The sequence below is a fragment of the Lepidochelys kempii genome, chromosome 19 (assembly GCF_965140265.1).
Source record: "Lepidochelys kempii isolate rLepKem1 chromosome 19, rLepKem1.hap2, whole genome shotgun sequence".
Classification (NCBI taxonomy): Eukaryota; Metazoa; Chordata; order Testudines; family Cheloniidae; genus Lepidochelys; species Lepidochelys kempii.
In genome coordinates this window covers 12,925,805-13,502,520 of record NC_133274.1, presented here as the reverse complement: position 1 = coordinate 13,502,520, position 576,716 = coordinate 12,925,805, and the positions used below count along the sequence as shown (strand labels likewise).

Genomic DNA, 576,716 nt, shown 5'->3' with positions numbered 1-576,716 from the left:
CCCCTGCTCAAAGCAGGACCAATCCCCAATTAAATCATCCCAGCCGAGGCTTTGTCAAGCCTGACCTTAAAAACTTCTAAGGAAGGAGATTCTACCACCTCCCTAGGTAACGCATTCCAGTGTTTCACCACCCTCCTAGTGAAAAAGTTTTTCCTAATATCCAACCTAAACCTCCCCCACTGCAACTTGAGACCATTACTCCTTGTCCTGTCATCTTCTACCACTGAGAATAGTCTAGAACCATCCTCTTTGGAACCACCTCTCAGGTAGCTGAAAGCAGCTATCAAATCCCCCCTCATTCTTCTCTTCTGCAGACTAAACAATCCCCCAGTTCCCTCAGCCTCTCCTCATAACTCATGTGTTCCAGACCCCTAATCACTTTTGTTGCCCTTTGCTGGACTCTCTCCAATTTCTCCACAACCTTCTTGTAGTGTGGGGCCCAAAACTGGACACAGTACTCCAGATGAGGCCTCACCAACGTCGAATAGAGGGAAACGATCACTTCCCTCGATCTGCTGGCTATGCCCCTACTTATACATCCCAAAATGCCATTGACCTTCTTGGCAACAAGGGCACACTGTTGACTCACATCCAGCTTCTCGTCCACTGTAACCCCTAGGTCCTTTTCCGCAGAACTGCTGCCTAGCCATTCGGTCCCAAGTCTGTAGCGGTGCATTGGATTCTTCCGTCCTAAGTGCAGGATTCTGCACTTGTTGAACCTCATCAGATTTCTTTTGGCCCAATCCTCTAATTTGTCTAGGTCCCTCTGTATCCTATCCCTACCTGCCACCATATCTACCATTCCTCCCAGTTTAGTATCATCCGCAAATTTGCTGAGAGTGCAATCCACACCATCCTCCAGATCATTTATGAAGATATTGAACAAAACCGGCCCCAGGACTGACCCTTGGGACACTCCACTTGATACCGGCTGCCAACTAGACATGGAGCCATTGATCACTACCTGTTGAGCCTGACAATCTAGCCAACTTTCTACCCACCTTATAGTGCATTCATCCAGCCCATACTTCCTTAACTTGCTGACAAGAATACTGTGGGAGACCGTGTCAAAAGCTTTGCTAAAGTCAAGAAACAATACATCCACTGATTTCCCTTCATCCACAGAACCAGTAATCTCATCATAAAAGGCAATTAGATTAGTCAGGCATGACCTTCCCTTGGTGAATCCATGCTAACTGTTCCCGAACACTTTCCTCTCATGTAAGTGCTTCAGGAATGATTCCTTGAGGACCTGCTCCATGATTTTTCTGGGGACTGAGGTGACGCTGACTGGCCTGTAGTTCCCAGGATCATCCTCCTTCCCTTTTTTAAAGATTGGCACTACATTTGCCTTTTTCCAGTCGTCCGGGACTTCCCCCGATCGCCACGAGTTTTCAAAGATAATGGCCAATGGCTCTGCAATCACATCCGCCAATTCCTTTAGCACTCTTGGATGCAACGCATCCGGCCCCATGGACTTGTGCACGTCCAGCTTTTCTAAATTATTCCCTAACCACTACTTTCTCCACAGAAGGCTGGCCACCTACTCCCTATGCTGTGTTGGCCAGTGCAGCAGTCTGGGAGCTGACCTTGTTCGTGAAGACAGAGGCAAAAAAAGCATTGAGTACACTAGCTTTTTCCACATCCTCTGTCACTAGGTTGCCTCCCTCATTCAGTAAGGGGCCCACACTTTCCTTGGCTTTCTTCTTGTTGCCAACATACCTGAAGAAACCCTTCTTGTTACTCTTGACATCTCTTGCTAGCTGCAGCTCCAGGTGCAATTTGGCCCTCCTGATTTCATTCCTACATGCCTGAGCAATATTTTTATACTCTTCCCTGGTCATTTTTCCAATCTTCCACTTCTTGTAAGCTTCTTTTTTATGTTTAAGATCCGCAAGGATTTCACCGTTAAGCCAAGCTCGTCACCTGCCATACTTACTATTCTTTCGACACATCGGGATGGTTTGTCCCTGTAACCTCAATAGGGATTCCTTGAAATACAGCCAGCTCTCCTGGACTCCTTTCCCCCTCATGTTGTTCCCCCAGGGGATCCTACCCATCAGTTCCCTGAGGGAGTCGAAGTCTGCTTTTCTGAAGTCCAGGGTCCATATTCTGCTGCTTACCTTTCTTCCCTGTGTCAGGATCCTGAACTTGACCATCTCATGGTCACTGCCTCCCAGATTCCCATCCACTTTTGCTTCCCCTACTAATTCTTCCTGGTTTGTGAGCAGCAGGTCAAGAAAAGCTCTCCTCCTAGTTGGCTCCTCCAGCACTTGCACCAGGAAATTGTCCCCTACATTTTCCAAAAACTTCCTGGATTGTCTATGCACCGCCGTAGTGATCTCCCAGCAGATATCAGGATGATTAAAGTCGCCCATGAGAACCAGGGCGTGCGATCTAGTAGCTTCTGAGAGTTGCCGGAAGAAAGCCTCATCCCCCCTGGTCCGGTGGTCTATAGCAGACTCCCATCACTACATCACTCTTGTTGCTCACACTTCTAAACTTAATCCAGAGACACTCAGGTTTTTCTGCAGTTTCATACCGGAGCTCTGAGCAGTCATACTGCTCCCTTACATACAGTGCACTTGCTTAAAGTTCAGCACATGCCTAGATGCCATGCTGGATCGGAGCTTGCAATTGCTCCATGCCTCCTTTTCTCCAAACCTCTCGTGGCCACACACTAGGAATATGTTCCTAGCTCATTGGGTTGCCATGCAGTTTAATAAGGTCTGTTAAGTGCTCACAGATTCTCAGCTGGCAGGTGCTTTAGAAGTGCAAATTAATTATTATTATTATCTTATTACAGAAAATGTGGAATGGTGGTGGCTGGCTAAGGCAGGATGGTAGCAACCCCACAGTTTGAGAACCCATGATTTGGATCATATCTCTTCCTTCCCCGAGCCAAAGCTTTTGAAACGTGCAAAGGGTCCCAGAGCTCATTACTTTATTAGAATCATAGAATATCAGGGTTGGAAGGGACCCCAGAAGGTCATCTAGTCCAACCCCCTGCTCGAAGCAGGACCAATTCCCAGTTAAATCATCCCAGCCAGGGCTTTGTCAAGCCTGACCTTGAAAACCTCTAAGGAAGGAGATTCTACCACCTCCCTAGGTAACGCATTCCAGTGTTTCACCACCCTCTTAGTGAAAAAGTTTTTCCTAATATCCAATCTAAACCTCCCCCACTGCAACTTGAGACCATTACTCTTCGTTCTGTCATCTGCTACCATTGAGAACAGTCTAGAGCCATCCTCTTTGGAACCCCCTTTCAGGTAGTTGAAAGCAGCTATCAAATCCCCCCTCATTCTTCTCTTCTGCAGGCTAAACAATCCCAGCTCCCTCAGCCTCTCCTCATAAGTCATGTGTTCCAGTCCCCTAATCACTTTTGTTGCCCTTCGCTGGACTCTCTCCAATTTATCCACATCCTTCTTGTAGTGTGGGGCCCAAAACTGGACACAGTACTCCAGATGAGGCCTCACCAATGTCGAATAGAGGGGAACGATCACGTCCCTCGATCTGCTCGCTATGCCCCTACTTATACATCCCATATTATTGCTGTTGGTTTTTTATTATTGTATTGTATTATGATTAACTTATCAAGCTCCAGCCATGTTCTTGGTGCTTTATAGACTATGGAGGAGACATGGTCCCTGCTCTGGGATCATTCAACCTAAGAAAGACCTGTTATCCTGTTTTCGCTGATCAGATGGGAGGGAAAACCTGGCAAGTTGGGTGCATTAGATCCCAGCTCACCCTCTCAGAGCCCACGCCACTACTGGTGTAACCCACACACCTTCTGGGTGTGGTGCTCTGTCCCCTCTAGTGGCACCGAGACCACTTAGAGAGAATTAAATGAGTCTGCTTTACAGCCTTAGCTAAGATGCAGTTGGATTTTAGTTCATGTGGTAGAGGCTCATGCACTAAGCTCCAGAGGTCCCCGGTTCAATGCCACCCACCGACAATTGGGGTCTGTCGTCATTACACTGGCATAGGTTGGAGCAGGTCAAATGCCTTCCAAGGAGCTGCCCCTACTTATGCTCGTGGTGAATCTGGCATCGGTTCTGAACCAAGTCACTTAACAGAGCCCTTCCCCTTACTCAGCACAAGCTGTATTGACATATGACAATGTCATATGGGTACAGTGCTTCCCCCCCAGTTCCCATGTGCCCACAGTGAGTGCTTAGACATCACCACCTCCTGGAATGGTGCAGCTGGCTGGCTCAGTGGTCTCGGTTTGGGGCGAGGGGCCTCAATGCACACATGCCTTTTGTGGCAATCCATTTTCTCAGGGATGCACAGAGCGACCAGTCACTGCATCCCCATGAGGCCAGGGAATGGAATAGTCCCTTCCCCTTCGGTAGGGTTTGTGTGATGAGGCTATTTGTGGAGAAGGCAGTTTGGCTTAGTGGGTAGGATGCTTGGTTCTGAAGTATTGGGTTCTGTTCCCACTGGCCTGGGCATGTCACTGCACTGCTCCGCACCCCAGCGAAATGAGGTGAATGATACTTCTCCTTTGCAAAACACGATGAGCTCTATGGATATGAAGTGCTACGTAAGAGCTAGATATTGCCATCCCCGACTTGAGGATTAAGCTAAGTAATTTTGGATAAAAGCATCTGCATGTGGAGTTAATCTGGGATAGCTAATCCACTCTAAATTCACACCCTACGTTATTCCAGATTAATTTTCATGTGTATGTTAGGCCTGTCTGCAAAGGCCTGTACTTTAAGAATTTAGGTGTATTCTTATCACTTGGCTAGTTCTAGAGGTATAAAAGAATCAAAATCACTGTCGTCTGGTGTAAGGGCCTTCTGTTACTGTGACAGTCTGAGGCCCTGTTCTTAGGCTAAGGCCTTTGGCTAAGCAGCAGAGGCAGCCATAAACTAGGAAGCGAACAGTCACATCCTCGCATTCCAAACTAGTCACACTGAAATAAGGTGCTATTGGGCTGTTAGGCACTATCAGGACAGGATTGTATTCCTATCACCTCCAGAGAAAGGGAAGTGCCTAGAAAATGTAAAAGGAAACTTAGTTTGATAGCATCCTGTCTGGCAAGAACTCACTTATCAATAGCTGGGATGTCATAGAATCATAGAATATCAGGGTTGGAAGGGACCTCAGGAGGTCATCTAGTCCAACCCCCTGCTCAAAGCAGGACCAATCCCCATTTGCCCCATATCCCTAAATGGCCTCCTCAAGGGTTGAACTTACAACCCTAGGTTTAGCGGGCCAAAGCTCAAACCACTGAGCTATCCCTCCCCCTGTGAAATCCTCACTTCTGTATTGTCTTGTCATTATAGTTCCCGCTTTGCTATTGTTTGTCTGTATAATCTCTGTCTGGTTCTGTGATTGTTCCTGTCTGCTGTATAATTAATTTTGCTGGGTGTAAACTAATTAAGGTGGTGGGATATAATTGGTTACATAATCATGTTACAATATGTTAGGATTGGTTAGTTAAATTTCAGGAAAATGATTGGTTAAGGTATAGCTAAGCAGAACTCAAGTTTTACTATATAATCTGTAGTCAATGAGGAAGTGAAGAGGGGTGGGTGGGGGAGAATTGGAATCATGTTTTGCTAAAGGGGGAAATGGGAACAGGGAATGGGAGTAAGGAAGTTGGAATCATGTTTGGCTAAGGGCAGGAATGGGAATAGGGACACTGGTGTAAGGCTCTGTGGTGTCAGAGCTAGGAAGGAGGATACTAAGGAAGGAAACTGGAATCATGCTTGCTGGAAGTTCACCCCAATAAACATCGAATTGTTTGCACCTTTGGACTTCGGGTATTGTTGCTCTCTGGTCATGTGAGAAGGACCAGGGAAGTAAGTGGGTGAAGGAATAAGCCCCCTAACAGTGTAGACAAGCTCTTAAATGTTCTGACAAGATAACACAGCAGCCTGGAAAGGATGCAGGACTCCCTTGCTATTATATGACTGCATGGGGTACACCAGGAAGGGAAAACTGGATTCTAGGGAAAGGGAAGTGAATGGTGTATACTCTTTCCCCTGGAAGACCGCGGGAAAGCCTTTGGGGACTGCAGCTAGCTCCAGCCATTCAATGTCTTTATGTGTGTTGTCTGAGTTTTGTATCTGAACAATAAATTAGGCCCCAAAACAAGGGTGTTAAAGAGATTTGGGCATGGGTTTGGCAGCCCTTCTTGGGCTGGGAAAACAGCCCCTAGACTAGAGCCAGTCAGGAAATGGGAAAATTTCAACCAAAGAGAACTTTTTTTTTTTAACCTTCCACAGATGATTTTGTGTCTTCAGCAAAATATTTCTGCCAAAAAATTTTCAACCAAACCCAAATATTTTGGCTTTCATTTTGTTGACAAAATATCAACATTTTCTGTGAGAAGCACCCACTTCTCGGGTGGGGGGGAGGGGGAATCACGTAATCAAAATCCTAATTTTCCATTGAAAAATCAGTTTCAACAGTGAATTTTCAACCAGCCCTATGTCAAGCACATCCTGAAAATTACCCAGGAAAACCTAACCCTTCCCATTTTCCCCATCCTGAAATGCCCATGTCTGCCATTTCCAGTCTTCCAGACCTGTCTATACATCAACAGACACCAAAACCTGCCTGAGAGGAGCTAGGCGGACAGCCGAAGTGTGTGTGTGTGTGTGGTGGTGGAGGGGGGGGGTGAATGAGTCCACAGTAGCTTTACAATAGACCAAATGGATAAGTGTCACAAGCAGACAGCGGAGAGTTTATGGGCAAACCTTTTAAGAGGTTTTCACTGGGCAATAAGTCTTCGGGCTGGCTTTTCATGTCTTTTCAGTTCTAATAAAAAAGAAGCCCATTCATTAAGAATATTCTTTCTAATTCCATTGAAACAAAATTTATGTTAAACTCTCAGGAAAATATATTTTGCACTCCTTTACTTCAGCGGCTTGCTTTTTACTTGTTCTCTCTCCCTGTCCTGCTAATGGAATTATTGAGATCCTTTTGAACAGAATAGGCCCTTATCTTAACCTTTGCTCTCCTTTTTGGAAGTGATTTAGTGCCGTTCTCTTATCTGAACAGAATTAAAGACGGGTGTTGCTTTTTCTACTCCCTCCCCCGCCCCCCTAAAAACTAGACTCTAAATCATTAGAAAAACCCTTTGATTTTTGAAAGCAAAGGTTATTCCCAAGAAAAGCTGATTGGTAAAATATTGTCCTTTTGTGAAAGGGGAATTGTACAGTTAACAAGCCTTCTGCAGTCTGCTGACAAAGAAACAAAGCTCTGGGGACAACTAGCAGGGCTGTTCTGATGGAAAATGTTTTTAGAAAAATGTTCCAAATTACAGATTAACTTTTTGTTTGCTCTGTATTTATTATTGCCTCACCTGTCTGGAAATGGGGCTGATGAGCCCTTTGATAAATGGATTGAATTATTTCCCTCGTTTTGCTGTCGCTTCTTCAACTGCTGCCGCTTAAAATTCTGCTTTTTGCAACTTCTCTTTGCAAAAGAGCTTATACTCCTCAGCTGCATCACCATAGATCTCGGTATGTCTTCAATGGGGAGGAAATGTGGGCTCGTGGATAAGGCATTGTATTCACTATATGTGGGTTGTGGTCCCAGCTCTAACACTGCCCTGCTGTGTGGCTATAAGCAAGTTCTTTTACCACTCTGTGCATCGCCTTCCCCTTTGTCTGCCCTATCCACCCACTGGGACTGCTACAGTGTTTGCAAAGGGGCTGCAGAAAATTGGTTTCTGTAATCTACTTCACGTACGGTGGTGGATAGTAGTACTCAGTGGCCATTAAAAGCCACCTGAGGCAGTTTGAGCTGGAGGATAGAGTGCTGGGTTCAGGAGACCTGGGTTCTGTTCCTAGCTTTGCCCTGACCTTGGGCAAATCCATTCACCTCTCTGTGCTCCTTTGACTGTCTAGTCGATAGAACATGGCCCAGTTGGTGAGACGAGGCTATCTCATGTGACCAGGGCATAGTATGTAGACCAGGGCTACTGTATAATAAATAATAATAATTCAGCAGTAACAATATGCTGGGGGTAGGGTGACCAGACAGCAAGTGCAAAAAATCGGGACGGGGGTGGGGACAGGGTTATAGGCGCCTATATAAGACAAAGACCCAAATATCGAGACTTTCCCTATAAAATTAGGATGTTTGGTCACCCTAGCTGGGGTATATGTGCCAATCCCACAAACACGTGTAACCCTTCTGCCTGTCAGAGTTGGCAGCTACAAGGGCCGGGTTCAGTATCTAGGGGTTCCATTCCAATAACACAATGCAAAACCAGCTTGAGCCCCCACCCAGTGACCTGGGACAAATATATACCACCCCTGCTGGACTCCTCTAAGAGGCAATACTTCCCCTCTCACAAGTACAGAGTCTGAGTGTAGCAAAAGCCTTTTAATAACAGAGAGAAACAATGTGGCATTATGTTGGGGAAACACCACCAACAGGATTCATAACACAACCCATGAGCAAAAACCCACTCCAAGCAAATTGGGCCGTGTCCTTTACCTTTGGTTCTTGAGTCCAGCAACCCAAAAGTCACTCAAAGTCCCCAAAGTCCAACAACACAAAAGTCTCTGTCCCTGGTCAGTGCAGCCCCAAAGTTCGAAAGTTTATCTGCAGATAAATGTTAACAGAACCACTTCCCAACCTGGGTGGAGATGGGGGTTTAAGGGGTACCTTATGTGGTCCGAAGCCAATTGCCCCACCTCTCCATGGGTCTCCACTCTGCTCTACCAGCTGTCCCACAAATCACTTTGGTCTGCCAGCTGCCCGGCAAGCTGCTCCACTCCACTAGCCGCTCTGCTCTGCCAGCTGTCCCAAGAGCTGCTCAAGTTCTACAAACTGCTCCGCAATATATCTTCAGGCCCCCACACTAAACACAACACTCTGTGATTTCAGCTCTTAGTCATTTTAGCTCTTTTATGATTTCAGCTTGTAGTAATGGAGCCTCAGTGCTGGTGCACCATTGGCCCAAAGTGAATTCAGCTCAGCAGCCTGTAACTAGACTCCTAATAGAATCAAAATTTAGCTCTGATATTCCACAGTGGAGAGAAGTGGAGGTGCAATTGGCATGTAGGGCCCTTACTAGGGGCTCATCCCACCAGATATTAATACCTGTCCCCAGCCTTTCTAAATTCACTGAGTTTTGGAACCCATGTCCCTTGCCTAGCGAGTGCTACTTAGTTGATGGCGAGACCCTCCATCATAACAAAAGGCCAAGGACAGTTCCACTGTCCGTGATTCACATAATCAGGATAATAACAATTTATTCTTCCTGCCCCAATGACAGAGGAACTGGGGATCCCACAGCAGCAAAGTGACCATTTGGGCAGCTATGGGCTCACACTAGGTGGGGTGGGTGTGCTTATGCAAATGAGATCAGCCCCTGAAGTTCTTTTCCACAACTGCCCACCATATCTCAGGGTGGGGCTCATCCTGACTCTTCTTACACACGTATGAACTTGTATAACTTTACTCACACAAGTAGCCCCATTGAATGCTATGGGGTTATTCTCATGAGTAAAGTTAAGCAGGACTGGGGCCTGTGTTTCCTTTACTGCTTCTGTCAGAAAACCATCTTGGGTTAACAGTAGAGCTGGCCAGAGAAACGTCAACAGAACCACATCCCTTTGTAAAACTGCAGTTCCATCAAAATTGAGAGAGTTTGAAATAGGTCTATATCTCTGGGATTTTGTTTCAGAAAAGAAAACTGGGGGGTGGGGGAAAGTATCACCAATGTTGAAGTGGACCAGTATGATGCTTTCAGAACTAAACATGGTGGGTTTTTTTTTTTAATTTTGAAAGGACTTTTTGGTTTGAATATTTTATATTCTATTAATATAATGCAACAAATTTTAAAATGTAAAAGTCAAAAGAAACTGTTCTGATAGACCTGAAATTAATTACTACTTTTTTGTAATTTTCCTTCATAGAGAATTTCTAAATTTTTGGGTTTCATTCCAATTCAGAACAAAGTCAAATTTCAAAATCCTCTGTGAAACAGCAGTTCACTCCTCCAGAGAGCTCTAGTTGTTATCAAGTACTTAACCTGTCACCATTAGTGCACAAAGCTGGAGCTAATGGAGTAACCTGGTGTCAAATATGTGTGTTAATGTTTCCAGTATCAGGCTTTAGTGCCAACGTTATAAGTGACTTGCTCATGCCTGATTCATTTAACAGGAAAGGCCCAGTTGATCCAAATTTTTTCATACAAAAATATATATATATAATTCAAACTGCCTTAATGACTAAAGATGGGATGAAATCACTGCCTATCATGCTGGTCAATATTGTTTCCTCATGGTCCCCCATCTGTCTATATCCACCTATTGTATCTTTTCTTCTATGTTTGTACAGCACCTAGCACACTGGGGTCCTGTTCCATGACTGGGGCTGGTAGGCACTGCCACAATGCAAATAATAAATAATTGTAGAAGTGAGTGAAGTTGCTGATTGAACTCATTTGGGTTCTCACCAATCCCAGCCCATTTTGTTCAGATCAGTGGTATTATCTTACATGCAATCTGCATCTGAAAACAATTTAGAGAATTAAGTACTGCAAGTCAGTACATGCTCGATGGTGTTCATTAGAGAAGGCAGTGGTGTAGAAACAGTGCATGGTGAACAAATTAAAGTGCTTGGTCCTAAGGCTAAAGAGAGAGAGAGAGAGACACAAGCACAAAAGGAATGATATAAAATTTGGAAAGAAATGAAGAGTCAATGAGGTGAAGACAAGCAGACAGGCCGTTGCAGATGTCAGGAACGGCAGAGAAGAAAGCACTTATACCATGAGTGTTGAAGTGGAGGGAATGCGAGCAGAGATGTGGGGGCTGGAATGGAGAGACCAGGCCCATGTCATAGCCTGCAGTACATTCATGGAGAGATTGGGGACAGGATAGGCAGTTGGAACTGGATTGTGAAATGAAGTCCTGGCTGGGTAAGGCTCGCAAAGGAGGTGGTGGAAGAGGCAGTGGCTGACTTGGGCAATATTGCAGAGGTGAAGAGAAGTAGATTTGCAGACAGGTGGGAGGCAAAGGGGGAACCAAATTCAGTCCGAGGGTAAACGGGAGCAATTCCACCCAGAAAGCATCTGCTTAGACAAGGTCTGAATCTGACCCAGAGAGGGCAGGGATTATGCCAAGGTTAGATTGGAGGCATGAGTGTAAGAGCAGGATGGAGGAGGAGGACTTGTGTCAAGGTTCCTTCCCCCCTCTGAACTCTAGGGTACAGGTGTGGGGACCCGCATGAAAGACCTCCTAAGCTTATTTCTACCAGTTTAGGTTAAAACTTCCCCCAAGGCACAAAATCTCTGCCCTTGGATTAGGTAAAATGCTGCCACCACCAAGTGTTTTAGACAAAACCAGGAAAGGACCACTTGGAATCCTATTCCCCCAAGCCCTACACCCCCTTTCCTGGAGAAGGCTTGATTATAATATCCTCACCAATTGGTACAGGTGAACACAGACCCAAACCCTTGGATCTTAAGAACAATGAAAAATCAATCGGGTTCTTAGAAGAATTTTATTTAAAGAAAAGGTAAAAGAATCACCCCTGTAAAATCAGGATGGTAAATACTTTACAGGGTAATCAGATTCAAAACATAGAGAATCCCTCTAGACAAAACCTTAAGTTACAAAAAAAACACACAAACAGGAATACGCGTTCCCTCCAGCAGAGCGAATTTACAAGCCAAAACAAAGAAAAACCTAACGCATTTTCTAGCTAGATTACTGACTAACTTTACAGGAGGTGGAGGGCTTGCATCCTTGATCTGTTCCCGGCAAAGGTATCACACAGACTGCCCAAACCCTTTGTTTCCTCCCCTCCAGATTTGAAAGAATCTTGTCTCCTCATTGGCCATTTTGGGTCAGGTGCCAGCGGGATTACCTTGGCTTCTTAACCCCTTTACAGGTGAAAGGATTTTGCCTCTGGCCAGGAGCAATTTTGTAGCACTGTATACAGAAAGGTGGTTATCCTTTCCTTTATATTTATGACAACTTGTGTTGGAGGATGTTCCGCTCATGTAAAAGAAACATTTGGCTTCGAGACTTTAGTTTCCTGGAGCCAGATAGCACAATAAAGGTGCTAGCTACTTGCTTTACTACAGAGGTGTTATGGCCCAATGCCGCTTGCCTTACTCGCAGGGGGGTGACATTCATCGCTGTGGATAAGAGCAGTACAAGGCCATGCACCATTTAATTTGGAAATAACCACTTTGAGGGCTTCCATGCGACTTTAATTGTGCATAGGGACATCATGCTAGCCCTCTGCAGTGAGATGAGCTTAACCATAAGTAGCCCTATTGCTATCAGTGGGTCCAATGACTGAAGCAAAGTAGGCAAAATTTGGCCATTAATGTAATAAATCCAGATTCTCAGAAACCTGGGCCATAATAGCTGGAGCCTGTTGAAAAATCTGGCATTGAAACTGTTCAATAGAAAATCATGTTTTCTGCTGCAAATGCTTTTTGTGGACATTTTCAGGTTTTCATTAGAAAAAACAAATGCCCCAAATACAAAATGTTTCAATTTGGAAATGATGCCACTTGGCCTCAGGTCATCCCCTTTCTCCTGTGTGGGTGGGACTCTCCAGCTGGACTACATCTCCCATGAGGCACTATGGCCAGGGACTCCCTTAATGCACTGCCTTGCCTGTCCAAGGGAGTGTGTGGGGAGTATCGTTGGAGATATAGTCAACTGAAGAGCTCTACCTATAGAGAGAATAGGAACAGGAGAAATTAGAACTACAGCTTCCATGAGGCACCACAGTGGCATTTCCAAATCAAAATATTTCAGTTTTTGACCCAAATCCTCCAATTTTATCTACAATTTCTACCAAAAAAAAAAATCTAAATTTTTTTTTCTGCAGAAAAAGGCCCCATTTTTCAACCAGTTCTAAGAATAGCCAAGATTCTCCAAAGTGATTTTGGGCACCCAACCTGAGCCCTCTTAAAGGGGCCTGAATTACAGAGGGTGGGTGCTCAGCACTTACTGAAACTCAAGCTCCTTTAAGGCACCTCAAGCTGGGAACCCAAAATACAAGGAATTTTGGAAAATCTTGCCCAAACCATAGATTGGGGGGTGGGGAGCAATTGTGTGTCATCTCTTAATTAGTGAGTTTTAGAACTATCCAACAAAAAAACATGCATCATCTCCACCTGTTCTAGCAAAATCAAAACACCATGTTCTACCATTTGTGTCAGGTTCCAGCCAAAAGCCTGGTCCTCGCTGTCATCTAAGGCACACAGATACTGTTCAAAGCCTTTCCTGCATTTCTTAAAAAGAAGGGAAACATCTCAGCAATGCCCTGAGCTTCAGTCGTCTTCAGTGACCCGGATGCTGGTTATGTCTTCGGAGGGCATCAAGAAGGCTTTGGAATGGGGCAGATTCTCTGTTCAGTGTTTGTAGAGTGGGGAAAAACATTGGTGTGGATTTGGCTCTTTTTTTTTTTTTTTTAAAGAAAGCCTATTAACAGCACAACCAATTTGTGGGCATCTGTTTGGGGAGAAATCTCACCACAATGATAAAGAAATCTGGAGGGGAGAAGAGTGATCAGATAGAAGTCTGTTGCAGCAGGCATTGAATGCCAACTTCTTCAATACAAGGAGATGCAAGACGACACTGGAAAATATATACTTCCTAATATACAGTGAACTTTCATAGTGCCAGTGCTGTTGATGACATGTTAACAGGGCAGATTAATTTGTATTTAAACTTTTCCTCTCCTGCCAGGTGGTGGTTTCTTTACCCTGCTTTGAGTTAGGAGATGCAGAACTACAAATATAAAATATAAACTAGGTTCACCGGGGGAAGGAGACCAAAGCCCTGAGGTAAGTGGGGAAGTGGGACACCGGGAGGAAGCATGAGCAGGAGCACTTGAGAGGGGAGGGCTCCTGCCTCATACTGAGAAAGAGGGGCAATCGCGGGTTATCTCAAGTGCCTATACACAAAAGCACGAAGCCTGGGAAACAAGCAGGGAGAACTGGAAGTCCTGGCAAAGTCAAGGAATTATGATGTGATTGGAATAACAGAGACTTGGTGGGATAACTCACATGACTGGAGTACTGTCATGGATGGATATAAGCTGTTCAGGAAGGACAGGCAGGGCAGAAAAGGTGGGGGAGTTGCATTGTATGTAAGAGCAGTATGACTGCTCAGAGCTCAAGTATGAAACTGCAGAAAAACCTGAGTCTCTGGATTAAGTTTAGAACTGTGAGCAACAAGAGTGATGTTGTGGTGGGAATCTGCTATAGACCACCAGACCAGGGGGATGAGGTGGACGAGGCTTTCTTCTGGCAACTAATGGAAGTCACTAGATCGCAGGCCCTGATTCCCATGGGAGACTTCAATCACCCTGATATCTGCTGGGAGAGCAAGACAGCGGTGCACAGACAATCCAGGAAGTTTTTTGAAAATGTAGGGGACAATTTCCTGGTGCAAGTGCTGGAGAAACCAACTAGGGGCAAGGCTCTTCTTGACCTGCTGCTCACAAACCGGGAAGAATTAGTAGGGGAAGTAAAAGTGGATGGGAACCTGGGAGGCAGTGACCATGAGATGGTCAAGTTCAGAATCCTGACACAAGGAAGAAAGGAAAGCAGCAAAATATGGACCCTGGACTTCAGAAAAGCAGTCTTCGACTCCCTCAGGGAACTGATGGGTAAGATCCCCTGGGAAAATAAAATGAGGGGGAAAGGAGTTCAGGAGACCTGGCTGTAATTTAAAGAATCCTTATTGAGGTTACAGGGACAAACCATCCCGATGTGTAGAAAGAATAGTAAATATGGCAGGCGACCAGCTTGGCTTCACAGTGAAATCCTTGCTGATCTTAAAAACAAAAAAGAAGCTCACAAGAAGTGGAAGATTGGACATATGACCAGGGAAGAGTATAAAAATATTGCTCAGGCATGCAGGAGTGAAATCAGGAAGGTCAAATCACACCTGGAGTTGCAGCTAGCAAGAGATGTTAAGAGTAACAAGAAGGGTTTCTTCAGGTATGTTAGCAACAAGAAGAAAGTCAAGGAAAGTGTGGGCCCCTTACTGAATGAGGGAGGCAACCTAGTGACAGAGGATGTGGAAAAAGCTAGTGTACTCAATGCTTTTTTTGCCTCTGTCTTCATGAACAAGGTCAGCTCCCAGACTACTACACTGGGCAGCACAGCATGGGGAGGAGGTGACCAGCCCTATGTGAAGAAAGAAGTGGTTCGGGTCTATTTAGAAAAGCTGGACGTGCACAAGTCCATGGGGCCGGATGCATTGCATCCGAGAGTGCTAAAGGAATTGGCAGATGTGATTGCAGAGCCATTGGCCATTATCTTTGAAAACTCATGGTGATCGGGGGAAGTCCCGGACGACTGGGGAAAGGCTAATGTAGTGCCCATCTTTAAAAAAGGGAAGGAGGAGGATCCTGGGAACTACAGGCCAGTCAGCCTTACCTCAGTCCCTGGAAAAATCATGGAGCAGGTCCTCAAAGAATCAATCCTGAAGCACTTGCATGAGAGGAAAGTGATCAGGAACAGTCAGCATGGATTCACCAAGGGAAGGTCATACCTGACTAATCTAATCGCCTTCTATGATGAGATTACTGGTTCTGTGGATGAAGGGAAAGCAGTGGATGTATTGTTTCTTGACTTTAGCAAAGCTTTTGACACGGTCTCCCACAGTATTCTTGCTAGCAAGTTAAAGAAGTATGGGCTGGATGAATGGACTATAAGGTGGATAGAAAGCCGGCTAGATTGTCAGGCTCAATGGGTAGTGATCAATGGCTCCATGTCTAGTTGGCAGCCGGTATCAAGTGGAGTGCCCCAAGGGTCGGTCCTTAGGCCGGTTTTGTTCAATATCTTCATAAATGATCTGGAGGATGGTGTGGATTGCACCCTCAACAAGTTTGCAGATGACACTAAACTGGGAGGAGAGGTAGATACACTGGAGGGTAGGGATAGGATACAGAGGGACCTAGACAAATTGGAGGATTGGGCCAAAAGAAATCTGATGAGGTTCAAGAAGGACAAGTGCAGAGTCCTGCACTTAGGACGGAAGAATCCCATGCACCGCTACAGACTAGGGACAGAATGGCTCGGCAGCAGTTCTGCAGAAAAGGACCTTGGGGTTACAGTGGACGAGAAGCTGGATGGGGATCAGTGTGCCCTTGTTGCCAAGAAGGCCAATGGCATTTTGGGATGTATAAGTAGGGGCATAGCCAGCAGATCAAGGGACGTGATCGTTCCCCTCCATTCGACACTGGTGAGGCCTCATCTGGAGTACTGTGTCCAGTTTTGGGCCCCACACTACAAGAAGGAGGTGGAAAAATTGGAAAGAGTCCAGCGGAGGGCAACAAAAATGATTAGGGGACTGGAACACATGAGTTATGAGGAGAGGCTGAGGGAGCTGGGATTGTTTAGTCTGCAGAAGAGAAGAATGAGGGGGGATTTGATAGCTGCTTTCAACTACCTGAAAGGGGGTTCCAAAGAGGATGGCTCTAGACTGTTTTCTCAGTGGTAGCAGATGACAGAACGAGGAGTAATGGTCTCAAGTTGCAGTGGGGGAGATTTAGGTTGGATATTAGGAAAAACTTTTTCACTCGGAGGGTGGTGAAACACTGGAATGCATTACCTAGGGAGGTGGTGGAATCTCCTTCCTTAGATATTTTTAAGGTCAGGCTTGACGACAGCCCTGGCTGGGATAATTTAATTGGGGATTGGCCCTGCTTTGAGCAGGGGGTTGGACTAGATGACCTCCTGAGGTCCCTTCGCACCCTGAGATTCTATGATAAAATGTCTGGGGTTTTTTTTATTTCATATTTAACTGCTGTTTACATTTTCCATGAAAAATGTCCAGATATTACTGTTTGGATTGAATTATGACTGCTGAGCCTGAAAGCTATATATTGTCAGCACTCCATTATTCATTCATTGTAGCTTTCTCTGTCAGGATCAACATGTACTTCTCAGCTTGTGCGTGTAATGCATAATGGCTCAGATAGCAAGGGAATGCAAAGAAGATGCCTCTTAATTGTTCAGGGATTTCAGGTGAAGCTTTTAAGATGTCAGTGCCTATTTCTGAAGAATGGCCCTATGAGCTAACTGCCAACATATGTTCACAGCCCCCAGCTCAACCTTATACTTATGAACTATAGAGGAGGTAAAAAGATCAATGTCTATGCAGTGAGACCTAGGTGCAGATAAAGCCATTGGGAGCATCAAAACACCGTGGGGTGGGGCGTAATCCACCCACCCTTTGGGACACATTGCATCAGGGTTTAAGAAATGAAGGCCTTGCAAAGGGGTTTCTCGCGCTGCTCTCGTATAGTGACGTTCTAAAGGGCCCCAATAAAGGCAAAGGAAAATCCCCAGCTGCTTCGCTGTGCTGCATTTCAGCGGGGAGGGCACCAGCCTGGGTTCAGATCTTGGCTCTATCACATGCCCCCTGTGTAGCTCTCGGCAAGTTGCTTAAGGCCAGATTTCTAAAGGGATTTAAGTGATAAATGGATGCAGGTAGGTGCCCAGGGTGATCTTCAACAGCAGCTAGGTTCCTAACTCCCATAATTGTCAACAGACCCTTAGGCTCTGTATGCCTCAGTGCCCACATCTGTCTAGTGCGGATAATAGCACTGCCCTGTGTCCCAGGGGTGCGTGAGGATAAATACTTCAAAATATGCGAGTTGCTCAGATACTAGCATGTCTTTGCACCTTACATAGATGCTTTTGGCTTGGTCTCTTGTATCTTCCCATCAGTATAACTACATCCCCTTAATCACCCATTCTGGACCCTTCTCTCCCAGCAAACCCCTTTCTAGTCTTTCCCTACTTTGGACAAGCTCATGGATATACATCAATGAGTATGCACAGTGTACGGGCCCGATTCAACTCCCAGGGATGCAGGGAGATGCAGCTTTATGCCACTGTGCCCATGGGAAGCAGATGTGCTTGAGATGCTCTTCACCCCAAGGTGCTACTACAGTCACTCCTCTGGTTCCACCAGGGTAGCAGCTTTATGTACCATGCAAACTGAGTCTCGCTAAGGGATAGATGGAATCAAGTCATCTTCTGGCCTCCCTGTCTCCTACCTGGTTGAGTCATGCTCACTTAGTGGGCTGAGTCACCTGGCTCTCAGCCAATACCAATGAGACAAGAGTTGTGGGCAGCTCATGACTTACCACAAACAGGGGCTTGCATCCCAGCTTGCACTACTGCAAGTATGGCCTGAGTCACATCCAGGGTTAGGTGTTCACAAGTGCCCAGCACCCAAGGTGCTAGGCACTTGTGAAAATCTGGCCACAATAGAGCTCGGAAAATCCCTGTCTGTCTTTATCTGGAAAGTGCCTAATCAATCAGAAAGGGGCTCCCCAAAGAACTCCTGCAGCCAGGTCCACACACATGTCTCTGATTGCCTGACTGGGGCCATTGGTTGGGGCCCACAACCTTCACCCCTCCTTGCCAGTTCTCTAGGCACAAGTTAACAATCCCCATGTGCATTTCAAGGCCTGTCCCGGGGTTCCCTCCCATCAGGTTCTCATGCCCAAGGCGCTCTGTGTGTGAGTGACTTCTTAGCACCACCTGGTTGCCACATTTCTCTGTGGCCTCTGTACCACCTGGATTTCCTGTAGCTTGTTACCCTGCAAAGTGTCTCCAGGAGACATACTCCATGAAGCCCAGCTGTGGTGGGATGCATGTGTGGACTACATGTGACATATTCCCACAGCAAACTGCAACCAGCAGCATGATTTACTTGCTGCTTTTATTTTATATTTTTAAAAATATACCAGTTTGATTAAAGCCATAGATGTGGATGGGAGGGCAGCAGACCAGGGGAGGGAGCTGGTGATCTCCCCTGCCTGCTGGTGGATTTGAACAAGGTCTTGCTGTCAAACCCATACACACAGGGCTGCTGGGAGGAAGGAATGTTGCTGCCTGGTTTGCAGGACCTATTAAACCCACAGCCCTGCCTGTCCCCCCATGTTAGGGGACAGTCCCAAATTTAATGAGCAGTGCTGCTAAGTGCATTGATGAGGGCTCACGCAGCTGCAAGTGCTTGCAAGCCAGATAGTAGAGCAAACATCAGTGCACACAGTACTGCTCTGGGATACAAGATGAGCAGCAGGACTTCCCCTAGCCTGCCTGTCAGCATGTGAAGGGGGAATCAGAAAGCCTGCACTGCCTCTGCAGCCTGTGGAACAAGGGGAGAGAGTATTAAGAGGATGAGGAAAAGGGGGGAAATCCGGGAGGAGACTCTGAGGGGATTAATGGAGGTGGAGAGATTAAGGGGATTAATTGGGAAGGAGAGAAGATGCAAAAGTTATTTGCTGATGGCCCTAAATCCTAATGCCCGCCCTGTGTGGGACATTGCCCATGCATCTGTAAGAGAGTAAATGTGGGGGGGGGGGTGAGTACACCGTGCATGCATGTGTATGAATGTGCAAGTGTACTGTGATACAGGAGGGCCAGGGAGCAGTGGGAGAGTGCTAGAGGGGAAATATATAAGCTCAAGGCTAATTAAGGCATGGTTCCCTATAAACTAGGGAAGGTGGCTGCAGGTTAATTGGAGCACCTGCAGTCAATTAAGGCCCTGTTCAGAATCTAATAAAACCCTCTGTGTCAGGCAGACAGAGGAGGAAGGAGAGATTTGGAAGACCTGAGAATTGGAGTGAGGGACATCCTGCCCAGAAGGATGGGGAGGCTCCCTTCCTCCCAGCATCTAAGGACTGAGGGTAACCCCACCTAAGGGGGATGAGGGTAAGAAACCCACAGGGGTTGAGAGGGGCTGGGACTCGGAGCAAGGAGCAAACCCAGACCCCTCCTCTACCACCTTCCTGGGCTAGTAACGGGGCCCTCAGCACCCACTAGCAGGGGCAAAGGGTCGCATCTTATCTCCCAGCCAAGAAAAGCACAGGACCCACCAGACTAAAATTGGCCATCTTGCCACCATACATACACGTGTGCATGGGTCTGAGTATGCATGGTGAAATGTGCATAGGTGAGTGTGTCTGTGCATATAAGCAAGAATGTGTGTATGCTTGGGTTACCAGCTTTCTAATGACAGCTAACTGGAATCATAGAATCCTAAAAAATCAGGGTTGGAAGGGACCTCAGGAGATCTAGTCCAACCCCCTGCTCAAAGCAGGACCAATCCCCAATTAGCTCATCCAACCAATTTTTGCCCCATATCCCTAAATGACCCCCTCAAGGGTTGAATTCACAACCCTGGGTTTAGCAGGCCACTGCTCAAACCACTGACCTAACCCTCCTCCGAGGCCCCACCCCCTACCTCTTCCCTTGAGGTGCTGCCCCTGCTCCACCTCCCTCCCCTTCCCCCCAGATTAAAAACCAATCAGATATCATGGCTTGTCAAAGGGCACCCGGATCCACAAGACAAAACCCAGACTGTCCTAAAGATGGGAGCGGGCATGCCTGTGCAATACTGTTCACCGCTACGTTCTCCTTCCCCGGGGCCTGGTGCAGAAGCAGAAAGTGGCTCTTTCCCATTCTGACCTCTGTCCTGGGGCTTTGTTCCTTTGCCTAGCTTGGAGGTAGCGGTGAAATGGGGCTCAGGATCACGGATTTGGCATGGGCCCAGGATGTGGTTGTGATTCCTTAATCACTGACAGGTTTCAGAGTAGCAACCGTGTTAGTCTGTATTCGCAGAAAGAAGAGGACGACTTGTGGCACCTTAGAGACTAACCCATTTATTTGAGCATAAGCTTTTGTGAGCTACAGCTCACTCACGAAAGCTTATGCTCAAATAAATGGGTTAGTCTCTAAGGTGCCACAAGTCCTCCTTTCCTTAGTCACTGAGAAGATATTCATTATAGGGCAGTCTGAGATATAACATGCAGTGGCAGCTATGAGTTTCCCCTCACTTGTCCTTCAATTTAATGGGGAATAGGCATAAATCATAGCTCTGATACCTTACATGGGCTCAGGCTGTATTTTTTTTTACAAAGAACATTTGCTGTGATTTATAGAAGCAGTGGGGTTTTGAATTAGTCTAGCTTGAAAACTGAATCAAATCTTTCCATCAAGCCTGTTTTTTTGTATTATAAATGGCTTAGCTGTGTAGTAATGGAATGCCAATCAGACATTGCTTTCCTCCATCGGCAATTCTGAGGAGATCATTTCAGAACATAGACTCTGTGATTAACTGAAATGAACCGTAAAATTGTATTTTGTTTAAAGTCTTGTATTTGTGGTGGAGATTCCTGGACTGACCATAGAATCATTGAAGATTAGGGTTTGAAGAGACCGCAGGAGGTCATCTAGTCCAACTCCCTGCTCAAAGCAGGACCAACAGCAACTAAATTATCCCAGCCAGGGCTTTGTCAAGCTGGGCCTTAAAAACCTCTAAAGATGGAGATTCCACCACCTCCCTAGGTAACCCATTCCAGTGCTTCACCACCCTCATAGCGAAATAGTGTTTCCTAATATCCAACCTAAATCTCCCCCACTGCAACTTGAGACCATTGCTCCTTGTTCTGTCATCTGCCACCACTGAGAACAGCCACGCTCCATCCTCCTTGGAACCCCCCTTCAGGTAGTTGAAGGCTGCTATCAAATCCCGACTCACTCTTCTCTGCTGCAGATGAAACCAGCCCAGTTCCTTCAGCCTCTTCTCGTAAGTCATGTGCCCCAGCCCCCTGATCATTTTCATTGCCCTCTGCTGGACTCTCTCCAATTTTTCCACATCCTTTCTGCAGTGTGGGGCCCAAAACTGGACGCAATATTCCAGATGTGGTCTCACCAGTGCTGAATAGAGGGGAATAATCACTTCCCTCGGTCTGCTGGCAATGCCCCTACTAATGCAGCCCAACATGCCTTTAGCCTTTTTGGCAACAAAGGCACACTGCTGACTCATCCAGCTTCCCATCCACTGTAATCCCCAGGTCCTTTTCTGCAGAACTGCTGCTTAGCCAGTTGGTCCCCAGCCTGTAGCAGTGCATGGGATTCTTCTGTCCTGAGTGCAGAACTCTGCACTTGTCCTTGTTGAATCTCATCAGATTTCTTTTGGCCCAATCCCCAGTTTGTCTATGCGACCCTGAACCCTATCCCTACCCTCCAGTGTATCTACCTCTCCCCCCAAGCTCAGTGTCATCAGCAAACTTGCTGAGGGTGCAATCTATCCCATCATCCCGATCATTAATAAAGATAATGAGGAGTCCTTGTGGCACTTTAGAGACCAACAAATTTATTTGGGCATAAGCTTTCATGGGCTAAAACCCACTTCACTTCATCACCGGTTTTAGCCCACGAAAGCTTATGCCCAAATAAATTTGTTAGTCTCTAAAGTGCCACAAGGACTCCTTGTTGTTTTCGCCGATACAGACTAACATGGCTACCACTCTGAAGCCTGTCACCATGTAAGGCAATTAATAAAGATGTTGAACAAAACTGGCCCCAGGACCAACCCCTGGGGCACTCCACTTGATACCGGCTGCCAACTAGACATCAAGCCGTTGATCACTACCCGTTCAGCCCGACAATCTAGCCAGCTTTCTATCCACCTTATGGTCCATTCATCCTGCCTATACTTTTTTAACTTGCTGGCAAGAATACTGGGGGAGACCGTATCAAAAGCTTTGCTAAAGTCAAGATATATCGTGTCCACCGCTTTCCCCATACCCACAAAGACAGTTATCTCCTCATAGAAGGCAATCAGGTTGGTCAGGCATGATGCACGGCCTGGCTGCGTAGCCACCTCGCAGGCCATGCTTGGGGGATGCCACACAGGGATTGGATGCATGGGCATCTCTAACTCACTCACTCATGACTCCATCCTTCCAAGATTCTAAGTGTCTTGGACAGTGTCAAGAAGGGATGCAGCAGTGCAGTGCATTGCCCTGACCAAGCGACAAGACATTACCACTGTAGCTAATGGGAACTGTACACTGCCTCGTGGGTGCTTTGGCAGCAAATTAGCAAGGACTGTAATGCAGGTTAATAGGGTCGAATGGGGCAGGTCAACTGCCAAAGGCGTGGCGTGGTGGACTCCAGGGAAGTGCATGAGAAATCAAGGACACTAGTTTGAGGCAAGTGCTATGTACGCGTCACCATGTGCCAATGCACCTCACTCTCGGTCTGCTGCTCCCTCTGCTGTTCCAGTCCTGGCCCACATGCACTTCGTTCGGACCTGCAACAATTCCATTGCAACCATTCCTTATCGTTCCAGTCTACAGATGGATTATCTCACAGAAACCAAGATGGTTGGCAATGTTATTCCAATGGGAAAGTTCGTCAGCATGTTCACCTTGGGGAAAAGATCCCTGAAACTGTGCCCACCTGCTCCAAAGCATTGGTTCTCAACCAGGGGTCTGGGATCCCATGGGGACCCGCGAGCAGGTTACAGGGGGTCCTCCAAGTGTGACCAGAGTTAAACTTGCTGGGGTCCAGGACAGAAAGCCAAAGCCCCACTGCATGGATCTGAAGCCTGGGGCCCTGAGCCCCACTACCCAGGGCTGAAGCCAAAGCCTGAGCAATTTAGCTTCACGGGGCCCTGTGGTATGGGGCCCCAGACAATGTCCCTGGTTGCTACCTCCAGCACCAGCCTGGCTTTTATAGGCAGAAAACTAGTTGTTGTGGCACAGGTGGGCCGTGGAGTTTGTATAGCATGTTGTGGGGGGGCCTCAGAAAGAAAAAGGCTGAGAACCCCCGCTCTACCGCACAGCTGGGTCCGGTGCTGCTCACTGGGCTGCAAGAAAAGAGCTTTAACCTGAATCCATTGTGGACTGTGTATGCTTTGTGAGGGCCACAGAACCGGCCCTTAAAGTCACAGGACAGAGTGTATGGACTTGCGCCCACAATCTCCTGGTGGGTCTGATTCTCCATGACCATTCTGATTTCACCTCCACCATGAGCTAGCACTTACCAGTGCTACTGGAGGGCTGGGTTCAGGCCCCAAGAAGGGGCAGGGCCTCTGGCGGAAGGGGCAGGGCAGTGAGTCAGCCTCCCCCAGCCAGCCTATCCTCACTACCTGGCCTGCATCGCCCAGGGCACCGGCCGCTGCCGCGGTAGTGGTGGCCAGGAGCCCAAGGCCCTTTTAAAATCCCAGCCCCGGGGCAGCTGCCCCTTTTGCCCCCCCGATGACGGCTCCTAGGCACTACGGTAAAACAAATAATAAATCAGCAAGTTAAAGAAGTGTGGGCTGGATGAATGGACTATAAGGTGGATAGAAAGTTGGCTAGATTGTCAGGCTTAACGGGTAGTGATCATGTCTAGCTGGCAGCTGGTATCAAGTGGAGTGCCCCAAGGGTCGGTCCTTGGGCCGGTTTTGTTCAATATCTTCATTAATGATCTGGAGGATGGTGTGGATTGCACCCTCAGCAAGTTTGCAGATGACACTAAACTGGGAGGAGAGGTAGATACACTGGAGGGTAGGGATAGGATACAGAGGGACCTAGACAAATTAGAGGATTGGGCCAAAAGAAATCTGTTGAGGTTCAACAAGGACAAGTGCAGAGTCCTGCGCTTAAGACAGAAGAATCCCGTGCACCGCTACAGACTAGGGACCGAAGGGCTTGGCAGCAGTTCTGCAGAAAAGGACCTAGGGGTTACAGTGGATGAGAAGCCGGATATGAGTCAGCAGTGTGCCCTTGTTGCCAAGAAGGCCAATGGCATTTTGGGATGTATATGTAGGGGCATTGCCAGCAGATCGAGGGACGTGATCGTTCCCCTCTATTCGACATTGGTGAGGCCTCATCTGGAGTATAGTGTCCAGTTTTGGGCCCTACACTACGAGAAGGATGTGGAAAAATTGGAAAACATCCAGCAGAGGGCAACAAAAATGATTAGGAGACTGGAACGCATGGTTTATGAGCAGAGGCTGAGGGAACTGGGATTATTTAGTCTGCAGAAGAGAAGAATGGAGGGGGGGGATTTGATAGCTGCTTTCAACTACCTGAAAGGGGGTTCCAAAGAGGATGGCTCTAGACTGTTTTCAGTGGTAGCTGATGACAGAACAAGGAGTAATGGTCTCAAGTTGCAGTGGGGGAGGTTTAGGTTGGATATTAGGAAAAACTTTTTCACTCAGAGGGTGGTGAAACACTGGAATGCATTACCTAGGGAGGTGGTGGAATCTCCTTCCTTAGATATTTTTAAGGTCAGGCTTGACAAAGCCCAGGCTGGGATGATTCAGTTGGGGATTGTTCCTGCTTTGAGCAGGGGGTTGGACTAGATGACCTCCTGAGGTCCCTTCCAACCCTGATATTCTATGATCATCATAATTTGGACTACAAATAAGCTGTTTTCAATCAAACAAGCTCAGGTTCCCCAAATCATTCACATTTAACTGGAGAGATTTCGTTCAGTGAATTATTTTGCTGTATTTAATGAGTTCCCGTTTGATTTGACTAAATATAACTTTTTACAAATATGTCCTGTTTGCCCTATCCATCTCCATAGGAACTTAGACATATTCTTTTAAAGTCCTTTTTAGTGGCTTTGGGTTAGGTCTCATTATTACAGTAATGATTTTACTAAAGAGCTCACAGAGTATACCCACAAGATAGCGTATACATTAATGAGATCAGTCTAAACAGACAGAAATAAATAACGTTTCAGAGCTTTCGAGCTGCAGCCCGAGAAAGTGTAAGCAGACACAATTCAAAGGCAAAATGAAAGCAGCACCTACAGAGAATGTCAGTGTTACTTCACACGGAACAGTCTCAAAGCAGTCCTGCAGAATAAGAGAGGCAGTGTTGTCTAATGGTTTGGCCAACAGGCTGGTAATCCCACAAGCTGGGCTGTATTCCCAGCTCTGCCACTGAGCTTCTGTATGTCCTTGGGCAACTCTTCCTTTGTGCCCCAGCTTTCTCCCCTACTCTGTATGGGGTGGTGTTGTAGCCCTGTTGGTCCCAGGATATTAGAGAGACAAGGTGGGTAAGGCAATATCTTTTATTGGACCGCTCTGTTGGTGAGAATGACAAGCTTTTGAGCTACACAGAGCTCTTTTTCTGGTCTGGGAAACTTGCTCAGAGCATCACAGCTAAATACAAGGTGGAACAGACTGTTAACTGCTTATGCTAAACAAACACAAGTAGTTAACACCATTCACCTGGAATTGTCCCTTGAAATATGTGTTAACTAGTTTCAGAGTAACAGCCGTGTTAGTCTGTATTCACAAAAAGAAAAGGAGGACTTGTGGCACCTTAGAGACTAACCAATTTATTTGAGCATGAGCTTTCATGAGTTACAGCTCACGATGAAGTGAGCTGTAGCTCATGAAAGCTCATGCTCAAATAAATTGGTTAGTCTCTAAGGTGCCACAAGTACTCCTTTTCTTTATGTGTTAACTACTTTTGCTAAACAATCTAGGTAAACATCCCAGCACAGAGCCTCAGTGACTTGCCAGCTTCCCTGTCTCTGTCAGATTTGCTGCGGTACAGAAAAGCCCAGCTAAGTGAGAAGGAATGAAGCTGAAATGACTCTAGGAGGAATATGATGTAGACCCAATGGCGTTAAGTGTGTATAGCTGTAGTTTGAGTTCAGATGCCAGTCTAATCCAGAGAGTGCAACAAGAGAGGCGTATTTCATGTCACCAGAAACCGCCCTGGAGATAGAAACAGCCTATTCATGAGGACATACAGTCCTCTGGCTGGAGGCATGTAATGCTGATGAGAGTTAAAGCACGCTGTGGGCTGGAGGCTGTAGCTCTTTGGGCATGCCATGTTTGTTAGAGCATATGGAGGATGGCTGGGGGTTTAGTGCCAGGGTAGCAGCTGTCTGTGCAGTGAGCCTGCCGGGCTCCTTCTTTCATTTGGCTTTTTTATATTCTGCAAATAAAAGTTTTAGGAAATGTTTGGTTCCCACGAAAGTAAGATGTGAGCATTAGGCTTAGTGCAGGCAAGTGCTGCAGTGTCCCATTCTCCCTTCCTCCCTTTGCTGTTCTACGACTGCAGTTCTATCGTGATCCACTCCTCTCCCACGCCAGTGCCCACAGTGGCCTCTGTTGGTCCAGTCTTAAGCCTCCTACACAGCTCTGCCAATCTCCCTTGGTCCTGACCTGCAGCACCCCCTGTCAGTCCAGTCCTGGGCCTTCTGCTGGAGCCGGGTGAAGGACAGACGTGCCGTTTCATGAAGGATTTTGAGACTTTGAAATTTGGCTTCATTCTGAATGGGAACAAAAACTGAAAATTCCAAAGTGCTCCAAGAAGGAAAATTCTGACTAATAATAATAATTTGGGGTTGATCAAAATGTGTAGTTTTGACCAAATTAAAATGTTTCATTTCAGTTGTGACTTATTTTAGTTTGTATTCTGTGATATACGCAACATTTAAAAAAAAATGACTTGAGAAACACATATCAATGACATATCAAACACACACAACTGAAATGTTTTATTCTGAAATGTCAAAATGGGACATTTTGAACATCACTGGGACTTTTTTCCCCATTGGTTTTCTTCTAAAATGAATTTTTGGCAAACTCAACCCAATGGAATATAGTTCTGTTGGAGTTCTCTGACCAGCTCCACCTCCCATGCAGCCCAGCAAATGTATCTTGATCCCAACTCACACCATCCCCAACATTGCAGGCTTGCATCCCCATGCAGCAATGCCTGCAAATGTGTCCCCACGCAGTTCTCTTCTCATTCGTAACCTGCAGCATCCCTGGCTTTTATGTCCTTCCATCAGCTCTCCCAATGCTCCTCCTTCCCGATCTCCAGTGCTGTCTGCTGCTCCAGCCCTGGGTTCCTACACCACTCTGATGGAGGAGGAGAGATTAAAAAGCCTGGGGCTGTTCAGCTTAGAAGAGAGACAACTAAGGGGGGAGGATATGAATGATAGAGGTTGGTGAAATCATGACTGGGGTGGAGAGAGTGAATAGGGAAGCGTTATTTACCCCTTCACATAACACAAGAACTAAAGGTTGAAAATGAAGAGGCAGCACATTTAAAACAAAGATAAGGAAATACTTCACACAGCACACATGAAACTTGTTGCCAGGGGATGTTGTGAAGGCCAAAAGTATAACTGGGTTCAAAAAAAAATTAGAGAAGCTCATGGAGGATAGGTCTATCAATGGCTATTAGCCAAGATGGTCAGGGATGCAACCCCATGCTCTGGGTGTCTCTTAGCTTCCGACTGCCAGAAATGGGGACTGGACAACAGGATGGATCCCTTGATAAATGGCCCTGTTATGTTCACTCCTTCTGAAGCACCTAGCATTGGCCACTGTCAGAGACAAGATGCTAGGCAAGATGGACCACTGGTCTGACCCAGTATGGCCGTTCTTATGTTCTGGCAGTGCCTCTCAGTCCTGATCTGGACCTTCCCTCATCAGATTTACAGCCAAGCCACAATTAAAGTTACGTTTATACCAATCTCTCCCCAGGTGTTTCAGAGGCACCTGAACAAGCAAGTCAAACAGGAGTGGCCCATTTAAAGTCCACAGGGGAAGGGGAGAAGCACCCTGCTATACACATACTGGTCCCATACAGCTGGGCTACTGTAACTCTCTTGTATCCATTCAGCTGTGTATTGCCCAGGGCATCCATGTAGTACAAACCTTTTAATCCATGGGTGCCTTACTCTGCCAGGGAACAATGTGTGTTTGATTCCACTGGGTGCCATAGATTGTATCATGTAAGCGTGTTCCTAAAAGGGGAAGAGCCAGGATCTGTCTCAGTGGGAACCACCCTGAGCTCCCATGTCTCTCTTCATGCTGGAAATGTTTACAGCATGTGTTTAGCAGCCGGCATCTGCAACGCAGCTTCTTAAGTTTTTATCACAGCAGGGTGATATCGACAGCCAACGACCTATCCCTTTGCCTAGCAGTTAGTGAGGGATCGGTATTAAAATCCCCCACCCACGTGGCTCCCTGTCGAGTTTCATCCATGCTAAGCAGCCAGCTTATGCCTTGCCGCGAGAGAGGCTCTCTGCAAGCGGCAGTGTTGGAGCTGCCTGGAGGAGGGCAGCACTGGAGAGATTGACATCCCAGTGCCAGCCTGTCTCCGACTGCTGTCGCTGTGACATTGTTCCAGGAGGCATTGCTTCCCCAGTGACCAAATACTGTGGGGGCCTATGTACCCACTCTGCCCACTGACTTCAATGGGAGTTGCATGTGCCAAGCCAGTGCTCTGCACCTCTCCGGATTGGCCACATGGGGCATTACAGTGGCACACACGTACCCACCTCAATGCACTGTGCAGGTTTAAATAGAAAGGGTCAGATCCCCGCCTGGTGCAAATCAGGAGTAGTTCCATTAGAATGAATGAGGCCAGATCCCAGTATAAATAGAGTGATTCTGATGTACATTAGCAGAGGATCTATCCCATGGAGTCTAGTGGCTAGGTAGGGGGCGGGTCAGTGGGAAATCCTGGTGTTTGTTTATTTTAAAATAGACACGCTGACCCTCCTTTCAGCCCAGGGAGCTCCCAGTGCTCCCCCATCACCGCCGCCGGGGGGGGCCTGACTTGGTTGCTGTGGGGTGGGCAGGGTGGTAGGAGGGCACATTGGTTTACCAACGGTGGAGCAAGTTGGCTGAGGCATCTGAACAGAAGGATGGAGGTGAGGGGGGCCTAAAAAAGAATCTAGCTAACAAGCTATGCCACTGTGACATTTTCCTTCTGTGCAGTCTGCCTGTTACTATCTGTCTGTCTTGTTTCTTAGGGCCTGATCTAAAGGCCATTAAGTCAATGGGAAGATGACCTTTTATATCAACACACTTTGCCTTGGGCCCATATATCATGGGGCAGGGACCACATCTTTGTATGTGCATGTACAGCACCTAGCACAACTTTATTATTATTATTAATGGAGGAGTTGGTCACAGCTCGGTAGCTAAGACTGAGCCAAGTTTTGCACTTAAAGCAGAGATTCAAATTGCTTATGAATCATTCTACTAATGCCCTGTGCACTGAGCGACCGTGAGCGATAAGTTCTAGGGACGACACGCTGAGTGTACCGGAGGGAGATGCGTAACATAGAGGCACAGCAGCGTGGTTAATTTTTAATGCTTTAAGGATGGCACAGTTTAGACTGTGAGCCCCCTGGGGTAGGTACTATCTGTTTGTACAATGCCTAGTGCAATGGAGTCCTGGTCCTAGCTGCTCGGTAATAATAACGTGGCTGGCAGATAAACACAGAGAGGCGCCTTTGCACTGGTTTGAATAGGGACTTGAAAGGGGAGAGGACCGGGGCTGACCACGGGAGAAGATCTGGAGCTGAGAGCGGGAGAGGGATGTTAAGGGAGAGGAAGCGCACAAATCGAAAGTGATGGTGGTCTCCAGCGTGCAAAGAAATTGCTACATTTATTTTGTCCCTTGCTAAAACTGGAGACTTGGGGAAATGACCACTTACAAATATGTGGGAGCCCCACCTTAGAGTGAGAAGCAGCCTGTGTTGGGTAAGCACAGATAGGCCAAGTAAGTGAATGTGGGAGGTTCCTCTGGGCCAGCTCTACGAGTTGCGTGGACAAAATCAGTGGCCACTTTTGAAAATTTGGCCTTTGGTAACAGCATAATAGGAGCTTGGCGCTGAACTGTGGAGGGTGCTAAGTGAAGCTGGAGTTAGAGGGGAAAAGCTGTGTGCTGACCTGATTAAATAGATCCGGGTAGCTGAGATCAGAGGGAAAGCCGATGACCCAGAAGCAGTTTGAGCGGGGCTGGCGCAGGGTTTGATCGCTCCAGCCTGCAGGGGCTCCAGTTTTGCAAGTTGAGTGTTAATAATTGAAAACTCTTGCCTGCTGTTCTGTCTATGGGACTAGAAAGAAGTAGTCTCCAAGCTTGACCTTTCCGCGGCTCCAACTTATAAAATTAAGCAGATTTACCATCGGGAGGTAATGTTCTGCTTCCTACTAGAGGCTGGCTTCCACTCAGACAATTTTAGAAATGGAGATTTTTCACCAACCCTTTCTTTCCCCAAACAAAATCTAAATATACTCCTGAAATATACTTCTCTGCTGCTGGTGCTGCCCTCTACCCATTGCTCAACTGGGTTAGCGATCACAGGTGAAGTTGCCAAATTACAGTGCCTGGAGCATTCTCCTTGAAATACCCCTAGCTCTGCTCTCTGATTTCCGCTCTGGGTGTGTGTTTTGACTCCTCATTAAAACTCCCCGAGCCTGAGTCTCAGCTCTGTAAACTCTTGTAGCTCCATCTGCTGACAATCTGGCTTGTAGGGTCAGTACTAGAATGGTTGGGGAAGAGGCAGGCAGTCTGCCCAGTATCCCACCTCACAACTGCTATCCTTTAAGGGGGTCAAAAACCCATTCATGAGCTCTGTGCTGTCAGTGTGTGCAGAAAGCTGGTGGCTCAGGAGACTGGGAGCAGGCCACTGGCCCCAAGATGGAAGGGCCCACTCTTACAGCTGGTGTTCTTGTTCCCATTCTCAACAGCGAGGCCGGGGACTGTGTGAGCTATTAAAGGTCCCAAGAAAGTGGAGACTGGCTTTTTAAACACATGGGGCCTGATTCTCAATGGCACTCAGGGCACTTGGCACTGTTCTAGCCTTTGACACCTTGGTGACGATGAGAATCGGGCCCCCCACCTGGACCCTCTAACCAATGAGCTCCCCTCACTCCCGCCATCCCTTTCCGGACAGGGCAGTGGGGTGGGAAGTGTGCTGTACTCTGGCTATTTTGGTGGCATATGGGATGCAAGCGTCCCCAGGCCAGCTCGCGGTATCATTACAATGAACACAGGGCTGTAGTCAGGCCTCTTGTTGGGAATCTCTGCAGAGAGGCCAAGACCTGAGCTGGCCATGGAGTCAGAATTATACACTGATCCCCCCTGGGCTATTCCTCCAACTCAGGGGGTGATTGCAGGGGTGCGGGCCCAGCTAATAACAATTATAGATCCCATGGGCCACTGGCAACCACCTTTGGTGGAGCCAGAAGGGACCTGGCAGCAGTAGTCAGCGATGTGGCTACAGTATGTGCAGACGTACCCTGGGCTAGCTTTGATCTAGCTAGCGCCATGCAATAGGCATGAAGCTGCAGCAGCCCCCCACAGGATGTACCCCGGGTCTCAGGCAGGCTTGTACAGCCCATGCTGCCATGGCTTTGCGGCTACTGTTGTTAAAGCTAACTAGATCATAGCTAGCTTGGGTACCTCTTCATGTGCTGCAGTCACATCTCTGATTGCAGAGAAGATTGCAGAATCTTTGCCTATCTGACCTGGGGGAAAATTCCTTCCTGACCCCAAATATGGTGGTCAGTTAGACCCTGAGCATGGGGGCAAGACCGACAAGGTAGATACCTGGGAAATAATTCTCTGTAGTAACTCTGAGCGCTCCCCATCTACTGTCCTGTCTCCAACCATTGGAGATTTTTGCTACTGGCAGTCGCCAATGGGCCACATGCCATCGTAGGCAGCCCCATCACACCATCCCTTCCATAAATGTATCAAGCTCAGTCTTGTAGCCAGTTAGGTTTTTTTCCCCCTGCTGCTTCTTTTGCCCATGGAGCCGGCCAGCACTCCCATCGATTATCATTGCAGCACTTCCTCTGCATTGGGTGATTGCCTTCCCACGAGCCAAAAGATTTTAATTTTTAATGGTGCCCAGCTCTGCTCCTGCGAAGGGAGCAGAGAGCAGCTGCAACTCCCCAGCCAGGCACACCCCAAGTGGGAGGTGCCAGCATCGGGGGGGTCTGATGAGGGTGTAGCCAGAGTGCACACAGTTCTGGTGATCTCTGGGTAATGCAGAGCTGATGTGAGTTAGAGTATCCCTTAGGCTGCTCTAATTACACTGGGGCTGGAATGGTTCTGTGGCCTGCAATGTGCAGGAGGTCCGAGTAGATGATGACAATGATCTCTTCTGACCTTATGCGTCTATGACAGTGTTCTTCATTGCAAGGCCTGCGAGCCAGTGGCAGCTCCCGTCAACCCTAAGTGCTGCTTCCTGTCGATTGTGATCTCTGGCTATCTCTGATGGTCCAGTGGGTCTGCCGGTAAGGCAGGCCCCCTGCCTGCCCCAGCCGCATGCCGCTCCCAGAAGCGGCCAGCATGGCCCCAGGGGGGCAGAGGAGCAGAGGTCTCCACGTGCTGCTCCTGCCTGCAAGCACCGCCCCCGCAGCTCCCATTAGCCAGGAACAGGGAACTGTGGCCAACGGGAGTTATGGGGGTGCCTGCAGAGAGGGGCAGCGCGCAGAACCAGGTGCCCTCCCAGGGGCTGCAGGGGCACGTTGGGCAGGGGCACGTTCTGAATAGCTCTGCAGCATTAAGACCAGGAGTAGCATGAGTACAGAGGCCCTGCTATGCTGGAAGCATTTCTCTTCCACCACCCAACCTGCAGCCTCCCGGGGCCAGCCCTCCCTACCCCTCTCCTGCACCCCAAGCTCCTGGCCCAGCCCTGAGCCCCCTCCCAGAGCCAGCCAAAAAAAAGAGAAAGTTATGTGCTCTGGAAGATGAAAACTAAAAGTTCCAAGAAAAGAGGACTGATGAGTGTTTCTTTGTGCTTAATGAAACATGTGTGAAGCCTGTTTGTTTAATTGGTCAGCAGACATGTTCTGCTTTTAAGCACAGCAATTTAGAACGCCATTACGCAACAGCACATGCAAATTTCAGAGAAAATTACCCACCTGGAAGTAACCTAAGAAAACGTAACATTAAACAACTTGCTGCTTCACTAAAAGGCCAGCAAAAAATAAGACAGAGATCGAGGTCTGTTGCAGACTGTTTGACAGAGGCATCTTTCGAAATCACATGGATTTTAGCAAGACATAAAAAGGCATTTACAGATGCAGAGATCATTACAGAGTGTTTTCTGTCTTCTGTGGAAATCCTGCATGCTGATTTCAAGAACAAAAATACAATCCTAAAGCAAATAAAAGGGCCGCAACTGCCTGACACACCCATAATGAGAAGGGTGGAGGAAATTGGAAAAGAAATCTGACAATGTAACTGCAGATATTTTGGCAGCACTGTGTTTTACCATAGCGATGGATGAAAGTACAGATATATGTGACGTCTCACATTTGTGTATCTGGGTTCGTTTCCCCAAAGAAGAATTATTCCGGGAAGAACTGCTGTGTTTAATACCTTTGAAAGGTCAAACAAAAGGGGAAAACATTTTGACTACCCTACTCAATTTTTTTGCTGAGAATAACTTGGACTGGACAAAGCTAACTTCCGTGTGTACAGATGGTGCACCAAATATGCGAGGGAAGGAGAATGGATTGATTGGCCTGATGAGGAAACAAAAGGAAATACCCAAATTTGCCGTGTTTCATTGCATGATACACCAAAAAGCACTTGTGGGTAGACTAAAACATAGTGAAATGCAAAGTGTCATGTAGTTGGTTGTAAAGGTGGTCAGTTTTATTGTTTTAAGAGCACTGAATCACCAGCAGTTTCGAGCATTACTGGAAGAATATGAGACAGAGTATGCAGACCTAGTGATGCACAATGAAATGAGATGGTTTTCTCATGGAGGGTCCTTGAAAGAGTTTTGGGTCTTCTTCCTCAGATTCGTTAATTTCTTTAAAGCAAGAAGAAGAAGGAGAAAGACTTAAAAAATCCAGAGTGGATAATTAAGCTGGCATTTTTGACTGACATCACTTGCCATTTGAATGCACTAAATCTCCAGTTACAAGGGAAACAGAAACTTCCTAGTAACATGTTGTGTGTTGTAACTGCTTTTCAAAAAAAGATTACAACATTATTCATTCCCGACAGTTTGTTCGCTTTCCAAAACTCAGAGCAATCACCTCAGAAAATCCCGAGCTTTTGAAACACTTCAATTACAATTCATTTGTACAAGTGTTGGGAGAATTGAGGGTAGAATTCGAGTCTTGATTAAAAGATGTAATGGAGTACAAGGAGTTTTTTAATTTAATTGAGAACCCCTTCCACATATCAGGGACATCTCTGTCACCAGTTATCACAGACATTTGTTCTGACCATGCTAAACTGGAGAATGAAATTGTGACAAATGACATCATGAAGTCTGAATTTAAGACCGGTGTTTATCATCTCTGGAATATAGTCCCTGATACACAATAACCATCTCTGAAACATCATGTGCAAAAAATGCTGTCATTTTTGGTCAGTACGTGTACCTGCAAATCCACATTTTCAACAATGATTATTGTGAAAAGAAAACAGAGGAGCAAATTGACCAACAAATATTTGGACTGCCTTACTAGGATCACGATGACAGATTACAAATAACTGCATGAACAAAGTCAAGGAGGAACAGGCAAACTTTCGCTCATCCATTTTTTAAAGCATTATTCTGCTTTTAAAAAGTTTACTCACATAGGTGCCTTTTTAATTCCATATATTTTCCTGGTTATTATTTTATAAAAGGAGTATCATTTTATTGTCCAAGTGGACTTTGTTTTAGTTACACGAGTAGCTCTGTAACATTACATCATTAAGGAATAGTAAGCAATGTATTAATGTAGTAGTTGATGACGTGGCTCGCACATTGAAGGTTTTTTGCCAAAGAGGCCCCCGCTTCAAAAATAGTGAAGAGCACCGGTCTACGAGCTATGATGCATTCAACGGAAATAGCCAGTGCAAGCCCAGTACGGCACATACTGCACCCGACAGTGCTGTGGTCTCCATGACCTCGTCTCCTAACCTTGTCTGGATGCCATAGCTACCTCTCCCAGCTGCAGTCCAGAGGCAGAGATGTATGGCAAACAAGGGTCACTGGAAGCATAGGCATGTGGTGGGACACAGAGTAAGTGAAGCTCAGATTGTGTGCTGCAGAAAAGCAAGATGGAAGGGATATCAAGTTTTAATTCTCCCCCTCTCCCCACCCCAATCCTAGCCATACAAAGGCAGGTCAGCGAGCCCTTTTTCTATTAGAGAGTAATGAGATGTTCCAGATATACCTAGAATCCCCAGGCCCAGCTAGTCTCCGACTCAGGGGGCGCACAGCTGCCTTGGTCAGATGTCATCTCAGACGTGCCACCACTGGATGGCAGGAAAGTGGAACAGAGGGCGGAATGGGACGTTATATCTGGGGACTTGTGAGAAGTCAGTTGCCAGTGGGAACAGACTCTAGCTATCTTGCATGCTTTGCTTTATGCTTTCAGTGACTCTTTAGACATAATATTTTCTACAAAAGAAAACCAGCTCAGAGACTTCCCATATTACTTTCCATCGAGTGATCTTGCACTGGGGCCCAAGGAAAAGCGAGGTTAGCAGCATCCAGGGGAGAGGGAGGAAATGAGGCACTTTTACATTTCTCTGTCAATTTTAGTACTTAAGAAAGCGAGAGACTGAGAGGGCTGGAAAGTGCCAGGAAGTTAATGGCAGCACTGGGTGTGCAGGGGCTGGAGGTAACAGCCCTCTGGGTGTGTGGGGCATAGTAGAACAGATGGAGGATTTGTGTGTGATAATGCTGAGGCGGAGGGGCAGTTGTCTTTGCTGGGACCCCTCACTGGGCTCCCAACTTCCTTTTCATTCTCCAAATTCAGATTTTTTGGCATAATTTGGGGAATCAATTTTTTCCATCCATCCATCATCCTCCTAGATCCTAATCTGTCTTTCTGTCTAGATCCTAGTCTCTGTCTATCCATCTGGATCCTAATCTAATCTATCTACCCATCATCTAAGGATTTTCTGTAGCTCCCTCATCACAATGCGTTTCACCCTTTTTATTACCCACATCTCCCATAAAATTGCCCAGCTGCAAAGCTCGTTTGTGTCTTTTCTGACAGAAAAGGAGACTGAAACTGAACAAACATTGAGCAGCTCTAGCCAATGACGAGCAAGGCTGTAGTCCTCACTGGCTCCTTCGTGACGTCAATGATATGCCTTGAACAGAAGGAGGCAAGGGTGCATAATGGACATCAAGGTTATTCCGCAGCAGCCAGGCCGGGGGCTGAAGGGAGTCCTCGGTATTGAAGTATGTTTGTGAAATGGCTTTGCTTTCTGTAAAATATATAAAATTCTTAAAGGGGCAGAGGGAAAGAATCAAAATCTCAGGCTCCATCTTGCAAGCTCTGTCTGCACAGAACTCAGTGTCTCTACAGAGTGGGGCAATGTTGCTTAGTGGTTGAGCAAGGAACTGGGAGTCAAGGCTCCTCTATTCTACCCCTGTCTCAGCTACAGGCTTCCCAGGTAATCTTGAGCAAGTTACTTAAATTCCAATCCAGTGGTGGCTGAAGTCAGTGGAAAGACTCCTACACAACTCTTTAGGCCCTAATCCTGCTCTCACTGAAATTAATGGGAATATTGCCTCTTGCTTCAATGGGGACAAGTTTATAGCTTCATAGAGTTTAAGGCCAGAACCCTCCTGCATAACACAGGCTCTTCAATTTCCCCCAGTTATTGCTGCATTGAGGCCAGTAACTTGTGTTTGGCTAAAGTGTAACATCCTGAAAAGCAAAGGAGTACTTGTGGCACCTTAGAGACTAACCAATTTATTTGAGTAATTACCAGCAGGACAGTGGGGTGGGAGGAGGTATTTTTTCATATTCTCTGTGTATAAATAAAGTCTGCTGCAGTTTCCACGGCATGCATCCGATGAAGTGAGCTGTAGCTCACGAAAGCTCATGCTCAAATAAATTGGTTAGTCTCTAAGGTGCCACAAGTACTCCTTTTCTTTTTGCGAATACAGACTAACACGGTTGTTACTCTGAATCCTGAAAAGCCTCCATCTTGATCTGAAGACGTCAGGAGATGGAGAATCTACCACTTCCCTTGGGGGTTTGTTCCAGCAGTTAGTCACCCTCGCTGATTAAACCATTGGGCCTTATTTCTAATTGCAATTTGTCAGGCTTTAGCTATCAGCCGGTTCAGTCACTGGACTTCTCTGTGCCTCGGTTGGCCTGTTTGTAAATGGAGGATAACACTTACCTCCCATGCGGGGGCACTGTGAGAATGAATGACTCTTTATAGGGACAATGGGGGAGCGTGGCACACCCAGTGCTCAGAGTGTGCCGCGTCTCAATGGGTCACAGACCCAGGAAATGACACTTTTTAAAAGTGAGTTGGGTCACTGAGGGGCACACATTTTTAGTGAAACCTGGCCAAAAAAACCCCATCTGATTGGCTGCTTTCCCTGCTGCCCCACCTCCTGGGGGACAGCCACCAATCAGAGCTGCTGCAAGAAGCAGAAAGAGCTCTCTCCCTCTTCCCCTCACCATCCTCATAGGAGAGGAGCGGGGAGCCGAAGAAGCCCAGCATCTCCTCCTGTGAGTAATAGGATGGCTCACTCCTTCTCCCATCTCACTCCTTGCAACACCAGAACTGGAAGGGAGGAGGGGCCCTGCTACAGCCTGCCTCCCTTTCCCCCCAACCTTGGAAAAGAGGATGAAGGACCCCAAAAACTACAGGCAAAGTAGGGTCGAGGCTGGGCAGGGGCAGAATTGATGTGGGGCCAAATTAATTGCTGGTCCAATAGTTGGGCAGATATAAGGATGATGGATACATCGACCATCCACCCACATGGGCACTTTTTTCAGACCACTTTAAGCACCGGGTGCAGACATAGGTCCTAAAACAGGATACTTGGAACTTATAAGTACTGAGGTTAGCCCCTGTCCCCCAAAAGAGCTCAAAGCACAGCACAAACATTCATGACAGAACGAGGAGTAATGGTCTCAAGTTGCAGTGGGGGAGGTTTAGATTGGATATTAGGAAAAACTTTTTCACTAAGAGGGTGGTGAAACACTGGAATGCGTTACCTAGGGAGGTGGTAGAATCTCCTTCCTTAGAGGTTTTTAAGGTCAGGCTTGACAAAGCCCTGGCTGGGATGATTTAACTGGGAATTGGTCCTGCTTTGAGCAGGGGGTTGGACTAGATGACCTTCTGGGGTCCCTTCCAACCCTGATATTCTATGATTCTATGAACCACCCAACACTCCTGTCAGCTGAGTATCATTATCCTCATTTCTCCACTGCAGGGAGCTGAGACTCAGAGAGGGAAAGTGACTAGCCCAAGGACACTCATCAAGTCCGTGCCAGAGCTGGGAAGAGAACCCAGGAGTCCTGCTCGATTCTGTGTCCCACTAGATGACTTGCACATGTTATTTTCTAGGGATGGTGGACCAGATCTCCAGCCAGCATAAATGGGCATAGCTCGATTAAAATCAATAGGCCAGAACTCACAGCTGGTGTACATCCATGTAGCCCCACTGCCTGAAGTCATTGGACCAGATCCTCAGCTGGTATCAATAGGCCAGATCCCCAGATGGTGTAACTGTGTTTGAAGTCAATGGTGCAATGCTGATTTTTCCAGATGAGGATTTGATCCAGTGACTTTACATAGGCCTGTAAATTACTGTAGTAGAAGTGGCCCTTTGAATGCATGATTTTCCCATTATGGGATGAAGATTTTGTTCTGCAACCTCTTAATATTGGTGTGATTAAACACATAGCTTCCACCTCTCTCTTTCTCTCTGTGCCAGATAGTTTATGATGGAGAGCAACGTATTATTGTAAATACTCCCTGTTGCTCTGATAACCTAGTTTCCTCCCAGGGATGCTATTCACTTACTGAAGAGAAATGACCTCATCCAGCAGCTCTCTGCACTACCTTGTAAAAAATTCCAATGAGAAAATTATCATGCTTTAAAGAATGAGGAACTGAAAGGAAGGGGGAAGCACTAACCTGGAAGTGAAATTATGCCCCAGAGAGAGGAGGAAGTGGAGAATGAAACTTTGGAGATCATGTGGTCTTGGTGCTGCCTCAAGGGTGGGTTATGATTCATTACTCTGTAATCAGTAAGGTTTCTACTGCTGAAATATAATAAGACACTAACTTCTCATCTAAAAGTACATTATTAGCTCTGCTTTATAGATGGGGAAACTGAGGCCCAGATAGGGGATGTGACTCAAACTCCCACCGTGAGGCAGTGTCAGAGCTTGGATCAGAACCCAAGATCTCGATGATAATGATTGTTATCATCATTACTTATTAATTCTTAGTGCACACAGAGGCCTCAGTAGAGAGTCAGCGGAGGTTTGCAAATCTGAACTCACTTCTAAGCCAGCCTGAGCTGAGTTTTGAGGGATCCTGGGGGACTTTTTATGATTTCAAAAGGAGGTTCAACCAGAAGCTATGCAAAATGCAGCATTGCTCCTTTGTCCTGAGCGGTGAGCCCATACTCAGGGCCTTGCAGGATTGTTTTCATCAGGAGGAGGAATCGATGATAGGACTCAGATCTATCCTTGGTGAGATCTTGTTTGTTTATAAAAAGTGTGCACAAAGTCCTGTTTCCCTGAACACAGCAGAAACCAGGCAGATTTCTTGCTCAGAAATTCCTGTGTCTGCCCCTCCAGCAAGCTCTGTGCCCAAGAAGCTCTGTTTCTTCTTGGGGTCATGCTAACAACTCCTTGGGGTTTTCTTTCCCCCAAACACATATAGGGGGTAACTGGTCTCCTAGCCCATCTACCTGCAACCAGGAAATCATGTTGGTCCATGTGGCTTAGCTCTGACTTGCCACGTAGTCCATTACTTTGGGCAGTAGCTCCTATTGTGCAGTTGCCTTTACCACAACCAAGGGCTTGATTGTTCCTTCCATTGAGCCCAATTGACTTTTATGAGGCCTGTGAGTGTCTCTTTGATGGGCATCTTTTAGAAGTTTTCACTGAGCTGTATTGGCAGAACCGAGGGTATGGAAGTGTAGGGAGTGCAGGACCATCAGAATAATAATCAATAATAATAATGCAGGAGTGAGGTGCATTAAGAGAGCTGGGTATAGCCAGGAGAACTTGAATAGTAGCAGGGGGCTGCAGGTCCAGGCTGAGGTGCAGTGGTTGGGATGGGTGTGGGGAGCCCAAGACAAGAACAACAGGGCATGCTGCAGGTCAAGGCTGATGTGTATCATCAAAGCTGTGTGGAAGCAGCTCACTTGCAGCCTGCCGGTCTGTGACTAGTTCTGTCTGAGGCTCTTTGCCCATTAGTTCCTGAGCAACAAATTCACTCAAACACATGTTCTGAATTGACGGCCAAGCGTATTCTGTGCAACTTATATTTTATGAAGCCTTTTGAGGAGCATTTTGGAAGAAAAGTAAATAAATAATTTCTCCCCCAATAAATAACTAACCAAAGAAGTTACTCGGTTTGCATCTCAAGCCATGCAGTTTGTAGGGGTCTGGGTGGCCTCCCAAGCATTTGCCTTGTGCTAATACATTTTTAAGGATTAAAGGTTTCCTCTTGTTCCCACTGAAGTCAGTGAGAGCTTTGCCATGGACACACTGTACGATCTCAGCCTTCCTCCCAGTCCCAAAGAGCTGGTGGGGTGGGGAGACTTGGACTGGCTGGGCAAGAAGACTGTGACTGGGGGCTAGTTAGTATGGTGGGGGAATGGGGAATCACTTGGGGGAATCCAGATTGGATGAGGCTCCGGGGGCATGGGGAGATTGGGACAAAGAGCCATGGAGGGGACTGGGAGCAGGGGTGGGGGGGCAGGACTCAGATGGGGAACCCAAATTGGAGACTAAGATTGTCTGGGCAAGACACTGGGACTAAGATGTGGACCCCCATAGGGTGGAGATTGGGACTGGCTAGGCGAAGAAGCTGGCTGAGACAAGCTGCCTGAGAGGGTGAAGGTGGCAAAAGCCAGGAAGGGAAAAGGGGTCAGGTTTTGGGAACAGGGGCAGAAAGGTCTGTGTCCACTAGACCCACTCTCTTTGAGAGCCAGAAAGGGAATCCAAGATTCCTGAGTCTCACCATCCCTCTGCTGTCAGCAAATATCTGTGAAACCCGATGACCGAGGCAGGGGAGGGGTAGCTCAGTGATTTGAGCATTGGCCTGCTAATGAGTTCAATCCTTGAGGGGACCATTTAGGGATATGGGGCAAATATCTGTTGGATGTTTTAGTTGGGGATTGGTCCTGCTTTGAGCAGGGGGTTAGACTAGATGATCTCCTGAGGTCCCTTCCAACCCTGAGATTCTATGACAACCTACTATTGCTATCAGTTAATCCAGTAGCCCAAGTGGCAGAAATCTGTGCGATGGATCTAAAGGTCCCAGCTGGGCATGATGCCACATGATGGAGAGTCTGGGTTTTTTTTTTTTTCAGTTTGCTTTATTAAAAAAAAACAAACTAGGAAACTACATTCACTAAACTATGCTAGAAGAACATTAAGGTTGTGAGCTCAAGGACTCAGAAATTATGTAACTCCAGAGTTAAGGTTACCTGGGTACACTTATTTCATCCCCCTGGTGTGTATGCATGATATTGTCTTTAGTTACATGATCATGCAGGCCCTACTTAATTTGCTATATTGTGGAAATTGTAGATCCTGCAATATTAGGCTTCCACTGCAATTTTGATGCTGAATTCAGGTGTATGTATGTTGAAATGTAACAGTCAGCCCTGCAGACCATCCTGGCTACCCAGGGCTCCAGCTCTCAGCCCCACGCATGGCGGTGGTCTGGCTATCAGCCCCAGGAGGCAGCGGGTTTTTCCAAATTCCCACAATTAATAAAGGTCCATTATTACTTTTCGGTGATTTTTCCATTTCTTGTCTGCAACTCAGTCCCAATTATATGAGAGTTGTCACGCAATTCAAATAGAGCCTTAGTGATTACAGACTACTTTTTCCATGAGACCTCTGCCAGAGTCAATGCACAGGATGGGCTGTGATCTGGGGAATGAATCAGAGTTGTATAGCAACTGTGGCTATTATGTGCAGGACTCCTGTTTCATTTGTCGCAGAGGTTGCAGGGTGGGTAGTGAATGAGATGGGCTTGCAGGAAGAGAAAAGATGATCTAAAGGTAAAGCAGCTGAATGGTACCCCAGGGAGCTGGATTCTCTCTCTGCCAGAGTTCCTGTGTGATGCGGGGCAGGTCACAAGATTTGTCACAGATGTGTTCCTCATTTTCTAACTTGAGATCCTGGGGTCTGATTTGCAGGTGTGCTGAGCACTCTCAGCTACAACTGAACTCCGTGGGAGCCGTGTTTTGACCATACCAGTGCTATGTAATACTAAGTAAGCTGAAAAGTCAGCTCTGCCGTGTCTGAGATTGGGCATTCAAAATGATTGGACACCTTTTACTTTAATCTCGCATTTCCCCGTGTGTAAAAGGAGGATCATAACAGTGCAACCTCTCCTCATAGAGGTGTTGTGAAATGTATGTGAAGTACACAGATACTAGAGTGATGTGTGCCACAGGAAAGCCCATGAGGAAATTAATAATTGAGTCTTCAGAACAGGGTTTGAACAGTGTGCCTTAAATTAAGCCTGGAGTCACACGTTGACCGATAAGAAGAAAACGAAGTATTTAATAGCTGCTCATTAAGTGAGCAACAGCCACCCAGTGCACTGAATGAGGCAGGGGTATGGTGGGAAAAAATAATAAGTGATCATGTAGTCAGAGACACATCATGATGCATACACACAGGGGGGCCAAATTAAGGTTACCCAAGCACTGTCACCAGGAAAAGGCAGGTCTATGTGATCAGGGACTCTTTATTGAGAAGAATAGACAGGCCTGTAACCAGAGCTGATCCAGAGAATAGAAGGGTGATGCAGACCTGAGGTTGAAAAGGATCCTAAAGGGAGCAGGAAGGAACCCCCTAATTATCCTTCATATGGGAACAAATGATAATGGCTAGATTCTCGCTGGAAAGTATTAATGGAGACTATGCTAGGCTGGGGAAGACGCTTAAGGAAATTGAGACTCAGGTGATCTTTAGTGGGATTCTGCCTGTTCCTAGAGAAGGGCAACAAAGGTGTGACAAGATTATGACTATCAACAGATGGCTTAGGCAGTGGTGCTATAAGGAGGGCTTTGGGATGTATGGCCACTGGGAGGCATTCATGGACAGAGGACAGTTCTCTCGGTATGGATTTCATCTGAGTAGGGAAGGAAATAGACTTCTAGGATGGAGGCTGGCACAACTGATTAAGAGAGCTTTGAACTAGGAATTTGGGGGAGATGGTTGGGAGATGTCCAGGTAATCTCCATGCCGGATTTTAGCATTGTGAGGGAAGAAAATGAAGTAAGAAAGGATAGAGCTGTGGGTAGGAGAATGTATATAAGGAGGAAGGGCAGTGTGGATACCAGTCTAATAGGTTATACCGGCTGTAGAATGACCGTGCCTAATAGGGTACAGAATGTGAGCGAGGCCAAACAGCAAAAATTAAGATGTTTATACACCAATGCGAGGAGCCTAGGTAACAAAATGGAGGAACTAGAGTTACTGGTGCAGGAAGTGAAAGCAGATATTCTAGGGGTAACAGAAACATGGTGGAATAGTAGTCATGACTGGACTACCGGTATTGAAGGGTATGTGCTGTTTAGGAAAGACAGAAATAAAGGTAAAGGTGGTGGAGTAGCATTGTAGATTAATGATGAGGTAGAATGTAAAGAAATAAGAAGCGATGGAATGGATAAGACAGCGTCCGTCTGGGCAAAAATTATATTGGGGAATAAAACTACTAGAGCCTCCCCTGGGATAGTGCTTGGGGTGTGCTATAGACCACCGGGGTCTAATTTGGATATGGATAGAGCCCTTTTTAATGTTTTTAATGAAGTAAATACTAATGGAAACTGCGTGATCATGGGAGACTTTAACTTCCCAGATATAGACTGGAGGACGAGTGCTAGTAATAGTAATAGGGCTCAGATGTTCCTAGATGCGATAGCTGACGGATTCCTTCATCAAGTAGTTGCTGAACCGACTAGAGGGGATGTCATTTTAGATTTGGTTTTGGTGAGTAGTGAGGACTTCATAGAAGAAATGGTTGTAGGGGACAATCTTGGTTCAAGTGATCATGAGCTAATTCAGTTCAAACTGAATGGAAGGATAAACAAAAATAAATCTGTAACTAGGGTTTTTGATTCAAAAGGGCTGACTTTCAAAAATTAAGGAAATTGGTTAGGGAAGTGGATTGGACTGAAGAACTTATGGATCTAAAGGCAGAGGAGGCCTGGGATTACTTTAAATCAAAGCTGCAGAAGCTGTTAGAAGCCTGCATCCCAAGAAAGGGGAAAAAAATTCATAGGCAGGAGTTGTAGACCAAGCTGAATGAGCAAGCATCTCAGACAGGTGATTAAGAAAAAGCAGAAAGCCTACAGGGAGTGGAAGATGGGAGGGAACAGCAAGGAAAGCTACCTTATTGAGGTCAGAACATGCAGGGATAAAGTGAGACAGGCTAAAAGTCCAGAAGAGTTGGACTTTGCAAAGCGAATTAAAACCAATAGTAAAAGGTTCTATAGCCATATAAATAAGAAGAAAACAAAGAAAGAAGTGGGACCGCTAAACACTGAGGATGGAGTGGAGGTCAAGGGTAATCTAGGCATGGCCCAATATCTAAACAAATACTTTGCCTCAGCCTTTAATAAGGCTAAAGAGGATCTTAGGGATAATGGTAGCATGACAAATGGGAATGAGGATATGGAGGTAGATATTACCATATCTGAGGTGGAAGCGAAACTTGAACAGCTTAATGGGACTAAATCGGGGGGCCCAGATAATCTTCATCCAAGAATATTAAAGGAATTGGCACATGAAATTGCAAGCCCATTAGCAAGAATTTTTAATGAATCTGTAAACTCAGGGGTTGTACCGTATGATTGGAGAATTGCTAACACAGTTCCTATTTTTAAGAAAGGGAAAAAAAGTGATCCGGGTAACTACAGGCCTGTTAGTTTGACATCCGTAGTATGCAAGGTCTTGGAAAAAAATTTGAAGGAGAAAGTAGTTAAGGACATTGAGGTCAATGGTAATTGGGACAAAATACAACATGGTTTTACAAAAGGTAGATCGTGCAAAACCAACCTGATCTCCTTCTTTGAGAAAGTAATAGATTTTTTAGACAAAGGAAATGCAGTGGATCTAATTTACCTAGATTTCAGTAAGGCATTTGATACTGTGCCACATAGGGAATTATTAGTTAAATTGGAAAAGATGGGGATCAATATGAAAACTGAAAGGTGGATAAGGAATTGGTTAACAGGGAGACTACAGTGGGTCCTACTGAAAAGTGAACTGTCAGGCTGGAGGGAGGTTACCAGTGGAGTTCCTCAGGGATTAGTTTTGGGACCAGTCTTATTTAATCTTTTTATTACTGACCTCTTCACAAAAAGTGGGTGTGCGCTAATAAAGTTTGCGGATGATACAAAGCTGGGAGGTATTGCCAATTTAGAGAAGGACCGGGAAATCATACAGGAAGATTTGGATGACCTTGTAAACTGGAGTAATAGTAATAGGATGAAATTTAATAGTGAGAAGTGTAAGGTTATGCATTGAGGGATTAATAACAAGAATTTTACTTATAAGCTGGGGACGCATCAATTAGAAGTAACGGAGGAGGAGAAGGACCTTGGAGTATTGGATGACCACAGGATGACTATGAGCCACCAATGTGATATGGCAGAGGAAAAAGCTAATGTGGTCTTGGGATGCATCAGGCGAGGTATTTCCAGTAGAGATAAGGAGGTGTTAGTACCGTTATACAAGGCACTGGTGAGACCTCATCTGGAATACTGGGTGCAGTTCTGGTCTCCCATGTTTAAGAAGGATGAATTCAAACTTGAACAGGTACAGAGAAGGCTATTAGGATGATCCGAGGAATGGAAAACCTGTCTTATGAAAGGAGACTCAAGGAGCTTGGCTTGTTTAGCCTAACCAAAGAAGGTTGAGGGGAGATATGATTGCTCTCTATAAATATATCAGAGGGATAAATACCGGAGAGGGAGAGGAATTATTTAAGCTCAGTACCAATGTGGACACAAGAACAAATGGATCTAAACTGGCCATCGGGAAGTTTAGATTTGAAATTAGACAAAGGTTTCTAACCATCAGAGGAGTGAAGTTTTGGAATAGCCTTCCAAGGGAAGGAGTGGGGACAAAAGACCTATCTGGCTTTAAGATTGAACTCGATAAGTTTATGGAGGACATGGTATGATGGGATAACATGATTTGTAGTGTTAATGATTTGTAAAGCTAATGTACTCAATGCTTTTTTTGCCTCTGTCTTCACGAACAAGGTCAGCTCCCAGACTACTGCACTGGGCAGCACAGCATGGGGAGGAGGTGGCCAGCCCTCTGTGAAGAAAGAAGTGGTTCGGGACTATTTAGAAAAGCTGGACGTGCACAAGTCCATGGGGCTGGATGTGTTGCATCCGAGAGTGCTAAAGGAATTGGTGGATGTGATTGTAGAGCCATTTGCCATTATCTTTGAAAACTCATGGCGATCAGGGGAAGTCCCGGAAGACTGGAAAAAGGCTAATGTAGTGCCAATCTTTAAAAAAAAGGGAAGAAGGAGGATATGGGGAACTACAGGCCAGTCAGCCTCACCTCAGTCCCTGGAAAAATCATGGAGCATGTCCTCAAGGAATCAATTCTGAAGCACTTAGAGGAGAGGAAAGTGATCAGGAACAGTCAGCATGGATTCACCAAGGGAAAGTCATGCCTGACTAATCTAATTGCCTTCTATGATGAGATAACTGGTTCTGTGGATGAAGGGAAAGCAGTGGACGTGTTATTCCTTGACTTTAGCAAAGCTTTTGACACGCTTTCCCACAGTATTCTTGTCAGCAAGTTAAAGAAGTATGGGCTGGATGGATGCACTACAAGGTGGGTAGAAAGTTGGCTAGATTGTCGGCCTCAATGGGTAGTGATCAATGGCTCCATGTCTACTTGGCAGCCGGTATCTAGCGGAGTGCCCCAAGGGTCAGTCCTGGGGCCTGTTTTGTTCAATATCTTCATAAATGATCTGGAGGATGGTGTGGATTGCACCCTCAGCAAGTTTGCGGATGACACTAAACTGGGAGGAGTGGTAGATACACTGGAGGGTAGGGATAGGATACAGAGGGACCTAGACAAATTGGAGGATTGGGCCAAAAGAAATCTGATGAGGTTCAAGAAGGACAAGTGCAGAGTCCTGCACTTAGGACGGAAGAACCCAATGCACCCAATACAGACTAGGGACCGAATGGCTAGGCAGCAGTTCTGCAGAGAAGGACCTAGGGGTGACAGTGGACGAGAAGGTGGATATGAGTCAACAGTGTGCCTTTGTTGCCAAGAAGGCCAATGGCATTTTGGGGTGTATAAGTAGGGGCATAGCGAGCAGATCGAGGGACGTGATCGTTCCCCTCTATTCGACATTGGTGAGGCCTCATCTGGAGTACTGTGTCCAGTTTTGGGCCCCACACTACAAGAAGAATGTGGCGAAAATGATTAGGGGTCTGGAACACATGAGTTATGAGGAGAGGCTGAGGGAACTGGGATTGTTTAGTCTACGGAAGAGAAGAATGAGGGGGGATTTGATAGCTGCTTTCAACTTCCTGATAGGTGGATCCAAAGAGGATGGATCTAGACTATTCTCAGTGATAGCAGATGACAGGACAAGGAGTAATGGTCTCAAGTTGCAGTGGGGGAGATTTAGGTTGGATATTAGGAAAAACTTTTTCACTAGGAGGGTGGTGAAACACTGGAATGCGTTACCTAGGGAGGTGGTGGAATCTCCTTCCTTAGAAGTTTTTAAGGTCAGGCTTGACAAAGCCCTGGCTGGGATGATTTAGTTGGGGATTGGTCCTGCTCTGGGCAGGGGGTTGGACTAGATGACCTCCAGAGGTCCCTTCCAACTTTGATATTCTATGATTCTATGATTCTGGTAATTAATTGATCTCCAAATATTCATGGTAAATAGGCCCAATGGCCTGTGATAGGATGTTAGATGGGATGGGATCTGAGTTACTACAGAGAATTCTTTCCTGGGTATCTGGCTGGTGAATCTTGCCCATATGCTCAGGGTTTAGTTGATCACCATATTTGGGGTCGGGAAGGAATTTTCCTCCAGGGCAGATTGGCAGAGGCCCTGGGGGTTTTTCGCCTTCCTCTGTAGCATGGGGCACGGGTCACTTGCTGGAGGATTCTCCGCACCTTGAAGTCGTTAAACCACGATTTGAGGACTTCAATTGCTCAGACATAAGTGAGAGGTTTATTGCAGAAGTGGGTGGGTGAGATTCTGTGGCCTGCGTTGTGCAGGAGGTCGGACTAGATGATCATAATGGTCCCTTCTGACCTTAGTATCTATGAAAAAAAAAATTGGCTTTAGGTGCTTTAATTGGCTGGGGGTGCTTTAATTAATCTATAGCAAACTTTCTTCCCTCTACAGGGAATAAGGCTCCCTTCTAACACTCTCCTGCTGCCCTCTGGCCATGCGGTATCACACTATACATATATACACATATCGCCTGCCCAGTTTGGGTTTGTTAAAATGTCATGGCTTTAAATTTTAAAAAATGACTGTTGAGTTTTGGACATCCAACTTGATGCAACTTAATTTTCTGAGTGCCAGCGCTCAGCACTTTCCAAAAGTCAGGCCCCTTTGCCGTGTCTCAAGTTACACTGTTGAAAATGTGACCATCTACGTACTGATAAACTGTCTCTCCCCCTGTTACCTGTATCTATTCCCAATCTGATCCAAAGTCCAAGGCACTAAAATTTCTCTCCATCCACGCTTATATATATCATCTCCAAACCATTTGTTCTCGGAAATATATAGTCTCTGCTGTAACTGCTGAAAGATAAAGCATCACAAGTGTTACAACATGTGGCTAATCCCTTTAATAGATCTTTTGCTATTAATTTAAGTGCTTGCTTTGGCTTTGCTGGACCCCTGTCATTATTCCTGTGGATTATGGCTTCAGGGCGGCCTATCTGCTTTATCCAAATATTTTTCATATTTCAAAGTCCACAGCTTACTTAGCATTCAATGGGAACCAGCCCTGCACCTTGCAAAGCCACCGGACTAGCAGGCATATATCTACCACCAGTCCTCCAGCAAAATAAATAGCTACAAGTTAAAAGGAAGAGTGCTAGATACTGTATCATTTAGCAGCCATGATCTTAAAATGCAGCCCCAGTTAGGCACGATTTGCTTGTTCAGTGAATAGTGGGTAGATATATTTTCTCAACAGCCTTGTAGGCCAATAGGAATGGAATAATGCTGACTTGAGAATTCCTATAATGTAGCTTGTCACATTTGCTCCCCTTAATTGACCTGTGTGGAACACTGAAGGTCAGCTGTAAAGCTTTTTTATTCTAATCACAGATGGATTTTTAAGGCACAACAGAGAGTAATTGTGGAGCCTCTACATCCTCACTAGGAGTTAACGGGGTCTGATGCTTCCAAATTTGATGCTGGGGGACACCGTAGGTGAATCTTGCCCATATGCAAGCTGGGCTTTCCTCTCATTCCTATGCAAAGTCCAAAATGATCTTGTTCCTGGTTATAGGGACTGATCCAAAGCCCACTGAAGTCAATGGAAAGATTCTGATAAAGCTTGTATGGGCAGGTGCCACTGAGGTCTTCAAAACCCCCACTCAGTTGCCTCCTAACACTGTCAAGTGCCTCAATGACTGTCAGTGCCTTTGTGCAAAATCAACTGAGTCCTGACACCACTGGAGGGAGTGAGAACTGAGGCAGGACTTCAGAGTTTGCCTTAATAACAATAAATTATGGTGCATTTTCAAAAGATTGCATGTGATTCTAGCCACCGCTGTTCCAGTGCTCAGGCTTCTGCTATTCATCAGCATGGCAAGAAGGCTGCTTGCATGTTTGTTCATGGGCAGCTGTTCATATTTGCGTTGGCAGATGAACCAAGCTCTGGTCCCTCCATCCCTTTCCCAAGCCCAGTATGCCCACTGCTCAGTAGCAGTTATCTTTGTTAAGAAGTTAGATGTTGTAGAACCCGATCAAGAGAAGCCTGAACCATCTTGGCATATGTTCATTTCTGTAAAGCAATGACTATTAGTATTCAAGCCAAAGACCTTGAAGCATTATACAGTTCAATATTTTCTGCCCCTCTAACAAAGGCAATCCATTTTGCATGCAGAACACAAAAGTGTGACCTTTTGTTACTAGAGTTTCTTAAATTTTTATCACAAAAATCAATGAAGGAATTGGAATTCCACATCTAATTGTATGGTCAGAAGGGAGAGAGAAGGGGAAAAAAACAGACTATACAGATATGCTCGTAAATTATTTAACAGTTTAATTATTGAGCATTTTGTGATTGGGTTTTAAAGCTTTTGAATGAGGATCCCCCCCCCCCACCCCGAGTTTATAGAGTTGCTCATCTTTTACAGTTGATCTTCCTGGAGAAAGAAATTATTCTCCATCCAATTAATCTAATTAGAATGTAATCAAGTTGTAGAGATCTGTGCAGCAGTGTGAGTGATTAGGAAAAATTACCTTTCTGCAAAGAGTGTAAATTTAATTTTAGTTCCATATTCTAAAGACCAAATAAAGGGAAGTGTAATTTGTGCAGCAACATTTTGTGCAGAGCAGTATATTTCCTAGGAAAGAGACATTAAAGTCAGGGAATCTTTCAACTTGTAATCACAATAAATGAACATAAGTAAATAACCACACACATAGGAACCTATTCCACTTTAGATTTACATGCACATATATATATATAATAGCACCTGTGTCTTAAGTAACACATTTAATTGCTAAAACTCAAAGTACTTTTTACAAATGAGGTAACCATCATTATACCCATTTCACAGATGGGAAAACTGAGAAAAAGAGAGGCGAAGTGATTTGCCCAAGTTCATCCAATGGTCTATAGGGAGAGCTAAGAGTCTAACCCCAGTTTCCTAAATTCTAGTCTCATGCTCATGCCACTATGCCCCATCGCATAGGAGCTGCTATTTTGGATCAGACTAATGGTTCATCTAGTCCAGTATCTTTTCCCAACCATGGTCAGCACCCAAAATCTTCAGAGGAAGGTGCACAAAACCCTGCAGTAAACAGTTATGGGAGGATCTGCTGCCAGAGAGAGTTTCTTCCTAACCTTGCGTAGTTAGTGTTAGACTTTAAGCATAAGGGTTTAAATAAGAGCTAGTTGAAATTTAGATTTTCCATCCCACAGGAAATTGAGATTTCAAATTTTGGTTTCATCGCAAATCAGAATGAAAAGTCAACATTTTGGAATTTTTCATGAAATGAAATATTTTGAAAATATTTTGTTTCAAAAGGGTTTGTTTTAAATAAAATCAAAAAGTTTCATTTTGACTTTTAGATTATATGATCTATATAATGTATATAAGGTATAATGTATAATTGTACTCATATAATATATACACTGAAACAATAAAGTTGAAACAAAACATTTTGACCTTACTGAAATTAAATATTTCAATAATTTTCCATGAAAATTTTGCCTAAGTTGATACAGTCCAATGTTAAAATGTCATTGAATCAGCATTTTCTGAGGGAAAATATATGATCAGCTCTGGTGTAAATCTCTTGCAGAAACCTTGGTCCTTATTAATCCTCACTATTGTAACTCTGGACGTTCTTGTTACCCATATACATTTCTAATTCCTTTTTTAATCCTGCCAAACTATTGGCATCTTGTGGCCATGAGTTCCACCGGTTAATTGTGTGGGGAAAGCCACATGAAAACTCTTGTATGATTTTTTTTAACCCAATGTAGGGCCAAATCCTGGTCCCACTGAAATCAAAGGGATTTTTGCAATTGACTCTTTTAAAACCAGGATTTGACCCATAGCAAAATCAGGATGACATTTCCCCCATGCAGGGGACTATGCACATCACTTAAGTTCTCAAGATAAGACTGAGTTGGCCTTGCACTTGGTCCCTCTAAAGAGAAGCTTCTTGAAGAATGTAGTGAAGCAGAATAGAAACCCCAGAGTGTGATCCAGATCTAGAGCCTCCTCTCACTGTGATGTTCACTGTGGGCTATATCCTGAAGTTCTTATTCAGTTCTAGGTCAGGCAGAACTCCCACTGAGTTCAATGGGTTGTATTCTAGTCCTTGTCACAGATTCATAGATTCCAAGGCCACTGTGATCATCTCATCTGACCTCCTGCAGAAAAGGCCAGAGAACCTCCCCAAAATAATTCCTAGAGCAGAGCTTTTAGAGAAACAAGCTGTCTATGATGGAGAACCCACCATGATCTTTGATAAATAGTTCAAATGGTTAATTACTCTCACCGTTACAAGCTTACACTTTATTTCCAGTCTGAATTTGTCTAGCTTCAATTTCCAGAGATTGGGTTGTGTTAGACCTTTGTCTGCTATATTGAAATATGTGTTCCCCATGCAGGTACTTGTAGACTATGAGCAAGTCACCCCTTAACTTTCTCTTTGTTAAATTAAAGAGATTGAGTTCCTTGAGTCTATCACTCTAAGCCCTGATCTACACTAGGGGGCAGGGGTGTTGACCTAAGATGTGCAGCTATTCGTGTAGCTGAAGTCGGTGTATCTTAGGTCGACTTACCTGGCCATGAGGACGGCGGCGAGTCGACCGCTGCCGCTCCCCTGTTGACTCTGCTTCCACCTCTCGAGAGCTGGAGTTCCAGAATTGACAGGGAGTGCATTCAGGGATGATTTATCGCGTCTAGATGATTTATCGCGTCCCCGATAGATCGATCACTACCCACCGATCCGGGTAGTGAAGACCTGCCCTCAGGTGTGTTTTCTAATCCTTTAATTATTCTCATGGATCTTCTCTGAAAACCTCTACTTGCTCAAATGCTCAGTGATCACGGTGATGGTGAAAGGATAGGTAGACAGACAGACAGACATAAATGGGTCTGTGTGTGGGGATAGATAGATAGATGATAGTCTTAAGAGTTTTGCCAGAGTAATGACCTCTTCATTGGACCTAAAAGACATTTCCACTGTACATGAGCCATATCCTGAGAGATGCAGTTCCTGCGTTCAGTAGGTGGGATGAATGGAGGGAATTCCTAGAATTTTATCAATTGCACAAGGGCTCAGCTCAGTCTGAGCTCCCTCTGTGCTGTGCAAATACCCTTTGCACCTCCCCCAGTGGGGAGTTATTACAAAAAGATCTGATCAAAAATGAAAAAAAAATGATAGAAAATTTAAAAAATGTTATGTTTGTGTTTTTCAGGATTCTAAATGGAACAAGGTTTTAAGAAATATTGTTGGCAAACAAAACTATTTCAGTTTTCAAGCTTACAAATGTCAGAACATTTTCAGCGTTCAAAATTTCGCATTTTTGTTCCGTCCCCCCCTTTTTTGGTTTTTTTTTTGACATGGCATACAATACAATAAGTGCTCATCACAGTTTTCACTACACTTTTTCATTTTTCGTTTTGCCACCCTGGAACATTTCAAAAATTTTGGTTTTTATGAAAAACTGAAAAAATTATACATGAAAGCCATTTTGAATAAAAAAAATGTTTCAAATGAAAATTGCAAGCACCTTGAATTACAAAGCCAGCAGCAGGCTGGGGAGTACCCTAGTGTTCTGTGGGGAGCAGGGGACCTCGGAGCTAGAGCAGAGGTGCAGGGCTTCTGTGTGGAAACTCCCTGAGATGCACTTGGCTCTTGGGGGAGCCATGGTCCTAAGGGATGAATCCGCCTGCCTTTTTATGTGGGGCAAATCCCAACCACTCAACAGAATGTTCTAGGGCAGTGATTCTCAACCTTTCCCATAACAGGACTTTTTTGGCATCCCTCCCCCATTTAGCAATATGGGAACGATAGCAGGTGGTGACTCCCAAATCATGAACCCTTGATCTAGGGCATACCTGTGAGGTTTTTCTCTCCTGCCCCTCCACCATTGAATTTATTGATTGATTTGTGTGTCGGGGTGGGGGGGCGAGTGGGGAATGAAGTGGTCTGCTAAAGGAAACATTTCCAGGGTGTAAAATCGTATTTGTGCCAAATCTAAATTGGGGTGGGGGTGCCTTTGACTTGGCAGTGTCCTCTCTCCACACCCCTTAAAAGGAAATAGGGTACGTGAGAAGAAAAGAAAAGAGAGGGAGAGAATGAATTGCTTCAAGTTTCTATTACTCTTCATTACCTTCTGCTTCATGTAAGTTCCAAGGTTCATTTACCAGCTGTAAGTGGCCCAGTGCCTTTGTGTGTAGGAGTTTTCATGCCTCTTGCTCCCATTAATGTACTGCATGCAACTGAAAGTGGCTCTGCCAGTTCTCTGTAGCAGAGCCAATGTAACTAATGTACCTCTGTGCTGCAAATTCATAATTGTATGTTGTTAGCCTAGATAGATCAGCTTTGATGAGTTTTAATGAAGGGAAAAAGAGAGAAATTATTGTCTATCAGTTGCATGAGCTTTTCAAGGGTGCCTTGAGTGACAAGCAAGGTCTCCTTGTATGAAATATAGCATCTCCTTGCACCTGATTGGTGAGACTTGAGTGAAACATGGCATTTCTCCTGGCAACTGATTGGGGAGCACTGGATGAAATACAGGGTCTGACTCTTTCCTCGCATCTGACTGGTGAAAATGGAATTAAGTGGTGTTTCCTTAATTAGATCCAGTTTTACAGAGCTAAGACAAGAATTTATTTGACTAATTGTGCCTTTCTTTTCTTTGGCAGAAGCCTAGGATTTTGCTGTTCAAAGTGATTTGCCAGATCATTTCTGCCCATAATTCCTGGTCTGCATGATTTTGGTTTGCGGTTCGCTGAGCATGTTGAATAGCCAAAATTAAAAAAAAAATCAAGTTGGGTTGGTTAGTTTTGGATACATGGGTCATATAATATTGTTTCTCCTCCCTGATTGACTAAGCAGAACTCTGAGATTCAGGTTTTCTAAAGTCAAAATGTGCTTTCCACAGAGAGTCCCTGGTGTTACCTTCAAATTCGCTGTCTCCATAAACATTCATGCCAGTAAACTCATTGGCTAGATGAGCAGAAAGCCAAGACAAAAGGAAGTTCACGGGGGGTAGCTTCCTCTTTTACTTGACGGAATATTCAAGGAAAATGTTTTGCCCAGCTCCACAGTTTTAGGTCTTCATCCTGCACTGAGATCAGCCCCCATGTGGGAAAACTTACAGAACTGGAGCATCCTCAATCCATATATTTTCTAAAAGACACACTCTGGCTCAGCCACAAGTTGTTGGATTGTAGGAACCGTAGGGTGAAGTTCAATGGCCTGGAGTATGCAGGAGGTCAGAGTGGCCCTTTCTGGTTTCAAAATCTATGAATCAAGGGCCTGATCCTGCAAGGTTCTATGTGCCTTCTTAGAGTCTCTGGGCTCAGGGGTGTCAATTTCATCTCCCTGCAGGACATACGCAGGCTTCATGCAGGCAGAGTGGCTTTTTGAACAAAAATCACCCTCTTCCTGGTGTAAAGTTCTGGAGTTGTAATAATTTGTGCTAATATTTTTGGGTAGTCTTTCACACACAACATATACAGAGGGTGGGGGATGCATGTGCATTTTGGGCACTTTTTGGAAATCGGAACAATAAACTGTGTGGTTTAACATATGGAATAGGTCCCAAGAGTATAGGATGGGCATTTGTAGATAGATTTTTATACATCTGAAGAAATAAAATAAATACAATGCAAATAATATTTTCAAATCTATTGACCAAGGTGATGATTTTATACTACAGTAGAACCTCAGAGTTACGAACATCTCGGGAATGGAGGTTGTTCGTAACTCTGAAACTCTGAACAAAGCGTTATAGTTCTTTCAAAAGTTTACAACTGAACATTGACTTAATACAGCTTTGAAACTTTACTATGCAGAAGAAAAATGCTGCTTTCTCTTTATATTTTTGGTAGGTTACATTTAACACAGCGCTGTACTGTATTTGTTTTTTTTGTTTTTTGTTTTTTTGGTCGCTGCTGCTGCTGTCTGATTGGAAGGAAGTACGGGCTGGATGAATGCACTATAAGGTGGGTAGAAAGCTGGCTAGATTGTGGGGCTCAACGGGTAGTGATCAATGGCTCCATGTCTAGTTGGCAGCCGGTATCAAGTGGAGTGCCCCAAGGGTCGGTCCTGGGGCCGGTTTTGTTCAATATCTTCATAAATGATCTGGAGGATGGTGTGGATTGCACTCTCGGCAAATTTGCGGATGATACTAAACTGGGAGGAGTGGTAGATACGCTGGAGGGGAGGGATAGGATACAGAAGGACCTAGACAAATTAGAGGATTGGGCCAAAAGAAATCTGATGAGGTTCAATAAGGATAAGTGCAGGGTCCTGCACTTAGGACGGAAGAACCCAATGTACAGCTACAGACTAGGGACCGAATGGCTAGGCAGCAGTTCTGCGGAAAAGGACCTAGGGGTGACAGTGGACGAGAAGCTGGATATGAGTCAGCAGTGTGCCCTTGTTGCCAAGAAGGCCAATGGCATTTTGGGATGTATAAGTAGGGGCATAGCGAGCAGATCGAGGGACGTGATCGTTCCCCTCTATTCGACATTGGTGAGGCCTCATCTGGAGTACTGTGTTCAGTTTTGAGCCCCACACTACAAGAAGGATGTGGATAAATTGGAGAGAGTCCAGCGAAGGGCAACAAAAATGATTAGGGGTCTGGAACACATGAGTTATGAGGAGAGGCTGAGGGAGCTGGGATTGTTTAGCCTGCAGAAGAGAAGAATGAGGGGGGGATTTGATAGCTGCTTTCAACTACCTGAAAGGGGGTTCCAAAGAGGATGGCTCTAGACTGTTCTCAATGGTAGCAGATGACAGAACGAGGAGTAATGGTCTCAAGTTGCAGTGGGGGAGGTTTAGATTGGATATTAGGAAAAACTTTTTCACTAAGAGGGTGGTGAAACACTGGAATGCGTTACCTAGGGAGGTGGTAGAATCTCCTTCCTTAGAGGTTTTTAAGGTCAGGCTTGACAAAGCCCTGGCTGGGATGATTTAACTGGGAATTGGTCCTGCTTCGAGCAGGGGGTTGGACTAGATGACCTTCTGGGGTCCCTTTCAACCCTGATATTCTATGATTCTATGATTGCGCACTTCCAGTTCCAAAGGAGGCGTATGATTGACCGGTCAGCTCGTACCTCTGGTGTTCGTAACTCTGAGGTTCTAGTGTAGCACCTACTATAAAATCCAAACTACTAGAAGGTCCCATGTGAGTTCAAGGCCTCATTACTCTAGGTGCCTTACAAACACATAGAAAGAGAGAGTCCCTGCCCCAAAGATCTTATAGTCTAAATAGATAAACTGGTGAAATGTGATAGCGGAAACTGGCAGAGTGGGGAGGTGACTTGCCCAAAATCACACAACTGGTCAGTGGCAAACCTGGGATTTCCCTTCCTTCCCCCCTTCCTCCAAGTTGTAGTTAAAAGTAATACAATAATCTTCCTTTCAATTGATATACATGGAACTGCTCCAGAAACACTCACGTTCCTTTAAGTTACTTGAACAAAATCACTTTATTAGATTGAACACCAAAGGAAGCAATGATGATTTGATTTTTATTGCCAAGTGCGTCCTGGACTAGTAATGTGGGAAACTTATTTAGATGTGCTGCAAATACAGGCTCCTCAGATGTCCACAGTTCAGTCAGAGACAGCTGCAGCTGCTGTTTGAAACTGGAGAGGAATTGCATATTTGGGTGTGTGTGTGTGTATTTAAAGCAGAGACAAATCTCCAGGAAAATTCATTGATGTGGTTTAAGTGATGGGATTTATCATTCCATTCAAATTCTCAAACTCACAGCTCTCCTCGCTATCTCACCAGTGTGGCAGTTATAATTGGTTTCTTTCACATTTCCCCATGAAGTTCATCTGCAGTGATGGGAAGAAAATAAAGGTGAAAGCCAAGAGGAGGCTGAGGTTAAAAGCTGAACAGTGGGCTAATGTACTGCCTATATTAGAAACAATCTGACATTGAGAACTGGGAGACGCTCAGGGTGTGGCTGCACTGCAGGTAAACTCCCACAGCTGGCCTGTAAGCTGGCTCCGGCTCGCGGGGCTCGGGCTGTGGGGCTATAAAATTGCAGTGTAGATGTTTGGGCTTGGAGTGGATCCCTGGCCCACTCCCCTCTCGCGGGGTCCCAGAGCCTGGCCTCCAGTCTAAGTTCAGACTCTACAGTGCAGTTTTACAAACCTGAAAGCCTGTGTCAGCTGACACAGGCCAGCCGCGGGTGTTTAACTGCAGTGTAGATGTACCCTCAAAGGTCATTTTGTAAGGACCTAGCATGAAGAAGCCCAGCACAAGGCCAGTGCATTACTTACACATAAGAGAGACTTAAGTGATGCATCTCTCATGTGCTGTGGCTGAGGCCGTGTCTACACTGCAATCAGACATGTAGCTGCAGCACGTAGAGACAGACCTGAGCTAGCTTTGATCTAGCAGCTCCAGTAACAATAGCAGTGAAGCTGCACAAGCCCACCTGGGACTTGGGTATGTAGCTGAGCATTACCCCAAGCTGCCACTGCATCACTGCTGTTGTCATGGGAGGTGGCTGGATCAAAGTGAGCTCAGGTCTGTCTATACGTGCTGCAGTCACATCTCTGAGTACAGTGTAGACATACACTAAGACAGCCCTAATGTGAATTAGAGCAGCCCATGGGATACTCTAAGTTACACCAGCTGGCTATGGCCTGTAAGGGGCTGTATAGTGTTTGTAACTAGGATCTCGGATGCGACTGTACTCGGGTGGCCAGCCCAAGCTGCTGTGGCCACATTGATATTTTTAGCACGCTAGCTCAATCAGAGCTAGCACGCTTATGTCTGCCTGAGCTGGGAATTACACCTCTCAGCTGCCGTGAGACGGACCCAGAGAAGCTAAAAGGAAGCTATGAGGCTACTGGCTCAGGCATTCATAATAACTGATCCCTGCTGGTGCAGTGATTTCCTTTGAGATCCTGCCAGTGTTTTGTGTGTGATTGCCTGTCCCTGCAAACGCTAGCCCACAAGGAGGTACATCTCCCAGTCTAGCAATGAATTGCAGGCAATCAGCTACATATTTAAAGCCTCTGCTGGGGTCAGGTTGTGACCCACTAGGTGGCACTGTTCCCCTGAGACAGGACTGAAGCAACAGCTCAGTTTTGCACCAAGGGAGGCGCTGTGCTGCAGAACACGCTGATGACCTGGCACTGACAACATGTGGTCTAAGTGGAACGCAGTGTGGTGAAGGTGCCATTGTGAAAATACCATGGGATCTTGAATGGCCGCAAGAGACCAGAATGCCAAGGGCTTGATCAATCTGATGATTTAGTTGGTGTTGGTCCTGCTCTGAGCAGGGGGTTGGACTAGATGACCTCCTGAGATCTCTTCTAACCCTAATATTCTATGATTCTAAATGCCTCTCATTGACTTCAATGGACTTTAGATCAGGCCCCAGGTTTCCACTTCACCTGCAAGTCAATGCCTCCACACCCCAGTGACCCCTAGCACCACCCTTGGGTGTGGGATTCAACATAGACTCAGAGGGAACAGCTCCATAGTCTGAAACACCAGCACCTCTCCCTCTTTCACCCTGGGTTTTCTTTGGAGATTTCCCAGCCAAACTCTGAGTAGAGTCCAAGGTAGCTTATAAAATCCCAAAAGACCACAGGCCTTTTCAGAACCTACAAACTGGCAGGAGACAAAAGAGGAGAGTGAGGGCTGCGGATAAAGCATGTGTTTGGGGGCAGCAAAATTGCAGCTGCGGTGCGGACACAGATCAAGTATTCCAGACCTCCGATGACAATCTGCCATAGCTGGGGAGCACCCTCTCCTATTACGGTCCACTGTATTCACTGTCCAGCAATTCACCACTATGGCTGCCTCACGCCTCCTCATGTCAGCCTAACAAAAATAAACATTATTTTAACCCAAACCATGGGGCAGATCCGCAACATGTAAGAATCAGTATAGCTCCATGGACATCAATGGAGCTTGGCCTGTTTACCTCAGGGGAAGATGTGGCTCTTAGTCATTAGAATTTGCAGTATTATAATCATAAGTGGATGATGCTTCCTATTAACCCAGTATAAATGTAGCTTGGGCTAATAAATATTGTGACTTTATACCTATAAAGTTTATCTCACCCAGGATACTGTTATTACCTCATAAAAAGAAGCAGTTTCAATTTATCAGCTAATTAATTTCTTTATATTTTGTTTCATTCCCAAAAAGCTATAAAAAGGTAGTTTTGTGAAGAGGAAAACCAAAATTTTATCATATCCTGCCTGATACTGTGAGATTCTTTCTTTCTTTCTTTTTCTTTAGCTTAGTTCTGAAATGTTTACTAAAATATTTTGAACTTGTAAAAGATAACTATTTGAGAACAACTGACATTTATGATACTGGTATCCAGCCCATTGGCCTAAAAATTTAGAAAGATAGATATAGATCACTTTAAACAGTGACAAAATGTGATGTTAAATCACAATGGAATTCCTATGTAATTGCATATTCTCTTTCCAGTAAAACCAAATTAATTCATTATGATTTGTGGTGTTATGGAAAATGCCAAAAGAAATTAACAATGATTAATCAGGCACTCATTGCAAAGAATAACCTAGATTTCCCATCCCTCCGGTGAGACACAACCAAAAAACAGTACGTGGGTATTTCACAGCTGGTCACGAGTAGATAAAAAGGAGGTAAAAATGAAAATAAAATCAGTTGGCTGGATAAAAAGACTCTTGGGTGGATAATACAGATGAGTTAGACCTGAGACTGTTAGTGTGAACTAATACAACCAAAGCTACCGCTTGTCCTCTGGAGAAACAGCCTTGGGAACCATATTTTTCCCTTTACAGAGGAAGGTACGTGCATAATGACTCTCCCTAGCAATGGCATCCCAAGGCCTTTGGAACGAAGGCTGTGAGGCATTACAGTTTGGGCTAGATCCACAAATGGGACAAAGGAACAGCATTGCAATGCCTAACTTGTAGGCACCTTGCTGCCCAGTAGTAGCCACAGCCCCAAGGAAGGCACTCAAGCACCCTCTACAATGCACGGAGCGACTTAGGTGCCTAAGGCTAGGATTTACAAAAAACAGCACACTGAACATGGAGCTACCTAAGCTAGCCAACAGGAAATGCCGAGGAGGGGGGTGGGGCTTAGGCCTTTAAATCCAGGCACCTCTCTCTGATTGGGTTGTGAACCCTCTCCTGGAGTTTGACACCTAAGCACCTCCCCACAAAAAAACAAGGCGGAGGAGGTGGTGGTACCCCTCCCCCACTCAGCCGGGTTGGGGGAGTCCCTGGGCCAATGCACATTGCATTGGTTATACAAAGTGGGACAGCCTCAACAGGAGAGACTGAGGGAGCCCTTCCCAGAATATCCCAGATGCCGAGGGTTAGGGCATGGCCCAAGCCGAGCTATGGTCAGATCTCTTCTCACTTCAGGCAGAGGGGGGAACCGAACCAAGGGCCTCTTCCATCCCCCGGTGACTGCCATAACATAGGCCAAAACATAATGGAGTGCAACCACTACGGCCTGCTCCCGTGTTGTTTGGTGTGGCACCTGATCCATCAGGCAGCACCTATTGGATTGGGCCCCACAGGCAAGACAGGCCTGGTCTGTGGATGCCAAGTGGGGCTCAGATGTGAGCCAGGATGCCCGGGTGCTCAGCCTGAGGCAGCTGTGCATGTGCTCCTTTAGATTTTTAGGCACCGATGGGACTTTACCAGAAGAAATTGCAGCACCCACGGACGTTGCAGGGTTTGGCAGCAGTTGAGCAGGGGTTTTGAGGATCTAAATTTGGGATTTAGGCACCTACAGTGGCATTTAGGTGCTTAAATCCCATTGTGGATCTAATCCTTTGTGTCTAGCACAATAGGCCTCTCCTCACAGCTGGCCCATAGGCATGGCTCTGCTAACTACTAGTCATAGAATGGCTCAGGACTGCAGCCGCTTCCTCCCATTAGCAGAACCCACCCCCAGAGCCAGAAGGGGAGGAACAGCCTCCGTAGGGCCCCATTACCATCCTATCTGAGCACCTGACGATCCCTGATGTATTTGTCCTCCTGGCCCCCCTGTGAGGTAGGGCGGTGCCATTAGCTCCAGATGGGGAACTGCACCACAGAGGGACCAAGGTGTGTAGGCACCTAAAGATGAGGATGGAAATCTAATTGGTTTTTCAGAAGCACCTGAATGAATGGGAGTTAGGTACATTGGTGCTGCTGCTGCTACTGCCTCTCCCTGCCTTTCCAGCAGGCACTCTTTTGTCGGTAATCCTACTCTCCTTCTTGTTTTGAAGGCACAGTAGCCCTGAACTTTATCACACACTAAATCTTCCCCACAGGTAACCTCTAGGAACAGGTCAAAATGAGCACCACTAGGTGCCGTTTTCGATTATTTTTGTAGTGCGATGGGTGTGCATGGTGCTTAACTGACAAGGAAAGAAATGGAAGCAAGTTCTGCTCACATTTGCACCAGTGTAAATCAGGAGTAATTCCAGAAGTCACGATTTACACCAGTGTAACTGAGCAGAATTTAGCAGGTGTTTTGCTGCTCACACAAGTTTAGGGGGAAGGATGGTCTTATGTTTAAAGTGCGAAGCTGGAACTCAACAGATTTTGGTTCTATTCCCCCCGTGCCACAGATTTCCTTTCTGATGCTGTGGCAGACACCAAATCTTTCTGTGCCTCTATTTCCGCATTTGTTAAATGGGGATAACAATAATTGGGGAGGAGGGATAGCTTAGTGGTTTGACCATTGGCCTGCTAAACCCAGGGTTGTGAGTTCAATCCTTGAGAGGGCCATTTAGGGATCTCGGGCAAAAATTGGGGATTGGTCCTGCTTTCAGCAGGGGGTTGGACTAGATGACCTCTTGAGGTCCCTTCCAACCTTGATATTCTATGATTGATTTGTAACACTGCCTTTCCCACCACCTATGCGCTATTCAAGGGCACCGACTGCCTCTTTCTATATGTTAGCCCAGTGCCTAGCACAATGGGGTCCTGCTCTCGGCTGGAGCCTGTAGAAACTACCCTAGTGCAAATAATAAATAATTCACAATGCCATATACACGGGAGAGCAGTGAGTGACATTTAATTTGCAAAATGTCCCTGGGGGACTCTTTTTTTTTTTTTCTTATTTAAAAACCTCCCTTTATTTATTTTTCTTCGTTTGATGGAACAAAGTGCTTGAAATAGGCCTGATTCTTCCCAGCAATTAACAGCTTCACAAAAACTTTGGTGACACTGGATATAACGTGCCCTGTGATAATGAATGCATTTGGCATGCGGCGTGGCAGCATGGCCGTCGAGCGGATTCATTGGTTATTATGGAAAGTGGCACATCGACAGGACTTTTATTGGAATTCCTGTAATTAATGTGCCTTAAATCTGAGACCCAGCCAGAGCATCACCAGTGCTCAGGCTTCCCCTCTTACATAGTTAGTAGTGTTTGACTGGGGCTGTGAAACAGTGAGAAGATTCTGGGGACTGGAGTTGTCTGAAAGTGCTAAAGAATTTCCCACAGTGCTCCAGGGAACTCACAACAGTCTGAAATATATTGCCGTTGCCAGACTGGATAAGACTGACGGTCCATCTACCTCAATAGCATGTCTGTGAAGGCACCAACTGCTTCAACAGATGGTGTAAGAAACCCTGAAATGGATAAGTCTAGAATAACCTGCCTATAGAAGGATGCATGTGCTAGTGGTTATGATGCTACTCTGAGATGTGGGTTCATGCCCCAGCTCTGCTAAAGATTTCATGTGTGAGCGTGGGCAAGTCTCTCAGTTCCCCATCTGCACAGTGGGGACAACAGCGCTCCCTTACCTCACAGGGGTATTGTGAGGAAAATGCATTGCAGATTGACAGGAGGGCTGGGTGGGAACAGTGTTCCCAGGCCATGAGAATTTTTGAGATTTCAGAACAGTTTATAATCCCAAATTAGGACAACATGTCAAAATCTCAAATTTTCACAAACTGGCTTGCTGAAAAAAAAAATAGTGGTACGGAACAATCAAAATATTTTGAAAGGTTTTGTTTCCATTTCCACCTTTATTTCTTTTTTAAAAACTCTTTTAAGTATAAATTATATACTAAAGACATTAAAGACATTTCAAACCCCAAACCAAAATTTTTCCTTTAGGAAATATCAAAACGGGACTCTTCAACAATTTCAAAACCATTTTTTAACTTTTTTCCCAAGTCAGGAAATTAGTCAAAACTAACTTTCTCCCACAACCACTTTGTCTCAACAAATCAGCTGGGAAATTTACACACTACCCCTGGGTGTCTCTGAGAGGCAATACGTCCCCACTCGCAAGCACAGAGCCTGAGTGTAGAAAAGAAACTTTTAATAAAAGTAGGGAAGTAACTCGGAGTTCATTTGGAAAAACACCACAAACAGGGCTCATAAACATAAACCATGAGTAAAGGACCCACCCCCAAGCAGGTTGGGCAGTGTCCTTTTCCCCTCAGGTTCTAAAGTCCAGCAACCCAAAAGTCCCTTTCACGTGCCCAACCCTTCTCTGCGCCCCACTCACAGTGACAGTCCTTGGTCAGTGCAGACCCATAGTTCAGAGGTGCATCTGCAGAGTTTACCTCCCCCCATGGGTGGAGTAAAGAGGTACCTTACTCGCTCTTCTGCTTGGGCACTAGCTCACTGCCCCCTCTGACAGGGTGACTGTTCTCTATTACACTTGGATGCCTCGTTTGGATTCCCAGGGCAGTTAGGGGTTTGACTCTGCTGAAGATCACTGCAAAGCTAATAAAAGTCACTAAAACAAAACCGTCAACTAGCAAGTACCATTTGTTAGTTTGTTTCCAGATGCCAAGCAGCGCAGTGACTTCATTAGCTCTTAGGGATTCCTCGACGATGCAAGATGTGCAGCGGCACCTTTCACTTTATTTAACAGGGAGGCTGTTTTAATGAATAAGCTATTTGGAGGTGGCATGCACCACAGAGTTCAATAATATTTTACTGCATGGCCTGCTGCACCATCAGACCTAAGATTGGAGTCGCTGGTCCCAGGGGGTTGCAGGGTGACCATCGTAGGAGGGTTGCTGGAATGGCAGTGCTGCAAGGTGATGTACACATTGCTGGAGCAGTGTGCTGTCAAAGTCCTGGCTCCATGGGGTGATTGGGAGCCCTGGAGGCACTCATCAAGCCCCTGTCCCTGCCCTTCTTCCATTCACTAGGAGAGACAGCTGTTTGTGTCAAACCCTACGGTAGTTTTATGGTAAGAATCCATCAGGGGCTGGTTTGCAGCTATGACCCTGCTGTTGTCAAGATGATAATGCATCAACCTGCTTTGCTGCTGGCTTGTTCTTTGCATCACTGGCCAAAAGTACCTAAGGCCACTCGTTGCATGTCATCACACTTGCTCCCCACGGCCAAACACCTGGGGACTCTTGTGCTCTCTGTAACAGACAGAGTCATTGAAAACCACACTGCAAAGTGTCTCCATCATTCCCACTCTTCACGTTAAAGGGGCAGTTCCCCTTTTCCAGGCAGCGATCTTCTGCTTTGGAGGATAAGTGAAACTTAAGACCAGACCAGTGTTCTACATGGAGGTGAGCCTAGCAATGAAGATCTGATCTGGGTCTGGCCTTTCCCATAGCTCAGAAGTGTTCAGATCCATGGTTTTGGTTGGGTCCACAGGAACCAGCAATAAAATTCAGATCTGAGTCCAAACCTCCCCTAAGCTCCAGTTCAGGCCTATCTCTAGCTCTAAGTAGGTAGAGGGAACCTTACTGATAAAATAATCCCCCTATGAACTTTAACCCGTTGTTAGCTTCAGACTCAAACTGGGTCTTTCTTGAAGCTCTGATATGGTCAGAATAGGTGAAATCACCCCTAAGCAGAAAATCAAGGAATGAGCTATCCATCGCTTAAGTTCGACTTAGTAGGGTTTAAGAAGGACTTAAGATATTGCCTGTTATATTAATTTAGGTGGATTGTATGGGCCCAAAGAGTCAGAGGTATTAACACTAAACAATTTAAAACAAGGTTCCAGGGTATGGATAAAGAGACCTCAGGCTGCTGAGTGCCATGGCAAACACCCCATTAAATATCCTTTTAACCTTTTATTAAAGAAACAGGAAAGAAGGAAAAACAGTTGAAGCATTTGAAATGGAAAGTATTAGGTAAGACTTCCATTTTAACAACATCCCTTTTTCCTTTTCCTTTTAATTGAGAGAGTTTTTAGCAGGAAAAAGTCTCTGAGGCCAGGTCTGCACTACAAACTTACATCAGCATCATTACATAGCTCAGGGGTGTGAAAAATCCACCAGTCCAGCTGCGCTTCTGCAGTAGACCTTCCCTTATTTGACAGTCTCTTAGATAGTATCCAAAATGGCAACAATTGTCCTTTTTGGGAAAAGAGAAGAGGTTTGTTGAGATGGCTGGAGCTGCTGTGGTTGCGGTTGTTAAAGTCCAACAGGGATGACACTAGGAGGGGTCTTGTGGGGGCTATAGTTATCCCAAATTTTGCCTTAGCCCCCCTTGTAGCTACCTTTCCCTGTGCAAAGGTCAAACATTATGCAGGTACTTTTCCACTGCTGCTGCCTTCAGAGCTGGGCGCCCGGCCAGCAGCCACCGCTCTCTGGCTGCCCAGCTCTGAAGGCAGTGCTGCCACCAGCAGCAGCGCAGAAGCCGGGGCAGAGGATCGGGGGGCCCAAGAGCAGTCCCCGGCCCATGTCCCTGCCTGCTGGGGCATGCTGCCCAAGCAGGTGGAGGGTCTGGGGCTCCCCATTGTCTTTATTGATTTCCACCCCCAGCCTCTGTTTCTGTGTTTCTCTGTGTTCAAGAGAGACCCAGCAAGGAAGGGCCAGCCATCTCATGATAGCGTCTGTTTTTGTAAGATACAGCCCACCTTTGTAAACCCAAGAGAACCAGATAGTTCATCTAAGCATCCACAGCTGGGACCACCTGTCTGAACTGAACCATCAAACCTTTCAAGGTTCATCTCCTGCTTACACCTTCCAACACATGGCTATAGAACTGTTGATCTACTGATCTTAAGGATCTTTACATAGGCGGGAGAGCTCTGTTATCCCTACTTTAAAAATGAAGAAACTGAGGCACAGAGTGGTTACGTTTTTCAAAACTAGGTTCCCAGAGTTAGACACTTACATTCATAATTAGGCACTTAAATTAGTGGTTTGATCATTATGGGTGCTGAGGATCCTCAGTGCCCACCGACTTCAGTTAGCGATAAGGCGCCTCTGAAAATCAGGCCACTTATTTAGGCACCCAGCTTTTAGGCATGCACATTGGAAAATGCTGGCCTCATGATTTGCTCAAGCTTCTAAAGTGTGTTAGCGTCAGAGTGAAAAGTAGTTTCCAGACTCTCCTGAGTCCCATGCTCAGTCCACTAGCCCACAGTTGCGGATGCATTTGTTTCTTGTCAATTACCATTTCAAAACACCTTTTCTTTCCCAACTGTGCCCCTTTCCAAGGGAGACTTCTCCATTTGAAGCCTGTGCATACTTTCCTATTGCTCCAAACTCCATCACTATTTAGCCAGAAGCAGAAAATTAGACTTGCCTATTGGTATATCAGTTTAACAGCTCCCTTACTGCTGTCCAGTTCCTGACAAAAGTCCCTCCGGTGTTTTTTTAAGCAGGAGAGGGAGGGGTTGGAAAAAGTTGTTAACAAAAGTGATCAGTGACTGCAGCTTCATTCTCTTGATGCTCAGCTTTGCTGACACAGGCCCTGCATTGCACAAATCCACACCATCATTTAAATTAGCAATTCCACAGACACAGTAGGAGCTTGTATAAGAATTGTCAACAGAAGGGGGTGGGGAGTCACTATATCAGCTTAGCATGAAAACTCTGGTTTCTGCTTTTTAATTAAGCTTTCAGGCCTGTGTGTCCCCTGAGGATCTGCAGGAGGCGTTGTTGGATACAATATATAGCCAGGGTATACAGAGCTGAAATGAGATTGGAACTTGGCTATTTATTGTATTTCGGGTGCATATTCTTTAAAGGGGACAAGACAAGAACTGGCTCAACTGTGCACAGAAAGAAGAGGTCTTGAAAAGAGTTCCCTGAGACAACAGCTGACCTCAGGTACACCTGTGCTAACTGTCTGAGATCTTATCATATACCCTTACAGGCCTGCGGCAAACCAGGGAATTGAAACCAGTTTTCCCAAGTCATAGGTTCATCTCTACTTCCCTACTTAGTTCTTTTAGGCAGGGATCTCTCTCCAGATTGGTACATGCATCACCTAGCACAATGGGCCCTGATTGTTGTTGGGGCCACTAGGAGCACCATAATACAGATCTTGGCATTAGCCCTTCAAGATGGTCACCGTCATTGCCTACTAACTTCATCGCGTTGTTGTCATGAGGAAAACGTCATCACCTCACACTGGAGGAGGTTTTAATCCCCTATGGGGAAATAACCCGTGCAGAAAGGAGGCAGCGTGGAAAGAAAAAAGAGGAAATGATTTCTCAGCTATGTTCTGTTTTCTCCTACACGTTCTGCACAAGACGCAGTCGAAGATGAGCAGTGGCGGTTGTAGCCCTTGACAATGCAGTCGCTATTCCATCTAAATCAATAAAACAGGACACACCATTCAAGAGTGACCAGTTCAATATCCCAGCAAGCTCTACCATTAGCATCCACTGTAGTCAATATCTGGGAAGAGCCTCAGAATATTTTCATCAGCGCCAGTCAATACCTAGGGAACCACCACCATATTATCATCAGTGCAGGTCAATAATAGGCAGGGCCTTATCGTTCTATCCTCAATGCTAGTTAATATGTTGGGAATATAATGGGTTCAGTTCCCATGAGCAAGGCAATGAGCAAACACCTCCACCCCTCTGAAGCTGTGATCCTGCCAGTCACTGGGTAGTACCCACAGTTGTAGGATTCTAGCACAAATGGAGGTACACGTGGCTAGGAATGGTCAAGCCCTAGGAGAGTCCCCAGCACTGAGAAGTAAGCAGCCTTTATCTCGCCTTGTTCTAAGTGTCCCGAGAGCTGAGGCTCACACCACGCTCCAGATGACATTAAGATGAGGGGCATAGACAATACTGGGGTGAGGAGACCAAGGACTAGTGGAGCAGGGGTTGCTGCAAGTCATGATTCAAGTGCACTGGCAGAGCTGTGTAGGAAGGCCAGGCCTGGGAATAGCAGGAAGTGCCAGAGTTCAGGGGACATGCCTTGACAGAGCTGTGCATGGAGCCCAAGGCTGCAATAGCAGGGAGTGTGACACATTCGGGGGGTGCAGTCCAGACCAGTGAGGTGTTATGTCACCCGTTCCTTGTAAACCCTGAGTGTCTTAAAATGCTCTGCTGCTGTAGCTCCCTTGTCTGGACACTTCCTGTCCACATGCAACGAGCGTCTGTGCGTTCAGCAGCTCAGCTCATCAACTCTGATTCCAGCAGCCTGTCCACAAAACACCAGGCCCACTCTAGTCTCTGTCACCCAGTTATCTTATGCGGGTGTGATCCCATTCCTGAATTTTCTCCAAACTGTGTGCTCCACAGTGTCCAGCCCTTTTCTGGGCTATTCAGAGGATTAATGTTTGCTCCTCTAAAGAGACAAAAGGCACAGCCTATCCCTTTAACTGGGGTTAACAATCCCTTTAAATCAAACACAGCACTGGGTTGGTTTCAATTAAAAGTAAAACAAGTTTATTAACAAAAGAAGATTTTGGGTTCAAATATAAAGGCGGCTAGAGTTAGAACTGGTTACAGGCAAAGAAAAGTGAAAAACGCTTTCTTTAAGACTCAACACAACAAGCTACCGCATTTGTTCAAGGTAGTGCTACCTTCCAGCAAGATGGCTGCCCACCTCAGGATCTTCCACAAAGTCCAACATGCTTGCTTCCTTTCTCTTCTTAGGTGAAAGACCCCTTGGGGTTTTTGCTCTTCTCTTTATAGTTCAGTGAACCTTGAAATGGAGTCTTCTGAAGGTCACCCCCCAAAGTAAAGTTCTTTCAAGCAGTGAGGAAGGAAACATGGAGTCTCCTGATGAAGAAAGTTCCATGCTGTCACCCCCCGCCCCACCCCTCTTCTGGTGCTTGCTAAAAGACAAACTGATCAGTTTCCTGCAATCTACTCCCCATGCCATGATGCCGAGTGGTTAGTGCCTCCCCTTGTTGGCTTGATAGTTCTGTTTACCTTTATATAAATTACATAGTCTCTTAATGTACCTTGGAAATACCTTCAAGGTGACAGAACTGCATTCCATTGTCTATGGCGGGGTAACTTTAGCCCTACCTGGCACACACATTTTAAAAACATAATTCCCAATATCTCTGTAGTTTTGAATGTGTCCTCCATAGCTACACCACACAATGACACTAATGATCAATATGATGTTAGCTCTCAATTGACAGCTCACATGACACCTTTTACACACAGGTTTCAGAGTAACAGCCAGCAATGCCCCTCTGCCATGTACATTGGTCAAACTGGATAGTCTCTACGTAAAAGAATAAATAGACACAAATCAGATGTCAAGAATTATAACATTCATAAACTAGTCGGAGAACACTTCAATCTCTCTGGTCACGCGATTACAGATACGAAAGTTGTGATATTACAACAAAAAAACTTCAAATCCAGACTCCAGGGAGAAACTGTTGAATTGGAATTCATTTGCAAATTTGATACAATTAACTTAGGCTTGAATAGAGACTGGGCATGGCTAAGTCATTATGCAAGGTAACCTATTTCCCCTTGTTTTTTCCTACCCCCCGCCCCCTCAGACGTTCTTGTTAAACCCTGGATTTGTGCTGGAAATGGCCCACCTTGATTATCATACACATTGTAAGGAGAGTGGTCACTTTAGATAAGCTATTACCAGCAGGAGAGTGGGTTTGTGTGGGGGGGGGGGTGAGAAAACCTGGATTTGTGCTGGAAATGGCCCAACTTGATTATCATACACATTGTAAGGAGAGTGATCACTTTAGATGAGCTATTACCAGCAGGAGAGTGGGGTGGGAGGAGGTATTGTTTCATGGTCTCTGTGTATATAATGTCTTCTACACTTTCCACAGTATGCATCCGATGAAGTGATCTGTAGCTCACGAAAGCTCATGCTCAAATAAATTGGATAGTCTCTAAGGTGCCACAAGTCCTCCTTTTCTGTTTGCTTTTACACACAGGTTATGACATTAGTGAGTTGGGGCACACTGAACTGGTCAGGGCAGGTGAAACCTGGTACCAGATGCCAGTGAGCCCCTTGCCCTCTTGCATCGCGATGCTGTTAGGATCACAGAGTGCAAGAGGTCAGGAGAAATGCATCAGCTTGTGTGTGGAGCCCAGGATTTGGAATACCAGGGGAGTGCTAGAGATCATGAGAAGTCCATTGGCAGAGCCGTGTGTGTAGCTCTGGATTGGAATAGCAGGGAGTGGTGCATTTCCTGAGTCTCTCCTGAAGAGTTCTACTGAACTGTGCTGTGATGCATAGGGGAGTCTGTACATCCAGTAAGGGAGAATAAAGGGAGGCCACTCAGCTCATTTTCACTTGTGACCCCTTTCTCCACACAGAGTATTCCCCAGAGTGGCAAAGCCATGCACGATCACTCGTGCCATTGCAAAGTGTAACTGTGTCCCCAAGTGAAACACAGGCACTGATGAAGTCTGAGCCACAGTGTCTGATTCTATAAATTCACTCAGGAAGTGTAGGTTGGGAGAGAAGAGACTAGTATGACCTGAATTTCTGCTCTCCATTGGTTAAGGAGTCTTGCTCTGCTAATGACACATGAAGCCAGGCACCAACACAGCACCTAAATAGACTCTCATGGAGTGCATAGAAGATGAGACATACAGCACAAGAGCCATTAACATTGGTATGAGAGTTAATGATTCTTAAAGAAAACATGCGTTTCACTGGCCCTTTGTCAGAGGCCAGCAGTGGCCAGCCCCTTACTTACAGGGATGTATTTAACTGCAGTCTAGTGCTCCACTTTTTTTAAACTCACTATAAATATTTTATGACCATCTCTAGGGCAAGGAATTAGCTTCATTCTCCAGGCTGGACCTTAATATCTGACTGGCCATTTTTATCGCTCATTAAAATGCTTTATAGGGAGGGTTGTGAAACCTTTAGAGGAGCTTTTGCTGTATGCCTCTTGGCCTGTGTGTACCTGCCTGTTTGGGTCCCTTTATAATGCTACAGATAACAATGTACTATGTTACTCATCAGTGTTACTTAACTTACAGTAGAATCTACAGACCCCCCTTGAGAGCTGGGTCCCATTGCATGTAATTAGATATTGGGGGTTCTCAAACTTCATTACACTGTGTCCCCCTTCTGACAACAAAAATTATTACATGACCCAAGGAGGGGAGACCAAAGCCTGAGTCTGCCCAAGCCCTTCTGTCCTAGGGTGGGGGACCAAAGGCCCGTCACCCAGGGCAGAAGACCTTGGACTTCAGCCCTGGGCAGTGGGGGTTGGATTTCAGCTTCAGCCCTGTGTGGTGGCACTCGGGCTTCAGCCCTGGGTGGAGTAGCTTGGGCTTGGGCTTCAGCCCTGGGCCCCAGCAAGTCTAATGCCAGCCCTGGTGATCCCATTAAAATGGGGCCACAACCCACTTGCAAGTTCTGACCCACAGTTTGAGAACCCCTAAGACAGAGTCCCTGCCCCAGACAGCTCACAGTCTAAATGGATAAGGCAGATAAAGAGGAAAGAAGGTGAAGTGACTTACCAAAGATTAGGCAGTACTAGTGGGAACCCTAAAACTCAGGTCTCCTGAGACCCAAACCATGGCCTTAACCGCTAGCCCATACACACACATAGGGCTCAGAGTAGCAGCCGTGTTCATCTGTATCTGCAAAAAGAAAAGGAGTACTTGTGGCACCTTAGAGACGAACAAATTTATTTGAGCATAATCTCCCCACTGTATTTTCCACTGCATGCATCCAATGAAGTGAGCTGTAGCTCATGAAATCTTATGCTCAAATAAATTTGTTCGTCTTTAAGGTGCCACAAGTACTCCTTTTCTTTTTACACATAGGGCTGTAGCCCGAGTCCCACAAAGCTAGAGCTAAATAATGTCATCACTTCCAGGTAATATCACAAAGGAAACGTCTCCCTGCAGAAGGTTCGTATTTACCGGGAGTGACAGATGCATACAGCTGTGCTCCCAGACAGAGCTGAACCTGCTTTAGTCATAGATTCATAGATTCCAAGGCCAGAAGGGACCATTGTGATTATCTAATCTGACCCTTGTGTGACTCAGGCCAGAGTCCTGCCCCAAAATAATTCCTAGAGGACATCTTTTAGATAAACATGCAATTTTGGTTTTAAAAATGGTCAGTGATGGAGAATCCACCACGACACTTGGTAAATTGTTCCAGGAGTTAATTATTCTCACCATTAAAAAGCTATACCTTATTTCCATGGGAGTGGAGGTACCTGAATCTGCCTAGTGGTCACTGTGATGGGCTGTTTTCTACTCGGCTAACTGATGACATGCAAATAGATAATGATTAACCTGGATTCTCTTGCTACCCCACCCTGTCAGCATGGGCTGGAACACAGGAGGTCAGATGAGATGATCACTTCTAGCCTTGGAATCTGTGACCTGTGCTGGGAGCTACAGGTTAATTTGCCGCTTGCTGATTGGGGCAGCTGCAGCTTATTGGCCTCTACCCAGCATATAAGGCTAGTGGGAGGAGGCCAGTGGCTGAGGTTTGGATAGGTGTAGCTTGGGAGAAGGGAGCCCTGGGCTTGACCCAGCCTTATTGAAGGGGTTCATGTAGTGTTGATCTAGCATTATATTTTTGATAATAAAGCCAGATCCCAGATGGGGTGACTTTTTGACTCAGCGTGGTGGAGCCTTGGTTTGGAGCTGAGTGGGGACTTCACCAGCTTATGTTCCCTGTGTGGGTAAGTGTCTGATGTCCCAGTACTGGGATATGGTGAGGTCTAGTTATAGTATGGTTAACAGTGACTGGAGGTGGGTTATGATAATGATCTGAGAGTATAGGCCCTAAGGAGGAAGAAGAACTATCCTGACTGGGGCCAAGAAGTATAGCTAGAGGTAATGGATGGAAGTCAAGAGGAACAATTCAGACTGAATATCAGGAAACCTGCCTGTCTGTGAGGTCTGGCAGGACTGAGGGACAAGCTGGGGTGGGGTTGGGTTGAGTGGGGAGACCAAGGAGAACCACAGTAGAGGTTGCTGCGAATCATGACCTCAGTGCATTGACAATGCTGTATGGGGAGCAGTGGGTTGAAACTGGGGTGTATTGGCAGGGCTATGATGTGAGGGAGTTTGCAGAGTATCTGTTCTCATTATGACAGGTTTCAGAGTAACAGCCGTGTTAGTCTGTGTTTGCAAAAAGAAAAGGAGTACTTGTGGCCCCTTAGAGACTAACCAATTTATTTGAGCATAAAGCTTATGCTCAAATAAATTGGTTAGTCTCTAAGGGGCCACAAGTACTCCTTTTCTTTTTGTTCTCATGCCTCATTTCCCTGAATAGCAATTAAAACAGAGAATGAATAAATATGCTAAAAACTAAGCAAAGCCCAGGTTGCTACATGTGAAAATAGCTCTAGTGGGAGTAGCGAGGAGCTTCTAGAGGGTGCCGTTTAGGAGGGTATTTGCTGTTTGCCGGGCAGCAATGTGTACTGCACTCAACACCATGTCAGGCTGTCGAATATCAAGGTGGGCTACAGTGTCAACAGCAGGCTCCTCCTTTTCATTAGAACAGAAATCGTGAAAGCTTTTATTTTGGTTCCTATTTTTTGGCTCAGTTCAACATTGTTCTGTGTCAGCTGGAGATTTTGCACTGCCTCGTGGAAGCTGTAGTTTGGGTGCATGCCCCCATCCTCCCCTGAGGCACTGGAGCCTCCTGACTGCAGGGGAGACCACAGTGCATTATGGGAGATAGAGCCCAGCCCAGAGAGGAGCATGTGCGCATGAGACCGCGGAACTACAATTTCCATGAGGCATCATGACCACTTAACTGATGCAGATTAATATCCACCCAATGCAAATTGAAATATTTTGTTCCTGTTTTCCTAATGGAAAATCAAAAAAGAGCATTTTCTTATGGAAAATGTTGATTTTGCAGAATCACATTTTCTGTCAAAGATTAGGATGGAAAAGACCCAGCCAGCTTGGCCGAAGACTGACCTATGGCTTCTCACCCAGCATTTGTATCAAAGGGTCCGGACAGGATCCTCTGTCAGTTAGCTGTTGGGTCAACATTTTCAAACTTAGGCACCAACATTTATAAATGAGGCAACTACCCACAGTTATTTAGGGGCAGAAATAGGAGCATTAGGGGCTTAACTTTAGGGACCTAAATTAGGTCCTTGAGGCAGAGCCTCGGATGATGTAAAGTGACATAGCTCCACTGACTTTGAAGGAATAATGCCAGTGTACCCCAGCTGAGAATCTGGCCCTGAGTTCTCCTTTATATTCCACACAGAGGTGGACACTGGCACTTAAAAAATCACGCACCTTCCATCTCCTCCTTTCTCTCTGAGATCCGGGATATTTGTTTTGTCTGGAGCTATTTCTGTGATGGATGGAATTGAGAGACATGAGAGTTGGATGTCAGTCTCTGTAGTGGTGACAGCTGTGCTTTTAAATGACCATACCTTGGCTCTATCTCTGCATCACGCTTTAGTTCTGCTGGGAGAAGACTGAGGGCTGATTAAGAACTTTCAATCTACCTTTGCTTAAGAACCATCTTTGAACTCATACCTCCAGCTTAATAAATGTCCCTTCCTCCCAGAATTATTTGGACTGCAAGATCTGTGGAGTCCAGCCTTTCAACTCCAGGAATTCAGCCCTGATCAGAAAGATCCAAATAGCTGGGCCTGAGCTGCTATGCAATGATTCCTTACGGAATGGGTTTCATGCTCCCTGATCAGCATCAGCTGAGGAGGCACTAGAGAGACCTGTCTTTAAAGGGGTACTCAGAAGTCCTTGCTTTCCGCTGCTTTCACTTACTTCTTTTAACCCCTGGCTGAAGCTTGAAAATAAACTTTCTTTTCCTGCTGTTTCAATTTTCTCCTTTTCCATTTGCAAAACATCAATTCCCTCCTCTTTCCTTTCGGTTTAGGTCTATTATTAAAGTATAGGGCTAGATTCCCTCCTTGGGTGCTAGATACTCTACCTTGCTCGGGCTAGATACACAAAGGGATGTAGGTGCCTACCTGCCCCTAAATCCAAAGTGTCAATCCTCAAAACCCCTGCTCAGCTGCTGCCTAGCCCTGTAGGTGCCTCTGTCCCATGGCACCTAAACTCCTGCTGGTGTGCGTGCACCAAGCACCTGAGGTGTAACAAGATCCTCAAAAGGCGTTCCTCCACCTGTCTCACTTGAGGTGTTTTCAAAGGCTGCTTAAGAAATTGGGCCCTGCCTGAAACACAGCTGGAAAAGCCTCCCACCCAATGCACAAGTGGTTCACACACTCAACTTCTTTGCGGGAGACCAGGTTCTCGCCTCTCAGTGCATTGGCACTGTAATGCATTTGCCACTATAGTCCAGACCCACAAAGGTACTTAGCTACTAAATCTTAGGTTTAGTGACCATGGGCACCATTACAATTCACAACCCCCCTGCCAAGTGGCCAACCAATCCCCAGGTGTCTAAACTGTAGAAGTTCCCTTGACACGTAACATTTTTGCCACTGAGCCTGTGCACTGCTGCCTATCTGGGCACCCATTTCCTGCCCAAACCCCAGCGTGATCCACAAACCAAGGGAAGGTAGATGCCCCATCACCTGCCTTGCCTGCAGGCCCAATCAGTAGGCATGCTCAGAGGTCAGCCACTGGATCAGACCCCCTTCAAAATTCTGGGGGAGAAGGCGCTGCGTCTCTTGCAACTTTTAGCCTGGTGATTAGAGACTCACCCAGGATATGGGAGACGAGAGTCCAATTCTTACCTCTGCCCCAATGGGGGTGAAAGGATTTGAACAGGACTGTCCCTCCTCTGTGAGTGCCCTTGCCACTGGGCTATGGGATATCTTCGGTGATGAGCTGCCAAAATCTTAACAACTGGTTCCCTCCTCACCCCACGAGGGGGTCGTTGCCCACCCCTGCCCCCCCCCGGACTCCTGCCCCATCCACCCCTGTCCCCTGACTGCCCCCAGAACTGGGCAGGAGGGTATCGTGGGCCACCGTGATGGGTGCCCACCCCACCCCTAAGAGCCAGAGGGTCCAGCCGGGGGGGCGAGGTGGGGAGTCCCAGCGGTGCTTACCTGAGGCAGCTCCCAGGAAGCATCCGGCAGGTCCCTCTGGCTCCTAGGGGTGGGGGAGCATAGCTGGGGGGGAGCAGGGGGAGCGGCTGCTCCCCCCACTGATCACATCAAAAGTGGCGCCTTAAGCACCAACTCCGTGGAGGGAGCGGATCCCCTGCACCCCCCGCCCCGGGTTACTTGCTGCGGCGCGGGCGGCCTCCTCACCTGCCCCCCTCTCCCGTGCCCCAGCTCACCTCCACCTCCCTGGGCCTGAGTGCGAAGCTGCTGCCTGCTTCTCAGCCCGCCCCGGCTTCCCGCGCGAACAGCTGATTCGCGGGAAGCCGGGGGAGGGGGCGGAGAAGCAGAGCGGGGCGGCACGTTCAGGGGAGGAGGCGGAGCGGAGGTGAGCTGGGGCTGGGCGCGGGGCGGGGAGCTGCCGGTGGGTGCTCTGCACCCACCAAATTTTTCCCTTGGGTGCTCCAGGGCTGGAGCACCCATGGAGTCGGAGCCTAAGGCACCACTTTGGGCTGGTTAAATTTAGAAGCCCTTTTAGAACCTGTTGTCCCTCGCAGGACAACCAGTTCTAAAAGGGCTTCTAAATTTAACAACCGCTTCTAGCGAACCAGTGCAAACCGGCTCCAGCTCACCACTGGATATCCTGGTCTGGGGCTTCTTCAGTCTCACCAGTTGAAGCTGTTCCACTTTGTATGACATACTTCATGAAGCAGGGACTGGGACCTGGCTTTCCCGTATGAGTCCCCAAACCACTGGGCCATCAAGTCATTCACCCTCCCTCACACTGCCCCAGTGAGTAGTCAATTATTTAATACACAGTAGAACGGCTTCCATGGGAGAGATGGACGGAGCCTCGCTTCAGAAAACCACTCACCTGGGGAGAGGCACTCACCTGGAATATAGAGGATCAAATCCCTGCTCCAAGTCAGGCAGAGTGGGGCCTTGAAAACAGGCAGTCCACCTCCCCAATAAGCACGCCAACCCCTTGGGTAGTCTGGGACAAACATGCCCCAGCCGAAAAAAATACCTCGTCCAGTCACGCCGGCTGCCTTTTGTGTGAGGTCCAATCTGGTAGGCCTGGGCACGCTGGCTCAGGCTCTGCAGACAAGATAGGTGGGGGAAGGTCTAGTCTGTGAATGACCCCAAGCCTTAGGCATGAGCTGGGCAACAAGCAGCTCAGTGGTATTGTGACTTACGTGTTTCTGTGCATGGCCATGGGTGAAAACAGGGGGACGTTCCGAGCAGAAACGTAGGTGCTTAGGGAGTTCAGGCACCTACAGGCTTAGGTGGCAGCTGAACGGGGGTTTGAAGATCTCAGTGGCACCTAAGTGCCTAAAGTGGCAGTTAGATACCGAAGTCCCTCTGTGGATCTGGTCCTGAGTTCTGTGGCAGTCCTATTATTAGCTCTAATTATACAGAGTGGAAGAGGGAATTAACTGTGATTCCTAGTAGCTTCCAGACGGATGATGAAACAACACCTAATGATCCCCATTAACCTGCTTCATACCCTTCAAAGGAAAGTTTGCTGCAAAAAAAAAAAAAAAAATCTATTTCAAATCCAGCCCTCGCCACATGCCTCTTGAACTTATTTCATAGGCTCCGACACATCACAAGTGGGGCAGGGGGTAATGACTCACTGTCAGTATTTAAAACTAACCTTAGGATCCCTAAATGATTTACTGATGCTGCAGGAAACTCGTCTGAACACAATCAATGCGCCATCACAAAGCATGGGGGCAGCCCAGAAGTTAGCAGGTGTTCATATATATTCCACGGCTCTTTCAGCAGTTATTTTACTGGGCAAGAGCCTCCCTCCCTCTTAATACATTTGCTGGGAAATATTTTACAGGGATGTTAAAAACCAAAGCTGGGATTTACGGAGGAGTCGATGGGAACTGGGAACTCAGACCTAGATTTTTAAAGGCATTTAGGTGCAGGTGCAGATAGGGGGATTTGCAAAAATACCTAGGTGCCTAATTCCCAATGACAGCCTATTGAAAGACAATGGGATTTAGGTGCCTACCTTCTTTAGGTTCCTGTGACATGTCCAGCCCTATTTTTTCCAAGTCGGTGTAGCGTGAGGCTGCTGAGGCTTTTTTGTAGGCAAGGACGGTGGATGGATGATGAGGTATTCACAGAGGTTGAGCATATGCAGGGAGCAAATCCACTGTGCAAGCTCAAGTTTTCAGGTATTGCTGTCAAGGGGATTTGAAAAGCATCAAGGGGACCATCTGTTGAACTGGATACTAAGCTGGAATCTGAGGGCCTGATTGAAGAACAGGGACCAGATCAGAAACCCACGTTGCAGGGGAATATGAAGCCTTTTATCTTGCAGTGGACTGAATTCAGGTCAAGTCCGTAATGACAGAAAGCTGCTGCACTGCAAGGTGGTTTAATAGCCTGTGTGAAATCAAGAAACCCACTGTGCTAGCGGACTGTTGCGTAGAGGCATATTGAAAGACAGTCTTTCCCCAGGTTTCAGAGTAACAGCCGTGTTAGTCTGTATTCGCAAAAAGAAAAGGACTGGGAGTGGCTAAGTCATTATGCAAGGTAGCCTATTTCCCCTTGTTTTTTCCTACCCCCCGCCTCCAGATGTTCTGGTTTAACTTGGATTTAAACTTTGAGAGTGGTCAGTTTGGATGAGCTATTACCAGCAGGAGAGTGAGTTTGTGTGTGTATGGGGGGGGGGGGGTGAGAAAACCTGGATTTGTGCTGGAAATGGCCCACCTTGATTATCATGCACATTGTAGGGAGAGTGGTCACTTTGGATGAACTGTTACCAGCAGGAGAGTGAGTTTGTGTGTGTGGTTTTTGGGAGGGGGGTGAGGGGGTGAGAAAACCTGGATTTGTGCAGGAAATGGCCCAACTTGATTATCATGCACATTGTGTAGAGAGTTGTCACTTTGGATGGGCTATCACCAGCAGGAGAGTGAATTTGTGTGGGGGGGTGAGGGTGAGAAAACCTGGATTTGTGCTGGAAATGGCCCAACTTGATGATCACTTTAGATAAGCTATTACCAGCAGGACAGTGGGGTGGGAGGAGGTATTGTTTCATATTCTCTGTGTGTATATAAAGTCTGCTGCAGTTTCCACGGTATGCATCCGATGAAGTGAGCTGTAGCTCACGAAAGCTCATGCTCAAATAAATTGGTTAGTCTCTAAGGTGCCACAAGTCCTCCTTTTCTCTCCCCAGGAGCGCTCACAATCAGAACAGATGAGAGAGAATAGTTATCCCCATTTTACAGATGGAGAATGAAGACTAGACTCCTCAAAGGTGTTTTGGTGCCTAACTCTCAGTAAAATCAGGTGCTATATATACACAAAGCAAAAGACAGCCCCTGCATCTAAATACCTGGATCTGGGCCTGATTTGCTCAAGGATATGTAGAAAGCCTGTAGGGAACTAGGGCTTACATCCAAGTCTCGCTAGCCCTATGCACCGATTTGGTCATAAGCAGCATAGGCTCTGTATTGATGGGGCTGATGCTTGGGCCAGCGCAGACAGAGAGCCTCTGGTGTTTCTTTTCCTTGAACAGCTTTGCTCCTGGCTGAAGATAAAGCTGGCTGTGTGTCCGGAACTGAAGAAAGAAACTCAGGAAGAATTTCTGAACCAAGAAGGTCTGTTCATCCTCCTTTGCGTCTGTTCTTAAAGGAGCTGTGGCTCCAGGGCACCAGTTCACTCTGCAGTGAGAACTTTATAACAAACGCTGGGCTGGAAGAGGGGAAACTCATGGCACTAATGAATTGGAACCAGCTTTCACAGCCCCAGAACCCAACAATAGCTGTCATTCCTTCATTACTTTGAAGCACATTCTGGTACCAGAGCTCCCCTTTCCAATGAGTGCTGAACACTAGCTATCACATTAAATGAAATAAAATAGCCTCTTTTTTTCCCCCTCTTCCCTCGCCAGGGACAGATGAGCTGGTGTGGATCAAATCACACTTCTCTGATGTGGTGGATGTAGCTATATCATTGCTAGGGTTTTGTTTTCTGTGTACTGAACTTTATATTTTTAAGGAGTCAGCAGGGGACAACTATCATTTGGTTAAACCACCATGATGCAGCAAGTGACAGAGGAGAAACACACTGTGCTCTCCCTGTTATGGAAACTTTACCTTTGTTCTTGCTTGAGGTGCTGTACAAACATATTATTATCATCCTCATCTAGTTATTTCTTCAGCCCCATATTCTGTCTTACGTGTCACGCAGCCTCTTTCATTCCAAAAGTTCCCAACACATTTGATGAGCTAATATTCATACAACAGCTCTGAAATGCAGCCACCTCTGGGGTGGAGAATAGGACCCAACATACACACCACAGCAGCAGGGAGAGGAAACTTTCCTCAAAATGTAGGGCAATGGTGCCTATTGCTATTGATCATGCAGAGGGGTGTGGGGAGGGAAGGAGAAACCCCACAATGAAATAAAACAGGCAAGTCAAAGCGAAACTACTGCCACATTCATTATTTCAGTTTCTACTGCTTTTAAAAGTACCACTAACCTGGTTTTGTCTTTGACATGAATCCTCCTCTTCCAGGGCCCCACATACCTTAGGTAGCACTGAGCTAATGAGGTTCTAGCATGGCTAATGCAGCATCCTACTGGATGCTATATTGCATATTCTGTATTTCATATCTGGAAACTGTCCTCTACGGTACTGATGCAGAGACCTCCTTCCCCTGCACACATTCCCCCAGCAGGCCCTCACCACCACTCCAATGCTGTACCACCAACCCTTCTAGATAGGAGGAGGAGAAATATTGCTATAGCAGTGGGAGCTTATTCCTTCTCCAGTGTGAGGCATAACAAGGCGCTGCAATCAGTCACGCTCGGCATCACTGGCTCATGTCTGAGAGTGTGTTGTTTATGATATCCTGCAAACTCTGCAGGGAATCCCAACTGGCTGTAATGGATTTGTACTGAATCTGCTGCAAGTGTGTGTGCTGGTATGATTGTGGGAACAAGGTAAAACCATGCAGAGATCAGAACTGGCCCAGAATCTCTCTTTTCTCTCACTCTCACATCCCAGAAGCTGAAAACAAGAGCAAGAAAATAGAAGCAGTGCCATTGCAGGGAATGAATCCATTGTCCTGCCACAAGGCAAGTGGAGTGCTGGTGTCACATGAAATGATTCAGTTTGATCAAGCATCTAAAATTCCAGGGGCAACGTCCTGACCCCACTGAAGTCAGTGACTCCATAGGGCCAGGATTACATCCAAGAGGTTTGTCAAGAGTTCTCCAAATCTACGAAGTCTGGGAAAGCTGGCTTTCAGGGGAATGGTCTCTCAAGAGATTGAGCAGAAACAGAGACATTAATCTCCAAATGCCTCAAGAAGAGCCTTTCCTTGCTGTGTTTCAGCACTGGAACCCAGCAGCGCAGAGTTGCCTGCAAATGAGAACTGATCCAAATGCTCACTGAACATTTTGGACTCCTCCAGTGGGCGCTGTTCTAGAAATGGACAGTGTTTCTGGAAGGGGCTGGTTTTGCATGCTGGATTGACATAGTGTGTTGTACAGCAGGGGTTCTCAACATTTTTCTTTCTGAGCATTAGCACGTTGCCAACCTCACCAGTCCAGCCTGTGGGTCAGCCCCAGCATGCTGAAAACTCCCTGGCTCGCCCATGCCACAGCCGCCATTTTTCTGCACTGCCAGTGGGTTAGTTCTACAGGGAAACGCACACACACCTAGAATACAAACAAGAAAATGGGAATATCGGTGCACAAAACCCCCTGAATACTATTTTTGTTTGACTTAGTGTGAAACGTGTTGCTGGGGCTGACCCACAGTCTGGGTCTGGGGTGCTGGACCCATTTCTATTGTGGAGGTGCGGATGATGGAAACCATGTCTTTGGTGTTTGTTATTACTGCTTTAAGCCAGGCGGTGTGGCAGCACCCCTAGCAGCCCTACTTCCAGCACTGCTGGGCTGGGTGGCCCGCTAAGGTGAGTCAGCGGGTGGAGGGGTGCTCCCTCCCTGAGCTTTGCCATGCGGGGCTGAAGTCCAAGCCCTGGTTTATTTTGGCAGCACCCCTGAAACCTGCTGGGGGGCCACAGACCTCTGGCTGAGAACTGCTGTTGTATGGGACAAGGCATCAGGAAACCTTTGGTTTTTTCCTAGCTCTGCCATTAACTTCTTGTGAGTCCCTGGGCTAGTCATTTTGCCGTTATGTGCTTTTGCTTCCTTCTCTGTAAAACAGGCATTGTGCTGCTTACCCACAATCCTGAAGCACTCTGAGATCTAGGGCCAAACCTTTCAAAAGTCACTAGTCATTTGGGGTCTCTCCAATTCAGTTGCCCAACTTGAGAGCTAGTTTTCAGAAAGCCGTGAGTGCCCACCCTCTGCAAATCAGGCCACCTTAAGGTGTCTCAAGTTGGGCACCCCAGTCATTAGTAGATGGAAAATTGCTATATTAGGTATTGTTGTTGCCTCGCAGAGAGACATGGTCTTTTTTATTAGACCTCAGTTGTGCTCAGTAGCATTCACCCTGCAGTCCCTGAAGCAGAAGTAAAAGTTCCAAGGTTGTCCATGGTAACTTTCTGAGATTGTCCCTGGAGTGGATTCATCCAGTATAGTAGCTATTGGAGCTGCTTGGAAAGCCCATATTTTTGGCGTGGAAAATGTCATAGGCAAAATCCCCTTTTGACATTTTTTGAATGCGAAAACTTGGCACTTTCATGTCAAAGGAAATATTCATTGTATTTTGATTGGAAGCCCCATTTTGAGATGAAAAGCTTCATTGCAAGACAAAATTTCTCCTTTTGAATTTTCTGGTGGAAAAATGAAACCATGTCATCAAAAATCAATCTCGATTTTGACAGACACATTTTCCAATGGAAATCTTTTTTCATGTGAAAAACATTCCAGCTAGCTCTAGTCTCGTGCCCTTCACTATGGCCATTTTCAAGTGATGGAACACTGGGCCTTGCCTGCATTTTGTGAAGAATTTGCAAGGGCTGCTCTTTCACATTTAAAGGCTCCCTGACAAATATCAAGTGAAATGCTGACATTCATAAAGAAAGGAAAAAAAAGAGTTTCAAATGAATTCTCCTTCTGCTGCTGCTTGCACCTCAATTGCAACCTCTTCAAAGTTTCTCCTCATGAAAATGAATCATTAGCGTTCAGATAAGCAATGCTTCAGCCTTTGATGAATATTACTGGGGAGCGCTGATGTCTGATTAAAGTGAGATAAGACAATAAAGGGAAGGGGACTTTGCACCATTATTATGGAGAATAAGTGTCACTCCCAACCCGAGAGCTGCATCAACTTGTCTAATGTAATAAATGCTTCCCCGGTTGGAAATGTGCTGAATTTGACTTCAAGATGTCAGGCTTCGGTGTTCAAAAGATTCAGAGCTTTACAGGGTGCATTGTGACTGTGAGCCTAATATAGCGAAATGTGGGAAGGTGACACTTCTCCACAGAGCAGGGCATGGCAGGATTGACTGTGTGTTTGTTAGTGGCTGATGTGCTGAGGACTAGTGCCAGCCAAGTCAGAAGGGCAGCAGTACGGAGCTAAATGAAGCTAGAGCTAGGACATGAAGGCTCATGGTTAAACAGACTCTAACAAGAAACTGCTGAGCTTGAATTAATATGCAAACTAGATACCATTAACTTGGGTTTGAATAGAGACTGGGAGTGGCTGGGTCATTTCACATTATTGAATCTATTTCCTTAAGTTAAGTATCCTCACACCTTCTTGTCAACTGTCTAAATGGACATCTTGATTATCACTACAAAAGTTTTTTTCTCCTGATAATAGCTCACCTTAACTAATTAGCCTCTCACAGTTTGTATGGTAATTTCCAACTTATCTGTATGTATATATTGTGACAAAGCTCTGTCCTTGCCTCTGTGGTTCCCACGTTTCCTGGCGGATTTCGCTAGCCTCAGAGGCTCACTGTGACCCTCTAGAGACAAGGGTCACAGTCTACTGAGCCATTTTCATCATAAACCAGCGAGGGAGGTGAGGAGAAGTTATGCTTCCTTGCACAGTCTCTAGTGTCTCCCAGTCTCAGTGATTAATCAGGGGGCAAAGGTTGGGGGGAGCCCAGGCGCACCCTCTACTCCAGGCTCCAGCCCAGGGACCCTAATAGTATCAGCTATGGTATCTGACCTTTTAGAAACATGACATGTACAATTCCCCCACAGCAGCCCTCACTTCCTCAAGCTCCACTTCACCCTTACCTCAGGGCCTCCTTCCTTGTGCCTGATATGGTGTGTACTACTCAGCCTCTCCAACAGCACAACTTCCTCCCACAGCTCCTGACATGCACACCCACCTGACTAACTGGGAGGCTTTTAACTAGTTTTAGCCAGCCCCTGATTGGCTTCAGGTGTCCCAATCAACCTAGCCTTCTCCCTGCCTTCTGGAAAGTTCTCAATTGGCCCCAGGTGTCTTAACTGACCTGGAGCAGCTGCCATTTCACTTATCCTGGTACCAGGGATTTGTTTAGCCTGGAGCTAATATATCTAGCTCCCACTACTTTTCTATTGACAGCTGGCCTTGCCCCGTCACAAGATATATATCTATATCTTACTATATGTTCCATTCCATGCATCCGATGAAGTGAGCTGTAGCTCATGAAAGCTTATGCTCAAATAAATTTGATAGTCTCTAAGGTGCCACAAGTACTCCTTTTCTTTTTGTGGATACAGACTAACACGGCTGCTACTCTGAAACCCATGGTTAATAGATTACCAATGTTACTCAAATGCGGCCGCCGTGGCCACCAGGGGCTTTTCTTGAAGCCATGACAGCCTCCTGGCCGGTGATGGGGGGGCAAAACATCGGCCCCTCGCCTCTCTCTTATTGCTCCTGGATGCGCCGCCCTGCACTGCCTCTGGAGAGAGGTGGGGCACAACGATGCAGAAGCCAGGTGAGTTCTTGACCCACCTTGGGGGGAGGGAGGTTCAGAGGCAGTCTCCAGCAGCGGGACTTCAGGAACCTGGCCATGCAGCCCCAGGCTCCGACCGTGGGGCAGTGGGTACTGACCCCCCCCCACCCCTCCCCACCCCCCCGGCTCTGGCCACACGGCCCTGGCCTCCAGCTGTGGGGCTTCAACCTCCGGCCCCTGGTTCCAGCTGCACGGCAGCAGGCTCTGACCCACAGCTCTGGCCGCGTGGCCCCTGCCCCTGGCGCTGATCTTCTGCCCCAGCTGCACGGCAGCAGGCGTTGACCCACAGCTCTGTTTCTGGGGTCCAGCCACGTGGTGGTGGGCACTGACTCCTAGCTCCAGCCACGCACTGCTGGCACCCAGTTCTGGGCTCTGGCTCTGCGGGGGCCGGCACTAGCCCGGGGTGCTGACCCACAGCTCTGCCTGCATGGCAGCGGGCTCCGATCCCTGGCTCCAGCCACGCAGGCCCTGTCCCCAGCTCGGGGTTCTGGCCATGGGCACTGAGCCCCAGCCCTGGCCGCATGGTAGCAGACACCAGGCCCTGGCTCTGGCTACGCAACAGTGGGGCTCATCACCCACCCCCATTGCCCCGGCCCCCACTGCCTCCCACAGCCCTGTATCCATTCCTCCCCACCAGGACCTGCTGCCTTCATGGCCTCACATCCATCCCCCCATTGCCCCAGGGCTCTGCTGCCTCCCCTGGCCCTGCATCCATCCCCCACATTGCCCTGGGGCCCCGCTGCCTCCCCCTTCAGACCCCCCCATCCGGGACTTAATGGATCCTGGGGCTTGCTGAGAAAAGTGATATTAACAAACATGCAAGTATCACTTTTCACATCAGACTTACTAGCTATCTGTGAAAAGTGATACTTGCATGTTTGTTAATATCACTTATCACTTTTCAGACCCTCCCAGGTAGCTACTAAGTGTGCTGTGATATTAACAAACATACAAATCTTCACAGCAAGTCCCAGGACCCCCTAAGCTCTGGGCTGGGGCCTGGAAGCAGAGGCAGCATTATTGTTGTTATTGAGTCTGCCAAAAATATCCTACAAATATAAATTGCAATGATTTTGATGTGACTCTTTGCATATTTAATTGTTTTTCCCTAAAGTTAATTAAGTATTTTAGGGAAAAAATGTCAGTGCGGCCACCGGCAAGAGTTGGTGGCCACAGTCTGAGGTCATCAAAAAAATTTGTAGCAAGAACCCCTGCGCTAGACTGTGCTATGGATGTGTGGGTTGCGTCCTCAGCTCTGATACGGAGTCACAATGTGCTGTGGGGCACATTAGCTAGCTCAGTGACGTTACCAGAATTGGGCAAACTTTTCAGATAAAGCTTCTGTTGGTGAACAATGCAGATTCTGCACCACCAAAATATTTCACTAACTCAGGGCTAATTTGCCAAAAAGTTTCATTTAAGAAAAAAAATCTGAAAATGCCAGAATGTTTCAGTGTGACATTTTCCAAAACAAAATGTGTCAATTTTTCAATTTGAAATTATCTTAAAAAAGATAACCTGGGACATTAAGCAACATTTTTTTTTACTTTTTTGGTTCACTGAAAAGTTTTTAAAAATTGATTTCCAATCGACCCAAAACTCTTTTATTTTTCTTATATTTCAGTTTAGCCCAGCCCAAAAAATCAGTTGCTCATCTAGGTCTGTGAAGCGCATGTGTAGTGCTGCTGAAGTTAATGAGGCTATGGATGGGCTTAAAGTGAACTAAGTGTTCCATGAGTTGGGGCTTTAAAATCTGTGGGCTTGTCTGCTTTGGGAAACTGACAGGAATAAGCTATTGCAGAACAAACTACTCTGGAATAGCTTCCTGGGTGGAGACTATTCTGGAATGAAAGTCGTTTTACTCTGGACTAATTGGTGCACTTCCAAAACACAGTAATTATTCTGGAATAAAATCACTTTTATTTCAGAACAGAGTATCCACATGTGAAGCTATTCTGGTCAATTTCCCTATGTAGACAAACTCTCTGTTTCAGCTCCCCCACGGATAGAAAGGATAATGTGCTTTCTGCCTCAAAGAGATGATGTGAGACTATATTCTTTAATGTATAGGAGTTCAGGTACTGTAGTGCCAGGTAGCCCTATAAAAAACCTAGCAAGGTAGTAGATAAAGAGCACATAGAAACAGCCTATTTGTGTTCTAAAATATGCTCGTTTTGTTGTGCAAATGATACTTCAAAGGAGTAGCAGCAACTGGCAACATTTTCGAAATTAAGCTGTTAAATGTGCAGTGTGTGATTTTAAGGATATTATACATTATATTTAACAACCAGACCATGCTAAACAATCAGAAAGTCAGGTTTCCTTATGAGCTTGAAACTCAGTTCAGAAGTGTTGAGGTGTATCCAGTTCTGTCAGAGTTTCAGGAGAAGTTGGATCAATTTTTTGACAAATTCCTTCAGGGCATGCGGTTAACAGGGAATGATGTGTGGTTACAGCTGTGTGAAGATAAAGTTACTCTCAATAGTTTTGCACATGGGCTGTATGCAGAGGGCTCTGCTGTTCTGCTTGTGTTTCAAGAACTTGTGCATGTTGGCGCTTGAATTGTGCATTTTTCCCAGTCTGATTTCAGTGTATCTGGGAATCATTTATGGGGCAAGAATGATACAAGATCCAATCTTCTCCCGGTATTTCAGTTCCCGAAGGGTGGGAACATCATGTAGGGAAAAAAAAAACATTGAGTTATTTTAGTTCCACAAATTGCTCTCTGATGCCAGTAAAGCCTGTACAAAAATATCCAAATATTGACATTTGGGTTGAACCAAATACCAAGATATTTTGATTTATTCAAGTTTCAGCAGATCCCGCCTCTTTGGTTTGGATTTTAGGCTTTTTTTGGATGATTTGAGCTCCCATCATGTCAATGGTTTCAGATGAATTTTGCTTGTGAATTTTCCTGTTTAATCCAAACTAGAAGTTCAAAGTGAGACCCATGGCGCTTGGACTCATGGGAACAAAAACAGAAGGAAAAGTTCCCCAGTGTCCTGTGAACTAACTGGTTAAAATGCTGAGCTTCATACAGCCTTGAGAAATGATAAATGCTTAGATGATCTATGAAGGATCTAAAATAAAATCACTATAATTTCAAAAGGTGATTTTGTTGGCTGGTGTTTTCAAAAGAGCCTAAGGGGGGTGAGGCGCTAAATCCCACCGTAGCTGAGCTCTTAACTCCCTTAGACTTAAGGCCAGAAAGGACTATTATGATCATCTAGTCTGACTTTCTGCATTTCACCCATTAGGCTCCATTGATAATCCCAGTCCTAAACTTTTAAAATCAAATTCTGACCTGGTCCACATTCCATGTAACCCTACTGGTATCAGCATGGCTGCATTGTGTTATGTTCATACCATACACACAAGTTATGTAAAAACATAAAATACACTTTCTGAAAGGCTGCAACATAAGACTCCTTTATTCCCTAGAATCCAGAATCCTAATTCACAAGAACTAAAAAGAGAGTGAGACAAAGCAGGCTGCTCTCTAAGGCAGAGGCACAACTCAACCCACCTTGTTCTAGGCCAGCTCTTTGCAGACTGACTGTTGAAAACTCAGATGCATGCTTCCCTACAGTGTCCCCTACCCTGCAAGCAGGACTACGAAACCCCTTGCACTTAAAGGGCCAGATTGTCATTTTAACACTGTTTTCAGCACACTACACAAAGGATGCTCAGTAGAACAGAATTTGAGCGAGACAGTCAGGAAACACAATCCCTATCTACCCCACACAATCATCTTCACACTGCCCTGCCCAGCCTCCTGCTCAACTACCACATATCTGGGCCTGGCTAGCAGCCGACTTGGTGGCCATCAGGGAGGTTTGGCTAGTTTCAGAGCTAATCACGTTGATCCTTTACTTGCTGCGGCCTGCAAGCTTTGAGACTCAGCATGTTGCTCTCTAGCTGCAGTTTAAATATTTTCTAATGACCACAGCCCAGAGATTTACACCGAGCCAGCTCGCTTTGAAACACTTCCATAAAAACACCTCCTGAAAACAGATTGTTTCATTATTATTGGGCCCGAAAGTGCCTGAAGTAACAAACAACTTCAAACTCTTTAAATTTATCGCCGCACTCGGCTTGCACTTCATTTCAATCCTGCGTACCTGTGCTGGGGGAAGCCTGATGCAATGTCTCAGCGATTATGGGCACAATGAACATTGGATGGAGGATCCATGATAACATCTATTGCAGCTTTATGAAATATGGATAGTGTCTGAATACATATTGCCTGCTGAGCAGCTCGTTCCGGAGATGTTTAATGAAAGACATCGGTTGCTTTATCCTTGAATCTACATGTGGGCAAAATGTGCTCTCCCCACACTGTAATCTAAGAAAGGGTTTCCAAAGCCCCCTCTAGATAGATAGATAGATGGCTGTGTACGGGGATGGATGGATAGGACTGTGGAAACCCCCAGCGATATCAGAAATACCAAGAAACCTCTAAGAAAACCCACATAGCTAATGGAAGATTCATTTCCCCCTCTGCCTGTGTGCTACCTTAAGTCAAGAGCCCAGTGGATGTCAGAGCTGGGCAGGAAGCAGTCTATGGAAGGCAGCCAGTTTTCTTTCTACCCACTCCGTTATTCTGGGGAGGTCCATTGACAAGTTATGTGCCAGATGTGCTCTCCCCACTCAGATGCTGATGCAGCTGTAGGACCACATAGCCGGGCTTTTGTGTTTATTGAGGCTCTAGGCTGCCCAGCTGATAAAGAAACCAGACATTCAGTTTGGTCTTGTTGCTTTGACTGGAGAATGCCGTTTCGATCAGCCTGTCTCCTTTTATGTCCTTCTGTCGCTTTTCTCAGTGTGGCTCCCCTTTCACCCTCCCTCTGGGGAAAATGAAGTGGGTGTCCCCAAGGGCTTGCTCTGAATCTTGTTGTTGGATGTAAATCCATCCTGGGACTAGCTGCGAGGGCAGGTTTTGTGATGTGTACAGACTGAATTCTCCTCCGAATGACACTGGAGCCATCCCATTGGCTTCTGGGGTGTTGCACCAAGATAGCCTAGAGGAGAATTTGGCCTTGTTACAACTGTGTGGACATTTATTGCCAGACATTTGGAACCACTTCGTTTAGTTCTCTGGAAGGCTCAAGGGCATGTGGACCAGATACAGTTGCACTAGGTGCTGTAAAAAACTGGACTAAAAGACCATCCCTGCCTTGAAGAGCTTTCAACCTAAATTGCTGAGACAGACAGAGGACTGGTTATTATGCCCGTTTTACAGATGGGGGCTGAGGTTCAGAGAGGTGAAGTGACCTGGTCGAGGTCGCACATAGAGGCTATGGCAGAGCCAGGAACTGAAGCCAAGTGTCTTAAGTCCTAGTCTGAACCCAAGGGCCATCCTTCTTCCCCTGTGGAAGTCACCCCAAGTTATTACCATGTTGTTTGCTGCTCCATGTGTGACACTCAGTCTATAGTGGATGGATGTCCACCTCTCTGCCCCGCTCTCACTAGTCACTGTCCTCAAGGCAAGCTTCTGCGGGTGCCAAGGGCTGAATGGAGACTGAACTTCCCTCTCCCCAGCAGAGGTGGAACAGCCTGGTCAGCAGCAGAGGGAGAGCATGAAGACAGCTTGCCTGGCACCCACTCATGCTGCACCTGGTCTGTGGTGCATAGAGGATTCCTGTCTCCACAGCTGCCAGCCTCCTCAAGTTCAAACAGGTCCTGAGCACTGTGGTCCCTTCTTTCTGAGAATGGGTGGCCTTCTGTTGCTAGGTGGGCACCAATCACGGTGTTCACATAGACTGGCATCCTTCACCAGCGCTGAATTCACATGAACAACAAAAGGCAAGATGTGGATGGGGCTGACCCAAACATCTGAGTCATCTAAACATCTCCTGGGGCCTGTTTCTCCTTCCACTTTCACTGGGGAAGGGGGGCATTTGATTACTACCATTATATAAATGCGTACAATGGTGATGCTGATAACAGTATGGCCAAGTGGCTAGAACACTATACTGGGGTCTTGGCATCCTCGGTTCTATTCTTAAATCCATCACTTGTCAGCTGCGTGACCTTAGACAAGTCCCTTCCCCATCTGTGAAATGGGAATAACAATTGTGTCCTGCTTTGTAAAGTGCCTGGAGATGTGCAGATGAAAAGTACTATGTAAGGGTTGGGTGTTTTTATTTTTTACTACTGGTGTAAATCTGGAGTAATTCCACTGAAACCAAGGGATTTACTTCAGATTTAGTATGAAGTTCCAGAGAGCCCAAACTGACCCTTTTACAATGTAAGCTGGGAGGATTATTACAGAGGGATGTATCGGTTTGGCTCAGGCCACCCACAGCTGGGTCAGGAGTGTTACCCTCACATTCTAAGGCACCCACCTTTACCCTGTTCCTAGGGCTCGAGGTGTAACCCCACACTGTAGGGTACCCACCTTTACCCTTCCGTAGGCTCAGTGTATAACCCTATTAATTTAGGCACCCACCCGTACCCCGTTCCTAGGGCTCAGGGCGTAACCTTTCTTACTGTGGGTTTGTAGGACCTTTTACCAGTGAAAGAGCCTTACACAATAATATCCTTGTCCTCTGTTTATTAACAATCACCGATACAGAACACATATGCTAAGCCTACAATGCTCACTCTCAATATGGCAGATGATCTTTTCCTGGTGGCCAGTTAGAATCAGGTCACCCAGGGACTCCAGCTTCTGCATGATATAGTTGGCAGGCTGTTGAGATCTGGCAGCTCTGATGTTGGGCTGTGTCCTGGAGTTAGGTTCCAAAGAACTTCTTTTTGGACTCCAGTTTATATAGTGAAACTTGAGTCCTGCTTAGCTGTACCGTAACCAATCATTTTACTAAAGTATTACAAAATAATTCTTTGACCAATCCTAACATGTTGCAAAACAATTCTTTACCCAATCATATCTCACAACCTTAGTTGATTTAAACCTTGCAAAATTAGTTATGTATCAGACCGAAACAATCAAAGAACCAAAAACAAACCATACAGACAGTGATGAGCTGCCAAAATCTTAACAACTGGTTCCCTCCTCATCCCACTAGGGAGTCGTTGCCCACCCCCGCCCCCTGGGACTCCTGCCCCATCCAACCCCCCGCATTCCTTGACGCCCCCCCAGGACCCCTGCCCCATCCACCCCTCTCCCCTGACTGCCCCCAGAACCGGGCAGGAGAGTCTCATGGGCTACCGTGATGGGTGCCCACCCCACCCCTAAGAGCCAGAGGGACCAGCTGGGGGGCAAGGTGGGGAGTCCCAGCGGTGCTTACCTGAGGCAGCTCCCAGGAAGCATCCGGCAGGTCCCTCTGGCTCCTAGGGGCAGGGGAGCGTAGCTAGGGGGGGAGCAGAGGGAGCAGCTGCTCCCCCCACTGATCACATCAAAAATGGCGCCTTAGGCACTGACTCCGTGGGTGCTCCGGGGCTGGCGCACCCACAGGGAAAATTTGGTGGGTGCAGAGCACCCACCGGCAGCTCCCCGCCCCGTGCCCGGCCCCAGCTCACCTCCGCTCCACCTCCTCTCCTGAACGCGCTGCCCCGCTCTGCTTCTCCGCCTCCCTCCCCCCTAAGGCACCACTTTGGGCCGGTTAAATTTAGAAGCCCTTTTAGAACCTGTTATCCCTCTGGAACAACTGGTTTGAAAAGGGCTTCTAAATTTAACAACCGGTTCCAGCTCACCACTGCATACAGATAAACGAGAGAGAAGTAGGGACCCTAAAGGCAACACAATAAAGAAGTAGAGATTTGACACCCACAACTGTTGATAAGTGATTCCTTGCCAGACAGAATGCTATCAAACAAAGTTTTCTTTAAACATCTTAAATCTGTTTCTTTATCTGGTGGTGACTGGTACTATTGGTCCAGGATCTCCTTCTTAACAGCATTTCATTGTTTTAATGTAATTTAGATGGAATGTGAGGATGTGACTTTCTGCGTCTTGGCTCATGGCTGCTGCTATCTTAGTGTGGCTGCGGAAAAAGACTTCAGACCTCACAAGGATCATCACTACAGAATTGTGCTGGGAGCAGGTGTCAGGCATGCATCTGGCGATTTGAACTGAGCCTATAATTGTTGTCTGGTTTATATTATTTAAAATTTGAACTGGAACAAGGTTTGTTTGTTCAGAAGGGCAAAACATTTGAACGGGGATGTCCTTTCCTCACAAATAAAGAGAAAGCCTGCTGTGAAAAGGATTCCGAATGCATCACTATGCCCTTTATTGGGGCTGTATTAGTGATGGATGCTTTGATTTACAGTGCCTAGCTGCAGCAGGAGATGTCCATATTAAAGCCTGCCACTATCCACAGTGAGGAAAAGCACCTCAGCCCAAGGATATCAAAGCACTTTGCAAACTTCATTGGACCTCAGAATACCAGTGCACAAGCCAGTATTATCCCCATTTAACAGAGGAAGAAACTGAGGCACAGCAATTTTAAGGCCCAGATTTTCAAAAGTGTCCACCACATTTTGGATGCCTCAATTTTTGGTGTCCACTCCAGCTGGGCATGGCAAATGGGGGTACACAAAATGAGTAACTACTTCTGAAACTCTTGGCCGAAGTCATTTGCCCGTGGCCACCTGGTGAATCATGAGCAGAGCTGAGAGCAGGGGTTATATAAAAAAAGAAGTACTGTCTTCTGAAATTTCCTTCTGTTTATGGCAGATGCTCTGGATGCAGCACTAGTCTGGGATACAGGACACTTGGTTCCAATTCCCAGCTCTGCTACAGTCTTCCTGTTTGACCTTGGGCAAAGCCACTCGATTTCTCTGTGCTTCTGTTTAGTACTTCCTGTGTCTGTCTTGTTCATTTAGATCAGTGGTTCTCAAACTTTTGTACTGGTGACCCCTTTCACATAGCAACCCTTTGAGGGGGACCCCTCCAATAAATTAAAAACACTAATATATTTAACACCATTGTAAATGCTGGCTGCAAAGCAGGGTTTGGGGTGGAGGCAGACAGCTCACAACGCCCAAGTATAACCTCATGACCTCCTGAGGGATCCTGACCCCGAGTTTGAGAACCCCTGATTTAGATTAAGGGAGGTATTTTCTAAAGCATGTAAGGGATTTAGCAGCACAGCAACATTTAATATCCTACATCCCTTAGACACTTTTGGTAATCTTCCCCATAAGTTCTTTGGGGCAGGAAATGTCTCTTGCTATGTGATCCGAGTTGGGCCTGTAGGTGCTAATGTAATACAAATAATAATAATTCATGCTGCCCTTTTTCTTACCCCTAAAATGTGGTGGTGTTAGCAAAACCTTTTTCAACTAAAAAATGAGCTTAACATCACTACAAATTGGTTCCATCTTAGCACAAAAATTTCATGAAAGTGAGATCTTGTCTACACAAGAAAGTTGCACCAGTTTAACTTAAATTGATTTTAAACTGATTTAGTTAAACATTTGCAAATGTCTGAATGGATGCATGCAATGTTGTTGTAGCCATGTTGGTCTCAGGATATTAGAGAAGAGGGTTAGAGACGGTGATGTTTTGTTTCTTGCATTTGCTCAGGAAGTAGATGTCACTGTTAAGTTTTGCTTCCTTTTTCTTCATTTTGTGAAGTTTCCATTTCAGATGGTAAAATTTGATATCTTTGATAGTTGTAGGCAGTGTTGTTGCAGCTGTGTTGGTCCCACTTATTTCAGTTTATTTTGGTTTAGCTACAATGGGTTTAAAATCTCATCATTAATTAAACCAGTGTGACCTTCTCACACAGACAAGTAGTAACATTTTCAAAAACATCTAAGTGACTTAGGGTTAGAGCCATGAAACAATGGATTTTTTCGGTTTGCTGGCAATTCTGAAAAATTGAGGAAAAAATCCTTTTGGTCACACCAAAAATGAGATTTTTCAAAATTGCCCAAATAAAAAAGTTTTAAAAAATTGTTTTGGGTCAGATGAAACATTTCATTTTAGTAAAATCTAAATATTTCACTTGGATTTTGACCATTTTTTTAAAAATAAAATTAAAGGAAATTTTGAAACAAAAAGTCATTTCTAACCAAAACAGTGAAATGTTTCATTTTAAAAATGTCAGAACAAAACATTGATTTTTCAGACTTATTTTCTACATTTTTCACCCAAAGAAAATCAGTTCAGCTGAAAATCTTTGCCCAGTTCTCCTTAAGAGCTTTTTAAAATATCCTCCATGGCCTAATTTTTGAAAATCTAAAAATATTCCCATTTCATATTTCTCACTCACCACTAAACAGAACTTGGTTGCTTCTGACTCTTAGAGCCATGCACAATCACCAGATGCAACTGTCACTTTGAAGAAATCCCTCTCCCACTTTAGAATAGTCCATAGGCCTCATTCTCTACTGTCGTGTCCCTGTGCAGTTTGCAGCTGTGTCAGAGTGTCTCTATACGGAGCATTAGTCTGCACTGATGGGGTGTAAATTCTGGTGTGCAGTAACTGGCCCGTGTAGACCCTGCAGGCATGCAATACGAGTTCCCTAGTGCACGTTGATAATGTTGTACTGTTTGAAATGGGACTAATGCACCCTGTAGACAAGCTCCAAATTACTTTGCACAGATATAAATTGCTGCACAGTGTACAAGACAGTGGAAAACAAGCCCTCCTCCCCATCCCATCCCACCCTACCCACCACCCTCCATCTTTTGCTTCATATACATCTACATCCCCACAAGCAACCTCTTTAGCACCCTGGCATTTCTATGCCCTCTGCCAAATGGATGCTCTAATGATCCTGGCTGACACGCAGTCCCACCCTCACTGGTACAGCAGGTTCAGGTTATATTCAGTTAATTGCCATTTTGCTTGTTTATAGCTTCCTTGGCATCATTCCTGGATCTAATGTTGTGGTTTTACTTTCCCCTGCTGCTCTGGGGCTGCCCTCACCTCAGCTGTGGGAATCATGTGTCATGTATGAGTGGTGGGATTCAACCTGTAGGAACTGATGGGAGGGCATTACCAGCAACAACTGCATCAAAAATACATTACGGTAATGCTGGCAACCCTATTTCCCGGATTTGTTTTTTGCAAAGCCAGGTGAATTATTCACAGAGAGTCATTTATATGAAAAGTTTCTCTGCTTTGTCTGCTTGGGAACCGGCCGCTAACAAGTTTATGATTTCCTCCAGTTTTCATTGTTCCGAGTTACTCCCAAAATGATTTTTCTGGGGAGCAAATTCTCTGCTGGGGCCAGAGCCAGCAGAGTTACGCTAGGAGGGCAGATGGCTCTGGAGCCTAGCCTGCTGCCAATCTTTCAGTGTTGGGTAGCTGACACTGAGCAGCGTTGGAAAGTGTTGGTCATGGGGTATTGGTTTTGTACCCTGATCGGTGAAGTGTAATCCCTCGGGTCAGGTCCCCACAATGCTTACAAATGAACCCTGCCTTTCCCAGGGACTCCAGCCCCGCTCCATGCGATTGCCCTGCTCCCGCGGCCCTCATGTTCACTTCAGTGCGCCTTAGTTCTTTGTCTGCCTGCAGTTTCCACTGAGCTAAGGCTGACCTGAAATACTGAAACCCCTTTACTCCTGCTACCTGGATTAAATTGCCTGGGGTCTACTTTCTGTATTTATTTATTGTAAACGAGGCATCTGACACAGTGAGAACAGAAGCAATTTCCATCCCTCTCCAAATCACCAGCAGGATTCCAATTCCAAAGCCTCACAATGTAATCAATTGCGCAGGCAAACTTTCTATGCTGATTATCAGTAATTTGCAGCACACAACTTCTTGGAGGGGGAGAATTACTTGGAGTTCTTCTGCTCTTCATCATCTTGGGAAAGTCGAGGTCAGGCTAAATGATCATAAATGGTCCCTTCAAACCGCTGAATCCCTATGGCAATGGTTCTGCTTTCCTCTCCTTGATGTGGCTTTGGGGAGATGGAGCAAGATTTAAATGTAGCATTTATATTGCAAGTGCAGTCACAGTCATAACATTGCCTCTTTTGATCCCTTCTTCCTCCTCCTATCTGCCTTTTCTGCACCTTGTCTAAAGGTAGATCTACACTGGGACTGGAGTTGTATTTTCCAGCTCAGGTAGACATACCCACGCCAGCTCTGATTGAGCTAGCGTGCTAAAAATAGTAGTGTAGTCACAGTGTCACAAGGAGCAGAACATGCTAGCCGGCCCAAGTACAATCCCATCCAAGATCCTAGGTATGTTCTCAGAATCACGAACCTCTCCTGCACTTGCACTGCCACAGCTACAGGTCTATTTTTAGTGTGCTGGCTCCACCAGAGCTAGCATGGGTATATCTACCCAAACTGGAAATTACATCTCCAGCGTTGACCTAAATCCCATTTGTCTAATTCCCATGATAATCCCAGGCATATAACTTTTAAAGAGTACATTTAATTATTCACTAAGGGTGTTACTGGTTGTGAATTTAGCCCTTCTGTTCATGAACCATTCATGAACACAGTCCGGATTTCTGCAAATTTATGCGTTATTCCTAAACATAAGCCCTGGGGGCATATGTGGAATTTAAGCAATGGCCCACTGCATAAGGGTACGTTTTGCCCCAGGCAAATATAATTATGTGCCAGCAAGGTTTGATCTCAGTTGTGCTGCGGAGGATAATTGCCCTAGCAAGTTGAGTCTGAAATTCACTGGAAAGAGCCATCCACAGATCTGAAATCTTCTGACACATGTCCTCCTTTAAATGCCTCCTTCAGCATGTAGCATTCAACAACTCCAGCTCCCTGCAGTATGACTGTATGTCTGCTGCTAACAATTTGTAACCTGGTCCCTCTAAATGCAGGCTTTCCACGTATGTTTTGTTACTAAGAGCAAATGTCCCACTAGGCAAGCTGTGCTTTCAACTTGAAGTTTATCATCTGGAAAAGAGCTGAATGTTAGAGTTACAGAATCACAGATCATGTGGTTTTACTTTGGAGTGCATAGGTGCTCTGCAGATATGTATTCCCCCTAGCTGATACACGTATATTTCCATCAGTTCCACTCTGAACCTCAGCAAAGAATCAACTCTTCTCCTACTGCTAAATCAGGACACCTCCCAGCTCCTATTCTTCCAATGACAACCTCCTTAAGAGATTCTCCAAATTCGGCAGCACCCCGAACCACGCATCCTGGTGGTTTTATGCTTTCTCTATGCAAACAAAGCAGGATTCTCAAAGAGCACAGAAAATGCTCTCTGTCTCCATTACACTGAAGTTATACAGACCTTTTAAGAAAAGAGAGAGAGAGGAGTAAAACTCAAACCACTTCATTTGGTCTGGCATACAATAGCCATGTTATTATGTCACAGAAATAAACCGTTAGCAAAGGAGACAATCAGCCAAAGCACAGCTGCTCCGGGGCATCATCTTGGGCCCAAGATATTGTAGGACAGTAAGTGGGAAGGGTGGGGTGGAGATTTCTCATGTTGGGCCCTGATTGTCCCTGTTTCCTCATACAATGCAAGTAGCGCTCCTGACCACAGGCAAGTCACTTGCCCTCCCTGTGCCTCAGTTTCTCCATCTGTATAACAGGGTGATGATATGAACATCCTTTGTAAAGCACTTTGAGATCTAGAGAGGAAAAGTGCTATGTAAGGTCTAGGTATTCTTATTACTACTAAACCTAATTCCAGTCACTAATCTCTGGCAATTAAGAATTACCTTGTTTAAAATGCGTTTTATCCCTAGCTCTCACAGAGCTTTGCAAAGGCAGGCCAGAAGCACAAATCCCCATTTTACAGGTGGGGGAAACCAAGCTACAAGGAAATGAAGGGGCTAACTCAGAGCCAGGACTTGAAACTCAGTGGCCTGATGCCTAATCTGCTGCCCTCGCCACTAGACTCCCCCCTTTACTCTCACAACTACTTCCTCAAGTTTCCTCATTAGAGCTGAGCTTCCGGCATGCAGAAGGGCATTGTCCTTCTGCTGAGCAATCCTTAGGAAGGGAATAACAGCATAGCCCTGTCCCCTCCTGCGGGTGCAAGGCAGATAAGAGGCATTCACATTCAGGGCAGCAGGCGCTGATGCAACCTGCTGCCTCTTTTTGTGTGTTTGCGGGTTCTCACAGTACCACAGGGTTCTGCATGATGCAGGCTACATGCCACTCAGTGCTCAGTCAGGAGAGGGAAAGGGACTCAATATGCAAGGCACAACGGCAGCCAAGCTGAGTGGAGAGCAAGAGATGCTCTCTGCCGTGACAATGTGAAGAAAGACTCACTCGCAGAAAGGGAAAGCGATTGCTTTAGTCACCGGGCCTGCACTCAGCTGCAGGCACAAGCCAAGCTCTGCACTTACAAACTGCCTCATCGGTTCCCTGCCCACCCCACTCTACTTTGTGTCCAACCCCATAGTCTGCAGATTCCGATTCTGGGCCCTGGAGCTGCACCAGGTTCACACACAGCAAGGCAGGCAAGGTACATTTAATTAGCCTGCTCGTAGGAATGAGTTTGGCAGGCGCTCAGTCTCCTCCTGCAGAGCCCGGGATAGAGCGGCACACACTTTTTGGATCATTTTCAGTAAATGAAAAAGAGATTTGGCACCGAGGCCATCAGCGACGTGTGTCAGAGACAGGCTCAATAATGGAGATATTGGCAGCATTTGACTACAGCAACAGGTGCTAGTTAGCGAATGGCAATAACCGTCTAATAAACCAATTATTTGTAATCATCATAACTATCGGTGTCTATAATCACCCCATTAGTATGAGACCAGCCCGTCACTCATGGCTGGGATCAGAGTCCCCCCACGCTCTGTATCTCCCGATCTATCCCAGGGTACCAGTACTGAATGCTCATGTTGCAATACAACTATATCTAGCTATCACCATATATACTCATGTATCTGTCAATGTACATATTCATCTATCTAGCTATCCCCATATATAGCGAGCTAGCTATCTTTATTTAATGTACCAGCTTTGTTTTTCATAGATATTAAGGGCAGAAGGGACCACTATGATCACCCAGTCCGACCTCCTGCACAACGCAGGCCACAGAATCTCACCCACCCACTCCTGCAAAAAACCTCTCACCTACGTCTGAGCTATTGAAGTCCTCAAATCGTGGTTTAAAGACTACAAGGAGCAGAGAATCCTCCAGCAAGTGACCCGTGCCCCATGCTACAGAGGAAGGCGAAAAACCCCCAGGGCCTCTGCCAATCTGCCCTGGAGGAAAATTCCTTCCCGACCCCAAATATGGCGATCAGCTAAACCCTGAAGCATGTGGGCAAGATTCACCAGCCAGACACCCAGGAAAGAATTCTCTGTAGTAACTTACATCCCATCCCATCTAACATCCCATCACAGGCCATTGGGCCTATTTACCATGAATAGTTAAAGATCAATTAATTGCCAAAATCATGTTATCCTATCATACTATCTCCTCCATAAACTTATTGAGTCTAATCTTTTGCCCCCACTGCTTCCCTTGGAAGGCTATTCCAAAACTGCACTCCTCTGATGGTTAGAAACCTTCGTCTAATTTCAAGTCTAAACTTCCCGATGGCCAGTTTATATCCATTTGTTCTTGTGTCCACATTGGTACTGAGCTTAAATAATTCCTCTCCCTCTCCGGTATTTATCCCTCTGATATATTTATAGAGAGCAATCATATCTCCCCTCAACCTTCTTTTAGTTAGGCTAAACAAGCCAAGCTCCTTGAGTCTTCTTTCTTATCCATTCTGCAGGAATCTATGTATCCAATCTTCCTGTATGTATTAATGTAACCTTATATGTTCACGCCATGAATTGATAGACAATTGGCCTGTGATAGCAGTGCTGAGCCGACATACTGGCCATCTATGTCTGAGGAGTCGCTTTACTATCTCTTGCTGAGCTATAGAGCATGGCATGCTGGTCATTCTAATTGGCCTGATCTAAAGTTTGCTCAAGTCCATGGGAGTCTTTCCAATGATTTCGAGGGGCATTGGAGCAGGTCCATATGGAAGAGGCAGGTTCTTTTGCTGCTTGGGGTGAGTTATAGGTTTATCAGTTGCTCATTATCTTCACTTTAATCCTTTTCTATTTTCTTCCCTAGAATTAAAGCTCAATGGAGCTGGGGGTTGGGAAGGAGAGGGAAAAGAAACTGCACCAAAAAATGAGTTAGTAACCCATAAAATACATGAGACTTAAGAACACATCATTCTTACTATTATATACCTCACACTAGGCTAAAGCCCGTGTCCTCAATATGGGTGCAACTGAGCTCTGGTCAGAGGGCCACCCCTAGACCTAGAAACTTTCTATTACATCCTCTTTTTAGAGTAGGTTGTAAGTGATGCATCTGGCCCTCTCCAATGGGTTAGCCTCTGTCCTGCAGCACCCTAGTGATACTTGGATCTACATGTGGGGCAGAATTGCTAACAAGGATGGTGTGCTAGGGCAGGGCTCTCAACCTTTCCAGACTACTGCACCCCTTTCAGGAGTCTGAATTGTCTTGCATACCCCCAAGTTTCACCTCACTTAAAAACAACTTGCTTACAAAATCAGGCATAAAAATGCAAAAGGGTCACAGGACACTATTAATGAAAAACTGCTTGTTTTCTTATTTTTACCATATAATTATAAAATAAATCAACTGGAATATAAATATTGTACTTACATTTCAGTGAAGAGTATATAGAGCAATACAAACAAGTCATTGTATGAAATTTTAGTATGCACTGATTTAACTAGTGCTTTTTATGCAGCCTGTTGTAAAATTAGGCAAATATCTAGTGAATTTATGTACCCCCCTGGAAGACCTCTGTGTACCTCTGGTTGAGAAGCACTGTGATAGGGTGTCCATCCCACACAAGGCAAAGCAGGTTAGATTAAGTTAATTAACCTGATAGGCTGCACCTGAGGGAGACCCAGGGATTGAAAGGCTGATTGAAGATGGAGCCCAGCTGAGAAGGAACAGGTGGGGCTGGTATAAAGCCAGGAAGTTGGCAGCAGAAAGGGGCTGTAGGGGAAAGTAATCTGCAGTCAATCCTAGGGAGAGGGAGGTGTGTTTGGGGGTATGGGGTTAAGTAGTCTACAGTTATTCCCTGGGAGGAGGGAATTTGAGCTGGTAAATTCAGAGAGGGGGGAAACAAGCTGTAGGAAGGAGTTCAGTGAAAAAGCAACAGGCTCTGGGAGAAAGGGATCAGCAGATCAAGGGACGTGGTCGTTCCCCTCTATTTGACATTGGTGAGGCCTCATCTGGAGTACTGTATCCAGTTTTGGGCCCTATGCTACAAGAAGAATGTGGAAAAATTGGAAAGCCTCCAGTGGATGGCAACAAAAATGATTAGGGGCCTGGAACACATGACTTATGAGGAGAGGCTGAGGGAACTGGGATTGTTTAGTCTGCAGAAGAGAAGAATGAGGATGGATTTGACAGCTGCTTTCAACTACCTGAAAGGGGGGGGGTTCCAAAGAGGATAGATCTAGACTGTTCTCAGTGGTAGTGGATGACAGAATGAGGAGTAATGGTCTCAAGTTGCAGTGGGGGAGGTTTAGGTTGGATATTAGGAAAAACTTTTTCACTAGGATGGTGGTGCAGCACTGGAATGCGTTACCAAGGGAGATGGTGGAATCTCCATCCTTAGAGATTTTTAAGGTCAGGCTTGACAAAGCCCAGGCTGGGATGATTTAGTTGGGGATTGATCCTGCTTTGAGCAGGGGATTGGATTAGATGACCTCCTGAGGTCCCTTCCAACCCTGATATTCTATGATTCTTTGAAAGCAGACCACTGGTGCTAGACAGAGGGTCCCTGGACTGGAACCCAGAGTAGGAAGCATGCCCAGGTTCCCCTACCTGCCACTGGAGGAAGTGGCATGGATTGGGCTGTGGAGCGGAAGATTGCCTAGGACAGTCATCTGATAGAACTTTGATACCCCAGAAGGAGAGGACTATAGTGACCTGGCCGGAGGGCTGAGCCCCTAAGAGAAAGCACTCTGGGTCACAGAGAGAGAGAGGTGAGGCACATGTGAATGAGCAGCAGAAGGGGGCGTTGAACCTGGAAGGAGCTAATCCCCAGAGCAGCCAGGAGGAGGCACCCTAGCGGTGAGAGCACCCTGTGATTGATGGGCAAAGGATCTGCTCAGCATTGCTCTTCTCGGCTTATGTCAACCATGCTGGCTGGTGCAATGACGTCAGTGCTACTGTCCAGGAATCCTGGAGATCACAAACACAGCCTAATTCCAAACAGGATCAGTAACATATGTTGCAGCTCCTTTGGATTACAATGCACAGAACATTCTTCTGACAATCAATGGTGACTGATCCTGAAGCTTTTGCCAGCCTGGAGCCAAATGCTGCCCAGAACCAAAAACCCCCAGCCTTTGGGAAACTTGGATCAGGATCCATACTTTGCCTTGATGCGCATCTCTAATTTTTTAGGCCTCTTATCCTGGGCTGTATGCCTATCACACATAATCACTGGGCAGGCAGGAGTGTCTGACTAGGAAACGTGTGTGTGGAAGTGCTGAGATTCACTCTGCAGCTTTCTCCCTTTAAGCTTGCCTGAGTGTTGCTCCAAGAATCACAAGAGCCCTTCTAGACACACATGGAAATGAACAGCATCGGCAAGGACTCAAAGGCTCTGTAGCTCTGTTACCTATCTCTGTTTGCCCTCCAGCCCTCATTACTGTCATTGCACCATTGTTACTCCAGCATCCTTATTTGGCCAGGTGTGGTGTTCAGCGCAGCTCTCAGAACATTGGGAAATGGAGCTGCCCAGTGGCCTTGTGATGCAGCAGGGAGGGGGAAGTGTTGACCTGGGAATGTGGCAGGGGAGTTTCATTGGGGATGGGATACCTGAGAGCCTGTAACCTGAGCCAGGAGGGGGATGGGGCCAGGTAACACCTTCTGCCCGGGAAACTGGACAAAGGCTGGAGGAGGAGCTGAGGGGAGGCTGGTTGGGACGCTGAAGGAGTTTTCAGTTGGGAGTGGGCTGGGGAAGAAGGGAGAGCCCCAGAGTGGAGGTCTAAGCTCTCTACCACCAAGAAGGACCTGACTGAGGGGTCCTGTTCATGCCTACAAGCTCTGGGCTGGATGGTGTTCCTGACATCTCTAATAAACCTTCTGTTCTACTGGCTGGCTGAGAGTCATGGTGAAGGTGAATTGCAGGAAACGCGGGGTACAGGACCCTCACTCCCCCATGCTTCGTAACAGGGGTGGAGGAAGAGAAGCATTCAAATTGCCTGCCCTGTCCCTGTACATCACATTTCCAGGCTTTTCTCAGGGATGCTTGCTAAAGTCAAACAAAACAACAGGAAAAGAATCATCTTGATCTGTATTAAGTTGTGCAGGGAAATTAAGTAGTTTCAGCGCAAAATGATGAATTATCCTAACATATTCCATTCAAACAATGCATAGTTAGCCTGCGGTACTCCTTGCCACAAGTTAGCAATGAGGCCAAGAGGATTTCAAAAAGGAAAAGACGTGTATGGATAATGAGAATATCCATTGCTACATCAGGTATTATCAAAAATGTAAGAGCTTTAAATCCTCAAGCTTCTGGGCAAAAGTCAGCTTCTAACTAATGGGGTCAGGAAGAATCTTCCCCTGTATTACACAATTCTCACTGTGGGTGTTGCAGTACAACCATATGTATATGTGTGTGTGTGTGTGTATATATATATAGGCTCAATACAGGGGTAACTGGATGAAATTCTTTGGTCTGTGTTATTAGAGAGGTCATAGTATGTGATCTAATGGTCCCTTATGGCCTTAAATATCTATCACTTGATCGGTCTGTCTTTTGCACCATCACAGGCTGGGTGGACCTTTAAGAGGAGTCAGGCTGAGCCTTGCTGGTGACAGTTAGCTGTGGATCAAGTGGCCTTGGGTAACGATTAGACCCTGCTGAGAAACTAAGAGGATTTGCACAAAAAGCTACAAGAGTTCAGCTAGTGTGGCATCTTCAGGAGGGAGTTTACTCCCATGGACGGGCACCCATAGGAGAGGGCAGCAGGGGTGAAGGAAACTCCTGAAATGGGCCTGCGAGAAGGCCAGCCCACAAGCAGATGGCCACAGGGGTAAACAGAAGCTCAGGATCCAGACTAGGGGAAGGGACTCCAGGCAAGAAGCCCGGGTGGTCAGAGGCTTGGTAGAAGCTGGGGCTCCAGGAAGAAGGCTGGGGGGGTGGGGGCAGCGGGCAGGAAAGGACTCTGCAGAGCAGACAGAGAGTCTGTTGAGGAGTGAGCACTGGAAGGGGCTGTGGGAAAGGCCTAGAAAGAGACCAAGGGAGGGAGTGGTCCAGAGACGCAGCAAGGAGTCTGAGTAGATGGACCTTGTCTGCTTCCTACAGGTCCCTGGGCTGGAACCCAGAGGAGAGGAGGGGCTGCGTTTCCCTACTGGCCTCTGGAAAAAGTGGTGTGAAGACCCCAGAGACTGGGGTGGAAGGACTAATGAATCAGGACTTGGGCCACAGACTCAGCTTGAGGCTTCAAACCCATTGTTCATTGGACTCTCTTATCCCCAAAGGGGTGGGACCAAAGGGCTGAGTCACGAGAAGAGTCCGATCACCACAGGGCCGGAGCAGCCAACAGGAAGATGGAGTAGATGAGGAGAGCCTGCCTTGCCATGCCCACCCATAAGGGAGCCTACCAGTGCTGAGTCCACTCTTCCATCCGCATCTTCTATTTTACATATATATAATTTTTATTTATTTTACTTCTCTGTTTTGCAAACATCTGGAACCATTAGCCACTGTCAGAAATGGGGCACTGGACTAGATCGGCGTCGGGGGCTGATCCAGTCTGGCAGTTCCTAGGTTGAAGTGTAAAAATGACTGAAACCTGATAAGAGAGAAGTTAGGGGCCGAGCCCTGCAATTGGTACTCACTCCTTACTCTGGCAAAGCTCCCCTGCAGTCAGTAGGAAGGGACAGCAGAAATGTCCTCTAAGTTCACAGTGACTTCTTTAGCAGTGCAAGGGGCATTTTTAGCAATCCCCACTGGTTTCACACTCTAAGGGGCTGGATCCACCTGCCCATAAGCAGAAGGATCAGTTGTGACCCCCCCCCCCATTTTTCTTTTTTCTTTCTTTCTCTTTTTTTTTGCTAGCATTGCATGAATCACTGTTCACATCAAATTTCCTCGCTGCTAGGGTCTGGAGATAGATTTAATGAGCCTTTGGGGGAGGTTAGAAAAAGCTTTCTTGGGGTAAAAAAAAGCCTCAAAGGTGTTTGGCTCTGAAGAGCTCTGAGCAGACGACAGGTCCCCACTGCTTATGCCACCTTCCCTGCGGGTGTTGGGATCATTTCCTCACCTTTCCCAGCTGTGCACTGAGGAAAAGACCCGGCAGGATGGCTGATAATGAGGGCAGCCTGTCAGAGATCTCAGGGTGAACATGCCAAAGGCTGGTCTGTGGTCTGGATGTCCTTGCTGGTTCTTATCACATTCTGTCTGTCCTGACACGAGGATAAGCCTCCAAGTGCACTGCACTCGGGCACACTTTAGGGTCACAGGGGAAGTAATTAAACACCTTTAAACAGAGCTGGCGAGGTCTGCCTGTCTGGCTGCCTGGCTTAGGAGACCCAGTAGCAAACAGCTTGAACAGGTGGGGCCCAGAGTGCTGCAGAAGTGACATGTTTGATTCGGGGAGGGGGGGGAAATGAACCACATGTGGTTTGACAGCAATCCGTACTGGTTAATCAGGAACAGTGTTGATTGAACCCCAAAAGGGGAGCATGTTCTCACTGTCCCTGATGCAGAATAGAAAAGGGATTTCTCCTGGTGCTGGAGATGCCCCACTGTTTAGAGATGGAAAGGCTGACAAGGTCATGCACTCTGTTGTGTTCAGGGATTGCATGGTGTTTAAGCTGCCAGAGCTATCCTTTACACAGTGTAACAATGACAGGATTTGCACAGCACCTCACCCAGAAGCTGGGAAGCTCAGCCCTTAAAGGCACTGACCCTGAGTATCACACACTCCACGCCCTCCTGCCCGGCACAGTGTGCCTGACCAGATGGGCATGATCCAGGTATTAATGGAAAACTACTGGATATTTTCCCAGCTGCTGTGAAAGGCTTTAGTAACTAAATCCAAGTGCAGCTGGGCTGCAGTATGCCCTTTCTGGATGCTCACAGCACAGTGGACCCAGGACAATCACACCTTGCTATGGCAGTGGTGTCATCCTGTGACATGCTGTCCAAGGTGATGCTGCAGATACCACTGAATAATACTGAGAAAATATACTGTAACAGTGACACTGCCTTTCTGCAGGGCAGCTGCTATTTCACGGCTCCAGGCTTGTAGTTCGGGTACATTTCGGCTGCCATGCAAGCTATGAGCTGACCTGCCAAAGAGTTTGTGGGTCACCTGTTGCTCATTTAAGTGCACCAGTATGACAAGGAGTTTTTAAAGGGGATGATGATGGGAAAGGATAGAGTTGAGAGCGGAGCAGAGAGGAAAAACCAGATGGCGAGACAGAAAGGGAGGGAGAAAGAGAGGAAAATAGAAGGGGGAAATAAATCATGAAAGGACGAGGACTTCAGTAACCCAGCCAGAGGTTGGGGGGGCTATTGCAGTAGTGGGTGGGTGAGGATCTGTAGGCTGCAATATGCAAGAGGTCAGACTAGATGATCATGTTGGTCCCTTTTTGCCTTAACGTCTATGAGTCTCTGAGAGAGAGACTTTAATGCTAATTTCAGTGCTCCCAATATAGCTATCCAACTTACTTAGGAGAATTAGGCCCATGGGGGTTGAAGACAGTCTAGACTGTGGGTTTCATAGCTATGTCAGTCAGGGGATGGTTTTCATACTCTGACTGACATAGCGACGTGATATCACATTTCAGTGCAGACCAGGCCTTCCATCCACTTTGAACAGGGGTAAATCACAGGGGCAAAGCAGGGGAGGATCAGGCCCATGGGCAGAAGAAAGGAAAACCAGGAAAACTTTTCTCTCTTCCATGAAGGTCATTAATAAGTGGGACCATCACCTCATTTCCCAGTGTTGGGAAAAGAGAAGCATAAATGGCCAGTGGGAAAAGAGCAGCATAAATGGCCAGTGAACAGAGGGCATCTTTTATTGATTAAAGGAGTCTTGCCAAAAACCAAAGGAATTGTGTAAATTATCAGCAAATGCCACTCCAGCTAACTGATGTTCTGGACAGTCACTAACTCACCTGCCATGCTCCCCAGTGAGGCTAGGAAAGAATTATTCTGACATTAAGACAGCAGAATTAAAGCGATTTATCGATTGACTGATTTGGAGGGTGAGTGTCATCACGGGAACAAGAAGGGCTGCGTGTCACATTCACTAATGCCCCTTATGCATTTCCCCAGAGTGCCACAGAACCCAGTGCCCCTATCCAGTGCACTGCTGGGGTGTGTTAGAGAGCTTATTCCTTCACTCTCCCACTTCCCTGGTCCTTCTCGCATGAACAGAGAGCAACAATACCCGAAGTCCGAAGGTGCAAACAATGCGATGTTTATTGGGGTGAACTTCCAGCAAGCTTAAATCCAAGTTCCTTTTTCCTTATTTTCGAATCCCAACTTACTTCCTGTTTGCCCCTAATTTATATAGTAATATCCTTAGCTATACCTTAACCAATCATTCTACTGAAATTTAACTAACCAATCCTAACATATTGTAACATGATTAGCTAACCAATTATATCCCACCACCTTAATTAGTTTACACCTAGCAAAATTAATTATACAGCAGACAGAAACAATCACAGAACCAGACAGTGACCATGCAAATAAACAATAGCAAAGTGGGAACTATAATGACAAAACAATACAGAAGTGAGGATTTCACAACTACATCTATAAAGACATAAGGGTTTCCCAGCTGTGTCTATTGATAAGTGAGTTCTTACCAGACAGAAAACTATCAACCTAAATTTCCTTTTACATCTTCTAGGCTCTTCCCTTTCTCTGGAGGTGATCGATCGGATCACCTTCTTAACAGCCCCATATTGACTAGTTTGGAATGTGAGGATGTGACCGTTCGCTTCCCAGCTTATGGCTGCCTCTGCTGCTTAGCCAAAGGCCTTAGCCTAAGAACAGGGCCTCAGACTGTCACAGTGAGAGAAGGCCCTTACACAGATTCTTTCTTGTATACCTCTATTCTTTCTTGTATACTAGCTAAATGATAAACATATACCTACATTCTTATTGTATAGGCCTTTACAGACAGGCCTGAATATCTATATCCTAATAGGGTGAAATTTTGATCCCCAATGGAATCATTGTCAAAACTCATTCACTCCGGTGGGGCCAGGATTTCACCTTCAGTTTCTGAGGGGCAGATCCTGCACCTAATGGCACAATTCCCATTCATCCCAATGACATAGGACTCATATCACTGTTTTTGCATGGGACCTGGCAGGTGCTTTATAAAAACCGAGCTTGTCCTCTCTCCCTCTGATGCTCCAAACTGTTGACGTTTCTCAGTCCCAAATATTCAGCAGGCTCCATTTAATTTCAGAATCATTATCTGAGCTGCTCACTCACTCTCGCTCTGTGCCTCCTAACGGTGTGTCAGAAGGTAATTAGCTTTATGATGGGATGTTAAGATTCCATGGGACCCTGTGGCAAGGTAGCAGCATGGGCTGGTGATTGTCACTCCCCGTAGTAAACGCTACAAGGCCCTGAAAGACTCATTTAAAAACCCCCGAAAGCAACAGGTTCAGTAGGTTTCAGCTTAACTGATTGAGTCGCTGAGATTTTTACCTCTGCTCTCTCCCCCGTGAAGAGCAAGAGAATTAACTGCTTAGCACCAAACACCATAGCAAATATGGCCTGGAATAGGGCACCCGCATGGATCCTACAGATATTTACTCACCTTTCCCATCCCTCTAGGAGCATAAGGGGAGATTTCAAAAGCCCAGTACATTTCCAAGTCCCAATGAAAGCCAATGGGAGTTGGGTGCCAAACTCAGCCTTTGTCCTCCACAGGCTGCCGTCACCGTTGTATCTGAGCAACTTACAAACACCTGTGCATTTAATCTTCTCAACACCCTGTGAGGCTGGGGAGCCATATTATCTCCATTTTACAGCTGGTGGACAGAAGTGAAGAGATTAAGAGCCAGATTTTCATAAAGGCCCAGCCCCCGCAATTCAGGGCAGATTTTCAAGAGAACTCAGATGGGTTCTGAACCCTTTTGCAAATCGGACCCTACCCATCCCAATGAGAGCTGCCGGGAAATGAGGATGAATCTGGCTCTTTATTTCGGTGTCTAAACGGGAGCTGAGCTCTTCGGAAATTTTGCCACCGATTGTGGGCGCCAAGAGCTGAGGTCTTTTAAAGATCGCTCTCAACGTGACTTGCCATGGGGCATGAAGGACATCTGTGGAGGAGCTCAAAACTGAGCCCAAGTCTAAGTCCCAGTCAAGGGCCTCGACGGTTCAGAACCTGGATAAGTACCCAAACTTTTGCTGCTTCTCCAAACCTTATTCACAACTATCCAAGCCTTGTGGGGTTGCAAAATTGGGCTGGGAATCTCATGAAACCTAGTGCTTCTCTAATTGGCTGGGCCAGAACCTTCGCAAGAGCACAGGCCCTCCAATGTGTAGCAAGTGCATGCCCGCAGATACGTTTATATAGGTGTGTGCTTTGTACATATTCACACATACGACCTGCTCCAAAGCCCATTACATCACAGGAGTCTTTTCATTGACTTCCGTAGGGTTCGGATCAGACCCATATGGCACGTGTAGAAACAGGGACATAGATCTGAAAACAAATACATGTAAACAGGCTATACACTTCCAAATATGCATGCACACAATCTTCACATGCACCCCACACACATAGAAGTACATTTTCCATGCATGCCTGTGTGCAAACATACAGGGTATACATGAACAGAAGAGAGCGGCAATTACTCACAGACCCCAGGGCATGACACTGTTAATAGGTCTCTTGCTCTGAGTTAGTTGATGATACAAAACACAAAACTATCCAGTGCAATAAAGAGGTATTGTCTGCAAATGGCAAATCAAGGAGATAATGTCCCGTATTGATTGCTTCAAGGGCCAAACCAATTTCACTTGTCCTTCTAAAGATTATTATGACATTATCAATATCCCTGCTTAGTAAAATTAATTCCCCTCTCCCCATCCTGTCCCTCTACATGAGAGTCTCTTTCTGTTCCTGCTAAAACACAAAGCATGCAGACCTCTGAAAGGACTGGACTTAATTTCCCTCTAAAGCATTGCCAGCCAGTTTGATTTATTTATTTTTTCCCGACTGCCACCGGCATTAATGGAAAGAAAACAATAAACGTATCTGGTCACCCAACCAATCAGCCTTCCCGTTCTTGCCATGCTGACATTTCTCTCTCCAGCCTCGGACAGTAATACATTCCATTTTAATTTTAACAAATGCCTTCTTTATGGTCGGAGACATTTTTCATTTGTGCTTGTTTGTGTCTCCCTTAAAATTCAATATTTCACCCTGGAATGCAGGGTTATTGCCTATTCCTCACAATAAAATAAAGTCGCACAAGACTATTTCACATTATTTCCCACCCCCACTGGGAGCACAGATTGCCTTTCTCACCTCCTCCAGAGTGAAATTCACCCCTGTGAAGGGAGCCAACGTACGGGCTATAGACCGCTTAAGTCCCACTTCATGGGCTTTGCACTGGCCATCTGCACAGGGAGGGGAATGTCACACTGGAAGAGGAGAGAGCTGCAATGAAGGGATATGGGGGAATGATCAGCTAATTCTGCCCTAGCCTTCCAACTGTCCCGGTTTTCCCAGGATCATCTCTGAGGTCGCTGTCCCAGGAAATCTCTAAGTCCCGGATTTTGTCAGTTGTGTAATAATACGCCACTCAACACAAATTTGACCAAAGCTCGGATGGGGAGAGGAGGGGTAAGGAGCTCAGCCCAGAAGGGGAAGGGTCACATTGTGTCCAGCCCTGCCAGCCCGTGCCTCTGGCAGCCAAACAACACAGCTGACTCCCTTCACCCTGGTGCCTTGGCCCAGCCCCATCACCCTGCTCCTCCGTGTCCTGGCAGCAACAACCTGGCTGCCCTTGCTTTGCCCTGTTCCATAGCATGACCATAGCACTTCCAACTCGAGAATGGGGCTTGGCCAGGCCAATAGGGGATGACTTACTGAGAGAGCGAAGACAACACAGGAAAGACCCCGACTCCATGTTCAGCAGCTAGGCCTCAATGCACTGTGCCGCCGGCTCTGGGTCTGCTCTGAACAGTTCCATTGTTTGTAGCTGAGAGGTGCCAACCATGCTTCCAAACTCGAGCCCAGCCCTGCACGGGGCTGAGTGCCCGGGAGTCCCACTGGAATCAGTGGGAACTGAGGATGTGACAGAGTGAGATACCTAGGGGGAGGGATAGCTCAGTGGTTTGAGCATTGGCCTGCTAAACCCAGGGTTGTGAGTTCAATCCTTGAGGGGGCCATTTAGGGATCTGGGGCAAAAATTGGGGATTGGTCAAAGCAGGGGGTTGGACTAGATGACCTCCTGAGGTCCCTTCCAACCTTGATATTCTATGATTCTATGATTATTACCTCTGTATCCAGTTATGGCCTCTATGCTGTATTATGCATGGAAATGTGAGCACTGTGACTGCACATGTCAGTGCTTGCCCAAGGCAAGCCTAGTATGGTGAATTCCTGGCAGCAGCCCTACCTGGAAAAGGTGTTTGATACCCTATTGAAGAGCTAATGAGAAGACCCATCACAGAGCAATCCAGTGGCATTGCCTTTGGTTGCCGCTCTTAACTTCCTTGGTCCACCTACAGAGAACAATGGTATCTTTACACAGGGGTGGGACTTCTCAGGGCTTGTCTGCACTGAGCACTTATATTGGTGCAGCTGTGTCTCCCAGGGTGTGAAAAACCCAACACTATGCCGACCTAACCTCTGGTGGAGACAGCACGAGGTCTTCTGTCAACCTACCTACAGCCTCTTGCGGATGTGGATTAACTACAGGATGGGAGAACCCCTCCCATCACTGTACTCTAAGTCTCTGACTGCTGGACGCTGGGTCTGGATGACAGGGGATGGATCACTCGGTAATTGCCATGTTCTGTTTATTCCCTTTGAAGCATCTGGCACCAGCCACTGTCAGAAGACAGCATACTGGGCTAGATGGGCCATTGGTCTGACCCAGAATGGCTGGTCTTAAGTTCTTATGAGAGTGTACTCTGATGTGCCACAATGGCTGTGCAACTGCAGCGTTTTAAGTGCAGCCATCTCCTCAGTCAGAGCACACTGCTTAGAGATGGTATTTATGAGCAAGGCTCTGCTCTAGGCAGGAGCTGACCATAGCCACATGGGTGCAGTGCTTGCAGGAAAGAGAGGACAGGAGGGACTCTGCCTACCCTGCAATGCTGATGAACTGTGGGCTCCGAGAAGCGATGAGAGCAGACCTGGGAAGAAGGAATCTCTGGACATTGATTGTTTTCAAAGATCCAAGTACTTTAAGAAATTCCTTTACTGAGCATGTGTTCCCTGCTTTCCTGCCCCAAAGGAGTTAGAGTAGAAGCCCAAAGTGCCTACAGCCTCATGGGAATGTGAATAAGTGACCGGGCTCTGGGGTCCAGGGCAGCTGGGTGGCAACATCCCACATCCCAAAAGAGGGGATCAGACAAGAGATCTGAGTCCTAGGAATGTGCCCTAGGGACTCTGTGCTATAAATAGATCCTAGACTCTACCTAGGCCCAGTGGGCTTGGAAGCACATAGGACCCAGCAACTGGGCCCACTCACAACAGACGCTGACCATACAGAGAGTTACCAGGCCAAGCTGTAACATCAGACACCCAGCACCTTGCAGGAGGCGCTCAGAACTTTCTGGTCCCTGGTAAACAGGGCTACTCTTAGGGACAGGTGAACTCTCAGAAGAGGAACCATCCTCAACCTTCTTTCAAATCTATGTGGCTCTGGGAAGGAGGATAAAGGAGTATGAGGCGCAAGTGGTGTTCTCATCCATCCTCCCCGTGGAAGGCAAAGGCCGGGGTAGGGATTGTGGAATCATGGAAGTCAATGAATGGCTATGCAGGTGGTGTCGGAGAGAAGGCTTTGGATTCTTCAACCATGGGATGGTGTTCCAAGAAGGAGTGCTAGGCAGAGACGGGCTCCACTTAACGAAGAGAGGGAAGAGCATCTTTGCGAGAAGGCTGGCTAACCTAGTGAGGAGGGCTTTAAACTAGGTTCACTGGGGGAAGGAGACCAAAGCCCTGAGGTAAGTGGGGAAGTGGGACACCAGGAGGAAGCACGAGCAGGAGCGTCTGAGAGGGGAGGGCTCCTGCCTCATACTGAGAACAAGGGGTGATCAGTGGGTTATCTCAAGTGCCAATATACAAATGCACAAAGCCTGGGAAACAAGCAGGGAGAACTGGAGGTCCTGGCAAAGTCAGGGAATTATGATGTGATTGGAATAACAGAGACTTGGTGGGATAACTCGCATGACTGGAGTACTGTCATGGATGGGTATAAACTGTTCAGGAAGGACAGGGAGGCCAGAAAAGGTGGGGGAGTTGCACTGTATGTAAGGGAGCAGTATGACTGCTCAGAGCTCAAGTATGAAACTGCAGAAAAACCTGAGTGTCTCTGGATTAAGTTTAGAAGTGTGAGCAACAAGGGTGATGTCGTGGTGGGAGTCTGCTATAGACCACCGGACCAGGGGGATGAGGTGGACGAGGCTTTCTTCTGGCATGCTGGGATAGCTACCACAATGCACTGCTCTCTGTGGCCATTGCAAAGAGCTGCTAATGTGGCCACACCAGTGTGCTTGTAGCTGTCAGTGTGGACAGACTGCAGCACTTTCCCTACTGCGCTCTACGAAGGCTGATTTAACTCAAAGCCCTCTACATCTGCAAGTGTAGCCATGTCCTCAGATAATTCTCTGCTAGTTGCATTTCTGTGCAAAGTGTGTCTGTGGCATCTTGTAGTTCCCTTTAGCATTGCCGGGAATCCAGGAACTGATACACCATTTGCTACTACTGTTCTGAGTTCTGGTCAGACATGACTTGAGCTGTCACTGTACCTTCTGTCTCACGGCTGTCTTCTGTCTCACGGGCCAGAGACTCAGCTGGTGTAAACAGGTGTAGCTCCATTGAGCTATACTGCTTTATGCTAGCTGAGAATCTCTAACAGAGGTTACAGCTGTGACTGGCATTGGCCCTAACTTGGGGTCCCATTTGCAATGATGATGAAGATCAAGAGGAAGATGATGATGTTGTTGTTGGTATTAGAGTATCTCCTATTGTCCCAAACAGGGTCAGAAGATTTCACCTGCTTCGACCCACATTAGAAAAGAGCCGCCAAATTCTGCCTGTGCCCAGCTCTGCCCCCTGTTACAAGCCCCCTGAACTAGCCAACCCACCCCCATGTATATATCTTTTTAACAATGATGAAGTACATGTGGACATGACCAAACCCTTTCTAACCCTGCATATTTGTAGACGTGAATTAAGTATTGACTAAAGGTATTTCAGCAACATAAAAAGGAAGGGCCATAAAGAGCAGGAGTTGGTGTTAGGGCTCGTCTGTTAGCTTAATGAGGATCTCTGGTGACAATCTCACAGCGTGAAATGTTCCATTTCCCAGGAAGAAAGTGAGGGGGAGTGCCAGTTCCTGGGCATCTGTTTTTGCAGATCAAGCATTGGGACGCCATCACTCGGCTCCATTTTGCAATTAATTATTATTTCATGCAAGGGCGTTGATTTCTATGGAGCAAGGAGGCAGTTGCCCCCCCATGCAAGACCTTGGTTTGTCTCCCCGCAGACTTTTCATAGGTCTATATGCTCCACTCTCCCTACCCCCACAAGACTTTTCAGGATATGATAGCATCACACAGAATGCTCTCTATACAGACACACATGTTTTCAGAAAGGACACCCCGGGTTCTGGGTTCTCCAGAGACAGTGAGTGGATCAGAGGGCAAGCTGAGTGTCTCCTCCTTCTAACAATGGCTCATAACCCTGGATGCATGCAGCGTAACATCTAGGCTTGTCGACTGGGGGGTGGATGAGAGCGTTAGAAGTGTCTTCCCACCCGGATAATTCTGGATAAGATGGAGCTACCCTTGCTCACCATGGATAGTATCTTACTTTGGAAGGGATCTTATTGAAATCAATGGAGCTACTCAAGGAGTCAGTTACTACTGAACAGAAGGAGTAGCAGAACCTGGCCCTACCTGGTTCCCATGGCTAAATCGATCTGCAGATTTTGGTATATCCATCATCTAGCAGCATCTCTTCTTCTCACTGGGACCAGCTCTTACCCACTCCTCCATTAGAGCCAAATTCTGCTCTGGCATAAGTGGCTGAAATGAGTGGACCAGATTCCCAGCTGATGTAAATCAGCCCCGCTCCATTAAGGTTAGTAGGCCAGAACTTCAGCTGGCTTAAATCTGTGTCGCTCCATTGAAGTCATTGGCTTTTACAGCCTTTGCACTGGTTTCTGGGAGCCTCCCATAGGGATGTCATGATCTCATTTATGTTTCTAGGGCACTCCACAGGCTGTCTCCCTGCATATTTTTCAGCTTTGCTGCCCTCTTATTCTCCATCATGCCCTCTGCTCACTTCCAAACAAGCCTTCCTCTCTCTCCTCCACTGATGTCCTGCATGGCAGGGCTTAGAATCCATTGGTTCCCAAGAGCAGGGATATTTTTTATCACCTGCCATCTTCAGGATCAGAGGGAAGATGCAGTGCGTTTGCCTAATGTTCAGACACCTTTTAACACTGATAGTTCACGTTTATGTATTGCACAGTTCTGGGAAGTACCATGTTGTGAGCAGCACTTGAGTGTCTAGGCTTTTACCATAGGGCATCGTATTGCATGCCAGTCTCCCTGGAGCCCCCTGTTTGAAGGGCAATTTTAGCCCTGCAATGATAATCCATAAGAGTAACCTCCATTAAGAAACCCCTTACAATCGTCTTTTCATCTCTAATTAATTTAAAGCTCCCAACTAGCCCTCCCGTCCATCCTTTTTGTTTCTGTTATAAGCTTTTTAATGGAGTTGAAAGGAAAATAGACTCTCTCTGGGTGGAGGTAAATGACATGTTAAATTTCAGTCCCAAGGAAAGCCAGAGACTCAGCATTAAGTTGGCAAGAGGAGAGAGGGATTGGAGAAAGAGGAGGTAATGATGAGAGACAGAATGGTTTCTCTAGGGATGGAGAAAACTTTCCACAGCCGCACTGCAGGATAAACCTGATCTTCTAATGTTTTGTTAGTAACACAGAGGGTGTCTTGTGATGAAGTTAAAAGTTCAGGTGACTCCTGGTCAACCCAATTCTGTCCTCAGTGCTACATACGAAAATTCATTGACACCAATACACAGAACCTCACAGACACCAGTGGGGTCACCTGGGTGCAACTGGCAGCAGAATTTGACACATGGTCTTGCAACAGCACAGGGAACAGATAGATGAACAGTTCACCCCAGGGGGGTTTTGCTTTTCTTGCATCTGCTTTCTACATTTTGCCCTTACCTGTATCATCAACTGACCTCCGAGGTTCTTCTCAGAAGTGTTGTCACAGAGGAAGAGGAGGGACTAACCGTCTCAACATGAACTTCTAGAGAAACATAAATTTAGGGAGAGATGCTGCTCTTGATTATACCAGTGCGATGTATATACCAGGAGCAATGGCGTTACCTCACATTCACACTGTGTAACTGAGAATTGGCCTGAAGACTAAGGTACCCTTGCAAAGCCCTTTAGGAAGCCCAGGACTAGAATAGCAGAGTGTGCTCTGGGCCAAGAATGTAGAGCATTGATCAAGCCATGACGGACTGTGATAGGAGCAGGAGCTGCAGTTCAATCTGAAGTTATGGGCTTGATGCAGGAATTACTGGACAAGGTTCTTTGGCCGGTGGCAGCAGGAGGCCAGACTAGATGATCATAATGGTCCCTTCTAACCATATGAATCTTGGCAGGATGGGAGGCCAGCTGCAAGTGTACCAGGTGATGCAAGTCAGTGTTAAAGAGCATTAGCAAAAACTTGTGTTGGTCCAGGGCTAGAGTAACTGGAATTGATGCAGATCAGGAAGGATGTGCTCCTGCTGAATGCATGTAGAAAGTTCCTGTAGCACCCATCTGTACTGTCTCTAGCTTGATAATCAGCCCCAGTACAAAATGTGCTCTGAAAATTCCCACACACTTTCCCCCTGAAATAGCTTAACATTTAGCAACTCACAACATTTATCAAGTCCTAAAGTTTGCCGAGCTCTGTCACATTTCCTCCCACCTGTAAATGAGAATCTCTCTCCCCCCATTCAAAAGGCTCCTGAGTTGGCTTCCTGGTTTATGTGGCTTTGAGTATTGCCTCTGTAAAGAGAAAAGGAGTATTTGTGGCACCTTAGAGACTAACAAATTTATTTGAGCATAAGCTTTCGTGAGCTACAGCTCACTTCATCGGATGCATGCAGTGGAAAATACAGTGGGGAGATTTATATGCACAGAGAACATGAAACAATGGGTGTTACCATACACACTGTAACAAGAGTGATCAGGTAAGGTGAGCTATTACCAGCAGGAGAGCGGGGGCAGAAAAACCTTTTGTAGTGATAATCACGGTGGGCCATTTCCAGCAGTTGACAAAAACATCTGAGGAACCGGGGGGGGGGGGGGGAGGGGAAATAAACATGGGGAAATAGTTTTACTTTGTGTAATGACCCATCCACTCCCAGTCTTTATTCAAGCCTAAGTTAATTGTATCCAGTTTGCAAATTAATTTTAATTCAGCAGTCTCTTGTTGGAGTCTGTTTTTGAAGTTTTTTTGTTGAAGAATTGCCACTTTTAGGTCTGTAATCGAGTGACCAAAGAGATCGAAGTGTTCTCCTACTGGTTTTTGAATCTGAAACCTCTGTAAAGAACGCACATACCTGGTTTATTAATCCCCAGGACGGCTGCCCTCACCTTCTCCAGGAGGCTTTTTTAACTGGATCTGCTGAAGTTTCCATTGATTTTCAGGTTCTATTAACACGAATCATCCTTTCTGTAAGTGGATTTCTCACAGCTCTTGCTGAATATGACTATAGCAGATTCTCTGCCATCCATCCTGGCCTAGTGGCTGCCAGTAGGGGGCATCCTCTTTGTGTGGAGATTATGCATGGGAGCAGGATTGATAAGTGCCCAGTTAAGAACTGGATAAACCTTGGCATTTTCAGAGGGTTGAGCCTGATTCCAACCTTACTCATGCTGATATAAACCAGGAGTAACTCCCTCAGAGCCAGTGGAGTGTGAACGTGGTGTAAAGGGGGGCGGAAATCAGGTCTGTAGTTCTGATAAGTATCCAACGCTTGTGCTGCTCTGAACTGTTTGGTTCAGGACACTGGGTAGAAATCTTGCATGAACTGACTTTTCATGGAGCTCATTGTTTGTCTGAAGTGAAACCTTTCAGCCTGACAGGCCTTGAACAGACCAAGGTGCTGTAATTCTCCTCTGGGCGGTAAAACCAGGGCACAGTGCCAGGGGTACCTTGGGAGAGGTACACCTCTGAAGGGGACAGGGAGGGTGCTAAGGAGGTGTAGGAATGGAGGGAGTGTCTCATATGAGGGAGCCATTGCCCTGTTAGCATGAGGGAAGGTCCCATTGGGTGTGATGACTGCAGACCTCTGCGGGGGAAAGGAGGGCCCCATGAACTTTTGGGAGGGAAGGAAAAGGATGTAGGAGCATAGGCCTGTGCAGGTGGAAGTTTCTCAAGGGTCAGACCTCTGCATGCAGCTCAGGGAGGCTGTTGGGGTAGAAAATAGACCCTGAGGAACCAGTAGCTAGGGTCATAAGCAGGAGGATTCTGAGTAGGTGAGTCGCAGAAGGACGAGACAATAGCCCTGCTGAAACTTATTGATGCTTATCTGAGTCAACCTTGAACTCTTGTGAGCATCCCATAACTGGATTCACAGCATTTTTCAAGCACCGGGTCTGCTTTGCTCCAGTTGGAGTCACTGGGAACGGTGGATGCTCAGCATCTCTGAAAATCAGAGCCTTTATCGTGTCTCAGGCTGGGCTCCCAAAAGCCGGGGCACCTGAAACCACTTTGGAAAGTGCTGGTCTGCGTGACTTGCTCAAGGCCTCCCAGTAAGTCAGTGTCAGAGACAGCATTAGAACACAGCAGGTCCTGGCCCTCAGGCCTCTGCCCAGCTCACTAGGCCTGGTTGCTCAGGTACCTGGAGGGGAAAATCTCCCTTGTGTTCGAAAATCCCTGACTCCAAACAGCAGTGACAAGTCCCAGGGCATCTCCGTTCTGATCAGCAGATTGCTGAGACTACAGCATTTACAGTGGTGTTTAAATTTTAAAAAGTAAATAGTAATTACATCCCGAATAAACACTCTAATGTGAAACATTAAATCTGGCAAACTACTGTGGTTATTAGAGATTTAAATGCAGCAAGCTCAGTCAGTCTGCTTGGGAACCTTGTTTGGTTAGCGTCAGCGACAACCCAAGGCATCCCAGCCAGTGTAGAGTAGGATTTAAGGGCCCAGAGCTGCCATGTGCAACCCCCACAAGGTCTATGAAAAAGTCCGTCCAGGCACAATACAAGGGCACTCAATCTAAAAGAGGATGCTGTCTCTTATCTGGCACAAATAGTAGTCCCTCCCGGGACATCTGATCCAGTCCATGATTGAGGGAAACTCTGTGTAGTGTCCTTGCTAGCCTAATCCGCATTAGTTGGTCTGGAAGCTGGAGATCCCAGAGAGAACCACAGGGTCTGTCTGTGTCCAGCAGCCTCAATAAAGGATTCCCTTTATATTCATTGCAGCTGAGTGCTGTCTGGTTTCTTTTGTGACCAAGCCAAGGTTCCACACACGCAGTAGAATTCCACAGACCGCAGCCCTCAGATGCTCTAAACTCTGGACTCTCCTTCTGTGTCACAAACAAATGTGTCATGTCCAGCTACAGAGGTCAAATGAGAGCAGAGGCCCCTCTAGCTATTGTGCCCCACGAGGCGGGTGCTGCCCTTGTGAAAGAGCCATGAGCATTTCCCTCCCTTTCTGCATCATTCCTGTCTGCAGGACATAGAATCATAGAATATCAGGGTTGGAAGGGACCCCAGAAGATCATCTAGTCCAACCCCCTGCTCAAAGCAGGACCAATTCCCAGTTAAATCATCCCAGCCAGGGCTTTGTCAAGCCTGACCTTAAAAACCTCTAAGGAAGGAGATTCTACCACCTCCCTAGGTAACGCATTCCAGTGTTTCACCACCCTCTTAGTGAAAAAGTTTTTCCTAATATCCAATCTAAACCTCCCCCACTGCAACTTGAGACCATTACTCCTCATTCTGTCATCTGCTACCATTGAGAACAGTCTAGAGCCATCCTCTTTGGAACCCCCTTTCAGGTAGTTGAAAGCAGCTATCAAATCCCCCCTCATTCTTCTCTTCTGCAGGCTAAACAATCCCAGCTCCCTCAGCCTCTCCTCATAACTCATGTGTTCCAGTCCCCTAATCATTTTTGTTGCCCTTCGCTGGACTCTCTCCAATTTATCCACATCCTTCTTGAAGTGTGGGGCCCAAAACTGGACACAGTACTCCAGATGAGGCCTCACCAATGTCGAATAGAGGGGAACGATCACGTCCCTCGATCTGCTCGCTATGCCCCTACTTATACATCCCAAAATGCCATTGGCCTTCTTGGCAACAAGGGCACACTGCTGACTCATATCCAGCTTCTCGTCCACTGTCACCCCTAGGTCCTTTTCCGCAGAACTGCTGCCTAGCCATTCGGTCCCTAGTCTGTAGCTGTGCATTGGGTTCTTCCGTCCCAAGTGCAGGACCCTGCACTTATCCTTATTGAACCTCATCAGATTTCTTTTGGCCCAATCCTCCAATTTGTCTGGGTCTTTCTGTATCCTATCCCTCCCCTCCAGCGTATCTACCACTCCTCCCAGTTTAGTATCATCCGCAAATTTGCTGAGAGTGCAATCCACACCATCCTCCAGATCATTTATGAAGATATTGAAGAAAACCGGCCCCAGGACCGACCCCTGGGGCACTCCACTTGACACCGGCTGCCAACTAGACATGGAGCCATTGATCACTACCCGTTGAGCCCGACAATCTAGCCAGCTTTCTACCCACCTTATGGTGCATTCATCCAGCCCATACTTCCTTAACTTGCTGACAAGAATACTGTGGGAATACTAGCTTTAATCCAGCTAGCACAGGTAACAACTGCAGTGTAAACATGGCAACTGTTAAGTGGGCTTTCCCGTCACCCCCTCCCCTAGTTCTTTTCATGCAGACAGAAAGCAGAAGACCAGAAGTCTGAAGTGCAGACAATGCGATGTTTATTGGGATTTGTTCCAGACAAGCATATCCATAGCTCTACACACCAGCGAAGTCTGTTTCCAGGTGTTCCATTCCCAGCTCTGACACCACAGAGCCTTGCTGTGTCCCTGTTCCCCATTCCCACCTCCTCCTCCTTAGCAGGCCCAGACATACCTGCAGTGCACACCCCCTTGTCACACCCCTTACAATTTATGATCATATTCCATTTTGGAGGGTCGTGAGTCTGGGGTCTTCGTCTCACCTCTTTTGTATCTCATGGGAGTGGTGAGGTGTGCTCTGGCCAAGGCCAGGCTTTTCTTTGGCTTTTAGTGTTTCTTGTGCCTCCCCTCACCCTTTGCCCCTCCTAACTGGCTGCTTGACTTTGGCTTGAAAGAGGAGCCAGGCAGCCTCTCAGTGTATGCTCATATATTTACATTCCCACCATACCCAGTAACACTTTAGCTGTGCTCTGTTTTTTCTGTCTTTCTTATTGTACTGACATACCCATCTGGCTGGGCACAAGCAACACACAGTGTTTTTATCCTTTGTTCACATGCATTAGTATAAGATATAAAAGTATCGAGATATAAGAATATCAAAAATCAAACAGACAGACAAGACCCAAAATTCTATCTCAGGCCAAGATACAGGCCTGAATCCTACACTGTGACTAACACTCCTAATAGCAACGCAGGCTAGTTGCCCAAGTATTAGTCCACTAGGGACGTACTCAGGTTGCTACTATCTCTTCACTGCTGTGGTTACTCATGCAGGATTAAAGCTAGCATGGACAAGCCCCCCAGCTAAACTACACAGAGCAGCATTGCAGTCATACATAGCCAATATCATGCATAACTCAGCTTTACAGTTACATTTGCCCTCCTGCACCACACCCCACCCCCTTAGACACAATACCAGCTAGGGCAGCACACAAAACTAGACTGAGTAAAAACTGAACAATCAACATAGAATTTGGCCCTTCCAGGTTAAATTACTTATCCTGACTATCCCCAAGTGATTTGCTTTACTAGTATGTGTGTAAGTGACAGGAGAGGTGTCTCTGTCTGCTGGGATCTGCCTGTGCATGAGTACGTACTAAGCAGAGGCACTCTGAAAGGTCCCTCACCAAAGGCTCTTAAGCAAAGCAATCAGTCATGGGACAAGAGGGAAGGTTCTCTCATGGATCAGTAACTCGCTAAAAGATAGGAAACAAAGGATAGGAAGAAATGAGAGGTTTTCACAATGGAAAGAGGTAAATAGTGGTGTCCCCCGGGGTCTGTACTAGTCATAAATGATCTGAAAAAAGGGGTCAACAGTGAGGTGGCAAAGTTTCCAGATGATACGCAATTACTCAAGATAGTTAAGTCCAAAGCAGACTGCGAAGAGCTACAAAAGGATTTCACAAAACTGGGTGACTGGGCAACAAAATGGCAAATTTCAGAGTAGCAGCTGTGTTAGTCTGTATTCAAAAAAAGAAAAGGAGGACTTGTGGCACCTCAGAGACTAACCAATTTATTTGAGCATAAGCTTTCGTGAGCTACAGCTCACTTCATCGGATGATGAATGATGGCAGATGAAATTCAATTTTAATAAATGCAAAGTAAAGCACATTGAAAATATAGTTCCAGCAATACACACAAAATGATGGGGTCTAAATTAGCTGTTACCACTCAAGAAAGAGATTTTGGAGTCATCATGGATAGTTCTCTGAAAACATCCATTCAATGTGCAGCAGCCATCAAAAAAGCAAACAGAATGTTGGAAACCATTCTGGAAAGAGAGAGAAAATAAGACAGAACATATCCTGTATAAATCCATGGTATGCCCACATCTTGAATACGGTGTGCAGTTCTGGTCACCACATCTCAAAAAAGACATATTAGAATATATTAGATAGATGTATTAGATCTGGAAAAAGTACAGAGAAGGGCAACAAAAATTCTTAGGAATATGGAACAGCTTCTGTATGAGGAAAGATTAGAAAGATTGGGATAGTTCATCTTAGAAAAGAGATGACTAAGCAGGGATATGCTAGAGGTCTATAAAATTATGACTGGTGTGGAGAAAGTGAATAGGGAAGTGTTATTTGGCCCTTCACATAACATAAGAACAGGGGTCACCCAATGAAATTAATAGGCAGCAGGTTTAAAACAAACATAAGGAAGTACTTCTTCACACAACACACAGTCAACCTGTGGAACTCATTGCCAGGGGATTTTGTCAAGGCCAAAAGTATAATTGGGTTCAAAAAAGAATTAGAGAAGCTCATGGAGGATAGGTTGGGGGGAGGGATAGCTCAGTGGTTTGAACATTGGCCTGGTAAACCCAGGGTTGTGAGTTCAATCCTTGAGGGGGCCATTTAGGGATCTGGAGTGAAAATTGGGGATTGGTCCTGCTTTGAGCAGGGGGTTGGACTAGATGACCTCATGAGGTCCCTTCCAACCCTGATATTCTATGATTCTATGATAGGTCCATCAACAGCTATTATCCAAGATGGTCAGGGATGCAACCCCACACTCTGGCTGACCCCAAACCTCTGTCTGCCAGAAGGTGGGACTGAATGACAGGGGATGGATCACTAAATAAATTGCCCTGATCGCTTCCTTCCCTATGAAGTGTCTTGGCACTGGATACTGTCAGAAAACAGGATACTGGGCTAGATGGATCATTGTTTCTGACCCAGTCTAGCCATTCTTATGTTCTTTAAAGGTTCCTTCTGCCTGAAGCTGCTCTGGGCTCTCCCACCACAGAGGCAGTCTGAGCAAGGCACTGTGGAATGTGAGTGATAGACATTGATCCATCACCAGGGGTCTTAAAATGGAAGTCAAGCTGTTGTGAGAAGAGACCAAGTACTGCAAGACTCTAGCTCATTGGAAAGCATCCAGCTGCCTGCAATGTTTTATTTTTTGGAGCCAAACTACAGACGAAGAAGATGCCAAAAGAATGACAAGGCAGTAGGTCTCCTTTCCCTTGGGAGAAGCTTGGCTTCAGGATGAACACACTGTTGAGAGAGTGGCAGAGACGAAAGTCAAAAATCATCCTATCATCAGCCTGGGTACCTCTACACCCCTTCTCCATCGCGACTCTATACAGTATGGGGCCCAATACACTAGATTAAATCAACAGTCCAGCCAACAGTCCAACAGGTGCCTGTGTCAGATGCTTCCTAAAGCTGACACTGTCATTTGTTCAGTGCTAAACCCGGGGGGAGAAAATATTTGCCTCACCCCAAGTGCCAGTATGAGTTTCTGCTCATAGCTCATAGCTCATCATGAGCAGTATGAGTTTCTGCTCATAGCTCTTGTAACTGCACCAGGGAGTGTAATTGCAGAGACTGGGACCAACACTGATCTACTTTAAATAGAGGCAACTGCCATGGAAAAGAATGGGAGAAGAGCTTCTGTAACAGAGAATAAGATCTCACCCCATGTTCCTATTTATAGAAAGGCCAAAGTCTCTGCTTTGTTACTCCAGTGAAGGCAATAGACTTGCACTGCTGGAACAGAGAAGAGAGTTTAACCCATAAGTGTCTTAAATCTTATGACTGTATGTGCCTCAATAATATCATGTGGTGGTGAGTCCCACAGGTGAATTGTATGCTACATCGTAAAAAGGATGACAGCTCTCCTCAGTTTTGTTATACTGTGGTATCTGAGCACCTAAGAATCATTAACCCCCTTTTACAGAGGAGGAAGCCAAGGCACATATTGGGAATTTGCTTTCTCAAGGTCACATGGGGAGTCAGTGGCGGTGCTGGGCGTAGAACCCACATCTGCTGACTCCCAATCCCCTGCTCTATCCCCAAGATCATGCTGTTCCTTCTCCCAAAGGAAGGAAAGCTAGGAGGGTCCAAATATAATGGTAAATGTGGAGAGACTGTCTGGAAGGCCTAGAACAGTAAATTTAAATGCTAAACAAATGTTGGGGAAACATGTGTGTGGGGGTGGTTCAGGAATATGGGACTGGAAAAGAGAGTGGACAAATAAAAGGTAAGAAAAGGAAAATTCCAGAACTAAGACATTGAGCTGAAAGGCTCTGCAGCTCCAGGGGCAGCTGGTGATAAACACACTAGGAGAGAGAAAAGTTTGGGACATCACAGAATGACATGAAAGGTAGAAATAGGCCCAGACCCCAAATCATACTGCATACATCAGAGAATCATGGAAGGGGCCAGTTGGTTCCTTTCCCAGCCAGGCTTGGATTGTTCCCTCCCGTTATTATTATCAGTATTTTATAAACGATTTGTATTCTGCAGATGTTTTATTAGCAGTATATCCATAACGATTTGTATTCCAGTAGCAGCTAGAGACCCATATGAAATCAGGGCCCCTCTGTGCTGGGAGCTAGCCAGCTACAGAGCGAGAGACAGCACCTGCTCTGAAGAGCGGACAAAGGACGGGTTTTCAGCCCCGTTTTCTACCTGGGGAGCTGAGACACAGAGAGATAGAGGGGAAAATGTTCAAATCACTTAGGAGCCCTCGTCCCATTTGTAAACAGGATTTAAGCACCGAACAGCATCAACCCTGTTGACTTTGAAAAAGACTTTGGCTTGTCAGGACTAGATTCCCAAAGGGGCGTCATCCTGGCTGAACAGAACGGAGAACAGGCATTTGAGAATTACAGCCCATTGGCAAGGGGGTGGCAGAGGTATCCAATAGATAGGCTGAGGGACGGGGACTCTGGAGAACGGAGGTTTGGTCCTGGCTTTACTGCTCGCCTCCTAGGTTAGCTTTGGCAAGTCACTTCCTCTTTCCGTGCTTTAGTTTCCCTGGCAGTAAAATGAGCTCCTTGTGAAGTGCTCTGAGCTCTGCTGACTGAATGGGCTAGATGAAAGCCGAGTGTTTTTATTATAACATACCTGGGGTTTATTTTAGCATGGATGGTGCCACCCTATAAGGTCGATGTTATTGATGGGATCGTGGGATCTGTCACAAAGACCACCTGTGCTCCAAGCTAGCATGAGCCAGGACAGCTCTACAAACTTCACCTTTGGCACCATGTCCTGGCGGTTAACAAAAGTGATCTTTTAATGCTGGTGACACTGAAAGCACATAGCAACTCAGCTTTTGAACTCTATTTCGTAGTGAGGTATGTAAGTGTGAGGTCCATTGATCGGGTCTGCCAAGGTCCTGTTCCGTATGCATTGGGCTCTGCATTTAATCTAGGATAGATATTCCAAGTCAGAGTCTCAGGACCTACTCCAGCCCTTTTGCACACAAAGGGGATGGGATCTGGCCCTCGCTCTCCTGCTGCAGGTACGTCCGGATGGGGGAATCACCAGCGATGTACAGGTGGCATAGATGGCTCCTACACCACCTCCCTGTAGTCTCTGTAACATGAGGAGTGTAGAGTAGGGAGAGGTTGAGTAACTGGAGCACAGTGTGCACCAGCTAGTTGAGGGTCCCTTCATGCAAGTTAAAGCTGCTCTAACTGCTCCAGACCAGAGCTTCAGAGAGCTCTCTGCTCTGCCACACACTATCTGGGTGACTCTGGGCAAGTCGCTTCATCCTAGAGTCACAAAGAAGCTGAGGTGTGGGGATGCTGAGCATCTCCACGCCTAACTTAGGTGCCTACAAAATCACTGGGATTCACAGAGGCTGATATTGGGTCCCAGGCTCCCTGTACAAGGAATGGGGAGAGATGGTGCCTCCGAACAGGATTCACAAAAGCCAGCATGCTAGATGGCTCCTCTCTTAACATGGCCCATGGGAGGTGCCATGCTGAGGGGGGTGCGCTAAGCCATGCCCCCGTGGGGATTTCAGCATTTAGGTCAAGGCTGCTGCAGCTCCTCGGTGCTTGGGATCCTGTCTTGGGATTAGGCACAAGAAGCTGGGGAGAAGGGGGCAGAAAGGCCTTCTCTCGTTACTTTTAGCCCAGTGGGGAAGGTATTCAGCTGGAGGTAGGAGACTCCCAGTTCAAGACCCCCTTCTGCCTAAAGTGGGGTGGGGAGAAAGAAGGGATTTGAAGAGGGAATCTATTCCTTTTTTCAGGTAAGTGCCCTAGCCATGGGCTATGGCAGTAGTTCTCAACCAGAGGTACGTGTACCCCTGGGGATACTCAGAGGTCTTCCAGCATCAACTCATTCAGATATTTGCCTAGTTTTACCATAGGCTACGTAAAAAGCACCAGCGAAGTCAGTGCAAACTAAAATTCCATACAGAGAATGACTGGATTATACTGCTCTGTATACTATACCTGAAATAGAAGTCTAATATTCCAATTGATTTATTTTCATAATTACATGGTAAAAATGAGAAAGTCAGCAACTATGTGCTGTGACACTTTTGTATTTTTATGTCTGATTTTTGTAAGCAAGTCTTGTTAAGTGAGGTGAAACTTTGGGGTACACCAGACAAATCAGACTCCTGAAAGGCATACAGTAGTCTGGAAAGGCTGAGAACCAATGGGCAATAGGATACTCTGTGGTATCCCTCACTCTCTCCTATTGAAGCTGTTCCACTATGGATAACGAATCCAGAGCAAGAAAGACTGTGAGTGTGTGCACACATGAGAAGGACTCTGTATCCTTGTGGTTAGAGCACTTACGTGGGCATTTGGAGACAGAACAGCTTAACAAGCTTAGACGCCTAGAGGTTTGGGAGGCAGCTGAGCAGGGAGGGTTGTGAATCCCAGTGGGGCTGATTCTGGGATTTAGGTGTCTAAAGTGTCAGGTAGGTGCCTATGTCCTTTTGTGAATCTAGCCCTTAGTCTCTCTGTGACTCAGTTTCCCATGTTTAAAATGGAAAGGATATCACTTCCCTACCTCACACGGGTACTCGGAGGATAATTAGATTGTGAGCAGCTCACATACTAGGGTAATGGGGTCCATATAAGCACCTAGGATAGCTAACTAGCTCCGTTAAACTGGCCTTCTGTGAGGGGACATTGCCTTCTTTGGTTGTTCCAAAAGCCGGGTGGAGTCTGGCAGGGAGTTTCGCAGGACATTCCAATGTTAGGTGAGTTCCTCCTGCGCATGCCGGAGCCTCTCCCTCACTTCCCAGCTCAGCCCAGGCTCCTTGTTTCCTTTAGTGTCTTTCCTGGAGATCTCAGGCAGTCCAGAGATTCCATTCAGGGGAGCCAAATGCTCAGGTTTTGCCATATTCAAACATCCTTGCTGAGAAAGATCTAGGTTCTCATCCTAGGCTATATCCTAAGGTCCTAATTCGGATTTTATTTTCAGCAAAACTCCCGTTTGTTTTGATGGCATGAGGCCAGAACAAAAACCCAACTAAAGGCCTCAGGATGTGACCTAGGATTCTCAGTTCTTTTTGCCTCTGTTCAGCCTGGAACAGCCTTCCTAGTGTTATTTTAGCCCTTCCGTGGCTACTCCGGCATGTGGTAGAGGGAAAAGATCTGCTGCTGATAATACAATCCCTGCCTGCCATGTCCCTTTGCCCTTGCCCATCCGAGCTGGGGCTGGTTTAAGAGATGCTGATTACAGGCAATGTTCGAGTGCTCTGCACTAACTGACCTCAGCGACCTCCTCCGTCACCAAGCCTCCAGCCTACGGAGACTAAAAGAAAGGTCCTGGCCAAGTGGCTTTGGACTACAGTGAAAGCCAAGCAGCCCCTTCAGAGTGGGACCGGCAGCAATCCCGACCAATCCAATATGTCACTGGCGCTTGATTGAGACAGGACTGCTGGGCTATTGATCTCCACTCAGGCTCAGACCACGGCAACAGCTAATAGACTGTTTAGCAGAAGTCTAAGGTCTTGCTTCATCCCCGTCAGGAGGGAGAGAAGAGAATTCTCAGCCTCTTTGAAGAATCTTTTTATTTCTGCTCAAGCTGTGCACCAGCAGTAAGGCAGAGCTTTGGGGAGATTTGCAAGGGGGAATATTTTCGGGGGGCTCCCTCCCCGTCCATCCCGCACTGTACCCATCCCAGGATCAGAGCCGGCCTGTGGTAGCAGGAGACTGCTAGGTTTCCCTTGGACACCGCAGAAGGATGCCAGGGGCATGCACCATGCTGCACTGACAGCAGGAAGCTGTATTGGCCACCGCAAACCTGCTGCCGAAAGCGTGAGGGAAATACAACCTATCAGTGCCCCTCCCACTCCCTCAGAGGCTGAAGAGGGGGGAGCACATTCCTGAAGTGCCCTAAAGGAGGGGGCTCCTCACCCTGCTTCCCTAAAGGAATCTTATTGTGCGTGGTACAGACCCCATGCTGTCCCAGCCACTACAGGGTTAACATGGAGCCGAGCTGCCTCCCAGCTGGGGCTGATTGGTGGCCATGCAGCAGCTGGGGAGATCAAAAGGCTACTGGTCATAAGGGAGGGGTGGCTGCCAGGGAGGCTGATGACCCCTAAGAGCAGGGGGCCTTTAGCAATAGACTGGTGGGAAGCTGCCCAGGTAACTGGTCTTCCAGAGGAAGAGGATCATGGAGCAGAGTCTGGGGAACAGCCTACAGAAAAGGTGTGGTAGGAAACCAATTCTGACTGCTTCATGCAGGGTCCCCGAGCTGGAGCCCAGAGCAGTGGGTGGGCCTGGGTTCCCCTAACACCCCTAGTAGTGGGGCTGATAAAGCCTGTGGAGCAAAAGGGTCTGATCCCCAGGAAGCTGGAAACTGTTGACCCTTCACTAGGGTTACTGACTTCCAAACTCTTTGATGCCCTGAGAGGGGGCAGATACTACAACCAACCTGGAGGGCCAAGTCCTAGCAACCAGATGTGGGGCTAAATGGCAATTGCCTGAACAAAAGGGAAACTGAGGCAGGTGACATAAGACCTGTTCCTCTATGGGGGTTGGCAGTAGCTGAAAGCAGTCCTGGACAAATCTGAAGAGAGGCAGGTGCTTTCTTGGCTTGTGAAGAGAGAATGGGTTGCTGGGAAGAGATTGGACAGGCCAGGCTGCTTGGATGCAGGTGGCTGGCTGGTGTTAGTCAGGTCTGGGTGGGAAGAGATTCTCTCAGCCCACTTGCCCATCTTCAATCACTGTTATGGATTGTACCTGGGGTGCTGTTGTAAACTACTAATCAGAGCTGTGTGAATAACTGACTTTTCAGTTTAGCAGATGAAACAAAACAATTGGAGGGAGGGGATAGTTTTGTTCTGGGCTGACCTGAAACAATCTTGATTTTTTTTGGTTTGCTGGAAAAGTTTTTGTCTTGGGTTTAAGAAAACATTTAGTTCAACCTAAAATGAAATGCTTCATTCTGAGAGTTTTGACTTAAAAAAAACCTAATAACATGGAAGCAAAATCTGAAACAAGAAATCATTTTGATTCAAAAACTTGAATGTCAAAACAAAATACGGGAGGGGATTTGATTGGCTGGGGGGGGGGGGGGGAGGGTTGCCAAAAACAACTTGGTTAATTTGTTGCAATTTCACAAAATGTTTGACCTGAATATTTTTTTTTTGGTGGCAAAAGATTTCCCCAAGCTGTCCTAATAAGCCCTACTGTAAGTTGTCAACAGCGTCTGAACTCATGACTTCTTAGCACTGCAGTACAGACTCAGGGCGTACCTTCCTTAGGTGGCAATGGTAGTAGATTGTTATCTTTTATCTGTAGCAGCCACTTGATGGGAATAGGGCATGCATTTGTCAAATGTGTTACATTGTCAGAAACCCATCTCCAGGGAACAGGGCTAATCCTCCTGGTTCTTTCTTTTGCTGCTATACCCTGCCAGAAGAGCTGCGGGTGTGCCCCAAGAAAATCCAAGCTGCTCCTTCCCCACTGGATAATTCAAGGCATCTAACTGGTCTGAGCATGACAAAGGGCCCCCATTAACCTCTTTCACAGAGACCTGCTCCATAGCCACAGATGCTCTCTTAATGAAGTCTGACTTTGCTTGCTTCTGCTCCTCACTTGCACAGCATTAAACCAGCCCCTTGTCCCAAGCCAAGCACTCTCTGTACTGAAGGCTAATCTCCATCCTGTGTATTCGTGTATGTGCTGGTGCTCAGGAGGCTGTGGCTATAGGATGAACCCAATTGGGTAGGGGCAGGTGTAGATCATTCACTGTGAAGGGATAACCTCTCTCCCCCTCTCATGCTGCTATTGGAAGAGGACTTTCATCCCCAGAGCAACATCACAACCATTGTGGGTTTAGCTAGCAGTCTTCACCAGAAAATGGAAAGGATCCCACAGAGCTATATATATAAATAATTAAACTGATACATACACCTGGGTCACCTCTTCTGCCAGTGGGATTCAACCACCTCTGGGCTGAGCTGCAAAAGTGTTTAACAGCCACAATGCACAATAGAAAACCCACTCCTCAGAGCAGCAGCTTTTAAGGTCACTTTGTGACTGTGTGAAAGGGGTCAGATCAACAACCCTGTACCCTACAGCTCTCCAGCCTTCTGCAGAATAGGTATGGATCTGGAGGCTCCCAGCTCTCACCTAGGAAATGAAGGAGCAATGCTGTAAGAATGCACTGAAGGGGAAGCAACACCAAGACCATGCTTTGATTCTCCTCTTTTGGCTACTGCTTCTGCACATGGGGATGGTAGAATGGCCAGGATGGATCAGACCAGTGCACCAGGAGTCCAGCCTTCTGTTCCCAATAGCTGCCAGTGCCACTGCTTCAGAGGAATTCTAAAGCCCCCACAATGGACACCCATAATCTGCCCACTGGGCATATTTTTTCCTAACCCCCATCTGGCTTTGTTGGCTTATGCCTTGAGATATAACCGTTATAGTGCCTATGCCTTAATCGGACCCTGAATATAGGACTGAACTTACAGACCCAACTCCTGGAATCAAAGTTGAGATCAAACTCCACTTCTATTTAAAAAAAAAAAAAATTTCTAGCCCTCCTGAAAACCTGCCCCAAACATAGCTGAAATCTGCCTGAGTTTGCAGAGAGCCTGAAACAACCATTCTGGCAGTTGTGAACTGCTCCATTTATCTTAACCCTGCCATACTAAGGAGAGGTGGGGCTATGGTGCAGGGGAGGGGCCAGAGTGGGTGGGCTGGGGAGTGCTCAGGACCTGGATTACTTGAAGTCAGTGCTGTCAATATCTCTTATCAGTGTGTACTCTACCTAATGTAGTCTTTCGTTTCTACTCACTGTCTGGTCCCTAGAGGTTTTCCCTTCCAGCCAAGCTGTGGATCCAGTCCATTTCCTCAGCACTAAATTATAAAATGGAAATCACAAATGTACAGCTCTCACTGCCCAGCTAATGTTCAAAGGAGCCCAAGCCACTGCCACATGGAAGATTCTTAATTGCACAAAAAGCACAATGGGTGGAGAGAATCAAAGTAAAAAACAATGAAGAGTAAAATGAAAAAAGTGTAATTTGCATAATAGATTTCTGAATATTTCATGCAAATTGGAGTGTAAAAATAGTACAGTTACTGAGAGCAGAGTAGCCTTGGGACTTTGTGTTCCCCAGCCCAGCTCTGCAGAGAGCACCCAGGCCGTGAAATGGCAGCTAGCCACACAGCAGGCAATGTGGGCAGTGAGTCTATCCCTTTGGCAACTTGCACTGACTGCTCTGTTAGGGCATCCACTGGACAACAGTGCTGGGCAGTGGCCAGTAGACTTGATGGGATAATTTGGTTTGGAGGCTCTTCTGGACTCTAGTCCAGAGATGAATCCAAAATGTGAAGCCTGGATCCAAATTCCAACATTTGGACTCTAGACTGGGCTGGATGCAAGCAGCCCTGAAAATGAAGGTGTTTGCAGTCCTGAACCCAGCTCTAGTTATTCTTTCTTAGAGTAGTGTCCGCAATGTGCCACTCGCTGTCCAAACACGCAGGAAGGACGCTCCCTGCTCTAAGGAGCTGTCTATCTCAGGACAGACAAGTTGATGTTATCTAAACTTCTTGAGTCTGCAACACTGGGCTGGAGATATCACAAGAATTTTTTTTCTGGGTGATCCCCCAGCATTTCCTGCTTCTGGCTGAGGCTGAGCAGACTCAGACCCACATGTAGCAACCATCCCCCTTTTCCCCCACCCATGATAGCCTCAAATACTGGGTGTCAAGGCTGATTTCCCCACTCTGGCACTTGGAGTACAGAAGGTGGGGGCCCACAAGGATTCTAAAAATTAATACTGGCCACTCCAGGTTTATATTAAACTCCCACCATTACAGCTTTTTTCTGACTTCGATAGATGCTGCCGCCACCCAAGTGCAGAACCCCTTTGAGAACCGAGGAAGGCACACTTGGGAATTCCTTCCTGCTGGGTACCCTCAAGCCCTTTCGCCCCCCTCCAGGGAAGAGCTGAGAAAAGAAACCAGGTTCCACATTCTTTATGATTAAAGATCATATGCACAAACCTTTTAGGACACAACTCCAATCCTGTTTAAAAAAAAGAAAATACATCTGGAACTTAGGCTTTTTGCTAAGTTTTTAAAAAAACAAGGATTAAACATCAAGATAGCTTCTTGAGGTCCATTTTAAAGGTTACAAGCAAAACAAAGGCAGCTGGGATTAGCACAGAGGTGTTCACAAGCCATAAAGAAATAAAAGATATACCTAATTGCATCTTCCTAGACATTTCCTGATCTACTTGCATATCTGGGGTTTCAAATGAGTAGTTTCTAAGTATGATCTGGTGGTTTTTTTTCATACCTGGCCCAAAGCTTTTTACAGCATAGTTCCAGCCCTGTCTCTGCTCTCCAGGAGAACAACACAGACAAAGGGGAAGTTTTTTTCCCCAATTTTAAAAAGTTCTAGCCTTCCCATTAGCCCTTTTGGTCAGGTGCCCACTCCCTTCCTTTTACCTATGCAGGGAGACTTTTTTTACCCTTTACAGGTAAAGCAAGTGGAGAACAACTACCGAGAGAGATTTATGGCTGGCTGGCTGGGTGTCCATAAAAGGGAGCGACCTCCCCGCTCCTTTCATTTATCATATTGGGCACCTTAGTTGGGAAGAAACTGGGAGTCAAAGGCCCATGTGTTTTGAAACATGGATTCTCACCATTTAAAAGGACAAATTCTGCCTCTCTTCACAGCACTATACCTGTTATCTGCATACCCCTATATACCCACACGAGCACATACCACCTAAGGGGTGGCAGGTGCCCGGGGCCACAGATGCATGGAGCAGAAGGCAGCATGTGTGAAAATGCATGGATCACACCCCTTCACTCTCCTCTCTCCTCCAGACACCCTTCATGGGCCGCAGAATATACCTGCAGGTTGGGAGGAACCACGCCTGGGAAGCAAAAACTCATCCCTGTGATTCCCCAGCAGGAGGCACTCTTGTGAGCTGACCCTGAGGTCAGGATCTGGGCCATAAAACAGAAAATTGTGGTGGTGGTGGGACAGGGATAGAGGGGGCCCTGGGTCACAATGGACAGGCTTTGAGGTCCTCACAGATGGGCTCTTCTACAATAGACCAAATCCCTCCTGAACTCGGGCAGGGCAAGGGAGATTTTTCAAAGGCTCAGATGGGAGTTTAGCGCCCAAATCCCACTGCCTTCCAAGGAGAGTTTGTTTGGTTCCTCCCGGGGAAACTTCCCCATTCACTTCATTGGAACGAATCACATGCTTAAAATTAAACGGATGTTCAAGTGCTTTGCGGCATTTTGAGGCACAACCACGAAGCCCATGGGACTGCTTCACAGCACTGCACCTGGTAGTAAGACTGTCCAGGGCAGTGTCTGTGGTTCTCCACAGTGCAATCAGCAGGCTCCCCCGATATCTCCTGCAATTTTTAGGGCCTTAAGGGAACTTTAGAGGATAGCTTTAAAATCAGTGGCAATACCATGAGCTTCGCGCTGCCTCTCTGGCACTCACTGCGCAGTCTTTCGCCCCGATTGGTGAGCTGTTAAAGCAGGATGCCGACTGCCCCTGTCAGAAGCAACATTTCCCTCTCCACCAAGATGGCGGCTGACGACAGCAGGAAGGAGAGGGCATGCTGTTTTTAAGGGAAAAGCGTTCACCTCAGATCCGTTCAGCTCATGGCATGAAGTGCCCCTCTTTGTGGCATTGCTGCGGCCTGTTAAGATAATTAAGTTCCACTCGACGGTGTTCCTGCGACAGGAGAAAAAAAGAAATAAGGACAGGGACTGAACAGAGGCAGTCTTAAAAACAAAACAAATTGGCTTTTACCAGTTGAGGCTTACAGGGCATATCTCTTCCCCTTCTTGGAACCACAGCTAGGGGTGGAGCTGGGCCCAAACCAAATGCTGTGGCTTGAGATGATTGTATTATGTATATTACAATAGCACTCGGGGCCTCAACGGAGATCAAGGTCCCACTGTGCTTAGAACAGTACAGATGCTGTGTCCCTGGCCTGCCCACTCTAAAGTGAGTAACAAAAGCAACATGACAGGTTTCAGAGTAACAGCCGTGTTAGTCTGTATTCGCAAAAAGAAAAGGAGGACTTGTGGCACCTTAGAGACTAATTAGGTGTAATTACTCATTGTAAGGAGAGTGATCGCTTTAGATAAGGTATCTCCAGCAGGAGAGTGGGGTGGGAGGAGGTATTGTTTCATGCTTTGTGTGTATATAATAAGATCTTCTAAACTTTCCACAGTATGCATCCGATGAAGTGAGCTGTAGCTCACGAAAGCTCATGCTCAAATAAATTGGTTAGTCTCTAAGGTGCCACAAGTACTCCTTTTCTAAAAGCAACATGACTTACCTGTGGTCACACAGCAGGTCAATGGCAGAATACCTATGTAAGGTTCATATCTGGCCCTGTCGTATCTGAGCACCTCCCAGTCTTTAGTCTAGTTATCCCCACAACACCCCTGGGCAATAGGACAATTGCACAGATGGGGAACGGAGAGACAGCAAGACTAACTGATTTGTGGCAGAGTAGAAATGGAACCCAGGGCTCCTGGATCCCAGGTGAGGGCACTAAGCCAGAGGGGCTAAAGACTAAAGCCCACCTCTTCTAACTCCCAGTCCAGTGCCTAGGGTGACCAGACAGCAAGGGTTAAAAAATCAGGACAGGGGTGGGGGGGTAATCGGTGCCTATGTAAGAGTCTCCAAAATCAGGACTGTCCCTATAAAATCGGGATATCTGGTCACCCTACCAGTACCCCATCCATTAGGCCCCTCTGCCTCTTAAATCGACCACTGAGGTTTTGCCTCTGGTACTTGCCATGTGAAAAGCTGCAGCTTGTCACATCGCTTGGCCTACTCCCACCTTGCAATCACATTGCAGCCAACATTTTCCTGGAAATTCTATCAAGTTTGATTAAACCAATATTGGAATCACTCTATTTAAAGCTAGAGGGGGGAGAATGCCCCTCAAACTGGAAGCTTGAATTTGGATCCAAGTTCTGAACACGCCAAAGTCTGAGGATGTTTGGACCTGATGGCTTTGCTTAAGCCCATTGTATTGTAGAAGAATGCTACATAGCTCCTACATGGGACTTTTCGTGCACCGATCTCAAATGTCCTTACAAAGGACATTACAAAACCATTGCCCCCATTTTGCAAAGGGGGAAACTGAGTTACAAGGAGGTGAATTCACTTTCACAACACCAGATTAGCAGCAGAGTGGGGATAAGGACACCTATGACTCCCAACAACCTGGCTAGCACCCTGGGCACTGTTTCATGCTGCTCAACTGAAACATCTGCCCCCAATCGGGGAGTGTTTGTAGCTGGGGATTCTGTGTCAGGCCCATCTTTGAGGTTCTGCTCCCACTTCCGTTGAACCAAACCCAGCTCCGTTTGGGCCAGTGAGAGGGTTAAATTCCTGACTTAGATGGTAACTAGATCCTCACTTTTCCTGTAGCTTAACAAGGCCATTTGAGGCCCTATGGAGCAAACATTTTCCCTTTTAATGACACTGTAAAAACTTAAGAGGAGACCTGTCTCCAGCAAACATTAAACAAAAGAGAGAGATTACACTGGTGATAAGAGCAATTTGATCTCTCATGCACAGTTTGTGTGAGGCAGTGCAGGGAAGGCCGCTATAATGTTTGCATTGACGGGACAGGTGTAAGTCAAGGAAGTCCATTCCTCTCCCGTCGCCTTATCACCGCCAAACAGCCATTCTGCATGTGAAGTAGCCCAGGAAAGAAAACAAATGACCTTTTATTTGTTGCAAGGTCTGGATGGTGGTGAGACGGAGAGCAAAATCTTTATCATGCTTCCAAAAAGCAGCCAGCCAGCAATGGAGAAGGGAGTCCAGTGTGTGCTGATCAGACGATAAGGACAGCAGCAGCATTGTTTATGCCTCTTGGGCCCAGATGTTTAAAGGCATTTAGGGGTTGGTTTGTTCAGGATTGCAAGGCCTGATAGTGGGGAGTTAGGGGTCAAGGCAAGCCTGAAAATTTCACAAAGTCCCATTGTTTGAAAGGGACTCAAGCCCAGATCCTCAAAGGTATTCAGATGCCTAAATCCCATTGGTTTCCAATAACATTGAAAGTGCCCACGTCACTTTTGAAACTGGGATGTAGCCCTCTGTGGCTATGTCTACACCAAAGCAAAAGACCCCCATGCAGCGAGTCTCGGAGCCTGGGCCAATTGCCTCAGACTTGCAGTGCGGGGCTAAAAACAGCAGTGAAGACATTCGGGCTCAGGCTGGATCCAAGGCTCTGAAACCTGGCAATCTGGGAGGCTCTCAGAGCTCACGTCTGAATGTCTCCACTGCTATTTTCAGCCCCGCAGCACAAGCTCTGTGGGCCCAAGTCAGTTGACTGGCTCTGAGACTCCCTGCGACGGGGGTTTGCTGTGTAGACGTACCCGAAGTCACTTAGGGCCAGATTTTCAAAGACAGTTAGGTGCCTCATGAGACTTTTCAAGAGTGCCGAGGGGCCCAGGTGCATCTTCAGGTGCCCTTTGAAAATCTGGGCCTTTGGCTTTGCAAAACTGATCAGAGCCACAGCTCAACGTCTTTACAAATCAGCAGAGCAAGCGTGGGGACTGAGGAGAGGCTGCCCTTCCACCCCAGCCTTCAAACTGGGACCAGAACCAAGCAGCTTTAACAGGTGCCAGTCTCCTCTGGAGTAAGCAGCAGGAGTTGTTGGAAAGGGAAAAGCTCTAGCATACACAGGGAGAAAGCTAGCTCCACAAGGATGAAAGCCATGTTAGAAACTCCAGGGTAACCAGGCAGCTAGATAGGCATATTAGGCATTCATGGGTGGATAGATAGAAAGATAAGAGGTGTGTATGGGGATAGAGAATAAGTGTTTATATGAAAACATCACATTTCAGGCTGAGAAGTTGTGGCCATGACCACAAACACTGGATTGGGTCATCATTGATTCACAGACATCAGATGAATAATGAATACACGATATGCCCTTCCCCATATACACACAGATTCCCCCAGTAAAGCAGCAGTGATGGGGAAGAAGACTCAGGCAGGAGCTGAGAGCCTGTCCCACCTGGCTCTTCCAATGTTTCAGTGCATGGCAGGGCTCCTTTGAAAGGAAAGAGGCGATGCCTTGAACGCATTTTTCAGAATAAATAAATACCTTTCCTTGGTCCCTAATTAAATACACAGGGGCGAGTGTGAGCACTGGTTGACTGCCTGGAAGCTTTTCTGCTTTGTAGCAGGCTGGCCTGCTGTTTTACAGCTAATTAGACAGCCTGGGATTGTCCTTTTGCCAAAAGGCAGCTCAGGTGTTCAGATCTAGGGGCTTATGAAAGTGCTGAGCTTCAAAGCACTGCACTCAGCAAAAGCTGCAGACAGGTTTGCCTGTCCAAATCTGGCATTTCCTTGTCTACAATCCAGACAGCAGTGTGTAAAACAAAAGGTTTCACTGGGCAGGGAGGCCAGCCATCAACAGGTGGGAACCGGCCCCCACCCCTCACCTTTGAAATGGTACCCACATAAGGGAGGAAGAATGACCACACATGCTAACCTGTGTGACACAGACCTCAGGATGGGGCCAGTACAACTACCTATCCCTCCTCCCATTCCCTCCCCAGAGAGGGTGGCTGCTCCCCTGGGAATGTGAGAGACCTGGGTTCAAGTCCCTGATCCAAATCAGCTGCAGTGTGGGTGTCCTAGTCTACCAATAACCCTGTGGTTAAGGCACAAACCCTAGTTGTGGTAAACCCTAGTTTGAATCCCTGATTGGGAATAAATGCTGGAGCTAATGTCTCCCAATTTATGGGCTACAGGGGTGCTCTCTTTTTTTCTTTTCCTGTGAGTAAAGGCTGAGCTGTCTTAAGCTCCTAACTCCAGGAGAGGATTCACAGCTGAGAACCTTATTATTATTACAGTGGCACCCAGAGACCCTAAACAAAATCAGGGGCCCATTGCGCATACATCTCGTGACAGTCCCTGTCCTGAAGAGTTTACTCTCTACATGGACAACACTGACAAATGGTGTGAGGGGAAAACAAAGCCCAAGGTCACCAGCATTGCCAGGAACAGAACCCAGCTCACCTGAACCCCCCTGCAGCTTCTAGATCTCCATGCCGCCTGTCTGCCAGTGTCTGCTCTCAAGGGTTTCAATTGTCTCAAAGGACAATCAATTTCCACTCTCTGGGCCGTTTGCAACTTTTTCCTTTGACTTGACTCGGTTCACGCTTTGTGGCTGGTCACCTGTATCCCAGAGTATTGCTTCTGCTCCCTGATTGGATGGCTGAACAAGTAACTGTGGAATGGTGGTCAATGGCACGTCATTCGGGCCAGTTCCTGGGCATTCACATGGCATGACCTGGCAAAGTGCATGAGGGTGGAATCATGAAGAAGCCTGGCCTCTGCAGGATGGGACACTGCCTGCCACATGACACAGACACTGCTAAGGTCTCCATCCCTGCTGCATGCCCTGGGGGGTGCTGCTCATACTCAAGCTTAGCTGGAATGTGTGTCTGGGAGGCTGGAAGGAAAGCCAAGGTACCTGGTGAAATGCAACAGCAGGATCAGTTATGTGGACATCGGAGCATCTACCTGCCTCGGGGTACATAATGTTTGTGAGAGCAAGGAGTGAAGTGGCAAACTCTGGACAGAGGAATTTGCAGGCTTGGGGGGCCGGTTACACACTCAGATACCGAATCTCCGGCACCTGCCACTTCAACCACTGTCTGCACCAGTCCTGTTACCCACAAGATGCTCTCAGTACTTATTTTGCAAACCACAGGGGCATGTGGTGCCATGGATTTGGGGCCAGGCCTGAGAGGAGGGGTTCACTGTTTGCATTTCAGATGTGTATGGTGTATTTGCTGGGAGCGGATGCGGCTTTCATGAGCCACCAGGTACATTTCTATGTGTTCTGATGCAGCTAAGGAGCCACGCTACCTACATGTGACTGCATGAGCATGCTCATGTGCAAGAAGAAATAGGTGGTAGTGGGCGTCGGTGATGATGGGTGTCGGTAATGCAGACTGTCACCGGGAGCTGCCTCACTTGAGTTGGAAGTTTAGACCCCCTTCGTTTGCCTAGCACTGATAGCATGGCAGCTCTCCATCTCACACAGAGAGAGACAGGCTGCTACAACAATGTTATGGAACAACAAGCACAGCTGCCATCTGCATGTCTGGCAGCACCCGCTCTGGATCAAATCGAATGTCAACAAAGCACACACTGCAGCCCACTGCCAGGGAGCAGGAACTTGGCTTTCTGTTCTGCAGCTCTGGGGTGGGTCGGTGCAAAGCATCTCCTCATAGCTGAGCGCCCTCCCCTCCTCCGACAAGGACTGCGTGTGAATTCTGATTAGGTTGCTATTTACTTATTGTGCACAAAAAGAAAAGGAGGACTTGTGGCACCTTAGAGACGAACAAATTTATTTGAGCATAAGCTTTCATGAGCTACAGCTCACTTCATCAGATGCATTCAGTGGAAAATACAATGGGGAGATTTATATACACGGAGAACATGAAACAATGGGTGTTCCATACACACTGTAAGGAGAGTGATCACTTAAGATGAGCTAATACCAGCAGGGGAGGGGGAGGGAGAAAACCTTTTGAGGTGATAATCAAGGTGGGCCATTTCCAGCAGTTGACAAGAACGTCTGAGGAACAGTTGGCGGGGAAATAAACATGGGGAAATAGTTTTACTTTGTGTAATGACCCATCCACTCCCAGTCTCTATTCAAGCCTAAGTTAATTGTATCCAGTTTGCAAATTAATTCCAATTCAGCAGTCTCTCGTTGGAGTCTGTTTCTGAAGTTTTTTGTTGAAGAATTGTCACTTTTAGGTCTCTAATCGAGTGACCAGAGAGATTGAAGTGTTCTCAGACTGATTTTTGAATGTTATAATTCTTGACATCTGATTTGTGTCCACTTATTCTTTTATGTAGAGACTGTCCAGTTTGACCAATGTACATGGCAGAGGGGCATTGCTGGCACATGATGGCATATATCACATTGGTAGATGTTGTTCTGATAATGTGGCTGATGTGATCAGGCCCTATGATAGTGTCTCCTGAATAGATACGTGGACACAGTTGGCAATGGGCTTTGTTGCAAGGATAGGTTCCTGGGTTAGTGGTTCTGGTGTGTGGTTGCTGGTGAGTATTTGCTTCAGGTTGGGGGGCTGTCTGTAGGCAAGGACTGGCCTGTCTCTCAAGAGCTGTGAGAGTGATGGGTCGTCCTTCAGGATAGGTTGTAGATCCCTGATGATGCATTGGAGAGGTTTTAGTTGGGGGCTGAAGGTGATGGCTGGTGGCGTTCTGTTATTTTCTTTGTTGGGCCTGTCCTGTAGTAGGTGACTTCTGGGTACTCCTCTGGCTCTGTCAATCTGTTTCTTCACTTCAGCAGGTGGGTATTGTAGTTGTAAGAATGCTTGATAGAGATCTTGTAGATGTTTGCCTCTGTCTGAGGGGTTGGAGCAAATGCGGTTGTATCGTAGAGCTTGGCTGTAGACAATGGATCGTGTGGTGTGGTCAGGGTGAAAGCTGGAGGCATGTAGGTAGGAATAGCGGTCAGTAGGTTTCTGGTATAGGGTGGTGTTTGAGACCATCGCTTATTGGCACCATAGTGTCCAGGAAGTGGATCTCTTGTGCGGACTGGTCCAGGCTGAGGTTGATGGTGGGATGGAAATTGTTGAAATCATAGTGGAATTCCTCAAGGGCTTCTTTTCCATGGGTCCAGATGATGATGTCATCAATATAGCGCAAGTAGAGTGGGGCATTAGGGGACGAGAGCTGAGGAAGCGTTGTTCTAAGTTAGCCATAAAAATGTTGGCATACTGTGGGGCCATGTGGGTACCCATAGCAGTGCTGCTGATTTGAAGGTATACATTGTCCCCAAATGTGAAATAGTTATGGGGGAGGACAAAGTCACAAAGTTCAGCCACCAGGTTTGCCGTGACATTATCGGGAATACTGTTCCTGACGGCTTGTAGTCCATCTTTGTGTGGAATGTTGGTGTAGAGGGCTTCTACATCCACAGTGACCAGGATGGTGTTTTCAGGAAGATCACCAATGGATTGTAGTTTCCTCAGGAAGTCAGTGGTGTCTCGAAGATAGCTGGGAGTGCTGGTAGCGTAGGGCCTGAGGAGGGAGTCAGGGTGCCAATGCCTGAGATGATGGGGTGTCCAGGATTTCCAGGTTTATGGATCTTGGATAGCAGATAGAATACCCCAGGTCGGTGTTCCAGGGGTTTTCTGTGCGGATTTGTTCTTGTGCTTTTTCAGGGAGTTTCTTGAGCAAATGCTGTAGTTTCTTCTGGTAACTCTCAGTGGGATCAGAGGGTAATGGCTTGTAGAAAGTGGTGTTGGAGAGCTGCCGAGCAGCCTCTTATTCATATTCCGACCTATTCATCATGACAACAGCACCTCCTTTGTCAGCCTTTTTGATTATGATGTCAGAGTTGTTTCTGAGGCTGTGGATGGCATTGTGTTCTGCACGGCTGAGGTTATGGGGCAAGTGATGCTGCTTTTCCACAATTTCAGCCCGTGCACGTCGGCGGGAGCACTTTATGTAGAAGTCCAGTCTGTTGCTTCGACCTTCAGGAGGAGTCCACCCAGAATCCTTCTTCTTGTAGTGTTGGTCAGAAGGTCTCTGTGGATTAGTATGTTGTTCAGAAGTGTGTTGGAAATATTCCTTGAGCCAGAGATGACGAAAATAGGATTCTAGGTCACCACAGAACTGTATCATGTTTGTGGGGATGGAGGGGCAAAAGGAGAGACGCCGAGATAGGACAGATTCTTCTGCTGGGCTAAGAGTATAGTTGGATAGATTAACAATATTGCTGGGTGGGTTAAGGGAACCACTGTTGTGGCCCTTTGTAGCATGTAGTAGTTTAGATAGTTTAGTGTCCTTTTTCTTTTGTAGAGAAGCAAAGTGTGTGTTGTAAATGGCTTGTCTACTTTTTGTAAAGTCCAGCCACGAGGAAGTTTGTGTGGAAGGTTGGTTTTTTATGAGAGTATCCATTTTTGAGAGCTCATTCTTAATCTTTCCCTGTTTGAAACCTGTTATTGTGCACAGTAAGAGCCAGGCCCTGCCACAAAACAGCCTACAAGCATAATGGAGATGCAGCTTATGCAGCCGTTAGTGACGTAGAGGGGAATAGACCCCTACTCCTTAGGGCTGATGGACGCTAGCCCAGCCACTGGATCGTCATGCTCGCTAACAGCTGGTATTAATCCAAGCAGGAAGTGCCTGGCAGGACATCACTGGCATTCAAAACTGCCCCAGACTTGTTCCCTTTCTTGGGATACGTCTGCGGTGCGGCTGGGGGTGGACGTATCTGCCGTAGCTCTGACCGAGCTAGCACACTAAAAATAGCAGTGTAGCCTCTCCAAGTACAACCCCATCAGATACCCTAGGTAAGTACTCAGGGTACCTAGCCCTGCCTTCTGCCCATGCCGGCACAGCTACGCTGCTTGGCTAGTGAATGAGCACAGGTATGTCTACACCAGCATAGACGCATCCTTGGCATCCTTTCACAGGGTGACTTGTCCCTTTAAGGGAAATGGGGCCAGCCCCACCTGTGCCATAATGAATTGCTCCCCATCCTGAGGGAGCAGGAGTAAAGGGATCAGGTGTTAGCCCAGAGAACACGTGAGCACCAGAATAAAAAGGTTTAAGAAAACCCAGACGGGCTGGCTGTGGAGGAGAGCAGTTGAGGTGTCATTTCTGTAGCTCAGTGCTAAGTCTGGTGAGGGGCCCCTGGAATGAGGGGCCATGCTCCACAGAGGCAGTCCTCCCTCCAAGGGATCATCATTGAGCGGGTGTGTTTCTGGAGGGGTCCCACAGGGATCGGTTCTTGGCCTTATGCTATTTAACATCTTTATCAATGACCTAGAAAAAAACATAAATTCATCACTGGTAAAGTTTGTAGGTGACACACAAAGCAGGGGAGTGGTAAATAATGAAGATTCACTGACCCAGAGTGATCTGGATGGCTCGGCAAACTGGGTGCAAGCCAACAATATGCATTTTAATACAACAAAATGTAACTGTATCCATCTAGGCACACAGAATGTAGTCTGTACTTATGGGATGTGGACTCTATCCTGGGAAGCAGGGACTCTGAAAAAAGATTTGGGGGTCCTGGCGGATGATCAGCTTAACACAATCCCCCGCTTGGATGTGTGGGCCAAAGAGCTAATGTGATCTTTGGATGCATAAACCGGGGAATCTGGAGTAGGAATAGAGAAATTATTTTCTCTCTCTATTTGGCACTGCTGTGACCGCTGTTGGAATGTCATGTCCAGTTTTGGTGCCCACAATTCAAGAAGATGTTGATAAATTGGAGAGGGTTCAGAGAAGAGCCATAAAAATTATTAAAGGATTAGAAAACCTGCCTTATGGTGATAGACTCAAGGAAGTCAATCTATTTAGCTTACCAAACAGAAGGCTCGGGATGCCTTGATCACCTACTTGAGGAACAAAATATTTAATAATGGGCTTTTCTATCTAGCAGAGAAAGATCTAGCACTATCCAGTGGCTAAAAGTTGAAGCTAGGCAAATTCAGACTGGAAATAAGGCATAAATGTTTAATGGTGAGAGTAACTGACCACTGGAACAATTCACCAACAGTCATGGTGGATTCTCCATCACTGACAATTTTTAAATCAAGATGGGATGTTTTTCTAAAAGCTCTCCTCTAGGAATTATTTTGATGAAGTTCTGTGGCCTCTGTTATACTGGAGATCAGGCTAGACGATCACAATGGTCCTTTCTGGCCTCGGAATCTATGACTGTTTCTACGTGTGTGTGTGTTTCTATTAAGTGAGAAGGTATATGTGCTGGTCTGTGAGGCAGGGGGGTTGTTTGTGTGTATGTGGGGTCCCCTGGCTTTTGTGGTGCCTTGCCCAGGCAGTTCCAATAGAAAGATGGCACATGCTGCACTAGTAAATAATTGTGGCATTGGGAGAGAACAAAAATCACCCAGAAGTAAAGGCACTGGTTAATCAGCAAAGCAGTGAGCTAACTGGGAAAACAGCAGAGTTGTCCCTCACACTCTCGTTTTATCATTTCCACTCCACTGGCAGGCGAAAGTAGAGCAGACAATAGACTCTGTGGCATTTCTTGGAGCCGAGCCAGCAGAAGCAGCTTGCAGAGCTGGGAGAATGAGAAGGGAAGCTGCCAGGAGGTAAATGTACTGCAGGTGCCCTGTGGGATCATCCTTAATCTGCAACTCCTTCCACCAGGTTCTTAAAGGGAAGTTTCCCTGCTCATATGTTTCACTTCTTGGCATCTAAATCAACAGGCTCAGAACCGACATTTTAATTTGCCAGTGGAGTGCTCTGAAGCTCTGGAAATAAAGGCAGGATGTGTGCATATCTGTGTCATGCTGATAGACGCTGTTGCAGGAGTCTCTTCTAACCATTCTCCCACCAATTGTCTGCAGAACATTTTTCTCTGGCTTTAAAGGACAGAAACTTGGGTATTGACTTTAGCAAAGCTTTTGACACAGTGTCCCACAGTATTCTTGTCAGCAAGTTAAGGAAGTATGGGCTGGATGAATGCACTATAAGGTGGGTAGAAAGCTGGCTAGATTGTCGGGCTCAACAGGTAGTGATCAATGGCTCCATGTCTAGTTGGCAGCCGGTATCAAGTGGAGTGCCCCAAGGGTCGGTCCTGGGGCCGGTTTTGTTCAATATCTTCATAAATGATCTGGAGGATGGTGTGGATTGCACTCTCAGCAAATTTGCGGATGATACTAAACTGGGAGGAGTGGTAAATACGCTGGAGGGGAGGGATAGGATACAGAAGGACCTAGACAAATTGGAGGATTGGGCCAAAAGAAATCTGATGAGGTTCAATAAGGATAAGTGCAGGGTCCTGCACTTAGGACGGAAGAATCCAATGCACCGCTACAGACTAGGGACCGAATGGCTAGGCAGCAGTTCTGCAGAAAAGGACCTAGGGGTGACAGTGGACGAGAAGCTGGATATGAGTCAGCAGTGTGCCCTTGTTGCCAAGAAGGCCAATGGCATTTTGGGATGTATAAGTAGGGGCATAGTGAGCAGATCGAGGGACGTGATCGTTCCCCTCTATTCGACATTGGTGAGGCCTCATCTGGAGTACTGTGTCCAGTTTTGGGCCCCACACTTCAAGAAGGATGTGGATAAATTGGAGAGAGTCCAGCGCAGGGCAACAAAAATGATTAGGGGTCTAGAACACATGAGTTATGAGGAGAGGCTGAGGGAGCTGGGATTGTTTAGCCTGCAGAAGAGAAGAATGAGGGGGGATTTGATAGCTGCTTTCAACTACCTGAAAGGGGGTTCCAAAGAGGATGGCTCTAGACTGTTCTCAATGGTAGCAGATGACAGAACAAGGAGTAATGGTCTCAAGTTGCAGTGGGGGAGGTTTAGATTGGATATTCGGAAAAACTTTTTCACTAAGAGGGTGGTGAAACACTGGAATGCGTTACCTAGGGAGGTGGTAGAATCTCCTTCCTTAGAGGTTTTTAAGGTCAGGCTTGACAAAGCCCTGGCTGGGATGATTTAACTGGGAATTGGTCCTGCTTCGAGCAGGGGGTTGGACTAGATGACCTTCGGGGTCCCTTCCAACCCTGATATTCTATGATTGTGGGGGCTTTTGCTAATGCCCTGGAAGGGGTGTGGAGCTGCTGATGAATGACAAGAGGCAGGGCACAGAAATTAGATGGAAAAAGCAATATAAGATCCATAGCTGGTGTAAATCTATGTTTCTCCAGTGGAATGACACTGATTTAAACCAGCTGAGGATCTGGCCTTTGTCTTATCTGTGCAAACACCTTGTTTCTCTTTGTGATCTCCCAAGGCTAGAAATGAGAGAAGAAGGTTTCACTGCAAGAACATGTGTGATGGGTTTGGTCACAGAGACCCCCTTGGGACTGTCACCTGATGTGCTGAAATTACTTCTGAGCCCATTTTTCCTGCCAGCTTGGGACTTCCAGAACCCTGCCTTGTTGAGCCAGACACACTAGCCTGCTGCAACACAGACCCAAAAGTCTGGTCCATGCCCCCAAAGCTGCAGACTTAACTGAAAACAGCTCAGCAGGTTACTTGTCTCCAGCACCCAGACACCCAGCTCCCAATGGAATCCAAACCCCATACATACCTTATACAGGGTAAATTCATAAATTGTTCACCCTCTATATCACTGATAGAGAGAGATAAACTCAGAGTAACTGGGTGTATATCAATAAACAAAAGTGATTTTATTAAGTATAAAAAGTAGGATTTAAGTGGTTTCAAGTAATAACTAGAACAAAGTAAGTCACAAAGCAAAATGAAACAACACGCAAGTTGAAACCTGATTACAGATAAATCTAATCCTCAGAGATGTTCCAATAAGCTTCTTTCACAGACTAGACTGTTTCCTAGTCTGGGCCCAATCCTTTCCCCTGGTACAGTCTTTGTTAGATCCAGCAGACATCTCGGGTGGTAAGCAGGGGTTTTCTCATGACTGGCAGCCTCCTTTGTCTTGCTCCACCTCCTTTTATAGCTTTGGCACAAGGTGGGAATCTTTTGCTTCTCTGGATCCACACCCCTCCTTCTAAATGGAAAAGTACCAGATTTAAGATGGATTTCATTATCAGGTGACATGATCACATGTCACTGTAAGACCTCTAGTCTCCATTCCCCATGAGCTGGCCCACACATAGACAGGAAGGTTTGCAGGTAAATAAACCATTTACAACCAATTGTCCTAGTCAATGGGAGCCATCAAGATTGTAAACCACCATTAATGGCCCACACTTTGCATAATTACAATAGGACCTCAGAGTTTATACTTCATATTTCTAGCTTCTGATACCAGAATGATACATGCATACAAAGAAAAGGAATATATTCAGTAGTTTATAACCTTTGTTATGATACCTTACAAGAGACCTTTTGATTAAAGAATATTCCAGGTACATCATATCCTCACTAAGCATATTTCCATAAAACATATGGAGTGCAATGTCACAATGAGGGCACCAGGCTAGGGTCTAGTCAAGAAGTTGCTCCATGGGACTTGGGAGTGCTGTGTTCTATTCTTGGCTGTCCTAATGACATTAGGCAATCTCTGTAATTTCTCATCCTGCCATGAGCTGTGCAAACGCAGCTCCCTGCATATGCACAGAGCTGCACGGAAGTCAGGGGGTTCTGCCTGGGTGCAGGGGTCTGCTCGTAGGTCACTCTCTGAAGAGTTGGTGCCAGGGCAGGTGATCAGGGCCTAGGGTTGCCAATTTTCTAACAGCACAAAACTGAACACCCCGCCCCACCCCATGCCCTGCCCCTTCCCCGAGACCTCACCCCATACTCTACCCCTTCTCCAAGTCCCCCGCCCACCACTTGCTCCATCCCTCCATCGCTCACTCTCCCCCACCCTCACTCACTTTCAGAAGGCTGGGGGTTGGAGTGCAGGAGGGGTGTGAGGGCTCCGGCTGGGGGTGCAGGCTCTGGGGTGGGACTGGGGATGAGGGGATTGGGGTGTAGGAGGGGGCTCAGGGCTGGGGCAGGGTGTTGGGGTGCGGGGGGTGTGAGAGCTCTGGCTTGGGGTGTGGGCTCTGGGGTGGGGCTGGGGATGAAAGGTTTGGGGTGCAAGAGGGTGGGCGGGGCTGGGATCGAGGGGATCAGAGGTCAGGAGGGAGATTGGGGATGGGGCAGGGGGTTGGGATATGGGAGGGGATCAGGGATGCAGGCTCCGGGTGGCACTTACCTCAAGCAGCTCCCGGAAGCAGTGGCATGTCCCTCCTCCAGCTCCTATGCAGAGATGTGGCCACGTGGCTCTGCCCATCTGCAGGCGCCACCCCCGAAGCTTCCATTGGCCATGGTTCCTAGCCAATGGGAGCTGCAGGGGCAGCACTTGGGGCGGGGCAGGGTGAGGAAACCCCTGGCTGCCCTTACGCATAGGAGCAGGATAGGGGGGACATGCCAGTTGCTTCCGGGAGCTATGCGATACACAGCTTGCCAGCCCCACTGCATGGCACTGCCAACCGGACAGTCAATGGCCCGGTCAGCAGTGCTGATCAGAGCCACCCAGATCCCTTTTCAACTGGGTGTTCCAGTCAAAAACCAGACACCTGGTCACCCTATCAGGGCCGTTGCCTTGGCTAACATCTTCTGGGGGCAACAAATCAATATCTGGGGGGGCACAAATCGAGATGGAAATCGATCTCATGGGCCTGCAACTGAATTTCAGCTTATCAGTTAAGGACAGCTAGAAAGGGCTACACGCTGCCCAAATGCCAAGCAACTGGCTGATGTTGTGGGACAGAGGTTGTGCATGGGAGGAATGGAGGGGAGGTCCCCAATATGCTTGTGTTTGTACAGCATGTAGCACAATGGGCCTCCCAGGTGCTACTGCAATAGACATAGTAATATTAATTAATAGCTAAGATGTCCATTAGGGTGTAAGCCATCCTGTAATCTCTGGTGAGCGGCCCCCTTGCTTGGTTAAAGGCTTTTCCACTTGATTATCACAACCAGAGCTCAGGGCTTGTCTATGCTGTGCTTTCTCCACCCCCGCAAAATACCCTTCCAGGAAAAGATTTTGCTCAGCTCTAGTCAAACATGGAATGAAGCTGCTCGTAACCATAAAGAGGGAACAGACAGGAGGTACTTTACAAGGAAGCAGCTGTTCTACGGGTTTGAAATGCAGATGGAAATGAGCCAAAAGGGAGCCCTTAGGCCCAGCCCTGCTCGGCACCAAGCACCACTGAGATACTCTGGGTGTTCTCCGCTCCCATCATCTTCACTCAGTGGGAGACAAGGTCTGGCAGAGCCTCATTTCTCTCTGCCATGGACTTGATTTAAAACCCATGGGCCTGATTCTCTTCCTGCATACAGAAAAGGAGTACTTGTGGCACCTTAGAGACTAACTTATTTGAGCATGAGCTTATAATTTCTTCTGCAGTTTCCACAGTATGCATCCGATGAAGTGAGTTGTAGCTCATGAAAGCTCATGCTCAAATAAATTGGTTAGTCTCTAAGGTGCCACAAGTCCTCCTTTTCTTTTTGCGAATACAGACTAACACGGCTGTTACTCTGATTCCTGCGTACAGTGCTGCAGATCAGGAGTGATGCCACTGGAGTTGATGGAATTGCACAGGGGGAAGAGAATCGGACCCAGTGAGGTATCTGTGACAGGGATACACCCCTCCCGCCAAGGACCCAGAACGCTCTCCTAGTGCATCTGCTTATCCCCACCTCTCCATCTTGAATTCAGACCACGTATTTGCATGGGGGATCTCCCAGAAGCCCTGGGGATTGGGTTCACATTTTTGTGGTACAACGAGCCAGGATACGCCGTCATGTGTGAATATCAGCGAGGTTATCACAGAGGCGAAGGGCTCTCAGGGCTCCATCTATTACACTCTTATCAACCCCACCTTGGTGCATTACCTAAATGAATCTTCCATGTACATCTGGGTGGAAAGAGCCTGAGATGATACCAGCTGATAGGGGCTGACCTACGGGATTGCTGAGGTGATCAAACTTCCAGATAACAAATCTCTTGTTGGCTGGGGATGAAATCAGAAGCAGTGTTAGCTGCTGCGGCTTCTTTTAAATTGCATTTCTCTTCCCCCCCATGAAGTGTGCCTGCTGCCTCCAGGTGTAAATTACTGTGTACATTTATGATAAGTTTAGACACCAAGTCTCTTAACCTTGCAAACACCTCCTGTTTCTCTTTGTGGTCTCCAGAGGCTCTCAGGAGTGATAGGAAGAGAGCGAAAGGAGACTTTATGACAAGAATGTTTTCCGGCCACCAGATTACAGGAGGCATCATGGTCTAGTTAATTGGTCACTCTGGGGGATGAAGAAGTCCTGTGTTCTGTTTGTGGCTGTTCCATTGACTTGCTCTGACCTGTTAGGGGGCTTTCCCTTCACCCCCGACCCTGGTTCTTGTCACGTAGACAGAAAGCAGAAGACTGGAAGTCCGAAGTGCAGGCAATGCGATGTTTATTGGGGTTAGTTTCATGCAAGCATGTCCTTAACTCTGACACCACAGAGCCTTGTTTCCCAGTGTCCTGTTCTCCCCCTTCCTGAGCAGGCATAATTATACCTGTAGTGCACACCCTTGGTCCCACCTCTTACAATGTATGGTCATGTTCCGTTTCGGGGGGGAGGGGGAATGAGTCTGGGATCTTCGTCCCACCTCTTTTGTATCCCATGGGAGGGGTAAGGAGTGAGGTTGTCCTACGGTCAGGGACAGGCATATTTTTGGCCTCTTAGTGCTTCGTATACCATCCTCCTTATCCCCCTAGACTGGTTGTGTCACCTTGCCTTGAGACAGGAGTGGAGGCAGTCTTAAAGTGTGTGTTCGTATATTATACTCCCATCATGCCCAGTAACACTTTAACTGCTCTTATCTGTTCCCATTATACAAACAAACCCATCTGGCCAGGCAGAAGCAACACACACAGTGTCTTTATTCTTTGTTCACACATATTAATAAGAATATAAAAGTATCAAAAATCAAGCTGGCAAACAAGACCCAACATTCTATCTCAGGCAAATGTACAGGCCTGAATCCTACATTATCATCACTAGCACTCCTGGTATGACCTTGAGTGAGTCGTCTCCCCTCCTGTCTGTATTGTATCTTTAGCTTGTACACTGTTTAGGGCAGAGACTGTGTTCTGTGTTTCTAAATCACCCAGCATAATGGAGCCCCTCTGTTGGCTGGCACCTCTAGGTGCTGCTGCTGTACAAATAAGTAATAACACTTCTTTCTCCAGAGGACAGAGAAGTTGGTGGAAGTTGCACATAGCCTCCCGTGGGAGAATAGGGAACCTGGATGCCTGACGTGAAGTCATATCTCTGGCATTTTAGTAGAGGGAGTTGTATGACTTAGTTATATGGCCCTTCCTGTCCAAGGAGCTGTAATTACAACCAACCCCTTGATCAGCCTAGGAGATGGAGTAATAACACTTTACTTTCCCCAATGACCTCAATGTGCTTTACCTTTATTCATTAATATCCACAATCCCCTGGCAAAGTGGGTATAATTATCCCTGTTTTGCAGATGGAGCCACTGAAGTACAGAGAGGTTAAGATCAACATCATCAAATGATGGATACCTAAAGTTAGGGCCCTCAATCCATTTGTGCACCTAAGCGTACCCAAAAGGGTTGACATGCTGAATACCTATTGCTCCTAGGAGTCTGTAGACAGTGATATAACCCACACTCACGCTATGTGGTGCTCGGCGTAACATTCCCCTGGGTACAGTCTGGACTGTTGAACAGTTGTGTTCCCCCAGTTCTCCAGCCTGGGCTGCTTCGTGCACTGCTTTGCTATAAGGACATCTACTCCCTGCCTGTTCACATGCAGCCTCTAGCATGTAAAACCACTCCCAGCTACACAGTATTGAGTGCTACTAGTTAGCCACTCATTAATTAAACTGCAGAGCAACACGAGCAAACACCCAGTCCCAGACTTTCCCCCAGAAATATGCGTCTTGTACTGGCCAGCACACTACTGAACAGTGCAAGTCAAAGAAAGTCCACCATTTCATCAAAGGAAAATGATATGCACCAACCTTGTTATCCCACACTCTTTGATCCAAACACACTGGTTAGTAAACATATCTTATTGTTTTATCTTAACTACAGAAAGATGGATTTTAAGTGATTATAGTTAATAACGCATAAAAGTCAGGATTGGTTACAAAAGAAATAAAAGAGTGAAATGCAAGCTAATCCCTAATTTAACAAGCTAAGTGAAGTTAAGAGCAAAAAGGTATTGTCTCACCATATGGTTACAGCAGTCTGTACTGGCTGAAAAGCCTTCCAGCTAGGACCACCCCTCCCCTAGTTCAGTGATTCATTCTTTGTCTTTGATTTAGTTGGGGATTGGTCCTGCTTTGAGCAGGGGGTTGAACTAGATGACCTCCTGAGGTCCCTTCCAACCCTGATATTCTGTGATTCTATGATTCTTTCAAGCATTGTAGCTGCCATGAGTAGTGCTGATGGGGGGAGAGAGAGGTGATTTGTGGGTGTCCTCTGTTCTTATACCCTTCCTCCCTTGTTGAGGATTATCTCCAGCTGGGGTTTGGGTGACAGCCAGTCTGTTTACATGGAAATGTCAATGGTTTTCATTGCCAATATCTAAAGTTCTCACTCATACCCTTCTTCCTGCCCAAGAATGGTCACTTAGCTAAGTGATAGCCCACTTGACTTTGTTGATACCTGGCTGAGGTGCCAGTGTGTCTTTGTCTTTGAAAAACTGGTTTGGGCCTGCTTTTCTCACTCTGGAGCATGTTACAGCAATGCTGTACATTAGAATCTCATAACTTCACAAACAATTACCAGGACAATAACATTCAGCAGATTATGACATTTCAAATGATACTTCACAAGGCATGCTTATAGTCTTATAAAATTGGTGAACATAATAGTATAGATGGTCACATTCAGTTCCACTCTAATGGTGGCTAGGCCAAACAGAGAGGTTGATAAGTCTGCTTCAGCCTCGGCTAGCAGCTTAGGCAGTAGAGGCTCATGTGCTGAGATTCTAGATTCAATCCCTACTGCCGATGACTCACCCAGGAGTTCATGTGGTGGCCCACAGGAGGAATTGAACAGTGAGATATTTGGGTTTTGATACCTAACTGTAGACACTTGACCAAGTTAGGCTAGCATTTTCAAAGTGACCTATCCAAGGCCTCGGTGAGTCAGCCAGGAAGAGAATCCAGGAGTGCTGTCTTCCAGTTTCCAACCTGCTCAGACCACTAGACAGCACCTCAGTTGTATCTCCAGATCCAGGAGAAATGTCCCTTTCTCGTGGTCCCTATTCCAGGCAAGGAAGCTCAGTGCTGGGTGGTTTCCCAGCCAAGTTGTCCAGGTCGCTGAGTGAGAGTTGGAACAGAATAGTTTGATTGCTGATGCACTCTAGTACAAAGATGCCAGCTCCAGTGCTTGTTTGAGCAAATAAGCCCCTCTTTGGACCTACCACGGCTCTGTCATGTTGGTTTCACACTGATGTAGCTCATTGGAGTGACTGTGGATTTAAACAGCTGTAAGTGAGACCAGAATCAGGCTCTCTAGGCCAAACTTGTCCCCAATGTGACTGCACTGCAGCCAGCAGACTTACACCAGGGGAGGAATGTGGTATATTATCTCTTAAACACCTCCTTACAGGCCTGGGCAAAGCAATCACACATGAAGGTAGCACATTCTAGTTTGCTGCTGGTTCCTATGACTCACAGACTCAACTCTGTTCCCTTCATAATTTTCACCTAAGCAAACTTTTGTTTGCATACGCAGCTGCAATTTCAGAACTTCCTTGAGTTCTGTTTTCACTGTTGTGGGCTCTGCTCAGGATCTGAACTGCTGATTGCAGTTCCTCGACACCCATTCCTTTCTATTTTTGGCCAAGCCCAGCATAAGCATCAGTGAGAACAACTCCACTGGCTGCATGGAAGGTGAGTATTTCCTCATCTGAGCTGAAGTTACTACCTAAATCACCTGGTTGGACTGGTGAAAATCCCCTATGGCCCCTTGTTTCAGGGCTACACATTTGCTGTAAATTCCATCTCATTATCAATGTGTCTGCATCCATTTTATACAAACAATAGTTCGTCATAAAGAAGGGTAGGTCGATATAGGAAGGAAGGAATCGGACCATGGACTACAATGCACGTTTGTCTAAGTAAATACTTGCATCAGAGCTTCCAGACTTGGCCCAACAGTAATAATTCTCAATGGCAGGGCTTGACTGCATATGGCCACCTTCATTGTCCTAATTAACTCCAAGCACCAATTCTTGCACTGGGATCTTTCATGCAAGATGCTCAAGTCACCCCAACATGTACACACTGTACATGTACACATGTACAGAGAGAGATCAGTGGTAGAAGAGGACAGGACGAGGAGTAATGGTCTCAAGTTGCAGTGGGGGAGGTTTAGGTTGGATATTAGGAAAAACTTTTTCACTAGGAGGATGGTGAAACACTGGAATGCGTTACCTAGGGAGGTGGCAGAATCTCCTTCCTTAGAAGTTTTTAAGGTCAGTCATGACAAAGGCCTGGCTGGGATGATTTAACTGGGAATTGGTCCTGCTTTGAGCAGGGGGTTGGACTAGATGACCTTCTGGGGTCCCTTCCAACCCTGATATTCTATGATTAAATGACTTGTTTAAGGTCATATAGGGACTCTGTAGCAGAGCCAAGCATTCAATGTAGCTTTCTTGTGTCCCTGCCCAGTGTCTTAACCACAAGGCCATCCTTCCTGCTTGCAAGTGAGCGTGTGACTTTTCTAAGAGCCTGTGACGTTATCTGATTAAAATATGACCATGTAGATCAGAGGTGGGCAAACTTTTTGGCCCGAGGGCCACATCTGGGAATAGAAATTGTATGGCGGGACATGAATGCTCACAAAATTGGGGTTGGGGTACAGGAGGGGGTGAGGGCTCTGGTTGGGGGTGTGGACTCCAGAGTGGGGCCAGAAATGAGTTCAGGGTGCAGGAAGGGGCTATGGGCTGGGGCAGGGGAGTGGGGTGCGGGGGGAGGGAGGAGGGCTCCATCTGGGGGTGTGGCCTCTGGAGTGGGGCTGGGGATGTGGAGTTTCAGGTGCAGGAGGGTGCTCTGGGCTGGGATTGAGGGGTTCGGAGGGCAGGAAGGGGATCAAAGCTGGGGCAGGGTGTTGGGGCTCAGGGGGGTGGCTCTGGGGTGCAGGCTTCAGGCAGCGCTTACCTCAAGTGGCTCCCAAAAGCAGTGGCATGTCCCTTCTCCAGCTCCTATGCAGAGGCACAGCCAGGTGGCTGTGTGTGCTGCCCCATCTGCAGGCACTGCCCCTGCAGCTCCCATTGGCTGCAGTACCCGGCCAATGAGAGCTGGGGGGCAGTGCTTGGGGTGGCAGCAGCGTACAGAGCAGAGCCCCCGAGCTGCCCCTACTCATAGGAGCCGGAGCAGGTCATACTGGTGCTTCAGGGAGCCACGTGGAGCGGCCCCTGATCCTGCTCCCCGGCTGGAGCACCAGAATGGGGCAAGCCTCAGACCCCACTCCCCAGCGGGAGCTCAAGGGCCAAATTAAAACAGCTGGTGGGCTGGATCTGACCTGCAGGCCGTAGTTTGCCCACCCTGATGTAGATCATTGTTGCTACCACTGTTATATAAGCGCAACAAATCTTATACAAAGTGTGTCAAGTAAGGTGTCAAATGAAAAGTTCAGGAGTACTTGTGGCACCTTAGAGACTAACAAATTTATTTGAGCATAACCTTTCATGGGTTACAGCCCACGTCATCGGATGCATGCAGTGGAAAATACAGTAGGATGATTTTATATACACAGAGAACATGAAATAATGGGTGTTACCATACACACTGTAACAAGAGTGATCAGTTAAGGTGAGCTATTACCAGCAGGAGAGAAAAAAACCCTTTTGTAGTGATAATCAAGGTGGGCCATTTCCAGCAGTTGACAAGAACGTATTTAGCCAGCTTGTCCTGAAGGGACCATTCAGGTTGAATGACCCATCAAGGAACACTTAACTCACAATGGAACATGGAAGATGCCCATCCATGCCTGATGGACTTTCATGTGAATGTTCTAACTAGAGTATGGATAATAGCCTCTACTATCACTATGCGAAGCAGGCATGGACATGTGACTTGCCCATGTGACTCCAGACACCATCTTGTTACCTGTAATTTTCCACAAAGAAGAGCAATGAGTTTCCCTTCACTTGGCAGAAGCTGTAAAAGGCCTTGGAAACATCTCCATTTTGCCTTTTTCCTGCTCAAATCTCTGGACTATGAACTACTAATGGGAGCATTCTAACCAAGGGACTGGGGACCTTCCAATGATTTGGAAGCAATCAGAGACTTAACAAGCTAGCAGTTTATTCCATCGCTGTTACAAGCCTGATCCAAGAACTTTGCAATTGTTGTATGTATTCAGTTCCTTTAGCCAATGTTAACTCTCACCTTTCTTTCTTTCCTTTTCCTTTCTTTTCTTTTCTTAAATTAACCTTTAGATATTAGATACTAAAGGATTGGCAACAGCGTGATTATTGGGTAGGATCTGAGTTGTATATTGACCTGGGTATGTGGCTAGTCCTTTGGGATAAGAAGAACCCTTTTGTTTGATGAAATTGGTTTTAAATAACTACTCATCATTAAGTCCAGTGTCTGGGTGTTGAATCAAGGACTGGAATACCTAAGGAGGCTGCATTTCTGACTTCTTGTTAGCCAGTGTGGTAAGACAGAAGTTCATTTTTGTTGCTGGTTTGGGATATCTCATTGAAAAGTAACCACCAGTTTTGGGGCGTGTCTGCCCTTTTTCCCAGCAGCTTGTCCTGAATTTGATATTCTCAGTTGTGAGCCACAGAGACACAGTGAGAGAGCCTGAGCCACAAGCTTCATCCCTTTGGGACTGAGAATCCAGCCATGCTGGTTGTGCCTCTCACGACAGTGCAGATCCTATAGAGCACCATTGCTTGCTATTGACAGTAGTCAGGAGACATGACTATAAAAATCAGCACACAGACAGTACAACCAAAAGGCGATTGAAATCAATAGAAGTCTGTCCATTGATTTCAATGGGCTTTGGACCTGGATCAGTAAGTATACCATCTCTATTCTGACCACCCATACACCATAAACAAACCACAGATAAAGTCAGCGTTATCACTTGTACTGTGAATCCTTCCCCTCTTCTTGGGCCCCTCTTCTGAAGACGTTAATAATATAATTAAATCATTCGTTGGTTTTATACAAATTTTGTTCTCAGGGAAACCAAATTTTCAGGCTGGATGCAAATTCTTTTGACAGCTAAAACCCATGCAATTGTTTGGGCATTAATATTATCACAATAGGTTGGGGGCGGTATGCAAAACTAGATTGCTATCTAGATTAGGGTGGATTTTGGTAGGATCCCTATCTGGAATTCCCCCAAACTATCTGAGCTGGGCTTTTTTTTTTAATCACAACCCTTTTGTATCTGCACTGAAATACTGCTTTATAAATAGCAGAAGCTTTATCTTGACTCTAACCAGCATAGCAACCTCAACTTAAAGCTAAATGCATAATTTACTGCAAATTAAATTTAATGGGACTAGAATAATTATGTTGACTTTTGGAAGTACTTAAGAATAAATACATGATTAGATATTTTGCACACTGTGTGGAAATATTTATTTCAAAATACAAACTCTTCCCATCAAGCCTTTTGATGGAACATTTGGATGAGACATTATCAGTTTAAAGATCAGAGTACCATTACTGATGCTTTAAATAAATTGCTACCCTGCCTTTCCTGCCGTAGCGAGGCTGGGCATCACTACTAAAGTGTACTGTTTGGGCTGTGCACTCTGCAGCAGATGCACCATCATCAAAGCGGCTGTGGAGGTTTCATTCTCCTGCCCTGTATGCTCTCCTCTTCGCCTGTGCATGGCAAGGGCTGTGGTAGTCCATTGCTGCTGCTGCTGACTTATTGTAATTCTCATCTATGGCTATGCATGTGACTCCGAAGTCCGAACCCTGATGCACAGAGTGGGTCGCACCGAGGGCATGGGAAGTCTGTATCTATGATGATTGATGATGCAGCTCTGTGGCGCCTTTCATGTGCCGCCTGGAGATGAGTTTGTCGATCCCTCTCATGCTAATGTTATCAGAGACCACCAGTGAGTCCCGTTCTGAGCCATTTGCTCAAGTTCTTTGAGATTGACGCCAACCCACTGGAGGCCTCTTTCAGGTTATCTTTGAAGCGCTGATACAGACGACCCTTCTTTCTGTGATCCTGACTCAGCTCTCCACACCAGATCTGTTCTGGGAGACGGCGGCCTTCCATTCTGATGACATGTCCGGTCCACCTAAATTGTGCTCTCAGTAACAGTTCCTCAATACTGGTTGTGTTTGCTCTTTCAAGGACCTTAATATTGGTCACTCTGTCCTGCCAGTGAATGCTCATTATTGAGCAGAGGGAGCGCGTATGAGCGTATGAAATTGCTCAAGCTGTTTAATGTGACGTCTATAAAGCGTCCATGTCTCAGGAAAGACGTTAGAACCCTACACTATAGATCTTCAGTTGGGTAGAGAGATGAATGTTGTATTGGTTAAGGACTTTTATTCAGAGTTGTCCAAGAGCCTGGCTGGCTTTACTAATTCTAGAGGAAATTTCCTTATAAAGGGAACCATCACTTGAGATGGTGCTGCCCAAATACTTGAACTGATCCACATTTTTCAGCTGTGTGCCTTGGATGAAGATGGCTGGCACTGGGGCATTGGAATGAGGTGCTGGTTGGAACAAGACCTCTGTCTTCCCCAGACTGATGGTGAGGCCAAAGAGCTGGGATGCTTCAGAAAATCTATCAACTATGACCTGAAGGTCATCATATCTATAGGCCATCAAGGCGCAGTCTTCTGCAAAAAGTGCCTCGACGAGAAATCTCTCAAGCGTCTTGGTCTTAGCATTGAGTCTTCAAAGATCAAAGAGGGAGCCATCGAGTCGGTAGCGGTTGTCTATCCCCTGATCCAAATCCCTTGTGGCATGGCCGAGGACACAGGCAAAGAACAAGTTGAACAGCATTGGAACAAGTATGCAGCCTTGCTTCACTCCATTCAAGATTTCGAATGTGTCAGAAAAGTCATCACTGGCGAGCACTTGCACTGTCATGTGGTCATAGAATAGACGGATGATTTGAATGAACCTTCTTGGGCAGCCCAGTTCATGCAGTACAGCCCATAGACCCTCTCCATTGACCACATCAAAAGCTTTGGTCAAATCGATGAAAACTGCAGACGGGTCCATGTTCTGCTCTAAACACTTTTCCTTGACCTGCCTTGCGACAAAGATCATGTCCGTAGTACTGTGACCTGATCTGAAACCACACGTCTAGCAGATTCTCCTCAGATATGTTTGCAATGTGTCTGTTCAACAGAATGTGATCTAGTATTTTCCCTGCTGTATAGAGGACAGCAACACCTCTGTAGTTTCCACAGTCGGCTTTGCTGCCTTTGTTTTTGAACAGTGGTACAAGAATAGCATCTTTGAAGTCTTGTGACATTTCTTCTTCCTCCCAAATGTTACTCAAGATGTCATGAAACACCTCAATAGCCTTGGGGCCTGCTACTTTATACAATTCTGCTGGAATACTATCCTTTCCAGAGACTTTGCCAGAGTTCAGTTGTTTGATGGCTTTCATAACTTCCTCAATTGATGGAGGGAGGTCGAGATTCTATTTGAGGGGTTTCTCGGGTAAATGATCAAGGACATGCTGATCGACTGTGGGTGGTCTATTGAGTAGACTATTGAAGTGTTCAGCCCATCTCTGTACGATTCCCTCCTTGTCTTTGATGAGGGTTGTGGCATCTGCTGACTTCAAGAGGGCTGTGCCAGATTTAGATGGTCCGTAGACTGTTTGAGAGAGTCAAAGGACATCTTTGCATTGTTTGTATCTGTATAATGCTGAATTTCTGCAGCTTTCCTCTCCCACCACTCATCCTGCATTCTCCTCTGTTCAGACTGGGCCTTTCTCCATAGGTACTTAGCCCTTGCTATCTCAAAGAAAGATAGATTTAAGTGGGAGTTAAATGACAAGTTCAGAGCAGTGTACAGCAGTGGACAAGATCATGTCCTCCAACCAGCAGAGTGGGATTTAAAAGATGTACCATGAACTCTGCCATATGCTCTCTACTGACACAGATGGGATGACACACGGTTTGTTTTGTAAGTACAAGCTAACTGATAGAGCTGATCATTATTTTCTCACAGAAACTTTGACATTTCAACTAAATTGAATTTTTTTGAGGAAAATTTTCCTTCTGGTCTACATTTTTTTAAATATGGGGAAAAAACTAATTTGGGGTACATTTTTTCAGTTTCTAGTAAAAATGTTCAGTTTGGGATTAAAATGTTCCAATTTTGGGGGAAAAAAAACTTTTTTTAGGGCTTGTATATTGAAAAAATAAAAATAAAAGAGAAATTTCAAAGCAATGGAACACTTTTTCTAGGTGGGGGAGGTATTTTTTGCCCAGCTTTACAAATGGTCTTCAATGAAATAAAATGGACCCAAACTTCAAACAGATATTACTGAAGTTGACACCAGTCCCTGTCACTGCTTTTGGTTTTGGGGGATTTTCCCCTCCACTCTGCTCATTTGTTGTCATGCTGCCTTTGCAATTCCTGGTCTAGGAGAGGGATATTTGGCCAAGCTGGAAATGTGGGGGAAACCTTGTGAAAAATCCTGTGCTCATTAGATTGTGGACACAAGAGATTTAGATTTCCTTTGCGTAAAACCAGCCACAGTGTAGAGTAAGTAAGTATGGCCCAGTGCTTGTGGTGAGGGTAAATACCTTGCCAGATAGTGCAGAGCTCAGATACTATAATAAAGGAGGCCGTATAAGTACCAAAGATAGGCAGATTGTTGAGATGGTTGAAAAGTTTTCAGCGATTGGTTTTTCTGTTGGAAAATGCAGTTTCATTGATATTGAATCATTTTGAGAATGTGTCAGTTTCAATGAAATTTTTGATTGGAAAAAAAGTCAAAACAAATCATTTTGTCATACAGTCATAGATTTGAAGGCAGGAAGAGCTATGTCAATCATCTAGTCTGATCTCTTACATCACACAGACCATGGAACTTTCCCAAAACAATTCGTAGAGCAGATCTTTTAGAAAACATCCAATCTAGATTTTAAAATTGCCCATGATGGTGAATTTGCCACAACCCTTGGTGAGTTGTTCTAATAGATAATACCCTTCTCTTTCTCATTTCAGTTCTATCTTGTTGAAATACTTTGTTTCAATAATGTTGAAATGTTTCATTTCAGTTTCACTTTGTTTTGACTTTTATATTACATAAAAATATTGTATTGACTGTTTTATATTCTGGTACAATAATTTGACCTTGAAATGAATGTTTTTACCTTACTGAAACAAAACAGTTCAACAGCATCAAAATGATTTGACAGGAAACATTTTGATGGTTCTGAATTTAAATTTTTAAAGAATTTGTATTCATTTTATTTTGATTGAGACTGAAAACCAATTTCGAAATGTTGGAATTATCTGCATAATGGAAATCCATGTTTTCTGTCCACTTCTAATAGATTGATAGTTTGGGTGCTAGACTGGGGCCATGAATACACTAGGAGCTTTGCTGATATAAAAGTGCTGGTGCACTATACCAGCAAAGCACTCCTACTGTGGATAAGCTATACCACCAAAGCTACACTCTGTACCAGTATAGTAAAAGCACCAAACGAAACAAGTTATACAGTAAAAACACAGGTTTGGCAGCATAACTATGTCTACTCTAAGGGTTTCTGCAGGTGCAGCTCTGCCAGTCAGGGATCACACCTCTTCCCACCCTTGACCTACATAATACTCCTGGCAGAATTCTGTATATAGACCTGGCTAGGGACCCTGCAGATCTGGGTTCAATTCCCTGTTCAGAAATGCCAGTGATGGGGGCAATATAAGCAACAAGCTCTGTGGAGGTGGGAACTGCCTTTTTGTTCTGTTTGCACAGCACCTTGCACAATGGGTTGCAGTTCATGAGTGAGGCTGGTAGGCCCTATGATGAGGATAAACAGAGAGACACTCATACTGTTTCATGAGGAAAGAAAAGAACAATAATGAATATTTCCCATCCACTCTTTTTTTTTTTTTTTTAGAGGATTATGTTCTCACCAATGTCGAAACATTCAAAAATTTGAGCAGCACCATCAGCCAGGATGGTGGAACAAGCCAGTACATCCGGAACAAAATCAATAAAGCCAGGAACACCTTCAGGAGCTTAAATACAGTCTGGAAATCATCAAAATACAACACCAAAACCAAACTCAAGATTTATCAGAGCTGCATGCTTTCCACACTACGTTATAGTGCAGAAGGCTAGGGACTGAGAAAGTCAGACATGTCCAAACCATCGTCATTTCCTACAGCCTGCCTCAGAAAAATCCTCCGTATCTTTGGGCCCAGAACAATCTCAAACCAAGGTCTGTTGACACAGCGCAATCAAGAGGATCTGAGCCCCGTCGTTGCCAGGAGGCGCTGGCGATGGATCGGCCGTGTGCTTCGGATGGAAACTGATTCCATCACCAGAGTAGCAATAAGATGGACACCTGAAGGCAAGCGAAAACAAGGCCACCCAAAAACAACCTGGTGAAGAGCTGTGGAAGCTGAGCTGAAAAACCTGGGGCACAGCTGAGGAACCATTGAAAGACTTGCCAGAAACAGTCAGGAGTGGAGGAGCTTCATCACTGCCCTAAACACCAGAGGTGTAATAGGAACATCATGATGATGATTACTCCTTTTTTATTGTTGTTCTTTCTTGAGGCTGCTTGTGAATCCTCTGAGGGCCTTTCTGCACAGTGGCTCATGGCACATCCGTGGGAGCGGGATTCCATGACCCCAGCCCTGGAAGGGTGGATAACGACACAGCTGTTCACTTTGCCCTACTTCGACTTCAGCCCAGCTTTCCTAGAAGCATAGAATATCAGGGTTGGAAGGGACCTCAGGAGGTCATCTAGTCCAACCCCCTGCTCAAAGCAGGACCAATCCCCAACTAAATCATCCCAGCCAGGGCTTTGTCAAGCCTGACCTTAAAAATATCTAAGGAAGGAGATTCCACCACCTCCCTAGGTAACCCATTCCAGTGTTTCACCACCCTTCTAATGAAAAAGTTTTTCCTAATATCCAATCTAAACCTCCCCCACTGCAACTTGAGACCATTACTCCTCGTTCTGTCATATGCTACCACTGAGAACAGTCTAGATCCATCCTCTTTGGAACCCCCTTTCAGGTAGTTGAAAGCAGCTATCAAATCCCCCCTCATTCTTCTCTTCCGCAGACTAAACAATCCCAGTTCCCTCAGCCTCTCCTCATAACTCATGTGTTCCAGTCCCCTAATCATTTTTGTTGCCCTCCGCTGGACTCTTTCCAATTTTTCCACATCCTTCTTGTAGTGTGGGGCCCAAAACTGGATGCCTCACCAATGTCAAAGAGACGGGAACAATCACGTCCCTCAATCTGCTGGCAATGCCCCTACTTACACAGCCCAAAATGCCATTGGCCTTCTTGGAAACAAGGGCACTCTGTTGACTCATATCCAGCTTCTCATCCACTGTAATCCCCAGGTCCTTTTCTGCAGAACTGCTGCCTAGCCCTTCGGTCACTAGTCTGTAGCAGTGCATGGGATTCTTCTGTCCTAAGTGCAAGACTCTGCACTTGTCCTTGCTGAACCTCATCAGATTTCTTTTGGCCCAATCCTCCAATTTGTCTAGGGCCCTCTGTATCCTATCCCTACCCTCCAGCGTATCTACCTCTCCTCCCAGTTTAGTATCATCTGCAAACTTGCTGAGGGTGCAATCCATGCCATCCTCCAGATCATTAATGAAGATATTGAACAAAACCAGCCCGAGGACCGACCCTTGGGGCACTCCACTGCCAACTAGACATGGAGCCATTGATCACTACCCGTTGAGCCCGACGATCTAGCCAGCTTTCTATCCACCTTATAGTCCATTTATCCAGCCCATACTTCTTTAACTTGTTGGCAAGAAAACTGAGGGAGACAGTGTCAAAAGCTTTGCTAAAGTCAAGGAACAACATGTCCACTGCTTTCCCTTCATCCACAGAGCCAGTTATCTCATCATAGAAGGCAATTAGATCAGTCAGGCATGACTTGCCCTTGGTGAATCCATGCTGACTGTTCCTGACTACTTTCCTCTCCTCTAAGTGCTTCAGAATTGATTCCTTGAGGACCTGCTCCATGATTTTTCCAGGAATTGAGTTGAGGCTGACTGGCCTGTAGTTCCCAGGATCCTCCTTCTTCCCTCTTTTAAAGATGGGCACTACATTAGCCTTTTTCCAGTCGTCCGGGACTTCCCCCAATCGCCACGAGTTTTCAAAGATAATGGCCAATGGCTCTGCAATCACATCTGTTAGGGGGCTTATTCCTTCACCCACTTACTTCCCTGGTCCTTCTCGCATGAACAGAGAGCAACAATACCCGAAGTCCAAAGGTGCAAACAATTCGATGTTTATTGGGGTGAACTTCCAGCAAGCATGATTCCAGTTTCCTTCCTTAGTATCCTCCTTCCCAGCTCTGACACCACAGAGCCTTACACCTGTGTCCCTGTTCCCATTCCTACCCTTAGCCAAACATGCTTCCAACTTCCTTACTCCCATTCCCTGTTCCCATTTCCCCCTTTAGCAAAACATGATTCCAATTTTCTTACCCCCATTCCCTGTTCCCATCTCACACCCCCACCCACACCCAGTAACTTCCTCATTGACTACAGATTATATAGTAAAACTTGAGTTCTGCTTAGCTATACCTTAACCAATCATTTTCCTGAAATTTAACTAACCAATCCTAACATATTGTAACATGATTATGTAACCAATTATATCCCACCACCTCAATTAGTTTACACCCAGCAAAATTAATTATACAGCAGACAGGAACAATCACAGAACCAGACAGAGATTATACAGACAAACAATAGGGAAATGGGGACTACAATGATAGAACAACACAGAAATGAGGATTTCACATCCCAGCCATTGATAAGTGAGTTCTTGCCAGACAGGATGCTATCAAACTAAGCTTCCTTTTACATTTTCTAGGCACTTCCCTTTCTCTGGAGGTGATAGGAATACAATCCTGTCCTGATAGTGCCTAACAGCCCAATAGCACCTTATTTCAGTGTGACTAGGTTGGAATGTGAGGATGTGACCGGTCGCTTCCCAGTTTATGGCTGCCTCTGCTGCTTAGCCAAAGGCCTGAGCCTAAGCACAGGGCCACAAACTGTCACAGTAAGAGAAGGCCCTTACACCGGCAGACAGTGGTTTTGATTCTTTCTTTTATACCTCTATCACTAGCCAAGTGATAAGAATACACCTAAATTCTTAGAGCAAAGGCCTTTACAGACAGGCCTGAATATCTATATCCTAACACTCCACCCCTTTTTTTTTCTTTTTCTTTTGGGCTCCTCCTGCCCAGGTATCCCTGGAAAAGCATAGGACATATGGCGACACATTTCCTGATAGGGCCAGGCATCAAGGTGGAAGGTGTCGATATTCCATTTGTCCCACTGCCCCTTGTGTAGTATTGTGCCCTGCACCTTCTCTCATACGGGCATACCACACCTATTCCAATTAGTGTTCCAGACTTCCCATTAGAGTGGGCCTGAGAAGGTTGGGTCCAGGTTGTCTAGTACACTGCAGGGTTTGGAGGGCTTATTACATTCCTAATAGGTTATCTCCCTATGCAACGTAACACAAGTACAGTTAACAATACAAAATCCACAGCAACACCGAGTCCGACCACTGCAGTATGGTCCAACATCCAAGACACCCCCAGAACACTTCCTCCCCTCCTTCGATGGGGTCACGATCTTGTGTCCAGTTGCTGGCAGTTGCAACAAGCTGCTTCTTCAAGTTTTGTATGCTTTTGTCCATATCACAAGTCCATTGAATGTTCACAGAGAAATGGGATATTGTCCAAACCAGCTTGACCACTTGGTATGGAATCAGGCAGTAAGCCCTGGCTTATTCACAGCAATAAGATTCACAGATCCATTTGTGCACAAAGTCCATATAGCAGCATGTAGATGGGTGTAGTTTGGTTATGGGCTGGTGTAATTGAGCCCCCAGTAATATGTACATTCCCAGCAGAACACCTTATACACAGTACACCCAATTGTCCACCCCTTGCATAGGCCATTGATCCCGCTCCTCTATAGTCATAGGAGAGGGGCACATCCAAACATCTTCTATTAATTTACATTATTTTACAGGTTTCAGAGTAGCAGCCGTGTTAGTCTGTATTCGCAAAAAGAAAAGGAGTACTTGTGGCACCTTAGAGTGCCACAAGTACTCCTTTTCATTATTTTACACACACCCCCATTGATTTCCAGTGAGCTCCTCCCCTTCTCATTATTTCCATAGGGCTTGTGGGGGCCACCTTAGTTGCCATTCCATTTCCAGGTACCACGGTAGCTATTACACAGGTGCTGGCCTCCTAGTTGAGAATTTGCATTCCCATACACATCTTCCCCCGCCAAGGCCAGCCTTTTGAAGCCATCCCTCACCCACATTGTGAGGTTTTCTGTTCATTAAAACACAACAATGCTAGCAACAAGACAAACACCACAGACAAACAACACAAAACATAGATCCATGGTATTCTGAGTTATTCTTCCGCTGGCGCCAGCTTGCTTGTTGCGTGTCTGAAAAACAAAAGAAACAATTTCCACCCCCCTGGTGGGGACAGATTATTGCTTAATAATAATACCACTTTCTTTTACAAATGTCCTTGCTACTTGCAGGAAAAACAGAAGAATTACCTCCAGACTGTCCTTATTTTGTTCTATAGTCAGGCTAGTGAATTACCCCACTCACTGGTCATTTATGAAATTCATGAGATGGTGTACCTCAGTTTCCCCTCTTGTACAACAGACCAAGTTTGCAATAGTTTCTCTGCTGTACCAAGCTTTAAGTTTATTCTCAGGTAATAGCTGAGACACAGCTTCAGATTTTAGCACTGTACACACACACACACACACACACACACACCCCTTAAGGTTAACCTGTCCCCCTTATTTTCAGGCTTGACTTGTTTTTTTTCACCTCCCTTTCCTGAAGGGCCATAATCTGAGTCTTCTAGTAGCTTGTTTGCTGACCAGATGTATTTGTTATTTGCAGCTCCTTTGTGCCCATCAGCTAGGTAATTTGCATTTACACACAGAGGCTTACTAGCTTGCTTTTGGATCCAAAGCTGTTAGCAGCTCAGACACTGTCTTAAAAGGGAAGCATTTTACTTCCACCAGAGTTCTGATTACTTTCCACTTTCATCTCCTGCTCCAAAACACAGCGATCTGAAAAAGAAAGCACAACCTATTGTGGCTCCTTTTGGAGCCCTATTAGGATTTTAATGAAGTACCATGTTTTATTTGCATTTCTTTTTACTCCTTTTCCAATATACACTGCACATGTCCTGGGAAAATGCAAATTCCTTCCATATAGTTTAACCTCCATAACATCATATTAGCCAAATTAATTTTACACAAGGTATAACTGCCTCCCCCATGCCTACAGAGTTTTCATGCACACCCACCAAAGCAACAATCTGATCCCCCAGAGCCATCCCAAGGCTCAGTGTTCCCATCATTCCTCCCCTTTTCCTTTTCTTTTACCTGTGCACACATACACACAAAATTCTGTTTTGCCTAACATCCCTTGCACTGTGATTACTCTTTTTACATAACTGTACCCCGATTACACTTCCATCTTGTACAACTAGACACAACTAGGGGCAGCCAAGTTAAGGTTCCAAAAGAAACCTCTTCCATCCTTTAGTGATTTTGATTACATTACCCAATAGTCAAATAATTTTGCTCAGATTCTCTCTCTACCTGCTGCCTGCAGCAGTCCCTTATAGACCATTTCTGTGGGAAAAGGGCCCATTTTCCCTCAGAATAGCTATAAAGGCTTCTGAGGACAGAAGCGTAGTGGTGATAGTAGCCACTCTACCTGACCCCCTTGGAAAATTTAATGACCAAGCTTCCATCCAATGTGACTGCACAGAGTTGCACATACAGTTACATTTATATAACTGGGTTTTATCATTAAACAAAAACTTCCTTCTTGACATCTCACATAAGTATCCAAAGTACCCTCCATTAAAACTTCAGAAAAACAAAAGAGTGTGGAAAGGAAGGTTGCACTTTGAAACTTTTTTTTTTTTCCTCTACTCCCCCAGGACCAAGTCTCAGATCCAGTCTCTAAAGGTGGTCTGTTAACTCTGCTTTTGACCTTAAACCCTTTTGTGCCAAATCATCTTTCACTACCCCTAACTAATTTACAACCCTTCAGCAGCCCTTGCTGAAGCAGCACCAAACTTGAAAGATTACTGGCAGCTTCCCATAATGCTGTCCTTACTTCAAACCTCTCAAGCAGACTGAAGTGCCTCTTTTCCCTGGGAGGTTTCAGAGTAACAGCCGTATTAGTCTGTATTCGCAAAAAGAAAAGGAGTACTTGTGGCACCTTAGAGATTAACCAATTTATTGGAGCATGAGCTTTCGTGAGCTACAGCTCACTTCATCGGATGCATGCCGTGGAAACTGCAGCAGACTTTATATATACACAGAGAATATGAAAAAATACCTCCTCCCACCCCACTGTCCAGCTGGTAATAGCTTATCTAAAGTGATCATCATTACCAGCTGGACAGTGGGGTGGGAGGAGGTATTTTTTCATATTCTCTGTGTATATATAAAGTCTGCTGCAGTTTCCACGGCATGCATCCGCTGAAGTGAGCTGTAGCTCACGAAAGCTCATGCTCCAATAAATTGGTTAGTCTCTAAGGTGCCACAAGTACTCCTTTTCTTTTTTCCCTGGGAGGCATTCAGTCCCCATGGGCAGGGACCTTCTTCCCCTACCCATATACCAAGGAGGGTGGGCTCCTCAGCCACCCCCCATCCCTCTGGGTCCCCTAACACTTCCTCCATTTCCTTTTTAATCTTATCCCAGGTTGACCCCTGTACCTGGTATGGGCCCTGGTCCTCCCTTATCCATTTATCCAAAAAATCCTTTACCCTGGCTTGCCGGAACCCGCAACTACCATCACGAGAGTTTGCGATACCCCCTCCAAGCAGCTGCGCGGACTGTTGGGGAGGGGGACTTACAGGCTGCCACTCACCTATCCAATGCGATGCATCCGAGTCACCGGCACCAAGACGTTAGGGGGCTTATTCCAACTGCTTTAGCACTCTCAGATGCAGCGCATCCGGCCCCATGGACTTGTGCTCGTCCAGCTTTTCTAAATAGTCCCAAACCACTTCTTTCTCCACAGAGGGCTGGTCACCTCCTCCCCATGCTGTGCTGCCCAGTGCAGTAGTCTGGGAGCTGATCGTGAGAACATTCCAGGGCATGGTGGCTTCTCATAGGGGCAGAGGTTAATATCAGGGTTCAAAGGGAAACCACATTGCTTGGTTGAGTTTTTTTTAATGGTATTGCAGTTCTTGGCTGGTTAAAAATTATTCCCAGGAGCCTGCTGAATCTCACTGTGTTAATGCTGCAGCAAAAATAAAAGCCCATGAAAATCAAATTATGTAAGAATGGCCATACTGGGTCAGACCAATGGTCCATCTAGCCCAGTATCCTGTCTTCCAACAGTGACAAGCACCAGATGCTTCAGAGGGAATGAAGAGAACAGGGCTATTTATCAGCTGATCCCTCCCTTGTCGTCCATTCCAAGCTTCTGGCAGTCAGAGGCTTAGGGATACCCGGGGCATGGGGTTGCATCCTTGACCACACTGGCTGAATTCCTTTTGGTTTCAGTATCCCGACCCTGTCAGGTGCTCAGTGCCCTTTGCACACCACAAATGAGCAAAGGCACATTGGACACAGCCTGAAGAAAAAGCTATAAGCACGTCTTGTAGGGAAACCCACTGTGTCCCACCCTGCCTCCGCTATCTCTCCAACACATGTGCATTCACACTTGGGCATCCAGGGCACCCCAGAAACAAAGCCCCACTGATTCCTCCCACCTGCCGCATGTGGAGCCCTGAGTTTTCCTCCAATGCCCTCTCTTCCCCCTGAGACCTCTGGCTTCGCTTCAGTGTGGTCACGGGAGACTGCTCACTACAAATCTGATCTGATTAGCTCATTTGCAAGGAAAGGAGGGACAGCTGTCCCAGACACACAAAACCATGTCAGGGGATTACTGTGGGTAACACTTGTCTCTTCTCCGGGAATGGCAGACATGCTTGTGGAGGGAGACAGCTCTCAACAGGAAACTGGTAGTAGGCAGAGTTGCGGCAAGAGAGCGAGAAAGAGAATAGAGAGATAATCAGGCTGATATGTCATCTGTTCTTCAGCCAGCAGTTGTACTAGCAGATGAATCAAGGGCATTAAACAAGCACTGTAACTAACAGAATTTCCTTTTCACTCTACTGAATTCATCTACCCTGTTTTATCTTTCACTGCCCCTCCCCCCCCCTTCTTTCTTTTGTGATTTTGAGCCATGGCACTCTGAGAAACAAACCCACCAAATTAAATCTCTGGATTTCTAGATCTGCCTCTCTGGAAGGAGACCGGGCTGGCTGTTAGGATATAGATATTTAGGCCTGTCTGTAAAGGCCTATACTCTAATTTAGGTGTATTCTTATCACTTAGCTAGTTATAGAGGTATAAAAGAAAGAAAGAGAATCAAAATCACTGTCTGCCAGTGCAAGAGCCTTCTCTTACTGTGACAGTCTGAGGCCCTGTGCTTAGGCTAAGGCCTTTGGCTAAGCAGCAGAGGCAGCCATAAGCTGGGAAGCGACCGGTCACATCCTCACATTCCAAACTAGTCCCATTGAAATAAGGTGCTATTGGGCTGTTAGGAATACAATCCTGTCCTGATAATGCCCATTGCCTCCAGAGAAAGGGAAGTGCCTAGAAAATGTAAAAGGAAACTTAGTTTGATAGCATCCTGTCTGGCAAGAACTCATTTATTATAGCTGGGATGTGAAATCCTCATTTCTGTGTTGTTCTATCATTGTAGTCCCCATTTCCCTATTGTTTGTCTGTATAATCTCTGTCTGGTTCTGTGATTGTTTCTGTCTGCCATATAATTAATTTTACTGGGTGTAAACTAATTAAGGTGATGGGATATAATTGGTTAAATAATCATGTTACAATATGTTAGGATTGGTTAGTTAAATTTCAGTAAAATGATTGGTTAAGGTATAGCTAAGCAGAACTCAAGTTTTACTATATAGTCTGCAGTCAATCAGGAAGTGGGGGTGTCAAGGTTCCTTCCCCACTCTGAACTCTAGGGTACAGATGTGGGGACCTGCATGAAAACCTCCTAAGCTTACTTTTACCAGCTTAGGTTAAAACTTCCCCAAGGTACAAACTATTTTACCCTTCGCCCTTGGACTTCCACTGCCACCACCAAACATTTATCTGAGTTTATTTTTATTAGGAAAGCGTTTGTTTGGAAACATCTTTCCCCCCAAAATCCTCCCAACCCTTGCACCACACTTCCTGGGGAAGGTTTGGTAAAAATCCTCACCAATTGACCACAGACCCAAACCCTTGGATCTTAAGAACAATGAAAAAAGCATTCAGGTCTTACAAGAAGAATTTTAATAGAAGTAAAAAGAATCACCTCTGTAAAATCAGGATGGTAAATACCTTACAGGGTAATCAGATTCAAAACATAGAGAATCCCTCTAGGCAAAACCTTAAGTTACAAAAAGACACACAGAAACAGGAATATCCGTTCCTTTCAGCACAACTTAATTTCTCAGCCATTTAAAGAAATCATAATCTAACGCATATCTAGCTAGATTACTTACTAAGTTCTAAGACTCCATTCCTGTTCTGTCCCCAGCAAAAGTCTGACCTGCTGCACATTGCAGCCCACAGAACCTCACTCACCCATCCCTGTAACCTAAATCTCCCTTGCTGCAATTTAAGCCCAGTACTTCTTGTCCTGTCCCCACTGGTTAATAAGAATAATTTATCGTCCTCCTCTTTATAACAACCTTTTATGTACTTGAAGATTGTTATCATGTCCCCCCCCCAGTCTTCTCTTTTCCAGATTGAACAAACCCCATTTTTTCAACCTTTCCTCATTTTAATCATTTTTGTTGCTCTCCCCTAGACTTTCGCCAGTTTGTCCACATCTTTTCTGAAGTGTGGTGCCCAGAATTGGACACACTAGTCTGGTAGTTGAGGCCTTATTACTGCTGAGTAGAGCAGAAGAATTACTTCTTGGGTCTTGTGTACAACACACCTGCTAATCCATCCCAGAATTATATTTGCTTGTTTTGCAACAATGTTGACTCATTTGTAGTTTGTGGTCCACTGTAACCCCCCCAGCTCCTTTTCTCCAGTAGTCCTACCTATGCAGTCATTTCCCATTTTGTATTTGTGCAAATGATCTTTTTCCTTCCTAAGTGGAGTACTTTGCATTTGTCCTTACTGAATTTCATCCTATTTATTTCAGACTATTTTTCCAGTTTCTCAAGTCATTTTGAATTCTAATCCTGACCTGCAAAGCACTTGAAACCCTCCCAGCTGGATATTATCCACAAACTTTATACATGTACTCTCTAGTCCATTACCAAATCATTGATGAAGATATTGAACAGACCCGGACCCAGGTCAGATCCCTATCGGACCCCCACTTGATATGCCCTTCTAGCTTGATTGTGAACCATTAATAACTACTCTCTGACTGCAGTTTTCCAACCAGTTGTGCATCCACCTTATAGTAGGTTCATCTAGGCTATATTTCCCTAGTTTGTTACAATACAATACAATAATGCAGCATGACCTCGTGGGTCAGGACTCCTGGGCTCTGTCTCTCTCTCATTAGCTCTTACACCAGTTGCTGCTGTGTGACCTTGGGTGGGGCTTTTAACTTTTCTCTGTGTTTCAGTTTGCCTGGTTGTAAATGGGGATATTAAATATTCTTACCGCCCAGGGCTGGTCTCATCAATTCTGGCCTGACAATTCCCTGGGTTTGTTAAGCGCTTCCTGGGTGTTTGGTGCCACACTGAGGTTTAATTAACGCTCTTAAAGTGTGGTGAGATTTGAGTGAGTCAGGGCATCCTTCCCTCGCCGCCATGCCCTGCTCCAGAAGGGGGCGCCAGATCCTTCCCAACGAAAGTCAAAAGGTACGTTTAGTTCCCACAGCTGCCCCAGGATCCTTTGGCACAGGTGCACGTTGAGCTAGTTCTCTGTGTGTGAACATGTTATTTGTGTGTGTGTGGGGGGGGGTTATAGGCATGTTGAGGTGTATGTATGGGGGGGCAGTTTGTGTGCTTGTGTATAATCATGTGGGGATTTAGCTGTGTGTATGTGTGTGTATGGGTGTGTGTCTTTGCTTGTGCATGGGGGGGGGGGAAGCAGAGGGCTGCAGGCAGCATTCTGCTGCCCCCAACCCCACCCCAGTTCCTTTACAAATCCTCCCCCGTGTGGGGTGCAAAGACAACAGGGGATTCCCTACCTCCCCTTTGCTCCAGCCCATCTCTGGCCCGCTGATCGTGCCGGAGAGCCAGGCCGTGCCTCCTCCAGCACAGCCAAGGCTTTCTGTCAGGCGGGATTAGGAGCCGAATCCATGACTGGAACTCGTCTCTCCAGGTCACCTCGAACAAAGCCGTAAGAGTGGCGTCGCAAAATCATTACCAGCCGTTAGGGGCATGTTTGCTGCAGCTAACAGTGCGGGGAAGGAGTTTATTTTGTGCCTCGTTCCCCAGGGGCTCAAAGTCAGAGTGAAACTGGCACACTGGGATTAGTTATTGAAATGCAAAGGTCTCTCTTTAAGCAGCACTAATCCAGCTGCGTCTTCTGTGGAGAGGCAGCGCAGCCCATCAAGCAAGTGCTGCTGTGCCACCGAAGGGATTCTCAGCTGCAAAGGTTCTTCCCTGCCCATGGAGGAGAGACGCATCTCCCCACCCCTGCCTGCTTCACCTGAGCTGGCCTCCTCACTGCTCCTTGCTGGGGATCGGGCAGCTGAGAGCAGCTTGGGAGAGCAGCGTTGTCTAATAATTAGGGCAAGGGACTGGGAATCAGGGCTTCTGGGTTGTATTCCCAGCTTTGGGGGTGAGAGCAAGGAACTGCAAGTCAGGACTCCTGGATTCTATGCCTGCCTCTGCCACTGACTTGGTCTGCTAGCGAGAGCCCTTGAGTCATCTGTGCCTCAGTTTCCCAACCTACCTCACAGGGGTGGATTGTGATCTAAGTCTGCCCAGTACTTTGGGCCCCTTCTTTTCAAAGGCTGTTGACTTTGATGGGACACGCCCCACCTTTGAAAATCAGATCCCTGACGGATATAGGAGCCATACTCAAGGTTCCTGGCTTTGCAACTTTTGGCCAAGACCATATTGTATTTGGGTGGAAATGTTACCTATGAATCCCAGCCTAGAGTTTGGATTCCCCCCATCTTAATGGACTCTCCCAACATCCCTGTTGACCAGATACGAACAAAGAGCTTTGGCAGTAAGCCACCTGCCTGTTTTCTGATCCCCATGGTTGGCCTTGCCAAAGGACGTTCTCTCTGGGGGGCAGAGAAACCTTTGAAGGGGCCCAGGGATGTAAATCACTCCTGGACATTAATGGACTAACAATGGGAGCTGGATTTGTGCAAATTCCAACAAAACCCAAGTCAATCATTTATTATTTTAATGGGGCATAATAGAGAAAAGGCTGTTTATGTTTGTGGCAGAGGAAAGTCCCCGATAAGCAGCAGCCATTTATCTCCTCATTACTGGGAAGCAAATGAAATTATTGCTTTCATAAAAACAAGGGGAAGCATTTTTTCATCATTAGAGGCTGGTGGCTTAACAAGCTGCAGCTGCAATATTGCCTGGCAGAAGAACAACACGCGCCTCCTCCCACAGCAGCTGGGATCACCGCATGCCTTCAGCTGAATCCACTCCTTGCGAGCCAATGGCTGCCCACTTGAGGCACTTGGAGTGGGAAGATTTGAACCCACAACCCAGCCAAACAAAGTGAAGGATACTGTGGCGCGAAACCCACTGGTTGGGTGACCAATGGAGAGGGCTGTCAGCTCACTGGGAAAAGATACTACCTTCAGCACACGAGTTGGGCGTCTGTTCTTGGCCGTGCTGAGATCGCTGCAGGGATCCAGCTCTCAGGCACTGCCTTTATGGGAGTGATGTTGCCTGCTAGTGGCTGCACCCCATGGGGAGGATAAGGGCAAGGGGAGTGCGCCTTTAGCTCATGCAGCAGGTTCCTATGGTTTTGGCACTGGAGGGCCAAGGTGTTTATTGCCCTGCCCTCTGCCCCCCTCCCCCAGACTCCCAGTTGCCTTGGGAAATAAAGACCAGATGCAGCAGTCCTCTTTGTCAGAATTTGCCGGGGCAGGTTAGCACTGGATGTATGGTAAATCACAGAATACCACGGATGGAAGGGAGGTCATCTAGTCCAACCCCCTGCTCAAAGCAGGATGAATCCCCAATTTTTGCCCCAGATCCCAAATGGCCCCCTCAAGGATTGAACTCACACCCCTGGGTTTAGCAAGCCAATGCACCAACCACTGAGCTATTCCTCCCCAAATGGCCTGTGATGGGATGTGTGATGGGATGGGATCTGAGTTACTACAGAGAATTCTTTCCTGGGTGTCTGGCTGGTGAATCTTGCCCACATGCTCAGGGTTTAGCTGATCGCCATATTTGGGGTCGGGAAGGAATTTTCCTCCAGGGCAGATTGGCAGAGGCCCTGGAGGCTTTTTTGCCTTCCTCTGTAGCATGGGGTACAGGTCACTTGCTGGAGGCTTCTCTGCTCCTTGAAGTCTTTAAACCACGATTTGAGGACTTCAATAGCTCAGACATAGGTGAGAGGTTTATTGCGGGAGTGGGTGGGTGAGATCCTGTGGCCTGCATTGTCCAGGAGGTCGGACTGGGTGATCATAGTGGTCCCTTCTGACCTTAGTATCTATGAGTCTATGAGCACTGCTGGTCTGGTCCTGCGAGGGGACACATGCCTCCCATGTGTCACGGAAAGAGTGGAGAACATGCAGCCCATGTCAGGATTGGGCCCATAGAAAAAAACAGCATCATGAGCCACGCCGGCTCTGCTAAGATCTGTCGCACCAGCCAGCATGAGTGCAGTTGATGGCGCTGCACCAGGCAGGGTGCAGTGAAGGTCCCAGCTCTGACTCGTGAATCCATGAATCTCTGTTGCGGCTCCCGAGGTGAAATCCCAGCCCCATAGAAGTCAGTGGCAAAACTCACTTGGGCGTCAATGGGGCCTGGATTTCACGCCTAATACTGTCATGCAGGTGATGCAGGAAATGACCTTTGGAAAAAACAGGGAGAGAAAATTAGCCCTGAACAGAGTAAAATGAGCAGGTTGGGGGGAGGGGGGGGTGTTAAATAGGCAAAATTTGATCTCTTACCCACAGGGACTCCCTGCATCCCTAAAGAATGAGCCCAGCCTGGCTTTCTTCCCTGACAGTGTCACTCCCAGCTCCCCAGGAGGGCGGGGGGAGGCTAGGTGAGCACAGCACACTAAGGGCTCATCTCTCCCTAGCTCGCGCTATGGGTATATACACACAAAGGCTGAATGCCTGTAATTTTATGGAAATCAAGCCCATGGCAGGCAGATGATTTGGGATTAAAAGGGGCGAGCAGGATCTCATTAGAGTGGCTGCCCCAGGAAGCTGCTTTTCTTCCTTTTATTTTTTGAGATGTAAATTTCTCAGGCACTTTCTGGAAAAAAAAAAAGAAAGAAAGAAAGAAAGAAAGAAAAAGAACCGGGTCCCCACCTTAGAATAACAAATGAGCAGGGGAAAGAAAACCCAGAGTGACTGGGAGACATGGGCTAATGCTGGAAATCCAGACCCAGAACCCAGCTCTCTGGAATGGGGAGCCTGGGTCTGGGTTTCATGTTTGGTACATATTAGAGTGTGAGACCCTGAGGTCTGATCAGCAACTAGCGATGTGGGACACTGGCTGTCTCTTTAACCCCGTCTGTGCCGTGGTGCATGAGAATCCAGGCTGCATTGTGTTTTAACCTAATTTACCATTTCCTGCCTTTCTGATGGTTCCTCGGGTAAAACATTCGTTGTTCTTTTAAGGGCTTATGTTTTTCCTCATTGTGGGCCCGGCTCAGGATGAGTGTGAGTGTGTGTGTGTGTGGGGGGGGGGGGTTACACCACTGTAGCTCAGTGTGCAGAAGTAGAGTTGGGGGTGCAAGCAGGAGTGGACCAGCAAGGGGTTTGCAGGCCAGGAGTGAGGTGCATTGCTAGGGCACGGGGTAGGGGCAGGACAGGAGGAATGGCACGCTGCAGGGATTAAGGGAGGTGCATTTTCAGAGCTGGCGGCCAAGAGGAGGACTGGGATTGTAGGGGACAGCTGCAGGATTAGGAACGAGGAGCGTTTGAACAGCTTTCAGGGGGCTAGAATGGGAACAGTGGGATGGAGGTCACACTGGCATCATATTGTCAAGGCAGGGCAGGCGGCCCAGATCCTCAGATGTATTTAGGCACCTAGCTCCCATTTAAATCTGCATCTGGCCCTTGCCCACCCTGTCACGTTCTCAGCTTCATGAGCAGCCAATGCAGAAAGGCAGCTATTCACAAAATTACCTACATGGAGAGCCTTGAAAATACAAAACCACAACGCACTACAAAATGGCCCCTTTCTGACAGCGCAAGCCCCCAGGGACCAGTTCATGGAGTCAATAGGTGAATGAAGAGCTCGGAACTGGGATTGTTCTGCTAATTAGGACATTGCGCATGCACCAGAGGCTGCTCCAAAAAATGTGAAAAGGGCTAATATTCTGGGGTGTATTAATGGGCGTGTCGGCTGTGAGACACAGGAGGTAATTGGCCCACTGTGCTCAACGCTGCTGAGGCGTCAGCTGGAGCACTGAGTCCTGTTTCTAGTGCCACACATCTGGAAAGATGTGGACAAATTGGAGCGAGTCCAGGGGAGAGTAACAAAAATAAGAGTTTTTTTGAAAATCTGGCCTATGAGGCACGGTTAAAAACCTGGGGGGCTTGTCCAACCTTCAGAAAAGAAGTCTGGGTTGGGGTGAGGGGGACCTGACAAGAGACTGCAAAGATGTTCAGGGCTGTTCTAAAGTGGACATGGAGAGCAAGGGGTCACTGGCCTCTTTAGAACAGCCCTGACCATATTTGAAGACTGGGTGTGACCCAGATGCAATGTAGCCATTACCTGAGGTACCTTCTGCCCCGCGCCCCGCTCCCCGTGGGCACCGCCCAGGCACACTGACACAGGGCAGGGCACTGGAAGCCAGCATGGCCAGTCTGGGCAGGGGACGTTAATCTGCAAGGGGGTGTCCACCCAGCCCCAGTCAGAGCCCCCATCCCCACCCCTGGGTTCCCAGCATTGGAAGAGTCCATGGCCAAATCCTCCTTGCTGCAGGGACTGCAGTGTAGGGGCCTCACTGCCCCGCTCTCCCAGGGGACGGTCATTACAGAAGATGCACATTACCACCCATCTCAGAGTGGAGCCAGTGAGTGAGACGTGCTGTGGCGGGGGAGGGGACAGCGATCCAGTTGATGCACTTCCTGCTGCCTTAGCAAGAATATGTGATCGGGCCTTGAGCTCCTGGTGCCAGTCGAGTGACACCTCCGTTACATGGGAGCCAGGCAGCAAGGAATCGGGCACAGTGACCTCGGGTTATCTGAAAATGGCTCCATGAATGAGCACATGGGTCCGTTGTGCTACTTAGGCAGACAAATTTACCCTATGAGGTCACCAGTGAAAAACAGTGAACATTCCTAAAGGATCCCAATAACATATAGTAACAAATGGGGATGGGAAAAGTTGTGTAACTGAGACAGAAAGACAGAATTAGTCAGCCAAAAAGGTCTCCTGAGATAATTCAAGGCCTGTGGGAAGATCATGCCTGGGCTGAACACGAGGGGTCTGAGACCAGAATGAACCAGCATTGGTACGTTGGAAATTAGGTCTAATTGGTGGAGAAAATAATGAGGGGATGGGCTGTCCCACTCAACACCCGCTTTTGGGGTCATTAAAGAAAGATAATTAGGGGAGAAAAATTGGCTACTGGTGTGAGCTTCCCCAGTATGGCTGCCACCTCCACCATCTTTGGGGGGAGGGATAGCTCAGTGGTTTGAGCATTGGCCTGCTAAACCCAGGGTTGTGAGTTCAATCCTTGAGGGGGCCATTTAGGGATCGGGGCAAAAATTGGGGCTTGGTCCTGCTTTGAGCAGGGGGTTGGACTAGATGACCTCCTGAGGTCCCTTCCAACCCTGATATTCTATGATTCTATGATCTCCTGGGCAGCCTTCATCCCAGTCCTGAGAAATCTCCTGACCAGACTGGGCCAGAGAGCGGGACCCAGATGACTCCACCGCCTCCAGCTCAATCCCAAATACCACCTGAGAAGTGAAGCTTTGTCTCCCCCAACTCCCCCCCCAAAATGTGTTCTCCTCTTTCCCTACTTTATTTCTTCTCTTTCCTATCCCTCTCCTTTTTCCTTCTGGCTAATCAGAGCCTGGCTGAGCCAGCCACAGCTGTGACTGTGCAACACTGCTGTGAGCCTGTGACCCAGAAAGGCAGCTTGCGTTGCCCGAAACAGCCCAACACTGGTACAAGTGTGCCAGGTCTCAGAGCATGGTTGATAAGACCATGTCCTGGGCCTGTGTTTTTCCAGTAGTGAGGTTACAAGTGAATAAATCATCATCAGAGCCCAAAAGCTGCATTTTTAAAAATCTTTGCTGGTGTGTGTTTGGCTTGTTTTGTCTGGTTAGGAAACAGGATCAGATTTTAACAACCACTCCCATCCAGCCCTACTAACTTCTCTTTTCCCCCAAAACAGATAGTTATTGCTGGCTTTGATACCATCTAAAGATTGTCAAGCAGAGGGCTTTGTCTTCTAAAATTGTCTCCAGCTCAAGGGAAAGGGAACAAGGGATGTTGTTAAAAGGGAAGCCTTATTTTAATACTTTACTTTGCAAATGCTTTAATGGTTTACAGTCTTTGCTGTATCTTTATGGACAGGTTCAAGAGATCTTTTATGGTGTTTGCCAGGATACTAAGCAGCCTGAGGTCTCCCCACCATGTTTAAACTGTTTAATGTTGGCCATGACTGGGTTATCACCTTTGACTCATTGGGACCCTTTAATTCATGTAAATGAATACTGCAGGTCCATGTTCACCCGGGCACAATTCTGACAGCTGTCAGGGGGGCAAATGCCAACAAGACATGGCCACTGGTACAACTGCCATGAATTCAGCCCTCTCTGAAACATGTTCACTCCCCTGGTAACAGAAAGCTCTCATCCCACTGATTCTGAGCTGGCTAAATTCTTAGGCGCCCCCCCACCCCCCAATATCCCATTTATGTGTTTAACAGCCCATGCCCTTCAGCTGCGATTGAACCCACAACCTGCAGCATTAGCCACTCAGGCCTATACCATCTGTATTAAGATTCAGAGATTTTAATGCCAGAAGGAATCACTATGATCATCTAGGCTGACTTCCTGCCTAACACAGGCCAGACAACCTCACCCGCTGCATCAAGTCCCTAACTTCTGTGTGAGCAATAGCAGAGCTTTCAGAAGGATATCCACCACATCCCTACAGGAGTAGATCCACCAGCTTGTAGCAGTAGCAGGCTCTTATCCACTTTGAGACCCAACCAGTAGGGACCATACGCTATGCAACGTTATCCCCCACTCTTCACACTGGTCTGATCTTGGCAAGATGCTGAGCACATTCAATTCCCATTGATGTCAGTGGTAGTGGAGGATGCTCATCTGAGTTGTCTCCCATAGTCAGGAAACAGGGAGGCAGGTCGGGCTTTAGTTTGCATGGTCATTCTGTGTGGCTGGAGAGTGGGCGGATATCAGAAACTGCAATGACGAGCCTGGGATAAGAGCCTTTACACAACAGAACTGAATGAAACAGAAGCGTTGCTGTTGAACCAACAATAGTGGGTGTTTCTGTTGTCCCAGCACCTGGGGAAATAACACTTCTTACAGAACGTGGCTCTGTGCCAGTGAGAAACAGTCTAGTGGCAACAGGCAGTTACAACCCCCTATAAATACAGTTCTCGGTTTAATTTGCATCATTCTCCTTTTTATTATTTAGTGGCCAAATGTAATTCCGGCATCCTTCACAAACATTAATTAAAGATGAAAAACAATCCCGACAACTCAATTATAATTTTTTTTCCCTTGTGCTCCATTAAATGAAGCCTCAGCATTCACTGGAAATGTTTAATATCGCAACCCATTAAGCTGAAGGCGGCTTTGTAATAAATAAATCACATCAGACAAAGTAGGCACATTCTTCCAGGGACGCTCATGCTCACAATGGGCTTTTATGGTCCAGGTGGGAAATGCATTAAAGGAATTTGTGTGGCATTGTCAGTGATGGACAGTTCTCGCCCACTTTGTGTAACAGGGCTCGGGACGGGCGAGGTCCAAGTTTCTATCTATTGTAGGTACTTCCATGACCCGCCCCAAGCCCCACAGTATCTGGGCTCCTCACAGGTTCTGATTTATTTATCCTCATACAACCCCTGCTTCCCCATTCCCCGCTAGGGAGGATAGCGTGGTTAGCCCCATTGTATACACAGAAGGGCTCAATTTCAATGGGTGTTAGGTTGCTAAATACCTTTGAAAAAAGAAAAGGAGTACTTGTGGCACTTAGAGACTAACAAATTTATTTGAGCGTAAGCTTTCATGAGCTACAGCTCACTTCATCAGATGCATTCAGTGGAAAGTTGCCCCATCCAACCGCGCCCGTTCCCTGATGGCCCCCCCAGGACCCCTGCCCCATCCACCTATGCCCCCCGCTCCCTGTCCCCTGACCACCCCCAGAACCCCTGCCCTTGACTGCCCCCCACCGTCCCATTCAACTCCCCCATTCCCCGCCCTCTGACCGCCCCGACCCCATCCACACCCCCACCCCCTGACCACCACCCTGAACTCCCCTGCCCTCTAGCCAACTCCCCCTGCTCCCTGCCCCCTTACCGTGCAGCACAGAGCACAGGTGGCTGTCGGCGCTACCGCCCAGAGCATTGCACCGGTGTAGTGTAGTGAATCGATCCCCGTAACTGCTACCAGTAGCACGTTCCTACGCGGAGCAGTTTAATTCACAACACCAGCAGCATGGTGCACTGAGGCGGAGGAGGAACAGCGGGGGAGGGGTCAGGGCCGGGAGCTAGCCTCCCAGGCCAGGAGCTCAGGGGCCAGGTAGGAGGGTCTCGCGGGCTGGATGTGGCCTGTGGGCCGTAGTTTGCCCACCTCTGCTCTAAGCATAGAGCCGCAGACATTTAGGAGCCCATTGGTTTTGATGGACGTTAAGAGTCTAAATACCTTTGAGACTCTAAACCTTACCCCTTAGTTTCCAGCTTTTCTTCCCTTCGTCTCTAAAAAGCTGCATTAATCTTTGCAACACAAATGACACTGACAGAAATGCCCTGGGCCGGACCCCCCCCAGCCCCGCTCTCCTTCGGTGGTGTCAATCAGCATTGGTACTGAAGTCAATGAGCCAGCTCCCCAGCTGGTGTAAATTGACATCGTTCCACTGAATTTACCGCCCTTTGCAGTTCTGGCCCTCTGACTCTTATCAGAAACCATCCCGCTGCCTTGCCCACAACAAACACAAGCAGTGAGGCTAGCCTGGTGAAGTGACTGAGTGAACCAAAGCTATAAGTGCACCCGCAAGCTATAAGCTGGACCCGTAAGCTATAAGCGCACCCGTAAGCTATAAACTTCAGCCATAAATTATTATTAAGACCAAGCATGAGAAACTTCAGCCTGAGACACAAACGTTTCGTGAGTTTATGAGCCTTGTTAGAATCATAGAATCATAGAATATCAGGGTTGGAAGGGACCTCAGGAGGTCATAGCTGCTTTCAACTACCTGAAAGGGGGTTCCAAAGAGGATGGCTCTAGACTGTTCTCAATGGTAGCAGATGACAGAACGAGGAGTAATGGTCTCAAGTTGCAGTGGGGGAGGTTTAGATTGGATATTAGGAAAAACTTTTTCACTAAGAGGGTGGTGAAACACTGGAATGCGTTACCTAGGGAGGTGGTAGAATCTCCTTCCTTAGAGGTTTTTAAGGTCAGGCTTGACAAAGCCCTGGCTGGGATGATTTAACTGGGAATTGGTCCTGCTTTGAGCAGGGGGTTGGACTAGATGACCTTCTGGGGTCCCTTCCAACCCTGATATTCTATGATTCTATGATTCATCTAGTCCAACCCCTGCTCAAAGCAGGACTGATCCCCAATTAAATCATCCCAGCCAGGGTTTTGTCAAGCCTGACCTTAAAAACGTCTAAGGAAGGTTCTCATGGGTGACTTTAATTTTCCTGATATCTGCTGGGAGAGCAACACAGCGGTGCATAGACAATCCAGGAAGTTTTTGAAAAGCGTAGGGGACAATTTCCTGGCGCAAGTGCTAGAGGAGCCAACTGGGGGGGGGGGGGGGGAGAGCTTTTCTTGACCTGCTGCTCACAAACCGGGAAGAATTAGTAGGGGAAGCAAAAGTAGATGGGAATCTGGGAGGCAGTGACCATGAGTTGGTTGAGTTCAGGATCCTGACACAGGGAAGAAAGGTAAGCAGCAGGATACGGACCCTGGACTTCAGGAAAGCAGACTTCGATTCCCTCAGGGAACGGATGGGTAGGATCCCCTGGGGGATCCTACATGAAGGGGAAAGGAGTCCAGGAGAGCTGGCTGTATTTCAAGGAATCCCTGTTGAGGTTACAGGGACAAACCATCCCGATGTGTCGAAAGAATAGTAAATATGGCAGGCGACCAGCTTGGCTTAACGGTGAAACCGTTCCAACCCCTCAGACAGAGACAAACACCTACAAGATCTCTGTCAAGCTTTCTTACAACTACAATACCCACCTGCAGAAGTAAAGAAACAGATTGATAGAGCCAGAAGAGTTCCCAGAAGTTACCTACTACAGGACAGGCCTAACAAAGAAAATAACAGAACGCCACTAGCCGTCACCTTCAGCCCCCAACTAAAACCCCTCCAACGCATTATTAAGGATCTACAACCTATCCTAAAGGATGACCCAACACTCTCACAAGTCTTGGGAGACAGGCCAGTCCTTGCCTACAGACAGCCCCGCAACCTGAAGCAAATACTCACCAACAACCACATACCACACAACAGAACCACTAACCCAGGAACTTATCCTTGCAACAAAGCCCGTTGCCAATTGTGCCCACATATCTATTCAGGGGACACCATCACAGGGCCTAATAACATCAGCCACACTATCAGAGGCTCGTTCACCTGCACATCCACCAATGTGATCTATGCCATCATGTGCCAGCAATGCCCCTCTGCCATGTACATTGGTCAAACTGGACAGTCTCTACGTAAAAGAATAAATGGACACAAATCAGATGTCAAGAATTATAACATTCATAAACCAGTCGGAGAACACTTCAATCTCTCTGGTCACGCAATCACAGACATGAAGGTCGCTATCTTAAAACAAAAAAACTTCAAATCCAGACTCCAGCGAGAAACTGCTGAATTGGAATTCATTTGCAAATTGGATACTATTAATTTAGGCTTAAATAGAGACTGGGAGTGGCTAAGTCATTATGCAAGGTAGCCTGTTTCCTCTTGTTTTTTCCTACCCCCCCCCCCAGATGTTCTGGTTTAACTTGGATTTAAACCTGGAGAATGGTCAGTTTAGATGAGCTATTACCAGCAGGAGAGTGAGTTTGTGTGTGTATGGGGGTGGGGGGGATGTGAGAAAACCTTGATCTATGCAGGAAATAGCCCGACTTGATTATGTAAAGAGTTGTCACTTTGGATGGGCTAGCACCAGCAGGAGAGTGAATTTGTGTGGGGGGGTGGAGGGTGAGAAAACCTGGATTTGTGCTGGAAATGGCCCACCTGTTGATCACTTTAGATAAGCTATTACCAGCAGGACAGTGGGGTGGGAGGAGGTATTGTTTCATGATTTCTGTGTGTATATAAAGTCTGCTGCAGTTTCCACGGTAAACATCTGATGAAGTGAGCTGTAGCTCACGAAAGCTCATGCTCAAATAAATTGGTTAGTCTCTAAGGTGCCACAAGTACTCCTTTTCTTTTTGGTGAAATCCTAGCGGATCTTAAACATAAAAAAGAAGCTTACAAGAAGTGGAAGGTTGGACATATGACCAGGGAAGAGTATAAAAATATTGCTCGGGCATGTAGGAATGAAATCAGGAGGGCCAAATCACACCTGGAGTTGCAGCTAGCGAGAGATGTCAAGAGTAACAAGAAGGGTTTCTTCAGGTATGTTGGCAACAAGAAGAAAGCCAAGGAAAGTGTGGGCCCCTTACTGAATGAGGGAGGCAACCTAGTGACAGAGGATATGGAAAAAGCTAATGTACTCAATGCTTTCTTTGCCTCTGTCTTCACGAACAAGGACAGCTCCCAGACTGCTGCGCTGGGCATCACAACATGGGGAGTAGATGGCCAGCCCTCTGTGGAGAAAGAGGAGGTTACGGACTATTTAGAAAAGCTGGACATGCACAAGTCCATGGGGCCGGACGACTTGCATCTGAGAGTGCTAAAGGAATTGGCGGCTGTGATTGCAGAGCCATTGTCCATTATCTTTGAAAACTCGTGGCGAACGGGGGAAGTCCCGGATGAGTGGAAAAAGGCTAATGTGGTGCCAATCTTTAAAAAAGGGAAGAAGGAGAAGATTCAATCCTGAAGCACTTACATGAGAGGAAAGTGATCGGGAACAGTCAGCATGGATTCACCAAGGGAAGGTCATGCCTGACTAATCTAATCACCTTCTATGATGAGATTACTGGTTCTGTGGATGAAGGGAAAGCAGTGGATGTATTGTATCTTGACTTTAGCAAAGCTTTTGACACAGTCTCCCACAGTATTCTTGTCAGCAAGTTAAAGAAGGGTGGGCTGGATGAATGCAGTATAAGGTGGGTAGAAAGTTGGCTAGATTGTCGGGTTCAACGGGTAGTGATCAATGGCTCCATGTCTAGTTGGCAGCCGGTGTCAAGTGGAGTGCCCCAGGGGTCGTTCCTGGGGCCGGTTTTGTTCAATATCTTCATAAATGATCTGGAGGATGGTGTGGATTGCACTCTCAGCAAATTTGCGGATGATACTAAACTGGGAGGAGTGGTAGATATGCTGGAGGGCAGGGATAGGGTACAGAGGGACCTAGACAAATTGGAGGATTGGGCCAAAAGAAATCTGATGAGGTTCAATAAGGATAAGTGCAGGGTCCTGCACTTAGGACGGAAGAACCCAATGCACAGCTACAGACTAGGGACTGAATGGCTAGGCAGCAGTTCTGTGGAAAAGGACCTAGGGGTGACAGTGGACGAGAAGCTGGATAGGAGTCAGCAGTGTGCCCTTGTTGCCAAGAAGGCCAATGGCATTTTGAGATGTATAAGTAGGGGCATAGCGAGCAGATCGAGGGACGTGATCATCCCCCTCTATTCGACATTGGTGAGGCCTCATCTGGAGTACTGTGTCCAGTTTTGGGCCCCACACTACAAGAAGGAAGTGGATAAATTGGAGAGAGTCCAGCGAAGGGCAACAAAAATGATTAGGGGTTTGGAACACATGACTTATGAGGGGAGGCTGAGGGAACTGGGATTGTTTAGTCTGCGGAAGAGAAGAATGAGGGAGGATTTGATAGCTGCTTTCAACTACCTGAGAGGTGATTCCAAAGAGGATGGTTCTAGACTATTCTCAGTGGTAGAAGAGGACAGAACAAGGAGTTATGGTCTCAAGTTGCAGTGGGGGAGGTTTAGGTTGGATATTAGGAAAAACTTTTTCACTAGGAGGGTGGTGAAACACTGGAATGCGTTACCTAGGGAGGTGGTAGAATCTCCTTCCTTAGAAGTTTTTAAGGTCAGGCGTGACAAAGGCCTGGCTGGGATGATTTAATTGGGGATTGGTCCTGCTTTGAGCAGGGGGTTGGACTAGATGACCTTCAGGGGTCCCTTCAAACCCTGATATTCTATGATTCTATGATTCTAAGGAGATTCCACCACCTCCCTAGGTAACGCATTCCAGTGTTGCTGGGTGAAAGCTCCTCCGATGCCACCGCAGCAGCCTTACCCTGCTCTCTGGCTGCCCGCTCCGCCACCAAGGACCCTCTTCTGAGAATGCCCTGCCTGCCCCAAGCCCACATTTTTATTACTATCATCTTATGCATTTCAGGAGCATGGCAGAGCTCCAGTCATGAATCAGACCCCCCCCATCCCCTATTGTGATAGTGCTGTACAACTGAATCTGGAGCTGCCCATCAAGAAGAGGACAAGAAAGCCTTGGAAACAACCACATGAAAGCATCATAAACAGGAGCTAGTGAAAGAAACTCAGAGGCCGTCACAAGTTTGGAACATTTATTTATGCAACTCATTTTTCAAAGCCAAAGAAAAACAGAAAGATCAGAACAGCCAGGTGTGCGTGGTACAAGCCACATTAGCAGTGCCACTCTCTTGGCATCCCTTTCACCCATCCCCACCAATGCACCAGTCCCTTCCTCGCTGTCTGCTAAGCAGAGATCTGCAATCACCCCTATGTCGATTAAACATGCCCATCAGCATCAGTCTCTTTTGCAGTTTCCATCATTCTTAAGCAGCCATCCTGAGATTACCATGGACAAAAACAATTCAATTTTGGTATTTCTTGCTTTTAATTTTTTATTTCATTGGGTTTTTAAAAAAAATTTATTAAAAAGAAAAAAAGCACCACTGTATTTGTAATACCGATAAACATTATCCATATTAAGAACAGTGTGTATATATATATATATATTTATAGATCTATACGGCTATGTACAGGATGTCCTTGCCTCATGTTGTACTAACGTCTCTTTAGGAGTTGAAGATTGGTTAGTTGTTACAGCAATTCGATTTTTTAAAGCTTGCCCTTCTCAAGAGCGGCACTAAAAATTCAGAGACGGCCATCAAAGAGAATATCAAAAAACTTGCTTGTAAAACGTATACACAACTCAGTTGGCCTCTGTTTCACCTCCAGATGGAATGCGGGGAGGGGACTTGGATTTTTTTTTTGCATGCCTTTCTGGCAGCATTTCACTTGTGAGCATCAGAACAAATGTGTGTGTGTGGGGGGGGAATCACGCTGCAAAATATTTTCCGCCCTCTGGTCAGAATAAATTGGAGGCGATGCACAAACAACCCACAATGGAAGCACCAAGCGGGAGCTTTGGGGAGAAGCAACTCACTCAAAAACCAGAAAAAGTTTCCTAGTTCTGCAAGATGAAACACGACATATTTTGTTCATGGCAAATCCTGATATTTCCTTTTTCCAGAAAAGAAAGCCAACCCATTTTTAATCCCAGCTTCCCCTTGGTCCTAGAGATCTTCTGCCATGGTTCCACTGGTGGTGGGAATCACAAGGACCAAGCCTTAGCTGCCAGTCAAAGTGCCCATCATCTCATTTACATCGTACCCATCATGTATTGCACTATTTCTCTTGGCGTTGGCCAGGAAGGAAGAACTCGTGCAATAACACTACACTGCTATGACCCACCCACCCCCATCCTTCTCCAGGGAGCACCTCCAGCAGGCTTTCCAAAGAGACAACATGAAACTTGTGAACAGGACTGAGGGCAATCAGGACAAGGTTTTATTTCAATTCAGGCTTTTAATGCAAGTACTAGGGTTATCCGAAATGGGGAGGCATCACTGGAGCGTCTGCTGTTCTGGCAGGGGTAAAGTGAATGCTCAGCCATTAGCAAATATCAGTTTGCATCAGGGTGGGAAGGCAGTGCAGAGAGATGGTTATGAAAGATTGTTTGTTGGAGTGATAAGGGACTGTGTTGTGCATCCGATGAAGTGAGCTGTAGCTCACGAAAGCTTATGCTCAAATAAATTGGTTAATCTCTAACATGCCACAAGTACTCCTTTTCTTTTTGCGAATACAGACTAACACGGCTGTTACTCTGAAACCTGTGTTGTGAGTGTGGGTGTTAGGAGATGTGCCCTGGATGTGGCCGGGGAGGGGCAGGTTGGGAAAACTGCATGGCTGTGTGCAGCAGTTCACCACAGTAGCTCTCCAGTTTGTTTTATTAAAGTTTTATTCCTTTCTCATTCCTTAGTTTGTTAGTTAAGGAACACCCAAGATTGTTACAGGTGGGCAGGGAAGAAAGACGTGATTGTGGTAGCCCTTGGAGCAAGAGATCATTAGGACTATGTGAAATAGTCCCAAAAAGCCAGGTATTTGGGGTGACAGCCTGGCCTCAACAGCAAATCTCCCATGCCTGACGTTTCTGCATTTTATTTTGCGTTTCCTAACTCAAGGCCACGGGGCAGATTATGAGCTGGGTTATCCCAGTGCCGAATCCAGGACTAGCGCCATAAACCTCCAGATTTACAACCTGCAGTGCTGAGAACTGACTCCTAGTGTAGCTCGGCCTGCCCAGAGACCTCAGCAGGGGCCCTCAAGAAGGAACGAACTTTGTCACCATTGTGGTGCGAACACCAAGGTGGTGACAGGGGGAGCACAGACACATAAGCAGGCTGCTCGAGTCATTGGGTTCTGCCAGGAATCGAAGCAGATTCAGTATCAAGAACACAGCCGTGCAGGTGGACTGAGTGGGTTGCGCACTGGGATGCTGCTTCCACCTAAGTATCAAACTGTTTAAGAACACGATGGCTGCAGCGAAGCAAGAAGAATCAAAATGAGAGCCATGGAAAAGATGTGGTGTGTCACTGAACCCCACCCTATGGATGCAGTCAAGACTGGCCCAGACACTGGGTTAAACTCATCACCGGTATAGCTTCTTTGGCCTCAGTGGGCATACACTACACTACATTCTCCAAAGCGTTTTCCCAGCTACACAACTCAGCAGATAGTGTCTCCAACACCTTCCCATTCAACAGTTTTGCAACCCAATGGACATCAACGTTCCAAAATTTTCCCTGGGATTCAGTCTAAATTCCCTTTGCCTTATGTCATCCCATCGCTCCTAGTTCTACCCCTTGGCCCCGTGCAAGCCGCTCTCCTCCCTCCCATCTATCTGCTCCCTGTCCATATTTGTAGACTGTTCTCCTATGGTCCCATGGCCGCCCTTTGCCTGAGCTAGGCAGATCTGCTCCTTCACATCTTTGCTCACAGGCCAGTCGCCTCCAGCTACTAAATCATTCATGTTGCTCTTTGCACATCTTTCGCTATGCCAATGCCCTTCCAGCAATGACAAGATCCGTGTCCAATCCGGCACTGCAAGGCATGAAGCCACCCAAAGTTTGTAGCAAGCAGGCCCCTGGCAAGAGGGTTTGGTGCCATCCCACTGCTTCCGGAATACAAGTACAATTCAGCCGTTGAATGAAGAAGCTCTTAAGCATGGCGCACCAGTCAGTGTCTGCGCGCCCTGCCTTCGCCACACTGAGCCTGGCGAGAACGCTGCCTGACTGCAATGGGCTTTGGATTCTGTGTGCCACCCAGCCTTTCCTCAGAGGGGAGGGGACAGGAATATGCGGCACATACTCTAAGGAAGCAAGAGCCCGCTCTCACCCCACCAATCCCATTGCTGAGGGGAATTTCATCTCTTCGGGGCTGCAGGTCAGGATAAATGGGGCTAGTACAAGGAGGGGCTGGCAGGGTTTTATGCTACGTCACCTTCTCCATCCTGCTGCTAGGGATTGGGGATGGAGCATTGGAGCTGGCTGCGAAATGATTTCTTTCCACTCACAAAAAATTTTGAGGAAAAAGAAAATGTTTCCATCTTGGGTAAAATATTTCTTTGGATTTTCATCAAATAAACATATGGGTTTTTTTAATGAAAATGGATATTTTCTGCAACATTTTCCGTTTTTGTTGGAAAATAAATTCTCCATTTATAAAAAGCTTTGGCAGAAAATGTTCATTCAGTCTGAGCGAATGACCTCCAGCGAGGCTTTACCGCCAGCCATCAGAGGGTGCACTCTGTGGAGCGGTCCCTCCCCAGGTCTTGGTCAGTCAGAAAAGCCAATGTCCTGAGGATGTTTCCAAAACAAGGCCCTGAGCACTGGGATATGGATTAGGCTGCCAGAAGAGTTCAACTGGAACAAACACCTCTCAGGGATGGTCTAGCTCAGGGGTGGGCAAACTGCGGCCCGGGGGCCTCATCCTACCCTTTAGACATTTTAATCTGGCCCTTGAGCTTCCAACAGGGAGTGGGGTTTGGGGCTTGCCTGGCTCCATGCGGCTCCCGGAAACAGCAGCCTGTCCCAGCCCTAGCTCCTAGGTGGAGGCACAGCCAGGCGGCTCCGCATGCTGCCCCTGCCCCAGGTGCCACCCCCACAGCTCCCATTGGCTGGGAACCATGGCCAATGGGAGCTGCAGGGGCACTGCCTGCAGTCGGGGAGCATGCCGAGCCGCCTGGCTGCACCTCCACATAAGAGCCAGAGGGGGAACATGCTGCTGCTTCTGGGAGCTGCTTGAGTAAGTGCCGCCTGGAGCATGCACCCGACACCCTACTGCACACCAACCCCCTGCCCCAGCCCTGATCCCCCTCACGCCCTCCAAACCCCTCAGGCCCAGCCCGGAGCACCCTTCTGCACCCCCAACCCCTCATCCCCAGCCCCACCCCAGAGCTTGCACCGCCAGCCAGAGCCTGCACCCCAAACCCCTGCCCCAGCCTGGAGCCCACTCCCACACCCTGAACTCCTCATTTCTGGCCCCATCACAGAGCTCACACACCCAGCCAGAGCCCTCACCCCCTCCTGCACTCCAACCCCCCATTTCGTGAGCATTCATGGCCCGCCATACAATTTCCATACCCAGATGTGGCCCTCGGGCCAAAAAGTTTGCCCACCCGTGGTTTAGCTAATACTTAGTCTTGCCTTGGGTGCAGGGGATCCTTCCAGTCCTACACTTCTATGATTCTATGAAGAGTTGCCGGATTTTCAGGGCCAGATATTTAGGTGGTGTAAATCAGCATCGCTCCACTGACTGCAATGCAGCCACACCAATTTATTCAAGCTGAGGAGCTGGCCTTCAGTTCTGATTCCTCTCTGAAGAGATGAACTACAGAGAGGCTCCTGCAATGGTTGAATTTAGCATGGCATTTCCCATCCTAAGTCTAGGAGGCCCCACAAATACCATGCACAGTCCAATATGGTGGAGTAAGTGGTCCCGTTTGTGGTGGTTACTAGGGCTCAGGGAAGCTACAAAGACACAGAGTTAGCTTAGCTCAAGGCAAGTCATTTGACAGCCCGGGCAGAGCTATGGAATGGAGTGGATAGTAGAAGGGTTGACTGCACACTGGACCATAAAGCAGAGAAGGATTTTGGCATCTGATCTCTTCCCCCCAAGACAGTAATTCTGTCTTGGAGTGGAAGAGCCCAGCCTGGTCCTTGAGTCAAACTGGCAACCCCCCAGCTCTCTGAGCTTATGGTGGCAGATAGCACACTTGGATCCATTTGGCTGCTGCTTGTCATAGCCGTTCGTGGCAGAAGGCTGGAGCGGAGCTGCTCAGTGGAGCACTGAACCCACACAGATCTGGGAATGGCAAAGTGGCTTTTTAACAGCTCACCTATGAGCACTGAAAACAAGCGACAGTTAAACCATCAGGTTCAGAGTAATTCCATTCCAAGCCCAAGTCAAACTGGCTGTCAGGGGCCCACAACCTGCTCCAAGTTAATACCTGCTGAGGGTAACAGAGAAACACAAAGGATTTGGGGGTCTAGAGGTGGCAGCAATGGCTGAGCTATGGAGGAGACACCTTGCTGTACGTCAGCCCCAGAGTTGGAGGCTGCCTGGGCTGTGTCCTGCTAGAATGAAACGTTCTTCCAGTCCTGAGAGCAGGATGAAGTGGCCGCTGATGCCAACCCCCATCAATAGGTGGGATCAACCTAAGCAGAAACTGTAAAGTTTTGGCCACATCAGTAATGTTCCATGGCAGAAGGTCAAGGGCATACAGTGCTCTGACCTTGCCACAACTTTTATGACAAAGCTTCCTCTAAGGAGTTTGAGGTGCAAGTGGTGTTCTCGTCCATCCTCCCCATGGAAGGAAAAGGTCTGGGTAGAGACCGTCGAATCGTGGAAGTCAACGAATGGCTACGCAGGTGGTGTCGGAGAGAAGGCTTTGGATTCTTTCACCATTGGATGGTGTTCCAAGAAGGAGGAGTGCTAGGCAGAGACGGGCTCCACCTAACGAAGAGAGGGAAGAGCATCTTCGCAAGCAGGCTGGCTAACTTAGTGAGGAGGGCTTTAAACTAGGTTCACCAGGGGAAGGAGACCAAAGCCCTGAGGTAAGTGGTGAAGTGGGATACTGGGATGAAGCATGAGCAGGAGCGTGTGAGAGGGGAGGGCTCCTGCCTCATACTGAGAAAGAGGGACGATCAGCGAGTTATCTCAAGTGCCTATACACAAATGCACGAAGCCTGGGAAACAAGCAGGGAGAACCGGAAGTCCTGGCACAGTCAAGGAATTATGATGTGTTTGGAATAACAGAGACTTGGTGGGATAACTCACATGACTGGAGTACTGTCATGGATGGATATAATCTGTTCAGGAAGGACAGGCAGGGCAGAAAAGGTGGGAGAGTTGCATTGTATATAAGAGAGCAGTATAACTGCTCAGAGCTCTGATATGAAACTGCAGAAAAATCTGAGAGTCTCTGGATTAAGTTCAGAAGTGTGAGCAACAAGGGTGATGTCATGGTGGGAGTCTGCTATAGACCACCGGACCAGGGGGATGAGGTGGACGAGGCTTTCTTCCGGCAACTAACGGAAGTTACTAGATCGCAGGCCCTGGTTCTCATGGGAGACTTCAATCACCCTGATATCTGCTGGGAGAGCAATACAGCGGTGCACAGACAATCCAGGAAGTTTTTGGAACGTGTAGGGGACAATTTCCTGGTCCAAGTGCTGGAGGAACCAACTAGGGGCAGAGCTCTTCTCGACCTGCTGCTCACAAACCTGGAAGAATTAGTAGGGGAAGCAAAAGTGGCTGAGAACCTGGGAGGCAGCGACCATGAGATGATTGAGTTCAGGATCCTGACACAGGAAAGAAAGGAGAGCAGCAGAATATGGACCCTGGACTTCAGAAAAGCAGACTTTGACTCCCTCAGGGAACTGATGGGCAGATCCCCTGGGAGAATAACATGAAGGGGAAAGGAGTCCAGGAGAGCTGGCTGTATTTTAAAGAATCCTTATTAAGGTTACAGGGACCCGATGTGTAGAAAGAATAGTAAATATGGCAGGCGACCAGCTCAGCTTAACAGTGAAATCCTTGCTGATCTTAAACACAAAAAAGAAGCTTATAAGAAGTGGAAGACTGGATAAATGACCAGGGAAGAGTATAAAAATATTGCTCAGGCATGCAGGAGTGAAATCAGGAAGGCCAAATCACAACTGGAGTTGCAGCTCGTAAGAGATGTTAAGAGTAACAAGAAGGGTTTCTTCAGGTATGTTAGCAACAAGAAGAAAGCCAAGGAAAGCGTGGGCCCCTTACTGAATGAGGGAGGCAACCTAGTGACAGAGGATGTGGAAAAAGCTAATGTACTCAATGCTTTTTTTGCCTCTGTCTTCACGAACAAGGTCAGCTCCCAGGCTGCTGCACTGGGCAGCACAGCATTGGGAGGATGTGACAAGCCCTCTGTGGAGAAAGAAGTGGTTCAGGACTATTTAGAAAAGCTGGACGAGCACAAATCCATGGGGCCGGACAAGTTGCATCCGAGAGTGCTAAAGGAGTTGGCGGATGTGATTGCAGAGCCATTGGCCATTATCTTTGAAAACTCATGGTGATCGGGGGAAGTCCCGGAAGACTGGAAAAAGGCTAATGTAGTGCCCATCTTTTAAAAAGGGAAGGAGGAGGATCCAGGGAACTACAGGCCAGTCAGTCTCACCTCAGTCTCTGGAAAAATCATGGAGCAGGTCCTCAAGAAATCAATTCTGAAGCACTTAGAGGAGAGGAAAGTGATCAGGAACAGTCAGCATGGATTCACCAAGGGCAAGTCATGCCTGACTAATCTAATTGCCTTCTATGACGAGATAACTGGCTCTGTGGATGAGGGGAAAGCAGTGGATGTGTTGTTCCTTGACTTTACCACAGCTTTTGACACAGTCTCCCACAGTATTCTTGCCAGCAAGTTAAAGAAGGATGGGCTGGATGAATGGACTATAAGGTGGATAGAAAGCTGGCTAGATTGTCAGGCTCAACGGGTAGTGATCAATGGCTCCATGTCTAGTTGGCAGTGGAGTGTCCCAAGGGTCGGTCCTTGGGCCGGTTTTGTTCAATATCTTCATTAATGATCTGGAGGATGGTATGGATTGCACCCTCAGCAAGTTTGCAGATGACACTAAACTGGGAGGAGAGGCAGATACCCTAGAGGGTAGGGATAGGATACAGAGGGCCGTAGACAAATTTGAGGATTGGGCCAAAAGAAATCTGATGAGGTTCAACAAGGACAAGTGCAGAGTCTTGCACTTAGGACGGAAGAATCCCATGCACCGCTACAGACTAGGGACCGAATGGCTCGGCAGCAGTTCTGCAGAAAAGGACCTAGGGGTTACAGTGGACGAGAAGCTGGATATGAGTCAACAGTGTGCCACTGTTGCCAAGAAGACCAATGGCATTTTGGGCTGTATAAGTAGGGCATTGCCAGCAGATTGAGGGACGTGATCGTTCCCCTCTATTCGACACTGGTGAGGCCTCATCTGGAGCACTGTGTCCAGTTTTGGGCCCCACACTACAAGGAGGATGTGGAAAAATTGGAAAGAGTCCAGCGGAGGGCAACAAAAATGATTAGGGGACTGGAATACATGAGTTATGAGGAGAGGCTGAGGGAACTGGGATTGTTTAGTCTGCGAAAGAGAAGAATGAGGGGGGATTTGATAGTTGCTTTCAACTACCTGAAAGGGGGTTCCAAAGAGGATGGCTCTAGACTGTTCTCAGTGGTAGCAGATGACAGAACAAGGAGTAATGGTCTCAAGTTGCAGTGGGGGAGGTTTAGGTTGGATATTAGGAAAAACTTTTTCACTAGGAGGGTGGTGAAGCACTGGAATGCGTGACTTAGGGAGGTGGTGGAATCTTCTTTCTTGGAAGTTTTTAAGGTCAGTCATGACAAAGCCCTGGCTGGGATGATTTAGTTGGGGATTGGTTCTGCTTTGAGCAGGGGGTTGGACTAGATGACCTCCTGAGGTCCCTTCCAACCCTGATATTCTATTATTCTATTCTATGATTCTATGATTCCCTTCCCACCGCAACTCACCTCATCTCTGCCCTTCCCCACCAGCTCCCTGCTGTCTGGGACAGCTGCAGTTGCCATCCATGTGCTAGCTACTCCTCCAGATCCCACCCGTGCCTACCCAGCTGCCCTATGAATTAGACCCCAAGTCTATTCTTACCGGTCTGGATAGATCAGGGGTGGGCAAACTTTTTGGCCTGAGGGATGCATCTGGGTATGGAAATTGTATGGTTGGCCATGAATGCCCAGTGGGGGAGGTGGACTCTATGGGGTGTAGCATGGGAGGGCTCTATAAGGGATGTTACCAATGTGGGAGGATGACAAGGGGTATGGCGCCGGTGTGATTGTGTGTGGGACTATACAGGGGCGGTAACAGGGACTCCTCAGGGCCCTGCCGGCAGTGACACCAAGGCAGCCGTACCAGGGACCGTCAGAGGCAGAAGCACCCTAGCTTCTGGGCAGTTCTGAGGCTCTCGAGGGTGGGGCCGTAGGAGACCAGGAGGGAATTGGGCACGCTGCTGCGTGGGTGGCAGGGGGGTTCTGATCCTGGAAACAGCACGGTGAAGTCGCGCCTGCGCAATGTGGCTCTGCGTGCCGGAAGATGGTGCTCATCAAGGGAATTGTGAGGCTGGGGAGTGCCGGGCAGGCAGAGCAGGGCAAGCCCCCAACCCTGCTTCCCAGCAGGAGCTTGAGAGCATAAGAACATCTGATGGGCCAAAAGCGGCCCAAGGGCCATAGTTTGCCCACCCCGGGATAGATTCTGCTCCCATTTCAGAGCCGAGAAACCTGCCCTGGTAACGGGACTTGCTAGAAGTATCACTTGGGTTGATCTAGATTTACCGGGGTGTAACTGCCTGCAGCCTCAGGGCTGCGATTGCAATGGAATTTCTCTGCATTTACCATAGTAGATTTTGGCCCACTGGCTTCATAAGGAATTACTCTGATTTACACCAGCTGTAACTGAGTGCAGGATCTGGCCACTCCGTGGGGTTCCCCTGGATTTACCTGGCTCTAACCTGATGGTTGTATTTGACTGTCCCGACTGAAATATTTTGGCCTTACTTCTGAGGCACCCACTGCTTCCAGCTGTGGCTCCCCACCCCAGACCTATTCCCACGTGCCTCCTGGTGCTGGCAACACTGACTCAGCCCATTTCGAAGGGCCCTTCCTGCTTAGTCGCCAGTGAATGAGGCAGCAGCCAGTGGCAAGGCGGCTGGTTCCAGGAGACCGTGAAACAACACACACAGAAGGCCAAGATGACCAGGTGATTATAGTCATCTCAACTTTTGGGCAGCCAGTTTGCGACACCTTGAAAGGACCGGATTTCCGGGAAGGGCTGAGAACTAGCCCTCTGAAAATCAGATGCCTTTAACGTACCTTGTTGTGGGCACCCAAAAAGACTGAGGCACTCAAAATCACTTGGCCACTTCAGAAAACCTTGGCAGGATAGCTTAGGCTGGGTGTGAACACTGGACAGGAGCAGCCGTTATGCCCCTGCAAAATGTTACCCAACCTGGATTCCCCTATTCCCACATCTGCTCTGGGAACACACACAAATAAAATAGGACACTCAGGAAGTTGGCATCCATTAGCAAACATCAAACTCATGATTACAACGGAGACAGGAAATGACACAACTCGCTTTAGTGTCTTCACTCCAACGTGGCTTGTGTCTCCACAGAGGCTAAAGCCTGCAGATGACCTTCTGGGTGCCTCTGAAAAGCTGCTTAGACTTAAAATAAAATTAAAAAAACCCAACTACGGTTGTTTCCATAAATCCTTTGTAACCATCACTGAGAAACAGGCTGGAATTACTCTTTTTTCCCTTCCCACTTTGCCTCTTCTTTCGCCTTGATCTGCTCTGTGCGTTGAATGTGTCCACAGGTGTCCACGGGTGAAGTCCCCTTGCTCGCCCTTGTATGTTTCACAGTCCTGGCTGTCATGGAGGCATCACTGTGGTAATGGAGCAAGTGCTGGCAACCAACCTGTATAAGCTCTGTCTCCTGATGTGAGTGGAAAGAGGGCCTGGGAGATGGAGAGCAGGAGGATGAAGATCTAACATGGCCAACATTGCCCCACGTTCTGCCTTTTGTTTTTCATTATTGTATTTTTTTGATTCTGACCATTATTATTTTTCCCCCTCTCGCCAGTTGCACTAGCTCAAAGTCTGAGTGCAAAATGCATGTTTGGCGTGAACCCTAAACAGACATTTGCTTTCCATCTTCCGGGCACGATGCTATCTTGTCTCCAGTGATTCCAGGTATTCCAGTGCTATGTCGTAGCAGAAATGATACTGCTCCTTTAAGAAGAAGAAAAAAAGAAATGCGTGAAGAGCTGAAGTAAAGAGCTGCCCAGCATAAGCCACTTGTACTGCGCAAGAGGTTTTATTGGTCTTAGAAGCCTATGAATAGAGCAGAGCAGGAACCAGACTTTGCAGTTTCACAATTTTGAAATTTCTGTGGCTCCAAAATAGAAGGAAAACAAGAAATTTCTAAATTTCCTGCAAAATGAAATTTTGGGGAAAAAAATGCTTCAGGTCTATCGAAATCTTCTGTTCCAATTTTGACTTTTCCCCATTAATTAATTCTATTATATTACTTAAAAAATTAAATGAAAGGTCAATTCAAAATGGAGAATCAAAATGTTCTGTTTTCAATAGGTTCAAACGTGATACTTCAACCTTATAGAAATGCTTTTTTCCATTTTTCTTCCCCAAAGAATGTTCATCATTGGTGACACATTTCCACAAAACATTTCATGTTTGACAAAACTGGTATTTTCCAATGGGAAAACATTCCTTCCGAGCCTTTCCAACCAGCTCTGCGTATGCTGTGCGCTCTCAGCTATGAACTACCTACCTACATAGATCTAGATAGTGCTTTTGGGGAACACTCTCGTAACATTACTATAGGTGCTGGACCTAGGGGTGCTGGGGGTGCTTCTGCACCCTCTGGCTTGAAGGGGTTTCCATCATATACAGGGGTTACAGTTTGGTTCAAGCTTCTCAGCACCCCACTATGCAAATTGTTCCAGCCCCCCTGAACATTACCTGTTCATGAAAAAATAAATGCATTTGAAACTGGTAAAAGGTGCCTGGGGACAGACCTGGGGACTAAGGTCCTGGATTATCCAGCCTGGGCAATGGAAGCACAAGCATCCTACAAATAATCTGATCAATGCAGCTTAACCCTGACTCAGAAGACCTATATCTAGGGAAGAAAGGCGAATTCAGTCTCCTCAGTCCATTCATTTCTCAGCCTCCCCACCAAGACTGCCAACAAGGGAGCCAATTAATGCCAATTGTGGGGGGGCCATGTTGCCACATGGAATTGGTTTCTCATTAGTGTCAATGGCAGCCCCCACCTGAGACAGGACGAGACACTAGGTCAGCCAGGCGCGGGGGTCTCTGCTGCATCTGCTACACATCTGAGCCCACCCTTCCATGTACAAAGCAGGTGACTGCATGTGCCAACGGATGGGTGCATATATAAGCCCCACTAAGGCAGCTTAAGGGCCCGATCCTGGAAAACTGGCGTTGGGGAGTCTTACCGTTCACATTCAAGGAAGTGAGCCTGAAACAAACTGCTCCCTACAGCAAAGACTTACAACCTTCCTCTCAGTGCAATGGCTTGGATGCCTGCACCGTGAGCACAGCTGAGTCATTACAGCTCCCTTGGTACAGGTACAGTTAATTGTTGCCTGCACCAGTCTGGGTTTAGTGGGAGCAATTAAAGTACCCTTGTCTGCATATATTTTGTGGCCACGACTTAGGTCCTGTGTGAAAATTTCCCCTGGCTAGAATTGCTACCCTGTGCATTGATTTTTCTATATTTAGAAGATATACAGGATCTTATTTTCCCATTAGAGGAAGGGCTAAAAATAATGAGTTCCTCTGAATGGGAGGATTTGTATATATTTATTTAGCTAGGCCCTAAAGTTTACAAGTATCATTCTGCCCTGGACATCTTGCACTCTAAGAGCACGGTCGTGCATGAATGCGCCAAGTAAGGCATCAACCCATGGCGATAGAGCAGCCCTGGTGCCTTTAACAGAACGAGCCCTTTTTCCGCTAGCAGAGCATGTGTCCATCGACTTCTCTGGTTCCCAACCCCATTAGGGACTCATCACTCAATCAGAGGGCGTCAGAGCTTGAATCATAGAATCATAGAGTATCAGGGTTGGAAGGGACCTCAGGAGGTCATCTAGTTCAACCCCCTGCTCAAAACAGGACCAACCCCAACTAAATCATCCCAGCCAGGGCTTTGTCAAGCTGGGCCTTAAAAACCTCTAAGGACGGAGATTCCACCACCTCCCTAGGTAACCCATTCCAGTGCTTCACCACCCTCCTAGTGAAATAGTTTTTCCTAATATCCAACCTAAACCTCCCCCACTGCAACTTGAGACCATTACTCTTGTTCTGTCATCTGCCACCACTGAGAACAGCCGAGCTCCATCCTCTTTGGAGCCCCCCTTCAGGTATTTGAAGGCTGCTATCAAATCCCCTCTCACTCTTCTCTTCTGCAGACTAAATAACCCCAGTTCCCTCAGTCTCTCCTCGTAAGTCATATATCCCGGCCCCCTAATACTTTTTGTTGCCCTCCGCTGGACTCTCTCCAATTTGTCCACATCCCTTCTGTAGTGGGGGGACCAAAACTGGACGCAATACATCACAAGCAGATGATAGCTGTGACTTCGGGAGGGGGATGAGCCTCGGGATGCTCTCAGAGCAACGAGGATCCTGTTTGCATGCAATTTCCTTTGCAAACACAAAGACAGGAGGGGACACAAAATCCCATGCACAGGAAATCTATCTATCTATCTTTGGATGAGCTATTACCAGTAGGAGAGTGAGTTTGTGTGTGTGTTTTTTGGAGGGGGGTGAGAGAACCTGGATTTGTGCAGGAAATGGCCCACCTTGATTATCATGCACATTGTGTAGAGAGTTGTCACTTTGGATGGGCTATTACCAGCAGGAGAGTGAGTTTGTGTGTGGGGGGGTGGAGGGTGAGAAAACCTGGATTTGTGCTGGAAATGGCCCAACTTGATGATCACTTTAGATAAGCTATTACCGGCAGGACAGTGGGGTGGGAGGAGGTATTGTTTTATGATCTCTGTATGTATATAAAGTCTGCTGCAGTTTCCACGGTATGCATCAGATGAAGTGAGCTGTAGCTCACGAAAGCTCATGCTCAAATAAATTGGTTAGTCTCTAAGGTGCCACAAGTCCTCCTTTTCTTTATGTGAGAGTGCTAAGTGCTTCTAAAGCAGAATCCACCAGTGAGCTCTATGGGAAGCATCAGTGGGCCTACAAAAAGAATTAAATTAGCCGTGTGGAGGGGTGGGTACCACTAAGCTGGCCCAGGTATGGGGGGGTCTTAGAATCATAGACTTTCAGGGTTGGAAGGAACCTCAGGAGGTCATCTAGTCCAACCCCCTGCTCAAAGCAGGACCAACCCCCAATTTTTGGCCCAAATCCCTAAATGGCCCCCTCAAGGATTGAACTCACAACCCTGGGTTTAGCAGGCCAATGCTCAAACCACTGAGCTATTCCTCCCTCCTTGAGAGGGAGGGGGGTCTAGGGGAAGGAAATCAAAGAGAGGAGGCAGCCACAGAGATTAAAACCACAGAATGCTTTTGGATTAAGGAAAGGGATTGTTTCCTTTTATAATAATGTAAAAATAAACCCCCACAGGCAGCCAGCGGGGGGGGCGGGGGGGAAGGCCCACCAGGATCCGCAGCTGGTCTGAAGTGGAGCAGACCCCCTGACTTCAGAGAGGCTACCCCCATTTACCCCAGTGGGAGATCTGGCCCACAGTGGCTCCATGAGATTCAGTTTCCTGGAGTAGACATTTCAGGTTCATTTAAGGCTGGGAAAAGATTGTGTTCTGATCCGAAATGCTGCTTTTTGGTAATACCTTTGCAATTTAGCCCAATGGGCTTGACGACTTCATGCCTGTCAACTGCACCTTTTTATTACTTATTCTCCCCCCGCCCAATCATGGTTTAATTCCTAATGCAAAGCACATCCCTCCCAAAGCCATTTCAGTTTTAAAGCAAGGGATTTTATAATCCAGGCAATGCAAACACGCTAGCCACCTTGCTTTGAAAAACACAACGAACCACTTGGATTCCTCTCACAAAGTGATAAAACCCCCAGCTTGACCCCTATGTAGCTCTCACCCCAACCAGCTGTAGGTAGGTTGGCAACTGTCTAATGGCACAAAACCGAACACCCCTTCCCTGAGGCCCTGCCCCTGCTCGCTCAATTTCCCCCATCCTCACTCACTTTCACCAGGCTGGGGCAGGGGATTGGGGTGCAGGAGGGGGGTAAGGCCGGGGATGAGGGGTTTGGGGTGTGGGAGAGGGCTCTGGCTGGGGTAGGGGGTTGGGGTGAGGCGGGGGGTGAGGACTCCAGCTGGGGGTGCAGGCTCTGGGTGGGGCTGGGGATGAGGGGTTTAGGATGCAGGAGGGGGCTCCGGGCTGGGGCCGAGGGTTTGGAGGGGGTGCGGTTCTGGCTGGGGCTGTGGGCTCTGGGCTGGGGCCAGGGATGAGGGATCTGGGGTGCAGGAGGGGGCTCTGGGCTGGGGCAGGGGGTTGGGGTGTGTGGGGGGGTGCAGGCTCTGGGAGGGAGTTTGGGTGTGGGAGGGGCTCCAGGCTGGGGGTGCGGGCTCTGGGGTGGGGCCCGGGATGAGGGATCTGGGGTGCAGGAGGGGGCTCTGGGCTGGGGCAGGAGGTTGGGGTGTGGGAGGGGGTGCGGGGTCCTGGTGGCACTTACCGCAGCTCCCAAGTCCCTGCAGACCCTAGGCGCATGGGTGGCCAGGGAGGCTCCGCGTGCTGCCCTCGCGCCCGCAGGTTCCCGGCCAATGAGAGCTGCGGAGCTGGCCCTCAGGGCGGGGGCAGGGCATGGAGCCTCCCTGGCCACCCATGCATCTAGGGGCCACAGGGACCTGGCGGCCGCTTCCGAGAACCACACGGAGCTAGGGCAGGTAAGGAGCCTGCCTTAGTCCTGGGCCCCCGCTGACCGGACTTTTAATGGCCCGGTCAGTACCCTTTTCGACCCTTGCAGCAAGGTCACGCTGGTGGGGCATGCAATGCACTCTTCAAAATGGCATCCTCCATGTCTAACACTGAACAAACACACATCTGGTTTTATAACAGTACCAGACAAGGGCAAACCATTTAAAAACAGGACTCTCTTGCTTAAAACTGGACCAATGGCCTGCAATTCAACAGGGCCAAAGAAAACCTCCAAGAATGCAGTTGTTGTGGAGGACAAGACTTACCTTGGCTGCTCTTTACTCTGTAGTGAACCGGGTACGGTGAAGGTGAGAAACTGAGGGGACTGGCTAGAGACAAGCAAATCATGGCCGAGTGCTAGCTCAAGGGTGTCTACTCTGCTGTGGCCAGAGGTGTGGCCACAGCCCGTGTAGACACACCCAAGCCGTCTTGGAGCTGGCTAGTGCCAATAACAGCAGTGAGGCTGCAGCAGCACGGGACCTGGACAAGTCTGCCTGGGACCCTGGATACGTACTGGAGTGGCTAACCCCCACGGCCGCAGCTTCACTGCTGTTGTGACTGGAGCTAGCTCGGGTATGTCTACATGGGCCAAAGCCACATCTCTGGTTGCTAAGGTTGCCAACTGTCTAATCACACAAACCCAAACTCCCTTGCCCCGCCCCTGCACCAAGGACCCATCCCTGCACCTTCTCCGAGGCCCCACCCCGGTCACTCCATTTCCCCTCCTTCCATCACTCACTCTCCCCCACCCTCACTTGCTTTCACCGGGCTGGGGCAGGGGGTTAGGGTGCGGGCTTTGGAGTATGGGTGGGGGCTGAGCCTGGGGAAGGGGGTTGGGGTGCACGAGGGGGCTCTGGGCTGGGGGTTGGGGTGTAGGAGGGGGTGCGGGCTCTGGGAGGGAGTTTGGGTGCAGGAGGGGACTCAGGGCTGGGGCAGGGGATTGGGGTGCAGGAGGGGGTTTGGGGTGCTGGCTGTGGGATGGGGCTCAGGACTGGGGCAGAGGGTTGGGGTGTGGAAAGGAGTGAGGGCTCTGGCCAGGAGGTGCTTACCTCGGGTGGCTCCTGGTTGACGGTGCAGTGGGGCTAAGGCAGACTCCCTGCCTGCCCTGGCCCCGCGCTGCTCCCAAAAATGGCCGGCACATACCTATGGCCCCTGGGGAGGACAGGGGGTTCCGCGCACTGCCTCTCCTTGCAGGCACCACCCCCAAAGCTCCCATTGGCCATAGTTCCCGGCCAATGGGAACTGCGGAGTTGGTGCTGAGGGCAGGGGCAATGCGCAGAGATGCTTTGCCACCTCGCCCGCCCACTAGGGCCCACAGGGATGTGCTCTGTGAAGTGTTCCCCTCCTAACCTACAGCCAGTCACACCGAAACCACCAGTGCCCTCCTTAGAGCAGCTTTAAACCCACCAAGCTGATCCCCGTCACAGAATTCGGAGCTAAGGATTCCAGCAGGGGAAAGGCCCCAGGTGTGTATGTGGTACATACCTGCACCACCTCCCAGGGTAATACATCCTGCATGGCTTTGTATGAGAGCCCAGACAGTGGGATATGGATGTCAAGGGCACAAAACCCCATGGCCACGTGCTGCTCGTCTTACTCCACCCCACCTTCACCCAGCCTGCTCAGGTCACACGGCACTCTCAGCAATGTCTGCTGAGGACTGGACGGCAGAAGGGAGGCCTCTGCCTGCCGCCCAGCCACACCACAGACTGGCAGAAAAAAAGGATCCACAAAGGGCACAGGAGAGATCTGGAAAGAGACCAATGGTCAGGCTGGAGAGGGGAAGAGCTATGGTGAAGCCTGGTTGTTGTGTGAGTTGTAGCCCAATGCCAACAACAAAGTTCTTAGGGTTGAAGGCCAGAAGGGACCATAAGAACATCTAGTCTGACCTCCTGTATTGAAAAGGCCACTCCATTTCACCCATCTACCCCTGCGTTGAGCCCAATCACTTGGGTTTGGCTAAAGCATCTTCCAGAAAGGCATCGGGTCTTGATTTGCAGACATCAAACGATGGAGAATCCACCACTTCCTTTGGGAGTCTGTGCCAGTGGTTGATCACCCTCACTGTTAAAAAAATTGTACCTTACTTCTAAATGGAATTTGTCTGGCTTCAGTTTCCACCCATTGGTTCTTGTTCTGCCCTTCTCGGCTAGATTAACGAGCCCTGTAATATTGGTATTTGCTCCCTGAGAAGGTCCTGATATGCGGTAAAGTCCCCTCTCAATCTTCTCTTTGATAAACTAAACAGGTTGAGCTCTCACTGTCAGGCATTTTTCCAGACCTCAAATCATTTTGGTGGCTCTTTTTTGCACTCCCCCCTTCAAATTTTCCACACCCTTTTAAAACTGTGGACACTAGAAATGTATGCAGTTTCCAGCATCGGAGTTGCCAATGCCATGTGCAGATATAAAATCACTGCCCTACTCCTACACGTCCAAGGATCGCATCAGCCTTTTTTGCCACAGCATTGCACTGAGAGCTCACGGTGAGTTACTTATGACCCCCTCAACCCTTTGCAGTCACTGCTTTTCGGATACAGCCACCCATTCTGTAGGTGCAGCTGGTGTTCCTTGTTCCAGATGGCCAACTTTACATCTGGCTGAATTAAAACACATTTTGTTTGAACAGGCCCAGTTTACCAAGCAATTCAGATCGCTCTGTAGGACTGCCTGTCCTCAACTTTGCTTATTGCGCTGCTTATCTTTGCATCATCCGCAAATTTTATCAGCAGTGATTTCGCTTGATCACTCCCCACTGACAGCTACATCTTGAGATCTGTCAATTAGCCAGTTCTTACTCCATTTAACATATGCTTTATTGACATTGGATAGTGCTAATTTTTCAATCAGAACATCAATGTGGGGGGAGGGCTACCTCAGTGGTTTGAGCATTGGCCTGTTAAACCCAGGGTTGTGAGTTCAATCCTTGAGGGGGCCATTTAGGGATCTGGGGCAAAAATTGGAGATTGGTCCTACTTTGAGCAGGCGGTTAGACTAGATGACCTCCTGAGGTCCCTTCCAACCCTGATATTCTATGATTCTAGAGTAAGTCAAAGGCCATATAAGAGTCTAAGTACATTACATCTATGCAGTTACCTTCATCAATCAAACTCATAATCACCTCAAAGAATGAAACCAAGACCTATTTTCCATAAAACCATATTGGCTGGTATTAATTATATTCCTCTCCTTTAATTCTTTATTAACTGAATCCCGTATCAATTTTTCCATTATTTTGCCTGGGACTGATGTCAAGCTAGTCAGTCTACAGCTATCCGGGTCATTCCATTTGCTCGTTTTGAATATTGGCACATTAGCACTCTTCCAGGTTTCTGGAGCTTCCCCGGTATTCCCAGACTTATTTAAAATTAACATCAGATATCTCCTGATCCAACTCTTTTAGGACTCTTGGGTGAAAGTTATCCAAGCCTGCTTCTTTAAAAATGTTTATCCCTAGCAGATGTCTTTCAACATCCTTCTTGGTTACCAATGGACTGGAAATCATTCTCCTCCCCGAGACATCATTTTCATGTGCCAAAAACACATCAACATGCTTCTTTCTGAATACAGAACAGAAATATTTACTGAACACATCTGCCTTTTCTGCATCATGATTAACAGTTTTACCATCTCCATCTAGTAATGGGCCTAAATCATTGTTAGGATTTCTTTTGTTCCTACACAGGAGTAGTTAGGTTGTCTTTAGCATGTGGTGTGTACGCAATGGGTTCTGGTGCTCGGAGATAGAAAAGGCAAGGCCACCACAGGCAAACGCAACCCACTGCAGGCCCTGTTGTCCCTGGCAGGATGTGAGTGACTCTTCCCACTGAAGTGTAGAGGAGTCCCTCGTATCCCGCCCAGGAGATGGGTGGGCAGAGAACTGAGCCCCAGTGTCCTATGTGGATCTGTCACAGCAAGGCCTTCATGGGTGTGGCTCTCATTGGAGCACTGCAGGTGGGATCATGTGGGACGACGTCCTTGTTAATCACCATCATCCTGCGCACAATGGCGTGGGAGCAGGGTGGAGGGGTGCAGTCACCACTGGCCCCACTGTGAGGATCAGGTCGCCACACTGGGTGGGTGACAGGTCTGCTCTGGTATGGCAACTCCAACGCAGAGCAGTGCCAGACGCAGCAGGCTCAGCCCTAGGGGCCTCCCAGCTCATTCTCCAGTCTCCGTTCACGTAGATCTGCACTCCCTGAGTTTAGGGTATAAACTAACCCATGGGGAAACTCTGCTGAAACCACCAGTTGCACATGGTGTCCATCTGACAGTGTGCGCAACAGGCAAATGCCATCAGAACAAGGAGACCAGCGGACCACGGGGCTTGGCAGGGAGCCTGAGACCAGAAAATGCTCCACAGGGCTGCCCCACTTTGCTCCTCAGCCAGGACCCCTACTGCTCCTAACCCGCAGGAACAGCTGGAATCATACCTAGTGAATTAACTACAAACCACCACCCCTTTGTTATTCAGGGGACGAGCCCAGCAATGATACTACGAGGTCATTGCCTCAGACTCTGGGACGCACCCAAGTCACGTTCAGCAAGTGGCTGGGGCAGGGGAAAGAGGTGCCAGGCTGAGACAAATACATCCACGCTGGCTTGGTGTTTGTGCCTCCTGGCTCCCCGGTCCAGGCTGGATTAACTGGGTCCCAGTGTGCCTTGACACACAGCAGGACTTTCTGATACACAGCAGCAGGTCAAGCGGGAGGCAGGCAGAAGGGACAGGAGATGTGGGGGGCGTCGTTCAGCACTTACCAAGGTCTCGACCATATTTGGCTTGTAGTTGCGGAGGGTCTTTGCAGCATAGAAAACATCCACCAAGTTGTGACACTTGATCATCTCCAGGATCATGGTAGAGGCACAGAATGTGCCGCTCCGACCACCCCCATTCCTAGAGGGAGACATACACGGAGTCAGTCAGTGGAGAGCCAGCGCACAAGGAGACCCACAGAGTAGTTGCCCCAAGAACAGCCTCACTAAACAGCAAACCAGCTGCAATGGCTGGCCCCTTTCTCTGGTGCCTTTCTCCTGAGGATCTGCTTTAGTGAATTAAGCTCCGTGATACTGGGAGGTAGGAAGTGGGGCATGGAGAGGCAAATGCCAGTGCTTTCAACTTGGGGGCCTTGAGAAGTGGCTTGATATTCAGATCGCAGCGAGAGCTGCCAGCATGCAATCCCTCTGAAAATCAGGCCAGGTCCATTCAGGGTGACTAGTTGCAGGCACCCAGGTGTGCACCAGCACTTGCTGCAGCAGATAATACCTTCCCCTTTTCAGTAATAAAAGACGAGCTACTGTCCGAGTGAAGAGTTGGAGAAGCAAGTCAGGGAGCAAACGGATTCATTAGAGCCACACGTCGCCAGGACCGGCCGGACACCCCGGAACTCCAAAGGATGAAATTGCTGAGCTACGGACCAAACGATGCAATAGGCTCCTGTACCAGAGGGCTGGTGGGTAGCCAGGGTTGTAGCTAGTTTAATAAAAGGTATGAAGAGTAGTCCTGGCAACTTCAGAGGCATGAACCTTCCTTCAGGCCTGCTGACCTTGTTTCCAAATTACCACAGTGTCTGAGCCCCTCATAATCTTTAATGTCTGAATCCTCAGGATGCCTCCTATGAGGTAGGATGGTGCTGTTATCCCCAGGGGATGGGAAACGGAGGCACAGAGACTAAGTGACTTTACCAAGTCTGGGGTATAGCAGGGAGTTGAACCCAGGCCAGCACTATAACCATGGACCATCCTGCCTCATCATCCTCCTGTTCTCCCTGCCATGGGCCTGTTAAGGAAGTTAAGTAGCTCTGGTGAGCGAGGCCAAGTATCGTCATGATCAGAACCTGACTCAGATGGAAGACAAGGGCTAGGAATTTTCATTCTGGCAGGGGGTTAGCAGTGGGAGACCCCTGGGATCTGTGGTAGGAGCCTCTCATTGAGACGAGGGACCTCACTTTGCTGTCTCTGGCATATCGGAATGAATTTGAGGGTGGTTTCTTCCAGGAGCTGTTCACACTGCGCGTTTCCTGGCTGGGCCTGCTCCCTAGAACTCATGGATGGTGGTCTTGGTTTTCCCTCTGCCAGGTCGGGCCTGACTGAACCTCTCACAAAGCAAAGCTGTGACCTGACACCGCCCCACTGTGATAATGACATTCTTCTAACTCCGAACTGAGCAAACTGGTTCAAATGTGGGGGGACAACCAGGCCCGCTGTGGCCCCGTTCCAACCATTCCAAGGCTGTGGCCCCGTTCCAACCATTCCAAGGCTGTGGCCCCACACACCAAGACTCGTCAGAGGCACTACAACGAGAACGGCTGGGGTCTTGCAGCTCATCGGGCTGGACTCAGAGCACTGGGTTCAATTTCTGGCTCTGCCACAACTTCCTATGTAACTGGGGCATGTTCCTTTCTCTCTCCATGTCTCCGGTCCCCCTGTGTAAAATGGGGTGGATGATCCTGTTCTTCCCCCGCTTTATCTGTGATGTCTATTTGGGGTAGCGGCTGCCCTCAGAACCAAGTGTATCGCTCACGTCCCATCGTTCTGCTTAGCGCCAAAAGCTACTGGGTACACCCTTCCTCCCCCTGCAAACGCATCAGCCTTGCCAGAGACACCGGCCTCTGATTTATGAGCCTCCACACCCTCCTCCTTGCCTTGCTCCCTCTCTTACCTCCCGGTCTTCATCTCCTCAGGGCTCTGAGGGGGCGGAGAGCCGTATTTTACAAAGGACGCTCTCAAATTATACTTAGGTTAATGAAGACGGATGAGGTTGTAATTAATTTTTGATTAAAAGCTTGCCTGCTGTCCCTGTCGATTTGAAAACTCATTATGCCCAGTGTCTGTGTGCGTGCAAATGGATGGAGGACGGTTGAGAGCACTCATAGAGTGCGAGCTCAGTAACCAGCCCTGCTGGAGAGCACATCACTGCAATCACTCAGCTGCTGCCTGCATCCCCTTCTCCTGAAAAGCCCGGCAGGCTCCCGGGACCCTGCGCAGCAGCTGGGATTGCTGCTCAACCCCACAGTGACGGGAGCAGCTTCCACTCTGGGTGCAGCGGGCCTGGACCTCAGCTGGTGTCCACTGAGCTCAACGGATTGACACCGATTTCCACCAGCTGAGCTCCTAGCCCAGTGAGGTCAGAGCTTTGGGCAAGTGTTTTTAAATGCCTCAAAACTCACCACAGGGATCAGAGGAAATCCAAGATGGCAGCTGCCAGGTCCCTGCTTGGCGCTGCACGTGCACAGAACTGCATCAACGGTGGCTTGCTTAAATACAGACTTCACGCCCAGGAGGGCCCTTGGGCAGCACTAAGCGCTGGTGGGCTGATGGGGGTCGCTCCCCTCTAGCCCTTTGGGCACGTGGGCTGGCGGGAGCCGCTGGCCACCAGCCCAGGTGAGCAGGCTGTTGTTCTCTGGGGGCTACTCACAAGCAGTGCACGATTGTCCTCCCATTGCCGCTCTCCTCCTGCCACTTCTCCACTTGGGCCAGCAGGTGCAGGAACGACTTCTTGGAGTCTGGCGTGTCCCTGTACGCTGACCACCTCAGGTACTGGAAATGCCGGACCATCAGGTGCCCTTCCTGCAACTAGAAGAGGCCCATTAGTGTGTGAGTATGGCCCCCTCCTAGATGTCCTGCTGGAGGGTCTGGTGGGGGCAAGGGGCGACTCAGGACTTGTTAATGCTTGTGGAAGGGAGGCTTCACATGGGCAGCGCATAGGCAAGTGTCCATCTACCCACCCTTCCCGAATCTCTTGCTATTCAGTCATCTCCCCAGCACCTCTCCTAGTGTATCTCAACCCTGATTTGCACTGCCCTGGCCATTCCAGTCACAACCCACCAAACACAAATGCAGCTCTGACAATGCACCTCAACCTAATCTGTACCACCCCTTGCTATCCCTGTCCTGGGCTCCCTGCAATGCCAATGCACCTCAACCTAACCTGTAGCCCCGCCGCTAGCCCCATCCTGGACTCCCCACATAATGCACCTCAGTCCTGCCGTGTACTTGGCTGGGAGCACCTACACTTATTCATGCTTTGTTCACTGCAAACCTCTTGAAACAAGGCCATCCAGCCAGGGGGCGGAGAATGGTAAGAATGCTCTTTAATACCCTAGTAATCTAGTTAGCTTTGCAACCTAATGCAGTTAGAAGGCTCTGGGAGAAGATGGATTTATATGCACAAAGCTAAGTAAGCCTGGGCTTTAGCCAGATGGATGTGGGGCTCAGTTCTGACTCGGAAGATGAAAATATTCTGGGAATGAAGCCTGGCTTGTGCAATGAAACACCAGGCCCAGCGCTCCATTTGGGATTGCTGTTTTCAGCCACAACTGTGTGGGGAGTTGAGGCGGGCGGGTGAAAGGGAAGGGAGAGAGAAATCTAAGGCAGGTTGTTGGATTCCCAGCAAACAGCACTGGATCTCTCGGGCTAGGATCCTAGATACCCAGGTGGGATGGAAGCAGGCACCTGCTCTTAATTCTAAAATCAGTGGGGCCAGAGAATTCCGACTCCCAGCGCCCTGCAATACGGCAGTACAGGCTGATCTCACGTTTACCTCCCAAAGGACGGCACAGTGCTTGGCAAAATCAGATCAACGCACGGTGCGCAGGGCTCGCTTTGCTCCTGCTGATGTACACACAGGGCCCAATTCTGCTCCCTCTTACACAGATGTGAAGCTGAAACAACACCACTGACTTCGGGATTTACACCAACGGCCAGGAGAGGATAATTTAGCCCACTAAGAACTGACTCTCATTCTCCTATCACACTGTGAGCAGCTTCACGTTCACACACATATACCCCCCCTCACAAGCATACCCACGCACATGGGTCCCAGTATCACACACACCACACGGAGCAGCATCACAATCATACACAGCCAATACCATACCTAGCTCAGCTTCACAGTTACATGTGCCCCTCTCACACACACTTTAGACATAACATTATCTGGAGCAGCACACACAGCTACACCCTCACACAGTGCATTGCCACACGCACTCTCTCCCACTCGACACAGCAGCACCCGGCAACCACCCTCAGACACACACAGCAGCAGCCACACAGACCGATTTGATTCTCTAGTGTAAACGCTTTCCCATTAAAGCAGCCCAGGCAGGACTGCAGAGTTCCGGGGTTTGAAACAGCTTCGTCTAATTCATGATACAACTTTCCAAATCCCAGATAATCTGGGGAAGAGGGGACAATTCAGGAGGTCCTTTCTGCTGTCTGGATTGAAGATCCTAGCTCCTCATTCACCTGGGTTGCTTGTAAGTTCCAGAGAGGATCTGATGTTGACTTCCACGCTGTGACACCCTGACACCCCAATATTCACCATTGTCGTGTAATTAGGATATGTTTTGTACAAAGTATGTCTTGTGAGGTATCATCCTAAAAGTCTGGATCTGCTAGACATTAATATCTCGTTGGAGTGTATGTGCTATCGTCGTATGTGAAGTTATGAAGTTTGGCTCTGTGTGTGTTACTGAAACACATTGTGAGGGTGAAAACACCCACAAGCAGCCTTCAGGTACAACAGTCAAAAAGCCAAACAATGTTGGTGGCTTGCTGAGGAAATGCACACAAGCACAAGGATTCATAGAATCACAGAAGATTAGGGTTGGAAGAGACCTCAGAAGGTCATCTAGTCCAACCCCCTGCTCAAGGCAGGACCAACCCCAACTAAATCATCCCAGCCAGGGTTTTGTCAAGCCAGGCCTTAAAAACCTCTAAGGATGGAGATTCCACCACCGCCCTAGGTAACCCATTCCAGTGCTTCACCACGCTCCTAGTGAAATAGTGTTTCCTAATATCCAACCTAGACCTCCCCCACTGCAACTTGAGACCATTGCTCCTTGTTCTGTCATCTGCCACCCCAGGAACTATGCACAACAGAAACCTCTCAGAGATAGCACTACACAATGGGAACTGTTTGACACAGCAAAAGAGCTTTCCAGAAAGTGGGAAGAAGATATAAAAGGGGGGAAATGACATCATGAGAGTACCTCACTCTCCCTACAACAACACACCTGGAAACATCTGAGGAACAAAGACTGAACTGGGGGAAGTGATGGTCCCAAGCTAAGAGATTTCTTGCCTGTGTATGAAAACCTGGGAAATCCGAGCTGCAAAGCAAAGGCAGCTTGTGCCTCAAGAATCTGCCAGACTGTTTATCACTCAGGGTGAGAATCTGCTAATTCATATCCTACCTATCTAGTGTGTTAAGATCAGTTTGTGGTTTTGTTTATTTACTAGGTAATCTGCTTTGATCTGTTTTGCTATCCCTTATAATCACTTAAAATCTATCCTTTTTTAGTTAATAAACTTATTTTATGTTTTAATCCAAACCAGTGTGCATTTGACTAAGGAGCCTGGGGAAAATCTCAGCTTGGTTACCACAAGTGTGCATGGTCCTCTTCACATCAAGGGAGAGGCGGACCCGGTGTTACACCCATATACTGGCCAGATTGGACCAGGGAAGGACACTACTGCTCTGGGGTCCGAGGCTGGCAGGCTGGCAGTTAGAGAGTCCACATGTGACTGCAGCTCGGTGTGTCCTCACCCATGTGAATGCTAGGGAAAGTGCAAGCTTGGAGGGCTTTGCAACTTGTCACAGCAGCACAGTGTGAGAGGAAGCCCAGGCTGGTAGGTCAGAGGGCTCAGTGGTACCCCAGTTCCAGGTGGCAACCTGGGGGGAACCCATCACACATGCCATTTACCTTCCCTCGCTGGTCAGTTTTCACTGCTAATGACCTGCCTGCAGTTATTCTGGAAGTCACCTGCCAGACAGGTGCTGGTGGGGAGTGGACATTTTGCTGGCATATGGTACCCATTAAAAATAGCCCCTGGGGCTACAGCAAAGGAAGGAGTCTGAGGGTCAGGGGCTGTCTCTGTGCTGATTCAGTTATGCAGGACAGCAAGCGGAGAAATCAAAATGCAACTGAAGCACCCAAGCCCGTCAGGCAGGCTCGGCTCTGACATTAAAGTTAGAGGCTAAATGAGGTCTGGGCTTGCTCCAAACCATTGTTAAGTGCTAGCGACGGGCAGACCTCTAAATGATTCCATTCAGACATGCTCCGGAAAGCATGGATGCTTCCCTGAAACTTATCCAGACTTCTTGGGTCTGAGATTTAGGACAGAAATCTGGCCAGAACAGGCCTCCTTACAGGATCTCAACCTTTCCACTTCCAGGTGGATTCCCGAAATGTAAGGGGGGAAAGGGAAAAATATTGAGGAGAGGGGGAAAAAGGGGAGCAAATGTCTTCAGGTGGCAAAAATTAAAAGGGTTAGGATCCATTCTGAAGTGTGGTCAAAGGTCCTGCTCAGTTCTCCTATGAACTGCCAGACCAGATTGATCCTACGGCCATTTAACGCACTAGCCTGTCTCCAGCCATGGCCAGTACTAGACGCTTTGGAGGAAAGTGCAAGAAACCACATAATGCGCAATTATGGAATAATCTCCACACAGGGGAAGGTTCATCCTAAATCCTGGTAGTTCCCCCATCACGAATTTTAATGTAGCCATAGGTAAATCTTGCTCTATGTAGGTCTATGATAAGTATATCTGGCTCTCACCTAGCGCTTTACATCAGAAGATCTCAAAGCACTTTACAAAGGAGGTCAGCATTATTATCCCCATTTTGCAGAAGGGGAAACTGAGGCACAGGGCTGTGACGTGACTTACCTAAAGTCCCCCAGCAGGCCAGTGGAGAGCCAGGAGCAGAACTCGGACCTCGTGAGTCCCACCTTATCCACTAAGCAACAATGCTTCCCTTAGTAGCAGCCACAGGGTCTTCTGCCTGTCCATCCACTGACCTCTTCTGTCTGACTCTGGTGCGCCAATCAGCATAGTGCCTGGGCATGTGATGCCAGCTCTGCCATGTCTACTCTAGATTAGTTCTGAACCTTTGTTGAGGTAAAATCCCTTCCTTGGAGAACCCCTCCCCCCCCACACACACACAGTGTGTACCCAATCCAAGGAGCAACGCACGTGGAGTGAAAAACTCCCTCCTGACCGCCAGAAAGGGAAACTCCGTGCTGGCCAACAGCTCTTTCACGTATCAGACTCCAGACAGCCAGGTAGGGATGGCAAAGATTTCTCCTGCTTCACCTCAACACTTCTCCCGGGATCACGCCCCGCCTGCCAGCTGCTCTGTCCAGTGACCTCACACAGAGCACAAGGGCTAGTGTTATGGGAATCTCTGGCTAGTTTAAAGATTCCACTCCTGCCCCCTCTTTGTGGCCTGCTCTCCCAGTTAAATACACCCATTCATCTCAATCTCCTCTCAGGAAGGTCCTGTCCCTCCCCCACTTCCATTCCTTGCCCTTCATGTCACTGTATTTTCCTTCACGTAAGGGTGACCAGAACTGGCCAAGGTGCACTGTGAAAGCGACATGAAGCATGTTAAAGGCCCTGCAGTCTTTTTCTCAGCCTAGCAGGAAAGCCACTCTGTTCTGCCGGTTCCAGTGATTCTGGGGGCTCTCAGTCTCTATAGCACGGCATAAACTGACCACCAGCTGGGGCCAGAATGCCCTTCCCCAATGCACAGACATGGGTCTGAGTTCAGATGCAAACTCTCCACTTGTAAATCACTTTTACCCCCTTTAAGGTCCTTTACAGAGCAATGTCAAGTGGCTAAGGGCTCATCTACACAAACAGATCATGGCAAGCAGGGTGTGCATCTACCCCACACTAGCCTGCCGCGCTCTGACTGTGTGCACCCCGCTGATGTGTGTGCATACACACACAAACACGCACACTGCTCTCTTTGAAATAGGACTAGCTCGAAGCGCATTAACGAGCGGTTGATGCGCGTCAGCCGGGCGCACATGACAGTTGGGAGAGTATGGGGTCGATTCACATTCCAGCTTGCAGTGAACTATATGTTCATGTCGATCAACCCTTAGTGTAAATGAGAATCAGACCCTTTGGGTCTGGGATTCTGGCCTGAGTCCAGCTCTGGTACTGCAAAAATAGCCTGTTGTGGTCACTGTGAATCCCCCAGCGCTGGCCACATGCAGAGAGAAGCTCCGAATCCAGTGCAGCATGGGAATGAAAGTTCCTCCCTTCCTGGTTAAGGGTCTGATGCCGCTCCCACTGAAACAAATGGGCGTTTGGCCAGGAGTGGGACTGGCTTCTAAGTTTGATTCCAGTCTGCAGCCCACCTCTGTTTGAGCAGAACAGCTACAAGGAGATAGACACTCCAGAAAGCGTTGGCTGGTCTTCATGAGGGACGCTTTGTCGGCAGGAGTGGGCTGGAGGGTCAGGGGGTACTTATGTAACTATCAGGGTAACTTGGGAGAAGTCTCGTGGCAGGATGCCACGCCACCAGCTAAGGGATCATTTAACCCAGTATTCAAGTGAAATTAACCAACTACATAAGGCTGCTCTCTGGGGGGTTAGGGGTGGGGTAATCCTAAGGGCAGCATTTCTGGGGTTGGATATCCACATGGCATCTGGAGTTGCCTTCTCCTCCTCTTTTTTGTGCTCTTGAAAACACAGTGAATGTCCTCACACAGCTGGTAAAGCTGGGTTGACTCCAGCATTCAGCTGGTGCAGTCTCTGCAGTCACTCAGGAGCCACTTGAGTTTCCTCCCCTGCTGCAGGGCACAGCCTGGAGCTCCTGGCGGAGCGACCATCTTGGAAAGGTGAATATCTTTAGATCAGCTAACACCCACCTCCCATCCCCACCCCGACACAATACAGCACCCTGGCATGACAACCAGATGCGCCCCCCTCCTCACCCGTGTGATGTTCTGCACCCGGAAGAGGCGAGCAACGAAATCCTCGTCGGCTGATCGGGAAACATACTCCACTTCTATCGGCCCATACTGCTGGAGCCCTGGCTCAGGCCAGTACTGTAAACAGGGCTACAGAGAGAGGAGAGAGAAACAACTGTATGAAATGCAGGCATGCGCAGCAGAAGGCATCACACAGGGGCATGGGGCACCATGTGGGGGTGTGGGACAGAGGGCGCTGCATAGGGACATGGGGCTCTGGCATGTGACCTGGGGACACAGTGCAAGTTCCCCAGGCAGGAAGGAATGACACCAGGCACTGGATGGGGGACACAGCACAAGGGTGCTTAGCACAGGGCACATGAGAAAGGCCACAGCATGCAAACACTGCCCATGCTATCCACAGCACATTGCTGGATGGAGCTGACCTTTCTATACTGACAGGTCAAAGGTCAGAACCTGCTCTCAGTTACACCCACGTGGTCCTCTCCAGACGTCAGCTGAGCAGAAGCCTGTGAGGGGTGGGGTCACCCAGCGCTGACCGGTGCCAGATGGAGCAAGGTTAGTCCCATATCTGGTCCCACCTCGGGGTGGTGGGGCTGATCTGGCACTTCACTGGCTTCAGTGGAAGTATGGGCAGGAGGACAGGAGGGACAGGCCCTGAGCGATGACCGTGTGTCATTTTGGATTTTATCTCCCTGAAACCAAAGGGAGCTTTGCCGTGGACTGTATTGGGGCTGACTCCAGGTATCTGCCGCTCGTGTAGACACACCTGAGCTGGCTTTGACCTAGCGAGCATGAGTACTGGAGCAGCGAAGCTGAATCATCACAGGCTGCCTGAAAGACTAGGTACGAGCTTGGGCGGCTAGCCTGGGCTGCCTCAGCTTCCCTATTGTTCCTCGAGCTCGCGAGCTCTAAGCTAGCGCCGGTATCTCTCCATGTGCTGCAGCCACAGCTCTGACTGCAACGTAGACATCAGATAAAACCCTTCCCAGATCCTTGGCCACCCTCTTCAGTGCTGCACCTCCTCCCATGATGGGAAAAAGCAGATCTCGGCTCAGAAACCACCACAATGGCCAGGCAGGGCAGATGTTCTGTGGGGGACTGACTGCTGGCAAGGACGCCTGGCATTGTTCTCTCTCACGCTCAGGAGCGCACTTGATGTATTGCTCAATCCGAGGGTCGTGGATGCTATTGTTTTCACACCATGCCAGCCGGGAAGCCGGAATCAATACAAAATATACAATGTTTGTCACTGCACTTTAAAAGAACATTTAGTATTTCAGGCTGGCCGACGGCCTGGGCCTAACTGCATGGCAAATGTATTTGAGAAATAATTGGTTATTAATAGGGGCTATCAATCTCCGTGATCTCTAAGCCTTCTAGACATAGAGCTATAATTTGGATATTAAAACTTCCTTCGGCAAGACATAGTTCAAGAGAAGGATCTACCCTCTAAGTCACCTCTCAAAGCTGCCGGCTGTAAAGGCTGATTTATTAGCTGTTGGTCTTAAACTGGTAAACATATAAAAGCTGGCTACATATTATCACATGGACACTGCTGAAGGACAACCGTCCCGAGAGATGGCAGAGGGGTGTAAGGAAGGAATATGGCAGGTAGAATGCACCAGGGGAAGGTACACGCTGCAACCTGGCCCTGCACACCCTGGAGTCTGGGCTGGACCTTGCTCAAAGGAGAGGGGACAATATGGGAGAGCTGTTGGCAATGCAGGGCTGAAATGGGGAGCAAAGCGGGAGGGGGGGCGGGAGGGAAGAAGGGGAAGTGAGGGAGTCGGCAATGCAGCAGGTGCAATGGGCAACCCCAGTGATGCTGCGGGGCAGGGCTCAGCCAGGGAGTGGGGCACAAGCAAGCAGGGAAGCCCCGTGACGCAGCAAAGGCCTGAAATGAGGAACAAAGCACAGGGGGAGACGTATGGGCGTCTGCAGGGCTGAGCTAGGGACTTGTGCCCAAGGGAGCCATGAGATGCTGGGAATGAAGCAAAGGGAGGAGATGGGGAAACAGAAATTCTGTCCCCACTCCTGACCCAGTCCTCCCTAACGCCATGCCTGGAATTGCTCTGGCTTTGGAACAGAGTGGCATTACGGACTACGACTGCAGAAGCCAGGCCTTGATGGGATGATGGAGGAAGGATTAACTCCGTAATATGTCAGTGTCTTTAGAGGGCCAGATTTGGAAACATGCACTCACATTTCCCCCATAATGCGTGTGCGCACGTGTAAATGCAATTGCACGTGCAAAATACACCGTTGTGCACACCAGTCCCTGTCCTCGGCCACAGGCAGACATTTTTGCAGGCACTAATGTCTACAAATCTTCCCTGCTGTATGCTGACCCCTGTAGGTGAGAAAAGAAGACTGAGTGGGGACAGGGATCAATTGTTCTTCAGGTCCAGTGAAGGCAGGACAAGAATTAATGGGCTCAAAGTGCAGCCAGGGAGATTTAGGTTAGATAACAGGAAAAACTTTCTAACTAGAAGGGGAGTTAAGCTCTGGACCAGGCTTCTCAGGAGGTTGTGGAGTCCTAGTCATTGGAGGTTTTTAAGAACAGGTTGGACAAACCACATGTCAGGGATGGTCTAGGTCCAGGGGTCTCCAAACTTTTTGAATTGCGCGCCCCCATGGCCAGCTCTAGGGAAGCAAAAAAAACCTCAGAAGAGCGAGGGGAGCCGAGCTGCGGCCAGCGTGCCGCCGAAGACGGAGCGAGGGGAGCCGAGCTGCGGCCGGCGTGCTGCCGAAGACGGAGCAAGGGGAGCCGAGCTGCGGCCGGCGTGCCGCCGAAGACGGAGCGAGGGGAGCCGAGCTGCGGCCGGCGTGCCGCCGAAGACGGAGCGAGGGGAGCCGAGCTGCGGCCGGCGTGCCGCCGAAGTCGGAGCGAGGGGAGCCGAGCTGCGGCCGGCGTGCCGCCGAAGTCGGAGCGAGGGGAGCCGAGCTGCGGCCGGCGTGCCGCCGAAGTCGGAGCGGGGAGAGCCGAGCTGCGGCCGGCGTGCCGCCGAAGTCGGAGCGGGGAGAGCCGAGCTGCGGCCGGCGTGCCGCCGAAGTCGGAGCGGGGAGAGCCGAGCTGCGGCCGGCGTGCCGCCGAAGTCGGAGCAAGGGGAGAGCCGAGCTGGGGCCGGCGTGCCGCCGAAGACGGAGCGGGGAGAGCCGAGCTGCGGCCGGCGTGCCGCTGAAGACGGAGCGGGGAGAGCCGAGCTGCGGCCGGCGTGCCGCCGAAGACGGAGCGGGGAGAGCCGAGCTGCGGCCGGCGTGCTGCCGAAGACAGAGCGGGGAGAGGCGAGCTGCCGCCGGCGTGCCGCCGAAGAATCAAAGGTCCAGGAGTGGTGCTGCCGCCGTGCCGGTGGCACTCCTTCGGTGGCGCTCCTCCTGCCGTGCCCCCCCACAGATGGTCGTGCGCGCGCCCCACTATGGAGACCACTAGTCTAGGAGGTTAAATTGGTCCTGACTCAGAGCAGGGGGCTGGACTTGACAACTGCTCGAGGTCCTTTCCAGCCCAGCATTTCTATGATTCTAAGTACATTTTGCTACTGCTCTGAGATCTTAGATAGATAGAACCCTAAGACCAGTATGTAAATCCATGGTGTGCCCACACGTGGAATACTTGGTGCAAAAGACACATTAGAATTGGGAAAAGTACAGAGCAAGAAGAATATTTAAGGGTCTGGAACAGCTTCCGTTGAGGAGAGATTAAAAAGGCTGGGACTGTTCAGCTTGGCAAAGAGACGACTAAGGGGGGATGTGACCGAGGTCTATAAAACCATGACTGGGGTGGAGAGAGTGAATAAAGGAAATGTTGTTATTTACCCCTTCTCATAACACAAGGACCAGGGGTTACCCAATGAAATTAATAGGCAGCAGGTTTAAAACAAACATATGGAAATACTTCTTCACACAACACACAGTCAACCTGCGGAACTCATTGCCAGGGGATGTTGTGGAGGCCAAAAGCATAACTGGGTTCAAAAAAGAATTAGAGATGCTCTTGGAGGATAGGTCCGTCAACGGCTATTAGCCAAGATGGCCAGGGACACAACCCCATGCTCTGGGTGTCCCTAAGCATGTGACTGCCAGAAACTTGGAGTAGATAACAGGAGATGGATCACTTGACAATTGCCCTCTGAAGCATCTGGCACTGGCCACTGTCGGAAGACAGATACTGGAACAGATGGACCATTGGTCTGACCCACTATGGCCGTTGCAAGGGCTCAATCCTACAATGTGCCAAATGTCTGCAGCTCATGGGTGGTAGCAAGGGGCAGAGCACTGGATCAGGAGACCTGGGTTCTATCCCAGGCTCTGCCACTGACCTGTTGGGTGACCTTGGGAAAGTCACTTCCCCCCTTTCTGTGCCTCAGTTTCCCCATCTGTAAAATAGAGATATGATACTCACCCACCTTTGTAAAGCATTTCAAGGTCCAGAGATGAAAAGTGCTCTATCAGAGCCAAGTATTAGCATTAGTAGTGCTGAGATTAGCCTCTCTGTCACCCCGCCTCCTCTCCAACAGGGAGATTCAGAGCAGGCTGAAGAATGGGGTTAGCCAGAACATTTGATTTCCTAGATGTGAGAACTCCCTCACCCGTCCCCTTCTGGTACAGGATCGCTCCCTGCAGTCTGTTCTGCAGTGCACTGTTCCTCCAGTACTCAAAGGTCCTAAGAGTGATGGAATCCCCAACCCTTAGGAAACTAGATTGCAAATTCTTTGGGGAAGGGACCAGCTTTTTGTTCACACAGCACCTAACAGCTGGGCCATCACTGGGGCTCCGAGGTGCTACTGCACTACAAACAATTAATAATATTTCACCACTATTCCCCTTCCTTAGAAAACTAACCCAGCTTCAGAGATTCTCCTGCCAGGATCAACCTTGGTGTTCATAGAATCATAGAATATCAGGGTTGGAAGGGACCTCAGGAGGTCATCTAGTCCAATCCCCTGCTCAAAGCAGGACCAATCCCCAACTAAATCATCCCTGCCAGGGCTTTGTGTTCTACTTCTGCTTAATTTCAGGTCATATTAACGTCACCCCACAAGGACCCTGTGGATGCAGTGCCCCTCTTCAGAGAAAATATAGGAACATTGTATACTACAGAATACATAATATATAGCTATATATAATAGAGAGAGAGATGATTAGCTATAGAGATAGAGGTAGATTATCGACCTATTGACCTATAAATATTTTACCTGCCTATTTAGCTCAGCGCAAGTGTCATACAAAGGAAAGTAGAACTTCATTTGGGGCCATTTACTCCATTCATCTGCCTATTTCCTGTGAACATTACAACTGCAGTTTTGGGTCATTTACATTAAGTGTCTGATTTCAACTCATAAAACAATCTGGTTAATGAAGTCTTCTCCAGACATTCATTAAGAGTCTATAATGCTAATTTTATGTAAAAATCCCGTTAGTTTCCTCATCAAATTAACATTACAGACCTGTAATCGGCTCTTAAATCTGCTCTGGCCTCGGCAGGAATGTTCTAGGAATCCCTGTAGGGGTTGGTACACCGGGAGAGGCCTGGAATGGTTCAAATGCTGCCTTCTATCCCAAGGGTACTGGTTGGTCCCCTCTCTAAGGTGCATATGTAATGGATAGCAAGCCCCACCTGGCATGGCAAATTCATAGTGTTAAACCCATGGGAAGGTCGCTATTAGAGAGTATCGATTTAAAAAGAAACATTTCCGGCCCTCAAAAGTTCTGGCGCGCGTCAGTGCCACTCACCCAGGCGGAGTTGGACTGGTTGAGCTGGTTGAGCATGACGATGGAGGTGCAGCCGTAGTCGTACACCAGTCTCCAGAAATCTGTGGTGGTGTTCTGCAGAGGGTGCAGGGTGACGACGAAGGCCGCGCTCTTGGTGTAGCTCTGAAGGGGAGCAAGCACAGAGTGGAGAGGACCAGTGAGCTCCTTAAAGCAACACAGCCGTCCAGAGCACAGTAGGGGTGGGAGTGGAAGTAACAGGCCCTCTCCCCCAAAGAGCTAAAGGGGAAGGATGGTTTGGTGGCTAAGGCTCTGGACTGAGACACCAGAGATCAGTCCCCAGCTCTACTGCAAGCTCCTTGCACCTCCCAGACTAAACCTCGTGCCGAGATCTGTCACAGGAAAGTCCTGGCAAAGAATAATGCCGTCTCAAAGGCCCGATCCTCTGATTCAGTTCACTGATGGGACCCTACTGACCGCAGTGGGCATCGGACAAGGCCTTAACGCCCCCGTGCAGTAAACAGTGCAAAGTGCTGCATAGGGAAGCCGAACAGCTCACTCTGTGCAGCAGGCAGCGTGATGCAGAGCACATCGGTTTTTGGACAGGGCTGCAAAATCTGGGCCCTGTGAGGCAGGCTGCGGAAGGAGAATGGAGGAACTGTTCCAACTGTGCCTTTTGCCCTGCAGTATCAGTAGGAAAAGAAAAACAAGCCCATTGGATCCTTGTGACAACCTGAGAACTCCCTAGCCCGGATTCCCCCCTTTGCCTACACTGGTGTAAATCAGGAGTAGCTCCATGGAAGCCAAGGGAGTGAAACTGGTGCAAGGAAGAAGAGAATGAGACCCACTGGACTCCAGTTGGACTTGTCTGAAACAACTGCTCAGGGGACCAAGAAAACTCAGCAACGTAACGGAGCAGGGTGTTCTAATAAAGTGGAGCAGAGCTGTACTCAAAGGCCTGACTCTGATCTCACCTACATCTGGTCTGCATGCTTTAACGTCACTGACTTCAATGGAGCCACTCCTGATTTACACCGGAGCGTGGGAGAGCAGAATCAGGACCGAAAGGTTTGCACATATTGGATGGTGGTCTCTGACGACATAAGGTTGCCCAATCAGGATGGCTTCTTGTACAGGTAAATCAGAAAATGGGGCCAGACCCTCAGTTGATATCAATCAGGACGCTCTATGGACTTCAGTGGAGCTGTGCTGATTTACACCACCAGCTGGGGATCTGGCCCAAGGACCTGTTTTCTCTGCTTTGTCAAGCTTCTGCTCAGCACTTTAGGGGCACCTGGGAACCTGACTCTCAGGGCAGATCTGAGCCCTGGCAAGGGTTGCTCACATCTGCTGGCGATACTCCCAAGGGACTGCTGGCAGCTGGACATAGCGAAGTGCGGAACATGATGGATGCCACTCTCTCTTGCGCCTGCCTGCCCAGACACGCACACACATCTTACAAGGACCATGTGAAAGTGTTGGGGGTGGTGCAGGAGCTGGGCAGGGTGGCTCTGTGCCAGCCGGGAGCTCTGCCAGCCCAGGGGCATTCTCAGTGACCAGCTACACTTTCGGGCCTCTTCACACCACTCAGGGGGCAACACAGGGGCATGAACGCACTGAAGAACCAGGAGTGAGGAGCTTGATTCAGATCTCCTTCATGCTGGTGTAAATCAGGAGTAACACCCATTACGTTAACAGTGGGACACAAGTGCAAGCGACATGAGGAGGAGGCCCAAGATACCCATAGCTCTTGTCCTATTTCGGGTTCGGCCCCGGAAAGCCGAATGGTTTAAAAATGTGTCTTTACATTATCTCAGCACTTTGACATCCCTTGGGGGAAGACGACACACTTTTCACTCTCAGACCTCTCAAACATAGAGCTTCATCCACCTTGCTGCAGTGGGGTGGAGATCACCTCTAATCCAAGCACAAGACCAAGAAATGTCAGCTCGGTGGATTTTTTTTCCCCAGAAAGTTACATGCTCCACGTAAGAGGGGTGCAGAACAAAAGTGCCTCTCAGTTTTGCTCTCCCCAGGCGGTAATCTCTCTGGGGGTGGAGGGAAGCTTAGAGGCAAGACACCTCTGTGGCTTTGCTACTTGCAAACATTTTCTTAGGGTGAAAAAAAGACGGCATGAAAGACCCCTCTCCAAAGGAAACTGCGCTGCTTCTTAACACTTTAAAAGCAGCAAGTGCTTTTAGGGGCACTTGAAGAGAGAGAGGACAGACAGTGGAGTGTTTGCTGGTTCTCCACCCCCACTAAAGGACTCTTGAAACAACACTCCGCGCACAAGTGACAAATTCTCTGCGCTCAAAGAACATCTTTGTGCCTTCGGATTTCTCCTTGAGCCTTGTTTTTCCAGGCAATCTCCCTGCCCCCCCCCCCCCGGAGATTTGGGCTTGATTAACATCAGCTGCCTTAAGCCCTGGATGAGTTTTCAAAAACGGAGGGAGGAGATAATAATTTCAGAAATGGACCTTTGGTCTGAAACAGCATTCTTAAAATGAGTCCTTTTAAACCACTGTTTCTCAAACCCGACCCAAAAGGGGGTTGCGAGACTCTTGTTGGCGGGTGTTGGGAGTGGCGGTGGCTGCTGGCCAGATGTCCAACTCCGCAGGCAGCCCTGCTGCCAGCAGCATCATAGAAATAACGGTGGCATGGTATGGGGGGGGGGGGGGGGTTGTCACTTTTTGGGAGGTTGTTACAGCCTGAAGTATTTTCAAAGGGAGTTCCAGCAAAAAAAGTTTGAGAAGCCCTGCTCTAAAAAATAGAAAAACAAACCAAATGCCCACAACCAGACACAGAGAGAAAGAGAGCATGGAGCCTGTAGGGAAAGGAAATCATTGTGCAAATTCCCGCCTACTGTCCTCTGACTGCAAGTCGCTAGCCTGATTACACCTATAGCAAAAGCTGGGGGATCCCAGAAACCAGGAGCTGTGTAGGGCGGAAGGGAAGAGGTTTCAGCTAATGACTGTGTCGTACATTTCCACAGTGCCCAAGGATTCCATACTGCGTAAACAAGTCGGAGTCTTTCACCTGCTGCTGGCATGGAGCTATTTAACTGGGCACAGAAACACTAAAAACGAGACTTTCTGCTTCTAGGCCTTTTCTGTGCCTACCCAAGTGTGTGGCTAATTCCACTAAAGTCAATGGGATGACTCATGCTTAAAGTTAAGTACATGCTTAATCACCTTGTTGGATCAGGGCTATCTAGCTCCATCCAGGGTACTGCTTAGCTTCAAGGATGATGCAATATGGAGCTTTTTCATTCTAGTTCACACCAGTCTAAATCCAACCTAGGCTGGTAGCGGCTGAGAGCTGGGACTGTTTGAAGACTGTGGCTCAGCAGAGTGGAGGAAATAGTATCCAAATGAATGAAAACTCAGGAGTGCCTTGTGGTTAATGCTGAATTTCACCACTAATAATGAGTGTAAATATGAGATTAGCTGTTACGGGGCTGAGACAGGATAAACCTCATGACAGTAGTTACCGGGCATCTGGTAGAGCTGCGTGGAGAAAGTCATTCTGTTTTGAGGAGGATTTTGATATTTCGAGAGCTGGTTACCATTGTGATACAGAGTGAAAACCAAACATTTTTAAATTCTCCATGAAGGGGAATGAAGCTGTGGATCTTGGGAGCCCTGGGGTTCCTGATGTCAAGACAGTCCGCCTGGCTGGCTGCCCCAGAGCTGCAGACCCTGGAAGGTTTCTCTGGCTGGTTGCCATGGGAACTCAGTTGAAATTGAAATGTGTCAAGTTCAATTAATCATGAAATTCTGATGAAAAATGTGTCCCACTGGGATTTTTCTGGCTACCTCTAATATTTAAGGAATCTTGTTAAATGCTAATATAGCCCCAGATCCTCAGCTGGGATAAAAATCACCACAGCTCCATGGAAGACAATAGATTTGGGGGTCATGGTGGACAATCAGCTGAACATGAGTTCCCAGGGTGACACTGTGGCCAAAAGAGCTAGGGAAATCCTGAGATGGATAAACAGTGAAATCTCAAATAAGAGCATAGAGCTTATTTTGCCTCTGTGTTTGGCACTGGTGCGACCATTGCAAGAATCCTGTGTCTGGTTCTGTTGCCCACAATTCAAGAAGGACGTTGATAAATTGGAGAACATTCAGAGAAGAGCCATGAGAATGATTAAAGGGTTGGAAAACCTGCCTTATGGTGATAGACTCAAGAAACTCAATCTATTTAGCGTAACAAAGAGAAGGCTAAGGGATGACTTGATTATAGTCTTTAAGTACCTACATGGAGAAGAAATATTTAATAATGGGCTCTTCAACCTAGCAGAGAAAGGTCTAACACGATCCAACAGCTGGAAGTTGAAGCAAGACAAATTCAGCCTGGAAATAAGGCATACGTTTTTAACAGTGAGGGTAATTAACCATTGCAACAATTCACCAAGGGTTGTGATGGATTCTTGACAATTTTTAAATCAAGGTTGGATGTTTTTCTAAAACAGTGGCCCCCAAACTTTTTATTTGTCCCCCCCCTTACCAGTAATGGAATCTATCTGTGCCCCCCAGGAGCCACCGTTGGGAGCCAGGGACCTGGGGCCAGGAGCCAAGCCATGCCCAGGGCTGCAGCTGGGGGCTGAGCCATGCCGGGACCAGGGGCTGGGAGTGGAGCTGTGGTCAGGGCTGGGAGCCAGGGACCCAGGCTGGGGCCAGAGTGGAGCTAGGGGCAGAGGGGGCTCAGTGGCGCTCCCTCCCCACTCCCCGTGGGGGCTGGCCCAGTCCCCACCATGCCCCCTGACCGCGCCCCCCCTGAACGTTCTTCCATGCCCTCCCAGGGGGGTGCGCCCCGCAGTTTGAGGACCACTGTTGTAAAATCTCTGCTCTGGGGACTTTGGGGGGGAAGTTCTTTGGCCTGGATGATCACAACAGTCCCTTCTGGCCTTGGAATCCATGAATCTCTGCCTGAGGGTCAGAACACGTGCAATCACGGCTCTCCTCTCCCACAACTGCCAACAGCTTTCTCATTTCTTGTCGGCGTCGTGATCTAAATAACAGCAACATGCCCCGAATGCGTCTCTCTCAAGACGCAAGCTCCTCTTTCTGCCTCCTTGAAGGAGCCTTAACTTGCCAAGCGACATGCCAGACGCCAAGTACCTTGTGAGATGGCGGCTGTTCATCATCCACTTTCCCACTTCATTACCACCTCCCGGGGACTCGACGCACCCCCGGGAAGGAACACCTCGGCAGCGTTCACTTTCAATATTGCCTGCTCCTTCCTTTGGCTGCTCTTTTGTTAGACACATTTGCAACACTTCAGCTTGTGCCGTGGCAAGTAACTTCTGTGCATAATGGATTTCCTTTCCCCGCCTGAGAAAAGGGAGGAAAAAACCCTTCCAAGTTTCTTTTCTCGCACGTATGTCACCTACTCATCTTGTGTGCTAACAGAGTGACACTCTTCCATGCTATGGGTGCAAACCAAAGTGGGCAGCACTTGTTGCAAATGTGTCGGCTTTCCCCTTTTGTTCCAGTTGCTCATGGAGCTGGATCGCTACTTGTAGGAATTCATAGAATAGTTTGGGCCACTTGTGAAATCTGTCGGTGAGAGGCAGCAGCCGTTTCATCCCCATAGAATGAATGAGACTGGTTATGACATTGGACTGAGGCTCAGGAGATCTGGATTCAACTCCCAGTTCTGCCACAAACTCCATACAAGACCTCAGGAAGTCACTGAATGTCTCAGCGCAGCAAAACTCATCTGTCACATGGGGATAATGATACTTGCTTTCACCCAGCCTCTGTCTGTCTTGTCTGTTTAACTTGTAATGCTCTTTGTAGGCCTCACGTGTGTCTGTCCAGAGCCTGCTGCAATGGGGCCTTGATCTAGTTTGGGGTCTTTTGATGTTATTGGAATCCCACTAAATACGGTAAATAAAATAATCTGTTAAACAGAATCTAAATTCCTAGTTCTCATTGAACCCACTCAGACAGCTCAAGCCTTCTCATAAGTATAAATCAAACAGAAACCTCTTAAACAAGAGGTCTTGACCTCAAATTGGCCCTGTCAACACTGGTTCTCCACTTGTGAGGTAACTCACTTCTCTTCATGTGTCAGTATATTTATGCCTGCATCTGTAATTTTCACTCCATGCACCTGAAGAACTGGGTTTTTTACCCACGAAAGCTTATGCCCAAATAAATCTGTTAGTCTTTAAGGTGACACTGGACTCCTTGTTGCTCTTAAAAGAGAAAATGTTATTCCCCTGGAGCCCAGTCCGCTGGGTCCAGTGAGTCCTCTAGCAGCTGTATGATAATGCCTCCACTTAACAAATGCTCCCTTTTATCTAGTCATCTCTCTCTTGCATAGCTCCTTGTGGTGCAGTGCCAGGTTGTTCCTTTATCTCCGTGAAATGAATTGATCTTAATCCACATCCCAATGTACAGGTATCAGGCTCACAAATTCCAGCATCCCATTCCATATTACCTGCCCCCCTCAGCAGCAAGGCTAAGGAGGAAGGCTGGCCCAGAGGTTAGGGTACTAGCTGGAGACTTGGGTTCAAGTTCTTGCTCTGCCACAGACTTCCTGCATGATCTTGGGCAAATCACTAAAGAGCTCTGTGCCTCAGTTTCCCATCTGTCTCACGGGGATGATAGCACTGCCCTGCCTCCCAGGGGTGAACTGTTCAGGTACTACAGCAAGGGAGGCCATATAAGAACCAGAGACAGCAAATGTTGAATTGAGCCCCAAGTCTGCCAGACTCATTTCAACACCGGAAATGCCACAGCGCTCAGCGCTTAAAGTGTCACAGGGATCAGTGTTATGTCCAAACTTACTAGGACAGACTGGGCTGACTGACCTTCACCAGCCCTTAAAGAACATGACATTTCTTAACAACAAAAATAGATGATGACAAGGGGTTTAATCCTTCACCACGAATAAGAACATAAGAACGGCCATACTGGGTCAGACCAAAGGTCCATCTAACCCAGTATCCTGTCTTCCGACAGCAGCCAATGCCAGGTGCCCCAGAGAGAATGAACAGAACAGGTAATCAAGTGATTCATCCCATTGCCCATTCCCAGTTTCTGGCAAACAGAGGCAAGGGACACCATCCCTGCCCATCCAGGCTAATAGCAATTGATGGACCTATCCTCCAAATCGGTCCAAAGAGCTTTGCACTCAGCAAAGTGTAAACGAAATTCTGTTCTCTGACCCAGGCTGTTCCTGAAGCAGAGATCCAGTGAGAGAGGCCTGGTGATACAAGAAAACCAAAACAACATAAAACAAAGCTCGCTGTGTGTGTTAGCCAAAGGTGAAGCTTCCCCAGAACAGATGGCTGTTGCTACAGAGCCATTCATAGCGACTGCCTCTGGTTTATTAAGTGATTCTGCTGTAAGTGAAAGCAGATAACAGGGAGACAAGATCTGTATGAAGACATAACATGATAAACTGCCCACGGGATGAAAATCGCAGAGCTCAGCTGGAATGCGCTGGGCCCCGATGTAATCAGGAGTGCTACAGGAATCCAGGGGCAGGGAGGGAGGGGATGCTGGTCTTAGGGAATGCACCATGCGATGGGAGTTGATTCACTGCTGCACGGACATGAAAGTGCCCTGCTTGGTCTGAAGAAAGAAAAGCGGTTTCAGTGATAAACGACCCATCCCTTCACGCTATAGGCAGCGTGCTCAGAGCTTCCAGGCTTCTGCGTCCTTTCTGCTTCATTTGCAACAGCATTCCTCTCAACATCATCCTGCCTCAGGGGAGTGGGGGGACCAAGGAGCCACTGCAGCATCTGTAACCATTGCCGAGATTTGGGAGTTAAGCTTATACATGGGAGACAGCATGGCCCAGGGGGCAGGGGTCTAGCCAAGGAGTTGGGAGGATCTGGCTCTGACATCCACCTGCTGTGAATCATGTCACACCTACATGCCTCAGTTTCTCCACCCATTAAATGATGGTAATGATTATGACCTTTCTTTGTAAAGAGCTTTTGAGAGCTACAGAGGAAAAGTGCTATATCAGAGTTAGGTGCCATTATACAAAGAAACAACCCAGCTTGCCTGTTGTCTATTCTTTCCTTCCTTCCCCCTCTCTTTCTCTGCTGTTTACAGGACATCCCCCGCTGCAGAGCCTCAGCACTGACCTATAAGGTCTCCTCCTTATAGCTAAATACACACATCCAACATGCACCTACATCTTAGACTTTGGGGGGCTGTACGAAATGGGGCCAGAATTTTAACCAACCCCAGATTTTGTGTGGAAAAGAAAACACATGCACCGTGGTGGGATTTCACAACGCAAAGGCCGGCAGCCCTGACTGTGCCCGGTTCAGAGCAAAACTGACGAGCAAGCCCAAGTCACTTCTCCGATGTGCTCCTAACGACACACAGGCTCCTCCCACCCCACTCCCTGCATCACACCCAGAAGGCACACAGCAAGCCAGGCTCTTGGTTCCACTAGATAATGTTATCACCATATGCAGGGGCTCAGAACCAAGGGGGCTGAGTCTCCATGGACCTATAGCCCAGGAAGCCATTGCGGGGGGAGCTTGAAATGTTACTATTCTGATCTGGTGATGCTGCGGCCAGCTCCTCAAAAGTGTGTAGGTGCCTAATTCCCATTGATTTCTAAGGGAGTCTGGTACCTGCATACCTTTGAGGATCTGGGCCTACTTGCCCATTTCGCAACCCTGTCAGTGTGGGCGCCGGGTGCGTGGCCGTGAGGAATCAGAACCCCAAGGGTCCAGTAGCAGAGAAAGTGAGAACTAAGATCGGGCTATGTCTCTGGCCTTCCCATCACCCCGGGATGAGCAGGCGCCAGCTCCCTGGGGGTGCACTCACGTCGGTTAAGGCCGCGTTGATGTAGTTGTTACTGTCGCCATCCATGGAGATGAGGAAGGGAAGGCATCGGTCTGGAGGCAGGACGTCCATGCTTCGGTTCTTCTCCCGGTTCCGCGGCAAGAGGGCGATGCTGCACTCCTCCACATCCAGGTGGGGTGTGACCGAGTTCAGGGTCTGCGAGGCACACAGCGCCGGGGTTACTAAACCCATCCCTCCCCCGCAGGCTCCCCTTTCCATCTGAACTAGACCCAGCCTGCGACTTGCACTAACAGGGCTGCTCTGCTCAGCAGCAGAGCTCCCTGGGGCGTGGGCCCTCAGCAGAGCTCCCTTCCACGTGCAAGGCCAGCATTGACTGCAGCCTCAAGGGAGAAGTGAGGGAAGGCGGCTCTCTGGTTGCCTGGTGACACCCCACCTGGACGGGGGCTTCTGGCCTCCCACAGGCAGATGCTGTCGGTAGTAACTGGCTGAGTCTAAGCTGGGGAGCGGGATGGGGGCAGGGCACAGGGCAACAGGACACTTGTTGGCTTTGAATGTAGTTCCTAGGAACGTCTTGTCCCCAGGAAGGACTGGCAGCGTCTCTGTAGCCTCCCAAGGGTGAATGGAGCCCCCGGCCCAGGGAAGTCTCCCGGGTGCTCACCTGGAATTCCTCCCGCAGCTGCGAGGAGTTGCTCTGCGGTTCTATCCTGACCATCTCCTTGTACGTTGGCTTGAATTCGCTGACCGGGATGGCAGTTTCCCCACACAGGCAGGCTTCCAGGATGGCGTCGTGGATGAAGACGTACTGCTCCTTCAGGGGGAGGGAAGACACCAGCATTAGCAATGGGCTCCAGGAGGGGAGCAGAGAAGGGGGCCCATTGAAGAGGCCCCGGACACAGCAGGACTCGCTACTCCGTCAGGGGCACATATACAGTACAAACGCTGACTCTGCTGCCCTGAGCTGCCACTATGCCTAGGTGAAGTGGCCCAGCATTGCCCACCTGGGGAGCCCTCTGGGAAGGATTAAGCCAAATGCCCATGGCTCTCCAGACCCTGCAGACCTTGCCATGTTTGCTGAGGCCATTCCTGGAAGGACATTGCCAGACATGGTGGCAGGGGCGGGTTTTTTGCTTTCCATGGGAACATCAGAGGATGTTATGGAGACAGAGCAGCAATACCTGATGCAGGAAGGGCTAATTAATTAAGATTAAGCATCACTAACTATTTTAATTGACTGCTCACGCAGGGCCAGGACTTAGGGAATCCCTGTATAGGGAACACAGGCTGGTAGCTAGGGAGTCAGAGAGAACCACAGGATCTGCCTGTGTCCAGCAGCCTCAGTAACAAGTCTCCTTTAGATGCATCCCAGCCCAGTCCTGTCTCTCCTCCTGGCACCAGACTATGGTGGATACAGAGAAGGGAGGGGAACAGACTCTGCACCTGATACCAGATCTGGGAAGCCTGTTGTTAAAAGGCAGAAGTGGGGGGGTGTCTTCCCCCCTTTACCCTCCCTACACACCTCGGTCTGGATCATGTTGATTCTCCGTGAACACAGCGTTTTCACACAGTTGTAAATGTCCACAACGCCCTCGCACTCGGCCATGTCCAGCATCACATCCAGGACGATGTAACAGCCTGTCCTCCCGGTGCCAGCACTGGGGCAATGGGGAGTGGGAGGGGAACAAACAAATAGAGGATCAGTAATTACATGGGAGTAAAGCCTGCAAAACCTGCCGGTGACGTCAAATGACAGCACATGTACACACGACACAGACACAACACACCCTCACACGGCATGACACAGAAACACACACAGGCACCAGTTCAAACCCTCGCCAGTGAGTCTGTCCCTCCTACAGACAGACCAGGTGGAAGAAGCTTAAGTTATCCCTACACTGCAATCACAGGGTGCCGACCCAAACGACCTTTAATCTGTCTAGGTGAGGTATTGGACCAGCCCAGCTGCAGCAGTGCATGTTTCAGCCTGGACTAGCCGCCTGAGTAATCACCCGGGGCCCTGGGTGGGTTTGTGCAGCCTGTGTTGAAGCCCGTGCTGCCACAGCTTCACTACTAGGGTACCTGAGCCACCTGGATTAAGACTAGTTTAAGTCTGGCCACCTGAGCTGTACCCCGGGTCTGCAGTGTGGACATACCCTTAGAAACATCCCAGCACTGCCCATCACACTCACCCCATCAGACAATCCACTTGTCTGAGCCATACCAACCCCCAGCACGCCAGGAATGGATTTACTCCCCCCGCCCTCTTTTCCCAGAGGCTTTTATAGTGAAATACTAATTTCTGGGGCTGATGAATCACTCCCCATGATTATCAGTGATTACAGACTACGGGGACTAATCACACTCCTTGTCTCCAGTGAATGAATACTGATGAGGCAATTGACAAGGAGAAATCAAATAAAAAATCCCTCTCATTCATCAGCTCCTCCTTGTTTGCCCAGCAGAGGAAGAGCCGTGAACACCGTCGCAAAGGAAGTCTGGGACGCTCTGATGGATGGTCAGAGAGGACAGGCACTTTCTGTTCTGTTTCAGGTTCAAACCAGAGGCCTGGCCACTCATTCCTGGCCCTAATCTTCTCCTTGAGCCTGACCAGTCCTTGCATGTAAGATCTCCAAGAAATGATGTAACGGGGTCAGGAGCAAACTCAAATCCCTACCAACGTAGGTTAACTGAGACCAAGTGGGAAGGCCAGTTCTGAGCAGAGACTGAGGAGTTTATTTGAAGGTGAACAACCCCAGCAGCTGGGAGCATATAAATGGAGAGGAAGGAAGCACTGGGGGGAGAGCTGAGAGCCTGAAGGAAGGTAGAGGTAGGCAGAACTAGCTGGTGCTAGCTCACAGGGGACCACCCAGTGACAGTGATTCAATATTCTCTTCCACATCCTGTCCTGAACTGCTGAGTTGTGTTGCCATGTGCTGCTAAATAGCTGCCCTGCTCCACCCTAGAAGTGGCTGCATTTCTGTGAAAGGCAGGGGATTCCTGGAAGAGATCACCAGCTGGTGGCTGAGGGGGGAACCCCTAAAAGAGGAGTTTGTGGTCTTAAATTGAGTATTTACAAGTGGCCAGCTGTCCACATTCCCATGAAAAATCCATCACAGATGGGACTCACTGGCCTCCATAGCAAAGCTTGCTCTAGGAATTATTTGGTGGGAGTTCTCTGGCCTGTGCTATGGACAGGGACAGACTAGATGGTCACAATGGTCCCTTCTGGCTTTCGAATCCATGAATCTCAGTGGAGCGGTCCTGAGTCTAACTGGCCAGGGGGACTGAACAACACACACTCAAGTGACAGTGGACGCTCTGAAGCAGGGTTAGATGCTGGCTTGAGGGGACAGCATGGGAGATGTTTGTACTGAGACTGAACAGATGCTTTCAGGCTCTGGGTCAACCTGGATTCATTTCACCAGGCTGTAAATTCACGTCAGGAGAACACACAGGCCCCTGTGCAGCGCTCCAAATCGCAAGTGCTTGAAATACACACCCTTCCCTAGATGCCTCCTATTTCAGAGGCACCTGCTACCCATCAGCCTGGGTAAGAACATTTTACAGCTCAGTACGTTCATGCAGAGACACCCAACCCCGAGCCATAAACCAGAGGCTCCTTACCTGCCGCAGCCAAGTCACACATTTCATAGCTCCCTGTTAAATATTTTACTATCGAACCAAGTGTCCTACACTCCAAGCCAAAGCGCCCTGGGACACGATTCTATGGGGCAGGCCCCATCCCCTTGCTCAAGCCCTCCCACTTCTAGGGAGCTTTCGGTGCTCACACCCAGCCTCTCCAAATACAGGAGTCACATGACGCCTATGAGTGCTGCGTCCCCTTCCACTGCCCGGCAGTGAAATCTCTGGGGTTCTCCAAGCAGCTGCAGCTGGTTCTTACCTGCAGTGGATGACTATAGGCCCTGCGTCGGGGGGTGTGGAAACCTTCACTCTTCGGATGAAGGCCAAGAGCCCGGTGGCGTGGTAAGGCACCCCGTGTTCGGGCCACGACGTGAAGTGGAACTGCTTTACCTCATGCCTCGCTGAGTAGCCCCTCTGTAAAGGAAGCACAAGGCAGGGTGAGGACAGAGGAATCCCGGAGGCAGGAGCCAAGGACCTGGAGAACAAAGGGGAATGGAGACCCAGACTCACTACAGCTGTCTCTGGATTCCAGGCAGCAGCAGATGGATCACTGTCGGTTATGCACCACCAGACCAAGATCGCTGAGGGTGGCTTTGCTGGCGCACATGCTAGTGATCTGGAGCATCTGACAGGTTGCCCCTCCGAGCAGGCTCCTCCCTGGCCCTGCGCCTCTGTTCCCCACTGGCCATGTCATCGCATTCCCTGGGGTGAGCGTGCCCAGGTGCTGCCGAGTGTGCGGTCACTCATGAACAGACGGGGTGGGTGTGATTCTCCATGACCCTACACCTTGGGCAGTCATTTACACCAGTCAGGACTAGGTTAGGGTTAGCGGGTTAGAGTTAGCTTAGGGGGTTAGGGTTGGCTTAGGGGTCTAGGGTGATAATTTACACACACTGTGCCCTGGTGTAAACAGAGGGAAGAATCTTGCCCCATATCTCTAGCGCCCCCTAACAAGATACAGTGTTCACAGTTCTATGTGGGCCCTGTGGATTAACCCCCGCAGGGATGAACTAAATAGCAATTGCTAAGTCTTGCGAGCTGGCAGTGCCATGGACAGATGTTCCTGGTACCCTACAGCCACATAGTCTCAGCTCTTTTTCTGTCAGCGACAATGGGGTTAAAAACAGAAAACCCGTGATAAGTAGCCCTTCTGCACAGGCCTCCGGGGCACCAAGGAATGGCCTGGTAATGAATACACTCGTTTCCAGGAAGCTGTTTGGTACCTAGCTCGTAACAAGACAGTAATTTCGTGTTCCTGCAGATTAGGGGGTACATTACACTTATTATATCCCAAGGTACCGTACTGTACAGTAATTGCCATGCAATCTGCACTCCACACTAGAGGATAGAAACAATCGTTCACTCCCTCTGCAATTACATGGTGCTTACCCTAAAATTAGATGATCAACAGTGACCATGTAAATAACGAGCAGTTCTACCCAGCCTGCCCGGAGCACGGCTCCTACTGCCTGATGGCCATGAGCACCAGTGACACAGCGCATGGCTTGGAGTGGGGTACAGAGAGTCTCACTACGAGTTTTGGGGTGCAACTGAGCCATGGGAAACTCACACTAAACAGCAACAGAAAAATAGGCTCCCTAGGAGAAGAGGGGGAAAAATAGGCTTCCCTAGGAGAAGAGGGGGAAGCCCCACTGTTTGGGGCATTTAAATGGGCCAGGACACAGCCCAGGACAATCACAGAATCATTGACCATCAGGGTTGGAAGGGACCTCAGGAGGTCATCTAGCCCATCTAGCTCAAAGCAGAACCTAATCCCCATCTAAATCATCCCAGCCAGGGCTTTAAGCCTGACCTTAAAAACCTCTAAGGAAGGAGATTCCACCACCTCCCTAGGTAACGCATTCCAGTGTTTCACCACCCTCCGAGTGAAATAGTTTTTCCTAATATCCAACCTAAACCTCCCCCACTGCAACTTGAGATGATTACTCCTTGTTCTGTCACCTGCCATCACTGAGAACAGTCTAGATCCATCCTCTTTGGAACCCCCTTTCAGGTAGTTGAAAGCAGCTATCAAATCCCCCCTCATTCTTCTCTTCTGCAGACTAAATAATTCCAGTTCCCTCAGCCTCTCCTCATAAGTCATGTATTCAAGTCCCCTAATCATTTTTTTGCTCTCTGCTGGACTCTTTCCAATTTTTCTACAGAATGTACTGTAAGGAGCGATGCTGCCCTGGCCAGAGAGGGAGTGGAGGTCCTTCGGTCTTGTATCGGGTACTCCAACCAGAGCTGACCCCAAGCCCATTGAAGTCAATGGGAGTCTGTCCACTGACTGAATTAGGCTTTGGTTCAGGCCCTTGGTGAACAACTAACCCACTTCAGCATATCAAGACCAACCCCAGCATCCTGGGCCAAATTCTGCTCTCATATACCCCAGTGTAATCCAGAATGACTCCAGTGAAGTCAATGCAGTTACTCCAGGTTTACACTGCTGTTTATGAGAGCATGGTTTGTTTGCGGGGCTCTAGATGCACATGCATGGTGGCAGCTCTCTGCCTGTCAGTCCCTGGATTAGCCTGGCCCCCGGCATCTGCAAAGTGCTTGCAGACTTTGCTTGCTGGCAGCATCCCCTTCCCTGGGAAGCACAGGGGATTATCTGATACAAGCCAGGGAGCAACCTAACCTGGGATAGAACAGGCCTCCTGCATCCACAGGGATGAGGGATGAGGCAGCACAACGCAGGCACTTACCCTCTCCAGGGCGAACGTCCGGACGGCATATTCCGCCAGCATCTCCGATTTGACCAGGGTGATTTTGATGTCTCCGTACATCTCGGAGTCGTCCGGCCAGTACTTGGAACACTTCACCTGCCACAAGCAAACAGACCACGCTGTAGCACCGTGGGAGGACGGGCCCTAGCAGAGCCAAAGCTGTCAGGGACAGGAATGGGACTGGTCCCTTACCCTTCCCACCTCCACCAGCTTGGTGACCATCACGATGCTGGAACAGTGCTCCTGCCACACCATGCGCCAGAAATCGTACACCATTTCCTGCTTGGGGCCTGGGGGACAAAGAGGAAAAGAACTGAGACCCCATAGAGGAAACCACTATCCTCAGATCCCACTATGCCTCCCCGAGATCAGGGCCCCAGTGGGTTAGGATCTGTATAGACACATACCAACAAACAGACCTGGCCCTGACGAGCTTCCAGTCTCAATATCATGCTACTTCCCTTTCCCCCTGTTCACTTTTTTTGGTAAATAAAACCCCTTGGGAGTCTGAAGCTAAAATGTCTCTCCTCACTGAAATGGTATCTTCCCCAGCTGACATCATTTTCTCTTGTTATTGTAGGGTTGCATGTGAGTGGTGGGCTGCTCACACTGGCTTGTTATTACAGTGCCACTTGTGGGCACTGAGGTGTGCAGACCAGTTTGTTATTGTAGGGTTGCATGTGAGTGGTGGGCTGCTCACACTGGCTTGTTATTACAGTGCCACTTGTGGGCACTGAGGTGTGCAGACCAGTTTGTTATTGTAGGGTTGCATGTGAGTGGTGGGCTGCTCACACTGGCTTGTTATTACAGTGCCACTTGTGGGCACTGAGGTGTGCACACCGGTTTGTTATTGTAGGGTTGCCTGCCCGCAGTGGGGCTGCAGGCAGCAATTTTTTTTCTTGCAAGGCTGCATGTGGGTTTTGGAATTGCGTGCACTGCCTTGCCATTGTAGAGCTGCACATGAGAGGCGGGCTGTGCACACCGGTTTGTTATGGTAGGGTTGCTGACAAGGCTGCCCATGGGCGCTAGCTTTGCTTCTCTTGTTATGGTAGGGTTGCTCCTGAGCACTGACCTGTGTAAACTCATTTATAATTGCAGGGCTGGTTGTGATAGCTGGAACCCTTGGATCTGAGCACAGTCCTGGTGAGCCACTGATGTGTTGTGTTGGGATGAAAGGATTAAGGAAGCCCACCTCTTGTCCCCTGACATAGCCCCTAGCCAATGAGAATGGAATGTCCCTTCACAGAGAATCCAGTTCATTGGTTGCCATTTCAATCAGACCTGGTAGTTGTTTCCACTTTGGGATTGAGCCAAAGGCCACTGAAGTCAACTGGAGTCTTTCCATTAACTTCAACATGCTTCGGATCAGGCCTAAATAACTCTGTAGTGTTTCTGTGCCCCATTTGGCCTGCAAAGGTCCCGGGCATCCTGCAGGGAGAATAGGGCTGTGCGCGAGGATTGCAAGTGATTGTTATTCAGTAGGGAATTTCCAGCCGGCATTTGGTTTGGTGCTAATGTGTTGGGATCAGAAAGCCCAGTCTCCAGCCCACCTTGCACTGAACCACGGATTTAATCTCCACATTACAAACCACATCCCCTGGGGGGAAAGCTGCAGGTCACTGGACCCCCGAGCACCGTCTGCCCAATGGCCCTGGGAGAGGCAGAGAATGAAAGACAAAGCCAGGAGCTCGAAGGCACTTTACCTTGAGTGGCTATGAAGTGGTTGGATCTGTGGTAACCCTGTAATGGAACAAGATTCTGTTAAACCTCTAGGGAAGGAAATCTGGTTGAGACACAGCTGATGAGCCACCCTCAGTGGGGGTTGCCATGAGACCCTGTTCCTATTGACCAAGTTGATGGCCAGCTCACCAGAGAACTGGACCATGGGGAGAGGGTAAAGCCCATGGCACAGAGTGACTACCTGGCATCCCTATGCATTTCCCCGGGCAGGGGGAAGGCTCAGGCCAGTGAGATTTCCCCTGCAGTGATCTCCGAACAAACACCATCCTCTGAACACGGGTATTTGTACTGGGCATAAAGCCTCTTGCTCAGAACTCTCCTGGGTCCCAGACAATGCCAGGCTGAGAGAGACTGACTGCACTCTGAGACCAGGAGGAGACTAGTCAGTAGGATGCCTGGCTTCGATCCGAGACTCCCTGATGCTCCATGCCCCAGATAAGCTAAGAGTTTCCAGCTGGCCAGACCTGGAGCTTGTTGCGTTCTCTAAAGGCCACTCTCAGCTGTAAGCCCCCAGACACAACCTTCCTTAAACACAGGTTCCCAGCCAGGATCAACAAGCACCGCCCCCAGTTCACACCAATAAGGATGTTAGGCAAACTCCAGAGACACCCTCGAGGGGGGTGGGGGCTTTCTGACATCATCCCCTAGGTTCTGTCTACATCAGGAGCTCACGGCGTGATGCCCAGCTTGTGTAGACAGCCATGTCAGTGAAGGAACTGGCTGGCCCGAGTACAAACCCGCCCAGACCCCACGGATATATCCTTGGGGCGGCTAGCCCCTGTCACTGCTGCCTGTGCAACCACGGCTACACGACTATTTCTAGCGCACTATCTAGGTGAGAGTTCACACAAGTACGTGTGAGCTGGGGATCACACCCGGAGCACCAAGTGGGGACGTAGCCATAGAAATGTAGGGCTGGACAGGACCTCAAGAGACCATCTAGACCATCCCCTTAAGTCTTCCTACACCACCCCTGAGAGGTGTTTGGCACATGGGCATGACCCTGGGGGAATTCCTCTCTCAGTAGCTACGGGGTAGGCAGTAGTGCGAGAGCAGCCCCCTTTCCGCAGGGACGGGGAGAGAAGGGAGAGGGCTGGGAACTATAAAGAATGAGGAGGAATGGACAGGGGGTGAATGGGGAAGGGAGTAAAGAGGACTTGGAAAAGAGGAGAGACGAGCAATCCGAGGGGTGGGGGAAAGGAATTTGAAAATGGGTCAAGTGGGGAAGAGGAGTGCAAGGGGGGAAACAAGACCTCAAAAGAGGGGGGTGGAGGACAGAGAGATTTCACTGTAGAATCCCCCAAGATCACCCCACCAACATGCTGGAGCAGACTCTGTGACCCCCTCTGCCCCGTTCTCTACTCCAATTTGCTGTCGGAAGCCACTCACCTGGCCCCTTCTACTTACAGCCGGGCTGTGTCCACAGCACAGAAGCCAGAGAGACAATCAAAGCCCTGGCCTGACATTCAGAGGCCAGGTGCCTTGGTCAGAGGCTTCCTGCTTACACAACCGGCGCCGACAAACATTTGAAGGCTGTGGGTAATGTCACCGTGAGAGCCCTATTAATAATATCCCAGTCCGAAGCAGGCATGTGGACCCGGGTAATGGCCCACACTCCTCATTCATCTGAGCCAGTTACTGCAAACATTACTAATTCTGAGTAGGGAAGTGTCAGCCCAAACAGCAGAGCAAATCTTAACAAGGCCAATAACAGAACCAGGAGGGCTCCAGCTGCAGACCCATCATGTGCAATTTCAGCAGGGTTTGTTTCCAGGGGTCAGTTTGCTGGTATGGGGGAAGCTGCCTTGACCATGCTTTAATGATGCAATTGCTGGAGATCGATAAGGAAATAAAAACACAAAACCTTCCGACAGCCAGACTGATGGGCAGACATACAAATAAAACCCCCCGGCTCCGTCAGGCTGCAGAAGGGAAGACACTGAGCCAGCCTAATTCTCACTGGTGCACAGGCCTCTCTAGCTGCTCCAGGGCTGTGAAGAGCCTTGTCTGCATGGGACAGTGTGATACAGGTGGAGTTATCCAGGCAGATATAATGGGGTGCCTGTGATAGGAGGGGGCTGGACTCCAGGATCCAAGAGGTCCCTGCTAGTCCTGTGTGGACATGCTTATTCCAGTACTGACTCATAGGTTCCAAGGCTAGAAGACACCACTGGGATCACCTAACTTGACCCCCTGTGGAACACAAGCCAGAGACCTGCCCCAAGACACTCCCTTGCGCAGAGCTTTAGAAAAACATCCCAGCTCGATTTAAAAACCGAGCATCTTCTTTTGGATCATTTGTTTAGTTTAACCTTCTTTCCAAGCTCCGTAAGCTAAACCAAAAGCAGCCCTCGCGTGTCTGCCGGAGAGACAGACCTGTAGCACTGCACCGGTTTGAAGTCACACCAAAAAACCTTTCCCACGTAACCAAGGTCTCAGTGCCGATGACAATCCAGTCCTCTCTGCCTGCACCTATGGCCACCGCTCCGCTGTACCCATGTGCTATTGCTGGGCCTGATTCCCAGGTCACACAAGCAGTCTCTGTAAGAGGCAGGACTTGAACCGCAGCCTCCTGAGGGGCAGTTGAGTGTCATCTAACAGGCACCTGTACACATCTACTCTACTTGCATCAGGGCCAGAGCACATGCTGGAAGGAAGTCCCCAGGTTGGTGTCGTGGGAGGAGTAAAGGAAAGTGGGGGAAAAAGTGAGGAGAGGGATATAGGCTACTTACTTCTCGGTTTATCCGAATCTTAATGATCCCAGTCGGACACAAGTTGAAAAGAAAAAGAGACCAGAGACAGGAAGATTAGTAAGGTACAGTCCAAGAGATGGATTAGAACACGGCAGCCATGGGAGCGGGTCACAGATGACAGACAGCAGAGAAAAGAAGCAGCAGTTGCCCATGGGGGACTCAGCATTGCTCCTGCTATCCCACTGGATCAGCCAGGCAGAATGAACTAACTGGGACAGCCCATCCCCCTAGACCCTATGGGGGCATTGCTCAGCTGGGGGGAGACCCAGCTGCGATGGGGGTGGGGGGAACGAGGGGCCTTGGCTCCGGTTCAGGAAAGAACTTGCCAAAGAAGTTCTGTGTGAGCCCCCAGGTTTGCCAGGCTCTCGCTGCAAACTGAGCAGTGCTGGCAAGCCCAGGAGAACTACTGCAGCGCTTCATATAATAACTATAGACTGAGGTTGGACTAATTCCCATGCAAACGACTCGAGGGATAGATACATCTGGCATGATCCAGGATAGATTCCCCCATCACCCTGCCCATGCACCCTTCCCAGATTACTCCAGCTCTCGGCTCCCGACCCAGCCCTGCCTGTGTCCCTCGGCCTGACCCACTGGCAGCTGCGTAGCCAGGTGGAGGGCACAGGGGGAGCGATCCAAAGAAGAGGTGCCACTCGCTGCGGCACTTTTACTGCCCCGGCGGCGGGCTGGGGGCCGGCCTCACTCGCGCCGGGTGTCTGCAGCCGCACTGAAGGTCCTGCCGCCGGGTGTCTGCAGCCGCACTGAAGGTCCCGCCGCCGGGGGAGTAGAAGTGCCGCAGCGGGTGGCGCCTTTTTTGGGGCTCGCGCCCCCTGTTCCCTCAACAGGGGAAAATTTAAGAGGGGCCAAGACATTCACAAGGCGCCACTTGTGCTCAGTGGGGGAGCGGCCGCTGCCCCGCTCCCCCCCCCAAGCTACGCCACTGCCCACTGGATACCCATCACCCCAGCCCTGGGCTCCCCACCCAGCCCTGCCTGTGCCCTCAGCCTGACCCACTGGATACCCCATCACCCCAGCCCTGGGCTCCCCACCCAGCCCTGCCTCTGCCCTCAGCCTGACCCACTGGATACCCCATCACCTCAGCCCTGGGCTCCCCACCCAGCCCTGCCTCTGCCCTCAGCCTGACCCACTGGATACCCCATCACCTCAGACCTGGGCTCCCCACCCAGCCCGGCCTGTGCCCTCAGCCCGACCCACTGGATACCCCATCACCCCAGCCCTGGGCTCCCCACCCAGCCCGGCCTCTGCCCTCAGCCTGACCCACTGGATACCCCATCACCCCAGCCCTGGGCTCCCCACCCAGCCCTGCCTGTGCCCTCAGCCTGATCCACTGGATACTCCTCATCTGGAGTACTGTGTCCAGTTTTGGGCCCCACACTACAAGAAGCATGTGGAAAAATTGGAAATAGTCCAGCGGAGGGCAATAAAAATGATTAGGGGACTGGAACACATGACTTATGAGGAGAGGCTGAGGGAACTGGGGATGTTTAGTCTGCAGAAGAGAAGAATGAGGGGGGATTTGATAGCTGCTTTCAACTACCTGAAACCTAGGGGTTTCAAAGTAGAAAACCTAGGGGTTCCAAAGTAGATGGCTCTAGACTGTTCTCAGTGGTAGCTGATGACAGAACAAGGAGTAATGGTCTCAAGTTGCAGTGGGGGAAGTTTAGGTTGGATATTAGGAAAAACTTTTTCACTAGGAGGGTGGTGAAACACTGGAATGCGTTACCTAGGGAGGTGGTGGAATCTCCTTCCTTAGAAGCTTTTAAGGTCAGGCTTGACAAAGCCCTGGCTGGGATGATTTAATTGGGGATCGGTCCTGCTTTGAGCAGGGAGTTGGACTAGATGACCTCCTGAGGTCCCTTCCAACCCTGATATTCTATGATTCTATGACACCCCATCACCCCAGCCCTGGGCTCCCCACCCAGCCCTGCCTGTGCCCTCAGCTCGACCCACTGGATACTCCATCAGTTCATGGGCTCCCAACCCAGTCCTGCCTGTGCCCTCAGGCTGACCTACTGGATACCCCATCACCCCAGCCCTGGGCTCCCCACCCAGCCCGGCCTCTGCCCTCAGCCTGACCCACTGGATACCCCATCACTCCATGGGCTCCCCACCCAGCCCTGCCTGTGCCCTCAGGCTGACCCACTGGATACCCCATCACCCCAGCCCTGGGCTCCCCACCCAGCCCGGCCTCTGCCCTCAGCCTGACCCACTGGATACCCCATCACTCCATGGGCTCCCCACCCAGCCCTGCCTGTGCCCCTCCGCCTGACCTGGCATTTCCCCTGATATTCCATTTCTGGTGCCCTCCACACACAGGTATAGAGCTTGGTCCATGGGGTGGGGAGGAAAAGACCACAGAGGAAAGAGGGAATGAGAGAGAGAGAGGAGCAGAAGGGGGAGATGGGATACTGGGGCACTGCGGGGAGGAATAGCAAGAACCAAAGAACATACATCGGGCAGGCTGTGGGAGCAGAGTTGTGCTGGGCCCTGTCATGCAGGGTGCGGTGGGTTAGTTAGTCAAACCTCCGGACATTCCTCCCGGGGGATCCCACCTCCCTCCACGCGCTGCTCGGATTTGCAGAACCATCCCTTACAGAACATGCATGGCCACACACAGATGCTGCGAGGTCCACACGCCGCCCCTCCTATCCCCCCGCAAGCGCACTGCGGGGACGCCGAGGTCGGGCCCAGAGCCCCCCGAGTACTCACGTCGATGTAGTTAGCGTTGATGTAATCCGAATTGGGGTCCCCGAGCAGCGGGTGCAGCTTGACTCGATGTCGGTCATCTGGAGAGCAAGTCAGACAAAGAGGCTGTGACAGTGCAGAAAGGGGGCGGCAGGCATGGAGACAACGGCCCGTGGTCCCTGCACGGCTCCAGCCCAGCTCTCTGTGCCCTTCTGAGCACTCCCCTTGGGGGAACGCAGCTTCTTATCAAAGATCTGCTGATGTCGCTCACTCCTGCTCCGCAGCCCCCTGCTACTCCAGTCCTGCCTCTCCTCCACCCCAAGCCCCACCGATGTCCCTTGCTCTGGACCCATAGCCCCCCTGCTATTCCAGTTCTGTCCCCTTCCCTGCCCCCATCAATGCCTCACACCTGACCAATAGCTCCCTGCTATTCCAATCCTACCCCCATCGGTATCCCTCACTCCTGACCCGTAGCCCCCTGCTATTCCAATCCTGCCTCCATCGATGCCCAGGCGTGGCCAGGTGGCTGTGCGGGCTGCCCTGTCCGCAGGTGTCACCTTTGCAGCTCCCATTGGCTGCGGTTCCTGGCTAATGGGAGCTGCGGGGGTGATGCTTGGGGTGGGAGCAGCATGCAGAGCCCCCTGGCTGCCCCTACGCGTAGGAGCCGGAGCACAGACATGCCGCTGCCTCCGGGAGCCATGGCACATGCGGAACAGGGCAAGCCCCTGACCCCACTCCCCAGCAGGAGCTCAAGGGCCGATTAAAACAACTGAAGGGCCGAATGTGGCCCCCGGGCTGTAGTTTGCCTACCCCTGAATTAGAAAGGGGTGGGCAAACTCACCGGCTGCCAGGGGCAGAAAGAGGGTGTGTAAGCAGGGAGGAGTTGAGAGTCCTTCTCTCCCCCTCCCGCAGAGCAGAGGCACCTGTGGTTGGCCTCTGTGACACACTTGACACAATTTGCTCCCACTCTGCAGCCATGTGAACGACCAGCAGCAATTTGCACAGCAGAGAGAGGAGCCAGATATATTTAGAAGCAATAAAAATAACCAGGGGAAGGTATTTCAGAGCAGCCTCAATGCGGTGATACAGCTTTGGCTGGGTTTTGATACACTTTTTGTCCCCCACCCTGGTGTGCACCCCGCAACACCCCCCGCTAAATCACAGCAAGGTGATAAGCACTGGGGCAGGTCTCCCCCTGACATACCCTCCCCTATCCCCAAAGTGGGGCAGCAGACAGAGCAAGGAGGTTCTTTGGGAGGGGGCTGGTGGGTTGGTATAAACCAGTACGTCCTGGGGTTAGCTCAAAACTCAGCCTCCTGTCCGAATTTCTATCCACAAAAGAATTGGCCTGGATGTCACAAAATCCACAGGTCCAGCCCATTTTCCTTGTGAGCCTGCAGCACAGAAAAGCACCCCTCCTGCGTTCCTTTGGGGGTTTGCAATGGAGAGAGGAATGCGGGGAAGATGTTGCGTTTATAAGGGACTGCACTGCATTGGGACATGGCCTTGCAATGCTTCACTGCTAGGGGAATACTGGCCCCTGGGGACGATGGGAATTCCATTGCAGCCCTAGACTGGGAAACACGAATCTCTCCCCTGAGCTTTGCAGAGCGTGGCCTCTGGCAGAATGACTCTGGGTCACCATTTGTCACAGATTCCCTGTGGTGCTGCTCCATGTCGGCCCAAGGCTCAGGGATGGCGCCCGCCTCTTCCTGGTGGTGGGGGCTGTTGTGGGCCTTAGCCCCACCTTGCCACGAGGCCCCACCTCCTGCTCCTCCTCTGGCCCCTGAGACCCCGCCCCTGGCCAGGCCAAAAGCCAGAGTCAGGCAGTAGTATGAACCATGCAGGGAGCCTGGGCCGCTGAGGGGAACCCCGGAGTCCTGGACCCTCCATCTGCCCTGGGCAGTGCACCCCCGGGGGGCAGGGACACAGACCAGGGGCTGCTTTTGGGCACCCCAGCCCACCATCCAGGGCAGGTAGAAGGTGCAGAGTTCCCTATAGTGCCCCAGGCTCTCTAGGCGGCTCTTACCATGGCCTGGCTCTGACTTCTGGGCTGTCCAGGGACTTGAGGGAAGAGGAGGAGCAGGGCCAGGGCCACGGAGGAGGCAGGGCTCCTGCATGTGTCCCAGTTTTGCATTTTGAAAAGGTGGTCACGCTAGTGGAACGTACCCTGGCTGTTGGGGTAGGGACCTGGCCATGGGATCATGCCAGAGGAGTAAAGCACTAGGACTCCGGCAGAAACAAGCCTTTCCGGTCTCTTCTGTTCTTTAAGAGCCAATCGCTTAACCTTAGCGTGTTTATTGTGTCCACATCTGTCTATTTTCTTACCCTGTAAGCTCCCTGGGGCAGGAAAATGGCCGTATAAGAGTTAGGTATTAATTAATAGCAATAAGTGTTCGTACAGCACCTAGCGCCACGGGGCCCAACTTGTCCATAGCCTTTGAGCACCACCAAACGTGTCCTATACTAGTAATGCATCTGATGAAGTGAGCTGTAGCTCACGAAAGCTTATGCTCAAATAAATTGGTTAGTCTCTAAGGTGCCACAAGTCCTCCTTTTCTTTTTGCGAGTACAGACTAACACGGCTGCTACTCTGAAACCTGTACTAGTAGGGTCTCTCAAGGCCAAGGGAGCCAGTGTCGCACGCAGCTCCAGCCTGTGAGCTAGACTCAAAGGCACAGAATGAATGGAAACCGCACCCCATAGACAAAGTGCCCCGAGCACGGGGATAGCTGCTGCACTCCACCAGCCCAACACATTCGTTCGGCTTCTTCCCCCCAATGAATTTGATAGATTTTACCCCACAGGGAAGCTGCCCCGCCCCCTAATCCTGGCCTGACTGGCCACAGTTATTCTGCTCCACAGCCAGCCGCTCTGCAAAGCTTTGCCAGCTCTTCTCCGTCCTGCCCTGGCTCACCCCCTTATTCCAGATGTGCTCTCCCAAGACAGCCCTGCTAGCGCCCTGAGCCTTCCTGTTCCAGTCCTGCCCCAGCCCATTGCACAGCTCGGCCATGCACAACTGTCACGACCTACCGCCCCTCGCTTCCCAGCTACTCCCCACACACGGCTCTGCCAGTGCACCTCATTCGTGATGCCTGGGCCTCTGCTGGGGTGAGGTTCTGTGAAGCAAATCTCTGGGAGGGACAGAAATGAAACCAACAACCGGGACAACACCCAAGAGCAAAGCACAACCTAGGTCCATGGAGTGAAGAGGCCAGCCCGTTCACCTGTTGTGCACCAGCGCATCACCCCTCCGCACCCCTGTCGCCTGTGCGTTGCTAGGAGACTCTTTGTAGAGGTTTCAAAGCATTCCAATATTAGGCAGGCAGGTTTTTCTGTTGTTTTTAAAGCCTTTGTCTCAGACACTTACAGGTTGGCATGTGATCCTGCCTCCCTTTGGTCTTGTCTTTCTTCTTGGATGCATCCCAGCCTTCAAAGAAACTCTAAAGAAAGCAGAAAAGTCTATTATCTATCCAGGGAACATATACATGGGATTCCCTCTGGTAGCCCCTGAAGCAAACGCCCCATCACACCTGCTCTAGGCTTAGGGTTGGGTGCAGTATCCATTGCAGTTTCATCTAGCATTTTGACAGTGGAGATGGGGGGGCGAAGTGCGGATGATGTTTTTGGGGGCTGTCCTAATTGCTGATGAGGAGGATCCTGCACCCAACAAGCTGAATGCTCCAGGACATTGAAGGGTCCCAGAATAGAACTTTCAGGCTCATCACGATACAATGTTGAGCTGCAAGGTCGTGATGTGCCACCACACCCGAGGGATCTCATCACACCACTTCACAACGCTGCAGTAGACTGCGACTGAGTTCCTGCCATAACGTAGTGGTGATAAGAGGCTGAGTGGTCTATGGGAACGAACACAGTACCTCCTGAGTCCCAATGTCAATGGCTCACCATGCATCTTGAGGCAAGTCTGTTTGTCTTTCTGTGCCTCAGTTTCCCAATCTGCAAAATGGGGCTAAAGCCTACCTTAGAGTCATAGAGTTTAAGGCCAGACGCACCCACCACTCTGACCTCCTGTGTATCACAGGCTACCAGCACCACACAGCACGCGCGCACTAAACCCAACAACCGAAATCAGACCGCAGTATTGCAACCCACAGGGGACGAGACTATTACGTGCCACAGGCAGAGAACAGAGGCACTGAGGTGACCAGTGCCTGAGGCCCCATCAATGGCAGGGAAATGATAAGTGAGGTGTACCCAGATAACCGTGACAAGTGACCCCCACCCTCATGCTGCAGGGAAAGGCGAAAACCCCCCAAGGTTCCTGCTAACCTGACCGGGGGGAAATTCCTGCCCGATCCCACATACAGCGATCAGCCGGATCCTGAGCACATGAACAAGAACCAGCTGCCAAGCACCTGAGAGAGAGAATGTTCAGTGCCACCTGAGAGTCCTGGCCCTCCCTGCCCAGTGTCCCATCTCTAGCCGTGGCCATCCCTGATGCAACAGAGGAAAGAGATTAAAAAATCCTCCCAGAATACATTGGGGGCAGGGGGGGAATCCCTTCCTGACCCTGCAGATGGCTGGCTGTAACCCTGAAGCATGAACCCTTAGGAACGCAGGACATAAACTGGACGAGAGCCCCAGAGCTCTTGAGCTCTGCCCCCCACCATCACAAACAGCCCCATCATACCATTGCACTCATACATTTGTAAAGCTCTCTCATAGAACTAATTGCTTGCCCCACAACTCCTGTTGGGAGGCTGTTCCAAAACCGCACCCCTCAGTGGTTAGAAACCTTCTTCTGATTTCCAGTCTAGTTCATGGCCAGTTTATACCCATTTGTTCGTGTGTTAACAATTGCCTTTAGCTTAAATAGCTCTTCACTCTCCCTGCTATTTACCCACTAACATATTTACAGAGAGCCATCATATCCCCCCTCAGCCTTCTTTTTGCTAAACTAAACACACCAAGCTCTTCCAGTCTCCTCTCAAAAGACAGGCCCTCTACTCCCTGATCCTCCTGGGTGCTCTTCTCTGCACCTGTTTCACTTTAAATTAAACTTTATGGATGATGGAGGACCAGAACCGTAAACAGTTTGCCAAACGAGGCCCTACCACCGGGGTCCTGTCAAGCTTAACCTGTTCATGTTTGTGCAGCAATCTGAACACGCAATGCATTATCGAAGAACTAAGGACCCAATCCACAGTGATGGCATTGGTCGGCCGCTTCCCAGCACCAAACACTGCAACATTGCGACACACAAGTTTGTCCCATCAGAGCAACTCAAAGCAGGTCCCTCCAGACGGACTTGAAGGTGTCTGGACCTAGCCAGCTGGTCAGTGCTATACATGCAGGAATTCCTTCCTGAGCCTCACATGCAACTAAGAATGTCCTGAAGTCTGAATTTGATTAGCCTTATTGAGGGACAGGAATGAGGAAATCGCACATTGCAAGAAGTGCCTTGGGGAAAGCGTGCTGGGGTCTTTAGGGACTTCCCTAGCACACAGCACATTGTCCAGCCACACAACACACACCACAGTCTGCTTTCCTTAGGCCAGAGGAAGTTGTTAGACTGTAAGCTCTTTGGGAGTGCATCATTTTATGTGTTTGTGAAGCACCGAGAACAATGGGGTCCAGATCCTGACTGGGGCCTCCAAACACTACCCCAATCTGAATAGTCAATGCAACAAATCAGATTTCTGTCTGAAAAGCAAATATTAATCACACCACTTTGCTCTCTGGGCAGCGTCTCTCCTACAGAAACATCAGCACAGGCTTCACAAACATCAAATCATTAACCCTCACTGCCCCACCACTACTTTGTGAGCCAAGCCTGTATTATTTGTCCTTAGAAGGGGAAACTGAGGCACTGGGCGGTGACGTGACTGTCTCAAGGGTAGGCAGTACAGCAGTGGCAGAACAAGGGCCAGAAGGAGTCCTGACTTTCAATCTGCTTCTTTAACCGAAGAACATTTCTGGGAGCTTCTATGTGCCAGATACAAATTTCAGTTTCATCCAGAAATCCCTGTTTCAGACCATTACAAATTCCTTATTTCTCCAGGTCTTTCCTTACCCTTTTTCTCTCCCCATAGAAGTAGAACAGCCTGGTACATAATAACAGCAACATTCATGGATCAGAATAAGAGGCAGAAAGTGGAAGGAAATTACATGTTTTCTCCCCACCCATAATATCAAAGTGCTTTTCAAATGACTAGCTCTGAGCCCATACAGCAGCTTGTCAAGCAGCCCTAATGATTATAATTAATCATGATTTGTCCAATACATAAAAGAGGGGGCAAAAAGGTTCCTGCACTTGAAACAAGTGAACATTAAACAGTAATTTTAATTACTGGGGGATTTCAATAGCCCAGCCTGTGGGACACCAAGGAATCAGGAAATCAGCCCTGCTATGCGCACTGTAGCAAGTGTTAGAAAGCACATCTCGCCATTATACCTGCTTCAGCCTAATGGGGTAGGGACAGGGATGTAGCATTAATGACTCTGGGGGCATCCGCTCTGCATTAAAATAAGAGGAGACCATCTACACTGACCAGGCTGGGCTGCTGCTGCACAATGGAACACAGTGGGTGTCTGTCACAGGGCGGGAGTAGAGGAGAGAGAAGCTCTCAGCACGAAGCAAGGGGTGGACCTGACATTATCCTGCAGCCAGCCGTGCTGGACAAGGAAAGAGCTGGGTTTCCAAAGGGAGAGCCACCTACAGGGGCAGATCTGGGAGGGGCTAGCCCAGCATGCTGAAAGTTTCCTGGACTGTCTAGCAAATGGCTGACATGGCCTGGTTTTGGCCTAGTTTGTTTCAGGGTATGACATCCCGGGAGCCGCCAGGGCGAGAGACTCACACGCCATGCCATGGGAAGGCTGGGGTGCCCTGCCTGCTCGTGTCTAATTTGGACCCGGATCCTCAAGGGTATTTAGGCACCCAACTCCCAGGAGAGTGAGGCCCCTAAATATCTTTGAGGATCTGGGCCCTGGTGCCTCATGAGACATCTGACCACAAACTCCCATTATTCAGATGAATGCTGTTAGATGTCTGCAGCATCCCACACTTGCAGAAATACCCTCAGGCCGGAGTCCCAGTGATCTGCCCCAAAGATGACCTGGGAATCCAGCTGTCTGACTTTGCCCTGCCCCACCCCTCGGCTACGTCGGGGGTGGGCGTGCGAGGCGGGTGTGGGAGAAGGGGATAAAAGCAAGGGGGAGCAGGCAGGATTCCCTGACCGCTCCCCAGCTCTCACCTCATACTCCTGCTTGAAGCCATAGCCTTCCGCTGTCTTCATCTGGTTGATGTGCTGGAGGAGATCGGCCACTCTGACGGCAGGGTGGAGCTGCCCAGTGTGGTATGGGGAGCCTTTGCACCCGCACTGGCGCCGTGGGGAGCCTCCGAGCAAGCTGCTGGACTCATTGACCGCACTGCTGCGCTGGTCACCTGGGAGCCATGGGGGACAGGCACAGGAAGAGTTCAGAAGACGACATAGCAGGCTGGGTGCTCCTGGTTGATTTGCTCAATCTAAGCAGAGTTGGGCTGAGCTGGTACTTAGATAGGAGATTGCCCAAGGACGCTCAAACTTAATCCCATGCACCACTGCAGACTAGGGACCGAGTGGCTAGGCAGTAGTTCTGCAGAAAAGGACCTAGGGGTTACAGTGGACTAGAAACTGGATATAAGTCAACAGTGTGCCCTTGTTGCCAAAAAGCCTAATGGCATTTTGGGCTGTATAAGTAGGAGCATTGCCGGCAGATCGAGGGACATGATCATTCCCCTCTATTCGGCACTGGTGAGGCCTTATCTGGATTAGTGTCCAGTTTTGGGCCCCACACTACAAGAAGGATGTGGAAAAATTGGAAAGAGTCCAGCGAAGGGCAACAAAAATGATTAGGGGGCTGGAACACATGACTTATGAGGAAAGGCTGAGGGAACTGGGATCATTTAGTCTACAGAAGAGAAGAATGAGGGGGGGGGGATTTGATAACTGCTTCCAACTACCTGAAAGGGGGTTCCGAAGAGGATGGATCTAGACTGTTCTCAGTGGTACCAGAGAACAGAATGAGGAGTAGTGGTCTCAAGTTGCAGTGGGGGAGGTTTAGGTTGGATATTAGGAAACACTACTTCACTAGGAGGGTGGTAAAGCACTGGAATGGGTTACCTAAGGAGGTGGTGGAATCTCCATCCTTAGAGGTTTTTAAGGTCAGGCTTGACAAAGCCCTGGCTGGGATGATTTAGTTGGGGACTGGTCCTGCTTTGAGCAGGGGGTTGGACTAGATGACCTCCTGAGGTCCCTTCCAACCCTCATATTCTATGATTCTATGAACCTGCTGCAGGGGGTGCTCTTGCCATGTCGGACTCTCTGTTGGGGTTCTGTGGAAGCGCCCCCTGGAGGAGCAGTTGTCGCTACCCTTTGGAAGGCACAGCACCAGCATTAATGGCCAGTGCAGAGGGGCTGGGCACGGTACGGTATTAAAACTAGCACCGTAATACTTTAGTTAAGGTGAGGAACGGCAGAATAAGCATGTTAATAAACAACTGCTTTGATGAGGCCAAACTGTGCTCTCAGTCCCTTCTGGAGTGATTGCAAGATTTTAAGGCCAGAAAACACCATTATCATCTTTCTAGTCAGAACTCCTGCACAACACAGGCAAAAAAGCAGCCAACAGTCACTTCTCTCTGAAACCCGCACCTTTCCGATGTCTCAGAAAGATATCTGGTCTGGTCTCAAAGACTGAAAGGGATGGAGAATCCATCGCCCCGACATAGGTTCTTCCCATGGTTAATTATCCTCACAGCTGAAAAGGCGTGTCTTATTTCTAGTCTTGATGTCAACGGACTTCACTGTTATTACTTGGTTAAGCTACTCAATATTGACACCAATGTAACTGAGAGTAGAATTTAGCCCATGTGGTATCTGGGCCAAATTCAGCGTTAGTCTGTATTTTTTCATGACGAGCCACCACTGCGCTGCTCATTGATTAATTCTCAGGATTCCCCAAACGCTCCCACCCAAAGTTCTGAGCTCTGACCTTGCTAAGAGTACTTTGTTCAGTGCAGAGCATTTCTCTGGATGGCAGCATTGTTTGCCTATTGCAAACAACTATCTTCTCTATAAGATTGAGTTCTGGCTATGGTTATCCTAACACTTCTAAACAATCCTTTCTGGTTCATCCATAAAGCTCCAAGGGTTCCTTGCATCTGCTAGAAAATGCCAAATCGCCCATCCAGGTTTTGCGGTTTCTAGTGTCTGCATCTCGGGGTTATGAAAAGCTAACGGAGGGCTAATATGTTAACAGAATGCAGGAAACCCCATACATGAAATAGTGCAGGAGTCTCAGACTTTGTGAAGTGAAATGACCCCAATTGGATGGACCTCAAACGTGTCAGTACACTGACAGGAGAGTGACTGTGAATGGAATATGGCGATGTGGGTGAGGGGAGGGATGAAACCTGGGTGATATGAACTGGAGTTTATGACAATTTGTAGGACATTGAACACAATTAAAATTAATGATGATACTAATTTGCAATTATGCACAATGGCTCCTTCCAGCGAAGGACCCTTACAATTGACAAATGGGGAAACTGAGGCACAGGGGTTGTGGGGAAGGTCACACAGAAGGTCAGGGACAGAGCTGGGACCTGAACCCAGGAGTCCTGACTCCCAGCCCAGCATCTAACTATTAGAGAACGCTCCCCCCCGCTTTTATTTTCCAGGAAGGAAAAGGTGGAGGAAGCATGCTGAGCCTGGTGCCTGAGCTGGGACTCGGGTCTGTTTTAGCTGGGGAAGGTTGATTGAGAACGTCCGGCTGTGCCAGAGCTTGTCACCCACAGGCAGCTCATCTGGGCGTCACGGGTGTTTTCAACACTGGTGTTTAGAGATTTGGGATGGGGCTATTTTCTTCAGTTAGGGGAAAAGTCGGACTCCTGCGCAGCTAGCGCCTGTCTGCTTCAGACCTGCGCTCTGTCAAGCAGAGCAATGGGCAGGCATCCTCATCAGCAGGGAGACCGTCTTCTTTCCTCCCCAGCGCTCCCCTAAGGGGCACAGATGAGGTCCCACTCCCTAATATCAGGAACAGCTCAAGTCTCTACCTCAGCATTCCCTTCAAACGCTGCAACCAGCATCAATTTCTGGTCTCTGATGCTACAGTCCAGATTCTGCTCTCCCATTCGCCAGTGTAAACTCAGAGCAACTACACTGAGGGCCCGGAGCTACACCAGTGTAAGCAGGAGCAGAATCAGCCCCGGTGTCTAACATCACAGAAGCCTCTTTCTCATGCATGACCGCCCAGAAATGAACCTAAATCCACTCCTGGCAGAAGCTAGATGCAGCCCCATTGACTCCTGCACGTGTAAGACAGTGGAGAGTCTGGGCTGCAGGCTCTCAGATGCTTGGAGGAGAAAATGCTCATATGAACCAGTCTCATTAAGAGCATTTCAAGAAGCCACAATAGCTCAAAAATAATACACAGTATTAGCTCAAAAATAATACACCTATCCAGATATATCAAAGGAGGAAAAGGTTGCCCTCTGGGCTTCTATTATCTGTGAGACAATGCTGGGAACCATATTAATCCTGTCTTTTGCACAGGCAAGATGGGAGCAAGCAGCATCTTGAAGTTATAGTAACAGATGTTATTAGCATATGGTTGAAACTAGGGCATAGAACAAATTATTTTATAACTAAATCAGCCTAGAAATGCATATGCCAGTGGGTGTGAAATTATCAGTCTCCCTCTAACATGAGCACAGTGTACTTTTCACCCTGCAAGACCCACGCCTATTCAGAACAACAGAAAGCTGTCCGTGTTAAACTCCAAGCTCAGCATAAGTTAAAAGCCTGGATCCAAATCTACCCAGGCTTAGGCCAGGATTTCTCAGATTTCTCAGTTTGCATTCAGATCTCTGTTTTGTGAATGGCTCCCAGTCACACTGGGGCCAACCAAAACCACTGATCACAACTTGGAGCAGGGGGGCTGAGAGCCAGATCTGAATTTTGCAGCTCAGACCCCACCCACCCACTTTTTCCAGTGGAGTTACATCTTGAAGGAGTTTTGCTTATTATAGACATGGCTCTACACACACGCATGAGGTCACTTTGATGAGATTGCTGCCCCTGAGGATATATAGAGGGCCAGGAATCCTTTCAGTGTGCAAGGACCTGCAGTCTGACTGAAAGGGGTGCAGGTATCCACAGGCAGACACGGGCTTTCTAGTGCCAGGATAAAAAATGAGTCAAGAGTCCAGGTGGAGCCTGCCATCAGGCTGATCTATTCGCATGGGCAGTCACTGGTGCCAGGCACCAGAGCCCTGGCAGGCTGTACAATCTGTGCAGCCCCAGTGGATGAAGATGGCAGTACAGCGAGTGTAGCCCATGCTGACTCGTTGAACTGATGGTTTTGGGGAAGAGCCTCATTAGGGGAAATCTGACTCCCAATCTGGCAGCATGAAAGAAGCTGAGAGGTAGCACTGTCCAGGAACTAGGGCACTGGTCCAGGACTCAGAAGACCTGGATTCTCTTCCTGGCTCTGCCATTGATCTGCTGTGGGACCATGGACACTTCCCAGCTCCGTTTTCCCTCCCACTCTTCATTTGGCCTATTTAGATTGTAAGCGCCTCAAAGCGGGGGTTGTCTCTCACTGTGCGTGTCCGGTGCCTAGTGCAATGGGGCCTGGATCTCAATTGTGGCCTCTCGGGGCTACTGTTGCAATGACAACAAGCTAAGTTCAGTGGAGGAGCCCTGCATAGGCAGATGAGAGTGGGGTCAAGATTCACAGTCAGTGGGAGATTCGTGGATGGAGCAATGGTGGATTAGCCTGATGCCTTACCAAGATCATGGTCCTGCAGCTCAGATTTGTGAACCATTTTTAGCACATGTTATTGTTCAAACAGAAACCTAATTCACTTTGTTCTCAAGCACTTTAGCACGCAACTCACTGCATACCAAAGATGCCTCTGAGTGGGAAGGACAGGACAGACAGGTGCCGAACCATTCTATATAGGATATTATACCATGCCCATCACCAGAGCATCTGGGCACCTTCTTGCATAGTCCTTACCCCTGTTGCTGCAGTTGTGCGCGTCCATGAAGGACAGGCCCAGCCTCTCGTCCTCCTGCAGGGTGCTCTGGTCTGTGAAGCTCCGGTCGATGGCGCTCATCATGTGGGTCTTCTCATGGCGGTAGTTAATCGTAGCTTTGGTCACATTGACAGGTTTCCTACAGGAGGGTTACAAAGGGAGAAGCAGACACGTAATGCTCAGCCACACTGCTCTTGCCAGACACAGGCTCTGATTTAAAAATCATGAGCCTGATTTTCAGAGGCAGCCTCTGATTTCGCAGCTGGTCTATTTGGCAGCCTTTCGATGTCTAGCTGGCTGACTGCTCGCACAGCGCTACGGCGTCTAAAACATGCCCACAATTATCTGTGCAATGATGCAAAACCAGACCCTGAATGGAGTCCCTGCTGAAAAGCAGGGCTACCACCTAAAGGTTCATGAGCAGCTAGTGATTCTGAGAGCTTGGAGTTTCGGTGGGTACGCCTGCACTGCAAAGAAAAATGGACCGTGCCAAGGCTCATAGCCTGGGGCACCTGCCTCAGGGGCTGCAGGGCTAAACACAGCCGTGTTGGCCTTCCCGCCTGGGCTCTGAAACCTGGTGAGGGCGGCGGTTATCTGAGTCCAGGCTCCAGCCCGAGCAGGAACATCTACACTGCTATTTTTAGCCCAGTAGCCCGAGCCCTGCAAGCCTGAGCCAACTGACCCAGGCTCTGAGACTCGGTGCCAAAGGTTTTCCTTCGCCATGTAGACGTACTCAGCAACTGCTGAGCACTGGCCCTGTGAAAACCAGGCCCCAATACAGCGTCTCCCAGAATCTCCAAGCACTTGCGACTCTGTTGGCCTATTTGCTTAGCCAGTTCACAAACAAATGAAACGTAAATTGGACAATGGTGTTGAGCCTCGGATCCAGCCATATACCAAAATCCCTGGAAGCACAGCGGCCCAGATCCCCAAAGGCATGTGGGCTCCTAAATTCCATCATGGACGGTAAGGAGCCTGTCCCTTTGAGGATCCAGGTCTGAGCATTCAGCAGCACCCATTAAAAGGTGACATTTACCGAAGCACTTAAATGACTTAGGAGCCTAAGTGCAAAATGCAATCCAGGAGAGTCTCCTGGCCACTCTGAACTTCTGAAATTCAGCCCACTGATTTGCGTGCCTACATCAGGACACCTGAGCCTAACTTTAGGGCCCCATCCTTTAAAATCTTGACCTCAATGCCTATTTTGGTGGCCTTCGTGTAGGGGCCCAGCTGGCACCACCCCAGGACTGATTTTCACAGATGCTCAAGCAAGTGTTGCCCCCCAGGGACTCCAGCTTAGCCCACCTGCAAATCAGGCCTTACATCTGACAAGCTAGGTTCCCAAAAACTGAGCCTCCTAAAACGAGTGGGCGCTGTGCTGACCAATATTGTCACATGAACACCCTGTTGGTCTGTTTCCATCTGTTAGCTCTTATCTGATACTTGCAAGCTCTTTGGGGCAGCCTTTTTGTTCTCTGTTTGTACAGCACCTAAGTCTCCCAGGCTCCATGGAAATACAGATCATAAAAATCAAGGAATCCCTGGACTTAGAAATGGAAAAGGGCCCCAGAACTCACACAGCCTGGGCAGGATTATGCCCTGGGCACATTTCTCAGGGCTTGGACCAGTGCCATTATTAGCTAACACTACTCCTCTGACACAGGCTCCTATAAATCCTGAGCTGTGTTTTGCTCTCCGTAGTCCAAGCGGAAGGAAGATGCAAGCCTAAGAGACAGGCTGGTGTCCCACTCATCCTTCCTTCTCCTTGACTCCGCAGTGCTTCATGGATTGCAGCTTTCAGTACTCCTTCACTGGGCCCCAGAGCAGGTAGAGGAGAAGCTCTCTGCCATGGACACGGAAAACATGCACTGATGTCTCCTTGGCCAGCAGTTACAAATGAACAGAGTAGGACTGTGAAGTATCCTGTGTCATTAGGCTTTCTTCTGCGCACCCAGGCTGGCAAACAGTACTATTTCCAGGCCACAATGCGCTGCCTGCCCTGGGTCCCACGGTGTGTTAACGACTTCCCATCCTCACCCACAGCACAGAGGGGTAGAACATCATTCAAGGCAGTGGGGTCAGACCCACTGAACTGGCTGTTGCAGGGGACACCCTCAGACCTCAAGGAGCCAGGCTCAGCCACCCCCCATTACAATCAAAGGCCTATTTTCTGAACGAGGTGACCGCATTTGCCAGGTGTCCGGTGATGCACAGAAGACAGTCAGCACAGGACAGCACAAGCCACCGCTCCGGATTGTGGTAATCTCTGAGCAACATGGAGGCATCGCAAGTATCCTCCTAATGCAGCTCATTCCCCACAGAACATGCCTTCCTTCCCAGAAGGTCACTGTCCCGTCCTTGCTCCTGTGGATGACTCCCTTCCCCTGCATCCGGCAAGGCTCCAGGACAGCTTGTGCCAGGGGCCCAGCTCGCACCCTGGCAGGCAATTATTGCCATCAGCCCCTTCCCTGGAGCACAAGGAGCTGCTGGTGAAAGCTGCCCCCATCCACTTCTGACTGCTTGGGGAGGTTGGAAAGAAGCAGAAGGCTTCCCCCAGCCCTTGTCTGATAAGTTCCTGCCCATAATTCTCTAGGCCTTGGAGTGATATTTATTATTGGGAAAGCATGGCCCGCAGAACAGGAATGCAATGGGCAGAGAGGCCTTCTGAAAGACTCTGGGCACGCACAGCTGGTGTTGTGCTAAGCAACACTCACTGTTACCCTGTAGTTTGACTGCAAGAGGAGTTATTTTCCATCCCACTCATTCTGGGGCACATGCTACACACTCAAGGCACCAAAAGCTGGGGCAATCCAGCCTCTGCTGCTCTGGCCCTTCTAGCTTGATACAGAATAAACATTGGGGGATGGGAGGCTTCAGAGACAGGATGTTAACAAAAGGAGAGGTTGAACTACAGCTGGTTGAAAAATGGTGTCAGCGTTGGGGGAAAGTGCTTCAATTGTTTCTGGTTTGCAGGGTTTAAAATGGAGCATGAGCTCAGGTTTGCCACGTTTTTTAAGAAATATTTTTTGAGGGGAAAAAATCAGAAATTTGATTTTTCCTCTCCCCTCCCTCTTTTGCCACTAAGTGATATAATCCTTGGAGGGTTCCCACCTTCACCTGTTTTCATTTTTCTTTCGCCTCTGTTACTTTTCCCACATTGAGGATGTCTGGGAAAATTACAGCATGGAAAAGGAAAAAGGCAAATAGATACAATGAAATACAGAACGTAAGCCCTGATCCGCCACCATTTACATGCATGCTGAGCTTTACTGTCAAGAGCAGCTCCATGGAGCTCCACGAGACTACTCCCAGTGGTAAGTTAAGGAGGTGTACAAGTCTTCGCAAGATCAGGCCCCGAGGTGCCATTGATTCCATACATTCATTGGTGAAAAGGGGGAACCTGACAATTCAAAATTTTAAGTTTCGCTGAAAAACCAGAACTTTTTAAAAAACAGATACAGCTTTTTGCCAACTGTTTTTGTTTTAAAAAGCCAAATTTTGGTTTAAAAAGCAAAAATTTTTTGACCAACTCTAGTTTGCACAAAAAAAAATAAAATTGGGGGTGGGTGGGGTTGGAATCCAGTCCCAGAGCTAGATCTAGACCCTGTACCTGGCAAAACTCCAGATCAGAACCTCCCCAAACCTCAGTTCAAAATCCAGATCCACGTTTAAATGTTGCAGTCTGGGCTCCCCATCAATTCTAGTAAGCCTGGGGCCGAGCCTGACATGCAATTGGTGGGGAGGGGAGTTGTTGACTCATGTCACTGGATTTTAGGCTACTTTAGCCTCTGAACCAGTCTGCAATAATCCCCTGCAACAGCAGCTGTAGATGGACAATAATGCCAGCTGCAGCTTCCCCCTGCCAGTGAGCTTGGCCAACAAGAAACTTCCTCCCAGGAAGGAGAGGCACACAAGGACCGCTTGTGATACAGCATCTAGCTGAAGTATCAACTGGGCTCCCAATGAAATTGTAAGGGTTGAAAATTACATTACACTAGAACCAGCTTTTCAGTTACACCATCAGAGGCTTTTGCATTAGAACACTTACACTGTAACAAGGCTTCCCCCTGCTGTAGTTACAATGTAACACATCCATCTCCTCCTTCCTCCCAGCAGTAATTACCATGTAATGTGATCACCAGGCCCTCTGCCCCCATGAAGCAATGACAATGTAACATGATCCCCCCTTCCAGTAGTTACAATGTAACATGTCTTTGAGTTACCATTACAATATGTCAGATAAAGCCAAGGCCAAAATAAAAATCATGAGGGGGTCCCATTTATCTTGGGGGAAACTGCACTGGATTCAGAGATAAATTAGGTCCTCCGGGCCAGATTTTCACAAGAATCATAGAATCATAGAATATCAGGGTTGGAAGGGACCCCAGAAGGTCATCTAGTCCAACCCCCTGCTCAAAGCAGGACCAATTCCCAGTTAAATCATCCCAGCCAGGGCTTTGTCAAGCCTGACCTTAAAAACCTCTAAGGAAGGAGATTCTACCACCTCCCTAGGTAACGCATTCCAGTGTTTCACCACCCTCTTAGTGAAAAAGTTTTTCCTAATATCCAATCTAAACCTCCCCCACTGCAACTTGAGTGCAGCAGCTCAGCAGCAGGTTTTCATGTGCTCAGCACCCACAACGGAGGCCAGCCTTTCCAAAAGACCCGCTCTCATTTAGGCAGAGCCAGATTTCCACGAGTGCTCAGCGCCCTGCAGCTCCCACTGGGATGCTCATGGGCTGATTTTCATGGGCTCAGCACCCATAGGTGAGAGCAGACTTTCAAAAGAGCCCAGCACCTAAAGTCTTACAAATTTTAGAAGGCATCTTAAACCTTGGGCTTGAGGGTTTAGGCCAATCGCTGACAGAGATATTAAAAGCAAGCTGCGTACATTCCACGCATGTAGTTACAGTGGGAGGCAGTGAGGGAAAGCTTCAGCAGTGGGGAAGTGGCAGAGACTTTCCCCGCTGCCTCCCCCTGCCAGAGCTTTTCCCTGCAGTCTTTTCTTGCAGCAGGGGAAGGCTCCGGCCGCAGGACACTACACTGCTAAAAACAGGCCAAACGGCACAGCTTGGGTGAGCAGAGAACCATGTAGGGTATGTACTCCAGCATACTCCCTTCAGGCATTTCTATGCACCTCATCTAGACTGCCATTTACACCCACGCTAGGGGAGCTGCGCGGGTGTGTACAATGCACACATCCAAAAAAGTGTGTGATGTAGACATACCCTCAGAGAGGATAACGCAACAGCTGGACCTGGGGTTGATGGTTCCTGTGTTCCCATAACACTGAGCCCTTTTGGAAATGGGTCTCTGTATGTTTTCCATGCCATCTGGAAGCCTATGAATACTTCGGAATCATTTTTTAACAAGCCACAGAGGCACTTAAAATTTACTTGACAGAGAAAGAAACTTGCTGGAGCAGAGAGCGCAGAGCGAGCGAGAGAGAATGACAATTACTTACGGGTAATAGGAATAGGAATAGTAGTTCCTCCTGGCAAGCGTGCAAACAAAGAGAACAGCAAAAATTGCATAAGCAGCTTTTCTCCAGAGCAATGAAGGGGGAGGTTTATTCGGAATCTCAGATGACAACAGGCCAAAGATTGCTCTAGTCACCATGCAGCGGATGGGTGCTGAGGCAGGGAAGGCAAGAGAGAGCCGTGGGACGACAGAAAGAAAGGGAGTTGCTGGAAATGAAAGGCAGCACATCTGCATGCTCACAGCTGGCCTGAGGATATGCAAGAATCACCTTAGAATAAATCATTTTATTCAGGACAATAATGTGAAGCACCCTCCCCCGCATTCCCCTCCTCCACCCATCCAATGAGACCAGGCATGTTCGAAGGGTCACAGGCATGATCTTATCTTTTTCTCCTGGGAACTGGCTTGTAACAGGGCAGCGAGAACAGGTTCTTTTGGAAATGCACTTGCCCTCAGGGGAGCCGTTTCTCACCAGCTCCAGCCTCAAAAAGGACCTGTCCAATTGCATTGGCTTTTTCCTTCTTTGGCAGGTGATTCTCCATCTCCTGCAACACACTTGTGTCTCCACACCTGCTATGTTCTGGGAGAGGGGTGCACGACAGACCCAGAGCTCTGGTACAAAGAGCAGTGTGCATCCACACACCCATCAGGCAGCAGTGTGTGCACGCACACTCCTGTTATATTACAGGAGCGGCAGCAGTACATGTACAAACACAGACATTATAGCCCTGCTTATATAACCTTTTAAAACGATTTCTCTCTAACCATGATGCCTGTTCACCAGCCTTCTGCTCCCTCTTTTGTCCCCATTAGGAGTACAGCAACAGGACTGCCTCTCTTTCTGGCCAATAGAGAAACCGCCCGAGGGAGAACCAAGCAAACAGCTGAGAGGGTGTGTGAGCCTTAAGTCATAAGAATTATTAATAGAGAGTCCTGATCGCTTCCCATTGCAGCACAGGGAAATTTCTGCTATTTTTAATGATGATTAAAGTGTATCACAAATGGCCTTTCCTTCCATACTCAATCACCAAAATATTTATTATAGACAACAAACTATCTAAGTATTTTTGACCAAGCCATGCTGTTAGAAAAGGCAGACCAGGGCAGTGACAATGACCAAACAGTTACAGTGTAACTACAAAACTGACTACCACCCACATGCTAAGGCACCCCAGTTCATGATAATCATTAACATAAATGACAATGGGAGGCAATTAAAACTACAGATGATCAAAATCAAACCAGTGGTTATCTGCAATGCTGATCATCAGCAAGTGCTGATGGGAGGGGACTGAGATAAAATGTTAGAGAAATCCTAGGGGTGGAAAGAAGCCCCGTGCAGAGAGAAGCCAACCCCAACTTCTCCCTATTAGCAATGACAGTTTGTGCTCTAAAATCCTCTGGAGATCACCTATGCTGCAGAGCTCAGCCTAAAGCCAGACCTGGCTAGAGCTGTACGGGAACCAGATTTTCTGTTCCATGGAAAAATGTGCAGCATTGAAACAGAATTCCTTCTGACTCTAAAGGGAATGCCAGAATTGCAAAATTGTCTACAAACGGGAATCTTTGGGCGGGGGAGGAGGGGGAATGGGAAGAATCAGAACAGAATTTTTCAAAAACCACAGGGCAGCCAGGGAACGAGGGAGCCGGCCACTCAGGGATCCAGCACCCTGTGCAGCTGGGGAACAGGGCAGCTCACCTGCCCACCACACAAGCAGCCAGAGAGCCAAAAAGCCTGCCTGCCAGGGATCTGGCCAGCCTGCTGAAAAATGTGACTGATTCAACACGTTCCTGTGGAATCAGCATTTCCCTGAGGCAAACAGTTCTGCAGAAATTTTTTGGACCAGCTTTGAATTTCAAGCAGTCAGACCAGGATCTGAAGTCTGTGGCTCAGATCCATCTTTAACTCAGCAGGGTTGATTTCTGGGTGGAGAAGCAAATCAGTTTTCTAGTTCCCCCTGCTGAAAACCTACAGACTCCACGGCAATGGAACAATACTCTCCCCTGCTCCACTTTCCCAGGTACTTGCCGGAAGGAGATGGCTGGCAAGGGTCAGAGAGAGTTTAAAATTCTGCTCAGAGCTTCCAGAACCTGTTCCCAAGGGCCAGACTCTGATCTCCATTATGCTGATGAAATCCAGAGTAACCCCACTGAAGTCAATTAGGTTACTCCAGATTTACACCAGTGTCATTGAGATCTGAGCCTTAGCGGCTCATAAGAACAAGACTTTGATGGAAAATATGGGTCTTAGAGCCTCAGCTGATGTAAATCAACATAGCTCCTTGTAAATCAATGGAGCTCTGTGGATTTACATCAGCTGAGGTTTCAGCCCATGGTCTTTTCCTCCTGGCTCTTAACATACTTGCCTTAAATTGTTGTTTCAGAATTCTGGGAGGGGAAGGAGTTTAATTGCTCCCCTTTATTCTCTGGCATGACAGGTCTGCTTTTTAATGATCCCTCCAGCTAGCTGTGCCTCCAGCCTCTTTCAGTAAAAGGGAGCCATTCAGAGTACGGCACTCCAGCAAACAATTGGGGGAGCAGTAGCTGCTCTCTCTAAATGCCCCCAGTGGTAGGTGTCCTGGAAAGCCCCTGCCTCTCCCCTGGCAGGGAACCTCACCCCACTTAGCTTCCAGAGTAAATACACTCAGCAAATGTCACGGTCAAATCCATGGAGCTGGTGGCTATTTCCAAGGCTCATCTCTTTGGCTGAGGTGCACCTCTCAACCAGGTAGGGAAGCATCTATCTCTCCAGAATCCTGGGCTGGGATGCAGGTGATGCTGATTTGCTGGACCAAATGGTCAGCAGGCTGCAGCATCCTGTAGGGAGACGATGCAATACTCGTATCTCCCGGCCTTCCCCCTTTCCGCCAGACCTTAGCTACAGTCCTCACCCTGAGTTTACAATGTGTGTGGATGCAAGGGTGGTAAAGGCATTGCACACTTGGCATGTCCTAACCAATAGCAGGCTGCAACAATTTTTATTTCCCTAGTGCAGGCTTTTCAGCAGGAAGGTCAGTGAGATGATGCACTTTGAGGCACAGGAAATACAGCCTGAGAACAGCAAAAGACTGACAGAGTTGCCAGGTAAGTTTTATTGATTCCAGAATGCTTCAGGTCCAGCCCGCTGGGGGCACACGCTCCTCTGCAGAAGAGCCTCAGCACAAATTCATGCTGGAGCTGAAGCGCTAGTAAAATCTCACTAAGGTGAGACATTCTGCCTACTGAGATGCCTTCAGTTCAACAGAGAACCATTGGCAAGTCATGAAGGTTGGGCCTGCTTCTTAGCAACTTACTTCATTTACTCCCTGGCTCATAGACCATAGAGATCATTGGCTACTTGTATAATTTGCCCCCACCTCTTTCTGGAAAGGGCATATTGTTCCCACTGATGGTCATTCATAATAAGAGCTCTTAATTCTTGCTCAGTATTATCCCTCCATCTTCTCCTTGGTTGGCATGAGGTTGGATGCCATAAGGACGTCCTTCCAAGAGATCCTGGGCTGGTCTGTCTCCTGTCAGAGTAACCCCATGCCCTGCCCACTGGAGTCGTCGGGGTTTTACTACAATTTGCTGTCCTTGGTTCTCCATAGGCCTCCCGTAGCTCTCTAGAAGATCTTCTTCTCCACAGGTCACTCCCCCTTGCTGGCCCCCAAATGCATCTCAACACTTTATTTTCGAAGCGTTTCACTGGCCTTCTTCCATCTTAGTAAGTTGGACAACTACCTAAATCAACAGGCCTTATAATGATCAGGGGCGTCAGAAGCTTGAGCTCTCCCAGTAGCTCAAGAGACTCTGGAGAGAAAAGTATCAGGGATTCTCACTCTGTAATCTTTGACAACCTCACTAGGACACACTGGCACCTCCCATACAGTACGATCAGGGTGAAGGTAACAAATGCAACATCAGTGGTTGCCCAACGTGCTTGTTCCAGGATCTACCTTCCTCACCAGAGCTGGATCCCAATTAATAGGTTCAGGTCCAACGGCAGGCCTTGGTGACATACTGCATCAGTGGGGACAGCGAAAGGAGGGATCCTGCAACTGCAGCACTGGACAGACCGTGTGGCCTATGGTACAGGATGGCTAGAGTGCCAGGTCGGGAGGTGGCCTCATGAGTGGAATCAGAAGTTGCTTTGAGACAGTGTAGTCTAGTGGCTAAAGCCCTGGACTGGGACTCAGGAGAGGTGGGTTCTAGTCTCACCTCTGCCACAGACCTGCTGGGTGCTCTTAGGTAAGTCCTTTCATTGCTCTGTGCCTCAGTTTCCCCAGACATGGCTAATACTACTTGCCTCTTTTGGAAAGCATTTGAACCCTACAGATGAAGAGTGCTCTGTAAGAGCTAGGGACTGTCATTACCTTTTGTGACAAGCTGATTGTCTAGTTGAGAAATGAGCTCAACAAAATCTTTGAGGGGTTGTTTTTGTTTGGTGTTTTTCAATAAGTTTTGGCGTTAATAATAACTCCCCCTCCCCCCAAAAATCTACATGTAAAACTCATCAGATGCCTTGTAAGCCTCCTGCATCACATGCTGAAATTCCTGTATCTCACACCACATCCCTGGACAGAGCTCCTGCTCAATAGAGCCACGAAAGGGGCAGACCTCATGGAGAGACACCTGAACTCACGGTCAAGCTGCTGACTTTGTGCTTGATAGGAATCGCCTGACTGATCAGACCAGGTAGTCCAGCATCCCATCTCAGACAGTGGCCAGGACCAACTATTTCAGAAGAAGGGGCAAGAAGTCTCCTCCTTAGTGGACAATTATGGAATAGCCTGCTCAGTGGAGAAGTTTCTTCCTGACCAGATAGTCCAGATTGGTTTATGCCTTGAAGCAGGTGGGTTATAGCCCCTCCAGACATTTGTACGCTGTATTTTTCATTATGTCTGATTGTTAATTATTCTTTTCACATGGAATGGACTTAACTCCTTATTTACACTGGTGTAACCGAGATCAGAGATCACAGCCCGATGGGAGGATACCATCCTTTACTACTGCATTACTATTTTCCCCCAGTCACCCTCCACCCCCTCTCCCCCCCCACAAATTACTGCCTTGGACAAGAAGTATGTGGCTTGTAGGGCTGAGTGATCTGATGCAGGGAGATGCTGGGAGCTTTCCCACTAGGACCAGGCAGGGCTCAGGCCCTAAGAGGTTACTGAACATGGCTGGGATGAGGGTATAAGCTAACAGGGAACAAAGCACTAGTGCTCTCCTCGCTTCCTTCTTGTTCGTGAACACGTCTCAGACACTCTTTCCTGGCTCTCAGCTGGCCGTGCAGCTGAGGAAACAAACACTGCTGTCGAAGAGTGGATGCGATGCCCAGTCGGGGCTCATAGGATAATACCACCCCTTTTGTTTATTTTTTTTTCTTCCTTCTGCTTATCTGCTCTGAAACAGAGACAGAAGCAGGAGATGGGAGATGAATCCGCAGTCTGGCGTGCTAGGAGAAAAAAAACAACTCTGAGCCGAGGGAAGGGCAGGGGGGAACAACCCACATCAGGCAAGAAGAGGTCCAATTTCTCTTGGACAGATATCAGTGAAAGCACAGAGCTCTGGCTGGATAAAGCAGCAGGGAGAAAAATATCCATGAGAAAGGCTGTGAGGGCCCTTTGAATACCAAGCAAGGTGCAGCGGAGCCAGGTCGCAGAAAGGATGCATCGCCTTTGTGTCTACAGCCTGCATCTTCCTCTGGGGCTTCTGGCTGTAATGTGAAAATGGGGAGACAGAAAGTGGGGAAGGCCAGGCCAAGGAAAGCCAGATTCCATGGTGGCAGGTCAGCTTGTTGTTGCTTCAGCTCCTTTGGTCCCGTTGGCAATAGAGAGTGAATGTGGCTTTCCAAATGGTCTGGCTGATCGTGGCCGAGGAGACCAAGCTCCATTGCACCACCAGGACTTGTGTTAACATCTCCAGCATTGCTCCCCAGGGGCTTGATCCTGCCAGGGGCTGAGCCACTGGAGCCAATGTGAGCCAACCATGCTCAGCACCTCCAGGAATTGCTCCCCACTCTCCAGAATCAGGCCTATAGCTCTTCAGACGGTAACCTCATTGGGGCAGGCAGGCTGGCTTTGTGCCTGTCTGCACAGCACCCAGCACACTGGGTCCGTGGTCTTAATAATGGGCACGGGGTGAGAAAGCATCGACCTGGCAGGATGCAGCGCAGGCTGGTGTGGACACACACAAAGGCTGGGAACTGCTGATACAGGCAGAGTGTGATCCAGTGCTCACTCACAAGATGTCCCACTCAGGAGCCCAGACACAGACCAGCAGGGGTTCTTGGACAGGTCAGGATGGAAGTGCAGAAGCGGAGCTGGGGCTAGGGGGTGAGGTCTGGAATAGCAGGGAGGCTGCAGGCCAGGCATTGGCGGAGCTGTGTGGGGAGCCCAGGACTTGCAGACCAGGAGGGGCATTGACTGGCAGAGCTATGGGGAAGTGGAACTCACTCTGCTCCATCCATGACTAACAGCCTGTCACTGCCACAAAAAGGCTAAGAGGTTGCACAGGGCCTGTGACCCCAAACCCGTCCTCTGTCCCCATCTCTGGTCCTCCCCGCACTTCACCCAGTAATATGACTTCTTAGAGCCTGGATGATTGTATCAGCAAGCTATCAAAAGGGTGGGGGATACTGCAAGTGGGTGAGCACTTTGCCGAGCACCCCCCTTCTAGGGGTCATACAGCTTTTGGGGTGTGACGGAGATTTCACCAGACAGGAGCAGGGGCTTGACGTTTTTAACCCAAGCTGGTGCTTCCAACCCCCAGTCACACATCATCCAGGGCCAAACCACAACGCAAATAAGCCTTCCTGTTAACAGCACTCTGGGCCCCCAAAGTGCTGTGACAGACCAATAACCTGAGATTGTAGAACAGAGCCAGGGAGCAGGAGGGAGGGAGAGAGAGATTCAGCTGTCAGTTGGGGGGAGAGCACCTGGCAGACTGACTCCCCTGCTATAGCCCCTTAATGCTGGTCCCTTATCACCAAACGCTCACCTGGCATGCCTCCTGCTGCCAGCGAACGATGCGCGCCGGCCTCTGTCTTTGCTCAGGAAATAAAGAAAGGCTCTGACCAAGAATAGCAATGGCCAAACAGGGAGCTTGGTGACCTGTTCTAGCCACACTGAGAGGAACAGGCTGCGCTCAGCAGCTACCCAAGCCAAACCACCGTGCAGGTACACCACTTACAGGGACAGTAACAAGCTGGCTTTATAATAAAGCCTGATGATCCTGTGCCATCCCACCGGAGCCAAACCACCGACATACACTGGGCTGGGCTCGGAACCACATGGGGACTCACACCTGTGACTGAGTTCATGGTGAGGGTTCAGCTCAGGGGGTCCCTTGTTTGGACTCCTGAGAGAGGCAGGACAGAGCTGTGACATGCAGATCTGAACTGGACTCAGTCCTTGGCTCTGCAACAAACTCCTTATGTGGCCAAAGCAAGTAGCTTCGCTGCTCTGTGCCTTGGTGTCCCCATCTACAAAATGGGGATAATTTATTGATCCTAACAGATGCTTCCCTGCTCCACGGGGGGGCTGTGAGGACAGATTCTGTAATGCCTCAGCGTGCTCAGATACTACAGGGATTGTGAGAAGGTAGGGAGGCACCTAAGCAAATAGACAAGTAAAGATCATGGGGTGTTTGGGTCTGGGGTTCTGTTAATTAACTGACATAGGACCCACCTGCCGCAGGACCAGCCACACCCGAATGCCCAGCAGGGGTGGGCTACCCCTAACGGCCAAAGCTCACTGGAAACCGTGTGGATTCTTTGAAGAAGACAGGGCTGGCTGAACCGCGGGGAATGCTGCCATGGCACTTCGGGTGGCAGCATTCGCTGGCATACTCTGGCTACCTTCTCAGTAGGCACAAAGGCCATTCCTCATGAGCCAAGCGCTGCTGTGTGCTTGTTCCAGTGGAGCTGCAGCAGAGTCACTGCCAACTGCGGAGGCTCAATGGGATGTGGGTAAATATTCCTTTGTCCACAAAGCCCTGCAGGGCTGCAAAGACAGCGACAGCCACCCAGAGATGCAGAGATAATGGGATTGCTGAGGGGACAGGGGGAATCCTCAGACACCCTCTTTGCCGCCCCCCCCCCCCATCTAGTGTCAGGATGGGATCACATCCCAGATCCTTTCCAGCATAGGTCAAATGCAGCTCCCTCCAGAGTCCACACACCCTGCCCTGAGTGGGGAGAAGGTCACCCCAGAGGCCCTCCCAGCGCCTGCTGGCTCTGAAAGAGGGGAATATGCTCACAAACAGTGATGAGCTGCCAAAATCTTAACTGGTTCCCTCCTCACCCCATGAGGGGGACGTGGCCCACCCCCACCCCCCTGGGACTCCTGCCCCATCCAACCCCCCGTGTTACTTGACGCCCCCCTGGACCCCTGCCCCATCCACCCCCCTCCCCTGTCCCCTGACTGCCCCCAGAACCAGGCAGGAGGGTCTCATGGGCCACCGTAGTGGGTGCCCACCCTGCCCCTAAGAGCCAGAGGGACATGCCGGGGGGCGAGGTGGGGAGACCCAGTGGTGCTTACCTGGGGCAGCTCCCAGGAAGCATCTGGCAGGTCCCTCTGGCTCCTAGGGGTGGGGTAGCATAGTTAGGAGGGGAGCAGGGGGAGCGACTGCTCCCCCCACTGATCACATCAAAAGTGGCGCCTTAGGCACCAACTCCGTGGATGCTCCGGGGCTGGAGCACCCATGGGAAAAATTTGGTGGGTGCAGAGCACCCACCGGCAGCTCCCCGCCCCACGCCCAGCCCCAGCTCACCTCCGCTCCACCTCCTCCCCTGAACACTCTGCTTCTCCGTGCCCCCCCCCCCCACAGACTCCCATGAATCCGCTGTTCAGCGGGAAGCCAAGGAGGGCTGAGAAGAAGGCGGCGGTTTCGTGCTCAGGCCCAGGGAGGTGGAGGTGAGCCCCCCGCCTCCCCCCAGGGTTACCTGCTGCGGTGCGGGCGGCCCTCCTCACCCTCCCCCCCCCCCCCCCCGGCCACAGCTCTCCTCCACCTCCCTGGGCCTGAGTGCGAAGCCGCAGCCTGCTTCTCAGCCCCCCGGCTTCCCGCGCGAACAGCTGATTCGCATGAAGTGGGGGGGGGGAGAGGGGGGAGGCGGAGAAGCAGAGCAGGGCGGCGTGTTCAGGGGAGGAGGCAGAGGCGAGCTGGGGCCAGGTGCAGGGCAGGGAGCTGCTGGTGGGTGCTCTGCACCCATCAAATTTTCCCCGTGGGTGCTCCAGCCCCGGAGTACCCACTGAGTCGGCGCCTAAGGCGCCACTTTTGGCCAGTTGTTAAATTTAGAAACCCTTTTAGAACCGGTTGTCCCTCACGGGACAACCGGTTCTAAAAGGGATTCTAAATTTAACCACCAGTTCTAGTGAACTGGTGTGAACCGGGTCCAGCTCACCACTGCTCACAAGCCAGTCTTGGGTTCCAAGCAGCTCAGGCCAAGCGGCAGGTCTAACACTCTTTGTAAACAAAGGCTTGCAGGAGGCTGGAGAACAGCACCAGTGATGGCTGTGAGCCTGGCTCTTCCCCAGAGTCAGATGCATTTGGAGATTCAGGTCTGAGGGTCCAGCCTGGCCCATAATAAAGCTGAGTCCAGGCCACACAAACTTCAGAGCCCAACCCAAACCCCCAGAAGCTATGGAGTTTGTTTTAGTTGGAGGCATTCTTAGGTGCTCCCAAACTTCAGTGGATTCTTCTGTGTGCCCTTCCCTGCCAGGCAGGTCAGCATCAGACCCTACAAGTCTGGGAACTGAGCCCAAATCTCTGGCTACCCAGACTTGTGCCTTCCCTGTATGCCCGTCTCCCTCTCTGAGCTCTGTTGTGAGTTTCTCTCTCCTTATAACGCAGTGGTTCCCAAATTAGGGGCGCTGCTTGCTCAGGGAAAGCTCCTGGCAGGCCGGGCCGGTTTGTTTACCTGCCGCGTCCGCAGGTTCGGCTGATCGCTGCTCCCACTGGCTGCGGTTCACCGCTCCAGGCCAATGGGGGCGGCGGGAAAGGCGGTCAGCACATCCCTCGGCCCGCGCTGTTTCCCGCAGCCCCCACTGGCTGAAAATGGCAAACCGCGGCCAGTGGGAGCCGCAATCGGCTGAACCTGCGGACGCGGCAGGTAAACAAACCAGCCCGGCCCGCCAGGGGCTTTCCCTGAACAAGGGGCGTCCCTAGTTTGGGAATCACTGTTATAACAGCTGGCTCAGCCGCTTTACCTGAATTATTATATGGGGGTGGGGGGGCTATTCTTATCCAATTAACAAACTGCCTCATTTGGAAGCTGTTCATGGATTTGTTCCATGTGGTCTGCCTGAAACACTGTGTCATGCCACTCACTCCCAGCCCTCTTGGAAACCACATGCACCATCTCCGGGAACGTATCCTGGCGAGGAGTGGGAAGGAGAATGTTGCAGTTCCTTCTGTAGAGCACCAGGTATCCCAAGCTTGGGCCTGGCTGTTCGGGACTCATCCCACGAGTCCCCTGCATGGAAGTTCAACTCTCTTACCAAGTCTCACAGGGTATGTCTATTGTGCAGTCATGTGGTGTGATTGCACCTTGTGTAGACATAACAACCCAGCTAGCTCAGGTCCCAGAGCAATGAAGCCACATCGGCAAGGGCTTCAATACGGGCTGTACAAGCCTGCCCCGAACCCTGGGTAATTACTCATGAGGCTGCTGCAGCTTCATGGATGCAGGACCAGAGCTAGCTAGATGAAAGCTCGCTCAGGGATGTCTCTGTGAGCTGCAATCACACCCTGGGAATGCAGCGCAGACATCCCCAGAGACTTGGCGCAGTCATTTTGTCACACTATAAAGAACAAGAGACAGAGAGCGTGATTTCACGGGCTGATTTGCAAAATTCAAAATCAATTTCTATTTAGAAATAAAAAAAGCCAGCAGACGTTGAGAAGTGATTAAATCTCTGCATCACTGAGCAGTAGTCTGAGAAACAAAACTGAGTCAGCACTGGAATGAAACCGTCCACAGGATTTCTGTGCCTTTTTTCTTAGATTTATATGCCCAGGGGTGTGTGTGTGTGTGTGTGTGTGTGTGTGTGTGTGTGGTTGATTGTTCTTTATTCAGCTCTTGTCCTACTGCATCTGTCTGTTTTTAGACACCTCCACACAAGAAAGACGTTGGCAAAGTGAAGGCAGTTCAGAGAACAGCATCAAAAATGGCCCGGAGACTAGAGTGAGAAGGGAAAAGAGGAACCTTATAGCTTGGCTAAGTACTAAGAAGTGGCTTGAAAACTGTCCCCCTGAAGGGCGACTGCCCAAGGAACAAGAGGAAATGGGCAGAGGGTAAAAGTAGGAGTAATGAGAAGAAACCAAGCAAAGGATAATTTAGGGACAATGTCAAGAGAGCGTTGGTGAGCTCAGCCAGTGGGTGGGATGGACACTGAAGGGAAGTGGTGGAAGCAGCATTGCTTGGGTCACTGAGGCCAAGACTGGACAAAGCCCTGGAGAACACAGTGAGGGGAGCAGAACCAGCCTTTGGCACTGGTCTAGATCGGGCTCGGTGGGTTCCTCCACCTCTGATCGTTTGGATTCCATGTGATATAAGTTCTGTCTACACTGCAGTCAGAGGTGTGGCTGCAGTACGTGTCGACACATCCGACCTAGCCCTCTGATCTAGCTAGCCCCGATAACAGCGGCAGTGAAGCCACAGCAGCACGGGCTGTACAAACCCACCAGAATCCTGGGGACGTACCCAAGTGCCTCGCCCTTGCTGCTGAGGCTTCCCTGCCGTTGTTATTGGCGCTAGCTAGAGCAAAACTAGCTTGGGTATGTTGACATGTGCTGCAGTCACACCTCTGATGGCGCTGGCGACAGACCCTTATGCACAAGAAGGCCCAGTCTCAGGTTGCAAGGCTCCATTTAGGCACCTAAAACAGCATTTTGGCCCCCAAGTTGAAAATGGGACACAGCAGACTCCAAGATTTTGTTCTATTCTGCCTGGCTCGGAACATCTGTGTTCTCCAGTGATGCGCCCGTCTCTTTCCTACCAGGGCAGATCTAGGCCAAGACCTCAGGCTGCAGGAGACTCTGAATAAAGAGATTCTGCCCTGCCCCTGCCCTGTGCTCCAAGGGGCCACCAGCCCGCTCCAGCGGCTGTGCAGAAGATGCTGTGGTTGGTTTAGTGACCCTGCATGGGCTGGGAGTCCCCTTCACTGAGGCCCTCCTGCCCCTGCTGCCGGCTCCGAACACAAGATCCTGTTTTCCCCTCCCGCATTAGGGACGCATGAGCACTGGCAGTGAACTGATGCCCCAGGGGAGGCGACCGAAGGCCATTGGGCTATCACCCCGTCTCCGTTCACCTTCCACATCAAAAGCACACAGAGTGCTAGCTGCAGGGCGCATGACACCTGGGTGCCTGCCTTCTCCTGCTGGAGCATTTGGGCTTGAAGGTGGACATGCTGATAGGTGCTGGGAAACCCACTGGCTCTGGGGGGAGCAAGCTTTTTATGGCTCTGAGCAGCTCCTTGGTGCTAAAGTGGCTCTCTCTCTGCTTTGGCCTTAAAGAAGATCAAGGCTAAAGGATTCCGATGGGGACTAATACACATGTGGTTGCTGCATCTGCCAGCTGTCTGACATCCCTGTTACACGCATGCTAATGCCCCTTCCGTTTCTGTATAATTATTTACGGAGAGCAGGAATGTGCACACAAACCCATCCGCTTCCCGACTGGTCCAGAAAGTGGGCAAACTCCTTCCAGTCACCTCCCCGCCCTCAGGCTTGAGAGCCCTTCGCACAGGGATCGGCCCCTACTGACCCCACCACGGTCTGGCTCTGGCTTGGAGTGAATGAAAATTCCACCCATCCAAGGACCCTGCTGGGAATAGCAGCTGCTCTGTTGCTGCTCCTTGGCAAGCAGCAGCCAGACCAGTGAAAACGCCACTCCCGGGGCCAAGCAGAAACCCCTCACCAGGTGAAGCTCTGGAGGATAAACTGCAGGGGGGTCCTTTTCACGCAGCTGATTTCTTGTCTGGCTAAGAAAAGGTCAGGAACTCTTGATGCTGGGAATTATGCTGCTCGAGCCAAGGACAGGGGGGAACATGCTAGATGTGGCCCCATAGGTCCATGCTTTCTCTCATTACAAGTCAGGCTGGTCTATGAAGCTCCTCGCATCCCTCTGCCATCCTGCCTGTTTGCCCTGGGGTGGGAGCTGATGGAATTTTAACTGTTTATGATACAGACAAATCGCCAAGTAGGAGATCTGACACAGACATAAAGGACTCCTCCTCCTCCACTGACTTTCCCTGCAATCCCTTTCCCCCCGGGGATGGTGGTTTGGGGGTGAGGAAGGCTGCCAGAGCCCCAAGCCTCCTCCAACACCTGCTCACACAGAACGGGTCAGATACCACAGAGCCGAGTGCAGTACGAATTCCAGCAGAGGTGACGTCCTGATACAAACTCGGGGCCTCGGCTTCCTCCATTCCCCTTCCTGCCCCATGGCGCCCATGGGACTGTGGCCTCTCAGCTGAGACCTCTGGCTGCCTGGAACCACCATTTGCAATGTCTCGCTGGACTATGGCTCAGGCCCTGTGCATCCCAGTGCAGAGGGGGGACCTCAGCCCTATCATCGGGAGCGATGTTACAAGACTGTGACCTCTCAATGTTGCTTTACAGTCAACGTGGCATCTTCTTTATAGCCAAGTCCCAACCTTTTGGAGAGACCATGGTGTAGGGCCAGCTGAGAGCTCTGGGGTGACAGAGATGGGGATCCTGACTTGCCCTCTGTATGCTTTGCAAAGTCAGCAATGAGGAATGACATTAATAATCCACTCCCAGTAAACAGACTCACAGTCCCTTGCTCTAACCACAGTACAATGCTGCCTCGCTGTAATCGCATAATCAAGTTGGGCCATTTCCAGCCCAAATCCAGGTTTTCTCACCCCCCCCCTCCCCTCCACACACACACACACAAACCCACTCTCCTGCTGGTAATAGCTTATCTAAAGTGATCACTCTCCTTACAATGTGTATGATAATAAAGGTGGGCCATTTCCAGTACAAATCCAGGGTTTAACAAGAACGTCTGAGGGGGGTGGGGGGGTTAGGAAAAAACAAGGGGAAATAGGTTACCTTGCATAATGACTTAGCCACGCCCAGTCTCTATTCAAGCCTAAGTTAATTGTATCCAATTTGCAAATGAATTCCAATTCAACAGTTTCTCGCTGGAGTCTGGATTTGAAGTTTTTTTGTTGTAATATCGCAACTTTCATGTCTGTAATCACGTGACCAGAGAGATTGAAGTGTTCTCCGACTGGTTTATGAATGTTATAATTCTTGACATCTGATTTGTGTCCATTTATTCTTTTACGTAGAGACTGTCCAGTTTGACCAATGCACATGGCAGAGGGGCATTGCTGGCACATGATGGCATATATCACATTGGTGGATGTGCAGGTGAATGAACCTCTGATGGTGTGGCTGATGTTATTAGGCCCTGTGATGGTGTCCCCTGAATAGATATGTGGGCACAGTTGGCAACGGGCTTTGTTGCAAGGATACGGTCCTGGGTTAGTGGTTCTGTTGTGTGGTATGTGGTTGTTGGTGAGTATTTGCTTCAGGTTGCGGGGCTGTCTGTAGGCAAGGACTGGCCTGTCTCCCAAGATTTGTGAGAGTGTTGGGTCATCCTTCAGGATAGGTTGTAGATCCTTAATAATGCGTTGGGGGCTGAAGGTGACGGCTAATGGCGTTCTGTTATTTTCTTTGTTAGGCCTGTCCTGTAGTAGGAGACTTCTGGGAACTCTTCTGGCTCTATCAATCTGTTTCTTCACTTCCGCAGGTGGGTATTGTAGTTGTAAGAATGCTTGATAGAGATCTTGTAGGTGTTTGTCTCTGTCTGAGGGGTTGGAGCAAATGCAGTTGTATTGCAGAGCTTGGCTGTAGACAATGGATCGTGTGGTGTGGTCAGGGTGAAAGATGGAGGCATGTAGGTAGGAATAGCGGTCAGTAGGTTTCCGGTATAGGGTGGTGTTTATGTGACCATCGTTTATTAGCACTGTAGTGTCCAGAAAGTGGATCTCTTGTGTGGACTGGACCAGGCTGGGTTAATGGTGGGATGGAAATTGTTGAAATCATGGTGGAATTCCTCAAGGGCTTCTTTTCTATGGGTCCAGATGATGAAGATGTCATCAATATAGCGCAAGTAGAGTAGGGGCATTAGGGGATGAGAGCTGAGGAAGCGTTGTTCTAAGTCAGCCATAAAAATGTTGGCATACTGTGGGGCCATGCGGGTACCCATAGCAGTGCTGCTGATTTGAAGGTATACATTGTCCGCAAATGTGAAATAGTTATGGGTAAGGACAAAGTCACAAAGTTCAGCCACCAGGTTTGCCGCGACATTATCGGGGATAGTGTTCCTGACGGCTTGTAGTCCATCTTTATGTGGAATGTTGGTGTAGAGGGCTTCTACATCCACAGTGACCAGGATGGTGTTATCAGGAAGATCACCGATGGATTGTAGTTTCCTCAGGAAGTCAGTGGTGTCTCGAAGGTAGCTGGGAGTGCTGGTGGCATAGCGCCTGAGGAGGGAGTCTACATAGCCAGACAATCCTGCTGTCAGGGTGCCAATGCCTGAGATTATGGGGCGCCCAGGATTTCCAGGTCTATGGATCTTGGGTAGTAGATAGAATATCCCAGGTCAGGGTTCCAGGGGTGTGTCTGTGCGGATTTGATCTTGTGCTTTTTCAGGGAGTTTCTTGAGCAAATGCTGTAGTTTCTTCTGGTAACTCTCAGTGGGATCAGAGGGTAATGGCTTGTAGAAAGTGGTGTTGGAGAGCTGCCGAGCAGCCTCTTATTCATATTCCGACCTATTCATCATGACAACAGCACCTCCTTTGTCAGCCTTTTTGATTATGATGTCAGAGTTGTTTCTGAGGCTGTGGATGGCATTGTGTTCTGCACGGCTGAGGTTATGGGGCAAGTGATGCTGCTCTTCCACAATTTCAGCCCGTGCACGTCGGCGGAAGCACTCTATGTAGAAGTCCAGTCTGCTGTTTCAACCTTCAGGCTCGTTCACCTGCACATCTACCAATGTGATATATGCCATCATGTGCCAGCAATGCCCCTCTGCCATGTACATTGGTCAAACTGGACAGTCTCTACGTAAAAGAATAAATGGACACAAATCAGATGTCAAGAATTATAACATTCATAAACCAGTCGGAGAACACTTCAATCTCTCTGGTCACGCGATTACAGACATAAAAGTTGCAATTCTTCAACAAAAAAACTTCAAATCCAGACTCCAGCGAGAAACTGTTGAATTGGAATTCATTTGCAAATTGGATACAATTAACTTAGGCTTGAATAGAGACTGGGAGTGGCAAAGTCATTATGCAAGGTAACCTATTTCCCCTTGTTTTTTCCTAACCCCCGCCCCCCCAACTCCCTCAGACGTTCTTGTTAAACCGTGGATTTGTGCTGGAAATGGCCCACCTTGATTATCATACACATTGTAAGGAGAGTGATCACTTTAGATAAGCTATTACCAGCAGGAGAGTGGGGTGGGAGGAGCTATTTTTTCATGCTTTGTGTGTATAAAAGATCTACACTTTCCACAGTATGCATCCGATGAAGTGAGCAGTAGCTCACGAAAGCTCATGCTCAAATAAACTGGTTAGTCTCTAAGGTGCCACAAGTCCTCCTTTTCTTTTTGCGAACACAGACTAACTACTCTGAAAAATGCCAGCAGCAGTGAAGTTACGTGAGGATGAGCTAGCTGCCTGAATACAGACCCAGGGTCCTGGGCTGCCGCAGCTTCACAAGTAGTGTTACTGGTGCTAGCTAGACCAAAGCTAGCCGGGTGCGTCTACACGGGCTGCCGTCACACCTCAGATTCCAGACATGATTTGCATCTGTGCAGCTTTTCAAGCCGGGCTTGTCTCTATCAAGGCTTATAGCAGCTTGGCCTGCCTGCATTAGAGAAATGAGTGAAGACAAGGCCTTAGCCTTTCCTGTGGGCCAGCTGAATGCAAAAGGCATGCTGGGATGCAGGGGGGCTGGAATGATTTATATAGTGGAGGTGCTGAGAGCCACTGAACCAAACTGTAAACCCTGCATATGATGGAAAGCACTTCAAGCCAGGGGGTGCGGCAGCACCCCAGCACCCCTAGTTCCAAGAGCTTAGCTCCGTCCCCATCTTGGGGAGCCTGTCTTCCCATCAGTTCTCCTCCCGGGGGACCCTCTTTTCCTACTAGCCAGCTTCTCCGTGCCTTTTGCCTACAGCGAAGGCACAAGCCAGAGCAGGACTGTCTGCAGCAAGGAGCTGCAAACATGCTGAGCTCTTTGAGGCGAGGAGAAGGACACCCAACTCCCCCGCCTTGAGACCAATCTGCAGCAAAAGCCCCGGGGTGCTCCAAAGAGAGACAGACAGCCCCACATGAGCTGCCTGCACGGAGACAAGATCAAGGAGCCTGCCCCAGCGCAGCTCAGCTGCACATGAGAACGGCACAGAGCTGCCATCGCGGTCACAGCTCGGGTCGCTCTCAGAGAGCTTTCCTGTGGGCCGCGGCTCATCATGGACCCTGCAGCCCAGGAGGGGGCGGGGGGGGGAGGGAGGGGAAAGGAGGTCAGTGTCTATCACTGTCTGTTTCATGTATAGTGCATTAGGTAGCAGCCTGCCTGGACAGGTGTGACTCCTCTGCTCTTTATGGAACATTGCCTCCTAGGCAAAGGAGCTGTTAGCAGCAGGCTTAATGCTGGCAGCCCGCTGGGAGAGGGATGGGGCACCGGTCAGCGCCGTCGTGGCAGAGCGTGCTGGAGAGTAGCAGCTAACGTGGGGCATTGAAGGGCAGGCGCACCGGTGCGCTGGGTTATTGCTGCCACACCAGCTACTAACGGAACGAGTTCACTGGTTCTCAGGTCTCATTCCACAGGCCAGGCTTAGCCATCCAGAAACCTAAGGGGAACAGTGAAAGGGTGGAGAAAAAAGGGACTGCCTGAAGCGGCAGCAAAGAGGGAGACCAACTCCCAGCATGTCCATCCCCTGGGGGAAGCAGATCCTGATCTGGGCAGGGTGCAGTGGGGCTGCACAGAATGTTCTGGGCACAGGTGCCGGCGCCAGGCTCTCGCTCCTTTCTGGCTGTCACTCTCACGGGGTCATTTGGTGTCGCCATCTGGTTGTTTTAACGCGCAGGGCAGGCAATGGGGAATCAGACCCCCCCGAGACTGTTAATACTCCCTAGGCACCTACATTAGCCTCTGACACAGTCACAAAATGCCCTGCCTCTGGCCCGCTCAGCCCACTCCCCTGAGCTTCTGCTTCTCCTGCGCGGTGTACAACCCTGCCCGGCCTCCTTGAAGGAAGCAGTGCTTTTATGCTGGCCGAGCTCGGACGTTGCTGTGAACTCTTACCTAGCATGGCTCTGGGACTGATGATATAGTGGGGATTGATCCTGCTTTGAGCAGGGGGTTGGGCTAGATGACCTCCTGAGGTCCCTTCCAACCCTGTGTGACAGGGTCAGGCCAGATGACTACAAGAGAGTGGTCGAAGGTAGATACATTAGTTCCAGGTTAAGCAGGTCCCTTTTCCCCGGGTAAGATAACAGGGACTATTCCAGAACACTCAGGAGCTTTCTAGAGCTAATTAAGGCAGACAGGCTAATTAGGACACCTGTAGTCAACTGGGAAGCTGCTAGAATTAATTAAGGCTAATCAGGACACCTGGCTTAAAAAGGCTGTCACTCCAGTTAGTGAGGTGTGCATAAGGAGCTGGGAGTGAGAGGATGTGCTGCTGGAGGACTGCGGAGTACCAGCGTTAACAGACACCAGGAAGAAGGTCCTGTGGTGAGGATAAAGAAGGTGTTGGGAGGAGGCCATGGGGAAGTAGCCCAGGGAGTTAGTTGTAGCTGTCGCACAGCTGTTCCAGGAGGCGCTCTAGACAGCTACAGTCCACAGGGCCCTAGGCTGGAACCCAGGGTAGAGGGCAGGCCTGGGTTCCCCCCAAACCTCCCAACTCTGGACCCAAAACAGGAGGTTCCACCAGAGGGGAAGGTCTCTGATCTGTTCCCCGACCCACATGGTGGATCAGCAGAAACTGCGGGGATTGTTCTTACTCTTTTTTTTCCCAGGCTGGCCACTGATGACGTTATCTGAGTGAACAGCAGATTTGAGCCACTAGCAAAAGTGGCCAAACTGAGGGCTGCCATGAATCTCTGAGGCAAGCAAATTCGCCAATAAGTGCAGGACCCACCAAGGTAGAGGAGGAACTTTATCACATCTGATAGTCTATGATTCTGACTGCTTAAATACGAGTCTTGAGGGACACACTGACCCAATTCGCTCAGGAAACGGTCAAAACTAGGCAGCAGCGGGGCTGCAGGCCAGGACAGAGTGAATGGGCAGATCTGGGTGTGAGAGGCTGGAGTGGGAGGCAGGCCAGAAGAGAGGTGCACCAGCTAGCTGCAGTGGGGCACGACTGCACGAGCAGGGGGGCTGAGGGTCAGGACCGAGGGGCATCGGCAGAGCTGGGGGTGAAAGCAGAAAGGGCTTCACAGAGGATGCTAGTGCAGGCACAGGCCAGGATTTTGGCTCAGCCCAGTTGCAGGGGTGGATTTCGGTCCCCTCCCCGTCGCTGGCTCTGACCGATGCGGCTATCGCTGGTCTCTCACTGCCTGAGCACAGACATTCACCCAGGAAAGACAGAGGAGCCGTGCTGGGAGGAGTAGAAGGGCCCAGGGTGCGAGGGAGCTGCCAGCTGCAGCCCCAGCCTGGGAATGAGGAGGCAGCAATTTCCTTACCCTTTTCGAATGACGACAATGATCGCTCCAAGAAGGATAATCAAGACAACCAGCCCCCCAGCACAAATGCCCAGGATCAGGCCCATCTCCTCCGAGTGCTGGGACACCTCAAGGGGACGCTTGCTCTCTTTGCAGGCGGCTGGAGGAGAAAAGCACAGAGGAGAGGGTCAGAAATCAGCTCCGACCTACTTTCTTGACAGCTGATTTTGGCAGATCCCTCCCCCCCTGCAAAAACTCCGCCACATGCACACAGACAGCAAGTGCACACATACGCAACACACCTCTCCCCCCACAAACACAGCCAAAAGATCTCCCACGCGCACGCACATACAACACAACCTCACCCACCCGCTAAAACTCCCCCAATCAGATTTTATGAGCAAACGTACACGTGTGCATGTACACACACACTAAAGCTCTGCCACACACACATAACACGCACACGCACGCACACGCTCCCTCACATCCACACAGGTAACGTGTGTGCACGCACGCACACAGAACAGCTGCACTCATGCACCAGAGTGCTGAAGGGGACAGACAGACACACACTCACAGAGTGGTGCGCATTCAGAAAACACTGGGATAGGATTCCTGCTGCCTATGGCTTTGGAACCGGGACCCAGAGGGGGTGGGCTGAGTGCCCTTTGTAGCTAATAATGGAGTAGAAGGACTCTGGACCCTGCCCCTGACTTGGGGGTGCATCTCACCAGCGCTGTCCTACATGAGACACATCAAACAGCCTGTCCTCCCCCATCATTCGGAGCGGAGCTGTGCATGGAAGCCTCATTGCCAGAGAAGGAAACGTTCGCGCCCGTTTAATGTTCTACCAAACAAGCTGATCTAATCCCACATTAAATAAGGTTGTTTGATGTTCTGATCCAAACAAACAATCCAAGAAGTAACCCCAAAAAACTATCAAATAGCTGACTGTTGTCAGAGAGACCCTACTGCTCCTCCTCTCTTTGTCCCGCACCCAGGCCAGGCTAAGCCCATCACTGTCCCACAAATTAATTCATTGCCCGCAATCGTGCAGCTGTTGTGTTGATTTTGTAAAACTGTTCTGTCTCCTCTGTGGATCAATGACACAGCTGGGTCGCTGAGAGTCTTTGTTACTTGGGCAGAGTCGGCTCAGTGGGATTGGTCAGCTGAATCACATGGCATTGTTCCTGTTCCCAGACAGATGAACGTGGAAGCACTTTGGGTGCAAAGTCCCAGGCATGCAGCTTTAAGGTTTGTGTTCTGCAAATGCTCCTGTGTGTGTCTCTGGCGTTTGTTCTTGGTGAGTGTTTATGCTGGAAAAGCTCCCACACTTGAACATTAACAGAAAGCAAATCTGGACATGGCCAAACCCCTGGCACTTAAATCGCAGGGGCAGGGGTGGATTGGGTGGATGGGTCAAGTGGACGGATTATTTAGAAGCATGTGTAAGCGGGGGAATAGTCCCGTTCTCGTGGGGAAACTTTCCTGGCTTCTGCACTACCCCGGTGAAGTGGGCTAGCGAAAGGATCTGAGTCCTCGCTCCCACTTCCTCTACCCAGTGGCCTCCCTGCCCTTGAGGACTCCCCTTCCACTCTCCTGCCTGGCAGAGTCCTCGTAACCCCAACAAGGCTGGGCCCAGGATTCCTGGGGGGCCCGACCCCCAACCCTGCTGTGGTCACCTAGGACAGGGGCTAGGGTGTCCCCACTCCGGGGTACTCTCTCTGCACTGGGCACTTCTCTGACCCACTGACCATTACATACAAGTTAAAGCAAATGCAAGTTATTTAATCAACAATTAATTTTAAAAAGAATAAGGGAAAATGGGAAAGGTGAAAGGAAACACATCACCCCACTCTGTGGCAGGGAACATCACAAACAGTGTCTCTGGAATGTCAGGGCAGTTCACAGTTTGTTCCTTGTAAGTCCCAGGCCTTCTTCTCAGGCCCTGGCTGTGCTGCAGGGATGCTGTGGGTTGGACACTTGCTCAGGTGGTGGCCACACGCTCTCAGGCTGTAAGTGGTAGGACCCTTCTGCCCAGTGTCGCCCCCGCCCTTTTGGGGTTACGATCCAAGCCTGGCCTGCAGAGCCTCTTGGCTGAGGCGTCTCCCTGTGCTGGGCCCGCTGCCCAGGGTCCCCCGCAGTCTCCCCAGCTGCTCACCACACCCAGCTCCAGACGGCTCCAGCCCCAGCTCCACTCGGTCTCTGCACTGCTGCTGCTGCTCTGCCTCCAGCTCCCTGGGCTGCTTCTCTGGCCCCTCTGGCTCTGGTTGCTGCAGCTCTGCTCCCAGGACAGTTCTGCTCTGCAGGCTGCTTCTGTGACTGCTCCCAGCACTGACCTGCTTCCTGGGCTGCCTCTTTGGCCCCTCGGGCTCTGGTTGCTGCAGCTCTGCTCTCAGGGCAAGTCTGCTCTCTTTGGGCTGTGCCTCTGGCTTTGGGGCTGCAGCTCTGCTCCCAGGACAGGGTCTGCTCTCTCTGGGCTGCTTTTCTGGTCCCTCAGGATTTGGCACAGCTCTGCTCCCCGGCTTAGCTTGGGCCCCTGCTTGCTCCTTAGCTCGGCCCCACTCTGTCTGACCCAGGCAAATCCAGCTCATATGGAGGACGGGTCCTCCCTGGCCTCCTGACTCCCTGATTAGCCTGCTCGCCCTGTCATTCAGGCTGAGCTGGAGCATCGTTCTCTCCCCATTGTTCCTGGGGGCTGTCAGTCTCAGGGTCGTGATTCCCCATCGACCCTTCCCCCTTTTTAGTACTGGGAGCTAGCCAACCAAAACCCCCTCACTGAATGTTAGTAAGGGGACAACAGTCCCCTTACACATGGGTTGGGTGGAGGAGTTTGGTGAATAGATAAGGTGGACAGGTTAAGTAGAGGAATCAGGTGATCAGGTAGATGAACTGGGCAGATGCATTGGTTGGATGGATGAAGTGGATGGATTAGATAGATGGGTTGCGTGGAAGGATTAGGTGGATGGTTTGGATAGCTGGGTTGGGTGATTGGTTGGGTAGATGGGCTGGATAGATGGTCAGTTTATTGGTTGCACAGATGGATCGGGTGGATGGGCTGGGTAGATGGGTCGGGTTATTGGTTGGGTAGATCGGTTGGGTGGATTGGATGGGCTGGATAGATGGGTTGGGTGATTGGTTGAGTAGATAGTTGGGTGGATGGGCTGGATAGATGGGTCTGGTTATTGGTTGGCTGGATAGATGGGTCGGGTGGAAGGGCTGGATAGGCAGGCTGAATGAGTTGCTAAGGCAGGGGTGGGCAAACTTTTTGGCCCAAGGGCCACATCGGGGTTGCAAAACTGTATGGAGGGCCGGGTAGGGAAGGCTGTGCCTCCCCATCCGCCCCCTCCCACTTCCTGCCCCCTGACTGCCCCCCTCAGAACCTCTGACCCATCCAACCTCCCTGCTCTTTGTCCCCTGACACCTCCTCCTGGGATCCCTGCCCCTAACCACCCCCCAGTACTCCACCCCCTATCCAACCCCCCCCTGCTCCTTGTCCTCTGACCGCCCCCTCCTGGGACCCCGTCCCTAAAGGCCCCCCAAGGACCCCACCCCCTATCCAACCTCCCCTGCTCCCTGTCCCCTGACTGCCCCAACCCTTATCCACACCCCAGTCCCCTGACCACCCCCTCCCCCAGAATCTCCACCCCATCCAACTGCCCCCAGCTCCCTGTCTTCTGACTTCCCCTGGGACTCCCTGCCCCTTATCCAACCCCCTCCACCCCCTTACCATGCCGATCAGAGCAGCAGGAGCTCGCAGCCCCGCTGCCCAGCTGGAGCCAGCCATGTCGCTGCACTGCACGGCAGGAGTTTGCAGCCCCGCGGCCCAGAACGCTGGTGGTGCGCCGAGCTGGGACTGCGGGGGAGGGGGGACAGAGGAGGAGGGGCCAGGGGCTAGCCTCCCCAGCTGGGAACTCAGGGGCCAGGGAGGATAGTCCCGCGGGCTGGATGTGGCCCGCGGGCCATAGTTTGCCCACCTCTGTGCTAAGGTATACGAGTCAGATGGAGGGTTTGGTCAAGGGATCAGAAATCTGCAGAAGGTTTTTCTGCAGCATTCGCCCACCTTTCCATCCCCTACTGTCCCTCACGTGGAGGCACTCCCTGCATTTTGGCTATTGGCAGCTCCCATCACTTCATTTGAACTTTCTGCTCTCGGTCTAAATCTCCCAGAAATTTTTTCTCTCCAGTCTCCCTAACCTGGACAGACACGGCGGCACTTCAGCCGTCCCCAACCTCCTCTGATGTAGCTCTCACACCACATGGAGCGTGTGAGGCAGGGCCAGGACGCTCCCTGCTGCCTTCTCCTGGTGATGCTGGGGGTGTAACCTCCACAATGCATCACTCTCTGGCACAGCCCCGGGGTGCCTTGCTTCTGCTCTCCGGAGGACTCCTCGCCGCGCTCTCCCTCCTCCCCCTTGCTTAGTGTGCTTTAAAAGGATGCTATCAAAGTTAGCAGGCCAACAAACTGCCTGGGATCACGGGCAGAGCCAGGATCACGGGCAGAGCCAGCTTACATGCACGTAAGGCTCCCTTCTTGCCCTTCCTGCGGGGTGCCCATCTCCCCCAGCGTTGCGTGACAGCAGTTCAGAGGAATGAGAAGAGCCCTGTTCCAGGAAGCACTGCACTATGCAGCTAATGGCGAATTTCGTCCCCTTCCCACGCTTGCACCAAGCGGGGTTCATAAGCCATGAGAAGGATGCGAATGTGGAGAGCGGGGGCGTCCCTGCACGAGGAGCCCATGGAGCAGCAATAAACACCAGACCGCCGCTTCTCACTCTCTCGGGGAGCGCTCGCCTCCAGACACCTCTTCCAGCTGAATCAGTGTCAGGCCTGCGTGCGACACCCCCTCCCCCTCCCCACACAAACAGCCCACTCCAGTGCTGTCACCCAGGACGGTTTGCCTGCTGTGCATCTAATGAGGGTTTAACTCCTGCCTCTTATCGGGATGATTGCATTTTCATTGCACTTCTGTGGCTCCTGCCGCGCATTGGCAGGGGCAGAGGGTGCTGTACAAACACAGTTATAAGGACGAGGAGGATTATTAATAAACTGTTACGAAGCAGGCAGCCAAAGTGGAGGCAGGGGAATAGTGCCCCGCCCCTGGATGCAGTTATAAATCAGCCTGTAAATCGAGTCTCATTGAGAACACTACCTGAGAGTGCTGCTCACAGAATCCGAATACAGGACTAAGGCACAATGTGGGAATGAGGAGTGTCACAGCTGAGACTAATAACCCATCCTGGGCACTGCTAATCCCCAATCCTGGACATTGTTACTGTAGCCATCTCAGTTCCAGGAGCTGCAGTATCCATGCGGTCAGTACACCCCTCTCTGAGCCCGGGAGCTGCCCATCCTGTCCCAGGCAGTACACCCCTCTCTGAACCCGGGAGCTGCCAGGATCCAGGCCCAGGCAGTACACCCCTCTCTGAGCCCGGGAGCTGCCCAACCCCAATACTAGACAAGGATACATTCCCTGATCTTAGGAGCTACTCCAACCCCAGCTACTAACCCCTCCCCATTCAGACTCCAAGACTTGTCAATCCTCAATCCCACACACTAAACCTCTTCCCAATCCCAGCAGAGGCCACAAACCCGGCCGCCCTTGGACATCTCCCATCCTGAGCCCAGGTGCTGAGCCCTCACCTCGCCCCCAGTGCTCATGCAGGGTACCTCCTTTGCAGAGGCACCGCTGGTGGCTCAGCCGCAGGGAGAACAGAGTGGGTATGTTTTGTACTCAGTGCCCCGGGCCCCGGGTATTTATTCAGCAGAAAAAGAGGAAAGAAAGACAGGGTCTTAAGAAGAGAGGAAGGCCCCAGCATGGGCCAATGCTGACTGCTGCCTCCCCCTTCGCCTGCCTAACGACCATCCGGCTCACACTTCTCTCACCCGTCCAGAACCCTCCATTCCCACTACAATCCCCATATGCCTGGCTGGCTCAGGACGACTGAACGATAGCCCCAGGACATACCATCTTCCTCAACAAATCGCATCTCCCTTGCTGACCTTGCCAACCCAGACCAAACAAAGGGTCTTTCCTCCCATGGGCCAGGCCCACACATCCCACCTGAGGGCTAAGCCCCTAGTCGCTGGCTGGATCTTAGCTTGTCTTTGCATTGTTCCACACCAAGTTATGAATCCCCCTGCTCCTTTTTTAATATGCTACGCTAGCCGCACGCACATGTGTGCCCATTTTTCAATTCCCATCGAGCCAGGATTTTAGCTTATTTTATTACATATTTTTCCCCTTCCTTGAATCCAACAGGGAGCAAAATATATTCATCGAGCACAAGGAATTTTTATTAAATGCACGAGGCCCCAAAGTTCAATCCCCCTGAAAGAACAAAGCATTAAGTTATTTGTTGAAATTCCAAAAGCCAAAGAGCGAAGCTGAAATATTTCCTCAATCAATTTCACTCACAAGAGTGGCTCCCCATCACTGCCAGCAACACAATTACCCCGGTTAATATCACTCCTGGACTATATCAATGCCAAACATGTCCAGGGTTTATACCAGCCAAGATCAATTGCAATATTCACAGCTTTAAAGGGATGCTGGTCAGATGGCCTGAAATCTGATATGCTTGATTTTTTTCCTCCCACAAGACCCACATATCACTCCTTATATGATTTTTATTCCAAACCAAATGTTTTAATATGTTGCTTCAGAGGTGAAGCTTGGGCTTCAGGTTAGGGCACTTGCATGGGAACCAGAAGACTTGCCACAGGCTTACTGCATGATCTTGGACAAGTCACTTAGGCGCTCGGTGCCTCAGCTCCCTGCCTGTGAAAAGGGGGTAATATACTTCCTTTCTGCCCTAGCTGATCTGTTCAGAGTAGACGCTCTTCACACAGGGTCTCCCACCCAGCACAATGGGGTCCTGATCTTGAGCAGGGCCTCCAAGTGCTACCATAATAATAATTTTATTTTAAAAAATAACCACTGCCAGAAGCAAGAGCAACCCTACAACAATAAGCCAGAATGCACATCCCTCATGATCAACCCTACAATAATAAACCAGAAATGCACAACCTAGCCTTCATGAGCAACTGCACAACCACAAAGCATTCTTCACAGCCCGGAATTCAAGAGCAACCCTACAATAACAAACCCAAACAAGTGTGTGGAGTCCCAACCTCAGTGCAACAAAGAAATGGAAAAGCCAACCTGCTGAGCACAAGTGACTGGGAGGTACAATGGGAGTCTTACCTTTGCGGGCGATCCGAATGCAGTTCAGCCTGGTCTCCTGCAGAAAGAGAAAAGATTGGGAAGCTCAGAATCCAGCAGGAACATGGAAACGAGTTCATCTTCAATTGTTCTGCTTTCAGCGGGGAAACTAGGACAAAACTTGGCCAGTCAGTTTGCTGAGCCTTTTCACAATGAAGCAGTGGGACCCTTTTCACATGAACCACGGATATGCTGCTGGCTGATGCACCTGGCATACTCTGTACCAATGCTAATGGGTCTCCCTGATATGCCAAGATGTTCGGTGTTTAATTGTCGATCCATCAGCCTCCCCTACATTAGCCTCTCAGAGCCCAAGTGCAGGGAGTTCGACAATGCACTGGAGCCTCTAACCCATGCAGAAGGAAAGCCCTGAACTGAGCCCAAGGATGGGCTAGATGGGAGGGTCCCAGACAGACTAATCCACTCTGATTTTTGTGACCCAGCATCTGGGCTTCTGACCATCATTTGATGGGAAATGGGATGATCTGATGGTGACGCTGGTACCCAGCCTAGGCTGTGAAATCAACAGGGCAAAGAACAGCCCCTGGCTAGCCTTTATTGGGGAGTTCTTATAATAGGGCTGGGTGGAAATGTTATATTGCGTGGAAAGATGGGTTTTCAGCTAAACAAATTTTTTGGCAAAAAAGTGTCCCCTTCCCGTGGAAAACTTCAGATTTTTCACTGAAAAAACAAACGTTCCAAAACTGCAATATTATGGCCCCAAACCAAAATATTTCAATTTGGAAATGCTGCTGTGGTGGCTCATGGGAGCTGTAGTTCACTTGCCTCATGTGTCCATTCCCTGCCATGGCCAGTGCTCCACAGCTGGACTGCGTCACCTGGGGTGCGCCACGGACAGGGACTCCCACGGCGGATGGCCTCCATCCACAGTGCATCATGGGAGATGTAGTCTGACCAGGGAGCCTGACCTATCGGTGAGAATGGAAGCACGAGGCACCGGAACTACAATTCCTATAAGACATGGCAGTGGTATTCCCCATCAAAATATTTTGGTTTTCTGCTGAAATATTTCAGTTTTCTACCACAATGTTTTCACATTCAAATTTGTGCAGAAAAATCTAAATTTTTTCTGGGGAAAAAACACCCATTTTCCAACCATCTGTACTTTACAGCTGCAAGGAGGTGTCTCTAGTCCCACTACAACCACATTCACAGTCATTGCTCAGCCATTCTCAGATGCCACCGTGCCCAGATGATATCAGATTAGATTACAGAGACACTGTAATCCTTCCTCCTAAACCCCTCGGTCCTTCTAGCCCGCTGATCCCCGTCATCACTTTTCTCTGAGCTCACTCCAGTTTGTCAAGCATTTTCTCCTGCAGTTGAACTTCGTGTTGGTGAAATGCTCTGGACTGACAGCCCAGAAGGCTGATGGCCAGGTGCTCAGCGGGTTTACATGGGCACAGCTTCACTGATGTCAATGGAGTCACACCAGCTTTAACCAAACAACACGTACCGCATGGGGAGAGGAAAGGAAAGCTTCCCACATGCTGTCCTACTAATGTGCCACCACCCAGACAGGGAGGCCCCGCTTCTGAGAATGTGGGAGCAATTCAGACTCAGTGGCCCCTATGGTGCAGTGGCCAAGAAGAATCCCGCCTTGGATGCAGGATTTGCACCACGTCCAACAGGAGCTAGACTGAGACCACCATCTCCTTGCAGAGAGCCCGTGAAATGGTGACAACCATCAGTCCCTACCGAGCTGGGCTTGAGTGAACCAGAGAGGAGACTCGGCCTGTCTCAGCGCTAACAACAGCCCAACAAGTTGTGAAGGAATCCTCAGGAGGACAGATTTGCACAGCCGGCAGCTTCCCCACGAGGAAGGCGGCTGTCGGCCACCCTTGGCTCTTCTAGCCAGGAGAGCCGCATGCAGAGATGACTGGGGGGAGAGGCAGAGTGAGGGCAGCCAGCTTCAACAGTGCTACTGACCATGCTCAGTCCGTGTGAGCATGCTCAGTACAAGCCAAGCAACAAATCTGGTGGTGGGTGGGGGGCACATGCTCCCCCCCATGCATCACCTCTAGCCACATGCATTAAGCCAGCTATCTGCCCGCACAGAGCCAGCACTTCCTTTGAGAGACCCTGTCATGGCTACTACAGGTGCCGGCCTCTCGGTCTCTGATAGTTCATTCACCCCGCAGGTAGGATGGGAGTCGCGGGCACATGTGAAGAGGACCAAGACCCTCCAAGGAAGCTCCAATCACTCCTGCTGGCTTCTTGAAGAAAATTAGCTAAGAAGGGGAACAGAACCTCAGGTTTGTCAGATCTTATTTGCTTCTGCAGTGAAGCCTGGGCTCCCAAAGCATGGCCAAGCTTATGGCTCTTACAAGCTTGGAACAACCTGCCAGGGGAGCCACAGTGGCCACAAGTGAGGGGAGATGGTTGAGATTCAGAGTCCTGAGTAGGGAGTTCCTCTTCTTTGGAGCTGTCAGGAGCTACCACCAGAACAAGCATCACTGCTGCATTTCCCGCTGACATGCATGGGAAACTCCTGTGCTCCCAAACTCTGCCCTGCCCCATTCACCAGCCAGCCCCAGGGAGTCCCGATCATCTCCAGGGCTGGAAGGAGGAAGGATCTGCAGATGACATGATAGCTAGGCAGTATGGATGAGTGGACTGGGCTCTTTAATGGCAGTTCAGCCTCCCAACCCCTCCTCCCTGATAAGGATCACTCTCTGGACTGCTGTGCATACCAAGTTGCTGATCAGAGCTGTCCCGGTGAGGGGGACTGCTTTACACTGCCCTCCCAATGCCCTGTGAAAGCAGCATTATTATTCACATCCAAGTTTCGGTCCAAATTCGTGCCTCAGACGAGATCTCCAGGGAGCTCACGAACAACCACATTGTTACCTAAACAACATTGCCTCTAATGACAGAGCAGAGCCAGTCACTGCAAAAAAAAAAAAAGCATTGGGTTCTCCCGCTGATATTCACCTTGATCTTTTCGGGAATTAGGTGCTACTCAGATTGAGTGAGAGAGGAAGAATTTGGCCTGACTTTTTTGTTGTTGTGAAGTACCTTAAATATAACCCTAAATAATCATTCATCTCATACAGGAAACACCATCTGGCCAACGTGATGATGCAGAGAAAGGTGGTGGAAACACGTTCTCATTTGAACGGAAGGCAGACTTTTTAAGAAGTTATCAAGCAAATTCTGGGATTTCTTACAATGTTGGGCGATTTAAAATAATGAATGTAACCACTTGCAAACGTCAACAACAAAAAATGCTGCTTTAGAACAGCTCTGAGGGACATCTTCTTTCTGTTGTTGTCCTGGGCTTGCCTGAGCTAGCAGAGCATTTCATGGAACTAGCTCACCCAGTCTTACAGCAAAGTCATACTCAACTCAGCTTGGCCCATCGGGGCCTTACACTCCACAAATTAAGCAAATAGTCTTCTGTTGACTCAGACAAAAAGGTGCAGCCAGCGTCAGGCCCGGCCAGGCCAGGATTCTTGGGTTAAGCCTTTCACCCCATGCCAGCTTTCTTCAGAATTGGCCCCTGGAAGAAGCAGCCACCCTTTTTATCCTGCCTGCTGGGCCCTGATTGGTTTCTGCCCGCTCCCAATCCGTCTAGCCGTTGGAGGACTGATACTCATTGGTTCTACCTGCAGCTGATCCTGGGTGGCCTTTCTAGGCAGTTCCTGGAGGATTAAACTTGGTGCTGTTTTTCCTCCAAAGGACACTTTGTTTGGGTGGGGTGCGTCACAGTGGTGGGGGGGGGCAGCAAACACCTGGTAGACCCCCGTCACAGTCGTTTTCCCCTTTATAAGTGACTTTATACGTGCAGTACAACAGGATCCATAGGTGATGCTATTCTGTGCCCCATAGGTTCTTACACCACCCTCAGCCCCATAACATCTCAGCCCCTCCCGCTTGCGCATTAAGTGACATGAGTAACATCTGTCCCGGGTGGATCATCCACTCTCCTCCTCTCCCCGGGGAGAAAGTGAGTGAGCATTGTAGTCCTTCAGGACAACAGGAGTTGTAAGTGAGGCTTTGTAGGCAAGATGGGAATGAAACAGGCAGTGCCTAAGCCATCGGTGCAGGACGCTGATGGAATTACACCTGCAGTGGCCTGAGCTTATTGGGTGTTATTGATATGACATTCCAGGGTGCAGTTTTCAAAGGTGCCAAGGGGACTTGGACACTCAGGCCTAGATCCTCAAAGGTATTTAGGAACCTAACTCTCATGGGGGTTCGGTGCTGACTCCAACTCCCCTAGGGAGCTTGAAAAATCTCAGTCCCAACCTCTGACCTGCCTGGATCCCAGTTCTGCTATCTGATGCTCACAGGCCAACCCATATAGAGTCTGCTTGGAGTCCCTCCTGCACGGATCAGATGGCAGGATCAGAGCCTTGGCCGGTTTGAATCCGAGTTCTCTTGCCCTAATGTGGCACTCCACTTCCCTCACTCGCTGGTGGTGGGGTGAGGCCATGCATATACCTACATAGGGACTGATCCTGGTTCCGGTGAAGCCAGTGGCAAAACTCTCATTAATCTCAATGGGAGCATGATCAAACACATTGAGAAAATGAAAAGGGAAATTACCCCCCTAACAAACAGGATCTCACCTGGGGATTGCTCAGACAACCAGGGTCTGACTGAGAGGCTGCTTCAGAGAAACAAATCCAACAAACCACCCCCCTTAGAGTTCTGTTCTGTCTGGATTTTGACCTGTAGGCCACCTTCCCGAAGGGTGGTGAGTGCAATACTTGGGAGCACACTGACCTGCACTGGGAGTGCAACACATTTACTTGCAACTCTCCCCGAACATAGAATCATAGAATATCAGGGTTGGAAGGGACCTCAGGAGGTCATCTAGTCCAACCCCCTGCTCAAAGCAGCAACAATCCCCAATTAAATCATCCCAGCCAGGGCTTTGTCAAGCCTGACCTTAAAAACTTCTAAGGAAGGAGATTCTACCACCTCCCTAGGTAATGCGTTCCAGTGTTTCACCACCCTCCTAGTGAAGAAGTTTTTCCTAATATCCAACCTAAACCTCCCCCACTGCAACTTGAGACCATTACTCCTTGTCCTGTCCTCTTCTACCACTGAGAATAGTCTAGAACCATCCTCTCTGGAACCACCTCTCAGGTAGTTGAAAGCAGCTATCAAATCCCCCCTCATTCTTCTCTTCTGCAGCCTAAACAATCCCAGTTCCCTCAGCCTCTCCTCATAAGTCATGTGTTCCAGACCCCTAATAATTTTTGTTGCCCTTCGCTGGACTCTCTCCAATTTATCCACATCCTTCTTGTAATGTGGGGCCCAAAACTGGACACAGTACTCCAGATGAGGCCTCACCGATGTCGAATAGAGGGGAACGATCACGTCCCTCAATCTGCTCGCTATGCCCCTAATTATACATCCCAAAATGCCATTGGCCTTCTTGGCAACAAGGGCACACTGCTGACTCATAGCCAGCTTCTCGTCCACTGTCACCCCTAGGTCCTTTTCCACAGAACTGCTGCCTAGCCATTCGGTCCCTAGTCTGTAGCTGTGCATTGGGTTCTTCCGTCCTAAGTGCAGGACCCTGCACTTATCCTTATTGAACCTCATCAGATTTCTTTTGGCCCAATCCTCCAATTTGTCTAGGTCCCTCTGTATCCTATCCCTCCCCTCCAGCATACCTACCACTCCTCCCAGTTTAGTATCATCCGCACATACAGACAAACAACTACAAATTGGTACAACCAACGAAAATGCCTCCCTTGCAATGAGGCGGTAACTGGGCACAAAGGCTGAAGATGCAGCTGCTGATACCCTTTGAAAATCTGGCATGGGATGTCTCCCATTCCCCACGATTCCCATGCAAGCCACCTGCTCTGAGTCCTGCCCTAATCACTTGAGCGGAGGTGCCAGCATTCGTGGCAGGTCCCACTCAGGAATGCCCTGGCACCAATCCCAACCACGGAGGCAGCCAGGCAGCTACTCACCGCTTTCAGGTTGCTCATGGCCTGGAAGTAGATGAGATAAGCCTTCTTGGGCTCCAGCGGGGGGTTCCAGTACCCGCTGTATGTCTGGTTGTCCCCAACGGTGAAGGGCTTGGCTTCAAGGAGGCTGTTGGGAGGCAGCTCAGCCCCAAAGTAGTGCACGGAGCCCCGGGACACGGCATCATCAAAGGTCAGTGGCACCGGGAAGCAGTCCTGGCCCCCCAGCTCCCGCTTCATCTTCTTGGGCCGGTCTTCCTCCACGATTACCTGGTAGGTGCTGGACACGTGAGGCGGGGAGGGGAAGGCAGAGACAAGAAAGGACGTGAGCCCAGAAGGAGTTTGGCTTTAAAATGAAGAACTGCCTCTCCCCTGTCTCATGGCAGTCCGAGGACCACACTCACACTCACACTCACAGCCCCCTGCAGCATCACGGGTGGTGGGAGAAAGGCAGCTTGTGGCTACAATGCACCCTGGGGACATGCTCAGCCTGTAACTGCAGACTGGGGACCAAGCTGGTCAGCTGCAGCATGTGTGTGCGAGTGGATTTGGTTAAGGAGCTCTTCCTATGCACCGAGCAGAGAAGGCGGAAGCACAACCAACCATTATTTCTGTATCCATTCAAAAGAAGAGACTTATTGGAAGTATTTAAAATGAATGTTCATTTATGCAAATTAGTTGTGGCCACAGGGCACCTGGCATGTTGGCATTGAGCCTCCTAGCAAAGCTAGGCCTGAGGACCCTGCCCTACTTCCTTGTAACTGACTGGCAGCGTTTGCCTGAAACTCCCCACTACTCTATTGGCAGGTGCTGATCCTGCTGGCAAAGGGTTAAATGGGTTCTGCTGACTCATTGAGGCAGGAGACTTGCCACCTCATCTGGATGTAAGATAGGTGCTGAGGGGAGGAGCTCTAAGAACAGGATTATGCTGATCTTTCTGTTATTTTACTCATTTCTTTGTTAATAAAACCAAGATCATAAACCCCAGGAAGAGGGTGAATTTGGAGTCTACGTACTGTGTGGATCATGTTTCAGAACAGCTTGGGAAAGGCACCTGGTTGCCCGCACTGTCCTAAAAAAGCCACATTCCCATGTGAAAAATCCAGGGAAGGAATCTTTCCAACTTGAGAAAACATCTTGTGTGCAGAACAACCTCCCACCTGCTAAGTGCCTTTAAATCAGGCTCCCTCCCCTACAGGAAGGAATGCACTCTGGATATAATTAAAGGTGCCATCTCAGATGATGTTTATTGCGTTCAATATCCCTGTATTACTCAGCCCAGGTCACTAACAGCAGCGAGATGAGCTTTTGAGTGACTGCAGTCTTCGTGGGCAGATCTCTTGCACTCAGACATGTACAGCCCCCAGATCTATTAAAACCACCTCTTTAATAACTCCTGATCAGATCCAATCTTTTCCCTCCTGAGTGTGTGCTGTTGGGTACAGCTGTAGGCAGAGGCAGATTAGGAGTTTGTGGGGCCCTGGGCCAGAGCAAGGGGGTGCCCCTCACCACCCCTTCCACCTGCAGTACCCCCCAAACCCCGGCCCAGCATTCCTGCCAGGAGCTGGGTCAGGGCAAGGGGCTCCTGCTGGGGAGCATGGTCGGAGCATGCCACTCTGCCCGTCACTCCTGCTAGGGAGCGGGGGAAGACCCCGCAGTCCGACCCTGCTCCCCAACCCCACAACCCAGCAGGAGTGCTGGGCAGGCGGAGCGGGGTGGGACGCAGAGGGATCCATTTTTCCGGGGATCCGCGACTGCCTGCAGATCCTGGGCACAGGCCCAGGTCCCACTGGCCCAGTGGCTAATCCGCCACCAGCCAGCGTGAGGCCATGGGATTCAATGGGTGGGTGGGGCCTCGGTTATAGGTTTCCCTTGATAACTGCCTCGGAGGAATTCAGCACGGATGGCACAGAGCTGGAAGATGAGTACTTGTGGCATCTTAGACACTAACAAATTTATCTGAGCATAAGCTTTCGTGGGCTACAGCTCACTTCATCGGATGCAGAGAATGGAACATAGAGTAAGCAGATATATATAGACTGTGGCAAAATACCTTGTTCGCCTCAGTAGGCTCAGTCCTTTTTAGCCTTGGAGACTCAGGTTTGGGGCAAGGCGAATCCTTATAGGTGGCACAGGGTCCTGCTACTCCTCTCCTCAGTCAGTCCCTTGTGCTTGTTTTCCTTCCCTTCTGGAGAGCGAGTGCAGCCTCTCTACTGGGAAGGTTTGGTGTCTTGCTGCAAACAGCCTACTGGCAACTTCCCTGCTCCTCTCACTCCCTCACTCCCCCTTTTGTAGCTGTTTCTCCTGGATTTACCACATTTTCCCCACCCCCGCTCAACACTACGGGGTTGGGCTACTTGGGTCGGCAAACAGTGCACTCTCGACAGGCCATCCGCATTGCCATGTTGGATTCCAGACCTGTGTTGTACTCTGAAGTGGAAGGGTTGAAGCGACAGGAACCATCTCGTTACTCTGGCATTTTTGTCTTTGTTTTGGTGCATCCACTGCAGAGGGGCATGGTCTGTGACAAGGGTAAACCTCCGTCCCAGTAGATAGTAGCGGAGGCTTTCTACGGCCCATTTTACCTCCAGGCATTCTTTTTCGACAATGGCATATTTCCGTTCCCTAGGCAGGAGCTTCCTACTGAGGAAGAGGATGGGGTGTTTGTCATCCCCGATCATTTGTGAAAGTACTGCCCCCAACCCTACATCAGAGGCATCGGTTTGTAGGATAAACTCCTTCCCCCAATCTGGGGCCACAAATATGGGGTCAATGCAGAGGGCCATCCGTAGATCTGAAAAAGCATCTTCAGCCGCAGTTGTCCATCTTACTATGTCTGGGCCCCGAGCTTTCGTTAGGTCCGTTAATGGGCATGCCCTGGTGGCAAAGTGGGGAATGAACCGTCTATAGTACCCCACTTGTCCCAGGAATGCCCTGACCTGTTTTTTTTCGCAGTGGTCGGGGCCACTTCTGTACAGCTTCTAACTTGTTGTGTTGGAGCCTCCCCATGCCCCTCCCCACTATATACCCGAGGCATTTGGCTTCAGCTAGCTTGAGCGAGCACTTTGAGGGGTTTGCCGTCAGCCCGCCTTCCTCAGGGTATCCAGCACTGCCTCCACCTTCGCCAAGCGTGTCTCCCAGTCGGGGCTATATGTGATAACGTCTTTGAGATAGGCTGCCGCGTACTTGCCATGTGGTCGCAACAGTTTGTCCATGAGCCTTTGGAAAGTAGCGGGAGCCTCATGCAACCCATACGGCAGGACGGTGTACTGATATAGTCTCTCTGGAGTTCCAAAGGCCGTCTTCTCTTTATCGGCCTTGGCCAGGGGGATCTGCCAATAGCCCTTGGTCAGGTCAAGGGTAGACATAAACCATGCTTTTCCCAATCTGTCAATTAGCTCATCTACCTGGGGTATAGGGTACGCATCAAACTGGGACACCTCATTCAGCTTTCGGAAGTCGTTGCAGAACCTCACGCTGCGATCCGGCTTAGGCACTAAAACCTCTGGGCTTGACCATTGGCTCTGAGATTCTTCAATGACTCCTAAGGCCGACATTTTCCTGATCTCTGTCCTGATCTCCTCTCTTTTGGTCTCCGGGATCCGGTATGGTTTGATGTTCACCTTCACTCCAGGCCCTGTGAGGATGTGATGGTGAACCTCAGTCGTCCTGCCTGGCTTTTCTGAGAACACATCCTGGTTGCGTTTAATCAGGCTGATCACTTCAGATCGTTGCTCCGGAGTCAACTCCGGGGATATTCCCACTCGGTCGGGCTGGTCGCTTTTAGGGGATGGTGCCCCTAGCGCAACCACATGCGCGTCTCTATCCTGCCATGGCTTCAGCAGGTTTATACGGTAGGCCTGCTCCAGCTTCCGGCGACCCGGCTGTTGGACCTTATAGTTGACTTCTCCTGTGGCTTCTATTATCTCATATGGCCCCTGCCACCTGGCCAGGAGCTTGCTCTCTGCCGTGGGTATGAGCACCATTACCCGGTCTCCCACTTGGTACTTCTGGGTCGTTGCTTGGCAATTGTAATATGTCCAATGGGCCCCTTGGGCCTTCTCCAGATGTTCGCACACAAGGGGGGCGACTTGGGCTATCCTGTCTTTCATTTGCAATACATGTTCAACAATGTTTCTCCCGGTGTTCGGCTGTTCTTTCCAGCCCTCTTTGGCCATGTCCAATATGCCCCTGGGGTGGCGACCATACAACAGCTCGAATGGGGAGAATCCAGTGGAAGCTTGGGAAACCTCCCATACAGCAAACATCAAGTAAGGCAGCAGGGTGTCCCACTCTTTCCTATCATGACTAACCACTTTCCGTAGCATGTTCTTCAATATTCTATTGAAGCGTTCGACAAGACAATCGGTCTGGAGGTGATAGACTGACGTCCTGAGGGTCCGTATATGGAGCATTGTACATAGTTCCTTCATTAACTTAGACACAAAGGGGGTCCCTTGGTCCGTCAGGATCTCTTTAGGTATCCCTACTCTGGAAAAAATCCGGACTAATTCTTTGGCTATGGTCTTGGACATAGCGTTCTGTAGGGGTACGGCCTCGGGATATCTAGTACTACCAGAATGTACTGATGACCCCGGGATGACTTCTCCAGTGGCCCTACTAGGTCCATAGCTATTCGCTCAAATGGGATTTCAATAATTGGTAGAGGTACCAAAGGGGCCCTTGGGTGTGGTCGGGGCCCATGTAACTGACATTCTGGACAGGAGGTACAATATCACCAGACCACCGCATAAATGCTGGGCCAAAAAAACCTCTGCAGAATCCGATCAAGGGTCTTATCTATCCTTAGATGGCCCCCAAACAGATGGCTGTGGGCCAGATACATCACGCCCCTCTGATGCTTCTGTGGGACCAAGAGTTGTTCTACGACTTGCTCTTGGACCCGGACTACTCTGTATAGCAGATCACCCTTAATCACATAATATGGCCCTGGGCCCTTGACTCTCCCTTCCACGGGGACCACATTTGCCTCGACTACTTCTTTACTAATATTGCTGTATATTGGATCATTGGCCTGATCCTGACCAAAATTCCCAAGTGAGGTCCCCATTTGTCCAAACTCAGGGGGATCTACCTCTGTCTCCCCCTCAGGGAAAACCCCCGGAGAACTAGGTCTGGCTATTGGGTCGTTGATCTCCTGCCCCACCCCACTGTCCATTGAGCCACCTCTTTCCCCTACAAGCATAGATTTCTGGTACTGAGTCAAGATCCTCGTTCCCCTTCTTTTATCCGCCCTCTGTTCCCTCCGAGTCTGCCGGGGCTTTCTCGGTGGGGAGAACAAATCCTGGCCAAATTTGTGGAAGAACCGGGGGGGAGGGGTTATCTATCTGGGCCACCCCCTGGGTCCCGGGTTCATTATTTTCTTCCACCTTCTCCCCAGGAAGTAGGCGATCAAATCCCAGGAAGTCTCATCTGATAAGGACTGGGTAGGGGATTTTCAGAACTTAGTGGGGTTTCCGAGAACTTCTATTTTTTGGGGATGGTCGGGTAGTAACTGACATCCCCATGCACACAGGATATTCCTGAGTGTTTGGCCCAGGATAGTTGGTCCTGCCCGACCAGCTTTCCTGAGACCAGCGTGATTGCACTTTCCGAGTGTACTAATGCGGTGGTCTCTATACCATTCATCTTAACGGGTCTAGTGTATCTATGAGGGATCATCGCAACCCCTACTAGACTTATTAGATCACATGGTCCCCCTATATCTCCAAGTTTGCATTGCATGGGCTCTTCTAAATTTGGGCATTGGGCAGCGATATGCCCCAATTCGCCACATGCATAACATTGGTACCCTGCTCGGGGAAGCCCCCGATTTTTTGGGTTACTGGGCTTTCTCCCCGAAGCCTTTCTCCCCCAGTCCTCAAGTCTCTCCGGGACGTCTGACCACTCTTTGGCCTCCTTCCTCCCCTCCATAGTCCAGCCTGGTGCTAGGGCAAACCAGGGCCTCAGTGCAAAGACTTGTCTCCAATTCTGGCGCCTTCCTTCCCCTGTGGTCCGTGAAAGTTCTTGGGCTGCTAGGTGTCTCTCTACGAGGGCAACTAGTTCATCATAGGAGGAGGGATCATTTTGGTGGACCCACCCCCGTATGTCCGGCAGCAACCTGCTCATGTACCTGTCCAACACGAGGATTTCCACTATCTTCTCTGGCCCATGGGACTCGGGACAGAGCCATTTCCCGGCGAGGTGGATTAAACCAAATAGCTGGGACCTCGGCAGTTTGCTGTCCCAGTATTTCCACTCGTGGAAGCGCTGGGCCTGTATGGCTGGCGTCACACCTGACCTTGCCAGGATTTCCGCCTTCAGCTGGGGGTAATCCATAGCTGTCTCTGTGGTCATGTCGAAATAGGCCTTCTGGGGCTCTCCACACAGAAAGGGAGCCAGGATACCTGCCAACTGGTCTTGGGACCAGGCCTCCCGCAGTGCCGTCCTCTCGAAGGCAAGGAGATATGCCTCTATATCGTTATCCGTAGTCATCTTCTGAAAATAGTTGCTTGCCCGCAGCGGCCAGATCCCCTGGGGCCCGTGCATCAGCCCGTGGTCAGGGCTTTTAACTGGTTCACTACTTCATTCAGGGAGGCTCGATCTTGGGCCGCCTGGTTCATCAGTGATTGTTTCGTCTCCTGTTGGATGCATACTGACTCTTGCTGGGCAGCCATCTGCACCCTGGTAGCCTCTTGTAGGCCGCAGTGGCCTGTACCAACGCCTTCATTACATCCTCCATTTTTATTTATTTATTTTTAATTTTTTTGTGATTTACCCTGCCCTGAGATGGCTTGCCACAGAGCCTTGCTCACTCACCACATCCCACCCCTGACACCATGTGTGGCAAAATACCTTGCTCGCCTCAGTAGGCTCAGTCCTTTTTAGCCTTGGAGACTCAGGTTTGGGGCAAGGGGAATCCTTATAGGTGGCACAGGGTCCTGCTACTCCTCTCCTCAGTCAGTCCCTTGTGCTTGTTTTTCTTCCCTTCTGGGGAGCGAGTGCAGCCTCCCTACTAGGAAGGTTTGATGTCTTGCTGCAAACAGCCTATTGGCAGCTTCCCTGTTCCTCTCACTCCCTCACTCTCCCTTTTGTAGCTGTTTCTCCTGGGTTTACCACAATACATACAGAGAACATGAAAAGGTGAAGTAAGAGGTTAATTAATTAAGATGAGCAATGCCCCACCCCCATGCCAGATTGGGCTTCAACAGGCCAGAGCAGCTGCGCAAGGTGGCAGCCAATCAGGGAGGGCCTGTTAGAGAGCCAATCTGGGCCAGTATTACAGCCAGCCAATCAGGGCTAGGCTAGGCCCTATATAAAGGCTGCCTAGGAAGGGCGCAGGCAGTTTCTCCCAGGCCTTTGGAGGGTGAAGGTCTGTCTCCTGCGTGAGGAGACTAGCGGCAGGGCAGGGCAGGGCAGGGCAGGGCAGGGCAGGGCAGAAGGGAACTCCTGCCCGGTACCTGCTGGGCTGCAGGCCCTGAGAAAAAGGGCCCAGCTGGTGCAAAGGGGCCAAAGGGGAAACGGCCCAGGCAGAGAGACAGACAAAGGGAGAGAAGGAGCGCAAGCAGGAAGGCCTCCGCCAAAGAACCCAGAGTAGAGGGTGGGCCTGGGTCCCCCTGCTTCCCCCTTGCATTTCCACCCAGCTGTTTGGAGTGGCCATCATGGACTGCACCAGACCCCTGCCAAAAGGGATTAGACTTTGGGGTGTGGCTGGGGCGAAGAGAAGCACTGCTGATAACACCAAACCCCCTGGAAGGGGGTGAAACTGGAGCAACGGGCACTGCTGGAAGGCAGTGTCCTGAACAGGACGCCGCGAGTGGGAGCAACGTGGGTCGAGATGCCAATCTAGGGCGAGAGATGGATGGGACACTACCGGCAGAGGGCGTGCCACATGAACTGAGCTAATTCCCAGAGTTAACAGCAGGAGGCACTGCAGCGGTGAGTCCCAACCCCATCACAGAGCTATTATCAGCAGGAGAAAAAAACTTTTGTAGTGATAATCAAGATGGCCCATTTAGACAGTTGACAAGAAGTTGACAGTTGTTGAGGATACTTAACAATGGGAAATAGATTCAATATGTGTAATGACCCAGCCACTACCAGTCTCTATTCAAACCCAAGTTAATGGTATCTATTTTGCATACTAATTCAAGCTCAGCAGTTTCTCCTTGGAGTCTGTTTTTGAAGCTTTTCTGTTGCAAAATTGCCACCTTTAAATCTGTTAGTGAGTGACCAGAGAGATTGAAATGTTCTCCTACCGTTTTTTTAATGTTATGATTCCTGATGTCAGATTTGTGTCCATTTATTCTTTTGCATAGAGACTGTCCGGTTTGGGCAATGTACATGGCAGAGGGGCACTGCTGGCACATGATGGTGAAGATGTTGTCTGATCACGCAATTATCTGATTACGTGCTGTCCAAACCCTCCCCTTTCTAACAACCTGCCAATGTGTGCACAACCACACAGTGGTCGGTACCTGATTCTGAGAAGCTGGGCCCTGATGTCAGCCAGGTGCTTTGGATCAGCGCAAATGGATCATAACTCAAAGAAAGAGTGTGGTCTGGTGGCCTGCGTGTCAGGACACCTAATTCCAGCTCTGCCTCTCATCTTGGCAAGCCTGCACTTTGTCATCTCTTCTAGCCTTTACCTATTTGGATGGGGAGCTCTTCAGGGTAGGGGCTGTACAGACAGCCCCTGGCACAATGAGACCCCCCCCCCGCCCATCTTGGCTGGGGCCTTTAGGACTATTGGAATAGAAATAATGACATTATTCAGCATCTCATCAAGGAGCAGCTGATGTTGCATGGAGGGGGAAGGATCAAACATTCAGCCTGCAAATTATCAATGTTCTGAACTATTTTTTTTTCCCTTTCCCTCTACTATTTTTTCCCTTTTAATTACAAAGAATATAGAATTATGATAATACTCAGCATTTTTCCATAGGTCTCAAAGCTCATCTCTATGGAATGTAATTAGCATCAACCTTGTTTTCCAGGTGGAGAAACTGAGGCACGGAGAGGGGAAAAGTCACATGGAGTCACTGGTGGAAGTTAAAACAGAATCCAGGTCTCCAAGCTTAGGGGCTTTATACACCTGTTGCTCATTCCCAAATCTGTGAGCCGCTCAGGACATTCTGCTCACTGGGGGATCTTATCGGTTCCTAGATTCCAAGGCCAGAAGGGCTCATTGTGATCATCTCATCTGACTTTCTGCGGAACACAGGCCAGAGAACTTGCCCAGAATAATGCCAAGAGCAGAACTTCTAGACACCAAGGTGCCGACCCAGCCATTAGCAGTACCAACGCCTCTGGGAAATAAGCAAAGCAAAGGGATTTGCCAGGCAGCATATCGCTCCCTGCTCCCTTCCCTGCACTGGTCCCAGGGGGCGCAGGCACCCCTAAGCCCACTTTATATTGGCCACTGAAGGCTAGCATGTGCAGGCTGTATTTGGGAAACACTTACTCACTTGAGTAGCCCCACTGACACCAGCAAGATGGTTTGCATGGTTCCAGTGTGAATACAGGCTGTGCTTTCTCGCCCAGGTGGGCTATGATGGATGGCGAATGCCCATGGGCAGACCACTTCAGACGAAACAGGACCGATCCCTGAACTCCATCTGGAACTCAAACCGAGCACCCGACAGTGGGGCAGAACTCCTCTCTCAGCACCATCAAGCTGGCCTGGAGCAGCAGTTGTGGCATCTGGTGCGACTTAAAGCCCCGTTTTCAGAGCAAAGCAGCTGAGGGATCAGAGCTACCCACAAGAAGGATCCAGACCCCAAGGGGGCTCCCGTAAGCCAAACCTTGGAGGCTCACCCCCCTGCAACTGCAAACCCGTAGAGCCAGCAGTCTCCAAAGCAAGGGATCTGAACTGGGTGGAGGGCTGAGTTGAGAATAGTAAACAACAGAACTCTTAGCCCAACCCAGGTGGTCACATCAGCACACCTCACACCTCTATTAATCCACCATCTTTGTCTAGGCGCCCCCTGTTTATATGCAGCCAGATGCTGAACAGATTGTCAGTAATTCGCAGACTCGTGTATACCTCGTGCTAATATGGCTAGGTGGCAAAATGGTCTTTAATGGTCCATGAATCCCCAAGCAAAAGAAAAGGCTATCAGTTGCCACAGGACTTTATAGGGATTTAATATAAAAGAAAGAAAAAGGAAGCTAGAAAGGGGAGAAAGGAGATTGCTTTGCTTTAGGGCTCCGTGCTAGCTCATGTGGTGCCTTCTCTTGGGATCAGGACCTAGGGCACGCACACAGCTCACAGACAGGGATTGCACTTCCTTGCATACAAGAATTTAAGAGTCCTTTGGATAGACCCCTACCTGATGGGGGCCCCTCTGCCCTGCGCCGGCCTCAGCAGCACCGTGATGGTGCTCTCCGACTCGCTTAGAGGCGACGGCATGTCCCCGTAGTCGAAGCTGGGAGCTGTAATGGAAGCAGAGGCAGGGGTGACTATTTTTGAACACACACGCAGTGAGGTACTGTCCCAAGGGGGCCAGCACAAGCTGACAGTTCCAAGGCATACTACTGAGAGGCTACTGGAAAGGCCAGTCTGGCATTAGGTGTTTGTCGGCTAAGCAGTACTGGCTGAGTTTACTGCCCTCCTGTGCAGAGGATCATTAGTCTACAAATGGGGAAACTGAGGCACAGAGCGGATGGGTTTGCCCAAGATCAGATCACAAGTGCAGGGAGTCAGTGACCAAGCCAGGAATAGCCTCCAGGCATCCTGACTCCCACCCCTGCTCTCCTCATGAAGCCGATTCCCTCCCAGTACTAATCACAGGAACAGAATATCAGAATTGTAGCAACCCAGCTCCAGTCTGAGGTTTGTAACCTTTGCAAGTGAATGATGTTAATTACACAGTAATGTCCCTGGAACAGAACTCTGTCCTGGGGGAAACGGACTCCTGCCCTGATCCACAGAGGTCCAAGCAAAGCCAAGAAGTTTGTTTCAAAGCAGGACATCCTGATCTTGAGTTAGGATTCCATTCCACTGACTTGATGTGTGCCTCGCCGAAGGGTTTAGGGTCCAGCCCTGCAGTCCCCCTCGCTGAAGTCTCTGAGGGCTCTTCCTGAGCCCACAGCAACTAAATGAAGCAGTATTATGCTCATGCTTGGAGGATAGCGCTCGGATTCAGGACTCCTGGGTTCTACTCCACACTTTGTCACCGATTCATTGTTGGACTGTGGGCAAGTCATTTAAAAGCACTGTGCCTCAGTTTCTCCATCTGTAAAATGGCTCGCCTCTGTGGGGAGTCTGTGTGAAGTGAAATTCATTATCCTGTAAATGAAAGGGGCTGTCTGAGTGCCAGTTATAACCTGGGCTGATGGGATTTGGTGCATTTACAATGCTTTATAGCCCAGCTGCCTGCTGACTGGCTTCAAGCAAAGGCCAGTCGATGTGCATGAGCCAGTCTGGAGATATGTCCAAATACCTACGGTTTCCTTCCACTGTAACAGAGGTGAGCCTGGAACCCCGGGAACTAACCCCCCCAGGAGCATGGGAAGGTTCAGAACCCAAGCCTCCTCCAGATACCCCACCACCACCACCTCTATACTGGGCCAAAACAACACCTGAGATCCCAGCACTCCCGGATCTTCACACTGATTGTGATCTGCTTCTGGGCTCCTCCCATCACCTCCTGGGCTCTTACAAACCTGCTGCTGTCTGACTGCGTGGAGGGGTTAGTTGCATGTTAGTGAATGGCAGGGAGGGTGCATCTACACTGCATACTGAGCCATGACAGTGGGACCTGCCTTTGTTCACTCAGTGTTTCCAAGCCCGCGCTTGAGCATCCACACTGCATTGCAAACCTGGGGTTACAACTGCTGGACCTGAGTCTCGCAGCCGTGCTAATGTAGCCATACTGCACTACGCGGCCCTTCTGACTTGGATCTGTGGTTTGAACTGTGTTCACACTGCAAAATGCCAGGGCTTGGCCCTGAGCCTCAGCAGGACTGACCCACCCCCAGCAGGCTCCTAGGACCAAGGTCCTGCATGCTTGCAGACCCGAGTCAGACTGATTTGTGTGTGAATGGAAGTGGGGCTTGGGCTCAAGATGGAGTCAGAGCCTGGACTTAGTGTAGACTATACCCTCAGACACCCAGTGACCTGTCACAGGGGATGTCACAGGGATAATAATGTTCATGGAAGTGGAGAACATTCAGAATAATGGGGATTTAAAGTCTCTATCAGTGTTGCCAACTCCTGTGATTCTATCATGAGTCCCATGACAGCTGGTGTCTTTCTCGAATCCCCATCTCTTGGCGTCAGGGGGTGATAAGAGAATTGCAGCTTTCTACTAAAAAATAAAGTTTCTAGCCCTCCTGGCTGTGGAGAAAAGCTGTAAAACGTGACCCCCTTGGCCCAGCAACCAGAAGGCAACAAGGAACCCACTATTATCATTGGTTAAAATCTCATGACTTTTAAAGTAATTGCTTGATTTTGGAGGCCTGACTCACAATTTCTGAACACTTTGGGCTGGTGATGCTGTACAGTGCATTAGGTGTAATGCAGGAGTGACAGCAGCTGAGGAAGGACAAGGATAGGAGCTGATGGAAAGGTGGTTCAGGATGTGGTGCTGGTGATCCATGCAGCAGGGGGTTATTTTCGACTCATCTAGTATTGAGCCAATTCCCCTGCACAGTACTCTGAAGCACGGTGTTGTGCGGGTGCTGTCTTTTGGATGAGGCAAGAAAAAGGTCACAGGAGCTCATGTTCATGAAAATCCCATAGTGCTTTGCACAAGTTAGGACGTTAACCAGAGTGTCCTGGCAAAATTCCAGCTCAGCCAGTTATGTTCTACTGCTCTTATTTCTCCCTAGTACCATATTCTTCTTTGCTTCCTGTCCTCAACTGCCATGGGGCTGTGTGCTGTTGACACAGTGGCCTCGTTCCAGCCCAGATGTGGTAGCATTTCAGAGAAGGGTTTGCCACGGATCCAGAGTGTGTGAGGCATGTCAGGTTCCTTTGGGATGAAAGGCACTGCATGGGTGTGGGGCTCTCATCATTAACTTGCACTACTGCGTGGAGTGGAAATGCATCCACCTCAGTTTTGCATTTCCCAGTGGCATCCTCTGGCTGATACAGAGAACCTCTCCTTCCTCTCACCCCCTGTCCTCCTCTTGGTGTCCGCAGCCCCTGATTCATCAGCAGTTGAGGGGATCCAGGTGATGCTGGTTTGCAGTTCCTGTGTCCCCATTAGGAAACATCTCAACCCACTCAGAGCTGTGAACAGTTACCCCACAGACATTAGCAAACAGCCCTAAGTACTGTATGGCTTGTTAATGAAGCCCGATTAATCCCTCAGTTGTGCATTTTGAACTCAGAGACAGTGGTTGTTTCATTGCTGTAATCTCCCCCCAGCAAGTGCGGTCACTGCTGCATTATGGGATCATCCAGAAGATACAAGCTTGTTTCTCCTTGGGGGCTCCAGCCTCCCTCAGCAGAGTTGGCTAGAGCTGCTGCGGATCCTAACACACTCTCAGAAGGTGCCTGGTTACACAAAATCCCTGGATCCAACTGGCTGGGCCACAGGGTAGCTGTGTAGAAGTCCTAGTGACTCAGCCCCCCAGCGATGGCACAAACCCATCCTCGTGGGCCTTGAGTGGCTGATACTCTAGGCAAGGGAAACCATGCAAGTGCCAGGCATGGGTAGACATAACCGGCTCCAGCACCCTCGGGGTGAGGCAGACAACAACGCACTTAGCTGGACCACGCCCTTTGGCAGAGATGGAATTCGGCCAGAAACTCCATGCTGAGCTTTTCTCAGATAGCCGACAGGCTGACGTCTCAGAGGTGAGGGGTCTCAGGGCTATTTGATCCAAGCGGTTCCCAGTGCCTACACCCTGAGAGGCATTCCATGATCACAGAATGGGAATGGGTAGCAGGACGTATCCCTGAGGGACACTGGATACAAGGGCCTGCGGGGTGGACGAGCAGCAGTTACCCAACATCATTCTCTGGGGCCTTTCGGAGAAAGACGGAAAATGGAGGGGCTGCCCACCCACTCTCAGGGACATCACTACTTCACATTCACTGGTAACAAGAGCTGCTGAGGGATGTGACAGAACCAGTACAGACACCTGGGTTTGGTCCCCTGGCAGGAGCCGTCAGTCGTCGAGATTAGCACAGTCTCCCATCCATCCCTGGCCTGTACTGCGGGAATGCCAGAGAGGCTCAAGTGTGTGTGATCAAGCAGCGCCGCAAGGCTGGAGCCACCTAAAGGAGATGAAATCTTTGCAAACAAGTGGAGATAAAACCTTCCTGCCACCCCAAGACATGGGGGACGCTGGAGGTGCTGTGTATGCTACTACCAAACAAAATAACTTTGGGAAAAGTCTTAGAACAACTTATTGGGCCTGTTTCTTCTGCCCCTCAGCATGTAAAGCCAGGAGCCTTAATCACCCCCCATGGCTGAACTTTCAGCTCAGCTCCCACGGTTGAGATGGAATTTATAAGAACTTGTCTCCCATTCAAGCAGCCAGAGTTTCAGAAAAGCCCCGTGTGTTGGGTGCACACCAGGTGCTGAACTGGTCTGACAATCTGGCCCCAGTGGGAGATTCTGGGAGCGAAGGTCTTGTGAAAATGCCAGCCCAGGAGTGCAACTGTGCGGAGCTCAGAGAGCGAGAACTAACACGTGGGAAAATGCCTACAAAGTTTGCCTCCAATAGCTTGTCCAGGTATAAAAACAGCCCGACTCTAACATCTCTTATTGCAGTTTTCGAAGCGCATGTCAGACTCCTTTTGCAAATGGAGACCTCACTCCCTTGCCAGCGTTACAAGACTAAAACCACTGCACTTTAAAGCTGCCCAGAAAAGCTGTTGTTAAAGTGAACACTGCCTGACCCAGGCCTCCTGCAAGAACAGCAAGGGGGGTGGAATTCCACATTTGAGGGGAAACGGAGGAAGAAACCTCTCGGGCCAGTGGTTTTATTTTCCTACTGGCCATTCAGCAGCGAGCGCAACAAAGAACTATCAGGATCTCTCAGCCTCTTTTCTCCAGGGACTGAAATTTTATTTCTCCTAAATAAGACAGTTTAACATAAGCTGCACCTACAGACCATGTCCTTTCCCCTGAGCCGGGGTCTCTTGCAGGAGCCTATCTACTCCCTGCAGATCTCACTCCCGAACCCCCTGCCTGGGAGGTAAGGCAAGTCCCTCTACTCCTTTCAGCTGGAGCTTTCCCCCAATAGACTGGCTCCCAGCAGGGCTCCGTTCTCAGGCCCCCCAGCCTGGGAACCAAGGAGAACCTCCCTGCACTCAGCCTGCCCTTTATATCCCAGCAGGCTTGGCTCTGAGTCCCAGTCTTCTACCACATGACCCTGGCACTCCCTTCACCTGGGAAGGTGAGCTGAGCCTGGCACAAGGTGCAGCTGAGCCCCCCAGCCCCTTAAAGGGCCAGCTCACCTCGTTACACCTTTGTCTGAAGCTGTTCAGGGGGGTGGAATCGGAGCTGAAGTCCCGGTGGGGTGGGTTAGCAGGGGATGTGGTCCCAGGCATGTGACACAGTTATTTATCACCCGCCTCTCCAGCTCATCACAGGAACTTCGGTGCCAAACTCTCCCTACTTACCCTCTCTATAAAAGCCTGTCCTTGGGGCAGGGAAGCTGTTTGAATGCTGAGCAGCGGCAGAGCTGAAGACCATGCACCGTCTAACAAGATGCACGGTCCTCCCCAGCACAGTCAGGGTCTCTTACCTCTTCCACCTCAGACACGACATCTCACTCTGGCAAATAATATCATTTCTCTGAGCCCACTTGGGGCCAGCTGCAGGGCCAGCAGCAACATTCCATTTCTCCTTCTGCAGCCCACCTCTGGCTAACGGGTCACAAATCGAGGCCGCTCCAGTGAGTTAGGAAATGTGTTCCGCAAGCACCCCAGCTCAGATCTGGTGTAATGTAAACACGGCAGCTCGGGGACCTCAATGCAACTAAATTATCCAGCAGGGCTGTAAAATGTAACGCACGCTGTTTTCCATTTGAATTCTGACTGCAGGGTAGCTGGGAGTATGGGGAGGGGATCTTCGGAGCATGAAGAATCCATTTCAAGGGAAGGCGTATTTCACTGTGCAAGCCCAGCAGTAGGCAGGGGAGGAGGGCACAAAGAGACCCTGACTGCCACTGAGCAGCCTTGCTTCTGACGTCTCTCTCACCTCCTGGAAGGGCTGTGCAGATTCCCGTTGGATCGGGTATTAGCACAGTGGGGAAGCGGCTCCTGGTGTACGGAGGAAGAGGGTTCATTGCGGGTGCTGTGGACAGGCAGAAGGGGGTACTCCGAATAGGAGATGGAAGCACTTCCCTTTGTGCAGCAGGTCACCAGTTCAAATCCAAGCCGCTGGGTGGCGTGGGTGAAATGAGGCCGTGGGTGAAGTGAAGCAGTGGGCTCCGTCTAGTACTTAGCAGAGAGCTAGTCACAGCACTGACTGGCCAGCTTTTTGGCAGTCCGAACTGAGAGGCTGATGACTGCATAGCCATGAACTCTCTTTTCTCCCTGCGGCTGGTACCTGCAGCTCAGGCTGGCAGGAAGTGGGCAATGCCACTCTCCAAGCTGCCCCTGTCTTGGGGAGATGCAGACTCCCGTCTTTCCCCGGCACAGCAGGCCGCATTTCCCAAAGCACGCATGCTAAACAGTGCACCAAGCCCTGGTGCCCACCTGCCGGTTTGCACGTTGCGGCGGGGAGTTAGCACTAGCAGTAACTTAGACAGAACCTGCTCCGGCACTGTGTAAGTTAACGGGGGCTTTCCCGCTGTCTGCTGGACTGAGCGCTTGGAGCAGCGGGGAATCCGACTGCCACATAAGGAAAACAATAGATCAGTGGTTACTCTGCGAAGTGGAAAAAGGGTCAGGAGAGAAGGGGGCAGACAGGAAGCAAAGAAAGATCCAGCTGAGACTGTGATGAGAACCTCAGGGAGGCTGATTTCCTGGGGTTGGCCATGTCACCAGGGCTACCGTCCCTACTCCTGTGCCAAGGCTCTGTCATGCCCACAGTGGATTGGGAGTTTGGGCTCACATGCTGGCATAGATACAGACACGGAAAGAGCAAACCACTTTTCCCTCCTCTCCAAAGAGCCCAACCCTGCCACCTTCTCCCCAGCCCAAAGCCAGAGGGCCAACATCTCGATAGCCTACCAGAGATGTTGGTGGTGATCTCTGTCAGCGCGGTCTGGCCGAAACCCTTGCCAGTGCGTGCTCGCACGGAGAACAGGTAGGTGGTGCCTGGGTGCAGGTTGGAGAAGACATGGTAGGTCTCATTGCGGAGCTTGGAGACGGTGCGGCGGGGGCCTGGCACATTGACGGCTGGGTCCGAAGACTCAATGCTCTGGTAGCTGATCTAGGAAAACATGAGAGACTGTGAGACAGCCGGGGGGCTCATGGGGGGAGCAGATTAACATGGGGAGGGGAGAGCAGGAGGGCGGTCTGAGGGGGTTGTGCAGCAGGGTGTTTAGGTGGGGCATGCAGATCTGGTCCTGTGACCGGAGTGCCCCTGCACGGAACACAGACATGGGGAAGAGGTGGGAGCAGTGTGGGGCGGCTTTGGGTTTTTTAAATATAGAAAGAGGCCTCACCAATCTATCCCTAAAACAAGATTGGTGTTGAATTTGAACTTGAGAAAGTGACCAGCTGGGAGCACTAGACCCAAGACTATGCAAGAAACCTGATGGCACCCTCTGCTATACCACCCTGAGACCCCCCCACACACAGCCCTGCCAATACCCCTCACTCCTGTCCCCTGATGTTCCAGCTCTGGACCCCCCAACCTCCCTCACTCCAGCCCAAGGACTCTCTCTTGAGCAGAAACAGTCTGGGGAGAAAAGCCTGCCAGGAACCAAGGTCAGCTACCACGCAACACATTTATTTTTAACCTCAGACCTGACAGCAGATTTGAACCCTTTTCTCCACACCCCACAAGTTAGTGCACTAACTGACTGTGCCATGGACCCACCCAGCCCCACCACTCAGGCTTCTAAGGAGTTCCCTTCAGAAACCAGGATTGTCCTTTTGTGACTAAGAGCCACATGCAGGGGCTCTGGCGTGAAAAGCCATTGCAAGGTGACTACACCAGCATTCAAAGAGAGACATGGAGAGAGATAGGGACCCCGTTGTAAAGAGGATAAAAAGCGGGCTGGATCAAACCAAGGGCTCGAAGGTAGCAATAACGATGCAGTAGCCCTTAATCTCCCTGATAGAAAACAGCGGCTCCAGAATGAAAAGCTGAGCCTCCATCATTCCCCACGCAGCGCAGTTCACGCAACTGCAGCAAGGGGAACGAAGATAGGCATCAGCTTTTCATTTGTCTGTTTCCGTGCTCTAATAATTTTGTTGATGACGGAGAGGCCAGCGTGAAGGCTGAAAAGCAAAGAGAGATAAGAGGGAGTCTTGCCTGAATTCATTTGGGAGACAGAGGGGCCCTCCCGCGAGCGTCCCCATTCGAGAAACACACTGGCCACAATGTGACATTTTCTCTCTGCACTGAACCGAGCAAAAAGAGACACTCAAAGAACATCTCTCCTCAATGCCTTGCTGAGAAAGGAACAAACTCTACCAACCGCTCCTGTGTTGCCTCACGTGCTGCGAGTGGACTGGATGGGTTGCCAGATGTCCCAGAGCCTGTGAAATGCAACAGCCTGGGGGCTAATGCTACCCAGAACTTAAATGGTGCTTTGCATTCTCAAAGTACTGTACAAACACTTAACAGATTAATCCTCACTGCTGGCTTGGGAAGTAGCTGGTACTGTCCCCTGGGGACATGGAGACACAGGGAGGGCTAACGGCCAATTTTCAAGGGTGGACTCTCATTTTGGGCACTTCTGTGTTTGGATGCCCAATTGTAGAGAGGAGCTAGGTTGGATTTTCAGAGGTGCCAAGCACATGCAACTCCGTATGAAGCCAAGGGTGGCTGCAGGTGATCAGACCCTCTGAAAGTCAGGCCCTGGGTGTCCAAAATGGAGGCACTCAAAATTACAGGCCACTTTGGGACCTAAGTGACTCAACCAAGGCCACACAGTGAATCAGTGGCAGAGGTAAGATAAGAACTTGGGACACTCCTGGCTAAATGGTGTTATTTTTATTATTCTTTATTAGGCTTTGTATCGGGGCCTGGTAACTTTTCAAGTGTTAGTTCCAGGACTGTAGATTTGTGGTAACAGGATTACAGACATTTAAGTGGATTCTTTTAAAACGTATCTGTGGCTCCATCACCCGGCCCCAGGTGCTTCTCCCGTACTGCGGAACAACGCCGTAGAACCTACCTCATACTGGGTGATCAGCCCGTTGGCTTCCAGTGGCTCTTCCCATTTCAGGAAGATCATGTCCTCCAAGGGGGTGAAGGTGAGTGACTCTGAGGCGATGCCTCCGGGGACTAGTGAAACAAAGAGAAGAATGAAGGAACGATGAAATTCTGCCAGGGGATGGCAAGTCTGCGCCGGGCACTCGGCTTCGCTGACAACACTGCTGGTCACAGAGGAGTTAAAAGCAAACAAGAATGCCGTCTGCATCATTATGCCCCCCCCAATAAAACCCCACCCACTTTTCAGACAATGCTGGGGGCACGGCTCAAGCCCAAGAGATTCAGCATTCAGGCTCACACCTTACGCAGATCTTGGTGCAGCTCCGAGTCCAGATAGGATTTAGGGCTGATTGCTGGCTCTTTGGGGATTGCCTGCAACCCCCAGGCATCTTGACCCCATCCAGCTGGAAAGAAAATGGCAGGTGCGGGGAGTTTTTAACAGAAAGGGCCAGATCCTCAGCTGGTGGAAGGCAGCAAAGCTCCATTGACTTTAATGGACCTGCACCAAGTTATCCCAGCTGAGGATGCGGATCACAATGTTCCCCAGTGACTGTAGCACATAGGCAGGGCTTGCTCAGCAGCCTCTGGAAACCAGGGGTTATGAGGAAGCTGCTGAGACACCCCAGCTTGCCCCCAATGTCCATAGGTATAGACAGGCTTTGTGACATCACTGCAATCTCCGCCAGCTCCCCCCAGCCCAGGGGGAGAACACACAAAGCAGACAGGGGCCGGACTCTTCCTGGAGTGTTTGGAAAGGACAGTGTCAGTTCAATGCTAAGATCAGGACAGCCCAGTGCATTGGAGGCTAGCCTGGGACTTGGGAACCGGCGGGGGGAGGTCACATCCCTGCTCTGCCACAGCCTTCCTCTGTGTCCCTGGGCAAGTCACCTAGGCCTAAGTCTCACAGAGGCCTGACTCCCACTGAGATCAATGAGGATCTGGGTCTTGCTCTTGCTGAGCTTCAATCCTCCAGGTGTCCAAGGAAAACAACAGCAATGCGCTACCCCGCTGGGGGGGTCATGAGGCTAAATATTGTATGGACTGTGAGGTGCTCAGCCACCATAATGAAGAGGCCACATAAGTACCTAGGCTAACACAGCACAGATGCCTTCATCGCTTCAGGGGCATTGGATTGTTCAGAAACAAACACTTAGGGCTTGTCTACACTTGCACCACACCACTGCAGCGCTTAGTGAAGAAGCCACCTACACCAATAAGAGAGCTGCTCCGGTCGGCCTAGGTACTCCAGCTCCCCGAGAGACAGTAGCTATGGTGACAGGAGAAGCCCTCCCATCGACACAGCGCTGTCTACACGGGGGATTATGTCACAATAACCGTGTTGCTCCACAGGGTAGATTTTCCACATAGGCCTAGCTCACTAGTGAACTTTCCATTGACTGTCATTGATGCAGGCTCTACCTCAATTCAGTCATGGGGACAATGAAACACTTGGCCAGATGGGGCTGCTAAATTGGGCTGAAGAAATAAATAATAGGATGGAGAGGATCATTCCTCTGATAAGGTTCTCTCCAATGCCCTTGTCCCTGCAGACGGTGGGGTTGGATGGGGACACTCTCCTCTCTTACAGTTTCAAAGAGAAACCTGCAGCTCTGCAAGCTTTCACTGATCTAGATTTGCAGCCCAGAGGACAGAGCAGGGAACACGGTGTCAAGACTCCTGGCTTCTGTACCCAGCTTTGCAACTGAGCTGCTGCATGACCTTGGGCAAATCACTTAACATCCTAGTGCCTCCGTTTGACTATCAGTCAAATGGAGATAATTATCCCACCTTGCAAGGCACACACAGTTAATGGATGTTTCTAAAGTGCTCATGTTCTTTGGATAATGGTTTTGGTAGGTCCTACAAAATCCCTGAGTAGCCACAGGATGGCGCACCCCCTAAGGATGAGTCTGGAATTGGAGAGACAAAGCAGCTTTCATTTTTTCATCCTTACAAAGCACAGGGCAGATTCCTCAATGCATGAGCACTCAGACACTCCCTGTGGCTGGCAAGGCTGCTCTTGGATTGGAGGCAGTAAACCTCATCTCCAGTTTAAGCCAATGAGTCAAACTCAAGAAAAAGTTCAACAGCCCAGGAAAAACAATGGCATTCCCTGAACGTCTCTGCGTAATCCAAGAGACCTTGGGCCGGTCTCTGCAGCAGCAGCACTCGCTCCCTCCTCCATAAACTAGCGCTCAAACAAACCCAACGCTGGGGAATCTGCTGGCTATGCCTGCTCATGTCTCTTTTATAGGGCAGCCTGACTGCATTCTTCTGAGTACAGTCTTTCCGCTCCTTTGTAACAGTAAAAGCAAAAGAGTGAAGAGACTCAGGCAGTGGCTGGATACCCAGGCAGAGCAGTCATGAGCACTGCACTAAGGCAATGAGGGTCTTGGATTGCCTGAAGTGTGGATATTCACCTGAGCCTCTTGGGCCTGCAGAACTCCACGGGGGATCTTACAAAAGTGGGCATTTCTGCAGCGATTGGTCGCGCCTACTCCTGGCAGGGGAAAGTAAAGGGGTGAACGACCCACTACACTTTGCAAAGTTTTACAGCAGCAGCTACCCGAGTTCTCCTACGCCAGGCGTTGTACATGCATGAAACAAGCGACAGACCCTGCTACAAAGAGCTTGCGATCTAAATAGACAAAGTGTGGTAGGGGAAACAGAGGCACAGAGAGAGACTTGCCCATGGTCATACAATAGAGCTGGGAATAGAACCCAGGTCTCTCAACACTAGTAGTGTGTGCTACCCATTAGCCCACACTGCCTCACCTTGGCAAAGCTTCCATTCACCTTAGAGAGTTGGCGTAAAAGTCTGGGTACGGAGCGGGTTCTCTTTTCATTAATAGCCGTTTGCCCTACCAAGAGTGGGATGATTCCGGAACCTAATCAATTCGTTCTGCCTCATTGTCAACCAGTCACTGCTAACTGCCAGCGTCTGTCAAGAGATGCCATGTAGTTAGCACCAATGTCTCTCATCTTAGGGACAGGGGTAAACCGGCACTGGAGAGAGAGCAGCGTGTGCTAACTGCTGCCAAGTGCTGACTTTTCAGCAATGACCCTTCTCCTCAAGCAGCCTGGGGTCGTCTCCTTCCAGCCTCCCCCCACCAACTCCTGGGGCGCTCTCCCTTTTACAGTGGCATGGCTGGTTTCCACTAGGACTGCTGAATGTTTGCCCACGTTTGGCGCTGGGCTAGCTGGGAATCACTAGAGATCGAGCCCCCCAGAGACAGCCCTGTAACCAGCTTTGGAAACAGCCTCTGGGGGTGCCTGGGGTACACGTAGCCAAGAGGGAGCTCCCATTCCTATCTCTCCCATCTCCTTCCTTCCTCTCCAAGCTTCATTTTAACAAAGAGAACAGCACCCCCTCTGTCCAGAACAGCCAGCTTGAAACCAGACCACCTGATCGCCATGACTCCCATGCTGTTCATTCACACACACTACAAGACAAAAAGACACCTGCCCAAAGGCTGCACATGGCCCAAGAGTAATTAACATCAATATCCATGCAGGACCATGATGGACCATTTCCATCAGGAGGAGGAACTGATGTTACGAGTCAGGGATTTCTTTAGTACCATCTAGTTTATTCACAAAGAATAAGCACCCAAGTCCTGTTTCCCTGAACATGGTGGGAACAAACAGTCATGGGCATTTCCATTGCTCACAATTTCCAACCCGGGCTTTCCAGCCAGTCCTTTGTCTTTGCTCCCTCTCTGGGCCAGGCTCATGTCTGCCCAGGTGCCTCTCACTGGCTGCTGGCTTTCTTTCTCTAACACACATACAGAGCTTGCAAATCAATCCCCTAGTCCCTGTATTTGCAACTGGTCTCAGGGAAACCCCACAGACCATACAGCTTAACTCTGCTCAGGCTCTGCCATGTGCCCTAGTGCCTTGGGCAATAGCTTGTATTGTCTTCAGTTCTCTCTCCCCATTTAGCCTGAATAAAGGGTGCTTAGCACACCCACCACCTGTGATTTTCTGTCCATCACCTTCCAGAAAAACAATAACCATCATAAAAACAGCCAGGGGACAGCAGCCACCCCACAACAACAAAAGCAGAGCAAAGACCATCCTCCCCGTCCCCCTCTGCTCCCACTGACCTCAATGGCAGGGGAGTTAGCCCACCCCCAAGGCCACATCTACACTACAAACGTAAGGCTTGTCTACATAACAAAACTAAGTTGACTTAAGTTAAGTTGACGTACAGCCGCCGCAGTAATTAAAGCAGTGGTTCATGTCTACACTTGCTCCTTCTGTCAGCGGTGTGTGTCCTCACCGGGGTGCTTCCACCAACTGAAGTGGGGACACTGACAGCTGGAGCCCCTTGTGGGGCTCACAGGTGGCCCCCCACTTCCCTTGGCACTGACAGCCACCCTAGGTAATGTAAATAATGCAGGGTCTACCCAGACACTGCAATGCCCTAACTACACTGACCTCAGGCCTGTGCCTTTCGTGGAGGTGGTGTTATTATGTCAGTGTAGCAGGGGACTTACTTTCGTGGAAGCAGCATTCTAGTGTAGACGCTGACATAATTAGGCATGTAAGCCACTTTGCGTCCACCTAACTCTGCAGCGTAGACCAGGCCTCAGGCTGATACAGCCACCGCAGTTAGTAATCGCTTGTGAGCGTGTATACTTGGCTCCATGCATTGGCACTGTGTGTACTCACCAGGAGTGCTTATGTCAATGCACAGTGCAGGGCACCATGGGTAGGTATCCCAGTGTGCAACCTGCCACCGTCCAGCACACTGTCTGTTGGAAAGTTTTGGCAATGCATGGTGGAGCAGAAACGAATCATGCTAGGATGACTGGGAGCAAAGGGGTGAACTTCCCAGTATGCAACTGTCTCCATTTCATAGCATCATCTATAGTCCATAATTTTCATGTCTTTTTTCAAAACCTCACAAACCTCCGTGGCCCTCCTCGCTGTTCATCATCTCTGATAGATGCATGGAGCCTGCATTGCTCTATACTCCTGTCGTGAGCGTTGCAAGCACAGGACACATGATCCTGAAGTATTTGAAGAGATGCAAGAAGAACCAAATGAGTGGGGAACAGGACAATTCCTTGGAGGACGGATTGCTGTGGGATATAGTGAGAACCAATTCAAGGTTGTTGGTGGCGTTCATGGCGCAGCTGCAAATGTGGAACACCACTTCTGGGCCCAAGAAATAAGCGCTGACTGCTGGGATCACATCGTAATGCAGGCTTAGGATGATGAGCAGTGGGTGCAGAACTTTTGGATATGCAAGGCCACGTTCCTGGATCTGTGTGACGAGCTCGCCCCAGCCCTCCAGTGCAGACACACCAGAATGAGAGCTGCACTGATAGTGGAGAAGCGAGTGGCTATCGTGCTGTGGAAACTTGCAATGTCAGATTGCTACTGGTCAGCAGGAAATCATTTTGGAGTTGGGAAAATCCACTGTGGGAGCCATTGTCATGCAAGAGCGCAGGGCGATTAACTGTCTCCTGCTGCGCCGGACTGTCTCTCTTGGCCATGTACAGGACGTTGAGGATGGATCTGCAGCAGAGGGGTTCCCAAACTGCAGTGAAGCAACAGATGCACATCCCTACTTTGGCACAAGACCACCTTGCCACAGAGTATACCAACAGAAAAGACTACTTTTCTATGGCTATGCAAGTATTGCTAGATCCAGGGATGCTTCACCAACATCAGTATTGGCTGCTCAGGGAAGGTGCATGATGCTCACACCTTTAAGAACACAAGACTGTTCAGCAACCTACAAGCAAAGATTTTATTCCCTGACCATGGGATTACCACTGGCGATGTTGAAATGCCACTAGTGGTCCTGGGCGACCCAGTTTATCCCTTTTCCCCCTGACTCATGAAGTCGTACACCGGCCACCTTGACAGCATCAAGGAAAGATTCAACTGCTGGCTCAGCAGGTGCAGAATGACAGTTGAATGTGCTTTTGGTGGATTGAAGGGACGCTGGTGCTGTTTACTTGCAGGACTGGATCTCAATGAGAAAAATATCTCTGTGTCCTGCATAATATCTGTGGAGCAAAGGGGGCAATGTTGCCGTTGGGGTGGAGGGCAGAGCTGGAGCAGCTGTCTGCTGAGTTTGAACAGCCAGACAGCAGGACTATCAGAAGAGCTCAATGCAGAGCTATACGGCTCAGGGAGGCTTTGAAAGAGCGCTTTAACACTAAGCCACAGTAAGGCATTGTGGTGGATTGTGCTCTACCTGGGCCAGCTGTTTCAGGGCCTGTTAGGAATTTTGTGGTGCTTGCTGCACATCTAAGGATATAACACTGTTAATGGACCCCTTGATTTTGTAGTGCTTGTTATACATTTATGATGATTACACTGTTTGTCACTGATCCTATGAGTTGTGTCATGCTGTACAGTAACAAGTGAGTGGGTGCTTTCAGAACAGGTAGGCCCTCTGTTGTGAACTAATAAAGTTGAATTATTTTCCAAATAACAGAATTTTATTCAGTAACAAAATCTGTGAAAAGAAAAATCTGTGCAATTTAAAAGCAAATACTTTAAAAACTTAATAAATTAATAGAACAGAACATATGATGGGGAAAGAACATTCATGTCCATTTTACCTAAACATACAGCAGCCGTGGCTCTCACAGGTCAATGTATGTGAAGCTGTGGTTGTCCTTAATTTCAGGCGAGGATTTCAGAGTAACTCCATGACCGTTTCACTGAGATCTCTCAGGAGGATTCAAGGGACATCCCTGTGCACAAAAACAAATTGCTCGGCATAACCCCCTTCCACCCACCTAAATTAATGAAAAGTCGATAGCTGTATCCTGCTAACTTGGGGGCACCATCAGTACATCACTGTAATGGGAAATACATTTACACGCTTACCCGAGCTTCCTTCCCCTGCACTGGGCTCGCACATGATCAACTGCTGGGACTGACCGGAAAACAGATCCTGGCACATGGCATAGCTGGTCCCACCCCGTCGCATGTCCTCCTTCCTCCTCCTCTTCTTCCTCCACTACCTCCTCGCTGTTCACGCTGGAGGCCTGGGACTCAGGCTCCTCGGCAGTATCTCTAGTGTGGGTCGCGGTGGGGTCTCCCAAAGTACGGCACACAGTTCATTGTTAAAGTGGCAGGTCTGCAGCTCGACACCAGATCAACTGTTGGCCTCACTGGCCTTCTACTGCACCCGCCGCAGTTCCTTTGCTTTCACGTGGCGTTGCTGCTGGTCCCTGTCATAGCCCTTCTCCTCCATCCCCAGTGCAATCTGCTTGTAGATGTCCACATTTCTATGGCTGGTCCACAGCTGGGTCTGCACAGCCTCTTCTGTGCTGACCACGCTGGCTACACTCTCCAGTTTGGGGCCCCACACTACAAGAAGGATGTGGAAAAATTGGAAAACATCCAGCGGAGGGCAACAAAAATGATTAGGGGTCTGGAACACATGACTTATGAGGAGAGACTGAGGGAACTGGGATTGTTTAGTCTGCGAAAGAGAAGAATGAGGGGGGGGGTTGATAGCTGCTTTCAACTACCTGAAAGGGGGTTCCAAAAAGGATGGATCTAGACTGTTCTCAGTGGTACCAGATGACAGAACAAGGAGTAATGGTCTCAAGTTGCAGTGGGGGAGGTTTAGGTTGGATATTAGGAAAAACCTTTTCACTAGGAGGGTGGTGAAGCACTGGAATGCGTTACCTAGGGAGGTGGTGGAATCTCCTTCCTTTGTGGTTTTTAAGGTCAGTCTTGACAAAGCCCTGGCTGGGATGATTTAGTTGGGGATTGGTCCTGGTTTGAGCAGGGGGTTGGACTAGATGACCTCCTGAGGTCCCTTCCAACCCTGATATTCTATTATTCTCCCCACAGGCCCAGGAGAGCCGACATCTCCTGTCTACTCTAGGCCAGAGCGCGTCTGGAGAGTGTAGCCAGCGTGGTCAGCTGGGCAGTTGCACACAACAATGGGGAGCTGCTAGGTGTGCTTGCTGGACAGTCAGGAAAAGGCATTTCAAAAATTCACACGGCTTTAAAGGGAGTGGGGGAGATCTGGGCTGCTGGGCAGTGAAGTTCACAGTTGTGACCACAGCAGTCAGTGTCAGGCCTTGTGGGACAGCTGCTGGAGGACTGTTAGGGTCAACATAGCTAACGCATCGTCTACACTCACCTTGCATTGCCCTCAGTACATCGACCATGGCTCAACATCACTTGGGACGGTGGTGTTGCTATGTTGGTGTAACAACGCACTTACAGCAGTGGGAGGCAAATTTTAGTGTAGACACATGCACACTAGGTCAACGCAAGGCAGCTTATGTTGACCTAACTTTGTAGTGCACACCAGCCCTAAAATTTAGGTCCATTTAGCTACGACACTCTGGGGTGTGAAAAATGTACATCCTTGGGAGACGTATATAAACCAACCTATGCCCCAATACAGACACTCAGAGGTCGACAGACGAATCAGTTGTCCGCTGGGTTTCAACACAAGGACTCTAGATCTAAAAATCATAAATCTATACTTGGCTGAGCTAAAGGGAGAGCTCCACGAGGTGAAAGGAAGTAGCAAACTCATGAAATTCTAGGCATACACTAGCCACTCGAGATGGACAAAGAGCCACACTATGTTACTATGGGTTACATTTGTATTCTTCACTCTCCCAAGCCTGGAGATTATGCTGTGCACTGCTCCACCCAGTATGATAAAAGCCTTGCATGAGATCTGATCTGCAAACATTTTGGCAGTTTCTGCATGGCACTACCATTCCCTCTAATTAGCAATAAGAATAATCACAACCACAAACGGCAACAAGTGAAGACACTAAGATCGATAGTCACTCATTTAGCATGGATTTCTTTTTTCTCTCCCCAACCCAAAGTGCTTATTAAGGAGGACAGAACAGGTAATTGCTTTGCAGAGATCACAATTCATGAGTAGTATCATCTGCTGCAGGCGTTAATGCTTGAAAAATGCACCCTCTGATTTGAGACAGAGGGAGCAATTATAAACACTTACCAAAAAAAAATTACACATCGCAACAGGGACGGATCTGCCGAAAGAACAACGTGGATGGAAGTCCAAAAACATTATTAACGACCATTAGCTGGGCCGTCCTGAAATTGCCTGTTTGAAAATAGGCTTTTTGGTTGTGTGCGCCATTAAGGCCATGGCTAGCTGTTTTGTTGAGCTCTGTGGTTTGGGTTCACAGGGGCTTGAGCCATATAAACTTCTTGCCCTGGGTTTCCACTTTGAGTTCAAACTACCAGGAAGAGAAAGACCTCAGTTAAAAGCCCTGAGCATCTCCTAGTTCTGCACTGAATGGGCATTTTCACAGTTTCAATGCAAAGCTGTCGCTCTACCAAGACTCCCTGGAAACTCAACTCAGAACACTTTGCAAGCCTTGGCCAGAGATTCGGTTTCCTAACAAAACCTGGTGAGTTTCTTGTGCTTTTGGATATAGCTGCAGATAATTTGTTTCAATGCATTTGCTCCTCTTCTGTCTGGGAGTGGATCAGGATTCCCTCAACTCTATCCATGACTTGCTATTACTCTCCAACTGGTTCTCATCCGTAGCTGTTTCATAGCTGTCTGTTTGTGTGGGTACTCGATAATCAAGATGTGTTGGCTTATTCCCATTGGATATGGAGGTCACATGGAAGTGATTCTGTTGCCTGATTGGAGAAAGCGGACTCAGAGTCGGGATCAGAGTATAAATACCAGGCCCTGATTCAGAACGGAACTTGAACATGTGCCTAACTTTAAGCTCCTGAGTAACTGCACTGAAAGTCAATAGGACACTTGGGTGTTTAAAAGGTAGGCACATGCTTATTACACGCTGAATCTTCCGACCACAGTCAAAATTACTTTTTCACGAACATTGAACATGTCCATGAACATCTTGGCCAGTGAATGCGTTTGATGGGATACGCTCCCCTGGCTGCAGGTGAAGGGAATTCAGTTCTTCCTTCGAACAAATGTCCACAGACAGTTTTCTTGCAGCGTTTTTGCTCAGACCTCATTCCACAGCCATGGGAAAGGGATCGCCTTACCCCGTGTTCCCGCCGTGCAAATACACTATTTCCACTTGATTGACAAGTTAATTGAATCAGCAGCCCCATGTCGTACACATGTACACAAGACACTTATTAAGTTCATGGAGCATTAGGGAAACCTTTGGGGCAGAGAGAGATTTTTTTTTTATCTTGGAAACAAATGCACAGAATTCATCTGCAAATTGAAACCATGCTCAGCACTATGCAAATGCTCCATTTAATTACAAGTGTTTGGAATGCATCTTACGTTTCACCGCAAAGGATACAGGAGCACAGTCTTCCAGGGCACATTCCCCTGCTGCTGCGAGACATAACCTTCTGTGGCAACCTGGAACTGCGGAATACATTACTCTCCCATAGCACCTCTCATCTGAAGATCTCAATGGGCTTCAGTTGCCAATTAAGTCTCACAACACCCCCTAGGGGCTGTTCTGATACCGCAGACAGGAATGCAGAATATATGCAGACGCACATTATTTATTCTTTGTATTGTGGCAGATAGATAGGGGAGTGCGTATGGGGGCAGACAGATAATTCTAATTGCTACAAATAACACTCCAATTAACACACAGTTCTGGGGGTTATAATCAATTATAGCAATTATTATTATCAGTTATAATCAATAATAGCAATAATCACACACACAGGCAGATCACAAGTACACACAAAAAAACCCCAATCAAATAATGCATACCTTTCACAACGCTATAAGGAACATTCTTTCACCATCCTATTGAATGCTGGATCATCCAGGAGAGATCTATATAATTAAATATGCTTCTATGGACAACAAGAACATCCAGGATTGAAGTAGTTAATGCCAACAAAACATTGTAGAAGGGATGCATAAATTCATCCTTCAATGGATCACCAATTGTTAGCTCATAGGGACTTCCATGGGAGGCAAATTATCCCACATCTTACTACTGCACTTTCCTCTGAGACATCTGGTGCTGGCCACTGTCAGAGACGCTACTGGGCTGGATGGACCACGGCTCTGTTAGGATATAGATATTCAGGCCTGTCTGTAAAGGCCTATACTCTAAGAATTTAGGTGTATTCTTATCACTTGGCTAGTGATAGAGGTATAAAAGAAAGAATCAAAATCACTGTCTGCTGGTGTAAGGGCCTTCTCTTACTGTGACAGTCTGAGGCCCTGTTCTTAGGCTAAGGCCTTTGGCTAAGCAGCAGAGGCAGCCATAAGCTGGGAAGCGACCGGTCACATCCTCACATTCCAAACTAGTCACACTGAAATAAGGTGCTATTCGGCTGTTAGGAATGCAGTCCTGTCCTGATGGTTCCTATCACCTCCAGAGAAAGGGAAGTGCCTAGAAAATGTAAAAGGAAACTTAGTTTGATAGCATCCTGTCTGGCAAGAACTCACTTATCAATAGCTGGGATGTGAAATCCTCACTTCTGTATTGTCTTGTCATTATAGTTCCCACTTTGCTGTTGTTTGTCTGTATAATCTCTGTCTGGTTCTGTGATTGTTCCTGTCTGCTGTATAATTAATTTTGCTGGGTGTAAACTAATTAAGGTGGTGGGATATAATTGGTTACATAATCATGTTACAATATGTTAGGACTGGTTTCAGAGTAACAGCCGTGTTAGTCTGTATTCGCAAAAAGAAAAGGAGGACTTGTGGCACCTTAGAGACTAACCAATTTATTAGAGCATAAGCTTTCGTGAGCTACAGCTCACTTCTTCAGTGAGAATTTGGTTAGTTAAATTTCAGGAAAATGATTGGTTAAGGTATAGCTAAGCAGAACTCAAGTTTTACTATATAATCTGTAGTCAATGAGGAAGTGACTGGGTGTGGGTGTGGGTGGGTGTGGGTGTGGGTGGGCATGGGCATGTGGGTAAGGGAGATGGGAACAGGGAATGGGGGTAAGAAAATTGGAATCATGTTTTGCTAAAGGGGGAAATGGGAACAGGGAATGGGAGTAAGGAAGTTGGAATCATGTTTGGCTAAGGGTAGGAATGGGAACAGGGACACAGGTGTAAGGCTCTGTGGTGTCAGAGCTGGGAAGGAGGATACTAAGGAAGGAAACTGGAATAATGCTTGCTGGAAGTTCACCCCAATAAACATCGAATTGTTTGCACCTTTGGACTTCGGGTATTGTTGCTCTCTGTTCATGCGAGAAGCACCAGGGAAGTAAGTAGGTGAAGGAATAAGCCCCCTAACAGGCTCTGACCCAACCTGGCAGTTCCTATGTTCTGTAAGGCAGCAGGTTTTCCTGAGCTCCATTCTGAATGCTCCCTCTCCTAGCGCAAGCGGTGCAGAGACAACAGGCATGTGTAACAGCTCGCTCCCTGGTGACTCGCTGATACTCAAGTTTGGGTTTTATTTTCAGCAATAAGGGTTTTTTAAATGTAGGGGATTCTTTCAAACATAGGTAAAAAAAATAGGAAAAATTCAGGGAGCAATACAAGTGGAACAAGTTTCACACGGTCTGCGGCACAATGTCTGAGATACAAAATAAAAGCAGTATAAATCACATGGGCTGGGATTTCCTACCGTCTTACAGGGACTCTCCCGGTGAGCTCATCTGTGGTCGCTCCCCCATCATCCATCTCTTCTGGCCCAAATCCACCGCCCTGTCTCAGCCTTCCCACAAGCCTACATTGTCAAAACCGCCTCTGCCTCCATGGGTGCTCGTCCCCAAATCTGCCTCCTCCGCATGGTCCTCTGGGCCCAGGTTTCCTCTCACTGTAATGGGTACTCCTTTCCTCAGCTCCCTGGGACGCACACCTTGGATGGCTTAGAGGAATCAGAGCCGGCACCAGGCAGCCACATCATCCGTCAAGAGGTTGCTGTGAGAAGCCTCGTTTCTGGAGTCAGTTGAGAGGGACCCTTTTCTTTATTATTTCTTTACAATCTTGCTGCCAATGGTGAAATGCCAACAGCGCTGGCTCACACATCCACACCCAACTCCATTAGTGCAACTCACCCCAGACTGGCAGTACCCGCTGACACATCATTCCCAGCTCCTTGCAGCTCGGGTAATGTCCCTCCATCTCATCCTGCCATCCCAGTCTGGAGCCTGCTCACACAGCTTTGCTGATGCCCCTCCAGCTACTCCAGTCCAGAGCCCGCATGCACACACACTACCTCTGCCGAGGCCCTTCCGTCCTGACCTGTAACCCCGTCAGCTGTTCCGATCCGGGGTTTATATTTGCACAGGCACTACTGAATCAGTGCAGTGGTTTTCCAAGGCAGATAAATCAAACATCCGCTAGAACTATGTAAACTAGTCAGCGGAGGGGGAAAAGGCTCATTTCACATCTGAATTGGAACTCAAGTCTCAAGAGGCAAGAGGCATTCGGTCCAACTTGGCTGCTCTGCTGAGCAGCGCTGACCTCGGAATGTGCAACGATTACTGCAGCTGCTATCCATGTAAACATTGGAACACAGCAGCTTAAGTGAACTCTGGTGATTTCCTGAGTAACAGGCGCTGAGCTTCCGTGCGTAGAGACTGCTGGAAGTGTGCGTGTGTAGCCGGGGAAGGTCACCAGGAATTTTATTCTTCCATCGATTGTATCTTTAAGAGGCTTTCACTCCACGGTAATGGAGGAGGAGTTATGCTTTTGTTGTGCTAAAACTGGATCCTTTCAAGAGCCTTTTTTCCACCCTCCGTAAACACTTTAAATAAAGCAACATACACACACACACGCCTGCCTGTTCTGAAGAACAAAATGATTTGCTCTCCTAAGTGGTGTATCGCTAATTACTCAACTATTTTACGCATCTAGAGAAGAAAATGCTCCAAGTGCTTTGATTTGTGATAGCTCGAGGGATGTGGGGGTGCATGTGTGTTCGTGAGTGCATGTGCACACGTGTGTGTGAGCATGTGGGGGATGTGAATACACTTATATGTGAATGTGGGTGGTGTGCAGTCACATATGTGCATGCATGTGTGGATGTGTGTACATGTAGCGTGTGTGTGCATATAGATGTTTGCACACGTGTGTGTGGTTGTATGGGGGTGTATGCATGTGTAAATATGTGAAGGGAATAAATTAGGAAGTGGTGGGTGGCTTGAACCACCTGTTTCTCATTTAAAAAACTTTGCAAAGTTTGCCGCAACTTGCAGCCAGTTTCAGGCTGAAATAGGCGGCAGCAGGGGAGGGCAAGTGTCAGAGGTCTCGTGTGTGCATTAGAAAGGGACCGCTTTGTTAGCTCCCAGGAGGCATCTTGAAAGGGAATCTTTCCTTTCCCTTTGATGGGCTGGACCATTACAGCTCCAGGTGCCTTATCTGCTAACCCAGAGCACAGGCAGGAATACAAGCCACAGAGAGAGATGGCCAAATACAGTTCCAGTGAGATAACTGACTCAAAGCTGCCCCCTCAATCTGTGCCATTTCAGAGGCAGGGGGGACCTTTTACTTTTGCTTTGTAGCTGAGAAAGGAGCCTGACCCAACACCCCAGGTGCAAACAGTCCCAAATTCAGACCTGAATCCAAACTACCCAGCTGAGTCCTCCCACATGGGCTGTCAGCGGGGTCTGAGCTGGGGACCTTCAGCACTGACGCACAGACCACGTGGGGTAGCTCCGTTAGCTAGCAACATTAGTAGACTGTTATCTTCTACCAGGCCAGTCAATAGGGGAGGCAACAAATACTTTGCCTGTGCATTACTCTCCCTCTGTAAAGATCCCAGTGCCAGCCATTACCACAGATTACCACTGCAATGTGGCTACCTCTGGCATAGAAGGCAAAAACCAAGTGAAACACCGTACAATGCACACGAGGGGGAGGAGGGGAAAGGTTGACCAAGGATGACAGAACACAGCAGCTACTGTTACTAAAATGCCTTGGGATGTTTACTGTCATTGCAGAGCAGATGGGACCCCGTTTTTGTTTTGTTTTTTAAGGTCTCATCTGAAAGACCCACGTATGGTGAACTACGCAGCACTCTGCTGATCTCCCTAGGAGGACTTGTTCACTCTTCCAGAAGCCCAGTTCTCCCTCCTACTGGACGGGACCCACTCCCTTTGGAAGGGATAGTAAATACTGATGTTCCATGGAATGAAAACAGGGGGATCCTGGATTCCAGTGCATCTAGATGGGCCAAACTCAATGCCCAGCCAATGTCCACACTCCAAACACAATTGTGTTGTTGCAACCAGGTCACAACACTCTGAATGGGTCACAAGATACACAGCTGACCTGTGTTCATAGAGGAGCTTATCCAAGCCAACACCATGTGTGCACCTCCACCCATCCTATGCTGTATAACCATGATTGTACCAGTGCCTTCTGGGGAAATCTGAACAGCCATCCCACAGTGCCTCAGGAGCAAGGGATTCCAGACATCTTTCGGACCACTATGGTAAGAGGAGGCAACTGTTCTTTATACAGAATGACTCAAGCAGAGGAGCGACCCTCCTTCCTCCTTCCCAACGGCGTTTCCACCTCAACAAAAAAATCCTCTCTTTGTTCTTTTCCACGCCATACCTGGCAATTTCTTTTCCAGTGACTCATCAGGGAACATCTAGCCTTCCGCGGCGATACACAACAGGGATATGCAAATAAAGTTTGCTTCATGTCAAAAAAGCCAAAATAAAACTCAATTGAGGGTCCTATTATTCACAAACCTTCACCACCATCGTTAATTACATGGGTGCTTGCTTGTTACAGATTTCCAGCCCATTTTTTAAGAAGAACCCTGGGTTGCTCTCAGACTTGGAGGGTGGGACAGATATGGAGGGAGAGAAATTAGATCAACTCTTTCCAGTTACAGTTTTTAAAACGTTTACAACATGGTGCTTGCTTGGAAAAGCAACTCCGTGAAATGCATCCTGGGGCTCCATGACTATGGTATCTCAGTCTTTCCACATCAGGTGTGCCCAGTTTACATGACTATTACTATTATTACTTATTATTACTTGTATTATGGTACTGACTAGAAACCCTAATAAACTCCATTGTGCTACGCGCCATACAGACACTTAGGGTACGTCTACACTGCAAAAAAGGATGTGTTCTTAACGAGGGTTAGCGAACCTCAGTCAAAGTAGCAGTGAAGACATGGCTTTTAACTCAAGTTAGTGGCTCAAGTTCTATTTCAGGCTCCCCTATAGGCTTTAACTCCAGCTGTTAACCCAAGTCAAAAGCCGAGTTGCCATGTCTGAACTGCTCTTTTAATATGGGTTAGATCATCTGAATCAGGAAGACGTGTTTTTGCAGTGTAGACATATCCAGAGTACAAGACAATCCCTGACCCAAAGCGCTTGCAGTCTAAAGAGACAAGAGGAAACAGAAGCACAGAGAGATGATGTGATTTGCCCAAGCTCACAGGGGCAGGCCTGTGGCAGAGGTAAGAATACAGCCCCAATCCGGTGCCCTACCACGGGATCATGCTGCCTCTCTACGAGCTAAGCCAGGTTCTTTCTTCTCCTGCAGCATCACTAGCAAGAGCACTTCTGCTGGGCCACATTCTCCTCTCAGTGACTCCCGCGTAACTCAGCTGAAAAAAATTCCCTCAGCAGGAAGGAAGCTGGCCCATCGTCTTCAGTGTGACTCTGCAATTGGAACGTACTTAACAAGGTACGTCTGACAACAATGCATTCACTAGAACAGAATCCAGCTCGCTCACCCAGGCCTGGGCTGGCTCTGCAGGGCTCCCAGGAATAAAAAGCAGCAGAGACTTATCTTAGCCACTAACGTCCGCAGATCTAACTTCGGATACACGCAGCGGACAGATTTGCTGACTAAGAAGGGGCTGTTTTTACACAGGCACTTTCCAAATCTTTTTCTGCTAATATTTTAACATGAAAAAGCATAACAAAGCCACCAAAAATCTGAATGTGTTTCTACTAGATATTAGTTTCAAACACGGGAACGGAGTTTCATGCACAATCATTAGCTAATTTAGATAAATCAGACAGATATGTAACTGAGACAAATACACATGTTCAATTTACAATAGATCCACGCTCATACAGAGATTTATTGATCTCTTGAAAGGGAGAGACTGTACACTGTATCAAGTTTCACTCAAGAGGGAAGAAAAAAAAGTCTGGTTAATCCATGTCTGGTGAAAAGCAGCTGGAGTGATTACAGTACAGCAAGGAAACAGCTGGAGCTACCGTATTACAGCACAATAAGAAAACAGCTGGAGCAATCACAGCATGGCAAAAACAGCTGGGAGCAATTACAGTTAAAAAATAAACAGCTGGGAGTGCTGAGGTGGGCACAGAATCATCAGGCAGGTTCAGAGCAGGGTTTAGGGAAGGCGGCTGTAGGGTTGGGTGCAGGAAGAACAGCTATTCTTGTGGTCATGGTACTGCAGGACTCAAAAGATCTGGGTTCCAGATCTTTGCCACAGAAGCTTTGTGCAAGTCATTGAATCTCTCTGCACTTTAGCACTGCCCCAGTACAGTGGGAATGATAATACTTCCTTTGTCGACTTAGATTGGAAGCTCTTTGGGGTGGAGCCTGTCTTTCACTAGATGAATAGACAGCCCTTAGCACCAGTCTGAGTCGGGGGCCCTACAGTGCAACCATTGTATAAATAATGACAACCACGACCTCTGGTGAGCCCCAAAGCTGAGAGGATCGCTCATTATTGCCGATGTTCTGGGGATATAGCGAGACAGGCACGGGGCAAAGAGAACAGACGTCTCCATCATTCAAAGGATGATCTCCAGCACTCAGCCTCTTCTTGGACAGCAACTAGACAGGATGTCCTGTTTCTGTGGAGCTTGAATCTGTGATGCTGAGGTTTTATTTGGCTGGGTCACGATGGATCATTGTCTTTTAATGACTCTTTCTCCCAGCCCTAACGGAGTAGGCTAAAAAGAAGGGCAGCTTCCCAGCTGCTTCGCTCACTACCAGTGCTTAAACATTTGTGCATGTCAGAAGACGGCCCATGGACTGACCTTAAGCCCCTGCCTACAGTCTAACCTGAAACTTCGCATTAGAGCTGGTCAGGAAAAGATTTTTTCCCCTATGGAAAATAATAATATTTCATTTACCTCCAAAATTTCCTCTGAAAAGTTTTGTGTTTCTTGTTGCAAACCAAAGACAATTCAGCTTTCAGCCATCAAAACCAGAACATTTTCTATGTTGGCGGGTTGGCCGCTGATGAAAATAGTAATACTTTTGTTTAAAAATAAATTAAAAAATCCCACAACAATTGTTTTTGACAAAACCTTGTTTTTCAACAAAAACGCTGGTCACTGAGAAGAACTTTGCCATCTCTATGCACTATAGCCTGGGGCTAGAACGACTCCGGGCCCTACAGACAGTGGGGAGTGGATTAGGAGCGGAGTTTGAAAATGCCCAGGAAGAAGCCAAGTGTTGCCACAGCCTCTGCCATTTTGTTTTCCTTGCTAAGCTTCCTAAACAGGCCGATCAGATAAACCTTCCATGGAGTCAAAGCCAACGCACCAGGCTTCCACAGTATGCAAATTAAACCCACTAATACTGTCCTTAGTAATTACAGATTCTTCCAGGTCAATTGCTAATACTTGAGGCTAAAACATATTGCAGAGATTAATTATCTTGTAACCTGCAGTTGTAAACTCTTCTGCTAAGGCTATAGTTTGGAAGAGAGGCACAGGCAATTCGTTCCCTTGTGACTACATCGGTACCTATCCTGTTCTTGCTTAGGTTAGGTTAGCTCTCCCGCTGTTCCTTCGACTGCAGAGAGGTTACGCACCCCCAGGATGTTCTGACCTGAACCAAATCTGGAGCATCACAGGGTAGGATGCCAGTGAGGGACAGGGGGCTGTTGATGCTCTCCGGCCAGCATGTTTTACGTCTTACACATTCTGTTCTTGCTTAGGCAACTTAATTGTAAGTGATGGGTGAACCTCAAAAGACCCAGGTTCAGAGGCACACCCAAAAGCTTGTAATGGCTGGAAGAGCCTTCTCCTGCCCCTCTGTGCAGCCCAGACGCTCCACTTCATCCAGGGCCTTTCTCTGCAGGAGTCACTCCTGAATGTCCTGCTGCTTAAGCCCCCATCCCTTGCAGTCCTTGCACAGCTCCCAGCAGGATCTGCAAAGCTGTTATACACCAGTGCAAATGATGTATCCTCTCTGCCCGGAGGATGATGTCCCCAGCCCATGTGCGCCTGCTCCATTACTGCTAAACACATAGAAGGTGAGGATGGTCATGTTGGAGACATGGGTATGTGTGACACATGGATTTAAGCATGAGCCTTACTGCTAATAACGTTCTCCCCTTTGAGTCCTTGCTCCTGCGGCTCCGCTCATATAGCCAGGATCTAGCTAGCATCCAGCACCTTTAACTAGGGGGCTGCCTGGTAGCACCCTCAGCCACGCCACTTGGATCTGCCCGGCGCCCCCTGCCCCACTCCACTCTTTACGCCTTGTCTTCCTCGGCCCAACACTCTACCCCTGCACAGCACCTGATCATGCCCTCGTGCAACCAAAGCCACCGTTCCTGCACGCCCAGCAGGTGGCAGGTTCCCGGGGCGTGCAGCCCTTTCCGCTGTCCGAGTCACTCCAGCACGTGTGGGGGCTGAAAACTGGGTAGCGAGAAGGGAGTTGGTATATTAGAAGCATAATGAGTCATTAGTGGAAGTTACCTTCCCTGAGCTCCCATGGGACACAGTACATCTCCTATGGCTGGCTCCTGAAATACTGTACCAGTTCCACTTCATTAGAACACTGTTCTGTCTTGTATTTCATGTCACGTTATCTGGATCTTCAGAGCTCGAAATTAACTTTATAGGGCGAGACCACTCAGCTAATCCCTGCCTGGCACAGCATGAGAGAGAAGGGAAATGTATGCTGAATGTCAAGCAAACGCTTCCTGCTCGATTAGGCTGCAGTGCTGAGAAGTGGCAGGAACCGAGTCTCTTGGGACACTGAAAACTCAACAGAGCAAAGCACTGGAGAATATAGGAAAGGGGCCAAAGCTGAAATACCAGCCCCATTAAATGGCAAAATTCCCTCTGACTTCAATGCTGCAGTAGTCAGGATGGTCCTGGGATGGTCTAGATCCTAGGAACTCATCCTGAGCATTGGGCCACCCTACTTTTCCCATATTACTAAGTGGGAGGGAAGTTCCAGCCAGCTGCTGGGTATATGGGAGTAGGGAGAGGCCACAAGTGGGAATGATTGAGAATCACTGCTCTGGATGACCTACCGGGAATAGGTTTTTTCCATCTCTAATTTCTAGTGGCTGCTAAGAGCCAGCCATCTAGCAAGCACTAGCATGGGAATGGGGACTTCTCCGAGGGCACAGAAACAATTATTTAACATGCGTAGGGCAGGCCAGCCCAGTGGATCAGCATCAGGGGGACGAGCTAGATCCCAGCACAGGGCAATCGGGTTCCAGTGCTGATGGCAGGGCCTCTTGTCCCAAGGGCTCCGACCACAGCAGGAGGCTTTGGCTTTTCAGGCCTCAACACGCTTTAAGACAAGAGTCACCTGCCCACCCGGGGATACCTGCCCTAGCCAGAACTCTCAGCTCCCTGGATGAGGGGGAAGGGGAAGAGGCTGCCTAACCTGGTGCAGAGCTGGGGTAAATGTACGACAGCTCGGGTGGGCATGACGGGGGCCCTGATGGCTCAGACCCAGCGTCTGCAGTAACACTGCAGACATCGTGTATGGACCCAGAGCAGTGGCGACACACAGACTCCAAGCAAGGGGAGGGAGATGAGCAAGACCTGCCCAGGTATGCCACCTGCTAGACCAGCACTGGCTCCCTTTCAGAAGATGCAGCCCACAGCAGTGGTGAGCCTCAGGGTCATGTCTGTCTTGGGCCAGGGCTAGGAATGACATGAGAGAATTTGTGCACAGATGGTTTGGGGAAACACTTTCCACAAGGAGCCAGGGCCTGCTGTGCTCTCATCCACACAAACGGGTCATCCGATGAAGAGCAAGGAGCTCATTCACCTGCTACGAAACCGCACGTCCGTGCTCTTGTGCCGGGTGCAAACACCGGTCAGCGAAACAAAGCCTATAACTGAGGCAGGCTGACCTCTGACTCTTTCTTGCTGTTTATAATTACCTCACAGAGGCTTAATTAATTAGTGTTTGTGAGCCTCGGGTTAAAGGGGCTGCCTAAATGTAAGGTACTAATTATTTTAATTATTATGATTGCTATGAGGCTTCGATTCCCGAACAAGAAGAACGAAGACCAAGGATGTTTGGTGCTGAGGACAATCTGGTTGACAAAGGAGAAATGCGACAAAACTAGAAATTCTGATGGAGAATTGAAAAACGCTGCCTGGTTGTCTTGGTCCTGCCAGTCCTAAGGCCATAGACAAAGTTGTTACGCAAAGTGCGGGTGGAAACTACCACTTGGCACAAGTCAGGGTAAGTGCAAGATGTAGCTCTCTGCTCTGAAAGGCAGGCAGACACCCGCCGCCTGAGAGCCAGCTCCGTCGCCTGAAAGAACACGCAGCAAAAAGGGCCGTGACATGGGTAGAGGATGGGCTTGTGTCGGGCTAAGCACCATCCTGCTCCCAGGAGTGAGGCACCTAACTAGGCAATACCCTCTTCAAGCTCACTCCCGCTACTGGGCAGAATAACTTGGTGCTCACTCAGCAGTGTTCTTAGGAGTGCAGGATTGGGCCCCATCACATGCCCTGTCCTACACAGGATGTTTTACCTACCGTAGGGCCACCACCTTCCCTTGGAAGGAGAACTAGAGCCCTTCCACTGAAAAGACACAAATCAGAACAGCCAGGGCATTGGGCGCCGCCCAGCCTGGAGCGACCCAATCTGGCGCTCAGTCCAGACAGGGACAGATTGCACAGGGAGAGGTGATGGATGAGGGACGAATGTAGGGTAGGAAGGAGAGAGGCCTAGTGGTCTGCTCGAGCCAGTGGTTCTTGGTGTGAGTGAGTCCTGCCAACCAGTTTGAGCTGGCTAGCATATCAATGGTATATTAATAACAAGTATTCTCCACACCACTCGCCTATTAGAATGCATTAAGACAAACAGCACTAAGCACACATATTACAGCAGTCACATAGCTTAATTTGGCATATACGTTTACTATAATCCCGTTCTCTTGTGCTAGCTGTCCCAGAACACCTTGCATTAGCTGAAGTAAGCTTTGGCTTAAGTAGACAGGAAAGCGTCAGGATCAGGACACATGATTGTTTTACCATAGTGAGAGGAAGGGAGTTATTCTCACAGCACAGCAGTGGACCATCCCCAAGGAAAAGGACAAGGTGCACACATGCACACATCATAGAGCACGTCCCCTGGACTGCCCCCATCACCATATTCCCCATCTGCAAGGATCCCTCGGTGGCCTCTCTGGGTGCTCCCCTGCCCTGCCCCAAGCTGCGGCTTACCTGGTGCAGAGGCAGAAGGAGAGGCTGCCCTGCCACGGGCGTCCCAGTGCACAGGGGCCGCAGCTGGCACTTACCATCCTCATCCGTCTGGAATATCATCTCCTTCCCTTCCTTGCGCCCCTCGGGGTTGGAGAGGGTGAGCTTCACGTGGACATTCTTGTAGGGCAGCAGGTTCTTGATGGTGTAGTGGTGGACGTTGTGCTCCATCTTCGTGCACTCCCGGAAGGTCTGGTTGTGGCTGGTGCCCACGAAGTAGCGGTAGCAGAGTGAGACCATGTAGGTATGGCAGCGCGTCAGGTTGTAGCCCAGCGGCTCCCACTGCAGTGTCAGCTGCCTGGACTGGATCTCAGAGAAGGCCAGGCCCTTGGGGGCCCTCATGGGCTCTGGCAGGGAGGGGGAGAGAGAGAGAGAGGCGTGACACAAGGAAAACCATCCACCAGGAAGGGTAATGGGGCTAAATCTGGGGCAGGACCCAAAGGAAATTAATTTGGTGAACCTCAGCTTTGATCCTAGTGAAAGCAGGTCTACGGTGCAGCCTAATTGCTCAGGAAGACCCAAATCTAGCAAAGCAGAGGGCTCTGCAGGACCACCATGGAGCCTGGATTCTCATTTACACTAAGGCCCCTTTACACCGCTCTGAGCAGCATAAAGGAGACAAAGTAAGTGTAAATGTAACTTACACCCAATTTAAGGTCTGGGTGGTGATTATAAAGGCAGGAGGTTTAGTGCAGAAGGGGGCTGCGGGGAGCGAGGCTGCAGTCACTCTGGGATTACAGAGGAAGAATGACAGCAAGGCCTGGGCTCCTCACCTGAATAGGGGAGGCTGGCAAGCAGCCAGGAGTGGCACAGAACAGCACTGGTGGGAGATCCTGGCAAACCGGCAGGGACTGGACCTCTATGGAGCAAGCTCTGAGAGGCATTTAAGTGAGAGGGACATAAGATCAACCCCACAGAGGGTGGAATGAGGTTGTTCTTTATACCTGTATGCTGGGATTTTGTCAGGGGAGGGCCCTGAGAGTCCCAGCCCCGAAACAAGGGAGAACCTAGAGAGGCTGCGGTGGAGAAGGCCTGGAAAGGCTGGATAGGAAGAAAGCCCAGGGAAACAGCAGCAAGGAGTGGGACTGAGCAGACCTGAGACTCATCTAGCCATGCAGAGGGGCCTTAAAGTGAGTGTATAGAGCAGCCCAAATGAGACCTGAGCAGACCTGAGACTCATCTAGCCATGCAGAGGGGCCTTAAAGTGAGTGTATAGAGCAGCCCAAATGAGACTCAGGTCTCCAGTTCCATCACTGAAGAGTGGAGACAGAAGGAAAAGTACAACACAGACTTAACTACAGAGCTGCCCCTGATGCCTCCATAATATATCTTCAATGCCACATCTAGGACAAGGACATTGCCTTTGAGGGGTTATTTCTGCAGCAGCTGCCGCATCTTCCCTAACCCATGAGTTTGCATCAAGAGAATGGCACTGCCCTGCTTCTGAAAGATGTTTGCTCTTGATGTCAGTTACCCTCATTAACAAGGCTGGCTCCCAAGCCAGGCTGAACTCCCAGCCCGGGCAGTGCATTCATCCTATCAAAGCTCTGACACCAAGGTCATCCTAAGGACCTGACCGATTTAAAGGAAGGGTCACCACCACTCTGTGAAGGAACAGGAGAAATTATAACCAGCCCCCCCAGAAGAGCTGCAGGTGAAACAAGCAGAAACCTTTCATCAGGACACTGATATCTGAGTCATCATATCACACTATGCTGCCACGCTGCAAGGGAACAGGATGACAAATCATTGTCCTGTCTCCCAGCAAAATGACAGCGGATTTGCGAGGCTTCGTTCATTTATAAGGTGCTTCAAGAGGCTAGCAAAATGCCAAGTATTGCTATTCAATTGCCATTCACCTCCCAAATAGAGCTCCTTGCCCACCCTCAGGGGATTTGCATCCAGTGCCTGAAGTGCTCCTTTCTCCTGCTGCAGGAGTATATCCTTTGCCCATTGCAACACAGCTAGGAGTCACCAGATGGCACAAATACAGATACTAGCGCTATCTAACTGAATGCAGATCTCGGAGGAATGCTTGCTGTCAGTCATGGTGCAGTTCTTTTAAAAGCTATGGGTATCACCAGTAAACTTTGCTCTTTCTGCCTTCATTTCTCTCTGGCTGAAACATTCCTATATGCAGAGCACAAAAAGAGGAAGTTACTGATCATATTGCAGCTGGAGGGTCTTTGAGACATGTGGTCCCGATCTGTATTCCACTGTGGGTATGCATGTGTTCCATGCACCCGGAGTCAGAGAATTCTTGCAAGCAATGTCCACTGGTCTGCACATGCACCACTGCCATGTTTCTAACCGAGGGAATAAAGGAGGAGCAGATCGACTGCCTCTCCAGTTCCTTCTCTACTGCAAATCCTAAAGATCCAAAGCAGAGGAGAAGGAGAGTGAATAATAGAATACAGACAGGGCCAAACACCTCAAAGAACCTCCACTAACTATAAAGTAAGTAACTTTCTCTTCTTCTTGGAGTGCAGGTCCCTGTGTGTATTCCACTGCAGGTGACTGACAAGTCGGTCACTAGAAGGAGGCAGGTGCAAGGTTGTAGGCAGCCAAGCCGTTTGGAGGACTGCTTTCCTAAAGGATGCATCAAAGGAGGAGTTCTGCACTAGAGCACGACGTCTCATAAGCCTGTGGAGGGAAGTCCACATAGCTGTTCTGCAAACGTTAGGGAAAGGCACTTTCTCAAGCGATGCCAATGAAGTTGCTTGTGCTCTTGTAGAATGAGCTCCTTATGCTGTGATGGGGAGGAAGATGGCGACAACTGGTAGAGCAGGATACAGTCTGAGATCCATTTAGAGATTCTCTGGGAGGATCTAGCTTGATCTCGGACTCATTCTTCTATAACAAGAAACAGTCTTGGTGAATTTTTCTGATTGGCCGTGGCCTTTGCACGTAGGCGTTGCACGTCAAACAAATGCAGTCTTCTCTCCTCCTCAGATGCATGCCGTTTCAGGAAAAACACAGGCAAGTGGATTGACTGGTTTATGTGCAATTCCAAAACGACTTTGGGGGTGAATTTCAGATGAAGTCATAAAGAGACCTGAGTGTATGGCAGAGCCACGACTAGAACTCCGAGCTCCCCCACCCTTCTGGCTGAGGTGATGGCTACAGAGAATGCAACTTTGAGATACCCAACACATAGCTAATGGCTCGAAAGGAGGCTTAGAGAGTGCTGAAAGGACAAGGTTGAAGTCCCAGTGATGAATATTTCCTTACTGGTGGGAAGGTTTTGATTAGGCCCTTCAAGAATCTGTTAGTCAACAGGTGAGTGAAAATTGAACAACCATCTGATGGTGGATGGCACACGCTGATTGCTGCCAGGCGAACTCATATGGAACTGAGGCAAAACCCAGCCATTCTGAGAGAACGAAACATGTTGTTCAGAAACATGCCTGAAAGCCAGGCATGATAGGTGGAGTTGGACAAATGTGGTAACATAAGTGCATGAAGCCCCATGCCCCAGGAGAGAGAAAAACAAGTTCTGACAGGAGCTTGAGGGTGGCACATAACCTGGTCTAACAGGATGTCATGGTGTGAAACCTGTCCCTTGGTAGACAAGCTCTCACTGTGACTGAATCTAGGTTTGCCCCTATGAAGTCTATGGTCTGCATCGGAATGAGGATAGACGTTTCCAGGTTCACACGGACTCCTAGATAGTAAAGTAGCTGAAGCATTAAATGAAGTCAACTCATAGGCTTCTTGATGTGTCCTGGCAATGAGAAGCCAGTCATCAAAATAGGGGAAGTAAGCGCCCTTCATATCAAGAGATGGAAACCAAATGTCCTTTGGGATGGGATGGGATGGGACCACTGATGCCAGAGTGACCACGTGACATTTTAGCTTGAGAATAAAGCAGTTGAGATTGCAGAGATTGAGGACAGGTTTCCAACCTCTAAGTGAGTAAAATCCTTTCCCCTGGTGTTGTAGAGGTACCCACTCTATTGCCCCTGGCTGGAGCAGGGATTCCACTTCCTGCTGGAGAATCCCCTTGTGAGAATGGTCCCTGAAAAGGAACAAGGATGAGGCTTTGGGAGGAGGTAGGGAAGTAAACTCAACCTCATAGTTGGATTGGATAATATCTAATACCCACTTGTCCACTCCAGTTGTGGAAATATAGTGCTAAACGATCCCTGAAGGACATGAGGGCATCGGGTAGTGGTGGCATCACTAACTGTGTGCAGCTCTTGAACTCCTGTCAAAGATATCCCTTAGCTGGGGGATGGGCTGAGATGGTGCTGTAGATATATATGGAGGGAAACAAAACTTCTCTACCATTTGTCTTTTGCAAGGAGGGTCATAAGAACGCTGGCAATAAAACCGTTGAGTCGCAGGTCTCGGTAAGTAAGTCTGTCTGGGATATTTCCAATTTGGGGCAGGTGTATATATTCCCAGGGTGTGGAGGGTGGCCCTGGAGTCCTTTATAGTATGTGAGGACTCATCTGTTGTCTCACTGAAAAGGTGGGCCTCATCAAAGGGCAAGTCCTCCACGGTGTTCTGGACCTCCCTGGGAAATCCCAAAGTGTGGAGCCATGACTCAGGCACCTCACAATGGCCACCTTTGACCTAGATGTGGTGTCTGCTACATCGACCACTGACTGAAGTGTGGTTCTAGCCACCAGCTTACCCATGCTGAAAGTAAGCTCCATCTTGTTGTGGTGCATTGTCTTCCAAGTCTGTGAATTTGCAATAGTTCAGACTGTCGTAGTTAGCCAACAGCACTTGATAGTTCGCTATATGAAACGGAAGGCTCGTAGATGTGAAGACCTTTCTTCCCAACAAGCTTAGCTTCCTTGCCAGAAGGAGTGGATTTGGGATGTTGCCGTCCAGATCTCTCCATGGCAAGCTGGACAACCAGAGAGTATGGTGCAGGGTAGGAAAAGAGAAATTTCACTCCCTTGGCTGGAACAAAATAGCATTTCTCTGCCCTCTTGGGGTTAGGGGGACATATGGCTGAAGTATGCCAGACTGCTCAAGCAGATTCCAGGGTAGCTTCATTAACTGGAAGTGCTATTTGACTGGACCTGATGGTTTGCAAGATATCCAGGAGTTTGCACTGAGAGTCCTGGACCTCCTCTAGGGAGATCTGGAGTTCCTTCTGCCACCCCGCACAATAAATCTTGAAATTGTTTATAGTTGTCCAGAGGGGATGGACACGTTGCAGTGACTGCTTCACCAGGAGATGAAGACGACAATCTTGTCGGTACCAGTGGAACCGGTTTGTCCCGCTTTGTGGGGTCAAGAGAAAGTGCTGGCTGTTTCTTCAGAGGGGAATGGTGGAGTGACTCCCTAGCAGAATGCATAGGCTCTGCATATCTGGTGTACGGGTCCCATGTTCCCCAGGATGGACAATAAGCTGGGTCAGGAAGGAGTTACAGCACTGGGTACCACCTGTCCCGAGGTAAATGTCAAGGTGGAGGTTAGTGCCAGGAGTGTCTGGATCTCCTGTGTGGACTAGCATTTCTTGGAGGAGGGGTGATTGCTCCTCTGGTGGCTCAGATTCTCCTGAGGAAGAGAAAAAGGGGTCGGGGTCCAGCAGTGGTTCTGACGGTTCCGATGGAGGAATGGCGCAAGCTGGTAGATGGAAGAGGGGACAGGCTTCTGTCACAGGTAACACCCCTGGTTGAGTCAAAATCTCTCTAGTAACAGAGGCCCCAGTAATGGGGGAAACTGAGTCTCGGGAAGAGCAAAAATGTCTCCCTGGAGTGCAAGGGGTCCGATCCACTCTTGCTGGTGGGGTTGGAGGCGTAGGCTGTGTGTGGCTGGTGTGTGAGACAGTGACAGTACCGCCAGTGGCTGAAGCTCTGATTGTTGGAACCGACGGACCCACCTTTTTGGCCAGGATGGTGTTGGTGGAATTGGTGTTGCTGGTACAGAGTCTGGTACCAACAAAGCACTGGCATTAAAGGCTTCAGAGTCATGGCCCTGGGACTAAGGACCCACCAAGTCCTCAGCAGTTAAATGAGCAGATTTGCTCCATTTAGGCAGAGGTGTGTTAGATGTCTTCGAAGCAGACTTAGAGGGAGACCTGCATGGATTCCCTCGCACCAGAGCCAGACCTCCTGGCGGGAAGCACATGCCATGTTGATTCAGGCTGATGTTCTGGGCAGTCCCTTGGCCTGGATCCCACTGGGGCCTCATGGCATCTCCATGGGGTGCTTTCAAAGTCGGAACTCCCACACCTCATGGGTACAGCCAGGGAAAGAGCTAGCTGCAACACGTGCCTCCCAGAGGCAGTACAAGCAGCGCTGATGGTCGCCTCTAACCAAGAAGAAATGAGGGCAGGACATACAGTTTTTGAAGTCTAGAGTTCTGGGAATAGTCCAATACCCATAACGGGGCACAGGGGTGTTTCCCGATGCACGGAATTTATTAACTATAAAGAACTATACACAAAATGCAATCTTTGAAATATTTCCAGATCAAAGAAATCAAAGGGGAGCGCTGGACATTGGAGGCTCCAACCCAATCCACGCGGCAGTGAGAAGGAACTGGAGAGATGGTCTGTCTGCTCTTCCCTTTATGCTCTCACCTGGATGCACGAGAAGGGCAAGGGCATGTGCACAGACCTATTGTACACTGCTTGCAAGAATTCTCTGAATCCAAGTGCAAGGAACGCATGCGTACTCAGTGGAATACACATAGGGGCCAGCGCTCCAAGAAGAAACAACCCATGCTGCTAAAATATTACACCAGTGACAGAGGCAGCAAGTCACAAATCCAAGCCCTGAATCCACCAGGAGTCATTCCCACCAGGAAGCCTGGGGCAGCTTAGATCCCTCTGCAGGGAAAGTGGAGGGGATAAGGTAGGACAGCCAGGCGTGCCAATATTCCCTGGATTGTCCTGACATTCCCAGTACAATCCCACTTCCCACAGCCCTGCCACGTGCCCCCACAGATGACTCCCCAGGCTCACACGATAGCATCACACCCATTGCCTGGTGAGCACTCCGCTGGGGCAATGCTGGGTGGAATTTCCTTTGGGGACAGTGCAGGGGGATGTGGACAGCTTGGTGAAAGGGCTCGCGGGCAGCTCTGTTAGCTCCCGCACAGTGTAGAAGATGCGCCCGCTCTGCCCTGCCCAGCGCTAACCTTCTCCAAAGCTTAGATGTACGACAGGAACATGGCTCCATCTTTTAACCTCCCAGGGCTAACCACCCCCTGATTTGGAGACCCCAACACCTTCTGGTGGTTGGGGTTCATCTGTATAGATCACCCCAGAGCTGAGCCCCATGAGACAGGGATGGAGGAAAGAATTGATGCCCCTGAAATGAGAGCCAATACAATGTGCAACAGCCCCACCTGGGGGAAGAGGGAGGAGCTGGGGGCTTAAAGGAGGCATGAAGAAGAAAGCCGAGAGGCCCCTGTGACTCATATCTCACATTGAGAACAAGCTGCCGCTCTGCTGGGCATGAGCCACTCCCAGTGCCCCACCCTTAGCCCTCTCTGCCAGGAGAGCAGCACACAGCGCTGATGGAAAGCCAGGCTTTAAGCTTCAACCTCCTTTTTATTTCAGTGTGTTGAAATGATTGGTGGAAAACAGACAACCTGGCACCCCCAGGCCAATGTAAGCAGATTCTACGAGTGGTTTAGCTAGAGATCAGCTAACAAGGATGTCTGCTGGCATTAATATTGCTGAATATATCCATACAATTAGTGCCAGCATGGAGCCGCCTGTGCTTACAGTTCCTACTACAGCTGTATTACATGCAGGCGTTCCTGCTTGAAGAGTGTCAATCATGGCTGGTGGTATGCAGCTGTGTTGGAAATCTCCCATCGCTCCGGGGCTGCCTTAGATAAAGGACGGGCAAGTGCACTCCACACACCTGCTGGCAGCTGCTTCCCTTTCCCAGAAGTGACTCTGGGGTAAGCGGGTCTTGGAGGAGCCCATTTTCCACCAGTGGCTTGGGCAAGTGGTTCCATATGCTGCCAAGAAATGGATTGTGCTTAGCACACAAAGTGCTTCACAAGAAGGTTGGCGAATTACAGAAGAATCGGTACCTATCGTGTGGGTCATGCTGGCAGCATCCAAGTGGATCCATTACAGCCGGGCTCCCTTGTGTGTCTGATGCGTAGGCCCCATAGCTGGGGGGAGGAGAAACTCCTGCACTATCAAGGCATGGGGTCAGCTTAAATTTAGAGGCCACTGAGCTGGAGGGGGGGGGAATACAAACAATCCTGGGCCATGCACTGGTCAAGGCACTTTGCATCCCCTCAGTGGAGTGAGGGCCGCACCGCATGCAATGTTAGGTGTCAGCCACCCCCATTCTCCGGCCCAGCCACACAAGAGACATGTGACGCGCTATGAGGGATCTGAGCCATCGTTGTGGTGGATTCTCTATCCCTGGCAATGTTTAAGTGAAGACTGGATGTTTCTCTCCCAGATCTGCTCTAGATCAGTCAGAAATGAATGCAGGGCCAGCACATGGCTTGTGTTACGCAGGTCAGCTGAGGTGATCACAGTTGACCCTTCTGGCCTTGGTATCTATGAATCTCTGCCTCTCGTGGTCCGTGATTGACTCCCAGAGAGATGAAGCTAGTGACCCTTGGAAGAGAGGTGGCCACGCTCAGTCTGACAATCGTTTGGCCAGAACTCAGGAAGCCAACACTGCACCCTACAGATCTAGCAAATCCCTGCCTGACCTCCACTCGCACTCCCTCCTGAACAAAATAACCCGCAGCTACCCCGCCCCCATTGCACGACCCTGGCTGCCCCCCAGTCAGGTCTCAGGGCAGGAACTGGTGTGACTCTACTGGGCCGCCTCCTCTGGCCCACTGATGAGGGAGGCTGCCTGTCCTCACATCACAAGAGCTTTCGGCAGATCTGGACACCATTGACCAGTGAATGCTACTGTCAAGGCTTGAAGCAGCAGCTGTGAGTGACAGGAAAGCACTGAGCTGGGTGAGAGGCTTTCGGGTCGCACGGGGAGTAGGCTAACCCAGGTGATCGGCACCTGGGTCTGAGTGCCCGGGCTAGCCTGGCCCAGGTATGAACAGCCCCAGGGTGGGCCCTAGGGACACACACAGGTCAGTGCAGTGGCATCAAGACCAGTCAGACAGGTAGGGCTTTGCAGTGTCCCTGGGTGCCGTGCTCCTCTGTATGTCACCAGGACTCCCGGGGGCACATCCCACAGTTCTCTGGGCCCTGGTCTACACTAGGACTTTAGGTCGAATTTAGCAGCGTTAAATCGATGTAAACCTGCACCCGTCCACACAATGAAGCCCTTTATTTCGACTTAAAGGGCTCTTAAAATCGATTTCCTTACTCCACCCCTGACAAGTGGATTAGCGCTTAAATCGACCTTGCCGGCTCGAATTTGGGGTACTGTGGACACAATTCGATGGTATTGGCCTCTGGGAGCTATCCCAGAGTGCTCCATTGTGACCGCTCTGGACAGCACTCTCAACTCAGATGCACTGGCCAGGTAGACAGGAAAAGAACTGCAAACTTTTAAATCTCATTTCCTGTTTGGCCAGCGTGGCAAGCTGCAGGTGACCATGCAGAGCTCATCAGCACAGGTGACCATGATGGAGTCCCAGAATCGCAAAAGAGCTCCAGCATGGACCGAACGGGAGGTACGGGATCTGATCGCTGTTTGGGGAGAGGAATCCGTGCTATCAGAACTCCGTTCCAGTTTTCGAAATGCCAAAACCTTTGTCAAAATCTCCCAGGGCATGAAGGACAGAGGCCATAACAGGGACCCGAAGCAGTGCCGCGTGAAACTGAAGGAGCTGAGGAAGCCTACCAGAAAACCAGAGAGGCGAACGGCCGCTCCGGGTCAGAGCCCCAAACATGCCGCTTCTATGATGAGCTGCATGCCATTTTAGGGGGTTCAGCCACCACTACCCCAGCCGTGTTGTTTGACTCCTTCAATGGAGATGGAGGCAATATGGAAGCAGGTTTTGGGGACGAAGAAGATGATGATGATGATGAGGTTGTAGATAGCTCACAGCAAGCAAGCGGAAAAACCGGTTTTCCCGACAGCCAGGAATTGTTTCTCATCCTGGACCTGGAGCCAGTACCCCCCGAACCCACCCAAGGCTGCCTCCTGGACCCAGCAGGCGGAGAAGGGACCTCTGGTGAGTGTACCTTTTAAAATACTATACATGGTTTAAAAGCAAGCATGTGAAAGGATTACTTTGCCCTGGCATTCGCGGTTCTCCTAGATGTACTCCTAAAGCCTTTGCAAAAGGTTTCTGGGGAGGGCAGCCTTATTGTGTCCTTAATGGTAGGACACTTTACCACTCCAGGCCAGTAACACGTACTCGGGAATCATTGTAGAACAAAGCACTGCAGTGTATGTTTGCTGGCATTCAAACAACATCCGTTCTTTATCTCTCTGTGTTATCCTCAGGAGAGTGAGATATAATTCATGGTCACCTGGTTGAAATAGAGTGCTTTTCTTCCGGGGACACTCAGAGGAGCCCATTCGTGCTGGGCTGTTTGCCTGTGGCTAAACAGAAATGTTCCCCGCTGTTAGCCACAGGGAGGGGGGAGGGTTGAAGGGGTAGCCACGTGGTGGGGGGAGGCAAAATGCGACCTTGTAACGAAAGCACATGTGCTATGTATGTAATGTTAACAGCAAGGATTACCCTGAAAGAGTGTAGCCACTGTTTTATAAAATGTGTCTTTTTAAATACCGCTGTCCCTTTTTTTTTCTCCACCAGCTGCATGTGTTTCAATGATCACAGGATCTTCTCCTTCCCAGAGGCTAGTGAAGCTTAGAAAGAAAAAAAAACGCACTCGCGATGAAATGTTCTCCGAGCTCATGCTGTCCTCCCACACTGACAGAGCACAGACGAATGCGTGGAGGCAAATAATGTCAGAGTGCAGGAAAGCACAAAATGACCGGGAGGAGAGGTGGCGGGCTGAAGAGAGTAAGTGGCGGGCTGAAGAGAGGGCTGAAGCTCAAATGTGGCGGCAGCGTGATGAGAGGAGGCAGGATTCAATGCTGAGGCTGCTGGCGGACCAAACCAGTATGCTCCAGTGTATGGTTCAGCTGCAGCAAAGGCAGCTGGAGCACAGACTGCCACTGCAGCCCCTGAGTAACCAACCACCCTCCTCCCCAAGTTCCATAGCCTCCACACCCAGACGCGCAAGAACGCGGTGGGGGGGCCTCCGGCCAACCAGCCACCCCACCACAGAGGATTGCCCAAAAAAAAGAAGGCTGTCATTCAATAAATTTTAAAGTTGTAAACTTTTAAAGTGCTGTGCTTAAAGTGCTGTGTGGCATTTTCCTTCCCTAATCCACCACCCCTCCTGGGCTGGTGGATTAGGGAAGGGCTGGTGGATTAGGAGGGGCGGGTGGTTAGCTTACAGGGAAGTAGAGTGAACCAAGGGGCGGGGGGTTTCATCAAGGAGAAACAAACAGAACTTTCACACCGTAGCCTGGCCAGTCATGAAACTGGTTTTCAAAGCTTCTCTGATGCGTACCGCGCCCTCCTGTGCTCTTCTAACCGCCCTGGTGTCTGGCTGCGCGTAACCAGCAGCCAGACGATTTGCCTCAACCTCCGACCCCACCATAAACGTCTCCCCCTTACTCTCACAGATATTGTGGAGCACACAGCAAGCAGTAATAACAGTGGGAATATTGGTTTCGCTGAGGTCTAAGCGAGTCAGTAAACTGCGCCAGCGCGCCTTTAAATGTCCAAATGCACATTCTACCACCATTCTGCACTTGCTCAGCCTGTAGTTGAACAGCTCCTGACTACTGTCCAGGCTGCCTGTGTACGGCTTCATGAGCCATGGCATTAAGGGGTAGGCTGGGTCCCCAAGGATACATATAGGCATTTCAACATCCCCAACCGTTATTTTCTGGTCTGGGAATAAAGTCCCTTCCTGCAGCTTTTGAAACAGACCAGAGTTCCTGAAGATGCGAGCATCATGTACCTTTCCTGGCCATCCCACGTTGATGTTGGTGAAACGTCCCTTGTGATCCACCAGAGCTTGCAGCACTATCGAAAAGTACCCCTTGCGGTTTATGTACTTGCCGGCTTGGTGCTCCGGTGCCAAGATAGGGATATGGGTTCCGTCTATGGCCCCATCACAGTTAGGGAATCCCATTGCAGCAAAGCCATCCACTATGACCTGCACATTTCCCAGGGTCACTACCCTTGATATCAGCAGATCTTTGATTGCGTGGGCTACTTGCATCACAGCAACCCCCACAGTAGATTTGCCCACTCCAAATTGATTCCCAACTGACCGGTAGCTGTCTGGCGTTGCAAGCTTCCACAGGGCTATCGCCACTTGCTTCTCAACTGTGAGGGCTGCTCTCATCTTGGTATTCATGCGCTTCAGGGCAGGGGAAAGCAAGTCACAAAGTTCCATGAAAGTGCCCTTACGCATGCGAAAGTTTCGCAGCCACTGGGAATCGTCCCAGACCTGCAACACTATGCGGTCCCACCAGTCTGTGCTTGTTTCCCGAGCCCAGAATCGGCGTTCCACAGCATGAACATGCCCCATTAGCACCATGATGCATGCATTGGCAGGGCCCATGCTTTCAGAGAAATCTGTGTCCATGTCCTGATCACTCACGTGACCGCGCTGATGTCGCCTCCTCGCCCGGTATTGCTTTGCCAGGTTCCGGTGCTGCATATACTGCTGGATAATGCGTGTGGTGTTTAATGTGCTCCTAATTGCCAAAGTGAGCTAAGCGGCCTCCATGCTTGCCTTGGGATGGCGTCCGCACAGAAAAACGGCACGGAACGATTGTCTGCCGTTGCTCTGACGGAGGGAGGGGCGACTGATGACACGGCTTACAGGGTTGGCTTCAGGGAGCTAAAATCAACAAAGGGGGTGTCTTTACATCAAGGAGTATTTCAGGCAGGACTTCACGGAGGGTTCCAATAAGAAATGGTGCACCTAAGTTATTGTTCTTATTGGAACAAGGAGGTTAGCCTGGCCTCTGATTGATACATGGCTAGATTTACCTCGCTGCACCTTCTCTGTGAGTGACTGCAGTGTGACCTAGAGGAATGAGTCCCCTAGACAGGGGAGAGGGGGAAGCAAATGAGTACAAAACAAATCTGGTCTATTCCTTGTTTTGATCCACTCCATCTATCTTTTACATCTTTGGCTGGCAGCAGACGGTGCAGAAGGACTGCATGCCATCCACATCTCATGGCTGCTCAGCAGAAGATGGTACAGTATGACTGCTAGCCATCCTCATCTCTTGCCTGCCTGGCAGAAGATGGTACAATACGACTGCTAGCAATCCTCATCTCTTGCCTGCCTGGCAGAAGATGGTACAGTACGATTGCTAGCAATCCGTATCGCCTGCCTGCTCACCATAAGACGGTTCAATAGGACTGACTGCAGGACTAAAGAGAATGACCTGGTCAAGTCACTCCAAATTTAGTCCCTGTGCCCATGTCTGTCCAGGCGCTCCCAGCCGACGTGGCCAGGAGCACCTCGGACATGACGATGACAGCTACCAATCGTACTGTACCATCTGCTGCCACAAGGCAAGGGGTTGCTGCTACTGTGTAGCAAAGCCGTACCGCGTCTGCCAGCACCCAGGAGTCATAGGGTGACGGTTACCTGAGCGGGCTCCATGCTTGCCGTGGTATGGCGTCTGCACAGGTAACTCAGGAAAAAAGGCGCGAAACGATTGTCTGCCCTTGCTTTCACGGAGGGAGGGAGGGAGGGAACGGGGGCCTGACGATATGTACCCAGAACCACCCGCGACAATGTTTTAGCCCCATCAGGCATTGGGATCTCAACCCAGAATTCCAATGGGCAGCGGAGACTGCGGGAACTGTGGGATAGCTATCCACAATGCAATGCTCTGGAAGTCGACTCTAGCCTCGGTACTGTGGAAGCGCTCTGCCGAGTTAATGCACTTAATGCACTTCGAGCATTTTCTGTGGGGACATACACACTCGAATATATAAAACCGATTTCTAAAAAACCGACTTCTATAAATTCGACCTTATTCCGTAGCGTAGACATACCCTGGGTCACCATGAACTGAGCTGTTCTAGGATCCTTTCCCAAGGAATTGTGGGGGAACTTGTCTGCCCGTCCGGGCACACAGGGAATTGTGGGAAGGCACTGGAGGCCTTTCAGCCCTTGAGAAGTTTATCATAGAATATCAGGGTTGGAAGGGACCCCTGAAGGTCATCTAGTCCAACCCCCTGCTCGAAGCAGGACCAATTCCCAGTTAAATCATCCCAGCCAGGGCTTTGTCAAGCCTGACCTTAAAAACCTCTAAGGAAGGAGATTCTACCACCTCCCTAGGTAACGCATTCCAGTGTTTCACCACCCTCTTAGTGAAAAAGTTTTTCCTAATATCCAATCTAAACCTCCCCCACTGCAACTTGAGACCATTACTCCTCGTTCTGTCATCTGCTACCATTGAGAACAGTCTAGAGCCATCCTCTTTGGAACCCCCTTTCAGGTAGTTGAAAGCAGCTATCAAATCCCCCCTCATTCTTCTCTTCTGCAGGCTAAACAATCCCAGCTCCCTCAGCCTCTCCTCATAACTCATGTGTTCTAGACCCCTAATCATTTTTGTTGCCCTTCGCTGGACTCTCTCCAATTTTTCCACATCCTTCTTGTAGTGTGGGGCCCAAAACTGGACACAGTACTCCAGATGAGGCCTCACCAATGTCGAATAGAGGGGAACGATCACGTCCCTCAATCTGCTCGCTATGCCCCTACTTATACATCCCAAAATGCCGTTGGCCTTCTTGGCAACAAGGGCACACTGCTGACTCATATCCAGCTTCTCGTCCACTGTCACCCCTAGGTCCTTTTCCGCAGAACTGCTACCTAGCCATTCGGTCCCTAGTCTGTAGCGGTGCATTGGATTCTTCCGTCCTAAGTGCAGGACCCTGCACTTATCCTTATTGAACCTCATCAGATTTCTTTTGGCCCAATCCTCCAATTTGTCTAGGTCCTTCTGTATCCTATCCCTCCCCTCCAGCGTATCTACCACTCCTCCCAGTTTAGTATCATCCGCAAATTTGCTGAGAGTGCAATCCACACCATCCTCCAGCTCATTTATGAAGATATTGAACAAAACCGGCCCCAGGACCGATCCCTGGGGCACTCCACTTGATACCGGCTGCCAACTAGACATAAAGCCATTGATCACTACCCGTTGAGCCCGACAATCTAGCCAGCTTTCTACCCACCTTATAGTGCATTCATCCAGCCCATACTTCCTTAACTTGCTGACAAGAATACTGTGGGAGACCGTGTCAAAAGCTTTGCTAAAGTCAAGAAACAATACATCCACTGCTTTCCCTTCATCCACAGAACCAGTAATCTCATCATAAAAGGCAATTAGATTAGTCAGGCATGACCTTCCCTTGGTGAATCCATGCTGGCTGTTCCTGATCACTTTCCTCTCATGCAAGTGCTTCAGGATTGATTCTTTGAGGACCTGCTCCATGATTTTTCCAGGGACTGAGGTGAGGCTGACTGGCCTGTCGTTCCCAGGATCCTCCTTCTTCCCTTTTTTAAAGATTGGCACTACATTAGCCTTTTTCCAGTCATCCGGGACTTCCCCGGTTCGCCACGAGTTTTCAAAGATAATGGCCAATGGCTCTGCAATCACAGCCGCCAATTCCTTCAGCACTCTCGGATGCAACTCGTCCGGCCCCATGGACTTGTGCACGTCCAGCTTTTCTAAATAGTTCATAACCACCTCTATCTCCACAGAGGGCTGGCCATCTCTTCCCCATTTTGTGATGCCCAGCGCAGCAGTCTGGGAGCTGACCTTGTTAGTGAAAACAGAGGCAAAAAAAGCATAGAGTACATTAGCTTTTTCCACATCCTCTGTCACTAGGTTGCCTCCCTCATTCATTAAGGGGCCCACACTTTCTTTGGCTTTCTTCTTGTTGCCAACATACCTGAAGAAACCCTTCTTGTTACTCTTGACATCTCTTGCTAGCTGCAGCTCCAGGTGCGATTTGGCCCTCCTGATATCATTCCTACATGCCCAAGCAATATTTTTATACTCTTCCCTGGTCATATGTCCAACCTTCCACTTCTTGTAAGCTTCTTTTTTATGTGTAAGATCCGCTAGGATTTCACCATTAAGCCAAGCTGGTCGCCTGCCATATTTACTATTCTTTCGACTCATCGGGATGGTTTGTCCCTGTAACCTCAACAGGGATTCCTTGAAATACAGCCAGCTCTCCTGGACTCCTTTCCCCTTCAAGTTAGTCCCCCAGGGGATCCTGGCCATCCGTTCCCTGAGGGAGTCGAAGTCTGCTTTCCTGAAGTCCAGGGTCCGTATCCTGCTGCTTACCTTTCTTCCCTGCGTCAGGATCCTGAACTCAACCAACTCATGGTCACTGCCTCCCAGATTCCCGTCCACTGTTGCTTCCCCCACTAATTCTTCCCTGTTTGTGAGCAGCAGGTCAAGAAAAGCGCCCCCCCTAGTTGGCTCCTCTAGCACTTGCGCCAGGAAATTGTCCCCTACGCTTTCCAAAAACTTCCTGGATTGTCTATGCACCGCTGTATTGCTCTCCCAGCAGATATCAGGAAAATTAAAGTCACCCATGAGAATCAGGGCATGCGATCTAGTAGCTTCCGTGAGCTGCCGGAAGAAAGCCTCATCTACCTCATCCCCCTGGTCCGGTGGTCTATAGCAGACTCCCACACTGCAAAACAGGCAGGTTATCATCCCACACTGCAAAACAGGCAGGTTTTCTCCCACACTGCAAAACAGGCAGGTTATCATCTTGAGTGGAAACAGAGCCCAGGATATAGCCTACAGCCCAGGAAAGGCCAGCTAGCCCAGGCTGAAAGCACCATTAACCTCAGTGAGAGGGGTTTGTGTGTGGACAGCAGGGGGGCTACAGGGCAACACCCAAGTGCGAACCTGCTGGGCTAACTCTGCAGTGAAGACAGACTGTTAGAGAGGGTGGATGGGCAACTTCCCCTCTGCTCCCAGCCTGCTCACCTGTGCTGAGCCCCACAACCACACTCTTATCTGCCTACCCAGTCACTAACCACCTGGGGCCGGGAGGGAATTTCCCTGGTCGGCAGGTTATTCCATAACTGTCTCTGGTGGGGTTTCTTCCATCTGCCTCTGAAGCATGTCCTCCAGGGCTGCTGCAAGTGCCTAGCTGGAGCCTGCTCTGACCAAGTGGGGCATCTCCAAAGCTGCCTTGGACACATCTGAGTCCTCTAGACGGCTTTGAAAATCCCAGCTGTAACGGTGATTATTCCATAGACCCAAAAAGTGGTTCACAGGAAAAAAAAGTACCAGGACCCTGGCCAGAAAGAGAGGGAAAGAAGTCATGACCCACCAGGAAGCCAGGCCATGACCCCCGAAGCTGAGAATTCATGAAGCAGGGTTTTCCATATGTGGCCTACATTACCAAGGTGCACCTCTGTGTCCCCCGCTAGTGGCTGGCCCACAAAAGATGTAGATGAGTCACCTACAGCTAGCAGATGTAATCCTTTATCTCCAGCTCTTGATTTCAGAGTGAGAGATCCCAGATTCAAGGCCTGCTGATGGGCCTTGTCACAGTTGGGGATTTTCTGAACCTCTGTATCATAGGGTGACCAGCCCTTTACAGGGTGATGGGTTTAGCCCCACATACTTCGCTTGCCTCCCCAGGTGGAAAAAATTATCAACATTGCATGCCACGCGGGACATGTGAATTAGGCCTTAGAATCATAGAATATTAGGTTTGGAAGAGACCTCAGGAGGTCTTCTGGGGCGGAGATAAGACAGAAGCCCCTGGAGAGTCGGAGTGAAGGGACAACTCCAGTAGAAGGCTGGGAGTTGCTGCGGGAGCCTCCAACGAGCCCAGGAGGGGCTAAGGAGAGAAGACGAACCCTCAGGGAGGAGGGGATGGGGCCAGCCTGAGAGCGGCATGGAAGACTTGGGGTTTGGGCCTATTTTGGACTTGGCTGTTCTGCAAGGGGCAGACATTTCCTTTAATGACTTAGCCAGAGGCCAACCCACCGCAGCAATCAAACCAGGTTGGGAGAGGGGAAACTGAGGCAGCAGCTAGCTTGCACCCAGACGGAGTAGGCAGTTCAAGGTGTGATTAGAGTTTGGGGTGAAGGTCAGTGTCAGTTCTTACATCTTCCATGTGCACTCACCTGAGGTACGTAACATCAGCGAACCGTTTTCTTTGGGGCCTGAAGTCAGCAGCAATGGAGCCGCCTTCACAACCCCCCCACCCCGTCTGCATGGAGACATGACAAGGACGCCTATAACATCGCTTTGTAAATAACATTCAGGATCTGCCAGCTCAAAAACAAGCTAATTCCCAGAAAGGTTAAGTGCTCCCATTACTTCCCCAGCACAAGGAGCCCGAGCGTTCTTGTGTGTTTAATTTATAGGCTCCAGTTCACCTCAACCGACAGAGGGCGGAGGTGTGGGGGGAAATGGAAGAAATCCGGAGAACGCAGTCCGTGCCTTCCTCATCCTCAGCCAGCAAGCACTTCCCAACAAACGGCTGCTACAGATCATCTCGTAAAAGCAGCTGTTTCACGGGGACCAGGCATGCAACAGTCGTGTTCCTCCTTAATGTCAGCGTGATCCCTTTGACTTTGTTCAGTTACTGAGCAGTTAAATCCCCAGCACACCAAGGAAGTCTGTTGCCATGGAGTGTCTGAAACGCCAGCACTGGAACACCTCCTGTCCTCTGTGACCTCATGCAACCCGTTGTCAAGGCAACCAACATGGGGGAGGTCTTTAAAACAAGGGCCGCCTCCTTCTGAATGCTCCCATGGGGCAGAAGCCTTTTTCCCCTCGCGGTTTGTGAAACCCAGGGGGGAATGGATTTTGGAGCCACCACCTGGCAGAACTCATGCTGTTGAAGGGGTATCATTTGTGACATCATCTGTATGTGGGAACCTAAAGTAGGTCCAGGACTTGCAATGCTGGGTCACACCACTTCTCCATATGCTCCAATATCCTGCCTCTGGCAGCAACCCATAGCTGATGTTGCAGAGGAAGGCAAAAGAAAGCAGCCCACCTGAGAGTCAAAAGACCTTGGGGCTACTCCCAGCTCTGCCACTGACTCACTGCATAGCCTTGGTCATGTCACTGAACTTGTTAGTGCTCCTGTTTATCCTATCTGTGAAAGAATGAGCTGCATAATCAGAGATGGGCCAGAGCAGAAGGACGGTGCTACTGAAGAGTACAGTTCATTATTTCTCAGCAGGCACAGTACGCAGTGTTGTCGTCAGTCATACAGTTAGGCAGTCCATTCCGACACGCAGCCACTTGGGCCGTTCCGAAATACAGCCATCCAGATTTTCTCCTGCTTTAAAATGGGATTAGCCATCAGGGCAAATATTTTACTTAATTTGTAAGCAAATATTATAAAACCTGCAGTCTGCTTAAAACCAAGCACAGGAGAATGAAGGGCAGCTTCCTCCACATATCTGGCCTGGAAGTCAGAGAAACTGGAACATTGCCGCTGGGCAAGGGAGTCGCCCACCCTCATTTTTACACAGCTGATGCCTGTGCAGCTGATCTGCCTCCCGCAAGCTAGACTGAAAGGACTGGAGAGTGTCCCCATCTTCACGGTCAAGCCCCCATCGTCAGGTCAGTCGTGGCACAGTGATACCCGCCAGTGGTACCATTTCCGAAACAAGCCCAGGTCTCCTCCCAGGGCTGTGTCTGAGATGCAAGGCCAACCTTCCTCTCCAACAGGCTGCAGGAACTTTGGGGAGCTTCTGATCCAAGTCGGGGTCAGAACATCGTAGCTCAGGCCCATAGCTGATCTGGAGGCTTATCCAACACTTCCGAGCGCCACTCATCTCTAGGGAGTGATGCTAGACACAGACTGTGCTTCCCATTATAGGGAGTTCACCGATCCACACTGCCTCTGTATCAAGTGTCATGCAGGCAGCTGCAGAGTGCTGTTCTTACTAACCCACTGACAATCAGTGCTCCTGGGTCTGGATCAGCACTGTACATTTGCTGTGCTTTAAGCAATGCACCCCACCAGCCTTTAATGAGTCTGACTGGAGTGCAGGCTTCGTTAGCAAGCCCTCTCCCGACACATGTTTGTTTGCTAGGTCTGCTGAGCTACCAGCCAGGCAAGCGAGCTCCCTGTATTTGATCTTGGATCAGGGAGACGGAGAGGTCAGGGCTGGGGGACTGTTTGCCAATGAAGTCTGGGCCTCTGCCAGGCGAGGTGGAGGAAATCCCAGCCTGGATGCTGGTGCTGCCCTGGAACGAATTCAGGCTGTTCCCCTGCTGCTACAATCCAGCTAATTGTGCCCCAGTCTCCGAGGGACTGGAGTCACGCTAGGACATTCCGCTCCTCCAGGGACAACCCAGCCAACCCTCATGAAAGGCGCGCAGTGAAGGAACAATAGAGCTGAGCGAATGCTGCAGGATGCTGTTGCTCAAAAGTCAATTAGCAGCAAATCTGTAGCAGCTGAAGGCAGCTGCCCTTTGAAGTTCTGCGAGCACACGCAGCCAATGGCTCCTGGACTTGCACTGCCACTGCCTGGAGGGCGCTGTGCAATCTGGAGCTTGAGAAGGCAATGGCCTTGGGAAGCATCTGCTGACGCAGCCTGTCAGTCACAATGATTTCAAGGGACCCTTTAGGGTTGCCAACTTTGTAATATATAAAAACCAGACACTCCAGGGGCCCTTGTCCCTGTCCCCCCCAGGCCCCACTCCTGCCCCGCCCCTTCTTCCAGGCCTCACCTCTGCCCTGCCTCTTCCCCCAAGCAGCTGCCCCTTCTGCCTGAGCCCCTCCCGCTGTTGCTCACTGCTCTTCCCCTCTCCTCACGCCCCCTGTATGGGTCGGGAGGGATTCACCTGTGGGGCCGGAGCTGGGAGCTGCAGCCACCCAATGCAGGTAGGAGGCGGCCCCAGATGAGTAGGGGCTGGCGTGGGTGATGACTCAGCACCTCCCCGCCTCTCCCGCCTGCAGTAACCAGACATTGGGTGTCCAGTCGGTAGATCTGACCTGACATCATCAGGTCCCCTTTTTGACCGGACTCTCCAGTCGAAAACCGGACAGCTGGCCACCCATGTGATGGAACATGTTTCCACAGGGTCAGAGTCCAGGTCAGCTAGAAGCCGCCACTTGAGGAAGGATGGGCTTGTGCTTAAAGCACCACTCTACAACTCAGGTGCTCTGGGCTAGCTCTGCCACTGACTTCCTGCATCTGACTCTCGGCAAGTCACTTACTCTCTCCGTACAATGGGGTGTTAGTACTTTCCTAAGGCAGAGGAGGGGTGAGAGGTCCTCACAGGCTGTGATGATGGGGCTATATTAGCATCATCTTGCAAGTGTTCATTGCTGTTTGCTGTGCACCGGCCATGTACATCAGCCACATGGTGTCTAAGGATGGGATCTTGTTCCACATCTCCACCCCGAGAGGTGCTGGGTGACCCCAGCTCCTATGGAAGTCAGTGAAGCTGTGCTTTATCCACAAGACCTCATTTTCTTGGAGCTGGAAAGATTGCTAGAGACTTTTCTCGGGCTCCTTTCCTTTGGGTCCCCAACAGAAAGAACGTGGAAGCGGGTCGGTCTCACAGGATGAAGGCACCCAAATGTTGCCAGACCTCAGAAAAGCTCCCAACTCCCTTGGGATTCTTGTTAGCCCATCTCCCCTCACCCACCAGTATGGTCCCATCTCAGCCTGCAAGCTCTTCGGGGCGACGATGCTCATTTGGTATGTGCCTAGCGCAGTGGGGCTACAAGCTAGCTGAAGCCCCTCTGTGCTTCCTTTGTCCCCTGCTCAGCCCAGAAAGCCACCCCAGCCCAGCGCTTTGCTGCGTCTTCTTCACTCATACAAGGTGCTCCCCTGCCTTTTAACCCACTCGTCACCTCCGCAACTGCTCTTCCAACCTGCCTCTAAGAAACGGCTGCTCTGGAGCTGAGTTATGGTGGGTGCGAAACCTCATTGTTCTGGGCTGTTATTAATCCTCCCGCTGCCAGCAAGCTCTGACTGTTGCTTTACCCAGTTGCTGAAGCAACAATCATTTGTCAGTTTACTGCGTCCCCTGTCAGTGTATTAAAGAGTAAATCCAGGCTGCAGAGCCAGCTCCCGCGCCAGGAGGGTTTTCTTTGGGGTTCTTTGATTTTCTTTCGGCCTGGGTTGACGGTTAATATCTGTCTGATTGCCAGCTGATAAAGCCATAACAAGAGCTGCATAGACTTCACCGTAGGAAATAGTCAAGGACATAGGGCCCTTTGCCACAACTTTTCAGCTTTAACAAACACAGGCGGTTAAGTGGATTGCCTGAGGTCACTTAAGGAGTCAGTGGTAAAGCTGGGAAACAAACCCAGGAGTCCTGAACTCCCCATCCCCAGCTCTAACTACTAGACCCCAATCCCTTCTTAGAGCTGGGAACCCAGGAGTCCTGACCCCCAGTCTCCTGCTCTAACTATTAGACCCCACTCCCTTCTTAGAGCAATGAAACCCAGGAGTCCTGCTCTTCCATGTCCTTCTGTAATCACTGGACCACATCCTTGTTCCTAGGCTTTGTGTGAAGTGAAAAGCAGGGCCCCATCCTGCCCCTCTACCCCCGACATGGACACTCATTCCAGTATAAGAGGGGCCTTTTTCCAGTTGAGCTTATGCCGCTTGGAAGTGGTTTAAACTTACTGGAATAAGCCTGGCCGCAAGGGGAGTTATCCTGGTGTAACTTCAGTGGTTTAACTACCCTAGTATAATTCTACCAGTGTAGACAAGCCCCAAAATACCAATGGCTAGCGGTACTGAGGGCAGTTCAGGAAAAGCACAATGTCCAGAGACTGCCACCATGACAGAAAATATCATGACCAGGTTTTACACTGCACCCAATGGATACCCATGCAGATCCTTGTCAATCAAGGACCAGCCAATAGCCTGGGGCCTCCAGCGTTAAGGAGTGTGCCTACCTGCGCATTTGGTCCTGCTTATGAGGGGTGGCCCCGGCTTGCCAGTCCCTCCGTCCCCCGGCCGCGTGAGCAGCACGCTGATCTCATACTCCGTATCGGGATCCAGGTGCCACAGCTTGTAGGTCTGCATGTTGACGGCGTGGACCTCCGACCAGGGCCCCGAGGTCATGCGGTACTCGATCTCCTTGCGCACAATGGGGCCGTCGCCGATGATGGAGTTGGTGTTGAGCTGGATGATCAAGTAGGTGGAACCTGCTCGGAGCAGCTGGGGGGGAGCAATGGGCGTGGGGGGCTCTGGAGAAAGACAAAGGGAGGGGTATGAATGGAATGTTCCCCTTCTGCTTCACCGGTGCTTGTACCCTGGAGAGCCATTGTCTTTCCATCAACCCCACTGCACAGCTTGTGGTTTAAAGTACTGTGCTAGGACTTGAGAAATCCAAGTGCAGTTCTCTGATCTACCACCAACTCCCTGTGTGTCCTTGATACAACCTGTTAGCCTCGCTGTGCCTCCGTACCCCATTTGTAATCAGGGGATAATAATAATTTCTCCCACCCTTAGTCTGTCTCGTCTATTCAGACTGGACGCTCTTTGGACCAAGTGTGTACAGCCCCGAGCACAACGGGGAGCTGATCTCTAGGTGCTGCTGGAACACAAAGGAGGACTAAATTAACATTCAGACTTTCTTCTTCGCCATTTAGCTAAAAAGACCCTGGCATAAGAAGGATGCTGGCTCCCATTTGGTTCTAAAAGCAGCCGCTCTGCCTTCACTCCTTGTAAACAAGAGCAGAACCCAGCCCACTGCTAGCAATCCTGATGGCTGCAAATTTCTCCTCGAAGACAAGTCTACTGTGTCATCGTCTTTGGTGTGTGGCAGCAGCGTAAGTGGGATCAGGGGGATTTATACTGCTGGAACCACGAGCACGCTTCCATCCCGAACACAGCAGAACTCTTTAGAATTCACACCTACAAATAAAGCACTCATGACAAATTCACACCTACAAATAAAGAAGCATAAGCGCGCGCACACACACACACTCTCCTCCGAGGTTTAACAGCACAGGCAGCAGCAAGGTCTCGTGTGACCAGAACATCATTGTGTTTTTTTACAGACAATGCTTCCAAGCAGTTGCCACGGTGCTGTGAAACTCTATCATCGATAATTAACGCTTCGCCACAGCCGTCAAAATAAATGAACACAGTACATTTGGCGGATGCAGTCTTCTGCCTCCTTTTTAATTGTCTGCGTTCACTGACTCTCAAAAGCAGGTCCGTGAGAATGAGTGTGGTCCCACTGTGCTAAGCAAAAAACTCCTTCCTCCCACTGGGTATTGAGAGATGGCACAATTAGCCCGTGGAACTTATTGCTACTACATAGCATTGAGGCAGGATTTTAAAAGGGACTGGACTGTATCCAGACAGCAAGGCGATCCAGTTATAATAATTAGGGGTCTGTCAAAGTCACAGCCATGAAAATCGCATCAAGGACAGTGAAATATGGTCTCCCCCATTAAATATGGTCTCCAGCCACCCCGCTCTGAAGGCAGAGTGGAGAATGGTGTGGTGTTGCCACCCTTGCTTCTGTGCTGCTGCTGGCGGCAGCGCTGCCTTCAGAGCTGGGTGCCCAGGCAGCAGCTGCTGCTCTCCCGCCACCAGCTTCAGGCAACGCCAGCAGCAGTGGAGAAGTAAGGATGGCAATACCACGACCCCCCTACAACAAGCTTACAACCCCCTTTTGGGTCTGGGCCCCCAGCTTGAGAAACACTGCAGAGAAATTACACATTTTTCACAGGTTGGTCACAGCATACATAGAAAATTTCACAGAAGTGTTACACATCCACAAAATTTGCTATATATGCCGTGACCAACCTGCAAAAAATGAGTGATTTTTCTGCGATTTAAGAAGACCCCTAATAATAATACAAATTTAACAAATAACTAAGAGTTCATGCTTAAGGGCATAAGCTAACCTCTACTACTAGAGGTTAGGAAAAAAACTCAGGAAGCAGGTTATCTCACAACGGCCTACTTCAGGGTTTCTTGTACCTTCCTCTGAAGCAGCTGCTGCTGGCCACTGTCAGAGACAGGACACTGGGCTACATGGACCTTGGGCCTGATCCAATCTGGCACTTCCTATGTTCCTAAGTCTTTACATCCCCCTTGATTTGTGTCGAGCTAACAGCACATGACGCAATATGCAAGGCAGCACAGCACTGGAGTGCACTGCTGAACAGCTGCAGTGCTCCACCCCAGAGGCAGACGCATGTCAGTGGTGGGTAGAGAGAAGAGATGCATATAACGTGTTCCAGTGCCCAGTCAAATCAAGGAACGGCTCCTATTGACTTCACTGGGTTCACATAACTCCATCAAGTTAGGATCCTTCAGGATGAAGCACTACCTCACCCTACATCAGTGAGAAGCCCTGAGCAAAGGGAATGTCATTCACATAGAATTAGAACACAGTAGACCAGACTCAACCCCCTGAGAAGTTGTCAGCGAGACACCTCAGACCGGGTTTCAGAAGTGCCAAGTCCCACTGACTGCCCCTGGATTTGCAGGTGCTCAGCGCCTCTGAAAAGCAGGCCTTGGCCATCTCAGCTTGAGCCCCGAGAAATTGAAGGGCTCAAAATCAGCTGCCACTTTTGACAATGTTGGCTCGAGTATGTGCCAAGCTGTCCGGGATGAATCCCAGAGAGAAGCAGGCAGGCAGCGTCCACACTACAAACAGGTCTTGTTAACTCCCACAGGTTAGCTAACACCATGTCAGACATGATTGTATCCTGCGTGTAGACGAGGACAGTAATGTGGTGGCCATGGTTAACCCTGGCCGGGGAGCAGAGTGGAGGGTTCACCATAACCAGCTAACACCTTTTAAACATGACTTGGCCTGTCATGTTTAGCATCATGTTAGTTAATGGCCTGAGTTCAAATGACAGGTTTGTAACATGCTTTGAGTTCTACCGCTCAAGGCCCCTCCTCGAGTGTCAGCAAGTGTCACCCTCACCTTTCACAATCAGCTCGGCAAAGTTGGAGACACCGGAGCCCCGCATGGACTGGCTGACGCAGCGGTAAAGATCCTGCTCCCCCTTGGAGACCTCGTCCAGCTGGAAGGTAGCCAGGAACCGTCTATGGCTGATGTGCTTCACTGAGGCGGCTGGGGCGACCACTCCATTCTGCCTCTGCTGGCCAGAGAGAGGGTGTTGGGGGGGGTCCCCAGACAGCTCATGCTGCTCAGCCCTCCTGTGCTTGCTCCCCACGGCTGCCTAGGCAGGAGGGGTGATCCCCTCTGGGTCTGACAGAGCATCCTGTTTCTCCCTACTGGGTTCTCCCTGAAAGCCTCGCCTGCTGAGCCATCCAGAGCCCTCTCGCGGCTGCTCTCTACACAGCCACAGGGGTCACTGTTGAGCAGGTCGGGCAATGCTCCGGGTGGGAGCGCAGTCCCCTCCCCCCACAAGGAATGGCTGGGAATGGCACTGCAGCACCACAAATGCGGAGTCCTGCGGGGGCGCAGGGGGAGGGGTGTGGGTATGGGCCTGGGACTATAACGGCCCACTTCTCCCACTCCTACCTGGGGGTCTGGTCCCGACCGCAAAGAGCACTTTGCCTTGGAGAGGGTGGCAGGCTGGGCCTCTGAGGGAGGGCTGGTTATGGGTGGGGCTCCCCCTCATCTGTAGTTTTTGATCTTCCGATGGGACTTCCATGGAAAATAGGGAGAGGGTCCCCCACCCCATCCCTCACTGTTCATTTCCTTCCCCCTCCCTGTGCTCCAGAGTGGGCCGTACAGCCCTGCCCCTGAGTACAATCCAGTCCGTGGGGCTGAGCCAGTCACAGCCCCACAGCCCTCAGTCCAGGGCACCGTGCAGCAGTGAGGCGGGGAAGGAGCCGACTCCGTCTCAGGGAGTTCCGGGGGGTGCAGGGGAGCCAGCGAAAGGCTCTACGCTGACAGAGCAGCCCCCCTCCCCCCCATCCCACCCCTCAGTTACCTGCATGAGGAACCTCTCCGCCTCCAGCACCTTCCCGGCTGCCACGCACTGGAAGGTGGCATTCTGCCCAGCGTTGACCTCCACGTCGCCCAGGCGGGAGAAATGAGGCACTTTGGCTGCCAGAACAGAGGGGCAGAGAGTCACACGGGGATCCAGGCACTTCGGCTACTGTGCAGCTACCTGCCAGTACTTTCCCTCTCCCCAGCGAACTCCCCAATGCACCCATGAAACAAGGTGCTGGATCCCAGGAGCACAAAGCCAGACCAGGCTCTGGGTCTGCAGCTGAGATGTGGCTGCTTTCCTGCTCTGGGTTAAAGGCTTTACCAGGAGCTGGACCATTTAATAATCATTATTAATTAGCTAAGGGCCTGAAACAAAGAACCCAATATTCAGATCCAAACTCTGCGGCTCCCTCCCCCACCATTTGGATAGGTTAGAAGTAATCAATGCTCATGCTTCAGAACTTCATTTATTTTGGGGGGCAGGAAGAAATTTTCTCCCATAGCTGCAACGTGGCCCAAATAGCCAAGTGCTTTGTGGGAGGCATTTTCACCTTTCTCTGTAGCATCAGGTATAGATGACCATCAGATCCAGACTGTCGGACTTAATGGAGCGAGGTCTGCAGCCTGGATATACAAATCCTCACTGCTGATATTCTATGGTGCAACCACTCTAGGGTATACAAACCACGTAGCCCGGGAAACTTAAGGCATGGAGGAGATTGCAGGGGACCCTGTGACATCATAAGCTCAGCTGCAAGTTGGGAGCCAGTACAGTCCTGTACCCTTGAAATCCCACCTGCCATGCAGGGGTTTTCCATTGGATGGCACTGATTTCCTGCAGAGCCCTCCCTCCCTGCAGGGACGGCACCAGGGCTGGGAGAAGCACGGGGTGAACCCCCCAACCCACACTGGAACTGTCTGGCTTTTCAGAGCCACTATTTAGCAAGAGGGCCCAGATGCACCTTGCACTCTGTTGCCTCATCCTGTCTGCGAGGTGTTAGCTCCCTTCCCCAGCGGCCAGCCCCAGACAACTTGTCCCTTCTCCCCTCTGGAGCTGTCCCTTTTAAAGGGGACATGTAGGCCTGACGTTTAGCCTGTGTTCTCCCAGGAGAAGGAGCAGAGCTGTGGTTTGTGTCCCATCAATGTAGACGCTCATTGGGGGGAGATTCAGCCATTCCCCTGCAGTGTCAAGAGTCCCAGCTCAAGGCCTGGGGTCTCCACAGTGAGATAAATATCTCAGCCTTGCTGACCACATCTGCCCCACTGGGCATCCACCCAGCACCCTGCCCAGCATGCATGCGGCTCAGTACGACCAAGCAGTCCTGCCAGGCACTATTCACTAGGCTGCTCTCCCGCCTGGCCCTGGCCAGTGCTAGCCAGTGGTTCCCAGCCCCTGAGGGCTCCTGCTTTTCTGACTAGGAGATGGCTGCCCACCCGCCTTGCTGATGAAAGACGCCCACCTCACAGCCCCAACCACCATGTCCCTTCCTCCGCAGCAGCTGCTCCTGGAGCATCCCCCTTTGGCCCTGCTCCGACAGCAGGTCATTAATGCTCGCGGCATCCAATTCACAGAGTCCCGCCAAGTGGCTCATTAGCGGGACACATCATTGGCAGCATGAGGGCTGGCCCCTGTCAGGAAGGAGGCTGTAGCCAGGGTGCTGCGATACTCACAGCATGGATAATTCAAGAGCAAGATGTCATCCAAGCCAAGGTATCCTCTGCGCTCGCCAGAGATCACCGCCTCAAACAGGACCTGGGGGCAATCAGACATGTGCCTGTCATTGAGGTGATCTGCTGCCCCCAGCCATGGGCAAGGTCACACTGGCACGGGAAGGGCCTGGAGACGAGCAGAGTTGGGCGCAAGCCCCCGAGGGATGCAGCATCTTAATCATGGGCCTGGCCTTATCTTAACAACAGGCTGATCCAAATCCCTGCAGCCGACTGCCCCGAACTCTGGAGCCAGATTTGAATTCTGCAGCCTGGGTCCATGTCTTGGCTTGGATCAAACCGTTACCAAAAGGAAACTAGATGATTGTTCGTTTTAATAGTTCTTCATGTCGGCGCTGCTCCCCACTGCCCCCCGGGCACCTGCTGCCATGGGAAGCCAAGGAGCCGAAATACAGAGGGGGCTCACTCTCCTGCTATACCCAGCCTGGCTGGCAGCTAGACATGCCAGCCCACTGAGCACAGAGCGCTCCCAAGAGCCCCCGCTTCACAGCACTAAGCAGCTCAGACAGACACAACATCAGTGCTTCTCACGACTGGACCTCCGGGGCTTGCGGGGCGGGAAGAAAAGGGGGCACACCTCACTGGCTGGGCAGCAGCACAATTTAGGGGCAGGGTTGGGATGGCACAGGAGCTACAGGCTAGGAGTGAGGGGCACTGGCAAGTTAGGCAGAGGGGAGGGGAGCCCAGGGCTGGAATAGCCAGTGGGGCTGTGGGTTGGTATGTACCGGCGTGATGAGGGGCCCAGGGCTGGAATAGCTGGTGTGGCTTTGAGTTAGGATTGAGGGGTACCAGAGTAATGGGGGGCCCAGGGCTGGAATAGAAAGGGGGGCTGTGGGTTGGGATTGAGGGGTACCAGAGTAATGGGGGGCCCAGCACTGGAATAGTAAGGGGGTTGTGGGTCATCAGTGAGGCAGCTGTGAGAGTTTTTCAGGAGTAGGGCCCCTGGGCACCGCCAAGGGCTCAGCATCAAGCCCTGCAATAGCTTGAGTGTGGTGTCCCTTGGCGCCCTGCCGGAGGGCTGCGTGGCAGTGAGTTCAAAGGCCTCTCTCTCCTCCAGGGCCCATTCAGCTCAGTTACTGTCTGCTTAAGTCCCCTCCAGGCCCCAAATCACCCTGCTGCCTCTGCAAGACCATCTCCCCACCTCCTGTCGTGAGGGATGCTTCCAACCCACCTGGTACTCGTTGGGCCAAAACATGCTGACCGCCAGCTCAGCCTGGTGCCACTGCCGCCCGTGGGAGCCGGACACGTTCCACACCAGGCTGCCCAGTGCGCCCCCGTTCACCTTCACGTAGACGTTGAGGGAGCCGGGGCTGTGGCCGTCCCGGCTGTACATGAAGTAGCTGAACTGGAGGCAGTGAGTGTCATTCTCACTCAGCGTCTGGAAGAGGAGGTGAGCTTTCTGTCCTGGCACATGCTGGGAGGAGTTGACCATCAGGTAGGAACCTGCGAGGAAGAGGCAGGAGAATGAGGAGGGTTTATCGGCTCAGCGGCACCCAGTCACCCGGGGATCTGTGTGCGTCAGACTCCCTGCCCATGGCTGCCGTAGTCTAGCCCCCTGGCCATTGTGTGCCCTCCGCATGCTGAATCCCCGACCCTCTCTCTTGGACCGCTCCATCCATATCGGGACTCACAGTTGCATGAATCCTGCCATGCCAGCCAGCAATGCTCCAATTGACTGCCTCTGCCCACCTTGAGAGCCAAATCTGTTACTGCTGACCACTGGGTGTTTTCAGTGCGACGCGATAGCCTTGGCCTAGCCCACTGACTTGGGGACTGCAAGTCTGGAGATCAGCTCTTCATTTCTTCTTTCATTCTCCCCCCTTACCCCTGGTGCAGCCAGCCAGTTCCCAGCACCCTCTCGCTCCTCCTTCAAAGCCACTTCTACCAGTGGCTCATTCTTGTCCCCATTCATGTCTCCACCCACGCCTAGGCCCGAAGGGCTCTCCCATGTCCCATCTTTGTTTGGCATGGCTCTCTTGGTGTATGCAGTCAGGGAGCGTGACTGCAGCTCCAGCTGGCATACCTGAGCTAACTTTAATCGAGCTAGCTCGGGTCCTGGAAGAGTGATGAGCTGGCTACGCAAGGTACAAGGCAATGGTGAACGGGACCCTAAACCCAGCTACTCCTACTCCCGGGCAGAGGGGCTGAAGGACGAGCTCTGCAGTGCAGGTAAGTGCTATTTTTGCACCTCCCCTCCCATGCAATTGATGTGTTTCCTTTGGCTCCACGCCTCCTCCTGGCAAATCACTGCTATCGAGCTCTCTGACATCTCCTTGGCTTAACAAGCAGGCAGCTGGCCTGGGAAAGCTGCTCAGGCAGTGACTGATGTTTCGATGCGTTATTAGCTGGGGCAGAGAACCTGTTACACTTGCTCCTTGTTCCCCTGCCCAGCCTCAACATCACCCCGTGGCCGCTCAGCCTGCCAGGAGAGATTACAGCCAATGGAAGGAGACTGACCCTCCCATGTCAGGCAGAGGATTAAGGGAAGTGCTTGGTGGCTGCTGGTGCCCCAAATACTGGGTGCACAGAGACAGGAAGCATGCAGGACCAGCGGGAAGCATCTTCCTACTGGAGATGCTCCATGTCCAACCTCAGGCCATGCCAGCAAGGGAGCAGTCCATGGCATTGCCCCGCCTCACAAAGACAGGTGCAAAGAGGACAAGGAGGGGAAGGAAAACCCCAGTGCAAGAGCCGCTCCCCACACCATAGGGTCTGTCTACATTACAATGGGAGGAGCGACTGCAGCATGCGTAGCTGTACTCCCGCTAGCTTTGATCTGGCTAGCTCGAGTACCAATAGCAGCCCGTACCGCTGCCCCTGCTGCCGTGACCTCACACGCTATCGGTACAGGAGCTTGCCAGATCAAAGCTCGCTCGGGGATGGCTACCCGTGCTGCAGCCACACCTCCCATTGCAGTGCAGACAGACCCACAGAAGCTGGGCATGTGCCCATCTCTCCTCCCAGCCGTCTCTGCTGCGGCTCCCCCACAGATGAACTGAACTCTCTGACCCAGGCCATAGCTAGAGAGTGGCTGGAGGGCAGGGGGGGAACAGACTTCACAGCAGGTTCGACTGGGACTGGAGCGCAGGAGCCTCAGGATAGGCTCAAATCCCACCTTCGACACTGACTCTCTCTGTAGCCTGGGACAAGTTACTTAGCATCCCTGCCTCAGTTTTCCCATCTGTGCTTCCCTACCTCCCAAGGGCAGAGGCGGGATAAACGAATGTCCAAAGGGGACGAAAAACCCGGCAGTCCTGGTCATTTAAAACTCCCATCCATCTGACAGGGCATTCACACTGGATAACACCCAGTACCTGTAAAAATAAGACACTGCCCTCCTTCCTGCAGGAGAGTGTGTTTCAAAGGGCTGGGTACCCAGTGCAAGAACCTCAGTAACACAGGATGGGAGAGCAGCTCTAAGTGTTGTTATTTAACAGGGGGCTGTCTTATAATGAAAAGGCCCCCGTGATTAGGGCATCACAGGATATAGGGACCTGAGAGATGTCCTCATTTCTCCCTCTCTGCCTCAATCCCCAGTGTATGATGCCTGTCTCAGAGCACACACATCCCTCGGTGCCAGCAGACTGCTCTGCTCTCTGAGGATGTTCAGACCCATGTGGCAATATGAGCTTTTCAGCCGTGAGTCAGCTTTTGTAGCCAGAAAGCTGTGCCGGGCTGTCCCCTTCCCCTGCCCCATAAGCAGGGGGCTCCCTGGCTCTCCAATACTCCCACATCACATTGCTTGCTGCGCCACTGGAAGACACTTGAACATGGTGACCGAGATGAGGGCAGTATAAGAACCTGAACAGAACCAAACCACCCCGCAGTTCCGTTGCCGTCACGAGGGTTCCCTCGACATCTTGCTGATTCTTGCTGCCTAACGTCCCTAAGATACGGCCTTTCCTATCCATCCGCACAGCTATGACTCTCACCCAGGCCCTCATTATCTTGCGTCTTGATCACTCCAAGAGCCTTCTCTCAGGCCTGGGCAAAGGCAGCCTTGCCCCGATCGGATCCGTTCAGAATGCTGCTCAAAGACCATTTCCTACCGTACTGCTTTGACCAGATCATCCCCCTCTTTGCATCCATCCACTGGCTCCCCCTTCTCCATGGCATCAAACACTAGCTGCTTGTATTCACCTTGAAAGCCTTTCACGGTATATCTCCACCCTACCTATCATCTCTCATTCGTAGGGCCCTACCAAATTCACGGCCATGAAAAACATGTCACAGGCCGTGAAATCTGGTCTTTTGTGTGCTTTTACCCTATACTATATAGATTTCACAGGGGAGACCAGTGTTTCTCAAACTGGGGGGCCCTGACCCAAAAGGGCATTGCAGGGAGGTCACAGGGTTATTTTAGGGGGGTTGCGGTATTGCCACCCTGACTTCTGCGCTGCCTTCAGAGCTGGGTGGCCGGAAAGTGACAGATGCTGGCCAGGCGCCCAGCTCTGAAGGCAGCGCCCTGCCAGCAGCAGCAGAATTGCCGTCCTTACTTCTGCGCTGCTGCCTTCAGAGCTGGGCGGCCGGAGAGTAGCAGCCGCTGGCTGAGGGCTCAGCTCTGCAGGCAGCAGCGCAGAAGTAAGGGTGGCAATCCCATACCAGGCCACCCTTACTTCTGCGCTGCTGCTGGCAATGGCTCTGCCTTCAGAGCTGGGCTCCCAGCCAGCAGCTGCTACTCTCCAGCTGCCCAGCTCTGAAGGCAGCGCTGCTGCCAAAAGCAGCACAGAAATAAGGGTGGCAGTACTGCAACTCCCCCCCCACACACACAATAACCTTCAACACACACCCCCACACCCACACAACTACTGCTGGGGTCAGGACCCCTACAATTACAACGCCGTGAAATTTCAAATTTAAATAGCTGAAATAATGAAAATAACTATTTTTAAAATCCTATAACCGTGAAATTGACCAAAATGGACCATGAATTTGATAAGGCCCTACTCATTTGCTACTAAGCTGCCGACGCTCACCTCTGATGGCCCAGGATGGCCTCCATCACCCACCTGTTAAATGGTCCAACGACCAGCTTCATGCTTTCTCCCCCTCATGCTGGGGAGGAGTGCCCCATAATCATCTGCAAAGCTGCCTCATGCTCCACCTTCCAATCCCTCCTTAAAACTCACCCTGGCTGTGGTGGCTACAAAAAAACTTTTCAACAGTTAGGCTGCTGCTAATGCAGAGCCCGCTCCCTGTCATGGAGACTGTGACGTCTTGCTCGGGTCGCCCAGAACTGTGAACCACCATGTCACTGCTCTGCCTCAGCAGGAGTGAGCTTTGCTGCTGCTAAACTCTGTAGCAGCCCTCCGCCATGCCAGCCTGTCTGCCTGGCCAGCAAACTCTGCAGGACTCTGCCTGTCCAAACCTGGTCTTGCAGTTAGCAATCAGTGAACCCCAGCTCCCCAGAGACGTCTCTCTGCAGCGGTCAGTCCCTCTCACTGCACGCTCACAGAAGTTATTAATGACAGGTTTCAGAGTAGCAGCCATGTTAGTCTGTATCCGCAAAAAGAAAAGGAGGACTTGTGGCAGCTTAGAGATTAACCAATTTATTTGAGCATAAGCTTTCGTGAGCTACAGCTCACTTCATCGGATGCATCCACTGAATGCATCCCATGAAGTGAGCTGTAGCTCACGAAAGCTTATGCACAAATAAATTTGTTAGTCTCAAAGGTGCCACAAGTCCTCCCTTTCTTTTTGCAGAAGTTATTAAGTTTGCCACCTGCAAAGGGACACAGAGCCCCCATCAGCCTGCTAGGTTAGCTGCCGACCCACACTTTGCTAGAACAGCACTGAGATGGTTTTGTAATAAAACAAGAATAAGTTTATTAACAACGACCACAGGTTCAAGTGATTTCAAGTGAGGGTGAAAGAGACAGACAAGGTTACAGACACAACACGCTTTCTAGTGACTAAAACTTAACTTCAGCAAGCTACAATCATTGTCTCAGCAGGTTTCTCACCAATAGCCAGTTCTCAGTTCCCCCTGGGCTGAGGGATCCACCTTTCTCAGGTGTCAAGAGCTCTGGTCTCTTGTGTCCCTCAGGTGATGGATGCCCAAATCGTTTTCTGTTTCTGCTTCTATTTCCCAAAGGCCATTTCTCTGTTCCAAGAGCCGGGAAGCCTTCCTCGGGTACGGCCTCGAGCCCCTGGTGTGATCATTAAGTGGTCACCACTTGCTAATTTGATGGCTTGTTTCCCGTACTTGTAAATGTGCTTCCATTGTGTCTGGCCTCCCCTTGCGAATTCACAGTGGAGACACAGTCAAGCAGGTGCAACAGCATTCCTCTGTCTCGGGCGGGCTGGGCTAATGCGCTGCTTGCCACCCGCACACACCCACACCCGGCACACGCCTCTACCTGTTTATACACCACCCGTACATGCCCCACACAGCAACATTAATGGCCAGCGTGTTACCAGTCTGCACATGGCCCCTTTCAGACACCGCTAATGACAGCAGTGTGTTGGGGCAATGGGCATGTCAGACCTGATGTTGAGTTGCGGTAAGGGGTGCCCTCTGCCAGCTGTTATTGGGTTAGTGTTATTGATGTGAGTTGCGGTAAGGGGTGCCCTCTGCCAGCTGGCACCGAGGGGCTCCCTGGGTCATAGTAACCAATATTGCCCCATCGGTTCCTGGTTCTCCCCCATCTGTCTGTCTGTATCCATCGGTGGTCTCTTATCTTATACTTAGATTGTCAGCTCCTTGGGGCAGGGACTGTGTTTTTGTTCTAGCGGAATGTGGTCCTGGTCTGTGACTAGGGTTCCTAGCTGCTACGGTAACACAAATAATTCATAATAATAACTAGATAATGAACAAAGGGTTAATGCATTAGCTCTGCAATTTTGAAGCCCTGGATTTACAAATTAAGCCCAATTCTGGTCCCTTTACACTATTTGTAAAGGCCAGAAAGGAACCAGAACGGCCCTCCCAGGGAAACACTCCAAGCACGGGGTCAGTGTAAGGCTCCCGGATGCTGCCCCCGCCCCTCACAGACCCAAGCACAGGGCATGCTGGGGGCAGGAGGGCTGTGTCAGGACAGGATGGGGGCGTGGCCAGAATTCAATTTTCTTTTTTTTTTTCGGGTAGAATTTCAACAAATAACATCCATGTTTACTTGAAAGCATTTTACCTGAATTTTTATCCATTTAAATGTTCGCCATTGCAAGACATAGGGGCAGCCCAGAATGTGGAAACCCCTCGTTCCCCTGGTAATAGCACCAATATCTGGCTCTTTGGTTAGGCTGCCCACCTATCAGGCATGATCTGCAGCACAGCCTGGCATCAGTGGCAGTCTAAGGGACGCCCCAAGGCTGCTGGACTAGCAGGGCAGCTGCAGCGCAGGGTGGAGTGGCAGGGAGGGGAAATCCGACACCGCATCTGCCTAAGCGGACGCAGACACAGCAGCCTGGCTTCCTCAGGCTGTCATATACACCGCACCTGGGCCTGAACTTTGGCTGAACTTGGACAAATGACAGGAAGCTCGTCATCACCCGGCGATGGCTGGGTCCTGTCAGCAAGCCACGGCCCTGTAGCTCCCACCCATCTCAGGATCCTTGGACACTGGGGTGGGTTATGGTATGTGGTGGGGAGGGTGCGAGGCTCACGGTATTTGAAGGTCTGGCGGATGCTTGGAGAGGGGGGTTGATTCCTCTCTTCCCGGGATCTAAACCACAGGGCTGCACACAGGAGTCAGGTGGTCTCGGTCAGCTTACCCTCCCCGCATTGCAAACTGGGAGAGGGTCCCAGCTTGAGGGGGTGGGGGTCTCAGGAGGGAAGGGTCCCCAAGATGGAAAGCTGAGAGCCACTGATCTAAGCTCCTGATCCTCAACCAGTGCAAATGGGTGTAAGGTCCAGGGGCTTCACCTGAGCAGCGCTGATTGACTCCCCTGGGGATCTGGCCCAGGGTTTTGCCCCCAGTGAGCTGCCCAGATTAGAGCACATGCATTTCCATCTGGAGAGCGGGCTGTGCTGTGTACTGGGAACAGAAGTATCCTGTGATCTAGGCTGCCACAAGTCAGGGTCCCACATGCTGTATACAGACCCACGTATTTTTTCCTTAGCATATTCCCCTCCCCTCCCACCTGCTGCCTTTGACCCTATTTTCCACTGGATGCTTTTCCCCTCCAATCCCCCTTGTTCAACTGTCCCCCTTCCCAGAGTCCAGATCCAACAATCTGCCAGGCCCTGTCACCTTTCACACGCCCCATGTTGAGTGGGTTTGGTATTAGGAAAACCAGCTCCCCAGGCCCAGCCTGACAGGGACCTGGAGCCAGGCTCCTGAGGGGGATGGTGCCAGAGTTGGGGCATGTCACTTATCCCAGATCTGAGAGGTCTTTATCCTTAATGAGCTCCCAAAGATAGTGTGGTCTTGTGCTCAGAGCAGGGGACTTGGGCTCCATTCCCAGCTCTGCCACTGACATGCTGTTGTGATCATGGGGGCAAAGTCACACAGGCCCAGATTCTTACCTAATGCCCAGTGATTTCAGCAGCAGGTGCCCAAAAACCATGGAGAATCTGGGCCTTGCCCACAGCGTGTCTTGGTTTCCTACTTGCCTTCACAGCCACCAGACTTCTGTGGGAGTGACGCTGGCAGCCGAGGTACTAGCTCATGCCAAGGCCCCTAGGCCTCACTGAACACTGTCAAATGCAGAGCTGGAAACCAGTCTGGCTCACCTGCATGTTAGTATTGCTAAAACAGGGATTAGCTTTATAGAGATGCCTAGCGTTTGGATTTTATGAAATGCTCGTAAATTGTTGCCTGCATTAATCTCATTTACCAGATCAGTATCCCATGCTCTAAGGTAACCTTGAAGTGTTTGCTCTGGAACTCCAAAAGCGTTTGCTATGAAACTGGAAACCCCGCAGCCAGGAGACACATTATTGAGTGTGAAATACCAATGTATCACAAAAGCTGTCACCTCCTGCCCAACACAATTCTACAGACATCAGACAAGCCATTGCGGGTCATCACAGAACAAAAGACTCTGTTGATGGCTCCCCCACACCCATGCAGAGGAGACACATGACCGACTGGTCACTCTGAACTCTGGGGGAAGAGACCAGAATGAGCTTTTTATCTTTATACTCATAGGCACCGACTCCCTGGGTGCTCAGTTTGGTGAAAAAAAATAGTGGGTGCTCAGCACCCACCAGCCACCCACCGATCAGCTGTTCGGCGGCGGACCAGAGGCTCGGGTAACCAGATGTCCCAATTTTATAGGGACAGTCCCAATATTTGGAGTTTTTTCTTACATAGGCTCCTATTATCCCCCCATCCCGTCCCGATTTTTCACACTTGCTGTCTGGTCACCCTACCGGAGGCACTTTGGGGAGGGGGCAGAAAGAAGCTGAGTGAGGGCAGGGCCTTGGGGAAGGGGTGGAGTGGGGCTGGGGCCTCAGGGCGGAGCAGGAGTGGAGCACCCACCTGGAAAAATGAAAGTCTGTGCCTGTGTCCAGAGGTGCCGACTCCGTGGGTGCTCCGCGGCTGGAGCACCCACGGGGAAAAATTGGTGGGTGCAGCAGCTCCCCAACCTGCCCCCCCGCCCCAGCTCACCTCCGCCTCCTCCCCTGAGCGGGCCAACACATCCTGCTTCTCCCCCCTCCCAGCACTTGCACCGCAAAACAGCTGTTTCCCGCAGCAAGCCTGGGAGGGAGGGGGAACGCGGCGCACTTGGGGAAGAGGTGGAGCCAGGGTAGGGATTTGGGGCGGGATCCAATAGGGGCAGGGACCCTGTGTCTTTGCTGTTTGAAATCTTAAGGGAAAAGACTTCTAAATATAAGCAAGAGGTCTTCAGCTGTTCAGCTTGGGTTGGCCCCAAAGGACACACAGAGCTGCTTATTATAGGAGCTTCGATTACCTTTTAGAACCTAAGGCTGTAACTCGTTTGTGTGTGTGTGTGTGTGTTTACCTGCTTTTACCATGCCAATAACTCATTTCTTTTTTTAGTTTATAGATCTTTAGTTAGTTCATTAGAGGACAGGGAGGGTCAGACAGCTGGGAAGGGGGCTCTTCTGAGAGGAGGGCATGTGCTGGTCTTGGAGGGTTTGAGAGCCGGCAGGGGGAATGCTTGTGAGGAGGTAACAAGAAAATGTTGCACCAGGGAAAGGGGTGGACCAGGCCTGAGAGGTCAGGGGGAGAAGGGGGGGCAGGTGTCTCACCACACCTGTATTGCACTGAAAGTGCAATACCAACATCTGGAGAGGAAGCTAGAGCCCTGCACTCCAGGATAGGGCAGGCTCGGGTCTGTCCCTGCTAAATCAGGAGGGTTGGATGCAGAGCACGGCTCTGCAATGTGGATAAGGAGGTTCACCTGGGCTCTTCAGAGGGTTCATTCATCGCTTTCAGCACAGCCTGCCGTCTGCACGCACACACTCTCCAAAGCCCTGGCAGCCACACAGAGCTGGGGCTAAACGCCAGCTCCAGAAGTCCCAAACCTGAGCAAGCCGGGATGAACCCTGAGCTTCCTTCTCCCAAGCCGTGCGCAAGCCCTTCAGCGTCCTCCTCCTCCTGCTGCATGGGCTTCGGTGCTTCCTCCAGGATCCCACTAAAACTGGCCCTGGTAATTGCTTCCATTGCACCAGAGACGCGCTGGCTGTTTTTCTTTAATGCTCACTGCTTGGGCTGCATCGACACTGCCGTCCCTGGCCAGATTTGAACCATTTAATTTCCATTTCCATCATCTCGTATCATTTAACACACAGTCGCTGCTGATTTTAAACTGTGCTCAGCTAGTGAGAGCTTTCATAGGCCGTTAGCTTAACAACTGCCAGTATCTCGGCTCCTGGGCTTTCCGGGATGCCCGCTCGGCTGCCAGATAACGCTCACCATGCACGGCCCCCTGTGTCCATCCACGACTCTCACAGCCTTGCACAAATGACATATTTACCCCTCCTCCCTCCCCACACTCTCTGGGATGCAATGTTATCCCCATTCACCCTTGCGGGAGCAGAGAAAGGACTAAGTGAGGCAACAGAAGAGCTGCCAGCAGAACCTAAGAGTTCTGGCACCGGCCCCTACACTCAGCTCACAGCTAGGAAGAGAGGCTGATGCCACTAAAGGACGTAGGGGTTGTGATGTTGAGCACAGCAACGGCTAACCGTTAGGTACCCAGAAAACCACTGGCACAACAACGGGCTCCACAAAGGCTGCATGCGGTGCTGAGACTCCCTTGACAATGAATTGGGAGAAGTGCTAGCTTCCTCCGGTTCATGGATTTCACTGGGGCTTAGGCGTAAGACAGGCGTCCGGACGGCTAGAGGGAGGGCGAGCAGTGCACATGCCCAGAGGCAGAAATTTCGGCACCAGGGGAAACTCTGACAGCAAAAATTCAGGCGCTGAGTGAGTTTAGGCCCCTATGGGGTTAGGTGGCAGCCGAACATGGGTTTTGTAGAGAGCAGCAGCACCTAAATCTGGGGTTTAGGCACCTAAGTATCTTTGTGCGTCTGGACCAGAACGAAGGATTCTTGATTCCCAGCCTCCTCCAGTCCATAAACAACCCCCATCCCTCCGAGTTAGGAATAAAACCCAGGAGTCCTGGCAGCCAGCCTCTCTGCTCTGTCCCGACTAAATGACACTCAGCTCACACAGGTAGGCACAGAACCATGGAGTCTTGATTCCCAGCTCCCTCCTGCACTAACCCCTAAGCTACACCTCCCAAGTTAGGAACAGAATCCAGTAGTCCTGGCCCCTTGCTTTAACCCCCAGACCATACATGTAGCCATCACACTGCAGCAAAAGCCAGGGGCAGCTGCCAGAGAGCAATAAGGTCAGGCACAGAAAGGTGATGCTGACAGGACTGGCCCAGCGGTTAGCGTGCGTCTGAATCGCAGACCTGATCGCCTAGAGTCTCAAGCCACCAAGGCCGAGGACACAGTAAAATGAAAATGAGATTGTTAATGTTCTTTCCATTTTAATAACGCCGGATGCTGTAACTAACCGAGCCAAGTCATTTATTTAAATCTACCATTGTTTTCTTGACAGTGGCCCTTTAATTATTAATAGCTTTTACCACTGTTTAATTTAAAATAATCCACATTATTCTCTTCCAAGAACTCTCCCCTGGCAACTCAGGCTTGCAGGAAAGGACAATAGTGTAATAAAAGGGCTAATGCATGCATGCACCGCTGCCCTCCACTGTATGAAATCAGAACTACTCAACTGTGTGTCATAGGCCCCATACTGCTAGCAGCTTAGGGAGATTCTCTTTTAGCTCAGTTAGCAGGGATCTGAATTCCAGTTTGGAGTGTGCCGCCAAGAAGTTGCATGTGGCCATGGATCTGTGACAATGTTGCTTTTTGCAGTTACAGGGTTTTTTGCTTTTTGGTTAGATTAATAGGGAGCCATTTTTCTCTGTGATTTCATCAGCTGCTTGCAGATGTGTGAAAAAAATCCCAGCCCTTGGCCAAAGTGGCACAGGGAAGGGGGAGAGCAGGTGGGAAGCATGGAATGGTGGGGTCTGTCCATTTGCCAAAGGGGGGGAAAAATAGATTTTTCAGGGAGTGTGAAAGGTGCACGCTGCAGGTGAGAGATGTCCTGAGAAACTGCCACATCATGATGAACCCAGGTCTGCAGAACACAGGCCTAACGGCCAGACAGATCTGTCTCGCTCACATACAGCAAGGCCTAGAACCCTCCTCCTTCAGCCCCCAAAGAACCACATTCCTCCAAACCATTGGGCTAAGGGTGAGCTGATCACCCCAGCAGCAGCAAGTCCCTCATCCCTTCTGTGTGCAGTCACAAGAGGGCAACATGACTCCTTCCTAAGCACACACAGGGCCAGATCCTTGGCTGGGGTAAATCAACATAGAGCCACTGAAGTCTACACAGCTGCACCAATATACCCCAGCCGAGGATCTGGCCCACTAAGCACACCATGTACCCCGTCTGTAGAGCTCTTTCTCCAAGGACAACAGAGAGGCCCCATTTATCCCTATCTGAGGAAAGGGGAAACTGAGGCAGGGATACGATTAAACCAACGTGCCAGCACAACAGCTAGGACCAGAAGGAAGGTCTCCTCAGTGGGAGTCTAGCACCCTGTACACACTGCCTCTTAGCCAGCCCTCCTGTTGTCAGGGCTCTAGAGGGTTTGCTTACCCGCCCCCCACAACACACACACACACTTTTTATTAATGAAACCACCCCTCTGGACCCAACATCCCTGTACAGTGTTTTAGGCTGATGTGGGGAGAAGACGGTGTAATTGGTGGGAGTCAAATTCTATCGAGGGAGGCAAAGCTAATATGTAGATTTCTTTCTCTCTCTCCCCTCTTCCGTCCCTGCCTGTGCATCCCCCTCTCCCCAGAAAAACTATTCCTGCGCTAATGAGATTGGCTCCATTTGGCCCAGAAAAAACAGGGGCCCTGAGAGCCATCACCAGCCCACTCTGACATCTGAACCACAGCCAAAGGCCGTCTTCCGAAAGCAATCGCTCTCCCTGTCCAATCTGCCAGGGGCTCATTAATAAATGAAAGCCTCGCCTCTCCCCCAAAAAGCCAGACAACGAAGTGAGACTAAAATTAACCTGCTGGAGAGAACTCAGAGAAATGACATCGCAGCCAAGGCAGGGAGGACGTGCGCAGGCCCCTGGCATCAGGCATAGAAAGGAGCTGGGAGATATTTGGCTACGTCCACATGGACCAGTACTGCATTGGCCAGGGAAGGATTGAGACCTGTTGGGGCTTATCCATCTCTAACTCCAGTTTACACTGTACAGGTTCTCATCCTGTCCTTATCACCACCGACCTGAGCACCTTCCAGCCAGGCATGATGCTAGCTTACTAACATGTGTGGTTCGTCCTGTCTCCGGGGGGACTATTCGGAAGGCGTTCTGTGCAGACTGCTCTGTTTTTAGGGAAGCAACGGCAGGGCAGAGAAGACTGTCTCGCTATTCTGGAAGGTGACGGATGGCTCCTGGGAAAGCTCATTCCAGTCTCAGACCGGCCCCCGAGAAGGCTCTGTCTCCTGCCCAGATGAGGTTTATCCCTTAGGGTCTAGGAGCAATTGCCTTTGTTCCAGTTCCCAGCGCATCCCCACCCCACCTCCGTTTCACCTTTCAGGAGGTCATATCAAACAGCCATGGGCAGCTGATGTGACGGTGGCATGAATTCAGCTCAGCTGCAAAACGTCAGATTGGCCCTGGCTTGTGAACATGCGCTGATCTCTGAGGGCCAAATCCCAAGCTGGAGTAAATCAGTGTCGCTCCATGCACTGATTTACACCAGGAGGGGATCTGGTCTGGAACAAAACCCAAAGCCTGGTGAGTTCCAGGGGGTGCTGCAATGAAACAGACACACATTCTTCTCCTGAGGCATCTGGCCCAGCGGCAGCACAGAGTCACCACCAGGCCTTGGACAGAGCTGTCTGCCCTTCCCTCAGCAATCCCAGAGGCATGTGGGGTGGGGCATATTACTACTAAGGGACAGGATCCAGGAAGGGTGACAGAAGGGGGCTTTTATGCCAAGGACAGGAAGGATGGTCCAGTGGTGAAGATGGAAGCTATGGCCCTCAGAGACCTGGCTTTCAAGTCTCTACTGCTACAGCCTTCCAGGGTGACCTTGGGCAAGGTAATTAGCCTCTCTGTGCCTCTGCTCCCCATCTATATAGTGGGTGTAGTGAGGATCGATATACTACAGATTGCTGAGGTACAGTGGCATTGGTAGACAGAGGCAGTTGGGAGTCATGGTGAGGCACCTAGGAGGAGTATCTTACTGTGTGTGCTTATCTAAAGCTGTAAGCGAAGCTCGGGAGGGTGGTACGTTCCCACACACCCCACCAGCTACCTGTTACCAGCACTCCCAGGGCACAGACAGGGATGCTGAGCCTTCGCAAAGCCCATCGCAGCTGCTTCCACGCATTAGGCTTGAGCAATGCTATTCCCAAGCCACTTCCCCACTAGGGGAGTAGTAACAACAATTAGCAATATAAGTAAGGGCTAGATGGTAGGGAGGATTCAACATCTGGAACCTGAGCCACGTACACCACTCATTGAGAGAGCTCGAGAGTAAACCCTCAAGCACAGTGCACGTTTGGATCAACAGCTGAGCAGCGCCGACGGCGCATGGGAACAGCACCCCCAACTTCCCAGCCTTTTAGGGAAACACTCAGAGCACAGCTCCAAGCAAGTGGAGAACTCCGGCAATTCCAGGAGGTAACGCAGACTGGGCCAAATTCTCAGAAGAGCGCAGGGTCATGTTTTCTTGACCCCCAGCAATTCCCACTGTGGACACTTTGGGCTAGATTTTCATAGGTGCCTGGCCCCCAGCATCTGTTGAAAATCTGGCCATGTATTTAGAAGAATATGAGAGGGAAGTTCCTCTGCCCCCAACACTGGGATGATATCCCAAAAACTAGAGAAAAGGAGCCCAGAGTATGGCTATTCTTATAACACCACCCTGCTACAAATGCCATTTGAATGGCTGAACACACTACAGTAGCTCTAATGTACTTAGAGATCTAAGTAGTAAATTGATGTCTTGTGGCCAGATGGGATTCAAGAGATCTGCCACAGACCTCCCTGTGTGACCTCGGGCAAGTCACTTAATCTCTCTGTGGCTCAATTCCCCAACTGTACAGTAATGTATTCTTTCTCCCACCCCTTGTGTCCTTACATTGCAAGCTCTTTGGGAGTGGGAATGTCTCTGACTCCATATGGCGAAAGAGACTAGTATCATGCTGGGGTGTATTAATAGAAAGGTCGTATGTGAGACATGGGAGATAATTGTTCTACTCTACACAGCACGGGTGAGGCCTCAGCTGGGGTACTGTGTCCAGTTGTGGGAGCCACACTTTAGGGAAGATGTGGACAAACTGGAGAGTCCAGAGAAGAGCAAGAGAAATGAGGTCAGGTTTTCTCAGCCTTTTATATGAGGAAATGTTGTTGTTTTTTAAAGGGGGTGGGGCATGTTTAGTCTGGAGAAATAAAGACTGAGGAGGAAAATGACAATGGTCTTCAAATATGTTAAGGGTCTGTTTATAAAGAGGACTGTGTTCTCAGCTCAGGGGGCTGGGCTTGATGACTTCTCAAGGCCCTTGCAGCCTGACATGTCTTTGATTCTGTGATCTGTACGGTGCCTGGCACAAAGGGCTTGGTTGGAGCAATGCCATGAGGTGTAAAAAATTATTTTAAAATGGAATAGGTCTTTAAAACTCATCTTAATCTAATCTGGGAACACAAACACTGAAATGCTTTAATTATAACGGGCTGGCTATTGCATGGTGTTACGACAGGGCAGATTCAAAGTTGTTTGGATGCCTTAACTATGCATTTCTGACCTTAATAAAAAGAAAACTCAACAAAAAGGTTTTTTTAGTGTAACTACAGCTCTGAATTTCCTGGGTTTATAATTGGTTTGGGGGATAATTACAACATCCCTGTTGCAATTAACTTACTGTTAAGTTACTGGTACAGCCTCTCAACCTTAAAAACACTGCATTACAGTGAAGTTATGAGAGACAATAACAACAGCATTCCACAGTAACTGCCACACATTTTCATCACCCTCAAGGCAAACCCCAAAGGGAAGCGGCCTCCTTGCAGACCCAGCACCACCCAGATCGATCTCTAGCTAGGTCCTTAAGGTGACTTGACTGGATATTCAGTTCATTTCCATTACTGGCGATCTTACCACACTCCTGAAGCTGAGGGTGCAATCCACGCCATCCTCCAGATCGTTAATTAAGGTATTAAATAAAACCAGCCCCAGGACCGACCCTTGGGGCACTCTGCTTCATAGCAGCTGCCAACTAGACATGAAGTCATTGATCACTACCTGTTGAGCCCGACGATCTAGCCAGCTTTCTATCCACCTTATAGTCCATTCATCCAGCCCACACTTCTTTAACTTCCTTGGTAAAAAGCACTTTATAATTAGTTGGTCTTCCATCTTGATAATAAGAAAAAGCCACCAAAACCAAAGCAGTGCAGATTTCTGGACTCAGCTCTGCCTAGACTCATTGCTGAAATTGTCCTGCCACTTCATATGGAGTGATTGTAGGATAATTAGTAGTATTACAGCAGGACCTAGGACCCCAGCCATGGGCCAGACCCCCATTGTGCCAGGTGCTGTACAAACAGAGAATGGAAAGACAGTCCCTGCCCCAAAGAACTTACAAACTAAGCTTGCCTACACTAGAAAGAGTTAATATAAACTATACCAGCAAATGCTCTTATTTACCAGTGTAAGTGTGTATACCAGCGTTTGCCAGTATAAAAATGTCATTAAAAAAATCTCCCTCCTAACTGACATGACTATATCAGCCAAAGTTTTTAAGCGTAGACCTATGTATAAGGCAAGAGACAATAGGTGGCGACAGACAGACAGGCACATACCACCAGTCATCCTCTAAGCAAACACATACCATTTTTAATCTGTGAAAGGCTAATTGTGTCACACTCTCCTTATGGAGGTAAGTCAGGCATCTGCCCACAGGCAGAGCACAAGTGCTAGATAGCATACCTGTTGCTAGGGTTATCTCCCACTCACAAGGTAATTAATGAAGTATCACACTGCACCCGTGTTTAACAACCCACAGTTAAATAAATCCTGCTCCCTGCTGAAGTGGCATAGCCCTGCCAAACTGACTCCAGGTTAGAGCTGCCCGAAGAACTGATTTCTCGATGCGGTGGCAGAACTGAAAAAAATTGGGAGAAAAAACCATTTCGGCTCAATGCAAAACATTTATTTTTGGCAAAACAAAATATTTATGTCGTGAGGTCAAATGAACCATTTGGTTGGACCCAAAGCAAAGCTTATCATTTTCCAGGGTTTTATATTTTTAACCTTTGTTTTAAAATAAATTCAAAGTACAATTCAAAACAAAGTCATTCTGAATTTAAAAAAAAATTAAAATGTTTCATTCTGAAAACGGCAAAAAGCAAACATTTAGACTTTTTGTTTGCTTTGCCAAAATAATTCAGTGAATTTGACACAAGCTGGTGAAATGTTTCACTTGCCCTGCATCTGTATTTTTTTGTCAAAAAACGTTTTGTCTGACAAATGTCACCCAGCTATGCTCCGAAACCAAGGTTCTTTCATGTGCCCGCCTGCAGGGGGCGCTGAGGGCCTGCCTAGTGTTGCAACCATGCCAAAGGGTTTCCACCTCTAGCTCCTACGACAGCGCTCCTGGGAGATCTGACCATGCACATAAGCACCAAGTATGCAAGAAGGATGCAAATGTAATACATCGCAGAGGCCAATAGCGGGAGTTCAGGTGAGTGAGCAGAGCACAGAGGTTATAGGTGTGACCTGGCTTCACCAAAGCAGCTAGTTTAATCCTATTGAGTGGTGGCTTGCTTTCCAGCTGCGGCAGCTGCTGAACGTCTGACTTGGGAGATGGACCTCAACCTTTGTTGTTGTACTGAACGGAGATGGGTTAGTCTTTCCCCCATTTCATCACCCAAAAGGGTCCCTCCCAGCCAGTCAGAATCGAGGAAGAGGAGCAGAGCCAGACAAGATGAGAGAGGACGGCTACAAGGCAGAGCCACTGAAAGGGCAAATATTGGCCTCACGGACACATCATTCAAGGGCACGCTCTGTACCGTCGCCGTTGGGTTCAGATCTGAGTGCTGCACACTCAGCAGATTTCTGCGGGCAGCATCCGGCTCAAGGCAAAGAGTCGGGACGTGTCCATGGAGTTCTCTGGCACTTTCTTAAAAGCGCTTCATGGGGAATCTGAATCCAAAGCCCGGAAAAAGAAAAGGAGTACTTGTGGCACCTTAGAGACTAACCAGTTTATCTGAGCTTAAGCTTTCGTGAGCTACAGCTCACTTCATCAGATGCATTCAGTGGAAAATACAGTGAGGAGATTTATATACACACAGAACATGAAAAAAATGGGTGTTATCATACACACGGTAAGGAGAGTGATCACTTAAGATGAGCTATTACCAGCGGGGGCGGGGGACCTTTTGTAGTGATAATCAAGGTGGGCCATTTCCAGCAGTTAACAGGAACATCTGAGGAACAGTGGGAGGAGGGGGGAATAAACATGGGGAAATAGTTTTACTTTGTGTAATGACCCATCCACTCCCAGTCTCTATTCAAGTCTAAGTTAATTGTATCCAGTTTGCAAATTAATTCCAATTCAGCAGTCTCTCGTTGGAGTCTGTTTTTGAAGTCTTTTTGTTGTAATATTGCAACCTTTAGGTCTGTAATCGAGTGACCAGAGAGATTGAAGTGTTCTCCGACTGGTTTATGAATGTTATAATTCTTGACGTCTGATTTGTGTCCATTTATTCTTTTATGTAGAGACTGTCCAGTTTGACCAATGTACATGGCAGAGGGGCATTGCTGCCACATGATGGCATATATCACATTGGTGGATGTGCAGGTGAACGAGCCTCTGATAGTGTGGCTGATGTGATTAGGCCCTATGATGGTGTCCCCCTGAATAGATACGTGGACACAGTTGGCAATGGGCTTTGTTGCAAGGATAGGTTCCTGAGTTAGTGGTTCTGGTGTGTAGTTGCTGGTGAGTATTTGCTTCAGGTTGGGGGGCTGTCTGTAGGCAAGGACTGGCCTGTCTCCCAAGATTTGTGAGAGTGATGGGTCGTCCTTCAGGATAGGTTGTAGATCCCTGATGATGTGTTGGAGAGGTTTTAGTTGGGGGCTGAAGGTGATGGCTAGTGGCGTTCTGTTATTTTCTTTGTTTGGCCTGTCCTGTAGTAGGTGACTTCTGGGTACAGACTAACATGGCTGCTACTCTAAAGCCCAGAAAGTCTGTTTTGCAGCCAAACGTAGCTTTCAGCCGCCATGTGGGTCATCAGGATCCCTTCTGGATTCTAGACCTCCCGGGACCTAGGCTGCTGCACACGGCATGTAGCCAAGATGTTTGCCTGCAGGACGTATGCTCTTTAATTAAATCTAGTTATTTAACAGATACATGACAGGGTGTGGGACTCAAGAGTCAACACCATTTACTAAGATTCAGGGATTTCTGATTTGCTGTTCCACTAGGAAAGAGATTATAAACTAAGTCCATACTAAGAGGGAGCATGGTCCAGTGGGTAAGGCACAGAACTAAGAGTCAGGAGACCTCTGTCTACTCCCGACTCAGGTATTGACTTGCTGGGTGATCTGGAATACATCACTTTCCATCTCCATGCCTTGTTTCCCCTCCCTCCCTTTGTCCGTCTAGAGTGTAAACTCTTAGGGGCAGGGTGTGACTGACTACACGGATGTACAGCACCTACCATAATTGTGCACCAATCTCAGTTGGGGCCTCTTTGTGCCACTGTAATATAAAGAACGAGACATTGTAGGGACTGGGTATGGCTGAATGCCCCTTTTCTAGTACACAGCATGGTTTTCCGTCCCGGAAACAGTTCATGACTGTGGCAGGCATCACTCTGTAAGGCAGTGGTGGGTAACCTGCGGCCCATCAAGGTAATCGGATTGCAGGCCGCAAAACATTTTGCTGACTTTGACCGTCTGCAGGCATAGCCCCCCGCAGCTCCCAGTGGCCACGGTTCACTGTTCGCAGTCAAAGGGAGTTGTGGGAAGCGGCGGGCCACAGGTTGCCCACCACTGTTGTAAGGGCTTGCAGGAAGCAATGACGTGTTTGCATGTTTCCCTCTCCTCGTTAGCAAATTGCTCCTGATTGCTACTAACAGATTCATGACTCTGAGGGGTTAGAAGATGTTTTGTCAATTATATTTGCATCCCGTAACTTGTTCACTTTAACTGTACAAGCCCACCTGGGACCCCAGGTATGTATCGGAGCTGCTAGTCCATCCTGCCAGCCATGCTGCTGCAGTTTCACTGCGAGTGTTATTGGAGATGGCTCAATCAAAGCTAGCTCTGTACTTCTACAGGTGCTGCAATCACACCTCTGAGTGCAGCTTAGAAATACCCATCAGTCCACAGGCCTCCATCTGAGGTGCTTTAATCCACCACTGGGGACAAACCTTCAGACACACAAATCATTCATTTGTGGGGGATTCACTTCCATTTGCACCAGTACCCAGCAGTTGTGCAAATACTCAAAGTTATGAACTCCTGGCCACAAGAACTCATTGAGGCCAATTCTAGTCTAGTCTGCACAGATACTGTGACCCAGGGACCCCTTGGTGCAGAGGGCACAGGTGGTGCATAGGATTTTACAGGGATCCCCTGAATTGGATATCCACATAATAGTTCACCAAAGGGTGGCATGTGAGGTCTCTACCAAGAGCCAGCAACCCCCTGGTCATTGTAATCCCTGCAAAATGTACTTAGAGATAATTCTTAAGAAGTTACATATCTACACTGAAAGTTATCTTCGTAAGGTAAGGCAGGACAGCAGGAGGTGATATGCCTTGGACAGTTTCCTGTCAGACAGGGGTAATTGGCACTTATCTCTGTCTGGTCATTGTATATTGGCTGCTTCACAACAGCGGTCTATTTGCATCCTGAGCCTGAAGCTAATCATGAGATTGCAAAATCGATAAGGGAAGCCCCAGGAAAAGAACAATCAGCACCGGGCACCCTGTTTATGAAAGAGATGTCCGGTGATGATCCATCTGAGGGCACCAAGAGACATCAGGCACTAAGAAGGCAAGCGGACAGCATGATTCTCTCATGAATGGAAGAGGCCAGCCAAGCCTGCCTGTAAAACACCAGAAGGGCTTTGGGTGAGCAGTGCTGTGTAAGAAGGAGGAAAGTATCTATGTCAGTAAGTCTAGGCTCCAAAATGCATGGTATGCATTTATTTGATATGTAACCCTCTGTTTCCAATACTTCTACTTGCTGTTACTAGAGTCTCTGTCCTTTGTTAAATAACCTTACAATCACTATGCACATATCTAAGTGCTGTGAGTTGAGCGGCATGGCGATGTGAGGTGGTGCTGGGACGTAATGTTCCTTTGGGAGCAGTCCACTGGTGAACACTGTGAGTGTCCAGTAGAGCAGGGGCTGGACGCACCAGGGAGATGCTCAGAAGCTGGAGTTTGCCTACTGCCAACCTTGTATATCAACAGCAGGGCCTGAGAGTCCTACGGGGGAGGGCTGGTGGAGTTGGGGAGCTGATCCCTGGCAGACACAGATGAGGCTTCCTCACTCCAATGGCCGGGGTGGGCAAGATGCCTCACAGCCCTGGGGACCCCCAGGAGGTATCCCAGGTTCTTATACCATCCTCACCACTACAGGGTCTGAGCACCTGCCAGTCACACATGAAGTGACGCAACTAATGTGTTTTATTGGACATTTATATGGAGAGTGAGAATCTACTCTGTCGTTATAGTAAATACTCAAAGAATAACCGAGAGTCCTGGAAGGGATCTAAACCCTCCGGGGTCAGGGCATGGACCAGCCTCTAACTAACGGGAGTGTGAAGGGGAATGCTCACCGGCAGTGCCACCTAGTGGTCAGGCGGGAATGTGGCATGTTGTCTTTCTCCTGGGCGTTCTCCTTCCTCAGGAGCAGTTGGTGCTGGCCACTGTCAGAGGCACGACACTGGGCCAGACGGACCTGGAGTCCAAACCAGCCTGGCAGTTCCTACCTTCCCTATGTTCCGTAAGCGTGAGAGCCCGTGCATCCCAATGAATCCGAACTCAGTGCTCTGACGGGTGAAGATGTTTATTGTTCAATCAGTTCTCTTCCTACGAGCTCTGCATGTGGGAACGGCTTGGTGCCCGCTTTGGTAAATGGCTCCATTGCATGGGTTTCCCGCTGGTGAATGTGCTGATGACACCTCGCCCCTTGGGGGTTCACTGAGTGTGGCATTCAGAGCAGAAGCAAAACCGTTGACAGAAGGATGCTATATAAAGGGCTGGGTGCATAAGTACCCCTGATAGCTGGAAACACTAGACCTCAGTGCTACCCATCGCAATGTGCAGCGATCCCCTGGGCAATGATGCCAGGCGCTCAGAACAACCAACCTGGGAACTCACTAACCCCACCAGGCGGGTGGCATGGGGGAAATGCAGTAGTGCCTCTCTTTACCCAGAGTGCAGGGACTCACCCCTGCTGCACACTGGCTCTGAGCTCGTGGGCTCCCCCCAAGGCAGGGAGGGGTGTGCGGTCCCTCGTGGCCCCTTCTCTCCCTCCTCTTTGCTAAGCCTGTGAGCATTTGGGGGTGGGTTTTTTAAACAAACAGCTGCCGCTGGGCCTGGCTGGCACCAACGCATTTTGCAGGAGGCCACTGAACATGGACCAGGTGGCAACAGTCTGCAGTAGCTGCTAAGGCAGACTGGGGGTGCAGCCAGTGACCTGGGTCACCTGGACGTCAACCTGGAGATTAACAGGTGTCAGGGGATCGTGACCAGCTGCCCTCTCCCAGCTAGATGGGAGGAGGGTCCCACTACAGAAAAGGCTTTGGTGAAAGGCTCCTGACCCCATCATCAGCCCAGTTTGCATTAGCTGTGCCTGGTAACCACAGCACAGGTAGGACTGTGCAATTAAAGCCATCAGAGCTTCTTACAAACTGGCCCCGCAGGATGAGATGGGACCCGCTTGCCGGGGCCTTGCAATTTACTCCCCTGTTCGTATTTCGGTTCACACTGTAAAACGACAGAGCCCAGAAAGCTCAGAGCCTGATGCGGCATCAAGCAGGTGCAGACAAAAACCAATCGTGGCGCAAAGAAACCAGCGAAGAACAGTTTATACCCTTCAGAACAATCCATCCGGAGCCGGGGAGAGAGGTAATCCACAAGCAGGGTGAGATGGCTGTGTTACCGTGCAGACAGCACCAGGAGGAAACGGAACGAGTTAGCGAGTTAACAGACCTCTGAGGGAAACTGATTGAAATTTTCACCAGTCACTGCGCCTTGCTCCAAAGCCATCATTGCACTGCAGGGCCTGGGGGGCTGGCAACAGCGCTGCCAGAACCAGCCACTTTGCTCAGCAAAGAGGGGCTCCATGTGAAAAGCCATCACACGTGCCAGGACTGCAAACACCTGGGCAGGCTGTTAATCTCTTCACCGCTCATCCCCTCGCCAGCCACAAGTGCAACAGTGTAGCGCAGCGTGGCAAGCCATTGGAAGAAGCCTGGCCTGTCAAGGGAGACGGCATGTCCACCCACCCACCCGAAACATTAGGCACTGTGACGGCTTTAGTTATTCAACTGTGTCTTGGGCCTTTTAATCCCAACCACAGAGGCGGCAGCCATCTTGTATCCAGGGCAGTGCAGAGACATAGGCACGCACACACGCACTGCGCTCTCTCTCACGGGGGGAGGGCGGTGAGGAGGAGGGAGGACGGGCGGACTGTGCTTTTGGTCCCTTGTCTTCTCCTAAACTCGGGGTCCTCCTGCCTGCAAGTGCCGGACTAGTCCCGGTGTGTGGAGCCACAGCACCAGAGAGCACAGAAAGGGCTCCTGGCCTTTGCCTTTTTAGCCCCACAGCATGCAGCTATACAACACAACCACAGGTGGCCGCTCTGTGCCAATATATGCAGCTGTCCCACCACTTCCCTGCCCTGGCGGGGTGTTTGCAATGGTCTAGGTGTACTTAACCCTGCCTCGGAGCGGGAGGACAGAGGAGATGGCCCCTTGGGGTTCCCTCCAGCCCTACATTTCTAGGATTCTATTCGCCTCTAGTTTGCAGGCAACTCTCCCTGAAGTTCCCCCCTTGGACCTTGCAAACCCACACGTCGAATCAGGTTGGCCCGGTTTAGCCAAACATTCCAAGACTCAATGCCCACCTCCCTCCTAGAGGGGGTCCGTCTCAGTGAGGACTGAGGCACGCTGGCAGAGCTTGGGGTGCAGGGACTGAGGGGTTTGCTCTGCCTGTGTCCTAGGAATATGTAGGGGACTTCCATCTCCCCAGCTGTGAATCATGCACCTCACATCAAGCATTACCAGCTTGCCGAGCAAGGGGAATACTGCCAGGCACAAGGGTCCTCCTGCAGCCAGTTCTCCCGTGGTGCTGCTGGGAAGGGAAGCTGGAGGTTAAACCTGTGGGAGCTGCCATGCCTGAGCAAAGCAATATCCCCCCACTGCCTTTTTAATGAGGAAACATGACAGCATTGGCTGCCCTTCCAAGGATGGCTCCGTTCAGCAGCTAGCACCCGACCCCAGGACAGCTGGCAAGGGCTCCCTGCTCTGCTAGGAGGCAGGAACGGAGGGGAAAAGCTGCAGGGAAACGGGGTCTTTTCATTTCCCTGCCTGGGCACAGGACAACACACCCCTAACAGCTTACTGCTCTCTGGCTTTCCCACAAACCCCACTCAGCTGTGGGTTCCAAAGCTGCCTGGTGGCCGAGTACAGGGACATTCACACACTTTAACCCACCACAAAACTCAGCATGGCAGTGTGACCCTATGGCTAGAACACCAGAGTGGTGCTATGGAGACCTGGGTTCTAGTCCCAGCTCCGCTCATAGCCTGTTGGGTGATCTATCAGAAGTCACTTACTGCCCCGTACCTCAGTTTCCCCATCTGTAAAGCAGGGATACGGACCTGCTTTGGAAAGCACTTGGCATTCTGTTGCTAATACTATTGCAATCGTTTAAAAAGAAAAATCAGGAATCAAATGGGAAAGCACAATCTCATCTACCCGTTGATGAGGAGCAGGAGCCCAGGGGTGCAGCTTCCATTTGAACACATGGAAAAGCAGGAGGCTTTCACAGGTGCTGTGAGATCATTTGTGTACATCTTTCAAAACAAAACAGGGCTGGTTTCACCACAGCTGGGTCAATTTCACAGTCAAATAACTCACAACAAGCATTTAATCAGAATCCCAATAAATCAAATAAATAATAAAAAACAACCCTTTGTGGTACGATAATGGCCCATGGCCCCATCGTGCCTGGTGCTGTACAAACACAGATATGAGACAATCCCTTCATCTTGGACAGCCTTGAGAGTCTTCCTCTACCCCATACATTCAAATAGGAGCTGTATTGTCTGTGTCCTACTCTCCAGTGGGTCTCATTCTGGGATGATTCTATTCACCACAGCTTCCATGCAATCAGGACGACAGCTGGCTGGGAAATTTCTGACAAACCAGGGGATGTGGGAGACCGCGGTTAAAGTCTCTGCTCCAAATCAGACAGAGATTTGGGGATTTGAACCTGGTTCTCCCCCCAGCTCAGGGGAGTGTCCGAACCTGCAGGAAAAATTGCTGACACCGCAAAAATATTCACAGGACAGGAAAAACTATTTCCCGCCCAACTCTAACCACAACATGTTCCCATTGATTGGAGACAGTAAACCAGTAGCAGGGATCTGTGTAAACTGTTTGGAAAAATCATTTTTTAAACAAACATTCTCATAGTTAGTAACTTGCTGTATTTGAAGTAAGATACTGTAATGATATGCATGGTGTGTCTAAGCACCACTGCCCTCTACTGGCTGGAACTGTTCAGTTGTGTATCTTAGGCCTTATAATGCTGACATCTAATGGAGATTCTCCTTCAGAGCAAGAGCCTGGGGCTTTTGGAGCAGGACAAGCTGAGTTCGATCCCAGCTGTCTCTGGGATGATCTAAGCAACCGCAGCACACAGCATGGGGACAATCAGGAAGTTCCCAGACAGTCACAGGTTTCTTGCAGTATTGTAACTAATTAACCCAGCTGCTTCGTTAAGCACTGTCCAGATGCTGGCACTACAGCTACTGCTGTTTTAAAGCCATGATGGGGAAATCATTTCCCAATTCTCCATGAACAGGCATGCCCACTGGCGCGCTGGCCCTGAGGTCAGCCTCACTTCAGATATTCTCCCGACTCCCACAGATTTTGAATAAGCCTAAATCTCCTCATTGGCTTTGGGAATCTCTGTCCAAGGAACGCGGACTGAGGAATTATCCATAGTCTTCACCAACCAATGGCTCACACCACAGTGCAGAAATAGAGCCTGTCAGGAATTTTTCAACAACATTTTTTCCATCAGAAAATGCCAATTTGTCAAAACCAAAACTATTCACAAAACAGGGTCAATTTTGAGGAATCTCCTGCATCAGAAACTTCTTGAAAAGGGTTTTGAAATTGTCAAATCATTTAGTTTCAACATTTTCTAAACGTAAAATTCCAGTTTTCTGGTTCAAAATGACTTTTTGTTTTAACATTTAAGCTCATTAGACTACCAAAAAAAAAAAAAAAGTTAAACAAAAGCAGGGGGAGGAGGTCAAAACAGAAATAAAACATTTCAAACTTATTGAAATAAAATGTTTCATTTCACTCAAACCGGAGGGGAAAAAAACCAGTTTTCAGTTTGTGAAAGGACACATGAGATTTTGACTTTTCATATGGACTCAAGAAGAGAAAAAAAGTTGAACTCTCAAAAAGCATTTCCAGGCTGGGAAAACTGCTTCCTTTCCAGCTCTACACAAAACCTTCAGTCAAGATGTCATCCCAGCCTAGGGCCACAAGAACCATTGGGCCAGCCGGACCCTGCTCCAAAGAAAGTGACGTTTTTCATGAGCTCCAATGCGCGCCGGGACAGGACACTTTGAGAGCATTTGATCAGTTCTGGAGAGACAAGGGACATGAGCGGGTTGCAAGAAAGCTGCCAGATAATGCAGCCTTGGCCTGGGCTGGCCATGCTGGAGCATTGTTAGTTCCCAGGCCCTGTGCAAATATAAAGGAAGGTCTGGTCCCTACACCGGCCACCTCTCTCTAGCAAATGTGACTGAGACACAGTGCATGAGAAGCCAAGAGCAAGCCCCAGCAGACATAAGCAACTCAGCCTCCAGCATCTCCTGGGAGAGCTCCTGCCTTTGGGGATGATAAGAGCCTACTGTACAACTCAGCTACAGTCTGACCTTTTCCTCTTCCCCAACAAAAGCATGGCTTACAATAGAGTCTGTGGGCCCTGAAAATTCCACCAGCCCTTTGGAGAGGGAGGGTCTTTGATACAGGGAATCCCATGTCGAAGAGGACAATAGTTTTCATGATCCCCACCCAGGGAAGGCCCCTAAATCACTGAGGAGGTGCCAGCATTTTAACAAGGAATTCCCCTTTATCCTCCAATGAACCCCCAGCCCAGTGTACATTATATCCTGGGCAGAGGGGTCAGCTTAGAGGGAAAAAGTGGTGATGTTCTTTCAAGCTCTGCCCACAAAACAAGCTCTGACCCTAGGAGTCGCCAGACTGAGGAGCTGCTCACAGTAGATTGTGCAGATGTTTAAAATAGGCCCACGGGCTCTGCTGGGCTTCTAAGGTTTGGCACCTTCTTGACAGTGGTGGTGCCTCCCAGACACCACCCTCCGGAAGCAGCAAAGTGAGACAATGTTCCCAGTAAATTGTAAAAAGAAAAAGGAGTACTTGTGGCACCTTAGAAACTAACCAATTTATTTGAGCATAAGCTTTTGTGAGCTACAGCTCACTTCATCGGATTTCCACTGAATGCATCCGATGAAGTGAGCTGTAGCTCACAAAAGCTTATGCTCAAATAAATTGGTTAGTCTCTAAGGTGCCACAAGTACTCCTTTTCTTTTTGCGAATACAGACTAACACGGCTGCTACTCTGAAACCTGCCAGTTGTGCAGATCTGTGCCCTTCCCTCGCTGCTCACGTGACAAAGGAGTTAGCAATGCTGGCATTTAATTTATCATCACTTGGGTATCTGAGTTGGTCCCTCCTGGAGATGAATGGTGCAGTTCACACCTCTCCAAGCTCTTGTTCAGGCTCTTTGCAAGCACTAGTGAATGGGCTCGGTTCCCATTCACAACCGTAACACCTAAAGCTTATGTCTTTCTTGTAAGGAAAGCTGAGGGTCTGAAGAGAGAGCGAGGCCTGGTCAAAAATTAAGTTGTCTTAATTACATCACTCAGGGATGTGAAAAATCCACACACACACCCCACTGCTGGAAAAGTGTAATTAAAATGACCTAACCACTGGTGCAGACAGCACTAGGTCAATGGAGAATTCTGTCGCCCTTGCTATCACCTCCCAGGGAGGTGAAGTACCTACAGCAAAGGGAGAACCTCTCCCCGCAGCGTAGGTAGCGTCTACACTGAAGCGCTCCATGGCAGCATTCCCAGTATAGACAAGGCCCCGGACAGGCTCTGCAGAAAGCTGTAGCATGCCGTACTGCCACCTACCCGCTTTTTCAGAGCCCTGCCCGCATACAGCTCATTGGTACCCTGAGAGGGCGGGAACTCAGTCAGGGACAGAAACATCATCCCGACTCCCCTTCAGTGCGACGGTGGAATTCTAACAAGGCTCCCGCAGCACATCAGTGCCCTGCTCTGATGCTCATACAGGCTGCCTGTGCCTTCACACTGGAAACCAGCAAGTCCAGACATCCGTCATCTCCAAAAGGCCAACACGTCCATATTGTATGCTCGGCAGGTGAGCTACTGAGAGCAGCTCTGGGTCTTGTGCCTGCCGGGTCTTCTTGTCCTTGGCCTACGCTTTCAAGGGACTAGTAATTTGGGGTGCCTTATCTGAGACACTTTAAAGGGGCCTGGTTTCCAGAGGGTGGGTGCTCTCCACTGTCTGAAAAATCCAGCCCCTTTCGGGGATCTTGAGTTGAATGCGCAAAACTGAGATGACCAAAATCACTGGCTGCTTTTGCAGAATTTAGGCTCTTGTCTTCAATTCTTGCAATTCTCTCTGGGTGAGTTTGGGGTGGGATAACTATCTTGTGATAGTTTCAGAGTAGCAGCCGTGTTAGTCTGTATCAGCAAAAAGAAAAGGAGTACTTGTGGCTCCCTAGAGACTAACCAATTTATTTGAGCATAAGCTTTTGTGAGCTACAGCTCACTTCATCGGATGCATTCAGTGGAAAATACAGTGTATAAACTCCCCACTGTACTTTCCACTGTATGAATCCGATTAAATGAGCTTTAGCTCACGAAAGCTCATGCTCAAATAAATTTGTTAGTCTCTAAGGTGCCACAAATACTCCTTATCTTGTGATGGCACCACAGTGCCACAGTCAAGTCCCAAAACCACATTGGGGATTAAGGGTCTCAAGCAAATACCAACCAACAGCAAAAAATACCCTAGTCCCAAGACCAAGGAATCCAGGACACACACGGCACTGCTATTCAGTTTGGATTCCACATGGCAGTCCCCAGTTTGGATGGGCCAGACCACACCTAGCAAACTTTACTGTTGGATGTTCTTAATTCCCAAGGCCAGAAAGGACCATTGGGCTCATCTAGTGGTCTGATATCCTGTACAACACAGGCCATACAACTTCGCAAGAATAATTCCTACAGCAGATCTTTTCGACAAACATCCAATTTAACAATTGTCAGTGATGGAGAACTACCACAACCTTTGGTAAGTTGTGCCAATTGTTGATTACCCTCATTGCTAAAAGTCTGCACCTTATTTCCAGTCTGAATTTGTCTAACTTCAACTTCCAACCACTGGATCTTGGGAAACTTTTATCTACTAGACTGGAGAGCCCCGTATCCAATATTGGTTTCCCAGGAAGGTACTTATAGACCAAATCACTCTTTAACCTTCCCCTTTGTTAAGCTAAATAGATTGGGCACCTTGAGTCTATCACTATAAGACATGTTTTCCAATCCTTTAATAGAAGGATCAACGGGTGACATCACTCAATTCCTCATCCTGCAGAACCAATCTCAACAAACGTCCAGTTTTCAAATGTAGCCTAGGTTGGTGGTGACTGAAAATTGTGTCCATTTTGTAGCTGGCTTGGAGGGGGCTGGGTGAAACAAGTTTGATGGGTCTCAGCCTAGCTCCTTGCCCACAGAGGACCACATCCCAGTGACCACTGCCACAACTAGCCCCATCTCAGCAGAAAGGCCAAGCACCGAGTGACCAAGTGCACTATAAGGTGGGTAGAAAGCTGGCTAGAGTGTCGGGCTCAACGGGTAGTGATCTATGTCTAGTTCGCAGCCGGTGTCAAGTGGAGTGCCCCAAGGGTCAGTCCTGGGGCCGGTTTTGTTCAATATCTTCATAAATGATCTGGAGGATGGTGTGGATTGCACTCTCAGCAAATTTGCGGATGATACTAAACTGGGAGGAGTGGTAGATATGCTGGAGGGGAGGGATAGGATACAGAAGGACCTAGACAAATTGGAGGATTGGGCCAAAAGAAATCTGATGAGGTTCAATAAGGATAAGTGCAGGGTCCTACACTTAGGACGGAAGAACCCAATGCACCGCTACAGACTAGGGGCCGAATGGCGAGGCAGCAGTTCTGCGGAAAAGGACCTAGGGGTGACAGTGGATGAGAAGCTGGATATGAGTCAGCAGTGTGCCCTTGTTGCCAAGAAGGCCAATGGCATTTTGGGATGTATAAGTAGGGGCATAGCGAGCAGATCGAGGGACGTGATGGTTCCCCTCTATTCGACATTGGTGAGGCCTCATCTGGAGTACTGTGTCCAGTTTTGGGCCCCACACTACAAGAAGGATGTGGATAAATTGGAGAGAGTCCAGCAAAGGGCAACAAAAATGATTAGGGGTCTAGAACACATGAGTTATGAGGAGAGGCTGAGGGAGCTGGGATTGTTTAGCCTGCAGAAGAGAAGAATGAGGGGGGATTTGATAGCTGCTTTCAACTACCTGAAAGGGGGTTCCAAAGAGGATGGATCTAGACTGTTCTCAATGGTAGCAGATGACAGAACGAGGAGTAATGGTCTCAAGTTGCAGTGGGGGAGGTTTAGATTGGATATTAGGAAAAACTTTTTCACTAAGAGGGTGGTGAAACACTGGAATGCGTTACCTAGGGAGGTGGTAGAATCTCCTTCCTTAGAGGTTTTTAAGGTCAGGCTTGACAAAGCCCTGGCTGGGATGACTTAACTGGGAATTGGTCCTGCTTCGAGCAGGGGGTTGGACTAGATGACCTTCTGGGGTCCCTTCCAACCCTGATATTCTATGATTCTATGACCATGGAGATGGAATTGCCGCCATCCTCCAGAGCCTTGGGGGAACTGTACTGAAGAAGGCTGCCCCACTACTACAGGTAAGCTGAACTTTTCTATCCTCAGGGCTGTCGATCTCACACCTTCTAGAAGAGCTGAATCCACTTTGAAGAAAGGAGATGAGACGGAGGGGTGGGGGAAGAGCCCAGGGTTTAATCAAACCGTATTTTCCAGCACAATTCACAGGCACCGTGAGAAAAATCACTTCTCCCCCCAGAGGATTTCCACGATGCTGCTGCACTGAGCGAAACGACAGCAGCTCCATTTAACAAAGTCTCTTTGAATTCCTCTGAAGGCTGCTGTGGAAATCCAATCCCGAGCCCAATTAACAAGCTCCTCCCGCCAGCAGCTCCAAGGGGCCGAAAAAGCCAAGCGACTCCTGGCAAACTAACCTCAGACGCTCTTCAGCTGGCTCCTGGAGTCTTGTGGCAAGGGCAGCAAATGGGGGAGTCGTCTGGCTCACTGGGGTGGGGGGCCGGAGACAAGGGTTGGAAATGGCCAGCGGGCAGCTGTGCTGGGGAGCCGTGCCGAGGCTGCTTTGTCAGCCACTGGCGCAAACATTTAGAAACAAATGAAAGAGCCGCTTTCAACTAACACAGGAGGGGGTGGAACGACTGTCCTCCTCCAGTTACATTTTTTGTTATGGGGTTTTTTGTAAATACACAACAAGGGTATGAAAGGGAGCCTGGCAAAGAGGGGATCCGAGGCCCCGCCTTTGGCAGCAAGCAGGGGCCAGCAGGAATGAAAAAATAAAAGTGGGGGGAGGAATTAATGCAACCTTCAGTCAAATCCTTCGACAAAATTAGCTGGGCCAGGCCCTCTCCTCCCCCAGAGCTGCGTTCTGAACACACTCACCATGGGCAGGGATGGGATCTACAGGGTCTGTCTCTTCATTCTGTGTCTGTATAGCGCCTAGCACAAGAGGGTCCTGGTCCATGGGGTTGCCTGATGCTACTGCGCTACAAATCATAAATAACAATGTGTGAAAGCAGAGACGCCGGGTCACTAGAAAGATCAGTGGGATCAGGCTAAACTGGGCAACCCCCACAATCCTGACAAGCACATGGGGAGAGACAGTCCCTGCCCCAAAGAGCTCCCAATATAAATACCCAAAGGTGGGGAGGGAAACTGAGGCACAGAGCAGGGACGTGGTCTGCCTAAGGTCACCTGGCCTAGAAATCCACTCTCTTGAGCCCCAGGGCCTTATCCGCTAGCGCACACAGCTTCCCTAATGCCGAACAACCTCTTCACACCAAAAAGCCCATCCCTCTACGCAAGCATCCCATTGCTGCCAGTCTTCCCGTTTTCACGATGCCGCTTTCTTTAAGTGCCCAGCACTCCCCAGCGGCAACAGAGGTACACACGAGCTGAGGAGGGCTGGACTGCATTAAACAGCCAGTTATCTGGGGGGTTTACAGCCATTGCTACTCTGCGGCCGTGTGGGCCCTGGCTGCTGTTTGCCTGCAAATCTTTCTTAGCAGCCAATCAAGCTGTGCCAGAGTGAAGCATGCCCACAAGCCCTCCCAGCGTCACTTGTTCACCTAATGAGACTACAAACTGGGAAGGGAAGAGTGACGGGGAGAGACCCTATGATTCAGAGTTTGCATCCCTATGGCCATGGGTTGGACAGGGCAAGCGATGGGAAATCCCCAGGCTGAAATGACATTGGTGAATTCAGGCGATTTTCCAAACTCGAGGGGGTGAAAAAGAGCCTGGTACATTATCTCCAGCACAGAGGCGGCTCTGTCAAAGAGACACCGAGCTGGGTTCTGAACACCCTTGACCAGGAGTGAAGCAGGAGCAGCTCCACCGGAGAACGGGCTCCAGAGGAAGATGTTAAGGTGGAACTGGGACAATAGAAGTGTAAACAGGGAATCAGCAGCGAGCAGGTATGTTTCCAGTGGGGTCAGTTCTTGGTCCTACACTAGTCAACATTTTTATCAGTGACCTGGAAGAAAACCTAAAATCCTCACTGATAAAGTCTGCAGATGAAACAAAAATTGGGGAATGGTAAAAATGAAGAGGACAGGTCCCTGATACAGAGTGATCTGGATCCTTTCATAAACTGGGAGCAAGCCAATAATGTGTGTTTGTATATGGCTAAATGTAAACGTGTCCATCCAGGAATGATGACTGTAGCCAGGCTTACGGGCTGGGGGACTCTATCTTGGGAAGCAGTGACTGAAAAAGATTGGGCCCATTTGACAGTGCTCTTCGGGCAACAGGCTCTCTCTCTAGGTACATGTACAGCCCTCAGCACAATGGAACCGCAATCTCAGTTGAGGTCTCTAGGCGCCACCACAATACAAATAATAAACGCTAACGACTGTTTTTCAGAGCCCTCTCCTCTGGGGTGATCTCTCCCAGATTTCTGTATCAAGGGAACTGATGTTCTAGGAACAACAAAAAAAAAGCCAGGTGCTAACGTGGGAGAGAGAAATCCACTTTCTTCCCAGGCAGGGAAGGAAAACATATCAAAAGCAGGGGAAAAAACACCAAACCAAACCGAAAGGCAGAGGGACGATGGCCAGCAGCCAGAATCTGTCCAAATAAATTCTAGGCTCCCTGAAATTGGCTGATCTCCAATAAAAACTCATTTTAATCCAAGACCATGAGACTCCTTTGTAAAGTGTTCCCTTGAGAGGCAATGTTGGTATGAAATATTATTTATCTACCAAGCTGCGGAACAGACTGGAGACGGGTGATAAGACAGCAGGAGCTGCCTTCCAGCGTTTCCCCAGCCCCTCCAGTAAACACCCCACTGGATGGGGGGGTTATCTCCCTACCCAATAAACCAACCCAGCAACGTTTCACTAGACAAGTCAGACAGGATAAGGCCCAAGGAGAAAGACACTCATTCTTCTCCTCTCTCTTTCTTGTCCTTCCCTCCATTAACAGCCCTGCTGAAGCACTTTGCTTCCATCGATTCCATGTTCATTACACATCCAGATGATTATCACTGTTAGACACATGGGGACACTGAGGCACGGAACAGAGCCTGACTTGGCAAAGGTCACCCAGGAAGAACAATGAGAGACAGTCAGAGGCAATGAGCGCCCAGGAGAGCCCATTCCTCTCAAGATTTGTGGCTCGGGTTTTCCATTTGCATGTACAGTTTATTTTGTTCCCGTGCCTTTTGAGCTGACCGCATTTGCTGAATGCCAGTCCCACACATTCAGAAATTATGAGTTGGGGCTCCCCAAAAAATCCTGCAGCTGGCTTAAAACTCCTGAGATTTAAAAGCAAAAACCACATTTGGGGTTCCTTTCCCTTGCCTTCTGAGCCTGTGGGAGTCACATCTTCCAGCTTTGCTTTGCAACCAAGAGGACTAGAAACTTATGGGGTTGTTTGTTCTCTTTTTAAAATCACAGGACTCCAGAAGCTCAGGCATTAAGAAAAACATTCAATGGCCCAAGACTCAAGGCTCACACTTGAGAGTTCTCAACCCTTTTTACATGTGCCTCTACAGTTTTCACACAAGGAGGCCAAGGACAGAGGTCAGAGCCATGGAGGGAGAGTCAGGGAGCACTAGAACTGCTTGCTTTCTCCTTGACTTTCAGCAGTGGCTTCAAAGCCTCCCAATGGAGCTGGCCAAGTCCCCCTAAGACGTCTACATGGGAAAGTTGCATCATTTTTTAAATCAACTTAGTTAAACCAGAGCAGAAGGCTGCACTTATTTTGGTTTAGCTTAAACCAATTCCAAATTCACATAAGCTAAACCCAATGTAAACCCGATTCAAACGCAAATAAGAGGATCCTCGCAGCCTTGTGTACCAGTTTAATCAAGCTGGTTTAAAAATCACAACTTTGGTTAAGCCAATGCAAGTTCCTCATGTAGACAGAACCTTCGGCTAGGTCTTCACGACAGAGTTCACTCAAGTTACCTGCACTCAAGTTAACCTAGTTTGAATAAGAGGGGCCTAGTCTTCACAGCAGAGTTACCTGGGGCTCTTACTCTGATCTTGCCCCAGTCCCCTCTGGTCCACACACAAAACCCGAGCTTGGGGATGCTTTTGGCCCAGGCTAGCTGGTAACCCACCCATTTTGCAGTGAGGACTAAACCACTCAAGTGCTGAAAGTCCTCCACTGCCTTCCCGCCCATGAGTCCCCCTGTGCACCCAGAGAGAGAGACAAGTCCCACATTTCACTGGGAAAGAATCACAGAACCCAGACAGTTTACAGTAGCACAAAAAGCCCTGGGCTACTGCGTCCCCCAAAGCCCTAGTGATACACACAGCGCTGGCAGGGCTCTGCAGTGGGGCTGCTCACACCCAGGGGTCGATCACCGCGTTAATGCTGCAGTGAAGACGCCCTCGGTCTGGCTTAGCATAGCTGAGGTGCTGCGGATGGGAGCGAACTGAGCAGGCGGGGGGGGGGAGAGCGCTGAGTGGCTGAGGAAACTTGACCAGGTTTTTAAGGTCAGGCTTGACAAAGCCCTGGCTGGGATGATTTAACTGGGAATTGGTCCTGCTTCGAGCAGGGGGTTGGACTAGATGACCTTCTGGGGTCCCTTCCAACCCTGATATTCTATGACCAATGCCTTCCTGCACTGTGTCTCTAGCCATCTCTATCCGGCTCTCATGCCAAAGGGCCCTTAAGTGCACAGAACAGCCATAATTTTTGCCACAAAAGAAAAAATTAATTGAATTCCCCTGATTGATGGACTCAGAAAAAGCTGTTTGATTTTCTGACGCGTTCTAGTTAGTGTTGGCTTTTCCTGGCTTTGCTCTGAGCTGTGCCGCCCCACCCCGGCACACAGACGGCTGATTAATGGGTTTAATCTCTGCTGTAAAGTTTCCTGTGTGGCCAGAGATGCAGTACAAGCCTTTGGAGGCCAGAAATTCTGGGAATGCTCAGGGCAGCGCTTTTTCTTTCTCCTTGGAGGGCGGAACGTGAATCTCACCACATACAGTTGTGGCGGTTGGGGAGTCCCAGGGAACCCACTGAGCTTGGCTTGGCGTTGGGGGTTCTGTCAACATCTCAGCAATTGGGGGCGTTACACCCACTTTAGATCTAACCCCCCTCCCACTCCAAGCCGAGCCCGTCACTACTGACCTGGGTACAGCTGTTGTATAGCTGACGCTCTAGCATTTCGGTGACTTCTGAGTATCTTCTACAAACTAATCCCCAAGTGAGGGGGAGTTTCCTTCCTTTTGGAGGCAGGAGAAGGCAGCCGGGTCCTTTGAGATGAGATAAGCTTCAGTGATCCTACAGAGCATGCTGCTCCTCTGAGTGCACTGCAGACCAACTGACCTGCCTCATTATGACTTTTCTACTCTTCCTAAGAGCAAACCGGGGAGGACAGCGGATAGGGCACTGCATGGGGAACCTGGGGTTCTACTCCTGACCTTAGACAAGTCACTGCAGGTATGTCTTCACTGCAGAGCTAACGTGTGTGACTGGCACACTGGTCAGCTTAGCCTGGGTGTGAGCTGCTGTACTGCAAAGCCCTGCCTGAGTTACTGTACCATAGAAATGTCGGGCTGGAAGGGACCTCATCAAGTCCAGCCCCCTGCACTGAGGCAGGGCCAAGTAAACAGAGACCAGCCCTGATAGGTGTTTGTCCAACCTGGTCTTAAAAAGTTCCACTGATGGAGATACCACGTCTTACACAGGACACTCCTGATAATAGACCCCAGAATTATGTTAAAACCTTTTTCACAACTGCATCGCATTTATTTGTGATCAACTGTAACCCCCAGATCCTTTTAGGCAGTACTCCCATCTATCCGGTTCTTCCCACTGTGCAGTTGTGCATTTTGATTTTTCCTTCTTAAGTGTAGTACTTTGCACTTGTCTTTCTTGAATTTCATCTGGTTGATTTCAAACCAATTCTCCAATTTGTTAAGGTCATTTTGAATTTTGATCTTTTCCTCCAAAGTGCTTGCAACCCCTCCCAGCTTGGTATGATCTACAGATTTTATAAGCATATTCTCTACTCCATTATCCAAATCATTAATAAAAATATTGACTAGTACCAGATCCAAGACTGACCCCTGCAGGACCCCACTAGATGTGTCCTCCCGGTTTGACAGCAAATGATTGATAACTACTCCTTAAGTACGTTCTTTCAACCAGTTGTACAACCACTTTATAGTAATTTCATCTAGACCACATTTTCCTAGTTTGATTACAAGAATGTCACGTGGCACTGTTAGAAGCCTTACTACAATCAAGATATATCACATCTACTGCTTCATCCCTATCCTCTAAGCTAGCAACCCTGTACAAGAAGGTTGGTTTGACATGATTTGTTCTTGACAAACCCATGCTGGCTATTCCTTATAATCCTATTATCTGCTTTGTGTTTACACATTGATGTTTAATAATTAGTTCCAGTACCTTTCCAAATATTGAAGTTAGCCTTACTGGTTGGGGGGAGGGATAGCTCAGTGGTTTGAGCATTGGCCTGCTAAACCTAGGGTTGTGAGTTCAATCCTTGAGGGGGCCATTTAGGGATCTGGGGCAAAAATTGGGGGATTGGTCCTGCTTTGAGCAGGGAGTTGGACTAGATGACCTCCTAAGGTCCCTTCCAACCCTGATATTCTATGAAAATTCCTGGGGTCCTCTTAGTTCCTTTTTTAAATATAGGTTCTATGTTTGCCCTTCTCCAGTCCTCTGGGACCTCACCCATCATCCATGAGTTCTTGAAGATAATTGCTAATGTTCCAGGACTGCTTCAGCTAGTTCCTTGAGTACCCCAAGATGGATTTCATCAGGCCCCACTGACTTGAATACATCTAACTTATGTACATATTATTAACCTGTTCTTTCCCTATTTTGGCTGCCATTCCTTCCCCCCTTGTTGTTGTTAATATTAATTGTGTTAAGTATTTGGTCACTATTAACCTTTTTAGTAAAGACTGAAGCAAAATAGGCATTAAACACCTCAGCCTTCTTGATGTCACCAGTTATTAGCTCTCCTTTCCCACTAAGCAGAGGACCGCCACTTGCTTTTGTCTTTCTCTTGCTCCTAGCACAGGCGCCAACTCCGTGGGTGCTCCAGCCCTGGAGCACCCATGGAGAAAAATTAGCGGGTGCTTAGCACCCACGGACAGCCAAGCTCCCCTGCCCCCCAGCGCCTCTCCCCCACTGGCAGCCCCGCTGATCACTCCTCCCCCTCCCTCCCAGCACCTCCCGCCTGCCACAAACAGCTTTTCATGGCATGCGGGTCAGCTCCGGGAAGGAGGGGGAGGAGCAGGGACAGGGTGTGCTCAGGGGAGGGGACAGGAAGAGGCAGGGTGGGGGTGAAGCAGGGGCAGGAAGAGGAGGGCACTTGGGGGAAGGGATGGGGGGGGCGGAGCAGAGGCGGGAAGAGGCAGGGTGGGGGTGGGGACTTGGGGGAAGAGGTGGAGTGGGGGCAGGGCCTGTGATGGAGGGGTGGGGTCGAGTACACCCCCGGGTAGAGGGGAAGTCGGCGCCTATGGCTCCGAGTACATTTAAAGAAGCTCTTCCTATTGCCTTTTATATTCCTTACTAGGTGTAACTCATTTTGTGTCTTAGCCTTTCTGATTTTGTCCCCACATGCATGCGCTGTTCTTCGGTACTCCTCCTTAGCAATCTGTCCATGTTTCTACTTTTTGTAAGATTCCTTTTTGATTTTCAGGTCATTAAAGAGCTCCTGATGGAGCCATATTGGCTTCTTATTATTCATCCTACGGTTCCGTCCCATCAGAATACTTTGCAGATGCGCCTTTACTATGGTCTCCTTGAGAAACGGCCAGCTCTCCAGAACAACCTTTTTCTCTTAGATTTTCTTCCCATGGGACCTTACCTACCAGTTCTCTGCGTTTGCGGAGGTCTTCTTCTTTGAACTCCATTGTCCTTATTCAGCTGCTCACTCCTTCCTCACCTTAGCATCATTAAATCCGTCATTGCATGGTCACTTTCACGCGAAGCATCCTCATTGAGGTCATGTACTCATCGCCGTCTGTGTGGCTAGGACTTCTGGGGGCACGTCCCATGGTTCTTAGTGCTGCAGTAAGTCAAGCCACTCTATGATTCTTTCCCACAGTGAATTGTGGGAAACCTTGTTGTCTGTCCTAATTTGTGGGAAGTCATTGGAGGATTAGTGGCACTCAAGTGGTTGAGCCTGTTCCCTCCCTGCGAAGTAGGGAGATTACCCACCTCAGTGAAAGCAAAACCAGGGATCAAACCCTCCCCCAGCCAGACCAGCTAGCCTGGACTGAAAGAACCAATGCACCTGGGTGAAATGGTTTTGTGTGTGGACAGGAAGGGGGCTAGGGACAAGACCACTACAGAGCTGATTCAGGGGAAGACATACCTTTCTCTCTCTATTCCTCTCTTTCCCTTTTCTCCTTTCTCCAGTGAGAAGGCCAGGCGGTCTCTCCCGAGGTGTATGTACAGCACCAATACAATGGGGCCCTACTCTCAGGTGAGGTCTCTATGTGCCTGTGACCCAGGTGGCCCCCAATAACAGCTGGCAGAGGGCACCCCTTACCGCAACTCACACCAGGTCTGACATGCTCATTGCCCCAACACACTGCTGTCATTAGCGGTGTCTGAAAGGGGCCATGTGCAGACTGGTAACACGCTGGCCATTAATGTTGCTGTGTGGGGCATCTACGGGTGGTGTATAAACAGGGAGAGGCGTGTGCCGGGTGTGGGTGTGCGCGGGTGGCAAGCAGCGCATTAGCCCAGCCCGCCCGAGACAGAGGAATGCTGTTGCACCTGCTTGACTTGTCTCCACTGTGAATTCGCAAGGGGAGGCCAGACGCAATGGAAGCACATTTACAAGTACGGGAAACAAGCCATCTAACTAGCAAGTGGTGACCACTTAATGATCACACCAGGGGCTCGAGGCCGTACCCGAGGAAGGCTTCCCGGCTCTTGGAACAGAGAAATGGCCTTTGGGAAATAGAAGCAGAAACAGAAAGCGATTTGGGCATCCATCACCTGAGGGACACAAGAGGCCAGAGCTCTTGACACCTGAGAAAGGTGGATCCCTCAGCCCAGGGGGAACTGAGAACTGGCTATTGGTGAGAAACCTGCTGAGACAATGATTGTAGCTTGCTGAAGTTAAGTTTTAGTCACTAGAAAGCGTGTTGTGTCTGTAACCTTGTCTGTCTCTTTCACCCTCACTTGAAATCACTTGAACCTGTGGTCGTTGTTAATAAACTTATTCTTGTTTTATTACAAAACCATCTCAGTGCTGTTCTAGCAAAGTGTGGGTCGGCAGCTAACCTAGCAGGCTGATGGGGACTCCGTGTCTCTTTGCAGGCCACAAACTTAATAACTTCTGTGAGTGTGCAGTCAGAGGGACTGACCGCTGCAGAGACGTGTCTCTGGGGAGCTGGGGTTCACTGATTGCTAACTGCAAGGCTAGGTTTGGACGGGCAGAGTCCTACAGAATATGCTGGCCAGGCTGGCATGGCGGGGGACTGCTACAGAGTTTAGCAGCAACAGCAAAGCTCACTCCTGCTGAGGCAGAGCGGTGACACGGTGGCTCACAGTTCTGAGGGACCTGAGCAAGACATCACAGTGCCACGGTGATACAGCTTATAAATAAGGATGAGTCATAGAATCATAAAGTATCAGGGTTGGAAGGGACCTCAGGTCGTCATCTAGTCCAACCCCCTGCTCAAAGCAGGACCAATCCCCAATTAAATTATCCCAGCCAGGCCTTTGTCAAGCCTGACCTTAAAAACTTCTAGGGAAGGAGATTCCACCACCTCCCTAGGTAATGCATTCCAGTGTTTCACCACCCTCCTAGTGAAAAAGTTTTTCCTAATATCTAACCTAAACCTCCCCCACTGCAACTTGAGACCATTACTCCTTGTTCTGTCATCTGCTACCACTGAGAACAGTCTAGAGCCATCCTCTTTGGAACCCCCTTTCAGGTAGTTGAAAGCAGCTATCAAATCCCCCCTCATTCTTCTCTTCTGCAGGCTAAACAATCCCAGCTCCCTCAGCCTCTCCTCATAACTCATGTGTTCCAGTCCCCTAATCATTTTTGTTGCCCTTCGCTGGACTCTCTCCAATTTATCCACATCCTTCTTGTAGTGTGGGGCCCAAAACTGGACACAGTACTCCAGATGAGGCCTCACCAATGTCGAATAGAGGGGAATGATCACGTCCCTCGATCTGCTCGCTATGCCCCTACTTATACATCCCAAAATGCCACTGGCCTTCTTGGCAACAAGGGCACACTGTTGACTCATAGCCAGCTTCTCGTCCACTGTCACCCCTAGGTCCTTTTCTGCAGAACTGCTGCCGAGCCATTCTGTCCCTAGCCTGTAGCAGTGCATGGGATTCTTCCATCCTAAGTGCAGGACTCTGCACTTGTCCTTGTTGAACCTCATCAGATTTCTTTTGGCCCAATCCTCCAATTTGTCTAGGGCCCTCTGTATCCTATCCCTACCCTCCAGCGTATCTACCTCTCCTCCCACTTTAGTGTCATCTGCAAACTTGCTGAGGGTGCAATCCACACCATCCTCCAGATCATTTATGAAGATATTGAACAAAACCGGCCCCAGGACCGACCCTTGGGGCACTCCCCTTGATACCGGCTGCCAACTAGACATGGAGCCATTGATCACTACCCGTTGAGCCCAACAATCTAGCCAGCTTTCTATCCACCTTCTAGCCCATTCATCCAGCCCATACTTCTTTAACTGGAGAAGGCCGGTGGGAGGGAGGAGAAAGGGAGCTGGGATGAACATGTTCCATACTCAAAAGGCACCGGCTCATCCTGTTGGTACCTGAGCTCAGAGGAGGGGAGGAGACAGACAGACAGACACTGCAGATGCACGCAGAACCCACCCGCACCAGCCATCCCAGAAGAAAAGCCATTATATGCTTGACATGATGTGATTTATCATCCTGCAGGTGGCAGCCCTGGCCCGCTTCCTGCCCTCAAATTCTCTACCCTGTCTCAGTGGCCTCGTCTCCCACAGTTAATGGAGAACATTATCCGTACAGCTACCAGAATCCAAGGGCACCGGACTCTGATTCTCCACCATGCTCATGACTCTTCTGGGGGAGTTCGCTTCCCTTCTCCGTCTTTTACTGTCCCTCTTCACTTTCCGTCTTACCATTCGTTCTTCTTTTCTTTTCTCCCTCTTGTCTCTTGGTCTTTCTTTCCCACCACGTCTCTCTCCCATTCTGTCCTCTGTCTCATTTTCAGGTGGCTTTGTTTTAATGGTTATTTATTTAAAGGTACAGCACACCCACTGACCCATGCACACCCCCACCCTTCCCCACACACAAGTAGAAGGAGCAGGCCACAAAGACCGATCCCCTCCAAGTGTCCCTCTCCAGATCAGCATGAAGTCTGCAGTGGCTGCCTAGATTGTGTCTGCTCCGGAGAGCAATCTGGGAGAGCAGGAAGGGAACAAAAGGAGGAGCAGATGAAAGGAGGGGAGAGTTTAGGGAAGGGGGGAAATAAATGGAAAACAAAATAAAGCACCAGTATGACCAAGCTGGCAAGATAAACAGCCCGTGTCAGATTGATGGAGCAGTAAAGAGCTTTCTATAAAGCAGTTAATACCCGAATAAAAATCATTTTTACTACTGAGCTATAAACCAGCTTCTCTCTATCTTCTCCCAGACTCTGGTGCCAGACCCGATCTCCATGCTCTGGGCTGAGCAGAAGGAAGCTGAAGCATCAGGGACTATAACTGCAGGCTGTTCAGATACTGCAGTGAGGAGCACTGTGTCTATCACCCATCACCATAGCATCTGGGCAGCTCAAAAACATTTGTGAATTCAGCCTCACACCACTCCTCCCAGTGGATCAGTATCACTAAGCCTTTTGTTATAGATGGGGAACTGAGACAGGGAGGTGATGGGGGGGGTGTAACTTGCTTGAGGTCACACAGAGTCTAGGCTAGGAACTGAACTAAAATCTCCTGAGTCCCAGCCCGCTGCATTCACCACAAGGCCATCCTTGCTATTGAGATGCACCCCTTGACAGAAATCCACAAAACACATCCTAGTCATAGAATCATAGAATATCAGGGTTGGAAGGGACCCCAGAAGGTCATCTAGTCCAACCCCCTGCTCGAAGCAGGACCAATTCCCAGTTAGATCATCCCAGCCAGTCATCTCCAGGAGTTCAACCAGCATGAGACAGGCCCCAGGAAAATCACGACACTGGCTTGGAAATCGTGCATTTTAAAAATAATACACTTTGGTTTCTTGGTATATTCCTTCCCGGTTTCAAAGCTAGTAGGTCACACGCACTTTCTGGTTTCAATGCTTTCTCCACAGCCACGAGGGCTAGCAATGTGCATTTCCTCTTCACTGAAAGGTGGGCTCCTCCCACATTCACCTGGCTCCGGAAGCTGGGGCCTGAAGACCAAATACTGCGAGAATCGCGATAAAATGAAAAGAGCCAGTAACACTGTGAGCACGCACCCCCCTCCCATCGGAGTGCAGGCTGCTCCTTTAAAAACCGCCACGATCCCCTCGCTGGAATAAAGGCAACACAAATAACTTTTTGAAAACGAAAACGTTCCTTTTGGAAACTAGCAATGGTTCATGTTTGGCGAGACGGGGTCCTAGCTGCAGAGGCTCTGGCTCCCTAGTAGATGGAGCGCAGCGTCCAGCAAGCACTGCTCTTGGAATCACAGCATGGCTGAGGAAAAGGAGACTTGGGCTGAACAGGGGGACGCTGTGGAGATGCAGAATAGGGCACAAGGTGCTCCCACCCCCGTCTGACAGCTGCGAGGGGTCTCCTTCGGGTGGGGGAGGTGGGGTCAGTGTCAGGCCTTGGCTAGCAGGGGGCATCCTGCCACCATCACCCCAGCCTGGAAACTGGAAACCACAGACAAGCCTCCATTTTGCATGGTACCAGTGACTGCAGGCAGTACAGCCCTGTGGGGTGGATCCATGTGCGGCAGACAATACACATGGCTCCTGTAGAATTCAGACACACATGGGGAGCCGGGCTAGAACCCCAGACCTTCGGCTCCAAGCCCTTGACCCCTAGAGAGTCACTCCAGCTAACACTGGCTATAGGTCCCTTATCCTGTCTGTGAGCCCAGCCACTGGAGGCCGACATCACTCACAAAGCCAGGACTTCCCACAGCCAGGTTGGATTGTGCCAGCGTCCCCATCTCGGATGCCCCATGGGACACGCTACGGCAGGCTCAGCTGATGGCCATCCCACTCAACCACATGGCAAATTCCTATCCCTGACCCAAGGGCCAGGCCAGCACACCTCCTCTAGCAGGCTGAGGCTCCTGGGACGAGCAGGGCTCATCCTCGCAGTGCAGGGCATCACACATATCTGTGAGACTGAGAACTCAGCACACGTCTGACACCAGGGACAGACTCACAGCCTGTCAGGTGCTGCTAACCGCAGGCGAAAACAGTGGGTGCCGCAGAACCCCGAAAAGCCAAGAGGACAGTCCCTGTCACTGCTGAGCCCATCAGCCTGACTCTCCGTCACACTCACCTTGTGCAACACCTTCCAGGCCGTGCAGGATAAAGCCAACAATACAACCTCGGGTGCAGGGACTGAACCTTTGCAGCTATTGCATGAGCCACAGGCCAAGAACTTACAGGCAGGAATTAGCCAGTCAATTCATCTGGGGGAATCACATGTAGCTCACGGGGGACTCAAGAAGGGAACACAGCGCAAGCGTCACCCAGCAGCACTCGCCTGCACACCTGCTGGCCACAGCCCGGACCTGATCCAAAGATGGGAAGAGCAGCATTGCAGCTTTGTTACTCCAGGACGCTGCACTTGGCCCATTCTCCCTCCCCACCACACGCAGGCATGTGCCCTTGTGCGCACCGCATGAGCGGGAGTTACGGGACAGGGCCTTTTATCTAAGACAACGAGGGGAAAAAAATACTGCTTGCAAGATCTTCAATGATCAAAGCACAGCTAAACTTATGTCACTTAGCACCTGTATCTTTCTCTCTTGGAGGGTTTCAGCTAAGCATTAGTCTCTCACACACACACACAAAGTATAATTTCATGCTAAAATGGCATCAAGAAAACTGCACATAAGAAAGAAACAAGGTACTGTCTTCCAGAGAGAGCACAGCATGGGTGTCTCCTCTGTAACAAGCTGCAACAACTCTGAGAATAGACGGGCTGCTGCCTCGACAGACTCCGTACTGCGGATCTGCTCCTAGCAACTGCGGGAGCCAGTGGGGAGGAGGTGGCCTGCTCTGTGTTTGGGCAGGAGGGGATCCCATAGGTCTGACCTGTGGAAAGTTCAGAGGGGCTCAGACTGGGAGGTGTTAATGGGAGATCTGGGGGATGGGAGAAGATGACTCACCATGAGGAAGGTCAGAGGTCAGGTGAGGCATGACATAGCTCCGGATTAGCTCCCACTGAAAGTCGTCGTCCTCCCGTTGACTGTACTCACACTGGTTTAAATCCACATCTTCCTCGAAGGTGCAGCCGGCTGCCGTGGGGAGAGGGGGAGAGAGAGAGAGAGAGAGTCAGTGCCATGGGAAATGCAGCAAGCTTGGCCGCAACGGGACAGCAGCAAAAGTGCCAACGGGCCCAGGTGAGAGAAAGGAAAAAACTTCATGCCTGGCTGAAACTACCTGCCAGCCCCCCTCTCAGATGGCATGAGGCAGGCAGACCCCCCAGGGCAGGGCTACGGTAGGAGAACTGACACTTCCTCACCCTGACAGGACTTGACTTCTAACCCTAGACATAACAGCAGGCTGACGTGCGAATCTCCACTCCCCGGACTTCACAGGGCAGGTCTTGCAGCTAATACTACACACAGATCCCAACATGCGCGCGCACACACACACACACACCCACACCCCCACTCCCCAGCAGACACAGACCTACACACACACACAGATCCCAACACAACACAAACACCTCAGCGGACAGAGGCCTCCCCTCTTTCTAAAGCCACCTTCTCCCCTTTAAGCTCCCCACAAGCAAGCCCAGAATAATGCCCATCGTTCCCTAGCCCAGTCCCACGTCTGAAGGGGACCTGGGGCTGACAGGGGCACTGAGAAGATTATTCAGAAGGCAGCAGCTGGAAAACCTGGATCATTTAAGCTTTGCATTGGTGGCACTGAGCCTGCCTTGCCCTCCTACAGGCCCTGAAAAAATGAGACACCGTGCAGAAAGATGGATTTTTAAATGGAGATAGCCAGGTTATTTCTTGACCCCACAGCAGCGGAACTACAGGGCCAGGGAGGGAGGCGGCACAGAGCTGGGCAAGGCCCCAGTGGTAAGGTCAGCTCTCCTGTTCACACCCAGGCAGGGATCAATCAGGATGGATGCTGCTCCAGCCCTCCAGCATCCTCCAGAGCAGCTATCCTCCATCAGGAGAGGAGGGGCAGGGAATACAGGATATGCACACATACAGGATGTAGGCAGCTACTCCTCCTATGGGGGCTTATTCTAATGCAGACCATAGGGGGACCCCATGTGGCGAGGCGAGGCAGCCCAGGCCACGTTAGGGTAAAGCATTACACCAGAACTAACACAGGTGATCGGCACCTGGCTTGGCCTACCCTTCAGTCCCTAGCACACATTCAGACCCAGTCCTCATCAGCTGCGATGGGGCCCCATCCCTCTTGCCTGCAAGGAAGCACCAACAAGGATGATGCAGCTAAACTCAGAGCCTGGCATTGCTGTTTGTCCCCAGGGAGCTGCCAGTGGTTTTCGGGGACGATATTTAAGCTGTTCTATCCCGGACACGTGCAGTTCAGAGGGGAATAAAGTGATGGTTATGAGGAGTCTGTTTTAAATGCAGCATAAAACGGCAGCCGGGTGACCAGAAAGCAACAGACACGGAATGAGACGTTTAGTACCAAATACAGCCAGGATGAAACACAGACATGGGAATGGCAGTCTTCGGGGGCAGACGGGGTCATGATCCCCTTGCTGATTGGTTATGTTTCATATCTAATCAACCAGCCTTAGAAAATAATGAACCGCCTGTGAGGCTGGAAGGGAAGGCAGGTTGCATGCCTGGTGAACCCCTGCCAGCTTTGGGAACAAAGACACCTCTTGGACCGACGTTCTGCATCGCGCAGCTGTATGATCACTGCAGTTCACACATGGGGAGGAATGTAGAGACAGCACCGATCACGTTTGGATCCAGAGCAGGTTTGGGTCCACACCTGCAGCAGAGTTCCAGGATGCTGAGATTATCTGGGAGCAGTTTGATTGGGTATTATAGACATAGGGGACAGCCACAAAATGTGGATCTGAATTCTCACCCCACTCCAAAGTTCAGGGGTAGGGTGATCAGAGCCAGTCTCAAGTGCAAACACCTCAGCTACCCGCCCACATCCCTATCGCTGCAAGGCCAGCTGTCACTCACAGCCGCTGGCCCCCAGCATTTTAAAGTGAAAGACAACAATGGTCATAATCTTATCTCAATGGAATGACGTACAGCTCCGTGCATAGCGCTAATGGGGCAGAAGGAAGGAATAGGGTTTGCCAAAAGGGTAACGTTGGCAGAAGGCAAAATGGGGGGAGGGGTCCCAAACTTCTCGAAAGGGCTTTACAGAGAGCAAAATAAAGCAGAAAAGTCAGGCTAGAAACCAGGTGTCCTGCTGCTGAACACTGAACACTGCACCCCACTGGCTCCCTCGACTGCAGAGCGGGGAAAGGCACTTGACTGAGCATAGCTAATGCCAGCAAGCCTGGTTAGAAAATGCCCAGAAACACCGGCGCATACGCAAGGTAAACCAGCTTTGTGATTCCGTCTGATATAGCCGAGCGCAGTCCCTAGCCTCCCACCCCCCTCCAGCCTGCAGAAGGATGGCGCTCTGATGTCTCATCCTATGAATACTTCCCCCATGGCCGGGACCCGGGGTGCTTTTATGTTCAGTCATCTGTGCACCAGCCAAACCAAAAAAGGAGCTGGGGATTTGATTTTGTACAGCATGTAACTGGTACAGCTTGGCTTGTTAAACACTGACCTATTGTTCCATTAAAGCCACAGATTAGACGCAGGCTAAGGCTTCGGTAATAATTAATACCGACCCCCTGGGCTGAGCAGAGCAGCCCATTAAGAAACCCCTGAGCAAGCACAAAGAACAAAGGCAAATACCCCATAAATAGGCCGGTGTTCAGGCTCTGCCCAGCCCTTTTTATTATTTCATTCGCTTTTTCCTATTTTTCCACAAATTACATCAGCCAGTTCTCACCGGGGCTCAGGAATCTGTGCTCAGTCAATTAGCAGCTTCACTAGGGCCTAGCATGGAAATTGCTACCCAGGCAAGTACCAGGATGGCTCTACAGCCTGTGGGACATGCGGGCCAGAGCACGGGGCTTGGCACCACTAATGCCCCGGAGTGGATTTCCCTACTCCTTAAGCAGGGAGCAGTGGGTTCACAACCACAGGCCCGGCCTGCCCCCACATGCAGACAGGGAGCAGCCCCTTCCAGCCAAGAGCCTATTGATGGGTGCTGGCTGCTGTGTGCACGCTTTGTGTGTGCACACATGCTGCTCTTCCCACACACGCCAGTGAGCATGGTGGCATGCTCATTCCACCACGTGCCAGCACCCCAGCGCCCACACAGCTCGCCCCTGGCACTCACAGACAAGGGCACTCCCCTCAAACAGGCACCCATGAGCCCCACACCTCACATGCATATACACGGCCCCTCAATACTCACTCACACGCTATCCCCCAACACACACAGATGCACCGACACCCCAACTCCTTGAGGCGCAGTCTCCCCTATACAAAGGTAGCTCCGACCACCCACACATACACACCTCTGCACCCAGTTGAACTCCACCTCTCTGTGCGCCGTGGTGGGTGGCTGGATACTCAGCAGCAGCTGGGCTGCAGCAGCTCCAAAACCAGCCTGGGTATGCCCAGGGCCCTGAGCTATTCCTCCAACTCCACCACAGAGAACAACTCGTGTCGATCCACCCTGAACCAGCCTTTGCCAAAGGCCACCACAAGGCTCTGCCAAAGTTCCCATCCCACCGGCTAACTAGACGCTCCACCACAGAGGTGGCTTGGTCCAGTGAGCAGGGCCCCAGACTAGGACTTGGGAGATCTGGGGCTACTCTCAGCTCTGCCACTATCCAACTTGGGCAAGTCCTGTCCCCTCTCTGTACCTCAGTTTCCTCTCCCAGCCTCTCTCTAGTTAGATTGGTAACTCCTGGGGGAGGGGCGGCTTTCCACTCTTTGTACCTAACCTCAGTGTAACTGGCAGAGAATCTTAGAACTGGAAGGGACCTCAAGAGGTCAACTAGACCAGTCCCCTGCACTTATGGCAGAACTAAGTATTATCTAGACTATCCCTGACAGGTGTTTGTCTAACCTGCTCTTAAAAATCTCCAATGATGGAGATTCCACCACCTCCCCTAGGCAATTTATTCCAGTGGTTACCCACCCTGACAGGAAGTTTTTCCTAATGTCCAACCTTGCTGCAATTTAAGCCCATTGCTTCTTGGCCTATCCTCAGAGGTTAACAAGAACAATTCTTCTCCCTCCTTCTTGTAACCACCTTTTATGTACTTGAAAACTGTTATCGTGTCCCCTCTCTGTCTTCTCTTCTCCAGACTAAACAAACCCAGTTTTTTCCCCTCTTCCCTCAGAGGTCATGTTTTGGTTGCTCTTCTCTGGACTTTCTCCAACTTGTCCGCATCCTTCCTGACATGTGGTGTCCAGAACTGGACACAATACTCCAGTTGAGGCCTAATCAGCGCAGAGTTGAGCAGAAGATTTACTTCTCATGTCTTGCTTACAACACTCCTGCTAATACTAATGGCATACTAATGGTATAATTCATTTACATCCATGTCTAAACCAATGTAGAAAGCCAGTACAAAAGGCTTTGTGGTGTAAGATCGGCTATCTGCAGTTGAGTTAAACCTGGTCTCAGCTGACTTAAGATAAACAAAATCTTCCCTCATAGGACTAGGGAAGACAATGTGGACGAGAAGCTGGATATGAGTCAGCAGTGTGCCCTTGTTGCCAAGAAGGCCAATGGCATTTTGGGATGTATAAGTAGGGGCATAGCGAGCAGATTGAGGGACGTGATTGTCCCACTCTATTCGACATTGGTGAGGCCTCATCTGGAGTACTGTGTCCAGTTTTGGGCCCCATACTACAAGAAGGATGTGGATAAATTGGAAAGAGTCCAGCGAAGGGCAACAAAAATGATTAGGGGACTGGAACACGTGACTTATGAGGAGAGGCTGAGGGAACTGGGATTGTTTAGTCTGCGGAAGAGAAGAACGAGGCAGGATTTGATAGCTGCTTTCAACTACCTGAGAGGTGGTTCCAGAGAGGATGGTTCTAGACTATTCTCAGTGGTAGAAGAGGACAGGACAAGGAGTAATGGTCTCAAGTTGCAGTGGGGGAGGTTTAGATTGGATATTAGGAAAAACTTCTTCACTAGGAGGGTGGTGAAACACTGGAATGCGTTGCCTAGGAAGGTGGTGGAATCTCCTTCCTTAGAAGTTTTTAAGGTCAGGCTTGACAAAGCCCTGGCTGGGATGATTTAATTGGGGATTGGTCCTACTTTTGAGCAGGGGGTTGGACTAGATGACCTCCTGAGGTCCCTTCCAACCCTGATATTCTATGATTCTATGAGGCCTAGTGGCTAGGACACTGGGCTACGAGTCAGGAGATTTGGGTTCTAGTCCAGGCTCTGGCCTGATGGGCGACCCGGGGCAAGTCAGTATAATAAGGAAAACCACACTGGATTGCCTTGCCAGGAAGAGGAGTGCTCCCTGCCCCCTATGCAGCAGGGGGCCCTGAACTGCAGGATCACACTCCTGTTAGACACAAATTCCCCTGCAGTCAGGCTCCTCCAACCGCAGGGAGCAAGGAGGGCTCCATGGACCCAGAGCAGACACAGTTGTGTTGCACACAGGTCTCCCCAAGGCCACCAAAAGGCTCTGTCCCACCCAGTGCTGCTGGATCTGCACCCACCCAAAGGCAAAGCAATATTCAGTGCTGACAAATGGACAGGGTGCCTGCCTGCACCCACAGCTCATTTAATACAAGAAATGAACAGAAAGTGGGTCCCAGTGCGCTGGAGTGGGTGCCTGCCACATGGGCAGGCTGCTGTCCACACCTCCCACCTGATTTAAGGGCCTGGCTAAAGGGGTGAGGCAGCACACGCATCAGCACATTAATCCAGCTGGCAGTTCTTTGAAGCTACACCAGGCTCTCCCCTTGTGCCAGCCAATACAGGAATAATAAAAGAATCACTTTTTTAAATGCATGAGTGCAACATTGATTAGTCTCCTTAAAATGCCTGGGTATGTGTCATCCCAAAAGACCCCCCAAAGCACTTTCTAAATAGCACGCAGTACATACGAGGAATGGCTTCGCCTGCCACTACAATGCAGCCACCTTAGGGGTGTAGCATGGCAGCTGCTTAAACAACCCACAGCAACATTGTCCCCACCAGTTTAGGGCAGGAAGTGAAGATGGGACTATAGTCCAGGGAAACTTCCAGGAGGGATTTATTGGGAATTGCATGACATCAGGATACCTAATTCAGGCCTTGATTTCCCCTACAGGACCATGGTGTCTCAGCACTCACCAGGGTCTCAGCTTCACATCCCACCCAAAAGCCAGTACCTCCAGGTGCACAGAGCCTGCCTACCAGGAGTAATACAGAGGCAGTAATGGCACCTGCTGGGTGACCAACAGCAAGCTGAGTTTTCATGGCAGTTCTCTCGTCGCATCCAGGCCAAAGCAGGCCCTGCTTCACTTACAAGAACAAACGCGAGCACAGCCACAAACGAGGGGCCGGGGCCACAGGGAGAGGAAAGGGTTGACGGTGCGTGCACTGCTTACTCCCCAGAGTTCCTCCCCGCACTCTCAAAAGCGAGCTCAGCCTCCGATGAGACGGACACACTTAGTGCAGTTTGGCTTAGAAAGGAAAGGGGGAGGAGGAGCCGTGAGAGAAGCAGATAAAATATCAGCATGCTGGAGCGAGGCAGCCGCCCCCTCATTCGTGAAGCTGAGCACGGACTGAAGCTTGGTGAGGGTACAAAATACTGAAATCCCGTTCCCCAAACACACGCATTCCCAAGGGGATTAGAAGTGGAAATACTTTGGGAGGAGGTGCAGGCTTTTCTTTGATGTTTCCAGCCGCATTTTACACCCACTAGGGGTTCAGAGAAGGGCCAGGAAGATGCAGAGTTACCAGGACTAATCCCAGTTCTGGAAGGGATTAAACCTTGTGCTCAAGGTTTAAACCCATCTCTGCTAGCGACCACAATTCAACCCATGGGAGGGTGGGACAGATTACCCCACAGCTGTTATGGTAGCATTCTTCTTACACCTGCCTCTGACACATCTTCTGCTGGCCACCATCAGAGACAGGACAGTGGGTCGCGTGGCCAGTCTGGCAGTTCCAGGCCATCCCATTTTGGAGTGATTCCCCACCGAGGCTCAAGCTTTATGTTGTTTGCCTGTTAGGAACATCAGCATGAGATGCACAAAGAGGTCGTTTGAAGAACCACTGAAATACAAACACAGCCCTCCCACAGCTGAACTCCACGGCCAGCCAGCTGCCCTTCTCCGCGTGAGCGGCAGCAGGTAGCTTTGTTATGCTCGCAAGTTTTTATCAAAACATTTATTTAAAAACAGGTTGTTACAAGAACTAGAGCCAAGGTGCCAGACACAGGTGCAGTCTGGAGGATGAAACTCACGACTTCATGTAACGGAATGCGGCTGCAATAGGTGCACCAGGTTTGGCGTGCCCTCTAGTGGCAATTCTGATTATAGTACTACTTGGAACAGGAACTTGCCCGCTAATCAATGCTAACTAGAATCCTTAAAGGAAATTTGGGGTGGGCGGTGTTTGGAGATTGAATTGGAGGCCTCAATGCCTCCATCTTCCCTACAAAAATCCTGCATCTGAACACATTATTGCCATCCCCACGTGTTAAAAATAAAAGCACGAATCAGGAGCCCACAAGTTATGAGATTTGCTTAAAACCATCAGATTACAAAAATACCTAGGTGCTGGCTGTACAAAAAGAACAAAAAGACAATCCCCGCCCCAAGGTTTTTCCAGTCTAAGCATCAATTGAAAGAAATAAAGAACAGTGAAATCTAACAGTTACTTTGCAGTTTATGTTGGTGACAGTGGACAGGTAGAACCATTTCTTTGACTATTTGTCAGAATCAACCTTCCCCACTCTTCTCCCCACTGCAACAGTTTTCAAGCTTAACTGTGGTGTATCCTGCATCCAGCCAGGTACTAGACCCTACAAGCGTTTTCAGATCTTCCCGCTTTTACTGCACCAGCTTGAGAGCAACTAAGAAATTATCTAAAAAAGAAAAGGAGGACTTGTGGCACCTTAGAGACTAACAAATTTATTTGAGCATAAGCTTTCGTGAGCTACAGATCACTTCATCGGATGCATTCAGTGGAAATTATCTGTAAGACTTTGCACCCAAGTTATACTGTGGGAACTGGTGATGTCACATAAGAACGGCCATACTGGGCCAAACCAATGTTCCATCTAGCCCGGTATCCTGCTTTCCCACGGTGCCAGATGCTTCAGAGGGAATGAACAGAACAGGACAATTTATCGAGTGATCCATCCCCTGTCATCCAGTCCCAGCTTCCAGCAGCCAGAGATTTAGGGAAGCCCACAGCATGGGACTGCATCCCTGACCATCTTGGCTAACTGCCATGGATGGATCCATCCTCCAGGAACTTATCTAATTCTTTTTTGAACCCAGTTATACTTTTGGCCTTCACAGTGTCCTTTGGCAAAGAGTTCCACAGGTTGACTGTGTTGTGTGAAGAAATACTTTACAGCCAAAGCTATGCAGGAAATAGCAGCTGGGGCATAACGAGGAGGAGGAGAAGAGTTTTCAGGTGGGATAACACACACTTGCCTGTCCCAATACGTGTTTCCCTATTTAGTGCCCTTACAAAGGGGGCACATTTGCAGCCCAGCCAGTAAATTAGCACAGGGCAATGCCTGGGGAGCCAGGTTCTGCAGGGTAACTGAGACCAGAATCTGGCCCACCGCATTCTGAACATTTTAACAGTCTGGGATTTACGCTCTTTCAGGGCTTGTTCTAGAGAACAGGCAGGAGGGGCATGAAAATATAAAATGCAGATAAGGGCAGGTTCTGCCACTTTCTCCCACTGCCCCCATTCTGCTTTTAACCCCATGTGTGTTTTGTTAATGCACCAAAGGTAGAAAATGAACACAGCTCTCGCACTGGGCCTTGCCAGGAGATGGATTTGCATGTAAGCAGCTCTGGGAAGGCAGCACTTTGGAGAGAAGCTCTTAATGAGTTTTCTGTGTATCCCCGGGGCGCTGCACCACAGCATGCCTGGGCCACCACCCACCCGAGGGCACTTCCACCACACAGAGACGGCGGACGCTGGCAGACACCATCTCGAAGGGCAGATTCCCATTGCCTGCCCTTGTTCACCGTCCCTCCAGCACCACTATGTTAGATGCTGCCTCATTTTCCTGTTATGAGACAATGGGGAATGTCGCCTTCTTCTAACACTGAACAAGGAGCTCTGGGATATCAGGATTATCCCTAAGGCTAATGGCCCTGCTTCAATGTAGAGCTTCTACTTAGAACCTTCCCCAGGCCTCCCCTCCCCTGGCTTGCTGGTACAGTTTTAAAGGAAAAATACATAGCCAGTAGATTCTGCTCATTAGCAAAACTGATGTCATCTGAAGGTTGCCAACAGGCGGAAGACAGGCTTGCAGGGCTGCAGCCCGGGAAGACAGCGCTGGGATGTGCACAGTACCTCTCCCTGGAGTCCTGGAAGCCTGTGGCTAGGCAGGGAGGCTGCGGGCCTAATCAACGCTAACTAGAATCCTTAAAACCTCCACAGGGAGGTTTGTGAGGCTTCAACCAGGGAAAGTGCATGAAAAAGTTGTCAATAAGCAGTGTTGAAGTCAGTGGGGTGGGATTCCAGCAAAACGTTTCTATTACTGGGAAGTTGTTAATATCAGGATTGCTGTTAACCAGCAACAGCTGTAAACACACACACACACGTGTCCCCTCTTGCTCCACATTTCCAAGCCCCCAGACCCTTTCCCTCCTCCTCTCCCGACTCCAGAGCGCTTGTTCGCTATTTTCTTTTACTCCGGACAGAAGCCCGTGCTCAGACCCTTGGCCAGCACTGTACAGGAACGGAGTTCGAGTCTCCCAGTGCGCCAAGCTGCAATGATGGGGAGGGCAAATTCCATGCTGGCTACACCACTTTCCATGGGTCAATGCCACCTTCCTGCTCCCTAGGGGTAACCGCTTTTCCCTGGGGCTGCCCTGACCGCTAAGACAGACTAGGAAGCTGCTGCACCTACGGGAAGCCGCAAACCTCCTCTGAATTCTCTGATTAAATCTAGCTGCTCCTCTGAGCAGTATTAACGGTGGGGACAGCACGCCGCAGTGTCTACATCATGCCGTCAAAGCTCAGGAGCCAGGCCCTGAAAACCAAGCGATTAAGAAGAAAAAAACCCTCATGATTTTTAAGCCACAAGACCCCAAGCCTTCTGGTTCCTGAGCCTTTCTGGGCCACGCTTTCAAAGTTTTGCGCTGCAACCATGCGGGCTAAACCAACTTTTTCTTTTTTAATGAAAGTTGCTGTAAATCACATGAGTCCAAGCACGGGGGCTTTGGGAAAACCATCAAGACTCACAATAAAGAGAGCCAAAGCTGGCAACCCTGAAAAGCAAAAGAGAGAAACAAAAAGAATGAGAAAAAAAAAAGGGGAACCCCCCGAAAGCAGATGAAAGAAAGAACTATTAAGTATGAAGAGGAAACCCACTGCCAGCAGGGTCCTTGCTGTACCCCCCTGCATCCCCAGCGGAGTTTGGCTCCTTCATCCTGTCTTAGCAAAGGGAAACCTGGGCACGGAAGGTAATTTAAATTAACAGCAGTCAGCACAGAACCACTCGACAAGCAGAGGACCAGACTGGAGGAGGGGCCGTTGGAAAAGAACAGCCGCCCGCCCTGCCTGTGGGGTCAGAGCCCAGGCTCGGTGCTTGGTTTTCCCAAAAGGGGGGGAAGTTTTATGACAGCTCCCTGCAGAGCCCAAGCAGCGCTGGTTGGCAAGTAGCATGCCATGCCTCTCACCTCTGGGGTGCCAGTTTCCCACCAGCTTGGGGCAGTGGAGACCAAAGCTTGTTACCACCTTACAGCTGTTTGATGACCTTTGTGAAATGAGTCTGCTGAGTCTCAGCCCATGTCCCCATCTCAAAAGCCACCGCACACCTGGCAGATTAGGTGAATTAACAGGGCTTTTCCCTCCTAGCTTTGCAGGGAGAAAGAATGGCCTAGTGATTAATGCACCAGACTGTGCTGCAGAAAATGAACATTCAGTTCCCCGCTCTACCACAGACTCCTTGCGAAATTTCGCACAAGACTTTCTGTACCTCAGTTTCCCCACTGCAAAAATAGTGATTGCAGGCTTTGCCTGCCTCCTGTGAGGCAGCATTCTTTCCTCTCTCCAAGATGCTTGGTTATTTGTTTGGGCTCCCCAAGAGGACCATCACCTCTGCCAGTTGCTTCTGAAGATACAGAAGCTGCTATTAGCCAAATCGAAACATTTTCACATCCTTGCCTAGAAACTGCTTACCTCTGATCAAGAAATTGCCAGTGAAAGCCTGTCATTCCATCTAATATGTTGCCATAATGAAACAATTTTTGCTAGTCACCAGCGGAAGCTTAAAATGCAATTATGTGGAATGGATATTTCGCCAGCTAATACACAGCTGTCCGAGCCAATCAATCTCCCCTCCTTGGACAGGTTGATTGTTATTGCTCTTTATGCGTGGGCCTGTTCTCTCTTCCTCTCCCCCGATCTATAGCTGAAATGAAGCTAGGCTGGGTGGGATGCTCCGTATTGCCAACAAATTTGTACATAAATGCACACGGCCTTGAAAACAGCTTCCCTGGTAGACAGCATGAGAGATACAGCAGCCTGCTGCACTTTGGTGCTTGGCCATTAACTCTTACACAGCTGCTGGAATGGAAAGTGGTTAAAAAAAACCCAGCTAATTGTTTGTACTACAGTAGCAAGTAAGGCCACCACAAATTAAATCAGGGCCCCATTGTGCTAAGCGCTGTACGTGCATATAGTAAGAGACAGTCGCTACCCAAAGGGCGGGGGGGGAGAGATAGCTCAGTGGTTTGAGCATTGGCCTGTTAAACCCAGGATTGTGAGTTCAATCCTTGAGAGGGCCCATTTAGGGATCTGGGGCAAAAATTGGGGATTAGTCCTGCTTTGAGCAGGGGTTTGGACTAGATGACCTCCTGAAGTCCCTTCCAGCCCTGATATTCTATGAAAAGGGTTCACAGTGTAAACAGACAGCAGTGGACAAAGAGGGAAACCAAGACACTGAAATCCACTCAAGGTGATACAGCAAACGAGAGGAAGAGCCAGGATTAGAATCCAGCTCTCCTGATTCCCAGCCCAGTACCTAAGCTACTAGACCATAATGGAGATCTGGCGTGATCCAGCAACCTTTAAATCCTGCTGACCACTTCCTAAACCCCTATCTTCTCTTTGTAATGCACTGGCCTAGTGCACGTGATCACAACTCCCCTAATGGCTTGTTCCAGTCATTATTACAGCCTGCTACTCACGGCTCAAGGAGCCCTCCTTTAACTCAAGCAGAAAAGGCTTGTGCTTTTGTTATTAAAGGTGCCAGGTTCAATCCCCACTCCTGGAGGGGGTGTATAATTATGCACCCATGGTATATTACAGGTGCATTACCATTAAAGTCCCGTGGCACTATGCACAGAAGAAGACTATTTTCCCCTTATGCACCAACCAAAGTTCCTCACCCAAATCAGACTGTGCAAAAGTTGGCTGCTCCATCCACCCCAGCGCTGGTTGCATTTCTGTGGCCCTGCCATGAAGAATGTCAAGGTGACGTTTTGATTAATATCCCACCTTCCCTCCAATCTCAGCAGCTGCTCCTCTCAGGTCAAGGCTGATTCAAGGGCAGAGGGGCCAGGAGGAGCTGCATAGACTGCTCCATGCCCTGTGGATTGCTAGAGCAGGCGTGGCCTACAGGCCTCTTTCCACTGCAAGACTGATAGCACCGTAAAAATTAAGATTAAAACAGATGAATTCCAATGTCCCAGCTATAGATCTCATGGCCGCTATTTAGAAGTCATCATCTTCCATCAGCCACGGAAAGAGAAATAGAATTAGCCCAGTCCCCAGTTCCCTGCCATGCCCAGGGTCAGGTTCATAGGCTGAAAACCTCAGCTCTAAGCAGAGCTTTCAAAAATCAAGGCTTTTAGTCTGCCTGGGTCTGAAGCATCAGCAATCGCTGCTTCACCAGTCATTCGTGACCAGAGCAGCCAGGACTCCTGGGTTCTGCCGCCAGCCCTGCCATGCAGAGTTCAAAGTACCCATCTGTACAATGGGGATAGTTATATCCATCTATGTACTGGGCAAGCAGGAAGCCCTGTCAATTTCATGTACAAAATGCTTTGAGACCCTCAGATGCTGGGTGCTCACACCATCCAAAATGCTTGGACTTGCGCTCGCTCGGCTCTCCTTTTGCAGTACTTAAGCAAGCGAGGATGCTGGTTACCCTGACCAGAAGGGGAAGCAGTTGGGTAAAACACCAGTTGAGAGATGAACCGATCGTTTCCTTTCCCCACACCGTGACTGAGCAGGTATCAGGCGGTTTGGAGGAGTCCCCAGTGGTTTCAGAGTTGAAGATGCTGGCCTGTCCTTCCAAATTACAATCATTAAGCACCATTTTGCGCATCTCACCCAGCCCAGAGGACCAAAAGACCCAGGCAGCAGTCTTTCTTCATTATACATCCCCATGATGTCTACAGGAGCTTTGCTAGAACAACATCTGTCCTGGGAGTGCATTAGCACATGTCTGTGTGTGCTTTCAATAGAGGCCACATGCAGATGGGCTCAAGGCTGCTCTCGTGAGATTTACAGGTCAAGTCCACGCTCACTGATTGGTTGAATCCTGTTGTTCAGATGAACATCCAAGATCCCCAGCTGTTGAGAGCAGCCTAACACTCCCCCCTAGCGAGCAGGTGGGCAATACGGCAGGATAGCCACATTCACCCACTGGAGCACCTGCCACAGTGAAATCAGCTGGGAGCTCCTGACAAACCGCCATGGGAGAACTCCGATTCGCCATGCTCCCATTGATCGAAAGCACCTGATTGCCCAACGGCTGGTTATGGGGTTATCCTGCCAGAGCTCGTAAACTCTACAGGCCGTCCGCTTCCCATGCAAGCCTGCCCCCAAAGTAGCTCCCCCCGTGTGGAGTTTAGTAGCTCCAGGAGTTGTCTGGTCAATAACAGGGAGGCCTGGATGATCCAGACTCCTGGTTTAGCAGAAGGTTTATGCGTAGCCTTAGCGCTAGTGTGAAACGAGGTTCTGCTGCACTTAGGGATGTCTCGTACACGCTGAGAAAGGCAGCGGGCAATTCTGACACCCAGAGCTGTATGATGAGTCTGTTCCAGGGTGCGACTCTCAAGTTCCTCTGAGGTTTGTTACATTTGGGATGGTGGTTGAGCAACCCCAAATGCACGTTACCTCCCCTCCACCCCATTGGAGCGAGCCCTGCATGGGAACTCTACCAAGACCTCCCACATCACAGCTCGAACCACAAGGCAACCCAGCAGGCCACGCCAATTAACTTGTATGCAATGTACAACCATACAGACTCTTGCCTAGCCTACGGACTGATCACTTGGCCAGAGGGCTGGAAATTAACACTGTGAGCTGCGCACTGCATCCATTGACCAAGAGCCAGGCTGTACAGAGCGTTGGCCGGTCAGCTCCTGGAGGTTACGGCAACCTCGGAGTTGCCTCTTTATTTTGTAGCATGCTCCAGGGGTGGGATCCGTGCACTGGCTGCCAAGGGCCATGCCAGTCCCTGCTGGCCATGGCTCAACCACTGGAGCTGCTAGAATTCAGACGGAGGTTTCTGCCCATTGAGTTGAGCTTGCCTTCCCAGACAGCACATTGGCCTGGAAGGGTTGCATGGGCAGGGGGAAAAGCTCTATTAATAGCCTTGTTCAGGCAGCACCAGATTGCAGGGGGCTGGCAAGGGCCCCAGCTGGAATGACATCATGCAACCCCAACCCTATGAGAGGAACCGCGGCGCCGCTCCCAGGCACAGGCAAGCAGAAGAAATTGCTACCTGTGCACCTGCCCGGCCCTATCCCTGGGCAGACAGAACTGAACCCATCCGCACCACGCCACTGGGAGGAAGAGAAGCAGCCTGATCTCCATTCCACAGCTGGGAAACTGAGGCACGGAGAAACTAAGGCCCAGATCCACAAAGGTATTTAGGTGCCTCACTCCTATTGATTACAACAGAAGTTAGGCCCCTAAATACATGAGGATCTGGGCCTAAGAAATCAGCAGCAGAGCCAGGAATGGAAGCCACGACTCCCACATACCAGGCCAGTGCCTTACCTCTTCCAAACTCTCTCACACCTCCTTGCCTGCTTCTTTCAAAGCCAGGCTTGCTTTGCAAGGTCGTTATTCCAGCGCTACTGTCCAATGGTCTCTGGGGAGTGGCCAGCACAGTTTGCCAGCAACGTGCTACGTAAGCAGGGCAGGCTGGCATGCGAAGTTGTCAGCCCAGCAGGGCCAGCATGTGCTTTGGCATGGCACTGCGGCTGTGCACCCAGTTAATAACAGGTTACTCTCCGGATAATGCTCGGGGGGGGCAGGACTAAACTGGGGGGTTAATGTAAGTAAGAAAGAAAGAAGGAAAGACAGACTCGGGAAGTTAGAAGCAGCAGAGCAAGGAGTGCCAGGGCGCCCCAGGGGTAAGAACAAGCCAGCACGTGCCCAACACAGCAGCATTCCATGCCCGGGCCTAGTCTTACTGCAAGACTGGCAGCGTATGGAGTCGGGTGGCGACTCAGCCAGATTCCAGACGTTCCCAGCTTTGCATTACCGGCCGGTGGGACACCCAGATGGCTATTTCAAGTGACTGGGTAAAAAAGGCTCTTTCTTCAAGGACAGACCTGACCCTTCAGAGTCAGGACAACTAAGAATGGGGAGAGGCAACCGGATTCTATTCCTCCCTGGACATCAACAGCATGGCTTCCCAGGGGAAGCATGACCCGGCCTGGGGGATTCCCTTTCTTTCTGGTGAGATAGGGGAAGACCCAAAACCTTTTTTCTGCTGCAGCAAGGGGTCACAGTCGGGGAAAGGCTGAAGAACACCCATCCACAGATTTGTCCCCCATGTGCCAGTTGCCACGCTCAATCCCACCCTTTTCCGTGCTGGGGGACCCCAGTCCTGTGCCTGCAGACCACATGCCACGACTGAGAATGCCCACACCAGCTAAAGGTCCCAAGAGTTTGCAGATCTGGCAGTGACCAGAGAAACGAGTAGTTCCTGGTGTACAGAGCATGTTTGATCTGCAGTCAATAAACCAGGCACCTTGCACCGTTAGCTTTACAGTGTCACTGTGGTTTCGGTTTAAATCGAGACACACGCCCGCCCATGCACTGTACGCTGAACCTGCTGGAAGGACACACGGTGGACGCAGCAGGGACTGACTGTCTGGTGAGCTGTGGCCCAGTTTCCAGCCGACACCTCACATCAGTCCCACGGTCACCAGGTCACGTCAGTCCCAAGTGTGAGCCCCTTACTCAGCAGTGCACCTGGCTGCCTGGGTTTCCTTCAGAAACAGAGAAGGAAATGCAAAACTTAGAAAAAAAACAACTTCTTAGCTACTATCGACCCCACCTTACAGATGGGGAAACTGAGGCACAAAGCAAGGTGAAGCGACTCATCTGAGACCACCCCACTAGGTCAGTGTCTGAGGCACTGGCCCATCCATTCCCCCCTCGATAGGCATTATAAGGAGACTCCAGCCCAGCAGTAACTGAAAGGGACAGCGGGTTCCAGTGCAGAGACGTCCCAGGCGGGGAGAGCGGGGAAAGCTTAACCCCAGGCCGGGGTTGGCAGGAGGGGTGGAAAGAGTGGAGGGCAGGCGTTAGCAGGGAAGAGCTGTTCCAAATACTAGGGGGCAGCAGGAAAGATGGCATGGGGCAGATAGTGGGAGGAAAGCGGAGGAGAAATGAAGGAGGAGAAGAGAGGAGGAAGAAAAGAAAGAAAGAACAAGCGACCCTGTGCAAATGACAGAGCCTAATTAAATCCTGCACAGACACTAGGAATATGGATGGCTGCCCAGGAGTCTGCCTTGTGCTTTTTGATCTGTTTAGTCTTTGGGCCTCATGCTTGAAAGTTAATTACACACTTAAACCCTTTCAGTTTAACCTAATGCACCACGGGAAATGTGCCATGGGTTTCTCTTTTCTTTTATTGAGCCACCTTTAAAAGGCTCCCGCGCTAAAGGGCTTGACGCAGTCACGGATTTGAACACAGGCTCCATTATCCTGACATGGGCTTGTTCTACTTGGGGGGCAGGAAAGCGGAAGGGTGAAGCGGAAGGCTTGGTTCAGATACACCAGGGGGATGCGCTCTCTGCCCGAGATGCTGCCCTGACACCAGAGAGAGCCTAACCCACAGCAAAAGGGCTCAAAGAGGAACCAGCCGCCTGCCTCCAAACCTCCAGAGCAAATGGAATGATGCCAGAGCAGAGACCGTAGGAGGGGATGAAGGTCAGGACTCCTGGGTTCTATTGCCAGGTCTGGGAAAGGGAGCAGACGTCTAGTGGTTAGAGCAGGGGACAAGGAGCCACAGGTCTGAATTCCTTCTGCTTTGTGGGGAGGTCAGCTCCACTCCCGGCCGCCGCAGCTGTTCCTCAGCGCAACCTGAGCGCTTTTTGTTCTGATGCTGGGTGCTGCATCAGGGCTCGGGCTGGGCTGGGCTGGGCAGGGCAGGGCAGGGGGCTCCCGCACGGGCATCTGACATATGCCCGACGCCAAGGAACAGGCCCCAAAGCAGCCAGCCCTCCAAGACAGCTGCCCTAGGTCCACTCGATGCATCCCCCACTGACACCGCACAGCGCGGCAGGCACAGCAGCCAGGAAAGAAAACACAGGTGACCTTTAGCAGTCTTGATTAATTTTTAATCGCTGGCCTTTCACAGAGGCTCAGGCAATCTTCGAGAGCCAGTACGCAGCCAGCGTCAGGACGCGACCCAGTGACATTTCCAGACAAGCCAGACCCTGCTGAAGAATGGCAGCGATGGGGCTAGTAAGGGGCAGGATGGACGCACCGCCAGGGGCTCGTGTACTCGGGGAGGGGGTCAGGGAGGAGTCCACGCTGGCCTGGCCCAACAGGACGACAATGGGATAGCACTCTACTAGGCGGTATTGTAGCTCCCAGAGGCACCACCAGAGATCAGTGCTAGGTGCGGTACGTACCCACGTCAGAGACGGCCCTTGCTCCAAAGATCTCACAATTGGAACAGACAGGAAGCCTAATTATCCCCATTGTACAGAGAGGAAACTGAGGCACAGAGTGATTCACGGTCCTGCTCAGAGACTTTAGCAGGGCCAGGACTAACTATGTGTCTCTCGTTTGGGATCACACTGTCTCTCTCATCTGAGCCTGGGCAGGTCAGAGACACAGGGGAAGGAGCACGAAGGCAGAGCACTCTGGCATTTTAACGACCATGTTGTCTAACCCAGCGCAGGGGAGGTCTCCAGGACACCGGTATCTTCCCCATCCGTACAGCTGAACCGTGCACAGGAAAGGTTAGTTAAAATATCCCAGCCTATGGCCTTCGGCTCTCTCTAATCCTGGCTCCAACCAGGAGAGGCCACACATGTAATGAGTTTGGATGGTCTCAACCGGCTCCCTCACTGTCCCCATTCCCCCACCTATATCAGAAAACTCACCCATCTTGAACAAGTCACCACTTGGATCCTCCAAACTGGGACAAACTCTGGGTCCCACAAAATCTAATAGCCTGGGGCCCACAGGAGAGTTAATCCGGCCCTGGGGGTGTGTGGGGAGGAGGGGAGGGGGGAGAAGAATTGGGACTGGAAGAGCAGGGACTGCCACGGCTCAGAAGTTAGGTGCCTGAGCCTCTCTCTCAGGTGCAGGACTGGAGTCGCAATGGGACTGCGGGTCAGGACTGAGGGGCGTCTGCAGAGCTGCCTGCAGGAAGCCCACTCAGCCCTGCTTTCTAGCATGTGCTATTCATTCCTCCTTCTCTTAATATGCTCAACTGGAGTCCCCGACCAGCCATTTCTCAAGGCTCTCGATTCTATCTCGACAGAATCAGGATTACAAAGGCTGATCCTTTCCCCCTCCAGGAACACGGCCCAGATCCCCACCCTGAGGGGATAAATAAACCCAATGACCACAGACAGTCAGCCTTTCAACTGCTGGGCTCCTCAGAACCCCATGAAACCTTCTTGCATCTCCCTCTCTGCCCCCACCATGCCCCTCCTGTGCTCACCGCACCTCTTACTTTCCCCTGGAATTAGCAACAGGATCCTGTACTCAGCAGGACACGTTACACCTTGCACTAGCTCCTGAGAATTCACACCACACACCAGGATCATTCAAGATGAGGAACGGCCAGCTTGGGCCACCATTCATCTCCACCCTCACGCGCTCAACAGCTGCCATGTGGTTATTCAGGCCCCTTTGGCTTCTTTATCTTCTCCAAATGAATCTCTGCCACGTGCGCAGCAGGAATATAACCAGGGCTTAAATTCTCAGAGTCTCTCCCGGAGCCCCTCCACCCCCAGACAGCTCCAGCTGAATTTAAGCCCTGAATATAACTGCGCACAAAAAATTAACCATATTAAGCTTGGGTGGGGTGTTAGGTGCTGAAATACCATGTTTTTATAACTCTCCAAGAGACTGGCAAAGGAAGGTAATTGTCACTAGCCTCATTTTACAGCGGGGGAAACTGAGGCACAGAGCAGTGACGTGGCCTAAGTCACACAGCATACCAGCAGCCAAGCTAGGAATGGAACCAACATATCCTGACTCCCAGGCCATGTCCTCAACCACTGGGCTACCCTTCCATTACCAAATTATTCTGCACCTTCAGAAGTAAGCAGTCCAGCTACCTAGCTGTTAGCGAGCATGGATGAGAGGTAATTGGCTGATGCAAAGTCTTACAGAGTGAGTCTCTCACACTGTGCTCTCCCAGGGAGACTGTTTTTGTTTTCTCTCCTCATTAGTTTCCTTAAAACAAGTCTCCTAGATAGAAAGTGTTTGTAAGGTTTATATTAAGAAAATATTACAAACAATAAAATCATCATCATAAAACCCATCTCGTATCTTACCTAGTGCTTTTCATCAGTAGATCTCAAAACTTCTGCACAATCCTTTAAGGTATTTACCCTCACACACTACTGCAAAGTGACTTGCCCAAAGTCACACAGTGAGTCAATGGCCAGGAACAGAAAGCAGCTCTCCTGTGTCTTCTAACTATGCCTAACTAACTCCTGTGTTTTCTAACTACTAGGCAAGGCTCCCTACCTTATACCTGCTCTGGGTCAAGTCTGTTGCTCTGCACGCAGTGGATTTCAGTGCAGACAGCCTGGTGCAGGCTCTCCCTCTGCAAGGCCGGGCAGGGCTTGACGTGGCCTAAGTCACACAGCACCATAAGGTGGCTGACACTCAGACCAAAGTGCTGCAGCAGGAAGAGCGTCCGTTCTTTCCTGCTAAACAGGCAGCCATGGGGTACTGGAGAAATGGTTCTGAGAAACTCTGGTCCTGAGTGGGAGCTGCCTCCCCACCCGAGGTCTCTGCAGGTGCCAGCTAAGGATGGGCCCGAACCAAATCCCAAACCCCTCCAAAGAGCAGATCCAGAGCCCGACTCTGTGGCTGGGGTCCATCAAAAGCCCAGCATGTTTTCCACACTGGCCACTACAGAATTGCCTCTAAAATCTCCATTTGCCTGATGATCACATCATGCAGCCAGGGCCATTTAGGGTACTATGCTACGCAGCAGCCATTCAGCACATCCAGGGGAATAGAAGAGACACCCCTCGTGCTCCTTAAAGCACAAGCCTTGGCCACATGAGCAAAAGAAGGGTGATACAGGGCCTATGACACACGGTTGAGCAGTTGTGGTTCCAGCCAGTAGAGGGCAGTGCGCACACACACACACCCCTTGAATAGCCCTCGCTATCACCAGCTTCTCAGTGTCAGACAGCGGCCGACCCTGCAGCCTGCTCTACCTGGTCCCCTTGCCTTGAAAGGCCAAGAACTACCCAGGCTGCCGAGCCTGGACTGAGCCCCACTGGCAGATCAGCACCGGGGCAGTTCACCCTGTGCTGCCCCCAACCCACAGATACACTGAGATTCCCTCACCAAGGCTGTCAACCCGACTGTTGCCACCTGCACAAGACTGCCCGCAGGCAAGCGCCCCCCAAACCAAGGGAACCTGGTGCCCCCAAATCAGACCCTCAGTGAGCAAGGGACACCACGGGTTGTGGAAGTGAAAGGAGGAGGAGCAGAGTCAGTTGAGGGGAAATATATGTTAGGAGAACGGGCTGCATCTCATTGCAGGCAGGATATTTGCGGGCCCCGCGTCATCAATCACAGGAGTATACCTTCAGGATCCTTGCTCCCTGTGAATTACAATCGCCTTTAATGCAATCCCCTGCTTCAGCCACATGCTTTAATTTAAAGTGCAGCTGGTGGGAAATGAAAACCCAGCTCTCCCCCTCTCCCCCCATAACGACTCATTTCTGGGTCCCATGCAGCGAGGTCTCTATTACGCCGCCTCGTGCAGAGGGAGCTGTATTCGAATAGTTATTTAAAACATATTTCCTGTGCACATTCCAAAATGAATGTTCTTGGCTCCGTTCAGAAGGAACATTTCTCCTTCTCGAAAGGGCGCCTGGGTCTTGTTTAGGTCGCAAGTGAAGGGAGGTGAGAGGTACCCTAGGTCCAAGCGAGGATGTAGCATGGAGCTGTCAAGGGCTGGAATAGCAGGAGGCTGCAGGTCGGTATTGAGGGGCATCAACAGAGATGGGGGGTGTAAGCGTGTGGAACTCACCCATGCAGCGCCTCCTGCTGGTGTCATGGAAATTAGCTCTACTTCCAAGCTTGGAGCGCCCTCTGCAGGCCAGTGTCCCTCCCAGACCCGGTGCGCCTTGTATGCCAGGGTGCTGCCCCCTGGCAGTAACCCCTCACTTGCAGGGTCTCCCCCTCCCAGGGGAACCCCTCAGCCCCTATCCCTACCTCGCCTCAGTCGTAGGCTCCTGCCAGTCACCAGCTAGCCCCCACGCCCTGGGGCAGACTGCAGTATGAGCCACTCATCACAGGCAAGGCTGGGTTTGGACCTGCTGCCTCAGTCTAACCTCGGGCTGTCCCCTGCAACCCCAGTACCTGTTGGGCCTAATGTTAGGCCGCAGCCTGGGGCTTTCCTAGCTGGAGCTCCCCAGCTCCTCAGCCCCTTCCCCAGCCCTGCTCCAATCCAGGTACTCTGCTTAGGTCCCTGCAGCCAGGTCCCTCCCTCTCAGAAGCTAGAGAGTCTCTCTCGGGGGCGCCTGGCCCACAGCCCTTTTAGAAGGGCCAGCTGTGGTCTGTTTGGGGCGTGGCCACATCTGAGGCTGCCTCCCAATCAGCCCAGCCTAAGGCTCCCAGCCCTCTCCCAGGGCTGTTTTAAGCCCTTCCAGGAAGGAGCGGGTGGCCACCCCACTACAGGGGGCAAGGGCTGGAATAGCAGGGGGCTGCAGGTCGGGATTGAGGGGCAACAGCAGAGCTGTCGTGGGGGCACAGCAGCCAGCGTTTGAATAGCAGGGAGGCTGCCGGTCAGAAGTGAAGTGGAGTGAGTAGAAGGAACATTAAGCAGGAGGGGATCAGGGACTGAGATTCACTGACAAGGAGCTATAATTATTATCTAACATCTCCTGCATCCTGTGCTGCAGGCTTCTGGTGGTGGGCATTACCGGTGCCACTCAGTCCCGCGCTGTGTGCAGGTGGCAGGCTCTCCGAGGAAAGGGTGAGCACAGCAGCTGGAAATGCCTCAGCAACAGGCTCCTTGACGGGCAGCAGGAGTGACTCAGGGTATGTCTACACTATGAAATTAGGTCGATTTTATAGAAGTCGATTTTTTTGGAAGCGGTTTTATACAGTCGATTGCGTGCGTCCCCATTAAGCGCATTAAGTCAGCGGAGTGCATCCACAGTACCATGGCTAGCGTAGACTTTTGGAGCGGTGCACTGTGGGTAGCCATCCCACAGTTCCCGCAGTCTCCATTGCCCATTGGAATTCTGGGTTGAGCTCCCAATGCCTGATGGGGCAAAAACATTGTCACGGGTGGTTTTGGGTACATGTTGTCAGTCGCCCCTCCCTCTCTCCCTCCCTCCATAAAAGCAACGGCAGACAATCGTTTCGCTGCTTTTTCCTGTGTTAACCGCACAGACGCCATAGCACTGCAAGCGGGAGCCCACTCAGCTCATGTCACCGCTGCTGTTGTGGGCAAGTCTGCTGTGAGGGCTGCTGTGATCCACGTAGCCAATGCAATCATTGACATTCTGTTATCAAGGGTAGTGACTCTGGGAAATGTGCAGGCCTTTTTAGATTTTAGGTGCATCATATTCCTGTCCTTTGTCACTGGTGAAGAAGTCTTGCAGGCGCACATTCCACATGAAACAGCTCCAGGGCTCCTGCTCTTTTGCCTCGGCCACGCAGCAGCAGCAGCTCCTGGGTGCCTTCGCATCAATGGTGAATGGCTCCACTGCTTCCGCTGCAACTCTGCAGCAGACGGTGCAGTAGGGCTGCAAGCCGTCCTCCTCCATGGTGTTTTGCTCGCTCCACCACTTCCACTGCATCTCTGCTATCCTGCTCTCCTGCGAGCTGCAGGCTTCTGCCTCAGGCTGCTCTCCCAACCGGCAGCATCATGCAGTTTCACCTACCCCAGCCTACCCTTTGCTCCCATGGCTCAAAAAGCCTGGACAGTAGTAAGGAGCAGTTCAAACTATAGGCTGAGCAAGTGCAGAATGGTGGTAGACTGTGCCCTTGGACGTTTAAAAGCTCCCTGGCATTGTTGGTCAGACCCCAGCGCAACCAACATTCCCATTGTTATTGCTGCTTGCTGTATGCTCCATAATATCTGTGAGAGTAAGGGGGGGACGTTTATGGCGGGGTGGGAGGTTGAGGCAAATCGCCTGGCGTCTGATTTTGAGCAGCCAGACACTGATTAGAAGAGCACAGCAAGGCACACTACGTATCACAAGAGACTTTGAAAACTAGTTTCATGACTGGCCAGGCTACGGTGTGACAGTTGTGTGTGTTTCTCCTTGATGCAAACCCGCCCCCTTTGTTGATTTTAATTCCCTGTAAGCCAACCACCCTCCCCCCTTCAAAATCAAGTAACTATTGTTTTGAAACCATGCATTCTTTATTAATTAAAAAAAACAGATAACGGACAAGGAAACTGCCAGTGGTTTTGGGTACGTGTCGTCAGTGACCATTCCCTCGCTCCCTTCCTCCATGAAAGCAACGGCAGACAATCATTTCTTGCCCTTTTTCCTGGATTGCCCGCACATACACCATAGCACTGCAAGCGGGAGCCCGCTCTGCTCACTGCTGCAGTTGTGAGCATTGGAAACACCTCACATTTGCCCTTGGAGATTTTGGCATATATATTGGCATTACGTCTTTTGGAATGGAGTTCTGATAGCACAGATTCGTCTCCCCAAAGAGCAATCAGATCCAGTTCCCCCCGCTTTCGGGGGACTGCATGGTCACCTGTACTGATGAGCTCGCCACGCTGGCCAAACAGGAAATGAAATTCAAAAGCTCCGGGACTTTTTCTGTGTACCTGACTAGTGCATCTGAGTTGAAAGTGCTGTCCAGAGTGGTCACAATGGAGCACTCTCGGATAGCTCCCGGAGGCCAAAACCGTTGAGTTGTGTCCACGCTACCCCAAATTCGACCCAGTGATGTCGATTTTAGCGCTAATCCCCTTGTTGGGGAGGAGTACCAAAATCGATTTTAAGAGCCCTTTAAGTCAACAAAAATAGCTTCATCATGTGGACAGGTGCAGGGTTAAATCAACCTAACACTGCTAAACTCGTAGCATAGACCAGGGCTTACACAATGCCAGTTTCAGTAAGGACGTGACCACAACAGCCTGGAGCCTGCGAGGAGATGGAACGTATCTAGTGGTTAGAGTAGGGGGGGGGGCCTATGGGTCTCGACTTCTGGGTTCTATTTCCAACTCTGTTACACCTGAGGCAAGTAACGTGCCTCAGTTTCCCCATCTGTAAAACTGGGCGAATACCAGGCTGTAGGGTTTAATTCACATTTGTAAAGCACTTGAGGTCCAGGCAGGGAAGATGCTACAGACACAGATGCATCCCAGGCGGCATTCTGGTAGAGGTGAATCTGGTTTACGAAGGAGAGAAACAACCCTCTTAATTACCTAGCTTGTCATTTTATCCAATGAAGACTTTAAAATTGCCACTGCTGAGGTCTCTCATTTAGAGCCATCACAGCTTGTGTTCAAGATCAGAAGCAGCAAGCAGCGTAGCCTGTTATAACAGACCTCTGGAAGCATCTTCCGACACAAAAGGAGCCCCTACCAAAAAACTCCTCGCAAATGGATACACAGATCATATGGAGATCACATTCCCTGCCACCTCTCCAGCACAACAGCACTTGACAGCAGGCAACAGCACAACATGGGGCAGGGGCGAAGTAGCCAATTGACCCTTTACAGAGGAAGTTTCAGCAGGAGGGAGAAGATTCCCGGACCTGGCACGTGGCTGCAATACTGCAGCCAATACCCCCACGCTTGCAAAGAGCTGTCAAGGGACCATTAGCAAGCGCAGACAGGCAAGACCTCATTGCTAGGCTTCATCCGACCCCGAACTGAAGCGTAACCCACAGAACCTAGCTGAGGCATTGGGCCAGAACTGATTCACGGGGAAGCACTCCACCTCTGCAAGAGGAAAGGAGGGCCATGGGATGAGGGCACTGGACTGGCACCCACAAGACATAGTGTCAATCCCCAGCTCTGCCACAGAGTCAGCAGGTGACCTTGGGCAAGTCACTGACCCTGCCTCAGTTTCCCCTCTGTAAAATGGGGATAATGACATACACCCAGACATGACTTGGGAGAGAGGGTATTTGGATTGTGAGCTCTTCAGGGCACAGAGGGCCTCTTAACTCTGTGTTTGTACAGCACCTGGCACAGCAAGGCTGGTTAAGTGCGACTGTAACAAGTCTGCCATCTCCCACAGCTGAGCTCAGTGCACCCCACCTGAGGATGCGGCAGCAGCCAAGCTGCTCCTCTTGCCCTTGCCGTTCTATTTCTGGCAGATGCAATAAATCCCAGAAGGAAGCACTTGCATCTGCTTCGGCTAATGCTCCTCCGACATGACAGGATCTCTCCAGCCTCAATGGCCTAGGGATGCAGCTGCCCTCTCCCTGTCCCAGCAGGGCCGGGGGCTCGGAAGAGCCCTACTGAAGGGATTCGCTCTCTGAACACAGCACCTCCAGAGAAAACCCTCGAATGAAGCCAAGATACCACCCTGCATTTCCATGTCACATTCACACCACGCACAGCTGGGGTTTCTGCAGAGCGCTCCGTGGTGGCCAGGCAGCCACCTCTGCTACTTACTGTGCTAAACAGGATGTTCTCCCGGGCACCTTGTCCTCTCCCCAGCTGTCACATGCTAACGGGGGGCAGAGACTGTCTCTTCGTTGGGTTTGTACAGCCCCGAGCACAATGGGGTCTTTGACAAGGCCTCTGGGTGCTACCCCAGTGCAACAAACTCAGATCATGGTTCTCTGTCCTGCTACAGCGCCGTCCCTCTGAGGATCTCCCAAGACATCACAGGATAACAACTAGCCCAAGATCACTGACTGAGCCAGGAATAGACCCTGCTCTGTGCTTTAACCGCAAGACCGTCCTTCCCAGACTAACCTTAATGGGGAGAGGGGTGGCTGGGGCAGGTCAGAGACAGCAGGTGGCAAGGTAAGGAGCTGGGCAGCAGGATACCTGCACCAATCCCCTTGAGGTACTCAGCTGGGAGCACCAAGGCCAGCCCCTGTGGGTGCTGAATAGGCAGCATGGAAAGGCATCAGCTAGGATTCACTATTCTCATCTGTGGCCCCCTCCGCTGCAGGACACTACCCTTTGCTCCCAGCTCTGGGGGTGCGCCTCCGCCTGACCCCGGCAGGCAGGAGCCCAGCCTCGCACCCAGAGATCCTGGCCAGAGGCTGCTCCAGCTGGGGTGGGGGCGATGGGCTCTGCAGTGTTCCAGAATGGCTGGGGCAGGAGACCACCCCGGATGCCAGCCGCAGCATTGCCAGCCCTAGCAGCAGCCAAGCGAGCAGCACCGATGGCCTGTTGCCAGCTTGACTAACCCCACTGCTCTTCATTAGAGATCAGCGAGCTCCGGGAACACTCTCAGCACCAGGGCAGCACCACAAGCCCTGCTGCCACCGCTCCTCGACATCCCCCACGGCCAAGGCACGGCTTCCCATCCACGAGAGACACCACGGATAGCCGGCACCAGCTCCCTAATTGGATCAGTGCAGAGATGAGACACGTTCACCGGGTCTGTAATTAGCCACGCTGGTGCCTGCAATGCCAAGGCTCCAGTGGCTCCAGCATCTGCTTCCCAACGAGCGGGAGCTTGCTTGTTTGCACGCACATGCTCTCTCTCACCACCCCCCCTCAGCCAAGCCCAGGGCTGACCAAACCCGCAACAGCCAGCTATGCTTTGAGCCTGACCCTTGCACAGGGACGCAGCATGGCATGGAGAGGAAAAGGGAAGGAAGTGGGCTCTGTAACCGCGGGAGTAAAACCAGGCTAGGCCAATAGAGCAGGGTCATTTGGGACCCTTGGCCAGTGACGCGGTCTCAGCTAAAGCCGCACGGAGAGGACGGGTGGGTTTATTAAAAGGCTACTGCCGGGAGAAGAGACTGAAGAGGACATAAACAGACAGACCAGTTCAAAGGCTACATCTTCCCACGCATCCAACTCTGGACAGTCAGAGATCAGCCCACACCTCCACAAGGAGGTAATAAGCCTTAAGGGCCTATCTGCCCTGGGAATTTGCTCCAATTTCAGCCAGCAGCGTAGCTGCCCCAGGATACAACACCCCCCAGCTGCAGCATAGATTGTTACACACCATCATTTGTGCGGCTGCGATTTGAATCCTTCCTCGTCCATCTTGTTTTAGCTGGTCAGCTCTTCAGGGCAGGGAAAGTCTTTGACTCTAGGTACGTACAGCACCTAACACATGGCCCTGATCTCAGCTGGGATCTCGGGGCACTACAGCGACATCATTACTTCAATACCAGAACTTTTCTCCCCAAGGCAGAGCTTGCCAGTTACCCAGGGCCCCGCTGCCCCAGGATTCGATTACAGTAGCAGGGCTACGGGGCTCCACCTTGGATAGTTCAGAAGCTGAAGTGAGTGAAGAACGCTGCAGCCTATGTAAGTGGAGCTGCAGGCTTGGAGCACATCAGATCAAAGCAGCAATCCAGGGTCTACATTGGCCTCCGAGTCGCTTCTGGCTGGAATTCAAGATGTTGCTTTTAACCTATAAAGTCCTAAATGGCTGAGGACTGATTACCTGGAAGACACCTCTCTGCCTGGGACGTACAGCCACAGGGGGGCTCACAGGCACTGCCAGCCCCCTCCTCCTTCCCCCTAGAGTTTGGCTGAAACCCCAAATCATCAGGTATCCCTTCCAAAATGTTTGTCGGCATTAATTACAAGCCTGGATATGCCTCTTCCCCATGTATGTAGCCATTCCCTTTTAAAAATCTTGCTAAGTTCTTGGCCTCAGCGACTTCCTAGGGCAACCAGTTCCACCATCTAATCACATGTCGTGCAAACAAAACATATTTCCTTTGATCCATTACCGGCTCCTCACCTCCTAATTTCATTCACCAGCCCCCTTCTTTATGTGCCCGAGCGGGAGCTGCTGTGATATTAAGGAGATATTGGCCATTATCTTGGAAAACTCGTGGCGAATGGGGGAAGTCCCAGAGGACTGGAAAAAGGCTAATGTAGTGGCAATCTTTAAAAAAGGGAAGGAGGATCCTGGGAACTACGGGCCAGTCAGCCTCACCTCAGTCCCCGGAAAAATCATGGAGCAGGTCCTCAAAGAATCAATCCTGAAGCACTTACATGAGAGGAAAGTGATCAGGAACAGTCAGCATGGATTCACCAAGGGAAGGTCATGCCTGACTAATCTAATCGCCTTCTATAATGAGATTACTGGTTCTGTGGATGAAGGGAAAGCAGTGGATGTATTGTTTCTTGACTTTAGCAAAGCTTTTGACACGGTCTCCCACAGTATTCTTGTCAGCAAGTTAAAGAAGTATGGGCTGGATGAATGCACTATAAGGTGGGTAGAAAGTTGGCTAGATTGTGGGGCTCAACGGGTAGTAATCAATGGCTCCATGTCTAGTTGGCAGCCGGTGTCAAGTGGAGTGCCCCAGGGGTCGGTCCTGGGGCTGGTTTTGTTCAATATCTTCATAAATCATCTAGAGGATGGTGTGGATTGCACTCTCAGCAAATTTGCGGATGATACTAAACTGGGAGGAGTGGTAGATACGCTGGAGGGCAGGGATAGGATACAGAGGGACCTAGACAAATTGGAGGATTGGGCCAAAAGAAATCTGATGAGGTTCAATAAGGATAAGTGCAGGGTCCTGCACTTAAGACGGAAGAACCCAATGCACCGCTACAGACTAGGGACCGAATGGCTAGGCAGCAGTTCTGCGGAAAAGGACCTAGGGGTGACAGTGGACGAGAAGCTGGATATGAGTCAGCGGTGTGCCCTTGTTGCCAAGAAGACCAATGGCATTTTGGGATGTATAAGTAGGGGCATAGCGAGCAGATCAAGGGATGTGATCGTCCCCCTCTATTCGACATTGGTGAGGCCTCATCTGGAGTACTGTGTCCAGTTTTGGGCCCCACACTACAAGAAGGATGTGGATAAATTGGAGAGAGTCCAGCGAAGGGCAACAAAAATGATTAGGGGTCTGGAACGCATGACTTATGAGAAGAGGCTGAGGGAACTGGGATTGTTTAGTCTGCAGAAGAGGAGAACGTGGGGGGATTTGATAGCTGCTTTCAACTACCTGAGAGGTGGTTCCAGAGAGGATGGTTCTAGACTATTCTCAGTGGTAGAAGAGGACAGGACAAGGAGTAATGGTCTCAAGTTGTAGTGGGGGAGGTTTAGGTTGGATATTAGGAAAAACTTTTTCACTAGGAGGGTGGTGAAACACTGGAATGCATTACCTAGGGAGGTGGTAGAATCTCCTTCCTTAGAAGTTTTTACAGTCAGGCTTGGCAAACCCCTGGCTGGGATGATTTAATTGGGGATTGGTCCTGCTTTGAGCAGGGGGTTGGACTAGATGACCTCCTGAGGTCCCTTCCAACCCTGATATTCTATGATTCTATGAGAGGGGGCTGCTGCCGGCACGTTCTCTAGAAAGGGTCATCAGTTTCAGAACTTGCTCCCTGCCTCAATCTACCAGAGCCCTGGCTCAATCAACCTTCCTAGCACGCTGCCCAGGCCCCTCGGTGTTATGGCTGCAGAAGCGGTGTGAAGTAGAGATAGCTGAGGCAGACCTTTGCCAGTGTTTGCGATATAACGTGTAATTTACAGCAGATGCAATCAGAGCACTTTGGGGCACTCCAGATGGATTTTTAAAAATCAGAATAAATAAATCCTAACAATCCAATTGAACAGCTCTGATGTTTACAAGGCCTCTCAGGCTGGCTCCAAATACTGCAGATGAACAGGAGCTCCCATGAAAGGGGACATGCTGGGCTGCCAGGCTGGGCTGCTCACCCACCCACATTGCTCTCAGCACAGCTGGATCCCAGCAGCGCCACCCTGCCCTGATCCAGCAGAAACGGGCCAGCCTGGGGGGTTGGGTTGGGTTCAGTAAACACAGTTTGTCCAGGGCTCACCTGTAATTGCACAGGGTCCTTTGGGAAGAGGGCTCTGTCTCACATGGAGAGCCAGCGCAGAAACAGGAGGGCTATTAACCCAGATGCCTGGGGCGAGGGATAAAGCCAGCTCCAGGATTTGAGCTCTTTTCACCCATCAGCGAGACAGATGCCCTTAGTGGGTTGTCGACCGTGGGAATCCAACCTAAGTCTTTGTGCATGAGCTTGTACTGTCTAAGCTAAAATCCCAGCTCTCTTTGCCATAGCTGGAGGGTGCTCGTTAATCTCTCTGTAGCCTAGCACCACCACTGCAGGGGGAGAGTGCACCATTCTGAGTGGGCGTGGCTTACACCTTCAGACCTCACTATGGTGGGGTAGAGCTACCATATACCTCTTTACAGGTGGGGAACTGGAGCCATGACACGATCCTAGCTCCAAAACACCCAGGGTAACTAACAAAAAAAAAAAGAGCTTGGGGCTAGGAACCAAGAGGAGAGGCAGAGAGCACAAAATCTGGGTGCTGGACCTTCTGCAGTTTTCTCCCAAGAGGCATCACGTTTCTCTAGATGACATCGGTAGCAGAGAACGTCTTGTATTAAACTGCGTGCATTGAACACGTACATAGAGTAGCTCTCACAGTTTCTAGTAAGTGTCCCTAGGGGTCCAAGTCTTTCTTCCCCGGAGATCATATAAATTATAGGAGGTTGTAATTATCCCATTAACAGGGACTCATTTTTCATCCAAACACTTGTGGATTTTGCCTCCCGCTACTGCGGCCTTAATCCCTGCCACACATTGATTGGGCCCAGCAATCAGAAAGCCAAACCTTCCTGGGCTGGAAAACGAAGGACGTGGACAATCCTATGGTTTGTGAGATGCTGTTGGCAGATGGAACAACCCAACGAACATACAGCAGGGCTGGAAGGCCCCGGGTTGTTCCTAGTGACTGGGCGGGACGCCATCGGGAAGACTTGGGCTAAATTCCCTAGGAATTTGCTTGCAAGACTGTGGCCTGCCACAATGGTGCATCCCTCCCGGAGACTCTGCCTCCTGGCAAATTCATCCATAGCTCTGCAGAGGCAAAGGCAGGCAGCAGAGTTCAAGAAGGTTCTTCACAAAAGCTCTGCAGTTGCCCCTCAGTCCTAGCCAGCTATTCGAGTCCTGAGCCACGCCCTTGAATAGCTCGGCTGATGCAGCGCAATCCCAACTTGCAACCGCCCCACTGCTCCAGCACCATGCCACACAGCTCTGCCAACGCCCCTTACTCCTAACCTGCAGCTCCCCTGTTGTTCCAGTCCTGGGTTCTCCTTGGAGCTCAGCCATTCAGCTATGGATCCACCCCAGCCCTATGAGATCTGATGGGCTCACAACACAGGGTGATCACCGTTATTTTTCACATAGCACCAATAGCATGCTAGGCGCTGTACGGGTCTGAAGACAGGGCCCCCCCGGCTGCAGAAGAGTGAGCTCAAACACGCAAGTGAAGCGAGTTGCCCGAGGCCACACAGTGAGGCAGTGGCAGAGTGAAGAACTGAACCCAGGATCGCGCTCTGCCCTTGTGCTCTAACCACACCTCACCACTGCTGCTGCAGAAACTCCCTCCTGGTCAGATTTTCCTGTGCCCCAGCCAGGCCTCCCGGGTGAGATTCTCTGGTCAGGTTACACAGGAAATCAGACCAGACTAGAAAACGGCCTTTTTCTGGCCTTAAAAATCTATAAACTTTCTCAATCCCTCTCCCATTGCTCTGTGCGTTCCAGTCTCCCAGCCAACTTAGAAACTGGGGCAGGCCCTCTCTCTGTCTTTAAATGCCCCCCCCCCTTTATTTACCCTCTGCTTGGTGCTGCCCCCCCTCCCCCCAAGAAGGGCTGGGGAGGAGCAGCACTTTTCCTTGCCTCTCTCTTGACAGATCCCTCGTTCTTCCCACGACTGCCTCCGATTCTGCTCCAGAACCAGCTTGTCCTGCCGCTTGCCATGGCCAATGGCATTCACAGAGCCACTAGAATCTAAAGGGCGGGGCCTCCCGAGCAACCACAAGGGGCGCGCTGGCCTCCAACTGCCATCAATGAGCAAGAATGGTCTGGCGGAGTGGGCGCTCGTTTGGGGTGCATTGTCATGGTGCTTTAGGACCCACTGTCTACACTAGGAATGCTTTGCCAGGCTCAGAACGCCAGCATGCTGTGCCAGCAAAGCACTTCTCAGTGTGGATGTAGCTTATCCTGGCAAAATTGTGCTTTTAGCAACATAACTTATTCCAGCCCCCCGGCCCACAAGCAAAACAAGCGATGCCGGTGAAAGCGCACATTTCCTGGTCTACGCTGCATCTGCACAAGGGACTTTTGCTGGCACAGCTCTATCGGTCAGAGATCACACCTCTTTCCCATCCCGAACTGACACCGCTGTGCCAGCAGACATCTGTAATGTAGAAACAGTCCTCATCTAGACAAAGCCAGAGCTGGGGGTATGATGCTCGATTAGTTTAGGATTTATGATGCACATTAAGATCCTTGAATGAAGAGAAGCTAGGTACAAGCAAATTGTATGCACAAGGACTGATATCTATATATACACGTTACAATAAATACTTTTGCAACACAGAAATGTTTTTTAAAAATGTCTGGTTTTCAGCTGCTGATATAAGCTGATTAGGGGGCCGTGGAAAGTAGCTAGATTAAAAATTCTTGCCAGTAGTTAGTTTTGCTTTTCCAAATCATTTTAAATATTGTATTTAATAGAAAAATAATTTGCTCAGCTGTAAGAAACATCAATTTGCAACTTGAAGCCTCGTATATTAGCCAAAGAAGCTAATGTGTAAACATTAGCAGCTCTTATAATGCATGGGGTTTAGCCAATGCGATTCCAATGGGAGAACAGCCAGATATTAGAGAGGATTTGCATAATATGTCACTTATCCCTGATAACCTAAGCATTTGCAAATGCAAGACTAAGAGGAACAATATGGGCCTATCAACAACAACAGGAGAAGTCATAAATTCCTTCCTCTTGCCTTTTAAAGAGCGTCCCTTAGGAAGGGCAAGAGCCCATCTTTTGGTTGTGTGTTTTTGTGTGCGTGTGCACAGCTCTTAGCACAACTGGGATCCCGAGCAGGGGTAGTAGGGGATTGTAATACAAAATAATCATAGATTAATGATCCAACATGCTGCAGTATCAATGTTTTAATCTTGAATGCTTGGGATCGTTACTGTAGGATTTTTTTTTTTTTAAATGAGGAATCCTGCTTTTGGATTAAAAAATAATACTAGAGGGATCCACTCTCCAGTAATAGTCTAACACTAGTTAGAATACTCTACACACAGCACTGCAAGGTCTCATAATTTTAATCGAGAGTCTCATTATATCTGGTGTTTTTCTTCAAGCCTCCACTCCTGGAGTCTGGTTAGTATGTGAGAATCTCAGCTTAAATCTGAAAAAGAGAAGTTTCTAACCTTGGTGGTTGCAAAGAAAAGCTTGAAAATATGAAACCTAAAGGCTCAAACGCCAGAAGGCAAATAAATAGAACCCAAAATATATTATTTGTAAAATAGATTTTTAAGTTAATTTCATAATTTTGGGAGGCATCAGTCATGATTTTTGAATGCTTGGGACTGACAATGCTGAATACTACAGCTCATAATATAGTCCCGACAGCGCAGTGAGTTCTTACTATGGAATACTTCAGTAACTGTTTAAAATGGGGATGGGCCAAAGAAAAGTCCCAACGTGGGAAGGCAGGATTTGGGCATTTCAACTACCCAAACTGACCACACACCCAACACTGGAGAGTATGGCAATCCAGGAAGTCCTGCCCTGAGTAACATTCCTTCAGGAAGTGACATCACCTAGGATAGCCAACGTGGAGAAGCAAGTGCTGCTGTGTCACTGCTTCTTTGCAAACATTTTTAAAAGGTTTGCCAAATAGAAATGCAGTAACATGAGGAGGGATGAAATTTACTCTCCCCTAGGAGTCACCTTCTAAAACTGGGGCCCAAGTGTCCGTACACTCTGCTGACAAGAGTCACAAGGCCACATCCTAACCTTCCCCTTCCCCCTGGTTTTCAGGAATAACCCCCCAGCTAATATTTTTCCACCTTTACGGGACCCCAGCTTTTGGAAGGGCTCCAATCCAGGTTGTGTTCTCAGTAGAGCCTTGCTGGACCCTGCTGCAAGACACATCAGCGCCCCACCTAAATCAGCTAAAGGTGTCCCCCTCCTCTGTCCCCCACCTGTGACGAACCTTAGCACCCCCTGGTGGAGGCTTAGAACCAGCACGCAGGGAACAATAAGCTACTTGGAGATTGGAGGCCCAGTCTGTACCATTTGTCCTGGTTCTAGGGAGCCTGGCTGCTACCAGGTAGTTTAACTCTACGCAAGGAAGCAACGGGGAATGAATGGCAGGATTTCAGCCCCACGGCTGGAGCCTAATCTTGCTCCAGCTGTGGGTGCTTCAATAGCAGAGTGAAGGGCAGCATGTGCCCTGGAAGACTAGAGGTGCAGCCCAGTCCAGAGCCAGCTCTGAAGCAGAGATACGGAGGCTGTGGTGGCTGTCACAAAACCACAGGGGTTAGACCCAATGAACCCCCCGCACAGCCCAGCGGTTTGGGCTGCGGCCCAGCCACTCGACTTCAGGAGCTCCACCACCAGGCCAGACAAACCATCAAACTGGAGCCCTTCATGGCCCCTGGCCTCTCTCCCTTCGGGGACACTTCTCTCCTCCCAAACCTTGGCACGCTGCCCTCTACTGGGATTCCTCAGGTTGGCTGTTGGCAGAGTGGCATGCAGAGGCTAAAGCACCCCCACCAGGGCATGTGCGGGGAATGGGCCAAAAGAAAAGTTCCAAAGTGTGTGTGCGTGTGTGTGCGTGTGTGTGCGTGAAAAGAACGAGACAGGATTTCGGCATTTCAACTACCCAAACCGACAATGGGGCATATAGCAATCCAGGAAGTCCCGCCCTCAGTAACATTCCTTCAGGAAGTAACATCACGTAGGATGGCTGTTGCCGCATTCAGCAGCTGTGCACACCTCGTTGTTTCTTACAACAGCAGCTTTAAAAAACCTGGCAATTCTTGGTTCTGGTGCTCAGAGACCACCATGACTTGTGGCACCACATGAACACCCTATATAGACGAGAGATGGACAGACGGAGAGAGAGAATCCTAGGGACAGGCCCCCAGTGATAACAGTAATTTTAAAGCTGGTCAACAACACAGGCTAGACCTCCAGGAGATTGTACCTGTCTCTTTAAGGCGCTCGGGACCCAGTAATCCAGGTTTCTGTGCAAAGAGTACAAAGTCCCACCACACTGTTTGTTTACCCAAAGGGGCCCGTCTCTCTCTCTGCCAAGCTCCCTAGCCAGAAGATAGACAGGCAAGGCCAGCGTGGGCTATTATACATCCGCTAACCCGCAATAAAACTGCTTTAATAATTAACCGCCACTCAATTAATATCCCACTGCTTCCCCGCTACAAACACACAGTGACTTGAAACCTCTGTCCCGGAGCCATGGATTATTTAAAATGCAATTATTGTCACCCCGGCCGGCTGGCCCACCGGGAGAGGCAGCCAGTTCTGAGCAGCTGACGCTGGACTCCGATGGGCATGGGGTGAAGAACCCGCCCCAAGGCCCCACATTTTAATTATGCTTTGGCAGCTCTGCCCTGGGCTGCATCCGGTATGAAGCAGATTATTAGCATACAGCAACTGCTGGGATGGCTCAGCACCACAATCTAGGCAGGTTATGACATGCCCCTGAGTGCAGCACTGGATCTGCAGTACGGATGCTATGCAGGCCAGGCACCTCCCATCTGCACACAGTCAAATACCACCCAGGCTGAGTCTATGGGATTTCAGCCCCTCCAGCGAATGGGTAAAGGGCGACTCACTTCCTCGAGCATCATCCCCAAGGTGCCTTTGGGTCAGACGGCAGGAGAGGCAGACTTGGCCACCAAAGCTCCATCTGCCGCAGGTGAGTCTCCAATCCAGGTGAATTCCTTGTGTGGCCAAGTGATTGCGCCCTGGACGGGGACTCGGGAGACCTGGGTTCTGTTCTCCTCCTGGATGACCTTGGACATGTCACAGGTGCTCTGGGCCTCAGTTTCCCCATCTGTAAAAAGGGGATAACAATACCGACCTCCTTCATGAGGGGCTTAGCAATCTACTGCTGAACCACACTAGGTAAGAGCTAGGGATGATAATTATCGTACTGACTCCCTGACTAACCAGGACATCAGAAACACACCGAGGAGCAAGTCATCCCTGCGCTTCGCCTCTGGGCTGGGTAGGACAGGGCCAAATGCCCTGCAGTGGGAATTTGCTGGGTTGCAGGAGTGCACTCCACCCATCTGCTGGGAATCAGAATAGCTCCAGCTAGGACAGAGCTGACCAAGGAAAGCGGCTGGCGGGAGCGCAGCAGGCTGGAATGACCACAGCTGTCAGTCCTCACGCACGTCCCACATCCTACCCAGCCCTTGACTAATGCTCCACACTGAGATGCATTATGGGAAGGCTGGGCTTTCCTCTGAAGGGCACTATCAGACCAGCTGGCCCATTGCTCTGATGCCGCGTGGCTCTTCCTGTCTTTCCACGTCTATGTCCCTCTCCTTCTCTAAGCTAACTCCACAGAGGCCAGGCTGGCTAGCTGCAGACACACAGAGGAAATTAGGGCCTCTTTGTTCTGTGTCTGTACAGCACCCAGCACCCTGCGGTCCTGGGCCAGGCCTGGGGTGCTGAGGCGCTACAGTAATACAAAGAAATAATCATGAAAGGGTCCAGGTATTTGAGGTGGGGACAGGAATACACTTAATAAACCTCAGGACATTTTACAGCTGGAGAAACCAAGGCAGAGAGGGGAAGTCATTGTCTGAAACCGACAAAGCCTCCTCCCTTCGGAAATTTCTTCCCTCTTCCTCCCCCCGTTTTGTTTTTAGATTTAAATTCTAAACGCCCTTGACCCAACCCTGCGTGGTGCCGGACAGGGAGGATACTTTAAAGAATTAAGAACCTCAGCTTCACTGGAGAAGCAGCATGCAGCGAGCGAGTTTTGCCTCAATAACTGAGCCTGGCACCTTGTTTGCAAAGAAAAAGAACTCCCGAAGGAAAGCAGCTTTCCTCGTTCGGGGCTGCAGCACGCAAGTGATGGAATGTGTTCTGAGGGGCAATAAAAGCACGCACGGCGGGGCGAAATTCGCCGTGATTGAACACGTGCCAGCCCAGTGAGGGCCCTTCCAGAGCCATGAAGCAGGCTAGGATGGTTATTTATGTCCTTTCAATATGTAAAGCAGCACGATTTGCATTTCCAAACAGCCTCATTCTGGCTCCATTCCCCTCTTCTCCCCGCTCCGGTGCCACGGCTACGGCTATGCAAATGGCCCAGGCTGCACTCGGCACACCTGCTGCTGCTCTGGGGAGCCAGCTGCATCGTTAGGGTGGCAGCACTAAGAGGCCAGCGTGCGTGGGATCTGGGAACGGAGTGGGCTGCGAGCGCGAGCCAAGGGGGCAACTGCTCTGGAGACCCAAGTAGCCTCAGATACTAGTGGGAACAGGACCGCAAGAGAGGCCACCTCAGTCCTTATCCCAGCAATGGAAATGGGGTAGGCGGGGGGGCATGGCTTCTTCTCCCCACTGTCGCCCTCCAACAGCCACCCAACTTCCAGGTCCTCCTCATGACCCCTCCCATACACCAATAACAAAGCCAGAGGCCAGGGGCTACTCAACTGCTGCTCTATCGCTGCTCACACATCTCACACAAGCAGCAGGGATAGAACTCAAATCCTCCTGCTCCAAAGGCCCAGGCCCCTACGGAGAATCACCATGAGCTGTCAGAAGGTGAGGGTCTATGACACATGGTTGCTGTTCAGATTCCATCCACCAAAGGACAGTGGCACATCTGTGCATACCTACACATGTACCTTCGTTACAATAGGAGCCCCCTATTTGCATGCACTATCACTGAGGCGCTTGCTTCACACGCTCACAAGGGGGATGTCAGAAACTCGTCTTTGCAGCTCTACCGCACTAAACTGACCTTAGCAAAGCTTTTGACACGGTCTCCCACAGTATTCTTGTCAGCAAGTTAAGAAAGTATGGGCTGGATGAATGCACTATAAGGTGGGTAGAAAGCTGGCTAGATTGTCGGGCTCAACGGGTAGTGATCAATGGCTCCATGTCTAGTTGGCAGCCGGTATCAAGTGGAGTGCCCCAAGGGTCGGTCCTGGGGCCGGTTTTATTCAATATCTTCATAAATGATCTGGAGGATGGTGTGGATTGCACTCTCAGCAAATTTGCGGATTATACTAAACTGGGAGGAGTGGTAGATACGCTGGAGGGGAGGGATAGGATACAGAAGGACCTAGACAAATTGGAGGATTGGGCCAAAAGGAATCTGATGAAGTTCAATAAGGATAAGTGCAGGGTCCTGCACTTAGGACGAAAGAACCCAATGCACAGCTACAGACTAGGGACCGAATGGCTACGCAGCAGTTCTGCAGAAAAGGACCTAGGGGTGACAGCGGACGAGAAGCTGGATATGAGTCAGCAGTGTGCCCTTGTTGCCAAGAAGGCCAATGGCATTTTGGGATGTATAAGTAGGGGCATAGCGAGCAGATCGAGGGACGTGATCGTTCCCCTCTATTCAACATTGGTGAGGCCTCATCTGGAGTACTGTGTCCAGTTTTGGGCCCCACACTTCAAGAAGGATGTGGATAAATTGGAGAGAGTCCAGCGAAGGGCAACAAAAATGATTAGGGGACTGGAACACGTGACTTATGAGGAGAGGCTGAGGGAGCTGGGATTGTTTAGCCTGCAGAAGAGAAGAATGAGGGGGGATTTGATAGCTGCTTTCAACTACCTGAAAGGGGGTTCCAAAGAGGATGGCTCTAGACTGTTCTCAATGGTAGCAGAGGACAGAACGAGGAGTAATGGTCTCAAGTTGCAGTGGGGGAGGTTTAGATTGGATATTAGGAAAAACTTTTTCACTAAGAGGGTGGTGAAACACTGGAATGCGTTACCTAGGGAGGTGGTAGAATCTCCTTCCTTAGAGGTTTTTAAGGTCAGGCTTGACAAAGCCCTGGCTGGGATGATTTAACTGGGAATTGGTCCTGCTTTGAGCAGGGGGTTGGACTAGATGACCTTCTGGGGTCCCTTCCAACCCTGATATTCTATGATTCTATGAGGCGAGGACAGGCCAGAATCTTGCAAGGTGGATCATCAGTATAAAGCGGGGGTGAGGAAAGAGAGGATTGAACCTGCTCTCTCTAGTCTCCCCAGTTCTGCCAGCCGATGCCCACCGCCAGTTCCCACGCCAGCCTGTCTGCAGAGACCGCACAGAGCAGTGTGATGGCACACAGCCAGCACAGAAATCAAAGGAACAAAATCACCTTCCAAATTAGACACCTGCTATCAATTTGCCTTGATATGTGAGCTAAATAATTCACAGGGGTGCAGAGAGAAGACAACCAACCAGGGCCGAGCAGAGAGTTTTGGAAGGCACTGCAGGCTCTGCCAGCTGCTTCCACTACCACTAGTTCCCTCTTCCAGTCCTGTCAGCCAGCCTCTGCTGCCCTCAGCGGCCCTAAGACACATGCCCAGCTCCCTGGCTGACTCACTCCTGTTGTTATTAACTATTTGCATTACAGTAGTACCCAGCCAAGATCAGGACCCCCCACGCCAGGCGCTGTACGGAGAGCCCTTAGTGACTGGATCAAGTTCTTGCATTCTCAGAACAAGAAGCCCGGGTTCAAATTCTGCCCCACATCCTTGCAGACAGGGAGTGAAATCTTGGCCCTGCTGATGTCAATGACAAAAACTCCAATCAGCTACAGTGGGGCCAGGATTCCACATTGGCTTCGTTAATTTCCTACCTGAAGATGTTTTCATTTGAAACCACAGTGCCTGGGAGTTTGCCACCAGGATGCATGGTGGGGACAGGAGCAGGGCAGATCTCTCACACATAGAGGATGTGTGTGTTCCTCACACAGAAGGAATTGACAAGGTTTCAACCAAGAATTCCTAGGGTCTCTGGCTAACCATTCTGTTTTGCTCTTCAATAAGAATTTTAGCTTTTGGCTAGACTTGGTTGTGAGACGCAGCGCAAGATGCAGGGGTGTATACCTGTGGTGGGGGAAGAGGAGGGATACCGGCTGCTTGTGATACCAGGCTGAAGCAAAGTCCATTAGGGCCAGTAGCTCTGAGTCACTCTGATGCCACTTAGGGGGAGAGGATGGAACAAACCCCAGACCAGGACAGGTCCAGGTTTATGGTCGGGACAAGAGCCCTCAGATAACTGCTGCCAGATCAGAGTGCTCCCCAGCAACCAGTGACACAGAGCACAGCAGCACAGGGCCTTGTCACGTGATCCGATTGCTTGCTCACCACGTTTTTAAAAACACCAGCAGTAGCCTGAACACGTCCCAAGAGCGAGAGGGGACTGCAGATTCCACACCCCGATCCCCTTCATTCTCCGCCCCAACCGGGAGTGAGGAAGTGACCCAGCGAGGCAGCAGTAATGCTGGGCCATTCCCGCCCAGGATCAGTTACTCTTGTGCAGGGGGTCGTAGTCTTCTCCCCCCTGGTCTCCATGCAGCATTAGGTGGTCACAGCCACCCTCCTTCTCCCATGACACCTGTTGGAGATAGGGGCTTCCCCCGTCCCGGCACCAGACTGAGAACCCGTGAACTCGTGCATCAACACAAAAATGATCAGCAAGGAGGAGCCCCTGATAGTGGCAAAGACCACAGCTGCTTCGGCTGCAGGGAGGAGCTGAAATCACCCACCACAAAGAAGGCCAGAGGGCGGGGCTCTGTTCAGAGACACACCCCGTTACCCCATGTGCTGGGGATGCTTCATCTGAGTGGAACCCAGACCCTGCCAACCTCATCAATCCACTGCTCTCCTGCTGTACGTTCCCCAGTGCTCTGGCCAGGCTATCTCCTAGAATCCCCCAGACTAGTACATTGCCTGAGACATCCCCCGAGAGGCACCTTCTCCAGGTTTCCCCAAGCAGCCGCAGGAATGAAAATTTAAGTGGGGGGTGGGGGGAGAGGGAGTTAATGAAACCTTTTTTGCCCTCAGAAATCTGTCTGCTGGGGTTCAGGGTGAAGCTCTGGGTCAGTGTTTGAGGGATCCAACCCCGTTCATCCATAATGTAGGTCAAGCCGCTGATACCATGCTAGGAAGCTCAGATAGTCTAAGTGCGATCTCCCCCGGGATGGATCTGTCAGTTTAGCTGGACAGGGGCCCAGCACACCGCAGCCTGGCTCACAGCTGGGGCCTCCGGGCACTCCTGGAATATAATCAGAGATCCCAGGTCACTAGAGAGCCAGGAACCAGCTGAGAGCTCTGCAGAGCCCCCGTCCCTGTGCTCAGAATCAGAGCTGCATTACCCAAGTCATTTTACACGGAGGGTGTCGACAGCCTAGGTGACAAGCAGCAAAATGGACAGCGAGGCTGAGATGCAGGTGGGATCCAGGGATACAAAATGCCCCAGAGCCACAAGGGCAGGGCCCGGCCGACAGCACCCATCAGAGCACTGGTGCCTTTAACGAACACTTTTCCCTGCACTTCCCATTCGGCTGCCATTCCCTTAGCTGGGCTGCGCAGGGGAGATGCAGGCAGGTATCAGGGAAGAGAAACAATCACATTCCTTTGATTGGAGACTCCCTGCTGAGGCTACCCACTGGGCAGCCCTGACAAGCTATCTGCTGCCTGAGGCCCTGTGGGGGAATCTCTGCCTGGGGATCACCGGTGTGGGGTTCACCCCGGAACCTCTTGGGGTCTGGGCCAGCTCACGTGGCTCTGGCTGGGTAGGGATGAAGTCAGTGCCCTGAGGAGAAGAGAGCTGGGCACAGCTCTGCTGCTCACTCCATAGGGGACGGGATCAGAGGGCAGCTCTGGGGCCCAGTTCCTCAGGGGTACTGATGCACTCAACTCTCTTAGAAATCAACAGGTGTTAGGCCCATCGCACCAATCGCTCCCTGCCCGTCTCCACCACCTCTCTCATGATCCCAAAGCTACTGACATTGATGGACTGAGCCTCACAATTCAACCACGGGATAGGAAACATCCCATCGAGGCCTCAGTCATTAGCTTCAAGGCACCAGTGGCCTCAGCCCAGCAGATTGAAAAAAGCCTAGAGCCCCAGAATGAGGACTGAGGTTTGATAACACCACTCCTCGTGCACAATGGCACTTTCTACCCCAAGGGAAAGTTCATCATTGGTGCAGGACACAGAGCACTCTGGGGGCTGGTCACAGACACTGGAACAAAATCCCCCAGGGACTAAGGACCACCCCAAACTTCCCCACCTTCCGCTCTCTGACTCGCCTTCGCTAGCACACCCAGAGCAGCAGACAACCCTCCACTGCCCCCCCACCCCAATTCTCCCCCAGGTAGAGAAAATGAACCACACAGGACAGCTTAAGGCGCAACTTGAAGACGCTTGGATATGACTATGAGGGCGCGGTAAGAACTTCTACAGAACAGACGGTTGCTAGCCCCACAGAACCGATCAGGAAACTGAGGCACAAGGAGAGGTGAAGGTGCCAAAATAGAGAGAAAGGATAGGATGGGCTCGAGGCTAAGGCACCTAGCTCAATTCCTGGCTCTAGCACAAACTCCCTGGATGACTGTGGGCAAGTCCCTTCGTCGTTCCATGCCTCGTTCCATGCTGTTCCCACCTGTAAAATGGGCGTAAATAATCCTTCCTGTCTTCCACTCCTGGCCTGTTAGCTCTACAGGATTGGCCCAGCTGAGCCGAGACAGCCACAGAAGCACCCAAATTAAGGGTGACCCAACCTGCTAAACACTTTGAAGTTCTACAATCCCTAGCAACCTCCCTCACACAAAAAAAATGAATATAAAAATGACCCCAGCAGAGCAGTGGGTTATAAATTTCCCCCTGCTGTAGCTGGGATGTCACGTTCAGCTTCCCAATAAATCAATCAATCTGTGCTCTTGGTGAAGACGGTGGGTGGTGAAAGCAGTGTCTGTTATTGTCGAGAGCCACATACATGAGCTTTCATTGTTCAAACCGCACCAGCCAGATGCAATATTCTCTGTGGCTTTTAAAAAATAAAGAAAAACGGAGGGAGACACATGGTACCAAACAGCGCCTAACTGCAGCATAAACTAACAAGAAACCTCTTCGTTGCAGGCTGAGGAGGTTAGTTGGCAAGAGCTGTCAAAACAAAATGGTATGATTGACAAGGAGGCTTAAAGGTGGCGATTCCACTGTTGCAAGCAAATCAATCACTCAAAAGCAGCAGAGGGGTGGTGTTATTGGTTCTCTAATAGGGCATAATCTAACGGTTCATTATTAATCAGATAGAGACCAACGGTGGGGATGTGCAGAGAGGTTAGAAAAAGTCTTCAAAATCCCCCCACAGAAAAGAGCTCTGCCATAGAAACAACCTCCATGTACGGAACACACTGCCACAGCGCCTTCTTGGTGCACAAAAACAACAACCCTCAATCTCTTCCCAGCACAGGGAACATAGCCCAGTTTGTTTACAGAGGGTTCTGGGAGACAGAGAGCACGCACACCCAGAACTTACCGTAGGCAAGTTACGTCGCAGATGTGTGGGGCAGTTAGTTCTCTGCGTATCGAGGCCCCCGATTTCTGCTCTCTAGTGGCAATGAGTTCCAAAGTCTAGGCCCAGATCCTGGGAAAGTCCTGTCTCCTGAGGCTCTCCCTGCTGGAGGGCAGTTGCATGGTTCCAAGACCACAAAGTCTGCGTGGGAGGCCGAGGAGAGGTTTGGATATCAGACTGGGGCTGTGGCCCAGACTCTCTGCTCAGCAGGGGCTGGCTCACGGCTACCTGCAGTGCTGGGCAGACGGGCTGCTGCGTTCAGCGCCAGCGCAGACTTCACTCCTCGATGTAACGCTCAGGCCCGGAGATCAGGAATGTGGGCACAGCGGTGGCCAGATCTGAGTCTGACGGGACAGGAAGAGATCTTCTGGCCCATCACAGAGGCAAAGGGAGGATTTTGCTGCCATGGCTAGTTGAGCATCCGTCACCCCGAGGAGCCCACGCTGAGAATGGCATAGCAGCATGAAGGGCGGAGGGGGTTAGAGAGAAGACAGGGTCTTTGCAGTGCTTCCCACTAACACTTCAGCAGGGCACCTGGTGGCGGATCTCGGTTCTCATCCCACAGGGAGGCCTAGCAGGCGAAGGGTGAATGGGATCCCATGTCTCTGAGCAGGAGGGGCCATGTACCAGAGCAACAAGCACTGCCTCCGTACCATACCCTGGCCGGGGGTGTACCAACGTCAAGCAGGAACTGCCTGGCTCGGGTGGGGGTGCTCTCATTCCTCATCTCCTCAGCCCCTTACCTGGGAATAGTTTCCTGTAAATAGATCTGGGAGCAGAACCTTCAGGATGGGCCACATCAGTGCCTTTTTCATGGAAACCTGCTAACAGGAAGCTTCGCGTCCTCTAGTGGCTGGAGCAAATGGAGAGGGAGTTCAGAGGCTCTGGAGTTCCAGTATTGGATAAGCCACTGACTCACCTTCAGCAAGAATCGTAATCCAGGACAGCTCAGACCACGAGGCCACATACGCCAGTATCTTGCCTCCACCACTGGGTCAGAGGAAGGAGACTTAGTCCTGAAAGCAATAATCCGCCTGGCCAATCATGTAATGCTGCACACACAGGGCTGGGAGATTCCTTCCTGGCCCCGGCAGTGATCAGCTAATGTCCCAAAGCAGGTGGTTTCATGAGCCCAAAGCATGATATTCAGTTACCCTGAACCCAGGAGTCAGGCTTGGGCTTGCGGGAAGGTGCAGAGCTATTCTGCTGACTCACCCTGGCAGTCAGACTAGGCTGGTCTGATTAGGTTCAATCTCCCTCAAAGGAGAGAGAGTTAGGGAGGCACTGCAGGGAGAAACCTTGAGCACAGCCAGCTGAGCAGGGAGCTAAAGGTCGATAAATGCAGCCCTATCTTAGGACTTGATTGCAGAAGAATAAAGGCAAAGCTCAACAAGGGGATGACCCATTGTGTGTGCTGCACTGAGGACAGGGCAGGGAGCTGGCCCTATCACACCCCTGCCCTAAACCCACTGAACTAGCGGTCCCACCACAGCCATTCCAATCACACCACAGCCATTCCAACTCACCCGATGAATGCCCAGGCAGTGGCATTTCCCTATTATTAGCTCTCCACTTCCTGGCCATTCATTTCACCCCATGACCCATTGCCCCTGTGCTATGGGGCTGCATGGACAAGGGAGTTTCAGTGCAGCCTGCCTGCATTTCAACCCCTTGGGTCAAGCCACGTGGCCGGGCCTTAGCCAAGCCACCTAGATGTGAGAGAGACAGCGAGGCAGAAGTTCAGCAAACAGCAGCCCAGAGATTTCCCTGTGTCAATAAATTACAAGACAGAGCTGCTCTGGAGGGAAGTGACAGTATATTGATGACTGTGTTTTGCAGGGCCTGAAAACACAGGACACTTCATCGGGCTACGTGGGCTGTCAAGGCAATTCAGGGAAGGGAACTCAATTGAGGCAGTCAGTTTAGCTGATGGCTTCAGCCTACATGAAGGCAGAAGATGCTGGCAGATCGGGGCGGAAGGCGAAGAGAGAGGAAACTGGAAACCCGTCCCCGCAGCAAGAGGAGACCGAAATGGGCCTGAAAACCCGGCACAGCGTTTCAGTCACTTGGCATATCCAGCTTCACCATCAGCACCTGCTGGGGATGGAGCAGAAGCCCCCACCCTCCGAGCCATCATCCTTCGATGGCTCCATTCCAGAGCCCATTACAATGTGTCCAATGGCTGAAGTCCTCGACCCCAGTCATTTCCAGGGCCTAGACACCTGGGGAGGCCTCTCTATGGAGGGGGGAGCCAAGAGCCACTGAGGGAACTAAGGATCACCACAAACATCCCCACTTTCCACTTCATGTGCAAAGCGCATTTCCTGGACCTCCCTTTTCTGACAAACACAAAGCAACCCGTGTGCCATATCTATCACAAGAGCTCGAACCATTCCAACATACCCTGGGGAGAGGACGAAAGACCAAACATGTGACAGATGTTAGGCATGCCACTAAATGCCCTCCTGGAAGACACTCAGATACGACAGTGGTGAGCAGGGCATAACAGAATAGTAGGGTCTAGTGGTTAAAGCAGCGGGGTTGCAATGCAGCCAGTTCTCTTAGGGTTGTTCTTTTGTTGTTGTTTTTTGCAAGTCTTGCAGTATTCATTGTTTCCCACCTCCTGGAGTCATGTGATTCTCTCAATCTCAGTTTTCTTTACAAACTATAAATAAATAAATCCTTCATGGGCGCAAGGAAAAGTTTAACAATGTGACCCTCTAACTGCTCAGAAAACAGAAGGCAAATGAAAAGACACCAAGTCTACAGTTTTTAAAATCTGGTGATTTTTTAAGCCCACTTAATGATGTCAAAAACTGGCAGTCGGCAGCAGTAAGATGGAGAGTCAAGACCCACCTTTGCCACAGACTTGCTCTGTGGCCAAGTCACCTCCCCCTCCTCTGCAACAGTTCTTAGTCCTCCCGCTCTTCCCTGTGAAATGGGCGTAAGAACCTTTGCTGTCCTCATGGGGACAGCAGGGAGTTCAAGGCCAGAAGGAACCACCGGATCATCCAGTCTGACCTCCGCTATAGCACAGGGCACTAATTATTGCAAGGCTTTAATTGGGGTTTGTGGGAAGCTTGGAGACGCTCGGCTAAAAAAAGTGCTAAATACATGGACGGTGCCAAGAGTTTTTAATTGTAAGAGTGGCTGCTACAGGACAGCATCACCAGATCAGCTGAGGCTGCCGAGCTGAATGTGGCAGGCTCAGGCAGGGGAACGTGCTCACACTGTATCCGACCTGTAACGGGACGGGAAAAGCCCCCCTCCCCAGAGCCCCCAGAGCATCACCTGGCAATGGAAAACGCCTCGTGTTCATCAGCCGTGAGAGCGCAGAGCAGGGGCTGTTCCCCCACCGCCGCGTTCTGAAAAGTCTGCCTCAGGGAAGCACTTTTGAACCTTAACATAGCTGTGATGCCCAGGGCTGGTCAAACTGGTTGAGATGATATCAGAAACCACGCTGCTGAGCTCCTGGCCAAAGCCCAAACCAGAACTCGCTGAGAGGTTCAAAGAGAACTGAACAGGTTAGTCACAGTGCCTGGCAAGGGCCAGGGCATTTCAGACACAACAGACTCAGCGATGGGGCCAGCTATCACAAGGTAAGGCTTTTCCTAGAAGATTTTTCAGTCCCCTTGGCCTGGATGGTGCTCTCTCCCTACTTCTAACCCCAGGGACGGACAGTGAGTGACAGCTGATCTATGCCAGGCATGGGAGAGGCCACAGTCAGGCTCTGCAAGGTTGCCACTGCTCCATGCGTGGGATCCACATTGAAGGGGACGGAGAAGGTAACTAAACAACACATAAGGGCCTGAGCCTGTGTTTCTCAGACAGTGGGGGGTGCACAAGGGATGCAGGATGGGGCCACACAGTGTCCATAAAACACGTGCCCAGGTGCTTGAAACGCTGCCCAGCTCGGCTGGCTGCTACGGGAATGGGGATGACAGAAGACAGGCTCTAACCCTAGGGCTGCACCCTGGGGTCCTCACACGAGGCCAGCTCTCGCAGCGTTCGTTCGGGACCTACTTTTAGGGCAGAAGAGGCGAGACCTGGACTCTGGTTTTGCTGCATGCCCCAGCTGTTGGAATCCTATTGCTTGAAAAGCACAGCCCCCATTCTGTACAAACACGACGTTCCCAGCCCGAAAGATCGTACAGAAAAGATGGAATATGCAAAGCCAGGGTGAGCAAAAGGCTCAACATCACTTCTACTGCCTGAGCTAAAAGGACAGGCCTATTAGCCCAGAGAGGACTTAATGGCTAGAGGCCCATTCCATTAGCCTGGGACACAAAGACACTGGAACACATCCCTGCCCTCTGTTCACTCCTGTCTCCTTCCCACCCAACCCCAGTGGAGTATACATCAGCCACATTCACATGGTCCCACCATTTAGAGGATGGTCTTGCATTCCCACCTGCCATGCTGCCATCTGCGGCTCTTCGCTGAAACCAAGGGACTAGGAGAGCCTCATTCAACAGCGGGACAGGCGGGGTTCCCAGTTGAGCGCATCAGGTCCATTCAGCAGTGGAAGGGTTAAGGAAGGGGAGGAGACTTTTGGTGACTCCTCCCCCAAAGTTGTGGGTTGGAAAGTGTTTTTCAGAGATTGCAGCTTTAACCTCCTCGACTGGGGTCAGTATGATGGTTTTGGTGGATGGACTTTTCACAGACCCAGCTGAGCTCTCCCCCTCGAGCTGCTGTGAGGGGATCCGACCACCGAATCCCACCAAGCCTCACGAGTCTGAACGGAGTCCAGGCACTGCCCTGACTTCAGGTCTCTTGGGGTGCAGATAGTCAGAGCTGTGACCCTGCAGGCCAACTGCCCTGCCCCCAGGAGCAGTGCTGACTCCTCCCTAGTTTACAAGGCACACTGTCCCAGAATTCCAGCCCTGCATCTGCTCTACATGTACCTCTTCAGGGGCACATGATAAATCACTCTCTCTCTCACACACACACACACACACTTCTAAACACCACTGCTCTTTACTTAGTAGCATGAGAGATACACAAATCTAGACAAAGATAATTGAACCCTACATGCATTTCCCTGCCTACGTTATCTCCGCAATCTGAAGCATTCTTTGGGCTTGGATCAGTGTCCTTTGGGACTTCCAGGATCTTTTTCCTGCAGCACATGGCTTGTCTTCTCAACCACAGAGTCTCTCCCCCTAGGTCAGCTGCTTTGACCTTGGCCGACCCCACAGCGAACCTGCTACGAAAGTATACCCATCTCTTCTCCTCCCCAAAGTTCCCTGTCCATCCTAGAGCATTATCATCCCCTCTCCTCCAGCCCTGGCCTGTGAATCCTTTTGAAACCCCTGCTTTGTCACCTCTGTCTCTGTCCTCTTTGGGGATTTTCCACTCTTTCCATTTCACCAGCCCCCTAGAGAGACATTTGGTGGAACTGCTTTCCCAACTCGGGCACCCTCCTTGGCAGACTCATTGTTTGGTGCAGAGCAGTCATCCAGTTCAACGACACCACGTTATCCCTAGTTTGCTGGTTATGGGCTAGAGGGCTCAGCAGCAGATGGTGGATTCCACGTCCACATGGACACATTTCATAGTAACAGCTTCATAAACAATCACCCAGAATCCATAACTTGTACAGACACATTCCCCAAATTGCCGCAGGATTCCTACAGTGGCTAGGAGCTCCAGCTGAGATCAGGGTCCCATGGCACTGCTTTACAGAGACAGAGAGAGAGACAGGGTTGCCAACCCTCCAAGATTGTCCTGGAGTCTCCAGGAATTAAAAATTAATCTTTAATTGAAGATTATGTCATGCAATGAAACCTCCAGGAATACATCCAACCAGAATTGGCAACCCTAGTGAGAGAGTCCCTGTCCCAAAGAGATGACAATCTAAAAGTACAGATAAGGAGTCAGAGAATGGATGCCACAGGAGCCCCGTTTTACAGGTGGGGAACTGAAATGCAGACGGAGTCAGCCATTTGCCCAGAGTCACCCAGAGTCTGTGGCAGAACAGAGAATGTAACCCAGATCTCCTGGATCCCAGGCCAATGCCTCAGCCATAAGCCCATTGGGGCTCATTTCTTCAGCAAAGATACTTTAAAAACCCAGGGCCAGCCTCACAGCTCTGGAGAACAAAGTCCTCTACCTTCAGGACAGATATAGCATGGGGAGCAGCACAAGCACAATTCCATGCTAGGAGGCAAAAACATCTATGCATCTGAAGCGTATGGTATACCAGAAACACAGGCCAGCCGGCAAAATAATCCATCCACCAACCCATGGATATGCATAACTGTACAGAGCACAACTCCCACGTCGCCTTGCTAATTTGGACTGTTATAGCCGTTCCTTTACTTTGCTGAACTCCCTCTTTCAATAAGGGATTGAAACGTCAGGGTTTGAAGGGATAATCAACCTCTGCCAGCGCTCGCTCTCACACACACCGTTGCCTGCTTCGGGTTGCTCAGAAGTTGCCGGCTCCAGAACAATATCCCAGTAGTTAATACCAACTGATCGGATAGCATTACAGAAGAGGGGGCATTTATATGCTTTTAGGGGGAGGGGAAAAGTAAAACAAAACAAGAGCCACCCCACGGGTCTATAGCAGCCTCATGCAATTGCAATTTCTGATTGAATCAGCGTGCGGTTTGGGGTGGGGGGCACTGGAAAGGAAGCTGTCACATCCTAGGAACTGACAGGCCAGGTCCAGCCTTTGTCAATTTCAACAGGCAATGAAGGGATCTATGCTTAAGGCAGGGGAGAGCAAGACCAATTGGAAACTGCAGTCCAAAAAGCCGTTAGGCAGCACACCAACCCAGGCTTAAAGGAGTTATTTCTCCTCCTTGGCCACATGTTTGTCAGGTTCTTCGTCAGCGTCCTCGTTCATAAGAAGAATTAGAGCTGGACAAGTAACACTCACAATTCAGATGTAATATTTCTCTGCAAAATTAATCATGAATAAAGGGGTTGATTTTTCCATCAGGTAGAGAGAAGGCTGAAGTCATCTGTGGATTTCTTCACCAGGTGGGCAAATAAATTGCTAGCGAATCATTATTTGGTCAATTCTGCTCACAATCTCTTATTTCTGATAGCGCTTTCTTTCCTTCAAAATGCTTCAGGTTTCTATACATGCAGGAATCAGTCATCCACCACTGAAAAGCAGCCACCTCTGGGGAGGGGCACAGCAGCTGTTTGGGAACTGAAGCAAAACACATTGTACCCAGTTGATACTGCAGCAGGGTAGCATTTAGGGAGACAACGTAGCCCCCTCCCCCCGCAAATTGGGAATTTGGGCAGGAAATTCAGGTTAAACACCCCTAACTCTGGCATGTCACAGGGTCTTTAATGATTAAAAGCAGCCAGGACACTTAGCTTTGTGCCTCATTAGTTTACACACTCTGCTGGACTGGTTGCATGAGCCCTGTATGCATCAAACACCCATTGATTTCAGTGAGATTTCCATGTGCAGGAAGCTTGGAGAATTGAATCCAAAGAGGAATCCAGTCTTCCATCTTCAGAACAGATATGGGGAGCAGTGTAAAGGCAATTTCTTTTGGGGAGGTAAGAGCCTCTACACATCTGAAGAATACAGCTCTAATTCTCCCCTCCCTTTGCCTGCTTTGCAGAACAGAACTCCCATGTTGCCTTGTTTATTTACGGCTCTCCTTTTTGTGTTCTTTCCTGCTGAGTCCTTTCTCTTCTCTCTTACAAGATAGATACTGACTCTTCCATTCCGCTTCTCATGAAACTGTCCCGACAGCATTGTCAATCCATTCCACGACTGGCAAGTCCAGGCCAGCATTGAGGGAGCACAGAGAGTGGAGAGCCAGAGAGAACCACAGGATCTGCCTGGGGCCAGCAGCCTCACTAAAATATCTCCTTTGTATTCCTTCCAGCTGAGCCTCGTCAGAGACACCAGCTCTACCATTTCACAGCCATTTGGTGATGTTCTCTCTTCATTCTCAGGTAAACTGGATGGAAAAGCCGCCAGCTCCATCTCAAACTGTATTTCGTTTGACCAGGCAGATAATTCCTTTGGGTCCCCTGGGCACAGACTCTCAGGTGCAGATGTTTTGCATAAAAGAATCCATCGTTTGGGGAGAGTAGGTTGCTAACCGAGGAATGTGAGAGAACCATCTCTGGTGCCTGTTTCAATAGCTTATTTATTGTTTTTAATATGTCGCTCTCCATTGCTCCTGGTGCTGTCTGTGAAGCTGGGTTTATTTTGCAAATGGCTTGGCTCTTTACGTCATTTGTCAAAAATTGATTCCCCCCCCCCCCCGAATATTAACAAGGTTTCTGTGCTCAGGTACCTCTCGGCTTTTGGACCACTGCAGCTGTCGCAATAGCACTGATTAATTAATTGCTCCACTGGAGCCACTAGAGGGAGGTCACCGTGCCTTTTTCGGTAGGCCCTTTAAAGCCCTAATGCGAATAGCTGCTGGAGGGCTTTATGTTTTCTTCTACACAAACAGCTTTAACACATTTTTCCATCCAGATTCCTCCTAGCAGATTAAGGAAAAAGAACAAATACATATACAGTCTCCACCCAAAGAGAGCGCTCAGTGTGTGTCCTTCACCGGGAAACATTCTGCATCAGAACGGCAGCCGCCTCCTGCAGACAAGCAGGGAGAGGCCGCTACCTGGAAATGTTCATGAGACAGAAAATGTCAGTTACACCACAGAGCAGAAAAGGGCACATCACAATATTGGGCCATGGCTATAAAGGACACTTCTGGCTGAACCAGAACCTTGGGTCTGACCCCACTCCTGCCAAAAACTCGGACAAAGCCAGGATCCACACTTCACAGAACAAAGCCACTCTTTGGTTGTATGCAGGTCAAATTTCAGGCTTCAGCTACACTCCCAAATTTCCTGCTTTTGGCTCCAGAACTTCAATCCACAGTCCAGTTCCACCCTTCTGGGGGTTATTATCTGTTCATGAACATAGGTGAAAGGTGCCACCCTGACATACCCAGAGACTGAACTCCTCTGTTCAACCACAGGTCTGACCCCAGCCAATGGGACTCACCTGTAAGATCCACTTCTAGAGCTAAAAGGGCAGTTTGATTTCAGTTCTTAGCCCCTCTGAAAAGACTGGCAGTAAGAAGGCCAGGCTGCTAATGGTGGGTTTTAGGATTTGAAACTGGCTCAAGACCTAAACTCATTGCACATAAGGGCCTAACCATCATCAAATCAGAACACTGCATCACTAGAGATATAGGCTGGATTAGAACCAGCAACCTAAAGGAGAAAAAGCTCACACTCCCAAGAGCAATCCCTGTTGGACCACTGTCCATAAACTATTGCAAACTGTATAAAAATTGTGATGCTATCGCTTTAAATTCTCAGGAGTTTTCCTGGTCCCGCATGCAGGCTGGGGGCTCTCTAGAAAAGCATGCAATCAGAGTCAGTCTACAGAGGGACAGCGTAGAGTAAGAAGGGGTGAGTTGTGCCTCTCTCTTTTTTGGGAGCAGCCTGCTTTGTCTCTCTCTGTTTTGGAGTTCTTGTGTGTTATCATTCTGAATTCTAAGAAATAAAGTAGGGTAACATTGCACCCTTCCAGCAAGAGTATTTTTATGTTTTTATCTAACTTCTCTGTATGTTTAACAGCATAACACTCATCACCACGGAATCCCATTTTAAGAGCATTCTGTGGCCCAGAACTAAGTAAGGTTAGTGTCAAGGGAGAGAAAAAAAACAGAACTAACAATTAAGATACAAAGAAGTCCTTAATTTATGTTTAAATAGTCATCTATTATTGTTAGACTGGAGAGTACTGTATTGCATCCAAATGCTACAGTTAAGTCCGGTGTAAGAAACACCTGTTTGCTGGCGTGTTCTTTCCCCTTCCATTAACTCCTCTGTACAATTTAACTTCTGTCTGTCAGCTCTCCATGACAGCAATTCACACACATGCTAAAAAGGCTGTGCTGGAGGTGAAAGGCTTCAATGCTTCTCCCGCCCCTAAATGCATCCTGTGTCCTCTGGTCCCATTTAATTTCTAAAGCACCATTTCTCCCCACACACACACATCCCCGCGGCTTCGCGCCCACCTGCTTCGAGAAGGTAATTTTTGTTTCCGCCTGACTGAAGGGAAGATTTTTGAAAATAAGAATGCAGAGCTGGAAAACACTATTAGCAGCTGAAAAATATTGCCACGCATCAGCGCACAAGGAGAGAGCTGCTTTCAAAACCTGCGTCTGCCTGAGAAACAGAAAGTGGGATTGGGGGGGAGCAGGGCAAGAATAAACAGGCTCTCTCTCTCATTGGGAAAATAGACAGACAAGTGAGTTCTGAGCTGTGGAAAAGAAAGATCCGGCTGTTCAAAGGCCTGACCCAAGACCCTGAAAGTCCAAAGGTCCTCAACTCTGCACAGGATCAGGCCCCACCTCTCTGTACAAGGAACTGGGAGCTGCATCCCTAACTGGCATCAAACAAAACCACATGTTCAAAAATAAACTCCCCTCCACACCACCGGGTCTGGTTTACTAACAAAACTACTTTCAACATAATCCTACCTGAAAGCCCAGTGGTAGCTTGGTGCCCCTATGGTTTACCTGCCCCAGCTTGACTGCCCCCAGGGCTCCTCCCTCAAGACTGCTCAGCCCACACCCTAGATCCCATCTCCCCAAAGAACTATTCCCTCTTGCATCCAAGTGGGATTACAACTTTGCAGATGACACTAAACTGGGAGGAGTGGTAGATATGCTGGAGGGTAAGGATAGAATACAGAGGGACCTAGACAAATTAGAGGATTGGGCCAAAAGAAATCTGATGAGGTTCAACAAGAACAAGTGCAGAGTCCTGCACTTAGGATGGAAGAATCCCATGCACCACTACAGATTAGGGACCGAAGGGCTAGGCAGCAGTTCTACAGAAAAGGACTTAGGGTTACAGTGGATGAGAAGCTGGTATGAGTCAACAGTGTGCCCTTGTTGCCAAGAAGGCCAATGGCATTTTGGGCTGTATAAGTAGGGGCATTGCCAGCAGATCGAGGGACGTGATCATTCCCCTCTATTTGACATTGGTGAGGCCTCATCTGGAGTACTGTGTCCAGTTTTGGGCCCCACACTACAAGAAGGATGTGGATAAACTGGAGAGAGTCCAGCGAAGGGCAACAAAAATGATTAGGGGTCTGAAACACATGACTTAGGAGGAGAGGCTGAGGGAACTGGGATTGTTTAGTCTGCAGAAGAGAAGAATGAGGGAGGATTTAATAGCTGCTTTCAACTACCTGAAAGGGGGTTCCAAAGACGATGGATCTAGACTGTTCTTAGTGGCAGCGGATGACAGAACGAGGAGTAATGGTCTCAAGTTGCAGTGGGGGAGGTTTAGGTTGGATATTAGGAAAAACTTTTTCACTAGGAGGGTGGTGAAGCACTGGAATGCGTTACCTAGGGAGGTGGTGGAATCTCCTTCCTTAGAAGTTTTTAAGGTCAGGCTTGCAAAGCCCTGGCTGGGATGATTTAGATGGGGATTGTTCCTGCTTTGAGCAGGGGGTTGGACTAGATGACCTCCTGAGGTCCCTTCCAACCCTGATAGTCTATGATTCTAAGTCACCTTATACCATGAGAGTCAGCAGAGCCCACTCAGGCTGGGATTTTCAAATGGCCTATGGGACTTAGGTACTCTACTGCCATGTCAATGGCAGTAGGGTACATTACTCCTTTGGCTGCCTCTTAATCCTTTCCCAGTGAGATCAAAACCTGCTAACAGGGTGCGTGGGTTCCAGGCCAACCACTATCAGCTAATTACAGGAGGGTTATGTCTTTTTTTTTTTTTTTTTTTGGGGGGCAAAGAAAACACATTCCATAAGAGAAAGCAGGGTGAGCAGAATAGCTTGGTTAGCAGTTGGTTGTGTCACATGATTATGCAACTCCCCCGCATTAGGCTCTCGTAAGGCTCAGCTGTTTTAGAACATGCATTTGGGTTTGATACCTGCAATCATCCTTGTTACAACAGCAGTCATAGAATCATAGAATATCAGGGTTGGAAGGGACCTCAGGAGGTCATCTAGTCCAACCCCCTGCTCAAAGCAGGAACAATCCCCAACTAACTCATCCCTGCCAGGGCTTTGTCAAGCCTGACCTTAGAAACCTCTAAAGGAGGAGATTCCACCACCTCCCTAGGTAACCCATTCCAGTGCTTCACCACACTTCTAGTGAATAAGTTTTTCCTAATATCCAACCTAAACCTCCCCCACTGCAACTTGAGACCATTACTCCTTGTTCCGTCATCTGCCACCACTGAGAAACAGCTGAGCTCCATCCTCTTTAGAACCCCCTTCAGGTAGCTGAAAGCAGCTATCAAATCCCACCTCATTCTTCTATTCTGCAAACTAAATAATCCCAGTTCCCTCAGCCTCGCCTCATAAGTCATGTGTTCCAGTCCCCTAATCATTTTTGTTGCCCTCCACTGGATGCTTTCCAATTTTTCCACATCCTTCTTGTAGTGTGGGCCCCAAAACTGGACACAGTACTCCAGATGAGGCCTCACCAATGTCGAATAGAGGGGAATGATCACGTCCCTCGATCTGCTGGCAACTTATACAGCCCAAAATACTGTTAGCCTTCTTGGCAACAAGGGCACGCTGTTGACTTATATCCAACTTCTCATCCACTGTAACCCCTAGGTCATTTTCTGCGGAACTGCTGCCTAGCCACTTGGTCCCTAGTCTGTAGCAGTGCATGGGATTCTTCCATCCTAAGTGCAGGACACTGCACTTGTCCTTGGGTTTGGGGGGAGGGCTGGGGTTCAGAGTGAATGTAAGACACAGATCAGAGAAGGCCTCAATAGCTCAGTGGTCCCCAAACTTTTTTGGTTCCCCCCCTCCCTTACCTGGTCTGCAGCCCCCCAGGAGCCATGCTTGGGAGCTGGGGTCGGGAACAGTCTAGCAGTTGGGGTCAGGAGCCAGAGGCTGCAGCCAGGAGCAGAGCTCTGGCCAGGACCAGGGCTGCGGTTGGGGCCAGAAGTGCAGCTAGGGCAGTGGCCGGGAGCGGGGCTGGGATCTGGTAGCTGAGGCTAGGGCCAGACCTACAGCTGGGGGAGGTGGAGTGGAGCGGCGCTGGGTAGCACCCCATGGGGGCTGGCCCGGGACTGCTGCGCCCCTCCACATGTTCCTCTGCACAGGGACCACTGCAATAGCCCAAGGAGAGCGCTGGCAGATTGGGGTCAGAATCTGGGTATGATTCCCTCACCCAGCTTTGCCAAGGCACTTCTGACCCAGGGAACCTCCCTGCCACCCCAGCCGGGGGGCCCCATAAATCCAACTCTGCCAACGGAGGTCTTGGGCAGCTGAGTTGTTCCCTGGGAGCCTGCCAAGATAATAAGTCTTGGTGATGCCATGACTAAGTCAGGCAACAGCTCTGTTCGTGCTTTTAGGAAGGGAGCAGAGCCTTCGGGGAGGCCTTATACGGAGCCCTATAAATGAGCAGCATCCCCTGGTGTGTTGCATCATGGGATATGCCAGTCAAGGAGATGCACTCAAGTGTCTCTATTTCCTGGCTGGATGAGACGACCCTGGCCAATCTGCCCCTCTCGGTCAGCTGCAGCGTGGCAATATATTAAGCAGCCCAGACAACACAGTTGTTACGTGGGTCTGTCCCTCCCTACGGGCTGGGTTCAAGAGGACCCCATACTCATTGCCAGAGGCTCACTCTGATTCCCACACAGCAGCTCCACACAGCAGTTATCTTTGAAAACTTGTGGCGAACGGGGGAAGTCCCAGATGACTGGAAAAAGGCTAATGTAGTGCCAATCTTTAGAAAAGGGAAAAAGGAGGATCCTGGGAACTACAGGCCAGTCAGCCTCACCTCAGTCCCCGGAAAAATCATGGAGCAGGTCCTCAAAGAATCAATCCTGAAGCACTTACATGAGAGGAAAGTGATCAAGAACAGTCAGCATGGATTCACCAAGGGAAGGTTATGCCTGACTAATCTAATCGCCTTCTATGATGAGATTACTGGTTTTGTGGATGAAGGGAAAGCAGTGGATGTATTGTTTCTTGACTTTAGCAAAGCTTTTGACACGGTCTCCCACAGTATTCTTGTCAGCAGGTTAAAGAAGTACGGGCTGGATGAATGCACTATAAGGTGGGTAGAAAGTTGGCTAGATTGTGGGGCTCAACGGGTAGTGATCAATGGCTCCATGTCTAGTTGGCAGCCAGTGTCAAGTGGAGTGCCCCAGGGGTCGGTCCTGGGGCTGGTTTTGTTCAATATCTTCATAAATGATCTGGAGGATGGTGTGGTTTGCACTCTCAGCAAATTTGCGGATGATCCTAAACTGGGAGGAGTGGTAGATACGCTGGAGGGCAGGGATAGGATACAGAGGGACCTAGACAAATTGGAGGATTGGGCCAAAAGAAATCTGATGAGGTTCAATAAGGATAAGTGCAGGGTCCTGCACTTAGGACGGAAGAACCCAATGTACCTCTACAGACTAGGGACCAAATGGCTCGGCAGCAGTTCTGCGGAAAAGGACCTAGGGGCGACAGTGGACGAGAAGCTGGATATGAGTCAGCAGTGTGCCCTTGTTGCCAAGAAGGCCAATGGCATTTTGGGATGTATATATAGGGGCATAGCGAGCAGATCGAGGGACGTGATCGTTCCCCTCTATTCAACATTGGTGAGGCCTCATCTGGAGTACTGTGTCCAGTTTTGGGCCCCACACTACAAGAAGGATGTGGATAAACTGGAGAGAGTCCAGCGAAGGGCAACAAAAATGATTAGGGGTCTAGAACACATGACTTAGGAGGAGAGGCTGAGGGAACTGGGATTGTTTAGTCTGCAGAAGAGAAGAATGAGGGAGGATTTAATAGCTGCTTTCAACTACCTGAAAGGGGGTTCCAAAGAGGATGGTTCTAGACTATTCTCAGTGGTAGAAGAGGACAGGACAAGGAGTAATGGTCTCAAGTTGCAGTGGGGGAGGTTTAGATTGGATATTAGGAAAAACTTTTTCACTAGAAGGCTGGTGAAACACTGGAATGCGTTACCTAGGGAGGTGGTAGAATCTTCTTCCTTAGAAGTTTTTAAGGTCAGGCTTGACAAAGCCCTGGCCGGGATGATTTAATTGGGGATTGGTCCTACTTTGAGCAGGGGGTTGAACTAGATGACCTCCTGAGGTCCCTTCCAACCCTGATATTCTATGATTCCAGTAAAATGCAGATCATCAGGATTTGGATACCCTGCAAACAACCTTCAGACAGGCCTCAAATTGGCTCATGGCAGCCTGGGGCTTGGAAACTGACTCGGCATGCCTGCAAATCAAGTTGAGTTTGTCGGTGGGTTTTAGCCACCACCACCACCAAGCTGCATTCAGCCATCATGTCCTGGCTCCCTGCAGCTGACACTGTGAGCAGAGAATCAGTCGTGCCAAAATTGAGTTGCCATTTTTCCTCCTTGACCTCTGTCCACTAGGCTACAAGCTAAGACCCCCAACACTTGGTTCCACTTGTGACCCGACATCACGTTTGAACCCAGGTGTCTGAGCACAAAACACTAGCACAGTCACTTGCCGAAACACTAAACCTCCTGATTCACAATCGCGTCACAGTGAAACCATCCACCCTGGAACAAAATGAGGGATTCATCCAGCGACAACTCATTTAGGAAGTTTCTGAAGAATGCTTAGCCTGAACAATGGCTGGTTTTCTGGTCCTTAGCCTGCTGGTATTTAACGAGAGAGCACCACTGAACCAAGGAGCAACAGAGACCTGAAGAAGCAGAACACAGGTGAAGAGATTTTTCTGCCAGCTAGAGAAGGGACGACAAGGTGACCAGGAAGAAGGTGCAGAGCTCCTGAGCTCTGGGATAGAGGGAAAACTATTTAGTTGCTTAACAGTTAGAGCTGAAGATGGCAGGAAGAGGAGAGATCTCTCCAGGACAACCTGGAGCAGAACAGAATTTCTCAGAGCACTGAAGTACAGCCAGTTCTTTCGTCTTGTTCATGGGAGGTTTGCAGGCAAGGGCCTCCAAGGACAAACGAAGACACCAGACAGATGGGTATTTAAATGGGACTAAACTGTGAGGCATGGGAAGTGCTAAAGAGAAATCGCACTGGAACATGCACAGTCAGCCACGCACACCTTCCACCCCCCAACACCCCACGAGGCTTTTCCAACAGCCAACCTGCGATGGGAGCTTGGCAATGCAAACAAGCCTGCCCAGTACACACACAGAATCTAGCACACAGGTCATTGGGCAGCTTATCTCCTGTCAGCCACAGGTGGGTGGAAAGGAGAGAGTGTGGGCTAATGGTTAGAGCAGGGGACTGGCAATCAGAACTCCTGGGTTCTATCCCCAGCTCTGGAACTGGCTGTGTGACCTTAGGGCAAGTCACTTCACGTGTCTCTCTCAGAGAAGTTGAGAGGCTCAAAACATTTGGGAAGTCTTTTGGGATCTTCTGTTAAAAGGGGCTAGAGACACAAGCCTGGTCTATACGACACACTAAGTTCAGTATAACTGTGTCACTGAAAAATCCACCCCACTGAGCAATGTAGTTATGCCGATCTTAACCCCCCGTGTAGACAGGGCTATCAGTGGGAGAGCTGCTACCGCCTCTCATGGAAGTGAGAGTAACTATGCCAAAGGGCGAGCTCTCTCCCACCGGCTTAGAGCACCTTCATCAAAGCATTGCCTTGGTGCAACTGCACCATGCAACTTTGTTTTTAAATCTAGTTTACACACATGCACAAAAGAGGGAAGAAAACTTGCATTATAAGTTCTTTGGGACAGAGACTTTTTGTTCTCTTTGTACAGCACCTAGCACAATGGGGGTACTGGCTCCTAGCTGTTACTGCAGTAAGACAATAAGGCAGCATATGGCAGCATCTCAAAGATCAAAGCTCTCTTCAGTCTCCAACTCCCAAAGCTGGACAGCCCCAGCAACCTACCCCTCTCCCATGGCAAACTAGAACTGAAACAGCTACAGTCATTGCAGGGGAAAATCACAGGAGAAAGACCGGCTTTGTCTGCGTGGAACACAAACAGCCCATTGCTGCCCTGCCCATGCCAGAGATGGATGGAACGACAGCTGGGCCGGAGAGCTGCAGCTTGAGCACAGGCCAAGCAGCGCTGACAAAGCACACAGGGTTTTACCTGCGACCACCCCATAGAGACATTGCACCAGCATCAGATAAAGAGGAGGCACCCTCCATAGCCATCTGTTACCATGGTCTCAGCACCGCTATCAGGATCTTGGACCAGATGGAGCACTGATGTGGTACAACAAATCTTATGCTCCTAACCGGGCACATCCCTTCCTCTCGCAGCGTCTACTCAGATCTGTGGGCCTCTTCATACCATCAAGCATTTTGAAGTGCATCAGGATCACATGCAGTGAAGTACATGGTACCACATTCCGTCCTGTACTACCCCAGACACGGCCCCTCTCCATACGCACTCCACTCCCTGCCCCAGACATCCCCACACACACACACACCTGGCTCTTTCCTCCCACCTCCATCCCACCCCAAGTACCTCGAGTGCTTTGCCATAAGAAAGCACTAGCTTGCATTAGGGCAGAGGCTTCCTGCATCCCTGCCCCATCTATTTATCACAGCACTGGGCTTTTCCCCACCCCCATTTCAAAGCAGGAAGAATAATAAACACCAGTATCCTGGTGACAGAACCTGGGACTACATTAAAAAGTTACACAGAGAAAAAGAGAAATGTCCCAACACAGAGATCTCCACCGCCGCTGTTGGATATTGTTATAACAACAGTAGAGCAGAATTATCACCGAGTGTGAAAATCAATATGACATCATCACTCGGCAATGAGGAGCCAGACATCCACCTGCTACAATGAGGCTGTAAATACAGGAAGAAATAAACAGAGAGATCAACCTTGGGGAGGAAACAGCCAGCCAGCAGGCAGGTGGTGTCTGATTTTAACAAAGAGCTGGCCACAATTTTAGAAGGAGCATTTTACTCCCCTTCCCATCAGCCCTGTGGAAGACAGAAACTCAAGAGCTACGATGGGAGGACTCCTGCATATACACGCTAGTGTTATGGTCAGGCTGCTGATGGGCATTGGCAATGCATGGCTGGTTTGTTATGGCAGGGCTGCTCACAGACACTGGGCGATTCCCAGCTGGCTCCCTTTACATCTCTCTTATCAGAACCCAGCTGAGCTCTCCAAGCCCCTCGTCTGGCTTCCCAGACAAGCTAGGCCATCTTCTCTGCCCACGGGCCTTCCCCAAGTGCAGCGGATTCCTCGCACGCCGCCTCTGGGAATAGCATGCAGGGGGAGCGTTGTGTGCGGACAACAGTGTGGCAGGGAGCAGACAGTGTCCATCTAGGGGCTTACAGGGCCCCCCGTCCCCGCAGTAGCTGAGCACCCATCACTTAAACCACCCAGGAAATCAGATGGGATGTTTGACATCCAGGGTTTTGCCTCCCCAATAGCACCCAGCACCCCTTCTCTCCCCCAAAGCTCCCCCATCCACAGTTCTGCTTTCCTGGCACGGCAAAGCACCCTCTCCCCTATGCCACCAGCTCGCTGTGCCCACTCCACCCCTCTCCCCTTCCTTCAGGGCTGCTAGCACCCATCCCCTTCTGCAGCCCCCAACTTCCTTGGGACGCACCCAGCCGTGCAGAGGCTGCAGCGAAGGGGTGAGCTCAGGCCAAGCGGTAGGAGCGTGGGGACCCTCGCTGGGGCAGCCTGCCCTTCGAGGACGGGCCTAGCGCTAGGCAGTGGGCAGGAGAGGCACAGAGAGGACAATTGTGCCACTCAAACAAAGGGGAGGGGGGAAAATCAACTGCCAGGAATGCTAATTAGTGCTTGTTAATATCACCATTGTTCAGGGAGCTTCAGTCAAACCATCTGATGTTAACCCCTGAGCGCCCCAGCCTACAGGATGCAGACATGGGGACATCCGGCGCTGGGTCGAGGAGGCTGCCGCCAGGCTGGGTGAAGGCCCCGTGTGGGGGTGGAGGTGGTGACACATGGGAGTTCTCCCAGCTTCAAGCTGGAAGGGGCAGGGCTGTCCCGCTCCCACCCTGTGATGCCCCACTGGCCCCATTATTCACTCTGGTTGTTGGATGGCAAGGCAGGGGGTGGGGGGCAGAGATTTTGTGCCTGTGAGTGCTAAATACACAGGCTACAGCCCCTCCCAGCCAACCATCCCCCAGCACTTGCCAACATTAATTCAGTCACCATCTTGCTGCCCTGAGTAGTCAATCTACAGGCCCCTGTGCAGAGATCAGGGCCCCCTCGCATGAGGCACCGTCCAAACGAACAGCAAAGTCAGTCCCTGCCCTGCAGAGTTTCTAACCGAAGTCAAGGAGTTCCCATCATTGTAGAGACGAGGAAACCAAGGCAGAGAGGGGAAGTGAATTCCCCAAGCTCATACAGCGAGTTAGTGGCAGGGTCAGGACCAGAGAGCAGGAGTCCAGACACCCAAGCACAAGCTGTAATAGGCCACATTTGCAAGATTCATACGTGCACATTTGTGTGTGCAAAAGGGCCTCTTCTGCAGGCACAAGAGGGAGAAGAGCCTAGTGGTGAGAGCACCTTCTGCTCCCAGCTTTGCCACAGACTAGCCAAGTGACCTCAGGCACGTCATTTTGTGCCTCAGTTTCCCCCCTGTACAATGGATCCAATAGCACTGACCTGCTGAGTGCTTAATCCATTCCTGCTTGTCAAGGGGCTGAGCTCCTGGAATGGCCGGGGCCATGGGAAGCCAAGTGCAGCGGGCACTTTGGGTTATTGTGAGGCGGATTACCCAAGGCACAGCCATTCAAGTGGCTCCTTCCGAAACCCTGCCCTGAACATGGGAGAATGACCTTGAAATCTCCCAGCTACGGGACTCATGGGGTATTAATCTGGGAACCAGGTTTCACACCATTCAGCACCTGCCACCTGTCGTGAAGCACCAAGAAATGCAAGGATATCTAAAGACAGGGCCATTGTTGGGATGGCTGGGGGGTCTTCCCCATCTCCCAGCAGTCATGTGGCCACCTCCTCTCCCCCTGCCCCACAGGAGAACCCAGATACCCCAGCACGAGCAGACAGGTGCTATTTGGCTCCTCAGCCTGGCAGAAGTTCTAAAGCGTAAAATTAAATTTTTTGCACGAAAGCAAATGATGGTGAGTCCAGAGGGAGCTTGTACCTTTGATTCCTAGCATGGTGCACACCCTGGGCACTTGGGGGAGGAGAGGAGAGATAGACAGACAGCAAAAACTAATCCACTACACTCATCCGGCACCCTGGGCCAGTCGTGATCCTCCCGCCACTCCTCCCGTGGCCTCCGGCTCAGCTAGTCACTCGACCAGCAAAATCCAGACTGATGAGTTTGAGTCCCATCCCCACCCACGCTCACCCGGTCAACAGTCATGGGCCGGGCCGGCCCGGCCCCGGTGCGTCCTAGGGGCCTCGAGGAGAGCCCATTGCCTGGCACATTGCCTCTTTGTAGGGACATCTGCCCACTTGGGAATGGGTGACTGTCCTGTGGGCTAGGGGGGGGAGATCCCCTCGGTGGCTGTTCCGGGTGTTCCCCCTTATATAGCTTGTGACGGTTCAACACATCCAGGGTTCAGAGCCTGGGGGCATTTACCAGTGAGATGGGGCACTTGACCTGCCCCCGCCAACGGCGAGCTCTGCCGTTCAAGGGGTATTTTTCTGTGACCCCCCCCCCCTCCAGCTCCCTGTGATCCTGCAGTGCTGGGCATGGGTGCAGAGCCTGCCCCATCCGTCCCCACCACAGCTGCAGGGCAGAGCCGCAGGCAAAGTGGCCAACTGAGGCTAGGGAGGTTGCTGACACAGCAGTGAGGAGAGCACTGCCTTCCAGACACCAATCCCTCTGGGCACCCAGCACCAAGCAACTAGAAAAGAGGCCCCGGCCCACCATGCACAGCTGCTCTCCTCCTCTTCCTCCTGGGGCTGGGAGGGCTTGAAGGGACAGGGGGCTGCCCTTCACCAGCCGGGACCGAGCAGCTGCCTCGGGGCTATTCCCCGGTGCCTTATAGAATCATAGAATATCAGGGTTGGAAGGGACCTCAGGAGGTCATCTAGTCCAACCCCCTGCTCAAAGCAGGACCAATCCCCTATTAAAACATCCCAGCCAGGGCTTTGTCAAGCCTGACTTTAAAAACTTCTAAGGAAGGAGATTCTACCACCTCCCTAGGTAATGCATTCCAGTGTTTCACCACCCTCCTAGTGAAGAAGTTTTTCCTAATATCCAACCTAAACCTCCCCCACTGCAACTTGAGACCATTACTCCTTCTCCTGTCCTATTCTACCACTGAGAATAGTCTAGAACCATCCTCTCTGGAACCCCCTTTCAGGTAGTTGAAAGCAGCTATCAAATCCCCTCTCATTCTTCTCTTCTGCAGACTAAACAATCCCAGTTCCCTCAGCCTCTCCTCATAAATCATGTGTTCCAGACCCCTAATAATTTTTGTTGCCCTTTGCTGGACTCTCTCCAATTTATCCACATCCTTTCTTGTAGTGTGGGGCCCAAAACTGGACACAGTACTCCAGATGAGGCCTCACCAATGTCGAATAGAGGGGAACGATCACGTCCCTCAATCTGCTGGCAATGCCCCTACTTATACATCCCAAAATGCCATTGGCCTTCTTGGCAACAAGGGCACACTGCTGACTCATATCCAGCTTCTCGTCCACTGTCGCCCCTAGGTCCTTTTCCGCAGAACTGCTGCCGAGCCATTCGGTCCTTAGTCTGTAGCGGTGCATTGGGTTCTTCCGTCCTAAGTGCAGGACCCTGCACTTATCCTTATTGAACCTCATCAGATTTCTTTTGGCCCAATCCTCTAATTTGTCTAGGTCCCTCTGTATCCTATCCCTGCCCTCCAGCGTATCTACCACTCCTCCCAGTTTAGTATCATCCGCAAATTTGCTGAGAGTGCAAACCACACCATCCTCCAGATCATTTATGAAGATATTGAACAAAACCAGCCCCAGGACCGACCCCTGGGGCACTCCACTTGACACTGGCTGCCAACTAGACATGGAGCCATTGATCACTACCCGTTGAGCCCCACAATCTAGCCAACTTTCTACCCACCTTATAGTGCATTCATCCAGCCCGTACTTCTTTAACTTGCTGACAAGAATACTGTGGGAGACCGTGTCAAAAGCTTTGCTAAAGTCAAGAAACAATACATCCACTGCTTTCCCTTCATCCACAAAACCAGTAATCTCATCATAGAAGGCGATTAGATTAGTCAGGCATGACCTTCCCTTGGTGAATCCATGCTGACTGTTCCTGATCACTTTCCTCTCATGTAAGTGCTTCAGGATTGATTCTTTGAGGACCTGCTACATGATTTTTCCGGGGACTGAGGTGAGGCTGACTGGCCTGTAGTTCCCAGGATCCTCCTTTTCCCCTTTTTTAAAGATTGGCACTACATTAGCCTTTTTCCAGTCATCTGGGACTTCCCCGGTTCGCCACGAGTTTTCAAAGATAATGGCCAATGGCTCTGCAATCACAGCCGCCAATTCCTTTAGCACTCTCGGATGCAACTCATCCGGCCCCATGGATTTGTGCACGTCCAGCTTTTCTAAATAGTTCCTAACCACCTCTATCTCCACAGAGGGCTGGCCATCTACTCCCCATGTTGTGATGCCCAGTGCAGCAGTCTGGGAGCTGTCCTTGTTAGTGAAGACAGAGGCAAAAAAAGCATTGAGCACATTAGCTTTTTCCACATCCTCCGTCACTAGGTTGCCTCCCTCATTCAGTAAGGGGCCCACACTTTCCTTGGCTTTCTTCTTGTTGCCAACATACCTGAAGAAACCCTTCTTGTTACTCTTGACATCTCTTGCTAGCTGCAGCTCCAGGTGCGATTTGGCCCTCCTGATTTCATTCCTACATACCCGAGCAATATTTTTATACTCTTCCCTGGTCATATGTCCAACCTTCCACTTCTTGTGAGCTTCTTTTTTATGTTTAAGATTCGCTAGGATTTCACCGTTAAGCCAAGCTGGTCGCCTGCCATATTTACTATTCTTTCGACTCATCGGGATGGTTTGTTCCTGTAACTTCAACAGCGATTCATTGAAATACAGCCAGCTCTCCTGGACTCCTTTCCCCTTCATGTTAGTCCCTCAGGGGACCTACCCATCCGTTCCCTGAGGGAGTCGAAGTCTGCTTTCCTGAAGTCCAGGGTCCGTATCCTGCTGCTTACCTTTCTTCCCTGTGTCAGGATCCTGAACTCAACCAACTCATGGTCACTGCCTCTCAGATTCCCGTCCACTGTTGCTTCCCCCACTAATTCTTCCCTGTTTGTGAGCAGCAGGTCAAGAAAAGCTCCCCCCCAGTTGGCTCCTCTAGCACTTGCACCAGGAAATTGTCCCCTATGCTTTCCAAAAACTTCCTGGATTGTCTGTGCACCGCTGTATTGCTCTCCCAGCAGATATCAGGAAGATTAAAGTCACCCATGAGAACCAGGGCGTGCGATCTAGTAGCTTCTGCGAGTTGCCAGAAGAAAGCTTCATCCACCTCATCTCCCTGGTCTGGTGGTCTATAGCAGACTCCCACCACTACATCACTCTTGTTGCTCACACTTCTAAACTTAATCCAGAGACACACTGGTTTTTCTGCAGTTTCGTACCGGAGCTCTGAGCAGTCAGCATATATTCCTAGGAATTGCCAGACCAGACCCATGGCCCATCCAGCCCGGTCTCCAGTAGAAGAAAGCCCCTTGTGGAATAACCTGCCCATTGGGGAGAGGAACAGAAAAAGCTTCCCCCACAGGCAGGCGTCTTGCCCCCATGCAGCAGGATTCATAGCCCTTATTTTTTGCTCTTTACAATGCTGCTCCGGATGGGCGGTGGGACTTCGAGTGGGATGGGGGAAGACAGACCTCATGCGAGTTTGAAAGGGAAGATTCCTCACCCTCCTAGAAAGGCAGAACAGCGCGGTGAGACGACACTCCAGGAGAGAGTCCCCTCCCTGCTCCGGGAGACGTTAAGATCAATGGGGAGGGGTTCTACCAATGGCAAAATAGGAAACCCGCATCTCTCACCCGCACACCCGGCCCTTCCCCAACGCTCGTGTGTGACTGCAGCAATGCACCCAGACAGGAAGACAACAGCTGCCCACGGCTGGCATGGAGTCACCCTGCCAACAGCTGCCTTACCCTCCACCCACTGCCCCTCTCAGGCGAGGAGCCTGGAAGCTGGATCCTGGCCGGCACAGAAATCCAGTCCCAGGTGAGCCAGCTGCTGCCCCAGGGGAAGCTAGGCACTGAAGAACAAAGTCTGCCCCAGCCTCCCTCAGGCCATTCCTTCCCAGAAAATAAGCTGGAAAAAACTCACATCCATCTCAAATCATAGAATCATAGAATATCAGGGTTGGAAGGGACCCCTGAAGGTCATCTAGTCCAACCCCCTGCTCAAAGCAGGACTAATTCCCAGTTAAATCATCCCAACCAGGGCTTTGTCAAGCCTGACCTTAAAAATCTCTAAGAAGGATATTCTACCACCTCCCTAGGTAACGCATTCCAGTGTTTCACCACCCTCTTAGTGAAAAAGTTTTTCCTAATATCCAATCTAAACCTCCCCCACTGCAACTTGAGACCATTACTCCTCTTTCTGTCATCTGCTACCATTGAGAACAGTCTAGAGCCATCCTCTTTGGAACCCCCTTTCAGGTAGTTGAAAGCAGCTATCAAATCCCCCCTCATTCTTCTCTTCTGCAGGCTAAACAATCCCAGCTCCCTCAACCTCTCCTCATAACTCATGTGTTCTAGACCCCTAATCATTTTTGTTGCCCTTCGCTGGACTCTCTCCAATTTATCCACATCCTTCTTGTAGTGTGGGGCCCAAAACTGGACACAGTACTCCAGATGAGGCCTCACCAATGTTGAATAGAGGGGAACGATCACGTCCCACGATCTGCTCGCTATGCCCCTACTTATACATCCCAAAATGCCATTGGCCTTCTTGGCAACAAGGGCACACTGTTGACTCATACCAGCTTCTCGTCCACTGTCACCCCTATGTCCTTTTCCGCAGAACTGCTGCCTAGCCATTCGGTCCCTAGTCTGTAGCGGTGCATTGGGTTCTTCCGTCCTAAGTGCAGGACCCTGCACTTATCCTTATTGAACCTCATCAGATTTCTTTTGGCCCAATCCTCCAATTTGTCTAGGTCCTTCTGTATCCTATCCCTCCCCTCCAGCGTATCTACCACTCCTCCCAGTTTAGGATCATCCGCAAATTTGCTGAGAGTGCAATCCACACCATCCTCCAGATTATTTATGAAGATATTGAACAAAACCGGCCCCAGGACCGACCCTTGGGGCACTCCACTTGATACCGGCTGCCAACTAGACATGGAGCCATTGATCACTACCCGTTGAGCCCGACAATCTAGCCAGCTTTCTACCCACCTTATAGTGCATTCATCCAGCCCATACTTCCTTAACTTGCTGACAAGAATACTGTGGGAGACCGTGTCAAAAGCTTTGCTAAAGTCAAGAAACAAATAGGCCCCCTGGGGCTCTGTTCTGGGATAACATGCCCTACGACCGTCTAACTTCCCCCCATCAGCACAACTGAGCGGTGTCACTCAAGGGATTAGCGCTCAATGCGGAATTCCACCTCGTTGTCCGTTGCTCCCGGACGCACCGCAGGAGCAGCTGGGAAACAGTTTCCCCCCGGGAAGAGATGCTCAAGGATCAGACGCCTGGAGTTCAGTCTCAAAATAGTTTGCCTATGGCATTATTAGAAGATGATGTAATGGGAATCGGAGGGCTGGCTGGAGCAAACATGAGTGCTATAGACACTCACATGGACAGCAGGAGATGAAATCCTTCAAGAACGTGGACCCCTACCACTTGAGCTTTAGCACAGCCTCAGGTCGTAATAGGATGATCCTCTCTATAGACCCAGCCACTAGAGGCATGTCCACACTGCACACTAAACCCAGACGCTAGCTCAGGTTCGAGCCCCCATTCTGTCCACACACAAATTAACCTGCAAGCACTCAGGACCTGGGTTCTAGGACCCTACATGGGGGAGGGGAGCCCAAGTCCCGCTGTGATTCGGGTCCAAGCCATGTCATTTTGCAGTGTGGACTAATAAATTGGTTAGTCTCTAAGGTGCCACAAGTCCTCCTTTTCTTTTTACAACTCAAGCAGCGGACCTGAGTCAGATGGTCTGCACAGTGCAATAGGGATGGTGAGATCCAGATCCAGCAAATGCCAGCCCAGGTTTCCAAAGCAGTGTGGATGCCCAAGTGCAGGCTTGGGAACACTGAGTCCACAAGCCTGGGTCCCACAGTCCCAGGTTTTATAATGCACCCTAGGGGGCCAGCATATCTCACAGACTTCGAAACGATGTCAGTGCATTAGAGGAAATCCCTCCATCTCACCCCCACTGCAAAACCAGTTGAGGTGAAGGGGAAGATTCACTGGAAAGGCTTTGGAGTCATGTTGCAAAAAGGCTTCATCTCAAGCATGCTCCAGCAGCACTGCAGTGAAACAGCAAGTCACTGGGCATCCGGACTCTTGGGTTCTACCCCCAGCTCTGCCACCAATTTCCTGCATGACCTTGGGCCAGACATTTCATCTCTCTATGCCTCCGCCGCCTCATCTGTAAAAGGGGGATGAAAATACTCATCTCACATCTCTGTAAGGGGCAGAGGATTAATTCACTGATGCCTGTAAAGCACAGAGATATGAAGATAAACTGTGCTAGGGCAACATCTGGGGAGCTTGGAGAGAAGTTATTTGGTAGGAAACTAAACAACTTGCAAGGCCCTCCTCCATCCATCCCACTCCAACCACCACAGGCTGGGATTTCCCAGTACAATCCTACTTTTAGTGGGTGATCCCTCATTAAAATGCCTACAGCAATAACCCAACCCCTTGCAGTATTACTACAGCAAGCCACAGTAGTCTTAACCATGATGCCAGCACTGTTTAATGCCACATGTGCCATGGGAGTAATCGATGCAGACTCCCACCTCTTGCTATGGTAGCTGGTGGGAGGTTAAAACAAAATCCAACCTGTAGCGTCATGGGGCGGGATGCTATAAAGTTACTAGTCATAGTTAATAATTCAGGCTGGGAACAGAGCCAAGCCCTTAATGCCACGTCAGGCCCTCACCCTATATAGATCATTCATCATATCTTCTACACCCACAGCCCAGAACCAAATTCAAACACTGCAGCCAGCGGAGCAAGAAGTGAGCTGGAACAAAGCTACTGGATTTTATTTTTAGATGTAAATGTACTTGAGTGCAGATGGACATGAAGGGGTCAAGCCAAGCCACGGCGATGGCAAGGAGTTCATGGTCACCCCCCTTCCCCTGCACTAAGCCAGTCCCCAGGGCACCAGGAAGAAGAGAAGCAGCCCTGAAGGAGCTTCCGTCTCAGATCCCAGCAGGAGACGTTGCCCGCCACTGAGCAATCTGGACACTGAGCTAGCGTTGCCAGGGAAGTCTCTAGGGTTGACATCTTCCAAAGGCAATCAATGCCACATGTCATCCAGCTGCGCTTGCTGGGACAAACGAGCACCGGAGAGCAGGCCGCTATGCTTCGCTGCAGCCTGAGCTAGTGACGACTCCCAGAGCTGGACTCACTCGAGCCCGAGGTGTGAAAACCACTAACCTCGTCTAGTCAGGATGATCTCCGCACTGCACAAACAACTGATGGCTCAAAGTATTGGGAAATGGGATTGTAACGGCCCAGCCCAGTCCCCTGTCTGGACCGACACCATTCTGCAGTAAATCCAACTGCTGGATCCCACATGCTTCTACACCCCTGGGTCTGGGCAGTCACTGATCATGGACCCTAGCTCCAAGTCTCCCAAGCACACTGACCCCATGCCTGACCCTGTTCCTGAGCAGTGGGACCCTGTAGTGCAGCCACCAGAGAGCACAGAATCAGCGCTACAGCCCTCTCGAGCCCCTTGTTTCTTAGGGTATGTCTACACTACGAAATTAGGTCGAATTTATAGAAGTCGGTTTTTTTTAAATCGGTTTTATATATTCGAGTGTGTGTGTCCCCACAGAAAATGCTCTAAGTGCATTAAGTGCATTAACTCGGCGGAGCGCTTCCACAGTACCGAGGCAAGCGTCGACTTCTGGAGCGTTGCACTGTGGGTAGCTATCCCACAGTTCCCGCAGTCTCCGCTGCCCATTGGAATTCTGGGTTGATATCCCAATGCCTGATGGGGCTAAAACATTGTCGCGGGTGGTTCTGGGTACATATTGTCAGGACCCCGTTCCCACCCTCCCTCCCCCCGTGAAAGCAAGGGCAGACAATCATTTCGCGCCTTTTTTGTCTGCTGCCAGCCAAAGATGTAAAGGATCGATGGAGTGGGTCAGAACAAGACATAGACCAGATTTGTTTTGGACTCATTTTCCTCCTCCCCTGTCTAGATCACACTGCAGTCAGTCACAGAGAAGGCGCAGCAAGGTTAATCTAGCCATGTATCAATCAGAGGCCAGGCTAACCTCCTTGTTCCAATAACAACGATAACTTTGGTGCACCATTTCTTATTGGAACCCTCCGTGCAGTCCTGCCTGAAATACTCCTTGATGTACAGGCACACCCTTTGTTGATTTTAGCCCCCTGAAGCCAACCCTGTAAGCCGTGTCGTCAGTCGCCCCTCCCTCCGTCAGAGCAACGGCAGACAATCGTTCCGCGCCTTCTTTCTGTGCGGACGCCATACCAAGGCAAGCATGGAGGCCGCTGAGCTCATTTTGGCAATTAGGAGCACATCAACCACCACACGCATTATCCAGCAGTATATGCAGCACCAGAACATGGCAACGCGATACCGGGCGAGGAGGCGACGTCAGCGCGGTCCCGTGAGTGATCAGGACATGGACACAGATTTCTCTGAAAGCATGGGCCCTGCCAATGCATGCATCATGGTGCTAATGGGGCAGGTTCATGCTGTGGAACGCCGATTCTGGGCTCGGGAAACAAGCACAGACTGGTGGGACCGCATAGTGTTGCAGGTCTGGGACGATTCCCAGTGGCTGCGAAACTTTCGCATGCGTAAGGGCACTTTCATGGAACTTTGTGACTTGCTTTCCCCTGCCCTGAAGCGCATGAATACCAAGATGAGAGCAGCCCTCACAGTTGAGAAGCGAGTGGCGATAGCCCTGTGGAAGCTTGCAACGCCAGACAGCTACCGGTCAGTTGGGAATCAATTTGGAGTGGGCAAATCTACTGTGGGGGCTGCTGTGATGCAAGTAGCTCACGCAATCAAAGATCTGCTGATATCAAGGCTAGTGACCCTGGGAAATGTGCAGGTCATAGTGGATGGCTTTGCTGCAATGGGATTCCCTAACTGTGGTGGGGCTATAGACGGAACCCATATCCCTATCTTGGCACCGGAGCACCAAGCCGCCGAGTACATAAACCGCAAGGGGTACTTTTCGATAGTGCTGCAAGCTCTGGTGGATCACAAGGGACGTTTCACCAACATCAACGTGGGATGGCCGGGAAAGGTGCATGACGCTCGCATCTTCAGGAACTCTGGTCTGTTTCAAAAGCTGCAGGAAGGGACTTTCTTCCCAGACCAGAAAATAACTGTTGGGGATGTTGAAATGCCTATATGTATCCTTGGGGACCCAGCCTACCCCTTAATGCCATGGCTCATGAAGCCGTACACAGGCAGCCTGGACAGTAGTCAGGAGCTGTTCAACTACAGGCTGAGCAAGTGCAGAATGGTGGTAGAATGTGCATTTGGACGTTTAAAGGCGCGCTGGCGCAGTTTACTGACTCGCTTAGACCTCAGTGAAACCAATATTCCCACTGTTATTACTGCTTGCTGTGTGCTCCACAATATCTGTGAGAGTAAGGGGGAGACGTTTATGGCGGGGTGGGAGATTGAGGCAAATCGCCTGGCTGCTGGTTACGCGCAGCCAGACACCAGGGCGGATAGAAGAGCTCAGGAGGGCGCGGTACGCATCAGAGAAGCTTTGAAAACCAGTTTCATGACTGGCCAGGCTACAGTGTGAAAGTTCTGTTTGTTTCTCCTTGATGAAACCCCCCGCCCCTTGGTTCACTCTACTTCCCTGTAAGCTAACCACCCTCCCCTCCTCCCTTTAATCACCGCTTGCAGAGGCAATAAAGTCATTGCTGCTTCACAGTCATGCATTCGTTATTCATTCATCACACAAATAGGGGGATGACTACCAAGGTATCCCAGGAGGGGGGTGGAGGAGGGAAGGAAAATGCCACACAGCACTTTAAGCACAGCACTTTAAAAGTTTACAACTTTAAAATTTATTGAATGACAGCCTTCTTTTTTTGGGCAATCCTCTGTTGTGGAGTCGCTGGTTGGCCGGAGGCCCCCCCACCGCGTTCTTGGGCGTCTGGGTGTGGAGGCTATGGAACTTGGGGAGGAGGGCGGTTGGTTACAGAGGGGCAGCAGTGGCAGTCTGTGCTCCAGCTGCCTTTGCTGCAGCTGAACCATACACTGGAGCATTCTGGTTTGGTCCTGCAGCAGCCTCAGCATTGAATCCTGCCTCCTCTCATCACGCTGCCGCCACATTTGAGCTTCAGCCCTGTCTTCAGCCCGCCACTTACTCTCTTCAGCCCTCCACCTCTCCTCCCGGTCATTTTGTGCTTTCCTGCACTCTGACATTATTTGCATCCACGCATTCGTCTGTGCTCTGTCAGTGTGGGAGGACAGCATTAGCTCGGAGAACATTTCATCTCGAGTGCGTTTTTTTTTCTTTCTAAGCTTCACTAGCCTCTGGGAAGGAGAAGATCCTGTGATCATTGAAACACATCCAGCTGGTGGAGAAAAAAAAAGGGACAGCGGTATTTAAAAAGACACATTTTATAAAACAGTCGCTACACTCTTTCAGGGTAAACCTTGCTGTTAACATTACATACATAGCACATGTGCTTTTGTTACAAGGTCGCATTTTGCCTCCCCCCACCGCGTGACTACCCCCTCAACCCTCCCCCCTCCCCGTGGCTAACAGCGGGGAACATTTCTGTTCAGCCACAGGCAAACAGCACAGCAGGAATGGGCTACACTGAGTGTCCCTGAAGAAAAGCACCCTATTTCAACCAGGTGACCATGAATTATATCTCACTCTCCTGAGGATAACACAGAGAGATAAAGAACGGATTTTGGTTGAATGCCAGCAAACATACACTGCAATGCTTTGTTCTACAGTGATTCCCGAGTATGTGTTACTGGCCTGGAGTGATAAAAGTGTCCTACCATGAAGGACGAAATAAGGCTGCCCTCCCCAGAAACCTTTTGCAAAGGCTTTAGGACTACATCTAGGAGAACCGCAAATGCCAGGGCCAAGTAATCCCTTCACATGCTTGCTTTTAAACCATGTATAGCATTTTAAAAGGTACACTCACCAGAGGTCCCTTCTCCGCCTGCTGGGTCCAGGAGGCAGCCTTGGGTGGGTTCGGGGGGTACTGGCTCCAGGTCTAGGGTGAGAAACAGTTCCTGGCTGTCGGGAAAACCGGTTTCTCCGCTTGCTTGCTGTGAGCTATCTACAACCTCCTCCTCATCTTCTTCGTCCCCAAAACCTGCTTCCGTATTGCCTCCATCTCCATTGAAGGAGTCAAACAACACGGCTGGGGTAGTGGTGGCTGAACCCCCTAAAATGGCATGCAGCTCATCATAGAAGCGGCATGTTTGGGGCTCTGACCCAGAGCGGCTGTTCGCCTCTCTGGTTTTCTGGTAGGCTTGCCTCAGCTCCTTCAGTTTCACGCGGCACTGCTTCGGGTCCCTGTTATGGCCTCTGTCCTTCATGCCCTGGGAGATTTTCACAAAGGTTTTGGCATTTCGAAAACTGGAACGGAGTTCTGATAGCACGGATTCCTCTCCCCAAACAGCGATCAGATCCCGTACCTCCCGTTCGGTCCATGCTGGAGCTCTTTTGCGATTCTGGGACTCCATCATGGTCACCTGTGCTGATGAGCTCTGCATGGTCACCTGCAGCTTGCCACGCTGGCCAAACAGGAAATGAGATTCAAAAGTTCGCGGTTCTTTTCCTGTCTACCTGGCCAGTGCATCTGAGTTGAGAGTGCTGTCCAGAGCGGTCAGAATGGAGCACTCTGGGATAGCTCCCGGAGGCCAATACCATCGAATTGTGTCCACAGTACCCCAAATTCGAGCTGGGAACGTCGATTTAAGCGCTAATCCACTTGTCAGGGGTGGAGTAAGGAAATCGATTTTAAGAGCCCTTTAAGTCGAAATAAAGGGCTTCACTGTGTGGACGGGTGCAGGTTTAAATCGATTTAACGCTGCTAAATTCGACCTAAAGTCCTAGTGTAGACCAGGGCTAAGAACCGCACCCCATGCCCAGCCCCTTTCCTCAGCCAGACTCCTGGGCAGAGAGAGTTCATTGTTCCTGTGAACGGGGCTGGGAGTTGAGACACAATCAAGCTGATGGTCCTAGACCGCTCTGTGCCAGCTTCTCTGAGTCCCTCTGGCACCATTATACCCCCAGTCTGTTACACGAACACAGAGCCATAAACCTCAACATTACGAGTTCAAACCCAGCCTCGTTCACCTGCCTACCATCGGATGGTCACGCGCTGGCTTGTATGAACTGAGCTGGGTGGGTGTGAGCCCTCTTCCCAGCGGAGACGTGTCCACAGCACACTGCTAGCTCTTATTAGCCCTCATTTTAGGTCTCAGCAGAGACTGAAGGCTTTGGAAACTCAACTAACAAAACTTCCTCCAACCCCTGTAGGAGGTTGCTGCAGATCTCGGCTGAGGGATAATCATGGGATTGTGGTGGGGGGTAGGAGCTGTCCACGCTGTACCCACCCTGTGAATCCATAAGGGACTTCATTGCTGCTCTCTTCGCCAAATCAGAGAAACAACCCTCTCCCCTCTCTTCAACGCTTACACCCCAAACATGTCCCACTACACAGAATCTTAATCAGGGAATGGTGTCAGGGAGATACACGGTGCCACCTGTCCCAGTTGTCCTGGGTCCCTCTCACAGGACTAGCCAGGAGCCCAGAGTTCACTGCAAGACAGACGCTGCACCTCCAAGCTGGCTTACAATGGTTCTATAGTGCTGCCCACACAGGTAGCCAAGCACAGGGTAGGACGTGAAAGGAGGCAGCCCTGGGGAGAAGATGCCACCAAAGCCCCAGCATTTCACAAGCTAACGTTCCACCAGGCCCTTCCCCTCTGCATGGTGCACGATCAACATGCTGGGCTAATAAAACCAGGGCTCATTGGTGCATTCAATCCAGCCCCTAATCTACACAGCCCAAAATAAAACCGCAACTAAGATTTTAAAATATTAATAGAGATCCACCCACATATAGTAATTCAATTATCCCCATCGCAGCACTCAGGCTATGTCAGCTACACCTAGCTATTATTGCAAGAGCATTTATTCAGCTAATTACACAGCAAGTTATAATGTCTCCACTCCCCGATACGATCCCCTGCAGTCACAGCAGTCTGGAAACAGAGCACTCCCCAGCTGCACAGCAAACGCCCCCACGCCCGGAGTGGAGCGCCAAAGATCCTGTTGGGTGCTCCTGTTGGCCACAGCCTCGCTGTCAGGGCCCTAGCCTTAGGCATGGGAGACCCTGGTTCAATCCCACACTCTGCTTGGGGGAACTTGGGCAAGTCGCTTAGCCTCTCTGGGCCACAGCTCCCCATTGTTGGAACCAGGATAACACCAATGCCCTGTCTACCGGGGGGATAAACACATTAACGACAGTGAGGGGCTCAGATATTTGAGTAACGGGAGCAAGGCCACTGTCCTGCTGCAGCCGTGACGCCAACCAGGGCCATAGACTGCAGCTCAACAAGAGCAAGTCTCCCTTGGCCTGGAACAGGGAGCTGGGAAAGGCTTTGCTGAGCTCACCCCCACCAGCGGGCGCTCCCTGTCTGACCTGCTCCCCAGAGGCAGCACCCAGTGAGAAACGAACAAGACTCCCGTTCAGAGACGTGGCTCTGAAACAGTCCAACAGGAGTCGCTGGAGGCAGCAGATAGCCCTGAAACCAGTCCTCCTGGCATCTGAGGCCCTGTGTCCCCTCGTCGCATTCTCCCATGAAGCCTGTCCAGGCCCCAGATGTCAATAGCCAGCGGCTGCAGCTGGAGGCTCTAAGGGCAGGTGATGTGCAGAGAGCCTGGGTGCAGACCCTTCTACTCCAGGGGCAAAACAGACGCTGCGGACCCATGGGTGATGGGCTTATGTGTCCTCAGCCCAGGACTCCCGAACAAATTCCCCCCAACCCCTTCCCCACAGCGACTGACACAGAGGACACTGCGGAGCAGCTCTGGCTACCAGGAACCAATTGTGGGGACCACAGTATGGAAAAAGCCGAGCGCCCATGGTTTAAGAGCACACAAATATCCTGGATGGGTCTCCATAGAGCTCCGCATAGGGCCAGCAGCAATGCCGAGGGGACCAGGCTTGGGAGATGCCAGCAAGAGAAAAAGAGCCTCTCACCTCTAGCTCCCTAATTTGAATCCAGTCTGGCTCAGAAGGGGAACAGAAGAGGTGACTTTCTGATGACAGTTCGATGGTTCTCCATATCATGCCCAACCAGCCATCTCAGCAAAGGCACCAAGGACTGGCTGCACCATGCAGAGCAACCTCTCCTCTGCATCCTAGTGGTGGCCCCTTCCCGAGCCATGCTGCATGGGGCTAGCGAGAGCCTGTCCTGTGGCTAGACAGAGGAGTTCAGGCAAGGGGTATTGTGAGCCTCTCGGCTTCTCAGGGCCACTGCGGCAGCATGGCTGCTAGTTTTGACTCACATCCATCCTACAGGGAAAGACAATTTGTATCGCCTCTTCAAACCCCCCCTTTGAGGCTCTCAGGCTGTCCCTCTGGAGGAGAGGCTCTCATCAGAGCTGTCAAAGGGCGTCCCCATTTCAGCTCCGTGATCCGATCCCGCTCTGACCTCTGCAGCATCTTCCACTTGGTGCCCACGGCCGGCGCTGACCCAGCCAACGACTGATGATCCAATTATCCGGTGGAACACACTGGAATTGAAATGCATGTCGCTCTTTGGCTAGGTCGGCTAACCAGACTGAGTGCACATCAAGCGGTGCGGGATCCATGACGGGCTTGTAAGACACAGAAGGTGGCCACCTGCCTTCAGCTCACCAGGTCATGAGATTCCCAACTGTACGTTCCCTTTCCCTGGGCCAGCTCAGATGGCTGCGGGCCACTTTACCTCGGTCACTGCTCTCATTAAATTAATAATGATCTCTTCTCTGCATACAAGGCCTTTCATTTTGAAGGATGTCAAAGCAATTTACTTAGCTTATCTATAACAAAGCGCAGGGGCCCCTCCGCCCGCCTATAACAAAGCGCAGGGGCCCCTCCGCCCGCCAGTCTGGTCACCACGCTCCCAGTTGCAGGTTTCTTCCCGAGTCAGCTGCGAAGGCAGCAGCTCTGCCCAACAGGGCTCATTTCTGGGTAACTCCTGTGTCGCTGTGGGTAGGAATCTGGTGCTCGTGGAAGGCACTGGACTGGTCATCCCAAGGGGATGAAGCCTTCAGTCAATCCACAGAACAGATACAGCAGACTTTGTGGCAGGGCAAGCGTGACCCACTGTTCAGCGAATGCTCCATGTCACCTGCCCAGGCCCAAGCCACAGAAGATGCGAGTCAGCCACAGCTCCCAGCTGTAGCACTTAGTCCTTTAGCTCAAACTATGCAGGCTCACGCACTTAGTTCTGGAGCTCCCTGGTTCAGTCCTCACTCGTGACCACTGCAGTGGCCGGTCATCACACAGGCTTCCCCTGTTTACTGAGAGCAGAGCTCCATCTGCATGGATCTACTGTCCTGGGCCTCTCGCCTGGCACTCCCAGCTAGGAATCCAGCTATGCAGGGGATCCTTCTGTGATGTGGACACCTCCCTCCTGGTTCCCAAAGGCCAGCAAACAGCCATCAGATTCCAACAGCTTCCAGCCGGCTTGGAGGTGAAAGACTCAATGATGCCCCTTTCCCAATCAGAGATGGGGAGCGATGGTCACTGTACAGCATGGATCCTACACACCATTGGTTAGAAAGACCTCCCAGGTCAACACTCCCCATTTGTTGCACAGCAACAGCAGCTGATGGGTGCTAGTTGGATTTCAAGGAAAGTCAAGCATCTCCCGTTGGAGCCTGCCCCTAAATTTCCCCCTGCACCTTCAACCACCATGGCATTCACATAGGCTGCAGAGTCTAGAAGTATGAATTGGATGAATGAACTATAAGGTGGATAGAAAGCTGGCTAGATCGTCGGACTCAACAGGTAGTGATCAACGGCTCAATGTCTAGTTGGCAGCTGGTATCAAACGGTCTGTCCTGGGGCTGGTTTTGTTCAACATCTTCATTAATGCTCTGGATGATGGGATGGATTGCACCCTCAGCAAGTTCACAGATGACACTAAACTGGGGGGAGAGGTAGATACACTGGAGGGTAGGGATAGGGTCCAGAGGGAACAAGACAAATTGGAGGATTGGGCCCAAAGAAATCTGATGAGGTTCAACAAGGACAAGTGCAGAGTCCTGCACTTAGGATGGAAGAATTCCATGCACCAGTACAGGCTGGGGACTGACTGGCTAAGCAGCAGTTCTGCAGAAAAGGACCTAGGGGTTACAGCAGATGAGAAGCTGGATATGAGTCAGCAGTGTGCCCTTGTTGCCAAGAAGGCTAACGGCATATTGGGCTGTATTAGTAGGAGCATTGCCAGCAGATTGAGGGAAGTGATTATTCCCCTCTATTTGGCACTGGTGAGGCCACATCTGGAGTATTGCATCCAGTTTTGAGCCCTCCAGTACAGAAAGGATGTGGACAAATTGGAGAGAGTCCAGCAGATGGCAACGAAAATTATTAAGTGGCTGGGGCACATGACTTACGAGGAGAGGCTGAGGAAACTGGGCATATTTAGTCTGCAGAAGGGAAGAATGAGAGGGGATTTGATAGCAGCCTTCAACTACCTGAAGGGGGGTTCCAAAGAGGATGGCTCTAGACTGTTCTCTGTGGTGGCAGATGACAGAACGAGGAGTAATGGTTTCAAGTTGCAGTGGGGGAGGTCTAGGTTGGATATTAGGAAACACTATTTCACTAGGAGGGTGGTGAAGCACTGGAATGGGTTACCTAGGGAGGTGGTGGAATCTCCATCCTTTGAGGTTTTTAAGGCCCGGCTTAACAAAGCCCTGGCTGGGATGATTTAGTGGGGGTTGGTGCTGCTTTGAGCAGGGGGTTGGACTAGATGACCTCCTGAGGTCTCTTCCAACCCTAATCTTCTATGATTCTAAGAGGCTGTTTAACTCCGGTGTAGACATTCTGCCTCAGGCTCTGGGACCCTCTCACCCCATAGACTCCTAAAGCTCAGACTCCAGTTGGAGCCTGAATGTCTACACTGCTCCAGCCTGAGCCCCACAAGCCCAAATCAGCTGGCGCGGGCCAGCCGCGGGTGTCCAGTTGCAGTGTAGACAGACCCTAAGAGTTACATGGGGAAGGTATGTGAATATCCTGACACCAGCCAACCCAGCAGCAGATCTCAGCACAGGACCTCATATCTGGACTAGCAGCTCCAAACCTCTGGCCTCCTACCATACAGAGCACAACATACAGCATGGAAAACAGAGGCAGGGTGTGGGGGTGGAGGGGCCCATAGGTAGCCAAACAAAGCAGGGAGGCTCCCCACTGAAGACTGGCGACCCCAAGATCATCAGGTGGAGGTTCCTGCATTTTAGGGGATTTTAAGGCACTTTTAAAAGTTATACAATAAGAGTTTGCCGACCTGGTGTTTTTTAACATTCGACACAGGCAAGACCTCCCCGGCACTAAGAGCCTGCACGAGGCTGCACCGATTACAGCCTCCCACGGCGGCAAAGCAATACACAGGTCCCCTGGTGGAGGCGCTTCCCCCTTTGGGGATAATCAGCCAACGGACATTCCTGTACCTAGTCCCGTAACCAGGGCCGAGCCACACGGGGCTCCAGCCAATGAATGAGAGCTGGGTGTCCAAATCCCCTAGACACTAAACTGATCCAAATCCTCTACGAGCCAGCATCATCACACCTGAAATAGACAGGTTATTGCCTGGCTCCAGGGCTCCCCCTGCCCATCCAGGGAGGATCTCACCCCCCCGGCACACGCAGAAAGATCCGCCCCGGTGCAGCGGGGAGTCCCCGCCCTGGGAGGGGAGCAGGTAAAAGGGAGAGGCACAGAAGCTGCACAGCTCCCTCCACGGGGGGCACCGCAGTACAGCAGGCTCCCAAAGCTCAGAAGCTGGCCCAGGCAAGTTCCCTTGTGGGAGATGGATTAGCCTGGGAACCAGCCTCCCAAGGGGCAGAGCCACCCCATGGGACATTTCATCCAGCCCCAGGCAACGCCTGTAGGAACATACTGTGGGGCAGCAGCTGCAGAGGGGCCTCCTCCGGCTCCAATTTCAATGCCTTATTCTTTACGCACATGCCCAGAAGGGCAGGAAACCACCTAGTTAGACAAGCAGCGTTTTGCCATATTTCTTCCAGATGTGCCATTCCGCTCTGTGCCATGGGGTGAGCTCCCCAAGTCCAGGCGCCCCCTCAGAGCCCTTGAAGGCAGCCATGTCGTGGGCTGGGGCCAGGAGCAGCCTGGGGTCTGCCAGGGACCTGGCACTGTGGGGGGCGAACAGCAGCTTGCCAGCAAACCAAGCATGGAACCAAGCAGGCTTGGCTCAGGTCACAAACGCCGGCACTGTCTTCTCCGCTGAGGGAGCCGCGCAGACATTGTGCACCAGGGGAACAGAACAGGGGATTTCCCCCCGCCCCCCGTTCTCCTGCCAGACCACGAGGCCTGGATCCAGCGACTGCGAAGCCTTGTTTGGCCTGCATTACCCACAGTCATGCTGCCCAACGCCTCAGACCACGCTGACATGCACCGCGTCCCACAGAGCATAGCCAGACCTACACAGAGCGCAATCCCGTGGCGACGAGGTCAGAGGGCAGCAACCGCGACTCATCACCCCAGCCAGAGGGGGGCGGGGGGGAGGATAGATTTATCCTTTCCTGTTAAAGCAACTCCACACACACACACACACACACACACACACTCCTTCACGAGTGGAGAGCTCCTCTCCTCTGGAACATTATCTCCCCTGTACAGGCGGGAATGCAGGTCAGTGGTTAGAGCCATGGACCGAGAGCCTGGACTCTGGAGATCTATTCCGCTGCTGTCAGCTTGCTGTATGACTTTGGGCAATGGACTCCAGGCTTTCTTCCCTGGTTGTGCTGACCTTACCCCCGCCCCCAATTCCTCAGTTTCCCCTTGTGTAAAATAGGGCTAACAATACTGACCTGCCTCAATGGGAGATCATAGGGGCTGAAGCAGCAGCAGTTCAATGTTTGTAGGGTACTTTGAGTTCCCCAGCTGGAAGGCACGAGAGACGGACAAAGAATAATTGTTGCTTTTATTGTAAACTGCTCCCCCTGCTTTGTTACCGGAAGTAGCATTTCTCTCTTGCCCTGCTTGGCAAATGTGGAGTGGCACCATACATTATTACTACCTGGAAACAGGAAGACTTTCTGCCCAGAGCAAACAAAAATCGATTATTCAGCACGTAAAGATAAAACCACACACACACACCCCCCTCCAGCAATAGCTGCCCCAGGTCAATTCTAACAAGGACAAAAATCCTGCTGGCACACAGAGCCCCTGTTAACATGGCAGGTGGGCTGCCCCAGTTCCAATCCAAGGCAGGCAGACACCCGCCAATCATCACAGCATCAGGTGACCCCACCTCCACGGCCAAGAGCCGCTACGCTCCTGTCTCCCCATAATTGAAGCCGTCACTCAGCGTTCAAGCTGGACTCACAAAGGCTACAGCCGAGACTCCCACCGGGCAGCGGACTTACAGAATGCTCCCATCTAAGCGTCTGCAGTCTAACGGCTCTCCCTGCCTCTGCCTCCCGTCAGCAGCGCACGAAGCGATGAGGGGGTGCATGGGGCTTGGCGGCAGTCTCAAAAGGCAGGTGATTCTGCTCTCTTTTTAAACGCCAAACTTTTAACAAACTAATAAAAAGGCGCAGCCTCGGGAACACAGCCCTGGAATGATGCTGGAGGTAGCCAAAGCCAGGGGACTAAAGAGGGAACCACACCCTTCCCATGGCCCCTTTTGTTCTCCTTACACGTGGCCACTAACCTGGCTCGGCTTCACCTCCTCATGGCTGCTTATTGTGTAATAAGCCTGGAGGTCTCAACTGAGATCAGGGCCCTGCTGCGCCAGGCACTGTACGTACACAGAGTGAGAGTCCCCACCTTGAGCAGCTTGTCATCAAAATAGGCAAGACATTCAAAGGCTGGGTGGGGAAACTGAGGCACAGAGCGGAGAAGCGACTTGCCCAAGATCAGGGAATAGATCCCAGGTCTCCTACATCCCAGATCAGGGCCTTAACCACTGGTCTGCGCTGCCGCTTGAGTCTTTTGTATTATGGTAGCTCCCAGAGGCCCTGACTGGAATGGGGGCCCCATTGTGCCAGTCAATAATGCCAACCCCAAGAGCAAAAAACTCGTGAGATTAAAACCACATACACACACTATGGTTTTGGGGGCAAAGGCTATACTGGGGGTTGTGGTCGCCTGTGGATTGCTGAACTCCCCCTGCCATCCCGGGGCAGGGCTGCCACCTCTCCCAAATGTACCCAGCATGGGGATTCTGCCCCTTTCGCTGGCTGCCTGATCACAAAGCTTCCAGCCTCTCCCCAACCCCCGCAATATTCCAGTTAAATCATTCTGTGCCCCCCCAGCACCCATCTGCTCCCCCTAACCCCACATCAGCGCCTCCTGTAGCTCCAGGTGTTCTTCACCACCCCCTCATACACTGGGGTCTCCCGCTTTCTCTCCCACATCCCTTACCTGCGGGAGGGGGGGAGCTCTACCTGCCTTCTGCCCCGGCTCCAAGCGGCAACTCTCCCCCAGCAGGCAGGGCAGTGGGGAAGGCTGACAGTCGGGTCAGGGGTTCCCCCATGCAGGGCTGGAGCTTTTGACCTCACGGGAGATTGGCTGCAGCAGGGGGCCAAAATCTTGTTATTCTCGAGCCGGCGACATGGTCCCTTCTCCAGCAGACAAGGAGCAGGGGAATGAGGGCATCTTCCGCCTTGCAGATGGGGAAAAACCAGGTGGCAGGAAGGGAGCCCAGCTCTCACACCCCAGCCACAAGCTCCTCCTCGCACCCCAATAAAACAGGGGCAGGGGAGTGCAATAGATCCTAGGGAACTAGCCACCCAGACAGTCTCCAGCAGAGTTCCAGAGGGTCCCTTTCGAAGGCATATCACATGGGATTACATCCCCCCCATTGAACAAGAGCTCAATTGCCAGGCGCTGGAAACCACTGCTGCATTATTGCAAGTGGGCGACATGAAGGGGTTGATTGAGTCATAGAGACAGCCCTCCTCATCCCTCCAGAGGCTGACGTCACTCATCGGCTAGAGATGGTTTTGCCCCTGTACAGATAAGCAGCTGTCTGGGTCTGTAGTTCATGCAGCAGAGGGTCCTACTTTCAGAGCCAGAGGTCGCAGGTTCAGTCCCTGCAGATGACCCGGGCGGGGCGTCACTGCCCCAGGCCGGATTCTGATCTCGTTCCCTAGTGGAAATCAGTAGCAAGTAAACAAGGGCACTGAGGGGCAGAGGGAGGGATGCTTACCCTGCTGCTGCTTGCATGGCGGGTGAACGAAACCCGCCTATGCCCAGGGTCGTCTGTCTCGACTCCTTCTCCAGCCTGCAATTCCCAAGGGATGGACAGAATCTCTACAGCAGCAGCAAAGCGGGGGATCCTCAGAGCACACTGACTGCCCCGGCAAGATGCACGGCAGTTCTGCACAGGTTCACGAAGGCTCTGGGCAGACGGGGAAAAGGGATGCACAGACCAACTGTGGGGGCGCATGGGGTCATGGGGGGCGCAAGTCAAAGGAGAGGACAGAACCCAGGAGTGCTGACTACTACTGGAGAAAAAGGAATACAATTAAAGTGTCCCTCTGAATCTCATTAGCTCGATTTAACCCACACCCTCTTTCCCCCTGTGCGGATTACAGGGGAGTTCAGGTCCCATTCTCCAAGCACCCTGGGATCCACACGCCGCTTACGTCCCTGTCTGCAGCATTTCCCTGTAGGTTGTGGCAGGATCTAGCACTGCTTTCCACGGATCCACAGGTCTCTCTTTACGACCTAAGCTACTGGAGCAGTAGCACCCATCGAAGGAAAGCACGTCAGGCACGGACCAACCAGTCCACGCAGAGATGCACTCACTCAGTCCATTACATCACAGACACTTGCTGCACCTTCCACGCAAACAAGGAGTGTGTATGAGAGAGAGTCCCCCATGTAGCCACAGAGTGGGTACGGCACCCCCAGAGCAAGCTTCCTCCAGCACCGTCACGGCTCTGCCCGGACATGGAGAAGGAAGGCCACTCTGCAGGGTCTGATCAGTCTTTGGGGCTTCGCCGACCTGCACCAGCAGCGATCTGGACACCTGCCCTGCTACGAGCTGGACCGAACAAGACCCAAATTAGTTTCCTAACATCACCAAAGGGCCATCAACAGCTTTCAATGGCTTCTGCTGGGCTGGATTCAGAGGTGCTGTCCCCACTGCTAGCCCCCAGAGTCCCTGCAGCACTAATCCGGTAATTCAGATGCACTGCCCATCTACCAGCACAGGAGCCCCCCCAGACTGAATCAGGATCCCCCCCAGCCCCCGCTTCAGTACCACCCACCCAGCCCCGTCGCCACGGCACCATCTCGCCTCCCCTCCCCAGCAGGCTTTGCGGCGAATCCATTCCGACCCTCACCCGAATCACCCTGTGATCAGAGATCCAGACACAGACTCATCGCTGCGGTGACCCCTTGCTCAGCCCTCTCCCCAGGAAACAAAGGATGTGTGCTCTCAGGATGTTGCAACACATTTTGGAGAACCAATTATAGCAACTCGCTGGCTTTGTGCGTCACCCACCAGGCTAAAAATATTCAACATCCCCGCACCTGAGCGGTCGCTCTGCCTAAAAGCGCCTGAAATTCACACATCGGGTGGGAGTGTTGGAACGAGGAACATCCGTCTCACTGCCTTTATTGGTACCCCGGATCCTCTCACCCAACGCTTCCCCTCGGGGAACCATCCCAATCTAAGCTTTGCCCGGCCTTTGCACTAGGACAGGGAGCATTGCCACTGCACTGAAAAACACAGTACACATGCCTAGGTCCAGCTAGACAGAGCACGTGGCCCAGGGTGGTTTGGAGGAGATGGTACAAGAGAGACTCACGCACACCCCACAAATCCCGCCCAGGCACAGTCCAACGTGCAGGCCGTTGGGAATCAGGGTCAGGGTCGAAGTTTGGACCCGATCCCCCTGCCCCTTGCGCTATTCCCAACATTTAGGCAAATTGGAAAACAGAACGGTATCCCAGTGTTCACACCAGCTCTGTGCAAACACTGCTGTGAGCAACACTGCGCTACCCTGGCCAGAGCCTGGACACGGAGCCAGCCACAACCTTCCCCACTAACACGGCACATGTACACACCTGGGGCAGCAACGTGGTAGGGAACCAAACCTGGGAGACCAGAGAGGTTATTGGGAAATGCCATTGACGGGAGGCTGTTTAATATCACCAGAACAGTACCATGGGGACAGCACTCCCAAGCGTTACAGACAGAGCTCTGCCATTAATATTGTTAAACAAAACCCCAGGCCAGAGCCCTGAGACCACAAGGGGTCCAGACAGCCCAACAGTGGACTCACAGACCATGCTAGAGTAGCAGAAATAACAATACCACAGAGTCACCACACACTACGGATAAGTGCCATGTGCGTTAGCAATGGGGTGTGGGTGGGTGGCAGGGGAGGGATGGTGATTTGGTTGGGAGAAGTGCTCTGAAGTCTGCCTGTTTCTCTAGTATCTGAACCAGTCAAGTCCATGGGAAATAGGCTAAAAGTACCAGGAGATCATGTCCTGATGGATGCAAAGACCGAAACAACAGCCTGGCCTTTTTGCCCTTCCAACTATAGCAGCCCTGGATACAGTGCAAAAGGAGCCCCAAGCCACTTAGCTCATATGGAAAGCTGAGATTTAGAAGAGTCCCAAAGGCTTTCAGATCTGGGGGGGGGGGGGTCGCTTCCGCCCCTGCTGACTCCGGCCATCATCATCTGAGATGGAAATACTTCTCTCCAGGCTCACCTGGGGAACTCATTGCCACAGGATATGATGGCAGCAAACACCTTAGTAAATTTCAAAACCAAAGATCAAACACATGTAGGACTAAGAACAGCATCTGCCGTGATCAGAGTTAGGATAAAAAGTACAAGGGCCATCAATCCCCATGCTCCAGAGCACGAGCCGATCAGCACCTGTCTGCAGAGACCATTCAGCATTGCCCAAGCAGGAAGATGACCATGGCTGCACGCCCTCCTCGGAGGCACATGCTGCAAAGGCAGAAGGCTGTGCCAGACGTACCATCGGTCTGAGCTAGAGATCGCTGCAACAGACCTCGTGCTGACCATGCTACGCCACTTGCCTGACTGGAGGAGGCAGCAGTAGAATTAAGCAGCTCTCAGACTCGCTAACAGAAGAACCAACACTGCACCCCCTCAATTTCGAGCCTGCAAAGGGTGCAGGCTGTGAAAGACACGTTCCCTAGTACCAGGGAGGGAAGCTGCTTCATAAACTGTAAACCGTGTTTTAAATATTAACCAGGGTAGCTCTTCCGTTGACTTAATTCTGCATATAAAAGCCAGACCTGAGGAACCTCCCAGCTGTCCTTAATTACTATGACCGGCCCTCCCTCGAGATGCAAATCTCTTCCCAACCCACACAAGCTGGGCGTTGATCTCTTACTTTTATTATCCCCAGTTGTCATGGCGCTGGAATAGATGTATGCAAAGGAAATTAATCCCCAAGTCATTTTAAGCTGGATGTGCCACTGTTTTCCCTTGGGTCCCAAATTCAACCGCAGGTTGGGAAGCACGAATATGCAGCCAGATGGAAACTGGTTAAAAACCTCCGGCATGGGGCTCCCAGGACCGCCAATATGGCGACCTCCTGCCATAACAGGCACAGCCAGAAGAAGGTGCTATTCACAGTCCTTTACGAATTGTAGGCTGGTGGAAGGAGAGCTACAGAGCAGAGGTTCTCAAACTGTGGCCGGCGGACCGAGCTCCGTTCAGGTGGTCCGCAGATAGTTCCCTCTAAGGTGCACGCCTGGACGGCCGCACACACGAGAACGAAGGGCCATCCCCCTAATTAGTGGAGCCACACAGGCATGGCTCCACTAATTAGGTGCCTGGACCTGGAGAAGATGCACATATAAGGTGAGGTGGTGACCTTGGGGGGAATAGGAGGTAGGTGGGAAGGGGCAGTGGAGTGAGAAGAGGGGATGGGGGGAAATTTGGGACGTGCAGGGCTGCGGTGGCCAGAAAAAGAGGCGACTTTCCCAGGCTCCAGGGCTGCGGCTGCTGGAGAGAGCCCCCCCCCCCCCCCCCACCTTCTTCCCAGCCCCAGCTCAGGGGCTGCCGCAGCAGGGGAGAAAGGGCACATCCATCGCATTAGGAAGGTAAGAGCATTAGAAAGGTAAGACTACTGATATTAAAATATGAGTTGTATGCTTTTATTTGTAGAACAAAAACAACATTAATTATTATTATTACCTTTTTTTTATAACGCGCTTTTATCCAAAGCGCTTTACAATAGTTAGCTAACGGTACAAACAACATTTGGAGAGATCATTAAGTGGACTCTCAGCAATTTTCAAGTGGTCCGGGAAAAAAAAGTTTGAGAACCACTGCGCTGGAGGGTTGAACTACACAACAAGTAGCAACCGCATATGCTTCCTCCACATAAGACCCAAGCCATGGCCTGGAGAGATCGCCTCCAGAGGCAAGAATGAGTTTCCTGCTTAATATCCCATTTGTTCCTTAAGGATGCCAATGAGGGGACCAGTTACTACATGGGCCGGATGTGAACAGACCCTTATGCTATTACCTCCATGATAAGGCACCCATGCCACAGAAATGCCCATCACTAGACACATCAACATCGGTGGCATCCCCTTTTAAGTAAGAATAAAGTATTGGCCAGGAAGGCCATAAATGCTCCCCTCAAATGGCAAGGACTGGCCCATGGGAAAGCCCTGCAAACACACCTGCGCTTGGACAAGCCAGTGTAGATCGCCCCAGCGTGCCTTCTGGAACCCAGGAAACGGAATCCCGGAAGGAGAGGAGCAGAACACAGTAGTTACTGAGGGGGACGATTGCCCCCCAGCATTACTCCATGCTGCCTTCCCGCACAGCAGGCTGCCTTGGGCATCTGCCCCCAGCCTCGCTGCCCGTCATTATCTCTACGCCCGAGCACACCTCAAATTGAAATCCTGCCAACAGCTGGCACGTTCCTTTTAGGGTCCCAGTAGGGGCTGCTGCTGCTGCAATCTCAGCAGGATCAGTGGCTAGCAGCACGTAACACACTGATCAGCAGCTAGAACTGGCAGGGCGGGAACGGGCTGGGACTCAGTTGCCTGCTCTGCCACTGATTCACTGAGAGTTCCTGGGCAAGACATGGACTCTCCTCGTGCCTCAGTTTCCCCATCCGTTACACAGGGATAACATTGCAGCTTAACTCTCGAATGCTCATGAGGTGCTCCCATCCCATGGCGATGGCTACTCCTGAGAGCACCCGGACAGAACAAGGACTCGGAAAGCTGGAGAGGCCCCAAGGCCAGACTGGCAGCACCACTAAGTATCAGAACACGGGAGCAAATTCAAACGTTGACCAGAGAGCTACAAAGCAAATGTCAGGGCCCATCAAAAAGGCAGGTCTGGAACCTGACATTTAATCAAGTGATAATTAAAAGGTTCTCAGATGCATTTAATAAGACAATTATAGCGTGTGTTAATAATGGATTATTAAAAAGCCTATTTATGGAGGGCAAGCAGCCAGACAGCAGGGCTGGGCTGCTCCGGTTCTACAGAGGTGGTTCCATAACCGCCTGGTATTTCACCTACAAAGCAGAGGTTATCCCATAAACTACACATTTGGCAGCTGTGATTTAACCCTTTCACAGCACGCTGCACTGATGTCACGCAGAGCAAGGGCCAGATGGCACCCTGCTGGGGAATTAGAGGCATCAGACTAAAAATCCAGAGGCTTCTTAGAACCTGGCATTCAAAGAGTTAAGCACTACCCCCATGGTCTGGGGCTAATTAAGGGACAGGTGTTTGCCTTATAAGATCACCTGGGTGGCAGCACGTGTCTCATGGACGGTGGCACATATAAAGAGTTTGAGTTTCTGACCTCAGCATCCCGAGAAACGACAGGGCTAGGCGGCCCGTCCGCTCCAGTTCTACACAGGTCTTTCTCCGTCAGAAATTCCCATCTAACACTCAGCCCAGAGTAGCAATAAAAACCAGATCTCTTCTTGTCCTGGCTGCTAACATGGGTACAGCGAGGTTGGTGGGTCTCAGCCCAATTCCCAGCTAGCAGGACAATCGCCACCCCAACCGGCTCTCCAGAGAGAGGGACTGATCCAACACCACTTCTGTCTCCCAGTGGGGACTGTCCAGAACACTGGCAGGGCAACTTGGTGGAAACTTAACCCCACAGGCAACAGCAGGGTCGAACACTGGACTGGGACCCAGGAGATCTAGATTCAATTCCTGCTTCCACCACAGACTCGCTGCATGCCTGTACTCTGCACCCCATCTGCTGAGAGTATTAACCCTTCCCTATCTCACAGGGGAGGCTGTGAGAAGTTAATTAGCATCTGGGAGTTCCATACGTACTCCAGTGATGAGGGCCATATATAGATAGAGGGCCTGACTTTACAGCTCCCAGAGACTCCAATTAGCATCCTGGATGTCCAGCACTTCTGAACTCCCGGCCCATGCAGCACAGGCCAGCGGCCAGCTTGTTCGTTGCTAGGGAGGGCGATGGTAAAGTCCAGAGGAGAGAAGACTTGGTTCTCCAGGACCGTCAAAGCAGCACCGTTGTTGGGCACTGAATTCAGCGAGGAAACCTCAGTGCGTCATCCCAGCAGCCCTGCCCTTAGCACCACAGGCCTGGTAACGAGTTAGAGCCGCATCTCCAGCTCTGGACCCCGGTTAACCTCCACCCCACACAGCCCTGGTGCTCTCCCTGTTACAGCTGCAAACTGCTGACTTGGATACCACTAGGGGAATGGATCCAAATTCCTATCTCCCCCCTCCGAGCCCCATCTCCCCATCAACGTGCCCCAGCCTGTAGGATAGAGTCCTCCGAGTTCAGGAGCAAAGCTCTCCAGTTTGGGGACACTGGATCTGACCCAGAAAGCCTTCAGGCCAGTTTGCAGCAAGCCTCACGCAGGGACCTCCCATGCCAAGCCAGGCCTAGCCTTTGTGCATTACATTCGGTCGCTTCCGATTTTAAGTGCCTGGCCCTCCGGGACAAGGGCTTGTTTGCGATGAAAGCTCCCCTCGCAGGTCTAAGAGGCAGTTGAGGGGAAAACGCTACAAGATGCAAATCCCTGGGCATTAGTGACGCTTCGGATGCCAGGAGACAAGCAGAGGTTGAGGCCTGGGGGACAGCACCTGGCAACAGCTGCCCCAGTCTCCAGGATTAGTCTCCAATGCAATGGGGCACTCCCAGGCTCCCGCGGGATGCTCCGAGGCCCAGAATCTGCTGTCCTTCCTCAGGTGGGAGACCCACTGTTCATGGCAGGTAGGGCAGCAAGATCAAGCCCTGGAAAAAAAATATCCCTGCAGGCCAGGAGGTGGCCAGAGAATCTGCCCCAACCTAAGCACCACCAGACAGGAAAGGAACAGTGTGAACCAAGAGCCCCTCTCTTTACACTGGGCAAACCAAACACCCCTGGACGCCAACAGTTCAATCTGCCTTCCACACAATGCCCTCTCGGGCCACAGCGCCAGAGCTGGGATCAGCAGCGATGAGGAGGAAGAGGGTGGAAGGGAGGAAGCTAATGGGAGCTTTGGAGAAGTTGGGGGGACACAAGGGAGAGGGGAGACTGAACCCAAACTAGCTCAAACCCTGGCAGGAGGAAGGATCAGAAGGCCCCAGCATGTCCACAGTGGAAGACCCTGGCAGCCCCTGGGCAAACAGCCATGGCCAGCCCAGGCAATCCTGCCCCCCCGTCTGCAGCTGCAGAACACACGTCGGAAAGTGACAACATGACCCAGCGCACCCTCATCATCTTCCTGGCAGAGGGAAGGGTGGAATACACCAGAGGGAGCCCACAGGAGGTAGACCCAAGGCAGGAGACATTAGGGGAGGGAGTCAGACAGAGGATATTGGCAGCAGGAACCAGAACCCAATCATTCAATCAATCGTGTGGACGAACCCCCAGATCCACCCTACACTGACACGTTCAGCCCGTGGCCAGTCCCAGACTCCTGGTCTGAAGAGCTGTCAGGCAAGGAGATGACCCTGCGGCCAGTATGAGAGAAGCAGAACATGCAGAGCTTTTAAAGCCATGTAAAAGAGGGAGAAAAAAAATAAAAGCCCCCTCCCTTACCCCAAAAACCAGGTGAAGAAATGGAGCCTGAACCAGGCTGTTCAGAAAATACAGCGCACATGAACGTGTTACATGCCTGGCGGCGTCCTGGGGCGAGCGGCAGACCTGGTGGGGTTAACCCTTCCCCAGCCAGGCAGAGAACACGGTGACTAATTGCAGAGCGGATCACAACGAGTGTGACCCGGTTAAAGACCGGAACCCAAGGGGGGTTTTAGGGAGTGTGAAAACACCTCCTTGCGGCAGAGCCTCGCTCTGGGATCTAGGGGGGGCGCTCCCTACAGGACAGGCAAGCATCTTGGTGCCTGGCTGGGTGCAAAGCGGGCACAGGTCTCCAAACCTAAGCCAGTTTCATTATTGTCTGGATCACAGTAACATGGAAAGCCCTAAGAGAGATTGCCCTGGGCGCTGCACGGACTCACGGCTACATCTTTGCACATTCATACACCGAGATCACTAGCGTGCTGTAGAGTCTGACCAGAGAGGGGGCCCAAGTCGTTTTCACCAGGAGGTAACTAGCTGATACAGCTGTTACTCTGAAACTAGTTGTTAGTCTGTATTCGCAAAAAGAAAAGGAGTACTTGTGGCACCTTAGAGACTAACCAATTTATCTGAGCATAAGCTTTCGTGAGCTACAGCTCACTTCATCGGATGCATACTGTGGAAACTGCAGAAGACATTATACACAGACCATGAAACAATACCTCCTCCCATCCCACTCTCCTGCTGGTAATAGCCTATCCAAAGTGACCACTCTCTTTACAATGTGTATGATAATCAAGGTGGGCCTTCTCATCCCCCCCCGCCACACACACACACACACACAAACTCACTCTCCTGCTGGTAATAGCTCATCCAAACTGACCACTCTCCTTACAACTAGTGGGACAAGTTTGATCTTGGCTAGCCACAGCCACCCGGCGCCTTGTCTCCACAAGGATGTCACATTGTGATTGCTCTCTCATCATAAACACACCTCTCTTTTGCGGGGCCATAAAGCCACAGTCCCTGCCCCGTGCTGGACTCACTCAAGACTTTATTGCTGCTTGTTGTCATTTTCAGGGACATCCCCCAGATGGGCAGTGCTGGCCTTGCACCATGGCTGGGGACGTGGCAGTGGAGATCACTAGCTAGGGGCTTGCCAGCCTCACAAGCCTGGGGGGCAGGGGAGAGAGCTTTGAATTTAGGATTTACAAAGCCAGGGGGCCCAGCCCTGGAGACAGAGAGCACAGAAGTTGCTGACTTTGGCCCACCTGCATCTGAAGGCACAGCTGCCCCCTAAATAACCCAGAGCTGGGATCTGTTCCCAGCACCGGAGGGCTGCTAGCATGGTGCCCATCCCAAACGCTCTATGTTGAGACAGGGCTGCCAGCTTGGGATCCGGAGCCCTACTTGGGGAAGGTCCCGATCCAGCCCCATCTCTCCTCCCCCAAGCGGTCACTGCTGCAGCTTGCTTCGGGATCAGCTTTCACGCTCCGGCGCTCTGATGAAGACCCTGCGGGTGACGGTTGGGAAGGCGTGTCGGGGGCAGGTCAGAGCCAAACAGAAACTTTCTGATCCCAATCCCAGAGCTGGGCCTGACAAAGGGAATGTGTTTGCTGGGCGTTTCCCACTCACTTAGCCCAGACAATAGAGCTGCCCCAGCACAGCGAGGGGGCCCAGCTGGCTTGGGGGGCCACAGTAACCTATGCACTCTGGGCCCCAAACAACGCTAGTGCTATCGAAGGGGCCAGAACACTCAAGCGGCAGCTGCCAGACTGGTCCTTTCCTACAGGCCCCACAGCAAGGGCCTGATGCTCAAACACATGCACACAAGTCAAGGACTTGATACACGCAAGTGGCAAGGGAGACGCCGGCAAAGGGAGTGAATAGACCCTGCAACAGCAGCTCTGAGCCAGGGGCGCCCCCCTAGAACACACACAAACACCGGCTGGATACGAATGATCACGTATGGTTCTATCACAATAGTGCCTAGAGGCTTCAACCAAGACAGGGGCCCCACTGTACTAAGTACCGTATGTATACACTACGAGAGACAGCCCCTGCCCTGAAGAGCTTTAAGTCTACATGCGAGTGGGAGGGGAAAGAGGTCCAGAGCGTTGAAGCGACTTGCCAAAGGTTACACAACAGGTCAGTGGCAGACTCAGGAAAAGAACCCGACCCCTAGTTCCCAGTCCTCCTAATGACCAGAGGAAACAACACTCACTCAGAGCTGGGATGAGAGACGTTTGTGTTATCTAAGTTGCTGTATTGGTGCCCAGTATCAGAGCCCCTTCCCCACCCCCGGGACCTCTAACCACTAGTCCCACACACTGCAGAATTAGTCCAGGAACAGCTCCTGCGTGCTCAGGGGCAGCCAGCAGGCAACATAAGCAGAGGACAATGCACAGGAAAGTTTGGGATGGGGGCGGGGGAGGGAGGAGATCTATTTGTCAATGAAAGCTACAAACCAAAATATTGTATTTGCTAATTGCAGCTAATGCAGTCAAATCCAAGTGTGAACGGCTTCTGGGTAATTATGCCAGGAGCGTATTGTTCAACTCCAGCAGCTGACAGGCCCGCTGCATTACCGTGTGCCTGGAGACTGTTAGAGTACAAACAATTCAGCTGTCAAAAGAGCACCCGGGCTGGTAATGCAAAACACTGGGAGCGCAGGGAGGAGGGACACTTTAACAACCACTGTATTTCTTATTTGGCGATCAATGAAGTTTCAGGGGATCTATCAAAGCTATTCAGGAGAATGAGAGATTTGCAACCTTTGGCTGGGTTTATGTTTTTATACGAACCATAGCACAACAGGGGGCGGGGGAAAGCGCCATGCAATTATAACCCTGCACAGGACACCTGCTGCCTCCAAGTTCCAACTGCCACTGCAGCATGGTACGTTCTCTGCAAACAGTCTCTAGAGCTCACCGACCCTGCCTGGCAGCTGCTAGCCAAGGGGCAGCTTCTGATCTCATTCCATCCTGTGAAAATCCAGAATAACCCTCCTGAAACTCATGGGGTGACTCCGCAGTTACACCGACCAGCCGAGACCAGAAACCAGCCCACCGCGTCTAAATGGCTGAGTTTAGGCTTCATTTCAGGCTTCCATTCCTGCCCTCTCCGCCGACCCACCGGCTAGGGAGCAGAAAAGCAAATGATTGGCGCTATGCAGCCCTCCATAAGGGCATGTTCTCCCCTACCCTGAGCAGAGGTTTGGATCGCAGGCACACAAACTGGCTGACCAGAGGTGCGATTGCCTTTACCAGTTCCCTAATGCAAGGGCTGAGTCAGAGGGCAGTTTGCAGTGGTTCAGCGATCCAGTGCATTGCTCCTACAGGCTGCCTCCTTGCACTCCAGCAGCTAAGCTTTCACTTAAAGAAAACATACGTCTCTGCCCCTTAAGGCTGTAAAGGTGTATTTCCAGATCTGCCCGTACCTGCAGACAGCCTCAGACAAGAGCCCCGAGAAGGGTGGAAGGTGCTCCTATTCATGCAGTGGAGCATTGACTCTGAAACATAATGATGCCAATTTAAAAGGTCCACACTGTTAACTATGTCTCTGCTGCTCAAATCACCAAAGAAAGGAGAGGAGCAATCAATCATATGATGCACTGCAAGTGGCCCCAACTGAGCAGATCTTATGGTACTAATCCAATGCCTGCCCAAAATCCAAGGCAGGTTTAAAGTCTACTACCTTACTACTTTTGATTCTAAGCTACACTTGAATCAGTTTTCTTCCTCCTTAAACCCCCATCACAGCCACCACTGTCCTTTCGAGTCAATGAACAATGCTCCTTACCAGACTGGAGGGGCTCACTGGAGAGTCCCTTTGAATTAAAAATTAATCTCCCCAGTTTTACAATCCCCTTCCGAAGGTCTCTCCATGGGCACTTTCTGTCCTAAACACAATACAAATTTTTGTAGACAGTTTAGTCACTGTAAAATTTTAATGAATAGCAAGAATTACAATGTGCTCTGAAGGGAAGGAGCTGGGGGAATGGGAGTCAGGATGCCTGGGTTCTATTCCCAGCTCTGGGGAAGGAGTAGAGTCTTCTAGTGTTTAGAGAGGACAGACTGAGGATGTAGGTCTCCTGGGTTCTATTCCTGGCTCTGCCACAGATTTATTCCAATCCCAAGTGAGGCCTCTGGGCCTCAGTTTCCCTCACTTGTAAAATGGGGTAATGAAGAACTCCAGTCTGCTTTGCCAGGGTGCTGCAAGAGGATTCCTGCATTCTGAGAGCCTCTGGCGAAAAACACAAGATACACGCTGCGAGGCCCAGACGGGGGAGAAAAGATGCGCTCCTGATCCCCCACAGACCCCACCCAGCATCACTCAAGCTGGGACCAGTAATCAAATCCAGGTCTCCCATATGGCAGCGCCGAGAACGCTAAGCAAGCAGGATAACCCTTCCTAGCAGAAGCCCTCAGGCTACGGGAAGAACACTACAGAGGAGCCATTTGCAGCAGCTCCAGTCACCTTTCTCCGCCCCTTAACTAGAGGCAGCTTCTAGGCCTCGTCTAATGAGGGATTTACAGCTGTAGCTGGTTCCATCTGCCCCTCTTGTCATATCCGGGCAGCCAGCTGAGCCTGCCAAGAAAACTTCTAACAGAGTCAAGAGCCAGCTCCAGAGCAGATATTTTTCTGCCTGCCAAGTGTTGCAAGTTCCAAGACCCCACTGCACGGCAACTGACTGGAATTTTACCAGCCCCAAATACACAGGGCGAGAACCAGCCTGACACCAACAGGGGAACAGCTCCGTCTACACAGGCAGAGGTAGGAGAGATCCCAATCCAGCCAGCCAAGGAGCAGAGCCCTGAGGGGCAGGAAGCCAAGGGAACTTAAGAAAACCAATGTATCCCACAAGGGGACTTAATAAGCCTTCAACTTCACAGCAGGATTTTGAGGGAGTGAGCAGGGGAATAAGGCACATCATTTTAGTCCGCCCCAAGGCCCCGCCCCAACTCCACCCCCTCCCCCGAGGCTCCCACCAACCCGCCAGCCACCAAACAGCTGATCAGTGGCACTGCCAAATAGCTGTGGCCAGGGGGTGATGAGCACCCCCTATTTTTTTTCCCAGGGGTGCTGGAGCCCTGGAGCACCCAAGAGTTGGTGCCTATGCCCAGAGTAATTCCTCTAACATCAGTGAAGTTCCTCTGGATTTACACCAGCGTAACCAAGATCAGAATGGTCCTATTTCACCTTCACGGCAGCTCGGCATCTGTAGAAAGCACTTGGCGGAGGCTGGCAAGTGCCATTCATTTCATTGTACGGATTGGGAAACTGATGCACCAAGAGGGGAAGTGACTACTCAGGGGTACACGGGAGCCAGGTATAGCCCGCCCCCTGCCCAGAGTCCTGATGTCTAGACTGGAGCACTATATGTCTTGCCTTTATCTCTTTCCAGTCTGAAATTATCTAGGCTCACCGTACTTCCTCTCCGTTTCCCAGCACACACACGGTGCCATCCATTTACCCAGCACTTCATCAAACCAGATTCAGATGCATTTCCTGCTTCTGGCCATACGCAGATCTGCCCTCCTCCAGGCTTTGGACAATTTCATTTGAAGCGTGTACACACACACACACACGTTACACTCCCCAAAGAGTCCATAATAAAAACCCTTTTCTGCCTCTTGTGTTGAGCTGACGTTGTCGTCTCGCTGTGAACAATGGTAAATCCCCCATTATTATCCTTTTATGAGCCCATTACAGGCAGTGGTGGATTATAGATGTGATTATCGGAGTTTAGTAATCTGGCAAAATAAATCTGCATACACACACTGGAGCGCTGAAACAATGCCTGAAATAGTGGCAGGAAGAGACACTGCACAGAAAAAAGGCAATCCAGCTGCATTAATTGGGCTTTGCTGTTCTCTGCCGCCAGACGTTGCAGTACAGACCCAGTCCTTCATGCCTCTGTGGGTGAGGGGTAGCATGGTCCAGTGTGTAGAGCACTGCACTGAGAATCGAGAGACCTGGGGTCTGTTCCCGGCTCTGCCACCAACCTTCTGGGTGACCTTTGGCAAGTCACTTCAACATTCTGTGCCTCAGTTTCTCCCTCCTTGGTCTGTCTCATCTATTCAGATTGTAAGCGCTTCAGGGAAGGGACTCTCAGAGTGTGTGTGTGTACATGGCCAAGCACAATGTGGTCCTGATGCTCATGTAAGGCCTCTAGGTGCTACTAATAATCACCCTGGGAGGTGCCCAGCCTGCAATGAGTGGAAAGTGCTCAGCCCCTCTCAAAATCAATCCCTAGGAGCAGCAGTACGTGCAGGCAGCTCCCTAGCTCTTCCACACCCACCAGTGGATTCTGGCAGAAAGCCAGAGAGCAGCCCTGTAAGCCCACAACAATAACAGGCCAGTTATCCCAATGACAAGTTCACGGTGATATTTCCCACCCCCACCCCCCCTCAGCCACAGCATGGCTCTCTTTGCAACAGGGGCCTCGGCAAAAGCTGGACACGTTCCTTTCCTTTCCTTTCCACCCCCTGATCATTTGTTAGAGAGCAATGGGAGGGCTGCTGGGAGTCCCAGCTACTTCATGGTTCAGTGATCCATCATCCACAGTAATGCTCTCCAGTATTATAGGTCATCATTTTATGGCCAGTGGCCACCGGTGAAATCAATTAACCAGTGTGTGGACCGCATGCAGGTTTCTTTGTCTTTAAAGGCGAACACTGCACGTCAGATATGGTGTTCGCTGTTAGGCAGCGTGGTTTAATAGCTCCAGGCCAGGATGCCTGGTTCCCATTCCCACCTCTACCACCAATTCGCTGTGTGAGGCCTTGAGCAAGTCACTTCAGCCCAGATTCCCAAAGGTATTTATGCACCTAACTCCCATTGGAATCAATGGGACCTACATGCCGAAATTTCTTTGTGCATCTGAGCCTTCCCCGTTCTGTATCTCAGTTTCTCCATCTGTAAAATTAGGGTAATGATCACAACCTGCCTCAGCCCGCCATGCAGCAAGACCAAGCAATATTTTGCTCTTCTATAGCCCCATCAACTCCCTTCTGAGTGCTTTGCAAACATTAATTAACTGAGCTCACAGCACCTGTGGCATATGGGTGAACATCCCAGACTTAAAGATGGGGAAACTGAGGCACAGAGTGGTAAAGGTCCAGATCCTCAAAGGTATTTTGATACTACTATTGGGACTGAGGTGCCTAAATACCTTTAAGGATCTGGGCCAAAGTGACATTCTCTCACCCCAAGAGACAGAACCATCATCAAGCTCTTTGGATTCCCACTGCTGCTTTATTAAACCTTTAGGCCATGATGCCTCTGGCATCGGGACCTGACACAGAGCCCATTCAGAATCAATACAAGCCTTTCCTTTAATGTCAATGGGCTTTGGATCAGGCCCTCAGTGCCTATAAAGTGCCTGGAGAGCCTCTGAAAAACTGTGATTGCTCACTAATTAAGAGTTAGATTTCAATTACAATCCAGGAGCAGCAAATTACTATGCTTGGAATTTCTCCAGCCACCTTCAGATGCTTTGTGGAGCTCTGATCCTTGGCAACGTGGCGGAGCAGCATCACCCGTCTTGTGGAAATAGCCACAGAGCTGCCGCCGGACTAGCAGCATCAGCTCGCCCTGTCCAGGATCCTTGGCATTCTGTGCTCATTTGACTAACTGCCTTAAAAATAATCCCAGTAAAAAAGGGCCGTGCAGAAAACCATGTCCTCAAGACTCAGTTTGGGAAGATCATTATTAATACATGAAATCTCTCCAGGCCTCCTAATTACAGCACCCACCGTTCTTACGACGTCTGGAAAAGTTCACTGACACTATTAATATTCAAGCCAAACCGGCGCTCCAAGCCCACAAACATTTCCCAAGAAAGCCGAAGCCGTGTCTGAACTGTTGTGAAATTCCCCCTCCTTCCCCGCCCCCACAACCCTCCTGTTTTGTTTATTCCTCCTCCACTCCCAGAGTAGGTCAGTTTCCTTGCAGGTTGAGTTTACGCTCCCATGCCAGCAGGGCCCAATGACATATTTCCGAGACAGCAGCGTTTCTTGATTTTAATGTGGCCCAAGGGGAGGGAAAAATGCTTCTTTGGTAAAATTCTAATTAGATCCCAATAAAGACAAACTATCAAGCAAATTGTATATAAAAATTTAACAGCAGGGTTCTTTAGGAGAGAGTTATTGTTCCAAAGCTTGCGGGAGGCATTAGAACCCGCTCAGATTGCCCCGGAGGCCACTCCCCTCTGGGCTTAGGCCTCCAGGAAGACACACCACAGGGAAAGGGGAGAGAAAGCTGACAAACCAGTGCACATTGCAAGGACACAACTGACCATTCTGTTCTACAGGGATGAGCCCCAACTAGAAACCCTATTCCTAACCCCCTCGAACACTACAGGGAGCAAGGGTAGGTCCAAATCCTAACCCAATCCCAGATCCAAATCCAGGCCCCAAACCGGCCATCAGGTCCAGGAGGGTGGCCCAGAGCTTAATGTTGCAATGGTTGCAGGATCTGGATGATTTTGGGCTTCTCTGTAAAGGGCCGAAGCAGAGCCCTAAAGTCAAACACACAAGATCCAAATTGTGCAGCACAAGCTGTTCTCTGGCTGGAGCCCCACTCCCTGGTAAAATCCCGTCTGCTGGCAGGTTTATGCTCCAGTCCATTTGCTCTGAGAACTATTAGAATTTGGCAAGCCTCCCCCTGCCCCCTTTTAGGATAAAAAAACAGCCCTGTGATTTAACTAAATTTGTATTTCCTGGTTGTGCTGTGGGAAAAGAGGAAGGGGGGAGGGCTGGTAATGGCCACGATACTCAGAACAATACATGCAGCTGGAACTTGGATACAAACAGAGCCAGCCCTTGTATAAACAAAAACACACAGGTCTTCCACAGTAACCACCCAAAGCACAAAAGCCGACAATGGGATCACTGCAGTATTTTAACCATCACTGCATTCCGAGCGGGCGTTTACATCCAGCAACTCCACAGCCATCAGCCCCACAGTGCAGGCTGCAGATAGAGCATCCGCCTGAACTTCCCCAGATTTGGTGCATTTTGGTGCCACCTACACGTTCTTTAACCTGTTGAGTGCTGCATCCCCTACCTACCCAATGTCCCCACATTGCTGCCACATGTAGCCAGTGCATCTCCTCTAAAGTACCACCCATGGGTTGGGTTTGGAGGGACGTTATAACAAACCAACAGCTATTTGAAGGGTGTAAACACAAGAAGGAGACAAGTATCAGGGGGTAGCCGTGTTAGACTGTATGCCCAAAAACAACAAAGAGTCCGGTGGCACCTTAAAGACTAACAGATTTATTTGGGCACAAGCATTCATGGGTTTTTACCCATGAATGCTTGTGCCCAAATAAATCTGTTAGTCTTTAAGGTGCCACCGGACTCTTTGTTGTTTTTAGTAGAAGGAGAGGAATTATTCAGAGTAGTTCACAGAGTGTAAATGCAAGAGTACTGGAATGAATCAAGAAAGGGAGAATTTAAATATAAGAGAAGGAAAACATCCTGACAGTAACTCCTCCTCTATTGTGGACTGCCCTCGAAGGAGAGTGGTGGGAGCCCCAATCTAGGGACGTTTAAAACAAGGCAGGATGAACACACAATAGGAAGTAAACTTGCACTGGCCAGGCATGGGGCTTAATGGTCCTCTTCATCTAATTTCTATGATGCAGCAGAATATTGGGGGGAGGGGTGGTCACTGAGATTTTTGTATTTAAATTTCCTTATCTATTGACAAAACAAAACAAAAAATCCACTGCCTTTCCCAGAAGGGTCTGCAACAGGCAAGAGATCCTGTCTGCTCCGAACCCCACCTCTCACCATCCCCTCTTCCAACCCTAGCCCAATGGTCATTCAAAACAGTTAGTACACAGGAACGGAGGGGAAGTACATACACATAGAGTCAGAGGGTGACCAAAACCAGCCAGATGTGTCTGAAGCCACAGGATGTGAATGAAGGGCCAGCAAAATCTCAGACAGAAAAACAAAGTTCCTCAGGAGTTACAGAAGCATCCAAAATTGGGAGACAATCAAATACAACGCATGTCTGTGCACTGTATATGCACCCACTTACATTGAACTCATCTCTTCTAAACAGCCTGCCTCTGGGCTGAGTCTTTGTCCAGGAAGCTTCAGCCCTGAGAATCTCTTTTCCTTCTTTTAACAGCACATTTATTAACTGCCTGAGAAATAAGGTTTGTTATGCAAGTGCTGCCACAGTGCCCCTAAATGCACCTTAACGGCGGGGATGTAAAAAAAGAGACCGGGAATGACCAGAGCAGAGAGACTCAGAAATCCTCTAAGACCCCAGCCTTTCAACTAGCTGGGATCAGAGGTAAAGTTGAGGATCACTAGCTTGCGCTAGAATAAACCTACCTGCAGAATGCACACCTCTATTGCAAACCTTGCCTGCTCTTTCGTTCAACTGACACAGCCGGGGATGAGGATACAGCTGGCATCCTCAACAGCATTTCGGAGCTCTGCGTTCCAAATGGAATAACTGTCGCTCTGTTGCAATGGGTAATGAAATGCAGCCAGGAGCTAAGAGACTGTTTCCCCCTCATCTCGTGATGCCCTGAGAACAATTATACATGCAAACATGCATTATCATGCCTGGATTTGGCCTCTAACAGGCTGCACACGCCAGCCTTATCCTCTTCACTAGCAGAAGCTAGCAGGGTTCCCCTAATAGCGAAGGCTGTACATGCAGTCACACAAAGGAAACCGGCCAGCTCAGGTACGGATAAGGGAGGGGTTTCTGAGTCTCCTAAATAAATGCAACAATGAAAGAAAAATATGGGGAGACTTTCCTATCCCAGAGAAAATGGGTTTCTGGCTGAAACCAGTTTATCCCTCTGCCCCACCTTCACACCTGCACTGGATCCTCAAACCCTTAGGGTAGTTTTCCAGCAGGAGAAACTGCATTAAAAATGTAGCACCTCAAATAAACAACTTAAATTAACTTGTTTTGCCAGATGAGTATTTGATGATGATGATTATTAATAATAATATAAATAACTGTGGTGAACTAAATGTTAATTTGGACAGCCCAGATGCTACAGGGATGAGCAATTTAAAAGAAGAGCGCAGTAATCCAACACCGTCACTCCATTCGGTGCCTTTTCTTTGCTAAAGGCCTTTCATTTTTTCCAGTTTCTTCCTGCTAGCGAGGGGAGAGAGGAGAGGACCTGGATCTTTATTGAGCATGTCTTCAGTAGAGTACAAACACAAACCCTGCCATCGCCACATCAGTTTGCAGACTTGATCTTCCCAACTCAGAGGTGGCTCTGCTCTCAGAACTGGGGTTCAAAGTTCATCTGTTTCTTCCTGATCAAGGCTAGTTTTTTTAAAAAAAAGTGTCTGGCATGTTGTGTCTCCCGCGGCCACCAGCGAAGGAGGCTCAGGAAGGGGGAAAGTTGCCCAGCTAGTTACCCAGCTGCTGGGAACTGCGTCTGGCGTTTGTAAGCAGCCACGCTCCTGGCTCTCCCCCTGGGATAACGCTGCGTTCAGCCAGCGGGAACCCCCTACCCCAGGCCCCGAGAGCGGCTGAAATCCGATGCAATAAAGACTCCAGCATTTTTCTCCCCATAACCAGAGAACTTTCCCCCCACGCCGCCCTAACAACACCGCTATGAGTCGGTAGGACAAAAGTAGCACAGACAGGAAGACCCCGGAGGGCGGGGAAGCTACCCTTTTTTGCTGGGAAGGTAATAATTAAAAACCGAAGAAGTGGAGGGGGAGGGGGGAGACAAAACCCACTTCTCAAGCGGAACACTTTTGCACCTGGATTTGCAAGTTGGACGATGAGCAGCCGAGCATTCCCTTGCAAGCTGTTTTCAAACCTGGAGCTGCCCGGCTCCACCATAAATAACCATAACAAAAGCTACCAACCCAAACAGGAGGGGAGCCATGCTTTTGGATTTCTCTTCCTTTAAAAAAAAAAAGGCAACCACATCGCCCAGAGGAAAGAAAGCCGATCTCAGATACCTGCCAGCCCCGCGAACCATCAGCCCCGCCAGGGGAACTCCCCGTAGGAGAAAAGCTGGGGTCGCCGGGGGGGGGGGGGGACAAGGAGTTAAAACCCCGCAACTTGAGTTTCTCCCCAGCTTCATTACGCGGTGGTTAATATTTTAGCCGCTGCAACAAGAAACTTCTCCGATTTCACAGCCCGGCCAGAGAATCGCCCCGAGCCCACTCACAGAGTCACCGCCCAAGCCCGCCGGTCCGGTGCAGGGCAAACGAGCCCGTTTCCATCCCCAGCTTCGCCCCGCGAGGAAAGACCCGGCTCCAAACCACAAGTTCCCAGGAACGGGGGCGGCGGGGGGGAGAGAAACAAGTTGTGCAGGAAAGAGGGGAGGGGAAGCCAGCTCTCCCGGGGAGGGGTCCCGTCCGCACCCCCGGGCCGGGCGGGGCGGGGGCAACCCGGGGCTGAAGCCTGACCTGTCGGCGCCTCCGTTTCCAGAGAGCAGATCTGGAAGGTTAACACGAAGATCAAAGCCCGAGCGCTGTGCATGGTGCATTAGATCCAGCGGGGAAGCCCGGCCCTGGCCCCCGCTGGTTCCCGGGCTCTCGCGGAGCGAAGTGGCCGGGCGAGGCGCCTCATTCCCCAATTCCAGCCGGACGAGCCGGAGCGGGACCGAACCTCCAGCCGAGCACCCCGCTGACGTCGGGGCGGAGCGGCGGGGCGGGGCGGAGGCAGGATGGGAAAGGCAGAGGGCGCCCCCTGCTGGAGGAGAAAGGCCAGCGCAGCCCGAGGAGAGCCAGAGCCAGGCCTGCACCTGCGCTTTGCCAGCCCCAGCCCGCTGGTTTTCAACCCCCCCTGCAGACCCCTAAAACCTTTGGAATGGAGATGCGGACCCGCTGGGGAATCTGAGACAGAGTCTGGTATCGGAGGGGTCGCCCTGTCCGTCGGTATCCACAAAAACAAGGAGGAGTCCGGTGGCACCTTAAAGACGAACAGATTTCTTTGGGCATCAGCTTTCCTGGGGTTAAAAAAAAAAAAACCCCCACTTTGGATTCTTTAGAGGGAGTCTGCAGCCGCCTGCAGGGTCCGCAGGCTGAAAACCGCTGCCCTAGAGAATCCAGCCACTCTGCTCTGTAACCTCAGTCCTCTAACATCCCCAGGCCTGGCAGCTTTAGCAAACACCCTCCCCACCGGGTTGGTATCCCAACCCCCGGTCTTGCGGGCAGACCCAGCCAGGCAGGCTGCGGGTGGGAATTCCCGTCCTTTGGTGCTGCAGGCAGCTGGCAAAGTGCAGGCAACTTGCATGTTCAAGTTGGGCTAAGATCAAGTGTTAGGGGTTCCACTCCCTACCGGGGAAGTACATCCTGTCCTGGCAGGGATGGGAGCTTCTGGTAGGTCTCCGCCATGTGTACTATGGTGTGGGAAGGCCTACAGGGACTCATTTCCATGGGGAGGGCATAGACATAGGTATATGGATGGTAGACATGGCAATCAGTCAGTACATACTGCACTAATATCGTTGGTCTGCCACAGAGGGCCCAGCTCAGACCCGTCGGCCAAGTGGTGCCTATACCCATAGCAACGGACTCTCCCTACCCCCAGTAGCTTACAGTCTAACTGGATCAGACTGAGAGGAAACTAGAGACTGCTCAAGCTCACACAGCAGGTCAGGAGCAGAACCTGGAAGAGAACTCGCCTTGCCCAGCGTCTCATCTAGTGTCTGCTTCCCTGGGTCAAATTACTGCAGCCTACCTCCGAGGAGCTCTGCGCTTAGGGTTAGGGTTGCCGTAAATAAATAAGATCCCGCTCCTGCAAGGGACAGCATGTGGGCAGACCCCTGTGCCCTCATGGGGCTCCTGTGAAGTCGCTGAGTTCTACATGGGCACAGCGGTATGCCAGGCTCAAGGCATGAGGTTTCAGTAAGAGGTCGCAGATGGGGCATTTCTTTGAAACTTCTTGGCCAAGAATGCAGAGACTTGGGGCAGGGTTTGTTCTAGACGATGCAGCGTTACCACTTCCTCCCATTCAGCCCATTGACCCTCACGCACCAGTGCAGTGTCTAGCTGTGCAGTTAAGGGGAGTGGAGCGGGAAGGTGGGAGAAATACATCCTGATAATACTTAGCGAAGAAATATGTCTCTGGATCAAAGGGAGGGCGAAGAGAGTGGGCTGGAAGAGGCCTCAGGGAGATGATACATGAGGTGTAATAAACAAGCCAACATTGTGACAAGAGAGAGCTTGAAATGAAACAAACCCTGGTGTGGCTATGACTGGTATTCACTGCAGATCCAAGGAAGCCAAGATAACTAGGAGCAAGCAAAAGGGCAAATACAAAGAACAAATCCCTACCCCTTCTCGAGAAAAAGGGAGGCAGGAGAAAGCAAACTGGATCCAGTCTCTAGTTCAAACTCAGGCAGCACCAAGACGTTGACTGAATCAGCCCTGGGAGGGCTAAGAAGCCGTCTCCAAGGAGTGGGGGAGATTGGCTCATTTGTGGGCACTGATGCCAAAGTCATTGTGAGCTGACATCCTCCATGGTCCCTTTGATGGAGGAAAATGATTTTCCAAACATTCAGGGGTTTTTTTGCGCCAGGCTGTCAGTGCAATCTGCGATTCATTTGTGGAGCCAAGGCTCTGATGATAAATGGGGTGGAAAATTAGCTAATTAAACAGATAAAAAAAGGCAGGTAACATTACGGCTGTGCCTTGCTCTGTTTGGTGCGGGAGTGGAGGGGGGATTGTGTTGTGGGCATTTTTTAACGGACTGCGAGGCTTCTGCACACAGTTGTGAAAAGGGCACTGGTGGGTGAGTGGAAAGGGTGCTTGTGAGTGTTTGGGAGGCCTGTGTGTGTAATAGGGGTGTGTGAGAGAAGAGGCAGTGTATGGGGGTGCCAGGGAACGGATATTTGTGAGGGTGGGTGAATGCAGCAATTATGTGTTTGTGGTGATTGGGTCTGTGCAGAGAGTTATTTACAAATGGAGGGGGTACGAGGGAGCTTTCTTCTGAGTGTGCGTTTAGAAACAACCAAACTACACACCCCCAGTGTGCGGGTGGGTACACATCTTTTGCAGACAGCCCCACACCAGCCTTTACACCTGGTGACTTGGCCAACAGGAGTCTCCCCAGCCACTGGCTATCCTGCCAGCATGTCAGGAAGAGCTGCTCGCCCCATTGAGCACACCTTGGCCGTGGGGCTCTTTGGGACGCTGGGCCCCAGTTATGAATGCCAAGTGCCTGAGCTCTTTGGAAATTTGCCTCTTGGGGTCTCCTAGCGTGGGAGGGCTGGAGGGTTGGGGCTGAGCCCCAAACAGCAGGTTTTCCAATGTTTGTTGCTCGAGTGTATTCCACTTTCTCAGCCGTCTGGTGACTAACACAGCAGCTCAGATGCTGTGGTGATGGGCACAAGGGAGATGCATTACATGGACAGGACTGCTCCATAGGGACAGTTACCAAGGAACAGATTTAGGTCCCAATCCTGCAAAGACTTACATATGTGAGTACCCTGACATACGTGAATGACCCCACTGGGCTCATTGGGGTGAAACAGCTCTGCAGCATGTTACAGCACAGAGCACCTGCAGGCCTACCTCACTTTACAACACTCCCTGCATGGCTCAAAGTGGCAACACCAATGCATCCCAGTGTCCTCAGGCCAGCCGCCTTTCCTGTGCAATAGGCACGCCTCTCTCATGTGGGAGGAGCAGTGCCAGGAGGGGCAACTTGGTTCTGAGCACTCGCACTGGGGTTGTTAATACACAAAGTATCATTGAAAAGGGACAAGCCAGCACTGGAAAGTTTCACCCACATACACTCAGCCCGCAGATAGGCAGCAGGTTTACAACAAACAAAAGGAAGTACTACTTCACACAACGCACAGTCAACCTGTGGAATTTATTGCCAGGGGATGTTGTAAGGGCCTAAAGTATAACTGGGTTCAAAAAAGAATTAGAGAAGTTCAGGGAGGATAGGTCCATCAACAACTAGTAGCCAAGATGGTCAGGGATGCAACCCCATGCTCTGGGAGTCCCTTAGCCTCTGACTGCCAGATGCTGGGACTGGATAGTGGGGGATGGATCACTTGATAATTGCCCAGTTCTGTTCACTCCCTCTGAAGTATCTGGCACCAGCCACTGTTTGAAGACAAGATATTGGACTAGATGGACCATTGGTCTGACCCAGTATGGCCATTCTCATGTAGAGCCATGGACCGTCCATCACACATGCACAGCAGTGGGAGGGGCACCAGCACACACACAGTCAGACACAATGACACACACACACTTGGGCAAACACAAAAATGCAGATACACACAAACACAATCAGACAAACACTGAAGCACATAGAGACACAAACACACAAATGGACACACACTAGCGTGTGCAACTAGATAGACAGTCAGGGACAAACACACAGACAGCACACTATTACATACAGAGAGACAAATACAGACACATGTGGACACACACAAAGAGTCACAGGCAGACATACACCCAGGAAAGACCTAGGAAGGGCTTAAATTCAGCTGGAGCTGTCAGGAGCAGAGCTTTGGTAAATATTTTCAAACCCGTGGGGCTGAAACCCCAAGCTCCAGCGCCTCCCATGGTGGGCTCGGGGAAGTACTCTATGAGAATTTAAGCCCTGGACATAGGTGCACAGTCAGACGCACAAACACACACTGGTGGGCACGTAGGTGTGCACACCACACACACGAGTGTCTTGACCGAGCCCAGAGGAGAAGAGTAGTCCTTTGCTCCTGTTCACCTGGCCGCTATGTGACAGATTGCCCTGTTTAGACAGCTAAACGTATGGGTGTAATTCACACCTGCAAACGCACCAGGAAAAGACCCAGCCCTGCTGAGGCACGCCACATCCTCCGCATTGCTTTGTGCTGCCAGCAGACACAAGGTGCTTTATCCAGTTTCTGTTCTGTACCCCTCCCCACTTGACCCCCAAATACCGCTCAGTGCATAGAAAAGCAGCCCTGCCACTTTTGCAAAATGGGCTTGTTTGTTTGGGATGGGGGGGCAGATCCAGAAAATCAGATCCAGAAAATCAGATCCCTCTCAGAAAATCATAGCACCAGGCCAGCCCTGCAGGAAGGTTCCACATAACTACTTAGTGCTGCATAGGCACAAGCCACATCCAGAGACCAGGCCAGTGCTGGGGCCAGGTCACCGGCTAGCACGGAGCTCTGCGGTGAAGATGCTGTCTTTCCAGCGGCAGCACGAACATGGAGATGCTGGACTGGGAGTCAAGAGACCTCGGTGCTGTTCCTGGCTCCTCCCCCAGCCCTTTGTGTGGGCTTGGGCAAGTGACTTCGCCCCCCTGTGCCTCTGTTTCCCCCTCTCCCCCTATTTGTCTGTCTTGTTTGTTTAGACTGTCCGCTCTTGGGAGCAGGTGCTGTCTCTTTTCGTGTGCATGTGTACAGCACCTAACGCAATGTGGCCTTGAGCTTGGAGCCTCTAGGAGCTACTGTAAGATCAATAAAGGCAGGACAGGTGGCATGTTAAAAGCTCCCTGCCTCTGCCTAGGACAGTGTATCCTTTGCTGGCAGCATGGCTCAATGCACAGGGCTCAGGGCTAGGTGTCAGGAGGCCAGTGTCCATACGGCACCAGCCCAGATGACCAGCAATCTCATCTTGGTTCTGCCACTTCTGTACCTTGGGTCAGTCACACCACTGCCCTGTGCCTCAGTTTCCCCATCTGTATAATGGTGAGAATGCTGTTGGTTCTCTTTGGTAAAGCGCTTTGAGATCTGTGCAGGAAAAGGGCCAGTGAAGAACTGTGCACTGTGATTGCCCAACTGCCTGCGGCAAACACTAACTCTTCGGAGGGCAGTGACGCAGTGTTCAGCAGTTACCCAGTGAGGGGCTGTTTGAAGGGTGGTTACAGTCAGGAACGCAATACATCCCAGTACCTTCTCCCTCCTCGTGACTGCTCCCCGTGTGCCGATCAGTTATGCCTGGATTCCCTTCCGTCTCACGCAGCTTCAGCTGATCCAGCAGCTCAGCTCCCCTCGTAGCATCTTCTCTGTCACCGCTGACGTGAGAGGCAGGAGTAGCCCGGCCGCACGCTCAGATAAAAGGGGGTGCCATTTGGAATATCACAGCTAACAAAGGAAGCCCAGTCTCGTGGTTAAAGCACAAGACAGCTGTGTCTTCTCGCCGCTGCCTCAGACTCCCTGTGACCTCGCACAAATTGTGTGGGTCCAAGGTTTCCAAAGAGCTCAGGTCCAGTTTTTCCAAGGGCTCAGCTGCCCTTTAGACACCTAAATAATGGCTGGTTTTCATCAGTACCCAGCACCCAACACACACCTACCTCCTCTGGGACATCTGTCCCAATTTTGGTCACTGAGTCCTTTGAAAATCCTGGCCTTAAACATCTCCATGCCTCAGTTTCCCCACCTGTAAAAGGGGGGTTATGATATACCAACTCTCCAACCTCCTAGGACCTCATGGTCATCACCATGGATGAAATTCACTCCCACACAGAGAGCCAACGTGGCCCATTTAAATCCCAGGTGGACAGGCTTCAGTGGGACTGCACTGGCTTCACGCTGGCCCCTCTGCACAGGGCTGGGTTTCACTCGGACCATCACAGTGAGGACAGACTCCAGATTCGCCGATGCAGCCCCAAAACACCTGTGCTAAAGGCCACGGACAGGAAATCACTCTGGCCCCTCACAGCAGCGAGTCCCTTCATGTCAGGGCTGCCACTTGGAATTGCTGCCTAGGTCCAATTCTCCTCCCACAACTCACCCCCTGTCTCTCTCCTGGGAAGACAGAGAAGGAGTCAGCTGCAAGGCCACACCTTCTGAGCTGGAGACGGTTGGTGCACTAGTGTAGTGCTCATCCCTGCTCTGGTCACGGTAGTTTCAACAAGGGGCTTCATTTCAAAGATGAATTTTTTTCTGGGAGCTAAGGAACCTATGCCAAGTAAATCATCTCGAGCGATCCTCAGTAGGAGAGAGGTTGTTTAATTTACTGGGGCACATGGAAAACCCAAGGCACTCACTGGCTGAATCACATCTAAAAATAATAATCCACCTCACGGCTGCAAAGGTCTAGCAGAGGCATGTGGGCCTGTCCAACTGTTCAATGAACCCCCAGCACGGCACCGTGGCAGGCTCTCTGTGTCTCTCGCTCGAGGGGTTTGCACTCGGTTTGCTTTTCAATATCTATTTCTCTGCCAACCTGCAGATCGATAATTGAAGCATGACTCATCCATCTTAATCACTCACTGGCTCCAGCCCACCTTCTTCCTCGCAGACCTCCTGCCTGCCTGGCTGAAGACTGACAGCCACCCTTGTGGGGGGAGGCAAGGGCCATCCACAGCTTCCCATCAGCAAAACAACCACCTCTCACAGAGCACTTTTTATCAGCAGATCTCAGAGCACTTTACAAAGGAGGTTCCTCTCATTACCCCATTTCACAGAGGAGAAAACTGAGGCCTAAGCTCACCCAGCAGGCCAGTGAAAGAGCAACGACTAGAACACATGTTTCCAGGGCCCTAATCCAGCCACTAAGCCACCCTAGCCTCTGGTTAATCATGTGCCACACTGGATGCTGTTTCTTTAAATCTGTAGCAGAAAGCTAGGCCTGAAAGGGCTGGGGAAGGTTCTCGGTAGATGCTCAGCAGCATTTATAGCAATAGGGGTAATCCTGACTTCCTTATTCTAGCTACCTCCGTCCCAGGGAAAAAACAAACTGCAGAGTGCAGCCCTGGCCTCGGGACAGCGCCATGTCAGGGGCTCTGTATTTAGCATCTTTCATGCCAGATCCAGTTAAACGATGAGCCGCTGACCCTGCCTGGGGTCATTCCCCAGCAAAACCATCCTGCCAAAGGCAGCTCAGCTGACAATGCTGCTGACGATGCACAAGCCGGAGCAGAATCCAGCTCGCTCTCTGTACCACCTCTGCAGGGATAATGGGTGACAGAGCCGGTGAGCATTAAAGGCAACAGGTAGAACTGCGATGGTTCACAGGACACAGAGACACCCAGCCCCAAGGAGTTTTGATTTACAGTCACTTTCCTCATATGTTTCAATCCAAACTAGATACATATCTCGGAGACAAGACTGGGATGACGTGAGTTGTGATTTCACCTGCTCTCTGATGCAGGTAAATTTCCAATCCCAGCTCTCCTTGCTGTGCCTTCCCCCACTGCAAAGGCCTCTGGTAGACGGGACATAGGCTGGGGGCATGCCCTGCTGTTGGAGATAATCATATGGAGATATATGTATCTCACAGAACTGAAAGGTTGAGTGTTGAGTTGACTCCAGCCCCCTGCCTTCACAGCAGGACCAAGTAACATCCCTTATTTTTGCCCCAGTTCCCTAAATGGCCCCCTCAAGGATTGAGCTCACAACCCTGGGTTTAGCAGGCCAATGCTCAAACCACTGAGCTATCCCTCCCTCCCCTCAAACCACATCCCAGACCTGCTGTAACACAGAGTCAACCAGCATCTAAAACTACCAAAACGTGCTCCCAGGACCAGACCTGATTTCATGAGCTTGAACCAGACAGCGGTGGACCCCGCAGACTCCGAGTCATTTTCCAATGCTGCAGAGACTCTGGAGCATGTTGCTGTTCTGGCCTCCAGAGAGTTTGGCCAACAGATCCGTGGATGCGCAGGCCCCAAACCATGCTCAGGCAGAGGGAGCTCTACCAGTCCCAGCATGGGGAAACACAGTGGAACAGAACCCTTGCACGATCTGCCCTGTCCTTCACAGCAGAGGCACGCGGCTTCTGTTGCCTTCAGCTCCAGGAAAGGGAGGATGAGGGTAGAACATGTCTTTTACTATTTCCTGCTCATTGCTTGCTCTCAGGAGTGCTCTCCTTGGGGGCACTGAGAAGCCAGTCAACAGTCCTGGCTACTAATGAACTCCGTCATCTGCAACAATAGTCATCCAGTCCCACCCCCCAGCAGTCCTACGTGACAATCATAACATCCACAGCAAACATCAGAGTCCCACACAAAGAATCCCCAGGCACTTTCAAGATTTAACACGCTGCCTCAGATTTAAACTTCGTGCAGAGCTCATTTCACTAGCCATTGCAATGCAGCCACCTCTGGGGTAGCAGGGAGCAGCTGTTTAACACCATTTGTCAACTTAGGACCGGAAGGGAAGGGGAGTCCACAGAGGAGGTCTGAGTCAGCAGAACATCATCACCTGAGTGGGAATTTGGTGAAGAGACTAGACTTAACTTTTAATGGAGGTCAGCTCTGCATCTCAGCCCAGAGACGGAAACACAATCAGCGAATGTAGAAGGCTCATTCAGAGAAACAGCAGAGGCAGCAACATTGCAGAATCCCAATTTAGGCTTATTTGACACTGATGAGGCTGCTTTAGAGGGAAAAGTTTACAATTTTCTTAACTGCAACCAAGGCAGGTGCCTCTTTCGATGAACGAAGCAGCTTGTTCCAGCTCCGGGGGGGCTGAGCTCCCCTCCCCTCCTCCTTACCTCCTGCAGGCAGTTTTATTAACTCTCGCTACTTTCAAATCAATACACTGGGATGAGTGAAGGGCATATTTAACAACCTGGAATAGGAAAAATGAGGAGATAAATGTACAGAGCTTTGCTACTGGGCTCCTGCCATCTTCAAGAGTATCAGTGGGATCGGAAAAGCCCATTTTAATTCTAGTGATTCTGAGCTCAAAGGGCGACACAACTGGAAAGAAGCCATCGTACTTCACCTCTGTCCTGTAAGGAGATTGCATGTCAGGTGAGGGCTGCTCTGCAAGGATACTGCCCTGACAACACAGGGCCTGATTCTCCTTCCACACACACCACTGTGAGTCTCACTGAAAGCCAATGGGATTTAGGCTCCTAAGTCTCTAGGCACTTTGGAAAATGTCCCCCTAGATCTAGAAGGGTGCAGAGATTGGTGGGGAGAAAGACCCAAGAGGAGAGAGGAGCAATGGAAAGCAGCTGCTGCAAATGTAATTCAGGACCTTGGCGGTACAGCAATGCCATGGCTGGGTTACCTACAGGGACTGAATGGGTGACCTCCGGAGCAGCAACCACGTCTACACTGCCGGCGGAGGTGTGGCTGCCGCGCATGTAGACAGACCCGAGCTCCAAAACAAGAGCAGAGAAATTGCAGCAGCACAGGCTGTACAAGCCTGCCTGCGACCCTGGATACGTTCTTGGGCAGCTGCTCATGCGGCCAGGGCTTTGCTGCTGCTGTTATTGGAGCAAGCTAAACCAGAACTGGCTCAGATGTGTCTACATGTGTGGCAGTCACACAGCTGACTGCAGTGTAGACGCATACCCTCCATCATCAGACTCATCAAGCTCTTTATATGATCCAGCCACTAGAGGGGCACAAAGAGCCCACGGTTAGCCTGGGCCATAGCGGGACTGATTTAGGAGAGGAGATTGAAGGAGCCCAGTATGCAGGTTTTGATAGGAGGGGAGATCACAGCATGGGGGGCACGAGCACCAAGGAGGAAGAGGGGCTATTTAGAATTCTACAGGGGTGTGTGTCTGCCTGTCTCCCTGCCGGCTGATGCCGAGCTTGCTGGGAAAAGGTTAAGCGGCTTTGCTGATTCACTGAGACAGGTGCTGTGTTACCCCACTGGATATAAGGGAGGTGAGGAGAGCGGATCTAGGGTGTGGGCTGAGCAATCCTGAGGGAGGATTCCTGGAAGCAGCCCAGCTTGGGGAGAAGGGATGAGCTGAACATTCTGTCAGCTCATTGATTTAAGCCAGTCTGTAATGGGCAAGATTGGACTCGCTCGGACCCAGAGTGTGGGTTGGGTGTGTAAAGCAGGCTGGGAAAGGTTCCTCCTCCCACAGTGTAAGTGAGCAGGAATGCCAGGGAAAACTTCCTGCAGTGTGATCAACACCATTCTCCCAAGAAGAGCAGTAGAGGTCTCATCTCTTGGGACACCTCGCACTAGGCAGGGACAATGCACTAGACATAGGAAATGCACAAAGCTCGTGCATTGGCCAGGAGAGGCCTTTTCCACCTGGAACATCTGTGGCACCAGGATTGATTGCTCTGTCATACCTGATGGGCACCATTCTCAACACGGGGAGCTCCCAACCTGGAGACCAGAGCCAGCGCTGCCCGCCCAGCCTGGCTCTGCCCATCTCCCCTCCCTCCGGGAATGCCCTGCCACCTCCCGCTGTCTTTCTGTCCAATTTGAGAAAGCAAGTCTCCTTCAAGGGAAACACAGGGAAAAAAGCCAGATCCACCTGAATGGCTGACCAGAACAAGACAATTTGGTGCTACCAGCAAAGCGTTCCCCTCCCCAAGTCTACACCCCCCAACTGAATCAAAGCGGGTGCCTGCCTCTGATGCTGACAACACCTCTGTGCCCGGTTTGAAGGCAAGTTAATGACTTACCAGCTCCTCTCTCCTGCCTGTTGAATGTCTTTTATGTCTCTGCTTTTTGGAAGGTGACCGCTGCGGGAGAGCAAACAGCTGAAGTAGTCTGTCTCCCTGCCTCTTTTGATGGATTCGCCACCACTGCCTTTGCTTATCAGTAATAAACTGCCTTGTTAATTAGCCTGGGCCCTGGCACTGAGGAGCAACTATCTGCTAAATGCCACGCTCCCCTCGCAAAGCTCTCTTGCAAACAGCGCTTGCAGCTGTGGAGGAATGTTGCTGGAGCTGTGGCGGGAGGACAAGAGAAAAGCGTAGAGTCTGCTAAGAGATCACACCAGGCTAGGTGGCATCGGGATCATAGAATCATAGAATATCAGGGTTGGAAGGGACCCCAGAAGGTCATCTAGTCCAACCCCCTGCTCGAAGCAGGACCAATTCCCAGTTAAATCATCCCAGCCAGGGCTTTGTCAAGCCTGACCTTAAAAACCTCTAAGGAAGGAGATTCTACCACCTCCCTAGGTAACGCATTCCAGTGTTTCACCACCCTCTTAGTGAAAAAGTTTTTCCTAATATCCAATCTAAACCTCCCCCACTGCAACTTGAGACCATTACTCCTCGTTCTGTCATCTGCTACCATTGAGAACAGTCTAGAGCCATCCTCTTTGGAACCCCCTTTCAGGTAGTTGAAAGCAGCTATCAAATCCCCCCTCATTCTTCTCTTCTGCAGGCTAAACAATCCCAGCTCCCTCAGCCTCTCCTCATAACTCATGTGTTCCAGTCCCCTAATCATTTTTGTTGCCCTTCGCTGGACTCTCTCCAATTTATCCACATCCTTCTTGAAGTGTGGGGCCCAAAACTGGACACAGTACTCCAGATGAGGCCTCACCAATGTCGAATAGAGGGGAACGATCACGTCCCTCGATCTGCTCGCTATGCCCCTACTTATACATCCCAAAATGCCATTGGCCTTCTTGGCAACAAGGGCACACTGCTGACTCATATCCAGCTTCTCGTCCACTGTCACCCCTAGGTCCTTTTCCGCAGAACTGCTGCCTAGCCATTCGGTCCCTAGTCTGTAGCTGTGCATTGGGTTCTTCCGTCCTAAGTGCAGGACCCTGCACTTATCCTTATTGAACCTCATCAGATTTCTTTTGGCCCAATCCTCCAATTTGTCTAGGTGTCTAGATTCTGCTCACACTGATACCTCCAGGCCTTCAGAGGATGGAGAAGGGCTTCCCCATCTGTGCTGATGAAGGGTCTAGGAAAAAGCTGGTCCAAGGAAGATTTTCAAGAGTGTGAAATATTTGCCCATCTTGAATCGGACCAAAAAGTCAAAATATTCACGAAGCAAAAGACCAAATGTTTGTTTCAGGTCAGTCAAAAAGTTTCATTGCGATTTGGACCCATTTTGCTTTTGAACCTTCTTTTTAGACTCATTGGCTGAAATTTCCAAAGGATACCGGAGGTTTTCAAAATTTTTCTCCATACTCCATGCTTCCATACCAGGGGCTCCGTCACACCCAGCCCCGTTCACCAACAGATTCAGCTTTGACAAATGGGCCTTTTTCAACAAAGAAACAATTGGATGAAAAATTCCCAGTCAGCTCCATTCTGGCCAGCATGGGTCACTCCTCAATCCTGGCTAGAGCGGAGCTAAATCCTGTCCCAAGTGCCAAACTGGTTTTGGTGCAATGGGCATCTCCAAGCAAAGCTGAGGTAAGAAAACTGACCACCCCCACCCCCCAACTGCCCCACAAACCCCCTCAGGCTGCTTCATATCCACTATAGCAGCACCTGCCCTTGCTACATGGTGGAACAGTGGCTGGTGTACTTGGGAGTGGCAGATCTCTGCTTCATCCTTGCTCCTCCACAAATCATCCCACTGCACAAGGATGACCTCATGGGCCAAAATTCCCGCTGCCCTCCGTCTCACTGTGCACTGGCTAGTGGCTGCCCTCCACCCCAGAGGTGGCTGCATTTCAGCAACTCTTTGTGGATATAGCCTGCAATGCAATTCTGGGATGCAAAGCACCATGGAAGTGTAACGTGCTCTGTACGTTTCATCTGGAGCTGTAACATCTGCTATGCCAGAGAGGTGCTAGCTCTCCTTAGCCACACAGTTTGCATTAAAATGGAGCTCTTGCTTGTGCTGGAGATAGCCAGTAGGGATGTGTGCAGAGCTAAGCCCAGGCCATCTACAGAATCGGCAGCATACGGACAGATCTACTGCCTTTTGCTGCGTATGCAGCAATCTTGACAAATCCTCTCGCACTTATGCTAAAACCCTGTTAAAATAACGCCTGTTACAGGAATTGTGCCATTAAATGAATAGCAAATCCAGGTTCTCAGGAAGCAAAGTCGAGCAGAGCTGTGGAGATACAAAACCTTTCATGACTAAATCTCCCACCTGCTAATTATGGCTTGGCTGTGTTTCTCTCCTCTGACCCACATGCCTTCCCTACCATAAAGGAATGAAACCATGGGCAGAAGGAGCCAATTAACTAACCACAGCTGATGAGCCACATTTACGATGCCAATTGCATTCGCCCCATTCTGCTTACTGTTCAGGCTGGAATTTCCAAAGGAGACCAACCCACGAGTGGCTAGTGAAATCCCAACCTCACTGCCTTGCAAGACCCCTAGCTCAGTGCACCATCATGCTAAGCACCGTTTATTATTATTATTATTTACTGGGGTGTCTAGGAGCCCCAGTCAGACATCAGGAACCCGTCAGGGCCAGATGCTGGAGATTCAGAGATTTCACAGCCAGAAGGGCCCATCTAGTCTGGCACCCTGCATAACACAGGCCAGAGAACTGCCCCAAAATAATCCCCAGACAAACATCCCATCTTGATTTTACTCATTGTCAGTGTCAGAGAACCTACCACGGCCTGTGGTAAGTTGTTCCAATGGTTACTTACCCCCACTATTAAAAACGTACACCTTATTTCCTGTCCTAATATGTTGAGCTTGAATTTCCAGCCATGGGATTGTGTTAGACCTTTCTCTGCTAGACTGTTGAGCCCCTTATGAATCTATGTTGCTCGTGTAGGTACTTATAGACCACAATCAAGTCACCCTGCCCTGAACCTTCTCTTTGGTAAACAGAGGAAACTCCTAGCGTCTGTCACTATAAGGCAGGTTTTCTAATCCTGGTGAGGCCCTAATCTGAAACCGAGAGGCAGCTCGGTTGTGCGGGGTAGCACGGTTGGGAGGGTGGGGGGGGGAGATGAGCTAGGAGCTTGCAGATCCCCGTTCCACCCCCCCAACCCCAGCTTCTGGGCTCCCCACACAAGTGGTGGTTTGTTACCTAAGGGTAGCACAGCATCTGCACGGCATCCTCTGTACGTCTGCAGGGGCATGGAGAGGAGCTGCACCCATGACCCTGCCTAGGGAGCTAGCCAGGTGGGCAGGGAGATCAGGCAGCACCCGCCCTGCATGCTGGAGCACGCGTAATCCCTCAGGGGGCCCCAACTTTCCTGGTATTCCCTGCGGGGTCGGGCAGTTCCAAAGCAGCCAGTGCCTAGGTGCCCCAATGGGCCCCATCCTGTAGGCCTTACGCAGCCCCCACTCCCGTCAGCTCCACCTCATTTCAGCACCGGTCTGAGCCTGGCTCTCCCTGCGCTCCTAAATCAGGAGCAACTGCCCTGACGTCAGGGTCCCTCCTTCGTGTAAAAGTAGCCTCCCTGCCCTACCTCTGATTCCCCACGGAGCTGTGGGCACTCCCCTCCGACTGGCCAGGACACCAGCCTCTGTGGCCCACACAAGCCAGCTGTCAGAGGGCTGGAAGTCCGAGGCTGGCCTGCCTGTGCTGGGCTCCACTAAAAGGAATGAACCAACCCAGCGGCACCCGGGCCTCATTATCTGCCCTAGCTGGAAGGCAGGTAATGAAACCAGGAGCCACTGGGCCTAACCAAAGGCTTCAAGCTCCCTTGGGAAAGCTCCTGGGGAGAAAGGAAGCTCTGGAGGGGGGAACTGAACAAGGTCAAAGCTCCCCAAGCAATGGAGAAGCCTGAGGCCCTACAGCAGCAGCTACTGGAATCCAGAGACTTGTTTGGGGACATCTAAATTTTACCTGGGCTCTGAGGTCAGAGCCTTTAACCCATTGCACAGGAGGCTTTAGCAAAGGGAGAGAGGCTGTTGAGTGCATGGCTACTCCTGGACTGGACTGTCCTAGTGATCTCATTGTTACCGATGGAGGGCAGGGGGGAAACCGAGGCAGGCTACAGCAGAGCCACACTCAGCTGCAAGGGTGCGCTCAGGAGGCGATAGTGCCCCTTCTGCACAGCTCCTTTATGCTGTCTCCCGTGCTGCCTGCCCCTCACACTTGGGAGGTGTTCCCTGTATGCAGCTGCAAAGCTACCTCATTCCTCACCTTCAAACCCCTCCTCTGCCTTGACCCCTACAAAAATATCAACAACGGTTCTGGTGTCTGAGACCGCTGCCCAGCATGGTGACCAATATTATCTCATGGTTTACTTGTGCTCCCCCGTCAGCCAGTCTGCAGCCATCTGTTGGCTCTTATCTTATACTGAAATTGTAAATTCGTCGGCTCAGGGAGCTTCCTTGGGTTCTGTGTTTGTGCAGCGCCTTGCACTCCTGCTCCTGGGTGCTACTGCCATAGAAATAACCATGACCAGGGGGCTTATGTGCATTAGGGATTTTTGCACTGATGTAACTTGCAGCCATGCAAATTCCCAATGTAGACAGGTTGCACTGAGGTCAAACAGGCTTTGCACCAGCATCACTCAGAAGGAATTTTTTGCACTGGTGCGGATACAAACCAGGCTAATAACTTTATCCTGGTGTAACCTGGGTCGGTGAGTGGAGAATCAGGCCCATCTCTCTCTTGGATATTGACTCACTGAGGGCTCACATAGTTTTCAACTCTAGTTTACAGAAGGGAAAACATTGACGATGCCGCTAATCTAGTGTTGTTTTGGGCCGCCTGGCTCCCTCCCTTCAATCTCTCTTCAGCCAGATACAATCACATTTTTGTTAGGGCATTAAGGGGGAAAAGATCAGATGGCTGGAAGTGGCGGGGGCGGGGGGAATAAAGCAGCCAATTAGATTCTTCAATTCTTGCCCCTGTACAGTATTTTCTGGCGCTTTCCATAAATTTCTATGCCTTTCCTTCCCCCAAGGCTTTCTGGGAGCCAGTGCTATTAATAGAGATGTGATCCAGGAGAGGGTTTCTCGGCAGACTCCACAAAAACTGAAGGATGTTCCAGGCTTCAGCAATTTTACTCCTGTCTTGAGCTATTTTTTTTAAGAACTGAGGGGATTTTGTATTTTTGTTCTGCTGGGCATTCTTCTGCACGCGTCCAAAAAGATCCCAAGAACGAGCTGCCGCTAAGGTGGGTTATCATCAAACAGCATACGAGCTCTTCTAATTCCATTTTTCCTCCCTCCCTTTAATTGCAATTCAAACGGAGCTTATGTTGGCAGCAGCATGACATTGGCTCGAACAGACCCCGCTTGGCACAGAGATATACCAATAGGCATGAGAAAATGAGCCACGCTTAGCTCACAGCTGATGACCGGGCAGGGGTAGGAAGAGCAGCATTAGCCTGTGTTCAGCAGGTTTCTTTCAGGTGAGCAGGCTGTGAATGGGGCATCTGCCTAGCCTCTGAGATGGAGCTCACGTTCTTCTCTGCATGCCTGGTCTGTAGCAGAGAGATCCCGCTCTGATTCTCCTCCCCATATGGACTGAAGGAACAGGGGTTCAATCCGGGTTCTGCTGGGCATTGTGTCCAAAGGCTGAAGCTGTTGGAAAAATGGGAGCTTTTCCATTGACTTTAATGGGCCTGGGATTTGGCCTTTAAGTGCCTTCCTCCAAGCCATTGTTAAACCATTGTCCTTCAGGCCTGGAGTCCTTTCTAGTAAGACACTGCCTCAGTGCCCAGTGGCAAAGGCCCAGACCCTCAAAGGGATCTCCGTGCCTAACTCCCATTGAAATCAATGGGAATTAGGTGCCTACATACCTTGAGGATCTGGGCCAAAGTCTCTGAGCAATGGGGTTTCTCACAGTAGCTGCGATGGAGCCTGGACCGCAGTGCCAAGGGCTCGGTATAGGCCATCCCTCACCCTGGCACTCTGTCCTTCCCAGGCCAGACATTGAGGGGTAAGAGCTTCTCCAGCAAAGGCTTCTTCATAGAGGCGTCCCGCAGTCCCAGATTCAAGCGCGCTGCCAACAGCCCGCCTAGGGGTGCAGTGTTACAGATGCCTTCCCGGCACAATCCACTAGCCCACGCTGCTGTTTCACACAGGGGCACGGAGCAGTGACAGTGGGGCTGATTCACGGCTGTTGGAAACCTTCTCTCCCATCTCTTTATGTCTTCACCAGCAACCAGATACGTGGGTCAACAGTGGGCACTGGGCTCCTTTGAAACCACCAGCATCTCGGCCATCTGCCCAGGCTAGGCAGGAGTGCTTGGGAGCTACCCCCTGGAAATGCAGCCACCTCTGGGGTGGTGTTTGGCAGAGTGGAACTGCATTATACTTTGGGACAGGAAGTGAAGAATACAACCATATTGGTCTGAAACTGCAGGGTCCACTTCAGGTGTGAGAATGTCATTACTTAGCTCGTCTTGATACCCTGCTTTTAGGAATGGGTAATGACCACAACTGGCCAGAGCTTCAAATGTCCATCTCATTTCAGCTCATGCTGAGGCACTGGCATAATAGACTCGGGGGAAGATGCTACGTACTCTTCCTACAGCACCTGGCTTTTCCTCTCAGCGGAGCGATGGCATACGCTGACCCTTCCTAGCTTGTCAGTCTGATGAGATCCCAGCCCGAGGTGGTATAGCTGTATGCAATACAAACTCCCCTGGCTCTGGCTGACAGTAGAGGTACAGCTGGGGCATGCTCTGATGTCGGCTCTCAACACTGTCAGTGCTGTCGCTGCAACCGAGGTTGATGAGCCCCAACACTGTCATTAATTCTGTTTTCTTCTTGACAGTGGATTGCAGGGAAGGGCAACCAGGACTCCTGGGCTCAGCCCCTGACATTACTGTGACCAAACAGTTAACCTTAGTGTGTGTCCGATTACCCCGTGTGATACTTACCTCCACTCCAGGGGTATCATGAGGGTTACTTCACTTTTGTAACATGCTCTGAGCGCTCCAGATGAAAATCCCCCTGGAAGGGCTAAGGACTGTTATTGTAACAAATCTACAAGCCTCTAGCATTAGTCTCTAGGCTGCGCACACCGGGACAACGCAGAACTTCATGACAGCCACGAGGGTGGCACCCAGAGAGGAAGGATGGGCTTGCGGCTAACAGGCTGCCTGGCGTTAAGGAGACCTAGGTTCAATTCACTGTGGCTTTAGCACTTCAGTGCAGACCCTACAATGGTGATGGGTGGGGTTCTCCCATCACACCGATAACCCACCTCCCCGAGAGGCCGTAGCCAGGTGGATAGAATAATTCTTCTCTCCGCCTAGGAACGGCTGTGCTGGGGTTTAAGTCTGCCACTCAGGGATGTGGATTTTTCACACCCCTGAGCGACATAGCTGGATCAACCTAACTTTTTAGTGTAGAGTAGGCCTCAGGTCCAGACGCACAAATATATTTAGGCCCCTACCATCCACTGAAATCCATGACAAGTAGGCACCTAAATACCTTTGTGGAACTGGCCCTTAGTTTCTTTGTGCCTCAATTCCCCATCTGGTAGGAATCATAATTATTTGTCCGTCTGGTCTATTTAGATTGTCAGCTATTCGTGGCAGGGGCTGTCTCTCACTCTGTGTCTGTACATCACCTAGCACAACAGGGCCCTGATCTCAGCTGAGGTCTTTAAATAGTAGCAACTCAGGAGAATCCCTGCCAGCAGTACCAGACTTCTGATGCACAGTAGAACAGTGGTGATCCCCTCCAGTAGAGGGCAGCGGCACACAGTCAAGCTCACTGCAGCATTTTAACTCGTTGCCCCCAATCAGATTGTTTTAAAATCAAATTATATGTTGGGTCCGAGACAGTGAACGCTCATTAAAGCCGTCTCGACGCAGAAAGCAACAGAAGTGTCTACCTGGTTCGTGGCTAACGTGGAAAGGAAAGAAAACTGTCTCCATCCTCTCTCTTACTGGGCCGGGGGGAAGGGAGGGTGGCGGATGTCTGCCTGCCTGCAGATGTGTATGTGTGAGACTGCGGGTTGGAGGACAGGTGTGTGAGACTGCAGGTTGTGTGTGTGTGTGTGTGTGTGTGTGTGTGTGTGTGTGTGACTGCAGGATGTGTGTGTGGTGACTCTTGCTGCAACCACACCCCAGGGGCCCTGTGATGATCCCTCCAGGTTTCCCATGGAAAGGCGGGGGATGGGCTGGGGGATGCTGGTCCCTTGCTGAGGGAGATTTCTAGGTGGTCCCCAACGCTGTGGAAGAAAATCCATCTGGGCTTCTGAAAGCCTCCCACCAGAGCGCCAGACGCTGAGCTCCATGTTCTCTATGCAGGGCTAGCATTGTCCTGCAGGGAGCCAAGTCATGCTCTGGGCTGGCGGGTCAGCGGCAGAGTGGAAGTGCAGAAGAGACCATCTGATCCAGTCCCCTCCTCAGGAGAGGGCCATGCCCCCACCCACAGCTCCCAGGCCCCCTCATGGCCTCTTGCTAGAGATCATTGCTCTTCTGGGATGGCCTGATCACACACACAGCTGGGGACCCACCTGGGGTGGCGGGGGGAGGGTCATGCCACTCAACAGAGGGAGCTGGAGAACAATGTGGTTCTGCCCGTGCCAGAGCACCCCAGACACCAGAGGGGAAGTTTCTAGAACCATCCCGGACCCTTCTGTGCCCAGGCCCCATGGCTTCAGCCCCATGGCCCCCAGATGCTCAGCCAGCAGATGTGCTAGATGGACGCACACACCGCTGTGGAGCCTGCCTCCTCCCCTGGAAGACGAGCTTGGGACCACGAGGGAGACAGCGAGAAATGCCACCGAACAATTAGAGCATGAAGAACAATGGGGAAGGGATTGGCTTCCTTGGTGCTACGTTAGGAAAAAATCATTCCAATTGACACGGGCTGCAATTTACATTCTGATGAGTCTCGGGCAGGGGGTGAGTTTTCTGCTGGTGCAGAAGAGAAGCAATCAGCAGCTAGCAGCGGGGATGGGAAGGAAGGGTTGTAATAGGCACATGCTAACTTGCAACATGGGCCAGGTGAGAGTACAGGGCTGGGCTGTGGGACCTCCTGTGTTCTAATCCTGGCTCTGCTGCTGATTTGTTGTGTGGCCTTCGATGAGAGGTGTCCCCTCCCTGTGCCTCAGTTTCCCTACCCATCAAACAGGGGTAATGATACCTCTCAGGGGACAATGTCCTTATTTGACCTCAAAGCACTGTGCAGATGCAGGGGGATATTATTATCCCCATTTTAGAGAGGGAGAAGTGGAGGTATGGAGAGGAGAAGTGACACCAGATTGCTGATCCAGTGACAGCGCAGTCTCCCCGGGCAGATCCGGCTCCAGCGAGGGCTGGAAACATAGAGAGCCAGGCACTCAGCCTGCTCCCCACTCTGGCAAAGGGGAGACAGAAAGTGCGACTCCCCCTCCCCCCCCACAGCCAGATGAGAGTGACACCTGCTGACATCAATGGGAATTGCAGTGGGGGAGAGAAAGGGGCCCAGGGAGTGTGTGATGTAGCTCGACAGCACCCCCTTATGGCTGATACGCAGAGCAGCATATGATGGGCTCTGCAGCCAGTCCTTTCCATTAGCAAGGACTCGGGGGCCCTGGAGGAGGAGGGGTCGCGTGGCTGGTTCTGCCAGACCCCTAGCAGAAGAAACGTTTTCTCCTGGACTCTGCTCAGGCGACTGCCTGGCCTAGCAGTGAGCTGAGTTCAGCTTTGCCTGCTGGGTGGTGTCACCCCTGAATCGGCACAGCCCTTCCCGGCCACGTCATTGGGACAGAACTGGCGCCTCAACCTAGAGACCGGATTTTCCAAGGCTCCTAAATGTCTTCAGCACCCAAGTGCCCTGAAAGGTGACACCCATCAGTGTCTGGCAATCCCATCCAAGGAGGGGCAGCAGGATTGAGGCTGACCCTGGGGGAGCAGATCCTGTTTCATAGTTTGGAGCCTGGCCCTCCACACCCTGCACCTTGGGCCAGACTTCGCCCCAGGATCACCATTTCACTCCTGACTGCCCTGGACTGGAGCCCAGCTGGGGACAGGCTGCACTGCCTGGCTTCCCCCATTGCAGAGCTTTCCCTTGGCCTCCCACACTCTGCTGATAAACGGGAGCTCAGCTCTCTCCCTGTGGCTGTGAGCTTTCTGCTCAGCTGCAACATGACTCCCCAAGAACAAGCCTGGGACCAGCATCCTCCCCACTAGCACTGTGTTACACAGCCCAAGGTCCAGGAGCGGTCCCAGCCCTAGACAACGCTGCTCATTTGGTTTTGATGCATTACCTGTTGTGCTTGGCCAGGCGCTGCTATTCCTCATCCCTCCATCTCCCCTCTCCACTGATGTCCAGGCTGCAGTACAGGAGAAGGGGCCAGCCAGTCCTGCCCCCAGGCTGAGCAGGGGAACAGATGGACAGTCACTCCTGGAGGGCCAGCTGAGATCCAAGTTCCACTGTACTGGGTGCTGTCTAGACACACAGGGCAAGGCAGCCCCTGCCCTGGGGAGCGTCAGTCTAAATAGACACGGGATGGAAGTGAGGCAGAGTGATTGGCTCCAGGTGACTCAGCAGGCCTGTGGTAGGTCCAAGAACAGAACCCAGCTCTCCTGCATCCCACTCCCATGCTTGTCCTGAACTATTCTGTCTCCCTTTACCTCCAGGTCATCATTTTAGGGCAGTAGCAACACCTATAGGACCCACAGGAAATGAGTTTGCTGAAAGTCAGCCTAGTTCACATCCACCATCACAGCCACCCTCGCCCCTGCCGCGCTGGCAGGGTCAAAAGAGAGACCAAGCGCTCAGTGGGTCACGGGGGGTGAAAGACCTCTCAAGGTGGCCCTACAGGCAGGGCTGAGGCCCTGCTGTTGTGTTGTCTCTGTGCTGTGCAGAGGGGGAGGGCTCTGGTCCCCTGGGGCTGTCACTCCAGCACTAAATTCCTGATGCTCTATGAGCTGGCCAGGTGCGATATTGCCTTCTCAGACTGAAGTGGAGAAAATCCACAGACAAGACAACTAATCCCCATCCATCTCTATCAGGCCCTCGGTGCAGCCAGGTGGCTCTGGCTCCCGGCTCTGCTGTAATTCCCTCGATAAACACCTACCGCTTGCTGCAGCCTGCGCTGAGGCAGAATCGCTCTGAGACGAGCCAAGTGAGCACCTGGGGACTTGCCAGCTGCCCCAGGGAGTGTGATAAGACACAGTTTGGACAAAGCCATCCCCTAGCAGGGGAAAAGCACTGTAGGGAGCAGGGGAGTCTGCTCCCCTTTTTCCAGGGGTTGAAACCCACTGGACCCATGTCTGTCCCCAGATTCATGGGGAAATCCCTGGGAAGGCAGACATCTCCCAGACACAGAGCCTCGACACCATGGAGAAGGGGGAGCACGCCAGGGGGACCCCACTCCCAAATTCTGGCCCTCCAGCAGCTGTTGCTTCCCCTCCGCTGGCTTCTGGGGAAGAGAACGCACAGGCCTTATTTGCTAAGGATGACATGGCGTGTACAACCCATTCAGTTCAACTGGATGCCGTATTTGGTTTCTCTACCTGTCCTAAATTATTGTTGAGTCATGGGAGTCATGTTTCACCCCAGAGCTGGCTGCATTCCAGTGGTGCTGCAGGCTCCAATTTTCTTCTCAGTCATAAAGGTGCCATTGATGACTACAACAGGAGTAGCCCCTATGTATCTGAGAACAGAGCTAGGCCCTTTATGCATATATACAGGCAACGTTACAGCTGTTGTGGCCAGGTTACTCAGGCAGGGCATGTGCACGCAGGGGCTCCTTAGCAACATGACAGCCACCTAATATCACCAGGCATTCTCAGAGAAATGCCCAGACAGACCCCACACTGTTTGCTATCTGGTCAAATTCACCAGCACTGAAAAGCTGCAGCTAATTAACATCTTTTTTTTCCTCCTTTTGTAAGGGAGGGGGACCTGGAGGATGCTTTTTAGGATGCCACCAGCTGCATACGGCTCCTTCCCTCTGGGAAATTCCAGTGGATTCCATTAGAACTGTCAGCTACTTTGTGCTGCTTTCTACTGACTGATCAGCAGCCCCAAAAGACCCAGTAAAACCCAGTTGTCCAACTGCAACCAGTAGTCACCAATTAAAAATAAACCAGTTAGAATTCCCACTAATTTTGGTCTGCCCTATGGGCAGAGGTGACAGTAAGCTGGTACGATCCAGTACGGCATACCGCTAAGAAAGTGGCCACTGGTACACAGCCGACTGTACCAGAAGGGCCGCTGGTGGGCGGGGGGGGGGCCTGGCTGGGAGCCCCGGGCCCTTTAAATCATTGCCAGATCCCCAGATGGTGCGGACCAGGCAGTGCTGAAGGGCTGGCTGGGGGAGTCTGGCCCCAGCCCCACCCCTTCCGCCCGAGGCCCCCCACCTCACTCAGGACCCCAGGCGCCCTGCATACTGGTAAGTCCTTTAGGTTACTTTCACCCCTGCCTATGGGCACCATGGGGTGTAGCATCATCCCCTTGACCAGATACGTAAAAGGAAAGCAAACCCCCTAGATTTGCATTGTGCTCCATAAAGCCATCTGCTTCTGAGCTGTCTCCTTGGAAGTGCAGTACAATTAGGTGCCACCAGGTGGCTGAGGCCAGGTCACTTGTCCCAATCTCAATGCCCGTGTGGCTGTTTTTAATGTAATTTTAGTGAATGGGATTGATTTCTTGAAAAAAAAAAAAGGAATAATACAATACTGCATGAATAATAGATACAAATGGGAATCAATTTGGAAGATAGATTATTATTGCCTCTTGTAACTGAGAAAAGAAAGATATTCTATTACTACAACTATAAAACCGAGCAGAAGGGTTGTAATTAGAAAATTGTACTTAGAATTGTGAAATGTACTTAGAATAACCCACACACCAGCAGACAAAGGGGGCACCATCACAGTCCTCAGCTGTGATGACTACACCAACAAGGCCAGCCGACAACTCTCCGACACCACCTACTGCAAAGAACTCAAAGAAGACCTCACACCACAATTCACCCAGGAATTTAAGGATATCATCAAATCCTCCCTCAAACCGCTACAAGAAAAACTCTATAGCCTCATCCCCTACAAACCTACCCCAGGGGCCTTCTGCCTGGTTTCCAAGGTACACAAACAAGGGAACCCAGGCAGATCCATCATATCTGGCCATGGCACTCTTACTGAAGGAATATCGGGACTCACAGAAACCATCCTCAAACCACTCGCCACACAAAGAGCCAGCTTCCTCCAGGACACAACCGACTTCCTCCAGGAACTCAGCAACATTAACAACCTCTCTCAGAACCCCATCGTTGCCACCATGGATGTCACCTCCCTGTACACCAACATCCCTCACAATGACTGGTTGTCTATAAGACAATGGACAACCCTCAGAGGTCCACCCCAAACACATTGCCAATCTCATCCATTTCATCCTCACCCAGTGGCATAAACCCAAAATCTTCTCTGTTTGGCTGGTTTGGTTTGCCTTGGTGTGCAATGGAACCCCAGCCTTGTGCTGTAACTGCCCTGCTTTAAGCAGTTTGTCCTGAATTGGCACTCTCAGTTGGGTCCTGCCAGAACCAGCATCATTACAGTGGCGTAGTCAGCAGGATGCACAGAACCAGGTCAATTAAGCTGTGGGTCAGAACCCCACACTATCCAAATTTGAATTTTGGTATTGAGAGTTTGGTTGGTTAAAGAGCAGTTGCAATGGGTGGGCAAAGAGCATATGAGGGCCTTGACAAAAAAGCTCTGGAAGATTTGTGTTCAGAAAAGGGGATAAGCTTTAGAAAGAAAGCTACAAATCAAGAACTGAGAAATCTGTTAATGGCCAGTGATCAGGAGGCAGGAGCACAGCCCTTACCTGATGCTACAGAAGCTGCAGAAGCAATTGGAATGCAAAAGGCAGAAACCAAATGGCAACTTGAGCATGAACAGAAACTAGCAGAAATTCAATGAGTGAGAAAGCAAAGGATTGCTGTTGAGAAGAGGGTTCACCAGCTGCGACAAGAAACTGCCAGAATTCAGCTTGAAGTCAAAAAAGCAATCGAGAAACTATATCCTCTTGAAATTTCAGTTTGTAACTATGTTGGTATGTTATATTGCCATGAGTACTAGGATGACTCCTGAATATGCCAACCTCTTCACGGGCCACCTTGAAGAAGAATTTCTGGACAAATGCTCTACTAAACCAACGATGTACCTGAGATACATATTTTTGTCTTCTGGACAGACGATCTAAACTCCCTCATAGATTTCCACCACAACTTCAAAAACCACCACCCATCCATTAAACTCTCTCTGGACCACTCCCACACCAGCATCAACTTGCTGGACACCTTGATCAGCTTCAACAACGGAACCCTACAAAAAACTACATACAAGAAACCCACAGATCACCGCACCTACCTTCACAGAGCCAGTAACCTCCCCAAATACACCAAGAAATCTGTTATCTAAAGCCAGGCCCTCAGATACCACAGAATATGCTCTGAGGCGAAAATCCGGGATATACATCTTAACACACTCAAAACTGACTTCACCAAACAAGGACACTCCACCAGAGAAGTAGATCACACCATGGAACAGGCCACCCAAATATCCCAAGAGAACCAGCTTCAAGACAGAAATTAAACGTCCTCTGACAGAACACCCCTAGTTGTTACCTACCACCCCAAACTGGAATTCATACAGGGTATCATCAAACAACTACAGCCCATACTCTATGCGGACTCCGTCCTGAAAGAAATCTTTCCTGAACCCCGTCTTCTGGCCTTCAAACAACCCGCCCACACTCAACCCCACAACCTCATCATAAGAAGCAAGCTCCCCACAGACCAGGACCCACTAACTCAAAGCAGCACCAGAACCTGCCAAAACAACAGATGCAAAACCTGCAGATGTATCTCCACTGCTACCATGATCAACACCCCCCACAACACACCTTGCGAGATCCATGGCTCCCACACACGCCTATCACAACATGTGGGGTACCTCATCCAGTGCACTAAATGCCCAATAACAACTATGTGGGTGAAACCGGACAGTCACGGTGCTCTCAACTGAACTCACACAGGAAAAGGATAAAAGACAAAAACACCCTAAGACTTGTGGGCGAACACTTCTCACAAAGCGATCACTCCGTATCTCACCCCTCAGTCCTCGTCCGCAAAGAAAACCTGCACAACACCTTCAAAAGACGAGCCTGGGGGCTTGAATTCATAACTTTGCTAGTCTGAACAGGCACAGACTGGATCTATGACTCGTTACACCAATCTGGAACCCACTAACCGACCCCCTGAGCTTCATGTCCCTCCTTTCACCCCTATGACAGGGCTCTGGCTAGAGCCTGGGCTCTAGGACCCTGTGAGGTGGGAGGATCCCAAAGCTCAGGCTGCAGCCCCTCAGTCCATAGCGTCAGGGATTTAACGGCAGCATGGACACCCCCTGGATTAGAAGTTCTGCTGTGACTTTGCAGCTGGCGAATTTCATTTGGGGCTCGCGGTGCTGCTCCGTCCCATTGATAATAAACGTGGCAGCGGCACGTGGCATCTCTCTCTCTGCAATTCCTGCTGGGATGCAGTTTAATGACGTGCTGGATTTTTTAATTGTATTCTTTTCCTCAGTGGGCCTGTCGAGATGAACATTTTAATTAACCTGAACTATAACGAAGCAGGCTGGGAGGCTGGGAGCCCGCTGACCCGAGTCAGAACAAACCGCAGACTATCTGATCATATCCACGGTGATCTGCGGGTCGGAGGGGTCACTGGGGTCCCCCCAGCATGCAGTACTCACTGGCTGCGGCTGAATCCTTGCCGTCATTACTCTTCGCCCCCTCCAGGGCACAGCTTTGCCTACCACTCCCTGACTATACTGCAGGCCACCCCCGCGGCTCCTGGCACCCAAGGAGGCCTCCTGCATTAGCCCATGCTGTGCTGTATCAGATCTAGGAGCCCCGTCTCTGCCCGTGGCAGCTGGGAGGCTACTGGTGTGCTGGATGCATGTTGAGAAAAAGAGTGTGGCTCTGATGAGCACTCACAAAGACTGAATGCATCAGCCAGACTTGGACCTTTAAATGTTCCTTCTTCCCCACACCCTGCCCCTGGAGTCCCACACTGCTCCCCACAATCCAGCCCAGGTGGCAGGCTGCCATCTTCCCTCTCCTGGAAGCTCAACTGGGAGAAGATTTCTCAGCCAGGACAGTCCCACTTCAATGCCCCCTTGCAATAGATTTGTATCTCCTGGAGGGGCAGTAAAGAGCTGGGGTCCGCCTGAGTATTCTGAGCCCTGAGTGGGGAAACTGAGGAATCCCCCAATGGGATGGGGGAAGTGGGTTCTCTCTCAAGAAGGCCTGCAGCGATCCAAGGCAGCGGGTGCCACACCGTGGGTCAGGGTTTCGCAAACACCCACCCAGCCTGCCCAGCTCTGCCAGCCGCCCTTGTTATAACCACTAGAGATGTGATTAGACTTCTCAGAGTCCCTTCATCCTAAAGCGGGGCCGAAGTTCTGTATACTGAGCGATCATTTCACCCACCCTGGAGGCAGCCACCTCTGGGGTGGAGCGCAGGAGCTGTTTAACAGCGCAGGGCAACGCTATGCAACCGTGCAGGACTGGAAGTGAGGAAGAAACCCATCTCCTGTGAGGGGCACTGGAACGACGTGTATAGCAGGGATACTGAAAGCCATGGAACAAAACTGTAAACGCTGTCGAAGCTGGAAGCCAGGCTTTTGGTTGCTATTACTACTTCCAGCCAGGGGGTGCTCCCGCGCCCCTAGTTCCAGCGCCCGGCTCCTGTTGAAATTTCCATGGATGCATCCTAAAAGGAGCGTGCCTCAGGAACTGAATACGTGGCGATGGCCTCTTGTTTCCCTTCATGCATCCAAGGGGAGAGAATGGGGTGTCTGGGAAGTGCAAGACAACACGGGGAGAGCAGAGAACTAGCATCACATCAGAGAAGGGGCTGTGCACTCCCCACTCAGGGGAAAAGACTAGGTGAGATTTGCACCACGTCGCCTCATGGATTCTTTCCCCTTATGCGGAGTTCCTTCAGCCACCCCTGAAGTCAACGAACAGAGGGCAATGAACAGCTCCTAGAATCAGGCCCTAAAAAACCAGGGTCACATCCCCATCTCTCCTTCTCTTACTGTCCCCCCTCCCCCCTCCCACACACACATCTTCTCCCCTCGTCCCTGCTGCCATCAGCACGTTCAGCTCCTGCCACCAAGAAAAGCAATCGAGTTAAAATGAAGTAATCACTCTTCAAGGATAGTCATTTGCAGGAAAAATATAGGCCTCTGGGTGATTGCAAATGGTCTGGACTCCGAAACTGTCACTTCCATGCGAAGGATAAATGTTTTCAACTATAGGGTGCGTGATTATAGAGCTCCTGAAATGAAGTACAGCCACGCAGGAGCGGCCAGCCCGCTGCAGAGACGGGCTGGCACTGGCAACTGGTTAAGCGCTGGCCCCGTTTGGGTTGCTGCTGACAACCCCTACCCCAGGCTCTATCATCAGAGCCGGGAGGGCCCTGGGCTTCTCTCCTGCAGGAGGTTCTGTGGGGTGGGAGGGGCAGCTGGCAGCCCCCGTCTGGGCACGAGGTCAACCTGCCATGCCAGGGAGCTCTGCAGATGCACAGGCAGGGCCGGGGAAGCCCCCAGCGTAACATTTTCGGACTCCTCTCCGGGACCAGGGGTCGGAGGGTTTGAAAGGGAGGCAGGCCCAGGAGGCTGGATTATTGTGAACCCTCCTCTGTCAAGCTTCAGTTGAGCTGGGTTCAGAGTCGAACACCTGACCTTGGCCGTTTCAGACCTGAGTTCCCTCTGATCCACATCCCCAACGTGCTGGAGGGGTGGGAGAACAGGGCTGCTCTGCGCCCACTTCCGCCATGGCAAACAGGAGCCAGTCTGGGGTTGCAAAGGTGTTGGTGGCCACGTCTGGGGTCAGCTGCTGCCAAGAGAGAGGCCTGTAAGAGGAGGCTTTCTGAGCTGCCTCTCCTTGTCTGCCAGGCTCCTCCCCTCACATCTGTCACCCAACAGCCTGGTGGTCCCAGGCAAGCTGGAGGTGTGAAGACTCCATAGCTCACTCCCAACCTCTTGAGCCATCTACTCCTCCCCCTTAGATGCATTTCTAGATCCTGCTGCAGATGCACACAAGACGGTTCTTCCCAAGAATGGGTTCCGTGCTGCCCTCTCGTGCAACCCACAAACAAGCAGCCTTCGCCTTGCCTCCAGAGGGGGAGGAGGCATAGGACTTGCAAAACTAAGAGAACTTCAGTCCTGGCGCACAAGGACAGTGTCTCTCCAGAATCTCCCTCAGGCTCCCCAGGACAGGGATCCCTCCCACTGCTGTAGGGATCCCTCTGCCAGGAAGGAATTTCTGATGGGCAGTGGGGAGCAAATACTTTCCGTCTTCTGTTTATTGATTTACATCGTGCCTTTCACAGACAGGCAGGGCCGGTGAAGCCCCCAGCGTAACATTTTACAACAGTAACAAGGTGTACTGCAGAATTGCAAGCAAGGAGCAGGTGGGTTGCACTTCACCTCCCCAGAACCAGAATGCAGCTGCCTCTGGAATGGAACGCAGCAGCTGTGTGCAGCCATGCACGCCAACACTTCAGGGCAGGAAGTGGAAATGAATGTTGCATCCAGGGAATCTAGCTAAGCGGAATACAACTCCCCAAACTGGGATCTGGCAAGCCCGTTGAGAGCTAACATCTCTCCTGTTTTAAAAGAGATCTTCAGTGACAGATCAGGGCCTCAGTTTTACCTCTCTCAGGCAGAACATGGTCCCTTGAGGCGCACAGCACCCCTAACACCGTGGCAGGGCATCCTGACCCAGAGAGAACACCACCTACTGGATCACCCACTCCTTTTCCAGCAGCATCTTGCTCCCATCCAGAGACTGACTAGTACCAACCCAGCTCAGATATTAGACACTGACGAGACGGTAGCCCCCGGCAGTGGGAGCCCAGGCATCACCCACTCTCCTCCCATGCCCTCCCTCTGAGTGTCCAGAGAGATGCCAGCTGTAGTACTGATCTGCTTAAAGAAAAATGACCTGAGAAGTATCTTCCCTGGTAATTGTGTGGAAGGGGATTCATGCCAATTATCAGCTGACTTAGAAGAACCCCCATTTACTGACAACAGAGTAAGTTCCCATTTTGCTCTCTCAAAAACACAAACAATCCTAACAGGTTATCAAGGAGATCCAGCTAGGCACCCGGGGCTTCATGTCAGTCCCAGGAGGGGGCAGGGAACCACACACACATCTCCTGAAGGTACTGGTTTTGGGGGGGTGCAGCAGGTACCTCCCTGCAAAGGATCAGCAGCCATTTGAGGTTCATTATTATTAGAATAGCAAGTAGCGGCCCCGGCTGAGATCAGGGCTAAATTGTGCTGATTGCTGAGACAGTTTAGACTCTACAGTTTACAGTCTCTGCAGGAGACAGGCAAAGAGAGTAATAAGATTTTATAGCCCGGGGAACTGAGACACAGAGAGAGACTAGGTGACTAGCCCAAGGTCCCACAGGGAGTCTGTGGCAGAGATAGGAATTAACCTCACAGCACCTGAGCCACAAGCCCATCCTCCTTTGCTGGGAGAGCAGCCGCATTTGTGAGTTTCTGCTGGATTTAATGCTAGTTCGACAGCCCACAGAGTGGAGTCCTGCACAGAATGCCTTCCCCTCATACCTTGAAGCATCCGCAAGGGAAAAGGGAGCACAATCTGTACAGCCTACTCTGGTCTTGACCTCTCTCATGAGACTGCCAGCAAGGAGTCTTAGCCAGGGGGATGTTTGCACACTGATCAGAGGTCTGAGACCACCCAGCTCCTTTCACACCGGGCCACCAAACAGCATCAGAGGAGAACTCACAGAAAGGGGTTAGATGTAAGGTGGCAACCCAGATGTTCTGTAGCCCGTCACCAAACCCCTAAAACAGTCTGTCCACTTTTGCCATGTTCAGGTCTTTCCCCTCTTCTCCACCCCTTTCCTGTTCTTTCTTCTGCTCAGAAACCGGATGGAGGAAAATTCCAAATGTTTCCCAAGCCCTAAGAAGCTGGTTCACACTGAGATACCATTATGGGATCAGCCCCACCAGGCTGAAATGCACAGCTCAAACAAAAAGAAAAGGAGGACTTGTGGCACCTTAGAGACTAACCAATTTATTTGAGCATGAGCTTTCGTGCGCTACAGCTCACTTCATCGGATGAATAAATTGGTTAGTCTCTAAGGTGCCACAAGTACTCCTTTTCTTTTTGCGAATACAGACTAACACAGCTGTTACTCTGAAACAGCTCAAACAAAGGCATGCAGCTTGAGGGCAAATCTGGCAGACTCTCCCAGGAGAACAGGGGAAGGATTCTCCAGTGGTTACAGCACAAATCTGCAACAGATGAGCTGTGAGTTCAAGGCCTTGCTCTTCCACTGACTCCTTGTGCCTGAGTGGTTACAGACGTTATTTTAAAACAAAAACATATCTACATTTTATAAATCCTAGTGTAGACACATGTATACTAGCAATAAAGTGCTTCTGCTGGTATAGCTCATGTCTCTCAGGGAACAGGTGCAAGCTCTGCCAGGAGAAGCAATTTTATGCCAGCATAAACTGGGTCTACACTAGGAGGCTTTGCTGGTATAGCTCTACCAGTGCAGTTATGCCAGCAAAACTTTTCTAGTGTAGATAAGGGGCATGTCTATGAGACAGTAGCCCAGCTACAGTGTAGCTGAAAGTCTACAGAAGGGGTTTTCTGTCAATCCATTTAACCCAAAAAGTGATAGCTAGGTTGATGGAAGAATTCTTCTGTCAACTTAGCCGTGTCTGCACTGGGGGTTAGGCTGACCAAACTATGGCACTCAGACTGTGCTATTTTTCACACGCTGAGTGACATAGCTAGGTTGATCTAATTTTTAAGTGTGGGCCAGGCCAAGGCTTTTGGCTCAGTGCCTCGGTTTCCCATATTTGAAATGGGGATAATGAGTGCTGTGAAGAGAAATGCACCGAAGATTGGGAGGTGGTAGGGTAAGGGGAACTGTGTGAGCACCTAAGATAGATAAAACGGAATTGGGAAGGCCAATAGCATGAGTCACTTAACACTGGACAAAACAGTAGGGAAATACACAGCCAGGGAAACCCTCTGCTGGCCCCTGGGCTGGACTGGGTGACCTCTCTTCCTTGATGCTGGGCAAACAACACAACAGACATCTCTTTCCAAGGCCCCAGGAGATGGCTCCCATTACCAGCTGCTCAGGTTGGCATCCTTTTCCCTTGCACTTGTCACCTAAGTACCATGCCAGCGGGGGAGAGGGTTCGGTAGAGTGTAGCTCCAAAGCAGGGGGTCTTACACAGGCCCGGCTCCACAGGAACAAGTCCTTAGCAGCCATGGGATGCTGACTGGAGACCCCAGCATTTGTCACTCCCCTGGGCCCTTTGGTCATAGGGGACACCAATTCCCTGGCCACATAGGTTCTAGAACATAGGGCTGGATCCGTGTCTTCCTGACCCCAGCCAATTAGTAGGTGGCATATGCCCTGAAGCATGAGAACTGGTATCTAATGTAATATTGAGGATCTCTTTTTAGCAGGTTTAGAATCAGGGGGTTCAGGCAAGTTTCTCCTGTTCTTAGACTCCCACGTGGATTTTCGTCTGCCAACAAGAACAGGGAGAGCATTGCTCTCTGAAATGGGGAAAGCACCTCACATGGTTCCTTTAGAGTTGTACCAGCCAACGCATTTCAGGGCCCATGGCCACCCCAGTGCTTTGACTGTAGCATTTTCCCTGCGGCATCCCTTCACCCACCCTGCTATGAGACTCAAGGGCAGCCTGAACAGTAAGAGGACAAATCCATTCCTTGTGTAACTCTGCCAGGGCCAACAAAGGAACACCAAGGGTGAATTGGGCTCAGTGCATTTTAGAGGCTTCTTTGCAAATAGACACAGAAGTTTGTGGAGCAGCAGAGCTTGCCCCGCCCTGTCATCTCTCATTTCATTTACACAGTTACAAGGGGTAGGCAGTGTTTGTTGCTTGGAAGCCTGATGAATAAAATGCATTGTCACCACTCCAGGGCCCTGCCGCCTATGCATTATGCTGCCCAGAGATTCTCATCTTGAAGGGACCAGAGAAGTCACCTCTCTCTTTCCCATCACAGCTCCTATGTGATCAAATACAAATGCTAGCCTGCACCCCAGAGTTGCCCACAACTTCACAGCGGCAGTAAGGATAGAACTCAGATCCTTTTGCTCTAAGAGCACAGGCTCCTGCCAGAACTAAAAGAGAATCTTCATTCGCTGTAACAGTACAGGGCATATGATGCACGCTGAGCAATTCTGACTCCATTGTGGGGTAGTAGTACACATCCTAATCAGATAATTCAAAAATTTATAGTGGATAGACATATATTTGTGTGTGTGTACTAAATAATGAAAAATATACTACAGTATCCCATAGTCAGGATCCCAAACACTACAGCTTGCAGTAACATTACTGCGGAGTTCTTTTATATGAATGATACATATCATGACCCTCATAACAGTAGCCATACAGGGCTGATGTATTACAAAGTTCTGTATATAGTTTCATAGGGTGAAGTTCTGGACATACTGAAATCAGTGGGAAAAATTCTATTGATTTCAATGAGCCACAATTTTATTGATAGATTCTAAGGCCAGAATTGGCTATTACAATCAACTAGTCTGGCCCCCCTCCATAGCACAGGCCAGAGACTGTCGTCCAGTGACTCTGGTATTAAGCTCACATCTCATGACTGAGCTAGAGCACTTCTACAGAAAGGCTTCCAATCTGGATTTAAATATATACCATGGCTGTTTGAAAGTTGGCTTTCTGACTAAACAAACATTTTCACAGAAAGTATCATAAAAAAAGATTTCCGACAAACATTAAAAACAGTTTTCAGCAGGGCTTTTTTCCATGAAAAGTCAAAATTTCCCAGTGGAATAAACATCCATTTTCCAAGCAGTTCTGCTATATCCAGACTTTATCCTTCTCTAAAACCTCCCATCGGAGGATCTCCAAGGCCTTTACAAAGAACAATCTAATCTCACAATCCCACAGGGAAGTAGGCAGATGAATATTATCCCATTTTACAGGGAGAGAAACTGAGGCAGGGTGCAGCCTGCTTCACAGCCTGGAAACAAAGACTCCTGTCTCCTGGCCCCATACTTTAACCAGCAGACAGCCCTTCTACAGACCGGACAACAAGACTCACTCCCTGCTCCAGGAGGTTTAAAATCGGATATAATCACCTTTCCGTCTCTCTTAGCCAAGCTTCAGATGTTAAGCAGTAGCAATCATTGGCCACAGACCCCATGCCAGCTCCATTAAAGAACATAGAGGGCAGCAAACTTTCAACCCATTTGAAGCTGAACTTTTTCAGCCTCAAATTTTGCCTGTTTCACGCATCTCCTGCAGAACAATTTCCTGTCCCTGAAGAACACCCCCCCCACACACACACACACAGAGGGGGAGAGGAGCTGGGGTTTTATCCACCCCTCCCCATCCCAGCCCTGAGCACCACAAAATGACAGACTAATTCAGGTTCACTTTGTCTCCTTTCCTGAGCTGATATATTGGCCACCCTCTGAGATTTTTATGGTAACTTTCCTCAGTCATCATAACATCTTGCAAAGCTGCAAGGAAATTATCCTGCTCAGTATCACACTGTCTCCTGCATAGCTTTAGAGGAATTTAAGCAATTTAAGTCCCATAATCTTTATCTTCTGCATTTTCCCCCCTTTTTCCTTTATCTCAGGCTTTTTTTCTCTCTCTCTCTCTCTCTCTCTCTATTTTATTCTCTATTATGATGCCATCCAGATTTTTATCTCTAATAGGACTCAGCTATTTTCTCAAATCACCCGCCTTTTGCCAATGCCAAAAGTCCTTTTCCTTTTTAACAGACAAGATAGATTATCTCATCTGGCCACTCTCTTCCTTACTGTCCACGCACAAGTGGCCAGGAGCCCCTTTCAGTGCTGCACAGCCACAAGTAATCATGGCCATTAGATAAGTTATTGTAGCCTGAAAGGATTAAATTTCTCTTCTGCTTTCATGCCTCTAACTTCTGGAGCCTCCTGCATTCCTGTGCAAGGCAAAGAATGTGGGAAAGTCCCCAGGGGAAGGGCTGGAGAGTTTTTATTTAAATTCCATGGGCTGCATTTGCTAGCGCATTGCTCCAATTTTATTTGGACAGAACTCCAGTGGAATCAATGGAGTTACACCCGTGGGAAACTGGAGGACTGCAGTAGGGAACTGGACCATACCACTGTAATCTTAATTCACCACCTATGAGTTGTTTATAGAGAACTTTTGGATGTTCAATCTCCTGGCAACCAGGAAAGATGTGCCAAAATGATGCCCATATAAGTGGTTGTGGAATGGTACAGTAGTGCAGACAGCAGGTGGTCTTTTGTACTGTATTTTGTACTGGCACCAATTTCAAGGGGACAGTTTTGTATCCACAATTAACTGCATCAGAGGCAGATTTGGCTGTGGGCATTGCCTTTACCTGTGAGGTTTTCCATGCTGCCTGGAGGAATTAGAAGCCCAGTTTCCCACGGAATTAATGGGAGTTGTACATTTTGTAAAATCTCAGCCTGAATGTCAGACTATATGGCTGCCCCTGCAGACCAGTTTGACACCCCTAGAAGGACCAATTCACCGCTTCACTGCACCTTGCGTGGCCATTTACACCAGCGCAAAGGGAACACAAAGGGGTGCAAGATCAGAACTGTAACACATTACACCGACTGCAGTGGTGGGTGTGTGGCTAAAATCAAAATCTGCTACTCTGTAACTCAGAACTTCTCGCTGCACAGACAGGCAGCAGCTTAACTCAGAGTGATTTGAAACTCGTGTAGTTAAACCAATGCAAAAAGCCACACAGGCACTGATTTCAGTTTAAACCAGGTTTTATTTCTTGTAACAAGGTGGCTCACTCCTTAATAGCTGGAGGGTTCTGGGGCTGGCCAACCATAATTGCTAACAGAGGTATACCTGTGTGAGAGCAGTAGGTAGCTGCAGTGAGGGGCAAATACTGAGGAGCAGAAGCCTGAGAAGCTGCAGCTGACTTGAAGAATCAACAGCTGCAGGGAGCAAGGATGGCCCTTACAGAGACCTTGACATGTGCTCCCAGCTCTGGGAAAGAGGGCTGGGAGGGACCCCACACACACACACACACACTAATGGGAGAGAGACACTGAACTGCAAGTTGGGACCTGGATGGCCGGTATATATCTGAGGACTCAATATAGTAGACCTCAGGTGGGGAAATGCTTTAGCTTCCTTTGGACTGTGTTGAGTTTGTTTGAGGCGCTCTGAAGAAGAGGAAAGCAGGGGGCTAGAGGGGGACCCTTGGCCAGGAGGGGTGCTCAGGTGGACACTGACCCTGCTACAGTTTGGGTTTAGCTTAGGTCAGTTGGGAACAGGTTCAAGCTAAAACCAAACGAAGCCATTGGTGAACCAAAATGAAAGTGTCCACAAAGCATTTTGTAACCCTGTAAATAAACTGGTGCAGATTTGTGTGTGGACAGGCCTCGGTTCATAAATCCAAAAGGAAGCGGGTGGGGGAAAGGGGGGCTCAGCGGAGCAGGATGATTTTTGCCATACTTGAAATGTCTTTCACTTCCCAGGTCAGCTAGCCGTGCCTCATTCACTGGTACGCTGCTGGAGGCAGCTCCTGAGGGGAAAGGGATATTTAGATTGTAAATTCTTCAGGGCAGGGACTGTCTGCTAATCTCTGTTTGTGCAGGGCCTAACACCCTCTTTTAGGTGGCCCTGACTCACTACTGTCCTGACCGTGATTAATAAGGTCACACATCCTCCTGTGTATGTAACTATGGTGCCTTCGAGCAGCTGGAGACTTCGCTAAAGGTGCTGCTCCTTTAGCTTGAGTGATAGTGTAACGCCAACAGACACCGGTCGTTGGCAGGCAGGATTGAACCTGTGACCCCAGCACATGAGCCTCTATCGCATGAGCTAAAAGCCAACTGGCTCTTAGCTACGGCTGTAGAGTTGACTCATTTAACTCTCTCTAAGCAGTCTCAGTGCCACTAGCCGGGACAGAACACCCCACCTGGGAGATGTGTGGGTTACAGTAGCATCCCGTGGTTTTAGAGCCCCAAGATTTCTAGCCCCAGTACGATGGTGTCCATGGCTACAGATCTGGGGCCTCTGTGCCTACAATGTGCCGTTCCCCTTGCTACAGTGACTTATTCCAAGAGCAGGGCAGCCACGAGCTCCTTCGCCAGGGCTTCCCCGTTGCAGGGGAGCAAGGTGAGGGGTATAGCGTGCATTCGCCTTCTAAACATCCCATCTGCCATGTCTTATTAATCACTAATTGTTACCACACCCAGGCAGCTACTCTGCCAGCAGCAGGAGCTCTCCTACTGCAAGCTGGAGGCAGAGCCCCCTTTTAAAGCCATGTGTTAGGCAGAGCATGATTCCTCAGGTGATAACAGGACAGTTTCTGATGTGCAGAGGCAGATAATAAAAAAAAAAAAAAAAAAACAAGGCTGGTGACTAACCCAAGAGATGCTTGACATGATACATACCAGGCTTTTACCTCACACTGGGTCCAAGATCTAAATCAAGATTCCATGATGCAGAGCTCGCCGCCGCTCGTCAATTGCAATACGAGTCAAGGCTTTGAAAATGATGAGAAACTCTCCAAGGCAGAAGCTGAGATTTAAAAGTAAAAAAAGCAATGCTCTGCGATGTTATTAGGGCACTTCAAATATATGCTGGATGTATTTAAAGAGGACAGAAGCTGAGGAAATGACTAATGGTGGGTAATTCAGTGAAAGAGAGTCTATATTCCTAGCAGGACAAATGTTCTCTTTCACAGGCAAGGCGGCATTATTTTAGCTCTGCTTAATGCTGTCAGACCCTCATCCTGCTCTAGTGATACCTGCTCCCAGCTCCTACCCTGATGGAAATAGGCGAGGGCAGTTAATAGCAGAGGTTCTCAAAGCGTCTCCATCCCCGAGCTGATTAAACGAGCACAAGTTAAAGCCACAGATCCCAGTAGTGTGGCATGGCAGAGGACCTTAACAATCCCAGATAGGTCTGTCTGTGTATGGTCCAGGAGAGAGGTCACTGAGTCCAGCCAGCACAATGTCCACTCATAACCGATATGCCAGCTTTTATGCCAGTATGCCAGTAAAAGAGGGCTAAGGGCCTGGTTTTAAAAGTATTTAGGTGCTTAACTCATCTAAGTGCCTAAATATCTTTAAAGCTCTAGCTCTAAGGACTCTACATTATTACAAGTGGTGGGGGTCTTAGTTTAGCGTCTCATCCGAAAGATGACACCCCCAGCACGCCCTCTCAGTGAGTAAACGCTGCCACCTCCTAAGTCCCCACGGCCAGGTCCAGCAACATCCTGGTTACTCATTATTATTAATCATCACGTTTATTACGGTTGTGCCTAGGGGTCGATCAGGAATGGGGTCCCATGGTGCGAGGCCCTGCACTTGCATAGAATAACAGCATCCTTGGCAGACCCTTCTCACTCAGCTATAACACAACCTCCAGGGTGGTGCAGCCAACCAGTCAGCGAGCCGCATCATCATCATCACCTCCAGAAACAGAGAGAGATTCCTGGAGCTAAATCGAGGCCTCCAACCAAACCCACCTCCCCCCAGGCTCATGTTGAAATACACCCCTGAGCCCTCCTGGTTTGGGCTTCAGGAACATGGCTGGCACCTACACGATGAAGGGGGTGGCTTGATGAAGGGGGAGTCTTTTAACGAGCATTAGTAATAACGGATGGGCAGGGACAGGGCTGTTTTCCCCTCCTCAGGCGACAGAGAGGCAGCTTATTTAACACACCCCAGGATGGGGTAGGGCTCATGCTCCTGAAGGTCAGACTCTGCCGCTCAGCTTCTCAGTGCTTGGTCGCACTAGATCAAGCAGAGCAAGCCCAGGGCCCAATCCTGCAGCCCCTGGCATAGGACATCTCATGGAAGGCACTAGGGCTACTTGTGGAAGGGAGGGCTACACAGGCTGGGAAACGTTCACAGGGTCCAGCCAGAGCAGAGCGATTGAATCAGTTCCTCTCGCTAGCGACACTTCCTCGCTCCAGGCAGGCTGGCTGTTGTGGCCCCGGGGTGGCGCAGCTGGGCACTCTGCCACAATGGGAGCTCTGCGCAAGTTGCCAAAGGGAAGGTTTTTCTGAGAGCCCTCATGAGGCATGGCACGCAGGGAAAACGCACACTACGTGCTGTAGGGCAGGACCTCTCCACTCCTCCATCCTAGTGAAGATCATTCTCTGCCCCTGGGCAGGACAGAACACCTCCCTTAGCCCAGATTTCTGCTATTACATTTTCCCTTTTCCCCTTCTTTATGGAGGCAGCCTGACATATTTCCCCTCCAAACAACAACAAAAGATTTTTAAATTTGGGGGCGTGGGGGGGGATGTTTTGTTTCTAACAGCTTAGGGGGGTGGGGGGATCTTAAATATGTCAGGAACATCAGGTCTTGTCCTCCCTGTTTTTGCTGAATAGCTCTTTGGAGGACACAGCTGTGGTCTGGGAATCTTCCCAATTCTTTTAACCTGGGGGCAGGAGATCAATTCTTTTAGCAAAAGGAGTTTTATCCCTACTGTTAAACAGGTGTTTGAGTTAAATAGATGCACACAAAAACAAACACCTTTTTAAACAGGCTGAATGCAAACTGCTTCCTCTCCAGAGTGAGCAGATTTCACGCACACCCGTGGATTCCTGCAGTGATGTAAACCTAACCAGTTTCCAACTGGCCACAGAATCTTCCAGAAAAAATGAGGTAGACAAGACCTGAATCTTTAATGTAGAACAAGCGGGGTGTAGGGGAAAAATCACAAGGCAGTTAAAATCCCTTCTCAGTTCTTCTTCAGCCAGTATAAGGAAGCAACAAAGGAGAATAATCCATTATTTGTTTGTCCTTTGCAGGTCACCTTTTCAAGATATAGACAGCTCCTCTTTCCCCCAGTGGGATCATTCCTTGTGTTGCTGGGCAGCTTCATTGTATTGGCCAAGATGCCAAATTCAGCTGATATTTTGCTTTGCTTCATGTTAAACTCAATATATAAATGCTGCTTCATATTCCCTCTGCTAGGGCTTGATACGGGATATTAAACAACGAGTAATTGTGGCAGAGAATGAAGAGGGAGATGAACGCCTGTGTCACATTCGGTGGCTTTTTGATGAGCCCAGCTGGGAGAAGGGAAAGACACCCGAAGTGAGGCACTTTAGGAGTTTGGTGCTTGGGCCAAATTGTAAACAGGCCCCGTCCAAGTCCGCCCATCGACACCATAGACCCTTCTGCCCTGTGCACACAGCTGCAGAGCCAGGTATGTGCAGACCCCCTCAGCTACATGGGGACCATGTAACGCCCTCTGCACCGGGCGCTCCTGCAGATCTGCACTGATGCTGGCGCACTTCTCACCCATGGGGCAGCTCTATCCACTCCACCACTGGAAGGCTCGAGCCGTTGGTGCAAAACGCTTGTCCATTTCCACCCGCTCTGCACAGGACCTGGTTTACCTGCTCCCCTTCCAGGCTGCACTGCAGCCATGTTTTTTCTTTTCTGAACGTGGGACGCTGGCTGCCTGTTCCTGTGGTATGCAAGCCCTCCTCCCGCTGCCTTATCCAAAGCTCACTGGGACTTCACATGGCTTTGACTCAAGCCCCGAGAGCCCCCACGCATCGCTCTGCTCCTGCATTTCAGTCCTGAGCTCTAACATATTTGCCATTCCATTGGGCCTCCCCTGCAGAGATTGCCGCTATGGGCCACTCGGCAATACTGACAATGATCCAGCAGACAGGAGAACCAGGCCACTGCTGATAAAGGACATGCTCCCTCTATGTGGGCGTAGTGTTGGTGAACGGTGCTGGACTGAAAATCCCAAAGAGGGAATGTCTCCAGGACTGATCTCCTTTAAACCGCTGTCCATCTGGAATAGCTCCACCGAAGCCAGGAGTTACTCCACATTGACACTGATGTGAGAGCAGAACCAGCAGTAACAGATGTAGTGGGGGGCAGCCGTAGGGCACTGTTCGGCCAGTGTACCTCCCCTCTCCTGACCTGGAGGTGAGGGGAACTCAAGGTCCACTCACACCTTGACCTGTCTCCTGAGGCTGCCAAGAAAGGAACCCAGACCCAATGGCTCTTGTTTACAAACACCTGTCCACGACCAGTCTCCTGAGCCAGAGCCTGCTCAGATTGTAAGGGACTGTCTTTGTTCTGTGTGCAGTGCCTAGCGCAGTGAGGTCCTGGCCCAGGACTAGGGCTCCTAGGAGCTATGGTCACACAAATAACAATGAACTTGATGGGCTAAAATGAATCTCTGCTGTAAAACCAGAGTGGCCCCAGGGATGAATCTAGCCCAGTGCTTGTGAAGGGAGCCCGGCTGCGCAGTCAGTCTGATGTTTGCTGGTGCTTGCCGAAAGCACAATGACAGGGGAAAAGGGGAAGGAAACAAACCACAGGATTTTGTAAAGTCTCTTTGGTGATTTTTAATACCATAAGCTCTGAAATAATCTATTGATTTAAAAAGCATTTCCTCCCTGCTTTCTTCTGAGTAATTTCTGGTTTTGTTCTGCCATAAAACATTTGTTCCATAAAAGCCCTAAAATCTTCTTGGGATGGCTTTTAATCTCAACTGCAAACTGCCAGGCAATGGATGCCAGCTTGCACACAATGGCCAGTTGTACAGGACACACGGGGGTGTACGGCTGCAGAGCAGAAACCAGAATCCAGGTCCAGATCCTCAGCTGGGGTAAATCAGTGGAGCCGCATTGACTTCAGTGGAGCTGTATCAGTTTACACCAGCTCAGAATCCAGCCCTGAGTGTGTAGAGCTGTGGATCAAAGTGCAGGTGGCATTGAGAGAGGGACAGCTGTGCCCATTCTCTCTGGGTATGTCTTCACTGCAGAACTAGGCTAACCCAGGCACCGACTGCCTAGGCTAACTGGGTGTGAGCTGTGCAGCCACACCACAAAGCCCTGCCTGAGAGACTGGGTCATCACTGGTGCTGCGCTCCCCAGCGTGGGTCATTAGGGCTCCAGGGGCATATCTCACAGTTCTCTGAGCTGCCATGAGCTGAGCTGCTCTGGGATTCTTTCCCAAGGCATTGTGGGAGAACTTGTCTATCCATCAGGGCACATGGGGGAATTGTGGGAAAGCGCTGGAGGACTATCAGCAGAGTGGTTTAGCCTGGGTCCACACTGCAAAGCAGGTGGGTTACCCGCCTGTGAGAAACCCAGGCTTCAACCTATAGCTCAGGATGGGCCAGCTAGCCTGGGCTGAAAGCACCATCACACTAGGGCCAGGGGGGAATGGGGGGTTAATGAGAGGGGCATTATGGGGCAACACCTAAGCATAAGTCCAGCTTACTTCTGCAGTGGAGACAGACCCATGCCCATTTCACTACAAACCCGCCACACTCACTCAGTAAACCAGGCTGAGATTTTCAAAGGGCCCTGGAGAGCTGGGTACCCAACTTCTGTTCCAAATGAGTCTCTTGTAAAACCAAACTGCTTCCTGACCCACTCAGCGTCTTTTGACAAATGAACACGAACAACAAATTTGCCTAACGAGGGGCCCCAAAGCATGTGGGCAGAGTGAAGTAAGCATGGGACTGGAGTTGAAGCACTGGACGGGGACTCAGGAGATCAGGGTTATATTTCTAGCTCTGCCACAACCTCCCTGTGTGAGCTTGGCTTAGTCACTCTGCCCCTCTATGCCTCAGTTTCCCCATTTGTAACTGAGATGATGCTCCATCTTCCTCCAGGGATGCTGTGGGGATGAATCCATTAATGGCTATGGGGTACTTGAATAGCATGGTGATGGGGTAAGAAGTCCCTAGGCAGGCAATGGATAACAGCACATCTGGAATTGCTGTCTCCCAACCAGATTATTTCCATGGTATAACTGCAGAATGAGGCTTCCTTTCATCATCTCGCTGGCAGAAAATCAGAATTCATCAATTCTCAATTTGCTGTTTAAAAAGAAAGTGAAATGACAGTGAAACAATTCAAAGCTGAGAAATCCGAAGGGGCTCAGAAAGCGCAGACAGAATTCCTCCGGAGTGCTTATAAAACTAACCCGACCGTCCTCGTTTGAAAGACTCTTGTGAAAGATCTGCTCTGTTTGTGAGCACGGCACCAACATGGGGGGTGTCTTTCAGGTAAAGCAGCTTGAATTCAATAGATGTTATGGGCTTGCCGGGTCCCTTTAGCGGCGACATTAAATGGGTATTCGGTGATAAACCACGGATGGTGGCACGTTGTTCTTTAAGGACAATGTGGCTTTTCATTTTAAAATTCCGGCATGTCGAATAAAAAGCAAATCAACTGACCTCGACAGCGCCTCCCACATTCAGCGAGATGGAGATTAGCCACCTCCGTTGTTTTCAGATGAACACAGCCCCGGGGCAGAGACAGCAGCAGCAGCTTCATTGTGTCTTTAGAGGCCCTCTGGCCTCTGCTGTGCAGCACCTGGCCTCTCACAGCTACCATTAAAACTCAGGAGTTGTGGTGGGGGAAACAAACAGAAATGGATTAACTGTGCCCCCTCGAAGCTAGCATTGCAACAGCACCTAGGAGCCCTAGTCTGGGACCCGGCTCCACGGACAGTCCCTGCCCCAAGGTGCTTACAGTCTCTCCCGCACACCCCATGATGAGCCTATGGTCTTCTGCTTGGAGCCTGGTTCTCATTAACACTAGGGCCTTAAAGTAGGCTTAAGGTGTGTTCATCCCTTACACCTCCTTTACGGCTCCTATATGCTGCCCAAGAGGTGTACAGGGGCCTGAGTGCCAATGAGAATCAGCCCCCTGCAAATAGCCGGTTTCATCAGCAGGGATCTGTTAGCACAGGCACCCAACCCAGGGCAGGATTTTACTCAAAGGGTCCAAGTTACCCCAGTGACACCCTATGGAAGACGGTGGGATTGTGTGGGGTGACAGTCAGTGCAGATTGACTCACTTACTAAAGTTTAAGGCCAGAAGGGACCTTAGATCCTCTAGTCTGACCTCCTGTACAGCACCGGCCGTTCCATTTCACCCAGCTACTCCTTCCCTGGAAGACTGTGTGCCACAAGCAGAGAACAGGACACAGTGAGGCCGGGGCTACGCCAGAAAATTAAGTCAGCCTAACTCTGTAGCTCGGGGGGTGAAAAATGCACACCCCCAAGTGGCATTGTTGAGCCAACCTCACCCCCATATAGGCAGTGCTGGGTTGATGGAAGAATTCTCCGGTCGGCCTAGCTGCCTCCTCTCGGGAGGTGGATTATGGGATTATGGGAAATCCCCTCCCTTGGCGTCGGCCGGGTCTGCACTGGTTTCTTATGAAACCAGTGACTATTCATGATTACTAGAGTCGTGCCCAGAGACCTCAAGCAGGATCACAGCAGGAGCTGGGCAGACACAGGGAGCCTGTCCCAGGGAGCTTACAACCCCAGCTGGAGGGAAGTTCTTGCCCCAGGCTGCCACGGAATCAGACGGCAGCTGAGCGCTCCAGAGAGCTCTGCCTGGTGCTTAGCGCCCCAAGGTAACATGTTCGGGGGGCTGGGGCACATTCAGGGTCCCAGCCCCTGTGTGCTCATCCTGCAGCGTGCAGTCGTCTCTACCAGCACAATATAGTGAGCTGCAGCCCACAACCCCAGTCCAGCCCTCTGCCTGGAAGAGCTTGAGAGTGAGTCAGCTTCAGACTCACACACCGTTGGACCCGTGCCCCGTTCTGACAAAGGGGTCAGGGTTACAGAGCCATCCTTTGGGGGACTCAGAACAAGCCACCGGGCCGGGGCAAGGCAGAGGAGGCATCTACAGATGCAAGGAAGCTGGGCTCTGGTCCCCCCTCACTGCAGCCCCAAGACACCTAATAGGGCCACTCTGCACCAGCACTGACCCAGGGCTCGAGTTTCCATAGACGAGCATTCACTGCTGGCAAAAGCTCTGAAAACCCCCAGCACAAGCAGCCCCCAGTCACCGTTCCTCAGCCCTGCCCTGGAGGGAGAGCTCGGGCTCCTGGGCTCAGTCTTTGGCCTCCTTGTTTTGACTGCAAACAAGGGGACCAATTAGCTGCAGCAGGTGCTTTTGTGAAACAGACCTGCCCACTTGGCGTTGAACTGAGACCCACCAACTCATTTCACAGAAGCCACCGAGCAGCCATCAGACAGTAACAACCCCCACGCCCGCAGGGGCAGCTTCAAACCAGAACCCTAAAGGCAAGAGACACCACGCAATTCCAAACCGTCCTTCAGGGCCTCCTTCTGCTCTTGATTAGACAAGCCCAAAGCTCCCGTCAGAGCAGCACATTCTCTGATCTCACATTAGTGCCCACGCTGCAGGAGATGCTGTTAGTGCATGGGTGTGGTTTACCTGCTTTCAGCCACGGCTAGAAAGACAGCCCGGCTGCACTATGAAACTCCACCGGGGAAGGGAAATTCTTCAGGGCAAAAGCCACATGCTTTGCCTCAATTCCTTCCTCATTATTTCAAAATTGAACAGACACACCTCAGTTCACTCCAATGAAAAGAAAAGGAGATTCATTAATATTAGCTTTCATTAAAAATGTGTTGCTCCTGTAAGCAGTTAATTACTAATTACGTACTAACTTGATGTAAGTGGTCCTAGAATTGGAGGCTTCTGAACAAATTTGAGGTTCTAGTAAATTTCTGGGATCAGGATCACTTAGTCACTGGGTTAAATCAATCGCTGAGGTAAATCTACCCAAGTCAATGGATTTACAGCAGGATTACTTTGGCCCTGTCTGTCTTTGAAGACTTAAAAACAATCTAAGGTGCAAATCGGGCTTTTACTTACCCTTCTGCAGCCCAAATTGTTTCCTTGTGCCCCCATCTGTCTTTAATCATTTGTTGTCTCTTGTCTTACACTCAGACTGTAAGCTCTTCAGGGCAGGGACTGTTTTTGTCTTTCTGTGTTTGTACTGCACCTAGCTCAATGGGGTTCTGGCTCATGACTAGGGGCTCTAGATTAGTGGTTCTCAAAGCCGGTCTGCCGCTTGTTCAGGGAAAGCCCCTGGCGGGCCGGATCAGTTTGTTTACCTGCCACGTCTGCAGGTTCGGCCGATCGCGGCTCCCACTGTCCGCTGTTCGCCGCTCCAGGTCAATGGGGGCTGCAGGAAGCAGCGTGGGCCAAGGTTACCGACTACTAGCAAAATGCCTAAGTTTGCTGCTCCAGATTCTGATCTCACACTAATCAGAAACAATCCTACCGAAGTCAGCAGAACTTCACTAGGTAAGTGAGTGAGAGTCAGGCCTAATGAATTTGCATGGGTGTAATGCAGTGCAGGATACGGCCCCGGGCGTGATTCCTATAGCTACAGAAGCTGTCTGTTAAAAGTTAGGGGAAACTCCAGGGAAAGTCTGGGGATTCATGCAAGTCTGCCAATGAAAACCAGCAGGGAACAGGCATGTGTCCCAGGCCCAAGTTCAAATGTGAACTCTGACTTCTTCAGAGTTCAGCTGAGGGTACTTTGGATCTGGGCTTTGGGTTTAGCTCACAACAGAGATTACTGCAAAGTTCTGATCCAGAAGCCCAATGCTTAGAATTGCCGGTCATTGCCATTGGCTTAAAACAAGCTACTGATTGAATCTAGATGCCATCTGTCCTTGCACCCACTGCATTCCGTAAGTCAGTAACATCCAGCTGATCAGAGCAGTGGGGAGATGGACAGTCTTAGCACCTCTTCCTCTCCCTCTATCCCTGCCCCCACAGGCTGATTCTACACGGGCCCTCCAGCCTCTAAGACAAGGACATACCCAACGGGGTTCTAGAGAAGCCACTGTCCCATCATTCCCAGGGGAGAATGAGCAAACACCGTGCTGTGCACGAAAGGGAAGGAATCGAGCGCCGGTCTGGAGCAGGAATAGCAAAAAAGCCATGCAAGCTTCCCCTGGAGAAAGAGCTCTAACAGTCTAGCTTATTCACTGCAAATCTGCCACATCCCCTTCTACTCCAGCCCTGCCTGCCCATGCCCCCCACTCTGCCAATAAATTGCTAGCCAGCCAAGGCAGAACTCCCCTGGTATTGTGTCCACACATCCCATTAGAAAAAAAAAAAAAAGCCATGTGTAACAGGCATGCAGAGATAGGTTTGGACAGGCATTGGGGTACCAGGAAATGTGGTGCTAGGTCTAGCAAGCAGCCCCTGGGTGCTTCAGAATTTTTACCGTTTGAATGCTGCAGTGTTGTTCTAGCCATTTTGGCCCCAGGCAATTAGAGAGACAAGGTGGGTGAGGGAATATCTTTTATGGGACCAACTTCTGGTTGTGAGAGAGACAAGCTTTCGAGCTACACAGAACTCTTTGTCAGGTCCGTGAAACGTACTCCCAGTGTCACAGCTAAATTATAGGTGGACCAGACTGTTTAGCATAAGTAGTTCACACATATTCTAAGAGCACGTCTACCCCAAGGACTTTTGCTGACGCAAGTTACATCGGCATCAAGCTGCTGCAGTTAGTGTATCACTTGTCTGCGTGGATACTTGGCTCCTTGTGGTGGCACTGTGCGTCCCACCCAGGAGTACTTGTGCACCACGGGTAAGTATCCCAGCATGCAACATGCCACCATCCAGCAATGCATGGTGGGGCAGAAATGAGCTGCAGAGGGATGACTGGGACTGCAGGGTCAATTTCCCACCATGCAATTTTCTCCATCCCATAATGCCCATCTCCATCCCATAATTTTTGCACCTATTTTGAAAATCCCACAAACTTGCACGGCAATCCTAGCTGTCCGCCATCTCTGGCAGATGCATGCAGCCTGCACGGCTCTGCACAACTGTCATGAGTGTTGCAAACACAGGACACATGATCCTGCAGTATTGGCAGAGCTGCAAGAAGAGCCGAGGGGAACATGATTGATTTCCTGGTGGGCGCACTGCGGTGGGTCATAGTGAGAACGAATTTGTGGTTGCTGGTGGCGTTCACAGAGCAGCTGCAAACATGGAGTGCTGCTTCTGGGTCTGAGAAACGACCATGGACTGGTGCAATTGTATTGTAATGCAGGCTTGGGACAGGGCTGAAAGTAACTTCAAGGATTTTCAAGGGCGTCCGGGGTCCTGGGCCCCTGTAAGGCGCGCAGCCTTGGGCGGAAGGGGCGGGGTTGGGGACAGACTCCCGCAGCCAGCCCTTCAGCGCTGCCCAGCCTGCGCTGCCCCGGGCTCCAGCAGCAATTTAAAGGGCCCGGGTGATTTTAGCTGATCTCAGTCCTGAGGGTAAGAGAGGCAAAGAGATCACAGCTGATGCTGGTGTCCCAAAGCCACCCGGGCCCATATGCCACTAGCCTGTTTACTGAAACGATGCCTGCCGAAGGTACTGCTGCCTGGCGTGGGAAAGCATCCTCCTGCAGAGGGAGAAATAAGGCCGCCATCCCCAGAAACCTTCGGGAGAGGACTGCGGAGTAGCTCTATGCCACTTTCATCGAGATCTCTCAGGAGGATTCAAGGGGCATCCCTGTGCACATAAACAAACTACTCAGCAAGGTGCCCTATACCCACCTAACTACAGGGAAAGAAAGGCAGATAACAACGCTACCTCTCTGTTGTATCGCTGCCTCTTCCTGCAGAAGTAACTCAATGAAAAGTCGATAGCTGGGTCCTGCTAAGTTGGCGGCACCGTCATTGTATTGGGAAATACATTTACACACTTACTTGATGTTCCTTCCCCTGCACTGGGCTCACCCATGCTTGCCTGCCGGGACTGGAGTCTCAGACAGCTCCGGGCTCGTGGCATAGCTGGACCCTCTGGGTGCATACTCCCCATTCTCCTCCTTGGTGTTCACGCTGCGGGCCTGTGACTCAGGCTCCTCGGGAGTATCGATAGTGGTGTGCGGGGGAGCCTCCGCCAAGTACTGCACGCAGCTCTTTGTAAAAGCGGCAGGGCTGCAGCTTGGCACTGTTGGCCTCCTTGGAATTCTGGCATGCCTGCCGCAAGGCCTTCGCTTTCACACGGTGCCGATTCTGATCCCAACATATCCCTTGTCTAGCATCTCCCACACAATCTGCTCGTAGATGCCTGGGTCGAAGCTGTACCTGGACATCCTCTTCTCCCCACAGGCCCAGGAGATCCAATATCTCCTGCAGGCCAGAACACATGTAGCCAGCGTGGTCAGCCAAGCAGTTGCACACAACAGTAGAGAGACACTAATGTGCTTGCCCAGCTGGGCAATCGGGAAGAGATTTCAAAAATTCTCAGGGTTTCAAAAAGTGGGAGGTGGTTGCTGGTTTTCGTGACCCCTGGGCAGTGGAGTTCACAATTGTGACCAGAGCTGGACAGCTGCTGGAGGACTGTTAGGGTCAGCATGGGTTATGCAGTGTCTGCATTCATGCTGCGTCAACCTCAGCTCATCGACGATGGCTCAACACCTCTTGGGGAGGGGGTGTTGCGATGGCAGCGCAATGGAGAGCTTACATTAGTGGGAGACAAATGGAAGTGTAGACACATGCACAACTAGGCTGACAAAGGCAGCTTATGTCAACCTCACTTGGTAGCGTAGACCAAGCCTAAGAGACCATTCAAGGTGAAGTGGCCTGTTAACGCTTCTGCAATCATAGGACAAAAGAAAGGGGGTTTAAGTGGATTATGGATTGTTGCAATATGCACAAATCTAACATCTTTATTAAGACCATGATGTTTAATGTCTAGCAAAGTTATGAATTTAAGCTCCCAGGCTCATCCTTTGAAGGCGTTGTGCAGGTTTCCTTTGAGAACGAGGACGGAGAAGTCAGATACAGAGAGTGTTTGATGGATGGGGGGAGGCTGGTGAAATGGTGGTGGAACAGTTGTCTGGCCTGAGGATGAAGATATCACTGATGTATCTCACATAGATCATTGGTTTCATGTTGCATTTGTCCGGAAATTCTTCCTCACGGTGGGCCATGAAGAGGTTGGCAAACTGGGGAGCTGTACTAGTAGCCATGGCTGTTCCCATGGTTTGGGCAAAGCGGTGTTGAATGTACAATTGTTGTGGCTGAGAATGAAATGAATGAGTTTGGCGATGCATTCAGGATGGATATCTGAGTGTTGTCTATTGTCGTGTAGATACTTGAGGCAGATGGTGATGCTGTCATTGTGAGGGATGTGGGTATAGAGGGAGGTGACCCTACTTTCTTGAACAGTCAATGTGCAGGTCCTTAACATGTAAATGCACATTTTAAAAGGGTCTTTGTCCCTCTTAGGCCCAGCCTCTCTCTGCCCCATAAGCCAGCCCCCTGCCACCATCCTGACATCCACTCATCCTCTACAGCAAGACAAGCAACCCAACTCCTCAGCAGCCACTATGTGGGCGGACTCATGCTCCAGCCTTGGCTAACAGAGCAGGGTCTTTAGGTTCAGGCAGTAGAGTTTCCTATGTTTAGAGCCGAATGTGCTGGGTTCAATCCCAGCTACCAACCACCCACCCGGAGCCATGGTGTTAACACTAGTGCGGCCCAGTTGGACAATGAATGGCCATCACCCAACCCCTCAACTCTGCTCAGTCGCATCACTGCCACCTAAACCCGGGCTCTGTTTTTGCCATGCTTGTCCAGTCACCCCACCCCATCAGCTCAGGGTCTCTCTCAGTTAACCCAGTAGCCGGAAGTCATCTCCTGGGGCTTAGCGGTAGCAAAGACGTGTCAGACTGTCCACCTATCACTTTCCTTTTAGGGCTGGAGGACAAGAAGGCGGGCACCAGAAGATGAGAATTTTAGAACAAAGTTTAAGGGAGTTGGAGTGTCCCTCCCACCTACCCACGGCTAGTCTCCTTATTTGGGGCTGCTTCACCCATTTGCCTGCACAGTAAGTGTACCGGTCTAGGAGGGTGTCTGAGCTTTGAGATATTACTGCCATCTAGAGGAAGAAGAGCAGAATCACACCACCATGCCTAGCTGAGCCGCGTCAGATGAGGCAGCGTGCAGTCCACCCTAAAAAGGAGTTTCATCCAAACTTTTGCCATGGAGCTATGAACAGGCCTCATGGTTTGTTCGGGGTCAGCTTCTGGCCTTCGGTAATAAGGGCTGTGATCAGAAATAGCAGGAGCCAGATACAAACAGAGGGAAAGAAAACACCACATATATTGGGAGGAGAAAACAGGATGGCAGGAGCGGTTTCACAAGAGGGAACAGCTGACTCACCAAATCAGAAACAAGAAGCAACATAGAAAGGATACCGCTGACAAAAGGGAGGTAGGCAGGCAGCAGAGTCGAGTGGTTAGACAGGGAGTGGAGAAAACAAGATGCCTGGGTTCTATTCCCAGCTCTGTCATCAGCCTATTGGGTGACCTTAAGCAGGTCATTTCCCCTCTGTGCCTCAGTTTACCCCCTCTGCAAAATGGGGATAATGATACTTACATTTGCAAAGTGCTTTCGGCTCCTGGGACGTTCCAGAAGACTGGAAGAAAGCTAATGTTGTGCCAGTTTTTAAGAAGGGTAAACAGGATGACCCATATAGGCCTGTCAGTCTGACATCAACCCCAGGCCAGGTAATAGAGTGGTTGACATGGGACATGATTCATAAAGAATTAAAGGAGAGTGATGTAAATGCAAATCAACAGGGATTTATGGAAAATTGATCCTGTTACTCTAACTTGATTTTTTTAATGAAATTACCTTTATCAACCCAATTTGTGATATTGTTGATGTAATGGACTTAGATGTTTGTAAGGCATTTCACTTGGTACTGCATGACATTTTGATTAAAAAACTAGAATAGTATCAAATTAATCTGGCACATATTAAATGGATTAAAAACTGGCTAACTGATAGGTCTCCAAATATAATTGTAAACAGGGAATCACCAAGTGAGTCTTTTCATGGGGTCCTGCAGGGATAAGTTCTTGGCCCTATGTTGTTTAATATTTTCATCAATGACCTGGAAGCAAACCAAGTCACTGGTAAAGTTGGCAGGTGACATAAAAATTGGGGGAGTGGTAAATAATGAAAGCGACAGGTCACTGATTCAAAGTGATCTGAATTGATTGGTAAACTGGGCGCAAGCAAACAATATGCTTCTTAATATGAGCAAATGTAAACATATACATCTAGTGACACAGAATGTAAGCTAGACTTACAGGCTTGGGGGAATCGCTCCTGGGAAGCAGTGACTCTGAAAAAGATTTGGGGGGTTGTGGATAATCCACTGGACATGATGTTGATAAAATGTTTACTCCTGGGGGAATTCTGCACCAAAAAATTAAAAATTCTGTACACAATATTTTAAAATTCTGCAAAATTCTGCATACTTTTTGTCAAAATAATACAATATAATCCAGATAGTTTCGATTATTTTGGTAATTTATTTAAACTACAATACAATGGATGGAGAATGGGAGTGGGGAGCATTGGAGGAAATCACCAACCCCTCTCTGTCTAATAGTAATGTAGCTAGTATTGACCCTTTACTTCTAGTTATTAGTCAACAAATATATGCAGCCATATGCTGTGTTACATGATAGGCAACTGAAGACCAAGTGAGAGCTGGGGACTCAAACTCACAATTTATACTAGCTACGGAACATCTCCAGAAATGTCAGTAGCAAACAATTCATGGAGCACATTTTGACAGGAATTTTTTTCAGTCCAAAAATTTAGAGCAGTTCTAATCACTAAAGCATGATAAGCATTTATAAGGTCACACTGTCCTTTACAATAAGGCTCCTTTACACCACTCTGGCAATGTAAAGGAGCCTTAAAATTTTTACACCTGTTTTATACTCCTGGGGGAATTCACTAAAAACAATGGGAACAATTCACTAAGCAGCTAGGCTACTACATTCTCCTCTGCCTGAGGCAACAGAGCCTGCCCCACACCTACCTCTTCAGAAATACCCCAAAGCCCTGCCCCTCCTCACTGAGCAGACAAAGTCTCTCTCTCTCTCTCTCTCTCTCTCTCACACACACACACACACACACACACACACACACACACACACACGACTACCCAGCCCCTGCCTCCCCCAGGTGGTGATTTATGTCTCTACTGGCTGCCCAAACCGACCTATCTCCACTGCCAGGGCATGGGTGCATGACTGCTCTTGCAGCTTCCCTTTACTTCCCCGTCAGAAGTGATTTTTCTGCAGATTTCTTTGGTTACCTGCAGGGGGGGGCCATGAAATCTGTGTACACTCAGTGATGCGGAAGTCCCCCAGGAGTATAAAATGGAGAGAGTTCAGAGAAGAGCCACGAGAATTATTAAAGTCTTAGAAAACCTGCCTTATAATGATTGAGCTCCTTGAGTCCATCTATTTCGCTTATAGAGAAGGTGACTTGAAGTTTATAAGTACCTATATGGGGAACAAATATTTAATAATGGGCTCTTCAATCTAACAGAGAAAGGTATAACATGATCCAATGGCTGGAAGTTGAAACTAGACAAATTCAGACCAGAAATAAGGTATACATTTTTAATTATGAGTAATTAACAATTGGAACAACATGGTGGATTCTCCATCACTGACCATTTTAAAATCAAAATGATTTTAAAATAATTTCTTAGAGATCGGTTCCAGGATCGATTTTTGGGGATTATTTTGTATTATTAGGATTATTTTGGGGACGTTCTCTGGCCTGTATTATACAGGTCAGACTAGATGATCACAGTGGTTTCTTTTAGCCTTGGAATCCTCCGATGAATGTGAGTGCTAAGTACTCTTGAAAAACAATTTACTCCATTGCTAATGCAGAACCTACCTAGAGATTTGGGCCCAGATCCTCAGAGACATTTAGGTGCCTAACTCCAAGTACCTTTGAGGATCTGGGCCCTGGTGCATTAACTTCAAAGGCCAACAGAGGTTTCTGATTTGTCCCAGTGGTGGAGCTCACGCATGTTAATAAACCTGCATGTAATAAGCCAATGTAAGCAATTACAGGCAAGTTTTATTCTCATTACTAGAATTACGATAGGCCCCATTCAGGATCAGCACCCCATTGTGCTAGGTGCTGTACCTACACATCAGAAGCCATGGAAGAGCTTACACTGCCCTGATGTCTTTTGGCTCCTACTGAAGCCAACATGCCGCAGCCTGATAAGCCACGCCATGGGGGAATTTCAACTACAAAGCCATCTGACAGCTGTTTGTGGCCCACGTGTAATACATGGCCAGCGAAGAACTCCACTCAGAGAACTCCACTCACTAGAGAGGATGAGCATTCAGAGGGCATGGAGGGTGAGCTCCCCTCTCATCCCAGAGGTGTCCACTCCAGCTCTGGGCTGCAGCACATTGGCATGTTAGTGCGTGGGGGAAGATGAGCAACTCCAGTCCTCAGTGCTGCCCCTCCAGCACCTTTCAGCAGCATCACATTTGCTTAATGTTTTTTAAAAAAATAAATCCACCAGCCCGTTGGCAGCACTTCTGCTTTCAGGACATGAACAAGCAGGAATTATTCGAATCAATCAACGGTCATTATAAATCATCAGCTGATAATTAACAATAATGGTTATTAGCCAGAAAAGGCAGAAGGCAGCCAACAGCATAATTTATCTATCCCTTGGCCTTCTTCTTTGGAGGAACAGGACCTAAATTATCAAACAGCTCTTTGCATAGGCAGTGTCAATTCCTCCTCCTCCTCCTCTCATGCCTTGCCACCCAAAAAACCCCAAACACAAATTAGATTTGCATGTGTCTTTTAAAAGCCATGTAATTTCAAGAGATGAAGAAATCATTCATCATAGAAAATTGTACTTTTTACTGGAGATACATTAACAAAATAATCATAAATTGCCTGCCAGCCCGGATTTGCAAATGCATACATTTCAAATGATATAGAAAGGAATCTCATCTTGCTGGTGTAATTAGTTGTTAACCCTTTGCCTCAAGCTCCAAAAGGCTACGGTTGGTTGGATATTACATTGCCTAAGTCCCGTTTTCATTCCTGGCACTCTTGATACATGCCTGCCAGATCCCTGGCCGTTGGCCGTCTTCTCAATAGCTGGTTTCAGAGTAACAGCCGTGTTAGTCTGTATTCGCAAAAAGAAAAGGAGGACTTGTGGCACCTTAGAGACTAACCAATTTATTTGAGCATGAGCTTTTATGCATCCGATGAAATGAGCTGTAGCTCACGAAAGCTCATGTTCAAATAAATTGGTTAGTCTCTAAGGTGCCACAAGTACTCCTTTTCTTTTCTCAATAGCTGTTTGCTTTGACCACCTTAGCAGACTTTCACTCCTTAAAGCAACAGGGGGCAGGTAAATATAATGAGTGCTACACTGGTTCAACCCAAGTGCCATCCTCAGTGCCAGAGAAATGGAGCCAATCACTGAATAATTAGAATATAGAGTAGTTGCCCCAGTGAGAGGAAAGGGAATGTTAATGTCTAAGCCAACAAGCCATATTCACCCCTGCTGTAAATCCAGGTGCAGAAGGATCAATGGTGTTAAACCAGGGATTAAGTTGAAGTGGGTTCTGCTGTCTCAGTGACTCATTACCTGGATGTAAGACAGGGGCTTTCTGGGGAGAGGGGAAGTAGGGTGTGTGGGCTGAACAGACCTGAAGAAGTCACACTAGGAACAACCCAGCCACGGTTGTCAACTCTGGTTGGATGGATTCCTGGAGCTTTCATCACTTGACATCACTTGACTGATCTTTAATTCTTGGAGACTCCAGGACATCCTGGGGGGTTGGCAACCCTAGCCCCAGGCTGGAGAGGAGGCCTGAGGTGAATTTTATATTACCTCACTGACTTCTTTGTTAAGAAAGCCAAAGCCCAGGGAGGGATGAGTTTGGTGAGCTGTATATGTAGAGCAAGCTGGGAAAGGTTCCCCATCATATAAAATAACAACACTAGCATGGTGACTCAGGGAGCTGGATTGGACCCTTGCTGTGTACCAGAGACAGAAAACAAATGAGATGTGGGGAAAGCAGAGGAGAGACTAGGAGAGGGAGGGAAGGGGAGCCTAGGCCAACAAAGCGCTCCATAAATTCAAACCCACACACCAACGCAGGGTGAATTTTTAAACGGTCACTGTGGAGCTGTGACTTGCCTGCCTGACACTGGCACAGCAAATCCCCTCCGGCCTCAGGGCCTTAATTGGCAGCAGCAGCTGGGCCAGAGCAGCTGCTGAACAGGAGTTTCAGCTTATTAGGCACATGCGACTTGGTGTATTGTCAGGAGCTGCACCTTGTGCCAACTCTTTTTTGGAGCGGGGTGGGAAGGGAGGAGAAAATTGTCTCCTGAGCCTCGCCCACACCAGCACA

The 576,716-nt window shown here is 49.8% G+C and overlaps 1 protein-coding gene across 16 annotated transcripts; it reads right to left on the bottom strand.

Moving 5' to 3' along the window:
* Window positions 1-199,902: 199,902 nt before the first annotated feature.
* PTPRU (protein tyrosine phosphatase receptor type U) lies at window positions 199,903-520,808 on the bottom strand. Of its 16 annotated transcripts, none has more exons than XM_073317468.1 (33): window positions 520,580-520,808; window positions 414,779-414,907; window positions 369,936-370,207; window positions 368,708-368,789; window positions 367,035-367,150; window positions 366,056-366,233; window positions 363,054-363,347; window positions 340,247-340,555; window positions 317,840-317,949; window positions 315,720-315,921; window positions 308,911-309,013; window positions 298,586-298,859; window positions 292,611-292,647; window positions 285,425-285,563; window positions 265,681-265,710; window positions 260,198-260,355; window positions 255,388-255,578; window positions 251,541-251,613; window positions 248,195-248,271; window positions 245,444-245,461; window positions 242,675-242,711; window positions 241,164-241,261; window positions 240,951-241,067; window positions 238,502-238,656; window positions 236,120-236,255; window positions 235,262-235,411; window positions 234,625-234,798; window positions 225,839-225,979; window positions 224,425-224,481; window positions 220,109-220,234; window positions 213,795-213,952; window positions 211,139-211,274; window positions 199,903-201,663 (listed from the first exon to the last, which is right to left on the bottom strand). In XM_073317468.1, the coding sequence occupies exons 1-33, from the start codon at window positions 520,650-520,652 to the stop codon at window positions 201,601-201,603; spliced, it is 4,413 nt and encodes a 1,470-aa protein (XP_073173569.1). In that variant the 5' UTR covers window positions 520,653-520,808; the 3' UTR covers window positions 199,903-201,600. The 16 variants fall into 16 exon arrangements, with proteins under 16 accessions (XP_073173569.1, XP_073173571.1, XP_073173570.1 ...); XM_073317470.1 differs by having other exon boundaries at window positions 213,795-213,946; XM_073317469.1 differs by having other exon boundaries at window positions 366,056-366,230.
* Window positions 520,809-576,716: the final 55,908 nt, after the last annotated feature.

Bases quoted from the DNA above. Each gene is read 5' to 3' on its own strand.
- PTPRU (XM_073317468.1), bottom strand. From the start codon at position 520,652: ATGCACAGCGCTCGGGCTTTGATCTTCGTGTTAACCTTCCAGATCTGC. The intron at 340,556-363,053 runs GTAGGCACACTC...CCTCCCTGCCAG, and splicing joins AAGCAGGACCAAATGCGCAG to AGCCCATGAGGGCCCCCAAG. The intron at 236,256-238,501 runs GTAAGAACCAGC...CCATTGCCCCAG, and splicing joins CCTATAGTCATCCACTGCAG to TGCTGGCACCGGGAGGACAG.